General features: G+C 33.7%; 6 protein-coding genes and 1 non-coding gene across 9 annotated transcripts; 3 read left to right on the forward strand and 4 right to left on the reverse strand.

Annotated features, from left to right (window-relative positions):
* The first annotated feature begins 28677 nt into the window (after nucleotides 1–28677).
* Nucleotides 28678–101890, forward strand: LOC126770189 (nuclear receptor-binding protein homolog). The gene is made up of 10 exons (XM_050489434.1): nucleotides 28678–29127; nucleotides 95263–95487; nucleotides 95570–95700; nucleotides 95815–95993; nucleotides 96243–96417; nucleotides 96536–96654; nucleotides 97002–97152; nucleotides 97218–97434; nucleotides 97507–97626; nucleotides 97710–101890. The coding sequence occupies exons 1-10, from the start codon at nucleotides 29002–29004 to the stop codon at nucleotides 97800–97802; spliced, it is 1536 nt and encodes a 511-aa protein (XP_050345391.1). The 5' UTR covers nucleotides 28678–29001; the 3' UTR covers nucleotides 97803–101890.
* A 1107-nt stretch (nucleotides 101891–102997) lies between these two features.
* Nucleotides 102998–110004, reverse strand: LOC126770168 (uncharacterized). The gene is made up of 3 exons (XM_050489398.1): nucleotides 109921–110004; nucleotides 105272–106346; nucleotides 102998–105126 (listed from the first exon to the last, which is right to left on the reverse strand). The coding sequence occupies exons 1-3, from the start codon at nucleotides 109947–109949 to the stop codon at nucleotides 103369–103371; spliced, it is 2862 nt and encodes a 953-aa protein (XP_050345355.1). The 5' UTR covers nucleotides 109950–110004; the 3' UTR covers nucleotides 102998–103368.
* Nucleotides 110005–113728: 3724 nt separating this feature from the next.
* Nucleotides 113729–115735, forward strand: LOC126770221 (lymphokine-activated killer T-cell-originated protein kinase homolog). Its single transcript, XM_050489490.1, has 5 exons — nucleotides 113729–113896; nucleotides 113974–114269; nucleotides 114348–114543; nucleotides 114774–114965; nucleotides 115543–115735. The coding sequence occupies exons 1-5, from the start codon at nucleotides 113791–113793 to the stop codon at nucleotides 115695–115697; spliced, it is 945 nt and encodes a 314-aa protein (XP_050345447.1). The 5' UTR covers nucleotides 113729–113790; the 3' UTR covers nucleotides 115698–115735.
* An 83-nt stretch (nucleotides 115736–115818) lies between these two features.
* LOC126770223 (ankyrin repeat domain-containing protein 29) lies at nucleotides 115819–155086 on the reverse strand. Of its 2 annotated transcripts, none has more exons than XM_050489492.1 (8): nucleotides 154781–155086; nucleotides 125624–125734; nucleotides 122189–122287; nucleotides 120932–121030; nucleotides 119190–119288; nucleotides 118694–118891; nucleotides 118509–118604; nucleotides 115819–118209 (listed from the first exon to the last, which is right to left on the reverse strand). In XM_050489492.1, exons 1-8 carry the CDS (start codon nucleotides 154790–154792, stop codon nucleotides 118012–118014), a joined length of 912 nt encoding a protein of 303 aa, XP_050345449.1. In that variant the 5' UTR covers nucleotides 154793–155086; the 3' UTR covers nucleotides 115819–118011. The 2 variants fall into 2 exon arrangements, with proteins under 2 accessions (XP_050345449.1, XP_050345451.1); XM_050489494.1 differs by lacking the exon at nucleotides 154781–155086 and adding an exon at nucleotides 151618–151660.
* A 408-nt stretch (nucleotides 155087–155494) lies between these two features.
* On the reverse strand, nucleotides 155495–191532 carry LOC126770169 (zinc finger protein Xfin-like). Its single transcript, XM_050489399.1, has 6 exons — nucleotides 191447–191532; nucleotides 162460–164351; nucleotides 161908–162393; nucleotides 158633–158734; nucleotides 156277–156433; nucleotides 155495–155719 (listed from the first exon to the last, which is right to left on the reverse strand). The coding sequence occupies exons 2-6, from the start codon at nucleotides 164349–164351 to the stop codon at nucleotides 155519–155521; spliced, it is 2838 nt and encodes a 945-aa protein (XP_050345356.1). The 5' UTR covers nucleotides 191447–191532; the 3' UTR covers nucleotides 155495–155518.
* On the reverse strand, nucleotides 177813–177884 carry Trnam-cau (transfer RNA methionine (anticodon CAU)). Its single transcript has one exon. It is a non-coding gene; the product is annotated as a tRNA-Met (tRNA).
* Nucleotides 191533–232193: 40661 nt separating the features above from the next.
* LOC126770164 (protein tiptop-like) lies at nucleotides 232194–484420 on the forward strand. 2 transcript variants are annotated; one of them, XM_050489378.1, is made up of 4 exons: nucleotides 232194–232583; nucleotides 289460–289552; nucleotides 475548–475731; nucleotides 479986–484420. In XM_050489378.1, the coding sequence occupies exons 2-4, from the start codon at nucleotides 289495–289497 to the stop codon at nucleotides 483002–483004; spliced, it is 3261 nt and encodes a 1086-aa protein (XP_050345335.1). In that variant the 5' UTR covers nucleotides 232194–232583; nucleotides 289460–289494; the 3' UTR covers nucleotides 483005–484420. The 2 variants fall into 2 exon arrangements, with proteins under 2 accessions (XP_050345335.1, XP_050345336.1); XM_050489379.1 differs by lacking the exons at nucleotides 232194–232583; nucleotides 289460–289552; nucleotides 475548–475731 and adding an exon at nucleotides 478741–478947.
* Nucleotides 484421–568896: the final 84476 nt, after the last annotated feature.

Raw genomic sequence — 568896 nt, forward strand, 5'->3', positions numbered from 1 at the left:
CATAGTCGTAAAATGTTTTAGTTTTTTATGTTACTTTTAGTTTCGAGCGCTATTCGGGTATATCGTCTAAAACTCATTCAACTTTTTGATTCTTGAAAGTGTTATAAAACTTGATTGAAACTAACACGATCGATGTTTTTGAAATCGGATGTAATTTTGTTTAAATTTCGTTATTAAAGTATCAAAATGTTGTTTATTCATAAATCTGTTGAATGTAAGAAACATTCAACAGACTCACAGTACCAGCTCTTGTGTTAATGTGTTTCGAGCTTGTTTCTTTATACACGCCTTGTTAGTCTAATGGCCAAAGTATAATGCAGATAAAGATATCCAGATTTTGAATCTATCGTCGGTCCAACAAAATATATTGGTAGCACATTTAGGAAGGTAATATTACATCCCTTGTCTCGGTAAGCACGTAAAGCCGTTAGACTTGCCCCTGTTGCAGTTGTGTCGGATTGCCGGCCCATTGAACTATAAGGGTGGGGGAATAGAATGCCTTTATGATTGCGTGTTTGTTATAATTTTGCACGGTTAGCTAGTCTTTGATATTGACTGACGTAGTCAGTTCAATAGTACAGTATTTATACGAAACACAAATAATATATTTTTCTCTAGTTTGAAAGGGCACAACAAAATTATAAAAAGAAAAACTTTTTAAAAATAATCTAATTACTAGTTGTGCTAAAACAGACAATTAACGTTCACTGTAATTGTAGCTCGTATTCTGAATAAGCGTTTTATGTAATAATTGCGGAAACTATATTCATGTTCAAGGATGATATGAACGTTCGTCTCACCAACAAATAGAGACGAGAACTAAACAGCAAGACTACTTCGCTTCGAAGTGTCTTTGAGGTAAAGAACTTGTCCGTTTCATCCGAGCTCGAAACGAACAGCCATATACTTGGTATTATGTATACGACTTTATATAACTCTACAAAAACTTCGACCAAATAATTATTAATAACGAAGTTATAATTCACCAAGAACACAATCACTGATAGAATATATTGGCCAATTATCTTAGTAAACTATAGGATAAGGAATACTGTAGTTTGAAAATTAATTATATAATGTTTCTACGCTGTAATCCACAGTTTAAAGCATGCTTACTTACATTATAAAAGCGAAAGTGAGTTTGTTGTTTGTTTGTAACGCTTTCACGTCTTACATACTCAATGGATCATCAAAAAATTTTGCATACTATTTACATACGCAAGCGAAGCCGCGAGCAATTTAGTTGGCTGTAAATATAGAAAACATTGAAAATCAATGTCAATAACGGCGTACAAACTCGGATACAGAGTAAAAAACTTATATTAATTATTTATTATTTTATTGAGCCGAGATGGAGTGGGACATTCACATGCCGTTTCTTTACTTTACTTTTACTTTATTATTACTCAAAAGCCTCGAGTTTAAATCTTTACTTAATTTACAGCTTTACTATCAATAAAAAATTACAAATATTCTTTATTCAAGTAGGCGCTTATAAAAATTTTTGAAACGTATTACAGAATTAAATTTTATATTAAAGACTTCATCAGTTCGTAATAGAAAACAATTTATTTACTTTACTTTTATTGGTTACTCTTATCCATCAATTTACATAGTTTATGTTATTATTACAATGCAATTTATATAATTAATAAATATAAATAATTAATCAATTTATAAATGAAAATCAACGAATACTTCACGCTTAAATATCAACTATTTTTGTAAAGAATTCTTTCGAAGAGTTAAGACAATTATCGACTACAAATTTAATAAAATCCAACACCAGATATAGCGAGGATACCTGCCTGTGGCGGATAAATATGCTCGGTCAACTTGCATTTATGCCACGTGGAGAAATATATTAAGCATTAAAAAAACATCAACACAACACTAATGTTAATAGTACATATCACATAACGCTATATGTCCATAAAGAGACAGCCACACACAGTTTTTATTAATATCATAAAGTTCGACTTCCTAAAACCGTATTCTGAGCATCACACATGCATATACTCTTAACTATATGATAAAGGCAACTGACGTAAAGTATTACACGAACGTATCGGCTATCTTACACACACATTATGAGCTCCGATAAGTTTCATGACGTGATACTTAAGATTAAGGATTATCATCCATTGGAAGCTCGGTGTAGACTATATTTATATTATGTCGGAACGATTTCGGCTACAGAACTATTCTCAAGGATCGCTAGTCATCTGCGCAGGAAAAATATATAGCGCACTAAAAGCGCACCCTCTGTTCCCTCACTGGGTGGAGAAGTCAATACGGCCGGGAAGAATGCTTTCCGAGATATGATGTAATGACTGTAAACAAATGTTGTGATAATTGTAAGCTCAATATTATAAGTGAGTTTGTTTGTTTATTTGCCTGTTCGTTACGTTTTCGAGTCTTATCTACTAAACCGATCATCATGAAATTTTGCATACACTTTGTCTGAGGTACAAAAAAGGACAAATCGTACCTAATATCTTCACAAGCGGCGGAAACTATTTATTTATCTATCGACTGTATCACAGCGAGTGGTCTGAGAAATTATTCTCTCTAATTCCTGCTTTCCCCTTCCTTCATAAGTCTACGCGTGCTGGTTCTCGATAATTTGGTTGGCAAGGTTGGCATTAATTCCATTGCGCACAAAGAAATTTGGTAACTCCTTTCTTTGTCGCGCTTCCAAAAAATGGAATTCCTTACCAGCTCACGTGTTCCCCTCCTCTTACAACCCGGATTCCTTCAAAGGAGGCGTGAAGAGGCATCTTGCAGACCGGAAAGGCCGGAAAGGGGGTGGCTAGTGCAGAACACTCTTCCCGACCGTACTGACGGAGTAGAGTCATTTGCCCTCCCGGTGCAAATAAAAAAAAAAATTTAAAGCTTATTCAGTAAAAATGCAACATTGACATAAAGCCCACTGCACACGTGTAAGTACCCACACCTTTTATTCAAATATACTCGTACCCACCCGTAACCTGTCTGCTACGCAGAACTATCAAGTTTATTCTAGTTCTTCCAGTTAAGTGACACGTACGTACGTACATACGGGCTCTTAGTCGTGTACCCTTAATGTAGCTTTAATTTGACATTAAATCCCATTATCATAAAACAATTATTCTTAATAATACTGTAAATACGAGTGAGTTGTTTGTTCCATTTTAATTACTCCTCCGATCATGAAATTTGTTCTCGTTGTTAGTAAAACAAAAATGATTTTAAACGCAGACGAAGCCGCGAGCGAAAATTAGTACGCTATATAATAATATAGTGATATTCTTTAACGCATTATATATAACATACAGGATGTTAACTTTTGACCAAACATAAGATGTTATTCTGTTGTCTTGCCCGTAGTTTAAGTTTGAATTAAATGGTTGGAATTTTGACAATAAAAATTGTTAATGCGTTTTTATATCACTTCGATGTGCGTAACGCGTACTAAATCTTCGTAACGCGTTACACTTCTAGTTGATCTCTTAACTGTTCATATAAGCTACTGATGAAAGCTATCCTACTATTATTATGTTAAAATTTATCATCAATTTAACTTAAACTAGTGCCTAACGATCAATAAAATATGTCTAGAATGACAACGATTTATGTGGAAAAATTCCTAATCTAAATTTCATACTCAAAATGTATTCCTGATAAATTGTCCCCTTACAAAATATTCGCAAAACAATGTTCACTGTGACCTTTAACAACGGTGCTCGGCTTAATAACAAGTTTCGATATTTCGCTTTGAAGCACATTATTAAGGACAGATTTTTTCAATTATTAAAATTGCAATACGTATTAGATAGAATAGCCCACATGTAGTAATAAAATAGACAAAAAGATGACATTCGCGATCGTTTAAGAACTAATGATAATAATATTCCTTCTTCAACCGATTTCAGACGCTAGGGCTATCCTCATCGGATATTAGCTAACTGCGCAATCAAAAAATCAATTTCAAAATATTTTTATTCGACAAGAAACGTTACCTATACAATACAGTGCACAAATGTGTACGCAAACACAATTGCACTCTTTGTTCTCTCTTTATTACAGCCTTTCAGTTTCAAAGTCCGATGGATGTGATATGTGTATTTTCTGAGGCACTGGAGTATAAAACCACTATCTTCTTAACTCTGAGTTGCTACTTGGAATTTTTTTAATAAATACATTGGGTGTTTATAACCAGTATTGGCCCAACTTAAACACATGCAAACGTACACAAGAATCAATTCGAATGTTAGTATTTGCCGAAAGGATTTATGAACTTCAGATATATTTTATTGAAATTTTGTTGATTTAATATATTTGAAATCGTTTCGTTGTTGTTGATGTTCTTCAAAATATTTATACATGTTGTAAATACGTTTAACTACATACATAACTCAAATATAAATTATTCTTTCTTTTATTTCTAATTCGAATGATATTACAAGTAAATTCTTATATAGTTTTTAAGTACCATATATTTTACTTTGTTAAAATTAATGTTCCAACTTATATCATAAAGTAAGAATTTAATATTGTAACAAACAAGCTTGGATCTTAAAAATATTTTCAACCCGAAGCGACTGTAGACTCGGAAAACTTAAATGCTTTTAAGAAGTAAATGTTTAAGTAGAGATGGTTCGTAGAACTGCATATTTTTAGCCGACCTCCAACCGCTAGGAGGATCTATTTTGCAGTATTTTTTGTGTAATTAGTTCGTTTAAGCAAAGTAGACCAACACTAGCGTAATTGTCACAGAAAATATTGACAGCGTGATTCAGGTATGCCACACACGAAATGACATCGCGTAAAAACTATACAAATTTCAAAAAAAATCTCTCTCGATGCCTTTTATATCCAAGTCACATATTTTTGTATCAACATCGATCACTGCAATCTGTTTCCATTAATTAATAAGGTTTTGTGTATTAATAAATATGTCGATTACCAAACAACCATATTTCATCTGAATTATTATTGTTTAAGAATGGAATGCAATACTTCATTGGAAGTTAATAAGTAGCCCTAAAACACTTCCAGATTGTTACTTACTAAATATCTTTAGCTTTAACTAACTATAAACTTCTTAGTTATTCTTACTATATCTATTCATTACAATACAAACTTGTATTGTTATCAGAACAAGAAATATTAAAGCATTAAGAAAACTTACAAGTTTAAGCAACTTCCACAAATTTTGTTAAATTAAAACTGTTAACACCTGGCTGTTTTCGTTAAATTAAGGATATCGTTTAGAAACTTGGTCTCAGATAAAACTGGCGCGAGTCCAAATTACCAACAAACTATGAACGTATAAATGAAAGTCAGTTAATATCATATGACCCACTTCAGCCTTATACCGTAACCGTAACAGCCTGTGAATGTCCCACTGCTGGGCTAAAGGCCTCCTCTCCTCTTTTTGATGAGAAGGTTTGGAGCTTATTCCACCACGCTGCTCCAATGCGGGTTGGTAGAATTCACATGTGGCAGAATTTCAGTGAATTTAGACACATGCAGGTTTCCTCACGATGTTTTCCTTCACCGTAAAGCACGAGATGAATTATAATCACAAATTAAGCACATGAAAATTCAGTGGTGCTTGCCCGGGTTTGAACCCACGATCATCGGTTAAGATTCACGCGTTCTTACCACTGGGCCATCTCGGCTTTTTTTTCAGCCTTATATTTTAATTAAAATTAACACAATTGTTATTTACAATTAATAAATACTTGAGTAAAAAAAACTGAAATGACTTTGCGTTTAGGACACGTGAATCTTATCGCCAGCGCAAACATATCTGAATTTTCATGTGCCTAATTTGAGTATACAATATGATTTTAAGTGCGAGACAGTGAAGGAAAACATAGTAAAGAAGCCTGCCCGTATACAAATCTCCTACATGTATACTTATCTACCACATTGGAGTAGCGAGATGGAATAAGCTTCAAACTGTTCTAAGCAAGCTTTTGGCTTTGTATTTTTAGCACAGATATATTATCAATATTATAATATATCTCTGCTAAAAATACAAAAACTTGCTAAATCCCGTATACATTTCATTGCTCATCTAAATGTATGCTATTAATTATACATTATATAGTATAAGTGAAAAATTTGTTATTGATCCTTTAATTATTTTAGCACCTGTGCCAGAATACAAATATATAAGTATCATATGCATAAAAATGTGCTTGCAAATAATATTAAAATAGTATATACAAATTCATAGATTATAATTAATTTTCACAAGGGTAATTAATTTCACATACAAAGCGATTAAAATAACGTTTTTCCTGTTCTACTCTCATCTTCAATTTTGATTCAATTATTATTTATTTTTCTTAAATATATTTCTCACATATTATTCCCTTTAACATCACTACTATGATAAAAAGTGTTCTCTTTCAGTTCACTGAGCCAGTATAATTATGTATAAACAGACACAAGATACATACATATAAGACAGACATAAGGTGGCAGGTACGGATGGATGCGGACTGATCAAGATCAGGATGGTTGGTGTTCTATGGGGGAGGCTTTCGTCCAGCAGTAGACAGCAAAAAATGAGGGACATATCTTTTTAATTTTTAATTTCATTGGCGATGTAATGAATGATTAATACTTCTTACAGCGCCATTGTATGGGTTATGTTTACCATTTATCTTCACCGGACGGGCAAGTTTGCAATATATTTGCCCGTCCGCCTTCGTATAATAAATGATAAAAAATAATACTAGTAATTTACCCTTTTAGCTGGATCAGCTTCATAAAAAAGTAGTAATAAATAAGTCGTAGTTAACTGAACATAATACGAAACCACCATTCGTGACTGCGCGCCGTGAAATGGCAGTTTAATGTTTTCTCATTGTGCCGTGTCTAATTTCTTTTCTTTTTTGTACTTAAGAGTATGATAAATATGCCGAGTTTTATTTCCCGGGTTAACTTTGAAAAAGAATAAGGTTAATATATTAATTGTTACAATATACATATATATAATATAAGAACATTGTAACATATATATACATATATATACAATAAGAAGAATATATAACTAATACAGTTTTGTTAACAGACGAATTTTTGTTTTTCTAGTAGTAGAAATAATCATGTCTCTTATAATAAAGAAATAATTAGTTATTTTTGTATTACATACAACAATAGTAAATATTGCTGTTTGAGTGGGCGGTACCTACCCAGACTCGCACAAAGCCATATTATACATACCACCAAGTATATTTATTTGATATATTTAAATTTCATTTAATCTGTGAAATGAGCATTCGAAAGTACTTGAATAAAAACTCGACGCTTATCTTAATTACGTATATACAATCATTTATTATCGACTAATACACATCATGCAGCTTACATACTGGAATAAGGCCAAGTGAACGATGATGAATTTTTATATGACGATTATGAAAATGATCAAAAAAACAATTGGTATTAAATGGTCACGAAAAATCCTTAACAACTGGAAAAATGGATGAAATTGTTGAATTTATCTCTGAGATTTCAAAACCGTCTCAAAACTGGCGTCGGAAAGACGATCGAGGTTAACCGCGCGTTTCAACCGAATATAATTTCCCTGAGGAAGTATAAATTTATACGCCGTGAATATGTAACGTATTTTTAAATTAAAAATACATGCACCGATATGTTGTGTTTGAAAACCTCTTTATAAAATATAAGAGTTTTATTATATTTACAATGAACAACTATACCTTCGACTACGCGTGTAATGGGAAGGGACTCAGGTATCTGGTACCCTATATCCTCGCCTGACCTTGACAACGTGTATACAAAATCTCCTGATGTTTCTATAACTGAGACGTAAAAGCGTAACAAGTTCACTGTCGCATTCATAATATTAGTAAGGATGCCACAACTTCCATCCATGGGCAGATTTTTTTTTTTTTAAGATAATTTAATATTTAAATCCTAATACTTAAAGTAATGATAAATATTAAAACAAGTTTAAATATCAATAATTTAATATTTTTCGTTTGTATACTTAACTCCATTAATCTGAAAAAAGCCCGATCCGATGTAAATAATTCATTAAACAGAGAAAGGTCTCTGCAATAAAAAACTTTTAATTAAGCCTAGATTCTCTTAATGTTTCTATAAACGCCTCTACAATTCAAAACCTTGTGATCTATTCTTAGTATTTCATATAAAATTGCTTATATTCATTAAATCTAACTTTTATTGTTTTAAAACTACGCAGACGGATTGTATGAGACAAGCGAGTTTATTTGCGTTTATTTCATCAAAAATCTCGACACGTAGCCCAGTGATATCAAATTTTTAGAATTCATTTTATATATCATTAAATATTGCCTTTAAATTCAATTAAATAAGTAGTCTGAATATAACTAAATAAATACAAACTGTATCAATTACGATCACCGAGAAATAACTGATTTAAACTCTGTTTTAAATTGAATTTACTTGTAGTTTTCGGGCTAAAATAAGCTATTTATTAATTAAGTCGTTTTAGATATCGTTGCGTAACTTATTCGTTGAAAATGATTTTATTACAATATAGTAATAAAGTTTATACATTCGTTATTTTGAAATATTTATTTGTATATTTAACAAATATTTCACAATTTAATTCTACTTTAAACGTAATTACAAAATGTTGACGCTATTATATTGATATTATATATATGCTTGTATATAACTAAGTCAACGTGAGAAAATTTTTAGTTTTTTTTGCGCAAACACCTAAATACGCATATCAGTTTACTGATAAGGAAATACGACTTATTGGATTAGTTCTCTTTATGTAATTAAAACAATTTACGATATTTTACGACGTGGAATATGATCGCCCGCTCTCTTAGTTTTTTATAAGCTCAAAATTGTGTTTGTGTCGTGTATAAACTATAATTTGAAATTAAACACATAATTGCAATATCAGTTTTGATTCACTTTCAGCCAACCCAGCTTTCAAATGTTTAACGGTGACAACCCTGCTTGCAGCACTCAACAGTCCACGTTCGTTTTGATAATGTTCAAGGGGATCACCCTTTCCAGTTTTTGCAATTGGGGTCCGGAAAAGCTAGTTACGCCTCTGGCCCAATGTAAAGAAATTTAAGTGCCTCTGTCTATTGTGAAAACGAAGTAGAATGCCGAGCGTTGGACGAAAAGTCGGCAGAAGTGAATTAGAACTGAAATTGTAATATTTTTTTAATCTCAAGTTATAGTTATATACACACAATTATATAGAGCCTGTGGTCGTGGTAGAAAATCCAGGTTTGAAGGCTTTATTATGAGAAATGTTATAGACTATAACTATGACATCACGGCCCACGGGCAGGAGCAGTAACGAAAATCCCGAGGGAATCCGCATGAAACAACTAGAGATAGTATTATAACGGAACAGCAACATACCATTTTCATTTGTTTTTCGTTTATATATAAAATTAAGTGAAAAGAAGACTGCAGCTGTATGAAATAAAGAGGTAATTGAGCGAGTAACGTAAAAACTGAATATTTTCTGTTATTAAATTTTAACCCTTTCTGCGCTGACGCAAAATGAAAGTAAAATGAAGCGCATCTGTGACATGAATATAAGATTTCAATCTATCGCATTGAGTACAAAATAAAATGTTATGTACTTACTAATTAGTACTCGTTTCACTTCTTAATTACCATTCAATTTATTTATTTTTAATATTAGAACTTATCATCACGTAACGAGTCTTCGCAGATAATGCTACGCAAAAGCAACCATGAGCTGTGAAAAAATATTGAATTTAATTTTCTTCACAGTGATTCCTCAATTTGAATTTGATATATTGTTAACAAGAATACCAGCTCGTATTCCATTGAAGCGTAGTAAAGTGACCGCCTCGAACATCTTCAGTCGTGAAGGTAATATCCGGAAATACTTCCTGTGCTGCACGTAGTCTACACATTGACGCTTACTAGTTGTAAAATAATTTCTTCGAGGGTAGCGATTATAATTTAAAACACCAATTTACTATCACACAATTTTATTTTAAATCACTTCACACATCAATCACTCTTAAATCATAATACAATTATAACACGGTTTTCTTTCACAATTATTAGTCCCTAATTAAATCGCGATTACACTTTATGAATGTCACGACTAAGTTGCCTTCGGGCAGCGTAACGATAAACTGATCTCGAAAAACGTTTGAGACCCTTTTTATACATATAAATGTGGGTACATCGTAATTTCTTACAGTTCGGCCGTCCTGCAAATAAACACGACCTCGTGTTTCTCAAAAAAAAAAGTTCCAGTATGATATTCTCGCGGTCGGGGCAATCTAAATCAGATGTACAAGCAATCCGCCGGCGACCAGGCGATCAGCCCACGACCACGGCAATCTGTCCGCGACCACGGCAGTCTGCCCGCGACCACGGCAGTCTGCCCGCGACCACGGCAGTCTGCCCGCGACCACGGCAATCTGCCCGCGACCACGGCAATCTGACCACGACCACGGCAATCTGCCCGCGACCAGGGCAATCTGCCCACCACTAGGTAATCTGCTCGCGACCAGGCAATCTGCCCGCACCCGGCAATCGGCCTGCTACCAGGCAATCTTACCGCAATAAGGGCCATTTGCCCCAGGATATGAAAATGTAAAAAATTGAAGATTTATTGTAAAGAACTCATACATTAATTACAATATAAACGTAACAAAACTGTCTCAAACATAGCATAGAATAAATAATTATAACATTATTCACAACAAAACATAATATTGATTAAAATTCATAAACTAATATACATATGTATATAAAAAATAGATTACAATTAATAAATCTCTACAACCAAAATGTACACATATTCTTACATCTTTTTAGATTTTTTTATTTTTATAGGAACTTTCAACTAAAATATATTTTACATATGAATTTTTTTTTTTACTTAATGCAATAAACAATCATGTTGTACAGATTTATCACATGGTATATAAACCACACAATAATATATTCAACCTAATCGTCATCTCCTCTACGGGTTTCATTATCTGATTCTGATTGACTTGAACTATTAGACTGATACGAATTATTGTTTTTATCACTACCGCTGTCGCTTGAAAGTTGATCGAACATTACCCATGGTTGAATTTTATCTACAGCAACAACTGCTCTGTAGGTTCCTTTACTTTTTTTGTGATTGGAGTGTCCTCAATTTCATACCTATCGTGGTCAAATATTTTTGTTATTTTGTATGGGCCCTGAAACCTAGGTAGAAGTTTTCATGAGTTTTGATTATAACAATATGAGTTTGCTCTGTATACGAATGACCAATCAAAAGTGGATATCTTGGTAAATATTCATCAGGTACAATGAGTACCTCTCTTATAGCTGAAATGTCATCGACGACAATCTGAACTTCGCAACTACCTATTGGTGTAACTAAAGAATTGCCAAATCCTATCAAAGTATCAGTATTACTTTTATTCCAACCATTTAAAATATTTCGTGCTTCAGTTTCACGCAACAATGTTTTACTCTTACCTAAATCAATAAACGATTTCAGTAATATATCATTAAGGAAAGCTTCCTTATAAAACTTTTCGTCGTCATTTAAACTATTAATTCTCATGACTGTTTTATCATTATTACCTCCATCTGTTACTATATTTGTTTTTTTATTAATATCATTGAAACTACTTTCTCTAGTACATTCATTAGTTAAATGACCAATAAGACGGCACTTCAAACAACGTTTAATAGGTAAATGACATCTAGAACTATAATGACCCGATTGACCACAATTGTAACAGTGTACATTAAATCGTTTTTTCAGTAATTTGTCTTTTTTGAGTATTTATGATATTAAGGTTATTAGATGGTATTTTATCTAAACGTTTGATCATCTTTACATTTTTCAGAAAGGATAATAATTTATTAGGGTCTTCATATTGTGCAGCTTCGGCACCCATTCTGACTGTTCTATCATCTATGCCAAAAATAATACAGTCCACAGCTTTTCTACCATCAATACCACAACGATTTAATAAAACACATTTTTCATAAAAATATTCCTATAATGAATCACCGAACTTTGCACGTTTCAAAAGCATGTCATTTAATAATTGACCATAATTTTCTTGACCAGGAAATGCATCTACCAGTTTAATTTGCCAATCGGACCAAGAATAAAGTAGTGAAGGAAGGCTCTCATACCATCTTTTGGCCAGGCCAGTAAGTCCAGATAAAGCAAAATGTATTGTCTTTCGGACCAATCGAAAATAGATGCACTCATTTACTTCATTTAACCACATAGACATGGTTTGGTTTTTTAATGATGGATCAAATTCAGGTAGTGTATTGATAGTATTTTGAAATCTATCTGTATTATTTTTAGCCATAGCTGTTGATAGTGAACTTATAAATTTGTCAAGGTCAGATTTATTGCTTTTACTACTTTCACACAAAATATTTGTAAAGTCCATACCATTAGTGTTAAAATGCTCCCTGGATGCGTGATGGCTCCCGCGATCGTGATCAAGCAACTGGTTGGTGCAGCTACGCAGCACCTCTTGATTACCGCCATTGCTACGGTCGCGGACGCTGCGTTGACCAGCAACTTTACCTTGGTTTCGACTGTAGTGCCGATCACGGCCACGACTGCTTTCTCGGCGGCGGTCACAGCGGTGTTCACTGCTGCGATTTCGGCTGTAGTCACGTTTGTGGCTACGACTACGATTACGTCTTCGATAATGTCTGCTGTCTTGGCTGGGTTCACGTGTACGTTTTGTTTTACTGCACTCAACACCTTTTGAGTATCGTCTTCGGTGACGGCAACTCCGTATTCGGGATGTATCGCGAGAACTAGATGAAACTCTAGTGCTCTCAACGTCAGATGTAGTTTTGCGGCGCTTATTACGGTAACGTAAAGATCGATTCTTAGATCGCCGACTCCCCGTTTCCTTAGGCGCAGGTGTAGCACCGGACATCTTGACTCAGTGTTATCCCACTTCTGATATTTGTAAAATAATTTCTTCGAGGGTGGCGATTATAAATTAAAACACCAATTTACTATCACACAATTTTATTTTAAATCACTTCACACATCAATCACTCTTAAATCATAATACAATTATAACACGGTTTTTATTCGCAATTATTAGTCCTTAATTAAATCGCGATGACACTTTATGAATGTCACGACTAAGTTGCCTTCGGGCAGCATAACGATAAACTGATCTCGAAAAACGTTTTAGACCCTTTTATACTCTTTATTTTATACATATAGATGTGGGTACATCGTAATTTCTTACATAGTGTAGCCTTTTGTGTGACAACATCCCCAGTGCCAATATACTGTCTCTTATTACTTATATTATGCAAAAAGACAGTACAGATTTTTCATACTATCATTAGAATATTTTTAACTAATAGGTATGGCTTTATTTGTGGTAGGGCTTTGTGCGAGCTCGTCTGGGTAGGTACCAACCACTCATTAGATATTCTAACGCAAAACAGCAGTCCTTGGTATAGTACCGGAAACATAACCGGAAATAACCGGAACACATCCGGTTTGAAGGGTGAGTGATCCAGTGTAATCACAGATACAAGGGATATAACATCTTAGTTCCCAAGGTTGGTAGCGCATTGGCGATGTAAGCGATGGTTACGTACATTTCTCTCAATGACAATGCTTATGGGTGTTGGTGACCACTTACCATCAGGTGGTCCATATGTTCGCCCGCCTACCTATTCTATATAAAAAAAGATGGACGGTCCACCAAATGTTAAGTGATCACCAACCCGCATAAATATTGGCACTATATATAAAGCGCTTGATGTAGCTAATTAAATACCGTAGTAATATTATTTCCGCTATATTCGCTGTTCTGTGTTAAAGAACATCTCTGTTGGGTTCTTGTTTGTGTCAGCGGGGAGTACGGGACCTGCAGTTAATGAACTAAACAAGATAAACGACTTTGTCCACCCGACACTGTTAATACCTCGGAAGTGCTATCAATTAGGTGTAATATATCAAATTTCTTACTAAGATTCTAGCGCTACCTTCCGGGACGAACTGCTATAGATGGTTTTTAACCCTGGACGCAAAACGAGTTACGGGTTTTATAAGATTGACGTGTTTGACTGTATCTCAGTTTATCTGTCTACATGACATCATAGCTCTAGAACAGATGAACCGATTTTCATTTAGTTGCTTTTTTTGAAAGATTTCTTTGATTTTTTGAAAAATTCTTCGAGTCGAGTCGAGGGCCCCGACACGACAAAGTTTTAATTTAAATAATTATATTACCTTATATTATAAATTCTATTATAATGTATTCGGTAAAGATTTTTATAACCTAACCTTACTGTTAATTTTTGATTGTTAATACATTTATAATATTCATATTATTTATTACTTTTAGTTTTATTTTATGTTTTTTTTTACTTTTTACCTATTCAGACTTTTTTTTGAATCGAGGTTTTATTTTTAATTTAAGTTTTATGATATTAACCAACTACCCCGCCGTAGTACTGATAAAAACTTTATTATTATAAAGTTTTATAAAGCCGACTGCGGGTAAGCATTTTATAATGTAACTAGATTTCGCCTGCGGCGTCGCCCGCATTTTAGAGGGTAGCGACAGTTGTTACGTTCCAAATTTAATCAAAATAGCTTCTTTGGTTTAGCCGCCAAAGTATAACAGATAGACAGATTTATTTTCGTATTAATAATATTAATAAGATAATATCGACTTGCCCTGGAACAGAACGATCTAAATATAACAACTTATGGGGCTTCAGGAGAAATACTTTCATATAACATATATTTCGATGATATGACTATTTTTTATTGGTTTTTAAATACACTAAGTATTGCTTTTTAGTGGTAGAATATGTGATACGTGGGTGGTACCAGCTCAAACGGTCTTTCACAAAGCTCTCTCACCATGTGCTGCTCTAACTCGTAACCAACTAGTCTGGTTATAACGATGTAGTACAATAATATGTATTTACATATATAACGCATTAAAAATTTTAGCTAGCTGGAACAATAATAACCACTGTTATATTTTAAAAAATATTTTCAACAATCTGCGTTTTAAAATAGAAGTTTATGTGTTCGATTCCCACCCAGGATAGACATTCGTGTGCATGAACATATCTGTTTGTCCTGACTCTGGGTGTAATTATCTTTATAAGTATGTATTTACAAAAGAAAAGTAGTATACGTAGTATAACAGTTGTCTGATTTTCATAGTACAAGCTCTGCTTAATATGGGATCAGATGGCCGTGTGTGAATAATTTCCCGGGATTTTATTATTATTATTAGTTTAAGAATTGTCACTCAAAGCGATCCGTTAATAAATTCATGTTATATACGTTTAATTAATTGAAATTAAATCTAACTATAATATTTCTTGCTCGATTTGTTGATACTTAAAATTATCTTAACGATTTATTTAAAAGATTAATTTCGAGAAGACTCAATGGCCATTAAACCATCTTAAGTCTGAAATCTCGAGAAAGTTAAATTAATTTCCATTACCAGTACGACTGGCGAACAAACAATAAGCATAACAGTTAGCTAAAGTCAATACATACAATATAATGTTATATTTGATTTTGAAACCTTTTTTATAGCTCAGTGAAAAGGAAACGTATTAAAATCTAAGACCTCAGTGCAATCTTGACGTACTTAGTTTGCGTATTTCATTCTCCTAATACTTAAAGATGAAATATTTCATCTTCCATACTCATACTTATCGGAGGAGCAAGGTTTAATTCGTTGACCTCTTATCAACAAACGAGAAGACCTTTGCTCAGGGCTAGGATATTTACGGGCTGTTATTAACTTAAGCAGTTGTATACTTAATACATTTATACACGACAGTAAGTAAATGGGTATTTGATTGATTTATTACACAATGGAATAATAAATCTTCGTCGGCTACTATTTCTTGTGGAAATAATAACATTGCCTTAGAGAATATTCGTTACAAGAGCAATAGAAGCAGCAATAGAAGCGTTAATAATGAATTATATATAAGGATATATATTTATTTAATGTATTGTATTCCAAATATAACTTAATTTTTACTTATATTATCAAATAAAAATATATTTTACATTTAGACTATATCTGACATATCGTAATAGCTTTGTTACATTAATAAGCAAATTATATAAGGGCCTGAAATAGTGTACAAAGGATTTCGCACATGAAGATAAATAAATTTGCTCGATGAGAAAAACAGACATACATTTTTGCGAAGAAATAAAATAATATAACTAAAAAAATAAAATATTAACTGTTGCTTCTCAATATATATTTTGTAACTGTATGTATGTACGAAAATGTATTAATTATTTTGTTAGAAAATGTGATACTCATAACATTGGAGCAAACAATTATAACTGATAGTAAAAAATATATAACTGTATTAAAAATGATATAATTTTTTTAGGGTCTTCCTTAGTCCGTTTAGCAAGGCTCAATAATGTTGCCCTATGCCGATAACAGAATTGTTCTCGATCAAAGCCTTCCGGTAGTCACGGTGATCACATTATCGAGCCATTTTGTAGCCGATGAAAGAGTATAATCATATTACTCTACTCTCTCGCGATGAGTGAAAGCCGATTTTTAACTGCTTTTAGCTTTTAATTTAGTTTTCTATGCCTCGATTTTAAACATGAATACGTGGACATCGAATGCAAGAGGATCGAACTACACTATTATCAATGATCTTACTAATAAATGTGGTTCAGCGATTTGTCTCTTTCTGTCATCATTGATTTGACATTCGGAAGAAGAAGCCACAGTAATGTTTAACTGTTCCAGTGTTGTTCTAGAACATATTTCCAGGTAATGTCGTAACTATTATACCAACAAATGTGTTCCGGTTTGAAGAGTAAGTGAGTTGGTGTCATCAGAGGCACAATGTAACTGTATAAGATCTTAGATTCAATGTCATGCGATACAATGTCGGTGTAAGAAGTTGCTTATAAACCTTACACAGCTAGTATCTATGGGAGATATTGTTTTATATAATTTAAGATTAGATTCGAATATAAGCCGGGATGGCCCTGTGACTACAACACGGGAATCTTAAGCAAATAGATTATGTTTTCAAACCCGGGCAAGCACCATTCCATTTTCATGTGCCTAATTCATTTATTCGTCTTATGGATACCATATATGTATCTACAAACCAGTATTGGAAAAGTGTATGTAGTATAAAGATTCCCATCTGTACAGTCAATTTGTTAAACAAATATAGATACTTTTCTATAAGTAGTTATATCGTCTTCAATTTTGTAATAGATATACAACGACACAAATTGTTGATGATAAGAGGAATCGATGGTAACTAGAGGTCATACACTACAGATATGCACGGAGGACTCCCTACAAAATTATGACACGATGATTACATTACAGTTATAATTTCCTTTCAAACCAAGGCAAGCATCACTGAATTTTCATTTGGTTAATTTATGTTTATATTTCATCTCGTGATCGACGGCGGAGGAAAATATCGTGAGGTACGTACACATATCTAATTTCACTGAAATTCCGCCACATGTGTATCTACCAACCCGTATTTGAGCAGCGTGGTGAAGCAAAGCTTCGCCTCAAAGGGAGTGGATGCCCGACATTTAAAGGCTTTATAATGTACTTAAAAATTAATTGACTGTTAAAGAATATTATTCTAAAATAATCGATAATTAAAGTATACATTAAATATTAACTATTAAAGCAAGCGATCTGCGTCACAGTATCATGGTCCAATATATAACAAGATATTTTATGCAAACGAAAGGGCCGAAAATTTAATAATATTTTAATCCAATTATAAAGTTTGAATCGTGTTAGATATAGTACATATTAAAATATCTGTCACAAGGGCAAAGCTTAATTACATTCAAAATCAACCAACACTAATTAGATATCAAGCGAACGGTCTAAACGAAAATATGAAACGTATCATCCGTTTTAAATCCGCTTACATTCATTCCTAAGGGATGAGACACATTTATATAATGTTAAAAAAGCTATTAGAGTTTTTTTTATTGATAACATAACAATTTTATTGACAATGCGGTATAATTTTCTTCTTATTTTAATCTTATTGATCTTTTGTTGATAGATGCGTTATTTTAAATCCGTTTTTTATCAGTCGTATTCAACATTACTTCTTTATTAGTTTATTATCAAAATGATTTCTTTTATTTGGTATCTATTGATACGTTTAGGTGCTATCAATTGTAAATAAGAGTAATAATATTTTTTCGTCGAATTTCTTTTAATGATTTTGATCCAATTTCGATCACTGAGCGGACTATAGCTAGATTATCTGTCAAATAAGACAGTAACGTCATTCTGTGTGTGAGCGCAAATTAATTACTCTGAAGTTCTGGCGATGGTAAAAACCGCGTAACGTAGTTCTTTCAACTACGTTACGTGGTAAAAACCGCGTAACGTAGTTCTTTCAACCTGCACTTATTTCTCTTTATCAACGCAGAGGAAAAGTAACAGGCAACAAACTAACACGAAACCAGCTAATTGCTAGTTGCCTCCTAGTCTGCCCCCTTTTGTAACTGAACTACTTGACGCACGGCAGAATGCGCTTTGCGAACAGTTTCATAATGCGCGCCGTCAAGTTATGGAATTTAGTGCCGACATTTGTTTTTCGGATATTAAACTTGACATTTACAAAACTAAACTCCATTATCGATTAAAAAAAGATGTCTGTCAAAACATAACATATAATCTAGATCGCAGTCAAGAGCAAACATATATCCATAAAAAAGCCTGGACAGATACAACTAAGTTTTCATGAGCCTAATTTATTTTTACTGTTTCTATTACTTGCTCGATGTTGAAAAACTTTAAATTCTTATTTTAATTCTTGGAAATAATTAAATTCTGCCTTATGCCTACTAACCCTTATCAGATTGTTCAATAATACCTTCTTCATAATAGAAGAGGAAGTCGTGGAACATTTGAAACTTGTTAAAACCAAAACCTGATCATCAATTAAGCTGATCTAATGATGGTAAAAAGGTAAGAATATTATGCAAATTCAATTTAATACGTCTAATTAGACCCAAGCCCTTGTTCTACCGTTTCTAGTTAAATGAATAAATTATGTATTCGCACTGTTCTAGATTAACTTAAATTATCTTTGACTTAATTATAAGTAGTAATTTTAAATATTCATTTAGTTTAAAAGAAGATAACAGAATTCTCGACTAAAAAAATTATAATTTAATTATGAATAATTTTGTTTCAACTCTCCACATCTAGCCTAAATCTCTTACAGAACTCAATTAGCAATTTTTTTATAAACAGTAAGCTAGAAAATAGAGAATGTTGCTAGAATTTTTGTAATTATTCAACGCAGTCATCATTTGCACCAAAGCTATTTTTATTTTTCGAATGTTTCTTACTTACTCGTTTTAGTTCACAGTGTTATTATAACTGTCATCTTAATAAAAAAACTTCAAAGTTTTTATTTCATTAAATTATTTCATACGATGAAACAATTTTAATTCTTACCAGGCGTGATTGAAGCCACGTGTTTACGGGAGAGATATGGTTTTATTATAGAATGTAAAATATTAACAGCAATGAAATGTTTGGAAAGATAGCATACACTAAAGTTTATTTCTAGGGCTCCTTGAAAAATACCTTTATGACGTCGTAAAATGCATCATAAAAAAGATAATGGATTAACTATACAAGTGGTTGAATTTATCAAGTTTATATGTTACTTTATAACCATTTATAAGCCTCACATCACTTGTTGTCGAAGTCGAGATGGCCCAGTGGTAAGAACGCGTGAATCTTAATATAAAAACATTTATTTCGACCAAACAAGGATCATATATACAAGACAATAAATAATAAAAAGACAAAATTTACAATAATAATATTGTACAGGTATGTAAACATATTATAAAATATAAGCATCTGTGCCGTTACTAATAATACTTTCTTAATAACCGACCTGTCTCTAATGCAGCTTTTAGAAGAGGAAAATAAACGAGTCATGTACGAGGCTTTCTTCTTTTTTGTGCTTGAAATCGCTCTACTTCAATAAATTGACTTGATCAATTGCTTGACGGTAATCCAATGTGTATTGTCTCTATTATATCAAGCCAACAATTGGTTTGGCGTCCTATTTGTCCGCTTATAACATAAAAATACTCTGCAATATATAAACCATAAAGGATATTATTTACAACAAAATATATAACATACCTTATAAATCACCAGTATTATACCAAAAACATTGCTCTTACAAGGCGTTTATGTAATTTGTTTCAAGTTGGAAATCACTCGGTGAGAGAAAGCTTGAGACAGAACATTGAGAATTGACTTAATGTTACCACGCGTTCCAATAATAAAGGATATTTTTATTTTTGGTCATAATCTATACACTCTATACCATATAAATAAGAGATTTATAAATTAAGAGAGATTTATGTACAATAATTACAAAGCACCAATCATCACCAATAATCACCAATGAATTGCTTTAGAATAGGAAGGCGGACGAGCATATGGGCCACCTGATGGTAAGTGGTCACCAACGGCCTTAGACATTGGCATTGTAAGAAATGTCAACCATCGCTTACATATCCGATGTGCCACCAACCTTGGGAACTAAGATTTTATGTCCTTGTGCCTGTAATTACACTGGCTCACTCACCCTTCAAACTGAAACACAACAATATCAAAGTACTGCTGTTTTGCAGTAGAATAACTGATGAGTGGGTGGTACCTACCCAGACGAGCTTGCACAAAGCACTACCACCAGTTGGAATAATACACAAAAAAGGAATTCAGATAACTAATCTATTCTAGCCTTTCAGTATTTCTACTACTAAATCACCTCTTCCGAATAATATACGAGCTGGTAGGGTATATTTATAAAGTGTCCATATGATGCAGTAGAAGTGTGGTCAATCGATACACACTGAGCGGCTTAGATCACGCGCGAGGTCTGTTCAGTTGCGCACCCCTCGAACGATACAGATTGATAGTTGACGCCATACCTCTGACTTTTATTTATGAAGTTGAGAATATATGTGACAATGGAATAAAAATACATTTTCTTCTAGTATAACAAAAGTTTGTCCGTTGTACAGTTTTGCGATATATGACAGGTCTATTAGCTTAGGACGAATCCATAACAAGACATGAAGACAAATTTGGGACAAAGGTATCCTAATTGGGTAAAAACTTTGAGAAATAATGTCTCAAGAGTATTAAAGTTATCGTTAAATGTAATAATAACGTTTTCATTTGTATTTATATCAAAGAATACAAAAAAAATCTGTGAAAATAACAATTGCTTGCATTTGGGCTTTTGGCCAGCCTGCTGGGTAGGTACCACCCACTTATAAGAAATTCATAGTTTCAAGTAATGTGTTTCAGTTAGAAGAGTAAGTGAATCTACAGTCAAATTGGACGTAACATCTTATGTCCCAAGATTGATAGCGCATTGGTGATTTATGGAATGGTTAATGTTTCTTACAGCACCAATATGCCACAGTAGTAATCATTCATCATAAGGTACCATTGACCCTCCCCCTACCTGTTTTAAATAAAAAAATATATAATCGCTATATCATTTCGAATAGAAGAATCGTGCAAAAGAAAAATGAGGTGGATTATTATTCCTCTTACGATAATAATAATTATATAAAAATGGTTCTTAACCAAATGCGACCACTGTAAAGAAAATTAAAGAAGCAGCTTATAGGAGAACAAACGTACTGACCTTTAGCCTTATTTAATTTCCTTTTTTTTATAGAATAGTTAGGCGGAAGAGCATATGGGCCACCTGCTAGTAAGTGGTCACCAACGCCCATAGACATTCGCATTGTAAGAAATGCTAATATAATACCATCACTAATAATAACCATTGCTTAAATCACCAATGCGCCACCAACCTTGGGAACTAAGATGTTTTGTCCCTTGTGCCTGTAATTACACTGGCTCACTCACCCTTCAAACTAGAACACGGTATACGAGTACCGTAACGGCAAACGGCTCTCTTACTTTTTATAACCCCTATCCGCCTTCGCTTTTTAGGGAGTAGAAAGTGTTTGCGTGGTTATTTTATAACCGTTCGAAACTCTGTATTTCTATTTTTTTTAGTCCATATTTACCTATTTGTTTTCTTTAATTATAAATTCGTTGTTTAATATTTGCCGATCATGTCTTGACTAAAATATTTTGTTTGTATTCTCATAATTGAACATAATAAAATTTTCTTTCACAATCTAACTTCATTTCGGATATAATCCACGATAATTTACTAAATAATATTGAACTTCTAGTAACAAGTTACTTTGTCATGATACTTGCACGCGAAACTCCGTATCGAAGCAATAAGAAATCTTTTATTAAGCTATATTTGAAACTTGCTATTGAATCCTGTCCAAATGTTGGCTCGGAATTTGCTCACGTAACGCTTATTTCCTTACAAAGGAAACTTCAGTTCTACTAAAAAGCTCAATATTATCCCAGATATTCTAGATTTTCTTTTAAAGTTGTTTTATTATCAGAAATGCTTCTCTGCATGTATATGGTAACTAAATGATCACACAATACTTTCTTTAATTCGGCTTTTAGAAGAATTTTTAAAGCTCAAGTTTTTTTCACTACGCAAACAAATTAGGAAAAAAAACTATATATCTAAAGAGAGTTTGAATTTTTTACTTATTAAATGACGGTCTTCTGCAAACAAACCCTACAGAAAGACGCTTCAAAACATATCGTGCAAGTTCTATAAATTAAAAAAATTAAAGAAATTTAAGTGAGTTGCACTAAATTAAACATATCCCTATTAACACAAAACAACACAAATTTATTTAACATTCAACTTCATGATATCTTCGTTTAGGATTGCTACAACTTAATTATGTTTTATAAATATAAATCATACAAAAATACAATTGTAAGTAACGATCATATATTTATATATCTGACTATAAATATAAAAAAACAATATAAACAAAATATCAAACAGATACACAATATAACTTGAAAACTTTTCTTTTTTTTGATGAAAAACAAACGCCATTTAATTTATTTTCAGGCCGAGATGTTGAGAACAAGTCAGTAACAGACTCATTGTGGTTCTTTTACTAATTTCTTAGGTTTTAATTAAATTAACGCAAGAACCGAGAATACGGACATAAGCTTTGCAAATAAGAGCTCAAAGGAGAGTTTGACTTGCAATTTGTTCAAGTGAGTTTTTTGTTTTATAATTCAGTCGTCGCGACATCATTCTTGTTTATTTAGTAAGATATTTTTATATTTTCCTTAAAATCCATTCGTTTCTCATTACTAAGGGCATTCTATAATAGACCGTTATCGAACTTTTTTTCGTACCCTAGACCACGTGTATGTAATGTATTAAGGCGTGAAATAATTATAATAATTTGTTACAATATTAAAAATATTTATCTCGTTTTATTATTATAATTTTATTATTTAGGCTAAGTCAAATAATAATTACTTCAATTAATTTAGGAATCTTGAATTAAATCTTAGGTCCTGCGACTCAATTTTAGCACTTATAAGGCCGGAATTATTGTTGATGATTAACAATAATGAATCTTTTATTAAGTTGTAATCTATTTATTAAGATATCTTATTCGCTTTGATGTTGGACTGTATGAGATAATATTTACATATTTATAACTATTCATCTACTATGAACCCTTGTTTTAATTATATAAAAGATAGACGAAGTTATTAATATATAAAACATATGACTTATAATAATACATTTATTTCAGACAACAATGATCCATTCAAAAAGATACAATTAAAAACGATAAATAATTTATTTATTGTAATATTATTAATAATAATCTAATAATTAATATTTGTTATTTTGATTTGTCCCTCTCGGCTCTATATGACATTATTGATTATTAACTAATGAAGTCTCATTTTGTCATCTAGAGTCATATTTATTAAAGGCTCTGCTTTTTGCTACAGCTGTATTTATATAAAAAGGAAAGCGTTAAGTGTCAAGCTATATTAAAAACTCGAGCCAATAGATATTTAACATTATTAAAAAAACAAACATTATTGATACAATGATGAAAAATTGAAAGTGGTATCTTAAAAGGCTTTGTATTTTAAACAATAAATGAAAAATTACTGTTTAAAATTAACGCGGAAAAACTTTAAAAAAAAATACAAATGAGTTTAATAGTGTTATTTAACTTTTAGATAATCGAACAATATGAATAAAATTTAGTTAAATTATTCACATAAAATTTCATCTTCAACTAGAACGCTCTATATGTAAATCGCTCGATCCCCGACTTTCAGTGAGTTTGTAATTATGAATACAGAGTTTGTTTAACCGACCACTCGCATTCAAAGATCATGTCTGGTACCAGTGGTTCGTGAGGTTAATCGTCCAACAAATATATCGCACCGCTTATTAATTTTGGAATATTTTGGGCGCTTTCAAAATTGCAACAAAGTGCTGCGCGGATGCAGCGCTGGAGTTCCAGAAATGTAGAGTCGTACATTCAGTTTTACGATGGACTCTTACAAAGAAACTGCATTTGATGTTACATGTTAAATTATAATATTTCTTTTCGACATGATTTTTGTATTTGCGGGATCTGGAATCTCATAGCACTGGACGACTCTCAAACTCATCAATAAATTCATAACGCTGAGTTTCACATATGTTTCTTGCCAAAATGTGTGGCCACCATCACTAGGAGATCGATGAACTGCTTCCGCGCGGCTTTTTGCCGATAGTGATTGTAAAATCGTTGATTATTTATTTCTGTATAACACATTATATTTATAGTTATACAGTTCATGTAGCGGCTCAGTACATAATTTTTACTATAATTAACTTAGCCGTAGTTTATACGTTATTATTTAAGTATTCTTTTATTAAACTGGATAAGTATATAAGGAATGTGAAAAAGTACTTTAGAAAACACCATAATTGTGTGTATTCCGATAAGGAAATCGTTAGAAAATCTCCATGTGTCGGATTTGGTTCCGAACCATATTAGAGCTGCGTCATAGAATAAATTCCAAGCTTTCTTATAGGCTGGATCCTGGAGCAACAAATTTGCTTTATTATATATTAAGTAAGGAAAAGTTTATATCGCTTATATTATCATCCTATAGCACGATGTATCCAGTGAAAGATGAGGTTAAAACTTATCGCTTAAGTTCGTAAGTTGCAATCTGATGCATTTATGCATATTTAAATTCCAGGGAAGATAGTCCCGCCAGGGAAATGGCAAGCCAGAGGAAATGTTATTAGTGGTAATGAGAGTGGCAAGTACGACTAAGTTTTTGGCGTTTATTCGAAATTTATAAGAGACTCCGTTAAATTCTCAATTCATTTTGTGTAACGTATGAAAGTTAATACAATTTTGATTGAAACGGCGCGGCGGTACATTTGTGTAATTTCTTATTGTTTAAAATGTTTATCGAATCGAAAATATCGAATTAAATTACAGTATACATCTTCTTCGCTGATAGTTTTTATTTATTTTTAAAGGCAGATATATTTAATCATTGTTAAAGGTATTATAAATGTCATCATGATTTTCAACTAATTAAATAAAAGACAAATGACATTGTACATTTTTACGACGCGTTTTTGATGAATGCTCGAAAATTAGACTTTATTTGAGTAATTTTTTTTTTTTTAATTTCATATCGTCTTTGGTTAAATAATCAGGATGATCGGGGAATCCCATGTTTAACTCAACCGTCGTCAAAGTATGATAATACATTAATTAACAATTTGCTTATCATATAATCTTTGGTTTGAGTCCTAAGGTTTTGTGCAATATAATATTTCAATAAACAAATTCTCGCATTCATTATAACACTTATTATAACCAATATTGCTTTTCAGCTTTTATTATGTTCGATCAAGTTGTTTCTCAGAAGCGAACTGACAGCGTTGCAATTTATTGGAGTTGATTATAAGTCTCGTATAGTTCCCATCAGATAGTTATGAGGTGTCGTAAAAAAGTCATAAACCCGCGTAAAATGACGTCCTCGACTGCCACTGAAAAGACGAGCAAGCAGTTGGTAATCAATAGCGAAATGACGAACAGACTTTTTTAAATAGGAAATTATCAGACACTAGTAGGTACAGATTCCTCAGAATCCGTGCTAATTGTTCCGTATCTCGAAATATCCGTGTGTTAATGGTATGATCTAATGAGGATTTATTGAAGCCTTAAGGTTGATTGCCTGAACAAACGCATAAACAGCCTTCTTCTTTTTATATATTATTATCATTATATACATATATGTATATACATTTTGTATAGACTATATTCTACTCGTGTGACGCCGGGACGGGTAGCTAGTCTCATACATACCGGTGCATTTGCATTGCAAAGATCGATATATTACCTGTTTTAAATTAAAAGAGTCCGAAACTGTTTCACCAATCATCATGAAAATTCGCACACACATCTACTTATATATTTTTATTAAGATTTTCTTATTTATTGTACAACACATAGATGGCGCTACAGCACATCAACTTTATACAGTATAATCGAACGCGATAACAATAACACTGACAGAACAAATTCTCCTGAGTTTAGCTTGTGTTTTATGCTATGGTAAGTAAATCTTATTGTCCGCTCGCGTTTAGCACGCTACTGTTGTGCAGTTTTATCTAAGCGACTTCTATCTGTGGATATTAGAAAGGTACTCACCGAGAGTATTTGCGTCTATTATAGCCCAGAATAGCCTTAATGAATACGTCGAAACGTACATGCGCTTTTTAATGTTACAATCTCTAACATTAACAGTTATTGTGCACTACTTGTAATGTAAAGACAACTTTTATCTTGGTTTAGCGTGTTATTCATTTACTATAGTGAGGGGACTGGCAGATAAACGACTTGATGTTAAGTAGTCACCACTGCTAATAGACACTGGCACTGAAAGGTATTATCAGTATTCCCTACATCGCTAATGCGCCCTAAGCCTTAGGAACTTACTGATGATAGAGCTTTGTGCGAGCTCGTCTGGGAAGGTACCACCCACTCATCAGATATTCTACCGTAAAACTGCAGTACTTGGTATTGTTGTGTTCCAGTTTGAAGGGTAAGTGAGCCAGTGTAATTACAGGCACAAGGGCCATAACATCTTAGATCCCACGGTTGGTGGCGCATTGGCGATCTAAGCGATGGTTAACATTTCTTACAATGCCAATGTAAATTCAATATTTTATGTGTCCAAAAAATTTCAAATATCCACAAATGGACTGAATATGCCGAAATGAGTAGCAAGTACCATAAAGCAGGAAGTATTATAAAACACAAGTGTATTCGCAGATACACTCTTTATTCCCTTAATTTTATTATCATATGTAACGACGATCGGTGAAGCTTAGGCGAAGCACGCTTCAGTAAAACGAGTGTATTACTTCCAAATTGTATTTTGTAGTTGTGTAGAGTGTATTAGTTCCTACCCTAACTCATTAAAGAATTAAGAATGTTTTGAATGAAAATTGCAGTAACCTATTTTTAGCCAGATCCGGGAGACAACCTTAGCCTTATGAGCTAGTTACTTGGATATAGAAGCAGTTGCAATCTATTTAATCGTAAATATATGAATTAAATAAGCAATATATTCATGGGTCATATTCTGCAAAAAAAAATTATAGGGCAACTTAAGCCAAGCTTAGCTTGGTAAGATCTTTCAGCAGTGTGCTAATGATAGTATTGTAAACTAAGATTTAAAAAAATGCCAACGATCCCGTTGCCTTTCCGATCCATGTCAAAAACGGCCATCGAAGTTATTGGGTAAGAATCCGCCCGTAAATATAGCCCGTTTCATCCTTTAGGTGGCTGGGTATCTACCTTAGTTTATCTCTAAGAAGAAATGGGTTAAAACGGAGCATTAAATTAATTATTATCTGAAGTAATATTTTCAATATGTTTCCATCGAATTGAAAGAATCGTCGTCGAATGAAAATAAAAAAAAACTTAGGTCCCGTAAATAAAAATAAAAAAGAACTAAATGATCACTTACGATGTTACTAATATGTATGATATGCACTAAAATAATGTGATTTACTTTCTACATTCTACATAATGTAGAAAGTAAATCACATTATTTGATTATATATTTTCCTTACTTTGAAGCTCCATCTATTTTTTTTAAATTATATCTAATACACTGAAACGTCACAAGACAAGCTTAAAGATATTGCTATTTAATTTTTTGTGACGCCTGATAACAAGAAGTTTTACAATTTTCTAATAGATGGCGTTGTTCGTACAGAAAATTTCGTACTCATTACATTTTTAGTTATTAAAATTAATAAAATTAATAAAACAAAATAAATGTACATGTAAACTATTAAAAATACTATCTTCCTAACTACAGTTGTAAAGTTTTGTACCTAAGATAAGTAAGTTTTTATAGCGTGTCCATAGATGGCGTCTTAAAATATTTAAAATTAATATAATGTTTACTTTATACTCTGCAATAAATAAGCTTAATAGATACAGTAAATTATTTAATGTTATTTTTCTAATTTTATTTTATTATCAATTATCAAACAAAAGTCAAAAACCTTTAACTTACAGAATTGTCTATGACTATTGAGAAGGACAAAAAAAGTAAACGTGTCTCTGGTTTTATATTTGTGTCGGATAGAAATACGTCGAGAGATACGCCGGTGAACAATTTATTTCAATTATCATGAGTAAGCTTACTAGACTCATTGCGTTGTATTGCTTTATATAGAGAAATCTTTAAACTTTACATTTTGAAGAAAAGGCTTTCTATTCTGTGTCGTGGAACAAATAATGGTTTGGGATGAAACGTTAGTGACATCTAGTCTTGCAACCTTGGTTATGGTTACAAGAAAAAGTGTATTTTGAAAATATTTCCTAGTGTTTTCTTCGAAAAAACATCAGTGAATTATTTGTTGACTGTGCGGTGAATACGTTTGTTTCTGTGGTGTCACGAAAACAGTGTTATGTCGGGCGGCAGAAGCATCGACAAGGAGCGCAAGTCGCCCAGGGAAAGTGGAGAGGATTCCGAGGATGAGAGTGAAATCCTGGAGGAAAGTCCCTGCGGCCGCTGGCTTAAACGTCGTGAAGAGGTAAGTACTCGTTTTTATTTGGAACAAGTTGTTAATTTACGAAATAATCGAAATGTAGGCCAGAACAAAGGTGTCATCAGCTGATTCACAAGGTTAACAGATATTTAAAAATAAGACGTAGTTAATTTGTCGTAAATTTATTAAACTTGACTCATTTTCTTTGTATGTTTTTATTTAATTCATATCATAACAATATTATTGCAATCATAAATAATGTTTCTATATTTAAAATAAGTTTTTATGTCTTTAGAATGTTTTGGTTGTAAATGTAATTTAATTAAATTCTTATACCTACTTTTTTTCTTTTTTTAATGTCATTTGATTTATCTGAAAACTTTATAAGATCAATTATAATAAAATGTTTATTATTATGTAAAAAAATATTTATAAAGCAATAAACAATATAAATTGTGATATGAGTACTTAAGTGTGATTTCCCATTTATATCATTTTAAATATTTTGTTATTAATAGTAATAAATGTGGTTCAGTCTATGGTATTTATAACTACCAGAAATATATTTCAGGGATAAAATAAATGCATACACAAATGTAAGATAAATTGTGGTCTGGAGTGATTTCAAAGTATATTTTTAAAGTTATAATTTTTTTTGTGGTTATCATAGTATTTTTACTTCATAATAAAATGATAATTTAAATTAATACTATTAGCTATATACTCATTTTCAATCTATACTTCTTTCTATAAGTTATTGAATAAAAATTGTTGCATTTTTGGATACATATATTTTTATTTATTATATATATTAAAAATATATATATATAGAGTTAATGGTGCAATGGTTCACAGGTGGTCTAGTGATGTAAAAGTCATAGGATCAATCCTGTTGGAATCATTTAAACTAAATAGGAATATTTAAAAACAGCATAGATTTTTTTAGCTTAAATGACAGTGGGTCTCTTTTACTTTTTTTAAAAACATAATGGGGAACAAACACCTCACTCGGAAATCTAATAAGTTAACTTGAAGTACTATATTTTAATAATTTTCTTATAGCTGGTTATCATATCATGATAAAATATTAAACTTGGAATTAATAGTGAAAGTACATGAGATACCGTGTGTGGCCACAAAATGAATTTATAATGAAAAATATAAGTATAGCTGAATATCTAAACAAGCTCAAAATAGTTTATAAATGAAGTGACAATTATTTTAAATGTATGACTGCATCCCTGTGAAGTTTTATTGTGGCTTCACAAAATGTGTTGAAATCTGTCTTGCAACTTGCATAATCCAACAATACTCTATATCATAAGAGTTTTTAAATGTCCAAAATAAATCACTACTTTATTTATTTCTCTTTGCTTCTTTGCTTTTTTCTTCTTCTTTTTCTTTATATACATATTTTTTATGTATGCTTATATCTTTTTTTTTAATTCGGTAAGAAAGGATTATAATATTATCGAGTTAAATGAGTAATCGTCTGGTTTAAAAATGATACATCAATTAATATATTTGATCAGATAACAACTTGTTTTATCAACAAGTTTTAATATTTTGTATTGACAATTTACTTCTTTGTCGCATGTGTAGTTGAAAATGGACACGGATCTCTTTGTTACATGCCTTATATTTTCTTATAGCATAGTAATAGTAACAACCTGTAAATGTCTCACTGCTGGGCTAAGATCTCCTTTCTGTTCGAAGAGTAGGTTTGGAGCTTATTCCACCATGCCGTTCCAATGTTCCAAGAATTTCAGTGAAACTAAATACATGCAAACTTTTCCTTCATTGACGACGGATAAGATATAATATGATAATAAACACAAAGTAAACACATGAATATTCAGTGGTGCTTGTGTGGATTTGAATCATCGGATAAAATTTACACGTTCTAACTACTGGGTCATTATATCTATCCTATGATAGTTGTTTTTTTCTATATATTTGAATATTGCAATAGTCTCCAAATTATTTGTAATTGTTTCAATCAATCAACAGCCAATCGTTGTCCACTGCTGAACATAGGCCTCTCCCAAGGTGCGCCAAAGCTCCCTGTCCTCCGCCTTCCGCATCCAGTTGGTGCCCGCCACCTTCTTAAGGTCGTCGGTCCACCTGGCTGGAGGGCGCCCTACGCTGCGCTTGTCGATTCGCGGTCTCCACTCTAGGACTCGTCTGCTCCAACGGCCATCGGTCCTACGACATACGTGACCAGCCTACTGCCACTTCAGCCTGCTAATTTTGCAAGCTATGTCGGTGACTCCGGTTCTTTTCCGGATAATCTCATTTCTGATCTTATCCTTCAAAGATACTCTGAGCATAGCTCGCTCCATAGCACGCTGAGCGACTTTGAATTTGTGGACTAGTCCCGCAGTTAGTGTCCACGTTTCGGCACCGTATGTCATGGCAGGTAAGACGCATTGGTTGAAGACTTTCGTCTTCAAACATTGCGGTATAGACGACTTGAGGACTTGACGAAGGTTGCCAAATGCTGCCCATCCCAAGCGAATTCTTCGATCGGCTTCCTTCTCGAAGTTGTTCCTACCGACTTGTATTATCTGTCCTAGGTAGGTATATTCACTAACAACTTCGAGAGGTTTCCCCTCGACGTATATCGGTCCTGGCACGACATGCCTATTGAACATGACCTTGGTCTTGTCCAAGTTCATACCGAGACCGACACACCGGGAAGACTCGCCTAGGCTACGCAGCATTTCGGTGAGTTGTTCCAGCGACTCTGCTATGATGACGATATCGTCGGCAAATCGAAGGTGTGAGATGTACTCGCCGTTTACGTTGACTCCATACCTAGTCCAATCCAGCGTTTTGAAAACGTCTTCCAACGCGTTGGTGAACAGTTTCGGGGATATTACATCCCCCTGTCTCACCCCTCTGCGCAGTTGGATCGCCTTCGTCTTACAGTCCTGGATGTGGACAGTCATTGTAGCGGCGTTGTACAGACATCTCAGTACCTCGATATATCTCCAGTCGATATGACATCTCTGCAATGAGTCGAGCACTGCCCAGGTTTCGATGGAGTCGAAGGCTTTCTCGTAGTCCACAAATGCCATACACAGCGGCTGATTGTACTCTTCGGTGTTCTGCACAATCTGCCGAACAGTATGGATGTGGTCCACGGTGGTAGCCTGATCGAAAGCCGGCTTGCTCTGGGGGCTGGAACTCGTCAAGTCGTCTGGCGAGACGGTTCGTGACGACTCTTGAGAACAGCTTATACACGTGACTCAGGAGGGAGATTGGTCTGTAGTTTTTCAAGAGGGTTTTATCACCTTTCTTGAAAAACAGTACCACCTCACTCCCGCTCCACGTTTCCGGGGTCTTGCCATGTTGGATGACGGAATTAAAGAGGCTTGCTAGCTCTTTCAGGACCGGAGTCCCGCCTGCCTTAAGCAACTCTGTTGTGATTCCGTCATCTCCCGGAGCTTTGTTGTTTTTAAGCTGTTCTAGAGCTGCCCTAATCTCTCCTTGGTCAACGACCGGGAGCTCCTCGGAGTAATGGCGCATAAGAGGGGCGCGCTGCTCATCAATACTGATTCCCACGGGTTTATCCGATCTTGAAGAGAACAACTGCCCATAAAACCTCTCTACTTCTCCGATAATCTCAGGCCTAGAGGTAACGACCCCACCATTTTCAGTTTTAAGTTTTGTCAGACGCGGCCTCCCAAACTTGCGAGCGAACACTTTCGATCCCCGATTTTGCTCAATCGCAGCCTTGATGGCACGGGTATTGGAGCGTCGGAGACCGCGTCGCGTCAGCGTTTTTATTGTTCGGTTTAAGGCCTTATCTGACAAAAACGATGGTAGTTCTCGTCGTTTTCTCATGAGCTCGAGTGTCTCAGCAGAGAGTTTTGGTGCGTTGTCTCTTCTCTGTGACGGAAAACACTTGCGGGATGTGTTTTGCAGTATTTTGACCAGCGTGTCGGTTCTCTCATCAATGCTGCTTATGGTTTCCAACGCGGTGAATTGATTTTGAAGTTCCATTTGGAACTTTTCGGAGCCTTGAGCAGCTTGGAGCATGGTAGGTCGGAGAGTAGACCTCATCATTCTCGATCTTTCGGCTTTTAAGTTGATATTTAGAGTGCCTCGAACCAAGCGGTGATCACTTCCGGTATTAAACCTGTTGATCACTGAAACATCTCTAAATATGTGCCTTTTATTCGAAATGATAAAGTCTATCTCGTTCCTTGTCACGTTATCGGGGCTTCGCCAGGTCCACCTCCTCTGAGGCTTCTTTTTAAAGAAAGAATTCATCAAAAAAAGCCCCTGCGCTTCGAGAAAGTTTACCAGCATTTGCCCCCTGTGATTTCTGCAGCCCAAGTCGTAAGGTCCGACTTTCGATTCACCGCTATCTTGTACTCCCACTTTAGCATTAAAGTCTCCCATAACAACATTGTAGTGGGCCTTCGAGGTGTCGTTGAGGGCCTTTGCGATGTTCTCGTACATCGCTTCGACCACATCATCAGAGTATGTCGAAGTTGGCGCATATACCTGTACGACCTTCAGGGAGTACCTGTCGGAAAGTTTTAGGACAAGGTACGCTACCCGGTTCGACACACTACTGATTTCCACAATGCTGCTAATGAGATCCTTTTTGACTAGAAAACCGACACCACCCTGGGAGAGGTTATCACCTTCGCGGAAGTAGAGTAAGTTACCGGACTCTAGAGTTATCGTGTCCTCCCCCTGTCTTCGGACTTCAGATAACCCCAGTATATGCCAGTTTATATGACTTAACTCTACTTCTAATTCGGCGAGGTGATGGTCCAGCCTCATCGAGCGTCCATTATACGTTGCCATGTTCAGTCGTTTTATACGGTAGCCTGCCGTAAACCGGTGATTCTTAGCACCCCCTGCCCTGCCGATACCGCGACCGCTACCTTGGTCGGGCCTAGCGGGCTTGCCGGTAACTGGGGGCCTTTTTTTGGGCGCATCTGCCATTAAGGGAGGGGTTTGCCCATACTCGCCGCGCTGGGCAGGCGTGTTGGCGAGCGCAGTAGGGGGTAAGATGTTTATGGGAGGGGGGACGCTGCTGCCCATCCCCCCTTTTCCCCGTCCCTCAGTCGCCTCTTACGACACCCACGGGATGAGATTGGGGGAGTACTATTCTAAGCCGGTACTCCACGGCGTAATTGTTTATTTTTCTTTAATTAAATATTATAAAAAAGTGGCTTGTAAAATTGTCTTTTTTTAAAAATCCAGATTAAAATACGAGCAAAAGATTAAAAATGGTTTGTTTTTTTTTTTAATTAATTGAGTGAACAATTAGTATTTCAATGTATTTATTAATTAATTGATTAGGGAATTGATGAGTCTGATGAATATAATATATAACTATAAAAATGGTGTGTGCTGACTCAATGGCTTATACACAGTAAATCAAAAATTGTAATGCAATTGAACTACCATAACCGTAACAGCCTGTTAATGTCTCAATGCTGGGCTAAGGCCTCCTCTCCTCCGCCTCGGTCCTTTTGAGGACAAGGTTTGGTGCTTATTTCACCAAGCTGCTCCAATTTGGGTTGGTGGAATACACATGTGGAATAATTCCAATTAAATTAGACACATGTAGATTTGCTCACAATGTTTTCCTTCACCGTCAAGCACGATTAATTACAAACACAAATTAAGCACATGAATATTCAGTGGAGCTTGCCCGGTTTTGAATCCCGATCATCGGTTAAGATTCACGCGTTCTTACCACTGGGCCATCTCGGCTTTTGGCAATTGAACTGGTTCATGAATAATGTCTAAACAGCCTAGACTTTGATAACAACTATTTGGCTATGCCATGTGAATGTTTATGACCCATAATAATAAGTTATTACTGCTTTTTTTGTAAATGCATCTACAATTTTTGCATATAAAACGAAATTTAAAATCCAGCGGTATTGAAAAAAAACCAATGTAGACCATTATCACGGTACCTTATGAATAGGATGCTATTTCAGGAGGGATGTGGCCTATATAGTAAAAGAAGGTTTATAAGTTGAATATTATAACGTATTACATCAACGTAATCGGTAAGAAAATTGTCGGTCTGGGTGCTTTCCAAGCGCGCGCTGCCAAAAGAAACACATATAAGAAAAGTTTAAGTTTAGTAGATCTCCAAAGTATCTACCAAATATTTTTGTGACCATGTATTATATATATCTTTAAAAAAAAAAACTGTCATTGATTTATTTGTCAGCGTTAAATCGTTATGAAAAAAAAATAACATTAATTTTATCTGTAAATACAAATTACCGCTTACACTTTATTATTTACCGGTACTTCAAGAGATATTAGGTGAACGATATTTGAATAAACACATCAAATAGTCCAAAAAAATCGTTGACGTGTGGTAAGATGTTTATATGTTTAGTGAATCGATGAGAATCGCTACAACGATAGTGCTGATAATATGAAATATCCGTATATATATCTCACTGCCTATATGTAAATGCCGTTTAGATGATGATCAATTAGAAATACTCTGTCTTCTTCTTTCGAATGCCAAATAAACGACGACAGAAACAGATAAATCAATATTTGTTATACTGTTACAACCACTTAAATACCCAAGAAACAACGTTTATAAGTAAGGTGGTTAGTATTTTAAATGATATCATGAAGGTAAAGCTCATTTCTGTCTTTAACCCTTTAACCGCCTAGGTCGAATTAATCCGACAAATATTTTCGGGCCCATTTCGCCTGAGTCGTATATTTACGACCAAAATAACACTGATCGTTTTATCAGCTTTTTTATTTAATTACGCTGTATTCTATCAAAAATATGTTTACATTAGGTAAATAGTTAACTAAGTAATCGTTTACAGTTTAATACACTTTAGCCTCTTAATTAGAAGTCTTAAAAATAATGTCCAAAGTTAGAAGAATTACTAACATTATTTTTAGAAAATTGTATTGTGTGTTTCGATTCACTGTGCCGGGCGCTGGGGGCACGCCAACAGATATGAAGTCGGGCGGTTAAAGGGTTAATAACATACGAAAGGTTTTCATAAATTCTAAAGTCTCGCAGATAATTCGCTAAACATTCCAATTAATTAATCTAAATCGTGGCTTATTTCGTGGCCACCACCATCCATAGTCTCAACATACCCACGAGAGTTAATTAAACAGTCATTACTTAGTAACGCGACTTTCCCCGCGCTGCGCCCGCGCCGGTCACTGACCGTTAGCGATTCGGCGCTTGCGCAACAAAAATCACTGTCGCTTTCTAGGCCTGGGGTCATTTTTCATGGCAATCGAAACATCTGTAATGTGTAATTGTAACTGCCTCACTTACTTAACGTTATGTAATTTCACATTCGAAGTTCAATAACATTCTATTCGTGTCCCACTGCTGGAGAAAGATTTTCATTTGTTTTGCTGATAATGCTCTCCATGCAATGATATATTAAATCGGTATTATATTGGTCGGTTAAGCAATACGTATGGCAGAACTTTATCCGAAACTTGAAAATTTTCTACAAAATAGAACGGCGTTGTCTTTCACCGCAACACATGAAAAGGTCCAGATTTAATCTCGCGATCTTCTGTTAAGCTACATCCACTGATCCACCTCGTATGAATTATCTGTTCACATGTTCGAGGAAATGTTTTCGAACAATTTTAATGACTACGTATTTAGATAAATATATGTTAGGCTCAATTTCCATCACGACACACCGCGCACCATCAAATATATATACTTAAATATATGTCATACAATAAGTAATCTTATAATTTTGTATTTTAAAATTTTAATTACTATCTAATTTATAAACTTTTCAGTCATTGGACAATCCGTAACATCCTGTTACGGTTACGGTAATAATCGTTGATAAAATCTAAAATTCCGTAAATCGATTATCTCTCTAAACAAATTAGCAATATTTTATACATATATCTCCGTAACAGCTTGTGAATGTCCCACTGCTGGGCTAAAGGCCTCCTCTCCTCTTTTTGAGGAGAAGGTTTGGAGCTTATTCCACCACGCTGCTCCAATGCGGGTTGGTGGAATACACATGTGGCAGAATTTCAGTGAAATTAGACACATGCAGGTTTCCTCACGATGTTTTCCTTCACCGTAAAGCACGAGATGAATTATAATCACAAATTAAGCACATGAAAATTCAGTGGTGCTTGCCCGGGTTTGAACCCACGATCATCGGTTAAGATTCACGCGTTCTTACCACTGGGCCATCTCGGCTCATCTCATCTCATCTCATTGGTATATAATCAACTGCCTTGTTGGTCTCGCGGTAGCTTTTGAGGCTAGAATGATAGTGATCCCAGACTCCAAGGTCCTGGGTTCAAAACCAGGGCAAATAAAGAGTTAGATTTATTAAACCTTACACCATGAATACGCCGTCAATGAGTTTGTTGCCAGCTTTTTTTTCCCTCTTGTGTCCGCAATTACACTGGTTGAGTCACAATTCAAACCGGAACACAGTAATACATACCATTTATTATTCCAAAACAGAAATAAATGAAAAACACATTCAAATTATAAATGTCACAAGAGAATTTAATATAAAAGGCATGCTTAGGATAAACTTTTATGTTTAGTTAGGTTAAAGAGATGATTGTAGTTTGGCGATAGAATAATTGACAAGTTACTGGCTAGTCCGCACAAATCCTAACCACTCGTTAAAACAGACGTTCATGTGACCGCGTGCTCGGTAACCGACGCCGCTTAGTTGTTAATTGCTCAATAATTACCATTTCCATCGTTTTCCATGAACCGAACAGACCCGTCGTTTCTTCGAAGACATATCTTGTCAACTTGTAAGTTTATTTAAACCAACGACACGCTAATACGTTTCAAGATGACTTATTCGTGCCTTTTTGTTAAAGAGATGTGCGCGATTTTATGCGTTTGCACCGTACTGATGTATGGCTATATATATATACTGGTGGTAGGGCTTTGTGCAAGCTCGTCTGGGTAGGTACCACCCACTCATCAGATATTCTACCGCAAAACAGCAATACTTGGTATTGTTGTGTTCCGGTTTGAAGGGTGAGTGAGCCAGTGTAATTACAGGCACAAGGGACATAAAATCTTAGTTCCCAAGGTTGGTGGCGCATTGGATATGTAAGCGATGGTTGACATTTCTTACAATGCTAATGTCTAAGAGCGTTGGTGACCACTTACCATCAGGTGGCCCATATGCTCGTCCGCCTTCCTATTCTATAAAAAAAAAAAAAAAAAATGACATGGATTATCGTTTTCCACTATCCCTGGGAACAATCAAGGCATCCCGGATATATAGACATAAAAATCATGTAGATAGAATTTATTTTAGTTTTATTTAGAAAAACTAAAACAATATATTTATTTAAATATTATGACCTCACCGACGTAGCTATCCGTCCCCACTTCATAAATAATTCATTCGAAGTTACCCCTCTAATTTCGTCTTCTTAAAGCTGAAATTTCCAAAAATCATAAATTAACTCAATGTTCCAAATTTCATCTTTCTAGACTCGTCGTCAGTAGTTTTGGCTTTGTATTAATGGTGAGGACAAATGATTTTATAATAGATAATAAGAAACTAGTTCATTAAGATATGTTATTTTAATTAGGTATCGTTTATCTTATATTTTTACTGGTGGTAGGGCTTTGTGCAAGCTCGTCTGGGTAGGTACCACCCACTCATCAGATATTCTACCGCAAAACAGCAATACTTGATATTGTTGTGTTCCGGTTTGAAGGGTGAGTGAGCCAGTGTAATTACAGGCACAAGGGACATAAAATCTTAGTTCCCAAGGTTGGTGGCGCATTGGCTATAAGCGATGGTTGACATTTCTTACAATGCCAATGTCTAAGGGCGTTTGGTGACCACTTACCATCAGGTGGCCCATATGCTCGTCCACCTTCCTATTCTATAAAATATATATATATATATATATCGTCAAAATCAAATAATGAGTCTAGACATAACTGTATAGCTAACAGTTCTTTCAGAGTGGCGACAACATTCGTGAAAAATCTATTAGGAGCTGCCGTAATTGAGCGTCAACGATACGTATGTCAAGTGATTGCTCGTATTCCTGGCCTGACCTCGTGTTCGAGTCTAGCTTTCGTCAATTGTCGAATCTATGACCTAGACGGAGTCCAATGTCATTCCATCACTTTGCATCTTCACATATATAATTATATATATATTTTGTATTCGCTGACAAACGCTATGAGAAACGCGCGACCTTTGGCTATGTAAATTTAAAATGTAAATTCATAGGAAAGCGTGCGAATGTTTTAGAATTTGTATTTGAAATGAAATTCAATAGTTCGAGACAAGGACGATATTTTTCCGAGAAAATTTTCTTATATTTTTTTCCGATTCGAAATACATGTTTACAGTTGATTACATAAAGTAAAAATTAAATATATTTAATAAATCTTTAGCTTCAGCTTTATATTATATATTTGTTCATGATCATGATTTTGTTTAATGTACGATTAATTTCTAATTAAAATCAGCTTTAATCAGCAACGTTAAATTAACTATAAATAAACATATGTGTAAGTACTATGTTCTATGATCTCCAGGATCAAAAGAATGTGCAAAATTTCAGTTTATAGGTTTAGTGGTACTGTTTTAAAATTCAGTCACGAGATTGAACTCATACATACTAACAGGTGAAGTTAAATAATAGCTTGTAAAATACATAATACGTTTGTATTATAATGGAACATAATTTAAAATGTAATATATACGTATTGAATTAGTAACGAATCGTTATAATCCTCTTGATACAATATGGGGACTTATGTACATATGTGTGTGTAAACGTTATGCACATTCAGGTCACTAAGTTACGAAGCTACGAACCCTCGTAAACTTCAGAATATACTCGTACCAATACAAATTTACAAATTATATTTACATATATAATAAAAAGTATGAACATCTCCAAACAAATTAGGAATATTTTTCGGAAAATGAAATACATATCTATCAATATCTATACATATAAATAAAATTGAAATGTCTGTCTTTGATTAATAACTGCCTCTTTAAGTTAATATGGCTTTTTGCGGGCTACCGAAAAGAAAATAATCATTTTGTTATTATAGATTGTTGTTGCTACAAAATAATAATGAAAGTTTTAGGTAAAATCAAAAAAGCCTTACGTATGTTAAAATGGCAATGGATTTTAAATACTTTGTCACAAACTGAATTCCAAGTTGGCGAATTCGCGGGTTTTGCTAGTTAATAGCATAGGAGTGGCATAAGCTATGACGATGTCACTACATTAATTAACAATTTGCCTAATTCCATTAAGAATGCAAATTTCCAATTATCCAGGTCACGTAGTTTATTGGCTATCATAAAAAAAACATGGGAATCTGATAATATCGATGAGATCATTGATCTCTTTGAACGAATGTCCGTGAGTCATTGTCTTCGGCATGAAGACGACTGACTTCAGACAGGCACTACTGTTATTGGTTAGTTCAGTGTGACGTATTTTGTCTAGATAGGTCTTAAGCATCCTTTCTATATAAAAATATTGTGATTCCGTATTCCATATATGAAATTCATATATTTTTTTTTCATCGCAATTAAGAAAAACTAATTCGATTGATTACGAAGTTTCGTATTGTATTGTACTTTTAACGTTCTTTGTGTAAGATTACAAAAATATATTGATTTCATTTTATTTCATAGTTTCGGAACGAATATATATTTCTATAGTGTGTTTATATGTGTCGTTCGTGAGACATAGCTTATCATGTCGAAGTAATCAGTGAGAACATTGTCGGGCTGAGCGGTTTTTCTTTTTTCTAACACTTTAGATACACGAAAAATGGAAAATAATTAACGATATCATTAATTTTATTTAACTATCAAACAGTATCATTCCTTAAATTCCTTTTTTTAAATTTATTTTTATACTTTGCGTTTCGGGCGAGATACAACGAGATTTTAATAATCGTTGGGAAGAAAGGGTTGATGTGAAAGTTCATTAGTATTAACATTGTAGATAATATATATACTATTATATTATAAAGCTGAAGAGTCTATTTGTTGTAACGCCCTAATCTCAGGATGTACCGAAATCAATTAAAAAGAAATTGCAATAGATATCCAATTTATTGAGAGAGATTTATAGATTTTATAATATAACGTTACGACCCGCTGGGGTGGAGCAGCAACGTTTAACACGATTAAACCGCCTAGCAGCTTTTGTAATATTTTGTCATTATTAAAATTTATATAAATAACACAGTTCCTACAGAAAGTCTTGTATTCAAAATAAAAGCGAACGGAACCGAAGGCTCTAATCGTATAAGTATGTCCCTTGAAGTGAGTTTGTCACGTGTAATGAAGTTTTTATACGACTCGCATCAAACCTACACACTGCTGATTCATCATAATTCGTTCCATTTGTTTGACATCGATATTACACATCAAATGATACGATTACTGTAACATAAGAAACCGTATTACGTATACATAAATATCATATTCGAATGGCAAATTTCAAGTTCAAGATTGCTTATTATATATTCCTCAATGGGTCACCGTTACTGTTATTCAGTTCGACGCGTACTTTTTGTTTGAAAGTGAAATTATAATGTCGATTTGTTAATAGATGTACTAAAGAAAGTCGGGAGATTCGTATTAAGTTTTTATAGATGCCAATCACTTTTAAATTTGCTCGCCGAAAGTTTTGTCTAATACGATTTGATGGATGGCTTATTTGAAAATTATTAAATTGCATTCGGATCAATAAAATCGTTTCATGTGTGTGCTGATGTTATTCAAACGCACACACGTACACATACTATGTATAAAAATTAAATATCAATCTAAAATTCTGAACACCTAACAAAACAATTCTTTAAACCCATAATAAGCTTTTATAGATAATTCGATATAAAAAGAACAAATCGGTCAATATTTGATAAAACGTTAGTAAACCAATTAAGAATAATATCCTCTCCGTCCAATAAATAACTCGAAATTTATCTTTTATCATAATTTATAATAAAATATGAAACTCGGGAAGCCTTCGACCTAATTAAGTATTTGATTTATGTCTCTTTATATTTTAATGAAGCAATGCAGTTTTTTTTTATTAACTGTTACTTGATTACTTAGGATTAGATCATACCACCTACCATCAAATATTAATATATTAATGGTATCTTATTCCAAGCAAGTACATTAAGTGCGGCAGGTTTTGGACTGTAGAAATATTATATCTTGGTAACGAAATCACGTACTCAAAGTAATGCATCAACAGAACCAAGTTTTGGCAATTAATTAAATTGTTTGTAATGTTATTTAGGCAATTACTACAGATTTGCGATTATATTTATTTATAACTAGCTGTTGCCCGCGGCTTTGCTCGCGATTGAATATAAGGAAGGAATAAATAATTATAAGGATAAATAATATAAATAAATAATAAAACAAGAAGCATGAAATGCCATTCTGGTTAGAAAAAAGTAAGGATAAGGGGATCGATGATTATTTTAATAATCATCAGTGAACATACTGTGAACGCCTGTAGTTTCATTTAATATATTTTATAGAGACTTAAATTTCTTGAAGAAAAAAATATTTCATACAAATCTTCCGATCTGCGATTCTGTTGCTTAAATACCCCGCGTCTATCCACGCCGTTGAATATAGTTAATACTGTAAATGAGCAAGCGTACCAATATTTTTTTATTCTATCACACTCAGGTTAAATAAAACTATTCAACTCACTGAAAACTTTATTTATAATTAATAATCAAAGCACCTCTTTGTTAACAGTGGTAGGGCTTTGTGCAAGCCCGTCTGGGTAGGTACCACCCACTCATCAGATATTCTACAGCTAAACAGCAATACTTTTGCGTTCCGGTTTGAAGGATGAGAAAGCCAGTGTAATTACAGGCAAATAGGAAATAACATGTTCCTTCCCTAGATTGGTGGGGCAATAGCGATGCAAGGAATTGTTACATAGGAATTTCTTACATAGCCGATGTCTAAGGACGGTGGCGATCAGGTGGGCCCATCTATAACATAAATAATAATAATAAAAAAAATATTCACACCTAAAAACACGTTCATAATTTTAATTGGCAGTTTTATCATTTATATTTATAGGGTTTTTACATAAGCAACATCAACAAGCTGGTAGACATCTGACTCCGAAACTAACATAAATTGTGATATGTTATTTACATTAAAAAATGACGTTTGCGGGATTTTTTTTGGGCTAAAATTACTAAGTTACTTATATATAAAATTATAAGATTAGCTTAAACAAACAGACAGACAAAAATAAAAAAAATGATTGTTTTGATTTTGGTAAATCGCAAATAGCTATATTAACTTTAAAAGAGGCAGTTATTTTGATATCACAGACAGACACTTCAATTTTATTTATATGTATAGATGGACAGGACACTATTGGCATTTTAATCTTAATAAATAATTCCTTACACCAATGAGCCTCCAACCTAAGGAAATAAGAAGTTACGTCCCTAGTGCCTGTACATCAGACTTCTACTGAAACTAATTTTGTTAAACCGTTATTAAGTAATCGGTTAAGGCAACTCAACTGTTCATCATATTGATTGAGACAATTTTTAGGACTATTAAACTATTTTATCTATGGAAATTAAAAAATTGAAGTGTGAAGTGTAATTTTTTTAATTTTCTTATTTTAATTTTATTTTATTAGGAAATCCAACAAGGAATACACATGACAAGCTTAAAATCCATTATGCGAGTTACAAGTCGTCTGTGCTCCCTCAGCTACAGGAAACCGCAGCATCCATCACATACAACTAAGTAACAGCTAATATAAATATCATAATCATCGAAGTTACTAAGTACAAATGTTATTACAACTAATTGGACTGTTTAAGGGACTCTTCAAGGTCGAGTCTATCATAAGTTTAACAACTTTAAGTTCTCGAAGATATTTTCTTCACCTCTTATAATAAATATGCCTAATAAATTAAATCTATTTTTGATTATTATTCTAATCTTTAAATCACATCACACACACATTCACATCGTATCTCACTCGTGAAATGAAGGAAACCAACCTATGTTGGTACGCTTTATTAACGCGTGTATCCTTCAGACGTTATAATTAATTATAGTAAATGCCACATATCACTAAGACACTCCATGATCGTATTCTATTTGAATTTATTCTTACAGGACATATGTTTGAAATGCAATTGTAACATTTAACCAATAAAAATAAACAATTTAATAAAGGATTGTAAAAAGTTATTGATTATATAATGCAAGCAACGTGTAATTTTTTTAATGTATAACTGAAAAACTAACCAACTACACCAAAACACATATAACTTATATCAGAAGGTAAAGTGCATTTCGTAGAAGATTTTAGTTATATACTAAAATCTACGAATATTAGTATAAAAGTGGCTGCGCTTCGCAATTTCACGTGCTTTAAATTTAGACTATTGACGTGACAAGCGTGAATTTCATGTCCTTGTGTTACTATAAAATATGTTCGACAGCTGTCCTAAATATTTGGCGCTAAAATTGCCAGTGTCATCACTAGATATACCAAAACGTTGCCATTTCATGAGCGGACTTATGTCGGAAACTGTCGCGTTATGCACTAAAACAATGGGGGTTTTACACGCGATTTGCTGCTTCGTTTGTTACATCGTTATGGTTTTTTTAAACCTTCGTTTCTTTTCTATATGAAACAGTATAATACAAATATACTTTATCATACAATAACAAAACAAGAAAAAAAGATGCAATTGATAAATTATTGCTAAATCACTAATCTCTCCCTCGCAAAACTACTGTTCGGTAGAGTACAGTATATTAACAAAAAAAATTGAAGTGCGTAGGCAGTGTGCGGATGTTCTCTTTGTTTTGGAGATATATACATATGTTCATAATATTGGTTTTGTTGTATCTTACAGCTAAATGTATATTCGAATGTGAAACAATTTGTCGCCGGATCGTTTTGCAATATTTCTTCAAATATCGCACGTTAAGAGCATACGAATGTTAACTTATCCGATTCGATTTTTCGAAAACAAATTTCACACAAGTACTGGCCGTACGATGCTATATAATTTCGTTATCTGTAACCATTAAAGTCGGCTTGCGTTGGTTGCGAGTTGCTTATTTAATAATGCGGCTTTATCTAGATTAAACTCATGTATTGGTTTCAAAGTGCGGCATTTAATACCGCCCTACTTACAGCTCCAGTACTCTTCACCATCGGCACGGTAGTTAAGCAAGACTGTAGTCCTGTTCTCGGTTCGCATTATGTTATTTACACTCGAGATTATTTCGCTCCATTTGATTTTACTCGAGAGTTCTAAAGGTCATCATTAATAACTTTGATTTAGTAACCTGATAGAACCAAGAAACGCCTGGAGATTAATATCTCAGAGTTCAACGTTCGAGAAAATGACCTTCTATTAAATAAATTTCTAATTTTATTAAACTATCAGATGTTGATAAAAATCACGGTGGTTTTACTAGAATAGCAAAGATTATCTAGTGGTCCTATTCCATCTCAACAGGGGACGATCTTAGCTCACCAGTGTTACATTTACAGACTGTGACAGACTATTTTGAGTAGGATTACCTAAACATTTTCTCAATAAAATCCAACCGCTAAGATCTATTTAGCCTACATCCCTCTGCACCACAATTACCGTCTCGCTCAGTGCTTGCAATCTGCATATTTGCATCAACTTAATGGATTGCGTAGTTACGCAAACTCTAGGAAGGAAAAATAATATTTCAAAACTAAGAATACCATCAGAAAGATTACTAAACGAAAAAAAAAAACACTTACTTGTTGTCATGCTTTATTGATCTTGTCGGATCTTGTCTCGACAAGTATGAACCTAATTTAAAATCGTAATAGGATTTTCACACAGTCACACAATTCGACTTCATAAAAAAACAACCAAACATTCGTTTTTATTTTAGAGTAATATTGACTTTGAAAGCAACATTTTATAATGTTAATTACATTTATTTTATAATAATATATTACGTGTTTATAAACAACAAATTATCTTTTTTTTTCTTGAAAACTACTAAATAATCTAATTTGATTCTAAAAAACTGCGTACTTGTATTAAAACAAGGTCACGGCATTGATGAATTATATAACCTGTGATTATGTCCTTATATCTTAATAACTTCCTGTATTAGTGACGCGTCGTCGCCTTTAGAGAATATAATATGATGATCTTTGATGAGACAGTTTAATAAAAGTTAGTTAATTTTATTCATATATTTATAATCAACGAGTTTATATAATCAACATTATATAGTTTACTATTAATTCTATATATCATAGAAAATAAACAAGAGTTTATAAAATATTTATTTTTATCTTTAAAAATATACATTTCACGATAATTATTAAAATAAAAATATTGTGAAATGATTATGTACGACCTACAGATACAAAGCCAAAAGTAATCTTGTGTTAACAGCTGACAAACATACTTACATTGACCACTCAACTTGAGTTTATGAGGGTTTACGTCGTTTCCTGTGTCATTATCACGGGTCACGCTTTTTGTTAGTAGCTGGTGTGGATGTTTAAGCAGAAACAATATAAAGATCGTTTCTTCTAGAAAACAATATTTTTTTGATCATCTAATTTAGTTGTCTCGCCATTTAAAAGCATGTATTTAACTTAATTGATATCGGAATTTGTATTGCAAATTAATTTTTCTTGAATTGGCCTTGTCATATCGATGAATTTGATATTTATAATGTTATATTCATTGAAGCGTGTAAAGACAAAATGCTCCGAATATGAAATGAGTCACAGTGGCTGTCGAAATAAATTACTATTTTTGATAATGTCTTTAGAAAGCACGTATTTGTTATAAAATACTAATAAGGTGCCTCAAATATAACTGCTTTTTCAACGCGATAATCATTTCATTACTCGTCCGTTCACCTTTAAGTGATTTAATTAATTATACCAATTTATTATATTGCCTCGTTAGTTCTATAATGTTATAATGATGACCGAGAGCCTACAAATGTACATCTAGTTAAGCTCGATCATTACTTTCTTCAGTTTACTCTTTGTTCAAGCTCTTAAATTCGCTTTCAATTCCCAGAAATAGTTTTCGTTCTGTCATGTATGGAAGAGGAAAAATTTACGTATAAGTACTAATCTAATAACATAATGTCTATTTTTCGTTCAACAATCACGAACTTTGTCAAGATTTTTTTCACACCGTCTATAGGCGTCATATCTAAAGATAGAACTTGAAACGCGATTGGTCGTTTTTGAATGCTGCAAGTACAATAGCGATGTGAAAGTGTTACCGCATCCATGAGGCTGCCCCTCGCCCAGACAGACGACAGACAAGAGAAAGGCTGTGATTCAGTGACCAACAGGGCGGGTGCAATGATCTTAGCCTCACTTCCATTTAGAGGCCGTTCCCATTTTAAAGGGCCGAGTGCTTAGACGATACCATCAACCACGATCACGTTTCGATCAGACGAATAAATCTATATGGCAAGCGAAAGCGATGAAAGAACACTTCCGACGTAATTGGTACCCTTTTTAAAGCAGATTATTTTATTATTAACATACTAAAAACTTGCATTATATTTTTAAAACACTTGAACAGAAAAGCAAGAAAAAAATTAAACTAAAGTATTAGGCAAAAGTTTAATTCCATTTAGGTACTATCTATATGTATGTATCCACGTTGGTATAGCGATGGCTGTTTTCAAGCGCTGGCCGACATTTTGGCCCAACATTGGTTGATAATTGCAATGTAAATCTGAAGTGAGCGAGCAGTATCAGTTGCAGTACGTATAGCCTTATCTGTTCCGATCTGCCTTGAGAAATAGCTGTCGTATTTTAAGACGTTGATATGTATTTTAATGTTTTCCGGTCGTTACTCTCATGACGTCGGCCTTCTAGTTTCCCTTGTCAGCGTTCAACTGGTTATTAATGGTTTAGATTTATCTTATCGCGTTCTGGACTTTCTGTATATAGATTATATATATTCATTTTCATCCATAACGATTGTTGACTTAAATTATTTTGATAACTATTATAAGAATAGTTTTTTATTTAATTAATAAACTCAAAATATAAACATATTAGAAAAAAAATCCGAATGATTTACAATCGATTTTAATGTGAAATCGATGATATATATTTACCTTTCGAAAAATATATATTATACATTACTTATATGTAAATTACTTGTGATATGTTTTATGACTATTGATATTTTCAGACGGCATGTGCATAATGATGCAAGTGCATTGATTGACAATGATAAATTGTTGTCTATTTGCTCGCTCTTTTATTGATGATAACAGTTAATAATATATCGTATGATGGAAGTTAGAATATATGAAACATACCTTATGTCTCTCAAGTGGACATTGAGTAATCTTAATGTAATTAATAATCCTGACCTTTGTTTTAATAATCTTTGTTTATTGTTTTACAATTGCGATATTGCTAATGCGTAGAGGCGAATAACATTTTTATTGTACGTAAGGTGCCATTGAACGCAAGCAATGGGCCGTGACGTGAGCGGAAAAAATTGCCGGATCCTTAATTTCAGTCCGTCTGTCTATAATACATCTACATCGAACAAATCCTTAAATAACTCCTTCTATGTACTGTATATTAAATATAGTTTTAACGAGTTGTGTCATAAATAATTATCGTAATTGCATAAAAATTAAATTATGAGGAATTTTAACGATGTAGAAACATTAGTTCGTACAATGTTGTACAATTTAACAGCCAACATACACATATATTAACGGCTTTTACACAAATAACCACAATATTGAAAATCAAACGTTCTTAGTGAGAAAATTCTCTACTTACGAGTACTAAAATATTATGGTATTACCATGTCGTGTTGATTTTATTGACTGCTAAAGCTTATCTCATTATTATTATAGAGCCTGCATTCCAGCAGAATTCCCACTCAAATTCATTAATGTTACTGTTCGTTGAGACCAAGCTGCAAACACAAACTGTCTCTGTGACTATTGTCCCGCTAAAATAATTAAATTATTACATTCGTCTTAATATTTATAACAGCCCTATGTTTTAGGACGTAAATATTTTATCGTCAGTGTTTTTGTTAATGACGATACATGATCTACGAAAATTTAATATTCAACAAAAGAAAAACAAAATATACCGATAACAGCGCAATAAATCATTTGAAATGAACAACCAGTTGAAACTTCATTGCCTCAACTCGGAACACCTGGGTTCGTTTGTGTAGCTTTCCAAAATGCCTATAGAAACGGGTCTCGAGACTTACATTACAGATCAAGTTGAAGGCGACTATAAATTTCGTCGGCCGCCTGCGCAAATTGTCGCGTAGGCAGCAGAACATCAACTTGGCGTCGGGAGTACGAATGAAAAACGTGACGATAAATTGCGACATGTTCCGAGGAGTTTCAAAGGCCACTTTAAACTGTTTTGCGTTTAATTTGTTTTCACATGGTTTTGTAGTTTATGCATTATCCGAAATCTAAAATTCTGTAAGAAATTCGAAAATAAAAATACTATTTTGAAGAAATTGACTATTTGATCTTATGTTGTCTAGTTAGTTAATAAACGAAAGCATATTGCATACTGAATTCTAATATCAATTAATGTCGTTCCTGTTTACCGGCTTTTATCTCGGCTGTCCAAAATCGTTAGTCAACCGATTTGTATTTTACCTCATTAAGTATAAGAATATTCATTTGGAAAGTCCCAAATCTTTCGTCATTCGGAGAATTCAATAATCTTGCCTACTTTGTTTATAAGTATATGCAGTTTATTTAAATATTTAATCCTTCCATTATTTCACGCAGCACAAACATAATTTCACGCAGCTACATTAGTGCGAGTATCTAAAGAAAATATTGAATATTCAATTAAGCTCCGATCGTGATTTGCTCGAAGCTTAGTTGTTGCATTTTATATGTCACGCACTACGAGTGTTCTTGTAAGTCTCGTATTAATTGCATTTTAGAAAATTATTATAAGTGTACCTACAATACCGGTTTATCTTATTAAATAAATTTCTCATAAATGTTACATATGTCTGAATTAGAAAATGATCCGTAAATGCCAGATGATTACATACTTGTATTATCTATAAATACTAAGAAAGATATTTTTTTATAGAATCTACCTATGCGGACGAGCATATGGGCCACCTGGGTAAGTGGTCAGCAATGCCCATAGACATTGGCATTATAAGAAATGTAAACCATCGCTTACATCGCCAAAGCGCCACCAACCTTGGGAACCTGTAATTACACGAGCTCACTCACCCTTCAAATCGGAACACAACAATACCAAGTACTGCTGTTTTGCGGTAGCCTTACCACCAGTAAAAGATCATACATTATCATTCTTCATAATTTTATTGTTTTTTATTTTCCAAATAGATCCATTTGTTTAAGCCTTCCGGTGAGGATGAATCCGTAACTAATTAAATATTAAAATTTAAATGCTTTAATGAAATATCAGTTCTCAGTTCTAACCGCCGAGTCAAAAAGAAATAATTAGACGATGACACTTTTTACAACTTAGCCAAGCAAAGTAAAATTAAGGCCTATAATAGTAAAATGGAATACATTAAGTTAATTTGATACAGCTTTTTATATATGTGCCGAGATATAAATACTGGTTTTAACAAACGACAAGTCTGTTAAAGATAACAACGTTATTGAAACGGTTGGACATTTGCATGATGATATTTTTAAGTTTTTTTTTTTTTTTTGTAATAATATAATATTTGTCCGAATATTCCAAAAGCCCGTGATCGTCGCTTGAAAATACTTATTGAAAGTATGACAAGATGAGAGTAATATTTTGTTTTATAAAATATTGCAAGCTTTATTCTCAAATAATATTATATGTTTACATATATTTTTTAAAAGAATCGCACAGACACATGGCAAAATGTTCTCAACTTGGTGCTATTATCTGGATGGTTCGCGACCGGCACGCCCACGGCACCCATTGTGCCCCTCGTGTTGTCGGGGATTTATTGTAATTTATCGCTACACGTATCTCGACTCGTAACTCGCAAGTTTTTGTAACGAAGTTTACTATGGATAACTTTGCGAAATTAAGAGTTCGAAATTTATTATCGAAAAGTGAATTAGTTTATTCGTATATTTATGTACAAATGATTCCAAATATTAAGTTATTTTTTTCTCTTATTATTTGTTTCGTGTTCGTACATACCGTATGTATGTCTTATTTTCGTGTATTTGTATTGACTTGCCTGTATTATACTAGTAAGATTATATCCAGTCGATAGTATGTATTAAGCGTTATGACGTCACTTAATATTCAAAATGGCTGTCAATCAAAGTGAATGACAACAAGGGTTCTATAGTCGTGTTTTAATAAAATGAGCGAGTGAATACTTTAGTCAATTTTTCATTATTTTAAGTAATATAATCACACTAAATTAACTACTTTTCGAGGTTTTTTTAAGATAAGTATTCCGCCGAATAGGCCACCTGATGATAAGTGTTCAATATAGCCGATGTATCATTAAATAGTAAACTAAATTATTTCTTTATTAAATAAAAAGGTGCGCAAAAGTATACACATCTCATGTATATTATCTATACTAATATTATAAATATGAAAGTCTGTCTGTCTGTTAGGCTTTTATGGCTAAACCACTGAATCGATGTTGATAATGTTTGGCATGAAACAGAAAAACCATTTTTTATACCCGACAACCGCTCTAACACACGGGTTAAAACTAAGATTCCATAAGATTATTAAATGACATACACAACTCCGCTTCCTGTATTACGAAATTTTTTTTCCGAAAAGTTGACACATGCTCGTATTATTAGTACAAAAAAATCTTCATTCTTAATATAGATGGCTATTTTTAGTTCGCCTTATCTCCGGTCCTGACGCACCCTCATGAACCAATGCGAGGGTCACGATGTGAATCTTTGCGTCAAAACAATAAAGTACTATATTGTATGTCGATAGACAAATATATAGGTATATATATCATTAGTTAATGTGTTAACTCTTAATATATTACTATTGGGCTCGTTTTGTATGATGACATCCTCTTAACCGATTCTGCTCATCACGGCCGTTCGCAAGGAAGACTAGCCAATTCCAAGCCAATTGCACTGGTCATATTATAGTGCACACAATCCCTTCACTCTCTTGCGAGGCATGATTGCTCGAGACACGACTCCAGATTCCAGGCTGATGCTGAGAATTTCTCTATCAAAAACCCAATAACTTATTTATTAGCTCTATTATAGTGAGATGAACAATACATAGGATTAATATTTCACGTGGGTAGAGGTAGCCAACTACAAAACTACAAGATATAGCTATAAACTCAAACGGGATAGATTTTGTTAAGAAGTAAAACTGCACTTTCTTCTGCAGCATATTCGCAGTAAAATATATGTATGTACAATACGAACCAACGAGCGGAATTTTTGCATTCAATTTAATCCTGTATCATGACAATTGTAGAATTCCTTATATTAAGAGCATACATTATTATTATTATTATTTGGATAACCAACAAAAGAAAACATTATTACATTCATTTCATTATCAAACTATTTCATTATAAACAATAGCAAAGCAAAATCGCCATGCTGGGGATTGACGTTCGCTGCGACCTTAGTCCAAGGGATTACATCGAGGCTGTTATAAAAACAGCTTCACGGAAACTCGGAGTTCTGAACAAGGTGCGGCGCTTTTTCACGCCACAACAACTGTGCCTGCTGTACAAAACACAGGTACGGTCTTGCGTGGAATATTGCTCGCACCTTTGGGATGGCTCCGCTAAGTACCTACTTGAGGCCTTGGACCGGTTGCAGCGACGTGCCGTACGCATTATTGGCGACGTAAAGGTCACAAACACCCTTGAACCTTTACAATTGCGTCGTGAGATAGCAGCACTGAGCGCTTTCTATCGACTGTATCACGGCGAGTGCTCTGAGGAATTATTCTCTCTAATTCCTGCTTCCCCCTTCCTTCTTAAGTCCACGCGAGCTGGTTCTCGATGTCACCGCCTAACTGTGACATCAATTCCATCGCGAACAAAGAAATTTGGCAACTCCTTTCTTTGTCGCACTTCCAAAAAATGGAATTCCTTACCAGCTCACGTATTCCCCTCCTCTTACAACCCGGGTTCCTTCAAACGAGGCGTGAAGAGGCATCTTGCGGGCCGGCAAGGCGAAGGCGGCTAGTGCAGAACGTTTTTCCCGTCTGTACTGGCCGTCGTCGCGTTTGGACTCTACTACCACTTACCATCAGGTGGAGTAGAGTCATTTGCCCTCCCGGCGATATAAAAAAAAAAAAAAATATTAACAATAACTTAAATGTCCTTTTAATTATAGGCTATCACATCATGCAAAATATAATAATTGTAGTATATCAAGATTTAAATTAAAAAAAACAATAATAATAAATTCAATAAAACATTACATAATAATCAATAACATTGACATAACTAATAACATTATTACAGAAAATACAATTTAACATTTCAATATAACACAAAGTTTTAAAATATCACAAAATTAAATTAAAAAAAAAAAATGCATTATGTGTAATACTAAATGACATGAATAAATGAATAAATAAAGAGTATTATATATTATTGGTTCAAGGATTAATGTATTTTCATATGACTAAAACGTTGAATAGCTTCCAATAATTGTTTGCACTTGACATTCACTTTGAGTCAGTTTGCACGCTGAAAAGATGACGGTCTTACAGGAAGTATATTATAAGTTAATAAATAACATTGATATATATAAGTGACTAATATTTAGGTACTATTTTAGTTCGGCGAATTTTTTCCTTTAAATAAAACAGCCCCCGTTTATATGGATTTGTTTGAAATGAGAGCCTGTATATTTATTGAACTTGGTTGTCAAAGATCTGTTTAATCGTAGCGAGATAAAATACATACACAGTTTTAAGTATAATTATAAGCTTTTTTTTCGAACTGTCTATAGGGTCACCGGGCGGGATGGGCGAGTTAAACTCAGCCGGAATTACATGTTATTAATAAAATACATAAAGTATTATCGAAAATTGTGTTGTAATATTCGTTGTAACAAACATTGTACAGTTTTTTAATTGAATAATAAATTACAAAGACACCCGAGACTAATAATATGGTTTAATCTGTTTCTAATTCTTTATCATTATGTAGCGATAATTTTACTGTGGTATTCATTAAATTTAATACATGTTTTTATTATATTTAGTTTAGAATATTGTATTTTTATTAATTATAATGAAAGATCAATCCGTCGTGTTTCTTTTTATTTAAAAAACCTGCTATTGTAATCATATTCAATATTTAAATTAACTTCACTGCGTCGACTTAACACACGCCCCCCCTCCCATCCACCTCGTCTTCTATGTGTCGGTAATTACACGACTTTCATACGTATGTGATGATAAATATTCACCATATTATTTTTCAGTACTTCTCAGTTTCTTTAGTTGAGAATTCCATTAATATTTCCTTAATAATTATATTCATGTTTTATACCTTAATGGAACACCATCTATTTGTTATATCCTCATTGTATATCGTCTTGTAATTTCTTTAAAAGGAAATTGTTTCTAACTTAAGTAACTTTAAAAGCGTCAATCAGTCAACGGCAGTCAGTACATGTCAACATCTCATTACTACACTGTTACTGAAAAGCCAAATGTTGACATTAAAATAATTATCGTGTCACGTCTTAACAATTCAAATGTAGAATTCAAAACTTGACAGTTCTTTTCAACGTCACGTATTATATTCTAGTCCTTGCTTATATGGTAATGAGGACGATAATGGCGTGCAACGTCACTGTACGAGCTGTGATTCACCAGCGTACCCTCTGATTCATGCTGTTAATTTATTCTTTAACGAGTGCTTGCCTACTTACGACACGTGCCGTTTTGTTAACGTTATGGAAGATTATAGCGTACATTAACGATTAAGGTACATAATAATCTCTAAGGGATTCATTGATAAACTATCTTGTTTATTATTTATATTTAAATACCTACCTACAGTTAATTTTTTTTTTGTGTTCATATTGACAATAATAAACTATTTTGTGTACCTAGTTTGCACCAGAACCATCGGAATAGTGGAATTGGTATAAAATTTGATGGAGAAGTTAAATTAAATGTTTGTAAGAAATAATATATTTATGTTAGATGAATTAATATACTTTACATACATTTCGTTTGAGGAAACGAGCAACCTTCTCCGTAGAATAGATCTTCGGAATTATATTAAATAATTATAATTATAGTATACCAGAACATAATATGTAAATAATTTCAAAACACTAAATTGTGACAAATAAAGCAAAATTAAAGTAAACTAAGGTAATAACGCATTCAGCTTAGGCTTATCTATAATTTTATTTTGTGTATAATCCGAGTATATTAGAGAGGCACGATTTATAGCAATACTTATCCTGGAATTAACTAAATGATTTATTGAAATTGCATTTGCAAAGGGCTGCTTGATGAATTATATTTTTACGCGAAAATGTTAATTTGTAAAGGATATCTACTGAGTTTAAAAGAGTAACTAAGCTTTTGCATTACATACTACCGCCAAATTTAACATTTGGAGTTTTTGATTAGAATATATGTGTACGTAACCGATATCAAATAAAATGTTGACCTTTCAACGATGACAGCTATAATTACTATATTAGAACAGTTTCAAAGTCTTTAGCCTAATTGCTTAACACAAACATTGCAAATTCGTGATCAATTTCGAAGTTATTTCCAAGAAATCCGTAATAATTAAATTGTACACTATGTTTTTATTTATAAACCAACGTCGATTTTACTTGTTACGAGGTGAATAATTTACTGCATCCATAAATGTCATTAGAAATCGTACAATTGACAAAATATAAAAGTACAAATTATCATTGAAAAAAATATCCTTGACCGTTAGATTACTTGAAGAATTATTAGAATAATAATTGTTATAATAATTGTGTCATTAACACAAATTAAGCACATTGAAATTCGGTTTTGTTTGCCCAGATTTTAACCGGCGGTTCTAGCCACTGGGCCACCACGGTTCACTTGGCGATGGGTAAACTATTGGAAAAGTGAAAAGATAATGAACGAATGAATGAAAACCTTCATTATATTTATTTTATAGATAAAATTTCATATGTTTTAAGAGCATTCGATATACTTTATTATTATATATTTTAACATGAGACAAGATTATTTTTAAGATTGATGATTTTTGTTTCTGTTATAACAAGTATACGTATTTACTTTTGTCATATGTTAATTTTTTGGTATTATCCCTGGTTTTTGTTGACCAATTAACTGTTAATTGAAAGAAAATTACATCATACACAAATAATAATTAAATTAATAAAGTAAATACATAATATTTATAAAAAATTCACATGAATAAAACATTATTATTTTTATGTGGCTTCGGAATTGTAGTGAGACAGAACCCTAAATATTTATTTAATTTTAAAATTATCGTTAATCTATATCAAGTTCTAATGGTACGCTATCGCTATCACTCAATTTATTACACGACTGCCCAAAAGGAGTGTGATGTTTTCGGCGGCCATGTACTATACCATATGTGAGTTTCTTTATTCCACCATAACTTTTAAATGATTGAACAGCGTTGGATGTATGGGGTATCGTTAAAATCTTTACATCATTACCAATGACAATAAAGATTTATTAATATATAATACTATTTTATTATCGGAACCAAGCACAAAATGAAAGCACGATATTTAAAATATTATAAACAATTCAATATAAATTGAAACATCAATCAATATAAACTTCGATTAAATTATAATGTTTCTCAATTTTATTTTAACTTAATACGAACAAACACAGTTCAACAAGTTCGCACGGAGCAAAAATCAGCGAGTATATAATCCGACGTCATCCATAGCCTTCAGTCATCATAATCATCATCTGAGGCGTTACAGCCGCGGGCGGACCTTAGCCTGGTCCAGTAAATCTCTCCAGTCCTATTTGTGGCTTTCCTTCTCCAACTTGTCACCCCTAAGAGCTTGGTGTCCCGTCGATATAGCCTTCAGTCGATAGTGACAAATCATGTGACAAAATTTGTCAGTATCGGAATTTCATTTATATGAAACAAAACAAACTTACCGTCCAGTATTTTAAGATCTTAAGTAATGTATACAAATATTATTATATATATTCAAAGTGTATCTGTATTAGAAAGCAGGTTAGTTCGCATGGTTAAACACGCTAATCTCGGGATTTTTTTCAGTTATTTAACTTCACGCCACAATTCTTAGGAGCTGAGCAGTAACCATAGCTGTTAATCAATTTCACAAACTATATGAAATTTGCATGTTTATTTTTGCTTATTATTCAAATTTAAAGCAGATGAAACCGCCGAGGACAGCGACCAATAAGGGGCCAATGACCTCAACATGGCCCATATTAAACAATTAAGGAAAATAAAATATATTTGTTTTAAATATATCACTAATCTAATAATATAATCTAGTATTGAATAATCTAAAGATAATCTTTTCTCAAAATTCAAAGTTAATAGAACAGCCTCAAGCTCAGCTATCCAGCTACAAAATGAACACTAAAGAGACAACCATTGTAATTTTCCGCGACACGATTCCGACATTGTGCATCGAGCCGGAGCGTTTTGGTGGTTGATAGTGACAAATGATGCAGCGAAGGGCGGTCCAGGGTACGTGACTCGACTCGCGTCGACCCTCCCGATTTTGTTTTTGTACACTTCCCTGTTTCCATTCATAAGCGCAACGATGGCTTATCGCCGGAATATTCGACAACGAAGAAGCAAAAAAAAATTTACCCTAAGTAAACAATCGACTCGGATACAGTGGAAGATTTCTAACAATGAACGTCAATCTGCTACTCAAATAAGAGATTTGGATACAACTCACGAAATTTCGAACTTGTGTTCGAACTTCGGACCACAAATATTTGTATATAGTTTTGATTGGCAACATGGATGTTAAAAGCGTTTCTATACGGTATAAAGACGTCGATTGCGTATTCGTTAATTTTCATGCTGTACAGTGTAAATTATTTATTTATGTACAATTTATATAATCTTTACAGCATATAGAACATACATACATACAAACATAATAACTGAGATACTTCCCGTAATAAGTTTTGTAAAATGACGATTCAATAGTGCTCGTTTGTATAGATTATTTATATTTGTTACTGAAGACGAAAGTCTTCAACCAATGCGTCTTACCTGCCATGTGCCGAAACGTGGACACTAACTGCGGGACTAGTCCACAAATTAAAAGTCGCTCAGCGTGCTATGGAGCGAGCTATGCTCGGAGTATCTTTGAAGGATAAGATCAGAAATGAGATTATCCGGAAAAGAACCGGAGTCACCGACATAGCTCGCAAAATTAGCAGGCTGAAGTGGCAGTGGGCTGGTCACGTATGTCGTAGAACCGATGGCCGTTGGAGCAGACGAGTCCTAGAGTGGAGACTGCGAATCGGCAAGCGCAGCGTAGGGCGCCCTCCAGCCAGGTGGACCGATGATCTTAAGACGGTGGCGGGCACCAACTCGATGCGGAAGGCGGAGGACAGGGAGCTTTGGCGCACCTTGGGAGAGACCTATGTTCAGCAGTGGACAATGATTGGCTGTTGATTGATTGATTTGTTACTGATTTTTTTCTATGATTACAAAATGAAAAATCTAATAATATAATTTGTAGCAATTTATATTTACTTTTATGGTAATTAAACTTGTACAATTTCAGCCTGACCTCAATTCATGTAAAGACTGTTATCAAATTTACTCGGCATTTTCGTTGTCGTGTTCACTGTTCGCCTTCCATGTTTAACGAAAGTCGATACAATAATTAATATATATTTCAAAAATTTGATAAATTCAAAAATTAATAACTTAACAATATTGTGTGTTTAAATAGTCGTAGTTATAAATGAATAATATAAAAGTGTGAATCGTACCTTATAATATTGCGCATACTGTTACTAAACTATTAAAAGATTAGGGTTTATACTTATTAATATTATAATAAACCAACTCAAGCTATTTAGACTCAAGCAGAGCTTACATGTCGCTTAGTCGCAATGTCTTCCAGACAACCTTCGTATTAACGAGATTAAACGAAGAAATATTCAATCTGTCTATACTATGTGTGTGCACATTCAAATGTATATAAATATTGATGATATAAGATATTTTATTCCTCTATGTCTCGAATAATAAATATTAAGAGATAAGTAATAATCGAATTTCCTCATCATTTGATAAATAAAATCATTGCTACATAAAATAATATCAGCGCGCATAAACCTCGTATTAAAAAGAAAGAATTCAATCGCAATCTAGACTTTGCGCTTATTTAATACATAATAGACGCGTCAAACATTTCTCCATAAAACTCTTCGTTAAAAAACTGCGACTCATAAAGCTTAATAAGCTGAATAGTCACGAGAACCTAACAGTTGAAAAGTCAATACTCTTTGTCGCAATATTTATAACGATTTTCAAATTTTGATTACATTCACAAACAGATTTAGACATGTGACATCTATTCATTTCACGTAAATTAAACGAGATACAGTAGTTTAACAATCTGTAATTGTTACACAAAGTCGCAGGCAGAATAATGCTACCAAATTGAAAGTGATGTTGATTGCTTATCGTTGCTATGAAGTTGTGGACGATATGCCTGAACGATATTATTGACTGCACAATATTAGCCGTATGTCCACACAGCTAATATTACGTAGGATCACAGTTCCAATAGGCGCACAAACTCACACATGCACTTAATTTTTCTGCGTAAATGGCTGATTTTTAAGATTCGCTACCGTTGGCGAAATTCGTTTGAATATATTATTGTTATTATATTAAAAAATAGGACGTTGTATGTAGTATTGTCAAATAAATAACTAATGACATCACCCCCTTGATTTAATTTAATACAACAATGTCCCCTAATTAGATACAGACAAAAGTAATGTATTTACCTAGATATTAGTGGACCGTCTAATTCAATTCAGTCGGCCACCGGCATGCAAGCTCCAGACTCGTAAGGCGATTAGCTTTTATTGTATAATAATAATCGATCACATACCGATGTATACTCGGCAGGGAAGACCGTAACGGTATTGAATAATTTCGTTGGTTATTCTCTTATTGCTTCAACACATGCACCCTATGTAATACAAGGGGAATCTTACATAAGTGATCTAATGAATTTTAATTTTATAGCTAACGATCCTGACGTACTAAGTTTAATCCCACAGTCGAGCCAGTGATCGGTTATTCGGTTTTTCTGTTAATTCTGTGTAGTTAGAAGTTTTGAGGTTGGTAACATTAACACTCCCGTGCTTCGGTATGCACATAAAGCGTTTACGAGAAGTCAGGCGCAACGTCGTCCGGTTGTATCAAAATGCAGCACCATCAGATTATGAGAATAAGGAAATTACAGATAATACCTATGTTTACGCACACAATATCTAACCGTAACAGCCTGTGAATGTCCCACTGCTGGGCTAAAGGCCTCCTCTCCTCTTTTTGAGGAGAAGGTTTGGAGCTTATTCCACCACGCTGCTCCAATGCGGGTTGGTAGAATTCACATGTGGCAGAATTTCAGTGAAATTAGACACATGCAGGTTTCCTCACGATGTTTTCCTTCACCGTAAAGCACGAGATGAATTATAATCACAAATTAAGCACATGAAAATTCAGTGGTGCTTGCCCGGGTTTGAACCCACGATCATCGGTTAAGATTCACGCGTTCTTACCACAGGGCCATCTCGGCTTATAAAATAGAGCACATAAAGCCGTTGGTACTGCGCCTGAACTCTTTCCGGTTATGTCGGATTGCCGTCCTATCCAGATTATGGGAGTGATGGAATAACGAGTGCATCTGTGTTTGCGCACACACTTGTGCATTATTATATATCCTGCGCAATTGGGTAAGCTCGCTTGAGATTGGCCGCCGCGGCCGAAATCGGTCAGGAAGTCCTTTCAGGTCATATACCGAGCCGCATTACATTACAAATATTAGCTACAATATTCAGACTAAATATAATTACGACAAATATATTTGTTAGTGTTTTGGAATATTCGCGATTCAAACATATTGGAATATTCTATTTATACTTGGATAACGAGACTCGGTACATTTTATTTTGTCTTAATTTTAAATTCAATCTATTGATAATTATATTTATAATCATAACAATGATTTTGATTTGCCGCAAGATAAGGAATACTTGGATGTGATCCAATTTTTAGTTAGTACCGTAATGGATTACTTAGTTTTCTGCCAATACACAGAGAACGTATGCCTGAGGGCTTTATATAACGTTCGTAAAAAGACTGGGGGATAGAGATTTTTTTTTATACCTGTATATAACTAGGTTATTACTTGGCTCGAATCTTTGTTCCGATTTAAAGATGTAAAGCCAATTTCCTGAGATTTATCTCCATACCAAATCACAGCGTTACTGAATGTTCCTGAAATAAAGCCGATGGGAAATACTATCGAGAACACGGCTATTCTTCTTACAATAAAATATAAAACGCGCCATTTCCCTGCTATTTCAGTCAAGAATTTGATATCCAGAACTTTCCCTTGTGAAGTATTTCACCCATAGTAACCAATAATTGTTTCACAATAATAGTCCAGTTAGCAACAAATACCTAATAAATTGTTATTACTATTTAACAATATTTTATCACAAGCAAATTATTAACGGACAATGTAACAGACGTTTTCCCGCAAATAGATTCGGGACAACATATTTCATATTATTTATTAAACCTCTAACTAACTATTAATCAGTACAACAAAACACGAACAATGGATAAACAATTTAAAAAAAATTGTGTACAATGTTTCATATTATGATGCAATACGCAATGTTACACTATAAAAAAGCTTGCAGTAAATAACAAAAGCTGTTCCGACGATGTATAAATCATTTCGAACCAACTGTACTGTATTGATGATCTCGTTTGACGTCACGGTAAATTGACACTTGCGCACATATACGCTACGTGTTTCATTTCGACTAACTGCCGTATATTTGCTCTTCTTTGTACGTGACATGTGTCATGTGTCATAAAACTACGAGTAAATAACGAATGTAACGCGCGAATCTTGGAAATATATAATTTAAACACGATCGGAATTGTTCTCGGATTTTTATGTTTTCTCTGTGAATTTTGTAATCATTCTTAAAATAATTGTACAATTTATTTTGTAAATATCCAAGAATGCATTGTAATAAATGATTCTTAAGCATGTTTCATATAAATGGTAAAAGCTAGTTTCCGTCCGCAACTTTGCCCGCTTCGGCGATCGCTATGTCTTTTTATGCACCTCTGACAACGTGTGATAACAAAATTCGTTAAGTAATACGTAAACGTATTTTTTTTATATAGAATAGGAAGGCGGGTGAGCATTTGGGCCACCTGATGGTAAGTGGTCAACCAAACGTCCTTAGACATTGGCATTGTAAGTAATGTCAACCATCACTTATATAGCCAATGCGCCACCAACCTTGGGAACTAAGATTTTATGTCCCTTGTGCCTGTAATTACACTGGCTCACTCACCCTTTAAACCGGAACACAACAATAACAAGTACTGCTGTTTTGCGGTAGAATATCTGATAAGTGAGTGGTACCTACCCAGACGAGCTTGCACAAAGCTCTACCATCAGTGCACAAAGCTCTACCACCAGTGCACAAAGCTCTACCACCAGTACACAAAGCTCTACCACCAGTACTAATTACGAGCAAATAAACTTACAAACTGTTGTAAATTAAACTAACTTCATTCTTCTATATCCAGCTAGGTATTAACTCAACTACAACACATACGTACTTATAATATTAACAAAAGTTGCACCAAAAAACAACTAAACACAGAAGAATTGAATACACCGTATTACAGTAGTTTATATCTCCAGTAATATTACTTTATGAGATATAGCTTACGATGTCAACGCAGTCGGAGATAAAGTGTCGATCAGGATGCTTTTAAAGACTGAAATACTGTTGTACTGGCGACGACAACTTTTTTATTATACATGTTACAGTAAAAAAAATTGTGTTATAGTATCGCGCTGTGGCGTGTATCGGCTAGCAAATACGGGTGGATAGTTCAATGAATGAGTGACCGAAAATATATACTTGGAGGTTATTAATATTTGAAGAGAGGCTAAGTGGTTAGAACACGTGAATGTTAACCGAGTGCTGTTTCTAACCCGGGCAAGTACGAATGAATTTTCAACCCGCATTGGAGTAATAGTGGAATAAGCTCCAAGTCATGACGTCAAGAGGAGAGTAGGCCTTAGCTCAGCAGTGGGACCTTACCAACTCTTCCTTAATTATTTATTCAAGTAAATATATCTTTGTGTGGGTATCCGCCCACAGACTGCAGCTGTCTACAGATTTCTAGTGATAGTAAACAAACGACGAAAAGCTAACTATTCAAAACAAAAATGTATTTGATGTGACAGTAATTATATTTGTGAGACGCACGCGTTTCTTTGGACTTTGAACATGGAGGTATAATTGTCGGTAAGTTTGAAATAATATAATGTATTATATAATTATATAATAATATACTTAACTGCCTCGTTGGTCTAGTGGCTAGCTAATGAGGCTACAAATCCTGAAGTTCAGGGTTCAAACCCGGGTCGGGCCTATAAAAAAAGTCATTGGAGTTTTCTTTCGATACATTTTCAGTAGCAACCCGATTTGCCGTCTGATCCGATTATGATAGTGTAAGAGAGTGTTTCCGTTAGCAAATATTAATATATTAATAGTCATAATTGCCCGTGTAAAAGATCATGTTGCTTGTGCATTTTACGTTTTTCTTTTATTTCTCTTAGGAAAGTGTATTTCTCTCGCATTATAATATAGGCTGATCCAAGAAACGCAAATAAAAGACGACCAAAAAAATATTTCGGAAAAAACTTGTTTTTTCTGGCAATATGTCAATCGTTTGTAAAGTCTGTGACTTGTATATGACGTCTAATACGTGTCGTCTATTTGTATTAGGAACGGGTACTCTCGATAACTTATTATTGAACAACCCTTTAAGTTCAATTGTTTGGGAGCTCATCTATCTGATTTAAAAAAAAAAATTTAAATTGTTATTTTTAGTTGAAGTAACTGTCGAATCTAAGCCTGCCGTTGTTAGAATACGTGAACCTTAGGCGAAGATTTCTTTTATTTTTTATTAGTTAATTTTTTGTGTACTTTGTAACTTTATGTCTTCCTAATAATAAATAAATAAATACAATTCCAAATTCAAAGATGAATTTTCACGTGCTTAATTTGTGTTTGAATTTCGGAAATCTGCAACATATATATCCTATTCACCAAGCCGCATTGGAGCAGCACGTCCGAATAAACTTCTAACCTTCTTAAAAGATGAAGCCTTAGGCCAGCGTGACCTATTACCAGGGGGTAACTTTAAATGTTATTATACGCGTGTTAAATCATAGGTCCAACTTTCACGACGAGACAGCGGGTGGTCTGTGGGCGTCCTTACATCGCGACTTTGGTCATTCACCTCTAATAATTAACCTTTGTACGAATGTTACACTTTACGTAATGAGAGATAAACGGAATTGTACCTATTGTTATATCAGTTTATTGCGTAACGAGCGATAGTGAAATTCGCTTCACTGTCTCATTTCTCGGAACTGTCTATTTGTTAATACGTTTTATACTTCCCTGCGGATCGTTAACGGTTCTAAAAATTAGTTAAATATAAGAGTGAATGTAATCGCACTATGGGCGATTCATATGAGGTTTATATTCGACGATAAAACAGAAGTTATTAACCATTATCAATTTTAATATAATCTCTGAGTTACGTTATCTAGTTGTTCGTACATATGAGCGATTCGTTTATATCTCTCTAATTCTACGTAAAATCTTTTTTTTTTTCAAGTAGGGTCATAAAACACATCTATCGTCATGTTACATGATCCAATTGAATGTAAAGCTATCACCAGTTCGCAATGTATTTTTTTTTACTGAACGAAAAAATTTGATAAATTACGGACCATTAACGGATAGACATATGTATGTATGTATAGCGTAAATATACGATTTCAGGTTTAGGAAATTCCAAAGGATCGTTTATTTATTTCGTTCGCAAAACTGGACACATCAAATAATCATCGAATAGCATACATGAACACAATAAATATGAATAAATGAATTAATTGTATCTTACTAGATGCAAACGCAGAACGCAAAAATATAAAAGAATAGAATGATATAGTAATTCTTGATTAGAATAAAGTTTCTTTAACCCCATATTTATAATACACATTTCAACCAATGTAGAAAAAATAATAATAATAAGCAATTAAATGTGTTGATAAAAAATATATCCTGTGGCATTATGAGAAATGAAAATATATAAATTTTAATATTTTATATACTTTAAAGTTCCTAGTTTAAAAGTTATTAAAAATATCGTGAAACAAAGTTAAACGAAAATTCCGTCTTTATATATCTTAACTTTTTTAAGACAATTATGTAAAAGAACGTCCATACAAATTATGATAGTTAATTTCAACAAGGTCAATTGCCCTAATGGGTTCCTTTAGGTACTGTTTTACGAGTTAAGTTTTTTTTTATTCAACATTAAGACTTTTCATAGTCTATTTTTATACTGACACTTTTTATGTTATTAACATTGCTTAACTAACTCGAATATTGTATCGTTAGTAGTAAGTCGTAAAACTAAAATTTAAGTCTTTTCCACCCAAACGAATTGAGCTGAAATTTCGCTAACATGTCACATACAAAAAAAAATTGTTACTAGAAAAAATCAATTCAATGCAATTAAGTGATACTAAACGGGAACTGATTTAACTTTTGATTCAATGTATTGCATTGAATCTAGACGATTCTAAATATAAAAATAAAGACAGGGTGACCTTTCGTCTAAGAAAAAACGAACGTGAATAAGTTCTCAAGGAACTTTAAGTGATCTTAAAAGGATTTGAGGAAGGAAAATAAATATTTGTCTGCTGGGAATTCTATCGTGTGCTAATACTTGGTCTACATATCCGCTGAGAGCCAGACTCAGAAAACAGAAAGCACAATGTCTGATCGAAAGATTACGACATAAGAGCAAATTCTATTAAAAGCTATTAATCACTCGTTTGGCTTGAAGTAATACACAATAAGTTCGTTAATCGCAGAGCACGAGATGAATTATAAACTCAAATTAACCATATTAAACCCGCGATCTTTTGTTAGGTTATAAGTATAGTAACAAATGGGCCACCTAGTCCCAAGAATGACAGTATAATGTTAATTATATATTTTATACAAAAGATTGAATCCTACTACATATTGTGTTAATTTCTGAACCGGTGGTAGATTTTTGATAGTCAATAAGCTATTCTAAATAATCATAAATCAACCATACTGATTAAAGATTTTGTCTTTGACTTTTTTCGAGAACAAGTTGCACCAGAATTGTTCATTGAGATAGAACATATAAATAAAAAAAAAACATTATTGCTTGACACAGATTAAAGTCGAAGTAGTTTTTAATTAAAGGCTGACCTTAATGACCACATGCTTATAAGACGGACTAATGATGCTGTAGTTTGCTAACAAAGATCTTTGTAAAGATTGAACTGGGGGAAATTTATTGTTGCTGTCACCGTAGATTTAAAACTCCACGAGCTAAGCTTGGACTATTAGGACTTTATTTTTATATACAGTAACAGCCTGTTAATGTCCCACTGCTGGGCTAAGACCTCCTAACCCTTTTTGAGGGGAAGGTTTGGAGCTTATTCCACCACGCTGCTCCAATGCGGGTTGGTAGAATACATATGTGGCAGAATTTCAATGAAATCAGACATATGCAGGTTTCCTCGGTTTCCGACCTTTATTTTTATATATAAATTGATAATTTGTTAACAATGTCATAAAAAAATTTTATTTTACCGTACAGACTAATGTGGACGATAAAAGAGCTTGGAGATTATTACATGTATATTTTTGATTGATGAGTTCATAGAGTAACTACCTACTGAGTTTCTTGCTGGTTATCCTCTTAAGAATCTACATTCCGAACCGGTGGTGGCATATGGTGGTTAACATTTGACCTAGTAAAAAGACGACGACGAAACGACGGCCACTCTCAAGAGGTAAAGCCTCGCACGGTACAAACTCAAATGCTATTTCTATTCCTATACTTTCATAATCTTGTATTGCAATTTCAATACAAGAATATACATTTGAAGGGTGACAGCACTAATTTGAATACAGACAGGATCATCAACATCTCAGATCTCTTAGTTGCGATTATTATCATTAAGGAGGCCAAGAAGTGCTTCGTTTATTCTTCTTCCAGCTAATACTTTTTCCATTTATCATCGAGTGGCATATTTCCTCTTCTGCCTTATTAATATTATAAAAGAAAAATGTTTGTGCCCTTGTTAAGAGAGAGACGATATTGAAAGAGATCCCTTTTTGGGATAGTGCCGCCTTTGTAAATAACATTAAGTACCTACTTGTTTTTATAAAACAAAATAATAGACAAATAGTTTATGCAAAGTAAGATAAAACCCCGGCATTGGACGCATGGATTAATTTAAGTATATAAATGACGTAATATGTGATACAATATCGTCAGATATAATATAATACCTACGGTATAATATCACCGGTATCGAGAACATTGTAACACCTTTTAAATATTTTTGCTATTATTTTGCATCAACGATGTGGATCATGAACAAGGAGTCAGGTTTCTTCATACATCAACTATCATTGTGTTTTTTTATTTATTTTTAATAAAACTGTTGACTAAATGGATCACTCCATATATGGTCCCCCACATCCATAAAATATTACAATAACTGTTTGTTAGTGAATAGGCTTTATTATTCGACCCAGGAAGCTCATGACTATGACATGAGCTAGTGACTACAACAATGACGCAGTGGATGATCACCAATGTCGGTTTAGAGGTCCGTACAAAGGTGTTCAGTTCAGTTTAGTGTCCGATATACCGTTTTTTAAACATTAATATCGTTATAAAGTCTGAAGTAGTTAGTTAAATGCGCACAAAAGCAAATTGATTAACAAAATCAATTCAACGAAGTCCACTTTAGTTTTATACAGTCGACGTTGCTATTAATATCGAGGTTTTATTAGTAAATGTAAGTGTTCATAGAATTAGTAATAATAATATCTATTATTTATTAAATCAAATCAAAATATGTTTATTTAATATGCTTTAATTTTATAAGTACTTTTGACTTTACAACGCTATAAATAATCGCCGATCGATGTTGGAGATTATTCCTTTACTATTCTAATTTTTTCGTGTATACAGGCAATTTTAAAGCGGAATTTTAAAGAAAAAGGTTGACGAAACATCACCAAAAAGTATTGACGTTGATGACTTTTAACCACGGCTGCCATTCTCAAGAGAAAATAGCCAAATGAGCAGCATATATAGTACATGTACACCAGTGCACTCTTATAAACCGATGGACGACAAAATCCAACAGGGCCGGAAACAGATTAGCCGCAGGACCAAGAGCTTAGTGTTTTATGTTACGTTTGTAGTGTAAACTCTGCAATCTTCAAAAGTACAAAAATATCGTTAACTTGGCATAAAAACCAATTATTATTATTTTGTCTAGGAATTAAACCCAGAACCTCGGTATATGCGGCCTTATATGTTGACCACAATACAATCTTAGTAGAGACACGACATCTAATTACAGATTGATAATGTGTATATATTTTTAAACCTCTTAAGTTTATAAATGTGTTAAAGTAATCCGATATTGTAACGCAACGCAAGTGCGTCTAATGCGCCCGCTCGTATCGCATGGCCGGACGATGTAGGCCATTGTGGCAACCACTGATTCCAATTCGCTCTGATGGGACGGGATGGGATGAATAAATACTACTACATATGAAATATTTTATTAATAATTTTTGGTTTCAATTTCGACCGAATACTACTGACTGATACTGATACTGCAAGATAAATACTTCTTAGTAAGTACGTATTGTTAAGGTTAAAGACATTTATTTCCTAAACGAGAATAATTCCTAAACTTCGGAAATACCATTAAATAAACAGTACTATACCATAACTTATAATTGTGCCAGTAAATAACTTTTTAATCTTTTTTGAATATAATAATTGAATTTGCATTTAAAACGTCCTTTGGTAATGAATTGTTAAAGAAGTAATAAAAGCATTATTTAAATAAAAATATACGTCCATACTTATAAATGTTATTTAGTCAGTAATTATTTAAACAATGCTTTGTCTTCCTTTCTCGAATATCTCATCACTAATGACAGAAGAAAGAAATCAATGTTCAACTAATCAACCGTTATGCAAAATTTCTAAGTAAAGCCAGTAAATGTATATTTGGAAAATTAAGTTATTGTTGAATGATCCAGTTTATCATTTCAGTTTAATAAATTGCATTGTATTTAAAACGTAGAAATCAATACAAAACAATGGCCTTCGAACGTGTCAACGATACTAACTTAGACAAAAGATGCGCTTTGTAAATGAAATTAAATGAAAACCATATTTTTATTTTGAGCAGCAATTCACTGAAGTAATTATTGTTGCTTATATATAATTTTAAATTCATCAATACATTATTTATTACAATTTCTACCTCGTTGGTCCAGTGGCTAAATGTAAGGCCGCAGACGCGGAGATCCTGGTTCAATTCCCAAGTCGGACCAATAACAAGTTATTGTTTTCTATCAGAAAATTCTCAGTAGCAGCCCGAAGTCTTGAAGTTGGAAGTCTGTACACTTCCATACCTCGGGAAGCATGTAAAGCCGTTTGTCCTGCGCCTAAACTCTTTCCGATCATGTCTGTTTGCCGTCCCATCGGATTATGAGAGCTATGGAATAAAGAGCGCACCTGTGTTTACGCACACACTTGTGCGCTATAATATCTCTTGTGCAGTTAGCTAATCTCTCTTAAGATTGACCGCCGTGGCCGAAATCGGTCTGTCTTCACATTATTATTATTCCGCAGTCTTTGCCCATTAATAAATTATAAAATGTATTAATGGGCAAAGACTGCGGAATATTATTATAGATAAGAGTACCTTGCCCCAAGAAGGATTTATTGATTTTAGCGAGTCAGAAACATGTAACATCAACTTTATCTTTAGTTCTCGTGTTTATTATATAAGATTATCATAAATGCTATCAAAATAATCAATTTTATCGTGTCATATTTAAACACAAAAAATATACATATAATATGCTTACGTAACATAACCGCTGAAGATTTAATATTAAAAATGAGATTCCTAAGAGCCGACCTCTCTACGTCATAAGCGTATGTCATACTGGTGTGAGCTTCACGTAGGGTTGGCGAGTCATTTTTTTATGCATGACCACTGATCACTAAACGTCTCACTTTGCTGGAAATAATAAATACTGATACATTTCATCGCACGTAAAAGGAATAACAATTTAAATGTATCGTTTAAATAAAGTTAAATATTGAGAGGATGCAACGCCCAATATCATAATTTCGTAAAATCATTTATTTGTAGGCCAAAAGGTTCAGTGGTCAGAACACTACCGAAGTTTGCGGGTTAATATCCGGACAAACATCAATGTATTTGTTTATGTTTATGATTCATCTCATGTCCGAAAGAGAAGGAAAATAACGTTCAGTAGAAACTGGCGTCGGATGAAGATCTGCATACATGTTTTAAACCCCATTGGAACAACGAAATGGAATGAGTTTCTAACAGGAGTCCCAAACCCAGCAAAGGTACATTTACAGGCTGTTCCTTTACTAGATAAAAGTAATTACTAGCATTCTTTACAGTTTCTATGAGGTAGAGTTTTGGTTAAGCCCGTCTGTGTAATGCCACCCACTCAACAGATATTCTACCGCTAAACAGCAATACTTAGTATTGTTGCGTTCCAGTTTTAAGGTGAGCCAGTGTGACTGCTGGCATAAGGAACATAACATCTTTGTTCCCAAGGTTGGTGGCGCATTGGCGATGTAAGGAATGGTTAATATATCTTACATTGCCAATGTCCAAGGGCGGTGGTGCATCAGATAACTCATTTGCCCGTCCGCCTCACTATAACATAAAAAAATTCAGCATGTATGTATATATATACGATACAGTATATTATATAGTTTACTATTTTAAAGGGACAAATGAAAAAAATATATTCTACGTACATTCACAGCCCTGTTTCAGTATTGGTATACTCCGTGTAGGTATAGAGTAAAAGCGAAGGTTTTCCACAAGCAGGGACGTTACTAAAAGGACTTAAAAGATTAGGTTCTAGGAAAGGGTACAAAGAGAAATGGGATAAGAAACATAAAACAATTAAAATATGACTGATAGTTGATACTTAATTTAAAAAAAAAACTATTTCTTCATCTCATAATAAATGTATTATTATGTAACAAGTCGTCCGGATATCAGGTAGTAATAAGTTGTAAAAGCAAAACCTGTAAAAAAATAGTTATATTGACACTGAAATAAAGAAATAATTTACTCAGCTTATACTGAACTCAGCTATTCTGGAGTTGTGATAATAGGCTTAAAATGAAAAAAAAGTAACTGAAGAAGGCGCCTTTGTTAGGGATTGACATGAGCACATTTGACATCCAAGGCTACGTAGTTTTATATGTCGTTTTAGTTGTGAGATAAGTGACAGTGTTTGAAAGAAACGGCACTGTGAAATAATGGTATGCTTATATTTAATTATCATCAGACCTTCAGCTTCTTAGTTATTCAATTGATTTATTATCATTCAAATAACATTACGTCGAAAATATATAGAATGTGTAATTTATGAGTGTTTCATTTTAGAACGTCGATACTGATAAGTTTCTCTAAGAAACGTTAAACGTTAAACAAGCTGTATAATATGAACGGTAAAACCAAATAACGTTTAAATCAGCTAAATATGGAGAGTGGAAGAGATGATACCCTTTTGTATCTAAATTTTGCAAAAACTTGTCTCAGTATGCCTTTACATTAAAAAATAAAGGTGTTTTCTAAATTTTGATAGGTTATAATATGGCTACCTCAATAGTAAATCTTGATAGTGCCATTCATGAGAACTTCTACCAAATATAACACCGTACCCATTTTATCAATTGCTAATTATGCCCGCGGTTTTCCTATGTGAATTCAGTTTGTGGCAATAGGAGTATATATATAAATACTATAGTCTTGTTATTGCTGCATCTAATGGTGAAATAATTATTAAAATTGGTTTTGTAATTTCAGAGTTAATCGAATACAAACAAATCTCTTCACTTATAAGTAGAGAAAAAAATACATAATAAAGTGCGAACACATAAAATAGAATATAATAAAGAGATTCGAATCCGTAAATCGCTTGCAAAAATCACACACCCGATATTGTATTTCTTTTAAATCATATTCAGAGGATAGAACGAATAAATTTCTTTTGATATTGAATATTTATAGTCTGTAGGTAAGTAGTGTGGATGCCGGTGTCTTGATATAGATATGAAACTATTACGAGCTCTGTCTATAAAAAAACATGTTTATTTTCCTAAACATCAATAGACAATATCATCAGATTATTCAGCCAGAAAAAATATATTCATATATTTTCTAACTGTGCGTGCACTCAAGTTCTAACGTTATTTATTTATATTTTATTAATATTATAAAGAGAATATATATGATTTTTTTTATGTTTGTTTATAATGGATTAACTCAAAATCTACTTAACTGATTTTAAAATTTATTTTATCTATAGAAAACTACATTGTCAGCGAATAACATAGAAAAATATAGCCTGATTCCGTTTTTTTTTTAATAAGAGATCCCTACGCAATTTGCTACAATATAAACCAACAATTAAAAGGTAACAATTTTCTTTCTATAAATGTCAGTATTTTCTTCCAACATAATAAAAGCATATTAGAAGACACCAGGTAAGAGGCTAAAGAGTTCTAGGAAAAAAGGTAGTTTTCTTTTAAAAAAATCTTTCTAGTCTTGTTAGATGAAATTAATATGTAAACTGAGGTCTTATTGTAAAATTAACTTGAATGGTACTGCGGCGGTTAGCTTGCTAAAGCTATAATAGTACGAGCGACAAAAGCTCGCTTTGAAAAGCATAAAGCAAGCGTTGTTTTGTTTTATATCCATTATATTTTCATATTACATAAGAAACACCAGTAGATATACATAGGAATGTAGAAAACCAATGAAATTTTTCAACGTCCCATACAACATACATGCTTATATGACAAAAGTCTCATGTCCTGAGGGTTAACCTATTCTTTAATATTTATTGTAAAATGAAATTCGCAATTATGTATAAATTTTTTCCGTGGAATTAAATTTTTATTTAGATAAGGTTTTGTGGCGAGATGGCCCAGTGGCTGTTGATCGCAATTTTCACATGAAAAAAGATATTTTTTTAATAAGACATTAGAGCCGAGCGATGCTCCGCCACTCTGGTACTTAGGTACTTATTCATTATAAAAATATCCTTGTATTTGTTTCGGTCTGGCATCAAAGCTACTTTTAATACCAAATCTAACAGATTTATACAATACTGTTTTCTACGTACACACAACAAACACACACACACACACGCGCGCATATAATTTTAATGAATGATTGAATTAGTAGCTTCAATTATTCGAAGTTGAAGTGGCACATATTACTGATATTAACAAGATTTTCGTTTTATATATGTAAATATTACGTATATTTATTATTCTCGTACATAGCTGGTGTAACCAGCTAGTCTAATATGCTATGTATACTTGAATGTAACGAAGCTAACTTTGTTTCAGGTAAGTCACGATAGCTGATACAACTTTCTCTTTGGTCGCACGACCTGGGCGGGTTTCAGGTGCTCTCGACCATAAAAGGTAACGCTAATGTACGTACTGAACAACTATTTACGGCTTAGATTAGTTGATGTATTACATCGTATATCTTAAACACTAACGTACTTATAAACGTTCGTTTCGCGAGTGCTTAGATAAATGATTTCTCGTATAATTTATTTGATATTCGTATGAAGAAAACAGCTTTGTTTAATAGTAATGAATACAAGGGTTATTCATTATTATATTTCTAGGTAAAGCCATAACAAAGTCAGCTTACAAATACTTATAAATCAAATGATAAGATTATCACAGGGATATATGTTAGAATATTGCCGAGATGACCCAGTGGATCAAACACGTGGATCTGAACTGAAAAGTCGCGGCTTTAAATCCGACAGGCATCGCTGAACTTTCTTGTACTTATATATTTATGTTTATAATTCATTTCATGTTAAAACGTAAAAGGGAATAGTGAGACAACGTACACATGTTGGATGAAACACTGAAATATGTGTCCACGAACCCGTATAAAGCAGTGGTGGAATAAGTTCCAAACCAAAAGAAGATAGCCTTTGCCCATCAGTGGGACATGCACTGTCCTACTGATTAACTGCAGTTTCCTGCTAAAATTATGAACGCGAAAGATTGAATTGATGAAACTTTGTTACTTATTCTTTAATATTAACATATATATTCAGTTACTACTTATTATTATACGAATTTGGAATAGAAATAGATTATACCTTTGACTTAACACACAGGCTACCTAACACCTGACCACTGTTCTCACACGGGGACGTCACTGCGGGCAAAACTAGTCTTATGACATGTAAAAAAGGCATATTTTGAACAGTTTATTCCCGTTTTTATTTGACGTGACATCAGCTTCATCAGGATCAAGATAGCTCATACCCCGCGACCACATAACATCATATTAAAAGCGTTTTCAGGGCATAGTCAATTAAATTATATCTTCATAACTAAATAGCACGCAAATCTCTGGCAAAGCCCGTCATAATAGTACGATTGCATGACGGATCGATTAAAATTAACATTAGGTAACATAATTGTAGTACATCATGACGACTCATAATCTTTATTAATAACTAGATTTCGTTTCGTCGTATTAGGTGTTAGGTTATATACTTTTCTATATCCCTGGCAGTACAGTAACATCCTGTGAATGTCCTACTGCTGGGCTAAGGCCTCCTCTCCCTTTTTGAGGAGAAGGTTATTCCACCACGCTACTCCAATGCGGGTTGGTAGAATTACACATGTGGCCGAATTTCAGTTAAATTAGACACATGCAGATTTCCTCGCGATGTTTTCCTTCACCGTATTGTACGAAATGAATTATAATCACAAATTAAGTACATGAAGATTCAGTGGTGCTTGCCCGGCTTTGAACCCACGATCATCGGTTAAGATTCACGCGTTCTTACCACTGGGCCATCTCGGCTTGGATTTTAATAATACCTTAATAAAACGGTACCTCCCTGGCAAGGTGTATGCAAAATATCACGATGATCGGTTGAGTAGTTAAAACCTGAAACCGTAACATACATATAATCACACTCACTTTCGCATTTAAGTAAGGATTACTTAATACTTTACATGTATAAAATATTTCACAAGCTTTTATTTAATTTCAACTGTTAGTGCTTGCGTTAATTGGTGCCGATGATAATACATTCTTATATATGTAATTTCAATTGTATATACCTTACTTGTATATATTTACCTTTTACCTCTATATACCTTAAATATAATCTGGTTTTTACCAACGAGGACAATATTTTATTATAAATAAACGTATATTTAGCTCGGATAAGTAAATAAATTTCAGAATACGTTTTCACAATAATGCACTTGAAAAACTACGAGTATATAAATATTATTTGAATTGCATCACACTCGTACATACAAGCAAGCAAATTGATTCATATTGTACAAATATTTAAGATGCAATCGTTCGCCGCGAACGGCAAAATAAATAATTCACAATCAATCAATTCGTCTTTGATATTGCGAACTTGTAATATTTGTTATTCGTTTGCCAATGCTTTTACTAAAACACTTTGAATGCCTCGTTGATTCGTGTTTTAGTAAAGTCGGCTGTAGCTCTTGAATTTCCAATTTTGAATCCCGGGTTAAGCCAATATATATATAGACATTGGCATTGTAAGGAATATTAACCATCGCTTACATCACCAATGCGCCACCAACCTTGGGAACTAAGATGTTATGTCCCTTTTGCCTATAATTACACTGGCTCACTCACCCTTCAAACTGGTACTGCTGTTTAACGGTAGAATATCTGATGAGTGGGTGGTACCTACCCAGACGAGCTTGCACAAAGCTCTACCACCAGTAACTATGTCTTCTTCTTTCGTATGTTAAATCAATGATGACAGAGAGAAATCAGTGTGTATTTGAACACCAGCGACGACGGTTATAATTAATGTGTTTATATCACATTTTGTGTTACTTAACTATTAATATGTAAATACTTATTTAAACATTGTTATCAGAATTCATATATTTACATAATTATTTAACGTATCTTTTCGCAAACATTGAATTATAAATACTAATATGTACTTGAAAAGTTTAGGGTTAAAAAGGGCATTGCGAGTCCAGTATATGCCGTTACGTTTCTGTCCGTATGCGTTTCGACTATGTTTGTGTCAAATTATATAATCTATACTTAATACAAATATTATATAAAGATGGTGAATTTGTTCTACCAGTCCGACTTAAAGAAATCTTATTGCGTTGGTATCCCGTTTACTGAAAAAGGTTTTAATGCATATAACATCGCTATGATTTACGGAATTGAAGCAAAGAAATTCAAAGCGGGGAACGCCACGCGGAAATGCTGGTTAGGTTAGTAAAGTAATAAATGTCATTGGATTAGATAAACAAGTAAATAATCCAAATTGTAAAGCAATTTTAATTGAAATATTATTCGTTTATATAATAATGCAGTTAATCGTGTTAGCGAAAGCGTCTTAAATACGAAATAATTATCAAAACAATTAATATAATTATGATAATCTCTTATCGTATCGTGTGTTACGCGGCGCCCGCGCCGGCGTCAACTCACACATGCTAAAGTATTTCAATCGAAATGACCAATTATCTAAATATTTAAATTGTGTGTAATAATTTATTAATTATTAATAGTCTATTACTATAAATTCACTGTTAATACAATGTTGAAATAACATACTAACTAACTTATATATAAATGTTTAGCGGGTTTAGTTAAACAATGATGTGTCTTCTTTCGCATGTGAAATGAATAATGATAGAAAGAGCGAAATCAGTGTTTAACTAAACAGCCGCTAAGCAACATTTATAATTATTTAAGGGGTAAGATTTATGCCCGGTTCCTATATTCAACGAATCGCTATTGTACCGATTGTTTTTATGTTTATTCATAGATAAGACTTCGAAACTTACAAAACGTTCTTTTTATTGCACGTAGACATCTACCATTACTTTAATAAAGTAATTGGATAAAAAAAATAGTTAAATATTATTCATTATAACTTACGAAATGGCTTATAATTCGGAACATCTGCAAAAGGCAACCTTAACCTTAAGGTCGCGTATTTTCATATTTAGCATTTCGAATATCCGTTAACATACATAACAATAAATTAATTATAATGAACGTCAAAATGCCTCCGATTCTAACCTCGATTTTACACTACATTTAATCGGTGCAAAGGAAATATTGATCTGGCATTAATCCAATCGGCGCTTTGAGATTATTGATATAAGTGCTAAATTTGCATGTACGAAATCGCGTTAGTAGATTGGAACGCGATAACTTAGTCCATTAGGACCATTAGGCATCTACTCCAAGACCTATACGGGTAATGATAAAATTCCTAGCCTAGCAAAGGTTAACATTATAATTGGAAATTAAATTAATGGCGTCTTGCTTTCCGAAAGCCGGGAAGAGAATAGCTTAGGATTTTCATTTAGACTCCGCCTGTTTATAAAGGCAAATTCAACCGTGAAATACGTATCAAAAGCGTGCACATATAATATAATTGGTTGTTAAAATTTTACATTCGATAAACAATTTATACATACGGAGTATATTGCATATACGGAATATATGAACAGAATTGTTTAATAAATAAAGAAAGAGACTTATTACAACTGCGACAATGAAGTTTTATATTTCTTTTTAAAAGCATTATAACGTAATTAGAAATTCTGTTTTGCGGTAGAATAAGGAGGTACTACTTACTTATTCTACCCCCCATACCCCAGACAAGCTGTCTGAATGTTAGTACGTCTTAATATATATTTTTTATTACACCTCCGATCATCTTTTACTAAAGTAGGCAAGTCAATGCCTGTCTTATAGGTAACAAGCGACTTGTATACATTTTTACAAAATTATCTATAAATAGCAATACATAATACGCGTAATAGAACCAGACTCTGGGCAGGATTGACCCCGCAATCATACATCGGAAAACAGAGTTACTGCGAATTGCGCCAACGGGCTAGTCATAATAGTGGTAATAAAAAAAACATAAGACTCAAGAAGATTTTCCGTAAACATGTTACTTATTGAAACAAACTAATCGACGGTATGTAATTTGTTCCTGCCGCTGTCAGAATTGATGATAATAAATCATATGATAACGTTATCACTGGTATTGAAACACTTGTCATATACGCCACGTATCATCGTGATCTTAAACGAGGCTATAGACAAAATGGATGGATAAAAAATCTTAATGTATTTAATATCATTTTTTTTTTAATTAATCAAAATCCTTCAATCCAAATATACTTTATTCAAGTAGTCTCTTATAAGCATTTTGAATCTTCATTTTACGAAATAAATTACAATTCACTTTTTGTTTTCTCGTATTGAATTATTGTATATCCTAATGAATGCTATAGTTACGTGCACATATATATTATTATTGTAAGAGGACCTTAGCAATTCTTCGCATTCCGTTTTATATATTGAATTCGGGTTTCCACTGCCATCATACCGTTTTTTATTTCGACCGACGTTTTTCCTGAGAGTATTCATACTCAATTATAACCCTCAAGCAACCCCAGAGATCAACTCTCTACCCGTATATGTTGCAAACGACTGCCTCATTGATCTAGTTAAAAGACCGCAAGGCACGAGGTCTACGGTTCAATTACTGGGTCTGGCCAGTAAAACATATGTTTTCTCTATCGATAAATCCTCAGCAGCCATTATTTCTGGTTGTGTAGGAGATTAAGGAAAAAGGGTCTGTGCACAAGTGTGTGCACAGTTGCGCGAACGCTTATGTATAGAATCCAAAAATGTATAACCTACATTAAAAAACTTAGAGCCTAACCATTTTCACATTAAATATATTACAACATGCATTCAAATACTACCTCGATAGGATTCAGTTATACAAACCCTTTTACAGCGTAGAAAATATCGTAAAGGACTTTAAATGTGAGCGCTCGGTACAAATGCATTTACGTCTTATGGGCACACAAATTCACTTCATCTTTGAAAATAATTTACAGGGCCTTGTCTATCTTTATGTAGAATATTATTAACCAAAGATTGCGACTTCAACCTGTACAATCCTTACTCAATTTGCAACAAAATCTTATTTTTTTATATATTCTAAGAAATTAATGATCAAAGTTAAAAAAAAACACTCGCATATCCATATCAAAGTGTGCCTCCAAACAAAGTCACGAACACTTTCAATCATTTTAAATTTTATTTCTACATGTTAAAGAAATAAATATAACACGTTTAATGTACTTATGTATGTGTGGTTTGTTCAACTTTCTTTTTAATGTAATAATAAAGTTGTTTAATTTATGTAAGAGATAAAAGCTGTACCAGTAGATGTGTTCGTGCAAATAATTTTCTGTTCCAATTTATTCGTATTATGTCACAATCGTTGTGTACAATTTATAATAAACATAAACAAGTAATGTTTAATATAAATGCATAAAATCGTCTTAACGTATTACATATTACGTAGTTTTGATTATATAATTAAGTACTATTTTGTCAAAATCACCATTGTTAGATTTAGATTAGATTCCGTTAGGAATCGCGTCATTTCAAAAATCATAAAAATTATTCTACTAACAATTGGCAAGAACACTTCATAAAAGAACAGCAAACGCATATTTAAGCATCATTCTTATTGGTTACGTCGTATTCGTTGAATACGTGAATAACATGAAGTTTATAAACAGTGCTGTAAAAATGATTTATGACAATGTATGTATGTATACTTGCGTTGAATATGTTCACAGTGTTGAAACTTTAACTTCATACATTTAGCAAGTTTTTTTTTATAGTATAGGTAGGCGGACGAGCAAATGGGCCACCTGATAGTAAGTGGTCACTACCGCCCATAGATATTGATATTGTAAGAAATGTTAACCATCGCTTACGTCGCCAATGTGCCACCAACCTTGGGAACTAAGATATTATGTCCCCTTGTGCCTGTTATTACAATGGCTCACTCGCCCTACAAACCGGAACACAACAATATCAAGTACTGCTGCTTTGCGGTAGAATATATGATGAGTGGGTGGTACCTACCCAGACGAGCTTGCACAAAGCCCTGCCACCAGTAAAGTACAATAGCTTCTTATAGATCGTTCTCTTCGAATTTTATAGGTATAAGTTTGTTCGTAGTACTTTTAACTTCTGCGGCGTATCGATCATATATTTATTAAAATAATTCTTTAAAATTTAACAATTTATTTTGCGTGATTGATTTGTGCTTTTGTTCTTTCTAACAATAAAAATGTCGTCATTGCATTTGTTCTTATGTATAGCTCACATTAGTATTACTTGTTTAATCAACGTCGTATATATAATGAAATAAACATGTACATGAGGTGTTAAAATGTAATATAAACGATGACAAAAGACTTGTGTTATCTGTTGTCTCAAGAAATATAGGAGGACGGAAAATAAAGATCAATGTATATCTTGTATGAGTTACAAGTTTGCGGAAATTAACAAGTCAAGTGCTGAAAAAAGCAAGGTCATTGCTTTAGTGTATATTTAGTGTTTTAACTCAAGGTCAGGTGCAGTGTTTTTTTCCAGCGCTTAATTTGTGTTTAAATTAATCACATGCTCAGCGTAGAAAGAAAACAAACAACGTAAGAAAAACAGCATCGATCAACAGATAGATACTATAAGATATGATAGCACATCTGAGTAGTAGTAGTAAAGCTTTAACGTTCTTCTTAACCCAGTTGGGAGAGTTTTATGAATTGAATGTTGCGATTGTTTTTGAATTTATGTTTTGTATATTTATTTATTTATGGCTGTGCTTCATTAGTATAGTAAATAGAAAAAGAACTTGTTTTAACATTAAGTGGAAAATCTGAATAAAAAAGAGAACTCATGGTCAGTTTGTAAACAGCAAAAAGTCATTAGTAGTCCATCGTGTTATACGATTGAATCATATTGACCATTTTAACTCAAGCTATAATTTATAGAAAGTTTCAAATGCGTTGAGTACGCATTGAATGCTTATTTTTTGTATTTTTATATAATATTGCATTGTTATAATATAATATGAAGATCGTTTTTAAAAAGAGGAGGAACAGCGGTTATCCTAAGATGTGTTTTTTTTTTAATTTAAGTCAGTATGCCTGACGTTTATTTGAAATGACGCACAGTCTAACAATAAATTTCATTTCAAACTTCAAACGCATTACCTCTATTCGCCGTGCCGTTGTAGGTTAACAAACATCACAAGCAGAGGATTAATATGCGCAGTATTTCGTCCGTCGCGTGCCATTACGTATCATCAATCGGTCTAACAAACTGCGCATTTTCGATCAACGTCAATATTTGCTATCAATATTCCGGATTTTACGCCATACGTTAACAGGGAAGCAATAAATCCTAAATTTGTCTGTCTATAACGCAGTACGTGCTAATTAATGCGGCTAAAAGCAACTTCGTCAAAGTTCAATGTTTATTATGTCGATATGAAATACAAGGCGCGCTTATGAATTTATTATAATTTGATGATTGTTTGCAGAAACATATCTTAGGAGATCTTCCGAATTACGCTGGTTTCTAATAACAGTGAAATATATTTTATTTCTTTAATTAAACTGTACCATAAAAAGTTAGGGTATAGTGTTTTTTTTTTAATTTAACAATTAACGTTTTAACAATTTTATTTATAATTTTCTAATGCTAATTATAACAATAGATACTTAAGTTTTAAATAACATCATAAACATTTTGCAGTTGTAATTTAAAATATTTAAGAGAGTTCGGACACTCGTGCTGAGTTACCTCGTATTACGAGTGCCCTTTTTAGATATGTAATACCTGTATCCAAGACTAATTGTTCATTTAATTACTAGTATACGATAATAACTTTGTTGTGTAATTGTGTATATATGTATGTGGACTGCATACGTATTACGTTATGTCTTTTCAGCGTCAAATAGTAAACCTCGTATGACTTTGTCCAAAAGAGCCTAAAAGATTTTTTACAGTCATTTGATCTCACTAAATTGTAAACATAAAATATTTCACTAAAACTTTGACGAGCCGGTTGGCGTGGCTGGTGGATGCTTGCCTTTCACGCCGAAAGTTGTGGGTTCGATTCCCAGACAGGATCATATCTATATATGTATATACTAGATATTAAAAATGAAACAGACATGTCTGTTTGTCTTGAGTCTGGGTGTAATTATCTATATAAGTATGTATTTACAATAGAAAAATAGTATATGTAGTATATCAGTTGTCTGGTTTCCATAGTACAAGCTCTGTACAAGCATAATTTGGGATCAGATGGCCGTGTGTGAAAAATGTCCCAGGATATTAAAAAAAAACTTAGAACTTAGTTTATATTTGAATGTTTAATATTGAACGCATTTATTTTACCTGAATCCGCTGGATCTGAAAATAATTACAAATTCTGTAAATGTAATAATTACGAATCTATACTAATATTATAAATGCAAAAGTAACTCCGTCTGTTTGTCTGTTAAGCTTTCACGGCTACACCGCTGAACTGATTTTGATGAAATTTGGTATAAACTTAGTTCGAACCCTAAGGAAGAATATAGAAAAACCAGTATGCTATAAAATAAATTAATATATACCATTATATTACGTACATACTTTGTGCAACCCATGTGTAAAATTCAGATGTTATACTTATATTCAAAAATGTCAAGTACGTACAGCACACTAGTTGTTACCAATTCACTAAATCACAATACAATTGTTTTCGACAGCTGAAGCGGACTGATCGGTCAGCTTAAATATAAATCAAAACGTCATCCATGCAATTCTGAAAAATATAACAATATTATCGCAATCAAGATCATTTTCAATTTTACTAATACTGTGGCAAACATATGTAGACTACAAAATCGTACTCAAATTGGACAAGAGCCGAGGAGTCCCATTGGCACATGAATTTTAACCGAAGCGAGTTCGAGCCCAGGCAAGCACCACCACAAGATTTTTGTGTTCATCATGTCGTGCTCGACAGAGAAGAAAATTTTGATAATTATGTGTCAGATGAAATTCTGCCACATATGGTATATACACAAAAAGTTCACTCAGTGGTAGGGATTTGTACAAGCTCGACTATATACCACCCACTCGTCACATAATCTACCGCCAAACAGCAAGACTTTGTGTTGTTGTGTTCCGGTTTGTTGGACAACTGAGTCAGTATAACTACAGGTACAAGTGACACAACATCGCGTCATATTGGCGATGTAAGTAATGATTTAAATTTCTTACCCTACCAATCTCTATGGACAGTGGTGACTATTAACAGCAGGTGGTCCATTTACGTCTTGTTACATATTTTATATTTTAGAAATAAATACAACCACGCTATGGAACAGCATGTTTGAATGATGTCCAAAACTTTCTCCTCTAAGGGAGAAGAGGCTTTCTCCAGCAGTGGAATATTTACAAGATGTTAGTTAGTTAATCAAATTAGCATAACATGGTTAATGGTTATTCCCTATTAAAACTCGTTAGCTGATTGATATTTACGATCTTCTGAAACTACAAAACAAAAACAATGTAATATGATTAAGAAACACAATATAAAAGGCCACGTAAAGTTATGGTTCAATTATGTTACATGAGCTTAACAATGACTCATATTCAAGTCATCTTGCTCGTTTTAGCTGCAGTGATCACAAAACGAACAAGAGCTATCATATACACGCTATTTATAGCTCGTCGTGTCCAATAGCAGCGAATAAGGGATGATCTCCATATAGGGAAAGTAGATACCTTCATACGATAACGTGCTTTATTATTATAGGAGTAGAGACGAAAGTTATTATAGATGTACAATAAGACTTATTTTTGCAACGAATTGAAACGAAAAATGAATCAACAGAGGATAGTATTTCTCTTTGGACATATACTTAGATTGAACTAATGGAATAAGTGGTTCTGAGATATATTCCTTTAGATAATGGTAATTCCAAGGATTGGTATACATATGTATATATGTATAGTATTTGTATTTCCACAGATAACTTTAGTGTATGTATCTCATCTTCAACTTTTTTTAATGTTATGTGTTATTTTAACGTACACAACCTACGTTTCAGGATTAAAGGAAATGGTATTAATTTGCAATATAAATACTGGTTAGCATTTGACGTCGTAGTGTCCAGATGACTTGTTCATTGAGTCGGAACTTGAGAGGGTGTTATTTGTCTTTTAGTTAGTTTCTTACATCCAGTAGACAGTTTTTTTCATTGATATAACAATGTAACTAACAAAGATGGTATATAATAATTTCCATTTCCTTATTTAATGGATATTTTTTTTATTAATATCTAGCAGAAAATAACTTCGTTTAGTTCAAGTGTTTTATTATCATTATCTCTTTCTCACTCTCTCTGTCTGTCTCTTTCGATCTCTTGATTCTGAATAAGAAAAACTACCCCAAACATCTATAAATAACATAAATTAATCCGGATATTTTTTAATAATAATACTATGAACACTTAAAGCTTATTTAGTAAAAATGTGATAACTTCAAATACTTCTTATGTTTGTTATATATAATAGTAACAAGTTCATATACAAACAATATACTAGCGATTAACACAATACTATTTGTATTCTGAAACAATAGATGCAAAGGATTCAACTAGACGGCTTACTAAAATAGAATCGTGCCTAGCTGAAATGGTACTTTCACTTGAAGCGTACTTATATGGGCAAGGATGTCCTGAGATATATCGCATTGCACGCTAGAACGCAACGGAATGACCAATCGCCACTTTCGTTGTCGCTTCGCATTCACTTGCTTTATTTGTAGTGTATTTGTGGACGACACGCGTAACATTGCGACTCTTATTTCACTTAGGACGGCCATTATTCTTGTTGAAGATGATTTTTTGTATATTAAATCGCTTTCGACTAATATTTTATCTAATTAACAAATACACGTATACTTCATCTTAAAACTATTTTTCAGTAGTAGCATCTTCTAATTAAAATAGCTGTTTAATTATTGCTATATGTACGATACTCGTTGCATTAATCATATTGGGCCGAATGTAGATATTATATTTTTATATTATATATATATAGATTATTATTATTGTTATTACATAATATCCTGGCACATTATTCACACTGGCCGTGTGTGAATCTGGTCCCAAATTAAGCAGAGCTTGTACTATGGAAACCAGACAACTGATATACTACATGTACTATTTTTCTTTTGTAAATACATACTTATATAGATAATTACACCCAGACTCAGGACAAACAGACATGTTCATGCACACAAATATCTGTCCTGGGTGGGTATCGAAAAATATCTACCAACCACGCCAACTGACCTGTCAATTATTTCAAAGTATTTTATAAAAAGCATTCATGTCATTTGCGTTACGTTTGTCAGCCCCCGGAATGTAAACGTTATTAGTGCTTATTATTGAGTAAAATGAGTAATTTAATATTTTTTTGGCCCGGTGATTTCATCTGACACTATCAATTTCTCATTTGAGTCTTAGTCAGAGGAGTTGATATCACTATTTGTTCTCAGAAATACGTACAAACTCACACAACCCGTACTCACATCTGAAAACACAGAATCTAAAGTCTCTAGGGTATGATCAATAAAATTTATATTTATAACAGTTTCGACGTTTATGTTAGCTATTAATATACAGTGTCCCAATGAATACCATTCATTAAATGAAATTGTGCACTTCGGTTTATTAATAATTTCTACGAGTACATAAGAGAATTTAGTTACTTATTTTTTTAAAGTTTCAATTATATTTTTGTTATTACAAATATTATTCACATAACTTCGAGCGTAATTTACAACGAGTCATATAATCGACTCATTTCGTGATTTATTCACGCTGACCAGATTTGAAATTAATTTGTTATTTGTTGCAGTTGTAAAATTGTTTATATCTGTAACGTCAAAGCACAAACGCATAACATATTTTCCTCGACTAACATTTACTCAGTATTAAGTACTTAAGCTCAAGTCTCTGTCGCCTCATCTATGATTAAATTGGTGAGGTGTTCAGATAGTGCATTGGCGTTTGGAATAATGCCAAAGCATTGTGGCAAATAGTGCGCCGGCGCCGGGTCGACGACACCGGACGCGTCTTCGTGATATCAACGGCAAAATTATAATGACTGCACGTTATCGTACGGACAAGCTGCTATTATGACGATAAAGCAACATCCTTATTGAATTTAGAACAGCTTAAAAACACGAGACATTCTTGGGACAAATCGTAAAAAAAAACATCCGAACCGTTTTAATATACGATACGCTTATCGAACGCATCGTCGTCCCACGTAAAAATCAATAACGAGATAGACAGAAAATTGCATTGATAAATATATCCAATGCGTAATAAGTCACATTTAAATCAACGCCTTCTGAGCCAACATTCATCCTGAGGATTGGACACCAAAGCGCGACGTCCAAAATCTCGCCAACACAACGTAAAAATATATAAGAACACGTCACGGATTCCGTTCGTCACTATCTCGTAATGAGAGTTTATTTATAAACGTGTTAATTCCATCGATGTTGTACATACGGGTGGGCGTGTTTTTGCTAAATTTCCTAGACGTCATACGTGACGACATTCGATAAACTGTAATGCTTAAGAATAAACTCGACATTGAGCCGTTGGTGCCTTCCTAAAAGCCATCGATTCCCCGATCCCGATCCGCTGAAGGTGAAGTTCAATGTCGTGACCTTGTACTGTATCATTTTTCGATACCGTTTCGCTAGTTATTTGCGTTGCGGTTAAACGTTATCGTGATTTATAGAGCCATGGTTGAAATTATTCGCATACTTTTAAAAGTAATATTATATAATGACTTGAATCTAGTGTCGAAGTAATAAAGCAATAAGGTCGTGCACACATCGAATATTTTCTTCTAAAAAGGGCCAGTTCATAGTATGGACTGCTACTTGCATTGCATACCGAAATCATAACGAAGTATATTACATGAATTTTATATATATTATATAATTAAGGCCACTGAAAATCTTATTTAATGAAAACATAAGTTAAAATATTATTTTAACGTTTAAAATCGTTGTACAAATTTTTGGACATAATCGAAGCATCATTATCACTTACTGTTTGTATTAATATATAGAAAATGGAAAATAATGTAAGTATATAACCTTTAAAGAGTGAGGTAAATCACTCAAAAACAAGATAAAGATACGAAACTATGAATTAGTAACATTACACGTTATTTAATAAGATAATATTAGATAGAAATGTACAAAGCGATATTAATGTCAGCAATACATTATCATTTTTGGCTTCTTATGAGACTTGTTTAACTGTCAAATTGCCAACATAATTATTTTGGTTACATGAGGCGCCTTAAAGCGTGCCTAATGAAATTCATCTGTTGTTTAATTAAAAAATATACGATGGAACAAGTATTTAATTGAGATCACACCGATTTAAGTCGATCAACCGGATGAATCGTTAACAATTTGAATCTTCTCTTTGTCATCCTTTAAATTTTGACAATTAAATTTGTTTAACTGGTTGTGGATCAGTCAGATCAATTAAAATCGTACCGTGTGAAACTGCTCTTAGATCAAATGCAACACGTCTCGTTTGCACAGTGAAAACTTGACTACTTTGTTTTGAACTAGACAAATTGTTATTTATAAAAATATATTTATCTGTGGAAGAATAATGTTTTCATTTTAATATCTTCATATTGTCTTATCATATCTAGAGTGACATGCAATTTTGAGATAATGTTTTCTCTTTTAAAAATATTATTGACCTTTTTTGGGTAATTCCCACACCAATCGTCTCCGGTTCAGATAGAATCGACTTAAATACGCGATATTTACAATAACACTAGATGACAGCCTATGTTCAAACAAAATTATATCCTATGTATAAATAAGTGCTATATAATAATTTACGCTGGTGTGCAACGCTGATTGTCTACTGTCGGTTTCCTTCATCGGAGATCCGTTGTAGAATTCCCGCAGGTGTGCAATTAACTATGATTCCTTTCGCCGGCGAAACCATTGCGATCAGCGATGGGTGACAAGCTATATCAAGAACGAACGTACAAACTTGAAGGTCGATTAAATGATATGACATTGAACGAGATGGAAATGATATTAACAGCGAGAAGAATAAAACAAAACAAGTGTAACTTTCAATTTGTAATGTAATATAGATAGATAATCCGACGGGAGATTCCAATTATTTTGAGCGATGTCTTCGTATCCCCTGTGTTCGCAACGTCCAATTTAATTATCGTCAACAGAATGTGTGCGTCTGTTTATTACGCACCAGTGCATTTAGCCGGACGTGATAAATTATAAATCGTAAATATATAGATGTCTCTCTACACCCCTCGGTAATCACTCATTCAAAAGATTATAAGTTATTATAAGGCTGTATTTTCATATCGAATCCTGGGTCGGGCCAATAAAGTAAACATTAGTAATAACCTAAAGCTTGAAAGATGGTGCTTACACTCCCATGTCTCGAAAAACACATATACCCTATTCCAACCGCAAAATGAATTTATTTAAAAGACAACTTTTCAAATCCTTAATGATAACTAAAATTGAATTAAAAATAGAAATAAACAAAAACACAAAAAAAAAATTACCGTTGAATTTTTATATGTACCTAAAAGTATTTTAATAGTGATCGCAATTTAAAATCAATCGTACCTTTCACAGGTAATGGGCGGGTGGGTGACCCTTTTGTCAAGTAGGAAACGAGCTGTTGACGTACAAACGCCTGAAAAGATCTTCATAATTTATAGCTAAGAACCATCTCGATCACATCAGGGTTTACAATCTTGTAAAATGACGATTCAAATGTGCTCGCAAGAGCGTACAGTACTTGAATAAAATATAATTTGACTTGATTTTGAATCGTAACAATACGATATCTCAACGCTCTTGATAGTTTTTTTTATTTGAAAATAGTTATGTCAGTAATGCCGAGTTTCCTCTAATAACTTGTTGACTTTAACAGATTCCCCACACTTGAACCGATCGCGTTACGTGCACAGGGCATGATCACGACTGTGACGTCACGGTGCAAGTGCAATACAACGACACACATCGACTGCATGTGAACGAACCCTGCGCGTGCGCCGATAAGAGCGAACTCTGCTCCGTGTTTAATTATCGCTATAAACATTAGTACCGTTAAATTAATATGTGTTTAATATTTTAATTACAAAGTATTTCGACATTAATTATATTTGTACGACATGTATATTTTTTAATATACTCGTTTAAACGTCGGGTTTTTCTTTTGTTAAGTACATAAATGGAAATAATAATTAGTTTTAACCGTAAGGTAAATGTATAATATAAATATTATCCTCTCGACCCATTTAAACAATCTGCGTTGGAGAAATTATGCACAAGTGTTTGTGCAATTCCATAGTCCGATGGGACTGTAACCCGACACGAATGGAAAATACCAGGCGCAGGATCAACGTATTAACGTGCTTTCCGAGGCGCGGGGCACTCTGCCAATTTCCTAAAATAAAATAACTGTCTTCTCTGACAAAAAGCTACCTTTTATGGGTATGGAATTCGAGACCGAAACCTATAAAAAGTATAATATAATAATTCTTTATGTTTCACTACATGAATAAACTCGAATTACGCCAACGAGAACATTTCGTATATATAGTTCATAATTTACATACATTAATTTGCGATACTAATCAATTTACCCTAAATCATATATTTGAAATAATATATAAATAAATATATTCTAGAAAGGATTAAATTTACAATTAAAGAACAATAAAAACTAATAGATAGTATGTAACTATTACTAATATGCACTAAAACAAAATGCTATGTCGTATATGAAGCAGCGGGATTTTAGCCTGTACCTCCTTACTTGTGAACAAAGCAACGCCGCTACGTTTAAAAAAGTACATTTTATTCATTAAATAAGAGAAAATCCCAAAAAAAGTTATATTTGTCTATTGAAGTTGTTCAGTTCATTTGGAATATTGAATCTATAGATAAGGAAATAAGTCTCATCATATATATATGTATATGTATAATACATAATCTAGAAACTCTATTAACAAATATATTAGCAAAATATTATTATGTCAGTTAAAGTTTTAATGTAATTAATATTTTAATGGCTCTTATATTATTTTTCAAGTGGGTGCATTACTAGTTGGAGTGTTTGCAGGCGGCAAAACGTTTTTTAAATGAAAATTCAGCTAAATTAGAGGTAGCCATTTGAAGAGGCGTCGAGTGCGTTGCCGGTGCATAAATTGCACGGAGAGAAATCGCTCGCTATTCGATATAAACGCGAGGCCAAATCAGATTACTCTGATGAAACGTTGAATTACACGCTATAATTATTTTTATATTAAATTCCAACTTATTATATAAGTATGACGGGCGTTCGTCGTTTGCAGACTCGAGCTTAGTTATATAAAATTAATGCTGCAATATATAAATTATTATAATTTACATTTTTTAAATAAATTTATTGCAGAGAATATTTCAAATCCAATTAAATATTATAAAACGAGCGTTTATATGTGATTTCTTTGGTATTTGAATTTTTTATTCTACCCTCTTATGTTTTAATAAATACTCCCAGGTTTGATTTCCATAAGATTATTTTTTATTGAAATCGGTTAACCAGTTTAATAGATTAGAAAACATAACAGACTCGTTCCCGCTTCTCGTATGTCTGTTTCTTTCTGTCTGTCTCGGATCTGAATAGGACAGTTCGTCGTAGCAATTATATTTTTTAATTAACTTTAATACAATATATTAAATACCTGTAAATAAAACTTGCACTTTTCATAATTTATACAATATATTTTTTGTAAGAAAATTTACTTAATTTTGTGTACCTATAGTATTTATTTCTCGATTTAATATTCATATATCATAAGTATCTTGGCTTAATACTCAGCATCCATATCTGAGTTGTCACCTTCTTTCTGTACATTGACAATTATATTTTCCTTATAAATGAGATAACCTTTTTGCGCCGCTCAATAATTCATAAAATAAGAGTTGAAAAACTTAAATATTCATAGGTTATGCAAAGTAACCAAAGCAAAGTAACGATAAATAACGTTACAGTTGTATCATATACGTTGTTGGTTCGTGTGGTTGTTTTTTTGTTTGTTTCATATGCGTTCCTAAACTAGACATGGAATTTAATTTTTTTTTTTTACGATTGTTGTGAATAATGCAGCGTAAGCTTCTAGCATAGTATTGACGTGCAATAATTGACGCGAGAGATCCTTTAGACATGATATTTGTGCGTGATCTTATATGACACTAGCTTTCGCCCGCGGCGACGCCCGCGTGTGCAGGGAGAGTGGCAGGTGTTAGGTAGCTTATGTAATAAAGCGCTATTTTATATTCCATCAAAATTTGTTCATTAGTCTTTGCGTGAAAGAGTAACAAAGATCCATCCATCCTAACAAACCTTTGCGTTTAACATTTAATATATTTCGAACATTCTACTAATCTTTGTTAAAAGTAGTAGTCAAACTTATAACATCCGAAAGAAAAAGGAGCTTTTGATGTTAAAAAAAATTACCTAATGGTACTCTAATCAAAATTTAAAAGTTTGACGATTACATTACAGTGTTTGAAAATTAAATTACATTACAATGCGTTACCATCGGATTGGACTGTATCGATTATTTTCTACTGAGAAACAACGGTAAACTAATTATTAATATTATCCTAGCTAATATTATGAATGCAAAAGTGACTTTTTTGTTTGTTTGTTGCGCTTTCACGTCTCAACTATACAACTGATCATAATGAAATTTTCCTGACACGTTGTCGGGGATACAGAAAAGGACATCGGGTAGGGTTGATTTAGACATTTTGCTAAATATAAGACCATTCTTAGTTCGTTGGAAATAATTAGCATATGTATATAAAATATCAGATAACATATTTATAACTGTCACGGGTTATCTCAAGACCTTTAATGATATTCGTATCTTATATAATATATATGTAATGTAATGTGATAATTATATAGTAAAACAGTCAAGTGTTTGTTTTGTTTAATTGATATTATGTACGATATATGCTAACATGGAATATGTATAATGTGTGTGTGATATAAGCTGCATTACATTATTAGCGCTGTTAAACAAATCAAATTTTAAATTAATTTACTTAATTTTTATATTCAACTTACGCGTTCTTAACACCGAGAGATCATTTAAAATCTAACCTTAAACACGATCATATGAGTCTATTTTATCCTATAATCTGCTAAATCGAAAGCTCTTTTGAATCTATCCATAAACTTTCATTTAAATTCAAACAAGAAAAAGTACTAAACAAAAATATGAATCTCTCAACTTTTGTTGGACAATGAAATTACTACTATAATGTTTAATATTTCCAACTAGAAACCTATAGTTCATTCTGTGGTTATATTTTTTTATATAAATCAGCTTCGATGTCTAAGAAGGTAATTTATTTTTCACAGAAATAAGACTATTAATTAATACGATACCGTAACCAACCTTATCATTGGTAGCGCTAGATAATGACGCTACGTGCCTTGTAATGAATAATAAATAGTCAATTAATGACGCCATTTGATGCGATAGCCTCACTAAACGCCCCATGTCTTGATAAATTATGTGTTATTGGATTGGTCAGGCACTGTTTCAGTGTATTCACATAGGGTACGTATCGATATACTTAATAATTGTGTTGTATATGTCGCCCGCCATGACTGTCAGTATTTATGTACGTGCTAATTTCAGAAACTTCTGAAATTAGCAAGTACATAAATACTGCTGTAGATGTCCATCCGTTTTCATCATAAAATGATTTGTAAATCTTTTGTACGAATTAGCTAATGTTACGATGATATTTATCGATTTAGTCAAAAAAAAAATCGTATACTCCGAGGTTTCCATCGCGTGAGCTACTTAAATGGATAAAGTTATATGAAAATAATATATGTAAAGGGTTAGCTAATAAATGAATCACTTATTGAAAATGATATTCATTAGCATTATAAACTAACTACTTAAATAAAGTACCTAGTAATATTGTCTGTACAGTACTGTTATGTATCTGTTTCATATCCGATAAACATGGATTTATAATACAAAGTATACTATCGACCTGTAAATAAGCTTCTGCTTTTTTTGCAGAGATGGTTTGAAGCTTTTCCTACCACGATGCTAAAATCTGGTTTGGTGGCAGAATGACTTCACTTATCACCAGCGAGCACGATAAAACACTGATTAAGCATATAAATAAACAGTGATGCTTGGCTGCGCTAAATCTGCAATATTTGATTTAAATTCACGCGTTCTATCCCAGTGGATATTATCAAGTTATATATTTCATCTTCGAAACCAAAATGTACTTTTCTGTTGTTCATACAAAGCAAAACATAAGTATTTAAACCTGACCATTACTTTCTGAGATTAGCGTGTTCCAACATACATATAAATCCTTGAATCTTCAATAGGTCATTTTATACGAATTTACTTAGTTTTAATAGGTCATTTTATACGAAATTTAAGCGGTTATCGTAGTAAAAAACGCGCGTGACACAAGCTTAACGCTGAAATTGGTGGTAAAATAAGAATGTTAGTAACACCTTAACTCTATAATATAAATAATATATAGGAGATTTTGTTTTTGATGGAGACTATAAAATATTCTGTTTGTATTCGTCTTTTTGTGAATCAGTTTTGACAATCGATATAAGATTTTATATTTTACTTGGTGGTAGGGCTTTGTGCAAGCTCGTCTGAGTAAGTACCAACCACTCACAGATATTTTACCGCAAAACAGCAATTAATAACTAATTCACCCAACGACATCGGTACCGTGAGAATCATAAACTATTTCTTAATTTTGCACCGCCAACATAAAATATTATAACCTCTGTACGTTCTTACACTGGATCACTCAGCCTTCAAACTGATGGAGAATTCATGAGTTGGATACTAGCAAGAGTGGCAAATATCTTTGTAAATGATTTTTGAGACTATATAAATGCAATTGTAATCATTTGTTTATCTTTCCAGTCTGTTCATTTATTCAAAAACACCCCCAAAAAAGGCCTCAGATAATTTACAAATTATATTAGATTCTATTTATATACCTACAGTGTTCAGTGCGTCACTTGAGGTTATAACTCGTTTATAAATAACTCAAAACACAAAGTGCGCAGAGGATTCAATTGAATGATTGGTCCCTGAAGGAAACACGGCCGTCCGACTGATTTGCCATCATTGTATACACATATCGTCTATATGATAATAAAAGACCATTGTTTGCAAATTGTATAAACCATTGACGATAGAACATATGCATGTTGTTACGCGTTTATTCGTCAAAAAGCAGTTAAGAGTTAAGTTTCAACGAATATGAAATGCATACATATATCACTTTGGTCGAGTTAAAACGAATCTCTAACTGTTAGACTGTTTTTAAATTTAGTTTGCCAAAAAGTAATTTAGGTCTTACATTTTTTGTTATGAAGTATTTGCTCATAAAATATTATAACACACTTCTAGTCATAATATAATTTCTTAAACATATTTTGTTGCAATTGGTTTTTTAAAGATTTTCTGGAATATTGCATTTTGTTGCAATACCTAAAAAATATGTTTTTCAAATTGGTACGTTGTTTGCTTTCAGGTCGAACAGCGAGATGTGCCAGGTATCGATTGCGCGCACCTCGCTATGGACACAGAGGAGGGTGTGGAGGTCGTTTGGAACGAAGTACAGTTCTCCGAGCGAAAGAACTTTAAAGCACAGGAAGATAAGATCCAAATGGTATTCGACAACCTCACACGACTCGAACACCCAAACATCGTTAAGTTTCATCGATATTGGACAGACACACATAACGATAAGCCGAGAGTGAGTATACATTAAATTTACACATAAATTCAATGACAGCTATTGCAACTAGTGATGCAATGTATAATTTATTGTATTTCAGGTTATATTTATAACAGAATATATGTCGTGTGGATCTCTAAAACAATTCTTAAAGCGAACTAAGCGAAACGTCAAACGGCTGCCACTACAGGCTTGGAAACGATGGTGTACTCAGATACTTTCGGCTCTCAGGTATGTAAGGTTTTTACTAACATTGGTCTACTAGATTATTAAAAAATCTAGTTGACCACGTCCTGCGAGTTGTCAAGCTCTATCTCTTCGTAAATGATAAAATCCCTCAACCAGTTATCTTCACGGTTGCGTACCCCCGATCGTCCACGGCAACCTCACCTGCGACACGATCTTCATTCAACACAACGGGCTAGTCAAGATTGGTTCAGTGGCACCAGACGCTATCCATCACCACGTCAAGACCTGTCGCGAGAACATGAGGAACATGCATCTCATCGCTCCCGAATACGGATGTAAGTACCGCTCTCCTAATAAACCCGGTTAGCTGTAAGGGTAGCAATTAGTTTTCCTTATCTCGATCGAAGCACAACTTGATCCATTCATTAAAATCAGAATTTACTGGTTTTGTTTGGACTTTGGATGGAATGCGATTATTGCCTATTAAAGTTACAAGATAAAGTGAAAGTTGTGTCAGTATCGAAGATAAGTGAAAACTATGGTCACATTACGTATTTATTGCAACTTTATTTTCCTCGGATCAGCATCTCAAATGGTGACGCCAGCGATGGATATCTACTCATTCGGCATGTGCGCTCTCGAGACCGCAGCTCTTGAGATTCAGGGCAATGGTGACTCCGGTAGCCACGTCACTGAAGATCACATCGTTCGGACAGTTGAGTCTCTCGAGGAGCCCAGGCAGAAGGACTTCATATACAGGTACATTATTCTCCTCCACAGGTTCGGCGTCGGTAAGTTGGGCGACGGGGTTTTAACTTTGTGTTGTGCCATCGGGATCTTAAGTCGATATTCATGATATCGGATCTTGTGTTTTCAGGTGCATAAATAAGGATCCGGCGAAGAGGCCAACGGCCAGAGAACTCCTGTTTCATCCTTTGCTGTTCGAAGTTCACTCCCTCAAGTTACTAGCGGCTCATACTCTCGTCAATACTAGTGGTAAGTCGTTCATATTTTATTAATTCGCCAAGTTGTAGTTTTTACACGGTTATTAAATGTCAATTTATTATGTTGTGTCAAAAAATTAACTCGCCGACATCCTCAGATATGTATATAAATTCATTTCTCCTTAGAACTTTTCGTTTAAGTGAAATTTATCGTCCTATATGTTTCATATGATTTTTTGTTTTGATTTTTATTATTTTTTACATAATATCATATATATTTGTTATTCTTTATGTACTCCTAACGTTTTCACCTTTAACAATGCTCGGATCATTTAATCACGAAACCCCCGATCTCTCCTCCAACTACGCGAAGCTAGTTAAGTGCGGTCTCGTCCACAGCGAACATCTCGGAGACGATAACGGACGAGGTGTGCGGCGGCGCGGGCGGCGCGGCGCTGGCGTGGTGCGAGCGCGCCGGCCTGCGCCACGAGCTGTCCGCCAAGGACCTGCCGCACGCCGAGAAGCTCGAGAAGTTCGTCGAGGACGTCAAGTGAGTGTCGCGCGAGGGCGCGCCGGCCCGCCGCCGGCCCGCCCTCACGCGCGGCGTGTCCGCAGGTACGGCATCTACCCGCTCACGGCCTACGGGCCCGCGCGCCGCGCCGCGTCGCCGTGCGAGCGCGCGCGCGCCGCGTCCGAGAGCGCGCCCGCGTCGCCCGAGCCGCGCGCGCGCGACCTGGAGACGCGCCGCGTCGTCAACATGATGTGCAGCCTCAAGCCCGCGCCCGCGCCGCCCGCGCCGCCCGCGCCGCCGCCCGAGCGCTGCGACCTGCTGGTGAGCCGCCGCCCTCCCCGCCGCGCCCCGCCCCGCCCCGCCGCGCCACTCACGCGTGTCCGCTGTCCGCAGATGACGATCCTGCTGCGCATGGACGACAAGATGAACCGCCAGCTGACGTGCTGCGTGTCGCGCCGCGACTCCGCGCACGCGCTGGCGCACGAGCTCGTGCAGCTCGGCTTCATACACGAGGTCGGTCGCCGGCTCTTCTCTAGGATTGAGTGGCCGTGAGCATATTTCGTTGTAATCGTATATCGTGGCGCGTCCCTCGACAGGCCGATCGGGACAAGATCTGCCGCCTGATGGAGGAGTCCCTCCGCAGCAGCTTCGGCCAGCTGCCGCGCGCGCCGCAGCAGGTCGTCAGCTAGTGACGCCGGCGCCGACCCCGCCCGCCCGCCGTCGACACCGCCGCCCCACTTCCCCCCGGGAGAGGCCCATCGTCCGACCTGACCTGAGTGAATAGAAATAGAGTTTCGAAGATAAAACGTAAGCCAATTGAAGTGTCGTCGATAAAAACTGTAGATATGTAGTAGTATCGATTTACACATTATATATTTGTAAATTTTTTATTAAATAAAACTGTACCTACTGTGCTTAAATTTCGTATTATAACTATTAGCTAAAAAAAATTCAGCGGTATTTTTTGTCATCGTATTGGTATTCATTTTATGTACAATACCTATTATGGTTCTACTGATTAGAAATTCTAAATTTATTTATATTATTTACTGATATTAGATAAATACATATCCGACTTCTAGAATTTATTTGCTGTATCTTATCATTCATATGAAATTTATATAATAATTGCACAAACATGTCACCCTGTGGAATGCCCGCTGATTTTAAACTATTTTATTATGAAATATTTTTGGTACTGTAAAAAGATATTAAAGTTTTCAGGTCGGTCGGACGAATAACTTCCATTGTACTGTAATTGCTGACCAGATAATATTTAAAATAATAGGTCGGGATTCATCACCGGCATTTAAGAAAATCTAATAGTTTTAGATTTTTATAGATAAAGGTCCCGACGTTTAATGGCCTTTAGCATTTCTTCGAACTTCAGAACCACTTAGCTTTTACCGAGGTCCTGACGAGGTCTTATTAGCCACCTAGCAGCGGGGCAGAGTCGAAACGATTTTCATACGATCTATGAAAGTTGCGGATACTTCGTACCCGTGTATTATAGTTTAGATTTACGATGCATCTAATTATATAAAATGGTCTTATGAAAGAGATTTAATATCGAGAATATGTATTTTTGCATACGAATGAATTGTAAACGATTGAACGAGTAGTCGATGATAGATATCGATTCGTGTTAATAGTTTTAGCTGTTAACGCGTTGTGACTGGGATTGTTAAATTTAAAACTTATGTACCTTCTAAACTTTAGTGTTTAAAACATAAAATGTCGATTATAACAACGTTACGAGTCACGAGGGGTTTTTGTCGGAGGTATCAAAGTTTGTAAGGGCTGAGATTACAAATTTTGTCTCTGATGATATACTTGACGAGCATTGTACACACATCTACGCAGTTTCCGGTAGTGAGTATCGCTTATTGAAAATTAATTACTTATATAATTATTAAATACAAATCTAATCGTCTATTCCCACGTGCATAGTGATCGTCAATTTGTATATCGTCATGTTTATATGCATTTCGCCTCCGCGAGAACTATTTGCTAGTCGAAAATGAATCTAAATCCGAGCAACCACGACGTTATTTTGTATAAAATTGATACGCTTTTAATAGAAATTGTCGAAATAAACGTCACTTTAAGGATTATTGTGTAAATTGTAAATGAAAAAAAAACGTTTGAAATGATTCGTAGTGGTTCGTTTGGACGAGAATGCTTTAGTTATTTAGAATTTGTATGAATGTGTAAATGTAACAAATGATATTTAAAAAATATTTAACTAAACGATTACATTAACTATTATAATATATGTATAGTGAGGCTTCCTCTTAGAGCTTTATGGATATGGTTATGTAAGTATACGGAAATTTAAACATACTCACTATTGAAATAAGGTTGAAATTTGTACCGTCGCTCGCGTTTCGTTTTACATCCCGAATACCGTTGTGAAGTTGCTTTGTCGCCCGATGTCGAACCCTAAACCCTGTCGGTCTTATTGTTGATATAATAAAACAATAGAATACAATACTAAATTATAATCACGATTTTCTTATACCTACAATTTAACAATACGATTTCCTACTCGATTTTAAATATTAATTTAGACAAAGTGATGAACGTGACAAAATCATATTAGAAGACGATAGTTTAAACGATTCGGATTCCGATAGTTACAATGAATACTTAGACATTTTATTTTCACAACGAACATTGAATCATTAATGAATGATAATGTTCTAGAACAAAATATTCGAATAAATTCCGCCGCTTTCCGATCGACCGGAGTCGACGTCGCGTGCTCGTACGAAGTTTAACGAGATTGCATTTATAATAGTTCCAAGTGTTTGTATCGGTTCGTCTCTCGCGTTTGCGACTCCAGGTTCCTAGCGCTCGTGTCGTGTCGCACTCGTCGCAGGCTATTCAGTTAACGATAGTGGTGCCAAATATTAGGTGCCAATTATGAATTGTTTTAAATGATATATATTCATTTCTTGTACCCCGTCGTGCTTAAACGTAGTATATGGAGTTTCATTTGATATATTTCGAATTTTATTTAACTCTCTTAGTGTGCTCGCATCCGTCTCTCGCGTTTAGTCAATAATTAAAGAACGTCTTACAGGTTATTGCGTTGCGTAAATAGTTTCATATTGTTGAAGTTTAATTGTTCTCGACGGTCTAAATTAAACGTTTTCGGTTGTTATTAATTATGTAAAAGAGAATCGATTTCATCTGCTGTCACGATCCATATCCATGAATACTATAACACGGTAGTGTGTGTGGCGAGCGCTTAGTGTAGTGTAAACGAAAGACTGGCTAATGTAACGAGATAGGTTCGCGGGAGGGCGCACGCGCTCGCGTCTGCGACCAACGGGGCGGCATCAATTCTAGTATTACGCTTTTTATTATTTGACAGAAAATGTACTTTTAAAAATCAAACTAAAGTATCACGTTTAGAAATACTTTTAAAAATTTAATTATACGTTTTTATTCGTAGAAAAATTAGGCAATTTTTGAAAAATTATCAAATTTTGATCGCAGACGTCCGAGCGAGTGTTCGGAAGGCAGGTATGTAGCTAGTAAAGTGGCGTGCCCTTGTAAATAATCGCTTAGTCTAAACTATACTTATAAATGAATATTATAACTATAATACTGATGTAATGTACCTATCGTGATTTCACGAGCGCGGTGGTCACCGCGAGTCGAACTTCTTCTATTGCTTTAATATTTATTGGTTATTCATTTGTTGTTCCGTTAATATTTGTTTTTTAAATGTTTACAATTACAATGGTATCATTTGCTTCGATTAATTCGTTTTAGTTGATATCGATAACAATTATGATTGCGGGATGTAGTGATACCGTCGGTGGGAGATGTTATCCGCACTGATGATCTTGTTATTGTCCTGTTCAAGTTCATATATTGATATATATATATATCAAAAGTATTTTCCGTCGATACATTATTTTGTATATGTACTTCCCCTAACGAATTTCGAATTGATATAATATAGTATAAACATAGGTGCGATTATTACTGATGTATGTTATCACAGGATAAGGTATTAGGCGGACCATAAAATGATCTAGGGTCGTTTTACGATGAGTAAACATTTAAAACAATTATAAAATTAGACTTTGCTTCTAGATTGTGAACGGCCGGCGTCAGAGGAGTCCATGTATAGTCATATACAACAATAGTATTTAAAGAAGTTTTAAATGAATTTTTACACAAAATTACCTTCGATTGTACCTGTTTCTGATATATAAAAAGCTATATTATAATTAACAGACCCCCAAATTACGTCACCAGTTAAAAAGCCCTATTTAATCGATATCTTCTAGCAATAACGAAATAGCTATTTTGCGTTGTTTGTTTTTTTTTTATAACGTCGATACTTTGCAATATATAGAGATTTACTCGTGTACCTCTGATCTTACCTGCCTTTTTATTATAATTTCTAATATACACTTTTTTTTTTGTTTTAACATTTCATTTTATAATTATTTATTTCTAGTAAAATGGACACATAAGTCGACTTCAGTCATTTGTATATAATCTGAATTGTTCTTTTTATCCAAAGATGTATGTGTTCATTTATGAAAATTGTATTTTTATTTTATTTGAATTTTTTTAAATTGAAATTGTAACAAATATTTATTGGATCCAGATAGCATTTCCACTCGATTTTAATTTTCCTCAAAAACGTATCGTAAGCTTCCGTACCGTATGTTATCGCCTAATATATAAATATGCTCAAAATGACATAACCAATTTCAGATGATCGAACGATCGAGTGATGTTTGCATACTATTATAAAATGAAAATGTCAATAAAGTGGTATTTTAAACGGCAAAATGTCTTTTGATTTTTTAATATATTTTACCAATGACCTGTTTATCTGTTACCTGTGTATCTGTGAGTGTCGGCTTCCTTTTTGACAATCACAGATCGCGACTGTGATAGAGTAAATGAATCTAATCTTGTGTTGGTTGTTTTTTTTTATCCTTATCTTTTATGTTTCATAGTTTTAACCGACTTCAAACGAGGAGTAAGGCTACTAGTGGTAGGGCTCGTCTGGGTAGGTATCACCCACTCATGGTACTTGGTATTGTTGTGTTCCGGTTTGAAGGGTGAGTGAGCCAGTGTACTTACAGGCGCATGGGACATAACATCTTAGTTCTCAAGGTTGGTGGCGAATTGGCGATGTAAGCAATGGTTAACATTTCTTACAATGCCAATGTCTGTGGGCGTCGGTGACCACTTACGATCAGGTGGCCCATATGCTCTTCCGCCTTCTTATACTATTGAAAAAAACAAATATTATAAAAGAAATAATAACTTGATATAACAAGGTAATCAAAGTAAGAATTAACAAACAATTTGAGCTGTAATATTATGAGCAAATAATAAATTACATACTGTATTAGAAGGTGATTTTGCTGGTGGTACGCAAGCTTGCATAGGGGGGGGGGGGTCCAACCACTCATAGGTAAGTTAAACTATGCATCAGTATTTTGGTTTGTTAATCTTAATTGTATTTTTTTCTATGGAGGGCGATGCATTAACGGTAAGTTAATAATTAAGTAAGTTATAGGTTTTATTTCAGTTCAAAAACCATTATTCAATAAAGTTGCATTGATTTACTGATTACTACTTACACTAAAAAATTACCACCGCTTCGGAAAAGAGAATACATGAGTATAATAAATATAGCAGCGATTTCTTCCATTTCATTTCATTCCCAAGATGTGCTTTGCATTTTACAATGAGGTGAACCAGTTGCTCGTCTGCTTTCTATTTTATAAATTTAAAGGGGGTTTCTTCACATCTACGTCCATAGAACTAAATATATTACAAACAAACATTTATATTCATAAAAGTGGAGATAAAATAAAACATTTTTAACGATTCTGTTTATTTCTTTCATGACACGCTATCACAATAAAAAAATCTTTGAGTGCAGTCCCATCTCACACGATGCATAGATGACGTAACGTCCTAAAGCTAACATCACATTTAACCTTAGATTCAATCTTATGACATGATTATAAACATTAATATGATTTCGTTTAATTTTATTTACAAACTAACCGAGGCCTTTTTTATATTTATATATTTTACTTCACAAAAAAAACATCACTCTCTTAAACAACCGATTGTTTCTTTTACCTAAATTATTTTATGTAATAAATATAATATCAACAAAAATATTAAACCTAAAGGCATCATAGCTTCTAGGATTTAATGAAGATATATTACCAGTAAAACTTCGTTATGTTTCAATCAATTTCATAATCTATATTGGTATGGCAGTGTAACTGGTTGCGGGACCGCTACTTCTTTTTCTTCCTGCTCGGGCATGTAATAATGTAACTCGTAAGACGGCGATAGTTCTACAGTCATATTTTCATTATTCGGATCGTAAGATTCCCTATGAGCGTGTTTCGTCTTCGAATGAGTGTTATAGAGGCCTCTCATAAACGCCCTCGACGAAGCGATATGTCTACCGTTCTCTGTGTCTCTATGGATGACGCTGTTGTTAAATAAAATTGGGAAATCAGATTTGTAGCGTTCGCTATTTTGATTGAAACTATCAACGAATCTCTGTAAGACATCTTTACGAAATTGTGCTTCATAGTCATACTCGTTGTCTATGTTCGTTTTTTCTTTCTCCGTCACATACGTTATGAGATCAGTCGGGGTAACTTCTTGAGGTGGAACCTTCGTGTACGGCACGTAATCTATATGCTTATCGAAGTCATTATCCTTTGCTGCCTCGCTTAGGAAGTCTTTATAATGCCTAATAACATACGAATCTCTATCGTAATTTCCTTCACTGTTCACTAATGTGAATTCGGTTTGAGTCGCGTGTGGTGGTCGTTGTGTCGAATAGTAAGAATTTCTATCAAAATCGGGTTTAGTCGCTATCTCATAAGGTTTAACTTTTTCATTGTTTTGTGTTTTATATTGGAGAGAATTGTCTAGAGATAATGGTTTATCTAGTGACGCTGGTAAAATATTCGTTGGCGGTTCAGTATTAGTAAACGAGTTAACTTTATATTTAAAATCGCTGTCGTAATCGTTAATGTTAACTTTTTGGGTGGAGAGTGGTGGGAAATACTGTATGGTAGCTTTACGTTCAGGTGATATTGTGTGTGATAATTTGTTGAATGGCCACGGCCGTTGTGTTGGCGCTGGCGTCGTGGTTGGAACTGTTTTGGGCGAAGTTGTGAACTTTTTAATATCTATTTTAGCCATATTCAAATAGTCGGCATCGTCCTCATCAGTGTTATCGTAGTATTCAGGAACGTTGAAGAATTTTCTAAACTTCCTGGTTGAATATGAATTTCTTATTTTACCTCTTGATTGCTCCGTTGTGAAAATATTAGGTGTAGTGACATCTGTTACTTCTGATGAATTGCTGCTATGTTCGTTAAATGCGTCGACAGTCGTTCGAAATTCTGCAGAAGATGTAACAGCTGACAACGGTTGGTCTTTTGTGTTATGTTCCCCTGAACTGCTATTTTCTTCATAATCAAAGTAAAGAATATTTCCGAATGAGTCTGTTTTCTTTCGTTTAGACTTTCTCATTTCAGCCATTTTCTGTAATCGTTCTTTTAGATCAGGTATATCATTTTTGCTGTCTTTCTCCGATAAACTATTCCATTCTGATTCTGTCTTATTTTTTAAGACTTGAGTGAAAGGTTTTGAAGAATTCTTTGGTTTAAAAACTATTCCTAACGAGCTTAAGCTTTCATTCCTCCAGCTATTGTCGTCGGGGTCTCTAACAAATTGCTTAGGTGCTTGCACTTCTATTTTTTTCAATGGCTTGTAATTAGGATTTACCGCATACAACGTTGTATTTTTTACTTTTTCACTGTTTATCGGTTTTACACTCAGTTCGTTAGAATCATTAATTTGCATTGAAGTATCATTTGAGTTATCTGTATCAAGAGGTTGAATTGTTGGATCGAATCTATCAGCATTTTCATTATGTTCATTTATTATTTTTTCTTTCAGAAGCTCTTCCTTAATAGCGTCTTCGTTCTGAAAAATAAAAACAATAAAAGAGTTTGCGTGAAGTTTTTTTTTTTTTTTAATAAAGCGTACATTTATTGAAAAAATAGTTAAAGACACTTAACTAATATTTGTTATAATGGATTTTATTACACTATTTATGTTTTTGTCTTACCAGTTGACTCTGTGACTCTCTGTTTTCAATTTTTTCCTCTGCCATATCGGTTACAAAACTTTCGATGTCAAACATTGTACGTATAGTTTCTTTAGAATTTACTTTCAATTCGGGAGTTCCTAATGAAGTCCGCTCATTTGACACTTTCTCCGATAAATCCAAATATCCAGCTCTTTTTGATTCGAATGTGTCCCATTTATTTAAAGACTGTACTGGAGGCGTATCTATTTCCGTTGAAACTGAACTCACTGTTTCAGTTTCACTCTCCAACACTCGATCTTTTAAAGTGGAATTTAAAAGCTCATTTTTTAATTTTTCTAATGACGGTATATCAGAGGTAACAGTATCCTGAAGAGAAACTCTCAATGGTTTTGTTTCAGCTTTAATCATTTCTTCTGTTTTATTTATTGGAGCAGCTTCGTCATCGGCTATTATAGTTGTTGGACGTTTTCTTTGAATCGTCGTATATTTTTTCCATGTTGGTAGATTTCCCGATTCGTAAGATGTTGTGATTTCAGGCTCATCTAATTTGAAAGTTGAATCGGTTATCGTATCAGTTGAATCAGATACAGCAGTAGTTTCATTTTGAATAAATTCAACTTTCCTGGTATTGCTAGTAATTGCTTTGGGTTCATTATTGAATTCGTCTAATGTCTGCGTGCTTTCGTTGACTGACTCATTTTTGATAACGCTCGTTGTTACAGGTTCCGTTGTCGTTTCAGTGCTATTTACTTGCGCTAAATCGATCGAATCGGAACTTGAAACTTGACTTTCTGCAGTTGGTGTTTGTGTATTATTCGATTCTATAATTTCATAGGCATCAATATTAACAAGCCCTTGTACTTCATTACCTTTTCCAGTCGTCGACAAGGTTGTGTTCAATAATAAATTATCATTGTGTCTTAAAGTCGACTGAGTGCTAGTTGATCCTTTAAGCTCACTTTTTATTTCAAACGAAACGCTTTCTTGAGCAAGATCTCGGCTCGACTCGCCGCCGCCCGCAGTGCGACGGAGCGTGAATGCTGCTGGTGTGTCAATACTTGACAACACGATAATCAAGCTTACAACGAATAACCTGAAACATAATTATAATAATGTTAACATAATCATAAATCGATATCAACAATTATAATAGTATTGAAAAAATATAAGTACATTGAAATATAATATGTAGGTATGTTTGCTGTTACTCCATCGTACAAGCAATTATTGCTAAATTAAAGTTGCTTAATACTTCTTAACAACAATGTTAAAAACTGTTTATAATCACGCAATATTATAATAAAATCAAAATATTTATTATACGCTTGTTCGATCAAGGCACGCGTAACCTTCTAGCCTATGAAATAAAGTGTTCAGTGTAAACCTATACATCATTAAATCACTTTAAACCTATATACGAGAAATCTTCAAATACTCTATATCTTCAAACACACAGCATTATAATTACATACATGTATAGTAATTACATACATTTATAAATTTAATCTAATATCATTCTCAAACGGATGAGGATGGAAACCGATTGTTAATACGTTTTTAGTTATTAAACAATTACTAGTGGAATCGTGTTATTATAAAAAAGACACCAACATTGTTTATAAAATAATTGCATTATATGTATTGTACTCGATTGTTATGACTCTCTGCTGACGATGTACAATCGTATCATAGTCGCTATTATCGAGAATGGCTGCAAGTGCAAAATAAACATGTCATATTGTTCATCACACTTAAAATATTAATGAATTTGACATCGGTGCCTAGAAATATCGTCATCATCATGACGTATACAGTGACGTAATTGAGAATGATTTAATATTAAAACACATTCCTACACTTTTTTTATCGATTCGTCATAAATATAGTCTGACTTAGGTAAGGAAATTTAGTTAGTTTTATTATAAATATAACTAAAACTTAAATTGTGAGAGTGATAAATATTCAGAACAGACTGCGCCGAAATGTTTTTTCACGTATCTCGCTACACGTAGGGCTTATTAGCAACGGCGAGGCCTGAATCGAATTTGCATGTATTATTCATATTGCAACCAACAGCCTATATTAAGCTGAAAATTTTCATGAAAGGGTGTTTGAATGTGTATTCAGCGCTTTCGACTAATTAGCGTACTGACATGATCAAAGCGACTAAGTCAGTATTCCTTCACATAACACTAGTAATCAACATTTAAGAAACTCATTTAAGAATCTCAGGGTTAATACACGTTTTGGTCGCCTATATATGTAAGGTCAAAAACAAAATATACATTATGTTATTTACTTTAAGCCTTAAATAGCAAATATTTACATGTATAATAGTAGGTGTATAGTAGCTATACACCTACTGCTTATCCATCCTGGGGGTTGGTAAATTACTATCCTTAACATAGGTTACCCGAATAGCCCATGAAGGAATGTAAGTTCCAGTCACCGAATAAGTTAAAGCAAAACCAAAATTTTAATGTTATGCCTTAGTACATAAGCTTAACAGTTTTTAATCCATATGTCAACTTAGGTTTTATATTTGTGTGTTTAAATAAATTATTATTATTATTATTCAAGTAGGCTTTTACAAGCACCTTCGTCATCAGTCATTTCACAAGCTTATAATTAGATTCTACAAAGAAGAACCGGCGAAAAACAAAGTACCTAGTTACTTAGTCGAATTTAATCTACATCTAAATGTTGTATCAATTTGAAACTTTACAAGTGTGTTTATGTGTCGGATGATAACACAATAGTTTTGTACCAGCGAACCGATCTGTCACGAAGTAATTAGAAGAACTCTTAATGGCTGCTGATAAATGTCTCGAATTTGGGCTCATTAAGGTTTGTTTTGATGATTCCCGTATATATTTAATGGTAGGGCTTTGTGCAAGCTCGTCTGGGTAGGTACCACCCACTCATCAGATATTCTACCGTAAAACAGCAGTACTTGGTATTGTTGTGTTCCGGTTTGAAGGGTGTGTGAGCCAGTGTAATTACAGGCACAATGGACATAACATCTTAGTTCCCAAGGTTGGTGGCGCATTGGCGAAGTAAGCGACGGTTAACGTTTCTTACAATGCCAACGTCTATGGGCATTGGTGACTACTTACCATCAGGTGGCCTATATGCGCATCCGTCTACCTTTACTATAAAAAAAAATGAACACTAACAAACTGGCTGTTCTTGTGAACTATAATTTGGTAACAATATTTAACATTTATTCGCGCAGCTTATCAATAAAATAATATTTGATAGATGAACATAACCATCACTTATAAGAGATCGCTAGATACATATAGGTACCACTTATCTGACCGTGACTGTTCACGGTTCTACGTCGTTCCCGGGACGAAAACTCGAATTTTGCGCTCCCGTCCAGACTTATTCGTTCGTTATTTTTTTTTTTCAAATATATAGGTGAGTGTAATGCTAAATATTAAAGGAATTTGAATATAATAGTTATATATGTATAATTATATTTTCATATCCTGTAAATCAATGAATACTAACACCACGCTTCTACCTTAAAGAATACCTTTCTTCCTCAAGAAAGATGTATTGAAGTAGTGTCGGAAACTTGGCATTAAAAAAAATATTTTTCGCTGGTACAATGTTCATCTCTTTATAAAAATAATGTAATAGTTCATAGGTATAGTTTTTTATGTTATAAGTGGGCGGGTCGGCAAACAGGCCGCCTGATGGTAAATTGGTCACCAACGCTCATGGACATTGGCAATATTACCATTACTTACATCGCTAATGTGTCACCAACCTTGCAAAGTAATATGTTATGTTCTTTGTACCTGTAGTTACATTGGCACACTCACTCTACAAACCGGACCTTAGCAATATCAAATATTAATGTTTATATTAGAATATCTGATGGGTACCCAGGCGGGCTTGCACAAAGCCCTGCCACCTAGTGAACTTTTTGATAAGTTAGATGTCTAATATATTATTGTAAATATATTGTAAGACTATCGCAAGCGCGAATTACTTTCTCAGGGTATAAAGAAAGACGACCATGAGACTCCCTTGGGGATGGTAATCGCCAAGGGAGTCTCATGGTCGAAGATTTCAAAATGCTTAAAAAATCGAGCAAAAATTACATGCCAATTAAAATTATATCCCTACAGATAACAAATTCAACTGAAGGTGGCTTAATAATGTGCTAAAACATCTCCAAGTATTACGCTAAGAACGATAAAGTACTTCACGTAACTAGTTTATTACATCGACCTGTTATATTGTTTCTGCACGTACTTAATCCACTACTTAAACATAATTCACATTGACCAGTCCAGTCGAAAGATTTTGTAAACTACACATGCTAATTTCATGTAATATTAATCGGTCTAACCGACTTTACTAAATTCTTTCATAATTTAAATGAATAAACGGACGTATTTGACGATTTACATCCGTGAACAAACACTGGAAACACAAATAGTTTAGTGAGGTATGAACTTATTAATTAAGTACTATGTTTATTTAATAATTCGTTGTTATTTATGATTTGCTTACTAAATCCGTTCGAGTCGTTACGTTCAAAAACAACTTTTTACGCGAAGCAATTATCCATAAAATTTAATTTATAAATCAATAAATCATAACAATGATGTTTGATCGCTAAAGCGATTTTCACGCACTAATTAACGTACCTGAAAGTGTTGCACAGTGACATCTTCATAAGCACGTTGCGTCACAATTTACACATGATAGCACGCACGCGCGCGCGCCGCGGTAGCTACTCGGTCACTGCAGAACTATAGACCGATCGATATTAGTCGATAGCCGATACTAGATTAACACGAGTGTCGAAGAACTTCCTTCCATTGAGCAACGAAATGAACCAGTAAACAACACAGTGTCGGCTGAAACTATCTAACTGGTCGACGGCCTCGTCCCTCTTTCAGTTTCTATCTGAAAAACGTATTCCGCAAGTGGAACTAGGAACTACCAATTATTTTAAATACCGCAATTATAGTGTCTAAATGGGTAAATTATATTGTTTCCGAATTACCGTTCTCGCTTGCAGAACGTTTTGAAATCATCTACATTTATATCGGCTGTCAGGACTTTTGAAAAAAAAATAGCTCTATCGGCTCTTTGTTTCGGTAGCTCTAGCTACAACACAACTAGCATGAGAAGTGAAATTTTTTAATGTGCTGTTATATTTCGGAGTTGAGGATGTGTGAGCCGGTGTAATTTAAGTCGATAACAATAGCAGCATCGGTATTTAGCAGCGCATTTTGCAATGTACGTTATATACTATTAAGTAGTTATCCCTGACTTTGTACATGTTCATGGGCTGACTAGGAAACTGCCTCGTTGGTCTCGTGGTTATTTTATAAGGCTGCATCCTCCGAGGACTGACTTTAAATCGCGGGTCAAGATAATAAATTTTCTGACTTTATTCCAATATCAGTATTTCAGTACTGCATTTAAAGCCACCGATAGTACAGCTTCTAATATCACCCCGGTCGTGTCGGATTTCTCTGCCATTAGAATATGAGAATGACGAAATGGAGTGCACCGGTGCTTTGCACACACTTGTGCACTAAAATATTGCTGTTGGCTAGTCTCCGCTGAAAACGGACATCGCAGCCAAAACCAGTCAGTACGAAGTCATCATCATCATCATCGTAATAATCAGGAATCTATTGAGCTTATGTTATTATTTTAAAATATCCGAGGTCAATAGGATTTTATTAGATTTGCACATGTAATAATTCAGATAACACTACCTTTATAATTTCTGTAACACAACGAGGGTTATGTTACTTGTAAGAAATTGTGAACAAGTGAAACGACGTGGTTTTTTGTTTCTATCAAAAAGATTAATTAAACTAAAGTAACAGTCTGAATATCCCACTGCTGGGTTAAGGTCTAATCTCTTCTTTAAACGAAGGTTTCGAGCTTATTGAATCACGCTACTGAAAGCTTTAGTAAATTCATAAAGCTCAATGGAGTTTGTTTGCATAAACATATGTTGCAATATATATGCTATTTTAACCGAAGGAGTAACAATAAACGAACCTTAGCATCATATCGCGCGCAATTTGCTAATAGTTTTGTAATATTATGCACAAGAAACGACTCTTGATTAAAATAGATTTAATTTATAAAACGCTGTCCAATTGAATTACTAATTATATACCAAGTTCCGTGGCGTACTCGCCTGTCCACCGATCTATCTTACAAAGAAAACGTCCGTTTAGCTAAAGAAAAAAAACCGTCTTTGTTTTAAATCTATTTATTCGCAATTTGTTAATTAGACTATTCGGTAAATTCCTGCAGTAAGTACGTGTTAAACTAACGCGATCAGACACGTAGAATAACAATTTGCTCACATTCCAGTTTCTCCAAACGTCGCTGACCTATTGCTCAAATGCATTCTTAGATCATTTAGTGTAAACTTTAGTTTTTTCTGTACCATAACTTGTGTTTACATAATTAGATGAAAATATAATGATTATAGCAGTTTTAAGTTATTTTATATTAAGAAAACAACTGATTTATGAGGTTTCTATAGAAGTGATTAATATTTAATAATTGTTCTAACAGCATTGATGTTACTTTTCGATAATTTTTAATATAAATATTCAAAACCTACTATTTTCGGTCCTAATGAAACATAAAATAATTTTAATATTTAATCTAAAAGTAAGTGCTGCAAACCGCAATAACTTTATTTAGACTTATCTCAGTATCCACTACTAATACTCATCGTCAGCTAAATTTTAAAAAATATTAGGCAATACATTTTAACAGACACAATTTGCTTCACTGAAAACAACATAAATTAAAAGGTTGCCAAAGCTTTTGGTATTGTAAACTCTTGTAGTAAAAATATGTCTGTAAATTAAAAAAATGCTCTTTAACTTATTGATTAAATAATAAAATTTAAATAGCAAAAATAGCTTCCATATAATATAAGTCATGCTGCTTAGAAGATATTTTTCCTTTACGCATACATAACTGACATAAATCGCATACCGTACTTTCTGGGACAGCATGACTGATGACAGACAGACTGACATGATGACTTATGGGACACGTGACAGCATTTTTTCCGAACCGGAATAAATTTCTAATTAATATCTTATCAGAATTGATCCTACAAATGTAATTAATATTTGTTGTTTCAATTAATAAGGCAACACAATCTTTAGAAACAAGATTTATCTAATGTTTTATTTATTTTTTAGGGAATGAGTACTTTCTTCATTCTTAATAGAGTTTCCTCTATATAATAGAAATCCGGCATAGAAACGTTCCTATGGTTAGAGGCGCGACTACAGCGCCACATGCGGTTAACTATTCTCTTCTCATCGATATCCGAACTGACTGGTTGATAATTTACGCGGTCTCATAAAAAACTGCAATCGGTGTTCTCTGCGAGTTCTATCATCATATATAATTATAAGTGTGAACGACACTCCCCGATGCCTTCATCAACCAGTTACTTATAGAAGACGTAAAAATAGGAGGACCGAAGACACGTCATGCACTGGATTCAGTCTACGAAAGCTAGTTGGTGCTATTGAAGGTTCTATTTGCTGATCATGCCTCAATGTTTCCTAAAATAAAAATCCAAAGGTATAATGTGATGATTTAAGCAAAGCTATGTGTGCCATAATAGTACATCGGCTTAGTGTAAATAATCTACATATAAAAGGCATAAAATTTGAAACACCATATTTAAAAAGTTTATCAAATTAGACAGAAAATTAAGCCATTACAGAACCGAGTGATTGGCATTATTGTTGATGCTAAATCTCAATAAATGCCTTTATATAAATCGATTGGTGAATAGGTCTACTAATAGATACTTGGTTCTACAGCATTTATGGTTAATTGTATGAATGAACTATTTATCGCCTGGTATTTCATTTATTTAGTAGGAATCTCTTACATCAAAACTTACTGTGTTTAATCTAAATACCTATATCTGCTACTATAATGATGATCAATTAGAATTAATATAGTAATTGAATAAATAACATTATTTTAGAATTGTTTTGTATTTATGAAAATTATTGTAGACTACATAATGAAATAGATTTTATAAAAATAAAGTATTTCCAAAAATATTTAATTAAAAAATTAAAATATAAAAAACAGAACAAAAATAATTACTAATACCAATTCGAATCACAAAGCTACTAAATGTTTATATAATGTTTACATATTGTGAAGTTTACATTTCCCTTTATAAACGTTATTTTTAGTTACATTTTAAAACATTGTTTACATTACATACATTGATATAAAGAAATAATTCATATCATTCATTCAGATCAGAAATCTTGACGGACAAATTAAATGTTTTTTTAATTAAACCTTATTATGTAAAAGTAAAATATTTTTAATTTGCTAAGCTCTTTTTAAAACGCAAATCAAATGTCAATGTCAAATTCAATTTAGTATCCGTTGTAACGACAAGAGTTTGAAAATTAAGAAGACGCTGACGTCTTTTATATCTAAATAACTAGTAAAAGTTATTTTATTCAAAAAAGAAATCAAAGATGTCTGAATTTCAAACACCAATTAAACCAAAAAAGCCATTAGATGCTGGTGAAACAATAACGATTCCACCTTCCCCGTTTTTGAATAGACTTGGATATGGCACAGGTATTTTATTTATAACATTATGTTTACTTAAAATTTAACTTAATTTATGTGCATGTCTTATTACGGTTTTATGATAGGTATATCAGTTATGCAGTTAGTGAGATCGCCTCGAGCGGGACAAATTCGATCACCTTGGGCATTGAAAATGTTAAACAAGCGCGTAAAACCAAATCGTGTATACACGGATCGTTTAAAAGTTGAGGCGGAGCTGTTGCAGCGCATGTCTCATCCAAACATCGTAGGGTTCAGAGCTTTCAGCAAGTCAAAGATACTGTATCTGGGTATGGAGGCTTGTGACTTGTCTCTTGGTGACATGATTGAAAAGAAGATTGAGGATGATTGTGAGCCATTTTCTTCAAAGCAGATATTAAAGGTAGGTAATAAATTAAGATTATTCTCTTATTCTATAGTTATATATTAAATCACGAATACATTTTTATTTTATTAACAGGTTGCAGTAGATATAGGTAAAGCATTGGACTACCTACACACAAAGATGCAGATTCTTCACGGAGACATGAAGTCTTATAACATTCTGGTTAATGGAGACTTTGCAGTATGCAAGCTGTGCGACTTTGGTGTCACTTTGCCTCTTGACGAGAATGGAGTTTTTGATAAAGAAAACTCGAGACAAGCTTTTTATTTTGGTAATATATGATTTTGTAATATAATATTTTATGTAAACAATTATAAATATAGACAATAAAATGTCTGAAATAAATGTTAATTTAAACTTAAGGTACAAATAGGCCTACTATCATATTACTATTAAATAAGAGTGTATACTACCACTGCACACTTATGAATAAATATAGATAAATAAAATCGTAAATTATTATCAATACTGATTATTATTTCTTATGATTCCGGTACACAGGTACTGAAGCTTGGAGTGCACCAGAAGTTATTAATGGGGGAACAATAACAAACAAAACAGATATTTGGCCTCTAGGCCTCACATTATGGGAGATGATGGCCCTCATGCCTCCACACTCTCGAATTGACGACACACTAGATGAGAGTGTTGAAGATGACAGCATGGGGGAAGATTACTTCAATGAGAAATATGGTAAAAATTAAGAATTTATTATAACTTTTCAAATTTTGCTCAAAAGTAATGCACACAATTATAGAAATTATCCCCTCATGAGCCACATTATATTGACTGCCTCTTTGGTCTAGTGGCTAGATGCAAAACTGCAAACCTGGCGGTCCTGGGTTCAAATCCCAGGTTGGGCCAATAAAAGGTATTGGGTTTTTCTCTCAAAAATTCTCAGTAACTGCCCGGAGTTTGGAAGTTGGAAGGGTGTACACTCTTGTGCCGCAGAAAGCATGTAAAGCCTTTGGTCCTGAGCCTAATCTCTTTCCGGTCGTGTCATATTGCCATTCCATCGAATTATGAGAGTTAGGGAATGGAGAGTGCAGCTGTGTTTGCACACACACTTGTGCAGTTGGCTAATATCTCTTGAGATTGGCAGCCGTGGCTGAAATCAGCCCGGAGGACATTATTATTATTATGTTTTAGAATCGAAACTAAACAGATATCACCACCACCACTTACCTTATACCTATAGTTGCATTTGAACAATTAAAGTTGATGTTGATTAAGTTTTGTAGAGGAATATCCATGAAAACCTTTATTACAGGCACTCGGCCAGATGTTCCTGCCAACATATTGGAAGACCAATACTCCAGTGCTTTGACACTGTTCTACTGCTGTACTGAGACAATAGCTTCTGCTCGACCTTCAGCACAACATCTGGCTCAAGCAGCTGAGCATTTTATGGCAAACTTGACATGATCATATTATCAAATATTTTTATTATATATTAGCGTAAGTAATAACTTCATTTACTATAAATGTATAAAACTTGGTATCAAGCTTTAGAGGAATTATCATTATGTTAGAATAAAACAACATATATTGTTTAAAATAACTATATCCAAGTAACATAAATAAAAATTCAACAACGTCCATAATAAATACCTGCCTGTACCACTGTATCGGTTACATTCTTAAAATCTATATATAGTAATACAATCTTGTGATCTTAGATAGTAGTAGATGATGTTGAATATCATTAAAAAATATACTTTTTTATTGTATTATGCTTGAGACAAAGCTGATTGTGTGTAAATCAACAACCTTAAAAATATGAATATGCTGTGCAAATTTATTTAAGTAATAAAATGTTATTTTTAAAAAGTGTACTTATAGCTTATAAGTTTTTTTTATTATAGAGATTCCATTGACAATAACAAGTACATTTTAACTAAATTTCTCATTTTTAAGACCAACGAGATGATTTCCTAATTGACTAGTATCTTAACATACTTATAGGATTAAGTTAAACTCAGAGCTTAAACAAAAAGCACCAAAAACTGTTCTTTATTATTCATTATGTAAACTGACCGCCACAAGAAAATGTGATATTTTGTGTAAAGTGTAAAAGTTAGTGTGGAATTATATAATATACATTTATTATATTAAAAATCTTAGTTTTAATTACCTGCACATGCATCCATACAATATTTCAGACATACATATGTATATATATGAGGTACATGTAAGGCATTTGGGATGATCCTTATGTATGAACATAGCATTTGAGATTGATAACAACATATGTACAGAAATGTCCATTGTTTGCACTGAAAAAGATTTAAGTGTCATTTACAACTAAAACTCAAAAAATATTTTTAACTTAAATAAAAATACAATATCAATACATTAATGATAAAAGAAGTGCAAAAACGATTTTGTTTAAAATGAAGTATATTTTTATGTTGAACAAATTTAATACAAAAATAGTCATATAAAGAAAGTCCTGAGTTTCTAAAATATTTACTAACTGTAAACACTACTCAGAATGAGAACAGTTCACTGGGAAAACTACCTGAGTCCAAAATTAAATATAAGTCATAAATATTATAATTTACATTTTTATAGGCTTATTTGAGATTTCATATAAGTAATCATAGCTTATCAAAATGGCAGCTTGTGAGTGATACTCGATGCGAGACAAAACTTAACACGATTATCGTAATAGTGGAGTTAATATGAGATAAAGATGAGACTATGTAATATACACTAGGAACCTGATGATGACAGGAACTACACCTTTATGAAAATATCATTTTGGACAATTAATATGTGGTTTTTAATATACAAAGTACGAGTTTGATATTTGAGAAAACATTATTTTTATTTATTTAATAAATGAATAATTAAAATAAGTATCAAATCTGTAAATGTAAAATGAGATTTAATAAAATATGTGTAACATTTAACGTTGGTACGTGTAAAATTTTTGTTAAGTTTGAATCGATTCAACTGTTTCTTTCTGATTTCAAAGTTGTGTGAGCTATCCCATGACAATATGGGTTTATTTTCATAAACCTCATATGCATAGTGTATTTTAATTTTAAATCTTTATATGGAAATTAGTGTCATCCATTATTACCTAACAGCTGTTTTAAATAGTTAGTCATCGGCATTTGACTAGATTGTTCACTTGTATTTGAGTGAACATGTGGTTTACTTTATATATTTACTGTAGAATTAGAACTTTTGTGATCTAATCAAATATGATCTTTAATTAAAACGACACTAACGCCATCTATGTGTACACGGAGTAAAATATATGTCAGCTTACTGTTCTTCGATAAACGATTTCGCCCCATCGCAAATTAGTGCCAATAGCACCACAAGATGGCGCATACCGAGAGCTAAGTTATGTTAACTTGTGTTAATGTTACACATCAAAGTGGTTTTTTTTCTTTACTGCAATAAGTTGCAGTAAAGAAAAAAATAATAATTGATTGATACTTCTTTTTTTGCAAGAAAAACGATCGAACACATTTAAGAATTAAACGCGACCGCGACGCAACATGGCGTAAAGGCGGTATTCAGACTTGCAACAAAACCACTGGCGTATACTATATTTGAATTCGATTTACAGCCATTGCATCACGGACGCTTTCGTCCGTTCATGTTTGCTCAAATGTGTTCGTTATCGTCACTCCGAAATTAAATTATCCCGCCAAATTTCGAAAACATTCGAATCTGGAATACCTCGAACGGCGTCGAGGCGCGAGTGACGTCAGTGCTAGTATCACGTGTGCTCGAGCGAGCGCAGGTAGGCGACGACGTCCCGCTTGCCGGCCGCGGCCGCCGCCTGCAGCGGCGTGAGGCCGCTGGCGTTGCGCAGGCGCGTGGGCGCCGTGACGTCACGGCTCGAGCGCCGCGCCAGCTGCCGCACGCACGCCAGCTGACCGAACATGGCCGCGCCGTGCAGCGCCGACTGACCGTTCTGAGGGATCGCGCATACTTAGTTCGTTTCACCTGTACGAATGTTACAGCCAATAGATGGCGCTAATTCGTGTTTTTGAATTACGGAGGAACTGAGTACATAATTATAGCTAACGACATTAAGCGGTGATCGAATAAGTTACTAATATTACAATATGATCACTGAGTCTAAGCATCGTGCATACTGAATAATTATAATTACGAGTAATAATTTATGGGAAGCGGTCCCATCAGGCCAAAGGCGTTTCTGCTGTGAGAGATACAAACTATATATTAAGCCTTCACTAAGCATCAACTCACCGGCAGCAGTCCGAGCTCCGGGTCATGTCGCAGCAACTCCGCGACGACCGCCGCGTGGCCCTTGTGCGCCGCCTTGAACAGCGGGGTGGCGCCGTCCTGCGACACGACTTACTGTGAGTGCTGGCCAGCGCGTGGCGTGTGGCGTGTGGTGTGTGGCGTGTGGTGTGGTGTGCAGCGCGCCGCACCTGCCGCAGCCTGTCGACGTGCGCGCCGTGTGCGAGCAGCGCGCGCGCCACGCGCTGGTGGCCGCACTGCGCCGCGATCCACAGCGGCGACGCGCGGTCGCTGCGGCACGCGTCCACGTGTGCGCCGCTCGCGAGCAGCGACAGACACACCTCCTCGTGACCGTTTTGCGCCGCTATGAACAGCGGACTCGCGCCGTCCTGCAGAGTTGTTTTGAATATCATCGTTTGTATCGGTCGTTTGGAGTCACGAGACAAAACGAACAAAATTTTGGACCTTCTGTCTTACTAATAACGACGACTAAACGTCGTTGACCTTAAATTCTGTCTTAAGATGTTTTTTATTTGACGAACTCAATAGTTGAAGGTTTTGAAAGACATATCCTGAAGTCCTAAATTTAAACTAATATTTTTAAGATTTTTTTTTTAATTTCTGTGTTACTAGTTTTCTATAAATAGATAAGGTTATTTAAGCCATCTGAAAGTTCTGAATAATTACCTTCATACAAGAGTTAACGTTGGCTCCGCGTCGTATGAGTTCTTCGACAACTGACAGATGACCGCATTGACAAGCCACGAATAGAGGAGTACCGCCGTCCTGAAATGTATTGAAAAAACTATTTTGATCAAACAATAACCCCAGTAAACATTTATTAGATATATTAAGTTGTAATTAAATATTAATTCTTATATAATCTTATTCTCTTTGTATGTAGAATAAAAAAGTACTAGTGGAATAAAATCACTAGACCGTTGCGATATTGCTAACAATATGAATAAAATTCGAGTTCTTGTATAAATGCGTAAGTTACAACTCAGTAATCATAGATGGCGTTGATTGAATATGTCACACTCTTGAATCGCGCTGTCTAGATATTCGCTACGTATATACATATAGAAAAGTGACCAAATAAATTATATATACATAAGCAGTGCTAAGCATTTCTCTAGACGCCATTTGATCCCGGATATTACTTTGACGAAAATTTTTGTTTACAGAAAAAATATTGAAAAACAAAGAATGCTTTCAGACGAATAAGTTAAGCAACAATATATAATTGTCAGTCAAGAACAATAAATAAAAGCCTCATAAATTAGAGCACTTTGGGTTCATGATTTGTGTTTTCATTTAGACACACTTCGAGTCAACGGCACATGCTAATGTGTCTGTGAAAATCACAAGGATTTTCACAGACACATTAGCATGTGCCGTTGACTATGGTTAATAAATGGACGCTATATACCACAGATTTCAGCAAAGCCTTTGATCTCGTTTGTTTTGATTTTTACAGAATAAATTATTATATTAGTTGCTTTCATATATGATCACTGGCATCCTATATAGTTTGCCGCTTATATAAACTTATCTACAATGTCGCCATTTTATTGTTTCCATTCCATAACCTATTTAACTAGGTTGGGGGTTCTACAAGGCTCTCACATTTGGTCGATTCTGTTCAACATATTTGTCCACGACAGTCTTCATTGTTTTCAATACTTTGAATAATTATGGCATTGATTTAAACCATGTAAAATATACCAGGTAAAATAAATCAATACAATGTGAGCCCTAATATTATCCATGAGGAAGTCAAACTAATAATCTGGGAATATTCGGCAGTACATTCGTTCCTCCTGTCAAGACTTTGTAAACTTATTAATAATGATGATAGATGCGTTTTGATTCACTTGTTTAGCTATTTCGTGGATCTTATCCACGAAATAGCTTTTAACTTTTTTTAGCGATTACTTTATTTAGGTAATTATAGCTTTTTATCTTTTGCCTTAATCTCTCGAAGTTTAAATTTCATTCTAAGTTTGTTGGTAAGCTGTATCCAAAGCAATTATATTTTTATCTACGCAATATTTACTGAAAATCGAGTTGCAAGGACAAGATGTGCGAGCGCCTCTTAGCGATATACTAATGATCGCAAATAAATAGGTCAAATTTACAAGACGCCAGCCGGTTCCCTATCGCGTCTTTGTTCAGAAGAGCTGTTTTTGCTGCCGTGCAGCGTTATATCAATTTGAATGTTTTAAATTTTGTATGAAAGATTATGATAAAAAATAAAATTCATAGAACAAAAATTGTTGCTTATGATGTTAGTAACAATTATTTATATAATAGTCCTGGGAATCCTTACAGAATTACTAACTACGCGATTTATTTTATTTTAAATTAACTATATGTGTACTTATTACTTACAAATAATGATATCGGTATTAATCGTATATTCTTACCGTGCTCGGTGCGTCGATAGCTGCGCCTGCGTCTAACAACAAGCAGGCTATGTCGAGGAAACCGCCTTGTGCTGCGAAGAACAGCGCGGTCGTTCCTGTCTGCCAACATTACGATACCACGTCACTACTTATCTAAGTCCATTACTACACTAGGTTTATTAATTACTTTAAAAATAAGCTTCTACACACATTACCTCCTGCGCAGTTAGTAAATCTCCGTCAAAATGTTTTTAAATTTTGTTTTTTTTTGGTTGCGCATTTTCAATTGTTTAATATACAGTGATGTTCATAGTTTTTTATTCGTTCATTTTTCTTTTCGTAAACTATATGTATATTTATTATAAAAAGGGTAACTGTTGTATTACATAAATACATCCCTAATTTTATCCGACTGTCTTTATATTCGTGATAAATTATGAACACATGACCCGACCTAATTTTGAAATTTAAGCGCAGTTATGAAGAAAGATCTGCTCAAAACGGCTCGGCTGTAATTTTTTCAAAGAAAGCTTAAGGCACATTTTGTCTTGAACAGGGTATGAGAGAAGCTCATTCATATCAAACGGAGCAGCTTCGATGAAAAGAGCTCTTACAAATGAGCGCTCTCGAGCTGAAAAGATCCCAGTAGGTCGCTACATGATTAAAGTCTTGCAAACCAACATCCGAGAATGAGCACTTAATAACTTATGAACGACATTATTATTCGTTTAATTAACGAAGTAAATATTAAAGTGCCTTAATTATATAGCTTATACAGCAATTGAAACCGTTGGTCCTGTGCCTAATTTTTTTCCGGTCCAGGACCATGAGAATGAGGGAATGGTTAGTAAACCTATAATTTATAACTCCCTTATAGTGTTAGACCTTTGATCAATCAAACATTATTTTGAAAAATATCCTGATTTCTTTCAACCAGAACTTAACAAATTATCCTATCTTTCTCAATCGTCAATAAAGCGATGCGCAGGCGATATTACAGTGCTCAAGTAGGTGGCCAAAAGCTAGGTGCACTCACTATATTAAAACTCGTAATCAGATGATGCATGACTTTTTTACTGGACCGATTCAGAGTTTAAATACAAGTGTATTTTTTCGGTATATGAAAATTTCTGATGCTAGTCTGTGTGTAGAAACCCAGAAAAGGAAATTAACAGTGCGTACTCTCGTAATAGGTTTTAAATCCTATTTCACGATGAATATAAGATAGTAATTTATGTAAATTGTACCAAAAAGTAATAGCTAGTTCTAAATATTTACCGTCCTACAGCATGCGGGATCAGCGCCCTGAGCTAGCAGTTCCCTCACGCACTCCGTGTGCCCCATCGCTGCTGACAGAATCAGCGGCGTGGTGCCATCCTGTAACACATTGGAAATTTTGTTTTAACATATTATTTATTTATTACACCTATATATAGACCTCCTCTTATGAGAGGCGAAGGTTTGGAGCTTATTCCACCATGTGAGTTGGAATGCATATGCAGTGGAATTTCGGCCGACACAGGTTGGTTTTCTCTAAATTCCTTCACATGAAAAATAAGTGGTGCTTTCCAGGGTTTGAACCCGCAATCTTTGGTGATTCACGTGGTGTAACCGCTGGGCAATCTCGTTTTGTTAACAAAAAGTCATTTAATGATACTGCAAAGAAGAGGGCTGTAATTTACAGAATGAATAATGTATTTTGTATATGTGCCACTTAATTAAATATCGAAATATGATTTTTCTTAAGCCGTGGCTGTACAAGTAGACAGCTTTATTGTTGTCAATAAGCGTTGATGACGAATGTTTTTGAAAATACCCCAAGCTGTCTACAATATTATAACTAGCGATTTAGCCGCGGCTTCACCCGCGTCATAATCGGAAATCTAAACGGGATAAAAACGCCAAAATATGTTAATTGTGTATTAGCTGTTATTAAGCTTGAGAAAGTAACAAATATTCACAACACATACAACCTTTCGTATTTATTATATGAGTGTGATTATTATTATTCTAATAATAAAAAAGAATTCATTAACTTAATTATTGTAATGCCTCCTTACAATAATATAAATACTATATATTTGTGTTATATTGAAATATATAAGTTGTATCCATATAAGATGAGAAATAGTATATAATAATCTAGATAGATAGATTAAAAATTAGTATATAATCTCTTTGTTAAATAAAAACATATAAGTTGTGTACTTATTAGGTGGGTCTTAATATGTATGGCGGAAGGTCACTCTACTCCGGAAAATCTGGACACCTCGAAGCATTTCAAACAATTGCTAATTATTTCAGCGAAAACGCAAATTAAATGAAATCTGTTTTTAAACAATTTCAATATAATAATAAAGCATTACAAAGTACATATATGCATTAGGACAAAACAATTTATATGATAAACTCGACTTACCTTGAAATCAAGGCAACCGCGATGAACATATAATTAAAATATTGCTACAGGTACTTCGCATTTGTAATTTAAATTAAAAAAGAAATGTGGTATCTAATTAATATGAAATTGCATTGCGCGTCGCTCCAGCGACCGCGAAGGCTTATGTTTTAAAATAACTGCATTCGCATGTAAATTATGATAGTTCCCATCTTGCCTTATTAGAATTCACAACGCAATAGCTTTGACCATCCGTGCGTGACGGTTAAGTATTGAAACGAAAAAACAAACATACAATGAAAAAATATATAAATGTTGCGAGTTAACGCTAAAATACTACACCAAGAAATCGCTTCAAACATGTATTTATAGCGGCCCTTTATTTCGTCACGTAAATGTTATAAGCTAATCTAAACTTAGAAAAAGATATCCTCGAGTGAATAAAACCTTTAAGTTATGTAAGCGATTACGTAGCGGGGAACGGTAGGCGATCGATAAATCATAGCCGGTAATAATAAATACGACCTCGGGAGGTTTGGTGTGTGGAATAAACTGAAGCATTATCTAAGAATGAATAACAATAATATCATTAATTAAGAAAAATAATTTAAATCATTACACGAATGACAAATGAAAATTTTTGATAATTATAAATTTTTCGCAATTATAAATGATATTGAACTCGATTGAGACCCGCTAGCTTCAATGACTTGTAACAGTCGGAGGAGCTTCAGAAGTGAGCGCAAAAAGAATATGAATTAACTGAATGTGGCCCACATTCAGTTAATTCACAGTCTTATTTTAGTACAAAGTTACTGAACTACTGTTTTAGCTTTAAAGAATTCAAGAGAAAACTCACTGGCTAGCAGTAACAAGAATACATGAAGATTTAAATTTGATACCACTATATCTTTTTAGACATACTCATACTATCATTTTATAGTCATAATAACTTTATGGGTTTAACATATTTATGGTTTGAGTGTTACAAGAATTTCAAGGAAGTGTATTCCGCTATAAATCATCAACTAATATTCTCCTGCTACAAACACGTCATTAACCTAAAAACTGGAATACTCTTCAGCGTTTATGAAACGTTGATATACTAAAATCATGCTGTACACGGACATGGCAAGTTTTAAGACTGGATTTAATCAGTAATAACTTACTGTTTCATCACGCTGGTCAATTTATGTAAATCTATGAATAAAGAAAATGTTGTCACGACTCTCGTCCTATATCGTTTATATATACAATGGGAACCGTTCTAGCAATAAATTTATTTGTAAACTCGTAAGTTTAAGTAAAGTTATGGAGATTGATCTGCTCTCGTCTGAGTTGAATACAAAATATTACTATATCACGGTACATACGGTTTACATTCACCGGACCTGACCCGTTACTCTTGAAGGTAAATTGTTGTGTTTCATTATATCACAAGTATAATTAATGACATTTTAGAAGCTATTAATATTTAATGTACTTTTGAAAATTTATATACTTACAATATATGACTTACAACTGTAACTTCAGCGCTCAAGTTTAATAAGTCTAAGTGAAAAACTGCCTCGGTTTATTTTTATTTATGTATAACATCTGTTATATATCTGTTCCAAATTCATCTCAATTCGAAGTTTAATTTAATTCTCTCATCCATTTTTCCGTATCGACGAAAGTTTCGCAGCGTCAAATTCCAATATATCTGTTATTGGCATAAATTTTATATGACCTAATTGGATTTTCACGTTCGATATCATCGAATGCTCTCAAAACGACCAAATGACAAAAGTACTTGTAGTTATTCCTATTTTGATGTCTTTCGTTTCGTCATATCAGTTTTTTATTACTTGATTATAAATTAATGACTTTTTGTTTTCCAACTTTTCCAAGACATGAATATTTGGGGTTTTTATAAATTTCGACGCGCTATTTTATTTGCGCTGCCACCTTGGGGAAATGGCAGACAGTACTCCCTATACGACTCATTTTACGATAAACATATTTACGTCATAAATTAAAGAACAATTCCAATGCTTTATATTGTAACAAATTTTCTTTGAAATTAGGTTTAGGGTTTTTTTAGCTTGTTGCTCAAAAAATTACTGTAATATAACTAGTAAGAATAATTTTTTAAGATTAAGCTTTCTGTTTTTAATTATAATCATTTATAATAAATATTCTTCTTTATCTAATTTTGTTAGTATGATAAGAACAAATGTAAATGCTATTATTATTTTCTTTATACAAAAGTTATTCATAATGTCACATATCCAGAATCAGGATCAATCTTCTCTTCTGAAATAGCAATTACGTACCCGATCTCTGGAGTCGATGTGCACTTTCCCAGTATCCAATAACTGTTTCAATTTCTCGCAGTCACCCCGCAACGCCGCCAGATGAAATTGTACATCGGTGCGAGACTCTTTCTGCAAAAAGGAAAAATGGTTCTTAATTATTTAACACACACATAACTATAAAGGATTGTGAACGTACATAATTTATTTGAAAAACATTTGTATTCGAAGCGAACATAGAGAACAAGTTTTATCGCTTTCTACAAATCTAAATATACTTTATTCAAGCTGGTTTATTCGATCCCCATTTTGTTTTTATAAAATAGGAAGGAGGACGGATAAGAGGACCACCACTCATTGACATTGGCGCTGTAAGAAATATTAACTATTTCTTACAATACGACGACAGTACTTTGGAAACTAAGATGTTATATCCTTTGTGCTTGAAGTTGCACTGGCTTACTCATCCTTCAAACTGGAAAACAGCAACACTTAGTATTGCTCTCTGGCGTTAGAATATGAACCAAGTAAGATTTAATTTGAAATTGACATTTTACAAGAAAACCGAGAAATTACACTACAAACATTTCACTGAGAATAATAAAACTATAAATTATAATAATAATAGTTTTTATTGTTATAAATTAAACGTTATAAAACAGTGTGCAATTATCTAAACATTTCACATCGCACGTTCATTATTGATTTCATTGTCAAGTTCAATAAAGTTAACGAGTTCGAGCATCAAGCGATCGGCTTTCATGTCGGTTTTGATTTAACAAAAAACGAGTCATTGTGTCATTCACAATCACGCATATCGCATCCACCGATTCGCGTGTTATCAGACGCAGCCGTGAACTATTAATATAACTGTTGTTATTGCTGTACATGTGTACCGTTCACGCGAAACAACAATTTATTTTAAATGCCAAAACTGACTTGAATACTCATGTGGGCGAACTGGTGCGGCAAAATCTTTGCTCTAATGAATATTGTATTAGTACCGGCCGTCATGGACGACGAAAAAAAAAGTGCATTTTTAATCGCATTTTTAAATTTAATGTGGCCGGAAGAAGCGATTCCGACTTGCACATTCTAAGGGATATGCGCGGTATGGTGATAAAAGATATATACAAATATATTTTTATTAGAATTACATCTATATGCACGGTTATATAATGTATCCTCAGTTTCCCCTACTCTTGATGCGGGGTCAAATTAATCAGAACGCTTCATATACAAGTTCAAATAATACATTATATAGGACACCGGTGAATTATGAAGTATGAAGAGAATATTAAAAAATAAATAAATTATTAGATAAAATAAATCCGTAATTTTAAAGATATAAAATATGTGTTTCGAGAATCAGAATTTGAACTGATATTATAACACGATAGCCCAACATTACGCTACCTGAAATGATCATTTGGCTTTGTTAAACTACTTCTTGTTCATACCATGATGAACTATCATTACTTTAAATCGCAGCTTACTCAGAAATTGCCAACATCGCGTGATAGAGGTCCGGTTGGGATGTAATAATGGCAAAATATCTCCGAGGAAATGATATAATAACAGTCATTTGTCATTTTTGTTTACGTCTTAGCTTCTTTCCGAATTTGATGTGAGATTACAGATATAATTTGCAACAATGGTTTAAAGTCATGATCCTTTCACTAGACTTAATTAATCAATAAAAGCTTGCTGTTGTTATTAAAATAGTTATAGAATTTCATATTAATTATAACGTGGAGGCGGTGAAGCGAATCACGACAGGAAAGGCAATCCGTCCATTCCGCACACCAAACCGTGCGACGCCAACGCCGTGATACGTATTGGATTTCTTACAGCGCTCTCTGAGCCATACATGTAATTATGATAAACAATATCGTCTTAATGTTCCTTAGAAAGATTCAATAATAATACAACGAATTTAAATTCCTCAAAAACTGTTGTCATCATCTTCATTATCGTCCCACTTCTGGATAAAAGCCTCCTCTTTTCTGTGCAACTCCTCAGGTTATGCCCACAGCTTTTCTTCATCTACCTATTTTACTGGACAACCGATGTTTCTGCATCCAGTTCATTACTGAATTTTCGATAAATGTTCAAGAACTGTCAGCGTTAACACAGCGCAATAAAGATTTTAAAAGAAAATAAACAAACCGAGCATAATTTATATAACTAAAACAACGATTACGAAAATAGTTATCGAATGTAAATGAATTTAGACAATTTAGGTTTTTTGCAAGTGTTAAATGAGTAACTCGATAACTCTTTAATGGATCAAATAAAATGAAATCGAGGATTCTGTGGTTGTGATCATGTTTGCTTAAAGACGAGACGTGACCATTGATCTACTTGCTTGTAACAACTAGAATTCCTAGATTTCTCCTTTTATTAAAGCTATTATTTTATAATTGGCTTCAAATTTATTTTCAATTAAGCACTTTAAAAAATGATGTGTATACTGTTTATGATATTTACTTTAGCGAAGCTAATATAAAAAAATTGAATTTATTATGATGAAAAACTGAATTTATTATGTATTAAATTAAATATTTATTGCAATTAATAATTTAAATGTCTTAAGTATTATGTAAATTATACATAATACTTAAGACATTAAAGACTTAAGACAATAAAAAGAATGCCTATTTTTTAAATCTTTTTTCGTTATATTTTCTTTTTCACAAAAATAGAAATCCGATTGATACGCATCCAATGGATATCAGGGGCGAATTTTAATCTCGTTAAAAGTGGTCGTGTTGGATGAATCAAAAAATCAAAGGTAGATAAAGTTAGTTTATTCGACTAAGTTTTTTTAACGGTAGTTGTATATTTTAGTGAGCAATATGTCTGAAGAAAGAAGTACAAGATTTTCGTATATCGTTATAGGAGCAATTCAATTCATTCTTTGGGCAATTTTGTTTTGGGTTTATTTATTTGAACTAGTTTAGAAGGCACATGAGCAAATGAGCCACCTGATGGTAAATGGTTACTCGTGGCCATAGACAATGGCCAGAAACATTAGTTAAATACCGTGTCAAGTCAATTAAAAGTTATAGTTGGCGATGATTGCGTCTAAACCATTTCCGGTCGAGTCAGAAATGCTGTCTAGGATAAATAGTGAGAGAATAAATAGTGCACTTGTGTATATGTATGTCTTGCACAGTTGGTGACGATTTACAATGAGTAATCTCAATTGACATTGCCAAGATCGATCAGACAACGTCTTTATAACCCACGCTAACTGCACAAAATCATACCACTAAATATACCATATCTTTACCCTTACAATTTGTAATTGTACAAGTAACACGATGTCCAGTTTGAAAGTTTTCCTGATAATGATTTCCTAATACAACATGCAACACTAACGTCGCAATTTATTACACTTTACCGATATCCGTTGTTTCGCTGGATTATTTGCACCAGCTAAATAAAATATGTCCTCATTAATATCAGAACTAAATGCCCATTGCTAGACAACAAAGCTATTTAATCAATTGTTTTTCTCTGTAACTGGGACATGGTAGACTTCGGATTGCCGCAATGTTTCATAACAAAAGACTACAATAATGACGTAATAAAAGATTAATTTTGACGTTTTTTCTAGCAATTAATTTAACTGATACTATCACTTATTAAAGTCGGTTAATTTTTTAAAATACAATACTCTCTTATGTAAGATAATTATGAGCGTTGTATCACAAAGTGTGTTATTTTGTTTTAATTAAAATATTTATTGAATGTCTTGTTCTCCGTTAGATACTAGAGAAATATATATATTTTTTAATATCAGACAATACAGATAATACAAGATGTTCGCCGAATGGGTATTTCAAAAGTTTAAATGCATTAAGTTGAAAGTTAAAATAGCTCATTTGCTTATTTATCAACGCTATCAATCAACGAATTACAAATAGTCATAATAGTTACGACACTGTTTGCTAATATTTAATTTGATTCGTTATCACAAATTTAACTGCAATACTTTTTTCTCGTTTCCTTAATAACCTTCTTTTAGATCATTATCATTATTTAAAATAAATACAGATAATGACATCGATCAACGATATCTGTTTCACGTCCATTCATTCAAATGTAAGAACCAGTAAACTTCTAGTTACGCGTCCGTAAAATTTGTAACGAAATGGTGATGACGAAAAACAGTCCGTGTTCGGTGCGCATGCTTTAGAAATAGAGAGTTGTTTACATCCGGACTTCAGTGTCAGTTTTTGTGGTATAAAAAAACCAACGGTCATCGACGCCTGCCTCTGTACTGGCGTTGGCATTGTTCGAATTACGCAACCGGTTCCTCAAAGGTTCTTACAAGTATCAATCATGGTAGGTATGAGATAAAAGATCGCGCTCGCACGTAATAGCGCTCCTGCAAATAATTTATTGTTTTAAATTCAAACAAACAAAAATATCTATTCGGATAATATATTTTTCATTATAATTTAAGTGATGATATTTCAAAAACGTTTTATAGAATGACGATTGTAAGTAATGTTAATTGAGGGAAAAAAGGAAAATCTGTCTTCCTATTTCTGGGTATAATTGACTACGCGATGGTCTAGCGTCGGAGCATACGACCGAGACTGTCACGATCAAACAATTAAATGCAAAATGTAGGTGATGGATTGTTAATTACATTGAAATATATTCATGTGAACAGGAAAATAATATCAAAATACATTTCTATTTATATATTATTAAGCAGATGAGACAAAGGCTGTTCTAGTTCTGAAATCGCGAATAGTTTTAGGAAGTAAACTGCGTTAGCTAAAAGTCATTTAGAAACGGTCGCTACGACATGAAAAGTTCTTAATTAAGGGCAATGGCGTTATGTATACTATTATAAACTGAATTTGTTTGTTTATGAACGCGCTAATTTCAGGACACACCAGTACGTTTTGAAAACATATTATTGCGTTAGCTAACTCATTTATTGAGTAAGGTTATATAAGCGAAATACTACTCATCATGAGATCTCTTAAACTATCTGCCCAATTGATGTGAAATTTGTCACAGTTACGCCTTTCGCGGCATAGAAGTTCACTATGACCGGATTTCACGCAAATCCTATTCAAAATATGTTTTTCTTCTTATCTAGCCATGCGAAGCCGGGACGACCAGCTAGTAGACTATATAACGTTACCATACAACCAACAAGGGCGGAGGAGTCACATTTAGCGAGGGTGAAACCGCGCGGAGCAATTAGTTAACATCATAAAACTTCACAACAATAAAACTATTGAATGAATCAGAACCAATATAAACCTGAATTAAAAAAAATACCATGGCTATTTTTATTACGAAGCTGACGATTATTATATATCAATTTATATAAATAGAAATAGCATTCTTTAAAAAGAATATTATTTCTTGAGAAGTTACCATAAAATGTTAATGCATTTAATACGTTAATGTTGAGAGAGTTTTACTAGCTGCCGCAACGATTGCCCATGTAATTCATAATCGACAATTTTCTTTGAATCGTTTTAGAAAATTAAGTGTAGTAATAACAATGCAAGATGAAATAGTTGCTGAGTATTATACTTAGAATGTTCCTGAAGGAGACCAAAGAAGAAACTGCGGAAAATGAATTTAAAAAAAAATACATTCGAAGTTTATTATTTTTAAATATAGTAAATTGCACGACATTTCATTTTCGCGTCTATAAAGCTCCTGGTGTTGATTATATTTAGCTGTAGTAGCTGATCTAACCATATATTTCATTTTACACAGCGCTAAAATAGATTTATTTTATCAGACAACAATTTACTATTCAAAATACACTACCATTTGACAATTATCTTTGGTTAATTATATTTACGACGGGCGCTTCCGAAACGACATTTCTTAGTATTTCCCATGGCATTTGTGAGTCGACCGACGGTCACGACTTATCTTTAACGAAACGTATTATTCAATAAATTGGCAGTTATTGGATGAATTGACAGACTTTAATGAAACGCACTTGCTTTGCCTAATGACTTTATGTCTACTGAAACTTCTAATGCCAATTATATTCTAAGATATTAAAATTTAATAAATGACGTAAAACAAATAAATTCTCAGTAACTTTAGAAATCTCCCTTTACGATTAGGATATTCAAAATGAGAATTTAGTAAACAAAACATACCTTTATCTCGATTAACCTGAATATCTTAAAAGCAAAAGCGAGATAAACATGCAAGATGTGTGCGTTACTGGTCTGCTTTATAATTTAGCGCTGAACAATGTGACCCAGAAGGAGCGATGTCGGTGTCGGTGTCAAAAGTAAACTTTCTCTGAGTCATCGCGTGCAAATATGTTTATAATATCGTTCATCTGCCGTGGAAATACACTGGCCGATTAGGTAGAAAGTTATAGATGAAGAGAATTGGTAGCCGAAAACAATGCAGTGAATTAAGTATTTTAAATCGAGATTTATTGGAAAAAGAATATCCAGAACATCGATCAAATCATATCAAAATATACTTTATTAAAGTGAGCTGTTTCATTGAATTCGACATTTTACAAGATGAAATTAAATTAAACGACGGTTCACAATATAGATTCTAACGAGAAGAACCGAGAAACCACAGTAGTGACTCATTTTTGACAAACAACTTATATAGATAATAATTAAAAATAATTGAATTATATAATTTATTAGTATTATTATTTGAAAGTGAAAACAAAAGAGAATTTACGTTGTCCAACGATTGAAAAATTAATAATACAAATTTACATGCAAATTACAAACAACATATGTAAACTAAAATCTTGATAGGCAAATTAAAATGTAAAATAATTCAACAGCAACAGCAAAACTTTCATCTACCAATAGGATCCAACGAAAGCAGAAAACTTTCAGTATAATCTAATACAATCATTGGCCATTAAGGTTACACAACACAGCTTGACCTTTCCTAACGTATAATTAACTATACCAAACAAAATGTTACGTATTACTGCAGGAACTAAGCTATTGTTCTTGCGAGATCTTTTTACTTATTACTTTTTAGTGGCTACTGGTGTTAGAGCTTTGTGCAAGCTCGTCTAGGTAGGTACCATCCACTCATCAGATCTTCTACCGCAAAACAGCAGTACTTGGTATTGTTGTGTTCCGGTTTGAAGGGTGAACTAGCCAGTCTAATTACAGGCTCAAGGGACATAACATCTTAGTTCTAAAGATTAATGGTGCATTGATGATGTAAGCGATAGTTAACATTTCTCACAATGCCAATGTCTATTGGACGTTGGTGACCACTTACCATCAGGTGGCCCATATGATCGTCCGCTTTTCTATTCGATAAAAAAATTAAAAAAAATCCGGGTAAAGTATTTAAGTGCTAGATTGGTGTTTACCATTCATCTCGCTCACGATAGTTAAGAATGAAACCTGCATGACACGCCAGATACTCTGACGCATGCAAATGTTAGACACTTCAGATACTGTTAAGAAACCAAACAACATGTTATTAACAAGAAAGTTAAAAATACCAAAACCCACCATTAATTTACGGTGTCGCTTTGTTATACATTATATCGTTTTTGCTATTTGAAGGCATCTAGTCAATTTTGTGAAAAAGTTATTTTTACTTTCGAGTCTGTATTCAGAAATGCAAAAACAATTAACTAACATCAAACGTCACTAAGTTTCAATTTACAAAGAGGCACATGTCACATTTGTATTCAGTACGTTCATGAATCATAATGTGACAGCAGTCAGCTAATAAATCATTAGAAAACTGCGTTTACTATTGACAAACTCTAAATGGTTTGCTATTTAATCTCAAAAACTGTTTTATGGTGCAACGAGAACAAAGCCTGCTTCTCGGGTTCAATGCCCCACGGGCGGGCCCTTGCTTTTTGTTGCGATGCACCAAACATTGTTGCATAATGTTCCATTAGATTCGAGAACGATAATTACTCACTAATGCTGTCATTATGTACTGCAGATTGAACTTGCACAATCCATCGATCGACTGTGACTGGATGATTGCATTGATTGCTAAAGTGCAGTCGGAATGTAAAATTTTATTCCAATGGAAACTGTTATCAACGTTTAATGGTCTTGTAACTAAAATCGTTTTCATTCCGATGGTATAGTTGTTAACATTTAAGTAGTCTTTAATGGTTTTCAATCTTGGTAGTTGAAAATTAAATTAAGTCTTAAATGTTTCTTTAAAACAGATTTAACGGAATAAATTACTTCTTGCAATGGAATTCAAAACAATGTAACCGAGTGAAGCGCAGGTTTTTTATTTAATTGTTAGTTAGACTAGATATATTATTCTGAGCAAAAAATAAAAACAGTCGGATATAAAATTTTAATATTTTTTTATAATAATAAAAGAAACGATAATAAAGTATTACTTTGTTTTATTCATTTTTTTTTCGAGCCATCCTGGGTGTAGCATATGGTCATGCTTATTATGAAAATGCATCATCGATACTGAACCAACATGTGCCGAAATAATTTAATTGTTTAAGAGTAAGATTTACAAATCAACGATAAAATATATAATATTATTGGAATAATATATCAAAAGATAGATATCAAAATAAAGATATAGATACCAAAAGATAGATAAGAAATATATCAAAAGCGGCGAAGCGTCAACGATCACTTATTTATGGGAGTTAAGTTTAACCATTGACATGAAACCAATCACTTCTGGTCGGGCTATTGCAACTGTTCGATTTTTTTTTGACATTTCAATTTCATCAACTAAATCACTTATTTTCTCTCCAACAGTCCCCAAATCGTCACTTATGAACATCACTAAAGAGCGTGACATTAGCTTTGAAATTCAGTATATAAATGTTAAAGATATTATATCTTTATTCAAATAATTAAACATTAAGGAATGGCAGATTATATTTAATTGTCAGTAGTAATTTCAGCGTTTCCTGATGTAATGAAACACTAAGGTTATTCCACAATTTTAAATCAACTAACACAACTTCTCGTTCCAATCAATGTATGCAATAATTTGCAAATCGGCTTTAAAGAGAATTTCTTACATGAGCATAGCATGAGATATTATTGTTTGCTGAAGACAATTATTTAATGAACGACGTGGTTCGTCGTCGGTTCTTTTCTCCCAATTTCTTTCTGAAGCAATTTTACATTGGCAAACAATAAGTGTAATGCTTCATTGAATACTGATTTTGACTTTGATTTGCTTGTAATACATATGATCCTGCGCAGTATCTGGTAAGTGAACTGAACGTATGTAGATGTCTGAGAATTATCATTCACAACGCGTTCGAAATAAATTAAATTTGAAAGGTCTTCGTAAAAAGACGGAAACATCCGACCTTGACTTGAATACAATTATTTTAAAATGCAAGACACTCGTGATAAGATTATTTATTTGTTTAGGAAGTCGTTTGCGTCACATTTAACCTTGTTTTTTGTTCACTTTTACTGTCGCCATTTAGTTTCGCGTTACAATTATGTGACTGAAAGTAAATTGGAATTATTTAATATCTACAACTTGAAGCCGATGAAGCGGATGAATTTAGAGCGCCTCGGATAATTTCGTTGAAATTAATTACAATATAACATACAACATTGAAAAGAACGGAAATTGTTAGAAGGGGTAATAATTATTCGTTTGTGATGTTTATTACATTACTATAATAATAAATAGGCAATTACAATTTAATTATAAATCATCGAAGTACACATAACGTCACTAGAAAACAATACGTATAAAGAGAAAGAAACAAGCTCAACCAATTAGCAAAACAATCAAATTAAAAGGTTTTGATTCGTTGAAAGAGGTTTAACTTTAAGCATATTAAAGAACTGAAATTCCATACCTATTACCTTACATACATACGAACATTATTACCTTACATACATACGAACATTATTACCTTACATACATACGAACAAAATACACAAAAACATAGAAACCTTGACTTCTGTACCTACTTGTCGTAATAAATAAGTTAGTTGTTGGCAAGGAACTCCGTCTCGTAGTCGTTAATATGCCTCGAACATTTCTCAAGGCCGCTAAGACAATTATCGTTTGTTTGTATTGCTACAACTTCTAGAAAAAAATAGTCAATATTGTGCTTTGTCACCTACACATATAAACGCTTAATAAAAATTACATAAGGCTACTACTTTACTAACTACTCAACCAACCAGCATTTTTTTTAATATAGGCCAGTAGACATTCATGGCATATATGCCACCTAAAAATAAGATACTATTTTTCCTGATATTGTCAATGCGCCACCAACCTTGGGAGCTAAAAGGCTATACCTTGCGTCTATAATTAAACTGGCTCTCTCACTGGTATTGCTGCTATGTGATAGAATTACTGGTGAATGTGTGGTATTTACCAAAACGGACCTGCACAAAACCCTACCACCGATAACATAAAATTCTTCTTGTAATATGTCATATTTCTGTATCACGTTATACGTGTTAATAATAATGGTTGCCATGATCATCGGTTTCTTTTCAACTTCAAAAAAAAATTAGCGATTATTTATATAATATTCATTTTGTTTATAGATCGATTTAAAGTTGGAATGGTAAATCTTAAGGCGAGGCGAATTTCATTTGGCAATTCAACTACGTGATTATACGTACTTAATAATATATACTATTATAATAACTCTTGTTTTGTAGTAACTCATCGAAGGAGACACATACGCCAATATTTGCGCTGTTGGTCCGACCGGTAGCATCACGCTGCTTTTGCGTTTATTGTTTTGTGAATAACGAATATTGTAGTTATTTACGGATAAATTATGTGTTAATTTCGTGTTGGTTATATTTGTAGCGTGAATACGCTAATGCAAGTTAAGACAACACTTCTGACAGTAGCCAAATATTTAAATAGTTTTATTAATCATAAATAAACTATTTTGCTCAAACAAGTGAAACGTAAAACATATTCATTACTTTCCATTCATTTCCGTTGTGAACACTTAAGTCAATAAACTAAAATATATAAAAACAAAAACAAACATAAAAAAAAACGTGCAATACATGTACATCTTCTTGTATCGATACTAGTCTTAACTAATTGTACATATATTTTTTAAATAAATCGACTTCAGCAATAAATACAGTTATTATAAATAAATTAAACGACTTTGTTATCTTTTAAATAATATGTAAAATGGCAAAATGTGGTTTATATTTTAGTCAAAAATGTATGTTAATTATATCTTTTAGAGAATTAAAAAGGTGACATATTAATAAATTATTTACAAAACCTTTGTAATGTATATAAATTGACGCAAATATATATATACTACCATAGATACATCCGATTTGAGATCTCCAACTCCTGCAGGCCAGCGGGACCACTGAGGGTGCCAACCACGCTTCCGAGGTGGTCTCTTGGCCAGCTAAATCGTGAGCTGGTCAAGGAGGCTGCCATCGTGCAGCGGTGGGTTTCCGCGGGATGGAGGGAGGGCGCTAGCGTCGAAGAGATGGCGGGCAGCATGCGCAGTGCTCTAAAGGAGGTGTGCGATGCGGCCATGCCGAGGACCCGACAGACGGTACCGCGCCGTCAGGTGTACTGGTGGTCGCTCGAAATAGCAGAGCTGCGGGCGACATGTAACCGGGCGCGGAGGGCTTACGTCCGTTGTCGCAGGCGCAACGGCCTCGACACGGACTTGGAGGGACGGCTGTGGGCCGCTTATCGCCAGTTGAAAAAGGAGCTGCAGCAGGCGATAAGTTGTGCCAAGCAGAGAGCAAGGGAGGAGCTTCTGGTGGGCCTGAACAGGGACCCGTGGGGGCGCCCGTATCGTGGTGTGCGAGGGAAGTTCCGTACACACGGCGCTCCTGTTACGGAAACGCTACCGCCGGATCTTCTTCTGCGCCTGGTTAGGGAATTATTTCCTAACTCAGGCGAGCACGTCCCACCAAGTATGGCCCCTCTCTCCATGACAGATGACAATATGGCTCCACCAAATATCATGGAGCGAGAAATGGAGATGGCCCTTGATCGACTGAGGGCCAGAACAGCGCCGGGTCCGGACGGGGTTCCAGGACGTGTTCTGCGTGACGCCCTGGAGCACTTAGGAGGGAGGCTTCGGGAACTGTTCGACGAGTGTCTTTCTAGTGGGCAGTTTCCGAAGCTATGGAAGGAAGGAAAGTTGGTCCTGTTGCCGAAGGAGGGGCGGCCACTAAGCTCTTCCTCGGCATACAGGCCAATTGTGCTGCTGAATGAGACGGGCAAACTCTTCGAGAAGATTGTCACTGCCCGTCTTGTTCAGCACCTCGAGGAGGTGGGACCGGGTCTTTCAAAGGCTCAGTTTGGGTTCAGGGCGGGTCGATCAACTATCGACGCCCTGAACACCCTGAAGACCCGGACCATGGAGGGACGTGGTCCTGGTGGTATCGCTGGACGTGGCGAACGCCTTCAATAGTCTTCCTTTCGGGACAATAAGGGAGGCGCTTCGATATCATTGGGTGCCTTCCTATCTCAGAAGGCTGTTGGGGGCATACCTCCAGGATCGGGTGGTCCTCTGGGAGGGGGGCGATGGGCGACTTGTCCGGCGTCGAGTAGGCTGCGGCGTTCCACAGGGGTCGGTTCTCGGCCCAATCCTGTGGAACGTCGGCTTTGACTGGCTCCTGCGGGCACCCGTCCTTCCCGGGATGGGGGTGCTGTGCTACGCGGACGACACCCTCATCACAGCGACGGGACGTACTTTTCAGGAGGCAGCCCGCTTGGCTGAGGTCGGAGTGTCGCTCACGATGGATCGAATCAGGATGCTGGGCTTGAGGGTCTCTGTAACAAAAACGGAGGCCCTCCTATTCCACGGTCCACGTCGAGGTCCCCCTCGAGGAGCGTCTATCACCGTCCAGGGAACGGTGATTAAGGTGCAGGCCCAGATGAGGTATCTGGGCCTGATTCTGGATGGAAGATGGAGCTTCGGGCAGCATTTTGTCCAACTCAGCCCGAAGCTCATCAACGCCGTTGCCGCCTTGGGCCGCCTTCTACCCAACGTAGGAGGGCCGGAAACACCTTGCCGGCGATTATACGCTGGTGTGCTGCGCTCCATGGCGCTGTACGGTGCACCCATCTGGGTGGACGCTCTCACTGCTCGTAACAAGGCTCTTCTTCGGAGACCACAGAGAGTCATAGCGGTGAGAGCGATACGTGGTTACCGTACAGTGTCATGGACGGCAGCGACACTTCTCGCGAGCGATCCGCCTTGGGAACTCCAGGCAGAGGTGCTTGCGGAAGTGTACCGGTTCCGGGTGGAAGCGAGGTCGAGTGGTGACCGTCCAGGATTGGCGGAGGTGGAGCGAGTCCTGACTCGCTCCACCTCCGCCCAGCTCTAGCCCAGCGAGCCTTGATTCGCAGGTGGGAGGAGGACCTGGGGTCCCCCTCGGCAAGCCTGGCGACAGTGGAGGCGGTCCGTCCCCACTTGAGTCGCTGGGTGGAACGGAGTCACGGCACACTCACATTCACGCTGACGCAGGTACTTACCGGGCACGGTTGCTTCGGTAGGTATCTGCACCGGATAGCGAGGCGGGAGGTCACTCCCTCCTGCCACGAGTGCGGCGCGCCTTCGGACACGGCGCGTCACACCCTGATTGAGTGTGCTGCATGGGGGCCTCAGCGCCATTACCTGGCGGCCATTGTAGGTGGAGACCTCTCGCTGCTGAGCGTGATAAACGCCATGATCGGTAGCGAGAGGGGCTAGAAGGAGATGGTCTCTTTCTGCGAAAACGTCATGTCGCAGAAGGAGGCCGCGGAGCGGGAGCGTGAGAACAGTGCTTCCGCTGACCCGCTTCGCCGAAGAAGACCGGGGAGAAGACGTCGGCGCTATGCAAACCTTCTCCTCCCGCCGTAAATGTCGCCGGGGATAGGGGGTGTATGTAACCCGAGAACCCCCTAGAATTTGGAGGCCTGAAGAGGCAGCCTACCGTCGGGACGTCACGGTAGTATGCGCAAGCGATCCCGTGGCGTCCCCCGAAAAGACGGTGTGGGTATCGCTGGTTTTTTGGTGGGTATTCCGGCGCCTTCAGCGGCGGCGAGCCCCACATATCCCCCCACTTCAAGTGGGGGAAACGCGTAAATGCGTTTTTTCAGCGGAAAAAAAATATATATATATTAATACTATATATATATATATATATATTACTAGTGAAAGGCCAGAAAATACGAATGTGCAGTTAAAAATACTGATAATTAAGTCAGACAAGAATACAAAAACATCACTTCAGAACCAATTCTTTACAAAATTAATATATTTGATGCGTCTAGCCAGCTGTGTTTTTAGAATAAGTTTTGAGAACGTATTTCGTTATTTTGTCAAAAAAGTATGTTTTCTTTTGACGTTGAAAATCAGACGACGGAAATTACGAAACGTGCCCTATAAAAGATCGTGTTTTTGATGGCCAGGAACACGTGGGCGGTATGTTTGAGATAATAACAGAAGATTCGTACAACGTCCGGCCAATTAAGATTGACAGATCTGTATAAAAAATAGAACAAATAATTTTAAAATATAGATTACGAAATATATATAGTTAATGATACAAACAACAATGCCCTGCGCTATCAAATTTGGATATACAAAATACATGCTAATTTCAGTTTGCTAGACAGTTTGACGTTTATATTCTCCTCCGCTTCTTAGGAGCGTGAATTTCTATAATCTTCAACAATAAGAGGGCTGTTTCGCGCAAAAAGTTATTTTTTAATGAGACGTGCAATTTTTTCCATTCAAGTTCTCTAGCTGACAATATAGCTGTACTCATGTTTTTATCCGTGTTCAGTTTAGATTCCACTTGCGTGTTTCATATGCTTTGCTCATTGATGACATCTATAGCACTGCATTGCACCTAAGTGACGTAGTGTGAAGTTATATAGCCTATAAAATTTCTCAGTATAATATCCCATAGTTTCCGAGATTATCGCATTGAGTCACTCTCCAGCTTTATAATATAGTATAACTGTGTGCTTTTCGCTATAATATCTTATAATGCTTGCAGTTATGGTTTTTGTCACGGTAATTTGAATAATATAATAAAAAAGGCTCTTGCCACCATCGCCATTCCTGCTCTCATTGAGCCCTCTCGAGTTAGTCGTGATCAAAGGGGACGTGGTAAAAGTGGATGGGCCCTTATTATAGACATTCGTCTCCCTCGAATATTCGTTATTAAAATTATATATTGTTCCGTTTGAAATTGAAATACTTGAATCTGCAGAAGCTGGTTCATTGTTCGTCCAGAGAATCAGAATTGTGATTTAACGAGAAAAGGCTGCTAGCACTCTTACCACCATTCCACGCCGTCATTATTTGTACAGTAGCTATTTTTAAGTTTGATTTGAATATATTTATTAAAATTATCAAAATAATAATATTTTTTCATTTGATGAACTTTATGGGATTTATTTAAGGTTTGTATCAAGCAACAGCTGTGATTTTGGTGTTGTTATTATTATTTGATATTACTATAAATTCATTCGCCTTTTTAAATATTAAATCACATAACTTTGGTCTATTTACAATTCCACGTTACAATTCAAAGTATACACATATGTCCTGGCTACATCGTTGAACGGGAAAGTCCCACAATCGATAGTGTAAACGAATATTTATATAGGAAACGCTGACTAAGCTATTAAATATACTTAGTATGAATTAGCATGAAATGTTACCTACATATATTTTTTTAATCACTAGTAACTTAGTAACATTATAATAAAACATATTTTGGATATTATTCAATTAATACCAAATTTATAGTATGTAACAAGTAAACGTTCCACTGCTGAACTAAAGTCTCAACTGCTTTTATAGAAAGTGTGGAGTTTATTCCACCACTCTGCCTCAATGCGGAATGGAGGAAACACGTGACAGACAATAAATATTATTTTTAGAAACATCCTTTATATTCTGACGTTACAACAAAATATATAATAAAACATACATTGACGTATAAATTGTTATCTTTTACAAAATAAATTCGAGCAATCATTTTCGCGGCTTCGCCTGAGAAATTTTGGACAAAGATGAAAATTGAGAGGGTCCTAGCTACGTACCTAATATGTAATACAATATACGCTAACTTTTATATATATTTATTTATTTAGGATTACCAACATGATTGAGTAATAATTACATATTAGAAGTTTACAAATTAATATAAGAGTAAAAGTTGCCATATTTATAGGTGACCACGACATGCAAAAAAAGACTAAGCATCTGAAATAATAATGAAAGAAAATAAACACTTAATATTAAAAGTATAATATAAAGTACAAGTGGTATTACAACACTACTAGAAACATAATATAATAACAAAATATAAACATATTTTAATATACATATGCACACATAATTTTACGAAAATAATTACTTCAAAGAAACAAGAGCGATAAAATAACTTGAGCAATAACTTTTCGTTAAATGTCATTAATTTCACTTTTATGTGTGATAACACTTAATTCCTATTAATTTTTTTGGGTGAGTTTTGTTGGTTGACCTTAAATTAAATAAATCAATCAAAAATTGTTATATTTTGATGCTTGAGCATCAAATATATTTAAGGAAAGGTATGTATATGTTTAAAACCTTGTAGGCTTTGTATATATCAACAGAAAGGTCAAGTTAGTAGTTCGTCAGCTGGTTAACAAAATATCGGGTCACGGTTTTGTTTGTTGCGTAATCATTAGAAAAACATTCTAGGTCTCAGGACAAATGTGACTATGGAATTATTTTTTGCTCATTCAATTCACGCTGATCAGCGTAAAGCGCAACTTCTTCATAACTTCACGAATTGGACCATCGTAAAATGTGTTTTAGAAATTATCGTTTATTTTGTTATGTATTATGTTACGTGTGATAGATGAGTACAATTAGCTCCGGGTCTGGTGAGTAATAAACATTTTGATACACACACACACACAATATACTCGTATTTGAAATGTGTGATGTATGATCGCCAATGATAACCTCGTGATGATAATCCAATATGTTTGCAATTATCCCCAAAAAAAAAGTTATATTTATAATAAAGAAATTTAATGAGTAACTTTATAATAAAAACAATGAAATAAGCTATAAATAATTCACTATGTAGGAATAACTTTTATTATATATATTTTATAAAAAAACGAAAGCTGTAAATTATTTTTGTAATAATATTTAAATAAATACAGGAATACATATACTTACCAGAGGCTAATTATAAATTTTTATTGTCTATGTTTTTTGTTTTTTTTTTTAAATAATAACGTCATAGTTAAATCCCGCATATATTTAGCATAATATGCTAATAAGTATAATGTCTCACCTGAGTTTATCTATCATACAATGTTTATCTTTTCATTCACAAGTTAAATATTTTTAAGTAAACTGTCAAGATTACTTAAATGCTAACGAACTTTACATAAGCAGCAATAAGTATGTATAAAATACTATATATATTATTATAAATTTGGATAATTAAATTGTCTTTTCATAATTTTTTATTACTATGTTCTTGTATCACAGTTGCAGCTTATTAATGAGAAAAAAAAAATATTTATTTTATATTAATTTTATCATTAATAATATTTATTCGCTACACAAATTAATCATCAGTAAGTCATCATCGAAAACTTTTTTTTAACTTTGTACAAGCTTTGTTGCTATTCCGGTAGTGAGTCAGTGTGATTAAAACAAAAGGCCCATAAAAGCATTTTTGGCAGCGCGTTGACAATGCGTGAAGGGCCAAAGGGGTACTTTTTATTGTTTCAATTAACATTATTCTCAGACATGTGTGTCCGTGCTTTTATTTACATCATGTTTGTTTTCTATATTCTAAAAAAAAATTTGCTCCGTATTAAGTAAAATACAATGTAAACAGCAAATAGTTTATAATACGTAAGTACTCATGTACATAGACGGCTAATATCGTTGTTTCTACAGGGCACTAGCGAGGCTATTAAATGTTGGTCAGACGTTAATGAAAACCGATAGGTGATTCTGGAAAAAAAAATTATAACTTGACTATTCTACCCACAAGTATGAACTTTGTTGCGAAATAGTGTGAAGTCGTTGACCCATTTGGCTCGATGCTCCTAACAAAATGTCAAGATGTAGGTCATACGAAAGTTGCTATTGAAAATTACTAAAATAGACAATTAGAGGAGAAACCTGTTTAATTTTTCACGAGTTTCGTCAGTGAGTTTTGTTAAATTAGAGGAAATAGATTGGTTTGCTAAAGGTTAAATATAAACGTTTAGTTAAATAACGTGCCTTAATATCCCAGCTGAAAACATTTAGTGTAAAGTTATTCAACTTATAATAAAGCTTCACATTATTTACATACAAATTTAGACTTAAGCTTCACAAAACAATAAAGATCATCGTCAGCTAATCAGCACCATACCAAAAAGACCTAGCTATCCGAAAAAAAAACTTAAATATATTTCAAGTAAATACTAAAAAAAAAAACAATTAGCAAGACGTAATACTTAGTGCGGACATCTCAGCTTGTCAAACAGTAAAACGACCGGTTTGAGCTGCGCTTGCGCAACGGTGCCGCGTTTAACTAGTTTATTATCGCGAATTAGGAACACACGACTAATTATCTCATCAACTACACACTTATTACATGCCGAAGTACAATTAACCGGCAGAGAACAAGTTAACCGTGCGTTTTAACTGGAATCGATGATGTATATGATTTGTTAATATTGTTATTTTGATAACAATAAATTGGCGTATTTGAACAAGATTAACAAGTAATTTTGTTAAGTTGCATTGGATATGCATGATGTATATTTACCTACACTTGTGGTAGGAGGTATATGCAGGCTCATCTAAATGAGTCACCTGTTCATAAGTTATTATACCGCGAAACATACTTTGTATTTATACGTTTTGGTGTGAAGGGCGAGTGAGCTAGTGTACAGCTTCCAAAACAGGCACAACTTCCAGGTCCTACCACGATTCCTTGATGGTATAAAAAATAACCTTCAACTCAACGCCAAAGACCAATTTCCATGAAATAGTGAATAAGCTCAAACCTTCTCCTCAAAATCTCAACAGGAGCAGCAATGGAATGTTGTTCTATATCGGCTGTTATTCTAGTTTTTATATAAGCGAAAGCCGGAGTATGCTTGTTCGTCAGAGCCGAGTCTACGTGTGCCTCTACAGATCCCACAATGGTGACTTGGAGACAAGCCGATTATTTGACCATCTTAGTCGGGTGGCAGATGCTGCGCAAGAGCAATTTCCTAACGCGGAATTGGTGTTTTTGGGGGATTTTAATGCTCACCACGAATCCTGGTTGAAATCCCTCAAAACTGACCATGCTGGAAGGACTGCTCATGCTTTTGCTCTCACACATGACTTGACCCAACTGGTTGATCACCCCACCAGGATCCCAGACATTGATGGGCAAGCACCTTCTCTACTGGACCTTCTGCTGACTTCTCACCCAGTGGAATATCAGGTTGTGTTTCAGGCTCCTCTTGGCTCTTCGGATCACAGCCTTATTTCTACCAGAGTGCCACAGGCCAAGCTGCCGCCACTAGCGGTATGCAAACGTCGCGTTTGGCACTATAAGTCGGCGGATTGGGACGGTATGCGCGATTACTATGCGTCGGTCCCTTGGAAGGAACGTTGCTTCAGTGGGAATGACCCGACAGCTGGTGCCGCTGCTGTTGCTGGCGAGATCATGCTGGGAATGGAATACTACATTCCTAGCTCAGATCTCGTCAGTAGGAGTACGCGTAACCGTTGGTTCACTCGTGAATGTGCCGATGCTGTATCAGCTAAGCAGGCGGCATATCGCAAGTGGATCAACGGCTGCATTAGCGGGGCATCTAACATTGACTCACTGAAAGCAAACTATAATAAAAATTCCAAGTCCTGTAGAAAGGCATACACGAGAGCGGATGCACAGCGCATTGTACAGATTGGTCATGACCTTGTTTCGCATCCTAGGGGCTCCCGTAGCTTCTGGCGTCTGACCAAGTCTGTGCAAAACAATTTCTGCCAACCTTCGCTGCCACCGCTCAGAAATCCGGACGGATCGCTAACTCACAGTCCGCAAGAGCAAGCTGATCTCCTGGCTAAACTCTTTGCCGACAATTCCGTCATCGATGATTGTAGTGCACTGCCACCTACAATACCTGCATGTGGCCATACGATGCCTGACATTAAAATCAGGCAACGTGATGTGCGTGCGGAGCTGCAATCACTTGATGTACGGAAAGCTAGCGGTCCCGATGGAATACCAGCCATAGTGCTGAAGAAGTGCGCAGCGGAGCTGTCTCCTGTGTTAACGCGCCTGTTCCAACTTTCTCTCTCTTCGGGAAGTGTGCCGGAGGCTTGGAGAAGAGCTAATGTGCAAGCGGTTCCCAAAAAAGGGGATCGGTCTGACCCGGCAAATTATCGGCCAATAGCTATCACCTCAGTACTTTGTAAGGTGATGGAACGGATTTTAAACAACCAACTGATCCATTACCTAGAAGATCACTCTTTAATTAATGATCGTCAATACGGGTTTCGACCAAAACGGTCCACAGGTGATCTTCTAGCGTACGTAACGCACCTCTGGGGTGAAGCTATCGACAAGCATGGAGAATCGTTGGTTGTCAGCCTCGATATCTCCAAGGCTTTCGACAGGGTCTGGCACAGAAGTCTTCTCTCCAAGCTGCCGGCATATGGTCTGCCTGCTCAGCTATGCACCTGGATTGCCAGCTTCCTGGCAGCGTAGCCTTCGTGTTTTAGTAGATGGTTGCGCTTCACAATTCTATGTAGTGAATGCTGGGGTCCCCCAGGGATCTGTGCTATCTCCCACAATCTTTCTTTTGCATATCAATGATATGCTCTCTCTTGGGAACATACATTGCTATGCAGACGATAGTACAGTGCATGGTGGATACCACGGACGCGCAGTGGTTGGGCGAGCGGAAATTGAGGAGAGGCGGAAGAATCTTGTCATTGAACTCGATAGGACGTTAGAGTTCATCGCCAAATGGGGCTCTGATAATCTTGTTGAGTTTAATGCCAAGAAAACACAGGTATGCGCTCTCACGGCGAAAAAGTCAACATTTTCCCCTCTTCCCACCCTCTGTGGTACTCCGCTGGTGATGCAAAGCAAAATCGCCATGCTGGGGATTGACGTTCGCTGCGACCTTAGTCCAAGGGATTACATCGAGGCTGTTATAAAAACAGCTTCACGGAAACTCGGAGTTCTGAACAAGGTGCGGCGCTTTTTCACGCCACAACCACTGTGCCTGCTGTACAAAACACAGGTACGGTCTTGCGTGGAATATTGCTCGCACCTTTGGGATGGCTCCGCTAAGTACCTACTTGAGGCCTTGGACCGGTTGCAGCGACGTGCCGTACGCATTATTGGCGACGTAAAGGTCACAAACACCCTTGAACCTTTACAATTGCGTCGTGAGATAGCAGCACTGAGCGCTTTCTATCGACTGTATCACGGCGAGTGCTCTGAGGAATTATTCTCTCTAATTCCTGCTTCCCCCTTCCTTCTTAAGTCCACGCGAGCTGGTTCTCGATGTCAGCGCCTAACTGTGACATCAATTCCATCGCGAACAAAGAAATTTGGCAACTCCTTTCTTTGTCGCACTTCCAAAAAATGAAATTCCTTACCAGCTCACGTGTTCCCCTCCTCTTACAACCCGGGTTCCTTCAAACGAGGCGTGAAGAGGCATCTTGCGGGCCGGCAAGGCGAAGGTGGCTAGTGCAGAACGTTTTTCCCGTCTGTACTGGCCGTCGTCGCGTTTGGACTCTACTACCACTTACCAACAGGTGGAGTAGAGTCATTTGCCCTCCCGGCGAATATAAAAAAAAAAAAATATGTATGTATTATACGTTAAAAAACGTAATAAATATAACATATGATGATGATTTTAATAATTATGACGAACAGAGAACTGAGAACTCAAGAAGTAACTATCTTCAGTAAAGAGAAAGTCGAGCCCTTAATAAATAAATTAACGGAATTAAAATCGCTAATTAGTAACTGTTCTAACTGACTAAGGAGGAAAACGTTGCTTTTTAACAAATAGGCGGACGGGTAAATGTTAACTCTTATATTGAAAGGATGCTCTAATTCCAAGAGGCGATCTACCCGAACATCATACTGGTTGTCATCTTTCGTATAAGAACAGTACACGAACTGACTGGAACACTTGACCTATCATTATTATGGATGCATACTTGGCACTGACTAGTAATTCATGTCTGTTTTCATTTATTTACTACGAATAAAAATAATAAATGTCCTCCAGACCGATTTAGGCCACGGCGACTAATCTCAAGAGAGATTAACCAACTACGCAGGAGATATTATAGTGCACAAATGTGTGCGCAAACACAAGTGCGCTCTCTATTCCCTAACTCTCATTATCCGATGGGACGGCAATACGACCGGAAAGAGTTCAGGCGCAGAACCAACGGCTTTACGTGCCTTCCGAGGCACGTGAGTATACATATCCAACATCCAGACTCCGAGCTGCTACTGAGAATTTTCTGACAGAAAAACCCAATAACTTTTTATTGGCCCGACCTGGGAATTAAACCCAGGACCTCCGGGTCTGCGGCCTTACATCAAGCCACTAGACCAACGAGGCAGTCAAGTTATTTACTACTAGTGCAGCAGGCAGGACGGACAGCTGGACAGGGTTACTTTCTCATGTATGTCAGTAAAGATAATTTTACATAAACATCGTATCAAATGAACGGATCAATCTTATAGACCCTAACCTAATAGAAGCCGTTGTTCTTTTGGATATTCTACCGAATATTTAGTTTGATTTAAAATGATATAGTGTATGATGTTCGTTTATTAGGGTACGTAATCTTGAGGAGAAACTCCCTTTTTTTTCGTCAACGTCACTTGTAATGACCGTTAGGTAACAGTACATTTCATATGTTCTTATGGCATTGTATGTTTAGATATGATGAATGATGCGACCTTGTATTCCTTGCATTTATTCCGTGACAAGCAGACAAACAAAGCGATCACACGACTCCGCAACCGTTTGCATTGTTATGACCGGCAATTGTCACTTGAGGTTATAATTTAATTATGTATGCTATACAAAACTCGGTTATGTAAAGAACTATATCTATATTTATATATTTCTTGTACACAGCGAAGTAACAGTCCATGACCCACAGCTGGACAAATGCCTCCTCCCCTTTTAAGAACTTTTGGAGTTCATTCTACCACGTTGCTTTAATACATGATATAAACCTACCACAGGTTTCCTTACGATATTTTCTCCGACAATCTCCGACGACCAGAAGATAAAACGATAGACACAAATTAAGCAAATTATAACTCAGTGGTGCTTGCCTGGGTTTGAACCCGCGACCTTCGTTTAAGATTTACATGTTCTATGCACTGGGCTGTTTTCAAATCCAAATTTAATCTATATATATTTAAACATTTTTTTAATATGCATATATATATCGTATCAAATTGTTCTCTGATCAGCCCTATTGGCATTTTCATACCTAAGTATAATTTGTAATGGATGCTTTTAAATGAAAGTAAATTATTTATGATATGAAGGTACCAGAGCGACATAATCGCTATCATGATTTTTATCATATATAATTTTTAAAAGAACTACGAAAACTTGTAATGACCGTTAGGTCATTACAAGTTGAAAATATACAAAACAAATTTATCAGGAGGTTGCGATACAAATTTACTTTTCCTGACTCTGTTTTTATGCCACTTGAAGAACGTAGAGAACAAAGAGACCAAATGTTTCTTTACAAAATATTAAATAATTTAATTGATTCTCCATATCTGCTCAGTGAGATTTTATTTAAGTGTCCTCGTTTTAACGCTCGCTCTCAGGATACTTTTTCAATACCCATTTATAAAACTAATTATTTCAAAAATTCTTTTATTCTAAGATCTTGTAATAGTCATAATAGAAAATACAACCACATTGATCTGTTTAAAAATAGTTTAAGTAAATTTTATAATCTTGTGAAAAATACTTATTAGTAATTAACCATAACCATATTTACGTTAAAATTGTACTTTGTCATAAATAGTTATATTTTATGTAACATCAAAATTAGTCCACTTCCCTGTTAAAACAGTAGTGGAAACTTAACTGGCATAAGTGTTAAAATATGATTATTATATTAAGTTGTAATATACGATATGCTGTATGTTTCCCTAATAAATAAAAAAAAAATAAAATAAAAACAGATATGAACGTAGTAAGGTATGTATCAATATCGTGTTTTGGCGCGAAAGTTGACACTGTTAACCGCACTAAGCACACGTCTGTTGCCCTTTTTTATATATAGTAACATTTAACTTTCATCGATAAATTAAATTTCGAATGCACACACGAAAATGCCACAGATAAAGTTATACAATTCAATCTATTTTTACATATTTCACAGCTAATAACATAAATTATCTCCCTTTGTCAAGCGAAATATATTAAAGCCTTGTAAAATACATTTACTATTCTGTGCACCCTTTTAAAGAGAGAAAGGTTGATTGACAATTTGACACAATCTTGTGTCCTCAATTTCTCATTCTTTCTACATTTATGGGAGAGACATAGAAGATGGTGATGTAGTTTCACTCTAAATAAGTTTATGTGGGATGCGCCTAGATGAGAATGAAATCACTCAGCGTAAGCGATATTGTAAATACAATATCGCTTATTTTCAGACTTGTATAGGCGATGCGGGTAAAATTTCAAATTTGAAAGCGAATTGTTGCACTATGAAAAAAATATTTTTTTATATATTTTAGTCACATGCAAGTGATATATTTTAATGAAAAACTAGTAAGATCTTTAATTTGCGTACATATGATATATATATATTTTTTTATAGAATAGGAAGGCGAACGAGCATATGGGCCACCTGATGGTAAGTGGTCACCAAACGCCCTTAGACATTTTTTTTTTTTTTTTATAGAATAGGAAGGCGGACGAGCATATGGGCCACCTGATGGTAAGTGGTCACCAACGCTCTTAGACATTGGCATTATAAGAAATGTCAACCCATCGCTTATAGCCAATGCGCCACCAACCTTGGGAACTAAGATTTTATGTCCCTTGTGCCTGTAATTACACTGGCTCACTCAACTCATTTTGCGGTAGAATATCTGATGAGTGGGTGGTACCTACCCAGACGAGCTTGCACAAAGCTTCTAGGTATATATAATTTAATTTCACTCAAACAATGAATCATTTATCTTTAGTGTATTATCCAATGCATCTTATATGTGTGTGTTATAATTATTATGTATTACTCATAGACAATCGTTCACGTCACCCAACGCATTTATATGCAAAATGTTTAAACGGTTCATTTCAGTTTCCATCTGTCTAGACATGAGATACCGTTATATCGCTTCGAACTATAGCTATGTGTATTATCTTCGACATTTAAGGATGTTGAGGTTATATTCTGGTCCGAAATGTCATTAAAATTTATTTCTTTTAATTTTTACATACAACAAAAAATTCTTTCAGAACAAGCAAGAAATACGTAAAGGTTTTTTACAGATTCTAATAAAGAAACAAAAAAAAATGAATTAAAATGTGTTTGCAGAAAACACACACGTAAAAATAAACGATTTTATCTGATACATAATACTGATACTCTCCCCTTACTAACTCACACTGTTTTCACTGTGTACATGTTACGTTTGCTTATGAAAATCATACAGCGTTTTCTATACAGATATACGAATATGGATGTGGCTAAAGTGTCGCGGGGTCGCACGGCCCCTTTGCGACTAGTGCCCTTTCATAAGGCAGCCTGGCGGTTTAAAATATATAAATATAGTCTAGATTCAAGTGACAAATATAAATTCATATCATAAATATTCATATTCGACAAACACATGATCAAACACAATCACACATACACAAAACGTGCACAAAGTGTGTTTACACACAGTAGTTGAAAGCGTTACTTGGTATTATATTTTGTTTTTATTCTTATTGTTTTTCTTTTATGTGCTGATAAACATCGTGTTAATAGTAATACAAACCTACTAATTTGTAAAAGTAGTAGGAAGAGCGGGTAACGTGTAACCTGAAATAAAGGTATTTTAAAACTGAATTCAGGATGCCCGACAACATTATTTTTACAGATAACGAATTTAACGATAAATCTAATTTTCTAATATTTTATATGAAATTTAATTTAATATTTTAAATTTCATTTAAAATATTAGATTTAATAAATCATTGCTTCCACGTTAATTACGAATTCTGGTAGATAACGCATCCGCGAAGCTTTTTAGGAGCAAAAAGTAAGATAAGTTTTGACATATGAAGTGTCGTTAACTTCGTCTTAAGAATTTGGCGTGTCAAAGGCTATGTAAAGTTATATTAAATCACACATGTCGGATATGACTCCCGTAAAACGCCAAACGATAAAAAAACATACAAAATTTGGTATCAAATGAATAGTTTTAATTTAGCAGGGTTATTTAGATTCACAATCGTTGACTTAATTTCCTCTGTTTTTGGCTATAGTTTTAATAAATAAAGCCCACATCGCTCGATCTTCTAAAACGATCGTATTTGTTAACAATAGTCCCGTTAGTTTTATATAAACGAATTGTTATACGTAAATGTCTCGACTAATTTGATTTTGAAAGATAACTTTTCATTTCTGGAGACAAAAAGTCCAGTTTTTTCGTATATTTAGTCCGGCTAGAAGATTGAATTCCTTATTTGTCAAAGGATTTTTCAGTAGCTTTTGCATGACTTCTGCGACAACTGTTATAAAAATCCATTACGCTAATAAAACATTGTCTGGTACCATTGTTTATGTGAACTACACTACTGAACTAGCTGCTCCGTGCATTTTTGCCCGCGTTTGTAAATCGTAGTGTGATTTTATATCAGTGTAAAACCTTTTAAAAAAAATGTCAAGACTGCCAGACGAGATTAACGCTTTATAAAAACGCACATTAGTATATATAATAGTTACACAGTTTATAGTTGACCTTAAGTTATTTATACAGGTATAATCTGTTAAAAAACAACCTACTTCCAGATGATTTTGCGGTTCAGTGACTGAGCCTCGGACTGGTTTGAAACAGGTCGAACCGCTGCTAAATATGGACCTCGCCCCAGGCTGTCACCCGACCACACTAAACGTGGACTTGCAACACACTTGCAAAATATCTGCATTTTGTAACTTAATAAACACATCTAAAAAAATATGGGTCTTAACTTTCTATCTCTTTTAGTCCTACTTTTAAAAAAATAAAGCAGATTAAAGTGTGGAAAAATGAATTTACTGTAAGATAATTTAAAACACATAGATCTAACCGAAAAGGTGCATCATGTTCTTTTTTATTGTATCTTGTGTTCAGTTCAACCCTTAGGGAAAACGTCATGAAGAAACCTGGGAGCCAAATTTGCAAACAAATTGTTACTTTATAGCAATCGAATCGAAGCGTGATCGTTGCCGTTTTTTCCGTTTTTCTATTATTTAATTTAATTATCGACTATTGCCATAAAAGTTAACAATTACGTTTGATTTTGAGATAACGGTATATGTTAACATATTTATTTTTTATGTATGTATAGCCAGAAGTTATAAATGAATATTTAATTTTGCAGAAACTCGAGAGTAAACGGGTGTTTTGTCGTCTCTAATCAGTCAGCTGTATAACTCAATCAAACGGGGATCACTGATGAGTAATTTGACTACAAACACATGTATATATACTTCGAAAGAAAATGCTAAACGGATTTTTTTTAAATGTGAATAAAACGTATATAGATAATAATTATAAGCAACACGAAAGTAATTAGCGTTGAATATGCGTAAGAAACTCGAATTGAGTTCCCGAACCAAACTACGCGACTTTGTTTTCACATTATATTCAAGATACATAGGCCAAAATATTATATATGATGCTGTTTATATGCCTTATAATAACGTATTTTTTGTCGTTCATTCATTGATATACTTCGAGGTAACATACATGTAGCTCGTATTATTTATATATATTAGCAATATATCTCGATGTCGTTTTATCACATAGTATATAGCAATTACTTACAACCTATTTATAAAAAAAATATTTTTTAAGAAAATACTAAAAATAGTACTCAATAATTAGTGTAAAATAGTGGAAAGCAGTTTGTACATATTATATAATATTAAATATTATGACATACTATACTGTACAGCATAGTTTTAATTAAAATATTTCTTTAAATAAATAATTGTAGAAAGCTTTATTTATCCAAATTAAAAGTACTTTGTTTAACAACAATTAAAAAATAACATTTTACACGGATAGAAAATTACAAACTAGATTTACAATTAGGCAGAAAATAAGGTAAGATTTGTTAATGATTTAAGCAGAAACATATGACATAAAAACATATTAAGTAATATTTATTTATATCCATAAATCATGAATGTATATATTCTTTGCCTACAAGGAAAATAATAAGCAATTCTTATTATTAGCGTTAGACAATTGAGAACTAACTTATAAATTAATCGATTTGTTGTGAAATTAGTATTTTTTATGTTAATTTACAACTGAACTTAAACCTTCTTGAAGATAAACCAACTTTATATATAAGAATTGTATGTTAACATATTTAATTGTTATATTCACCTTACCACCCAGGTGGATATATTGCTATTCTCCATTAATAATTTCATATATACCTAATTACAACTGATCTGATATTGGAGATATATATATAATTAATGAAATTAATATTTTGAAATTAAATAAATTAATTTGAACAGTTAATTGCAATAACCAACATGCAAATAATATAAGCAATTAAAAACATTTATAATCTTCTTATAATATAGAAACTGTGCAAATCTTGCTTTATCTCAACCTTTACAAGGTTGTTCATTTTATAACAATATATGGAGTAAAGATCACGAAAACGAAACGATAAACATTGAAATTATTGTTTTACAAAATATAATATTATATTGAAACCTTAAAACACAACTGAATATTAAGTTTTACGTAATTTATCGCTTCTCAAATGAATGTATTGCTGAATAATTAATTTGCACATGTCAACTGCGCCGGTAAAGTGGTAAATATATTCACGACTTGTAATAAAATGCGCTGCAATGCAGTCGAAGTAATCTACCCTCAAGAGTAAATAATTTATTATTATTAAATATTAATAAATAAGAAAATAGCTTACCTTCAGCGACATCTTCGTTATAAATCGATTAACAGCTTACAACACTTCGAAATAAACAAACATTGTCCAAGAGAATTATATTTTGCAGTGCGAATTTAATATTTATTATAATGTAAGATTATAAGCGTACGGCTTAAGATTATGTAATTTTAATTTACGATTTAAATATAATAGTCCTGTATTTTTATTGTCGCGTTCCGATCGAAGGGTCTCGAATACCTTATCCGAGAAATAAGCACATGCGAGCACACAGCGCAAGTCACCTTAAATTATAATTTTTTCCCTCGCTTGAACGCGAGGCGAAAAGGTTCCGTGGAAATTGACAATTCGTAGGTGCTGCCATATGTTAAAAAATCTTTCTCACATTCCTTTATTTTTTTAAATGTGACCCAGTATTAAAACAAAAATTATTTATCTTGTGTAAAACAAAAAGTAAATAATATGAATTCCAATAATAATGTTATCTTTATTTTTCATGTTTGGAGTTATTTATTTCAGTAGCGCCATCTATAGCCTATCTTGGTATGTTATTGTTTAGTTGTAGAATGTTAGATGGCGTATATTTTTACTTTGGGCGTATTATTTTAATAATTCAACATTAATGCCGAAATTCAATTTATTAACTTATAAATAAATATATTTATATTTTATCAAAATATAATTTATTAAAAATTAATGTGAATACAAGTAACGTACAGGTCGTATCAACAATAATGTTTATCGAAGAATAAAACAAACTTAACTGTTTGTGTCGTTTATCATTAAATGTCGTTTAACAGCCTCCAAGGCCGTTTTTGTGTCGTATTTTTCGGGATGATCTGTGGTATAGTGAGCACGTAATTGAGTGGCCATATTAGTCTGGTACGAACATATGACACAGGTGTACAGATGTAGCCCGGGGTGGCGACCACTCCGAAGTACGTGCTTGCGTAGATTTTCCTAAAAAAATATACTTATTTAAAAACAATATTTTTAATAACACAAACACATAGTGGACACATTGTAACTATTGATTACACTGCCTCACTCACCCTACACACCAGAACACATCAATAGTATTATATGTATGGTTGTGTCTGCAATCTGGTATACGTATAAGTTCCGGTAGAATATATTTGCACATAGAAATACTTTTTTTACTTACTCATAGCTGCATTAATTGATATCAATAATGAATAATATGGAGGGATGCTTAGAGAAGAAGTTCTCTAAGCATCCCTCCAAATTATTCATATATTATATGGCTTCCTATAAAATAAAAAAAATATATATGACTGCACCGTTAGTATCTTGTTGATTCCAAGATCGCACAATGTAGACAGAATTCATAATAATTGTCTTGAAATTTTTATTACTTTACATTTGAACAGTAAAATTATCATGAATGGTGTTATTATTAAATTGATATAACAAATGATAACAGATAGGGATTAAAATTAAAAAAAAATGTAAGACGTTAGACGAAGTTAAATAAAGTATATAATTAAGATTCTTACCAAACTGGCACAAGTAAATTGGCAATGTGGACAGGCATACGGCTTCACTCCCTTGTGACACAGTAAGTGTCTCTTCATATGGCTGGCTTGGTCAGTTTTGAACTCGCATGTTGGACATTCATAGTGTTTTATGCGTTCGCCGTGTTTCTTTCTATGTCTGTAAATATTTAACTGTTTATTAAACATCTTGTAAATGTTTAAATAATGTGTACAACATCTGGAAGGAAGTTTTTTAAGTATTTGTATATACATTTTTACATTAAGTGCCGTTGCAGTTCATTATAAAGTTTACATATGCTGTAACCTCGACGGATGCAATTCTGTTAAATAAATATAATACTACAAAATAGAAAATAAATTTAGAATAAGTACTAAGCAATGCAGTAGGGCGGTTAGAAGCCTGAATACAAAATATATATATTGCGAAAGCTTTAAGTTCACAATTATAAATGTTAATAAATATAAAAAATTAAGTTTGTCTTAAGAAAAGTAACGCCATCTAGTGTTAGTTACGTCAAGTATACACTTATTTTAAATGTGCTGCCATCTATTTCATGGATTGATAACTAAGAACGAATTACCTAATGGAGTAATGTTTGAATACGAGTTTAAAAATAATGTTACAGATGTCGCTGCGTGCACATACCTACATTTTTTGTATTACATAAATATTTAAAACATCTACTTACGGCGTACTTTTTAAGTATTTAGTTTAAAAGGGAATGAAACGTAATATACCATTAGAGAGGTAATTGCTATAGACATGAGCAAGAAATTGGCTGAGTTTCGCCCAAAAAAAAATAAAATAAAAATAAACCAATTTGCACTACAGCTTTACTTGTTTTAATAAATATTTTATACATAACTGACTGTTACCGGCTTCTTTTTCTAATTTAAAAATAATATTTATTAAAGATACAATATATATGTATTAAAAATTACTCTATGGCCTATAATATAATTAACGTAGAAACAGTCTATGTACAAAACTTCATTATCGTCCAGTAGTTCGAGTGTGACTTTGTACCAAAAAACCGGACAATTATTTGCATTTATTATATTAGTTTAAGATAAGTCTATTTGATATAGATTACAAGTCTTTCAGCAAATTTTATTTGTACGTATCTGTATAGCTTCAGCTGCAAAATTAACGAATACCTTAATTGTTATCATTGGTAGCTTTGTATTTAATGAAATACTTTAACATGACGATTTAAAAGTACCTTTATATAACCCGCTTGAATAAAGTTTTTATTTTATTTTGATTGATTAAGTTATATAGGTAGGTACTTAAGTATATTACCATACTTATGTAATTTAATAAGTGTAAAATATTATGGCTGGATTGTCTCGGTAGAATCAACATTCCGAATCAATGGTAACCATGATTTAAGGCATTTAAATAATATTTGAATCAGAAACAAAAAAAAACCTTCGATATGTGTATGTAATTTTTCTTAACTTAAGAAATATCAAAATTTTGTCTGGAATGAAACCCTGATTGCTTTTCGTTTAATTCTGCCCTAACCTTATTATTTAACCAGTAAAATGACGATTGAAATGTACTTGAATAAAGTATTAAGATTTTAATATACACTTGTGTATATATCAAACTACAACCAAATCGACACGTTATTCAAATGGCAAACAGCTTTAGTTTTTATTGTTGTGATCCGAGTAATGTGCGAGTGAGCCAGTGTTCGTAGTGTGAATAACTATTAACATAGATACTTCATCCTTGGATTTCATGATAAAATAATAATAATGCATTATTCACACACTATCCCAAACTAAGCAGAGCTTGTACAATGGAAACCCGACAACTGATATACTACATATACTACTTTTCTTTTGTAAATACATATTTATATAGATAATTACACCCAGACTCAGGACAACAGTCATGTTCATGCACACAAATGTCTGTCCAGGGTGGGAATCGAACGAACAACCATCGGCGTGAAAGGCAAGTATTTATTTTAACAACCACGCCAACCGGCCCGTCAATATATGGAATGTTTAAAATTTTAAAATCTTTAGACAAAGCTAATGTAGTTTGTAAGCACATATGACTTCCAGTTAAAAAATCAGTTTTATATATTATTATATTTTTTAAGTAAAGAAATACTTAATTTTACGGTATTAAAACATGCAATTAAGAAATATTTTATCCTGATATCTAATCCTGACGTGATTATGTATAAAATAGTCACGTTTACTAATATTGGTTTTCATTGCGTCATAGAAAATGTATCGTGAGAACCATAATAGATATTTGTGTATTAATTTGTATTATAGAATGGTTTATTAATGATAAGCTGTCTTAGTGTTATGTTGGTTATTATTTCAGACTTACCTGTTGAGTTGCGCAGGAGTTGACGCGATGTAGGAGCACTGATCGTATGGGCATCGCCTCTCCTCTGTCTCACACGTGTTGGAATGCTGGTTTAAAGCTTGGCTGAAATTGGTTTATTAAAGATTTTAATTAAGATTTTTTTATATTATGTACTGTATTTTGAGACAGTTTATTAAGACAGTTTGGTATAATCTTAAGCTATAGATTCAAGACTGAGGTCTTTTTGTGAACTATTTATAACTAAGTATCCTATAGATTTTTTTTTTTTATAGAATAGGAAGGCGGACGAGCATATGGGCCACCTGATGGTAAGTGGTCACCAACGCTCTTAGACATTGGCATTGTAAGAAATGTCAACCATCGCTTACATATCCAATGCGCCACCTTGGGAACTAAGATTTTATGTCCCTTGTGCCTGTAATTACACTGGCTCACTCACCCTTCAAACCGGAACACAACAATATCAAGTATTGCTGTTTTGCGGTAGAATATCTGATGAGTGGGTGGTACCTACCCAGACGAGCTTGCACAAAGCCCTACCACCAGTATCTTCTAACTATCTTCTGCGTAAAAATTTCCGATTTCGTTATATAGAATTGCATTTCATTTTAACGAAATATTTAGTTTCAATCGGGTTTTAATCCGAGCAAGAACCATTGATTTTTCGTATGCTTCTAATTCATATCGTGCTTAGCAGTAGCAGCTTGGTGGAATAAGCCAATCCTCAATAGGACCTCTTTGTCGAGTAAAGGGACATTTACGAACTGTTACTTGTTATTTTTACGAATTAACTATATAAGCGTTGAATCTAGGATGTGTCTCTCACACAACAAATTCCAGTAAACAGTGAAGAAAATTCCTTTGTCCGTAGTCCGGTTTAAGTTATGTAATTACCGCTTCGTGTTTATTACGTTTTGTAGATTAAGTACCGTCTGCAGAAACATGTCAAGACATGGGCTTATTTGTACGTGACGACATCACAACTATTATTCATGTGATATATTATATATTTTTTATACTTCAGACTTCAGCGCTCTTTGCTCTAAATTATACATATAAAATGAATAAGATTCCTTGTTTTAAACATTAGATATATAAGGAGATATTGCATAGAATTAAACATTTAATGCTCAACTTATTTTTATTCGTAGCATAAATATAAATTAATGAATATTTAATAATATCTAATCGAATTAAATTTGTCTATTTCTTTATTTGCACGTAATTTTATTTTACTAGTTTACAATATTTTATATTCATTTTCCAAGATCAAAGCTACCATAATATATGATACATTCATTGAAAAAAAGTAACAGGAAATTTTAAATGTTGAACTAACGCCTCCTCTTTGTTTAAGGAGAAGTTTTGCAAGTAACTCCGTTACACTTTTCCGTTGCGGGAGTTTATTTGGGGTACACAGTGGATACATGTGGTAGAATATCTCAGATGTACATATATCAACGATAAGCACGAGATGAGTAATAAGCACATGAAAAGATACCGCGTCTCTGTACTTAAACCCGCGATTCGGATTGATGTGTTGTCTTCACTGGGTCATTTCGACTCTACTTTTGAGTGTTGGCCATAAATGATGACGTGTCTAGTAGTTTCTTCTGCTTGCAAAATATATAACGCGATTTTTATGTATAAAGCATTTCCCAGGATAATCCTTTCAAGATCGGTTCGTGTTGTTTGTTAGTTTTATTATCGGTATAAATTATATGTAAATATTATGTTATCGCTTTAAGTAAACGTAGTTTAGCGAAGATACTTTGGTAGGAAGTTATTAGTAGTAATTCTAATGTAGAACTGGCAACACCGTAGCCATTGACACTTCGGTAGCATCCGCTAGCGAGCGTTAGTGGCGACTGCATTAATGCAGCGGGCGCAATAACGCATAAGATATTACTCAAGTTAGATCATCAACGGTGTTAGACTCCCTCAATGGCTCTACAATGTTCTAGATATGTTGAAAGTTCCAGTAATGGCGGCGTTGAGTTGATTCATTCGTCTTGCGATCTGGATTACACACCATAGTTACGGAATCAACGCTGATCTGAGACCAAAATAAATCTAGATATCATAATATCTCTTATTTAATTTACTATAAATCTATTTGTATTTTATAACTAATGACTTATTTTTCTTGGTTTAAAAATCAAACAGCTAAGTTACGATATGATTTGTGAACACGTCGAGACGAGACTGACAAATAAATTTTAATTGAGATTTACGCGAAATTTATGACATGTTATTACACGCGTATTACTAATGACATCCAGTGCAAGAGGACGGTGTAAAAATAACGCTCGACTGATCGCCGTTTATTTATACACTGATGTACGACAAATAAATTGCAAGCTCTGAACTGTCAAAACGTATAAACTATGCGATTTGGCAACACTATCACATCAAGTCGAAAATCAGTATACGTTAAAACGCACACGTGCGTACAATAAAATTAAATATAATCTCTATTGCACTAATATTTTGATCCAGCGCCGCTCAAAATACTGAACTACGGAAGGAATTTATTACCGCTGAATATAAAAACATCGTCGCTGGCAATACTGAGCGGGAATGTCTCGGCGGCTGTATCAAAGAGCTCGTGTCAAATTATGAATGTTTCCCGATATTTGTGAAAGAGTTGTGTGACGCGTGACACGGACGCATCCGCCGCGTGCGCCGGTTATTGCCGCGAATTGATGTTGACATCGCTACGCAGGTTTATTTTTGTTTTGAGCATTTATATATTCAATAAATTTATGTGGGCATATTGCACGCAGCTGATTGATGAAAGACTTATTAGAGTCATTTGTTACTTATATGATGGTATTCTGAGATGGTGACCACCCAACTAGGCGGTCAATACCTGTACCTACTAACTAACAACTCATCATTTTATTTGCTATCACCGGACATGCGTTTACATTTATGTTTTTTTTTATATAGAATAGGAAGGCGGACGAGCATATGGGCCACCTGATGGGAAGTGGTCACCAAACGCTCTTAGACATTGGTTTTGTTAGAAATGTCAGCCATCGCTTATACAGCCAATGCGCCACCAACCTTGGTATCTAAGATTTTATGTTCCTTGTACACTGGCTTACTCACCCTTCAAACCGGAACACAACAATAACAAGTACTGCTGTTTTGCGGTAGAATATCTGATGAGTGGGTGGTACCTACCCAGACGAGCTTGCACAAAGCTCTACCACCAGTAAGAATTTTGAATATTTCCTGTGCGAATCTATTGTAGCATTATGAAATCTTACCTGTCGTTAAATTTCTTCTTGCACTTGTTGCACCTTAGTTCCTCCTTCGCTATTTTCGTCATAACTATATCGATAGATGTTAATTTTGACAATTTAGCGTCTAAATTTTCATGTTCGGTTCTCGAATGGTTTGACAAGCTTGACTGACGAGTAAAATTAGCTCCACATATCGAACAAACAAACGGCCTTTCGAATGTGTGCTGCCTCAAATGTAACCTCAAAGAAGCCTTCTTAAAACTCTTTGGACATAATGGACAAGAGTATTTTAAGATAGATTTTTTCATATCCTCCTTTGCAAGTGGCTCGGTATGCAGAACCTCGTGAAAGAAACATTCAGCCTGTGAGTCAGTCGTGAAGAGACATTGACTGCAATTCCACAGTATCGAAGAGTTGATTGTTTCAGATTTTTGAAATTGGCAAGCATTAGCTCGTATGTGTCTCGTCACTTCTTGTGAGAAAATAAACGATTTACCACATTTAGGACACCTGTAAAATAGTAAGAGTTAGTACTTCTAAAATAAAAATGATTTGCAATAATTAGCTGAAACTTACTTCTTCCTAATGTTGGGATGCGCTTTTCTGATATGATCCTTAAGTTCTAAAATATTCCTTAAAACAACTTTGCCCGTACAATAAGGGCATTTTTTACTTAAATCTTTCGTCGAAAAACCTCTCTCTCGTAATTTCTCTTTTCTTCTAATCCTATGTTCTGAAGTCTGACGATGACGTTTGGCTTCTTCAGAAGATTCGAAATTTTTCGAACAAACGAGACAGAAGAATGCTTTTTGTTTATGTCTCGACTTCAAATGAGCTGCCAACGTAACTGACGACTTGAACTTTTGTCTGCAGTGCTGACATCTATGGAGTTCTTGATAGTTATCTGTGGCAGTTTGAGCTATTTCGTGGCCAGTTTTTAGACAATGTTGTTTAATCTCAAAATTGTATCGAAATTCATGATGACATGTTTCACAGCGCAATATCGTCTTCTTCCGTATTATAATCGGCATGGAACGATTAATCACTGCCACTACTTCACTGTGTTCTGAGCTTGACATATGATTTAACATCTCCTGAGACGAATCACATTCGAATTTGCAGAAGGAACACCAGTATCTGCCATCGATAGAATTGATTATATGCTCATGTTCTTCAGAGAACCAATGTTGCATAAAATTCGAGAGCCAGTTAGTATAAAATTTACAAGGACTACATTGAAATGGAGCCTGGTGAACTATGGCATCCATGTTGTTAAGAATAAGTTGTTGGTAGACATCACTCTTTATATCGGTGGCTTTTCTGAAGTGGTAATGTGATATTAAATGTTTTCCCATTAGATGAGTTCGGACACGCGACTTACAACCGGTGCATTGAACAAAGTAAGCCTTCCTTTTTCTTTTCTTCTTCTTAATTTTTATGTTTAACTTTGGTTCTAATAACTTATGTTTTTTTCTCAGAATTGGATTGTTTGGACTGTCGCTGATGGACATTGGTCGGGTTGTTCGTTTGTCCGCTACAGTTCGAATCGGATCTAAATGTCCAGAAAACTCCAGTTCATGTTCTGGCAAAACTTTGCGCATGTGCAAGTTAGACATGAGATGTTTTTCATAAATCGTTCGAGAGCCGAGTCTTCGATTGCATGGACCACACCAATATTGAACGGACCCTTTTGATTGGATTGTAGTTTGCATTATTTGAGTTTTTTCATTGGCACCGGGAACCCATTTTCCTTTAGTGTGTTCGGGCGGAGGAGCGTCGTAATCATAATCTCTACCGATTTGTTCTTGTTCATCCCTCAAGTCCCAATCTTCGTGTTCTGGAGACGCTGGTCGCCACTTACCTCCAGTATAATTTGGAGGTGGTTTCCATTTACCCCCATGTGATATGACTTCTTCTACCTCATCGTCGTCAGTATCATCTGATTCTTCGGTATCATCTTCGCCTTTAAAATCATTAAAGCTGCTGATATTGTATGAAGTACTAGGGAGATCTTTTTTAACAGATCCACTGATACTTGCAACAGCATTGATCAATTTCGTTTGGTTGTCTTCATTTATTCCTATTCTTAAGCTGTGTCCACCGATCCAGTCTTCTCCTCTTAAGTTGTTTTCAATTGGACTCATTCGAGGAAGATGTGATGACGAGGCCACCGTCAATGTACTCTTTTTATCAATATTTGCTTTAGAAATTGGCGTGGGTGGTGTTAATCGAGACAAAGATGCTTTCTTAACGCTACTCTGTAGTTCTAAAGATTGAAAAAATACATCAGCGCCTAAACTGTAAGTCGGCTCCAGTGGCTCGATGGAAGACAGTTCCGTTTTAGATTCAGTTTTCCTTTTACCGCAGTTTTGTTTTCTATGCTTAACATAATTATCGAGACCGATGATAGTGGCGTTACACTTAATGCATAGGTGGTTATCGTCATCGTCGTCGTGAGGCGACAGCATCTGGAAATTAGAAGGGCATTAATCTCAAGACCGTTCGCCAAAAGATTGATAGTCGAGGCGGGTTGCGGTGGTGACATCGTCGCGGGGTGGAAATAACTCGTTAATCGCGTGGTGCATAGATATTAAGCGGTGACGTCTCGGAGGTCGTCATAGCGAACTGGGGCATTAAATACGCTTCGAATGCGAATTATTTAACCGCTGGAATACCTAGCTATTTCGTGATGATCGATAATGTATGCAAGTCACTACGGTCTCATTACCGAGGAACTTTGTTTCGCCATAACCTGGTATTTGCATAAGGCTATCTATCACTCCATTAGCGTTCAAAGTAGACCAAGTTAAATAGGAATGTGATTGCTATTCGCGTCGTCAGCTAGGCTAGGGAATAAATAGAAAATACTGCTGCAATATGACGGTATTTAAATTTTAAAGAAGTTTTAGCTTTTAAATTGCAGTTAAAAGGGTTTTCATTCGAAGGTGTCGCGGCTGTCGTCGATGGCAGCGGTGACGGCGCGGCTGGTCTCCGAAGGACATGTCCGAGGCGCGAATCGGAGGGTCATTAATAATTCGCCGTTCACCTGTCCGACTACAAGCCGCTCTATTACACTTTCACGATAGTCGTTTGGGAATTAGATCAGAAACTGATTTATACTATTGATTTTACAATCGAAAGACCTTACAAGAGAAAATGTGTATTAATACGAAACTGATGGCTTAGAATGTACTTATATAAGCTTAGAATGTAGAAATATCGTTGTATACCTTTTGTTTACAATATATACCTATTTAAAAATTCTTTTAAAGTGTTAAGATGTCTAAAAACAAGAAAATTGACTTGAGAATTGAGAAATAGATTATTTTATTTTTATTATTTCTGATGTGTAATGTAAATCCTATAGGACTTTAAAAGAAGTCCGAAAAAATTGAAGTTAATTTGTCTAAATTTAAAATAATGTATCTTTAAAATAAGAAAGACATTGGACAGTCACAGAGTTCAATCGTCAGTTCATAGTGGTACGTGACACGCGTCAATCGACCCCGCGCCGCCTGACACCATTGCGGCTAACAACAGCTGACAAACAGCTGACAAATGACCGCCGCTGTCAGTGGCGTGTCAACGTCATGATTGTCATTACGTTCTTTCGGGGAAGTTTATAATTATTCCGTGGCGTCGATTTACAATTTTATTTAGGAAGTCTAAAAATTTTCTAAATACTTAATTTATGCTCGTATAAACCAAATAAAATAAAACGAAAATATAATTTATTCAAGCAGGCTCTTGAGAACGCTTTTCTTTATTGACTAATATGCCACATATGACATACGATTGAAACTTCTATAATTAGAAAGAAATGTAAATAATAAAGTGTAGTATAATAAAATTTCGAAAAGCCGATATAACGGATTCATTTTGAATTGTTTATCTTTGTTAATACAAGAGACTTACTGATCACGATTTGGGGTGTTTTAATATCCACCAATTATAATCTAGTGAAAATGTTACCTAAGCTAAAACACTACAATAAAAAAAAACTATTATATATGTATAATATACATGCACGCTAATGACATTGAAACTAAAGTTCAGAAAAATATATTTATTGAGCCGAATTGTTTTTCTTAAAACAATTGTTTTACTCACAACAAAATAAGTTAATCTTTTCGTAACATACAACTCTAGTAAAAACATTTTTCATTAGATCAATACTTGTTATAATAAAATTGAAAAACTGTTTTTTGGAATAGATAAATAAATTATTGGACGATATGTTTTTTCGGTAATTGATTGAAAAGTTTTATTTATTATAAACCAAGATGACACAATGGATAAAACACTTATTATAGTAGTGTGGTGGCCCTTCCCAAGAGGACCATGCCCAGCGGAAGAAAAATAATTGACGAGTGTTTCTTTAATGTTTTATACATTCTTATAATTTAATACTAAATACCATAGACGGATTGATGGCGTGTGAACTACTTAACTGAAAAATATCGTATAGACAAATTATTTTAATCAAAACAAATATTATAAATAGGAAAGTAACTCAGTCAGTCTTAGATTTGACTGTTATACTTTACGGCTAAAACAACTGAACCGATTTTGATGAAATTTGGTATGAAATTAGCTGAAACCTCAAGTTAGTTAGAACAAAGGCTACTTTTTTTTAACACCTAAACTAACAAGCAGGCGAAGCCGCGGATGGAAACTAGTAATTTATACCTTTGTAATACATATGTTATTTTTTCTTAATTACATTATATATAAAGTGTATACTACTTCTTATGTATTCGATACAACTTTTTGATCAAGCTCCCTGCGAGACGTAAAGAAATATTACCGTAATATTATGTAAAACTTTTTCTTTGTTAATATGATAATTCTGATTTAAAAAAAAAAGATCGATGTGACCACTTTTTATCGTTGTCAGCATAAAAATACCAATTCAGTAACAAAAATCTCTGTCATCACAACAAAGAAATCAAGTGTTATTACTAAAAATAAGACATTTCAACCCTTACATTTAAAATCTGCAAGGTTATTTTAGTGTGTATGTGTGGAGCAGTCTGCAAGTGTGCGCCGACGTCCGTCAGTCACGTGTCCGCGAGTGGTGGACGCCTTCCACTGCACAGGCTTGTTCCGATTCGGTATAGGTATTTGGAATATTTAATAAAAAGAAAATATAATTAAGAATTAAATTCCATCATGTATCATTAAGGAATTTGTTATAAATATCAATAAGTAATAATGTTCTGTTATTGTTTTATTAAATAAATACTTTAATTTTTAATTTCTTTGTAAGTTTTACATAATATGTATTTAAATAGAATAGACAGACAATCGAATTTGAGCGATTCTTTTTAAATCAAAAAGTTACTAGTCTTATAACCTTAAAAACAGTTAAATATTACTAAAACAATTGTTATAAAAATCTACTTATTTTTGGTATAGCTTACACACCAATGATGAGTGTTGCGTATTAAGTATTGTAACACATGTAGTTAACCGCCTAATTGATAATATTATATAAAAATAAGCAAATCGGAACGGGGCCGCGTCGTCAAAGGCTGTCGCCCTAATAACGGCTTCGACATCGATCCGTCCCGGCGTCACCTTCACACTCACATTACGGACTTTTTAAACAGTTACACGGACACGAAAATGCAGAGTCATTTATATAATCTGTGGTTTTACACCAATGTAAATTATTTGTTGTAATAGTGTGAGTAAAATGCGCGCATTGTTTACTATAACATGTAGTATTCAAAAAAAGAATCATTCGTAAACTTTAATTCAACATTGTACAACTTAATTATTAAAGGCACAAATACAAACATCCCTTAGCGGCTGTTTAGGTGAACAGAGATTTCGCTCTTTCTGTCATTATCGATTTGACATTCGAAAGAAGAAGACAGCGTTGTTTAACTTATCAGGCTGTTAATTATCATTTTAAATATAGATTGTAGAACGATAGATGTTTAGATGTGTAATGCAAATTCAACGACAAAATTATTTCATATTTAAATACCATATTGACATTTTAACTGATTACAATTATTATTTCGTTACTATTTATTTTGTTTGTTAAGTTCGTAAGACCTCATTTATATGTAATTTGTCGTAAATTCTATCAGTTCTATTCTTCTACATTATAATATATATATAAACTATAACATTAATATATTAGATTGGAGTAAAAAGTAAAAACGTATTTTTATTTAAGCTTTTTCTGTGCAGCTGTAGCTTTTTTCTTGTGTCTACTACAATTTCACATGAGTATGTCGTTCATTATTTCTTTTGTTTATATTTTAATTGTCTATTATATATCTTATAGCTTAGCGGAATGTGTAATGTATAATGATTAATTCATTATTTCAGGGTATTCAGCTATTTGTATTGCATCATTTAATGTAAAAAGTGTTATTTAAATATGCAAAAAAATACCATTTTTTTACTGGTATATCCATCACTTTGTATTTTATAAAACTATTTTGTTTTTAAGAGTGACATAATAAAACTTATCTTTAAGAAACTATTTTATATAATTAAAAACAGCACATAATAATTGTACATAGCTGTTGTTTAATGTATATTTATATGTTTCGTATTACGGAGAGCGGTCCGTCGATACGCAAGGTGCTGTAGTGAATTTTTCCCGGCAATAAATCCGACGCCCCGCCCGAGTCTAATGAGAATAATAATTGATTCCCTCCCAACTAGCCTGATCAGTGTTGTTGGAATTGTTCCGTCGACCTCCGTCGTAGTGTTGAGCAGCATAGAATATATTTCAATATCAAATTTATGCTTGTTTTTAGTCGTACTATATGCGTACGTAACTTTCATCTGATTGATATCCTCTTGATATAACCCTTCACCGGATTTATCCTCATCAGCAAACTAATCGCCACCTCATTTCTTCTGACCCAGTTATCAAGTCTGATGGTATACGTTGTATCTAATCGTCGCTGTCATCGACGCCTGCAGTGAGGTGTTCCCGAGGCAAAGGACGCACGTGACGCTCGTGTGAAGGTTTCTTGTATAGTATTATCAGCGTATAGTGGTATGTAGTGGTATGGTGGTGGTAATGACTTGGACACTATTACACTATTTGATAAGTCACGTGATCACAGATTAACGAAAGAAAGACGACAGAAATCGCTTCGACTCAATCGAATGAACCAGTAAGGCAGCAGAGCTATCCTGAAAGAGATCTCACTTCGTATTTCACTCGTGAAATATCATATTGACATTTTAATGACGTGATACGCTACGTCAATGCATGTATCCTTAAAATCTATATCCAAACGTGTAGACATCCTAACGATGCTCATGTTACCACCAATTACGTATTTTAGTATATCAGTATAGCTTATTCTAACGAATACTCGCCGTATAAAATTCAGTTTTTGTAATTCTAAGCTTTTATGTGTTTACTGGTGGTAGGGCTTTGTGCAAGCTCGTCTGGGTAGGTACCACCCACTCATCAGATATTCTACCGCAAAACAGCAGTACTTGTTATTGTTGTGTTCCGGTTTGAAGGGTGAGTGAGCCAGTGTAATTACAGGCACAAGGGACATAAAATCTTAGTTCCCAAGGTTGGTGGCGCATTGGCTATGTAAGTGATGGTTGACATTTCTTACAATGCCAATGTCTAAGGGCGTTTGGTGACCACTTACCATCAGGTGGCCCATATGCTCGTCCGCCTTCCTATTCTATAAATATATATATAGTAACAGATGAAAAAGGCGAGCAACTGATTTCTTCACCCAGCTCCAGGCAGGAGACCTCACGATGTTTATAAGCATAATACAACTAGTACCTATGATATTTTCTTCATTTCCAATGAACCATCTCGATTTCATTATCTACTAGTAATATTATAAATGTGAAAGTAACTCTGTATGTTTGTTTAATCGATTTTGATGAAGGAAGAAATAAAATAGGAAGAAAAGGAAGGACAAAGGCTACTTCTCATATCTCTCACCTGTCCTCCCCCCGTCCTCCCTTCCACACAGGCGAAGTCGCTGACACAAACTAATTGCTTATAATTCAAAATATAAAATATGGTTGCCTTTGTTTTTCGTTTATTTTTAAATAATAATCAACAAAATTACATGAGATCAATCTTTGGTGAGTTAGTCAGCGGTCGGTGCGGATGCTGCCCACGGGATTACTCAGTCGTTGTCACATTAATATATAGCTAATATAAAGTTCGATAAATACAAAACAAATATATTTTGCAGTAAACTAGTCTAATTTGTAATAACTACGTCGTATTCGAAAAAAATGTGTACATAAATCTCATGTTGTTATAACTTTTGATAAACTAAACTGATTATGATGAAATAAAAACTAGACGGTACCTTGGACTACTGTAAGCAATATTCATAATATTTATCTGCTCATAAGTAATATTTCAGATAAAAATAAAAGTAAGTTTGTTTTGGTTTTGGAAACTTACGAATAGTCAAAAAGGAAGATTTTTCAAATCACAGGCAGACATTTCAATTTTATTTATTTGTATAAACACATATATAATTAAGATATATCGATAAAGTTGATCGACTTCGTTGATATGATTGTATTTCGTTTTAAAATATATCCTTTTGAAATATGACGCCACCTGAGGCAGTTGCATCGATACAGCCTTCAGTGCAATGGTTGCTGGTTTTAATGCTCGTAACGGATTTTAGTATGTGGTCTGCCACCGTGTCGTACGTATATCGCAAGCATCTGATAATATTATCGATGTGTAAATTATTATAAGTAAATAGGTCACTGGTTCGTTCAGGGGTTATAAATACTAATAAAATGGTAGGGCTTTGTGCAAGCTCGTCTGGGTAGGTACCACCCACTCATCAGATATTCTACCGCAAAACAGCAATACTTGATATTGTTGTGTTCCGGTTTGAAGGGTGAGTGAGCCAGTGTAATTACAGGCACAAGGGACATAAAATCTTAGTTCCCAAGGTTGGTGGCGCATTGGATATGTAAGCGATGGTTGACATTTCTTACAATGCCAATGTCTAAGAGCGTTGGTGACCACTTACCATCAGGTGGCCCATATGCTCGTCCGCCTTCCTTTTCTATAAAAAAAAAAAAAAAAAAAAAAAAAAAAAAAAAAAAAAAAAAAAAAAAAAAAAAAAAAAAAAATAAAAAAAAAAAAAAAAAAAAATAAAAAAAAAATACGAGTAGGTTACTGGTCCTAGTGATAGGGGTGGGATTGTAGTCGTTGTTTAAGGACTAGTAATGAAATTGATGATTCAAGGATACACAAATACTGTTTGGTATTTATAGGACTCTTTCTATTAAATATATATATATAGACGAATATATGTTTTTTACGGGACACCTGTAACTCAAGTGTTACTATACATAAACGTAATGTAATACGCATTTTTTGAGGGAGCAAAAAAATATTTAAAATATGGAGGCTGAGTTATACATGGGCCACCTGATGGTAAGTGATGACACCGTAGACATTAGCATAGCAAGAAATATTTATCATCGCTATCGCTAAGGCGCCAACAATTGAACAACCAATTATCTAAAATGTTATGACTCTTGTGCCTATTCCTATACTGGCTCACTCATTCTTCAAACCGGAATAGAACAATACTGAGTATTGCTATTTGGTCTATGTATAGTGTATATGAAGAGTGTGTGTTATCTACCCAGACGGGTTTGCACAAAGCCGTATAACGTATCATGTTGTAATGGTTTTTAAATTATTTGATTTAATGCAAATATACAAAATGGTTATCAGACGCCCTTAATACAAACATCATATTAGCTTGGAAGATTCATTTAAACTAATATTATAAAAGCGAAAGTATTCTGTTTGTCCGTCTGTTATAATTTCATAGCTAAACCACTGAAGCAATTATGATGAAATTTGGTATGAATCAAAGCTTGAAACCCAAGGAGAGACAAGGGCATTTTTATACCTAACACCCTAACACGCAGGGGGAAGCCACGGGCGAAATCTACACTGGCCGCCAAAAAAATCGACCCACCCGTATTTTTTTACTTACAAAGTTGTTATCTTAACTATGCGACGACCTAGGTGGATTGTTTTACTTATGGGACATACATTTAACATTTTATTACCCACTTGATATTGATTTGGAGGAGTTGTAAGTGTTATTGAGGATATTTGGAATATTTTTAAAGTATTGATAAGAAAACGTTACTTTGTGCACAAAGTGCATGGTTAGTTTATTTCCAGTTCTTAACGCGGAGTCACCTCGGTTCGATGTTTATTATTGATTAAGTGTATGAAACTTTGTTGAAACAATAATTCTAATAAGTTTAAACATAAAAAATGGATACTACTGAAGCAGAAGCTGCTCAAGTCGTAGCTCTTATTCATGAGGGGTTAAGTCAGCGAAATGTGGCTAGAACACTAAAATTAAGTCGTTCAGCGGTGCGAAGAGTGTACAAACGCTACTTGGAGACTGGGGAGTATCGCCGGAGACCAGGATCTGGCAGGGGGCGTGTCACGAACCCAACCGATGACCGTTTTATTGGTTTGACGTCTTTAAGAAACCGACATCTTTCGGCTGTTGACGTTCAAGGTAGACTCCGAGAAAGTCATGGAGTGTCTGTGAGTGAAAATACTGTAAGAAGAAGACTTCGAGAGCAAAACTTAACCCCTCACAAGCCAGCAACAGGACCAAAACTCACAGCATCCCATCGACAAGCAAGACTACAATTTGCTAGGCAGCACGTCGATTGGACACTGGACCAATGGGAGACAGTATTGTTCAGTGATGAAAGCTGAATGTTTCTAGTAGGCTCTGATGGACGACGTAACGTCATGCGAAGGCCAGGAGAACGCTACTCTCAGTGTTGCATTCGAGAAACAGTCCGATTTGGTGGAGGCTCTACAATGTTTTGGGGAGGTATTTCTTTGACGGGACGCACAGAGCTGGTTTTTTTCCGTAATCGTGCTGTTAATGCTGAAACTTACATAACGGACATTCTGGAGCCTCATGTGATGCCTTACGCTGGATATATTGGGGATAATTTCCAACTTATGCACGACAACGCACGACCTCACGTCGCTAGAATTGTTAAAGACTATCTCAGGGAAGTCGAAATTCCAGTTATGCAGTGGCCAGCCAATAGTCCGGACTTGAACCCGATAGAGCACCTCTGGGACCAGCTAAAACGTACGGTTCGAGCACGAAATCCAATTCCAGAAACCCTGAATCAACTGGAAGCTGCCCTAACTGAAGAATGGCAACGGACCCCACAGGAAGACATTAAAAATATAATCAGGTCACTTAATAGGCGTATGCAGGCAGTGATTAGGTCAAGAGGAGGAAACACTCCCTATTAAAGTAAGATTTAGGCACCCAAATTTAAAAACAAACGGCATAATCGTTTTGTACACAAAAAAATAAAATTGCGTAAAATTTTGTGTTTTCGTGTTTTGTCACATATTTACCTAAAAACCTATTTTTTGCGCACTATTTCTGTTTTTGTACAATCCTACAATTGCATTTTTTCATTATCAATCTTAAAAATATAAATATGTGGTAGTTTAAAACCATACGATAGCTTTTTTACAAAAAATGTAGGTGGGTCGATTTTTTTGGAGGCCAGTGTAGTTAAGCTTAAAGTTAGAAGCGTCTTTGGATTAACGTGTGCGAATGTTTCACTGTAATTCTAGTGCCTACCAATCAAACGGACAGCTCCCCGCGAATTTATACGAGTGAAGATCTCTATCGGCAACATGTATATTACACACAATGGCTTGAAAAACGCGCCTATCCGTCATTGGTTTACTTGTACAGCCATCATTACTCTACGTCATGGCCCGACCGAGGGAATCGACGTCCGCGCGTGCAGTCATTATGCCGGCCAATCACCGCTCGGCGCACGCGCACCCCGCCGCGTTCTTTATAACACGCATGCGCGGGAATATATCACGCGTCAAGACTGAAAAGGGCTTTTTACAAACGTATCTCGTATTCGTCATCGTTAACTTTCCGTCGGAGGCTGGCTCGCCGGCGTCCAATAAATAATAAGATGTTAAAACGAGTTATTTATAAAGCTCCGTGTCAGTGTAGGGTGGCTTCGTTTTTTTAATGTCACGTTCGAATCTTGACACGGATTTGTTGAAATTGATGTGTTCGTTTATCCCGTCCTGACCTGAAGAGTCGCGCGCGTCGGGGGCGACTATCGCTTTTAATTTGATCGTGATAAACATTATAATTGTTTGCGTGCGTCCGATGATGATATTTCTATTTATTCGACTCGTGGAATGAGATGAAAATGACTGAGTTTAATATTATTCATGGTCGAGAACTTAACGACAAGACGTAAGCTATACGCGGGGCTCTTAATAGGGGCGCAGGTTGAAACACATTATAGTCGACATTCGAGAGAATTATTAAGCAGGACGAGGCTCCTGCGGTTATTTAATCATCTATTGATGCGTCTTAATAATTTGTAATCTCGCATCTTTATGATATAATACATTTGGTTATCTATATAATTAAGATACTAGTGAGAGTTTATTTTTTAATAATATTTATGAGGCTATATAACAGTAAGTGATTAACTTCACCTGATTGCCATTATAAGATATACAAATAAATGATCGATACATATAACGCACATTACTCAGAAATTTGTTTTGTTTGACATGTCAAAGCCACAATATAAAAAGGTTGAGATAAAAATACAACTTACAACTACAATAAGTAGTAAGTACGTACACGTGTGCGTACACGTGTGCGTACACGTACACATTCATTAGATTCGCATTTCTTAATAGTTTTAATTTACTCTCTGTTTTCTTAGTAATTCCATATATTTTTAAACTAATTGTGGAATCCTATTTTGGTTTAAGTGATATGTTATATAATACTTAATATAATAAGGTATTTATATTAACTATTAGATTACCAAATAAATAAATATATTACATTTTACACCGTCAATATGCCAACGGTCTATATTGTTACACTGGCTCATTCAGATTTCGAACTGGAAAACAGCAATATTTTTAATTAATTTAATTATATATTTTTTTCCTGGGTCATTTTTTTCACACACGGCCTCATCTGATCCCAAATTAAGCTTGTACAGAGCTTGTGCTATGGAAACCAGACAACTGATATACTACATATACTGTTTTTCTTTTGTAAATACATACTTATATAGATAATCATATTGTTGATCAAAAAGTCAAAAGTCAAAGTCAAAAATATTTATTCAATATAAAAGCGTTACACTTGCTTATTGATTGTCATAAATCGTCTTGTTAGAAGACTGCGTGAGCCATTTACCGGATGAACAAGATAAATTAATATAGAGGATAAAATTATACAGACATAGACCGTAGACATTTTCGCTGTAAAAAATATTAACTATTCCTTACATCATTAATGAGCCACCAACCTTGGGAACTAAGATGTTATGTCCCTTGCGGCTGAAGTTACACTGGTTCGCGCACCGTTCCAAGCGGAACACAGCAATAACAAATATACCTTGGAACATATGAATATGTCGTATTTGAGATTAGATACAAACATTACACAACAACTGTCTATTTTCCATTGATACACAATTATAAATAAAAAACTATGTAAGTTAAGGTAAAGGTAACAATCGAGCTGGGCGAATATATTATGTGAGATATGGTATTTACTGCTACGACCAGACTTGCGTTACACTGGCAAATCGCTTTGCGTGAATACGTCAGTGTAATCTTACCTTTAAGCTTAATAATAGACTACATGGTCTGAAGTCTTTATAAATACAAGCGGCTCGAACACGCAATTTCTTGAAACCTACCCATAGAAGTGCGTAGTATTAGCACATTCATGTAGATTATAGATGAATGAACTAATATAAGTAAAGACTTATGTGATGGGAACGAAAATAAATCTATCTTCGTGTCTACTCTGTCTGTTACGCTTTCACGGCTAAACCACTGAACCGATTTTGATGGCATTTGCTATGAAGCAAGCTTGAACCCCACGGAAGGACATATGCATCCACCCTGCTAATTAAATGACTAATTTATTCTGAAGTTTTTGCTATCTCGTAAGTATATACATATGTAGGAATAGGTACATACATATTTTTCAATGAATTATACTACTCGAACAGGGAACTATTTATATTCTATATTAGACCAATATTGTAAAAAAATCAATTAGAAAACTTTATCAATGTTATTATATCATAAATCATTTTGTTACTAATTAATGTTACTAAAATAATAATATTTATTATCAAATAAACAGTTGTGTTCATAATTTATTCTTCGATAAGTAGTTTTATAATAATAATAAACTATCCTCGACAAATCATAAAACTCATATGTTTAAAATCATACGAAAATGATATTGTCTAACAGATTCAATTGAGTATTGACCATACTACGATATCATCAAAGAGCTGATATAAACGCCGCAAGCAAAGCTTAGGACTTCTGGGAGGTATAGATTAGAGTATTGACCATAACGAATAAACATAAACATCGGGAGTCCATCAAATATTCTATTGATAATCGAACCAGGAGTCAGAACTTCAATCCTATTATTATGCATTGGAAATGTATTAAAAACATTGGTGGTCACAAAGGACATGTCAATCTGAACCGAATATCGCGTATACAAATTCGACTTTATAATCAAATTTTTGTGTATAATTAAGCTAACAATAAAGGACAAACAAAAGACGCAAGACCTGCATGTTTTGGATGAAGTTTCGCCACAGGTGAATTGCATCGAAGTTTACTGAGACTTATGATTTTTCTTAAAAGACGAGTCCCTCATGATGAGAAAGGTTATAATTATATATTGTGATTCATATCAGATAATCGTTTACAAAAACATTTAAAATAGCATTGCAGCATATGCCCGGCAGTAATTCGTAATTGATAAACAAATACACATTGATTTACACCGGGAACAGTTCAGACGCAGCAGCTTTAGGTGCTTTCCGAGACACGGGAGTTAAAACACTCAACATGCAGACTCCGGACCGCAACTGAGAATTTCTTCACAAAAATCTAAAATTTTTTACAAGCCCGACCCAGGGTGTTCGCCAAGGACTTTGGGATCTGCGACCACTTAATCTAGCCATTAGACAAACGCTTTCACGTCGTAACTATTCAGCCGATCCTCATACACGTTGTCAGAGGAGAAAAGGACATAATATCCTACACCTCGCCTCTCCTCAAACGCGGGCGAAACCGCGCGCGAAAACTAGTATATAATATGTTAAAGCGAGGGCACGTCCTAGTCCACGCAGCACAGACGCTGGGACGTGACGCGATAAATCATCGGTGGCACAATAAACTCCAAGATTTCAATTAAACATAAATCTCGTATGACACACCGCTAATGGAGTTGAAACTCGCGTTCCTAAACGTTTGTCCGCAATTATATTGCATTATAATGTTGTTGCGTTGCGTTCGTTTTGTGAGCCTCGGTGATGGGATGGAAATTGCAATCATAATTGTTTTAATAATCTGAATCATACAAATACTGTCGCGTCTATTATATGTATAATCAGAAGCTCGAGATTCCCTTCGGGAGGTTTTTACGAAGTAGGTCTATTTTCGATAACGTCACAAAATTTTTAAGTAGAATAATATTGATTATAAATTGTAAATATAGATTTTGTACCTTTATTTAAGGCTCTGATTAATCCAAAGCTATATTATAAATTTACTTTTATACATATGGTAACACTGTCTAATTACTAACTTCTGATCATATTCATATATCTATGTCACTGGGTGTATATATATATTGTAACAATTTTTAAATTTCTTCATAATATTGTTTACTTGGTACGACACTAGATGGCGCTACAAGTATGAATAATTGTTTGAAAGATTAAAGTAAGTTTATAATTGTATATAATATTTATATAAAAATACAAATATATGTCATATATAAAAAATATGTTATTTAAAAAAAATAAAAAGTTTCTAGCAGAGCGTGGTTTCGATCCACGGACCTCTGGGTTATGGGCCCAGCACGCTTCCACTGCGCCACTCTGCTCTTATTCATTTCTGTGAAATAGTCGTAGTAAATATTATTTAGTCAGTTTCGTATGAGAAACTGATATGACTTATATTTATATAAGGATTAGGATAAACGGAATTATATAGTGATAATATGATATTGCAAGCTAATACAAGCAATACGAATACTACTTGTAGCTACTAATTTTAATGTTTTAAATTTTTATTATATTTATATAAGGATGTACCGACCTTTGTTATGTATAGTTTGTATTTTGGTTTTAGTTATCTCTTATAATCTTTTTTTTATTAATTTAATTACGATTGTTAAAATTAATAATAAAATATACTGTATTTATTGTTTTTTTTTAGTTTTTACGATGCGAACTAATGATCATTTTCTTAAAATGTGTGAAACTGGTAAGCATATCGCTTAATTCAAATTTCATGAAGCAGACATAGGAACTAATTAAAAACAAATGCAATAAAAATTGAAGCTACAAGTACTTTCATTAAAAGCAATATATTTTTGAAATTAATTACCTAAGCTAAGAAATATTTTAAATACAAACTCAAGCCATGTAATAGCCATATTAGTGTATTATAAAGGCATGTTTGCATCGCTCGCATCGCGTCGGATGGATCACTTTTATGTGTACGGGCTCTAATAAGTTTCTCAGCGACGCGGAGTAAAATAAAAACCAGTCGATATTGTTCCGACGCGGCGTTGACGTGCTTATTAAGAGGGAAAATTGTAAATTGACTCGCTCCATGATTGGCAAGGGAATATTAGCTGGATGCAATTTTGCCGCGTCCCTGTTTGTGTTTTTAAAGGAATTTCTTGACGCTAATCCATCATTTCTTTGCGCCATCGCTTTAGGTGAATACACTTTTCAATATACTTGATGTTACGTGTAGGTAATTACGAAATTGTCAACGCTTTTCAATTGATATGTTATTTTTTTATTTTACACGTAAGCGCGCGACGTTGACATGTTTAGTTTGTGATCTGATACTAGATGGCGTTAGTAGTACGGAATTGTTGGACGGAATGTCTAGTTCTATACTTAATTTTTTCGTTTTTAGGTATATGGTTAGTTCAAGATTTTCTCTTATAATTTCTTGTGACTTAATTTTTCACGGCTTTTGTTGTGACTTTTAATTTTTTATATTTAACTTTTATTAAAATAATGGAAATATAAAAAATTAATACAATTTTATATTTTGTATAACGAGTGTTTCAATTTTTAATTACAAATTTTGTAAAAGAGGTATGAAGTTTGTTTTAAACTGTTTTTGATTAGTAAAATGTACAATTTGAGCTCATAATAAATATATATATATCTATATTGAAATTATAATTTCCACGTGTGTACGAGGTACAGCAGCGCCCCTGGCGGTGGGCCGCAGCTGTCGCCCCGGCGCGCCCCTATTATAGCTTTATTATTGTGGTATTTCCAATATCTCCAATATTTTCCCTTTCCGCGTCTCCGCCATCTCATTACTGGCTGACGGCGCTAATCCGTCGGGAGACGCGCCTAATGGAGGTGATCATGTGTCCTACGCATTCAGACATGACGTATTAGATGAACCTTGGGGACCGGTCGTAATAAACGAAAAAAATACATCGCACACCTCAATATAAATCAAGCTGAGAAGAAATGCCAATAAATATCGCGCCGAAATCCAATAATTACGAGGCAATGAGCCGACCGGCAACAAATCAACGCGCGCGCATACTAATGCCTTATCCTAACATCAGATTAAAAACATCAATACTTGTCAATAGAGGTCGCCTCCCACGTAATTATAGCCAACAATATCCCGGGGAGGCTGAGCCAAAAGGATTAACGTATATCAAGTAGAAATAATTGAAGGAATCGATTAAATGAAGAGTATTAATTGGTGATGCGCCCGCGCAGCCTGATCCCATCTCGCGCTCGCGCGCTTGATGCGCCTCGTGTTATATCATTCGTATCTCGATCTACGGTTACAGGATCTAGGTTCTTATTCGGTTTATACGTTTCGAGCTTAATATATATCGGTTTATGGTTTAACCTCGATTAGTTTTAATCCATTCTTATATGTTGTTGAGGATGAAACTCTTTATTAGAGAAGATTAAAAGAGAGAAGATGCCTAATGGGAGAATATTAAATAAAGCTCAATATACAGTGGTATTATCAGACTTTTATACCTAGAATAAACGAACAAATATCCACGACATTGGCATTCTTTTCTTTCTTTTTGTTGATTAATATTGGTCATAGGTTCAAATCCGGGCATGGACCGCTCAGTTTCAGTGCCACCACTGTTTGCCATTCGTGTTTCCGCTAACCCGTGCTGGAGCAACGTGGTGTAATAATTTCCAAGTCTTCCCCGTAAACGAAGTTTTTGTAAGATTTGCCTGAATATATTATTAGTTATTGTAATCGTAGAATAATGGACCCGCGACTCATTATTATAGCCTTTTTTTAACAGATAATATACTGATTGTTAAATATTGTTAACAACTCAAATAAAACATACATGCTTTTTGATAAAGTTTTTTTTACATTTAATATGTTTTTATATAAAAGGAACTTCAATATTTTTCTTTTTTTTTTTTTACTAAATAAAGATGGAGTGAATTTTCGGAACAGCTGTCAATAATTAGCAATTTAAAAATCATATCATTTCTGTTTTTAAGCGCTCTCATTTATTTTTCTCGAAGCTGTATGATATTCGATATGAATATAAAAAATAATAATAATAAAAAGTTTGCAACAAATTTGAAATTCAAAACAGTATCAAATAACGCTAAACACTTCAACATAAAAGTCATAACTTTTTAATTTGCGTTTAACGAAACAGTATCGCGATTAACTCAGTTAATACGCAATTTAAAAACCGAACAAACGAATGTATGTAAATTGCTCAGCTATGTAAAAGCCGGCGATAACCTTGCAATATATTCATGCGACTGTGTTCAACGAAAATGAACTTTATTCCCTAGTAATAAGAGTCGTACGGATGAATAAAAAACATTGTCGGTTCGGAGTGAGCTGGAAACAAGTACGTTCAGAAACTGCTTACACGAATTAGCGCGTCAAAGGGGCGAAGGGGGGCGAAATTAGAAAATTCGCCTCCTCCTACGTTCCGCACGTCATAAACTGACAATTTACGATAACTCCCGGATTAGCCTGTTTGTCTGTTATGCGTCCGAGTATGACGGGGGTCGAGGGTGCAGGGGTAGGGGAGGGATTGTTTTACATTTGCATTCGCGAGCTCCTCCAATCGGATTGATCAAATGTTTCCACGCTCCGAAACTAGATAACAGACTTTTACTGTCAATTGTTGAGTGAATTCGAGGTTTCCATTTCGATATACAATAATACATACTTTTTTATACAGAATCATTATATACCAAATAGTAATTAACCAAATAGGTACGTATATAAACAAACAAATAAAAGCGTTTTAGCATTTTAACTAAAAAAGTCGCCTGAACCTCTTATTGTATTAAATATTCCTACTTAATGATTTTTATTTTTTTGTTAGAATAACTAATCGTACTATAAAGCAGATACTGCACCGGTCGATAAGTTTAAAAACGCCGCACCGCTGATCACCGACATTACCCGAAGCCCACTAATAAAACAACCACGAAGGTGTTTTATTGTGAAATTAATTTGACTACAAAGTCGTTTGCTTTGTCCTCGTCCACATCTATGTAGGCCATTAAACGTTACGGCGACCATGCTTCATAAAGAGTACGGCCGTAAAAGTTAACTATCTGTCCCGCGGTCCCGCCATCCCGCCGTGCGTCCCGCGCGCGCCCTGCGGGACAGATTTGAGAACGTATTTCGTGTACTGTCAAATATTTTTTGATATCATTGTTGTTATTTAGACTAGGCTCGGAAATGTTTGTGAACATGAAAGAGGCTATTTTTAATGAATGTTTGAAGTCTTAGATATATTTATGAAGTCAAATAATGAATTTATATATTTTTTTAATTCGTTTTTCATATAATGTTTTCCTATTTTATTTTTCTTTTTTAAATTTAATCATTTATTATACTTATGTTTTATTGTATTTGTTCACATATTGAATGGAATACATAACTTGACTACAATACATAGCCATAGTAAATTGGGATGACACCTTTGCTGACCCAATGTCTCATAATCAATATTAAAATTACTTCTACATGTCCATAAATGCTGTGCGACTGTGGTCACCGTATTACTAATTTCTTAAAGGGCGACCGCGACCACGCTTCGTAAATAATTGTCGTGCTAAAAGAAAACCCCAGCAAATCTACGCGATTAGCATAAAAACCATCTAAACAGACCGACGGAAGACATCGTCTTCCTTCCGCAATATTTGTGAAAAAATTACACACTTCCGTCCGACATTTTGTCTAGCGCTAACAAACAAAGTTGCTAATGTTAATTGCAATGGAGGAAATAAACTTTAACTCGACTACGCGTTGTTACGGACAGCCATTCATTTTAACATTTATAAGTTTAGTTTTTCTTATCAGCTGCGACCTCAAGATCTTAGATAAGCAAGACGTTTTAACACATAGATCTTAACTTATTAAAAAAATATGTCGATAAGAACGTTTTATACTTTTAAAAAAAGGTTACTGAACATAGCGGGTTCGAGTAAGGACCACTGGATTTTTGGCTTAATTTGTGCTTTTAATTCATCTCGTGCTCGGCTGTAGAAAACAATCATGAGTAATCCTTCAAGCCTCGGATGAAAATTTCTCACACATGTCTCCACCAAACAGTGATGGAGCGTTTCCCTTGCCCAGTAGTGGGATATTTACTGGCTGGTACTTTACAGTTACTGTGATTTGATGGAATTATTTTATAAGTGCTTTTCGGATGGTACATTTAAAATACTATAAAACAGGACTTTTTTTATTTTTAATGATATTATGTTTAATTGTTCAGTTCATCTAAGCAAAGAATAAATAATTATAATTGCGGTAGGGAAAGGCTAAGAAATGTAACGCCTTTGTAAGCAAATACTTTGTAAATTTCACGACCTCTTTCTCCTACAACAATGTATATAGTTTATCTTTATATTCCATCTGAGTCAAGTGTCATTTAGCATCTTAAGAATTGTCAGCGACGCCTTATCACATTGGTCACTTGAGACGCATTTCGTTTCGAAACAGTCCATCCACGTAGCCTATTGGACGTAGCATATTTCAGAACATATATGTAAAGATAATTTAATTAATTTCAATGGATGAGTTATTGAATAGCACAGTAGAGAAATCGCACAGCCTCAAGCAGACACGTCGCGTCGTTAAAATTTAGGAATAACTTCGCCCGCAGAAGCCCCCGAATTCTCCAGACATCTGTTCCGAATCGCAATAAAAGTAGACGGCGGCAGAAACATAGAATTTTATCACGGCCGTGTCCATCATAAACCATCCCTCGCCGGGAGGGGGCGCATAAAAGTTTACAGGCATTCGGCTAATAAATCGTGTCAAATAAATAAGTGTTGAGTCGGTTGCCGGCATATTGATTCGTCATGTGCCGCCTTAGAGAGGGTCGGGGGGCGCGGGGCCGGGTGGTCATAAAGGTGCGTAATGGCCGCCGTCGGAAGACAGCGCAGTGGCGCGCATCGATTAGCGCTCCGAGTCGCCGTCAGCCGCCGACGCAACGAACACTTCACCGGGCACGGCGACCTGATACCGCCACACCTTCTAACCCAACGCCTCGTCGTCTTATCTCGACCGTTCCTTTTCAATTTTCACTTAAACTACCACAAATCCGTCCGCTCTAGATCTCAACGTTCTAGTTTGAAGTTTAAACGGAACTTTACCAATTATCGTTCATAGATGGCGCTAGTCGTGGCATCGGTGGCGCGCCTTCGTACCGTTCCAAGTGTACAATAAAACATTGGTTAATAGCTGTAATTGTGTCATAGCAAGTTAATAAGTCGTATAAATCATACGCGGTCGAATCGTAGTTATTAAACCTGTCGGGCGGGATATAGAAACGTCATGTAATCCAATGCGCGTTTTGTTTATTGCAAATAATGCTCGGATACGGGTTTGCGTGCTCGTCCGATCTAAATCTCTCGTAATGGGTAATATGAAGAATTTTAATAAAATGGAAGGTTAAGACGATTGTTGATATTTATTGATCGCTCGGCTCGGCGTGTCGGTGTGTCGGTGTGTCGGCGTGTCTGTGTACAACTTGACGTATTATTGCCGTAAATTACAATATCATTATTGTCGAAGGACTTGTCTCAGGATTTCCAATAACAAATAACCGATTTTACAACAAAGTATTGGAATACAGGCTGTTACAATAAAATGAAATGTAACTCCAAGAAAAAAAAAACAGATATTATGATTTAACGAATTTTGATCTTAATCAATTTTTTTACGAAACGACTAATTGGAAACGGATCTATGTTTCTGGCTATTTTAAGAAGCTTTAAAATACCCAATCTGGTATGGCTTTGGCTTTTTTAAAAAAATTAAAATTATATTAATATGATTACTAACCTATTGCTTAATGAACATGCATCACATTCAATTTATACTTAGTCAAAATACTTTCTATCGAGCACATTTGAATTGTCATTTTACAAGATTGAAATAAATTTAAAGGTACCACGTGTTCGATAAATATTATAATACAAAATAAAGCGTGTATTTAATTACATTGACGATGATAAAATATAAGTCATTACTTTTTATAGATAATTGGAAAGCATCCTGTGCACGGGCCGGGGCTCGAACGCCAGTCCCTCGACTTATTGCCGCTGCCCTCGGACGTTGATTAAAATCTCTCACTACATTCACACAAAGCTTTACTTTGATATATTTATAAATCTTACGAAACGTCTGCTCCGACCCGACGACCTGACCTCATCGCTACACGATTATGACCTCTAAACCGTAAGCCGCTGGGTATTAATTAGCATATCGGCCAAGTCAGAGTTGCCTACCACCTGTCAAGTGATATATTGACTTTAAATAACATATCTTATTTATGTTGAATCGGAAACAAAATGTACAAAAAGTTTTTATTATAAATAATCGAGCTGGCGGAGTGGGTGGACGACTAAATTTGTACGAAGCCTTGTATTATATCATGTTCTGTGTATTTGTTCGCTAGTTCGAGATAAATTGCACTAGATAATGTTTCTTTCTGTAATAAGTTGATACGTACTATTATTTTTAACGTTTATATGATGTACATAATATTTGAATTATTTTACAAGCTTTTATGAGGGCCGAATGCAACTGAATTTTAAATCAGTACTTGTCATGCGATTGTACTGACATTTTGGACACACTTGGCGTTTGGCGACGATACAAATTAGATTTTTTTATACGTCTTAGTGTAGAGGTTATTTATATAAAAAAAGTTTTCTTGTAAATAAACTTTTTATGACTGATTATATAGGAGTTAATGGCGGTTCAATATTTTAAAATTTTCAAGTTAAAATTTCGAGTTGACAGTGTTCATGTTTTTGAGATAATGGTAGCGAATAACGATCATAATTTCGAAAAACTGCTCATGGGTGATATTTGTATAAACAGCGAGTATTTGTTTAATCTATACTCATACAATCATTGTCTTAACTGACTATCAACACACCGCCAGAACTACTGGAACTAAGTCCAGAAGGCTGGAATTTTGAAACCTTGGTTTACTTTACACAGAGGCCATGGATAAGATATTTTTTTTGTAAAATATAACTTTAAAGGGGTGTATGGGAAGGGTAGCTTTGTATGAATTTTAGCCGTACAAAGTCGGGACGGGCTAGTTTTTCAATATGAAGTTATATATTGGTTAATTAGCTTACAAAAACGGTATGTCATGTGTAAAATGTGAACTGTTAAAAAAGTATTAAGTTAGGTGAATACATAACGACCGAGTCTTGCAATCGTTTTCATACATACATAAGTTGATTTATATGTAGGCGAATTTGCTATAGGGCAATATATGAAGGATAATTTTAAGTAAATAATTAATTTGAGAACATTTTTTTTTCTCATTCTTTCATTATCGATTTGTCTTTTGAAAGAAGGAGACACAACATTGTTTAACTAATCACTCGCTAAGCATAGGTAAGGCCGTGTATTGTTTGTATATTGCCTATTTTAAGAATGTTAAGACTTACACCGCGCTGTTCTTGTTTCTGAACGGTAAGGTAACGGTTACGATACGTTTCCGTTTCTATTCCGATCCAACGTCGATCGAAACGCAACTGGATCGTTGTATTTCGATTACGATAAAATGTTAATTTGGTAGAAGAATTGATTACTACAAATAAAAAAACCTCATTATTAATACAAAATAATCAAATGAAAACTAATAATGTTATGAGCAGGCGCATCTGCACTCATTAACACATTCAAGTAACATTGCTTAACTTATTTTAATTGGACATAGTATCTGAGATCAAAAAGTGGACAGCAGTGCCGTATTGACTAATAGTGTATACATATAACATGAGATAGGTTATACTTCTCACCATTTCGATATCTACAGACCGAACACATCGCACCACCAGGTGGCCACCCTACCATCTGCTTTCCTTGTATGTATAAACGCAATAACATTACTGATTACATCTACTAATGTACTTCAGTTTTAGTGAGAAGTTAATTTTGTTTTTATTACTTACAAACATAGGTATTTATTAACGCACTTGAAATGTGCCTCAGATGGTTAATGAGTTTCAAAACTAAGCATGTACTTTTTCAATTAGTTGAGAAGATTATAAATGTCCCACTGCTGGGCGAAGAGGATAGACTCTTCACTAAGTGATAGTTAGAACCTCATCCCACGATATTGTTTAATTGCGATATGGGCAAGTATTAGTAGGGTTTTTACTTAATAAACATTATTTATTTATTAAATTAGAATGTCAGTGGTTCTTGCCCGAATATAAACCCGTGATCTTGGGTTAGTATTTAGATGTTCCATCCACAGGGCCATGTCGGTCTTGTAAAGACTGTTATTTAATTAAGCATCCGATGCATCTGATACGATTAAATCCCTTATCTGCTTTCGACGTGTATTCATCCTGTTCGACAAATATATAGCCTTCGCATTGTTCGATATTTCACTTAAACGGGACATTAATATGAATTTTAATCATAAAAATTATTAATATCGTTATATATCACAACCTTTTTCGGCGCAGTCCGGTGAACCATTAAAACGAGACATAATTCAACACAGATCGAGCTGCGAGGCCCTGAGTCTATGACACACTCGCTAAATCTCTCTGAAGGCGGTCTCTTGCTCCATAAATTATTATTTTGTAAATAAAAATAATGAAAAATAAAAACGCGTCCCGCGCCGGAAACATTCGTCCCGTCACGGGTAATCCGGGACACTTGATTTATTAATAATTACCGCATTATATTCTAAGTCACGGGACTATTTCCGTACAGTCTGTATATACGAAATAATTTTATTACTATGATTAAAATGATGTCCCACCGAATCATATAAATTGCCATTTTTTTACTTTTTTTGTAGATAGGCAGACTGGCAAACGGGGTACCTGATGGTAAGTGGTCAACACCGCCCATAGACATTGGCGTTGAAAGAAATATTACACATCCCTTATATCACCAATGCACTACCAACCTTGGGAACTAAGATGTCCCTTGTGCCTGTAGTTATACTGGTTCACTCTGTCTTCAAACCGGAACACAAAAACACTAAGTGTAGTGATTGGTAGAATATGTGATTAGTGGGTGATACCTACTCAGACCAGGACGCACAAGGCCCTACCAAGCAAAATACATATTTATATTTATCTTAGAAGATCTTGTGTCAAATGATTTTTTAGCATCAGGAAAGTTTCACTCAAACGTTACATTTAGAACGTCGCACATAAATTCTTATTATACTTGCGTGTATCTTATGAAATGTATATATTTATATATTACAGTTCCATATATCCCCGGGTCAAGCCAATAAAAAGTCATTCGGATTATATGTCAAGATCAGGCCGGAAACCGAAAGTAGGTGGCACACTCTAAATGCAGGTAACACTCTGCCCCTTAACTCCTTACAGCCGTAGCTTTGCCCATCACATCGGTTTATGAGATATGAAGAAATAGAACTTGCTTCTTTACACACACTTCCTTGACATTCGTAACTCGACACTCTAATTAAACAATATTATACTAAAAAGTATTTTTATAACCCATGCTGTTTTACTATTATTGTCATTTTCTGTCAGCCGGTGCAAACCGGTTGAAGTACCGATGGCAAAACTAAGCCAATCATAACTGCATTTACTTATACTTTTAAACAACAGATTGACGTGATCCGATTTTTAAGCATTAGTTCAAAATTTGCTTATTATTATTTAAATAACAGTTATTACATTTCATTTTGTCATGTTGTCCTTACAAAAATGTAATTTACGAAGTCGTTTATAATCTTAAGAGTTTATTCTAGTAGAGACGACATAATATGTCTATATCAAGTTACAGTTTTTTGCATAGGAGTACTGAACGAGAACATAACGGTCTATTTAAATATATAGACCTTAATCCTTACAAAATAAGCGATATAATATATAAAAAAGAATGATTTTTCATTGATTTCTCACGATCCTCGTTCTGGGTCCACTATTATGCAGCTAGTCGTAAATCTGTCGCATCGGACGTGCGTAATCTTCTCTTTATGACGAGTGATGAACTGCTATTGTTTGTCAATCGTAAATTTCGTTTTTTTTCTACACCTTTCATTGTTGAAGTTTTACGAAATATCAAGGGAGATTTTTCTAGAAACATTACATTACAAAATATTCTTTGGTGTGTGGTTTGGCGTGTTTTTTTTTTAATTTAAAATGCTTCACTGCACAATACAAATGTCGAGTTACTATTACTGCTTCTTTATATGTATGTTAATTTTTTAATTAATCTATTCTTTTAGGAAGAACATACAAATTAAGAACAGAACCTCCAAAAGGAGAGTAGACCTCAGCCCAGGTGGAGCATTTACAAGCTGTTAATTTACTTATATATATTATTTATATGTTAAATTAAAAACGTATATTAAAGATAATATAAAATGCTATTTCAATAAATGTGTACATATATTTGAAACGCATTCTCAATTTGAATAAATCCCGGAACCGAATTTTATACAATAATACACTTATATGTATATTAGATTGTTTACAAAGACAATAACAAAATTACAAATGTTTTGTTACCTGTTGTTGTCTTTAATGAGGACAATAAGCAATACGGGCAAATATTCTCTATCAGTGGTCACCGCTGTTCAGACTGATACTGTACAACATATAAATAATAGCCAAAACTGCCAATGTGCTGACAAGCCTGAAATCGAATTTGATACACCTCTTAAGCTTGTAAATTTAAAGGCCCATTGAAAATGAAACAAAATTATGAAACTGTACTGGTAGATTATCTACCTTTCTTTGTGTACCCATCTATGTTTTACGAGCAATTATTGAAAAAAAGAGGAAATAGTGTAACGCTTACGTGGTCGCACTTTTATATATTTTTTTATTAATATGATAATCTTTACCTTATAGGGGATAATGCAAATTCATTAGTGATTTTTATCGTTTTAAATGCAAATATTAATAAAAAAACCGGCAATTTATCGTTTGTATCGGTTGTTTGACATGTTACGTTATAGTTTAATTGATAGTCGATTCTCACGCATAATATATCGCGTGTTATCATAATCGTTCACCGGTCTCGCTTCTAATCAAGGTTTTGTTGAGTGAATAATTATATGTCAAAACTGTATTAATTAAAAAATAACTTTATGTATACTTTAATATATTTACGCTATGGAAAGGAATTAATAATAAATTAGGCTGTATAGTGTTTTCACTCAAACATACTCACATTCAATTAATAAAAAAAGTAATTGTATTGATATTACGTTCGACTTTTGAATTTGTTTTTTTTTTAGCGTGGATTCAATGTTGCCTCATGTCAGGGACTATGTGGCGTATTTATTCACGGCACTACCTACGGTCTACAGACCGTTCCCCGCTCGGTGGGTCTTATCTGTCTATCTTTTGCCATTCCGATAAAAAAAAATATTGATATCTCTATCTGAAGTATATCTTTTAAAATGTAATTAAAGTAAGCAAAGTTTTCAAGATTTATATATTTATAATTAATTTTCTGTCAATATTCGATTTACGTACAATATGATGATAAATTACTTTGTTTCTTGCATAATGGTTAGCTAATACTGATGCAGATACCGGGTTTGAAATAAGCCTTTTTTTGTATTGACACCATTGTAATAAATAGGTTGGTATTATTAATTTAATTAATATTATTTGTATTTACATAATATATGAATAAGTTTTTTACTTTGTTCAAGCCCGTCCTGGTATGTACTACCTATAAACTCATCAGATATTCTACCGATAAATATCAATAATTTGTATTGTTGTGTTCCGGTTAGATGGGTGAGCGAGCCAGAGTAACGACAGGCACGAGGGAAATATCATCTCAGTTGCTTAGGTTGGAGGCGCATTGGCGATGTTAATGGGCGTTGCTGATAGTAAAAAAACCTAGGTATTTATTTAAAAATAAATATTCATACTAAGGGCCTAATCATAATTCTAATCATATAAGTAGGTATGTACATGTTATATAAATTTGAAAAAGTAACTTTCAATATATATATATGTTTTTTATGTTTCCTATATGTAGGCAGACGGACAAATAGGCTAGCTTATGTTAAGTGGTCACTACTGACGCTGGCGATGTAAGAAATATTAACCATACCTTACATCGCCATTGCGCCACCAACCTTGGAAACGAAAATGTTATGTTATATTTTATTCTCAATGGACAAAAATATAATGGTATGAAAAAGAAAATATTAAAGAATATGATGATAAGAAATGTCATATTAACAATTCATATTATCATGTTCTTGTCATCAAAAAATATTTATAGAATATTAAATTATTTTTAGTGATATAAAAGTACTATATTTAGACTACACCAGGTAGGTATGCTGATATTAGATATATGTATTTAATGTATTTTGCATAAAATATAGAATGTCCGTAGAAAAAATCTAGTAATTATAAAATCTGAAATAAAACACGAAACTAATACAAATACATAAGGCCTAGCTACAAAGCACTTCTTAATATACTATAAAACGGAAATTATAACAATATTAAAAAATAGTATCTACTAAATAGTATGAATGATTCAGTTTTCGAACTATCTTAATTTAATTACCCTAATATTATCAGTGTGCAAACTCCGCCCCTCAATGTCAACGCCATCTATGTGTGACGATATAAAACTTTACTGTTCTAACATTTTGAGGTTATGTTCGAAGATTTTATTATTTAAATACATCGGGACCCTCGCAAAATGTTACACATTAGAAAATTGATGTAACAAAATTTTGTCTTTTATGCAGTGATTTTGTTTTCGCGTAAAATTATGTTTTATATCTATTAAAATGTTTTAGTACAGACTGCTTAAAACACATCAAGAAACATTGTAAAGTATCTATGAAACAGGAAAAGGCATAGCCATCATTATTATAGATTGAAATGTCGAAAACTAAACATAAAAATAACTTACCAGGCCTTATAAAGATTCCAGATTTATTTTAAACACAAATTAAAAGCAGAAACAACACGATTGTGACTCAGCTCACTTTGCGTCCGTGGGACAGAGAGCGTTCCGAAGTTAGCCGAAGTACGTGGCCCGTCCCTCGGCGGCCCGCCCCCGGCTTGACGGATTCTTCTGACAGCAGACGCGCGAGAAGCGCCCACTGTTTTGTACGCGTGGCGCGAAACGCAAAAATTTTCGCGCACCATGCGAAACATTTAAAAATCGAACGGAATGAGCCCGTACGCTTTTTAGTTGTATGTGAGAATGCCTTGAACACTTCATAGAGGTAAAGTAAAAAAAACTAAAAAACATGATTTTTTTCAAATGAACGAACTTATTATTAGTACTCGTAAAGATAGTGATTAGTGCACGAGTGATGATAATGAGTACATTGCATAAAGCTTGAGGTTTTTTTCGTGCCTTGATCCCAGTGTTGTGGTATATTGAGGAGTAAATAAATTAATGAAAATAAAAAGGCATATGACAAGTCCGTGTAACCGGTCGGCGGGAACAGATTTAAATCGTTGAGCAGGTAAGTCGGACAATGGCCATCGAGCCACGATTCGCTTAATTAAACATGATAAATAAAAAACCCATAAGCAGACCATCGTACATTCAAGATCAGGCAGCTGACTGCGTTATTTTGCTTTGTACATGTTGCGAGCTACTAGCTAGCGCGGATTTTTATTTTTGATTTCAACAAAAACTTTTAGAACTTTCACACAAAACTATTTTTAGTTTACATTTGTTTTTTTTATATAATTTTTTATATAGATAATTTAGCTACTTCCTTTTATGTTAAAAATACGTAATTATTGTAAAATAAGTATAAGTATTTGTATGTGTCATTATTTTCATTGTAACAAAATGTCAAGATGTTTTATTTTGAGTTTTACGATAAAACTATAAATATAACACACGTCACCTTACACTAATAAGTATAATTAATTACCTTTGCATTAATTACTGGTTTTGTAAATTATGGACGAACGGATATATTTCGTAACACCATAAGAGATGGCGCCACCTGTCTCGAAAACATGAATATGGAAAGAAATAATTGAAATAAATTCACCGACTATCACCGACGTTATAATAAAATGATATGTTTGCATACGTTTATTTTTAATTTATGTATAAAATAATAATTTAAGGATATATTGTCACGTTATTTCTACGAACACGTGAATAATAATTAACCGAACATATACTTGACTAAAATTTAAAATAACATAATTAAGTGCCAGAACGTGTAATGTGATACTAATAAATTTATATTATAAATTTCAACTATTACATTGAATTGTAAATAAAAATAGTAATAAAGTTGGTTGGTACATAAGTACGTGTTATTTGTTTGCAGGTGCAAGTCAGGAAACCATTTGTAATTACGTATATGGAAATCATATAAAAACACTTAAGTTACATAAAAGTTTTATTATTTAGCGAGAATCCAGTCGAATTACAATAAATTATTATTATGTTTGGTAAAAATGCATGCAGACGTTTCATTATAACAAAGACAGATGGCGTTACTTGTTCTGATTAAGAGCTTAACAAAATATGTTTTGAATTTATTCAAAAGTATTTTAATTTGTTATGAATATATTATAAGCACAAAAGATACGTACGTTATTATTAATGTGTAACATAGCAAACATAAAAATAGCTTCCTAAAGTATAGTCCTAATTATTTTTATAACTTTAAAGAAAAATTATAATGTCGATTTCTTCTCTTTTCAAAAATAAAATATTATACCTTTATGTAATTATTTATTTTTATATCTGGATTTTGACTCTTTATGTAGGGTCTTGAAACACAATTGAAGGCTATTAAAGTGGGAAACTCGCACTATGTTATGTTATATATTGATAATAATCGTATCTTCAATTCTAAATATGAAAATTATTTTAACTTAATATCTACATAGTTAACTTACTAAGGGTTGCGAAGGGTCACGATCGATTAACGATTTGCGTAAAAAATCCGTTCTGAAGGAAAGCACATACAAACGGACCGTGTATACTACGGTAGTGGGAATGAGTGAATGTAATGTATGACAATTACATTAATAGCAAAATGGTTTTTGAGTTAACCTACAGTTTTTTTTTTAATTTATTTTATGAAGGCTAACGAGCAAATGGTCCTTTGCCTATAGCCCCTGGCATTGCAATAATCATAACTCTTTACTCCGTCTATGCGCCGCGAATCATGGGTCATGTAGTATTTAAGATACTTTGTGCCTGTAATTGCACTGACTCACTCTTTATTCTAACATTTCTAAAATGCACTCATTGACATCGTTTTCTAGATTTTTAATATTCCTTGTTTGGATTAAAGTAATAAATTTAAATCCATAACATTACCTGCAAAGGATTTGAAGAAAAAAGGAACATTATTTCTTTTGAAATAGAAGCTTCGTTTTAAAATAAGACAAACGTCAGTTGTGTTTTGATGGGCGCAAAAATCTCATCTCGAAGGCGCGTGTTATGTCTACCAATCTAACTTGGCTCGTTGTCGCACCGTTAGTGTTGCCAGTTGAGGAAAATTCCCACTATCCGGTAAATAGGAGGTAGGGTCATCACGGGGAAAGTTTTAATGAATTGCTTAGGATTTTGTTTCATTCATTTTTGGGTCATACTGAGCTGCATACCAGATTAGTTTTATGGTTTTTGTGTATTAAAAAAAAGAAATATAGCTTTACATTTAATTGATTTGATAAATTACTATTCGAAGGTAACTTGTCAATGATATGATTTGAATTTATTTTATGCATAGCAATACACTTACAGGCTCTTATTACTTTACTTTCAGTTTTTTTTAAGTAAACGTAAACACTACTCGGCTGCAATTTTATTATATATTTCTAATAATATCTGATAATTCGGTCACTAAAGTGCTGTATGAGATTATTGACAAGCGTATCAACTATGAGTGACATTTGAGTGAAAGCGGACGAGATAAGGTGAAGGACGTTGTATCTCCGAGATTATCTGACAAATATTTGCACACAAAATGTATAAATTCATATTTGACGTGCGTTTAATGAACAAAAATAGTTGCTTCAAAATTATTTGTTCAGAATTAATGATTGAATGTAGATTCAAACGTGAAGAACTGGAAAGAAAATCAAATCAAAACAGAAGTACTTGTATTGTTTTGATCCGGCTAGAAGGGTGGGTCAGCTAGTGTAACTACAGGCACGAGGGACATAACATCTAAGTTCCCAAGGTTGGTGCCACATTGACGATTTAAGGGATGGTTAATATTTCTTATAGTTACAGTGCCAATGTGTTGACCACTTACAATTAGGTGGCCCATTTGCGTAATTATTGTAAAGTATTAATTTTGTAAACAATTAATTAACATAAAAAGAAATTGACATACCTATTTGTTTTACGCGTTATTTATTTATTGGTTAGCTATGTCACGTGACGGTCACTGTTATAACACACTAAACTCTTATAATGTTCGTGTTGAGCGACATTTTATCCATCAATTATATTATATACAAATAAATATAATTGAAGCTAAAATATTACTGGTTTTAAATTTAAATTTAACGATTATTATACAAAAAAATACTCTTTCATATTATTGGTTTAAAATTATTATAATTAAGCTAATCAACGTAATCGTTTTAATTAATTAAAATAAATAGAAACATGGATTCTATTGCTTTCCGTAGTGAATACATAAGAACATATACATAGTGTAGTCAATCTCCTACTACAGGGCTTATAGTTAAATTTTTACAGCCGGAGTTTTCGAATGACGTTGTCATTACAAGCTTCCTCGTTGATCTAATGTGTTCAGCTTATAAGGCCGCAGACCCTGAGCCCGGAGACTAAAATCGGGAAGTGTATCCGTATTGTATACTCTATATTCCTATAGATTGCACTTGTGTCGCACACACTTGTGCACTATATGTCCTGCCGACTGTCTTGTTGGTCTAGTGGCTAGATATAAGACCGCTGACCCAGAGGTCCTGGGCTTAATTTCCAGGTCGGGCCAATAAAATTCTCAGTAGCATCCCGGGTCTGGAAGTTGAAAGTGTGTACACTCCCATGCCTCGGAAAGCACGTAAAGCCGTTGGTTCTGCGCCTGAACTCTTTCCGGTTGTGTCAGATTGCCGTCCCATCGGATTATGAGAGTGAAGGAATAGAGAGTGCACCTGTGTTTGCGCACACACTTGTGCACTATAATATCTCCTGCTCAGTTGGCTAATCTCTCTTGAGATTGGCCGCCGTGGCCGAAATTGGTCTGGATTATTATTAATATTATTATATGTCCTGCGCACTTGACTAGTTTTCGACTCGATCAGAAGAGCATCATCATCATCATCTTTATTGATAAAACACATTAATGAATTTAAAAGGAAAGGAATATACAAACAAGCAAAAAAAACAAAGAATACTCCATTTTTAAAATTAACTGACTCATTTTTCGATTAATTAATTATCGTGTATATAAGAATGTACAAATATTACGTGTTATGTACACATTATTTTTGTTACTTGAAATATTTTTTATCTTCAATACTTATTTATCATTTATCTATACAATTGTAACAATTAACAAATTAGTGTAACGCGTGAGACATCGATAATTAAGATATAAGTACATAATTAATTAATTCTTGTTGTGTAATTGAATTATGTTTCAGCTATTGTGCGTAACACATTGTTTAATTGTAATTAATGAACAATTTATTCAATTAAAACATTTTAAGATGTAAAACAAATTGTATGTTGTGGCGTGAACGAGTTAACTGGTTCAAAATATACTTGTTAAAGCAAATTATGTAGAAATCAACAGGTATTTTTTTCTTTGTGAACAATAATAAATAAAAAAAACAGTAACTTAATTTAATACTTCTATAATCAATAAAGGAATTTGTATATAATTTTTTTTATACAATAGATAGGCGGACGAGGATATGGGGCACCTGATGGTAAGTGATCACCAACGCCCATAGACATCGGCATCGTAAGAAATGTTATACCATCGCTTACATCACCAATGCGCCACCAATCTTGGGAACTAAGATGTTTTCTTCCTTGTGCCTGTAATTACACTAGCACACCCTACAAACCGTAACACAAGAATACCAAGTACTGCCGTTTTGCGGTAGAATATCTGATGAGTGGGTGGTACCCAGACGAGCTTGCACAAAGCCCTACCACCAGTAAAAATTAGTAATTTAACTCAGGAAACTGACATATTGCAACCGTTACGTTTACAGCTGCTCATTTGATAATAACCTTTAGTGGTTGATCTGTACTTGTACACCGCGGTGTAAAGTCTTCTGCGTTTAAAACATGCAGACGTATAACACTACTAAACTCGTTAAATTATACACATGGAGATTGTTGTTTAAAAAATAAACCATTAATATTTATCTTTAAATTAAACACAGCTAATATTCGCTACTAATTTTTCCTAATAAATTATGTAATATCATAGTCTAAGAAGTGATTGATAAACGTGACCATTTTCCCGTTAAATTTTACTCGATACAACTTTGGCACCTTGAATACTTAAACTGGTTATTCACTGACTCACTAAGAGATAGTGTTTGAGTAATCTTTTATAATTCTATACTTATCTAAAAAATGTAAAATTAAGAGTAATTCGAATTGGTAATTAAATTATGATAATTAGTTGTTTTTATATTATTTATATACCTACATATATGTAATACCGAAATTTACATGATAAAAAAACACATTTACAACATTAAGAAATTTTATTGCTTTCCCAAATAAAAATTATAATGTAAATAAGATAGGGAATTCCAATAACTTTTTAAAACATTTGGTGAACATATATTTATGTGTCTAAGAATAAAAAAAGCATTTCGTTCACTATCAGTAGCTATTACGGGGCTCTTTATTATAATGACCACCGCGGTGAGATTTAATCGGAGCCGCGGACACGTCCGCTCCCGATGACAGATAGCAACGAAATGCGTTTAAAATTTTTAAAGTCTGCCGGAGCGTGCGTGTGCGCATCGAAATACCATAATGAGCAGGTGACCACCGTATCGCGACGTGGCATGTCAACTTAGTGTCGGGTAATGTGAGGCGAAATAATTATCATTTTGTTCTTATAGGACTATTTTCGGTTTGTCGCATATTCGTACAATATTATTACAATTTTATCATTGGAAATGTAAATGTAGTCGGACACAGGGCAAGGAAATAAATATTTCATTTATATATTCACATGCTAATTAGTTTATACTTTTTAATTGATACGAATCAGGAAGGCAAGATGACGCACGACCTGGTAAATGGTCTCGTTCGAAGATTGGAATTGTAAGACACATTATCCTTATTTTAAGTGCCAAGGGGTCAACTTTGAAACTTACAATTGTATTTGATTATTATTATTAAAAGTCATATTCAATTATAAATTCAAAGTATATATTCATATATAAATATTTTGACATCGATATTAGGACGATTAAACTTTCTTATTGATCAAAACTTTACTAGTTCGGAGAGTAATTTCGAATATGCTAAAAATTACAATTATGTAATTGATTACAATGATACATATAATCTTTCATAATTATGGAAATCATAACGAAGTCCCAGTCTAAGACAGATTAACCCAAGCTGGAGTGGTTTCGACAAAATGGAAAAGAGATACTTCATAAATCGTAAGTCAGAGAAGCCGCCTAAAGGCAAGCAAGTTGTATTGAACCAACTAAATGGTGATGGGGAATCAATCCAAATGTAAAATAATTTCTAACCACCAAATTGGAGCAAGGCAAACAAATTGTGATGATTTCGAGCCAACACAAAGATTTTCAAATATATTGGACGTTACAATAAATATAAACATCGTCATAAATCATGTGTAAAACAAAAATAGTTTAAAATTATAGAAAATATAGATAAAATGAAAGGATTTATGAGACTATATTAATTGAAAGGTCATCGCTCTTTAAAAAAACACAATTACTTGAACAATGTTAAAAGGCATTTGTAAAGCTAACTAAAAAGTCCTGAATGCATTAGCCGATATATATTTTTAGAATCATTCAAAGGCATATTCTTTGCAAATTGAATCCTCTACAAGCGTGTGTATAAAGAATTTCTTAAGGACATAGAGCCTACAAGAGATCGGTAGTCCCTTAGTATTAGCGTATGTGGACACAAAGCGAATACAGAAAGAAAAAATATACAGCAAAAAATGTCTGCCGCCGCGCTATCTACAGCTCGCGATCCTGTCTCAAATAATGGCACAGGGGTTGGAATAGAGCAGATTGCTTCGAGTTTTGTTAGTATTTATCAAAATAATCGATCATTAGATATTCATATTAAAATTATATAAAATACATATATACTTTAAAATACCGAAGGAAACGTCGCTTCTAATTTAAAACTATATCTTTGTTTCAATTGCAGTAAAAAATTTTACATTGGAGTAATAGTGCAAGAGCGTTTCTAAAACATATAACACCCCGCCTTATTGCCTCCACAGGTAACAAGAGGCCCAGTTTATTTTTCGCTAGAGAATCGGAATTGCGATTCAACGAAGAAATTGTGCTAGCACTTTTGCCACCATTCCTCACATCATGATTTTAATACATTTATTAAAAGATAGATGTGCGTTATAAAAATTATATTTCCATTTTCAAATTGAAGGTAGGTTCACATATAGAAACTTGCATTGTAGCTTTAAGTTTCAGAGAGTGTGAATAAATTGGTCGCACCCCATAATATTAGTTTTCTCACGATGTTTTCCTTCACCATTGAGTACTAGATGAATCATAAACACAATTTAAAAACATGTTAAATCGTAGTACATGCGTAGATTTTAACGCACCACTACGGCTCGTGAAATTTAATTTAAAGAATATTGTCGATTCCTTTTATTATTTTTGATCTGCACTGGTGGTAGAGCTTTTTGCAAGCTCGTCTGGGTAGGTACCACCCACTCATCAGATATTCTGCTGCAAAACAGCAATACTTGGTATTGTTGTGTTCCGGTTTGAATGGTGAGTGAGCCAGTGTAATTACGGGCACAAGGGACATAACATCTTAGTTCCCAAGGTTGGTGGCGCATTGGTGATGTAAGCGATGGTTAACATTTCTTACAATGCCAATGTTTATGGGCGTTGGTGACCACTTATCATCGGTGGCCCATATGCTAGTCCGCCTTCCTATTCCATTAAAAAAAAAATATAAAGATCTCGGACAATGTACATACGATCTTCGTAGAATTATAATTGCATATCAAAATTTTCTATTGTAATAAAATTATTTAACTATATGTATTCGCGCCCATTTTTTACTAATCAGCTGATGAATCTTATTAATTCAAGTATAGCACCACTTCTCCCGCCCTCCCGTATTCCCAGGTCGGTCCAGTAGAGCACCCTACGCCCGCAGCACGTAAATCTACATCAACACGCTGTCCCCTTCGTTTTGTTCTCATTCACTTAAGGCTCGCACATATAGCCCCCCCTCCCTGTCCTCGCACACCCTCCCCTGCGCACCCTTCGCCGACCACTGTCACCGCGCGAGCCTTATTAAGGCATGCTGAATGATGTCGCCGATATAACTTGTAACATTGTAAGGATTTACTTCTTGGATATGCCAAGTTGTTTGGTATTAGGAAATTATTGCATAATTAGTTGATTTAATGATAATATATTTACATGCTCTTCTATGCGAGCGACGAAAAAAATGCATTTTTGATAAAATGAACAAGTATATTTTTATGAGATCTTTGTAAGTGATTATCATTACAAAAGCGTTTATATGTTATTCATGAATTGTTTTTAAAAATATCGTTTATTTGGAATTATGCTGATAATATCATACCTTGTTCGAAAGACTTGGTGTAGATTCTATAAAAAATGTTGTCCTTTTTTAATTTTGACTTCAGTAAAGACAGATCCTGTATCATTCTTTTCATTATTACTTTGTTATTCTATTAGAGTTTCTACTGAGTCTCTTCCCTGGTTCTTCTCGCTTTAATCTACGTTCCGAACCGGTGGTAAATGTAATTTTAATTTAAGCCTTATAAAATGACTATTTAAAAGTCCTTAAAAGCGTATGCTCGCATCAAGTAAATTCCAATTTTATTATACTTATAAAGTTGCAAATTAAACGTGAGAAGACTATTTTTTGTTGAATTGTCGATAAAATAATGTAAGTGTATCTAAAGGAAACAATTAATTGATTTTTTAATATTCAAAGTGAAATTTATTCCAAAAATATTTTTGTCTTATATTTATTGTAAAACGAGTAGCGTACAAACAGATTCGTGAAAATGGCCTGTCACGCGTGATGAGCTGGCTGGAAACGGCGTGACAGCTTCATATCGCGTCACTGTCAATCTCCACGAATTTAGAACGGTTTGACGTGCCTCGTCAGCTGATTTTGACGTCGCTGTCACAATTGACGGCGACGGATTGCCGATACCGATAACGCAATGTTTTGAATTTAAATTTAGAATGTTCTATCTATGAAATGCGGAAAAGTAAACACATGTATTGTTTATCTGTCTAAGTCAATATGATGGATATTATAAATATGACATCGGAATCCATAAATGTTTTTTTAAAAATGGAAAAAGAAAAATACACGAAATAATGTCTTCATTTTTTTAATGAATTAATGTATAGCTAGACTAAGATGAGGATATAGGTAAACAAAATAATAAACCTGTATTGTGACTGTTTAGAGAGCAATGACCATCAATGGTACTAAATTGTGGCCATGGTCTGCTTCTGAGGCAAAATAATATTAAAAACATCAATACCATGAAGAAGACATGCAGCATATCGAAATTATCAGCGTAGTTATAAAAATTAAAATGGTACTAATAATAATTGACTTGATGACTTCCTGAGTAGGAAAAGTAAATTACAAATATTTTTCTGTTGTGCTGTATACATATACTTTTATGTAATTTATACCCATCCATATTGGGAACAACATTTGTATAAATATGTTTTAATAATCTTAAAATTTTGATCAGTCGTACAGCAGCACAATGGTGATAATCTCTTACAGTATAATAAGTACCATTAATTATGTCTGCCATATCCAATACATAAGCCAATGAATTAATTTTAACATAAAATATGTTTATTATTTACCTCAAATACTAAAAACTTTTTAACCTCATGTAAGATATGTTGAAAAAAAGACGCGCGTAATATTAAAAAAAAACTTGCACAATAACTGAAGCTAAAACTTAAACACCCGCTTGCTACGTATTAAATTAAATATTATTTTTTTCTTTTATAAGCAATGTCGTATAACTTAAACCACACTTACTTATTCTTACCATTTCTTCCCGTTCAGTTATCTATAAAAGGATACGGACGCTTGTCTATAATTACATCGGTAATTATATTTAATTACATTACATATTTCAAACTCATTACCACGTTAACAAACACCTACAAGTACTCATTCCTTTAAAGCGCACGCTTGAAAAGTAGATACAGATATTTTTATCAGCGACAAAATTTACATTAAGATATATAAAAATAATTACTTTAATTAGCAAACACCTTACATTACATACAATCATTCCAAGACTACGAACAACTGTTACACCGTTCATACCACATTTCGACCATAGGTCATGGAATTTAATTATTTTTTTCTAAGCCATGTAATTATTGATCTGCTAATTAATAACCTCATCGTATTTTAGTCCTTATTTCTAAGAGTGTAAAGACTTTAATACAAGTGAATATTTCACGCAAACGCTTCTAATAATAAACATAGTCTATTATGTATTTTTTTTCCAAGATACGATCTGAAAGGTGAAAAAAGGAATTTATTTTGCATACCTTCGGGAATAATAAAAGGAAACGTGAAGCTATTAAGCATACAATTGGCTTGACTACAATCGTCAGCCAACGGTCGCGGTCATTGGACTGTTTTCAATTTCGACTTTTGCAATATCTGCTTGTTATGTACAATACGAGCTGTTCTCTCCCGACTTCGCCCGTGTGGACATTAAATCAATACTATAAATAAATCTAAAAACGATAGTTTGTTTTCGTGAACATGTTTGTACATGTTATTACATTACATACATGTAAATGTACATTATTGTACATTTCTTGTTAATGTTATAGATTTTTTTTAATATGAAAATTAATCTGTTACGCTATCACGTCTTAAATACTCAATCGATCGTCATGAAATTTTGCATACACGTTGTCAGAGATACAAAATACGACATAGGTTAACCTAACACCTGTTCTCCTCTCATACGTGGGCGTGGGACTTATATAACATAGAGCTTCGACCCACAGGGTCTGAGCTGTACTCAACGCGGATGAAATCGCGCGGAGCAGTTACTGTATTAATTACAATTTTGTTAGTATCATCCGGGAATGTTAATGATTTTTCTTTTTATGTATTTAATAAATATTACGTTACTGCTGCAGCTAGACGTTTAAAAAATAAAACTGATTTCGGTGACTAGAATTTACTCATATTTCTTTGTACGGTGACGGATTCTTCAGAACAACGGTAACAACTCTATGAGTATCCAGCAGCTTTGGAGCAGTGTGACGGAATAAAATTCAAAACCTTACAAGCTAATGAATTCTCAATGTTATAAATAAAAATGTAACTATTAACGTTATTCAATTTCGCATATTACTTTTTAAATTTCATGATTTTCTTTTGCTGTGTGTTTCCAGTTTGTTTTTACAGTAACGGTAACAGCCTGTGAATGTCCAACTGCTGGGCTAAGGCCTTCTCTCCTTTTTTTTTTTTGGTGGAATACACATGTGGCAGAATTTCAGTTCATTTCAGAAATTTGATACATGCAGGTTTCCTTACGATGTTTTCCTTCACCGTCAAGCACGAGATGAATCATAAACACAAATTTTACATATTGTTTTTACAGATCTTTACTGATCCCTTTGATACCACGTCATAAGTGAAATAGGATGACGTTGTCCTCCTGACAGATTTCGGTCACGGCGGCTAATCTCAAGGATTAGTCAACAAACATGTATTGTACACATGAACATGTATGAACAAGTGTGTGCGCAAACAAGGGTGTTCTCTCTATTCCCTCAGTCTCGTGATTCGATGGGACGGCAATCCGACACGACCGGTAAGAGTTTAGGGCACAGGACGCCTTTACGTCTTTTCCGAGGCATGGGAGAGTACACACTTCCAAATTTCGGCCTTATTATCTAGCCACTACGCTTTTACACTTTCGGCCTTATTATATATACACAACGAAGCGGTAAAAAAAATTAAATAAGTAAAATATGGTAAAATTGTTTTTTATGGCGATATTCCGAAAGAAAAAATAATAACTTTCATTAAGTATATAATTATTCAAATAAATGTAAAATCCGTTTTTTGCGGTGCCATTGGGTTATGTAGATGTTTATAAAAATATTATGATTCGTCGTAATTATTAGTGTCATAGTATTTAATAAATAAACACGTTATTATATTACAATCTATCCTGTTTTCCTGCGTTGTGCGTGGCGAAAGTGACATACATATATATGGATTTTTTTCAACTGTTATTTTTTGTGCTTTTACGTGTGAATTACATTCATTATAATGAATTACATATTCATTTAATTTTTTCCCTCTTTTCGAAGACATATTTATTTTTGTACAATATTTTAAGATATTTTCATATCTCATTAAATTACATATTTACTCATCGAATATATGCACTTATCGGCAGACGTTTGTTACATAAATATCGGCAATGCGTTCTCAAGCTATAATTGAAACTCCAAGTTTAGAAAGAAATTAAAAAAAATAACGTAACGCGATTAGCGATTTATAGCGACGTGCTCGCACGGCTCACTACACCGGCCTGTCAGTCAAACGTCAGAGCGCCTCGTAAATTATGACGTTTTTGCTGCGCCCGCGCACGCAAATAAGACCGCCAAAGAGTTTACGCTTCAGATGTGACGCAGGAATTTATGTTATTAAAGTGTCATTTTTTTATTTCATTAACTTGATTAAAATATCACTTTATACGCGTCAAAGAAATACTAACAGATGTAAGTGTACTTAAAAATAATGAAGTACAATCGTGACCCGCTAACATCATTTCTCCAATTCGGATAGGTATTGGAAAAAGTAACTACTGAATTATATTTGGATTTTGAGGGAGAGTAATTATTGAGTTATTTATGCAGGTTATTTATAGTGGAATTTACATTCCGTTGTGAAATAACGACTCATAAGTCTCCTTGAAGACAGTGTACTTTTAATTCAAAGATACCTCTCTTTTTTATTCTACAAACGATTCTTTTACAGCACCGAAAAACCCCCTACAAAAAATCTAACAAACGACAAAAGGACAAAATCTGTGTAGTTCCACGAATGCGTAATACTTTTAGTTATAGGTTTTTCATTGCCTAGGTCCATCTATTTACAATAAGATTAGAAAGAATTGATCAATATACGGCTATCATAATGGCATGAAAAGTGTACGTTCATTCCTTCTACACAAACCTTGTGACGAAAGAGAAAAATACCTAAGCTAGATGCTTAAGAAAAGAAACACATACAAACACACACATACCAAAACACATATTCTTGATATTTAACTACATAAACTATTATTCTTATAGAAAGTCTTTACGAGAAAACATTTTGTACATAATAGTTTTGTAACACACACAAAAGAGAACGGAACTGTTACTCCTTAACACAAATTATTTTCTAACCTAGCGAGGAGACGAGGTGTTACGTGTTGGACATTAGTTATCCTTGATATCATTTGTTTCTTGGTTAAATCGTCTCCAATAAGGAACATTGGCGTATTTTGTCTTCTCAAAATTAAACACCAATTTCATGTTATATATACAAGAATTGTGACATCGTTCTGCGAGTGTACACAACTTAGCTGAGCAAGAGAATGAATCGCTGTTAGAATGATGAAGTCATACATTTTACGTTATTGGTAGGCGTACGGCCGAATGAGCCACCTAATGTTAACTGCTCACCACCGCCCATAGACATTGGCGATGTAAGAAGTTTTAACAATTCCTAACATCGCCAATGCGCCTGCAACCTTGGTAACGAAGACGTTGTCCCTTGTGCCTGTTACACTGGCTCCCTCATCCCTTAAACCGAAACGCAACAATGCCAATATTGCTATTTAGCGTTAGAATGTCTGATGAGTGGGTGGTTCCTACCCAGACGGGCTTGCACAAAGCTTGGCTAGGAACTTTTCTCAGCACGCTGCTCGCGGTACCCTCTTATCGCGGTGAATACACAATAATGAATTATGAGCACAAATTAAGCAGATCAAAACTCAGTGGTACTTGTCGGGGTTTCAACCTGCAATGTTCTGTAACAACTCGTGTTCCAGCCACTGAGTCACAGCTTTCACGAAACTACATCGAGAGAAACATGTAAGCAATTATAAATAAATGCTGTGAAAATTATTTTGACCTTTAATTAATAGAAATATATAAATTAATGTTAATTTGTATAAACTACTAGTAAATATAATTGAAGTTTAATCTTTGTAAAGCGGTATGCCTCTCACGTACGCAAGGGTGGGCAAAGCCGAACTATTAGCATATTCATTACGGACACACCGACAAGACAGTCGCTCGCGTGACCACTGACTCGCTATCGCCATTCGATTACGGAATATTGCATATACGTACAAAAAATAATTAACTTCTATTAAAGAATACGGATGAATAGATTTGTGATGACGTCACAGCTAAACTTGCACTGCTTGTAAATGTTGGAATTAATTTGCGACGTTCTTTTTTAACAAATATACGTATGAACGGTGAAAAAACATTACTTTCCTTGACTACGTAGTCGGGTATTAAAGACAGAACGCCTTAGACTGATTAATCAATTTCTATGAAGATAGGGTTGCCATGTATCGTTGGAAACTAGGACGAGAACGCAGAAAGCATGCGCTAGTCAGTACATTTATTAACATTTTATTAAAATATTACATATTGGATTTTACAATCTTATCGTAAATACGTTTTACATGAAGTGAACCTACTTTATTTGCGAGAATATATAAACAAATATATATTATGTTTAGTCATTTATAAGAATATCGTTATATTTGTTACAACTAAAAAAGTAGCTTATATATTATAAGCAACAGTCAAAATTAGAGTCAACATGCACCGTTGGCTGAACACTTAATTCTTAACCGGGTTCATTGCGGTTTTAAACCCGAGAAGGACAACGTGTCTTGTATTGAAAGTGTGTGTACAATTTATCTTTTAATCGGTAGTGAAACAAAACATAGTAAGGAAACCGTATGTGTCGTATTAAATTTTGCCACATTTGTATTCACCAACCAGCATTAGAATAGCTTAGTGGAATAAACTCCAAAATCTTCTCTTCAAGAGCCGCATCTCGGATTTTAACTAGCAATGTATTATATACAGGCTGTTTTTCGTGTATTCGAAAGAAATGGCGGCAAAATTCAGGTCCTGTCCCGGAAAAGCAAAACGTTTGGCAACGTTATACATGGCGAATAAAAAACATCTGCCTTCTAATGAACGTTGCTTCCTATAGACTTATGGCACACGTTAACTGATATGCATGTATTAAAAAATAAAGTTAAACATAATTATAACGGCCGTTGATTAATGAAGTCTTGAAGTAAATAAGATAAAAATTAATACTAAGAATGGGTTTTCATTTTTAATTACTGGATCCATCTATTATTAGTGTTAAATTGACTTCGAGGTATTGCAGTCTTTATCAGTTCAATTTGTAATGTAATTTTCTTACCGACTTCGAGTATGGAGTATTAAGTATAATTTCATTTTTTTGTTGTAACTTAGTTACATGAACATTAGAAGATAACGCTTATTATACAATACAAGATTATATAGATGATATATTATATATATGACAGTACACTAGGGACAACCTTTTATATAAATTATATTATATAACAAAATTGTGAATTTGATTTAGTTCGAAATTTATTATTATGAGTCGAGATGGCCCAATGGTAAGAACGCGTGAATCTTAACCGATGAACGTGGGTTCGAAGCCGGGCAAGCACATCTGAATTTTCATGTGCTTAATTTCTGTTTATAATTCATCTCGTGCTTTTCGGTGAAGGAAAACATCGTGAGGAAACCTGCATGTGCCTAATTTCATCGAAATTCTGCCACATGTGTATTCCACCAATCCGCATTGGAGCAGCGTGGTGGAATAACCTCCAAACCTTCTCCTCAAATAGGGAGAGGAGGCCTTAGCCCAGCAGTGGGACATTTTACAGGCTGTTACTTTTACTTTTACTCGAAATTTATTAAAAACTTTACTAGGGATGCCCCCCACATTATTGTGAACTGACACTTACATCTGATTACAAATTGTACATTATTTCATTTAAATTATGCATAAGATAGTCATCACACAAATAAAACAAAATTATAGGTATGTGTTGTAAATGACTAGAAGCCATAACTCATAATCATGTACCGTCCGTCGGGATGCACTTCGTCATCTTACACCGCGGTCGGCGATGTCTCATCTCACGATAGAAGATCATACGACATCAATTGGTGCAATTATAAGATAAAAAGTATAGAAAACTGCTTATAATTAATGGTGATTATATTTTACTTTAAAAAAGAAAAAAAAAATGTAAACTGTCAAATCATTATTTTTTTCTCAAACAGGGGTCCTCAAGATACTTTTCGAGGCACATGAAAACTCAGAGCTTGCCTGGGCTTGGATCCGCCAAGCCGAAGTTACGTTTCAGATTCACGTGTTCCGACCGCTGGGTCATCTTGGCTCAAAACTGTATATTTATATAATCACACGGTATAAGAATACTCGGAGAAGAATACAGAGTGTGAAAACAGCTTATTTAAATATATCACACGATTATTCGCCCTCGGCTTTGCCCACTTCGTGGTTTATGTTATGAGTGGTTGAAAAAAAAGCATGTTCGTCCGTGTGATTCAATGTGCACAAACCAAATTTCATCAAAATCTATCTTACTTAGATAGGTATTATTGTTACTTTCGTATTTATAATATAAGCAATACATTAGTAGCAGGAACAGAAGCTTGAAAGCCAGTTCACGCCACCACTTTAAAAAAGGTTATTAGACACCTTATTTTTAACCAATTAAATATTTGCGTGTTATTTCATCAAGTACCTTTAAATAATAATAATTATAACTTTCGTCAGCGGCAGTGACGGTAGCGTTTGTATCGCCGCTGGCAGTTACAGCTAGCCAGATCCTTATATATATATGAGTTATTGAACTTGATGATACGTTTCCACTTTGATTTATACTGTAATCAAAAACTTTTATACTCTTTCTCTTATTTCTTGTCTCACATTAACTGGTCACTGTAAAACACATTTTTGTCCGAAGTTGAAATTTTGATTCTCTCAACTTGAAGGTTAGGCCTTGTTTAAACCCTTCTGGATAATAATCACCCACTCATCAGATGCTCCACCGCCAAACAGCAATAAGTACTGTTGTGTTCCGGTTTGAAGGGTGACTAAGCCGTTGTATCTACAGGCAGAAGAAATATAACATATTAGTTCTTAAGGTTGGTGACGCCTTGGGGATGTAAGTAGTGGCTAATATGTTTTACATCGCCAATGTCTTTGTCAGTCCGCAATCATATATTATTTTTTAAAAAAATTGTCTGTTTCCTGAATTTAACGAATCGTTGTTGTAGGCCCTTTTTAACAGTCGTTGATAACCAATGGTCTGATTTGTATATTGACTGGCTTGAATCATCGGATGCTTCATTCCGTCAATCTGCCTTGCTTTTCCTTCACTTCCTGTTCGTTTTACATGAGAAATAGAAAAAAAAATCAATCGGAATATTGTAAGGAAGAGAACAGAATAAACGCCAACATAAACATTGCTTAGGAAACCAGAGTCGAAATCTCGCCGGCATTTGAAAGTTTTATCTTTTTTAAAAAAGTAATATAAAATACCTATTGAAATCTTATTCACAATCCGACCGGGACGTATTAAAATTTGTAACCCTTCGCAACCGCACGTAGCGTTATCCAATTAGGGAGGTATAATTACCTCGCGCGAGGGTCTGCCCCGCCAGTAAATAATAGATGCTGTCCGCCTGATCGATTCAGTGCGCCCGCGCAGATATGCCGCACGGCAAATTGTCTGATTGATTTTTTATTGGCACTGCATTAATTGTGTTTTTGTTGTTTCTCGTTTTGTTTCGGATTAAATTAAAGGGCTGATAAAGTCCTGCCTGCACGAGAAATGTAGCGAACTCGTTTTTTTATCAATACATGTAAAATTAGTCAAGATGGCTTCATAGCGTCAGGTTTTTATTTATATATTTATTTGATATATCGTTAGAGCCGTCAAGCCATTATGGCTTAGAGGTTAGAATACATGAATCTTCACCGAGGATTGCGGATTCAAATGGGAAAGGATCACTGATTTTTCATGTACCTCATTTGCGCTCTCAAAGAAAAAGATTTACCCCAGCGGTAGGACCTTAACAGGCTGTTCGTTAGTTTAGTTAATAGATACAAGGCAATAGATCCCGAGGTCCTGGGTTCAAGCTCCAGGTCGAGCCGATGAAAATTTATTAGATTTTTGCTATCGAAGATCCACAGTAGCGGGCCGAAGTCTGGAAGTTGGAAGTGTGTACACTCCTTAGTCTTAGAAAGCACGTAAAGTCGTTGATCCTGTGCCTGGGCTTCTGGTTCCAATCGTGTTGGATTGCCGACTCGTCTATAACCCGACTATAATCTGTCCTGCGCAGATGGTTAATCACTTTTAAGATTATCCGTCGTGGCCGAAATCAAATAGAAGGATATCAATTAATACTACTTTACTTTTTTTTACTTTTACTAGGTATTTAAGTTGATGTATAAAAAATATATTGATAAAAATATTAAAAAGAGTTACTAGTGAGATTCGTACCGAGAAAAAAGGCAAAAAGTAAATAGTTTCTGTGTTTCTTTCATCAAATTGAATATACACTACTTATGTACTATTTTGAATTTCAACTAATATCACCTTTATAATGTATATGCATGAATAATATAATTTGGTAAATACAAAAAATGCCTAATAATCTATATTATTATACAAGCTTCTAGCAGTCACAATGTACAGCACACACCAATTTAGGTAGAGAACACAAATTCACTAGGAATTCTTTTGTTATACAGCAATTGCATTGTTGTACTCCGATCTTAACAATGGGTGAGCCAGTGTAATTGTGGAGACAAGGAACAAATCAAATTGGGTCCCACGGCCAGCACATTGGCTATGTAATATGACTAATGACTGTGATAGCTCTGAGGCAGATATGACTACTTACCATTATTCAATGGGCATCAAACGATTCGACGTTATTCGAAAAGTGTTAACAACTTTATAAAATTAAAATTAAATGAAAACGAATATTCCTGCTATTGACAGTTAATGAATATGAAATCGTTGTTTCTGAGTTTCATAACAGTATTTTGAACTCGCCCACGGCTATTTGGTTTTAGCAATTATTTCTGGTGGAATGATTTTTCGTTGCAAAACGACGTAAATAATGATATTTATTAATATTCTAATAATATTTCAAATGCCAAAGATTCTACTCATTGGTAATATAAGAGTTATAACTCTTATAACAAATACATTGTCAAAACCCAGCTAACCATGACTCCTAAGTTATGTCCCTTGTATATATCTATAATTACATTGGCTTACTTATTTTTATTACTATAAAACTTTTTAACCAACATTGTTGTATGGAAATACATAGATTAAGTGGCGAGTGGACCCCGATGTAAAAGTAAGACCTACGGTTATTATATTAAATGACCCATAGGACAAATACCTTGATTGATTTTGAGGGTTTCGTCTTCATTGATCATTTGTTTAGTTAATATTTGATTATTTTACGATTTATAATACACAAGCTTAATATAGGTGCTTGATATTCGATTAGAACCTACCAGCTTCATTGGATCACTTGAATCGAGACACAGAATATATTGTGGTAAGATTGTGAGTGCAAGCGCATGACCATGTACTACTACATTTACTGGTGGTAGGGCATTGTGCAAGCTCTACTGGGTAGGTACCACCCACTCATCAGATATTCTACCGAAAAACAACAGTACTTGATATTGTTGTGTTCCGGTTTGAAGGGTGAGTGAGCCAGTGTAATTACAGGCACAATGGACATAAAATCTTAGTTCCCAAGGTTGGTGGCGCATTGGTTATGTAAGCGATGGTTGACATTTCTTACAATGCTAATGGCTAAAGGCTTTGGTGAACACTTACCATCAGGTGGCCCATATGCTCGTCCGCCTTCCTATTTTATAAAAAAAAATTGCCTAAATACGATCGGAGAGTAATTAGGCGCAACATCAACGGCTGTACAAAGCACTGAATTTTAACACTAACCAACTTCTTCAGGAGGCTACTGACAGCTTAAAGATTGAATCTAGTCTAGCTAAACTATACTAATGAGGAGTTAGGTGATATACATTGTACGTACAATTGTCATAAGTAGAGGAACGTGTTCCTATATCCTAAACAGGAGAGGAGGCCTATGACCCAGCGGTGCGACAAAGACAGGGTATAATTTAAAGTTATTTATTAATATCCGACTTAATACTAAGAGGGCTTCGGCGTGCATAGAAGGTTCCTATTATACGTTGACAAGTTGTTTTATAATATTTATGAGCTTGAATCAGCAGTTAATTTAGTTAGTACAGTTGTTGGCATCAAAAAAGACCGCTAATTCGCCTGACCTTTACCGCGACACCTGTCGGACCACACAAGGATACGCCACCCGTTCGGAAGACGTTGACACGGTATTAACATAGGACAAGGATTATGTATTCTATATTTTTAAATAAAATACAGTTTTTGTATGACATTAGATGTATAGGAATTTTCTATAATTGCAATTTTTTTTTGATAAATTCTTCTAATAATAATTTTAAATTCTATCCAAGATATGAGCTGTCACTTAATAAGTTTCATATAGATTCATTTCATTCAGAATCAAATACTCATATATAAATAAATCTAATTGAAAAGTGAAGCTAAGTTTATTTAATGTCTGCGTCTAGATAGCGTGCACTGACGTAAGCAGACACGAAGCGACAGTCCCGGACACTGATGGACGTTGCTGATGCGGAACTACTTCGATTATTTTACTTTCAATTAAATGTCGCAACGTCTTCTGTTAAACAGAGTACATTAAATACTGGCTATACATTTTAATTAACATTTGCCAATAGCTTAAAGTTTATGTAAAATAGACTAAAGCAAATTTATTACATGCAAGACATATAAATTATTATCTACTTAGTTCCATTATTCGTTATATTTAAACAGGCTTTATAGAATTAAATCTATATAGAATGTATTTAAGGAATTTATGTAAATTAACAAGTACTTAATAACTGTGTTTCTTTCTGTAATTAATGCTGGAATACGAGGCTCAAATTTAATTTAATAATTTTATTTTGGTCTTACACTTTGATGATGGCCTCCTGACCGATTTTGGACACACCAACGGCTTTTACGTGCAGGAGTTTACACATCTCATACTTCCAGAACGAAGCAGTCATAAAACTAATGAAGATGTTGCCTGTGTATGCAATATTTTTCAAAAAAATTTAACATAGACAATATTCTCCGACCAAGTGTGGTTTTTGGACTTTAACTCACCTTTAACTTAATTTTAGTAGCATAAGATTGTAGAATTAATCGTAATTATTAATTTAAATTAACATTTCAAAACTGATACTAACTGGTTTCAAGGTTTTATTTTTTTATATCAAAGGTCAAATCTTTCAACTGAATTTCAATCCATTTAATTGATTGAACTGTTTTTTTATTCTAAAATAGAAATAAATATAAATATTTACAAATTGTACATAACATTTTGATGCTTCGTGTTAAAATTTTCTTATAATGTTATTGGCCGTTAATTTATCTATTTATATGCAGACAAAACAGATCATTACCCCTCCCTCCTATGTTTGTCATCAGATTTTTTTTTCGAAGCTATAAACGGGCCTAAGTGTTAAAAATTCGAAATAACAATAAAAAAAATGTATTCTCATAATTTTCAATAATTATTATGGTATAATTTTTACCACTAAGCGAATTAATTTATATAAAACAATAAAATAACGTCAAAAAATGTAAATTAATAAAAATTACGTTGAACGGATACGGCTATGTGAGTCGTTCGGAATACTAGTCTTATTTCCATATGTATATATAAATACAGTATCGAAATTGATTGATCCATTGATCCTTGCGGTTTATATATGAGAGCCCGTTCCCCATAGCCAGTAATGAGAGACGTTTACACGGAAGTGAACAACATACTGGCGTGATGTAAGTTGTAACTCATCAATCTACCGCGCTCTAATACCTGACACCATTCACGTGCGTCACTTTGGATGCGCTGCTCATATCCTCGAATCAATAAAGAATTATTTACATTAAGATTTAAATATATACAAATAAAAAAACTTCTCCTCAAAGGGAGAGGAGCCCTTAACCCAGCAGTGGGACATGTAGAGGCTGTTACATTACTATAATAGTCATCTCAAAACGTGTTAAAAATTGACGTATGATTTTCTTGTAATGTATATATTACTATAATATCATTATAACATTTAAAGTATAACGTAGGTCTGTTTTCAAGAGGTTTCGACTGATATATGTAAAGTGTGCTACAGAATAGAATTTCTGAATTAATATCCATATTTAATTATTGTGATACATTTATTCTGAGTTATTGAACCTTTTTAGGATAATTGTCGTATTATTGTGACAAACGAGAACGTTCGGTTTAGGAATGGTTAAGGTGACTTTCGCATCATGTCAACATCCTCGCGTCATACGAGAGATAACTTCGTTTTTTTTTATCTTATCCCCGATGTGACTTCTTTAATGATTTAATATATATACATAAAACTGTAACGGACTTTGTCTTTGTGTAAAAACATTTTTAAAAATGTCCAAAACGTCACTTTATGCTCACATGTCATTTGGAGAAAATTTGTCGTGAACAAAAATTATATTAATTATTTATCATTCTTACTAATATTATAATATAAATGCAAAAGTAAGCTTGTTTGCTTGTTTTGTTACGCTTTTACGACTTAACAACTTAACACATCATCAAGATATTTTGCATACATGTTGTCAGGGGTATAGAAAAGGACATAGAAGAAGAAGCCGCGGGCGGAAAGTAGACTAATTATGTACACTCATAATTACAATGTTTTAGATATACTCTACATATATTTTTGACATTATTTTGAACTCGCCACTCGTCCCGTATTACACGGGTAAATAAAATTATTACTGGAGATATTTTTCAAATATTTTGAAATTTATAACTAAATATTATAAAACAACTCCGTTCGCACTACGCTATAATTTATTTATATATTTACAAAATATAAGTAAACATTACAGGTTTAACCTCAAGCATTTACTTATTTAATTAATACACCTATTCCTCAATTATTATTGTTTGTATGTATTCCGCTGCCGTTTTGCCGTTTAATGTTAGCGCAACGCCTACGACTTTTTTCGTTGACTCATACATTGTTTATTATTTCGAACTATTAAAATGCAAAATTTAAGCAACTTAAACTAAAAACTTAAATGCATATGTTGTTTTTATAAGGATTAAAACTGGCAAACGAATTATCTATTTCTTTAATATGATTTCTTAACTGTTAACTTACGTTGGTGAGAGTTTGGTGCAAGATAGATATCGCCCACTCATAACATGTTCTACCGCGAAACAACAGCTTTTAGTATTGTTGTGTCCGGTTGTGAGCCAGTGTGACTGCTGGCATAAGGAACATAACATCTTAGTTTCCAAGGTTGGTGGCGTGTTGACTATGTAAAAGACGGTTAACATTTCTTACATTGCCAAACGTCGATGGACGTTGGTGGTTATTTACCATACGTTGGGCTAATTGTCTGTCTACCTATATATTTGAAAAAATAGTGCATTATACCCACTCAATTATTACAAAGTTGCATATCACTTTCTGACATTTCACGATCGTGTTCGGCTGTGAGTATCTAGTTTTTTCTTATATAAAATTTCTCGTGTATAGCTGGAAGTAATACGCCTTGTGGTCTCGTAAAAACTAGGTTTCTAGTAAAATTAAAATGCTGGTTTATTGCAAAATTTATGTCTTTTATAGATGCATTATAACTACAAATAAAATATGTGTTTAATTGATATAATAAGAATTATACAGTTTTTTAAAAGGTACATTATATTATACACATGTGGTAGACTTTCAATCGACATATGCAGGTTTCCTCACGATCTTTTTCTCCACTGCTAAGAACTAAATGAATTGATTTGATTTTAGTGTTCTCGTGGTCCATTCACTAGGCAATCATATCATTGCTTAGTACACGATAATTTTGACCGATTATCGTAAGTTTAAGCCCAGACATATGTCTAATTTTACTGAAATTCTGGCACATGTGTATCCGTCATCCTATATTGGAGCATGGAGCATATTGGAATAAGCTCGAAACTTTCTCCTCAAAGGGATAGGAGGCCTGACCCAGCTGTGGGATAATCACAGCCTAATACTGTCTTTATGGCGCTGTAATTAAAAAACAGAGAATTAGTAACTACTTGTACATTTTATTATTTATTGGAAGTTATAAAGCTCAAATGCCATATCCGATGTGTAGTTGGCGTGTGCAAGCGCTGATGTAATTAATAGAGGGTGCAGATTGACGCGCGCCTGATTACCGTGCGAACGATGTTCCGCCGCACCTGTAGATTTATTGACCCCACGGGACACTGCCGTGGATGGAAGCAGTCAAGGAAATAGACGAGTAGACTATTTTGCGTTCATTAAGATTTAAATTATGGTTTGCGGAGTATAATCTACGTTACTTTGACAGTATCATAGCTTACATTTTCACTAATGTTTTTTTTTATATCTACTTGAAGGTAATGGTTGCTATGGTTTCACATTTCTATAGAAATCATCACTGCGAGAAATGTTACCACTCCTTACATAGCCAATGCGTCGCCAACAAAGGGAACAACACTGGCTCAATCACCCTTCAAACCACAACACATAAATTATAAAAATAGTCTTTATAAAATTAAATGTAATAAATAGACAGATATTAAGGTGACACTATGCATGATAAACATATATGTATATATAACTATATATCCAGTTGTCAAAAACTGAAAGCGAGTGAATTAAAGGCGGGGTATATCTGATCTCGTTTGTGAACTTCACATAAACCTTCAATATATACGGCTGCTCGCGGAGGTCTGGATGTTTCATAACTCGAATCTACATACAGCTGTAAAGTGTAAGACGAATTTTGAGTTGCCGGTGTACTAAACTCCACGTAGATACTCAGGCGGATGCAAACCAATAAATATATCGGTTGAGGGGTTGGCAGGACGGTGAATAAACATGAATGTACTGAGTATAACGCGGGACGGTTAAAGTATACGCTATCGGTATTGTGCTATTAACAAAAATGGATATGACATATATTGTCACATTCGATGCGACTTACGCTCCACCTTTCGTACCTTTATGGTACTTTATTGGACACTTTCATGCGCGTGCCAACAACTGTGCAAAGTTTCAACGGAATTGGTTGAACGATGCGCTAATGCATGGAACACGGACAAAATCAAGCAATAACCAAGCTATATAAGATGTACCTTGACGACAAAAGCCGTACGGGGAGCTTCAAGTTCTCTCGTCATTATGAAAACTGATGCAACTCTTTAAAAACGACGTGAAAAATAATCAAAGTAATGATCGAATGAACTAGAAATGGATAATATTTTTTTAAGATACTACGAAAACTTTATAAAAAACCACGAAATTATCCAAGTTATTCCGTCCCGCGGTGTATTCGTTCGTTCGCAAGACAGGCCTCACTCAATATCGGATATTGTTCTTGCAAATGAGTATTTATGTCATCGTTTGTATAAAATGTGCTCCGATGTGGCTCGAACGCGTTTTTCCCGCTATCGCGAAGTGCCTCGGCTTTGTTTATTGGAGAAACTTCCAGAATATTTTCTTTCTTGGAATTTGTTGGTTTCCCGGAGCGCAGGTCGTAGATTGAACGAGTTCTTTTTGTTTTCGTTATATCCAATTAACCGTTTGTATCCAGGTCGATGATATTAGGGGATACTGTTTTCATGAAAGATGTTTACGTGCCCGTGGACTTTTTTACGGATTACGTGACGAGACGCGCAATTACATAAGTAATCAGTGTATTTGTGTGGATCAGTAATAGTGTCATGTGAAGAAAACTTTTATTAAATCTCTTCTTTGTTTTATATAAAACGTCGTAAGTACGATACCCAATTATCTATCGTACATGTGGGTTCGTGGTTCGCCTTGCTACTCAACGAATATTCGTGTAGAAACACAAGAAACATTGATTCATATATGCGTGTATTTATTTCTACTATGATTTGTAAGAATTGATGTAATCAACTCTAGCGGTATCTGCTATGTTTTTTTACTTTATGTTTTAAATTTACCACAATAATTATGTAATTCAGAAGTACTGTTAATGTGGTGTGAAATATTTGATCCAAGTGTCCTGTCCTTTGTTTCATTACGCTAAAGAATATTATGCAGTAACAACCTGTTAATGTTCCACTGCTGGGCCTCCTCTCCCTTTTGAGGAGAAGGTTTGGAGCTTATTCTACCACGCTGCTCCAACGCGGGTTGGTAGAATACACATGTGGTAGAATTTCAATGAAATTAAACACATGCAGGTTTCCTCACGATGTTTTCCTTCACCGTCAAAGACGAGAGAAATTATAAACACGGTTAAGATTCACGAGTTATAAAGAACATTATAATATCAATCAATATTTTATAATTTAAGTGAGGACTTAGCTCTTTCAAAACTTTATGTAGGATTAAATTTAATGTAAAGTTCTGGTTTCGAAAATAGATTACACAGTTCGGTAGCTTTTGAGTTTATCGCGTAACAGACGAGGCGTGGGACTGTGGTATATAGTCTGTGGTAGTTGTTTTTTAACTGAATTGTAATCAGGTGTTTACAGAAATTTATTTTCATTTTATATTATATATTTTTTAAGTAATTACTTAACCAAAATAAAATTAGTAGTGATTATTTATTTCTTTTCTTTCATCCTATTCGGTATGGGGTTGGAGTAATCGCGTGTAACATAATACAAATCACTTAGATTATAATTGTGTATGTGTGTGTATGATAAACGTTATTTTGCATGTCGAAGATGTATCTCATAAAGAGATACATAACGAGACGAGTACTGGTTATTTAAAAACTACTAAATTTCTTGGTGTTTGTCGATAGATAGGTACTGAACCGATTGTACCTTAATTTGTAATAAACTTGTGAAATAACGATTGTGCTTAGTATTTAGTCTGAGCTGTAATTTAATGCTACTAATATAAATGTTTTATACATTCGCCGAGGAACATGAGTATTTTGTAACTGCTGTTTAGTTTTGTAATTTAAAAGTTGCAGCAAACGTTTTATAAAAATTAGGAAACCAAATATAACCCAAGGCATGAACGAGAGAAATTGTAATAAAAAAGAAACTAAAGAAATGCGACTAAAAGTGACCTGTTTTTCACAACGAACTCACCATAACATATGTCTTATATTTTAAATAAGTAAGGTACATATAACTTCTTTTAGATAGTAAATATTTGAGAAAGTATCGTAAATCATAATAAATCTGCATCAGATAAGGTTTGAATGACGATTATATAAAGCAATAAAAAAATCAGTTATAAAATATATAATATAACACGTATATATTAATATAAAATGAGTTTTCGGCAAGTCGGAACTTGTAGAACCACACTTTTACGACACATTACCGGCGCAGGCGCAGGCTAGAAACAAAACATCACATTATGCAGGCACGCAGCTGACATAAAATCAGAAATATGTACGCGTATGATTAGCACCTTCGGCGGTGACCCAAGGGGAAAGTCGCTGGCGGGAAATTAATATCTTATATTAATAACTTCTAGAACTTCTCGATTTGCATTATTTCTTATGAACATGATAATACTTATGATTTTGATTGAATTAAAAAGGTTTCATTTATATTAAACTTAGGTACAGCATTAGAATTATTGACGTAATGTGATCTATCCGATCTATCCATTCACTTACTTCGAATCAATCAATCTGAAGTAAGGGTGATTTGATTCAATTGTTATTGTCATGTCCTTAAAAGTCAGAGTCAGTTATGAGGTATTGTCTACCATATGTATAATGTTAAAAAGCCCATCATCTTGTAACATAAGCCACGACCCCATCATACCAACCGCTGCGAACAAAGATGGCGGATTTACATAAAAACTGTTTAATCGTAACTCGGCACCGGCTATCGCGATCTGAACATATTACCATAAATTAATCCAATAAGGGATTGAGGCGATCAATTTATCTACATTACTGCGCGGGCGCCGGATAAAGGAGCAGATATAAAATTGCGGACGACGCTAACTTGTGCCAAGTTATTGCTTCCATTAGATGAAAACATGGAGTACGTTCGGAGTTCTGACCGACGACGGATACCTTAAATGTTATTTGCACTTTTGAGGATTGACGGACAACATTACATGTATGTACAGATAACGTAGTATATATGTATCGTTCTATTGATGTATATACAAATTCAATTGAATTTTAAAACAAATTGACTGAAGTCTTCTGCAAGTCCATGTTGTACCACACTCAACAGATATATTGAAGTTCATTCTTCTATTTACTCTTCTGGCAAACGCGAATACTTTATAGTATGTTTTAGCTTAAAGCATGACTAAGCTAGTGGTATCACAGGTTTAAAAGACATATAATATCTCATACCCATGTCATATACTTTTTACATTCCGTAAAATTGATTTATGAACCGAAAGTAAACTTACATTCGATTGAACACTGTAAAATGACGATTCATAAGTGCTTGTTGAATGAAATATAATCAATTTACACTCACTCTCAGTCAGATGGCGACCTGACCAATCACTCCCGTCATCTCCTGACCACGTACCCGACCTTCCTGTTACAAATAAAAAAAATTGTGGTCATATGGCTCTTTATTATCTATTTTCTATGATTAGATTACTAATTTGTTTCATTCATTTGATGTGAATTTTGTATGTAGGTATGTGTAGGTTAAATAAAACACCATTCTCGCTGATCTCAATTTTCAAATGTACTAAGTTGTCTGGAAGAAATCTCTAGTAATTAAACAGGCCGCCGCTTGCGCTGCATACATTGTTATATGTATTGGCGGTCCTTGGTAAGACTCGCATGCCGTGACGGTTAACGGGATGACGCTCTTATATGCCGTCATGGCGCTTTCTGCCTTCGCTATCTTGTCCCTTGCTGGTGCGTAGCGCGTTCTATAAACTTCGTTGCTATATATTATTTTATTAATAAGAAAATATTTATATTTTATTAATGAATCTATGTTTTCATTCATCTTAGTCAATATTTCATTATTGTTTTTCTTTAATTGTCTCAATCAGCATCATTTATGATGTTTCACATCGTATCCGATATCACGGTCACTTAATTGTGTTTTAAAATTGGCTTATTTTTTAATTTATATGTGGTTTATATATACATTTTTTGAAGTGAAAACTTCTTTAGGCGCGTTGCGCTGGTTTATCGTAGGAGATAGACACGTGGCTTCGAGTTATCGACATGCTAATGTTAATATAATGAAATCGTTGAACGTACAAATAATTTAAGTATTGTGGTATGAGTGAGGATAATAATGATTGAAATTTATGTAAATACTAACAGTATATACAAATAATATAAGTGTATTTTAACTATTATTTATTTAAATTAAGCTGTATTAATGTTTTGTACCGAGTTTGCGACGTAATGTGTATGTTGATGAATAAAAGGCTATATAATAAAAGGTGCCGGCGCGACGACAATCATTACTAAAATAAGAGGATGACGTCTAGCCTGGAGCGCGCTTGCTTAAAACATGCCTGTTTGCTCTTCTTATATCTTTATATATTCAATAAATAATTTATTTTATATAAGTGAAGATATGTTATTTAAAAGCACTTCATTGAGTCGTCGTGATTCAATAATACACGAAGCCGATAAAGAGCTGGTCGCAGCAATTACCTTAAATTCTTAAAAAGGTAATTTTGATTATATTTTTGCACGATTAACGACAGTCCTTGAAGGGTGAATTTGAATTCTTTTTCGGCGCATGTTGAAACTAAATCAACGAAGATAAGCGAATGGGCTTAAACTACATGGCTTAATACCATTCGTTCTCCCAATCTTAAAAAGCGATGGCTCTTTTAATGAACTTCGTTATCTATATTTATAACTTTATAAAGAAATGCACTTTATGGGAGTTCGGCTGTCTCATGTGGAGGTTGAGTCCATTCACTTGAAATTATCCAAGCTTACACTTTTTGTTCTTTACATAAATCTTTATATTTACATTTATATATTTATCTTTATATTTAATTATGTTTACCGCCTTCCATTCCTACCTTGCAAAAGGCATTCTATAAGAGAATGCCTTTTGTTTTGAAGTATTTTAATAATGAAACATTAATCGAGCAATAGGTATTTCAAAAATATTTTTATATAAAAAACCTAGCTACCTACACTAGCAGAGTATAAAGTTGATTTGATATTTGTCTATAAATTGTCAAAATAACTTCAAAATATAAGTCTTAAGACTGTTTTCCCGTACCTATAATTGTAAGGTAGGTTGAAGCCTCGTGTCAAATTTCCATTATGCAACAGAATTATTTTTCGTATGTCTCAATAATAAAAGTATTTTTTTTAAATAAGAATTCGAAAAGGAGCCCATATGTCCCAAAAGTGTACGTAATAGGTATTCGAAGATTCGGACAAAGCACCACTGAGTTTTGATGTGCTTAATTTGTGCATACAAATCATCTTGTTCACGATATGAAAATGTAAAGAAACCTGCATGTTTCGGATAAATTGCTTACACATGTACACCACCGACTTGCATTAGAGAAGCGCGATGGGTTAAGCTCCAAATTGCTTCTCAAGAGGAAGAGCCTTAGACTATTGGGAACTTTACGGGCTCTCACTTTACTTTCTTTTAAGATGTCAATATTGGTTTGTAGAATTGTCCGTAAATCGAGAAATATACAATCGATATGAATTATGTATGAACAAAAAGAGAACTACTCAAATTCAAACTAAATTTAATTGTAAAACAATCAGAATATATATTTCTAATACATAATATGAAAAATCGTAAGTTGATTGAAGTCAAATCCAAAGTTTGTTATGAAAGATCTAAAAAAAATTGCTTCGATTTGATTCGTGTTCATTTTTTGCGATTTCGTTATTTTTGATAATATTAATAGCTTTTGTTTTAACTTAATTTGAACATACAATCATAAATATTGTTAAATGAATAAATATATTATTAAATCTGTATTTTATCTTTAGGATATCATGTCGTTATGACAAAATTTAACTTCATAATGAACAACAAAACATAAATAATCGCCTACATACCGATAGAGGTCGTTACTTCGCGACTGTTTGCTAATAATGTTGTGGATTTCTTTATTTAAGTTAAAACAACAAGAAGCGTATATAAGGATTTTTTTTTCTTTTTTTTTTTATAGAATAGGAAGGCGGACGAGCATATGGGCCACCTGATGGTAAGTGGTCACCAACGCTCTTAGACATTGTCATTGTAAGAAATGTCAACCATCGCTTACATATCCAATGCGCCACCAACCTTGGGAACTAAGATTTTATGTCCCTTGTGCCTGTAATTACACTGGCTCACTCAAATATCAAGTATTGCTGTTTTGCGATAGAATATCTGATGAGTGGGTGCTACCTACCCAGACGAGCTTGCACAAAGCCCTACCACCAGTAAAATATATAAGTCAAGTAGAATTTTGTTTTGATATTCTTTAAAGTTACAATATAAATTGTACCAACGAAATCAGTTTACATATTAATTAAGATAACCTAGATGGAAGAAGTATTTAAATTAATTTATAAAAAGTGCATTTAGCGATAATAATGGCGTCGGTACAGTTATAACATATAAATACGAAAAAAATACCATTATTTTCCAATCCTAAAATTTAGTTTACGATGCTGTGTATAAAAACTATGCAGGCACATTAAAATAACATAAAGCAATTCATAGAAAATATAGAACAAAGGCACGGACAGCGCGTGCCTCTTCGTCTTTTCTATAAATTTCGATATACAATGATAATAACAAAATAAATTATAGTTATTATATAACGACGATATATAGAAAAATTAATTACTTGAATTTCTAAAAAAACATTAAGAACTTTGAATCTGAGTTGTTATTTCGTCAGCTATCTATTCCACTTTAATAACTGATTTATTGATTTAAGTAAATTTTATTTAATAATCAAACAAATAGTATTTACTAAACCTAGACTTAATGGTGACGTTCAGGTGCCGTTAAATATATTTAAAAAAAAAAGTAATATTCCCGCCACAAAATACAAGGCTTGGAGTGAATGAACGGCCGACGTTTTTACGTCTCATTCATAAACTACTTAACAACGTAGAACTGATTCACCTCCTACGTGCGTAATATATTATAATAATACGCTCTTACTTATATGTACTTATATATATTTTACTCGTATAAGACATTTTTCGTAATGAAATTTATTCATTTTTGAATTTCGAACTTTCGTACTTAACTCTTAAGAATCGAATAAATTATTCTTGTTTTATTATATTTTTATGAAATTGTCATATTAATTTTTATTACAACGTTATTTTATTAAAAATACTTTTCTAATATTAAATAATATTTCAAATTAATTTAATTCTCCATAAATTAATAATAATCGGCAAAATATATAATGAAAATAAAAATAAAATTAATTTGCATATTTAAAAGAAAATCTAAATGTGGTCTGTCTATTCTTTGCAAGATCGTTAGATAAAGAATTTAATGCGAATTTTTATGCTTAAATAAAATATTTATAAGTCGTAATAATTACTGATTCCTGGTGGTCTAGTCGTAAAATATGCATAATTAATCCAAACATGATGTCGAAATATCCTTTCTATTGAATAAAAACCGTAATATTAAATAAACTCTAATTATTTTGTTAATGATTATCTTATTACAATGCTATCTAAATTTAAATTAATTATTTTGATAATTATTTCAATCTATTATGGAATATAGGTATTTATTTAACATTTTAGATATAAGCATAGTCGTGATGTGTATTTCTTTATTATATTGGAGTGTTTTTAATACTTAAGTTTAATTAATTGTTTATTAAAAAATCTACATAACGATTGATTAAGTTTTTCATGTCTAAATATTTTTCATTATTCGTATTTTAAGCAATTTATAATTTATGTCAGATATTTTTTTAAGGCTAGTCGTATAATTTATTCATAGTTTTGTTAAGATTATTTCAAGTAGTGTCGCACCATCTCCACTACATGTTCCCCGTCAATCTCAAATGAGTAATCATAATATAATAGTCTAGACCGGCCGCATACATGACACGCCGGTCCACGTCACCTACAATTCCTCCTCACGATAAATAAACAACAATAAAGCAACAGTTGGACCACGCACGCAGGAAGCGGCCCCGCATCGGAACAGCGAAGTTGCATGCGGCCCGCTTTTAATTACCACCTCCCTTCCATTTCTACCATACCCCCCCCCCCCCTTCACCTCGCGAGATAATAAATATGCACTTCGCACGCAGCTATGCCATGTAATTGACTGTTTTTGCACAGAGCTTCTCAAACTTCTAGCGAAAGCGATACACTATGCATCATCATCATTAGAATTAAGGTAATTTTTAATAAACTCATACAATTTGATCTCTTTATTATACATAAATAATCATGCAAGCAATAGGCTTAAAATAATATATACAAAGGTGGACTTATACTTAAATAATCAGGGATTCCTACCGGACACCGCAAACACCTTCAACCTAGACCTAGTCAGGTATAGAAAAAATAATATCTAAGGGAAGTCTTACATAAAGTATTATTACTGAGTGAAAGAATTTGGCAAATCTAACTAAATCAATTAGACCTTTACACATGTAACAATCGCCAATGATTTTGGTTAATAATTACATGATATAGTTTACGATTTTGTCAGTAGTAAATAAACCCATAATGCATAAGCTGGCTGATTGTTTTATATGAAAACATCATTTGGATAAGATTGAATTCATATTTGACTTGGTAGGCACCTTATGGGACAAGAGTCTGGACGCTGTGTTGCTATTGTACAGGTAGGCAGATGGCAAATGGACCACCTGGTACATAGCATTTTAAGAAATATTAACCATACCTTACATCGCCAATGCGCCACCAACCTTGAGAACTAAGATGTTATGTCCCTTGTGCATGTAGTTACACACTCTTCAAACCGAACACAACAATACTCAGCATTGGTGCTTGGCGAATATGATGATACTACCCAGACGGGCTTGCACATAGTCCTATCACCGAGTAAACCGTATTGATTGTTGTTCCATGAGTTTTTGAGGGTAAAGAAATAGAGAGTATATATATACTAAATATTATTTAGATTTGTCCACTATAGTATGTCCTGGCCGTCTATATATTTGACATGACACCTGCTCTATATTCTGGATAAAGAATTTCTATACCAATACTAAAATTATTGCTTAAAATAATTTAATTATCAATCACAGTTTGAGAAGCTCGTCTTAATATAAAGTAAGGCCATCGGTTCGCGGTAAGATGGACGGCCGAAACCGAGTGAGTCTTGTTCGGCTCACCGTGTAATTACTGGCCAGGTCTAAGTACTAGATGAATACTAACCGAGTACTGGACGAGGACAAGCCAAGTATTAGCATTCGCCTGCGAGACCTGTAATAAGGAATTAATAGCTCTGAGCATGGAGTTTGTTTTTGTGGTTTAAATCTTTGTTTTGTGTGAATTTTGATTTGATAGTCAAATACGAGTGTCTTTATGTATCTTAACTTAGGAGAAAATATTACTAAGCATAAAGTTTGTAAAAGCCATTGAATGAATACTGGATTAATTTCTCCTCTCGCTTTGAGGAGAAGGTATGGAGCTTATTCCACCACGCTGCCCCAATGCGGGATATTAGATACACATGTAGCGGAACTCAGTGAAATAAGACACATGCAGGCTTCCTCACGATATTTTCTTTCACCGCCGAGTACGAGATGAATTTATAAACATGAATTAAGTAGATGAAACTTCAATGGTGCTTTCCAGTGTTTAAGCCCGCGATCGTTGGTTAAGATTCACGTGATGTAACCACCACGCCATCTCGTCTCATACCATATAATATTATATCTAACTTAGTGTAGTCAAAAGTAACTCAAAAGCTACTTTTTTCTAAAAAAAACCGTGACTCATGTACTTGCACTCGCTGACACATTTCTTTTTAAATTAAATAATGTCTACATTCATACTAAATTCAGTCATTCATTCAGACAGTCATACATTCATTGGACAAAATTGTCATATAAAAAATTGAAGCTTAGTGGCAATGCAATAAAAAGGTCCAGCGGTAAAATAGAAGAGTCAATGGTATGAAGGTGAATAGCTACAATCGAAAGGTGTTCTGAATATTACCGAGTTAATTGCATCAATAACACAAATTCGCATCAGACAGGATGCGCCCGACGTTCGAATCTAAATTCCAAACGTACAAACAAACAAACAAATGCAATCATCCGTCAGACATCACTCAACTGATACAACACCTTCATCTTACGTACAACTAAAACAACCCCACTTCTATTACTATGTAAATAAAGTCGAAAATACAATGGCAATTAGGAAGTTAAGATTAGTAGGATTGCGTGTGAGTAATTTTGCCTCGTAAAATGGGTAATTTTCGCGGGCGCCATGATGTTCTGTCATCGCGGTTGGGTTTATGGCGGCAAATTATAGTGGATCGCGCACATCTACTCTCAATGATGTGCGGATCGTGTTAGGCCCTTATGTGTCCATTATCACCATACTTATGATATTTAACTTGATTCTCATGTAATTGTGGATATATTACCGAGGACATAGTATATGTAGAAATTGACTTGGCGATCCATTTAATTATTTGTGTTCATTTCGTTTTTGACGAGAAAATCTTCGTTTGGAAACCTGTTGTTGGTGTTATGGACCTAAATTAGATACTATGATATTGGTCTAATGGCTAACTTATGCAACCAACTTTGGGAACTAAGATATTATATCCCTTGTGCATTTAGTTACACTGACTCACTTACCCTTCTAACCGGAATACAACAATGTTAAGTATTGCTCTTTGGCGGTAGAATATGCGTTGAGTGGATGGTACTTAACCAGACGGGTTTCACAAAGTAGCTTTGAATTGTTACACTGCCATTCTTCGGATATTACAGGTGTTGATCCTCCGCTTAGTATTTTTGATTCTTTTAAGGAAAATAATTTAAAAACAGAAGAATGGGTTTAGTGAAAATTGTTTTTTTTTTTGCTAACTAATATTTCAGAATCAGTAAATACCAATTTAGCTTCAGTTTACAAATATTGAAAACTATTTTCCTGTAACTGTCTGTAGTCAAGCTGCCATTTAAAATACCCAACCTGTATAATATTAAATATATATATACATATATAATAGACGAGAAATTGATACATGTCCAGTAAATAAGGCCGAAGACCTCGGCAGCCGCAAATATCATAAACATCATACATTACGATAGGATGATATGACGACAAAAATTGCATATGTTTACGACACTCGTAAAGACAAGACTCGACACACTGGTTCGCCTACGGACCTCGTAACGTCGACGGTTTATTGTCAAGTGTCAACCGCTTGATACTCAGGCAGGTAGCCTCGTTACCGCCGATGAAGGATTCAAAACATTAAGATACGATACGACTTTGATTTAAATTTATTTAATTCTCAAATCATTTTATTTACCTTTGATTGGTGCGGTTCGTGGAAATGCCTTCAATGTAATTGCATTTTTTTTATATTATGGTTCATATTTTATATCGTATTTGTCGTTTTTTTGTAGTTCCCTCAAAAATGTAATGTTTTTTTAGTAGCGAGTTATTTTAGTGTTGTACATGCTTCGGTATTATTATTAATATATTCCAGGTGTAGGGCTTTTTGTAGATGTCTAGTAGGTACGTATATTACTGTGGGGTGAGCCAGTGTAATTACAGGCACGAGGACATTATATCTTAAACTCATTGTTAGTGAACTTTTGACTTTAAAAACTTCTTTTACTTAAAAAATAAAGTAAGTATTTTATTGCATATGATTTAATTATTTTTTACTTTTATTTTCTTATTTACTAGTATGACCTTTCAATGTATGATGTAATCTTTCTACAATAACATGCACATAACTGGGGTATGTAATATGGAATTGTAGGACACAGATATTATGCTAGATATTCACTATTATACACTGGTGGTAGAGCTTTGTGCAAGCTCGTCTGGGTAGGTACCACCCACTCATCAGATATTCTACCGCAAAACAGCAGTACTTGTTATTGTTGTGTTCCGGTTGGAAGGGTGAGTGAGCCATTCTAATGGTACAAGGGACATAACATCTTAGCTCCCAAGGTTGGTGGCGCATTGGTGATGTAAGCGATGGTTAACATTTCTTACAATGCCAATGTCTATGGGCGTTGGTGACCACTTAGGATAGGTTCTATAAAAAAATATAATGGGATTAGGCAGAGGTAGTGAAATCAATAAATCATAGGAATCTGTATTTTGTTTATTATGTTTTGACTTAAGAATATCATAAAAAATATATTATATGTTTAAAAAATTTAGGAAATTTATATAAAGAAGATAATTATAAAACTATTGAACTATCATTTTAGGGGATTAATTAAACGTAAAATTACCACAGGAATGGTATGTAGGTATATACCACCAAGAACTGGAACTCGGGTGACATTTACACGAATAATATTCGAAACCACTAATTAAATAATATAATAATTAACATTTTTTACTAGTTTCCGTGTAGGGTGTAAGGTAAGCTCGATTCTGTTCTGTACTCCTGACGTGTATGCATAACTTCACGACATTCGGTTGAGTAGTTAACACGTGACAGCGTAACGAACATTTTTGCATTTATAATATTAGTTAGGATACTTATAAGATATTTCCTTTTTTTAATAGGTAAATAACACAGAAGATTAGTTCCTTGATAATAAAAGCTCAAGGTGCCTAAAGGTCAAAAGAGTGTTCAATGTACAATGGGGAAGAGTGTGGGACGGTGCTAAATAAGAATATTTATAAAACATGTATAAGTATTGAAATTTCTATTACTATAATATGATATTAAATTAATTTCTAACGGAGATTATAATATTATGTCAATAAGGTACCTACATGTAGGTCCCTACACACCAGCCTTACATTGCTTGGCGAATTAGTTAAACAATCAGGCCGAGACTTAGAGATTTCAGGACCCTGGCACTGACATCTGAGGCCCCCCCATTCCAAAGTTGGAGTAAAATTATATTATTTTTGGATGGGTATATCGTTAACTGGCGATATCCCTAAGTCGGTGCCTTGTAGCGCTAGACTTAAATCCGAGGCTGCAAACAATGCTGTCCTTTACTTTCAAATGTCAAATCAATAATGATAGAAAGAGAGAAATCAGTATTTTACTAAACAACCGCTAAGCGACGTCTATAAATGAAGCCGGTATGTGGGACCTACTCACGTACATGTACCTACTTACTAGTTACTCATACTACTTCTGTTAGAAATTGTAATTTCAAAACTTATATTTTATAAATATTCTTACTTAGCATCTTCCCACACTTTTCCCTTATATAAATAAAATTGTTATATAAATAAATATTTAAATTTTAAATAATTATTTTATTAACAGTTTTCTGTCTTGACGTGATTACGAAATGTAGATAATAAATGAATTCAAATTAAACTCAATTTCAATATAATAATAACTTACACTTATTAAAAATAAGTATAAAAAAATTCAATTATTTTTATATGACAATTTCACCACTAATATAGGTAATATTTAAGTCTATAATGACACAAACTGTTAACCAATCATACTTAAAAATTTACAAACAAAATGTAATCCGAGTTTATTGTAATAATCAAAACTAAATATTGACTAAGTTTACGATTTCGGTCGTAAAATCCACCTCGCGACGATTACGTGCAACGAAATATTGTTATATTCATTTATGAGGAGCTGTTTAATTTTAAATCGAACACATTTTTTCATTTAAAACAAAATAAATTTTATTAAATATATTAATAGTTTTGAAATAAAATAAATACATTTTACCTTATTTGAACTTTATTGAAAAAAAAAATATTTAATAATTAAAAATGAAAATTTATTTTTATCATTTTATCAAGTTCGAAATTTGATTTTAACATGAGTACCTAGAAACTGTTTTGTCAGGCATAGAGCTGATATTTATACCCCACGTTTCTTCGCTGCGTGAAAGGCGACTTATTTTCAAGGTTTTTATACTTCAGTATAAACTTCTTCTTACAAAATAATACTCCTAATACCTTTTAGCTGCGCTGGTACCTACTTAAAATATTTTGTTATTACAACTTACTATATTATGAAGGTATGTAAGCAATGTTTATGGAAAGATATTGCACAATATGAGTTTAACAACAATGTTTGACAACAAATAATTACGGAGACAGTTTTAGGTCGGATTTTGTTTATGTTTTTTTAATAGTGCATTATTATAAACGTATAAAACTCGAGGTTAAATTAGTCAAGTTTATGAGTAGTATTGCAAATTATAAAACAAGTAAGCTTTCGTAATAGCTCTTTATATAAGCACATTATTTTTTTAAACTATTATAGATAAGATTCACTTCAAACTTATTTAATATTTTTTAGTAGATAGGCACCTATAAATTTATATTACCTTCTATGACTTCCACATAAATTAATATTAATTACAAGTAATAATCGTATAATATTGTTTAAAGAAATGCATTAAAGTATGACACGCGGATCCGCAAACAAAATGTAGGCACAACAATAATCGCGACGAAAGTGAGTTACGCGGGGAGGGCGAGCGGGGTGGCGCGGTGGGCGGGGGGCGGGGCCTCAGGCGCCGCCCGGAGCGAGCGGGACGGCGACACTGCACGCTGCAGCGCTGCAAGGTCACGGCACGCCGCCCGCCGCCGCGACGCGCCGCGAGCGTGACGACTGACGACTGACGACTGACGTGTGACGTGACGGACAGCTAGATTACTTTTTCAATGCACACGATGTTTTTGTATTGTTCTATTAAATTTATATAATTTGTGTTTCACTTATAATTCTGATCGCAATTACGACTTTAGTAAATAAATGATAGTTATTGTATGACTTTTTGTAATTTTTTTTTTTCATTTTTGTGTTGTTTTTTTACAGGTGTACGTTGTATATTTTTTTCTAGAATTACTGTTTAATCATAACGTAACGACTTTATTAATAAATATGATATTTAAATATAAAACGTCGGAATGCATAGTAAAAGGCGTGCAAATAGTGACGGTGATCCGCTGGACACTCGACATTTGATTGAGTGCGCTACTCGCTAGTTCGTCGGCGCGCCGCTTGGCGCTGGCGAGCCGCTCGGCGGCGACGCGTCACTCCGGCCGCGGCGCGCGACCACTTCGCACCGCGCCCCGCTTGCTCGCACCGTGTAAACACGTCGCGCCGCACGCCGCACGCGTTCGAAGCGTAAGCAACAACCCCGTACGATCGCGAAGTGCCAAAAACTAGTGCCCCGTTCGCTCAGTGCCAGTTTCTGTGAAGTGAACTACGTGACGAAAATAACACCAAACACCTGTTCAAATACGATTGTTTAATTTATATGATGGATTGGAGGTTCGACGCGCTGTGAGGAATTCGTTTCGTATGACGAACGACAAATATAAGTCGGAAAACAAAGGATATCTGATCGCGTTGCTTGCTTAGGTGCAGGTGACAGGTGGACTCGTGACAATCGTTTGCTCGTCGTCTATCAAACTAAATAATATCGGTTCCACGTCCAGGTAAGAAGCTACAGTTTAAATATACTATTCAATAAGCATGAAAAGTTTATACACATTATACTTAGCTACCGTAAATGTTGAGTGTGCCTTTTTATGTGTTATTATGAAGTTAAAATGTAATATTGAAACAGGACAGTGACTTTTGCCGGGTTTAACAAGTTTTCGGTAGTCTGACACGGCCGGAAAACTTTGGAAATTGTCCGTGAAACTCAGTGGCGACGCGGCGGCAGTCCGTGCCGGTACTCTGAACTACGAACGTTTGTGTGAAATAAAAACTTACAACTTTGTTTTAAATGACACACGTGATATTTTAGTACTATGTTTTGTAAAAATATATATTTTTGGCATAATAAAAACCAAAAGTATTAAAATATAAATAATAGTTTCTGTTAAAATAACCACAGCTTTATTTAATAGCAGTACTATTACAATACCTTAAATATAGCACTAACTATTTTAAGCATTTAAAAGATCTCTTAAGTAGGTTAATCAATGGACCCATGTTCTCAGACAGACATACCCAGGTACTCAATAGAAGAACAAAACAACCTTTTTATATCAATGAAAGTTTATAACTTTTAAGGTGTGTGTGTCTATATTTTAAGATGGTTAACATGTGTTGATGAAAAAAAAAATCTTTAACACTAATTAATCAAAATATTCTCTATAACTTTTAACGACAAATACTTTATTTTAATAACATTTAAAAATGGAAGCCTTAGACAAACACTAAATTAAGTTCGTGAATTAATAAATATTTGTTTTATATAAACTTATGTAAATATGTAAATATATAACTAATAATATACTAACCCTTTAATTAAATCAACTGATCGTTTACATGCACGTTGGTGATTTTCACCCCGCGTATTTTTTTTTTGTCAAATCCGCCATCTTTACTTGTAGTTGAATGCACGTTGAGGGCCGGGGGCGGGGCGCTAGAGCGGGACGGCGCGCAAACACCGCACGGATAAAACAATTTCAAAAACGTTCTGAAATGTTCTAATTTAGAAATTAGATATTTAAAATTTCTAAATGTTAACGTTTTTTTTTTTTAAATAATGTAACTTATTTTGAATAGAAATGATTTATTCAATTTAAAGTAGATTTTATAACGATTACCTTTTGTAAATAATTTAATGAAGTTTTGTTTTAATAAAAATATTATTTTTGTGATAAATGGGAACTTTTAATTTCGTTAAAATAATTAATGACATTTATTAAAAATACTAACGTTTAATTAAAATAGTTATAATTGCAATCGACAATAATTATTATTTTGTTATATAATTATGATTATATTTGTAAATATACGAATAGGTATTTCAGCTATTTAAGTCATATTTAAATGAACAGACAAATATGCGTTGAGAATGTATAAATTTCAGACAAATTTATTTACAAATTAATTAATTTAATAAGTTAAGCAAATTGGTTTGTTTCATTAATAATGAGGTCGGTGAAGGCGTTTCAAGAATGTAGCGTGATAATAAATTATGAACACGAAGAATAACCGAGTATTTTGTTATTTAGCCATTGAGTTATTTTGTTTAAATTATTTGCAAATAACTAAACTATATAGCTTACATAAAGAAAATACTAAAAATATACTAATACGTACATACTTTTACACACACACATTACCGTTTACATATTTACAAATGTTTTCCAATCTATGATACTATTGTTAGCGTTATTATTATTTACATAACACCCAATTTAATGGAAACATTAATAAAAATATCGACTAATAGAAACATTAAAGGCGTAATTACTCTTTTATGATTTTAATATTATTAATTTTATAATAATAAACTAAATTATCGCGATAGTGTCATATAATATGATAATTGATAGCATTCCGAAACATTTTACGTATTAATTATTATTATTTATTATTATACATTATGTAAATCGCTTTGGCATAATTAAAGTTATGATTCTTAGATATGAACAAGGATATAATGTACACTTTATTATGTAAAGAAATTAATATTTTTTGATTAATAGTCATCAAAATAAAACAGGTTGGAATCGTCAATGTCAATCTTTACGATTAAGTTTTTTTTTTTTTATAAATTCTAATTATTAAATAGCAAATAAATACCTGCTTCGCATTAGATTTTAATTATAAATATTAATATAATAAAAGACAATCAATCATAAATTAAATAACCTACCTATATTTGAATACGCTTTATTTGCTTAAAATAATTTTAAACAATGCGTTTAATTAGGAGTCAGTACTTATTTAGCTATAAAAAAAAATTTTAAATGTCTAAATAGCTACTATTAATTTTAGGTTAGGTTAGGTACTTCCCCGGTTTTTCTCAGGTCTGAGGTGTTTATTTCCGAAGCGTTGGTAGATTTATTCATTAAGTAAGTGTAACGCATCTATATTGAATAAAAAAATGACTTTGATTCATATTCATACTAAGGTGTCTTTAATTATGAAATAAAACATCTTCTAATTATCTTCATAGACTAAATATAATTTTTATTAGTATATCCAAGTATAAGCTGTGAACTCGTTAGTTCTTTTTACAAAATCATGCCGCTTTTAAAAATACATAATAGTCATTTTCGTCACGTATAATGGTAGAATGAACAAACAAATATTTGAATGATAAATACAAACTTAACAGTCAGTCATAGACAAACAAACGGCAAGCGAAACACGTAACGGGTTATTCAAATATTTGTTGATGTCGGCTTTGGAAGAAATGAATTTTGAAAAAAACATCGTATAAATATTATAGTATAGATAGGCGGACGAACATATGGGCACCTGATTGTAAGCGATCACCAACGCCCATAGACATTGGCATTGTAAGACATGTTAACCATCGCTTACATCGCCAATGCGGCACCAACCTTGGGAACTAAGATATTATGCCAATTGTGTAACTCACTCACCCTTCAAACCGGAACACAACAATACCAAGTACTACCGTTTTGCGGTAGAATATCTGATGAGTGGGTGGTACCTACCCAGACGAGCTTGCACAAAGCCCTGCCACCAGTGTATATATGTATATTATATAACGAAGAAGACGAATAAAATTATACAATATTATTTTTAAATTATTAAAAATATTTCAAATAATCCTAATAATTTCTGTACACAATCTAAATTAATTTATAAGAACTAAAAATATTGGGTATCCTCTTCAAATGTGTGAGGATCTTTCTTAGACGTGGCTGAGGCAAGAAGGCTGGTATGAAAGTTTGTTTGAATTATAAGGTATATTTACGTATAAAAATAAATTACATTTTAGCATATGTCTTTTAACTAAACGTTGTATGTATGTATGGGTAAAACCTTGCAGCTGATTTTTAAACTAGTTCCCCATCCTTAAAGTGTAGGACTTTTGTTTCTGGGGACTGTATGACTTAATAGTTAATATCCATACTGAGTACCGTAATGTAGATAACTGACTCCAAAATGCACGTATTAGCATAAAATTTATTTAATCAAAATAAAATTAATTTATTACTTTATGATTATAAATAATATCATTTTGTGATAAGAAAAAAATATATTTTAATTCTGTTTATAGAGATAACAGGTATACAAAATACATTTTAAACATATTATCTTTAAAAGTGAAATTTAATATATCGTAAAGAAAACGTTAAAAACACCGCTTTTCAACTTTTGGAATCTTCAAATTACTGAAGTTGTAAATACCAAATATTTTAAACATTTTATTCATCAAAAATTTGTGACGTCATTTCTCGGTAAAAATATTATAATTTAATTCAAAGTACCGTGAACTCAAAGATAAACTGTACAAATGTGAAAATATGAAAATATAATATCGTTTGTGTACTTTTAAATCGTCACTTGACAGGATAAAAATGTAGATTCTTTAGAAGAAACAACAAGAACTTGATAATTTCTCTTTCGCAAATGAACTGAATGGCTATCAACCAATAGTTGATAGTTTATACCTATCAAGTGTTCTTTTTAAAAAAAAATCGCGAGCCCAGTCCGTGTAACAAACGAGTTATTATAAGACATGCGATAAACATTTAAAACATATAAATAGTGAACATATTCAAACAATAATAAAGTGTGTATTTCTTTCTCAATAGCCCCGGGGGTATGAATGATGTATATTCATTAATAACTCAATCGAAGCCATCGACTGCATTAAAATGACTATTACAATTGTGATCGCGTACATTCAAAGACAAAGCGGTAAACGTGAATAAATATGTTTAATAGTCGAAATAAATATGGCGGATGATTTATGTCGGTATTGACATTGGCCGCGCGGGCGCAGCGGCCATCTTGTTTGCTAATTGCCGGTTTATGTTGTTAAAATCAGTCACGCATCGTAGTAGAGACGTGTGAATCTTGATATAATATGTAGTTTTTTGGTTTCTTGGAATTAATGGCAATATTTTTTTGTTATAGATTAATTTGGATCAAAGGAAATTTTAGTATGAATGTTAACATATATTTTTTCATTTATTAATTAAAACATATATATTGAATATAAAGTTAAATTGTGTAAATCAATTATAAAAGCCATGGCTAAGATACGTTGCATAGCTATAGTCGTTAAAGGACTTACAATATCTGCTACGCCTTTGTTAAACTTCAAAAGTAGGTAACCTACCTTTGGTCTTGTTTCATTCGGTAAGCGGCTTTTCCTTATTGACTTAATTAGGAAATGTTAAAGTTTCTCTATAAAATAAACGATGACGGTGATCGCATCTAAATTTATCAAGTACCCACTAACATGGTTATAATCATAACTTACTGTTATAAAGTCTTACACGAAAGCACAAACACGAGACCGGCTTATCTTTATTTGAAAGAAATCACAATAAATAATTTTATATATTGCAATTATTAAAAACAATAACCCTTTGATTATACTAATTAAAATATTTAATCAATTTATAATCTCTATGTTAAAATTAACATACTTAACGACAAAATATATTTAACGGAAACGCAATACAAATAATAAATCACGAATCGAATCATTTGAATCGATTTACTTATCGACTTAGGCTTCTCGGAATCGACTTGAAAAAAATGTAGTCGACTCGAATACCGGAGTTAAGTTATAGCCACTCCTTCCACGTGGGCGGACGGACATTTTGAATTTTCCCGCTATTTATGCTTCGAAGTTCTACATTGACCGGTAATTAAAATAAGGGAGCTATTTCTTATCAATCGTTAATTTTTTAATTTGTTATTTCAATACATTTTTTTAAATATTTAAATGAATTTAGATAAATTGTAAACAATAAATGCGAGATGCATTGATTTGTTTGAATGTCATCGAAAATTAGAAATAGGTGATAAAGATTCGATAAAATGTATGTACTTGTCTTATGTTATTCTGAGAAGATTATGTATACGAAAGGCTAATTTTATCGAAACCAAAACGAGAATTTGATAGTATTTATCACACAAAGATTACACACTGAAAACAAACTGTAATTCTGAAATTTTGGTTGAGATGCCGTGTTGAAACAAAAATATGCGCACAAACTACCATACTTGAAGAAATAAAGACCAAAGGCAAGGATAACAAGTTTGTGGAAATGAGAGAGACAATAAATAATTTAAAAAAAATCATTTCAACAAATGATTCATAAAAATTAACAGCAAATTAAGGCAGTAAGGTGAACTCTATTAACGTGGAATAAGTCAAGTCATATTTACAATTCAGCCTCATCTGTTAGGAAAACATCGTGGAGAAACCTACATGAGTCAGAATTCTTATTAAACTAAACAGAAGATTTATCTGCAAGCTATAATTTATTGAATTTTATTAATGGCAAGACTGAAATGGAGCAAAATAATAATGATAAGGTAAATTGATTACCATCGCCAACATTGACAAATAAAAAAAAATTGTAAAATCCACACGAGGTCAACCGTGAGATCTAAAACGTAATTCCCCCTAAAATTACACCGCCTTTAAACCGAAACATTTGAATAGGAAGTATTGCTGTTCCTTGGCTGAATAACTACTACGTGGAACCCAGACGAGCTTGCATAAAGTCCTATTACTAATAAAATGTTAATATGAAGTTATATATTTAAAACCAGATGGCCCTGGGGTGAATGACATGAATCCTAATCGAATGTTTCAGATTTAAACCAGGAAAAGGACCATGAGGATTCATGTCATCTCGTGCAGTTGTGAAGAAAATTATCGTGGCCTGTTTGTGTCGGATGGAAATCTGCTAGATATCATGTATATGTGCATGAACCAACTTGCATTTTTACAGCGATCTGTAAATGTCCTCAACAATAGAAAACATTAAAAGGAAACCTAACATTTCTTTTACAATTTAAATAAATGCCAACACACGTATCATATAGTCTAGTCTTATAATTGTTACGTTATTATCTAAATAAAGTTCAACGGTTGATATTCAATCGGCCATATAGTGAATGATGGGTCTCATTTTCCAAACGCGATTGACATTTTTAAATAATATCCGATTTATCTAAATGTCCATGATCGTGTACTTCTTTTTGTCTAAAGCGTGTGTCCGTTTGTCCGTCAGACGAGAATTAACATAAATACAACATTAGACCTGAGTTAATTGACACATTTCACGATTTATATGTTGACTGCGAGTCATTCGGAATTTTTAGTGGTCGTGTCTTTACTTGGAAACTAGTTTGTTTGTTATAAATTTATTGCTCTGTCAATATTTATTGAATTTTATATATTTCTCGACGTATGGTCACTCGACGCTTCTCATATTTACGTTTTTGGATCAGACAGTTTCATGAAACGTTGATAGCTGTTACATTTGCTTGTAATTGGAAGGAGAAAAATGTTTGTGCAAACTATACAAATGATAGAGATAAACATCTAAAAACTAAGGAAAAAATACGGATAATATTGTCCATAAAATAATGTTTAATAAGTTATCAAACTCATATTTATTTAAAAATCATTAATATATGTAATTCTACGTAAATTTCATGTTTTAAAAACGAATATATGTATATATTTTTTATATGCCCCGGGATGGCAAATGACTCTACTCCACCTGATGGTAAGTGGTAGTAGAGTCCAAACTTATATACTTCGATATTGACATTTTCGACTTTATACATAATAATCTATCTATCTGTGTGATATATTATATACTCATGGCCTATGTAATACTCGCGTGCTTTTGAAACCAACCACGCCTTCTAAGCATTGCCATACAAGGAGTATATTCTCGTTTATATGGTTATTATGGAAGTAAATTGTTAACTTTGTCTGTTAATTTTAAATCTTGTGTAAAAAAATAACATCAAAAGATAAGAGTAGGGGATAAATAAATGGTTAAAACTTGTGGAATTCGTATCATTTCGTTTCCTTAAAAGGTATGTATATTTAATTGTAATATACAACACTAATTTTACTGAAACTTAGCATTATTTCTGAGTATTCATTCCAATTTAATCCTATAACATGACGATTCAAAGTCCTTAAAATAACCTGAATAAAGAATGTTTTAATTTGATTTTGATTGATTTGATAAACATTATATATCTGTATTACCGTTATTTGACATATATTACGACGAGATAACGTCAATCATTCGTAACTGTCACCGCAGATAAGTTGGTTAAATTATTTGTGTAATTGGTAAAACTGAACCGTTATGCAAATATTTAAATTATTTACGTTAAATTTGTAATCTTCATTTACAGAAAAAATATAAATAAATACGCTTCGACTATTTACAATCATATACTATTTCACTAATTATATGAGCAAACAAATGCACCGTCTGGTTGAAAGTGATCACTTTCAAATATATACCGCTTCTAATACAGTCAACAATGAAATCAATTCTTTTTGTCTTGTGTCTGTTATTACACCGGGTAGCTCATCCTTCAAATCGGAACATAGAAATAAGCATATATGTTCACTTGGTTAATTATTATGCTGTGATGTTAAAACAAAGTAAGATAAATTAATTGCTAGTAAAAGTCCTGCTGCTAGGCAAAGCCTCTTACAGAGAAAATTCGAAGTTCAATCCACCACGCTGCTTCAATGGAGTTGATACCATATAAAAACTCAGTAGCGCTTCCTCCGGTTTTAAGGTTTATATTTTCTAGCCATTGGGCCACATTGAAACTGTCAAATCAATAATGATACCATATTATTGTACATGACATATGTACAATAATATAAGAAATAGCGTGTCATGTTCGTATCTGTAAACGCATTTAAATAAATCGTTGCGAGAAGAAGCTGTTATTCAAATGTTAGGTTATTAATTTCACAATCTGTAATAAATACGTTTAAACAAGAAATCAACCTTAGACCGTATATCAAAACAAAATAAAATATTTCAACCGTCTCCGGTTAAGCGAGGCTTTTTATATATCTTTGATCGCGCGGCACCTAATCAAATATTATTTCGGGGCATCGGGTAAACAATAAAAAAATGTTCAATCGTTACAAGTGCAATAAAATACAGGAGGGAAAAAGGAAGGAGACATGAATGTAGAAACATCTCGCGATCGTTGACGAGAGAAACATGGCGGACGTGTGCGCACGCGTCGATCATAATCATAGCGCGAATGTACGCCTTAATAACGCACGATGAGGGAATAACGGCCCGAGTTATTTCCGTTCGACTTTGATCACGATTAATCGTAAATCGTTTAATGTTTGTTGAATCGAATCCGCTCGGATGGATAGTAAGTATTTGTTTTCTATCATTCGTTGGCCAAATGTTTCGTTCGATTTCGCTAGTTAACGTTGTTTTGACAGGCTCACTCGTTCCCGCGGCGCAATAACGCTGTCTTCGGTCCATGTGTGGGCCAAATTAGATCAGTTGACGCGCGCTCCTCGGAGATTTATATGGGAATACTCACGGCCGCAGTGTGTGAGTCGATTGTTTGTTTTACGTGGAAATCGTTCACTTCATTATTGGGTTCATGAAAATTATTTAATTTTACATACTAATGTTGGTCTGGTATTAGATTAAGAGATCATTTCAATACATTGTTTTGTGCAGTTTAAAAACATTTGTTTTAATGTTTACGTAATAGTTCCCGCTATCTTTATTATACGTTAATTGTCAAACGCCCCTATTCGTATTTATATATTGTAAGTTGAAATCCATGCAATCGGAGAAACTACTTAATTTAACATTGTTTTAAAACTGTTTAAAACTTAGTAGGTACGTTTTGAAAGACATTCCCGACAGAGAACCCCAAACAGCGTAGTTTGTAGTAGAAACATATATACGATATACAACAAAAATATATGGTTTTGAAAAAAAGGAAGATGTTCGACTTTTTGGTGATTGTCGATGTCCTTATTAAATCTTTGAAGAATTTTAAACTTTATTTGATTAGACATACCAAGTAGCCATATTTATTATCAAACCATTATTATTCTATAACATAATTTGTCAGTACTTAATTCGAATTATCGACCCTTATTAATTAAGAATGCTGTTTATAATGCTATGTGAAGTATAGTAATATTATAAACTGCACTTGACACCGACTTCAGACATTTTTGTTATATGTACAAAAATACAATATATATACAAATGATAAAAAACACTTAAGTAAAATATATTTTATGATATTTTTTATCGTTAGTAATAAACAAAGTCAAATTGCCACCTGCTGGTTATTTTGACTCATGAACTTTATCATTTAAAAAAATTAACAACATACATACAGGTTAGGATCGTTTAGCTGTTATCTGCTATAGTGGCGCTAGTTAAATGACTCATACACATAAGTGTTACAACAGCATTTCTGTGTTACAGCATGTTGCCAGAAGGAGCCGTCTCTATTACATTACAAAAAACTTAATTTTCATTCTCGTATCGCAGCTGCCAACTCAAAAGTGAACAAGCTCGGGCTCACGGGACTAAATCAATATGATATGACAGTTAGGGTCAATTTATGGCCCCCGGTTAATTACAAACGGGCGGGGGGAGCCGGTAGGAGGGGAGGGGGTCGACGAGCGTCTAATGACTTGTAAAGATGCTGCGTGCGTTGCGTTATCGTAAGAATATAATATTTTTATTGTTGACTCCTGGTATTGATTATATCCCTTTTAGTTTATTTATTGAAATGAATTTATTATTTATTGATTGTTAATGTACATTTTGTAATGGAAACGAGTTTGGGTGCTTTGAATAATATTTCGTTTCAAAGAATTTGTATGTATTTAAAACGTTTTTAATTTTATATTATATATATAAACGTACTAATATTTGTTACACCTTTAACATGTTTAATCGCCGACCACATGTGTCAAGGTATTTTGCGGTTCTTGCTATCAATGTTTTGTCCAAAAACATATAAGGTTATTTTTTTTAGTTGTTTCTAAATCTTCTTTGTTACTTATTTCGTTTTAATTTAAAGTAGGCAGACTGGCAAATGGCCGATCGTATGATAATAGGTCGCTACCCTTCTCTTTAAAAGCAGAAGAGGCTTTAAACCGGCGATGGGACATTTATAAGCCTTTACCTAATTATACATTACCATATTGCAAGTGCGAATACATATTTGAATGTAATAGTTTGCAGGAACTTAAGGATTAATAATCCTATTTCTAAATATAATAAAACAAAGGTCGTATGTAGTACTAAGATATATTGTTGAAATATGTAGTTAATACCAAATGTCTACACTCGACTGTTCTATAGTATAAACATTAGTTATTAATAAATGACCGCTATTATCAGCTGTACGTATCGATCAGTCTCGTGTTTCGCTGTCAGCTGTCAATCAATTATTGTTATGCCGGAATACACTACGTTTGAAATCTACCAAAATATAAATGGAATGTAATGAAGAATACATTGTTTTAATAAAACAATTAAAAGTTCTTTATGCGTGTGTAAGTAATTTGATTTTGATGTTTCGTTCAAAATTTTAATAAATATTTTTATTAGTAAATTCAAAAGAATATTAATATAAATGGAAAAGTGAGTCGGTTTATTCATTTGTTTGTTACAATTTCACGTTATAACTTCTCAACCGGTCATCATGAAATATTTCATACGTGTTTTCAGGAGTACAAAAAAGGTGATAGCCTACCTAACGCGCCACACCCTCTTACTTACGCGGGTAAAGTCGCTGGCGGAAACTAGTTACTTTTATTCCCATTTTCTCTACAAGTTAGGAGCTTGTGTTAGGAATGAGTAGCTCCTGCGATCGAACCAGTTAGCTTGTTTGTCATCGTTCCCCTTGATCAATTGAGGCTTAAAATTGAGCTGGAAAAATTAAAAGGGTTTTACCTAATACGCAAACTGATTTAAAAAAAGTACATCTACAGATACATAATTAAGAATAGTATCCCACTATTTTTTCTTACATATTTTTCATATACTATGTTTGTATATATACATATATATACATATTTGACAGTGGCCGAACCATAAACATCGGTCGTGTAGTCAAAAATATTACAAACGCAGAGAAAACTAAGTGTATCTCTTAATTTCAAGTCGGTTAAAAACTTCATGTAAGTTTTAATTATCATAATCAATAGTATTTTACGTCGAGTTGTATTACGTGCAAATTATTATTTGTTGATTCTGACGTCTGTAGCTGTCGATCAGTATTCAAATGTTCGGTCAAGTGTGAATAAAGTTTTTTGCTAACGTGTTGAGCGAAAATCGTCTTTGTTATAATAATATTAGTTATATTTTTATTAAAATAATTAATTTAGAGAGTATAAGTCCGAATCAAATTTCTCGCAATTTTTTGGGTAGTACGTTGTTTGAGGGTATGTGTAAGCTCGGGCAGCATAAACTAATATCTTGAAGGACACCAGCTATTGCAAAACAAAAAGTTCATACGTATCCTAGAAATCCGGCAAAATTATTGCATCATGTATATTTACAAACAGACAATTACATTCTTATTGATATATATTTTACTAAAGTTTAAAAAAGAAATGCAAATAGGTAATCATGAATTTAACAGATCAGCAAAAACATTACGCGTTACAGATGATAAATGACGATTTGATTGACATTTACACAATCGATAAGGTGCAAAAAAATTCCTTACAGAATAAATAATAGTTCAATCGTATTTAATTATGTTTGTAACTTGATTATCAAAAATGAGTAACTAATGAACTTCTTGTCGATTCTTCTTGGTAGAGTTTACATACCGAAACGGTGATAGCTATGAATTTAATTTTGTAAAATGACGAATCAAATGTGCTCGTAAAAGTCTACTGGAATAAAGTATATTTTAATTCAATTTGATTGATCGAAGTTTAACTCTGAAATACAGAGTTGTATAATTTGAGTTTAATTTCATCATTAATATTAGGAAACATCACGAGCACATGTAAAGTTTCAACCTATATATAAAGTCCATATCAATCAATCAATCGCAATAAAATCAGTCCGTTGACCCGTTGTAATTGTGTTTTTACACACCATGGAAAATATGCTAAGTTTTTTGTTATAGGCGAAGCTAAATTCGCCTTTTTTTTTGTTAGTGTCAATTTGATATAAAATCTTTCTCTTGATAATTAAAGCTTGATTATGTATTTTCCTTAATTACAATTAAACATATTATTCGAACAAAATCTCGTCACAACCGTGCTATCTTTATTCTTATAAGAGATTGATTGAAACGATTTCTCGATATAATTTTAATATCCTTACAATTTCGCTTTTAGTTCAGCTACTTTTGGAATATCGACCTTATATCTATGAGATAAAGTCCATGATGAGTTTGTTTCTGTCGTGCGATTTAAAACATGCAGTGTAATTATATCGAATCTGCCGGGCTGTCTGTCAGTACGTCAATCAAAGGTGACGCGCCAGTGATGCGGATCGATCGGTGTATCGTACACTCGACCACGTGATACACTTATCGCTCTTATGTCAATACAATTAAAGTCGATTTTCCTAGTCCTAGTTATATGGGTACACTGTACGCTTGGTGACTCTCGTCTACATTAACAGGACTCTTCCATATAAGGAGATAAAATTAATAATGATTGACTGTCTAAGATTAGATTGATTTTCATTTGGAGTGGAAGTCGATCAAGTGTTTACGTCGTTTTATTTAATTTATGTAGAATGTAGTTGCGTTGTAATTATTTCTTGGTAAGGGTAATTGATGTATTTGATACTATGTGTATATGTATATATATTAGTCACTATATCACATAAAAGTAAAGCCTGACAGTGTATGATTTTCGTATCGATGTCTAATACAAGCCTGCCCCACACGCAATGTATACTGATATGCTATACTTCAATTATATTTGGGATAGTTGTTTATCAACACAACGAATTTGATTTTTATTCAAGTTATTGTTCTATCTTGATATATTCTCAGTAGCAGCACGGCGTCAGAAAGTTGTCATTATAACAATATCGCCCTTGGAAAGGATTTAAAGCATTTTGGTCCTGGATTTGGGTTACCTTTGGACTATACGATTAGCGGAACATAGCCAGGCTGCCATCGGATAATAAGAGATAATATTGAGTGAATATATTTTGCGCAGTTCTCAGTAGCAAGTCTTCGCTGCCTTGAATTGACTCATATTAAATTAATGCTCGAATCAAAAAATTTCGTCAGCGTCAATCTCGCTATATTTAGTAAAAACCTGATAACAAATATGTCGAGTGATGACGAGTTAGTAACTCGAACCGACTGCATAAAATTCATTTCTATATAATAATAACGAAAAGGATATGAAATATAAGAATTTCTTGTATATTAGAATAAACGTAAACAAAGCGATTTATTCCGATTATATCATTTAAACATCAACACGATAGATACATGTGACAATGGCTTGAATGGTTCGTTTCTACATAAATTGATCACAGGCAGTCACGAAGTCGATATTATACTTTCAAATACATCATTTAGTATCAACGGCTATTTGTTTATATTCACTCCCACGTCACGTTTACAACTTTGTTTCACGTGTTATGCACTGACGATTTGCCTTATAGGGTAATGTTGGGTATGAAGTTTATAACGTAAGACACGTTGTTACGATTTTATATCGTTGCACGTTAAAAGGATTATTGTGGTGTAATTTGATATTTAAAAACAAACTGTCTCATATATTTATTGTTTATTCAATAACTCGAAACATTTATTGATTTATTATTCAACTTTCGTTAAAACCGTGAATTTATAATTAAGTTAAGGAATTTGTTTCAATTTGAATAACAGTTTCATTAATTAATTAAAACATAAGCGCTTTAATTATAATTTGTTTAGTTATTTGAGTTAAGAATCAGTTTAGTTAAAAACTAATAGATTTAAACAAAGTTACGTTATTATTGTAACGAATTAAAATTTGCATAATTATGCATACTCAAAAGATCATTGGACTTATAAAAAAATGATATTTAATTAATTTAATGCAGTTCATAAATGATGAGTAAATAAAAACTCTACTTATAAATTATGTTTACATATCAAATGCATTTAAATAACAGAACAATGAAATTAAAAAACAAAAGCTTTTTACAATCAACGACAGTATAAAAAGTCGTCGACATTAAAATTGTTTTAGTGAGTTGGCATTGTCAATTTTGTTTTATAGCCTATCGACACGGGAAATAATTGCATTGGTGACCTTTCCCGCTATGCAAATTGAAACTCTGGACCTTGGTGCCACGGTGTGAATTTCAATGTGGATAAAGACCTTTAAACGGGCAAAATGCAAAACGCTCTTACATCTGTCCAAATCGTGCTTATTACTAGCCGCTGTCAACTTAAACTGACATTCGCGTGTAATGTGACATACGCCATAAATAATAGCTACTTAGAGCTATTGGCGTTTTTATGTTATTGACTCTAGACTTGTATTGTGATGTAAATAGGAAAATTACTTAATATATGCGATTTCTCTATGCGAGTATGGTTATGTTTAAACGTGAACTGTTTTATAAAAACATATATCCGTGCAAAAATTATTTTTAGTAGTGTTCCCTTCGAAACTAATTATTTTTTCTTTAAATCAAGTTGTTTATCAGTGTTAGATGATCGAACTGCCTTAGTAATTCGCCTTTAGTAATTCTAGGCCGGACCAATAAAAACTTATTGGGATTTCCTATTAAGATATTCTCAGAAATCTGGAAGTCTGGAAGTTGGCGATGTTTCCACTCCTGTCCCGAGTAACGCAAGTAAAGCCGGTAGTCCTGTGCCTGAACTCTTTCCGGTTGAGGATTGTCATTTCATCAGAATATGAGTGTGAGCTAATGAATACATCTTAGTTTGCACGCATGCTTGCGCACTTTAAAATCTCCTGCGTATTTGGTTCTCTCCATCGAGAACATCATCGTCATTTTAAAATTATAAAGTAATGTATAAATTATTATCTAGTTTTAGTGTGAAGGTATTCACGTCAAAGCGAGCGTTTCGCTTCCCGTCCAGCCGTCAAAACAGTATCGGCTGGGAATTTTGAAACAGCGCGATCGACAGCGAAATTAACTATTTTCGATGAACGTTACAATTTCAGACTTTGTATAGAACCGCGTCCCTTACCATATCCAACATTGTTTATACTAAATTAAACGCAGTTTTTTAATGTTTCGTCCTACAAAACGAGCGACTTATGATACATCTGATTGATTTTGTAATGTAATTGGCCGAATAAGTCAAATAAGAGTTACTCAAATTTCGCCTTATCATAAAAGCATATACTCTTATCAAAGATGAGTAACAATAGGTATTTATAGTTAGTAAATTCGCAAAGTGTATAAAACAGTACCCACATAAACAGGTAATTGCGACCCACAGTAGGGGTTCAACTGCTCCTGTCGGCGTTTTACAAAACAATATCTGCCGTCAATCAGCTGACCAAACATGGCGGCCAATCGACCATCTACGCAATTTGCTTGCCAACAGTTAACCGCTTTGCCTATTTATTTACTAAATAATTAAATTTCTAATAGAATGACTGCATTTGAACAAGGACGTGTGATGGATGAAAATTGTTTTTAATTATACGACGGTATAACGTTTAAGGTAATAAACGATCGTCTAGTTTAATTGTGTGATATATTCGCATATTTTGCGTGCGTCGCCGAGGGCTAATTTTCTAACAAAACAATATCTCTGCATTAAATTAGATTAGTTAATTCAAATTTGGAACAATAATCTTAGTCATTGATAGTGAAATTGAGATTATTTCTCCTCCCATAAGTAGTCTCTAGATTTCTGGAAATGGACGAAGGAATTTACTCGATGTTAAAAGTTCACATACTTCAATTTAATTTACTACACTACACAAATACAATTTATACACTAGCCTTTAGTTTACTTTACTCAAGTTGACATTGGCCCAGTATTATTTATCACTTAAAGCATCAAAAATATCTCTTAGTTTCAACTTGAGCTACTAGCATTTTCATCAAAAATTCCATCGATTTTGTTTACGACTATATAATGATTAAAAGTCAATAAATGAATCTACTAAAATGATGAATTTACATAATTTATCGTCACTCTCTCGTTTATTCTGTCGTTCGTTTTGGTATGTGATTATTATATTTCGCCTTTGGTCATCATTGATCAATTTCATGCGCATTTGAGAATTATTTGTTATTGAATTAGCTTAGATTTGTACACTTGATACAACCGGTTCGTTATCTTTAGCGAAACATTTATGTCCATCTCTATATTTAAAATAAAAGCAATTTTTGTCTTGTTCGTCATTCTTATTTCTGTTTCAACATTATTTACGGTGTGATTAATTTAAGAAATATTCATGTTATTTAAATTGTCCTTGCAAATGACATCATGTTGCATTCATGTTTTTTTTTTTAAACGTAACAAATGTCAAGCAATAATCTAAGCCATTTTATGGCTGCCCAATTCTAGTCCATTAGTCGTTCGATGGCTGAAATCATTCAGAACGACCGTAATTTATTAGCTTAGGAGGAATACTTAAATACTAGCCTATTTTTATCATAAACACATAAAATATATCACTTCACACATTTTAATAGTTTCGCCGACTTTATTCGTATCAGAAGCAGCATTTTCATTCTGAGCAATAACTAATAATATAACATCAATTGGTAGTATAAACAAGTAACAATAATTTATTCGAGAAAACAGATCCAGGAAGCTAGTTGCGCCCGCGCATCACGTATCATCTATTACTCGCAACTAATCTCCGCTGTTCTCACCATCATATTGTAAACTATTCGCATTAATCTCAAGCTTGCGATGCATTTATCGTCATGTGGCGGGGACATTTGACAAAATGGCGGCCCTTTCTTCCGCGTCACTTTGCGATATCGGTTTAAAGTTGTGCGTTGGTGAAAATTATATAATCCATTATCATCTTTGTGTTTAATTATTGTTACAATACTTATAGAATTTATTAAGCTACATAATATGTTACATGTAGTACGCACGTTGACAGTAATAAAAGTTTTGTCGATTTTTTATCATAATATAAATATCTGTACATTTTTTGTTATCTCTTTGAAATCCGTGAACAAAGTATGCACATTTCAAACAAGTTTAAATGTTTTGATAAAAGTAAATTATTTATTAAAACAAGTCAAATATGTTCTTTAAGCGTTCAAGCTCATTAGACGGGTCTTCGTCCTCAATACTGAGGTTAAAAAAACACATTAAAAATATTCTGTGGCAACCCTACGATGCCACCTGCTTAGATATGCACAAAACGACCCACCGAAAACCTTCGCGCTGTTTATTAGTTATAATTTACAATTTAATGATCGATATCTTGACGTGTGAAGCGCAATAGCATATAGCAATCTGCCAATGACATCGAAACATGAATTCGACGTTTTACGACGACGTATCTTCATTAATGTTTATAGTTCTCATTATGTTTTGACGATCTCGGAAATCGAACCGTCACAGGACACTCGGATCAAATGTTTTTTTTTTAAACACATCGAGTCAAATCACGGTCTAAATGATGCATGAATTAAAATTATCTTAGTTCATAAATGCTGACACGTTGTGATAAAAAGGTATAATGGGCCAAGAACGTTGTTTTATAATATTTAATTCATTAAAAAAAATGTGATACATACATGATATATGATAATATGACAAGAATACCAGAAGGTGAATCACATAAAAACGTTGCAAGTTCGAAACTGGCTCGCGAATACTTGCCTGAAAACATGAAACAACTTAAATATTTGATTCAAAAGAGTAATATAAGTACAATAATTGCATTAATTTTGAATTATACCAAGTCCAATACATTTTCTCTTATATCGTTTATTATAGTTTTGTCCAGTTGTACACTTTGGTCTCTCAATTTTAGACTACTTTATAGACTTCAAATTCATGTTATTGTTGACATTCACGCGTCAATAAATTGCGTCGTAATATCAAATCGTAACGTAGTCGTGTCGTATAATTAAATAGTTTTTATCTATCGATCATAGACCACACATATTTATGTAAATAAACAAAATTACAAATAATGATTAGTATCTCACGGGTAATATTGGTATTATGTAAATATTTCATTAATTCAAAACACTGTTAATTATCCCATGAGTAATGCTGGAATATTTTATTGGGTGGTTATAGTTAATATTGAACGGTGTGCTAAGCGTTGTGGGTTCGATTTCCGGTTCGACTTAGTTCGGATCGAGTTACGAACGAAACTCATAATGGGATGTGAAATATACAGTAGACTCACATAAATATCATTTATTTATGGATATGTTAAATGCAGTTATTTATATATTATACTATACAAATAAAAACTATTTACATAGATGCATTGAATACATATACACATTATACGAATTAAAATTAAAAATAGCTACTGTACAAATTATGATCGATAAAATGAAATAGTAATGATTAAGGGTTAATGAATAAAATGCAGCGTGTTTATACATAACTTTAACCACAAATAAGTATGATGATTATGTCCTCCTAATCAATCTCGGCCACGGCGGCCAATATCTTACGTGCTGTCTAGGGTAGTGAGTACATACTTGCAACTTTCATACTCTGGGCTGCTATTGAGAATCTTCGATAGAAAGATTCAATACATTTCTATCGGCCCAACCTGGTGTTTGAACCCAGGACCTCGGGATATGCAGCCTCACATCTAGCCACGAAACCAACGACACAATTAATTAAACGAGACAGTACAGTCTAACAACGAATAAATATATTTTATAAGAGGAGAATTAAGCGAAGCATAATCTAGGCATTCTCTACCAGTCAACTGATATAGGCAATAGGCTAAATCGATATTATCTTAACTGTATCATCTAGCATTATCGTCGCAAGTTCGAACACGGAAAGTTAAAAAAATAATAATATGCGTATAAATTCGTTACTATTATATAGTACGTATATAAGTTGAAGTTAAACAGGGTGCAACCCCACACCTGAAAACCTAAACATCATGAAATCCTTTCTTAGTTCCCCTCTGCATCTATTTAATTTAATAGTTAGTTACTGCATTTACGAATTCATTTCTGTACACTGAATATTTTGACTTTTCTAAATAACCAAACAATAAAATAGTCATTTATTTTTTGTGCAAACGGTAACATTACATTTAAACATCAACTAATCGACTTTGATTGAATAATATGGATAGATATTAAAAAAGTGATTTAAAGAAAAACTGTACGACGTTGTTGACTACATTATTTAATTAAGCAGAAAATAAACTTTTAATGCGTATTAGTATATCTAGCAATTAGTAATTCGATCACGCATTGATTTAAATATTGTTAAACGTATACGCGATTAATTAACGCACCTGCGCTTAGAATATCATAGAATGTAGCGTAATGGTAATTATATCTAAGTATGAAATCACAACTAAATACTGCTTAAGCATAATTTTGATTTCATTAATTTAATTTGGTTTAATTAAAATTAATTAAGTATTAAATTCTATGTTCCATTTTTGAATTAATAATATTGTTTTTTTTTTTCAATAATAACAATGTTAGCACCAAATAATAACAAGTCAATTTTTAAATTAGCCATTGACAAGACAAATATAATAAACGCATAAAAACTAATTCATCCAATTTAATGTACACCTGTGTGAAGAACTTAGTTCCAGCTGTTCCGACCCAACGCGAAACTAAGGGTGGCCCCGCGTGGTGACTCAGCGCATTCCTCGCGTCTGTACTCAACAGATTACTGTTCCTTAATGTGGCGAATTTTTTAATTAATGTAAGAACTTTTGATTGTTAAAGTCAATGTTTATTACTGGGGAGAAAATTACTCGATTAAAAGTTGATTTATTTCGTCGTTGATACCGTGACAATTTTGTTTAAATGTTTTTATTTTAAATACTTTTTATAATCGAAACATTTAGGGTACAAATATCTTAGTTATTAAAAATGTATTCTGTAATTCTTGAAAGCATTTATTTTGTTTTATATAAGCAATAATAAAATATATTCTAAACTTCTCCTGAAGCTCTTTACCTTGCCCAGCAGTGCAGTTAACATTATTTACAAAATATATTTTAGAATTATTGTACGAGATATTATAGATTTTCGTACACATCATGAACTATGTCTGGTAACGTATTTTCCGTGGTATATACAGACAAATAAAAACACCTTCGCATTTCTCCTCACGAGCTAGTAAAAGACGATATTCACGAACCATCCATCTTCCATCAAAGCAAACGCCATCGTCACCTCCGTCAATGGACGTCTAAGTGCGAGATCGAACTCAATACATCACGGCCCATTCTGGTCCATTCTCGCTTATTTTCCACCCGCTTCCCGTCTATAGCAAACAACATCATTTGTTATAGCATTCACTGTTATTTTTTTCGATGATGAAAGCCGGTGTTAATAAAATTGCACTTCATTCGTTTTTGTCGATCACCGTCACTTAGCCGCGCTGCTTGATACGCGAGGGTGTCCATGATATTTGACATTAAAAGAAAAAAGTTTCGAATATATCATTTTCAAATATAGTCTCATAATCAATTTCCATCCGTCTACACACTGAACGCACTATATCGTGGGTACCATTTATGGTAATTTTTTTAAAATTTAAAATAGTTAGGTAATGGTATCGTCACCATCGCTTATAGACAGTAGTTGTGAGAAATACAAACCATCCTTTATATCGCCAATGTATTACTAACTTCGGGAACTAAGTCCCTGTGAAGTGTCTATTCAAACTGGCTCAGTTGCCCATAAAACCGGAACACAATAATACTAAGAATTACTGTTTAGCGACTAAAAGAGAATAATAAAGCGACTAGCCACTAATAAAGAACCTAAAAAATATATTTGTTATACCTAAAATCGAAAAAGACTAGCTGACCCCAGACATAAACAAAGTTTTCGTGTAAAGTATTCACAAGTAGCAGTATCAGTGTCAGTAGGTTCGTGGCCACCCCAACGTTCAACAGGGTGCTCCCATCCCGCAAGTCACGCTCGACGACAGCCCTTCACTATCATTGTGCGAGTGTGACTTGACTCTCACAAACATAATCGCTTTAATTTACCTCCAAATTCTAATGTATTGGATATAAAAATTACCTTGTATAACGTAATATATTTTATTATCATGAAAAATATATAGAAATCAAAAATCAAAATATTCTGTACGCAAGTTATAAACGCACTTTTTAATCGTCATATTTCGGGATTGAACTAAATGTAATGCTGGAATTATAGATTCAACGGGGAAGAACCGGCAAGAAACTTAAGAGTTACTCTTCGTCTCAAATGAAATTAGTCAAAAATAAATATACACACATTTGCTTTATCTAAAAGTGAAACATTACTAACTTACTTACTCATCACTAGATCACCGAAACTATTGGTCCGATTGAATCGAAATCCCCTTGCTTATAGTAGACAATCACTAACAACGGATTTTACGCAAACAAGTGTCCAAAATAAAATGTACATCCACTGAAATTTTAAATATTAGATTTAAAAATAAATTAACAAATTTGTATTTTTTTATATAAAATAGGACGAGCATGTGGGCCACCTGATGGTAACTGGTCACCAACGCCCTAATACATTGGCATTGTAAGAAATGTTTACCATCGCTTACATCGCCAACGCGCCATCAACCTTGGGAACTAACAAGATGTTATGTCCTTTGCGCCTGTATGTGTATACCTTGTATGAATTGTAACAAATTTGCGAAGTCGAGGTGACCAGCTATATGACCAATATGGAGCTCACCGGATCCGCGCGTTTTCATCATGCTTATAATGTTTTATTATGTGACAAGCCTACCTGGTGGTAGGATGCTAACATCCGCCTGGCTTGTTACCACCGTACGCATGGTGAAAAACTCGTGAAGTGGCTTGCAGCCGCGTTTCGAGGTCAGCCAGCGTACAGCCAGTGCCCGAGCGAGTATTGCCGCGATGGGTGTTGGTCCAGTGGAGACGGCTGTTGAACCAATGCCGGGGGAAACTGTATTGACCTGCCGGACAGGGAGACCCGAAGAAACGGCTGTTCCGCTGGCCGCCCGTGGCATAGTAAAGGGCCCGAGCGTGCCTAACCAGCTCTCGAGGCTGCCCCACCAGGCCACGCATAATCTCGGGGTGGACCGTCGTGCCGGTTGGTGACCGGAAGGTGGGGTCCCGGCGGCCACTTCCGGGGGGGTTCGGGGGCCCTTCCGTCCGGCGGATCAGTATATTTTCCTTTTTGGCAAACATTTGGGAAAACACGCCTCCATACTTTGCCCATCCCTATCGTGGCAATACGTCGCTCGCCTCACGTCTCTTTTCCTAATTTCCAAATGGTAGCGCAAATAAGAAATAACGGTCGTTCAGCGGTGCACACCCCCACCATACCCACGCTGTTTGAGGTCGAGTTCTCTAACATCCGAGGACTCCACGCTAACCTCAACGCTGTCCACCACCATCTCGAGACAGCACGGCCAGCAATGTTGTTTCTCACGGAGACGCAAATACTCCGCCCTGCCGACACCAGCTACCTTAACTATCCCGGCTACATGCTTGAAGAATCTTTTAAGGCGAAAGCCGGAGTATGCTTGTTCGTCAGGGCGGATGTTTGTTGTCACCGATTGCGCTGCTTGGAGGACCCCTCCTTCTCCATGTTGGTGGTACGTGTGGACCTGGTTCGTCAGAGTCGAGTCTACGTGTGCCTCTACAGATCCCACAATGGTGACTTGGAGACAAGCCGATTATTCGACCATCTTAGTCGGGTGGCAGATACTGCGCAAGAGCAGTTTCCTAACGCGGAATTGGTGTTTTTGGGGGATTTTAATGCTCACCATGAATCATGGTTGAAATCCCTCAAAACTGACCATGCTGGAAGAACTGCTTATGCTTTTGCTCTCACACACGACTTGACCCAACTGGTTGATCAGCCCACCAGGATCCCAGACATTGATGGGCAAGCGCCTTCTCTACTGGATCTTCTGCTGACTTCTCACCCGGTGGAATATCAGGTTGTGGTTCAAGCTCCACTTGGTTCTTCGGATCACGGCCTTATATCTACCAAAGTGCCACAGGCCAAGCTGCCGCCATCAGCGGTATGCAAACGTCGCGTTTGGCACTATAAGTCGGCAGATTGGGACGGTATGCGCGATTACTATGCGTCAGTCCCTTGGAAGGAACGTTGCTTCAGTGGGAATGACCCGACAACTAGTGCCGCTGCTGTTGCTGATGAGATCATGTTAGGAATGGAATACTACATTCCTAGCTCAGATCTCATCAACAGGGGTACGCGTAACCGTTGGTTCACGCGTGAATGTGCCGACGCTGTATCATCTAAGCAGGCGGCATATCGCGCGTGGATCAACGGCTGCATTAGCGGGGCATCTAACATTGACTCACTGAAAGCAAACTACAATAAAAATTCCAAGTCCTGTAGGAAGGCATACACGAGAGCGGATGCACAGCGCATTGTACAGATTGGTCATGACCTTATTTCGCATCCTAGGGGCTCCCGTAGCTTCTGGCGTCTGACCAAGTCTGTGCAAAACAATTTCTGCCAACCTTCGCTGCCACCGCTCAGAAATCCGGACGGATCGCTAGCTCACAGTCCGCAGGAGAAAGCCGACCTCCTGGCTAAACTCTTTGCCGACAACTCTGTGATCGATGATTGTAGTGCGCAGCCACCAACAATACCTTCATGTGGCCACACGATGCCTGACATCAAAATCAGGCAACGTGATGTGCGTGCGGAGCTGCAATCACTCGATATACGGAAAGCTGGCGGTCCCGATGGAATACCAGCCATTGTGCTGAAGAAGTGCGCGGCGGAGCTGTCTCCCGTGTTAACGCGCCTGTTCCAACTTTCTCTCTCTTCGGGATGTGTGCCGGAGGCTTGGAGAAGAGCTAATGTGCAAGCGGTTCCCAAAAAAGGGGATCGGTCTGACCCGGCAAATTATCGGCCAATAGCTATCACCTCAGTACTTTGTAAGGTGATGGAACGGATTTTAAACAACCAACTGATCCATTACCTAGAAGATCACTGTCTAATGATCTTCTAGGTAATATTAATGATCGTCAGTACGGGTTTCGACCAAAACGGTCCACAGGTGATCTTCTAGCGTACGTAACGCACCTCTGGGGTGAAGCTATCGACAAGCATGGAGAATCGTTGGCTGTCAGCCTCGATATCTCCAAGGCTTTCGACAGGGTCTGGCACAGAAGTCTTCTCTCCAAGCTACCGGCATATGGTCTGCCTGCTCAGCTATGCACCTGGATTGCCAGCTTCCTACACAAGCGTAGCCTTCGTGTTTTAGTAGATGGTTGCGCTTCACAATTCTATGTAGTGAATGCTGGCGTCCCCCAGGGATCTGTGCTATCTCCCACACTCTTTCTTTTGCATATCAATGATATGCTCTCTCTTGGGAACATACATTGCTATGCAGACGATAGTACAGTGCATGGTGGATACCACGGACGCGCAGTGGCTGGGCGGGCGGAAACTGAGGAGAGGCGGGAGAATCTTGTTATTGAACTCGATAGGACATTAGAGCTTATCTCCAAATGGGGTTCTGATAATCTTGTTGAGTTTAATGCCAAGAAAACACAGGTGTGCGCTCTCACAGCGAAAAGGTCACCATTTTACCTTCATCCCTCCCTCTGTGGCACACCGCTAATGATACAAAGCAAAATCGCCATGCTGGGGATGGACGTTCGCTGCGACCTTAGTCCAAGGGATTACATCGAGGCTATTATAAAAACAGCTTCACGAAAACTCGGAGTTCTGAACAAGGTGCGGCGTTTTTTCACGCCACAACAACTGTGCCTGTTATACAAAACACAGGTACGGTCTTGCGTTGAATATTGCTCGCACCTTTGGGATGGCTCCGCTAAGTACCTAATGGAGGCCTTGGACCGGTTGCAGCGACGTGCAGTACGCATTATTGGCGACGTAAAGGTCACAAACACCCTTGAACCTTTACAATTGCGTCGCGCGATAGCAGCACTGAGCGCTTTCTATCGTCTGTATCACGGCGAGTGCTCTGAGGAATTGTTCTCTCTAATTCCTGCTTCCCCCTTCCTTCTTAAGTCCACGCGAGCTGGTTCTCGATGTCACCGCCTAACTGTGACATCATTTCCATCGCGCACAAAGAAATTTGGCAACTCCTTTCTTTGTCGCACTACCAAAGAATGGAATTCCTTACCAGCTCACGTGTTCCCCTCCTCTTACAACCCGGGTTCCTTCAAACGGGGCGTGAAGAGGCATCTTGCGGGCCGGCAAGGCGGGGACGGCTAGTACAGAACATTCTTCCCGACTGTACTGTGCCGTCGTCGCGTTTGGACTCTACTACCACTTACCATCAGGTGGAGTAGAGTCATTTGCCATCCCGGGGCATATAAAAAAAAAAAAAAGCCTTATCAATTGATGTTTTAAGCATAAGGTATAATTTTATGAATAGGCAAAGTGGAATATTTTAGTTATATCAATTTAGTGCAGTTAAGAAATAGATATACAAAAAAATCATTGCTTTATGGTTATTTTGTTAGAACAAAATCGAACATCGACGTAGAATGATCGTAGATTATCAGAAAGTGACATGAGATATTGGTAGCGATAATTGTAATATTCAAAGCAAACACGCATAGAGATAGCGTATCTAACGCTTGAAGTTTTCAATAAATCGAGCAGTGAGTTTCATAATTTCTTCTAGAATAGTTTTAGTAGTTACCGAAATTTGTACATTGTAATTTAAAATTGCAATAACTAACTGAAATGTCCAACCGCTTCGACACTAGGTTTAACACCGAGATCGCAATCTCGTATCGCGTACATCTACGATCGTTGTTCGTATTCTATTCATTACGTTCAACCTCACAATCGTGGAACAAATGACTATTTCAAGAATTACTTTAAAGGTTTACAAATCGATTAATTCTACGAGTTATTTTAACTGATTACGCAAATAAAGGTTTTTCATTTGCATACGATATGCACTTGATGTACTTACATATCTTACTAGGTGATATTATAAACTAGTTTCGCCCACGACTGCGATTGAAACGATTCTTGCTATTTCTTTATATACAGAAAATTTGTAAACAGTTTTTCTGAACTGAAGTTTCTATCGTCGGTTTTTCTTTTCCAAACCGTTGGTAGTTTATATAATTAAGATTTGATAATCAACATGTAAGTGTGATGGTTTTATATTGAATAAAGGCTTTTGATTTGATTTAATTTAATTCGACTGCGACCGTATGTGAGGGGGAGCAGGTATTAGGTACCCTATATATGTCAGGTATACCCTGTCAACGTATATTCAAAATTTCATAATGTTTACGAGATAAGACGTAAAAATGTACTCACTTTCGTATTTATAATATAAGGATGCGTAATTTTTTAAGTTAGGATGTTTATTACAAAATCACGCTCCAACGATTTTAGCAGATGAACCACCTGAGGGTAAGCGGTCACCTTCACACGTTGGCGTTTTTGAGAAATATAAAACCACCGTGTATCCAACCACGGGCATTGGGATGCTGAACCTCCCCGAGTGGCGTTGCGCTATATAGATATATCAGGGGCCGAATTCTACTAACTTATAACGGTTACGATACGTTCCAGATTCAATTCCGATCAATTTGGAAATTCAACTTTGAATCATCTGTATTTATTCGAATCGGATCCGAACCAATAATATGTTAACATATACCGTTATCTCAAAATCAAACGTAATTGTTAACTTTTATGGCAATAGTCGATAATTAAATTAAATAATAGAAAAACGGTAAAAACGGCAACGATCACGCTTCGATTCGATTTCGATAAAGTAACAATTGGTTAGTAGAACCCAGTAATATTGGAACAATATACATAGTGCTATAATGTACACTTATATCATAATTCATCAATATTAATACTTGCAATGTTGTTATTTTACCATTTTTCTATATAATATACTATAATGTAAGTTTCGACGTCAGTTAAACTGTTTTCTTATTAATAAATTACAGGACGGAAGTCGATATATCGGTTAAATCTTAACTTTATGAACGTAGTAATAAACTGCCTCGTTGGTCTAGTGAGCTTATAAGGCCACAGAACCCGAGGTCCAAAGTACAAAAACTGGATCGACTGTTAAAAAGTTATTGGGTTTTTCTGTCGGGGAAACTCAGTAGCAGTCCAGAGTCCGGAAATTTTTCGGATTGTGAGAGTTAGTGAGTGCCGAAGTACTCACGAGAATTGATGTGAACACGTGTGAGCTTTCAGTCTCAGTTAGCTTCTACCGTGTACCGATCTCACGCACACATTAACGCACTTACTATAACAAATCTTACGCTGACGTCATTTGACGCTCGAAATTTTACGCTGACGTCACCTGGCGCTTGAAATCTTACACTTCCTCGTCTGACGCTCGAAGTCTCAGTTAGCCTCTACAGTATACCGATCGCTAATATGTTTACAATAATGTTTATTTCATCACTTACAAAAACTTTTACATTGCGTCTTTTAGAACTTCCAATTAAGTATAATATTTTTGCTTGCGTCAGTATCATTTTATATTATGACTTTATTGACAGTTTAATGAATTAATTATGTATTCTATTATCTGCAATTATACTCATTCAAGAACTCGTATTTATTTTGACAAGTGGTATTGTTAAATTCGTAGAAATTGCTCGAACGTTATTAGATATAATAATAGCGTCAACACAATCGTAATAAAGCCAAGAGTAGCTTCAATAACCTGTTACAGGCGTTTATAGCTTCTTTATAATTATCTTTTATTCATGACCGCATGAAGATTTAATTGTTGTATGATCGATTTTTATAATGATACGTGAACCGTCATGGTCTAGTAGACAGAGCTGTTGTTTTTTCCTCTAGGTTCGCGAGTATGATTCTCGTGAGTTTTTTTTAAGCACTCATGAACTTTTCTTTGTTAGGTCTGTTTAAAGTTAATTTCATGCTTAACACGAGCAAAGTGGTGATTAAACTCAAAATCGCAAGTTGAAGATATATGCCCAGCAGTGGGCGATTTATGAGCTTTTTATTCTTTTATCAGCTCTATCGCTATCAAAGCGATGTGCAGCTCCGATCACCGAGAGCTCCGAGTCGACTACGTTTACACAGCTGCGAACTTCTAATCATAGTTGTGTTCCACTTTTCACCTGAAATTGCAAAATTTTGTTTCATTACTTTTACATACAATTTTAAAATTAATTAACATATTACAGTACAGTAACAGTCTGCTAATGTCCCACCGCTGGGCTAAGGCCTCCTCTCCCTTTTGAGGAGAAGGTTTGGAGCTTATTCCACCACGCTGCTCCAATGCGGATTGGTAGAATACACATGTGGCAGAATTTCAATGAAATTAGACACATGCAGGTTTCCTCACGATGTTTTCCTTCTGTGTCAAGCATTATTAATATTAATTAATTATTATTAATTAAGCATAATCAACATATGGGCATATTTATTTACTTATTATAATGATTTCTAAAAAATGGTACACACTGAACATATATGCCATGTAATCATCTAATTGCGTAACTCTTACTTATTGTGCACTTCAATGTACTCTACAAAACCAAGGACCGGTGAATTTAAACCATTTATGTCTTATGTAGCTTGAACTTATTTATCATACATTGTTGTTCGGTATGCAACGATTTTGACGCAAAAAGTTTTCGCGCCTGACACGTGTATTGAATTACACGTGACTTTTAATACCCCGAAGTTGAACCGTTGCTTATTGACCTTTTAATACGTATTATTATTTAAAGCGATTTCTTGAGATCAATTGCGAGTTCTTTACTCTTTATATTAATATTATTCTTATTTTAAAGGATTAGAATTTATCTTTAAAAATAATATCTTGTGTATAGTGGTGTGGCTCAGTGCAAACTACTCTAGTTGCATACCAACATCAGTGTGTTCCAGTTTGAAATCGGATGGTTTACATCCCATGGTGGTGGCGCTTTTAATAAGGGATGGTTTCATGTTTACAATGATAACGGCTACCACTTATCCAGACCCGGCCGCGTTCTATACAAACATGTATTTCAATCCTATTGATTAATCGTATTTAGACTTTAGGAGATACACTCGTACTGTTTTTTACGTGGTATCGTTGTTCGTGAGCGTTTGTTTAATTAAACAATATAATCGCTATCGGTGGTGATGTCCTGCAAAGTGCGTGGTCACGTCGATCATTCTAATTCCTTTGAGTCGACAGCGGCTGTCTGTAGCCGTGATGCCAAACACCACGGGTTTGTTCCGCTTTGCACCGAGTTTTACTTTTTCAAATAGAGTAATAAAAATGCGAATTAAGGAATAAAACTATCGTCATAAACATGCTATTTTCAATCTAAAAGAAATGCCTACGTACAAAGAGACTCTTTCTTATATAGCAACATTGTAATGCAACTTTCAATTCTTGTCATAAATTTCAGCAGATTATCATCTACGCATAATAATTATGAACTTGAAGCTTATTAAAATATTTCAAAATTAAAATCGTTGAATGTGATAAGAAAACAAGAATATTATAAATAGAAGACAAATTACCGTTTCGATATTAATGTGAAATGTATTTAAATAATTTATCAGCAACGTTTGAAACACGACAGCGACTCGAAGCGGTTCGAGGCGGAACGAACCGGCCGCAATGACAAGCAAGCCGACAAAGCGACCGACAGAGCATACAACCGATCACTTCTAATTGTGTGATTTGATACGAAAACGCTTTGTTAAACGCAAACGAAATCTCTATCGTAATCGATAGATCCAACAAATTTCTCTTTTGTGAGCGCCGATGGTCCGTTCCACGATTTTAGGTGAGTCTAATTAAATAGGACGCTATGAACGGTTCTTTCGTGGCTCGCAGTTATTGACTTTTGTCCATTGTGCTGTGATTGTGGCGGACACTCGATTGTTTTTGACGATAATCGACAACGCTTCGTGATGTGATAACGATTTTTCAATTCCTACGAATTTTTCTTTCCATTACGATTGATTCGTTTAACTTTGTTATAAAGACAGTTCACTGTTACATCTGTGCAAACAGTATTGTGTGAAGTATTTCCGTCTACATGTGACAGTCGATGAGCGATTCTTTCCTAAATTTTGATTATCAATTCCAAAGTATTGATTTGATTGATTTGGCTTGAAAGTTTCTAACAACTTTATCGACTTTTTGTTTCTAATTGTTTCGTCTTAAACGAGCCTTTAGTCAGGTCGTCCATTCTCAACGGAAATTTTGTAGAGAACATGTATGTATGCACAGCATTCAGTACAGTAATCTACTCTGTAAAATTAAACTCGTAAACAATCGCAGAAAACACGTAAAACATCAGAAATTGATGTGCGACATGATGATACCATTTTTAGAATACACGCATCAACAGTATATCAACTAAAGCCGGTTGTCAATATTTCACGGGTGAGTAATGAAGTGAGTTCTTACAGAATAGCACTGCAGTTGCACCCTCTATTCCCTCCCTTTCATCGGACCAGCATTATACACACTCATTACTCTTAAATTGCAAATACATAGTCAACGTATAGTTGTATACGTATAAAGTAAATGTTTTCAAAATGTGTAGCAAAAATCAGAATACAAACATCCTTACATCTCGCTTACAATTATTAATAAAAATATTCAATTAATTCTGTGAGATATTCATTGAATAAGTTTATAAATAAGTTTTTATATAAAAAATATATATCCCACCTTCAAAGTGATTCAAAAAAACGGAATTGTTTAAGTAAAACATAACTGAACTTCCGTTTGTGTCGTAATTAAACGGCGAAGTTCAGATCTCATTGTAACAATAATGTAATAAAAAACATACATCATATAAAGATATGAGAACATTTTTTCTTTAACGAGATTCGTAGTAAGTAAAACAATAATTATTTACAAGAGTGCATTCGTATGCGCGTGCGCAGCGGGCGGCGGAGGTCTTCATCAACGCACGATGATGATATCAATTCAAATTAAACCTTAAATGTTGATTATAAGGTTCTTATTCGAATGATAATTTATAATAAAAGTTGGACTACCCCAAAATATTTATTTGTAATATTGACACTTGGCTTGTTGGGATTAAGAGTCATATTAGCATATATATGTGTGTCATGGTTTCCTTGGGATATTTACATTCAAATGATTTATTATCCCGACCGATTTAATACATTATTTACGATTAAAATAACAGCAAATTTTATGACTTAGCTTGAATTACAGGGCAATTATTTTTGTAATTTCGTGATATTGAGACATCAATCATTAATCAATAGATGGATTTTGTTTCCGTGAATCGTTTTCGCATTCATCCCTTAATTACTTTTTATTTTATAATAAATTATAAATCATTTATTTATGACTAAAATAAAAGTAATAATAGGTATGGATTTAATTTTTAACTTACTGACAGTCAATAATTGTCACTTATATATTTATTATCTTACTAAATTATCTTTATTATCTCAATAAAACCTTTATTAATATAATAAAGATTAATAATATTGTTTCAACTTTGTAAATAGCTAACGTCTATTACGGCATTTCAAATTTTGAACAATTGATTTTTATACTGCCCAAATATATTTCTAGTTGTCTATCGTATCTCGAGTCCAATTAATTATTTTCTGTTCTGATAGAATTTTTGAAAATAGAATGAATATTTTTTTTTATATTTTGGAATGCACCTTTCAAATATAATGAATACGATCGTAATATACTCGAATGTTGTTATGATTGAATCGTCGGAATTAACAGAAAGAAACTGTTGCCGCCAACTTTATTGCCATATTCTTGATTACTGCTACTGGTAAACATTGTTGATGTATTTTATACCTTATATAAATAGATATAAGAGCTATCGTAACGTCTGATGTGAATTATGATGTCGTAAAATCTGCTTTCCCTGTCCTTAGTCGTAAGTCGTAAATCGAATGATTGGCGCCAGTGATTAAACAACAAAAACTCAAGTTTACATGATCGTATAAATATTCATTTCTTTGAATTAATTACATTATAAGAGACTTAAGCTTTTACTTTGAATGACACTTAAAAAGGTTTCAGAATGTAGAACGATATTAACAGTTATGTTTTTGTACAATATTGCGTGTTATTTATTCGCGCAGTATTCGACCATACCTCAAACGTATTACGTTCTGTAACAAGTATCCGATAATAATCATTGACTTGTATTCTATAGAAGAAAAATGTATTTTTTATTTAGTGTTACCCACTTTATACACTAACGAAAACATATGCTCAAAAAACACGTCACTGCTGTGAACTAATTTGCATAATTTTTGGTTAAGTGTGGTGTAATCACAAACAATATTTTCATTATATTTTTCTCAATTTAAAAATGACTACTTATTTGATAAAAACAAAATATTTAAAAAGATGCATCAGAATGTTTCATTTGCGAAATTATATTTTCATTTAATTAATATCCATAAAACTCAAAAGAATTTAAATTAATTCTAAATTTAAATTATCCGCAAACGAACAAAATAATGATTCGAACATATTTAAACACGAACAGCAATGTATTTAGTATCGTTAAGAGGACATTAGTTCTATTTTAACTTTGTTTTAGAATTCCTAGAACACGTTATGTTCTCATTTTAAATGATTTACGTGAAGACTGAACGATGACGAACGATGAATGACAATATGACTAAAACAAGCGAATGAAAGGTTAAACTTGAACGGATATTTTTGACGCGTCGTTTACTTGACAATTTAGTCAAATTTTCTAATTATTTATCATTTTATTTTAAAAAATAAAATATAATTCCAAATATTGAATTATAATTGTTTTTATTAATCATATTGTAAAATGTTTTTATATTTACACATTATAAAATTTTAATTATTTACATTAATTCAAGCGATAATTTTTTTATGCAAACGGATTTAGCGGCTAAACAAGTGAATGATTTAGTATATCAATATATAGTTCTTACTATATATGATTTAGCTCGACATAAATGACACTATTGGTCACTCAAGCCAACATTCACAGTTGTCATAGCAATCATTGGATGGCAGGATAATTCAACAAAAAAAAATGTCTTCAGATTTATAAAGAGGTGTCTCATATTTGAATGTGTTTTGAAATTTATTGCATTATAAATTATATTGAACGTTTGAGTATCTATAAAATGTTTAGATGATTTGTTTCCTTGACTAAACTTGAAAGTTTTGTACACAGGGATTATATACAGCGATGTAGATTTAAACAAATACCGTAATTCGAAATACGGTATTTTCATAATGTCCGTACAAAAATATCCTAAACGACCAGGAAATTCGAAGATTCGCAAACAATAAATCATATACGATTTATCGTCGCATCAAACGGGTCACATAAAACTCGCGACACGCGCCCGACACGGACACGACTTTACGACGGCTTTACGACTTACCAGAAACGTATGACGGACGAAATGCTGTCGCATAAATCAATTTAATCTAAGCGCAAAGACAATTGCTATCACCTTAATACTTCGAACGTTATCGAATAGTACGAAATTGAAGCTTAAGTGCCCAAACTTAGAGCTCAATTTTCATTGGGCATTCCTTGTCGTTTAGGTTAGCTATGAGCGTGCATGAATCAAATGAGACGGTGTATTGCAAGTCTTGGTTTGAATTAATGTCTAATACGGTCCGGCGTGTAATCGTTCGGTGACTTTTATACTTCGGTAATATTCTGGCATAAATCAAAGCTGGAATGGTACAAATAGTTCGAGCTGTCGATAGAATCGGACAATCGAATGGAGCGGTACAAATTCTAAACAAGTTGGTACATAATACTCAAATGCTAAGTAAGAGTAATTGTATCAAAATATCATGTTTATTGGTAATGGGGACTGGGAAGAAAATCAGACACGCAGGGAATTTGAAAGCATCGTGATTCATCTCGTTCGTATTTATTTGAATATTTCAATTTGACGATTTTCATACAGAATATAAATAAATTTCTTTGTAATTTAATTAACGAAAAATATTAGATGACTGTTAAATTGTGCTGAATATGTTTGATTTTTCGACTCTAACGTCCTTACTTATAAACGTTGCTTAGCGACTGTTTATCTACATACTGATATTTCTCTTTCCGTCATTATTTATTTGACCTTCGAAAGAAGAGGACACGGCGTTGTCTAGCTAATCATTCGCTAAAACGTTTATAAGTAAGGCTGTAAGTGTGTGTGTAACTTAATTAAGATTTTTTGATCGTTTTGATTAATATCTGAGGTTATAGAATATAGAAGAATTTTAAAGATAAAGCGGCACGATTTTCATGAACTGATAATAAACGTGAATTCGATGAGTTCTCTAATGCTGCACCACAACTACACGACACTATATTTGGCCTGCCACAAGCATATTAAACAATTTATTTTAAACAGCTTAAAATCAATAAAGACAGACCGACGTGAGGCTTGGCATTGATAACTAAACCGGGGCAGATGGGTCGGGTACAATTTTGGATTTTCTAATTTGAAACTAACAATGTATATAGCAACCAATTTCTAAATTATATATAGGTATCATACGAGCCGGCTTAAAATACCATTAACACGTTTGCAAGATACACGAAAAAAAATTTAAAGAGATGGTTCTCTTAAATATTCTAACAGTAAAGTAAAAGTAACAGCCTGTAAATGTCCCACTGCTGGGCTAAGGCCTCCTCTCCCTATTTGAGGAGAAGGTTTGGAGCTTATTCCACCACGCTGCTCCAATGCGGGTTGGTGGAATACACATGTGGCAGAATTTCGATGAAATTAGACACATGCAGGTTTCCTCACGATGTTTTCCTTCACCGAAAAGCACGAGATGAATTATAAACAGAAATTAAGCACATGAAAATTCAGAGGTGCTTGCCCGGGTTTGAACCCACGTTCATCGGTTAAGATTCACGCGTTCTTACCACTGGGCCATCTCGACTTTTTTTCTAAAAATTAAATTATTTTTTTCTAAATATTCTAACAACTGGAATTATATTGGAATTATTTCAAGTAAATTATTTTTTCCCACGCAGTGGATATCTTCAGAAAGATAGGGGGAACCGGGTTAAGTGAGATTTCTACCCACTAAAATCACTATGATGACCGTCTTCGGCATGGTTCGAAGAGGCTGTGGGATCGATACTGATACAGTCTAGGTTATTTAGATAACGATTATTCTCATATTTTTTTAATTGCTTCCCATTTTTAACAATCAAAGATAAAATTCACATCACGAACATCCTATTTTTCAACTGGATGAAAAGCCTTAATTATGAAGACAATTACAGTTATCATTGAAATAATCATATTATAGATATCATCAATCTTTTCCGTTTTCTATTAGAACAAATCTAGATCACCCAGATATTAACTTAACACAAAAATCCAGCCAGTCAGACAGTTCTAATTAATATTCCAACGCCTGTCTCAGCCTCTGCCTTAATTTTAGAGTATTGATCTGCTGACATTGACAGCATCTAAATGTAATTGTAGGTCATATCTATATGAAGGTTGACCTGTGACTCGAATAGCCAAAGTGACTGATTTTCGGTCGCTTTTTTGATATATTTCTGGTTTACTTAGGTCAGCTGCTATTCCAGTTGTCATGATATTAGTGATAGAACCGTTGTGTCACAATTACATAGTGTAATTGTCATTGTTTTTGGTGAAAAATTCAGTGGCTTAAAGAACATTTTGGAATATCTAAGTAATATTTAGCCAAAATAGGTGAATCTATTAATATGCGAAATTAATAAAATAAGTTACCCCGGATACTGTATTGCATACGTGACCCACTCCTGGGAGAAAGCCTCTAAAAGAGACAAGGCTAGGACAAGGAAATTAATTAAGCTCACGTCATTTAGATCTCTCAATCTTCCATAGGTTTCTTCACTACATTTCCTCGTACCGCCAAGTATTATCAAAGATTTGTAATCGTGACCTTCAAGTGTTTTATCCACAATGCAGTTAATCCATTAGGCTGTTATTTAAACTGAAAAATAATTAAATATTTATAAACTATAACATATGCATATTTCTGAACAAGATATACAAATAATTTTATAATTATAAAAATGTATGAGGTGGTACCAATTTAATCAATAATTTTAAATAAATAAATAAATAAAACTTAAACCGACATCCCTGAAAAGTCAGCTCCAAGACGTTTTGCTGATTACCTTTTACAGTAAGTCAACCGCTTTAATTTAGCTTTCAAGGCTGCAGATCTCGAGTCCTTGGTTCAAATCCAGGATTGAAGGAATAAAATTTACTATGTTTTTCTGTCAAAAAGCTAAAAGTGTAGAAATACCCTCCATGAAAACGACGGAACCGAGTATGCCTTTGCACACACTATCCATGAGATTGACTGCATTGGCTGATATTTAGTTTGTTGGCGAAATGCTAAATTAAAATAACGATTCATACATACATACGTTGCGTTTAATTCGATAGTATTATTAATACAGGCACTTGATTCTAATGTAAGAAGTATTGATCGGAAATCATTAAAAGTTGGTGCTTCAACGCGAGATCAACCACAAAACGGGTCAATCTTTTCAATATCAACGAATCGAAGTTAAAACATCCGGCCAATGAGGAATACCGCTTTCTTATCAATCTGCACAAAGAAATCGTTAATCGTCGATGGATACGCAGATTCGAAGCCATTGTTATCGTCCATTGTCCGCGAAAATCGGAAAACTCATTATAGAAACAGACGGTTTTTGATTGCCTGGACGTCATTTTGTATTGGATATAAAAGATTCAACGCTTGACTCACCACTAAAGTGGAATTGGACTGCGATCTCCGTACAGCGCTTATCAATTTCCATCTATATGTCGGAATGGTCTTTTCACGCAAATTCTTAGATTATACTCGACTTATAGAATATTGAAAACGGATAACTAGCTATGGATTTGTCAATATATTACTAATATGTTGTCTGTGAAATGAGCCGTTATATACTGACATAGATATAGACATGTGCGTTCTTACCAACGATCGCAGGTTTAAATCCGGGCAGGTACTGATTTTCATGAACTTATAATTCATTTTTTGTCAGTTTGAAAGTTGAAATCAATTAATCTGCTAGTCGAATAAAATTTGCTCCAAATTTTCATAAGTGGTAAAGAGGTATATTCCCAGTGATTCATTTACAGGGCCTCACCTTACTTCACATGTATGTAATTGTGACTGTTTTGTTTTTTTGGTGGTTAAATATAGTTCTACATCATCATATATAGATCATACTTTAGGTGAAATGTGTGATTGCAAGGGTGTTTTTATATAAGTATAGTCTGGGTTTTATTTAATCTTCTTTTAAACACATTTACAATCGCCTTACAACGTCTCCTACTCACACAGTGGCTCAGCCGTACTATTATCATACATTTATCATGGACGAGTATCGTATATGCCTCCGTTAACGTAAGCCAGTTGTAGGAACTTTATACCACACCCCGGAAACACTCGATAAAATGTGTAGGTTTATGTGCGTGAATGACTTTGTATGGGTGAGTGAAATAGAAACGCATTCATTTTTAACATTAATTTCGTGTAATTTTAAATTGTCTCGATAACGCTAAACAGCCGTGTTGTGTTTGGCTATGATTGAGTACTAGCAATTAAGGTGCATACAAAGCCGAGATGGCCCGGTGGTAAGAACACGTGAATCTTAACCGATGATCGTGGGTTTCATGGGTTGGCGCCTCTGTAGTTTTTCATGTGCTTAATTTGTGTATATAATTCATCTCGTGCTTTTTGGTGAAGGAAAACATCGTGAAGAAACCAGCATGTCTAAATTCACTGAAATTCTGCCACATGTGTATTCCATCAACCCGCATTGGAGCAGCGTGGTGGAATAAGCTCCAAACCTTCTCCTCGAAAAGGGAGAGGAGGCCTTAGCCCAGCAGTGGGACATTTTTGCTTTTACAGTAAATACGGTTTTATGAATAATTTTGCATTGTAATTTTACAAGATTGATTTTTATCCACAAGATACATGCAATAATTATAATATGGGTTTAATAAGGTTTATTTGTATCAAAATCAACGAATAATAACTCAAGGCTTATTTTGCATATTTACCTACACGTAAGTGTCTAAAAATAAAAGATTAATTACTATATTTAGTCAGTGGTTTTTTACTTGTACAAAAACTAAACAGAATCTTTCGCACATGTTTGTACATGTAATCTATTGTAATCTGGGATGAAGTAAGTTGTATCGGTAGGAGAGGGTGAGTTGCTGTAAGTAATTCTATTATTCTATACTCTTACATCGATCAGCTGTCGAAATAAAAGGACACATGTTTTATTTTGTTTCATAAGTCGTTTCGTTTCTGCGGATACAAATGATCGCTTGTGCGCGTTCAATGACCATACGGTGCGTTTGTTTATCTTTGACATTCGTGTCTAAAACTGACGAGTATTGCTTTTTGCTTGCTATTTGATCAAAGGTGTAATCTTTAACGAAGTCATTATTTAATTTAATCTTTATAATAATAATGAGTAATAGTCAATAAACCTATAAAAGATCATTGTCAATAATCGAAGACAATATCTTAGATTCCATGGTAGCGTTATCGACGATTTAAAGAGTAGTTTGCATACTTTACAATGCAAAAAACGAGTGACGAGGAAGCTCGTCTATTTACCCGTTTCTTTCCACTGCACATAAAAAATACCATGGATTTACAATATCATACAATGATATCTCCTAAACAATTAATAATCGCCGTGATGATGAGCTAACAGGATCCGATTATTAAAGACTTATACACGTCAAAGCTGAATAGACAATGACAGGCGATTGATTGGTTGGAAATGTAATCGTTTTTTTATACGGAACTCGGGAAATGTTATCTCGAATGAAATCGAATAGTTCGTTGAAGTGTTACTGAGATGAGATGATGCAAGATATGATGGTATCATATCGTATTGTTCTTTTGTGATGCTGTGCCCTTACGAATCAGTGGAAAACAACGGATTTCGTCGGATTGTTTTGAGGTTTTTTTTTCTTTCTTATTTGGAGTCTTACGATTGTCGAAGTACTTCTATAAAACCAGCGAAGTCAATGATTATCGTAATATGACCACTGTGAGCTAATTGAGAGTTATATGAGATAAGACACTGTCTCTTGGCAGATCTCTCATGATTGTCTTGCGTTACGGTTTAGATAGTTAATATAATGGTATAATAATGGTAATAAAGCGACAATAGAGAACAAATATTATAATATAATTACCATAATAACCTTTATTTTAGCATTGGCTCCCTCTTCTCCCACTCTCATAATTCGATGGGAAAATCGACATGACCGGAAATAGTTTAGTCGCGGTACCAACAGCGTTTCACTTTCACTTTTGTTATGTATGCAGATTTCAGCTCGATGGGTTTGCAAGAGTTTGGTTTCAGTTGCAAGATTTGACCAAAGAAGCAATTGAAGTTGGACAAAAGCTTGTAATGTATTCAAAATATCACAAAAAAAACAAACAAAATATATTAAATAATCGAAGAGTTAATTAATTAACTCCTTGAGAAGATTTGAAGATTATTCCAAAGCACTGGTTCGATGCGAGTTGGTTGTTGCAATTTTTGATACATATAGAATTCCTTTACCTTCACGGCCGATCACGAGATGAATCATCATTAACACAAATTAAAATTAAGCGCATGACAATTATACAGTTGTACTTACCCGTGATTGAACCCAACCTTCAACTCGAGACCATTTCGCTCTAATTAATCAGAAAGTTAAAATAAATTTAATACGAATATATATTTTTAATTTTATTCAATTAAGTGTATGCGTTTCTGTTCCACTGCTGTCATTACTGAAATAATGTTTCAATCATTCCGAGCTCAGCAATTACGAATCGTAAACCACGCTCCACTGCGCGTCTTGCGATACATATTAACATCGGTATGCTTTATTGCCTACCCCACTTTTATAACGTACACGATTAATTATTTAATCTATCAGAAGAATATAAATGCTAAAGTAAGCCTGTCTGTTACCTCATCACGACTCAACCGTTGAACCGGTCGTAAAGTAATTTGATATGGAGGTAGCCTAGGATCTGGAGGACATAGTCATATAAATTACAGGACCTAGGAATTAAATAACACTACTGACGGCGGAAACCGACTAGCGCCTATGTCATATAAATATAGATGTTCTTATTTTGTTTGAGATTAAGATACTTGGACGAACTTTGACCAATCACCACGAATGTTGGCACAAATATGTATTTTGATTATGTAATTTCCGATATGTACAATGTTGGTGTCTTCAAATCCAGAGCAAACAGGTTTCTTATAGGCAAGCTTGGTACATCTTAGACCGTGTCGATGCTTAACATCAGGCAAGTCAACGGTCAAACGCTGGCCTATTAATTGTAAAAATAAAATAAAATGTAAGTTTTTACACTTTAATGTACTAGAGGTTGGCTGGTGCTGCACCACGTCAATTTACGACCAATCGATCGACGTGACAATTGGTATATACAAAACATTGGCGTTTGTCGATATTAATATGAAATAATTTTGCGATTTTTGAGGGCGCTGCTTTTCCAATCACTAATGAATTATTGACCTGCTTAAACTGTAATTATTTTATATCAAGATAAATATGATGATATAGGTTTTCCACCGTAATATCTCACTTTAGAAATGCCATATTTTTATACTATACTATATTTAAAGTAACGGCATCCATTTAGATGGACATTGAGCAAAACTCCTTACACCAGAAAATCTTTACTTTTTAATATATCAAATATATTAAAAAGAAAATAAGTTTAAGACAATTTTGTCACAAGTATGTTTTTTAATAACTCCATATATATTGCAATATATATTTTAAAAACTTCAACTCTTTGAACTACCTTTCTTACGTTATAAAATAAATAACCCTTCACCTCGCCGATGGCAGGGCTGTTAAAGGTCTCAGTAAAAACAAAGGCGGTTAAAAATTATCATTTATAAACATGTAATTTCTGTGTACCGCAATATTGTTTATTGATAACGAATAAATAAATACATTTTTATATAATCCTCGGTGGTCATTTGCATCGACACACGCGATGTAAGAGGATAGAAGTATTTGTTTATCCTTGGGGTCGGTGCTGTAGGGTTATGGTCTTACAAATAAAACCTATAAAAAATGTAATCACCAAGTTTTTCACTCTTATTATGTTTGGAATATTTTCTTATGGCTGGAATATTTTCTTTAAATGTATATGAAAACAAACGGGAAGATTTTTATTCGGTTTATAAATGACGGATTTCTGGTAGCTAACCAAAAAAAATACAACCGAATTGAAAAATCTTCCTTTTATTGAAGTCGGTTAATTATAATTGAATATATCTAATTATAAATATATATTATCCGTTATAAATTAAAAAAAATAGCCGTGATAACATAGTGCGAAAAATCAGCCAGTATATTTGCGACAAAATTATTTTACCATTGAGACAAACGCAAAACTCCTCACCGAACCAATGATAAGGCGATTAATCATTTGACATTAACATTACTTACTATTTATTCTCACAGAGCACGCAACGATCGTCACATTTTACGCACTAAACGTATATCGATAGTCGATACGAGTCGATACTTATTCGTAACACGTATACCGCTCGTGTCGGCTTCATTAAAAAATATCACGCCAACTAATTCAGTATCTGGGCGCAATTATAATAAAGGTGCTGGACCTCACACGCGGTTAATTACCAGCTGTCGATGAAAAAAAAGGGTCGAGACGCGTTTCAGATGCGATAAAGTACGCGAATCGGTGAGGTCGCTTAATGAAGCTATGTAAATAACGCAACGCCTACGCACGACGCGTTTGATAATGCCCGCTGAATTTCACAAAGGTTGCCTTATCGAGCAGATAACGATGATTCGATTTATTCAATTGAATTAATATATCAATTATAGATAATTGAGTGTGTTTTATACGTGTTCGGGCTTACGATTTTGTGTGGACGTTCAATATGTATATTGAATGTTTTGATTTTCATTATAAAGGTTAGTCGGGTGTTCAAAAAATTTGTTGACCTTCGCAGTATGTGGCGCTGGAGTATTTTAATATTTATCGATATTGGATATTGGTTAAGTAAAAGATATATTATGTTTATAAATACATTTTAATATTTTATAGGTTTCAATATTTACGAAGAATCGTGTAGTTTATAGCAATGTGCTAGTGAATTGAAGTCAACAATCTGAAAATCAAAGAATAATTGGTCCTAGCCCAGCTGTGAGAGAACTTTGACACTTATAAGTGTGACGCAATTAATCAAATAAAGATCAAACATATCATGTACCTACTAGGACTCTATTATTGTATGAAAGCATTTATTACAGTAAACGATAATGTTAGTTTCGATGTTTATCAAAGCGAAGGTCATGTGTAGTTCTTTGGATATATAAAATATTAATTTAGCTCAAGTTGACGGCACTTATCTATCAGTTCATCTGCCGACATCGGCAGGTACGTCTGATCCCGATAACTACAGATTTGAAATGCAATTTCTTATTTCAGATAGGGTTACACTTGCTTCGATAATTTCGTACGGTTGTCGTCTTATAACTTATGTAATAAGGGTTAAAGTTCCTTGTACACGTGGAACCGATGTCGCTCAACTAATACACTGTCTATTACAACTGTTTGAGTTTTATATACAATTTTCATTTTTATTTTGTGGTGATTGAATGTGATAGTGACAAAATCCTTTAGCGATTCATATTATATATATTCGTATTAAAGTCGATAAAACGGAAATGAAAAAGCATTTAACGTAAACTGATGTGTGAAGGAATTTCATATAACTAACAATTAAAAAAAATGTTTTTATTTGAAAAGAGGAAGATATCGAGTTATGGTTAAATAGTTAATTACTACTCCAATAATAATTGTTTTTCTCAAATGTCAACATATACAGGTACATTACAAATATTCATTATAAATACTTCAAATTAATTTTTTCGTCAACATGCTAAGTATAAATAAAACACCAAATATCAGATTCGAATCCAAGTACTAATAACGTCGATTTCGTCAATATGTAGACTCGAAGTTTCCAATATTACTTTTTTCGCTTCATCGTCGCACTGCACATTTTCGCGAGCGTGTCGAACGCACCCCTGTCAAGACTTAACGGTCTTTAGATAAAGACAACATCGCCCCGAGCCAGCCGCAAACGTACTCCCCGCCGTCTACGTTTGCGTGAACCGACCGCGTCAAATTGTTCGTCGTAGTAACGCAAACGTAACAGTTTCCGTAGACTACAGAGGTTTACTCCGCACATGTCCGGATATGAAGATAGCGCTCGGAAAAACGACCACTTCGCCTGTCGCCGCACTCTGACTGAGATGAGTTATATTTTGTTCTTGCGACTGTTTTTTTTATTTTCGTTTTACATATTGTTCGGATCGCGTATTTTTTGTCACCTTTTGTGCTTCGTTGGATTTATATCGATTCGCGCCCATATGGTACGAGCGAAGGCGAGAATGTTCATTAATTTCTGTGTACGTTCAGACGTCAGAAATTTTATTACACATCGTGGCTTTCTTTAAGATTAGTGTCGGAAGTTACAAATACATCAATATTATGATATTCATTTCATTTGGCGGTTTATTAATTTAATGTTGCTCATTAACTCGCTCGTTGTCGTGTTATAATACTCGTCTGTATAGTCTATGTAATTTGAAATAATCGTCTCGCAGTCGATACCCTGTTTACAGATGCATTAGCGGAGCGACACCTTTAATAAACATCCAATTTTACTGTTCTTGATTTTATTAACTTTTTATAGCTCCTTCCATTCGTCGCCTGCGCACCGCGAGCCGTCATTCGCTTTGAAATTGATATGAATTAAAACAAACCATGTCAATAAACCGATAAAATTTTATATCGTCGAGTAATGGCGGCTATTTAATTAAAATATTTAACTTTAAAAGTTAATATACCGTGAAGTGTATAATTTCGCGAATTGAAACGCGAGTAGATTCAGGAGTCGTGTCGTATTTAATCGATTAACAATAGACTTTGTTCGATTAATGTGGCATTCACGTCGAAATCGAATCGTATGAAACTATAATATGGCGGAATAAATGCGATTGAATCGAGATGGGTTACGATTAAAGAGACGAGTTGTACATTTATCTGTGGCTATAAAAACTTTACTGTCGTATAATTTAGTGCTTGGCGTCTACGTCGGCCAATCAGCTGGTGCTGTCAGAGGTCTGACATTAGCGGCAAAGTTATGATTGAACCGCGGCGTTTTTCGCATTACCATATATTATGCCCGATAAAATCACTCGATGTTTATTATGTTAGGATAATAATTCTTTAATGCGACCCGATGCCGGGTCGTGTCGAGTCGGTTTCGTGCCTGTCTCGAATTAATATTAGATTTCATAAATTCGACCTTACGCCATTTCGATAATTTACTAAAATATTTACTTCGTTGTTATTCTGTTTTTATTGATTATTGACTGTGTTTAGAGCTATTGTTTTATATTTGAACCGGTGTTTGCGAATTCTATTTTCGATATTGGGAATTTGTTTTTCATCAAGACGAATCCGAGAGCCGAGATGATTGCGGATTCAAATCTGAACAGTAGCCGTTGAATTATAATGTTCTATTTTTTATAATAAATCTCAAACTCGATGCTTAAGCATAAATCGTGAGAACACCTCTCTATCTCGGAAGTAATTCAGCCATTACATGTATTGTAAATCCATCAACTCGCAAGGGAGCAACGTTGTGGATTAAGCTATTTACTTTCTTTATGAATTGATGTCTGTGCCCAATAGTGGGACTGTTACGGCCTTGTGCACTAATTCTTGTTTATATCGATAATATCTTAAGATTTGTCTCAAGACTAATTTTTGTACATCACTAACAATAATAAAGAATATGAACGTATCCAGTGATAACTTAGTAATTTTCGATAGTCATTTTTGGCAAAAAAGACAAAAATGTTAAATCGTACCTAACAGTAATATAAGTTTGTGTGCACATTCTACTAAAGTAGTTTATGGAAAACTGGAGTTAATCTAGTAAAGAAAAATTAAAAGGCGAAGAAGTACGAACCTTCTGAATATCCACCGTCTCTCGGACTATGACGCGGAACAGTTCTTTAGATATAGCGTATGAGTTAATTAGTCACATATATCAAGACTGAAGCGTTCAGTCCTAGGTTCATCGACCGAACCACAATTGAGATTCATGTCTGTCACGCCGAGCAATATCAATAAGGGCTGATTCATGTGTAATGAAGCCGTCTGTTCGTCATCGTCATATTGATGGGATTTTTGACTCCTTTAAGATGTCGTTTTTAATCGACTTCAAGGGACTTGTATATATTTATAGTTTTATTTGGTTATTACTATAAATTACATGTTCAAGCATAAGAGATCGTGACTGTATTAAAAATCAGGGCTTTGTCCGCGTGTGAGGGGGGCAGGGGTTTGGTATCCTGTGTCCTTTTCTTTATATCTGACTGTATATGCAAATTATAGATGTCGTATTGACGTGAAAGAGTAAGAAATAAACAAACTCACTTTTGTATTTATAATATTAGGATTAATATACATGTATATGTAATCTCGATCGTAATTATATTTTAGACCGGCTTAACTAAGCTTTCCTGTAATATGAATCTGATCATTTGTCTATAAGATATCGATATTAAGCTTTTGCATGTAATTTTAGATTCTCTAACTAATATTTTTGTATAATTCATTAATTTATTAATTATCAAAAACTGTTATAAACTATAAAGTTTTATCTATATTATTTATATTGAGGTCGATCGTACCTAAAGACTTAATTAAATTATTGGGACACACAAAAACCTCACAATTCATTTGTTGTGTTTGGGGTTACAAGATATTGTAACCCTTTAACACCTGTCAAATTCAATTGTCAATTCAATTCGTAGTCCTTAGGTTGCATCATTGTGGTTACCCTACTTATATTAAAATTGTCTTGTCTAACAATTACGTATGTCTTTAAAGGTTGACTATTCTAACAGTATCATTATCGCTATGAACTCTAAGCGTTCCAAGATATTCATAAATAACTAACTCATAACGTTGCCAAACGGTCTGTCCGTCGGTTTGTATCACGTATCTGGTAATTGGACTTGATTCGTCCAGTCAACGACGCTTGTCAAAGAATGTACAGAATCAGATGTAGCAGTGGGCTTGTGACTTATTTGTAGTTAGTGTAAGCCCAACGCGTGAATTCCGATATTTTCTTAGACTTATAAAACGATTTGAAAGTAGCACTTACTAGTGGTATGGCTTAGTGCAAGGTAGGTACCACACACTACACAGACTGGTACAGATACAGATATTCTACCGCAAAACAGCAGTACTTGGTATTGTTTTGTTCCGGTTTGAAGGGTGAATGATTTAGTGTAATTACAGGCACAAGATACATAACATCTTAGTTCCCAAGGTTGGTGGCGCATTGGCGATGTAAGTGACAGTTAACATTTATTATAATGCCAATGTCTATGACGGTGGTGACCACTTACCAAAGCCTATTTGCTTGTCCGCCTACCTATTCTATAAAAAATCGCTTTTTTTAGTCTATATTGCAATACAAAAAAAAAAAGAAATGACTATTAAAGTAAAACTTTTCTTTACCTGTTTTGTGTCCGTACTCATATATATGACGTTTAAGTATCTCCTGTTTATTTTGAACACTTCATAGTTTTTTGCTATGTTTTTGTGTCTGTTTAATTGTTCTTTGATATGTCACATTTGCATCCAATGACTTCGATCAAATGAGTGGTATAAATGTAATTTATTATCTCAGGTTTATCACTAGGGCTAGCCATAAATATTTTACAGGATTAAAATATAATATTCCAATTTGAAATTCGTACGTTTAAATATCACAATATCTTTAAGTTATTTTAAACAATTTAATAAAACTATAAATTATATATGTTTGAGTATTTATGTGTTCTTTTTAGAATTATAAACGGTCGACTTTGAAACTGAAAACAGTACCTAATCATGACTAACAAAGCGTATCAAATAGATATGTACATATATACGTATATATATATATATATATATATATATATATATATATATATATATATATATATATAGTGCATATAACATTCTAGAAATCTCTCATTGCAGATCTTAACTGCGGTTGTCTTATAGACGTAACAGAATTAAACCCGTAACCGTACACCGAGAGATCTGTCGCATTCATTACGCTCACAACACTTGCGCCCGAGTCGACTGACGTTTACGATTGATACCCCATACGAAAATACATGAACATACGACTCTTTTTGTACAACAGTAGAGTATAAATTCAATTAGCCGACCGCAATGTAAAATCTCGTCTTATTAAGCGAGAAACGAGGCATCAGCATCCATCATAATTCTACCTCATTTTGTAATGCGCCTGAGACGCTATATTTTCATATGCAAATGAAATTATTTTCTTGCGTTGTTAACGACTCTATGTTGAGGGATTAAGGGTGTTTTTTCTTCAGTGTCTGTGCTTAAGTTTGTTTTATAAGTGCGTAGGTAATGCCTGGTCGGACTAGTTGTGAGTTGAAAGTTGTTGATACCACGCTTTTATTTCGCTAATCCGTTATTGCGTTTTCGCTGGGAAATTTATAAATATAAATTATATATATAATACTTAAGTGTACTGTTGTCAAGGCTTAATATTAATAGGCGTGAAGATGGTATTTTTATTAATATCTTGGTCAGCCTATACGGATGTAGATCTTGAATTTCTTAGTCAAATGATAAAAAAGTTTTTTTGATTTTTCGTAAAAATCTCAGTAGCAGCTCGGATATGGAAAGTCTGTTCATTCCCGTGCCTCGAAAAGCATTTATCGGATCGCCGTATCTTCGGATTATGTAAGTCAGGGTGTAGAGAGTATACCTGTAGTGTATGCACATGCTCGTTATAATGTCTGCGTAGTTCGCTGGTCCGTTGACTGATTGAATGATCGAATGATCGCCGTGGACGATGTCGATCAGATCAACATCATCATATGAAAGTTAATTATCAACACTGATTAAATTATTAAGCACACGATAACGTCAGTGATACTTCCTTGGATTTTAACTCGCGACCAAACATTATATCCACTGGATCATTCCGGCTCTTATCATACATACATATGTATATAGATGATGTATTAATATAAGTAATTCTATATTAACGTACTAACCTATCTAATAGTAATTTTGCAATACGAAATTAATTAACAAACCTTGAATAAAATAGTCCGAACGTCCCGTCACGTCACCGATTTAACAGATGGGCACTGGGTATTATGCGATCTAATGAATAGTGCCATTAACATAGGTGTTGGTGACAGGTGATCAGGGCGCAATTTAAAATAGCCGGGTAACCACTTGACAGATGAGTATTAGGATATGAGGATGAAATTATTTGGTTACTAGTTTAGATTTGAATTGACTCGCGTGACATTAATTGTTTCTTGATTGTGATCAAAGGATAGGTTCATGTAATTTCATGCCAAAAAACTTTTATATTTATAGGTATATCAATGAAGATAAATATCTGACGCATCAAAGTAATTGTTGTTATTTTAAACTAGCTTCTGCCAGCGGCTATGCCTGCGTGTTAAGGTAAGGGGGTAAATATTAGGTAGTCTATGTTTTAAGTCACCATATATACCATTCACTTTATTGTAACTTGCCGCTAGATGGCGGCAGCATATCAACTTTTGTACCGTTCAACCGATGACTGACAGCAATAACCATACATATATATTATATACAGTTTTGTTAATATACATGTTATATTCTTCTAAGTGTCTCGCATATTGGTTCAACCAGATAAATTTACATTAAAGTTATTTCAATAAATAAAAACTTTTTTTTGTCCTTGTTCACTTTTGTCTGCTTGTATATAAAAGTTATCAGCTATTCCACCGCCAAACAATAGTACTTTCGTTTTTCTGTATTATGGCTTAAATGGTGACAGAGCCCGGGTAATTAGAACTAAGATAGGTAATGAAAATAATATTTGATTAGGAATAGTTCACGGCACATTGATCGTGCAAGAAATAGATATTATTTTGTAAAGTCCCAATGTCTACGGGCGGCGGAGACCACTTATCATTAGGGGGTCCGTTTGTTCAACTGTCTAATAAATTTTAAAATAATCAAGTGATCCATACGAACTATTTTTTTATTGTCTCGTTGGTCTAGCGACTGCAGAGCCCAAAGTGCAGGCAAAAAGACCCAGATGGATGCGCAAAAAAAATTTATTGGTATGTTAACAATACCTTTTGAATATTTCGATTTAAAGAAAACCCCACCACAGATTGAGAAGTAGCAACGCCTCCCTCAAAACTCAAAAATGTTTCGTTAAATGATTTCTTTGCACGACTCTACATTAGTAAACGATGGGCCCTCCAAATGTCAAGTCGGCCTTACTTATAGATATTGTTTAACTAAACACAATCTAAACAATATATAAAACAATTAAGTAATATTTATATACACATACTATATAAAGCTTAAGATGTGCGATGAGAGCTTGGTATATACATACAAATTGATAATGACCAAAGTATTTTATATAAAAAGTAACGACATTTAGGTAAAGATTGTTTGTACATAAACGAGTGTCGGGCTGTAAAAATGAAATCTTCCAAACAGTATTGCTTTGACGTGTTTTTAATCAGTGACACAACGACGGCTCATATTAATCACCGGTGTTACGGATATTTTAATTAAGGCCATATTATTAAAAATTCGGCATCAAATTAACTGCAATTTTCGAACGAAAGCTTATACGAGTTTATTTAAGTGATACGATTTTTTTTGTCGTATGTACGTTATCGTTCTTCAACATCTATGTAAGTTCTTGCTATTTATAGTAAGTTAATAAGATTTTTATTTTTCTTTTTGAATGTAATGTTTTTTTTTTTAATTTTCGAATTGTTTCGTAGGGATTCTACCTAATTTGTGTAATCAACTGTAAAATACTTTTAAGGATTAACATTTTATTATGTTTTAAATCAGTTAAGAAGAATAGTCAAAAAATAATTAAAAGATTTTAATAGCGACCGAATTGAATGTTATATATACATAACATCGTTTTTCTACTTATGTTTAGGTTTCATTTTTGCCCGAGAAGCTACAATTTCCTCGATAACTACGATAACACAAAATTACATATGTATCTATAGCCTGTATCCATCTTAAAACTAAAAACAAAACAAATCTTCTTTATATTTATGGTCAATATATCGTAGCGTCGTCGTATCGTCGTCTATAAATGATAAGATATCAATATCCGTCAATATTCAGGTAATGAGGGGTCGGTAATTAAATGTCGTCTGTCAAAGCAGTCGCTGTCAAAATATGTATATTCAAAATGGCGCCGGTGACGTCACGGAGGCGTTCGCGCGGCAAATGGTGGATTTACTTTTCGACTTTGACGCGATGTTGATTCGTCGGGATTTAATTTAAGTTTGTGATAAAATAAATATAAATAATTAATTCGTTTCAATTTCAATTTATTTATTGAAATATAAAATTGAGTTATTTTAAGCGGACTGATTAACGTAATGCTTCTCGTTACTTGTTTTAGAATAAATATCTATTGATATGCCAGTAATATACATTATAATATATTGTATTATATAAAATAAAGTATTTTTGGAACGGAAAACTAATTAAACAAGCGAATTAATATAAGTAGAAGTCAGACAAATTACATTACTCGAATAAATCTCAATAGATGCTATAAAACTACATCGAAATCGTGTCCGCTATAAATGGTTATGAATTTGACTATGCGTGTTGATAAGTAATATTATTTTTATTTAAATATTTAATAATACATTACAAAAACTATTTTCGTCGATAAAAATATAATTGTAATAATTTAACTAACAAAACAAATGGTTCATATTCAAATCTATTATTCTACAAAACAAATGAAGTGAACTATTACAAAAATCATTCCCGTCTCTGTTGGAAGCATATTCCGCAAGATATTGCACAAACGACAATAGTTGTGTGGGCACAATAAAAACAATACAAGTCGACCGAATTCCCGAAAATGTGACAAAAGACGACAAAGCGACATTATCAATGGGCCCGGCTTTGGTTGTGCAACGTTCGTATTGTTGCTTATGAAAAATTCTGGCTTGACGCTCTTTTTGGACTTTCTTGTCAGCCACAAAGCTGGTCGGACATTGTTATTTATGGAGTATTCGAAATTAGAATCGCTTTGATGATATGAGTGAACTGTGGGATTATATTGGTGATTTATTGAGAATGCAGCTCGTCTTGGTCAAACGCGACGAGACCACGCGATAACGACTTACAAGATATCCGTTTAATTTAAAATTTAACTTAAAGACAATTGATAATGAAATACATTCCTTTTATTATTAAGATGCTCAGTTATTTTTAATTAGGCCCATCAATAAATTTAAAATACAAGTTACGAAACATTTAAAGGCTATGTAGGTGATTAAACAGCGTGGTTTATTCGTGGTAGAATTCGATGATTTTCAAGTAAGATAAGTGATGATTTCATTGTATTTAACTGTTGAGTTAACTATAATATGTATTCCATACTGGTGGTTAATTTACAATTAATTGGATGTTAACAATTCATAAATGCTTTTAGGTATCTATTTCAATAATATAAATTAAAATATTTCAAATGTTATCAATACAAAAAACCAGACAATTGTCAACGAGAAAAAATATACACATGGCTTCTATAAAGCACCAAGAACCAACATTTAGATGTATACACGAATCGAAATGTAACTTAAGAGACACGCCATCAGAATCGACTCGCATTGCAGGGTGTCAAACGCTATCTGCCGGGCCTGCATCTGTCTGTGCATAAATCTGTCGCATATGAAAAGAATTAAAACGTTCGCCATTGTAGACGACCGTATAAATCTTAAAGATATCTTTGCGAGGGACGCGACGCCCGCGGCTCTTAACAACGCCCCACACGGAAACGCAACAACCGATCTGACCTTTATGATCTACGTAACAAGAACTATAAATGGCTGCTCCATGTGGTACACTGTACTCGGCCAAAGCGATATTTTACAAGTTTTTGACAGTCGATATGGCGCCCCTAAACGGCACCTGCTCTGATGAGCTTCAATCGCGATCGGTAACTTTGTATTAAATATAATCGGTTAAACGTAATATCTGATTATGAAAACTTTTCTCAGATTTATTCCATAATATTCCATAATAAAATGTACCCAGTTTATTTAAACAAGATAAACAATAAAAAAATTCTTGAATATTGTTTTAAAACTGCTACAGTGGGTAGAACACCTAATTTATGTATACTTCTCGTGTCCTTGGAGGAAAATATCGTGACGAATCTTTCATGCATCAGATTTTATTTTAACACACGTGTCATCCACCAATCCTCCTTGACAGTGTGGAGGAATAAGCTCGTTGTTATTAACAAACGATGAGAGGTGAAATTCATAGGGTCAGCTTCCACTGGTAGCTTCGTTGGAGTTTTTGAGTTTGTCACATTTTCGTAAGTTGCTAGGAGATTATAATAATAATAATATCCTAGGACATTTTTCACACATGGCCATCTGATCCCAAATTAAGCTTGTACAAAGCTTGTGCTATGGAAACCAGACAACTGATATACTATATATACTACTTTTCTTTTGTAAATACATACTTATATAGATAATTACACCCAGATTAAGGACAAACAGACATGTTCATGCACACAAATGTCTGTCCTGGGTGGGAATCGAACCCACAACCTTCGGCGTGAAAGGCAAGTGTTCTACCAACCACGCCAACCGGCTAAATTATATACTTAGTATAAATATTCCGCTTTTCGAATTAAATATGGCCTAATAGCCTGTTTGATTCTTTAAATAAAGCTAATTGTACAGCTGCTTCTCAAAAACTTAGCGTTGTCAACACGTGTTCGTGATAAATAGTTTCTCCATGTACTAACTTAAGTTTAAAAAAATGTTGACGACTTTCTAAAGAGTTGCAAACACGGACACCCTAACAAGTCGATAATTATTATAACTGCGATAATTTAAGATTATATTGTTAAATATATAAATTAAATTAAAAACTTGTTGCATACTATAATTGTAAATTGCATTAATCAGGTATTATATTGCGAAGCATATTAAACGTGTAATGTATGTGAACTTTAAAGGTATTCTTCAAGATACCTTCGAAGTTTCTTTGACTCTGTTTGACTATTAATTAAATTAAAAGCGTTGAAACCTAATTAAATAATTTGTTATGACGTTTCATTCTTTATCGAATAGTCAATACAACTTTAAATTAATTGTTATTAGTAAAAACATGTGTCGGGTTTCGTATAAGCGATAAAAATGTAAAATACAGCAACATTATGAAAATTAATAATACGTAATAAATAATTGTAACATTGTTATTAATTATGAAATGAAAATATTAATGTAATAAAAATGCGTAATAAAAAAAAAACGCTGAAGAAAGTGTGAGTATTAATGGCGCAACTCACTCATATGTAATCGTTACTGATAACTAATTACTTGTTAGTAATTTTTTTATAAATTTATTAATTATATTAAAAATTATAATCATTTATAATATTAATTTAAAATTATTCATTATTAATAAATTTGATATTAATAACAGATAAAAATATATTTTAAAATTAGAATCTAAATGCAAAAAGAAACACAATACAAAGATTTATGCAAATATATACATATATATGTACATATGTATGTTTTTTAATTCATTCTATTTTTAATTTTATTTTACTGGAATAACTAGCGATGACTTTAATAATTTCGCCGACCCGTCTGCCAAGCGTGGCGATAGTATCGTACCCCTCCGAATGTTTGAGTAACGTAAAATAAATCATTTGCTTGTGTTCTACTGAACTGTCTTAAATGATATATAGGATATATACATTTAATTATATATAATTAATGTACTTATTAGTGTGAAATAATAACTTGTGAATTCTACAATCTTCATTAGAATCTATAATTCCGACTGCTCTACATTGAATTTAATCTTTGATTCAAATGTCCTTTGTAAGAGCGTACTTAAATAAATTATTGCTATTTTGCATCTCTTCTAAAACATGTAGATTTCCTTATGAAATTTTCTTCACTCCTCGTGGGAATCAATTTCAATTTGCATGGGTTTTATTGATTACCCATGTTGACACGTATTCGTTTTAAGTTTATATCATATGTTTGTTAAACAAGTCTTGCAACATGTTTTTTAATCGCAATTAAAAATGCTAAAAAAGGTAATTTGTAACGCGGATTAAATTATTTGAACTGATACGTTATGTGGACACTTTAAGGACTCAGATATTGTAATTTAATACCGGCCTAATTAAATTATGTTACTTTCGAATTTCGTTGCTTGATTTATTATAAATAAATTGTATCGCATTTTAAGTAATAAATATTTTTATGACCTCTGAATTATTCTGATCATATTTCGTCTTTATTTAGTCGTTAAATGCAAGTTTTATTGGAAACCAGCTGTGAAATGAATCAGATTCGAGTTACATTCCTATCGCTGGGCATCAGCTCCTGGTAAAGAGTGCTCAAAGTTTTGGTGCTCTACAACAGATCAATTGATATACTAGCCTAAATATTTCTTATTAGATTCTGGCTTACGGTGCTTAAAGAAAAAAGAGTCAAAAGGGTGAAAAGTTCAAATGGGTGGAACTCCTATCTCAATCGAAGGTGCAAATCTAGACAAGCACCACTGAGCTTTCATGCGCTTAGAATATATTGATAATTCTCCCGTTATCGTTGGGGCAACCCTGCAGAGTCAGGGTAAATTTTGCCACATGTATCCGCCAACCCAAATTGGAGTAGCGTGGTGGAATAATTTCATAGTGAGTAGAAAGCTTATTTTTGTAGAATCGAAATGTTTCTAATAAAAATGGAATGGCTATGTAATTATAAAAGGCCCACTTGTTATTCTATATTATTTGACATCGTATATACCCAAGTCTCATGAAGCATTAATCAAATGCTGTAAACAAAACTTTTTAAGAGCTCGTCATAAATCGCTACGTATCGTTGCATCGTCAACGTATCGTGTTACGACATTGTGCGTTTGATATCGAATTTATTTCGAATACGAATCACCGGGATTAGGGGTTCCATGCGGTAGAAATAATCAATACCGTCCCGGGATTTTCTCATAACAATCAATTAATATATTTATGTTATAAAAATACTAGCACTTAAACCAATGTTGTTCGCAAAAATAAATTTTATTTATAAAACTAATAAAACTTGTCCTGGCATTCGTCCTGTTATACTGGTCACCCTATTCAGGACACGTCACATGTCGCTCGCCGCTCATAAATTCAGTGACATATCGCTCGAGTTCCGAGATTTTTACCTATAAATATAAACAATCTCTTCGTACTACGACACCCTTACGTCGAACGTGATAAGGTTCAAGTTTCCGTATTTAGTGTGAATCTTAAATTGGCTTTCGATATCTTGCCTTGTCTTGCCTCATATTAATGACGGTTGGGTTTTTAATCCGGGGTGATTCTGTTTGGACTTCAGATACTTTTACAGTTTAAGTTAAAATTATATGCATTTAATGTACTTTTAATCTTGAAAGTTACTTAAGTATGTTCTGGTGTAGAATTTATTGTGACAACGATTTGACGTAATGGTTGGACTCGATGCATTGTTTTTTTTTAATTGTTCACGTAGGCAGACTGGCAAATGAACGTGATTATTAGTCACCACCACCATTGACATTGTTGTCAAAGATATGAACCATCCTAATACGTAGCTAATGCGCCACAAATTCACCAATCAACCTTCAAAATCAACCAACAAAACTGAGTATTGCTGTGTGCGGTAGAACATCTGATGAGTGGGTGGTACCTCTCTGGATGGGCTTGCATAAAGTCCTACCAACAAGTAAAGTTTTTTTCTAGACAAAACAATTACTCGAATAGCTTCAACTTGAAGTACACTCAAAATTAAAAAGAATATTTCATTAAAAAAAACTTACAAAGAACGTTTCGGTCTTAATTTTACAAGATACATTAAATTTTAAGTTGCCACTGCTAAATGTAGATTCTACCGATAAAAACCGGCGAGAAACTCAGCAGTTACTCTTCTTCATCAATCATAATCATGTATAATTAAATTTATACATCCTGTGTGAAAATCAACGAATACTAACTCCAAGTTTGTTTATCGTCTACGTAATCTTGTACAAAATAATATGCTTGATATATTGTTTTTTTAAATATAATATATTATTTTATTTAAAGAACCAAATGCCTCAGGAAGTGTGTATTGGGTTTGCGATGTCTATCTTATAATATAAAGATTTATTTTATATAGATATATTTTATATAAGTTATTATTTGGTCTTTCAGATGTGTGCGGGCGAGGCGCGCGGGAGGCGCTAGAGATGCGCTCCAAGCAGCAGCCGCGACCATCCTACCGCTGGCTCAGCACTAACGAAAACGGTAAATAATGTACCATCATATACTACCAATTTACTCTCTCTATCTCCTTTAAATAGTATATAATAACGTCATCGGCTTCATATGTCTGAATCATAAATACATAACCTTTAAAACTATCGTGTAGAATATTAATGCAATTCTGCGTTCAATATTTATAAATTAAAAATTAAGAAAATTTATTTTTATATAAATTATGTTAATACAAGTATTTTAAAAATTTCTCTCGATCAAGGTGGATAGGCTTTCAAGTGCCGTGTTAGCCGCTGCGTGTAGTGATTACAATATTTGAAGTTTTTTTTTTTAAGTAAGATGTAATGAAATCATTAAAAATATATAATGTCGTTGTACAAGGTTTAATACTCGGTAGGTGAGTTATGTCATTCGTTAAATGTTATTTAGTGGACGGAATTGATTGCGCTTTATAAAAAAGAAAAAAAAGTTAAATAAAAAAAAAATGACGTTACTAAGCTTAGCGACTGTTTAGGTAAGCACTGATTTATCTCCTTCTGTCATCATTGATTTAACATTCGAAAGAAGAAGACACAGACAGCATTGTTTAACAAGCTTGATAATAATATCTTCATGAAATTAAAGCGTTATCTCTGGGTTTAAAGCAGGACCCTTAAGGATGAACTTAGGGATTACACTAGGGGTAGGTTTTTTTGTTTCATTTTAAATGGGAACACCTTTGATATATAAATTATCCAAGCTACGTACATACATGCACGTACAAAGAAAAAATAGTCAGTTTACTAAATTAAATATAAAATAGATTTATTTTTTAATTTATCTCCCCTTTGCTTGCCAAATTTGAATTCGTAGCATTTGAGTTTTCCTTTTGTTTTAATTTTCATACTTTAGGGGTCCAATGATATAATATAATCGTTATTAATTTTCAATATTGTTCCTTGTTTTTATTTATGAAAATTAATATCAAACTCTTATTCATGCTCTTAGATTTTTTAATATATTATAAAGGTAAAAACAGTTAATATACGTATATATTCAATACGTATATAATTCAATATTCAATCCATGCAAATTTTAATGACTCATACATTTTTTCTTGTATAATTGCGAGTACACATTAAGGGCATCCGTTTGAATAAATTAATTAACGATCAAGACTGTTTCTCACGCAATAACATCACTATTAAGAAACTAATCATTCCACGCCTCATTATTCAGTTTAAATATATATTTACGTTTCAACAGCAAACGTAAGTTTTTTAATACCGACCTACTATTTACCGACACTTTGAACTTATGGCGTTGGGTTAAAGTTGAAAATCGTTTAAAAAGCAATTTAGGGCCCCGAAATGAGCGCATTCAAATCGAATGCGGCACCGTGACGTGACAACTTTGAATATTCAACTAGAACTGGCAATAAATATGAAGTTACGACTATAGAAAAAAAAACGCGCTGTACAAAACACAAATGTAATACGGTGTAATAACTCATAGGTCGCTTTGTATGGAACTAAGCCACCGTGAAGCGATAAATAATATTTATTTTTGCTATTATACGCGTTTTTGTCAGTTGTAATGGGTGTAAATGCGCAGGGCGGGCGATTTCGGGTGGGGCCACGGGACAGGCGACTGTCTGACGTGTTTGTGCAACTAGTGATGCAATCCCTCGGTATCTGATAAAGCGGAAGAAACAGCGCCATAAATTAATTTATTAATTACGTCCAGTTTAAGTTTACTTCAATATTAACTTCATTTATTATGATAGTTTCTGTTGCAATGTCTATTTTAAAATATGGTTTCCATTGTACATTTTGACATATAACATACAACTACGTCCATGAAATATAAAAAAATATATTTTAGCAAGTATTAGCTATTCTAAAGTTATCGATTCTTGCAAGGTTTTGGAATTATTTATAGGTAAGAGTTAGGTAGTGAGTGTGTATCACTTATACGAAGTGATATAAAAATGTTTATGTAAAACAACACAGCAATTACGCTCTATTTATATCTGATATGGACATAAATTGGAACTCCAAGGACATAGCATAAGTGACGTCACATAAAGTCTCCGATACAAGTTAGTATTTAAATATTGTCTATTTATATTAAGTTACTGTCAGTAGATCTTATAGCGTAACTTACCATGAACCAGCTGCGTCCTAATCAGCGTAACACAACTACAATGACTCTGAGGCAATAAAAACTGTGCAACGCAAGTTTAGGCGAAATTTATGACTCTCTGCGGGTTCGAATTACAGGCCTCCCGCTTTCTCCTTCTTTTGTTCGTCAAAATACTGGGGGCCATGTTAAAAACCTGCTTTAATTTTTATTTGCGTGTATACGGTAACTGTTGATGACTTATGTTGTTTGAAATTATAGTTAATTTTAAGTGTGATCTGTATCGTACAGAAATTGTATAGGGGTAAAAGAGTTAATATACTTACTGGTTAGTACCTTATACTCATAGACGTTTTAAGGTTAACGCCCTGATAACCTTGAATTTATATTATCACTTTTTAATTCAATTCTTTTAATTTACTTATAATATAATATTACAAACTACGTCATTTAGAAGTTTTTTTTATTCTCGAGTATAAAATGGATCTGTCAAATTATATCAAACGAGTTGATGTTATAACTACATAATGTTAACCTTCAATCGATTGTCAGTACGCAGAAATGGTTTTAAAGCTTTGAAGAATAAACCACGGCATTTACCTTAAGGACATGTCATACGGTCTATTAATAAACAATCGTAAGACAATGTCAACGTTATTTGTATTTACGGAACGATTATTGCACTGACATCTAGCGTGGATAACAGACAACTGTCAACTGTCGCTAGAACTAATGATAGACAAGTGCTCGGTGATGTGACATGTTTATGTCGGGTACTTGTCAGTGGACTGGTAATAGAACGGTAACTGCGCCGTAAATTAGTCGGTTTATTCGTAATGTACACTGAATATTTGTTGTCATTTCCTATGTGCTAGTTTTATAATAGTAACGTTATGGGTGATAGCATGTATAGTGCGTAGTTATTTTCTAGTATTTATATTTTACGACGTTGTATTAGCTATTTTGATGTAAGCTGGAAAGTCGTAATTAGGCTATGTTATAGCCAGTACAGGCGAATGGCTTATATTACACCATGGCCCAACTGTTGACTAATTTATTGCTCCATCACCACAGGTTTTATCACCTGTTTTTACACACGTGAGAAAACAATTGTTTGGCCACAAAGTGTCGAGCCACTATAAAGCTAAGGGTTCGCCTTTGTTATTTTACGAGTCCTCGGCTCCCGTCTTTGAGTTTTATTAGTAATCCTTTAAGTTTATTGAGTTGCCAGTAATTATATCGTGATATACGATTTCATTGTACTGCTGTTTGACGCGGGGCGATGCGGAAGTTTGTGATTTGTTTAAAGTTTTTCACAATGACTACTTAAAGGTTTTATTATTTTAAATATTGCATGAATTTCTTAATTAACGTGATTACATAACAATAATATTTTATAGTAAAATATATTGCTTAATAGACTAACTGGCCTGATTTCTATTCTATTCATTAATTAAATGGATTATTATAAATATTTTAAAGTTTATTTTTAATTAGGTGTTTAGTTATTAAATATATATATATATATATATATATATATATATATATATATATACTGTAACATTTCATATACACATTTTTATGTACGCACATTTAACGTACATATATACTAGATAAAGATGAGTACCCTGTAAATGAAAACGAATCAATCACCAAGCGATCGCAATAAAAGTCGTACAGTATACAATCATAAAGTCCTTCATAAAAGTGGAAACAAAAAAAACTGTCGCGTATGCGTGAAACTGTTTACAAACATTGAGCGTTTATCTTTACGATCGAGTCCGAATAGGCCCGAATCAACCCGATGCCTGATTTATAGACTTCGGAATAGCTCCCGTCTTTTAAACGGTCGAACCGATCGCTAAATTTACGGCTTCATAGAGTTTTATAACTGATTTTATCCATCGTAAACTTTTACAAGGCGATTTGGCCGCCTTTCATTAACGTGCCTTGTAGACTGCCAGCACGCAATAGATACAACTACAGTTGATTCGAAAGGTTCTCAATATCCGTAAGGTATTATCGATTTATCATTTCAAGCTAGTAAATATATTGCGTACATATATACAATTGATTTTTTTTAATGCAATCCAATATCAAAATATACTTTATACAAATTAGTCCTTACAAATATTTTTAAATCGACATTTTACTAGTACTTACTCATATTCTAACTAAAGGAGCTAACAAGAAAATCAGTAGTTACTCTTTTTCATCATACTTATGCATGTAATAATAATATACATATAAATATATCTTCTATATAATCTTGTACAGTATAATATACCTTATTCATTATTACTTTAAATTTATTATCGGTTGATTCACATGCTTTTTTCTAATTAAATACATGAACAAAACCCTCGTAAAACTGAATCTTTAAAGTTACCTTATAAATGTTATAAAAAATAATTGTAGAACAAAACAATTTATCGTCCATAAAACTAATCGATCAAACAGAATAAGCATAAAATCATTAATAAAATATATTTAGGACGCGTAAAGGCCGTAAAATTCATTTAGTTGTCAATAAAAGAGCGTAAACAGTTGTCGAGTCATGTGTCGTAAAGACGGTAATCGCTGGTTGTGGGGCCACACAAGATAGTATCAATAGCGACATTTTTAATTGCTAGTTTTAGTTTATGTCTTATACTAAATTATAGGAAACTAAAGTTAACGATGTACTATAAAATATATTTTTTATAATTAAAACTATATCTTAGTAACGTACCAATTGTAATATAATATTTCGATTTGAAGCAAGCGACAGTAAAATAAAGTGACAGTTATTAAATGTCCCACTGCTGGGCGAAAGATTGCTCTCTTTAGGAGTTTTAGAGCTTTTTCCACGTCGATGTTTCAATGCTGTGAATTCAAGTAGCGACGCAGCAAAATTTCACCATCATCAAGATATATTTTTGAAAAGATGTTTATAAACATAAATTAAGCACATGAAAATGCATTGGCCAGGAAATTAACCCTCAATCTTCGGTTAAGATCGTCCTATCCACTGGGCTATCGCGTCTCGTATACCAACTGATGTTATTCATTTAATTTATTACATACCTAATTCTTCCCTCAATACCGTATCTTGACACTTCTATGTCTTCCACCTGGAGCTGAATAAACACTAGACTGGCGGAAAGGCTGTCTAAATTATAGATGTTCAAACAGAAAAGCAACAATGATATATCTTCGTTATTTATAGCTTTGTATTGGCACACGAATGATTTAAAACATCAATGTTTTCAATACGAAAATTTAAATTATTGATTTATGAAAGGCAAACATTTATTGCTTTGTACATTTATATATAAACGATTTTAGGGAATAGAATAGTCAGAAATAATAGTTTTTTTTTTTTTTTTAACAAAAAGTCATCGAAAGCGATTTGATGAAATACAGTACTTGCCATTTCAAAAAAAAAAAAAACTTCCCAGCCAATATCTTGTGATATATGCAGTTTTATTTTGTTATTATTTTATCACGCTCATCTTTTGGCTTAACATTTGGCGGTACACCAAGTGACCTTAGCAAATAGTCCCATTTTGTACGTATAGGGTATTTAGGAAACGCCTATAAGGCCTTGTTTGTGTATCATTTGGTGCTTGAGAAAAGTACATGAGAGTATTTTGCTAAATATAAAGCGATTTTTTAAAATTTATAACAGACAGTCGGACTAAGACATAGGCTAGCTGGTAAGTGTATGGTACGTGCAGCGCCCATAGACATTTTGTACCGTTAACGCGCTACCAACCCTTAGAAAAAACAAAATTTCTCTTGTGTCATTTACACTGATTCACCATTTAAACGACAAAATTAATACAATGTATTGCTGTTGTTTGGTACAATAATTAATTAGTGGCACGCGTAAAGGTACCACCAATTCATGTCTCGCTTTCTTATATACAAATATTTGAACTGAAATCGGTTATTTCGTCATTATTTACTAATTCCGCTAAACCATTTCTAGCTTACTCATAAAATAATTTAAGTTAAGAGAGGTAATGTCCATAAATATAATTTATACTTCGCAACACAGTTGCCAGTTAAACATTTGTTTTGAATTTTATTGGCTTTAAGTTTGTCTTGAAGCCATTCCTGAACTAGTATCAATCTGTTGTAATGTGCTCGACCTAGATACGTCAACTGTCATTATTGTATTTAATTATATTTAACTAACATCGTAGCCGCTTATATCACATTTATAACGTTTTCATTACATGCAAACTTCATCAAGTGCCTAATAGTAAAATTATGTTTGTCTATTTGCACTCCGAGCTATCTGAAACTGTTTTGTACCGACTACTATGACTGACTTCGAAAAATAATATAATAATAATATCCTGGGACATTTTTCACACACGGCCATCTGATCCCAAATTAAGCAGAGCTTGTACTATGGAAACCAGACAACTGTTATACTACATATACTATTTATCTTTTTGTAAATACATACTTATATAGATAATTAAACCCAGACTCAGGGCCAACAGACATGTTTATGCACACAAATATCTGTCCTGGGTGGGAATCGAACCCGCAAACTTCGGCGTGAAAGGCAAGCATCACGCCAACACGCCAACCGGCTCGTCATACGAAAAAGGATAGCTTAAACTTTATTACTTATTACTACCGCGCTGTTGTGTAGGATCGCACTCTCTGATCTCCCGTGTTAAAAACCGACACATCGAAAGCGATACACTGTTCTGATGCGTGTATTATTTATAACAGTCAATCGCACATCACTTTCTGATATAAAAATAAATAAACAACATAATAAGTTATTTATTACGAATCAATACATTTATAAATATTCAATGTTTGCTTAACAAATTCAATGTTATTAAGAAATAAGAATTCTTCAAATTTAATTATTATAAACAACTAATTAACAATCAAATATCGATTTCTATATAATTATCAGTTAATTTATTTGTCGTTTCATTATTATTTCATTTCCATTTTGTAATAACTCGTAATTTATTAGTCGTTTCGATCGATTTTTATGAAGAGATCGCTTCAAAATCGGCTCAGCGCTTATTATTCAATCGAATATAACAGATCTCCGGAACAGGTTTCCAAAAAGTGTCTAATGGATTATTAAAATGCAAAGTAAACTGTTTAAAAGTGATTAATTAAAGTCGACTAGTTGCTGGATAGGGTTGTCTGTATTTAATAAATTATAAATATAATCAGCCAAATAAAACTAACGATTGTTTAAATTGGATGTTGACGATGCTGTTAATATTAACAGGTACCTAACTTCTCTAATGGTTTCGAAATATCTTTGTACAAATTAAATAGTACACAGTAGTTGTATCGCAAGTATGGTTAAAGTAAATTAAAGTCCTACAATTATAAAACGCCCTTTTGCATATTTTGTTCAAATAGAAAGTAAATAATACTAAGTTTAGTACACGAATCATTCTACTTAAAAACTGAACGTTAAAAATGTCTTACTTAAATGTAACATTGATGAGGCATTCAAATACCAGAATACAAAGACTTTTTTGCAATCATATTGTAGAAAAAATAGCCAACCTTTATCGATGTTAAAATAATGGGCTTCTACGGTATATAACGGTAGCAACTGATCCATTTTAAATGATATTCATAATTAACTTAATATATACATACGACGATGTCTAAAATGACGACAATTCGAGACGTTAATCACTATTATTTATGTATTTTAGTTATACATATATGTGTTTTATGGAGACAATGTTTTTTTATTTGTATATATTATATACTAATGGGATTTTGATAATATATTCATTACTTTCATTAATTCTTTGTTCTAAATTCGAATAATAGGAATTAATTTCGGTTTTTACCATAGAAATCGTGCATAAATATATATATATAAATTTTTCTAGAACTAGTGAATCTTCAGCGAAGATTCTTCAAGACAGACAAGCACACAAAACTTTCATTTCCTTAATTTATTTTTATAATTCCAACAATTCTCATTGGAACGACATGGTGGAATAAGCTTTTGGGTCATGAAATCATCTTTATTATATCAAATCCTTAGTAATTATATTATATTCAAGTTATTATAGTCTAAATAACATAACTAATAATTAAATCGGAATCGCTCGTTGTAATCCACTAGAACAATGTATATATACACTGATCCAGAGGTCCTGGGTTTAAACGTTTTTCTGTCGAAAAATTCATAAGCAGCCTGGAGTCTGGAGGTTGCAAGCGTGTTCACTCCCTTTCACTCCCGGTCGTGTTGGATTTGTTGTTCTATCGGATTATGAGAGTAAAGGAATCAACGTCGAAATCGGCAAGGAGCACATCATCACTTAACACTTAATATTTAAGTGCAATATTAAGTTTTTTTGGCAAGTTGTAAAGAAAATCTATTTTAATTGAATATGTTATCTAATTGTTTTTTTTAATTGTTTGTTAAGTTTCTAACTGTTCATGATCACGTGTAAAGTTTTGCAACGGTTTGTTGAGAAGTTAAGGACAAACGAAAGATCCCACTGTAACATTAATAATATTAGTCAGAGTCTATTTTATAATAATTGCTTGTACATACATAGCGCACACAATCGTGTAATCATATTAATATTCTTATTAAATTGCATCAAGTTCGTCTAAATAAAGACTAGTAACTGTTTCGCCTGACTAACGACACGGCGTTCATCCTCGACGAAACGATTTAGTATCGACTATTAGCGTCAACATGTTTATTAGTGCCACCAAAAATATCGATATAAATTATTCGAATAATGTCATCTGACAGATATTAATACTCGCAAAATTAGACATGCGGTCGAGTAAACAATGCTCTCACGACGTTCTATCGAGACACGATTTAAACTCGCTCGAGAAAACATTCATAACGATAGCAGAATCATTTACGGAACTGTACAATTTAAATTTGTAAGTTTCGACTTAATTCATTTCGCGTTTCACGAAATCATTATCGATGTTCTATTCAATAATCGTTTCGTATCGATATATCGTTACTGCTGACGTGAGTTACCGATTCGGAGATGGCGATAGAAACAATCGAATAAATATCGGTCGGGATTTATATTTATTTCGTGTCTATTCGCAGATCGAATGCCGCTGAAAGTTTAATGTGTTACACCTCTAATACTATGCGGATTCTAATGATTTGTGTCTCACGTTCTCCCGTTCGAATATCTCGGTGCATATTCAGTTGATATTCATTTTATTACGCCCTTCATACGTTTAAAAACAAAAGTATTCATTTGTTATTTTCTTTTAAATTTATTGTTAGTTTATTATTAATATTCTTTGTATGGATAAAATATATTCCTAAATTTAATTTTAAGGTGTTTTTATTCTTTGCTAATGATTTAAACATTAATTGACGCCATAAAAAATAAGACAATAAAGAAAATGTTTGTTCTACTGAATGACGAACAGCGTCCAAATCAAATCACATTAAATCAAATGAAAATATACCTTATTAAAGTAAGCTTTTAACAAACACTTTTGAATAATCATTTTACAGAATTATATTAATGTAAAGTGTACAGTCTACCGGTGATAAACCGGTATATTGTACTGGAAAAGAACCTATATTAGACTTAAAAAAGTTGTAAGGGCATAAGGGAATGATAATACTTGTAGAGTCACCATTATTAAGGCTCATTAAGGGACAACATTACAAATTAAAAAGTTAACTTGCATTTGTCTTTTCTTTCTTTCTTACTACACTATACGACCGGGATGAGCTTGAACATTGGTCTAGACCTGCAGCCTTTTAACCACTAAGCAACAAAGTATTCATGTATTAATAATCTTAGTCAATTAATGTTAATTATTCGGAATTACTTAAACTTTAACTACTTAAAACGGTTTTTTTACAAAATAGGTAGGCGGACGGTTAAATGGACCATCTGATCGTAATTTCCGCTCATAGACATCGGTATTGTAAGAAATATTATCCATTCCTTCGATTGCCAATGCGCCACCAACCTTGGAAACTAAGATGTTAAGTCCCTTGTGTCTGTCATTATACTGGTTCACTCACCCAGAAGTATTGCTATTTGGCTGTAGAAAATCTGATGAATGGACGATACCCATCTAGACGGGTTTGCACATAGCCCTACTACTGTACCACCAAGTAGTATATTTCAGTCAATTAATGTCAATTAATTGGAATTATTAAAACTTTAAATATACTTACGATTTCCGGACTCATAATCAAAAACCAGTTCAATTCAACATAAAACCGAATGTATTACACTGGTAACGGTGTAAGGTAACATCTAGAAGCCGTGAAACATAATGACAGACCACTCCACATTAGCATCTACACGGCTTCGTTCGCACCAACCGGTCGACTTTTGATAGTGGTACCATCGTTTGGACTCAATTTGGGACAAGCCTAAAATTATATTATACAATAAAACTTTTATTCTACCAAAATATAATTTTGTAATATATATGTACAGATATAATTTTGTAATATATATGTATTTGTAATATATATATACAGACGGTACCATAATAATTAAAACTCAAATGTTCTCAAATCTCAGACTTAGGTCAAACTTTTTCTTTTCTTAAAATAAAATGTATTTTTAGATAATAATAATTTATAATTGTGTAATTGTAATATATATTTTGAAACGAGTTGTATATTGAGAGTTATATATGATTTTATTTTATATATCTACGCCTTTATTGCTTATTATTATTATTATTGCTGGGCCGATTGGCGTGGTTGGTAGATACTTGCCTTCCACGCCGAAGGTTGTGGGTTCGATTCCTACCCAGAACAGACATTTGTGTCCCGAGTCTGGTTGTAATTATCTATATAAGTATGTATTTACAAAAGAAAAGTAGTATATGTATATAGTATATCAGTTGTCTGGCTTCCATAGTACAAGCTCCGCTTAGTTTGGGAACAGATGGCCGTGTGTGAATAATGTCCCGGGATATTATTAGTATAATTTTTCAGATTGTTTGAAATGTGTATCATACAATATCACTATGTTATTCTATTCTGCTAGTGAGCTGAATTCATTTTTATATTATTGCACGCCATGTTTGCATATAGTAGGATACAATTTATTTATTATTTCATATATGTTGTCTATGTATGTTCTTATTTGTTGTATCAAGATCTACGAACGGTATAAATAAATAAATATATATTGTGGATTTTATTCAAGATGTTCAATAATGAATAAAATCCAAGATAATATGGTCACCCTAGCCGGCGCTATGCTATGAACTCATCTCCCATGACTTATAACAACGTATCGCTATGATTGCTCATGATATATGAATCCGATTAATTTAAATATCGCTTGAAACACGTCGCATCGTGATAGCAATTATAATAAAATATAAATTAATTAATACCCAAGTAAAAAAAAATTAACATCATGCTGTTCTGCTGGTTGGTATGCGTGGTAGATTTTCATCCGCCCCATGGAAGTTAGCTCACCATGTTTTCTTGAATTATAAATACAAATTAAGTACATGGAGATTCAGTGGTCACCGCTTTGAAGATTAAGATTCACATTTGAAAGAACATGTAACGTGAAGACTTAGTAAACTCATTTGTTGGATTGACTCGTAAGCTCGTCTGATTGTATACCAACCGTACATCAATTATTCAACCGCCAAATAGCAATCATCTGTTCTGCGCTATTGTACATGTACCCACTGTTCACATATTCTATCCATAAATACCACCAGCAATAATTACTAAAAAATTATTGTCCCGGTTTGAAGGGTTAGTAGCCAATATAAGGGAAATAACACAAGTTAGTTGGTCAGCGTTTGTGTGACGGTGAATGGGGTTGTAAATATTTCTTACAGTGTCAATGTCGTTGGGTGGCTGTGACCACTTACCACGTCCCATAATTTAGCTTATCGTCAAACTCGCTTCAATTAAAACGAGTCTTATCAAACGTTTTCTTTTTCGATGTCATTAACTACGGGATATATCAATTAAGTATTTTAACTCGTCCCCTAAAACAACTTTTGAGATAAACTCTTAGAACATGTGACATGATTTTTCTCGAATCCCATCCTAGTTGTCAGCGGGATCGGTCCGGGATTGATGCTAATGTTCCGTTCTACTCAGCCGTTTTAAGTGTTCAGGATTGATGGCCGCTGATCATGAGCCCTAAAATGCTCCCATGTATGGGTGAACTATTTCAATTAGAAATTTATTTATTTTTTATTTATACATTTAAAATTTGTATCTATTTTGTATATGCTTTAAATTTTGTTTATAATTATAACGTTAATTATACAGTTAATTATTGTTATTTTATGAAAATTAATTAACGAGTTAAGTTAAATATGTCACGTTTTGATTGGTTGTTTTTTTTTAATAACACGTTAATTTCTAGACGTTATTAATCGTCCGATTTTTTTAATAATAGTTTTCTCTAAACGATTATCTTAACGGCGACTACCTTTTTCGAATCAACCATATTTTATCGCGTTCTTACTAATGTCAGAAGCGAGAATTAATTTACATGTCTTTATAAATTAAAGTTATTTAATAGAATATGTTAATCGACTATTTAAATATCGAAAGATGTTTTGTTCAAATGTCGTTTATCAATAGAATTTTTTGACCCCGTGTATATTCGTACGGTCGATAATTAATTAAATATTTTATAGTCCTAACATCGTAATAACTCCTTATGTTTTATCAACGGACACGCTTATTATAATATTTTCGTATTTAATTGTAACGATCTAATATATATATAATTTATTACGAAAAAATATGCGACTTGGTACATTAATGTTGAAATGTTATTATAAATTGTCTAATAATCGTTGTCGAGCGTCGTTTTAGTGATCGAGTGGATCTTACTCGCTAAATTTAAAAGCTGCTTAAATTAGAGTGCGGGCGTGCGTGCCGACATGTTTATATGTTTTGTTACCGAATCTTAATTAAGTTTCACAGATGGACTTTTGGGGCTTAGTTTTACGTAATTTAAGGAAAGAATGCGTTTTCCGTTGAGCCCTTTAGTAGACACTTAGCCGTTGAGCTTTTTCGGTATTAATAAAATCGTTTCTAAATTGTAACTAAAGAGGTGCTTTAATTACAATAACCAACTCAGTATTCATAATAGTAATTGTATATTTTATCCTTTTTTTATTTAAGATATTTTTTTTTAGAGTTACGATCTCCGTAAGATTCACTCGCTTCCTTTCTGGTAAAGTTTCGTAGGTTTCATTAGTTTCATTTACAGTTCTAAGCATTGACAGCTAAAACGTGACTATTATAAAAAAAAAATTCTTAAAATCACATTGGACATAGGTTTTAATTCTATAAAATAATATATTATAATAAATAAGAAGTTTTTTTTTGTGATGCTAACTTGGTAATAATTACAAAACCATTATAAATAAAATATATATAATAGTTCGACCTAAATATAATATTATTTAACTTTTATATAATAGTAATAAAACGCGAATTTTATATAAGTTTCAACACAATGTTGATATGTTTTAGACATATTATGATTGTAATTGGCGTCACGATCGGTTATCACGACACGTTAACGTTAACGTTATAACCCGGGTACGTTGAAGCCGCAAGTCGCGCAGGTAGTTTCCAAACTATATGATTTAACGCGGCGTGACGCGCTAGCGTTCCGCGCTCAACTTTTCCAGGCGCACAAGTTTCACGCGATGAGCGATTACTGTAAGAGCATATTTGAAATTCGACGTTAAACATATACAAATCCAATTTTGATATGTTAAATAAATAAATATATAATATATGTATTAAAAAACGGTTATTCGAGTCGAAATCAAGAGCATAGGAAAGGACCCTCCGACGTCTTGCCCTTATGTAGGCCCTTGTTGAGAAAAAAAAACAATTTAGGTAGGAAATAATTATTTCCGAAATGTAGTCGATTTTTAACCATCAATAAGCAATTGTAACTATTTAACGAATAAAGGTTTTGCCTTTAACTTCAATGCAAGTGAAGTAGGGTAGTTATTCTGAAGTGATATTAGTTATATTTTATACATAATTAGACAAGTTTAAGAATTATTTAGACGGTAATAAAATCATTGATTGTTGGATTTGTGTCTCATCTGGCTGTAATCTTAAATCGCTAGTTAGCCACTGGAATTACAGGCTATCATCATCGTCATCGTTTAGCAATAGTATTCCACTGCCGCACTGCTTTCTAAGTTTCCCGCATCCAATTGAAATTCATGATTACTTTCGAATTAATATATAAAGCATTAATTGAATGAATACTTAGTTTTATTAATACTTGTAGTTGCGTAAGCGCTTACGCGTATCTCCTATCACTTGTGCGGAATATACGGTCGATCGCTGATAAATTCTATCAATAACAGGGGCGAGAGCCGTCGGGCGCCTTCAATAGTGTTTACCCCCTCAAGTGTGAAATAAGACGTTTAGTTAAAGTTGACTCCCGCTTTGTCGCTGTTTATTATCTTTACCGCAATTATCGACTGCCTTTTTTATGTCATTTATTTAAATATATTCTGTTGAGTGATTTTAACTGATACGTGTGTCTGTGTTAAGGTTTGTAATGTGAGTGAGCCAGCGTAAAAGGTTGGATGGCTATAACCGTCAGATATCCTATTTGGTTATCTATTGTAATATGACATTCATTTTCCTGTCGGTTCTTTGTTTTTCGAAAATGGAAATTATCTTGAGGATATCAGAGTTTATCTGAAATAGTTCTAAATATCAGTACCTATAGGCACAGGGGCCACAATTTTGGCTAGATAGGTAAAGAAACCTGGACGAACACCACTTATCTTTTAGTGCTTTACGGTGAAAGAAAATATCGTGAGGATCGGGTTGCACGCACACATTGCTACCACACACGAAAGTCTTTCGATATTCATAAGACTTGGCATATATGTCAATCATGTCATGAGAAAACATATAACTTTAACTATTCATAAGGAAATTTATCAGTTACAAATATATACTAAATGTAATACATGAACTATACAATCACTCAGGCGCATTTTTATAAGTAAGATCTGAAATGATGTTAATGTTTGTTTCACTCACGACACGAGACAGCCAACGTACAGCGCCGGTCGTGACCGGTCGCCGCTTCGAGTCCGACAGGTGCAATCTTCTAATACACTGAAATAGATGTAACGTGTCCTTTTACTATTTTGAGAATTGTTTACGAATTTGATAAAAATATAACAATTATCACTTAAAAGTTGGATACGTGGTTCTTAAAAATATATAATAACTTTTATAAATAAATAAATACCTAATCGCTCTGTATATAACAGATATGTACATATATAATTATTTCAAAATATTTAAAAGCTACGAGCTTATTATTATCATATGAATCGAGCTTACGTTTTAAGACTGTTTTGCGATAATGTAACACGGCTAAAGATGAAATAAATGTAATATAATAAACAGAAACCATTTATTTAATTTATGTATTGAAACAATTATAAATCATGATTTAGATTGTAACTAAAAAGCATAATATGTGTTTGCAACATTACAGCTAATCGATTGTGTGGAACTAGCTTAAAATTCAGCCAATAGATTTGACCCACACACAACAGGCACATTTAAAGTAAGATGAAGTTCGATATAGACTTTTATTTTATTTTTTTAAGAAAATATAGGCGGACGATAGGATAAGTATTACCTGATGGTAAGTGGTCACCAACGCCCATAGACATTGGCATTGTAAGAAATGTTAAACATCACCATTGCGCCACCAACCTTGGGAACTAAGATGTTATGTCCCTTGTGCCTGTAATTGCACTGGCTCACTCACCATTCAAACCGAAACGCAACAATAACAAGTACTGCTGTTTTGCGGTAGAATATCTGATGAGTAGGTGGTACCTACCCAGACGGGCTTGTACAAAGTTTTACCACCAGTAAAACATGTTATTAAAAAACTCAGGTCATATTTAACGTTTAATAATATCGAGAACTAGAAACTAAAAGTGGATACGATTATTTGAATTGATATATGTCAAAAATACAATGTAATAATTAGAAAATTCAAACACAGTTCAAATTTTGACAATTCCAAATTGGTATTAACATCAAATAGTTTTATAAAAGCGAGTGTTAATTATAATAAACTAAACGGATAAGTGATTATATCTAACACATTAAATGTCATTATTTCCGATAATAAACTACACTAATACCAGTTAAGTAAGAAATTAAGCCATTTTCGTTTCCCTCATAGATAACAATACTAATTAACAAATGTAGTTTAAATAAAATTAACGTTAATATGCTTCGATAGAACGACCTTCAGAACTGTTCCCACAGCGACAGGTTGGTCATAGATCAGACTGGGTTTGTCAGCCGTCAAACTATGACTTATTCTGTCGTGATAGTTCAAGCTAGTTCTTCGCTTAGTCCTTCGCTAAGTTCTCGCGAACTGATGACTTCATTGGTATATCTGGTATTGTTTAAGAATTATCTTCTGACTATTTTACTGTTTGAATTTATCAAACAGATGCATTATTAAACCGAACGAAAACTTTTATTATGTAATATATTATATATTTATTAGTTATACGACTCATATAAATATAATGTCGCTCAGAGGGTGAAACTGGTCACTAACTGTTGCTGTAATTTCCTTTCGAAAGTCTGACTTTTCCTCTTTCGAAGTAATATTATTTTCGTTCGTTGACAATCCTGCTGTCAGTTCGACAAATGTCTCTGATCTGAGCCCTCCGACTCTCGGATAGATCAATCTCGACACTGTCTTGTGTGATTACTTGAGGGGTTAGGAGGGAGGCACCTGTGGAATTACTTGTTGAGCTTCGAGTTTTCTGTAACTTTGGTTGATTTGTTTTTTTAATTTGGATGTGAGATTTATTTGTGTTATAATATTTACGATGTTGATTCTTCGTTGATTCTGCTCCCCGTAGAATACTTATTTATAAATTTATCTTGCCCGTTATAGGCTTGTTGGTTACGTGGAGTTGGGACATGGGTGTTAACTTTTAACAGGGATTATTTCATTAAGAAGACAGACAGTATAGTTTTATCCAGTAATTAAGCTTTGTGAGGCTGCTGGGTGAAATAGTGAGTGTGTGGGTAAGCGCACGGGACATAGCATCTTATATTTTGGTGGTATATTATTGCCAAACAGAAATACAAAGAATTTTTGTGTTCCGGTTTGATGTGTGAGTGAGCCAGTGAAATTACAGTGACAAATCATCATAACATTAACATTTACAGCGCCAATGTCTGTGTCCGTTGTGACCACTTACCATCAGGTGGCCCATTTACCTGTCCGACCTTTTTTATAAAAAAAAAAAACATATGGTAAGTGGCGCCTTAACGGTGTATATTTCCTGTCAATATTTGAACCTCGATCGACGTGAAGGTAATACTTAAAATGTTGTAAATGTTTTATTGAAAATATTATCTGTTTGTTTGTTTGTCTGTATATATATATGAAATCATCAAATGCAAACCACTCAAAGTAAACTCGGTATGGATACCTCTCGATACACATTTATCCCTGAAAATAACCCACAGCGCACACTCAAATGCCCCGCAATCGATGTCCAAGCGATCACTTTAGCTTCTATTTCATATATTTCTTGAGGAAGTGCATTTATATAGTTAGTATGTACCTGTCTAACGCCCAATAGGAACCTCGCATTCCTCGCAAAGTATTCACGCAAGGCGTAGAGGCGCTGTCCGTGCAATTTATTATACCATTAAACGTCATGTCGCCTCAACGCACTGCACCGTTAACTGGGCCTGCAGCCTTGCACTTCCACAGAGTGCGGATTTTATCTTTCTATGTTTGTTTATAATAAACATTTGCAAGACATCTTTTCAATAAAATATTATACGTTTAATATCAAAACATAAAATCAAAATTTTATTTGATAAACTACTATACTTATTAACTTTTAAGACGTAATCTTAGCAGAAACTTGTAATAAACTTCATTTACCTATTTTTTTTTAATAAAAAGAAATCAATACCAAAATGTAAAACACAGGGAAATACCTTTATTATATATATAAAGGAATAACTGATTGATTGACTGAGATATCACCGCAGACCCCAACCTATTATATAACCTAAAATTTTATAAGGGGAAAAAAGGTGTTTAACAATTGTGAATTATGATGCTAGCGAAGCCGTGGCTATTGCGCTAGTCTTTTATAAAAATATATAACTTTTTGATTCATTGGTTTTTTTATAAGAAAAACTAAATAAATAAGCATTGCGATGTATGTACGGCCATTAGCTATAATATCTAAGTAAAGAAAGCATTTGTCCAACCCAAATCTCGAACCCACGACCAAAAGCACCCACTACCTTTTTGTAAATATTGAAAAAAATATCTAAGTATTATCTTAATGTTTTAATCTCGTGGAAGCACAATCCGAACTCCCAGCCTCCCGATCTGACAATATACCGACGCAATTTCTGCAATCTATACTCCTCTGCATCAGCGAACAAGATAGCATTAACTTCCTAATAAGTACAAGCCAGTAATGAAATCGAAGCGATTACGACGATCGACGCGATTTATTGCTGCTGAGACGTTGGAAGCGTCGGATGCGCGTACGCATCGATAATACGTCGCTATTATCTTTCCATTTGAGGGGTACACTGGGCTTAATTGGATAATATACATAAAATAAGTTTTAAAGAACTTATATCATTATCTTAGTTTTTTGTTTTTATAGAATAGGAAGACGGACGAGCATATGGGCCACCTGATGGTAAGTGGTCACCAAACGCCCTTAGACATTGGCATTGTAAGAAATGTCAACCATCGCTTACATAGCCAATGCGCCACCAACCTTGGGAACTAAGATTTTATGTCCCTTGTGCCTGTAATTACACCGGCTCACTCACCCTTCAAACTGGAACACAACAATAATAAGTACTGTTGTTTTGCGGTAGAATATCTGATGAGTGGATGGTACCTACCCAGACGAGCTTGCACAAAGCTCTGCCACCAGTAGCTCTACCACCAGTAATAAGTTTAATAGTTATATAGTTTAAATCAATATTAAATTAACAATGTGAGTAATCGAATTATAAATTATACAAAGAAATAGCGCAAACAAATAACGAATTTGAGTTCAAGGAAATTCTGTCAAATAAATAAACTAAAAAAATATATGAAAATTAAAGTGCCAGAAATATATATTTTATAATTTTTTTTTATAAATAGATCTCACTGTGCCTCCACTTTAGGCTCGTTGTACTCCTCTCACACGTTGTCCATTACATACCGACATGCCGCATCTTATCGTTAATTATAGCTAACTCGCTTACCAATTACCGTGATTTACCGGTACGCAACGGATATTATTTTACATCAATCAATTATTTATCTTTTAAAGGTATTTACCAAGGGCCTGTTATATTATGGTGATATGTGTTCGAGGTCAAAGAGAGAAGGGACGTAACTTATAACTTAAGGTGTAATATTATTTGTAAGTCAATCGTTCGTTCCGTTCATTACTAAATATTTGAATATGAATTTGTATGTATGGAGCATATTTTTTTATTTATATGACGAAAGTTAAAGAAAATTGATTGACAAACGGAGACGAAAAAGGTACTGCAGTGCTGGTCTCGAAGAACTCACTTCATTACTCACGTATGAAATGTTGAAAACTCACTAATAGTCACTATCTTGATGCGTGTTTTCTTGATATGAGATATAGTATTATGGTCAACGTTGCTTATCACTTTCTGAAACTTCACGAACGATTTCTGCGGTGAATTTTAGTTTGCTTTATCAGAATAGCCCTTCTGACCTGTTTTGCCTATTATATATATGTACATAGATAATGTATATTAGTTCCTTATTTTGACTTTGTCTACCATAAAAACAATACACTCGTTTATCGATATCATCAGTTCTGTGACTTCATACCTTAGAAAGGAAGCAGCAAGTGATGTCGCAGAGTTCAATAAGATCTTTTTATTCTCCTCGAACGTTGAAGTATCTTAGTTATCATCAAATTACATCACTAATAAATGCCAATGTTTGAATATTTATCAATGTAAATTCCGTCTAACAAGCCGTCAAATACTATCTGATTGTCTGCCTTTTTGTTCCATAAAACACATGAGCAAGTTATCAGATAGACATTAATTAAAGGTTATATATTCACATAACATGTCTCCAAGTTATCTGCAGCTAGAACAGGCGCGGATCGGAACAAGCGCATGTTTAACAAGAAAACAATAGGGTTGGTCCGATAATATCGGTTAAATACAACGGAGTGGTAAAATGGTACAATCTTAAGGTATCATTAAGTAAGCGAACATTACACCAGATCTAGGCAAAGGTCTTCCATTTTAAGACAGCTTGGGGCTTATTCTACCACGTTGCTAATACGTATTAGAGGATACACGTATGACAGAATTTCATTTGCTGGTTTCTTCACGTAAATTTCCTTCAACCGAGCGAAATAGATCGAAAACAAATTAAGAACATGAAACTTAGTGTTGGTTATATTTAAACCAGATCTTCAGATCTATATGTTCCAAACATTGGGCTGTTTAGTACCTTAACTCTTTCATTACCATACAAACTTAGCGACCACAACGAAGATTAAGCAATAACACAAGAGTACCAATAAAGGTGCTTTTTCTATTTATTTACTTATGTAGTCCGATGGGACGGCAGTGATACTACTGGAGATGAGGCGCAGGACAATCTGTCTTACAGGTTTTTCGAGACGGGAATGTAAGACTTACTGCCTAATTGTATTGATGTCATATTATAAAGATATTCGTCCTTTTCTGTGCGAACACATTCGTAACGTAATTCACTCATGAAACGTTATAAACCGACATACGGTGATACGCTATTTTGGTGCTTATGACACACGCACTTAGTGTTATAACTATCTAATACTCATCAATGTCGCATATCACTTTCTGATATTCATTTCTGACACGAACATGTCCTGCGGTGAGTTTCGAGTTTGTACTTAAAATATGTGCGGATTCGTTAAATTCAGCATCATTTGTGTAGGTCGTTCAAGAAAATTCTTTAACGTACAATACCTTCTTCAATTGTAACGTAGTTGCTTTAAAACAAATAGGTACGTTATATTCATTTTTTTTAAGTTGGATAAGTGTAGAGTCGATCGGCAGAAGTAATCTAAAAGCGATCGGCCATTTCATTAGCGTTCAGTGAAATCTTTAGTAGGAACCATTGTTCAATCGACTCTTTGTCGTCTGAGAGTTGACGCGGAAATGAGCTCTGATGACGATTCGATTGCTTTTTTTTATTTCGTGTTTCGGTTTGTATTGCGCAAAGAGATATCGATGATTTTATGTATTCTAGTAATGGACTTTGACGATTAAAAGTGATAATTTTTTACCAACCTTTCATATATATATAAGTGGCTATGAATATCCTATTATTTTTTTTACCGGCGGTAGGGTTATGTGCAAGCTCGTCTGGGTAGGAACCACCCACTCATCAGATATTCTACCGCAAAACGGTAGTACTTGGTATTGTTGTGTTCCGGTTTGAAGAGTGAGTGAGCCAGTGTATTTACAGGCACAAGGGACATAACATCTAAGTTCCCAAGGTTGGTGGCGCATTGGTGATGTAAGCGATGGTTAACATTTCTTACAATGCCAGTGTCTATAGGCGTTGGTGACCACTTACCATCAGGTGGCCCATATGCTATTCCGCCTTCCTATTCTGTAAAAATAGCAATCAACAAATTATATACAATTAATTATGCATCATAGTTCATTAACTATGTCACTCGTGTGCATAATATAATGCCAGTTAGTCTATTATAGGCATAGTTAGGTAACAGATTCTGAGGTCTTGGGTTCAATCCAATTCAATTTGAGAAATTCTCAATAACAGCCTGAGACTTTCAGTTAGCAGTGGTTGGTTTCCCATGTCAAGCACGTTGGTCCTACACATAAACTGTTTCCGGTCATGTCGGATTTGGCCGTGTCTTCGGATTATGAGAGGGAATAGAAAGTGCAATTGTATTTGCGGACTCACTTGTGAATTTATCACCTGTACTGTTGGATAGTCTCCGATAGCTGATTTAAATGATATTCCAAATAAAATGTATTCGAATAGTCTCATAATCGAAGCTCTAGAAAAGTTTCATCAAAATTAGATTAGTATTTGCAACTAGCGATTAAATAAAGATTATCTTCAATTTATACAAACATTACATACATAATGGAAACCATTTAAGTCCCCATTATAATCCCAGCCGTCGTATAAAAAACTCCTAGATCGTTTTCAACAATTGCCACATTTAGTCACGCGGCCCAGCTATATCCATTCGACCAATACACGGCGCTAATAACGTCTTCACAAGCCAGCTCTACTATAAAAACTTATTACCGTCCGCCCAATGGTATTCCACCGAATGCACGTCACATTTCTCAGTAGTTGGAAAACGATAATGCACCGCGCGAGATAATAAATAAGCCCTCATCATTTACATTGTGTGCACGACAGAGACGGGTGGAGAGTACGCGGTGAGTGCGAGCGAGAGGGAGTAATGTTTATGCGCTCCACGCCCACGCTGCGCCCGCGCGGTCTGTGACAGTTTTTCTGCAATAAACTTAAATGTTAAGTTGGACGCACCGTATATTTCAATTTGCTATGTTTTCCGAGGATTCTTTAAAACATTTCTCACGTCAAATTATTAAAAAAATAAACGGACATTTTTATGACATTACTCATAAATTACGGTGATTTTTTGAATTTTTTTACATTTAAAAGATGGGACACGAAATTGAAAACAGCAGGTGAACTTTTAATGTTTCTTGATATGGCCAGTGAATTTAGTGCTGGCTTATGAATCCAAACCAAAATCAAAATACTTTACTCGAGAGGGCTCTTGTAAGCACTTTTGAATGATAAATAGACAAAATTAATTTAATACTAATTAGAGGAATCGGATAGAAACCGAGCATTCAAATCACCAAATCATATCAATGACGCCGTATACCTTATTAAATTAATTTCGACTCGAGTCAATAAAAGTTGTGAGGGAATATTTTTGAAGCGATTTTGTAGCTTCAATTTCATTGAAATACTATTCAGACGATTAAAATTGTGTCATCTTTTAGAGTTGAGTGACAAAAATCGAAGCCTAGAATACCTATATTTCTAAATTAAACGAATTTTGAAATATGCTTAACATTTGTTTAGGTATTAAAAGTTTAATAGACATTAAATGTCCCACTAAAAATTTTTACATTTATACTTTGAACAAATTCAAGTTATCTTAAATATTTATTCGTTCACAGTGCGACGTGTATTGCAACATATTTAACGGTTAAAAAACTGCAAGTACTCAAAATGTACACCACACATTTCTTCTAGAAACTGTTGGAAGTTATCCTTGTACCTCGAGGAAATATGTTACCGTCCAAAACACAGATGTAACGTGCCGTCTCGCTGATGTTACCATGTTGCCGCGGTACCGAAACGCCGTAAATATTAACACTACACTGGAGTTTCCATTTCTATATATACAAAAGAAGGATAAAAAAAGCAATTCCAGGTACATTTTGAAAACATGATCAAAGTTTATTGCCAGAAAATATTTGACATAAAAATGGACAATTCATTTCATAATTCATTCATATAATTATATATAACATAACACATTATGTAATACTTCTTCATTCGATATAACTTCCCATTTCGTTAACTGGTCAAGCTATTCGTATGTAGAACTCACTCTTAGCAAAACAATGTGATAGAGCTACGTGAGAACAAACTCGAAACTCACTTTTAAACACAATCGTGAAATGTCAGAAATATGCAATATTGACTAATTAATAATTAAGGATACACTCGTCAATACATTGTAAACACATTTCACAAGTGAGATACGAAGTGAGTTCTTAGCAGAGTTGCCAATCTTTTCAACTTACATGCTTACAAAAATAAAAATTCGAAATAAGAATCTTAAAATGAATAAGAATTTGTTTGTTACGTTTACACGCCCTAACTAGTTAAGAGATCGTCATGAAATCTTGCATATACGTTGTGTATACAGAAAAGGACATAACGAATATCCATCGATACTCAGGCCGAAAAATAAATCAGCAATTTTGTTGCCATCATTATTTGAGTAATGATATGATAAAAGGCAAGGCTTGATGTAATTATTATGGGTTGTAACAAATGATTGTACTTTTAGGATTAATATGAACAAAAAAAACAGCATTATTACATTATTATCTGCAAATTTAATAAGTCTTATTGTTGATATATACGAGCCATACGTTATTAATATTTTATAAGGCTTTCGTCGGCTATTTATACTAGCGACTATCGCACGAGCTATTAGACTTAAATCTTATTAAATATATGTTTTACACAAAACCCATGTGTCATACAGACAGCAGTAAGAGTGTAAGAGTCGGTTATGCGCAGGCGCATTACTATAAAATCAAAACCCTTTGAAGTGTTTCAAAGGATACAAATAGTAATCTTACAGAAATGGTATGTCACAAGTGTTAAACATTGTAAAATGTTATTTAAATGTCATATTAATAAAAAAACCCACACAACCGTCTAAGTTATTGGATGCTTTATATATTTACTAGTAAAGAGTGTGTGTGTGTGCATTTTTAATATATATTTAAGCTCCGTGTTGAAACTTATAGATAATATATAATTTTAAAACTTAGTGGTAGGGTTTTTTTCACCGGATGGTAAGTGGTAGTAGAGTCCAAACGCGTCGACGGTCAGTACAGTCGGGAAGAATGTTCTGCACTAGCCACCCCAGGCTTTGGGCTAGCCTGTCTTCATAGGTACAACCCACTCCTCAGATATTTTACCGCCAAGTAGTAATACTTAATTTTATTGTTAAGGGTGATTGAGCCAGTGTAAATACAGTCACAAGGGACATAACGTCTTAGTTTCCAAGGTTGGTGGTGCATTCACGATGTAAGGAATGGTTAATATTTTGTACAGCGTCAATGTCTATGGGTGGTGACCACTTTAACATCAGGTGGCCTATTTCTCGTCTACCCAGTAATAAACTAGTTTTATTTCTCGTCTCAAGTTCGTTTAAAAGTGCATCTTCCAAAATCGAGTCTTGTTCACGATAAAATACGTCATCTATCGTTTATTAGCAATAATTTTTTAACATCATTATCTGAGCCGAGATAATTGCATTCGATACTATTCCTCTCACAGACTCTTAGCCGTCGTCTGCTTAAAATTATTTAAGAAATAGGACATAATCGAGTTAGCTATTATCAATTTAATCTTATATCACCCAGTGGATAGACGAGATTTTAACAGAGGTTCGTGACGTGAAATCCAGATGAACGTTACTATGTTTTTACATTTTTTCATAGAATATCCACCTGACGGTAAATGGTTACTACCATCCATTGACATTGGCACTAAAAGATAAATTAACCATCCCTTATTTCGTTAATGTGCCACCAACTTTGGGAACTAAAATGTTTTCCTCGTGCCTGTAGTTGCACTTCACCTTTCACCCTTCAATCCGGAACGGAAAAATGCTAAGTACTGCTGTTTGGCGGTAGAATATTTGATTAAAGTGGTACCTACCCAGACGAGCTTGCAAACAACCCTACCACCAAGTAAAAATTAATAATTTATGTTAATACCCGTTTATTTAATAAATGTAATCGTTAATGATATCTAAATGGAAGTATAGAACGTAGTGAGTGACATATGTTGATCCATTAATCCGCATTGGTGCAGAATAGTAGAATAAGTTACAAACCATTTCCTTAACACTAATGGAGAACTTTGTCAAGTGATGTGTCGTTTGTTAACAAAGCTACGTCATATTAAGAAATAGCCATGTTCGTATTAGTGTGTGTATAGAATAAATAGATAGATTAAGCTCGAGTAGACTGAGTCACCACAGTCGCAGTATCAGAAACCATGTTCAAAATGGTCATAACCAATTGACCCATAATGCAATTTCCTTACTTGTAACGTGTTTACACCTGTTCTCCTCATTTGGCCAGAACAATGGCCGCGCTCAGAGCATATGATTGCTGAGTCAGAGGTCGTTGAACCGTAGGTCAGTTATGCATGGAGGTGGTTATTACGGTGTAGGTCGCGTGTTGTTGAGATGTAGCGAGTTCAAGGTTGAACGAAGTTTTAATGTTTACTTATTTATAAAAGTTCATTTTTTTAAATGATATCTATATAAATACATATTGATAATATTAGCTGCTTACTAAAATTAATTAATTATCATATTCTATGATATAATCCAATTCTATACCTAACATTATTCCGTCTATTCGTCAACATCTAGACACAATTGTAACATTAGGAGGATTATAATATTCTATTATAATGTCAGTTTGTTTCAAAATAGAAATGACTTGCAGTTGCTCAACAATATTTTAACAACAATGTTATACATTTATTACATTGAATATTTTGATAGAATCACTGACGATCATTGTATAAAATCAGAAGTATAAAAAGCTTTTCTAGGGCGAGGAGTTTGTTTCTATAATAATATGCGCGACATCATTTAAAACTTTATATTTAAATTTATATTATAATATATAATAATATTATAAGGCATATTACTCAATACAATATTGTATAAATGGAGATGGTATTTATTGATTATCGAGCAGGTTAAATTGGGTACCATAGGTGGGCACCACTAACCTAGACGGGGTTGCACAAAGCTCTTGAATAAAGTACATTTTGATTAAGAGGATATTTGTTTTTTAAATATTGCAAGACTCACTGACTAAACAGATCAGAATACATTAATATAAGTATTACTGTTTGTATGTAGAATGAGTTAGAGTGAGCCTAGATGGCCCAGTGGTTAGAACGCGTGAATCTGAACCGATGATGTGGGTTCAAACCCGACCAAGCACTGAATTTTCATGTGGTTTATTTCTGATAATTCATCTTGTGTTTGACGGTGAAGGAAAACATCGTGAGGAAACCTACATGTGTCTAATTTCACTGAAATTCTGCCACATGAGCAGCGTGGTGGAATAAGCTCCAACCCTTCTCCTCAAAAAGGGAGAATTGGCTTTAGCCCAGCAGTAGAACATTCACAGGCTGTTACTGGGTATGTAGAATGAAGATCGGATTCTACTTACAAAAACGCACTTGCATAATTCATTACCGTCAATTAAATTTATCAAATAAACTTTCACAAAATCACATTTTTCCAATTCAACAGCGCAACCAAATAAGCATTATTAAAAGACAAACCTGAAAATGCTGTTTCGAACTTGATTAAATATACAAGTACCATTAGCCTCCGTCTGAAATAATCTATAGGATGGCAACCCCCACATTAACAATTCAAGAGAAAAACAAACAAAAAGAATAGACCACACGTCTTGTCGGCAAGCTTTCATCCTTTACTGATACTTTAAAATTTTAATGTTATTTAAAAATTACTTAAAATTTAACAATGCAATAACTAGTCTTAACTGGTTACAAGTGGTTTTTATACAGAGTTATTCAAAGTTTTATTATCATCAATACTATAAATAGAATCCTAGTTACTTCTAAATCCGTAACAGCCTGTGAATGTCCCACTGCTGGGCTAAGGCCTCCTCTCCCTTTTTGAGGAGAAGGTGTAGAGCTTATTCCACCACGCTGCTCCAATGCGGGTTGGTGGAATACACATGTGGCAGAATTTCAGTGAAATGAGACACATGCAGGTTTCCTCACGATGTTTTCCTTCACCGTATAGCACGAGATGAATTATAATCACAAATTAAGCACATGAAAATTCAGTGGTGCTTGACGGTTACCTCTAAATATGACTATTTAATAATCATGCAATGAACGTTAATTATTAATTAAAAATTAATTTACGTGTAAAAAAGTAACAAATTAATTATTTGTATCGTAATCCTTTCGATTGTATTGGACGAGGTCTTATAACATTTTAGATGTCAAATAAAAATATCGCCGTATCATTGTGCTTACAAGCATGTTTATTTATTAATAAGAATTTAAAAATGGAAAGTTTAAACTATTATTAAGTAAGTACAAATGTCTTCTATAAGTGGCGAATACATCAGGATGAAGTGATTCCCTTGAATAAGTTATAACATTTTAAATTCTCAGACGTACTCACCTGATTAAGCTGCAGACAAATGAAGGAAGTATGGAAAAGGTAGGATGATAATTAAATCGATTCCTCTCGCACTTATTCGATTATAAATCGAATGAAGTTTTCATTTAACTCGACTAGGAACGTTCTGTTGAAATTAACCTTCAAGTTAAGTACTGGAATCTTTTATAGTATTTTTAGATTTTAGTTCGTAGCTCAGTAAACTCTACTAAATAGAAAAAGGTATTTATTAAGTGTATTGACAGACACCGGGGACATACTTAATTTGCATGGTTGTTAGCGCTCCAATGTAAATGAGTGCCTTTTTCAATGCTAATATTTGCAGAGATGACCAACAACTCTCGACTAGCTCACTTACGTATGTATACCATAAATAAATAAAAAAAGCATCTAGAGACACAACTAAGATGACAATAATATTCGATTATTTTTCATAGTAATGACAAATCGTTATATATTTTGTAGTTATATCAGATATTTCAATAATTAAATGAATTTAAAATAAAAATGAGCAAATTTTTTAATAATAATAATTTTATTGTTTATTAATCGATAATTTCTTAATGTTTTTACGAAATTCAATCTTAAATTAAAGCTTATATACCTAACTCACAGTATATTTAAAAATGACCGCTACTCTGTGACAGACCTTACAATTCTTTTTCGTTCTGAAACGAAGCGAAGTCCACATTACGTATGTGAACACCCCCAACCCCCTTTAATTAAAGGCCAGTATAAGGTAACACGTCTCCTTTTATAGGTTCTTGTCTCGTTGAATTGAAAGGTTTTTTCGAATTAGGGAGGATTAAGAGTCAATTCCGAAAGGGTTCGTCCGTCTGATGTTCTGTTTGTACGAGATTGCTTTAACGGGTTAAAGGCTTCGTCGAGAGCTCTCGCCTGAAGTATGTATTGTTTTGACGTGATCGTATGTATTAGTGGTTTTTACTGAAAGAGCTTAATTGTGAAAGACATTCTATATAGTTTTTTTCATAATCACGCGTACAAATATAAGAAACGAAATTATTGAAAGTGTTATAATTTTATAATACTATGATTATTCTTTACTAGTTTCCGCCGCGGCTTAGTCCGCATTTTATGTACATGTAAATACGTGTATGTATGCAAAATTTCATGACGATCGGTTGAATAGTTGAGACGTGAATGCGTTACAATCAAACAAACTAGCAAATAAATCATTTAACAAAATATACAGTCATTTTTGAAATTATAACATTAGTTAGGATTAAATATTGTATTAATTAAGTATTATATTATAGCGCTACTAGTGACAGGAGGTCCCATCCATTTTTCGCCTAGTGGATCGGAATCGCAATTCAAAGGGGAAATACTGCTAGCATTCTTGCCAGCGTTCCACGCGGTTTTTATATATACTAACGAAATATGACGATAATTTTTATTATTTTATTACAATTATTTAAATAGATCCGGTATTTTGCGTCGGTGCCTTTTTGTAGTTTAATTATTGCTGAGTTATTTCATACCATTAATTACTAATTTAATGTTAACGTACACTTAATTATAATATATAATTACGTTTCCTACATACATATTATTATTTTTAGTATTAAATATTGTATTATATACCTTTCGTAAATATATTTGCTAAACATTTCCTGTTGCAACAATTTCTTAGTATGTATTTTTTTTTCTAATATTTTATAATCTTGTTTCAGGTGAGTTGTTCGCGATCCACGTACGTGGGTAAGAATTAATATTAATACGTAAACGAAGAGTAAATTTTAAAGATGAAAGTATTTATAAATTATCATCGCTTATAAAGGCTTTTTAAATTTTAATTAAAAATAAATAAAAATGTAACCACTGACAATATTTTATCTATAATGTATTGCATAAATTAAATATCTTAACAATCAGGAATTTTAGTTAATTTTAAGAATAAAATATTAGCTATTCGGATTATGAAAATTAACATAAAAACTCTAACGTATTAGAATAATATGATTTCGTCATATTGATTACCATAGATTTCTTCATTTCGTTTGACCTGCGCCCACGCACGTGACACATCTCATTGTACGGTGATATCCGACCACCGTTTTATGTGCACGCCATCATAACGTTTCTTTTATGACATATTTATTTTAACATATGTAGATTTTTATGGAATATTTTTATACGAAATAAAGTGTGGAATACTATAAATATAATGATATCGTTGATATTTGTAATTTTAACATAAACATTTGGTTATTTTGTTTATTCGAAATTACTTTTTACGTTCAATAACGGAGTGAATTAATATTTTTATTTGATATGTAATAGCATTTATAGCGTGCGTGCTTACGATTCGAATTACTATAATATTGAGCATGTTTACAACTTTTATTGCTTAATGTAATATTGTGATCAAATATATAAATCAATTTTATTGATTACATAAGTGACCGATTTGGTTAAATCTTTGGTTTTGAGAGTTGGTAATTCAATACTTACAAATTATATAATGTGTTGTTTATGTGATCTGGGTATCATAGATCCATGCCTGGTAAGGAATGGCTTAAACTTCTTAAAGAGTTATTGCTTATGGATGTAGGCACTTGATATCTTGTGGAAAATTAGCTCCGCATTCCCAAAATAAAAACAAGAACTATATTATAGTGTAAGGGTATTTTTGTTAATTGTCCATTTTTGTTATTTGATTAACGTAATAAACCAACTTGAACCTGTGATGCGCGTAGGTACTGTGACGTAGGCGTTAATCTAATAATGATATTAAAATAAGAATTATATATTCTTCTTGTTATTCTTCCTGAGTTAAGGAAATTTCGTTTCTATGGTAAAATTTTGCAGATTATTTTATCTTTGCCTATTAATACATTTTAATGTTTTGTAACATAAAAAATGTAATGTATAACTTATATATTTAAATGTATTTCGTGGGTCTCCGAAACAGCTCTAACGATTTGGCTCAAATTTGTATTTACGATTTTGCGTTTATCTTTATACATAGGTGTCTTTCGTTGAAAAAACGTAATATCTCACAAAAAAAAAATTATAACTAATTATTTATTAGAGCCGAGGGAAGAGGTTGCCGCATCTTGTTAAGTGATAGTTCAAAAATGCTTGTATGATCTTATTTTTTATTTTGATTTGACTTGATAACGGTCAACGTCAATTGTCAAAAAATAATAGTTAAAGTCAGTATTTATAGTTCTTAACTCAAAGATGTACTATCGAACTCAAACCCAACAATTATACGGTTAGTTTCAATTAGACAGTATCCATTGCCCGCCCGCTGTGGTTCTGCAACTTAGGATTAACTTGTCAAGCCCGTAATCGATGCGATGTAATTATAAACAGTCAAGGTCCAATCGAGTCGTTTAATTACACGACTGTGATGGTAATGAGGAATTATGATTTGATTTGGGTGAAATATGTAGTTACACGGTGATCATTATTATTGGTTGTAAATTCAAATGTAGAATCTACCGATAAAAAGCAAAAAACTCCCAACTTACTCTTCAGCACGAGTTCTCTAACGGCTTATACTATGAAATTATCGCTCACAGATGATATGTTTTTAAAAGTACAAACATCTTAAGATATTTTACTACGTTGATATATTATATATTAATTTGACGTCGAAACGCATAACATTAGAAGATGCAGTACAATGGTTATGACAGCGAAGCCTCCAGCGCAAGATGTAGACGATCAGCGATTAGCCTTACTTGGATAGGTTTTGTCCTAACTGACAAAATGAGACAAATTCTTGGACGTAATTAGGTTTAGGAGACCACGCTAGTGGTTTATATGTCAGAACTGTGAATGTAATATTTTGACGGTATTATTTTATTAATGAAACAATTAATTTTTTTATAACACATTTATTCATTTATCTACAAACTAAATATAACCTCATAATAAAAATATTTTTTATCTCGGATGTTAAGGAAAAATTAGTGAGAAAACCTGTTTTTGTTGGATGTAAATCTGCCACACGTGAATCTACTAACCCGCATTGAAGCATCGCTATGGAATAACCTTCAATTCTTCTCTCTAAAGTGGAGGAGGTCCTATTCAAGCACTTACATTGTTATTTCTACAAGCTAGTGTTCCGCTCCCGTGGGACGTAGCGATTTTGTACAGTATCAAACCTTTTTCAATAATATCTAACACTACAAATCGGATTGGTAGATTCAGACGAGAAAGGTAACTTTTTAACTTTATAATATTAGTATAGATTGCTTCTCTCCACGCGCTGCAGTGCCAACAATTTTCTGCAAAAATATGTTTGATAAAACTTACACCCATTTTGTTACACACGTTGATAGCAGTATGAAATTACAGGGTCAAGGAAGAAATAAGCATGAAATTACAATATATTTTTACTACGCCAATGTGTAAAGGCGATGGTGACTACTTTCCTATATAAAAAATTGAATACGCCTTCTCAATGGTGGGACGGTCTGACGTATTGCAATCGCTTGTTAATTATGCCACGTAACACAAAGTCAATTGTCACGTCAGTATCAGGTCGTTGGCGACCAAGGATCACCGTGTACGGTTCAATCATTCGCTTAATTACCTTACTTGCTCATTGAGTACATCATTCGCCCCTTTCTGTTGGAGGCAATTGTCAATCTCTTCAATTAATATAAAAGTGAAGTAACTGTTTATGCCTGTAAATATCCTATTAGGATAAGGCCTCCCCCATTTACTTCTTAACTATATTTGGATCTTATTTATGCTTTAATATTATAAGATTATAAATCACACGTAAATTCAAAGCCATTGCTCGGAGTTGAATCGACAATCTTCGATTAAGATTCATGTTTCCTAACTACTGGACGATCTCGGATCATTATATATAGTGATATGCTCGGATGTGGGAGAATGTTCATTTGTCTTCCGTCGCTTATAAATTATACCGCGTGAGATAAAGACAATCGCCACGTCAGAGCCAGAGGTCGCTGGTGACCACAGATCAGAGTCGCCGGTCAAACGTCGCGCTCCATTGAATATAATGCGGAATGTCATGTGGTGTCTTAGCAGGATTGCTTTCAAAAACTGTTCAAGTTATTACTTCTTATCGTTTACTTATAAACTTTGTTTAGTGCTTGTAAAGTCACACAACGCGTTCTTTGTTTGTACATTATGTTTAAATGACACATCGTTAGTGTCTTCATGTGAGAAATAATAATAACTGTAAGCAAGTTAAACAATAATTGTTTTTGATTCATTTTCTCTAAATAATATGAACAATTATTTACTAAGAAATAAATAAAACCAAGCTTTGTGTCTTTACCCGCTCTGTTCATAAGAAGACGGCTTGGAGCTTATTCCACCATAGCACTACAATTCGGGTCGATTGATACACATGTAATAGAATTTCATCATATTTCAATTTCACAATTAATTCCTTCGCCGTCGACCAGCCGAGCTCAAGATCGAACTAGCAATCGTCAATGAAGATTCATATGTTATAGCCACTGGGCCATATCAGCTACGTGTAGACTGTTCTATATCTAAACTCTTTAATATTTCATTATATACGTCGTGTCGTTAAATATTTACACCAAAGTTTAAGTTCTCGCATTAGCGTAAGTCGTAAAAGTTAAAAGCCGACATGGTGATTGCGATAGTGAGATTGACTTCAAACTCGCCCGGTTTTAACTGCAAGATAACAGTAAAGAAACGTGAACTCAGCTTCTCTAAGGCGTTGTAAACCTCGCTCGTCCCTCGGCGGTCCTCTGAAGTCACAAGAATTGCATAACGCAACGTTAGAGGGAGACAACTGCTCGACCCCACGAGTTCGAGAGGGAGGTGAAACGTTTTGCAGTTGTCATAATTTCACTCGACAGACTTATAATAAAGATAAACCGGGTAGCGCTGTATTTATTCAGAATTAAATAGTTTTTACGTCGTTTTTTCAAATTTTGTCGTTTTAGATGCTGCTAGGTTTTGATGTGTGGCCAAGTATGATAATAAGATATGTTAGGGCTTATAAATTATCAAATAAGTTAATGAAAAACCGCTAACAAATTATATTCTCATGACTGATTTTGGCAACGCTTGCCATTCTCAAGGCAGACTAGCGGACTATGCAGGACATATATTGTGCTCAAGTGTGTGCGCAAACACTGGTTCACTCTCTATTCCCTGGCACATAATCCAATGGGACGAAATCCGACACTACCGGAAAGTGTTCAGGTGCAATACCTCGGTGAAGATGCACGAATGTACTCTTCTATCTATCCGTCAAAATGAAGTAAAAGATAGTCTTATGACTTCATTTAATCACTAAATTCTTGAAATGATGTAACTTCTGGAAAATTATGACGGCGTGCAATGGTGGCAAAAATGCTATTAGAATGTTGAATCGCAATTACGACTCTCTGGACGGAAACTGAAACAGCTCCATTTACCAGCGGATGCAGCAAGAGAAGTGTTATGTGTTTTAGATATGTATTATATAATTTGAAACTATATAAACATATAACTATAACAAAAACAACTCCATACAAAATATCAAGAGTCTCTGAGAAGGTGCAACTGATCCGGTCGTTAGTTGTTGATAACTTTTTACCTACGTTTCATCTTCAGTTTTACCGCTATCAACGTCATTTGTAACCCTTACTTCAAGTATAATAAAGGTTATTTTCCTTCAACATAATATGGTATACTTGTAGCGTCCAGTAAATCACGTCACACAGCGATTTGCCGCGAAAATTACCGGCCGCGGAATCCGAAGGACGTAGTATAGGTGAAGGTGACAGATGCAGGGATTTTAATTACATATGATAGAGAGTGAGAAAAGAATATCGTTTATAATATTATTTGAATGATTGTTTGTCTCTTTCGAGAAGTAAGAGACAATTGTAACAAAATGTATAAGATGGATTTTCAACACAACGCAACATTTAACCTTGAAACAGCCTATGGGTGTTTTAACTTTGACTTGGAATAGGACTAGAAATATCGGAGAAGAACTAGTCCTTGAATCTATTATAGATATTCTTGTGGCTAGTGTATGGAACGGTGAGAAACTTACCAAGAAATAGTTCAGATATTAATAGGACGCAGTTAACAATCGCTTAGAAATTTTCGTAACATACCGTCTTCCTGCGTCAATAAATAGGTAACTTGACGGTGTTTTATCTCCAATCGCTGCGTGTACTACAGCGCCCAACAGCCTCTTAGCCAATGATTTGTTGCGAGTCTACGTCAGCCGATGCAATCTCTTACACTTAGCAACCGATCGAGATTAACCGTTCCAGCCGTGTTCCAACAACGACACAGTGTTTCATCACTATCAACTATTCGTGTTGGAATGTCACACGCTAACGCGAACACGGACGAATAAACTAAGCGAAGTATTCACCGAAAACGTCCACCGAAATAGGTCAAACGTTTCACAGTTGTTTTAATTATGAGTTCTAATATCATTTCACTTTTACAACGTTTGTTACTTTTTCATTTGTTTTCAATCTTATTGTTGAGTCGAAGAATTTTTATTATTTATCTCAAGTTATTATTCATAGCCAATGGAAAGGTGACATTAGCTATACTAAGCTTTGAAGTGACAACTCCATAGACGTGAAATGGTTTTAAAATCTCAACGTAATTACGTGTCGTCATTTATGTAGTAAAGTATATATATGTGATCATCTTCAAATTTTTTCCATAAATTTTGAGATTAGTGCTGACATATCAAGAAACACTATTTAACATAATCGTCACGCATGACACATCAGTGATTTAGGTATCAGATTGATGAGATATAATCTAATAATTTAGGCTTACCTTTCTTAATCCTTTAAAATGTTTAAAACAACACTTAATCAAAAATACTGATGGTATCTTGGTCAAGAGACCGATTCCGGTCACAGCGGCTATTCTCAAAGGAGGTTAGCTAACTGCGCTGAAGATATTATAGTTGTCAAGTATGTGCGCAAACACTGACGCACACGCTATTCCCTTACTTTCATAATATGAAGAGAGGACAACGTCCAAAGATAATTTAGAACCACAACCAATTACTTTAAAACAATCTGACTTTCAAAATTCTACTAAGATGTATTTGACTAAAAAACCCAATAACTTTTTATTCGTTCGACCCCCAGGAATTGAACTCAGTCGAGATCTGCAGCCAATGCTAGACCAATGAATCAGTCGACAAAAATAATCTAATAATAATACTATATACCAACTAATCCTAGGTATATATTATAGGAATGAGGGAACAGTGCACTGCATTCGCTGGAGTCTACTCTCAGATGCAAACCTACTTGACAATGAAATGAAAATGCAAATCGAATGGCCAGAGTTGGGGGTTCATTTCATTTTTGAATCGTTCCGCCCATCCGGAACTCGTTCAACTGGCCAAGTGTCGTAAAGACGGGTATCTTATTCTATAGTTTCCACTATCTTTGCAGGTAGATAAGTGTAGTTATATCTGTATGGAAAGTTGGTTACTATTATGAGTTGCTTGTAGTTTTTAATAGCTTAGTCATCTCTATACTTTTGTATTGTAAGTAAACATACGACGTTGTTGATGGCGATTGATTACATTGATTTGATCAGTTTCTTAAAAAATATCTAATTTGGATGTTCATCCGTGGTCCTTAAAATATTAGGTAGTGTATTTTAGGCCACAAAATTATTTTCTGTTCAATACCTTTAGATTATATAAGCAATAAATTGTATTAAATGGCAAACATTGCCATATTATTTATTTATTTTTTTTTTTTTTTTAAGGACCACTAGTAGCTACTACATGTTTTAATGACAAATGTAAAACAATTTAGTGAAAATAGCTAACATGTGAAGCTTTTTAAAGTAGCCACAACAATTACAATATTTGTTTTAAAAATACATTAACACATAATTATAGCAACATGAGTAGAAAGATTAAAAAAAAAAAAAAAAATAAGTCCAAATTGGTACAAATTAAAGACCATAAAAAATGAACATGCACTTAATAAAATTAAAATTAAAAACACAAATAGTTTGAATTGATATAGGTACAAATTAAAATTAAATAATTCATTAAATTCATGCAAAGTTTACGTTACAAAAAATTACTAAAAATATACTAATTAATACAAAATAATATTAATATTAAATTAAAACACAAATTATGTTATATTCAAATAGACTTGTTAGTATTATTAAATCGCTAATTTACAAGAAAATTAAATATAAAATAATTCACCGGTTTTTAATATAAATTCTAACGACAGAACCTGCTAAACTTATTTTTTTTTTACTAAGAATATAAATGTATGTTATAATGATACACAATTGAATTCTATATATACTGTAAGATAATGAATGACGCTAACGGCGTAATATCGTAATGCATAATTGGACAACGAAGGTTTTTTTAATTTATTTTGGTTATATAGATTCTTACCAGTAAAAAACTAATTTTGTAAAAATTTCGACAGTTCTATAAGGGTGAGAGTAAAATTGGAATAATGATAAAGTAATTGCATGTTTTATAGATTTTGTTTGTTTGTTACGTTTTAACTACTCAACCAAGCATTACGAAATTTTGCATTCACGTTGTCAGAAAAGAGAAAAATATATAGAAAAACAGTTTAATATAATTCATAAATGCTAATTTTAATATTTTAATATATTACTGTATAATATTCGTAATAGGTTTATCCACGTAAACTTAATTATGATGATATTTATCGATCCTGTACTAATCATATCAGTTTTGTTGTCGAGAGGAATTAAAGTAGTTGTGAATTGTTTTCCATTTTATTGTTCATGTAACATTTTATTTCGAAATTTATAAAATAAATATTGTAGCACAACAAAACTTGATCCCACATCTCTTTAAGGTCTGCTGGCTCTTTGAAGGGGAATTTTATTTTATATTACACCCCCATATGGTCATAACTTTTTCAACCTAAATTTTCAATGGTTAAGGTCAATAAACCAAATAATATGCACTAAAGGCTTGCATTGTGAACGGCATCAGTAGACACATTCCCATGCTAATGGGGGCTGTGTCTGAGTTCGCTAAACGCACTTGAGATTTTCATCTCGCTGTATAGGATTGCATAAATATACGATAAGAATATTTACTTCACCTTAAATTTTGCATTTACTACATCAGGTGCTGAGTTATATTTGATGATGTTGTTTCATATAATGATAATATATTTTTGTATATTTTCGATTTACTTGCACTATACATACAATTAAAGTAAGGAAAAATATAATTTCCGTTTTTTGCTACTTGCAAACTAAACTCAAAAATTATTAATAAAGGTATAGACAGAGAACATATATATATGTATATATATATATACATATATATATATATGTATATATATATATACATATATATACTGACTGAACATATATAATCTACATACTAATACATAAAGGTGAAGAGTTTGTTTGTCGGGTTGAATGCGTTCATATCCGGGTATACAAACAAGATTTGAAAAAAAAACCCTTTAGGCAGCTTATTTATTGATAACTAACCTACTTTACTGTACACTAACGTCAAGCTACAAATACCGAAGCAGTAACGGTTAACCCTTAACGCAAGTGAAACCGCTTGGAAGCTTGGAAGCTACTCATAGTACTTTATATAACAGGAAATAAAACGGTGTAAGGGTGTGCAAAAACAATTGTATATATGATCTTCATATGTTCCACTTATATCAGTAAATAATGTATATTATTACTGGTAGGTGTACTAGTGATAGGCGGATTTATATCTAGGCCTGCAAGGCACCGGCCTAGGGGCCCCGCTAGCCGAAGGGTCCCATGGTCAAGTCAAATGTTAAAGGAGCCTTCAATCTCGAAGGACCCGGCCTTCCGAAGGACCAGACCTGGTGATACTTATAGTAGGCCTTTGCGCGGAGTCGTTTAGCTTAGTACCACTCACTCACCATCGTCTATTTATCAGCAATTATTTGTAATGCTGTATTTCAATTTGAATAGTGTTTATGTACAGGCACAGGGACGTAACATAGAACCCGCAGCTGGCGATTTAAAAAGTGGTATATTTTCGCCCCTGTGTCTGTGTCTATGGGCGAAGGTTACCAATTATCATCGAATGGCTTGTTTGTTCGTCTTCTACAATAAAATGAATTTATAATAATTTTATTATGACATGTGAAATAAAAGTTCGCTGATAGTGCAGGATTATTGCACCCACTGACGTAGGTTCGAGTTTTTTTGTATCATCACAGTCTTTGATAAGATTGTCACGTAAAGTTCTATCACACGTCCGTAGCACGTACCATGTACGTCAACTTGTGTTTCAATATACGTAATGTGATGCACTTTGTAAGTGCAATGCAATTTCCCATCGCGAGTACATCGCGGGATCTATCAAACGTGTTATCAATCATGCGTCCCGTCGCATCGATAATCTTGATGCATTGAGTCGCAAAAAAATCAGTCTTAGATTAATTGATATATTTTTTAAATATTATTCTTTGTGATATAAGACATAAGATATTTTAATAAACTATACTATTATAAAAAAGTGTGTTTCTTTTGTAAGTTATTATAAAATAAGTAGGCGGCCAATGGATCACCGGATGCTAAGTGGTCACCACCGCACATAGACACTGGCAGACACTGCGCCACCAACATTGGTTTGGTTATGTCGCGGGCGTCTGTAGTTACACTAGATTACTTATCCTTCTAACATAGTTTCACAATCTGATAAGTGTTTTGTAGCCGAGCTTGCACAAAACCCTACCACCAAGTAACTTACTTTGTATATTATTGCGAAATTGTATAAATAATTTGTTTGATTTTGTCCGAAGTTTCGGTCAGAGCTGCAACCGTAATAGTCACAAGCTGGGCGCTCTTTACCCCCCGAAGTAGATTTTTCTTCGGAGCTCGAGTTACCTTCGTCTATCCATTACTCTTCTATAACAATATTTCTACCAATATCAAGAACTTCTAGATCAACTTTCAAAAGGTTTTTTGTCTATTTTTTTTAACAATACAAGAAACTAAGCAGAGCGAACTGTACCGTTAATTTTTTTATTATTATTATATATTCTAGTATTTTAATAGTATATGATAATATAAATAACACTTATTTACTACACTATATCAAAACTCAATATTCCTTGTACTCATATGTATAATATATGACAGTTTTGAAAATAACCATTTAAAACCAATCTCTCACCACGTTCGAGCGTAACACCACGTCACGAGACAACGCATCCCGTCTAATGAGACCGCGCAGCCTCGCGAATTACCGCGTTTTAATTAATCAGGCGAATAGACCCGAGATTGCCTACACCTACGTACTTTCACTCCTTAACCGGAAAATCATGTCCTTATGTTTAATTAGAGGGCTAATGAATTCCATCTGGGGTATGGACGCGGCCTAATTAAGGTAGGTGCAAGTATGCGCGTTGTAAGAGCTCCATTCGAGACACGTCTTAATATTTCTTTTGGTTTAAATAGTTTTAGATTCGGTAAAACATTTTGAATTTCGAATTCACGTTTCGGATTTACTACATATGTAGTTGTATATATTTAATATTTATATATTAGTGTTTGTTTTGTTATTTATATTAGTAAACCTCCTAACTTATATTTATATTTTAATATACGAGTTGTCGTTAGTTCGTCTTAGAGTCACGTGGGTCATAAAGTATGTGTGTTATTTTAATAAAAATACATATAATTTGATGTCAAAGAAATTTAGTATAACTAAAATTAGAGTTATAATTTATGCAAAAAACGAAAAAACTGCCAAAGAAAAGTCATTATCTAATTGCTAGACCAAGGCATCATTTCTCTCGTAAAGAATGTTTTTGTGGAAGATTCACCCGGTCTAACGTCAGCGCTATATTTACTCCTAATATATATAAAAAAGTTGAATAATTAATTCATATATTTTTTAATTTTCGTATAACTTTTCATGCACCGTGTATAACTTATCGTAGTTGGGTTTAATTATTTAAACTAACGAAATATACTTGTTAGCTAAAGCTCAGGAAAACGTTAGGAACTAAATATTATTGAACGTTACTTACGGTATATTGATTTTAATATTATGATTTTTCTGGAGTATATTATGGGCTATTCACTACCTGATTCCGTTTTATAAACGGCCACGTTTATAAATAAATTGGCCACCGTATCTCCTACGCTTCTTAATAGTGGTAGCGGTCATATCGTCTCCGACGCGTCCTCACGTCGCGCGTCGGATTGCGCCCGCGCAGGTCGTGGATCAGATACGCGCGGCTTTCAGCGCCATCTATCGTCGCGCGGCCGATCTAAATAACGAGTCGATCTCGCGATAAATCGTAGCCGGCTCCTTCCCGCCTCGCCGCTTGTTAGGTGCTCGTAATTAATGATCGCTCTCAATCGATGTTTCCGCACCGGCCATTATGATTTTCTATAAAATAGCCGTTGTTAATGCATTGAACCGTCTCTGATAAATGCTGCTCGCTTGTAAACTAAGTAGGTAATTGACAGGTGAGTGGGATACGGTAAGTAACAACCCGGGTATTGGACTGTTATGTCAGTCTAATATAGGAATTGGTATCTATAGAACTAGACTTTATGTTATACGAAACATCATTAAATACTGATATTGAAATTGTCTTTGTCTTAAGTTGATCGTTTTTGAGACTTTAAACAAAAAATGTTGGTACGTTTACTTCTGTTGATTTTCTAAAATTGTGTTTCCAAGTAGATTACGCAAACAGGATTCATTACGAAATCGCCAGTGATGTCGACACATCAAATGTATAGACGAAGTATCAAGTTTCTCGCATGCACTAACATGTTTATTAGACTTATTTATCGAGTAGTCATCACTAAGTTGCATGCAGATTACACAGTTTTACATCACATCAACCAATAGGCGTCGACGCGTGTTATAAAATTACCGCTAAATGGTTAAATATTTAGAAATTTGCAGAAACGTCGACGATATACGTCTCGGATACCATAACGTACCGTTTTTGTCTCCGTCCTGCACCATAAATTATTCTAAATCGGACCCCATTAGATATTCAGAGGTTAGGTTGGAACGGTGCATTCTAAAACATCGCTCGGGCCGATCGTATATCAATCGCTTCGATAGCGTCTCGTTTTTGGTTCGGGGAAACGACGCGAGCAACGCTACCTGTTGGCTGTCGCGCGCGATTTGTGGTCGCGAACCGCGGACGAGGGACATAGACTGGAACAGTATGAGCACCATAACTCATATTATACCATGTAATACTATATATGGAAGAATGTAATCTGAGGAATGTACTTACAAGTATTAAAGAGAAATCCAAACGAACATAAAGATTTCTTAGATTTAAAGAATGTTCTTGTTCGAAAAGTAAGATTAAATTAATAAATGTAGATATAGTATAATGTTATTATTTGACTTTACCGGTGGCGACTGGTAATAACTCTTAGTATGATCCACATCTTGATTCGCTGGTAGATACACATAAGTAACGTGGTACACTGGAAGATGTTTATTCAGATTTATTTGCAAAGCCTTCTATAATATGAAATTAAAAAAAACATTTATTTAATTTATATTTTATAGCGCTTTATGAAACGAATAATTTATATTTTAATTTTCATTTCATAATTTATTTTTTGAACGTCATATAAAAAAAATTATATAACAATAATAATATAATATAATTACTAATTAGCGAATTACATATTATATAGATATTATAATAATTTAAGTAAAACAAACAAAATAATTTGACTTATTATATGCTACGTATCATCACCAAAATTTCAGCGGCACCCTTTGGAAGGATCAACATACAAATTAGCAGGTGTATTTAAAATCCAATTTCACGAATGCCAAGCATAAGAAACACTAATTTACTTTAGAAGTATTTTAGTTACAATAAATTGTTTGTCAATTCTATAAATTGCACATCGTGCAAAGCTCTTCTTTAAATTTTATCTGTTTATGATCAGGCTACCGTTTTTAGGCTGGAACCGAGCTGATGCGGCGCCTTGTATCATATCGTCCATATTAATCTTATATCTCTCAGGGTATGGCACAGGATGCCTTTGTCTCGCATCTCTTAAGACATAGGTTATATACATATGTGTATCGGTCAATGTTTACTTTACATATTTGAACTTTGACGAAGAATTTTCTAGAATAGTTATTATCAAAACTGTTGCGAAGCTATCAGTAATGATATATGATTCTTATCTACAAAATATTAATTATACGATTAAACTTTAAGATTGCGTATTCAAGCTATAAATAGGGCTATATAATACGCTATTTTGATGTGTCGCATATCACTATTTGACATTTCACGATCTCTTTTGCACTGGTTATCGAGCTTATTCCTGCATTAATAGCTTCACTGATTCTTATATATATTGAACACAACGACACATATCTTGTAATTTTACAGCCACAGTTCGAAGATCAAATAATATTCTTATTTCAATCTCGCTAATCGAAAATTTTAAATATTCCAACAATATATTTACTAGCATAAAGAATGAGGTTCAACCAATCATCATTTTCCTTTTAAGTTAAAGCCCATCTTATTAAACGTCGCTGGAGTTTCATGCAAATGAAGTCTTAAACAGTCGCAACAATATCGTCGTCACTTGTCGCGTGTCACGCCGCGACAGACTTACGGCGGATCGCGACATGTTTATTCAAATATTAATGCCCGTCGTAATATTTTAAACTTATATCCACCATCTTGCTCTGCGGACCGTACCGTCTATTATATCGTAGCTCCTATATAATCGTGAGTTATATTGATTGGTTTAAAATTTTAAATTAGTTTTTTATACTGATTCTCGGTTTTATGTGATTATTTTTAAAATATATTTATTGTACACGGATTCGTAATAAACCTTTGTGTATGTATTCGACTAGTTTGTTGTTTCGAGCAAATATTTACAACTTAACTGTGGAAGTTTTGCTGGTAGAGATAAGTTCCTTAAGACAGTTACATCGATTAATTTATTAAGACAATGTATGCGAAACCTTTTATATATTGTATCAATTATATATATAATATTTAAAAACAACTTATCTAAATGCTATCTATTAAAAATTGACTGCGGATTAATCAGATTTTAGACAGGAAACATAATTCATAACGCCCCATTTATGTATAATATAACGCACCGAGACTTCGTACCATATATGTATCGTCTTAAGAGTACATATGAGCGATACATAAGGGGCTGGATGGACGGCGTCATTCTCAGCCACCCGCCGATAAACAATAAATTCGACTTAGTAGCGTGGAAACTTATTATGTCCGGACGTAAGTTCGGATGATATACAGACCAATAAATTGCTCCACGACATCGGAATCTATGACGGTCGCAGACAGGTACGGACAAGGAGATTTGAACATAAAATTAAATTAGATATTTTTCGACCGGCATGTGAGAGCTATTTATCTTTTACGGGCCGTTGATGGTCTTTTTTTTTTGATGCGCTTGTATCATGTGCCTGATTGGGGGTAGGTGGGGTTTATTTATTGGAGAAATTTGTTTCGATAATGCCTCTAAAGCTTTTAGCGTTGTCAGTTATAAAATAGACAGGGATAGCAAATAATGTGAAGGATATAGATTTGTAGATAACAAATTAAAACAGAGAAACAACACTTAAATTATTGTTTTAATTTAGATTGTAATAATATTATACATATCTTATTAATGATAACATCATATTACATACATTACGTAAATACGAACTAGCTGTTTAATTCACATTTCTCACAGTCACCAATAATTCTTAACCTCAAAATTCCAAACGTTTTATTCGAAGCTAGATCAAAGGAATAAACCGAGCATCCTCTCTATTAGCAATAGACTTTTCCGCACCCATGACTCACGCTTCGAAATTATTTATGGCCGCTGCAATTGGGTGGTCGCCATTTGAAAAGGTGACGAATGTAGGTTAAACATCAATATCTCAGATACTTACAATCAAGTTTTAACAGGTGTACCTTGCTCAAGTGACAATGCACTTGTTTCAATCAATGTTTGTCTGTGACTCATGCGTTACGGCCTAAAGTTTATTGCACCTTCTAAATATAAATTAATAGTTCGTTAAATACCATTTTCAAATCTTTCACGGATAATTCATGCTGATTTATTTATATCGTCGTTTTTAATATATCATATTTATATGCTTCTTATGTATCTTCATTTAATTTACCTCCATATTTGAACTGTTATAATTACTAAGTACTACAATATAGGTACTAAGGAAATTGATACTTTTCACAATGATGAATGTTTTTTTTTAATTTTAATGTTGGTAATGAGAAATCTATTAATTAAAAGACGTATGTGTACTATAATGGAATACGTTTTTCTTTGTATTTGCCAATATTGTTGCCACTAGATCATTCTTAAAGTGCCACTGTCAGAGGTGTGCACACATTTGACGCACGTAAGTGATTGTGACGCTGAATTAATGGGCGGAACTGATTGAAAAGATTATTTTGATTTAAACTCAACGCTACGATCAGTTACAATCAATATTTTTATATTAACTCACTGCTATAATTACTATAGTTTCAAATATTGTCTTTCAAAATGTGTATTTGTTTATTTAAAAATAGAATCTAATAATTTTCTATGTTTGCGTAGAGTTTTTAACAAATATTGTCTCTCAAAAAGTGTAAAGTAAGTAAATAAGTAAGTGTAAGTGTTTTTTTTTAATTTAAAATAAATTACTATGTTTGTGTAAGGTTTTTAAAATATATTTCTGGCTTTAATGGACAGTATCTCTTTATATAGTTATTTGCAACTGAATTATTTGATAACTAAATATACAATTCCATCATTACTCTTTATGAGTTTCTTTAGGAATTTATCTGTATTATAATCGCTTAGAATTCCTTCTTGGAGCCAAACGATCGTTAAATATATGCTACAAAATGCTTTGTCGTTTGCATATATCATATCAGTATATGATACTTCATACATTTCAACGCCGCTAAATAAACTTGCGGTTTTGTTGCTCACACAAGTGTCACAACTGCATTTAAGCCGTCATCAGTACTCTGTGAGGTGACGTGTGGAGCAGTTGAAGCATTACAGGTAGAATTAGGTTAGTTTCTTTTTTTAAATGCTTGAAATGTTAAGAATACACTTTCTTTTGATAAACATTCTCGATACTTAACAAAATTAATTAAGAATGCAAAGAAAATATGCGATTCATTTTCAAATAGTTTAAATGGAAAATAGCTTCTTCGAATTGTTAATCTTTCGTTCGTTTTGATTTTGACGAATTGATGCGTTCCGTTGTTTGCGTGTTTATTTTTCGAATTCTAATTTCGGAATTCTCAAAGGGTTAACATAAATACGTCCTTAGCGCAACCGTCATTATCACCCTGACAACTACAAGGCGTCGACTGTAGATAAATACTAATTTATCGTCATTCCTCGTTTAGACGAAAATGAACTTTATGCGTTCGTCACAAAAGTCGTCGGATCTGTAAAATCGTTATAGGTGACGCTGTCAGAGGCGTAAAACATCTGTCATTCGCTAACAAATGCAGACAGAAATTGATGCGCGCATGGACAGTGAAAAACGCGGAATCGCGCGTCCGGCGACTATTTTTAGTCGAGCAGCTGTCCCTAGGTATCAAGCTACCGTGTTACGGCGACCACCTTAGATAAATAACACAAATAACTGTCGTAACGTTGTAGTCGATACCTAAGTATCAAGACAGGGATGTTCGAACCAATATGCCCAAATTTAGACGAATGCAATTGCATTAAGTCACACACGGACACACACACAAACATATAAGTCTTTTATTGATAAACCTACTGTCAAAATGGCGTTCTGTCCAGGTTATTTTGAACTAATTAGTAAACTGCGTGTTGGCATTCTATAGGGAGACTGAGTTTTACGGCTACTTATGAATCGCCTATCAGGTTATAAGGAATCACTGAATGAAGTTTCATTACAAGCTTTTCAATGGTTTCTTTTTGATGCTATCGTAGATAAATAGGCCATATATTCGAGAATGTTTTTAGGTCTTCCTACTTTATAATCATCATGTCTTCAGGGTTTTTTTTAACAAAATATTAAAATAATCAAATTTCATAAAAAAATCAGAATCTTACGAACTTCTTATCCTTCTTTTGAATCGTCGTATCGATTAATTATCGTCACTATCTTAAATTATATATATGTTACTGTCAATTATCTTCAAAAGATAAATGTACTTTCATTGAAATTTCTTAAGATATATGGAAGATCTACCAATCTTACATAAAAAGTTTTTGTGTGTATTTTATAGTTTTGGCATCGTTCACTTTTAAAGCGCCTGGATTGCTTGTGTATATTCAAAATTTATGTATCATATACACATTCTACACAGCCCTTGCAAATCCTGAAACTACATAAATAAGAATAGCAATCGTATTTGTAAATTTTTCACAAACAAAAGTCTTTATATTAACTAATTATAATTCTTATATCCATCGTCTTGCGAACCTGTTATTACGTCTGGATCTACTTATCTCGTATGTGGGAAGACAAATTTTGTGTTCGTCGGAAATAATGGCATCGGTCGAAGGAAAGACAGTTATTAGTTTCTAGACATTGAAAGCGGAGACGCGATAGATTATTCTATGTTCAATTAAAAGCTAGACGCAGGTGATAAGGAAACTGGAGCTGGATCTATTTGTTCACTAGCGTATCGCTCCGGCGTCCCTTAAATATCGACGTGTTACGAGTAGTTAGTGCTTAAGTTTTTTTCTATTTAGGTAATACTGACAAACATTTAATACATTTTATTTATTGATAACAAAATACTTCACTAACAGCCGAATACATACGGTTCATGAGTGTGTTAGTATAGACTTCTATATGTATATAACAGTAACAGCCTGTTAATGTCCCACTGCTGGGCTAAGGCCTCCTCTTCCTTTTGAGGAGAAGGTTTGGAGCTTATTCAACCACGCTGCTCCAATGCGGGTTGGTAGAATACACATGTGGCATAATTTCAATGAAATTAGACACATGCAGGTTTCCTCACGATGTTTTCCTTCACCGTCAAGCACGAGATGAATTATAATCACAAATTAAGCACATGAAAATTCAGTGGTGCTTGCCCGGGTTTGAACCCACGATCGTCAGTTAAGATTCACGCGTTCTAACCACTAGGCCATCTCGGCTTATTATATATGTATATAAGGTTGACATTAATCTATCGACTGATTTTTTAAATTACCATTTATTGTTGAAACTATTTCGAGCAAAATAGAGCAAGGTCGAACTATAAAACTGCAAGTATTATTTTCGTGATGATTTTATTAATTTGTCACATTATTATATGTACCAGAAAAAATACATAATATAGAAAATATAAGTCATTCACAATATATATCTTTTCCAGCAAAAGATGGAAAAAATATTTAGATAAATGAAGAGGTAGACACGTCGTTGCTATTTGAATTATCTTGATACTTTTGAAGTAATTGACTTAAATTTGTCTCGATTTTCAAACTAATATATATCTTACGTAGTTAATCTATGTAGATTTTGGCCAATAGAGTAAATATTCTATTCCAAATTTAACTTGCTTTGTTTAATTTAATTATTTTAAAGTTAAGTATCAAAAGAGGTTTGATATACAAATGAATTGAAGTTGAAAGCATATTCGTAGTTGAAGTTATATCTACCGATCATTATGTGGGGTTAAAATTACTCTTGATTTCATAACGATTGTGATTGTGACTTGCAGTTCTTCAGCTTAAGACGTCATCGATGGGAAAGCCTTTCCTATTTAACAACATAGTCGACTATGTATGTATAGGTGATAAGATGCTAAGTAAACATACGCACACAAACATGAATTAATAATATAAGAAAATTTGAATTGTAGTCGATATTTAGTTATTCATTAGTTTTCCAAATTTTTATGCATTTTCGAAAATATTTAAAATTTAATTTTGTAATTTATATAATAATCTAACAAGTGTATTTTTTGTGTATATATATGTAATTTACAAAAAAAAAGTATAAAACATTCTCATATATACATATAATTCAAATAATGTTTTTATGTACTCAGTACAACAATACGAATAAATTAACGAGTACAAAAAAAAAATCACTATCATTATTATCGAAGAACGTAATAATAATAAATCGAGAACAACCACGAACGTAAGATCACAGCATCCGTCACGGCTCTTACTTTACGAGACAAAAAATTCTAAGTTTCATTTCATCAATCGTGGATACCGAAGCGTATACCTCGGTCATTGTGTTATTTCTAATAAACTATCTCTCGAAGCCATTCTACGACTTTTACGGCCGTTTTTGACATATTTGTGATGGTCCATAGATCGAACGCATGGATTTATAGATTCCGAACCATTTCTTCCGAGTAACCGCGGTCATTCTCATTTCTAGTTTTATCTTTTTTTGTTTATGATTTACTGTCATCTTGGTATTTTTTTTTTGTTTCGATTATTCGATGAAAATATTGTTTATGGTATATAAATGTTTTGATATGGAGATGCCTCTTCGGTCTTTTCTCTTCTCGATGTCCTGAGGTCAAGCCCCGAAATAAAATTTTATTAAGTATTTTTTGTATCGTTAGTTTAATTACTTTTTCGACTTTCTTGACACTAAGTTGCAATATTCGTTTGTATAATTGATAAATATTATTGTCACGTAATCATTCTTAGACGGGCCGGTTGGCGTGGTTGGTAGATACTTTCACGCCGTAGGTTGTGGGTTCGATTCCCACCCAGGACATACATTTGTGTGAATGAACGTGTCTGTTTGTCCTGAGTCTGGATGTAATTATCTGTATAAGTATATCAGTTGTCTGTTTTCCATAGTACAAGCTCTTACTTAGTTTCGGATTAAATGGCCATGTCTGAATAATGTCCCAGGATATTATTATTATTACATATAATTCTAATTGCGTTTTACTTGGTTGGTAGCGGTAGGGCTTTGTGCAAGCCCGTCTGGCTAGTTACCATCGACTCATCATATTCTACCTCCAAAAAGTAATACTTAGTATTGTTATGTTCCGAAGTGAGTGAACCAGTGTAACTACAGGCATGAGGGACATAGAATCTTGTTTTCCGGGCTTTGTGGCGTGTTGGCGATGTGTGAAAATGTTTGTTATTGCTTAAAGTGCCACTGTTCATGGTAAATGGTGATCACTTGCCATCAGGTGGCCCATTTGCACGTCAGATATTTTTTTTTATTTTACTTATTAAATAAATACTATAAATTAAATTATCTTAAAGAAATTATTGGCTATTAAAATATATAGCTACTATGAATATAGTTTCTACTATTTACCATTTTTATATCTTTTATTTTAGATATTTTTTTAATATTATGAGACATAAAAAATATTAGCGAAACACAAAATTTTATGGCGAAGAAAGTATTTTCAAGATTACAGACACACTTAATTAGAAACTGTTTATTTTGCTGCTATCTTAATATTTTGAATATGTAATTAAACACATTAAAAGATACGAATGTACAGTCGCTACCAAAAACCTTTTAACCAATCTGAGTTTTTTTATTATTATTACGAAATATAATCACATTCGTTTATTGACCGTCTCAATATTATTCTACTAAACTTTATCTTAATGTATTTTTATATGTAATCGTAAAGTTTCGTAATCATATTTTAGGTGACAAAAAAATATATAAAAAATAGGTTCAAATTTTACGCGGTCATTGAACTCAATATTAAACTCAAATATTTTATTCTATTTGGGCTTATATGTCGTTATGCAGGAATTCACAATCTGCAATTCAGTACACAACAGTAGAGGGTTTAAAGTTTTGATATAGGTTGGCTTATCATACACGCTGATATATAAACATTACATTAAATATAAGGTATTTAAAAAAGAATAAATTGTAAAAATAGGCTAGGTACTACCCACTCATCGGATATTATACCACAAAACAGCATTTAGTAATGCCATAAGGGATGGTTAATACTTCTTACAGTACCAATGTCTTCAGGTGAAGGTGACCAATTAACATTAGGTGGCTCATTTTCATTACGATAATATTCTGTATCGCTTTATCACAGAAGCAGGAAGGGGCTTAAAATCAATGAACTAAACTTTACGCGTCACGTTAATGGCCGCTTACATATAAACCTCTTGACACTTACTTGTCATTTGAACACAATTAGACGAAGTGAAATTTAATTTTAAACGATTAACTCCGTCTTGGGACAGCGCAGACTGCAGACAGAGAGTACATTCGGGCGCAGTCATTAGTCGTCGAGTGGGTCGACCGACTTGATAAATATAAATAGGCACAATTAGCGCTGATTTATACACGGACGAACGGATTAAACTCTCCGATTAATTCTGACATCTGCGCCGATCGATCGTCTGGTGACCTTTAGCTTTTCTCCGTGATTGTACTTATCGGTTCAACACTGTAGCACTGTACCGTAATTATTTACTAGATGCATGGATTCACTTTTTTTCATTGCGAATTTTCTGTACTATTTTTAGATTTTATTTTATTATAATTCGTCATACTTTTCGTAAGATATTGGTGAAGAGTGTCTTATATCCTAATTCATATTATAAATGAAATAGTGAGTTTGTTTGTTACGCTTTAACGTCTGAACAACTCATCCGAGCGTCATGAATTTTGCGTGCATGCTATCAGGGGTACAAAAAAGGACATAGGGTGCCAAACACCTGAACAACACCCCTCTTCCCCCTTACACGTGGGCAGCAGCTAGTTTTATATAATATAATGAGTTGCCTCTCAAGGGTATTAAAATAGCGTCAATATGTTTTCATGTAAAATACAAAAGAAGCTGAGTCGATTTTGGTGAAATTGAACATAAGGATATATTGCTCTAAAATTTACGAAACGACTTACGTGGAAAAAAATCCCAAACAAATTTAATAAAGTATGTATTTTCGTATCACAAGGAAAACGTGTTAAACAATTTTCATTTTAGTTATAAAAGATCTGTTTTTGTAAATAAACGAAGTACATTAATGTAAATAAGGAGTGAACATAAATAGTGATAAAATGCAAAAAACTATTTCGTGAGGTCGCCGCGTTGACGACGAGAGGAATTAAGTGGCCCGGGACAAAGCTGCGTGGAGTAGATATTGTTTTTTTTCTTTAAATTAACCAAATATGATTTTTTTATTCTGCTTCGAAAAAAATTGTTAATATTCGTCCTTTTTTAAATTTAATTCGAATATTATTCGCGCTCATATCCGATATAGTTTCTTTTAAATTTACTTTTAAGGATGAATTCCTAATACCTTACACTTAAAATGTTTTAATAATTAAACAAAAAACCAAATTATGTGTTATTCTAGTTCGCTCTTATAAATATTTCAGTCATGTCACATGTATGTATATACCTCACTATTTAGTCTTGATTTTATTTATTTATTCGTTAAGGTACATAAATATTACATATATTAATAATTTAAAGATAAACGTATAGTTTAAAAGAGTAGCTGATATATGTAACAATTAAAGACGTACACAACATTGATGGAAAAAAAACGTCTCGTATTAAAATATATTAATAATATACAAGAATGGTGGAAATTATTAAAAAAATTGAAATATTCTTTTCTTTGACAAGTAAGATTATGGTTTTCTAGAAGTTTCTAGTGTCAGTAGTTGTAGCGAAGTTAAGTTTCTGTAAAATGACTATATTGTGCTAGCTTCTGTTGTGTAAATTGAGTTAAATAGTTATTTAGTTTGCCTTATAAATATTGAGTTGTTAAGCATAATCTAATAGTAAAATAGTATATGAATTTGTATTTGTAACATTCAATCAGTATTTTTCATGCATAATTTAATTTTTAACTTTTGTCAATGAAAGTAATTTTTTTTTTTCAAAACTTTTATAAACAATTTAACTCCAACGATTTCTTTGTTTTCTATTCAGTGACACGAGCTTGCAGTTAGTTGCCCATTCAGCGTTGTACTGTTTCACACGGTTTGATATTTACGAAAAAAGAATGCTTAAATATGTGTACTGTTGTTACACAACAGCTTATAATACATTAATCATTAAAATATTAAAAAGTGGTTATACATCTAGTAGTAAAAAGCCGAGATGGCCCAGTGGTTCGAACGCGTGAATCTTAATCGATGATCGTGGGTTCAAACCCGGGCAAGCACCACTGAATTTTCATGTGCTTAATTTGTGTTTATAATTCATCTCGTGCTTGGCGGTGAAGGAAAACATCGTGAGGAAACCTGCATGTGTCTAATTTCGTTGAAATCCTGCCACATGTGTATTCTACCAACCCGCATTAGAGCAGCGTGGTAGAATAAGCTCCAAAACCTTCTCCTCAAAAGGGAGAAGAGGCCTTAGCCCAGCAGTGAGACATTAACAGGCTGTTACTGTATACATCTAGTGTAATTTTAAATATTAATAAAAAAAATTCTTTTGCTTAATTTGTGTTTATAATTCATCTCGTGCTTGACGGTAAAGGAAAACATCTTGAAGAAACCTGCATGTGTCTAATTTCAATGAAATTCTGCCACATGCGTATTTCACCAACCCGCATTTGTGCAGCGTGGTGAAATAAGCTCCAAAACTTCTCCTCAAAAAAAGAAAAGTAGGCCTTAGCCCAGCAGTGGGACATTCACAGTTTGTTACTATAGTTAAGAAGTCAAAGCACAATAAACAAACAAGCTCACTTTCGCATTTATATTAGTTAGGTTACATTTTTAGTTTAAAAGTCGCTTAATAAGTCTTCATATTGTATGTGCAAGTATATGACATGTCTATAGAGGTTTTGCTGTTGGTCGGTTGACAGCAGGATCGTGTCGACTCGAAGACATCTGCCGTTGACAACGCTTAGCTCATAATATGTTATGTACAATCCATTAACAATATAATATACAAAAACATACTATTATATAATATTACATTTTATATAACACTAGTGTAATTTGCTCATAAAAATATTGCTCATAAATAGTTCTATAAATGTCTCAAGATTTATCTTTTAACATAAATTAAATCTCTATTTATATATAAATAATGAGTATTGCCTTATGTTTGCCATTCGTATGCCATTGCCAGATCGTAGAAAGGAAAGACTCTAACACAAAAATAACCAAATTAGCCCGTAACTTTATGAGATAAGCGCGAACAGTAATAGAAATTTTAAACATACAAATTCTCATGCTTTATAATGCGAACATGTATAGATTAGAACAACCCAAGGCTTTCGTAGAATGTCACAGGTATTGCGTGCTCAGGTGACGGGGTGGTAAATGGTGAACGGACAATGCGACGTAGTGCTCTCCGACGAGAGGCTGTCTTATTACACAATCTTGATAGGCCTAGATTACCTGTAGCCCCAAAATACTATACATATGTATATAATTGTTGTAAGAAATATATCAATAGGTGCTTGTTTCAGTGGTATATATTATAAGAATGATATACATTAAGACTTATATACTTCATTATATACTTCAGTTTATGCAAATCAACATTAAAAACTACTCTAAAATACCGCATGGAATGACGGCAGCATGTTAGCAGCATTTCTTCGTCGAATCGCAATATATGATGGTAATATACATATATAATATTTATATATTTATAAATGTGATCGGATTAAATATGTAGCTGTATGTTAAAAATTAAGCAAGAATGTAAGTTGTCAATTAATTTTGAATGAAGTTTTCATTTCACGAAATCACCGGCCAATTTGTTGATATTAAAGCATGGTTTTATAACGACGTCTGTCATGGCCCAGTTGTTAAAACACGATAATCTTAACCGATATATGCGAGTTCAAAACCAGCCACTTAATTTTCATATGTTTAATTTTTGTTTACAATTTATCTAGCTTACCTAGATGTATTGTAAAATAACGGTAATTTCAATTATCTGGTAACACATTATATAAATTGCAAATAATTTGCTTATTTCAAATGTTTTCTTAATACAATTTTATATAAAAAGTTATCTTACACAAACAAGAATTACAGTTCAGTCTGTTCAGAAGTGCACGTGTCTTCTGAACGCTTATCGGCTGTGCTGTTCTTTAAGAACTCACTTCACTAATAAAATATTGAAAACCGACTTACAGTGATACGCTATTTGAGACATGAAAATTTGATACAAAAAGGATAAATGTTAACTAGCATTGTAAACTTATGACGCTAATGCAATGGCTCACAAATATATCATACCAAAAGCAGTTACACATTACAATTTAGAATTGTCCACGAGGCTTAATTCGAAATCGTTCTTTAAAAAAAATTTTAAATAGCATATGACGTAAAAACTTGTAGAATGAACTGCTCGTAAGTCAAACATTATAGATTTGTTGAATATAATATGAATGGCTAAAAAGATATTTTTCGCATATTATTTTTGTGTTCGATTTTTATATTTCATATTAATTTTATAGAACCTGTAAAAATTAAGGTTTACGGTCTAATACTGTATGTCATCTTGACTTGAGCTGGTGACAGCCTGTGGTAGGACTTGTCTGCACGCGACAGTGGGCTTACCGTTGACATGTCTAGCGTTGTCTTAGGTTTATCAACGCGCCTTAGGCATCCTCTGTTTCGGACTGTGGTTTAAGATGCAGAATCCAAGTTCTCGTCTGTGATACCATTGTGCTATAGTTATGTTTCATTATTTAGATGTGTTTTAATCAGTTATCATTTAATTATGATTACTGAAAGTAAAGCTGACTTGCTAACGGGAATATTCGTAAAAATTAATTGTGTATATATATCTGTAATATTTATTTAAGTAACGATCTTGCATATAAATAAATCATCGTGTTATATAATGGTAATAATAATAATATCCCGGGACATTTTTCACACACAGCCATCTGATCCCAAATTAAGCTTGTACAAAGCTTGTGCTATGGAAACCAGACAACTGATATACTACATATACTACTTTTCTTTTGGAAATACATACTTATATAGATAATTACACCCAGACTCAGGACAAACAGACATGTTCATGTACACAAATGTCTATGGGTGGGTATCGAACCCACAAACTTCGGCGTGAAAGGCAAGTATTTACCAACCACGCCAACCGGCTCGTCGTTATATATCGAGATAATTGTAGTTTTCAAATCGTTACGCAAAACAATATTACGTTTAATATTGTTAGACTCGGGTTGTAGTTGTAAAAGCAAAAACTACAAAACCATTTGACATACATCTTACATGATAGCTTGTTGTTCTAAGACGTTCATTATCTGAGTAGCTGAGTCTTATTATGTATATTATAAAAGATATACATAAATATATCAAAGTATTCTAAAAGAATATTACAGGTGGTATTTGGCGAATACTCGCGATATTTACTTATATATCAAAAGTTTGTCTGTGGAAATTATAGATTTTATAAATCTACAACAAAGTCTACGACGAAACAGTCGACCTGTCTCTCTGACCTATTGATGTATATAGAACAAAAAATTTAAATGCAACAATTTTTCACCCTTATTAATTCCCAGTATCGATTGTTTTCAATATATCAATTTAAAAAATAAACTTCTTGAGTTTTAGTTGAGATTAATAAAAAATCCAAACGTCTCGTTAGTATATATCAAATTAGGTTAATATTAACATATCAACGTCAATTATCGAAGTAAACAGCATCGGAAGTGGCCGGTCGTATGAGCGAAATTGCTACCGATTTGTCTAGACGACGTGACGATGTATTTTTGTCGCCGGCGTCAATAAATAATGGACCACGGGTCAAAGTCTGAAAGCTAATGTGTGTTGATCTTATCCTGTATCGTGTAATACTGGCTACCCTAACAATGGTAACGGTCATGTCCTAATCTTGCTTCGAGTCGAGTTCGAGTCTTGTCAATGTTGCCATATGACACGTAACGATGATTCTTTTTAATATCAAGTCAATATATTACGATTTCTCTAAACTTAAATTGATTTAAAAAGCCTTGCATATAAATGAAGAATAAATAAAAAATATAAATATTCAAAATATTTATGCTTATATTCAGTTTATATTATAAAAATTGATAGGCATCTTGTTGTTTTAAATATTCTAGGAATTCGAATAACCTGGTTTTTGTTATAAATATTCAATTATATTTAGTGATATGTATTTGTGGGTCCGTTATGAATTTTAGAATACAAATTAACAGTCGACCTTTCTCATATTAAAATATTTGTCTCGCGCTATTTTTTTTTGTTCGAGATATGATCTAGTTAACGTAGTACGGCTCGAGTGGCTCTATAAATTCTCCAGTGTGCCACTGTACATATTAAGATGGAAGCTGGATTACTGAAATAACTGGACTGGACACATCTCGCCGATTGCTCGCTGGACAGCCTAGCACGAAATGTTATTCGATTACGACCAGACTTTGAGAGTAATTAGAGATATATTTCAGTGGAGTTTCTCAATATTTATGCGGTTCGGTAATGGCGCGGTGGATTTATAGTTCGAGAAAACGATTAAAACGTTTATTAACTCGCGTAAATTTACGAATATTATAAAACAATGTCGGCTGGGCGTGAATAGAGATTTCCTCAATGGTTTCGCGATAGCGTAGAGATCTTTTAGGTTGGAAAGCGAATTTTTTTTAGAATTTGAACCGAAGATTAAAAAAAAATAATGAATATTTTCATGCCAGGCTTGTTAATTTTTATGTTTATTATAGAAAGTAAGTTAGTAGTAAGCTGAGCTAAAAGAAGTGCACTTTTTGAAATGAAAGCTCGCAACCTAATGCGGTGGGCATTGCTCTGATGCAGGAAAATGTGTTGGAATTTCATACGGCACATGCAGGTTTCCGAGAGCAGCGTGACTGGAATAAATACCAAATCATGTCTTTAAGAGGAGGGGACGGCTTCGTCCAGCTGTGTCCCACAGCCGTTAATTTACTCTATTTTTTTTAAAACGATGGGTTCTGGGACTGTTATTACCGACTTTGTCAAAAGCTCTCATATTTTTATAAATTACAAACAATATTCGTAAGTATTTCAAATAAAATATGTGATAATTGTGGAATTACGATATTGTGATAGATAAGCGTACGTTAAGAAATATTAGATATTGCTTTCATGGCCTTAGGAATATGTTACGATCCTTGAGCTAAACATTACACTGGCTCACTTACCCTTCAAACCGAATAGCAACAATACTAATACAGACGGGTCTGCACAAAGCTTACTATGTAAGATACTTCCAAGTAATTTACTGTAACTTTGCATGGTAACACAACGCGTATAAAATGTTGCTATATTGCAAATTCATAAAAGTCGTTAAAAATATTCTTTCATTTCGCGATGTATTAAGCACAGTTGGGCGATCTTTTCATTTCAACCCCCACCCTTTCCTCCCCCCTAAAATTACGTATCCAGTATGTCTCGGGTCTTAATGTAGTTGTCACAGGCTATTTAGTGTACTTGGCTCCTAGACTACAATTTGTCGCTCCCAGAACGAGAATTATTGGAAATGGCAAGAATAAAATAGGCAATATTTTCGTACAATTTTTTAAATTAACATACTATAATGGAAGAAAAAGTTATTATACGTTCGAAGATTTATAGTCAGTTCGATATAATGTCATGATATGTCACATGTATGTGTGTGAGTCGGTGGCATTTTTGCTGTGTTTTCTTTGTTCTGTGCCAGTATTCTAGAGCACTAATGAGTTTTTTGGACGTTGAATTCGTTTCACTGTCTGTTTGTTTCCCCTACAATTTCTGTTTAATATATTTTTTGCTGGCGTGGAATGTAATCTGCATAAGAAAATTAATTTAATTAGTTTGGACTCCTTTTTTTATTGTTTCGAATAAATACTTTTTAGTTACAGACGAAACTATTTTTTTTTGTATTTCAAGTGGTTCCAATGTAGACAATCTTTAATATATTCGGATTAAATAATTAGATGATTCGGTAATCAGTTCGGGTCGTTAGTTACTTAATTAAGAACCAGCGTGTTAGGTTTTCGTAGATATAAGATTTGATTCTCATCAATAACTTCAAACGCATAATTAAATTGATTTTATTATAATTTAAGTAATAATAATGAAGTTGAAAGTAACGGATAGTAATTATATTTAAACTGTGTGAAATTGTAACTTATAAATGTTTCCACTGCTGGGCTATGGCTTCCCTTTAAGTACACTCGAAGCTTATTCCACACTGCATCAATGTGGAATAGACATGTAAGAGATTTTCATCCGACACTTGCGGTTTCCTCTCGATGCTTCTCTGCAACATCAAGCACGAGATGAGATTTCAAAAAAATGAAGTACTTGAAAATTTAGTCCCGCTTGCACGGGCGTTTAAGGTTCGGCTAAGATTAATATTTTTTAGCCATCTCGACTCTACTCTGTGTATAAAGTATATGCAAAGTAAGACTTATTACTACTGGTGGTAGGGCTTTGTGCAAGCTCGTCTGGTTAGGTACCACCCACTCATCAGATATTCTACCGCAAAACAGCAATACTTGATATTGTTGTGTTCCGGTTTGAAGGGTGAGTGAGCCAGTGTAATTACAGGCACAAGGGACATAAAATCTTAGTTCCCAAGGTTGGTGGCGCATTGGATATGTAAGCGATGGTTGACATTTCTTACAATGCCAATGTCTAAGAGCGTTGGTGACCACTTACCATCAGGTGGCCCATATGCTCGTCCGCCTTCCTATTCTATAAAAAAATAAAAAAATAAATAATAAAAAAAAAAAAAAAATTAACATATTAAATATTTTAACATACAACTAATATATACATATATTTCTATTTACATGTATGTAACTCCTGATGTTTTGTGAAGAAGGTAACTTTATATCTATCATATCAGTTATATTTCTCGGTCTATTTGAACATCGGTTTATTATTATTAATCAACAAATAAAATCACACATACAATTTTACGTCGCATTGGATTTACATCTCGATCAAAGCATACCGCGTGTTTGTCTAAGGCCCAATGCACACTATGGACAATGCATCCCATTACTGTATCTTTCGATGAATAAATTTAAGATATGATTTTTTTTTTATATAGAATAGGAAGGTGGACGAGCATATGGGCCACCTGATGGTAAGTGGTCACCAAACGCCCTTAGACATTGACATTGTAAGAAATGTCAACCATCGCTTATAGCCAATGCGCCACCAACCTTGGGAACTAAGATTTTATGTCCCTTGTGCCTGTAATTACACTGGCTCACTCACCCTTCAAACCGGAACACAACAATATTAAGTATTGCTGTTTTGCGGTAGAATATCTGATGAGTGGGTGGTACCTACCCAGACGAGTTTACCACTAGTAAAATGGTAAGTTGTTTAGATGGCTAATGATCTTCTGGAGCGCCATTCTGTTAGAAGCAACTTCGTACTTCACTCGTGAAATGTCGAAAAGCCACTTGTGATACGCTATTTTGACGCGTGTAACCTTTAAATGTTATTGTTATTAAAATCAATGTCGCATATCACTTTCTGACATTTCACGATTGTTTTCTGAGGTGAGTTTGTTCTTACAGAATAACTCGGCTAAATTAACAAAATGCATTTTATAGATTAAAAACAAAAACTTTATCTTATTTTTCATTTTAATTAATAACGCAAGTCGTTGATGAATTTGAAGTATTGGTAAAATTTTATAATCGTATATTATTAAACAATCGTAGCTTAGTCGTAAGTACATTTCATGTCGTACATAAAAAAAAATATTATAAAATTGTTATACATATGTCCTTGTACAAACTTTTTTACTTTTATTGTATTTACTTTTATTGTATATATATAATAAAATATTTAATAACTCGATATGGTTGATCTCGGACAATATAAAACTGAATATACATGACCATCAAATAAAATAATTAAACATTGATAGTTTCTGAATAAATTTATTTTTATAATGATTCACTGATCGTGTGTAGAGACCCTTACCACAGATAAAGCAACACCCGCTTGTTACATACCTCTTAAACCGAGCCCATTAAACTATTATCGTTGCTATAATGCTATAAAAAAGTTATGGCCGTCTAAATATTTTCAACGCTCCAGCCGATGGGAATCATAAACCAATAACATTTTCCGCTCGGAATAGAGCAGCTCTTTACCTTGTTCCAACTTGTTTCAGCCATTAACGTTGACGAGTTTTATTATATACCTAAACGTGTTATAACATAACGTTACATATATATATATTACTTGGTGGAGCTTTAGGCAGCCTTAGGGTAGGTACCCCTGCACTCATCAGATATTCTAGCGCCAAACAGTAATACTTGGTATTGTTGTGTTCCGGTGTGAAGGGTGAGTGAGCCAGTGTAATCATAGATACAAGGGATTTAACATCTTAGCTCCAAGCTTGGTGGCGCATTGGCGTGGTATGGGATGGTTGACATTTATTACAAACCAGTGTGTATGTATTGATTATCATTTACCATAAGGTGATCCATTTGCCTAACTTCCTGCCTGTATACTATATCTAGTTGAAAATATATTTTCTTTGGTTTAATAAGTAACTACTTAGTTATTCACTGTCTTCAATCTTTCATTTATAAATTAAATTTAAATTTTTTTTTTTTTATAGAATAGGAAGGTGGACGAGCATATGGGCCACCTGATGGTAAGTGGTCACCAAACGCCCTTAGACATTGGCATTGTAAGAAATGTCAACCATCGCTTATAGCCAATGCGCCACCAACCTTGGGAACTAAGATTTTATGTCCCTTGTGCCTGTAATTACACTGGCTCACTCACCCTTCAAACCGGAACACAACAATATCAAGTATTGCTGTTTTGCGGTAGAATATCTGATGAGTGGGTGGTACCTACCTAGTGGTGGTATTTATAGTACTAGTACTTGATTTAAGAATTGAGGATTACTTATATGTATGTTTGTTCTTTTACGAGACTGTAACGGTCCTTCAGTTGTGTCCACAGAAGTTGAAATCTGACAGGCTTTAACAATGCATTGTTTTCTTCGTTGCCTTAAATTTAAAATTGTAATATAATTTTCTATATACCAAGGTCAGCTATTATATATTTAATGGTAATATATGATAGCATTAGACAGAAATAAATAATAATATTGACTTGTAATTTAACTACCTATCTTAATGTTATAAGAGATAAAAGGCGATAAGAAATTAATGTTGCCTGACTAGCAACTTGTAACATTTAAAGGTTACCATAAAAATAAATCGTTACCGCATAGATAACATAACAAATTAATCAATCAACTAAATGATTAAAAAAAAAAAAAACAATTTATCAAAAACATGTCTCGCTAAATGGCGCGGATAAGAGACGTAAAAACCACATATAAAAACGCACTCGTGTCTCGTACACCTACATACTCATCTAACCTGCGCAAGAGTCGAAGGGTGGAATCCATCACGCTGACAACGTTGAAAAAAACTACCGCCGACCAATCGGAGGGCGACGTTTGAATAATTGTTCGACATCGACCAATCGCGTGCGCCCGCGGCGGTCTTATTCTGGACCGTTCAATGATTAATGCGTTCCGTCGACGTATTTACGAGTTCGTCCGATTCGAGTTTGAATGATTTGTCGGCCGCGTCACTACAACGTCGGATTTACGATCGCGTGTCGATTCCGCGGACTCTTAGCGGGTGTTATCTATGTGTCGGTATAAATAGATGGGCTTACTGCGTGATTATTATATTTGTAACTCATAGTCTGGGTAATTTTACGTTTCTAGCAAACATCAACGTTTTTGACATCGTACATATTGCATACATGTACGTGTGTGTGAGGCTGGTGATGATTTGTGTGTGTTATGTCTCTTGGATTGATACATTATTCTTGTTATATAAATAAATTATTAATTCAGTGGAATTACTATTCAAATATCAGTATCAGTTTAAATTTACACGGAAATAATGTTTACTGAGTGTAATGTACTATTTAGTCATTTTATGAAATAGGCAGGCGGCCTGGCAAATGGACCACGTATTGTTAAGTGCTCACTGCTTCACATAGATATTGGCGATGTAAGAAATATTTACCATTTCGTACATTGCCAATTCGCCACTAATCTTAAGATCTAAGATGTTATGCCCTTTGTGCCTATATCACCCTTCAAACTCAACACAACAATACTAAATATTAATGTTTAAAACTATTCACAGTAAACAGTAAGTCTGTGAACGTCCCACTGCTGGGCTCAGGTCTACTCTTCCTTATTCCACCACGCTGCTCCAATGCGGGTTGGTCGAAACAAAAAATTAAAAATATATATATTCATTGATTCTTAAATAATAGCATCACATCTAAGAAGAACCGGCAAAACACATCAGTAATTTTAACGAATGTTAAATTTAAAAAAAATTAACTGATAAATTTAAACATTTTCAGTAATCTCATTGTAAAGCCAGTTGGGTATCAAATAATAAGCATAAGTTAAATATTGGAATATTACACTTTATTGTAATTAATATAAATAAAACATATAAATATTATATAATATAAAAAAGGGTCAATCATTAATATTATTCCTTAAACATCGATAACACATGTCGTTAATTACAAATTTATTTGCTCAGAGTACTTGAAAACCGGATGAAACCGGATACCAGCCGTCTACTGTCCGCCTTATGGTAGATAATTATATGAAGGTACATACATAAAGCTTATATCCAAGTATTATAATCGTTTACTACTAAATATATAATAATTTAAAACTATGTACTTATATTGATTATATTCATATATATTATTTTGAGCTACTCTGCTATATATATATATATATGATACCGAATGCCTAATTGGTAAGTAATAGTTCTAAGTTAATATGTTAATTTGTGAATTTTTAATTTAAAAAAAATATATTTTATCTATTATTTTTAACACGTTTCTACAGCGGTCAGGGCAAAGACATATATTATTATTATTACAATAAAATTCTACTGTATCCTGGTATAAGCGTTGTAACCAAAATATCTTGTTCAATAACTTATTCGTAAGTCTAAACGTCAGATTTGCAACCATATTACATAAGTAATATACATTAAATATGTATAAATATTTCAGACTAAGCTTCGGTGTCCATTTTTGTATATGCTCATTTACAAGTAATACATAAATAATATATATTCTGAAATATATATACACATATATTTTAAACCTTCACGTTTGAACCAATGCCTGTTATTTTTTTTTTTTTATAGAATAGGAAGGCGGACGAGCATATGGGCCACCTGATGGTAAGTGGTCACCAAACGCCCTTAGACATTGGCCTTGTAAGAAATGTTAACCATCGCTTACATCACCAATGCGCCACCAACCTTGGGAACTAAGATTTTATGTCCCTTGTGCCTGTAATTACACTGGCTCACTCACCCTTCAAACCGGAACACAACAATACCAAGTATTGCTGTTTTGCGGTAGAATATCTGATGAGTGGGTGGTACCTACCCAGACGAGCTTGCACAAAGCTCTACCACCAGTAATTAATAGAATGCTTCATTAAAATATTATAATTAATAGAATGCTTCAATAATAAAAAATGTATAAATTGTACATCACACAAACTCGGCTCCAAGAAGACATCCATCTGTGAGGGGAGACACAAAGCGTTAATTATCTAATCGAGCACGCAATCGCCGGTATAATGAGGGGGAGGCCAACTCGTCCCACATAAATCTGTCATGCGCCCGCGCCGGTAAAGTACGCATCTTGATCGAGGGAACGAAACATTTTTGTTCTCGTCATTTTTTTTTATCTAGCAAAAAAAAAAGATGTTAAAATATTTTCTGCGTCGAACATTTTAGAGATTACTTGACGTTTTTATTGCACATTAAAGAAACTTTAAATCATTGGAATAATAGACGAAGAGTTTTGTTGAAAAATGTGAAAGATCATTTTAATTAGACAACATAAAATATTTCACCGAGTTTTTGTATTTTAAATAAAATTATTGTAGAGAACCGTGTAGGAGAATTAATAAATAATTAGTTAAACTTTTTTTAATAATTTATAAACGTCCTGATGAGCCGTTATGCAGCCGTTTTGGCTGGCTGTCATTCATAAATTCTATCGCCAAATATTTATACTCTGTTGCTGTGTTTGAGTTGGGGTGTGTGAGCCAATATTATTACAGATATTAATAATTTTAAGCCACAAGTTTTCGCCTGAAGTAATCGATGGAACAATGATGATTGAAAGAAAAACTATGTTTTACGAAACTTTAATGAATTTAATCAGATATTATTATTTTATGTCAATACATAAGCATATATAATTTTCACAAAAAATCTATTTCTATCTAAATTAATAAACGCCATCTAGTGACATACATTAAAACATTTGTTTTACTCTTAACAAATATTATACCTATAATGTATCAATGAATATTTCGAAACATTGATTGAATAAAACCATTTAGTATTATAGACATCAGTCAGTGCGCCCGCGCAGATAATTCTCACACCTCGACTGAAGTCTATAAACGCGACCGGTCTAGAATGCTTTAGTTAGCTAACAGCTTAGGTAATACTGCGTCTAAAACAGTGAAACGAGATTGGATACCAATCTTCGTGAAATATCCTATTCATTATTCTTAATAATAGTTTAATTGAGAAAGTCAGTTTGTCTCGCTTTTACGTTTAAACTTGACAACGTGTTTATTGTATTTGTCACACAGACGAACATAATAATTACTTTTGATATTAAAGATAAGTCGGTACGGGCGTTTACATGAATGATAAATTTGTTTACATTATTTTCTGTCGGCTGCAAATGACAAGTAATTGTTGATAAACGATAAGATTAGTTTTTGTATTATTTCCTTCGAAAGAACAAACATATGTAAACGTGTTGAACACCTGCCTTCTAAGTCCGTGTTTTCTTAAAATGTAATAATGTAATTAAACACATAAATTCCTATGTAATTAACCGACTAGTGCATTAAAGGAGTGTAATTTATTCTATGCTTATGTATGTTCCCATCTAGAAATGATTACCGTTGTTTATATAGTACTGTCTAATGGTAGGTATGTGTGCAATATTATATAAAGAATACATTGTTGGTAATTATATTATTATAAATGTAAAATGGGCTTCCATCAATGCACAATACATTTTTGTTATTGAAAATAGGTAGGCAGACTGGCAAATAGACCACGTGATTAGCACTGTAAGGAATATTAACCAAACCATATGTCGCCAATGCGCCACCGACCTTGGGAACTAAGAGGTTATGTCCCTTGTGCATAAAAATACACTCACTCACCCTTCCAATCGAACTCGACAGTACTAAGTATTACAATTTTGCGGTAGAATATGCGATGAGTAAGTTGTTCCTACCCAGTAGGGGTTGTATAAAGCCCACCACCAAAAAAGTGGTTGCCACTGAAAATGAAATAATAGGATATCGATTGGTATAAAAAGCGTATATTATGCTCTTTTAAAAAAAAATAATTTAAGATTATATTTTGAGTATTAAAATTATTTCGCAAACTAAAAGTATATATTGAATATATAATAAATTTCGTGTTTATAATTAATTTTCGTGTAATATTCGTGTTTAATTTACTTAACATTAATTTTAATGATGAATACTATATAAGCGGAAAATTATTACTTGGCAAAATAATTGACTAAATGAAATATCGACATGCCATACTGTCTGGTGTTAAACGCTACCATCAACCGCAAGCGCCTGCGCAGCCATAACAAGACATATAATAGCTAAAATGAATATTTTTAAACATTTATTTTGTTACTATTGTAAAAATGAAAATGGTAGCTTAAATATAGAATAATAAACTACGTTTCTAATAATTTTCCCTTTTGTGAGCCAGTCCGGACACCGATGTCCTTTCCCTGGTGTGTCCTCACAGGCAGCTTCAGCTACCAGGTCATATTATTTAGATCTGTACATGCCTCTTAGGCCTGGATGTAGTTTTCTAATAAGGAAATCCTAATAATGTTACTATTGTATATTCATAATGTAATGTAATGTTATAAACATTTAACAGTTCTTTGGAGCCTTATAAGCCATAAGACGAGAAACTTAACAGATGATTCCGAGTTAATACCTATGTGTGTGTGTGTGTGTGTGTGTGTGTGTGTGTGTGTGTGTGTGTATGTGTATGTGTGCTTATAATTATTTAATTTATTACGTTGTTATTACTAAAATCTCAAACATGACACTTCGTAAATTACTTTGGAACCGGTTTTATGCTTAAAGATTTAAGCTATAATTAAAATCAATAAATTAATTGTTGTTACAATTAAAAAGTTCAACTACTGGGTTTCTTGTCGTACGTACGTAATTTAACGAAATTGTAGATGTGTGTAGTTAAAAGTTATAGGTGTTTTTCTTTATTACAAACTTATAATAATATCCTGGCGCATTATTCACACACGGCCATCTCATCCCAAAATAAGCAGAGCTTGTCCTATGGAAACCAGACAACTGATATACTACATATACTACTTTTCTTTTGTAAATACATACTTATATAGATAATTACACCCGGACTCAGGACAAACAGACCTGTTCATGTATGTAGCTATTTACGAAGCTATCTTCAAAACCAAACAAAAAATGCTATGTTGTAGTTATATATACTTGAGATTCGTTACATAGTTATTTTTAAAAAGAAATCTAAATGTGTCGTCGTGACGTCGCATATATAATAGTGCAGCTATCGCGTGAGTCAATTTTCAACAGTTTTCGTATGTTAATCATAGTGTCAAATATGTTTATATTCTTAAATAGTAATAAGTAGTTAAATAGTAATAGCAGCACTGAGCGCTTTCTATCGACTGTATCACGGCGAGTGCTCTGAGGAATTATTCTCTCTAATTCCTGCTTCCACCTTCCTTCTTAAGTCCACGCGAGCTGGTTCTCGATGTCACCGCCTAACTGTGACATCAATTCCATCGCGACTCCTTTCTTTGTCGCATTTCCAAAAAATGGAATTCCTTACCAGCTCACGTGTTCCCCTCCTCTTACAACCCGGGTTCCTTCAAACGAGGCGTGAAGAGGCATCTTGCGGGCCGGCAAGGCGAAGGCGGCTAGTGCAGAACGTTTTTCCCGTCTGTACTGGCCGTCGTCGCGTTTGGACTCTACTACCACTTACCATCAGGTGGAGTAGAGTCATTTGCACTCCCGGCGAATATAAAAAAAAATAATTCCTAAGTTATACAGTAATTTTTAATCATAAGAAAACAATACATATTCAATGATATCAGCTTTTACTTGGAGGGGATTTGTGCAACCCGTTCATATTCTAGCGACCAACTGCGATACTTAATATTGTGTTCTCTTGGAGTGAGCTCACTCACAGTGTAACAAGAGGCACAAAGGACATAACATCTTAGCTCCCAAGAACCGTTAATATTTTTATCGGTGCAAAAGTATACGGGCGGTAGTGGCCCTCTGGTACATTATCAAAAAAATATGTATGTGTTTTAAGGGATATTGTTTCAAATAAGAATATCAAGTAATCTCATTAAAATACTAATCACGGGACCATTTCTCATGTATCCACAGTTCGTCCACCCACACGTCCATTAAATATTTGATTTACAACCGAATATGAAATTAACTATCATGTTTTAAATTACAAAATATCATTTGTGTAATATATTAGGGACTGTCCGTGCGAGATTTATAGCCACTAGTGTGACCTTCCCATCTTTGAAATGTGGACAGTCCTAGAGAATTGAAAAAGAATTATTGTAAATTAACTTTAATTGTGATCGTTCATTATGATATTGTTATAGAAAAGTTATGTTGAACACGATACTTGATACGAAAATCGAGTCGAATCTAGATGACATGTAAAATATTTAATGTTTGAGTAAAACGATATTTATAGTTTGAGTATATTCTTTAGTTAATAAATTAAAGTTTGCTTAAACTATTTGGCCAGAACAAATTCTTAAATATGATTATTTAATAAATTGGTTAATATTATCTAAGAATCTTTTTAAAGCATCCCCATTATTTCTTATTCAAATGAACATTAAGTTTGTTACTATAATAGCTCAAGAAGTCAAAATCGAATCTACGACATGTCTCATAAACCGTTGTACCATTTGGACTTACACACATTAGTTTATTTACGAAACATACACAGATACACTCACACGCACGCATAGACGCACAATTAATGCAACCGTAAAATTTGCATAGCTTATATAATTTACAAATATATTATTACGAATCAGTTTTAACAAGATAATCGTTAATATTAAATGTTATTGCTTATTACTTTCACAGCCATTGTTTATATGTAAATGAAAACATTTTAACGACGTCATAACCTTACATTTTCTTGGCTATCATCCCCGCTATTGCTGTATCAAAACGATCATTACCGTCCTAACGAATGTCCCGCAGATTACGACATTACAGACCCCCTACGGGAGCTCTGATTATGTTTCCGAATACGTCAATTACGTGAATTATTGTAAACTAACTTTAATTGTGATCGTTCATTATGATATTGTTATAGAAAAGTTATGTTGAACACGATACTTTAATTCTAATAATATCATTGACTCCGATAGTCACCTCCTGCTCTGATCACCGCCCCTGTTCATCGACGCTGTGTAATATATACATTCTTAACCCAACATTGGATCTCATGGACCGCAATCATAGGAAGATGCTAGATCCCTTTTGTAAAAGATTACAATTAGCTCACTTACCTTTCAAAATGCTATTTGCCTTGCCATTTGTAAAGTATGATTTGGCCTAATAGCCTTGGCACATTATAGGAGAGGCTTAACTGAACTGCGATTTACTAACCGAGTATTATGAAGAGAGAAAAAAGTCCTTTAAATGCAATTAAATACCTCGTCATAGTAGAAAATTAATTAAGAAAATACTCGTCTCCTAATCTTGAAATACCAATAATGACAAGCAATGAATCACTGAACTCTCAAAATATATCAAATACCGATTCTGCAATGGATGAGGTCATCTTAATTAATTCCATACATTATTTACCGTTTACCATTTTTATGGTCGATGCCATAAATTCGATGTCAGGACATGATCTATTGGTAATAATTTTAATGGTTATCTATTGCTTTCCTGTGCAAATGTTTTGTATTTAATGATGTCGTTCAGCTTGTTCGTAACTTGTTTTACTTGTTTGCCTTAAAAAAACTATATTTTTAAAATGAGAATGAAAGTACATATTAACATCTAATTAGGCGAGAACTTCTCTCAGTCATAACCATTCAATTTGATATATGGATAGGAGATGATTCGTGATTTTTTTTATCTATGTTTATTAATTAAGTCACATATTACCTCAATATATCGTTAATGTAATGTTCGTAAACTGAGATGAAACCTTAGCAAAAACTCATAAAAATGACATTAACAGAATAATCAACGTTTTATTTTATCAGCTTGTATAAAATTCGAATTCGTCGTTTGATTTAAACTCCCGGAGACTTGAATCTCATGAATGTTTACTTTGAAATAATAAAATTGACTAGCAACCGTTCTGACCAGTACCGATGGTATCATTCAGTCGCCTCGACTCTATGAGAATGCTTTGACAATTCCTATGCTAATTTTATTACTCGAGCCATCGGGAGCCACAATAAACCCCCCCTCTTGTATTGATTGATATCTTAATAGAGCATTAGTTTGTCCAAAGACTGGTTAATGGGTAGATGTGACATTCTTTGATGCGTATCATTTTCGACTTCGCTTTCTTCTGAGCATTGTTCGAAAATGTTTATTAGCTGCTTACAATGTAAAGCTTAATAAAGTTGGATCGAATCACAAACTTACATAATAATGTTATACATCATTATGCTATTCTCTTCCTTATGTAATAAGATTTATTATTTATTATGTACGTTTATATATTAATTTGTAATTGTCATCGTTATTTGATTTCATATCATATATAATAGAATTGCAGTTATAAATTTAACGTTTAGAATAACACCGTTGCTCCTGTTAGCTAATCAAAATCAATACAAAAAGATCAGCCAAGTCAAAGACCTTCTGAACCAATGCGAAACCAACACAATGGAACATTAACAGCTTAGCCGATCAAAGAATAAAACAGGCGCAGAAAAGGCATTACCTTTCCTACCTACGATCACTAAATTCGCCGAGTACATAATCCTGCTCCGGTCCGTAACTTCGTACTCCGTACTCTATAAAGGAAACGGTATTAACGGTTAAAACCGTTTCGTTTATAGCGGTTCTCACTCAGCTCGATTGGTCGCGCCGGAGCGTAGGAAATCGTCTTTAATAAGTTACGTATAATAGCAATTGTGCAGTTTTCTTACACTAAATTTCTTCCAGGACGAATTTAAATTTCGTTGTCTGTCCCGTTTTCTCTAAGGTCAATCTAGAGTTTACATCCTATTGTTGAACAAAAGGAATTATTTGAACTCTTACATTTTAAATTTATATTTTTTCTTATATCAACAAACATCCAAGAAATTATTATATTACTCTACGTTTCAAACTACTACTTTGTAACTTGGTTTCGTTCAAGTATACGTAAATGGATTTCAATAATGATACCTCTTGGAGATATTGTTAATATTGTCTCCACGAGGGTTGGTATAGTTATTGCTATATTCGCGTGGCGCGTCTGCGGTATTCTTTGCCATAGTGTCGTTTATGGCAGTTTTCACTCAGCGCGATTGGGCTCCCGCAATGACCTGCACTCTTATAGTGCATTACCTTGTTTCTCGATTACGTCTATTGCTAACTATCGGGTTATAGCAACGATATTACTCGCTCGAATGAGATGTAACCGTTTGAAAGCTTGTAACTTATAACGAGTCGGTATTCTTATTGGAGTATACTCTGGATATTTGGCAACCGAATCTTAGGCGCATACATTCATATAAAAAAATACTAAAATTATACCTCTCCAATGAAATTATTTGCCTGACTGACTTGAAGTTTTACATTTTTTATAATTTATATATATAAATAGCTTCATATTTGTATAAAATAATCACTAATTTGTATAATAATACAGTAGAATGCTAATTTTTTTTTTTACCAAATTTTTTCTTGATTTTAATCCAATGTCCATTTGTTTAAGCATCACAGATAACTATAGACGACGAAACAATTCTAAAAGACGGTATCCCATTGCTTCATATCATTAGCTTAGAATTAACATTACTACGAAGATCCCTTGTTCACGACCACTCATATCTATCCCAATGGTATAAGGTTCAAAATAGCGTAATTCGCACGCAAATGTAATATTGACTGACGCTGGCAAAATTTTGATCTGCGCCCAACATGCCCTTATTTCAAAGAGAATAAAGCCTTATTTCGCTTGTATCATTAAATGGTGTCAAGTAGCTTTGTTGTGCAAGGGATGGCCCGTAATGCGACAGTTTGTAAGCATGAGCCTCAGACGAGGGGTGCGGGGAGGCCGTAAAGAAATACGTACAAGTTGTTTCGAGTACCTGAAGGTCGTTGACTTTAATAATATATTTATCTATTGCGCTCACCTACATGTTTGTTTTGTTTTATATACCTTAAAAAATATAACTTCTGTTATGTAATTTTATTTTATTGGTATATTTTTTAAAATAATAAAGCCTTTTTATTTGAATCTTTTCGATTAAGTATATTCTTAATTTAAAATTGAAATAAATGATATAAGCGCAAGACTAATAACGGATTTATTAAATAATGATTGATAAAAGTAAAATTTCTGATTAGGAAAACGTGTTGAAACTTGAAAGCGTCGGACAAAATTACGCCGCATTTGTATCCAGCGACCCGCATTAGAACAGCGTGGATAAATCAAACATTCTCCGCAAGAGGACACGACGCCCCAGCAGTGGGGAATTTTCAGGCTGGTATTTTAAAAGTGTTGTGTGTTTCTTCTGGCTGTGTCTGTGGTGCCACTCGACTGTTATTTTAGCTCCAATCATTCTGTATTCCAGTTTGGATAATGAATGATTCAATATAATTAGGCGCAAACGATATCTTAGATTTCGTAGCAGCGATCATTGTTGTCAAGAGTTGGTTGATATTTCAAACAGTGCCAGTGTCTTTGGGCGTCGGTGTTCACTTGCCATCAGGGGGTCTATTATCTCATATGCCTATCTAAAATTAATAAACTAATTTTAATGTATCGACGTGATTTTGGTAACTTAGGTTTCAATCAGTACTTTCAAAACACGTTATTTATTTCATTTATTTATTTGTTAATTTCAACCAAATACTAACATTTTTATTTTTAGGACCAATAAGATTTGTCCGCTTGTCATGTGCTCAATTTATAAACATACATAGCATGGCATATCGTTTAATCAAAGACGTCACTTCAGATAAATAGACGCGCAATTTCGGAAGGACTGATCAAAAACTAAAATAAACACGAGAAAAAGAATCGTCTCATTAAGCACAATCGCTGATTGGACAGTCAAGGCGTACGGACCTAACTAAGTTTTCGCTAATACGACGTCGCACAAAGTATGCAATGAGCGATCGCTCCATTCCGATCACGTGCACCCACCGCCTCGGGCTCCTAATTAAAAATCGACCGATTTTTGTTAGCGAATGTACATTTGTTACCCCCCCTTCGCCCCTCACTCGCTCCTACCCCAGCCCCCTACCCGATAATCGTGTAAAGGAAAGCGTGGACGTTTTTTAAAGAGCACCCGCTATTCAGCCGGCAGATTTTAAAATGCTGGCTAATTAGAAGGAATAATAGAGTTACGTTGAAATAGGAAATGAGCACGTGGGCCTTTGTCCGTGTCCGAGGCTCGCTGGCATGGGCACATCGGAATGTCCATTCTGATGTTACGTAGATCTATGGTCTATCACATGTATGTTTATGTTTGTGTTATTAAATAACACTTAATATGAACTCGCCAAACTTACCTCACATTTTTTTAAATCAAAATATAAGCGCTTTTGTATCATTTACCAAGATTCAATTAATGTTAAGCTATCACCGATTAGGAATGAAAAGAATACCGAGAAGAACCGGCAAGAAACTTAGTAGTTACTCATTTTCATTAATCAAATTATATATCACTAGCTACCCGTTCCGACTTCACACTAGTATACACCAAAATTTTATGTCGTAATACATATAATTCTACCTGATTAAGTCGCACGCCAGTAAACCCAGTCGGCATGAGTTTTCCTACATCATCATTATATTTTAGCTAATTTACCCAAACCCTAATGAATTATACACCTTCCTAATGAATCACTACGTCCATTGGTGAAAGCCGTACGAAAATCCGTTCAGTATTTTTTGAGTTTATCGGGTTCAGAAATACAGACAGACGCAGCGTGGGTACCTTTATTTATAATAGTGATATTTATACAAAAATGTATTACAAATTCGAAGATATAACGAAAGTCTAAAGTGAGCATTCTGTTGCGTTTGTTATATGTAGATATAATCTAAACTAAATGCTTATTTTAATTTAACTCGATATCAGCTCGACTCAAACAAGCGTCCCGCTAAAAGCAAACACGTGAGGTTTTTTCACAAAGTTCTTTACCTAATTTTTAGCATGAACCGTTGCACCTCCGTCCCGCGTCCCGTGTCCCGAGTCCCGAGTCCCGCTCAAAGGCCGGCCGTCACTCACCCCTCCATAAATAGCTAAAAATAAACCTGGTGTGTGCAAGCGTTTCTTTGCGAGTACTTGCTTTGAGGCGATTTTAATTCGCTTATTTCGCTTGCGGGAAATTGCTAGTGTTTCCGAATTAAGGTGCATATTACGATCATAAGCGGGCGCGAGTGAGGTCTAATCCATTTAAACGTAAATTATATTAATAATATTCATGCTTTTCGGTAAATTTATTAAAAACAATACAGACTACTTATATTTTTTAAAATAATATATCGCTTATATTATTTACATACATATATATACATTTATCAGTAAATATACTCAAATAAATGCACAGATGTTCATTGTATTTTATTCAAATATGAGTTATCGATAAATCGCGATCTCTCATGACTGTGTAACCAGCCCAAGTATGTCGGAGGTCTGCCTGCGTCAGCTCGGCGATTGTAAAGGCGCGATGTGATCCCACAGTGTGTTCCGGCTTAAAAATATAATTTTTCCCCACTCTTGTACACCCCTTTACGACATAAACGTTATACTAACCAAGTAAGTGACGTTTCTTGCTTCAGACTCGTTTGAACATGCTGTTTAGTTTGCTTCGAATAAACTCCTAAAAATTATTATTCAGTAAATATATATATATATATTTTTTTTTTATAATTAAAAAAATAGAAACAATAAATGACATTTGAGTAAATATCGTTGGTTTAACTTGGACTATTAATAAATTTAAATTAAATATCATAAAACGTTGATACGTACATAAGGCTTATTATATATGTATACGCAGACACTACTTGTATAGATTACAAAAAAGCGCCCAGTTAGTATCCGTTCATTTAACAATATCGAACCGACCCGTAGTAGCGAGCCGATGTCGTAGCATAACAAGAAGAATCAAAAGCGACTTTTTGAGCTTACTTAAAGTTTTTAAGATGTTGATTTTTTAAATAAAATTAATATATTTAATCACTATATAAACAATTGCATTAATTTAACAATCAAATATCGAGAATATTGTCCGGAAAATAACCGAGAAAAAACACTGTTTTCATTTATGAAATAATTGTATTTTTTTATGGATAACTTAAACATATTAAATTATAATTGAATTCTAGCTAAAAGTTTCCGTTGAAATATGAAATGTCGATAAATAATAATAATTAATAACTTCAAATTAAATGGGGCAAGTCGAAGTGAGCCGGTAACAAATTAGCGTGGTGTCATGAATCGTTAATCAAATTCCCGACTCGTCATACGTCATCCCAGTGACGTACATCCGTCGTTGTCACGAGCACCGTCTTCCGTGTTGCGACATCAGAACACTAGTGCTGCTCACAACTTTTAAGCTATTAGAGTAACAACCAATAAATATACCAGTGGTGGCTGATTCTCTTATGGATATATTTTTGGAGCTTATCGTTGTATTGGTGGATGGTGTGGGAGAATATTACAAATCAAGTCCAATGATTAGATATGTATACGTGTTCCATCCACTAGGATATCTCTGTTCTAAAGCTTCAAACGATCGGTATGTCCAATGCTCACATTATTATGAAAATAAACTTTTAAAGACGACTTTAAATAAATAGTGTAATGAAAGGATAACAATTCATTCATCATTTATATTCACGCATATACAGGTTAACGATTCGATTAAATAATGTAACTTAATATCAATTGCACCTACATCGCCTCGATACACCAGTTCTAACCACTTTGTGTGTTGATATACCGGTTAAAACCAGTTTAATGAAACGCAAAGGACGTCTTAGTTGTTATGGTTTTTCAGCGAATTTTCAATAAAAATCTAGAAAAATGGCGGGGAAATTAGTCGTTCTATATAATAGTGTACGTGTTCTTTTTTTTTAAGTTAATATTTAAAAAAAGAACAAAATTGCTATTCGATATATTAATTCGACGTTATTAAAACAAGCTGGTAATAAAGTGAAGCGATGTCACCGATCATTAATCAAATTACCGCGGCCGTCACATCTCATCTCGTTTGACTTGCATCCGTCGCTTTGCGTGTTACGACTTCCGTGTACGCTTTTATTATTCCATTTATTTATATAAAATATGTAATTGATATTTAAATATATACGCTTCATTATCTAATATTTCAGACAGGTTTGTTGTAATAAAGTTTTTCCGTTGAAACGTTGCGTTATACCTGAAAACGTTGCTCTTAAAAACGGAGTCTTCATAGCATGCGAGAACTTATTTATTTATTTATTTATTTATAGAATAGGAAGGTGGACGAGCATATGGGCCACCTGATGGTAAGTGGTCACCAAACGCCCTTAGACATTGGCATTGTAAGAAATGTCAACCATCGCTTATAGCCAATGCGCCACCAACCTTGGGAACTAAGATTTTATGTCCCTTGTGCCTGTAATTACACTGGCTCACTCACCCTTCAAACCGGAACAATATATTTACAATACGTACATTGTCAATTTTGTGTCATAAGAATGATTCTTTTTAATTTTAGAATTGTAATAAACCATAGTTCTATATTAATTATTCTTCAAAATATTACTATCAAAATAATAATGAGTTTTTAAATCAATACTTTTATAATGAAACTAACTTCTATAACTAAGGCAGGTTAAATTACAGGTGACCTTTGGTTTCTTTTTTAAAAAAAGTCTTAAATTATACGAAACCTTATTTAAACCACTTATGCAATCAAACATAATATTAAAATACAAAAACAATAACGTAGTTACCTATAAGAAAAAAAAGTATTTTTTTTCGTTTACGCAGAAGCAAATGTATAACATCAAACAGCCAATATTTTTAAATATTGGCTGTTTCGGTTTTATCTTTTTACATTACAATCAGCATTTATAAGCAATTACCGCGCCACACTTAAAATATTTGATCATCGAAGTTATTTTTAACATGTGTCAAACCCCGCAAGTCCCAGCGGCCGATTATATACATCACATCTCATTATTCCCTCTGATTGCGGAAACGTGCCGTATCCACTAATCACATGTAACTGTCACTCATTCGTCTACGTCATCCGAGCATCACTCAAGTCGCACTAACGTACAAACATATCTGAACAGTCGAAATAACATCTAATGAAACGAAATAAAGTTCATTATCGATTACTCGGTATGTATCTGGAACGTGTTTAAATTCATCGACCAATGTACTTCGAACTCCTTCGTCTCCCGAAGTTTTAAGAAATGTAGACGATCCGAACGAGAGTCCAGATATTTAGATGGTTCAAAGACAATTGGTCAGGTCCATATGTCATGGCGCATTATCGGAGTCTCTTAATTGAAGATAATAAGGGGGGACATGTGTCTCTGTCGCATTTTTATGGGGTAAGAGGCGCGGGGTGTTTTACTTTTTCGAGTCTTGTTAAGTCCAGCTATTAATTTACGTCAATCGTGTTTCCGTTACTTTGTTCGGAATGTAGATTTAAAAGGGTACTTTTTCACTGAACGCTGCCATTGAGGTATTGAGTGCGTAGTTCATACTGAAAGATCTGTTTATAGACGTGTCTATTTTGGGATATTCGGGAGTTTGTTTACATTGTTGTTGGCGGTGTTGTTGCGTTTTTACTTTTGATTGTTATTTGTTCGACTAAAATATGATTTTTTTTTTCGCTTTTTTTTATAAAAAATGTAGTTTTCTACAAATGTTTATCTTTAACTCAAGTTCTTAATCGGCTTTACAATCTTTTATCATATATAATAACACAACTTTTTTTGACACTTTTTTCATATTGCCAATTTAAGAAATATAAACTATATATGTTATATATATGGGAATACGACCCCATGGGTAAATAAGAAGAATATTGTGTCATATTAAACTTCTAAAAGAAACATACAATTCAAGTAATTTGGTAATCGAGAGAAAAACCTAAACTCCAATAAAAATATAGACGGAAACGTATGCTAGTTGAGTATCTCGTAGTTCTAGTAAGCTAGCAGCAAGACACAAGTTTATAAATCGCCATTGTTCCGAGATCGCCGGCTCACCCGCTCACCCGTTCACCCGCTCACCTGCATTGGAGCAATATCAATCCATCTGCCGCGGGTGGTGGGGTGGACGGGGGCAGCTTGACGTCTTTGAAGGATATTTAAAGTTCCGTCAAACAGGTAGCGTTTTAACTTTAGTTTTTTTTCTTTGTTTCTCATATTTCCACTTAATTACGAGCTTGATGTATAAGAGACGGCATTGCTTCGCTCGCAGGCGATTAAAATCGGGCATTAATTAAGGTTTACGGTTAATTAATATTTTGCAAAATAATTGCACTGTTACAGAGCTTCTGCCAAAATTTTTACTCCAGTGCGCTTACGTCATTTGTCGTGACGTCGTATATTTATTTTAATGTTCAACATCGAACTCAGGATTTAGCGACGTAAAGTAAAGTAACCGGTCTAAGACCTCTTCTTCCCATGAGAAGGCTTGGAGCTAATTCCACCACGCAGCTGCAATATTTATGATTCATATCTTCCACTGCTATCATGGGTTCATAATGTTAAATAATATATATTTTGGTATAAAAGTAGTCTTACTAATTATTCTTTGGAATTAAATTTTATTACATGTGCAAGTACTACATATTTGTGTATTTATTAAGAACATGTCTTTAACAATGATACAAATCGCATCAAATTTCGTACAGTCATTTTTAAATAAATATTATAGACGAGTTTTTAATATTATATAATACTTATTTATTTATTGTAGTCACTTCTTCTCTATTATGTAACATTCGGTTAAAACGTTTGACGCTAAATTGAAATTTCTGTCAAGTACACTAAGAGCAACGCTCTTTCTTATCTTATAACATTAAAAAAAACTATACTATCTTTCATTCGTAAAAGTAAGTATGTTTAAGTAAGTTCTACTTTGTATGACGTGACGCGTCTGCGACATGTCTCACCTGCATCGCGGGACGGCCGTGGGGTGGGGTTTGGGTGGAGGGGTGGTCCGGCGAAGGAACGTCCGTCTTTGAGGGTATTTAATTTTGTGCAAATGACGTGACGTCCGAGCCAGACGTTTGAAGTGTGCTTTGTTAGAAATGTTTTGTTTTTTTTGTCATATTATTTTTTTATGTCTCAAATATCTTGGGCAGATTCTTGATTTTGTTGTATAATTAATAACTTGCTTAATAATGCGAATTGGTGAATGGCATCAACAACATTGTTAAATAATATAAAAATGTAACACGTTTTAAATAAAGCACTTTCAATATATGATTTGTTAAGGCTTCAAATGATATTTTTTCAAGTATAGATACACGAGAATACCTTTTAATTTTTTTTAATGTGACAAGGTGTAATTAAACGTTAAACGTATCGTAATGTAGATAGTACCGAGAAGAGTCGCCGAAACATTCATTAGTTACACGAAACGAATGTATTTACGAATCAAACTATACATAAAATTCATTAGATATCATAAGTAAATACAACTGTAAAATAAAATGATATTATTAACATATACAAAGAATATTCTTACTTCTGTGTAACGTAACCACATACATATTTTTCGAAACGCACACATCTAAAAGCCACCCCCTCCTTATTATCCCGGGGGTGACACCCCGGCGGTCCGTCACGTCACTGTCCCTGGATCGCCATCACGGCGTTCGAGCTCGCTTGTCCCGCTTACTTGAAGGGTTGGAATATATTTTCAACGAACATTTCATGTTGAATCAGAAAGGAGATTTAATATTAATTAAAATTATTGCGACACCAACTTTACCCCACAGACAAGAATAAAATATCAAAATATACGAAAAGTTTTTGTAACCTTATCATATATATATATTTTAAATCTATAGAATGCGGAATTGACTTATCTGAATTTATTGAAAAGTGTAATACTTTTAATTTAAACCGCCGTAAAAGTCGTACGAAACTGGTTTAATCCAGTTGATATTAGTTTCGACAGTCGACATTTTTACTAAAACACGAACTCAAACATTTATGACGTACAGGACGAATCCGTTCCAATAGACGACGATTAATCTACGAATGTTATGACGTCATTAGCTCGAATTCAAAATTCGAATTCGAAATCCATCGTTCGATTGAAGAATATTTCACCAATACCTGAGTTCTAAACCTTTTTTATTTTCCCGTATGCAATCGCTCCGTCTTACGTCTGCTCAGTGCAATATCAATCCATCTGGCGGGTGGGTTCCGTTGCCCCCTCCACCCCCTGTCAGTCTTAAATGACTGTCACGGGTGCACTGGGGCGGCATTCGCTTCAAGAACGTCGCTCGGACGGACGGCTCCACCCGCTTTTGATATTGCCTCGTTATTTGTTATTGTATTACGTTTTATGTTTATAACGTTCTAAATTTTAACATTGTTCTTTGTTCCATCGTGGTCCATGTTCTTTTGTTTATTTCGAATATTATTCCTAATTGTATATTCGCTATGCGATATTTTGTATATGAAAACTTGTCTTGATTTAATATAAGTTAGATATATTATAAGAGAGACCTTACCAGAGTGGTTAATAAAAAACTTAGGAAAAATATGTTACCTAGATAGTTGATATTGATGGAATTATGAGGGATTATATACACTTATGTCAAGCCAAGATTGCCGGTGGGTGGAACACGTAATTTTTACCAGATTTCAAATCCGGAGAAGCACCACTGAGTTTTCGTGTGACTAATTTTTGTTATTTCATTTAGTTTTCGGCGAAACATAAAAAAAAACAAACATCGTGGTCATACAGGTTTGCTGTATATGTCGATAGAATAATTGAGTATCCACCAAACCCCTTTCAAGCAGCGAGGTGAAATAAGTAAACATTCTCGTAAAAAGAAGAGAAGGCCCAGCCGTGGGTTAGCAGACATGTTTTACTTTTTATATCTATATTACCTGAAGTAAACTCATTAGGTTCAATTGAGTTTCTACGAGTACTCCGAGTTTGACATTACGAACGTTACTAAAACCCACAACGTCAACTGTTTAAATTTATAATTATTTTTAATATTATTATAATTTATTTATTTTTTACTTTTATATGTTGTAAGTTATTTTATCGATACATCAAGTAACGTTCTTGTCGCCGGTACGCCGATCTTGTGCCGCACGTGTCAGCTACATCGCGTGGCACTCACATGTTTTTGCTGGTTCACATTGAACTGTCAATGTGACGCTCATTCGACGTCCATCCGCGATGGTGTTCGGTATAACTTCCAACTTTATAATATGTTTATTTTATCATCGATGCGAATTGCACCTGATGGTATTATGTGAGCTTTGGGTCCCATTATAGTAAGGAGTGGGTGGGTAATTCATTGTTAGTGACTTTTGTATTTATATTTTAATAATGTCATTATCGTGATAGGATAAAGATTGAGAAATTTAAGTCTCCATTTTAACCATGTCGTTTTATTAAATCGTTTATTTAGTATATTTATATAAGAATTAAAAATTTGTGTTCATAAAATAATAACAGATAACTTCTGAAAATGATTGTTTTGTATTTATGTATATATCTATATATACTGTTTATGAGTGCTGATGATGCCAATGTAACGATTAAAATACATAGGCTTAGTATATAGCGTTTTACTGGTATAATTATGTATCAATAAACTGAAAAAGTTTCAAAATCACTGCCCAAAACATAATTGTAATCCTATGACCGAAGCCTCTCCAGCAATATATACGCAATAATCAAATAAGTCAATTGAAAGTCTTACAAAACTTCAATTTGCTAATTAAACAGTAGCTGTCACTCAGAGTGGCAGTTCGGAGCTGCATTATCAACTTGCATCGAGATGACGCCAGCGATGTCGCTCCCACGTCCCCGAGTTTACTTGGCTCCGTTGGAAATTTCACTCTAGACTTGGCGGGTCGAGGTCCAAGCCACAAGCAACATACCCCTAGTAGTCTTGTAATAAATATCCTTTTTACGTGGAAATGTTTTTTCAATTGCTTACTTCGCTATACTTTGCATTTATCTATGTTTTGTCCGTAATCTTGTTCGTGAGACTTTCGAAATACCTATCCTGCAACATTTTACAGAAATCGGTTGAAAGTCATCATATATAAAACGTATAAGCTTATTCTCCCATTTGAAAATAACATATAGAAAAAATTATTACGCGTTTAAAAAAAATATTTTTCCGTCAAATACGAGTCAGTACTGATCGAACATATTTAATCATAAACTTATTGTATATTATTTCCGCCTCCGCTGCCGCTTATAACTTTCGTATCCGTCTCAAAGTCACTGTCACGTCAGTGTTTCTGACTGTCTCACCAGCGATGGTAGCCCGCGGGCCGTGACTGAAATCTTCAGCTCCTATTTCCTTTCTTTGTTTTATTAATAATTAAACTTCCTAGCGAGTGAAATTGTATTATAAATTGTAGAAAACAGACAAATAATTTAACTTGTATTTAGTTTGAGCCATGCATTAAATGTCATATATAATTGTCTCTCGAGCGTGACACTCCATACAGTCGTTTGAGGACACCGCTCTCGTTCGATACCTACACCACCCGTTCAAAGTCACTCCTGTCACGTCAACGTCCCGGCTGTCTCGCCAGCGATGACAGCGCGAGACTGGATTGTTCCGCGCCAGTACTGACTCCTTCGTCTTCGTTTATTTCTGTCCTCTATATTATTGATTGCATCTTAGACGTCTGTTCGATTGACAGCTCCCGTTACGACATCACTAGCGAGTGTTGCCTTTTTAATGTTATTTGATTATATTTGTACTGTGTCTCTTTATATTATGTTATGTACAATAGCGAACAGTAATGAGACTTGTGTTTTTTTTAAACAGTTGCTTATAGATATGTATATATTTTAACTACAACGTCTATTTATAGTTTAAAAAAAAATGATTTCAGGTGAAGGTATAAAAGGCTAATAATAATATATATATATTACTAATAGAAGGCATCGCAATGGTCCAAAATGACAATTAATCACATTTGCCCATAGACTGACTGTGTAAAAAAAGTTTATATATCAACAAATCGGAAACTATGATATTCTGTCCCATGCGTATTTACACTGGCTCACACATCCATCAAATTGAAACAAAGCAATTATTAAGAATTAATTGTACTTTAAGACGGTCGGTCTTTCCAAATAAAAAGGAGATTAGCGCATTCAAACTATAAAATTCTCCAGCTTCATAATATAATTATAGATCAACGCGTTAACTTTATTTCACACAACATGATAATTATTTTCACATTTCACTATCTTGTATGCAGAACTTAAAGGCAAGCTCGTGTGTTTCTAGAGTGGTGCACTTGACAGGGACGGTTGTCCAACTTAGAGCCATAAGTGAGCAATACTTTGACTTCACAAGTTCCTAATTCTACAAGAATCGATCGTTCGACTTAAGGAATATAATAAATAGTATTACAATTTCTGTTGTCTTTCTACGGAAATGCCGAAAAAAATCTTTGAATTTTTCAGTTATTAAAATATAAATATATTAAATCATCTTTGCATTTTTTCATGACATGGTAATTAATAGTGACCATACAACCATAATCTCGAAATATAGCAAGCGTTATTTAATTAAGAAACATTAGTAAGAAACCAGAACAACTGATCCGTATGAACACTTGCGCTAAATTTAATTAAGTTGTAAAATATCAAAAAGTTGTACAATCACAGTTCTTTTGAATCTACATCAACAGTATTCGTTCAGTAAATATTAGGAGCATTGATGTGGATTAGAAAAAGAAGGAAAAACTTCAAAGACACTTACTAAGGGTATGAAATATCAGCACGGAGAAAGTATAGTGCACTGTCACTCCACAGCGTGTCGCTGACCATATTGTCACGTCATTCCCCTGCTCCGCGTAACGGAACTACTTATTAAAACTAAAATTATTTTCTTAACTTTCTTTCTCAAGTATCTTAACCGTACATTTCTAAATTTTGTTATGCTTAATTTGTGTTTATAATTCATCTCGTGCTCGGTGAAGGAAAACGTCGTGAGGAAACCTGCATGTCTGCGATGAAAATCTGCCACAAGTGTATTAATGAGGCCGAATTAGGGCATTATGGTGGAATGAACTACAAAATATTTTTCTCAATAAGGGAGGAAGCCTTGTTCCAGTGAGACATTAACATTATTTTATTTTTATTGTGCACCTCCTTGACAGTTTATGTTTTAAATTAACTGAATACTAGAAAAACTATATTTCAACAACTATTTCATGTCAAGAATGAAACAAAACCTTTTTTTAATATAAGCATTTATTAACACAGTGAGATGAAATATCAGATGTATAGAACAGCAGTGTGCACTGACTGCGGGGCGTGTCGGTGACAACTCTGTCACATCATTCCCCTGCAGACCAGTTAGACGTTAACTTTAAGTATAAAACAAGCACATTGCGACAAAAAAATTGAGTCTAACAAAATAGAATATTATTCATTGGACAAGTTAAAAAAACAAAGTTGCACCATTGTGCTGATTGCACAAATCTAAAACTGTGTCAAAATAAAACCCTCTATATAAAGATAATTTAGTTTGTAAATTATCGACGATCGAACGAACCGACAGAGGCAGACTGAATAGAAAAGAAATTAACAAGTACAGATCGCATGGACAGAAAGACATATCAAAGAAGTCCTCGTATGCACTTGATCGGACGTTGCACCAATGTGACGACCATCGATTGGGGTGGAGGGTGGCAAAGAAAGCTTTAAAAACAGAGCGGCGTCGTCTCAGGGACGGCCCAATACGTCCCCTGCCGGCCGTCGATTACAACCACGCTGTATACGCTTCATAGCGTTGACAGAAAAATGTTATAAGCTTTTTAATTTTTCTCTCTCCAATTGTTTATTCGGTCTGTATATTGAAAAAAACTTTAAGACGTTGGTATTCAAATGAAATATATAATTGTTTTAATCGTGAATCAAAAATGTCAACGGAAAAACTATTTTGGAGAAATAAAATATGACACAAACGATTCGATTGTTTGTAACGCATTATTTGTCATTCAACCTAACTGCACATTTGTTTTTTTAATTTCATATTTGTATATTCTACAGTACCAGTAACCACGCAACCAATATCACTTATATCGATAGAACTAATTGAAAAGTAATTCTGAAAGTTTATATATTTGTCTAGTATATAATGTAATAATAAAATGCAAGTAATATATACAACCCACTGAGCTATATTACTGTAATAGTCATTGAAAATACCTCTCAACCTGTTTACAGTTACATATCATTTTAAGTTTAGTAATTATCAATTAAATACAACCAAAAAGATCACTAATAATATCAAGGAATTCATTTATACGACTCGTGTCGAATAAAATTTAAATTTTTAAAAAAATACGCAACTCTTACATGCGGGCGGTATGTGCAGCTGAGTGCGGAAACATACGAACATCGATAATACTACATTCGTTATTTTTCGCCACCTTCCTTATTGATTAGTGCTCATTGGCGCTTCAGACCAGGTGAGAGGGAGTTACACATGTTTCTAACTTGTGCATACATTACTGTTTTTATTTTTATGCGAGAACCTTCGGGATATGTGTTGACGTTTTTATTTTGCAATATGCCGATGAATTTATTATCTGTGACTTATATTGATATTTCACTGTTTTATTTAATTATCAACTGTTCAAGTTACATTTCGGATTCGTTTTAGATAATTTCGACATGTTCTGTTTGCGATAATTTCGATGCGTATTCCTTATGATGATGAGGAGTGTTTATCCCTAAATGTGTCGGGCAGTAATACTTGACGATAGAACTTAGTAATGTTTTATTTAAATTCACTCTGAGTCAATAAATATATATAAGTTATAAGGTATATGTACAAAATAACCATTATTAACAACAAAATGTTTCGCGATAAAACCTAAATATCCTAAACTTTAAATATTAATAATAGTCAAAGAATTAAATAAGGATAATATTCCTGTGTCAAATGGAAAACATAATTATCGTTAATTGATTCGTTTTATTAAATCCAATACCAAGTAAACAAGACATGCCCAAACAAGCGAAACAGAACGCGGACGAAGTTTCTAGAAAAACGACAAAGAATGAAACATGAAAATGCAGCTCATTATGACCGAGGACAGACGGTCAAACGGAGAACTTGTCTTACCCGTCACCCGAAATTACTATCGGAGTAAACTTTTCAAATTAAAGTTGGCTTGGATTCATAGATATTTGGGTGGCGTGTGTGCGAACATTTGACGATTCTTTTCTATGTATAAATTAGTCCGTGCGCTTAGATATTGCATGATTGTTTTGGATAAATTAAAATAATTAATTTATTTATAATCGTTGTTTACGGGATGATTAGTAAAAATGCTGTGTCTTATTCATTCAAATATCAAATCGATAATGACAGAGAGCGAAATCAGTGTTTATATAAACGACTGCTAAGCAACTTTTATAAGTAAGGCCGTTAGTTTTTACTGTTTCTCCGTTTGTTTTTCATTTGACTATAAACTTTTATATGCTAAAAAAAATTATTTTAAAAGCCAGTGCTAATCCAACTTTCAGCCATCTCTGTCCACGTACAATAAATTTTTGTCACATTTATATATTAGCCATATATAACAGTCTAAAAGTAAATTACAATCAAACACAGAAGAACTCTTAAGTGGAAGGGTTTCGTGTATATGCATCAGACCTAACATCGATTTATCATAAACTTCTCAATACCAAAATCCATTTCATTTCATAATTCTCCTCTTACTTCCTCGAGCTAAACAAACGTACATCTAATTAAGGACTTCTCACCGTATTGACATAGTGTAAGGATTAATTTTTCCATTTACAAGTTTTGTAAGTAGTTTGCTTTCATATTTTCAAACTGTTCTTTCGTTTCGACAGCTCGGTGGATTGGTTCGATTGGTCTTAAGATAGAGCGTGGAGCGATGAGGAAATGTCATCGAACTGTCCGTCTCGTTTCAACTTATATTTGCAATTGCTAAAACATATGTCTAAACCAAGCTACATAGTTGTATATTTATTCGGACTATTATGTTTCATTTGATATACAACTTTATATTACAACCTTATCTGGTGTTAAAATAAGCAACGCAACTGGCAAATGGGCTACTTAATGGTAAAAGGTAACCATAGATATGGTTACCTTTAAGCCGAGATGGCCCAGTGGTAAGAACATGTGAATCTTAACCGATGATCGTGGGTTCAAACCCGGGCAAGCACCACTGAATTTTCATGTGCTTAATTTGTGATTATAATTCATCTCGTGCTTTACGGTGAAGGAAAACATCGTGAGGAAACCTGCATGTGTCTAATTTCACTGAAATTCTGCCACATGTGTATTCCACCAACCCGCATTGGAGCAGCGTGGTGGAATAAGCTCCAAACCTTCTCCTCAAAAAGAGGAGAGGAGGCCTTTAGCCCAGCAGTGGGACATTCACAGGCTGTTACGGTAACCATAGATATTGACACTGTCAAAATTATAAACTATGGTTACTACATTTTTCAATGCCCTCCCCAGCCTTGGGAACAACTTGAATGTCCCTTTTACCTGTAGTCATACTAGCTAATCACTCTTCGAACTGCAACACAATAATATTTAGTATTTCTGTTTGACGACATCAAATTAATAATAAGTTCTGCATAGTTTTCAGCCCGTCACATATTAAATCGCTTTCCGCTGTCTCCTATACCTTAACCTCGATCCTACCCGCGTTTAAATCTCCAACTTTTCGCTGTTTTAATTAACTTGACGTCGCAGTTACAACTGTGTTGATTTGTTCCACCAGCCCGCTACATTCGAACGTTCGGCCGATTCTTTAGTCGCCCTAACTAGCTGAGAAGTTTCCTATTTAATATTGAGTTGTACGTTATTTTAACAAAATTTTGTTGTATGTGCTCTTATAGTGATGGTAAAATAATTAACTACGTTTAAGATTCTAGAAGTTTCGAAAGCGATTAAGTTACTTTTTCTCAGTAACTGTTTAGTCGAGTTGACTGCGGCATCATCCACATTTATTAACTATATGTTTGTGTTTGTTTCTTGTTTCTTTTAAAAGCGAAACAATAACTACTCAATAATAATATATTTCATAACTAAATATAATATAACTCAACTTTTTTAAGAAAATATTGGCACCCTTTCTTTCTCTCCCATTATAGCTACTAATGAAAAAAAATCTGTCTATCGTAATTTTCAGAGACATGTGTTGCCAGTACGCTGCCAATTTCAACTCGTTTTCAGTTGGCGATCATCCATTGCTGGAATGAAGAGATGAACTTACGTACAACTTTGTATTAAGATTTTTAGACAATTTATTGGAAAAAAAATCTTGGAATACAAAAATTTGACGATGATGATGGATGAAGACTAATATCTGCTTCAATACCTTTATGGATATAAAGTGAACAGCAAATTCAAAAAAGTTTTCCTGCAAGAGATCTATTTTTATATCAAGTAACATTTAAATACGCCCAAAAAATCCCGACATCTCTTAATTGTGCCCATTAGAATTCTGTCGCAAGTCCTATTTCGGAGGTTCGGCTAATAGACATATCTGAAGAATCACTTAGTACTGCCTCACTTAGCGCGACAAGTTGAAACAATGATACGATTATTAATGCCCGACCGAAGTTTCCAGAATTTTTAACTCTTTCCGCGTCGACAGATGCCATATTAAGCGTCCGGTCCGTTGTACCTTACGAGTTTTGACGTAAGTTTAAGCTTAAGCCGTGCAAAATGTTTAGTGATATTTTTAAGCGATTGTTGAAAGTTTCGATTCGTGTGTTTGATAAACGGATAATATTAAGTTTTTTCTTCAATCCAATATTTATATATATTATTATGCTCGCACCCGATATGTATCGTAAAGTTTAGAATGTTAAATTTTGAAAGCACAAAAACATTTCTGCGCCATACACGTGTATGGTCGCATGAATATTACATTTTATATATCCAAGTTAAACGAACTCGTTTAGAAAATTTCATAAATGTTCCAGGTAAATGTACCGATATCCGACAGATAACGTAACATCTGCTACCTTTCCCACAAATCGAATTTTGTATGAATATACCCTTTAATTAAAAGCTATAAAAAACATCGTTGACCCTACGAAAACCGCCCCCGCAAAATAAGTAACTTCCCAAAGACATAACCCGAAATTGGATTACAGAACGAACGCGGCTTCACCGTCACTCCCTCATAAATATTTTAAAAACTCAGCTCGGCAAAACTATCCGTATCACTGAACGGTTAACCCTGTATCTGCTACTGCGGGCACTTTCGACCCCGATGATATTAGACGGGCAGGTAGCACCGATATTCGTTGAATCCCATCACGGTATTGCGAAAGAAATCAAATTAGATATACAATAAGCGCGGTCGTGTCCCGATTTACATATGTATTCCAGCTATTCGGCCCGTTGATACGGGATTGCGGCCGGGACAATATTGCTTGTGTTTACACCGACTGTCTTGACTCGTTTAAACACTTGACGTGGTCCCGATTTTTTTTTCTACGTACACTCATTGACGTTTTTGTGAACATTTTTTTTAAAGGATAATCTTAGCCATAGAAAGCTTAAACCAAAGATTTCTACTTAAAAGTAATTTATTACTCCATAAAGTTGCATTTAAAACTGTATAAAACCAATTGTATTATCAAATATAAAGAATGGCAGCGTTGAATTACTTTCCGTATCAAATATAATCAAATTAATACGTTATGAAAATAAACCGAACAGATATAACAATATTCTAAAAGGCTTATTCACTAACATAAATGCAATAACCGATAAAGTACGATTTGTTTGAACCTTTAAAATTGTACCTCTCGAATGGAAATCCTCTGTTATGTATCGTCCACGCAAATCCAAAAGCGTTAAATAAACCATAACTACGACCCTGCGAGTATTCGTAACTGGCCTCAATAAAAAGTTGGCACTTCATAAAATAAAATTCGATCACGGTTCTGGGAGGCGTTATAAAATTCCGGGTCGTGGACAGGGTTTAAAGTAATGTTGTACATACTGCGATATATAAATATGCTTTTAAAATTTGTAAAAACGATATATAAAAAAAACACTTATATTTTTTAATAATTCAATAACGCTTAAAAGCCTTCCTTATTGCTGATAATTAACGGGCGTTCAGTTAAGCACTGATTTCTCTCTCTCATTATTGATTCGATATTCGAAAGAAAAAGGTGTATAGTTGGGTAATTAATCGCCCGCTTAACAATATTGGTAAAGCCTTGCTATAAAAGTTCGATTTATATTGTATGTTCATATAAAAAATTTACTAAAACATATTTTAAGACAATATTATATTATATAAAAAAATGTGTTGACGTCATAGTTAGATAACTGTATCGAAATCCATCAATCGCATCATTATTCACCTAACACAATACGCGTACATACATGTCAATTATACACGATCGCCTTTGAAGCTCTCGAATCGCACGCCTCGTCTCTGGAGGCTGGCGGCCGTGTCCGGACACTATCTTTCAATGCGACATTCCGCCCCGATATTAAATCCACTTCATTCTTTAAAGAATTCCAATGGACTCCGTCCCGGGCGTCCCTCGTCTGCGAAACAAAGGACGCTATGGCTTCTGCTATTTTTGCGGCTACTGTCACGGGACGGTTAGGTTGTCGTGGTTTGGACGCTTATACCAATATACATTCACATTTTGGCAGATATTTGTTTTGTAAATTTCATATGAAATTTCTAGTGAAAATTATAATTTTATTATTATACTTGGGTAAATTGTATCTCTGATTTAAAGTTTATGTGAAAATTTTATTAAATTCAATTCGTTAGTTCTGTAATGAAATAACTGTACAGCTAATATAATATATATTATAATAATACGGTATATTCAATTTTAGTAATGTTTGTACTGATGCTATGCGACAATAATTATGACTAAATATATATGAGACAACGTATTGACGATACGAAATTATCTATCAAAGCACTAACCGGAAAAAAATTAGAAAAATAAGTTAAACAAACATTTTTCATTTAAAATAAACAAATCTAATGATTATAAACATAAAATAAACATTTATAAATATTTTTTTTTTGTTTCAGGTATACCAGCGTTTTGAATTACTTTTAGTTCGTACGTACCTAAACATCAATTTAAAACCAAAACAGGTAATATTACTGCATATTGTGACTGCATATGATTTTTTTTTAGTACTATTTGTTACGATAATTGAATCAGTTCTACGCTTTTTGTATGTTGTAACCACTAAGCCATCACGGCTATTTACACGTTAAGCATAATTGTATTCAATGTTGTATATCATTTGTTGTATGTAATGTTGTATTTCTGACAAATCAAAATTTATTCCTTCCTCTAGTTTTGAGTTTATGTGCACCGAATAAAACCACTACTCTAATTTAATTGTTTTTAATTTCAATTTTCCATTATCAAAATGGAAGTTGAAACTTAATAACTACAAGTTGAAATAAAATGAAAAATATTTTCAATTCTCATCTTTAATTAAGCGCACATCATTTCCGAGCTCACGTCACCATCTAGGTGAGAGTCCTATTAAACCCTCGCCTTATCCCGCGGCCCGGGATTGCCAATCATCCCGGGATCACGGGATCATGGGCTCTCAGCCCCATTCTGTTAATAAGTGCATTTTTGTGAATATTCATACATACGTACTGCGACGTGAATTTATTGTTAATACCACTATAAATGTATGTTTTTATAAAGTTTTTTCTACATATAATATTTTAATTGAAATCAATAGATAAAATTGTTAAACTAATATATTATTTAAAAAATGTTATGTATTGCTTATACAACAGCCTAAAAATTTCCCACTGCTGGGCGGACTTCCTGTCTCTTTGAGAAAGTTTAGAGCTAATTTCGTCACTGTTCAACTGGTGGAATTCCTCACGTTGTTCAAAGTTATGCACAAGAAGAAGAAATGTACATAAACACAAATGAACCAGTTAACCACATAAATGATTCGCTTACGATTCACTGTTCTAGCTACTGAGCCAACGCGAGTCTTTCATTTTAAAATTATAACTTAAAAAATATTTTTAAACATTTATATCTGACAAGACAAGAGTTACTTTCGCATTTATAATATTGCTATATATATAATGATAAGTATCTGTTTCAACAGCTGAGACGTTTAATTATGAGGGTAGATAAACAAGGTATAACGATGCGGCATCCGATCAGATATCGTCTCGGCTCGGCTGGACCCGCGCTACATTCAATCAACGTTTCACGCGACTGACGACGTATGTCCGTGGCTAATTAAATCAGCTTTCAAAACTGCGATAGAGTGTAAATTGACTGCGGATTATGTATTGACGATTTTTTGATACAGAGCCAAGAGTATTATAACATTGGTTGAATATATTTCGTTAATACGAAACTATATATTAAAACTGTAATACATTTAGAGATAAACTTAATGAAATTGCCGTTATACTAATCGATTAAAGATTAACTTAGAATAGTCTACAAGACTAACAAAGAGATTTGAAATAAAATAGATTTTATAGCTTTATCATAAGCAAATATCGGATAATCGGTGATGTCAAAGCGTTACGCGGCATTACAGAATAAGTGCATTTTTAAAACCGTACACGTAAAACTTCACACGTATACGACATGGGAGGGAGCGCACTGGGGGTGGGTAGGGAGTCCCCACGGAAGCGGCATTAAAACTTTTGAGTGATTTCGCTCAGTCAAACGCTGCAAGACGGGCGAGGTCCGACCGGGACGTGTCCAGACGGGGTGCACACACGTTCCGCAGGACCTTATATTTTATATTGTAATTCAAACTTGGAAGTTCCGACTTGTAGTCAATATGAGCTCAGTCGAATCAGCTTATCCGAAGCATCGTAGTCAAAGTTTTAATGTTAAAGTGACTTCATCATAACTTCGATATTCCAAGATTTCTCAAGTTTTAATATTCATAATAATTATAAGTATTATATTTTAAATTTATATAAGCTATTATATTTTAAAATGTTTTTAAATTAACTGGCCATAAATAATGTCAAATATATTAGTAATCTTAGATTATATTTTAAAGTAAACGCAAAAGTAACACAATATCTTACATAGAAGATATGGTACTGTATTATATATTAAAAATAATTCTAACGCCACTTCTAATATGAGTTTTTTATAGATAGAACTTGATTATGAACTATGTCTAGTGATGTTACTTGAGACACATATCCGCACTTTCACGGCATCGTGGTGAACCCACGACGGATGTGGAGATGGGTCGAGTAGAACGAGTGCTTCACTAATTTGTGACCAGTCTCCCGATTCAGGAATTATAGTTCTATGTGCTTTAGTATCGTATTTTCTACTTCGTTTGCAACTTATGGCAATTATTACGTATTTAACGTTACCCTTCAAAGATTATTTGATAATCTCGCAGAGTATTTGTATCTATATATTTTTAGCTTCAGAAACCGACTAGTTGAAAAAACAGCGATTTGTACGTAAGATTTGTGATACGCTTTACTGTGTCAAAAAGTATCTACAAAAAAATTGCGATTAAGAAATGTTTAGATCGTTATAGTTTATTTAATAAAAATACCGTTTTATATAATTGTATTAAAGTTTAATTATTACTGAAATTTATTATGATTACGAATTAATTCATCAAATTAAATTAAAATTACTCGATTTAAAAAAAAAAACAATATTAAGTTTTCTGAAATTACATAATACACAAATAATCGCCATAAAAAAATCTATGTGCCAACTTTTGTCAGTCTATTAATCTTAAACAGATGTAGCAACATTTTATTTCATTAACAATAGATTATATCTTATATATCTTAATCTTGGCGGACTCAAATGCTCTAAGGTATGGAGAGGCAAATAAAACTTACTCTTAAATACATTCGTCCATTATCAATCGGACGTCCACACGTCGCTGGGGTGAGTCAGGGGGTGACGTCTCCATCGGCAGATCAATGCGCCCCACCTGCACTTTTAATTCTCGAGACTGCCCGTCTGTCTTTGAAGTATCTTTTTTGTATATGTATCCTTGGATGTGTGGAGTTTTTTACATATAGCTGTGTGTATGTACAGATCGACTATTTGAAATCAAAGTGGACGTTATTTAAGAAGCATTTTTAATTCATTATTTTAAATTTGTAATTCTGCTCTACTAAGACGAACCGACATAATACTGAGCACTTTTTATATAGTATTTCTCATGCTTGTAGATTTAAGTATATACTTTACATGCATACATAATACCTACATCTATAAATGAGGGTATTTAAATATATTCTCATCGCTAGCAAATCTGTTTCGTTCGTATACTTTCGCGTAAGTTTATTGCGAAATTTCATATACGACTATATATATATTGTATGTACGCTACCAAATTAGTTTACGTGGATTAAGAACAAATTAACCACCTAATCAACATATTTTGGTTGAGATCCTTGAATAGTGCAATGTTTCTAAATATGGCCATTTTAATGTAATGTTTTTTTAACTATTCATTTTACTAGGTACTTTAAGTTATACATTGACATCATATTTTATCAAATATATAAAGAGCCAAAATCACTACTGGTGGTAGGGCTTTGTGAAAGCTCGTTTGGGTGGGTACCAACCACTCATCAGATATTCTACCGCAAAACAGCACTACTTGGTATTGTTGTGTTCCGGTTTGAAGAGTGAATGAGAAGGATGAATAATTACAGGCACAAGGGATATACCATCTTAGTTCCCAAGGTTGGTGGAGCATTGGCGATGAAAGCGATGGTTAACATTTCTAATAATTCCAATGTCTATAGGTGTTGGTGACCACTTGGCATCTGGCCCGTCGGCCTACCTATACTATAAAAAATAGACTAACTAGCAATAATTCTGATATATATACACAACCCGCATTAGAACAGCTTCATCAAACACTGCAAACCTTCTCCTCAAAGACAGAAGGGGATCTTACCCAGCAGGGGACATTTACAGACTAATAATTTTACTTTATTCTGCTTGATATAACAATTCAACTTAGATCATAAATATTGGCGAATTATTTTGGCTATCGAAAGATATAAATTTGAATACATTGAAAATAAAAATATATATATGATTGATTTATTGCATATATTAATACATAATTATATTTTTAAAATGAAAATACATAATATATTACAGAAGATTTTAAAATTAATATCGATACACGTCTATCACAATAAAATTATGATAAAATATAAAAAAAAAAGTTAACAGCAATAAAAACGCCAACCGAGGATTTATCGAGTCAATCCGGTCAGTGGATCGGTTAAGTGGTATTTCAAGTAACCTTTGATTTCCCAAAAGAATGTCCAACAGAATTGCTATCGGAGCTATAAAACTTTGACGTGGGCAGTGAAGGGTTGAGGACATATAACATAACGATGCACTTAAATTATATTTATTTGTTTTAAATACTTCAATGATTAGTTTTCTAACTGATGGTTCAGTGGTTAGAAACGTTTGAAGTCGAGGCGCTCAAACTTAACGTGTTCAACGATAACTTTGATTTAAATATTCATTTGATTTCAATAAGGATATGATAATAAGAAATTGTCGCGATAGCTTAGTGGACTGTATTTAGATCAGGTCGACGTTTCATGTAAAATCCGTGTTCTTGTACTGTTGATTTGTTCCCTTGGTCTTCTCATTTGAAGAGCAAAGGGAAGTGATAGTATTTGTGGGATAGTAGGATAATTGTAACATCATGCATCAGCATCGTGACGTCACACGAGAAAGAAACTATGTCAACATTATATTATGACTTTTAAAATAAATGTTAGAATTTCATTGAATACACTATAGGAATTTTGCTTACACTTATATTATTAGAAAAGCAGCGTCAACGTCCAGCTGTAAGATATATGTAGGCTGGATTAAAAAGCGAGTGTAGCGCTTAAATGTTCCAATATACCTCGAAAGATTTCGTATGTCGTACCTTATTTCTAAAATCTCGCTGGCATCAGGTTGCATATGTGCTAAAAAGATGTTTTTTGGACGCAAGGGTTTTGCTGGCTGGCGGCTTAGTAATGAATATAAATAGCTTCGGTCGCTAATAGATGCAGCGCGTCAAGAATTTCGCCACGACAGACACGAGGACACATGGCTTGGTTGGCGAAACCACTAGACTATGTTCAGAGTATTCGTTCTCATTTTATCAAAGAAACTTATATGGTACTTAAATTTTCAGTCGAAAGTCTAAAACCTAGACTTGGTTCTTAATATAATATAAACGGTAAAATTTATATATAGAACAATGTTATATATAGCTACATGCCGCATAACTTATTTGGTAATACAGGTCGGATAAGCAATGAACGAAACTACGTAATTGAAATTATAATTAAAACTAGGACGGTACTAGTCAAAGCTAGACAGAACAAGTTTAAAGGTTGATTGACGCAGTGGCAAGTAGCGGTAACGCTATCGCTCGCGGGTGCAATTCCAGCTTTTACAAATACTTGAATAGGAATTGACTTTGTTTATGTTTGTTATCTTAATGAGAAAATTACAACTAATAACAAAAAAAAAGTAATTTTGATAATGGCACGGTGGAATATTTTCGAACCAGTATCCGTACGAGCAGTCTTCCAGGGTCGTGATATTTAAATATTGTTTCAATGTAAAATAATTATAATAGAAAAACGTTTGATTTTCTCCGACGCAATTCATACAATATTTTTAAAACGTTTTTATAATACAACTTATATTCAACGAAGCTCTGATAAGGGATATTTTTTTTATTCTTTCAGCGGAACTCAACCCTTTTGACGTTATCTCAATGATGTCACGGGGCGTCTTGTCCCCGTCGTAATGTCGGACGGGTTGCAAACAATTGGTCGAAAAAAAACAAAGTTTTTTTTGCATTATCTTATAATATTCCATATCTTTGTTATAAATGGGGACAATCTTTCGAAATTGGTCGTAAAGATGGTTTTATTTTTTTCTAAGGCAGTCGAAATTGATTATTATTCGTATGTTATATCACAAATCCCAAATGCGTAAATTGATTGTGACAAGTTAGTTAGTTTATGCAATCTATACATTTTCATCACACACGTGATTCCTTGACGAGGAAGGATTCCTCACGATGTTTTCCTTCACCGCCGAGCTAATTGTTCGCACGCATTTAATCTAATCTGAGTATGGCCATCTCGGCGAACATTAGCTACGAAGCTACAATTTTTAGAATTGCCGAATATTGTTTCATATTGAACCACAAATATATTCAATGCATTGGCATAACTATATTTATCATCATTTTAATCCCTAACGAAATCCTCTAATAAAATTCCTTATATTATTTTCTTATTTTTATGTTTACGTGTCTCAAATATACTTTATCTCGTCTGTTAAGACGTTTGTTTTTATTAACGAAGTGTGTTCGTTGGGTTTTCAATTCAAACATTTTCATCAAAGCAACAGTCCAACCACGTTAGACAATACAGGGTGTGTGTCGCAAAAGTAAATATCCAGCCACCCGCTGCACCCCTGGTCGTTATCACGTCCCGCACATAATTTAAGACGAGTCAAAGGGAGTCCGTCTCGACCAGAGATGGCTACATGATCCGTCACCAACATCTGCAGCCTGATTTGTTACGGATTTTTCGAGTTCAGTTAAGTGAGAATGATTAGGAGAAAGATGGGTTTAAGTTTTCTTAGCATTTCGTCGTTCAAATGCTTTACTATTATGGCCGATTATAATTGATTTATTGAATTTTTGAGTTCAAATCTCCCATTTATGTGTTTTTTCTAAAACATTGCCTTAATTAATATAAATGATCGAGTCAGTTGATAAATAGTGATATATATTAAGTATACATAATAATAATTGTATACCTATTGAATATGTTAATTTTGAAGCTAAAATTTGAACACCGTATTTTCCATAACACGTCACAAAGTCGTCACACAAATGTGTTTACTAAAGAACCTTCCGCGCGCGAATTCCCGACTGTCTTACACGGACGAATGAATTATGTGACATCCTGTGAATTATGGAGTCAATAAAAATATTGATGTAACGATCGTAAATTACGTTGACAGAGACATTGAGTGAATACCAATCGAGTAATGTCAGACGACCTTGGCTGCATCCAGCTCGACTGTTCCATCATTCATGTCCAAATTTATGTATTCATATCTTGAGCAAATTACATCTAAATCGATGCCATTAGAATTACACGTATACCAATCCACATACTTAGAGTTGAATAACTAAAAATTTTGACAACACAATATCGTATCCTCTGAATCCATATTAATAGGAGGAACGTATATGAAACTCGCTTAAACCTCCCGACTAGTTCTAGGTATAAAGACACAAGATAAGCTAGTCTCGACTTCAGACTTCATTACCATAGTAAATGTGGCCGATTTATAACTCATTCGAATTCGCTGGCGCGGTTCAATTATTATAAATATGGCGGCTATGTGGGTCAGGCGAGTGCGCTGAGGGTGGTGCAAGGAGTGGGCGCGGGTGGAGGGAGGGACACCCGTCAATCGATTGTCAAGGAGTGCAGCGGATCGGGCGGACGGTGGATACACTTACGAAGAAGTTACCAACACTAGGCATTTAAGTATAAGAGTACTATTCAGGTTGTTTTATTAGATTTGAAATTCCATAAACCTTAAGCAATTAAAACTTTTTACGGAATTTAGACTCATTCAAATGTCAGTAATTAGTCAATTATATAAAATGATATCATTCCAAAGTGTTTATATTTTACCTGCAAAAAAAAACGAGTTTACAATGTAAATGTGAAAAGTCGCGTAAGCGTTGAACGCGGACGTCATACAGGCTTTCAAACAGGCTTTGTGAATCTTTTTATTTTACTATTTAAAGTAAATTTCATATTAACATAGAATTTGCCTTTGATGTTGATACCATTGAAGTTTCGTTAGAATCGCGCGCGTCTTGAAGAATCGTAGGCAAAGTATTTAAAGAGGACGGTAGTCGTTTGATGACAATAACGCGTGTTTTATTGATGTCCCCGTGTGGGTGAGCTTCTGTTTACGACATTATCGCTCGTCACGTGAGGCGCGGGCCTCGAAAGAATAGATGTGGCATTCTTCTTATAAATATAATTTATAGATTCGAAAGGATTTTGAACTCGAACTTTTTGATAAACGTTTTAAATGTATTTTGAGATTAATATTCATACAAAAACCTGTTATTTTCTATTACTAATTTGCTTATTCTAATCAATTACTACATTTTGGTATTATTTTTAAAGCAATTTTGTATTATTTTTAATTTTTCATCGGAGTTACACTTGTGGTCAAGAGCTGTATGAACTACAATGCGGAAGTTCAGAGCGATACCCATATTCGTATTAATATATACATATTCCAGTCTCACGCAGAAAAACGCAGAATCAAAAGCTATTAACAATAAAATAAAAACCTTATATTTTTATATTAAATATAGCGAACTGAACGTTATATAGAACTTGGTTGATATATAATAATTATATTGTAATAAAATCTCTGTGTTACGTCAAACAAACAAAGGATAACTGCGAAATTAAAAGAAAAAGTACATAGCGTGTCAGTATAGGTTATATTTATATACATAGCAATTATAGTTACCAGATCCAAGAGCACGTATTACGAAATCCGGGAGTCTTCGACGTACCACGAACTGTTCTAGATGTCTCACAACTATAAATATAGTTTATAGCACTATCAATCCCGACACAACAGCTGGACCACTCGTTAAGAGGACGATGATGGATGCAGTCACACGTCTTACGTACAACGGGAATATTTTCATTGGATTATCACGAGTTATTGTTGTTTTCAGAGAATTTCCGTCGATACTCGAATTGTTTTTAGCTAAACATTTAATTTGAATTATCGTGTTCGACTCTCGAAATAGTTGGCACTCTCATTGTGTGAACTATTCAAGTAACTAATATGAAAATATAACATCCTGTAAGTAAATAATTCATTGGGCTTAGTGATTAATATGTTTTGTTAAACGCTTCGATTGATTTCTAATTAAATTGTCTAAGATATTTAATTATTTTGTTGTGCTATTTAAGTTTACCAATCTAAAGTCTCTCCTAGACATGAATAAACTACTTTTCCGTTTCTCTTGTCTAACCTTTGGACTTTTGTTTTAAAATACCATTGCAGCCAATCGAGACTAAATGTTGACCGACCAACTTAAATCGCGTGTAGTGTAACTTGTGATTAATTTATATTGCTTGTTTCTGTTAAACTGCTTAATCATAATTAATAACACTTAATTATTATTATTTTCTAATATACAATAGGCAGTGGTAAGAACGCGTGAATCTTAACCGATGATCGTGGGTTCAAACCCGGGCAAGCACCACTGAATTTTCATGTGCTTAATTTGTGATTATAATTCATCTCGTGCTTTACGGTGAAGGAAAACATCGTGAGGAAACCTGCATGTGTCTAATTTCACTGAAATTCTGCCACATGTGTATTCCACCAACCCGCATTGGAGCAGCGTGGTGGAATAAGCTCCAAACCTTCTCCTCAAAAAGAGGAGAGGAGGCCTTTAGCCCAGCAGTGGGACATTCACAGGCTGTTACGGGAAGTGTACTTTATATGTGTATGTGTGTGTTTGTTCTATGTGTGTTTTAAATAAATGTTTCAAACTTTTACCTACTTTAAAATGTGACTGTCACACTAAACATCATATTATAATATTATGTTTTTAAATTAGCTCCTACATCATTTTATGAGACTTTAAAAATACAATCTTTGCATTAATATATTTCCTATACTAAGGGACTAACAGCTCTTTCTCTCAAATAATAAAGATCACACTACACTAATAGCCGATGCGGTTTTATATGCTATTATTATAGGGGAAAAAGTTATAAAATCTTCGAGCACGGAAGACATAAAACGAGCGAGTTATGATATATAGCAACATCAGCGGACGAAAAAAGAAAACGGGGAGACGGTGACATTTCGTGATTTATACAGTAAACACATAAATCCGACTTCTATCTGTCAGGAGTGAAGTACTCCGCACACGGGCGACAGTCGCGACGCGTGTCAAAATATACGTTCAGAAATCTTATTTGGGATGATTTCGTCTTTATATTAATACTTGCGGCATCGCCCGCGTACATTTATATATTACATTTAATATTTATGCGTTTTCATTGCGACAAGTTTGTCGAAAAGCATAAAGGTCTATTAGTTTCCTAGATACTTGCTAAACATTAAATGAAATTGAAGACTCAATATCTGTCTACGTAAAGGTATCTTCAAATTAAAAGTCTATCCATATGTATGTAATCTGTACATCGATAGGCAGGCTGTTTGTATATATGTACAGGCATTATAAATAATTTTATCAATAGTCTTGTCATTTTTATAAAGTTAAATTTAATATACTCTCGCCTGTCTTCATTCTTACTTCTTAATTATCTTAGCCTGATTGAGAGTGAAATAAAGTAATCGTGATGGGTAAAATCTATACATAAACAAATGTGGTTTATAAAAAAAAACATTGAATGATTATTACATTTTAATTTGATGTTATATAAAAACAAGTTTACTCAAACCAATATCTACATAAGCGTTAAATATAATGCAACTAAAATCATATAAAAAGTTTAACGTCCTCTTGTTGACAGCCTTATATTGTCTCCTCTTCACGTTAAAGGTTTGAGTTCAGTCGAAAATAAAGCAATGTGTCATGATTAACGTGTATAGTAGCAGAATCTTACAAAGTAGGTACATAAGATTTCAACGGGTTAGTTTATTAAATATATTTTAAAATATCTATTCAAACTATGTAATACATGTATCTATTTTATTAATACTCAATAAAAACATAAAGAAAACAATGCAATCGTGATGTGACCCAAATAGAAGTACTATTTGTTAGAGTAAGTTAAAATTCCAAAAAAAAAATATTTCTTAGAGTAAGTGCCAAGAGATGAAACTCGTGATATCATCCACTGAACAATAAGCTCGAAACTAAACGAAATAAATTAAAAAAAACTCGATCAATTTAAACCGTGTTCTATGTCCTTTACTATACCATTGACAATGGGTACGCATTCTTGATGATCGGTTGACTATTTAAGACGTGAAATCGTAAAATACAAACAAACAAACTTCTGCATTTATAATAATAGTATTAATATTAAATACAGGTCAACATTTTTTAATCATATTGATAAATGCTACAATAATATTGCTTTTGAAGTTACAAAAATTATGCAATATGTCGCTCAATGAATACCGCAATATTCGAAGCCTCGAACTAGAGTATAGTTTTAAAGAGTCAGCGAACGGGTCACTGTCATTCCATGCTCTCAAACTTCACCCACTTGAAACTGACGCCTCACTGAACATGACGTGCTATAGAGCATCCTGTGCCGTATTGGCTGGAGAGACGAAATATTTTTTACAAAGGTTGTATATAAAGTTGGAGGATATGGACTTAGGAAGGTAATGAGACCAAATATTTAAGACTACTGATTATATTTTCAAAATCAAAATATATTTTAATCTAAAACTATACCCCCTGGTATATTCAACCCTGCCGGAAGTACCCTTTATTATATATTTATTGTCGTATATATGGCTTAATTAATTTAACAATAATGAAAAACATTTCGATTATTTTAGACTTTTAAATGTGTTTGAATAAGTAATTAATTTTGATATTTAATTAGATCAGATTGCTTTTTAATTCGATTATTTTAGTTCATGTGGTGTATAATGTACGCTTCATTTATTATATACAATAAGATACATGTCTCCTTTTATATTTTTTTTTAACTTTAATTAAATACTTTATTTCATGTTATGTTATGATATTACAAAAGTGCAATAGGCTTATCGCACGAGCTTGCGCTACAAGACGCTATAAACAGTGGTGGTTCTACCTTAAACTTGGCACTGGCGTCTAGGGGGTGCGTGCAAATATGACAAATTTATGTAAAGCGGGCGCCCTCTTTGTGCGCGGCAAGGCAGCGGGAAATTAGTGCTCATTTCATCTGATGTTTATGAGTCCCGAGCTGTGCGCTTCAAAAATACGATAATGGCACCGCGGTCGGCTTCGTCTGCTCCTCGTATCGATTGTCAGGATTCGGATGTTATTACGTGGATTGTTTTGCTTGGTTATAAGAGTTCTGGAATGTTCGAAGTTGCTTGCTTTTGTTTCCGACAAATTGTATTGCTATGAAGCCTGATGTTATGTCATATGAAATTTTATTTTGTTCGTTTTTTTTTAATTGTTACTTTATTACTTTGGTCATAAATTTTTAGTCAATATACAAGCGTTAGACTTACTTATTGATTAATTATCAAAACCTACTACCGGTTCGGAAAAAAACACCTGAGAACAGGCGAAAGAAACTCAGAGGTTTTTTTTAATTAAGCCTAGTTCTGTTTTACTGAATACATGCGTTGGGTGGGATACCCGAAGGGTAAGGGTTTATTTCCTTTTGCTTGAATAATTTTCGAATGTATCTATTACTTTATATGTTTTTTTTAATACTATATTAAAATTAGTAATCGGAGTAAAATATTTAGTTTAATTTCGAGTTCCAAAATAAAACACCCTTTCCTGAGTATTCGAGTTGAGAGGATTGATTGATTATGCGCAGTCAGAGGTCGGCACTAAGTGACGGCTCGGAGTTAAGAGTGACAACTGATTTTTAACTTTAACTTAACATTCGCAAAGGGTTTCAGTTAATGTTGTTTTAAAATTAAATGTCAAGTTTAACTTGAAGTACTTCAATGTTTTAATTGTTATTAATTAAAATTATTATAATAATAATGGATTTTATGCGTTACATAAAATGTTTTATATTTTTATATTTGTAAGCGGTCACCTTCGTCTATACAAAATATCACTTGAAGATTTATATTGAAATAGCCTTACACTATCAATACTCTGCTAACCATTGGGTTTAAAATGTACCTTATATTTGTAATTTCACTGGCTCGCTGATTATAAAAACCAAAATATAAATATTGCCGTTTGGCAGTAGATTATTTAGTATATAGATGAGTGGTGGGTATTCAGAAGACCATAAGACTTTAACCTAATATTTTTTAAAACAAATATATTGTAATAGTACTTATGATTACTTGTATTTAATTAACTGTCTTAAAACACTTTCAAAAATAACACAGAATTATGATCACAGTGTGATATAAAACAATTCGATTACATTAATTTAAAAAAAAATAACTACAGGAATAATAATCGGAGAGATCACGTCAGAGAAATTCTTAAAGAACGTGGAAAAGGAATAATTTCTTTATAAATTATTGCGAGCGAGAATTGAACTGATATCCTTCAGGCGAGGGAGGCGGTGATTTATTGGGCCATAAAGTATTATAATTAAAAGCTAGGGTGAAACTACGCGGACGGTGGAGCCTCGCCCGCAAATGTTCGACTCGGTTCACACGGCGACATTATAACTATTCGGGTAATATTATTGATAAATTAATACCATTATATTTAATTTGTTGCATTTTTTATGTATTTTATTAATATGACTTATTAAGCATGTACCGGATCGAAAATAGTTTGAATATGTAATTTCATATTATTTAATATTTTTATTAATAAAATTTACAATTTTTACAATTAAATATTTAATATTTTTTTGAATTCTGTAAATGTTTTCGTCGATAAAAGATAATTACTACTATTATTACTACTTATGCAAATTAGATATTAATACTTATATATTTACCAAATATTTATCAATATTTTTTCAATTTGTAATTTTAAATTTATATGTGTTTTGGTAAGATATATAATTGTTTTGAAGTATTAGAACTATTATCATTAGATAAGCTTCACTTTGGGCGGTATTCGGAACTTTATTTAATATTTTCTGACTGTTTCTGGGAATTCTAATATTTTCCGTATGAAAAATTGATGTATTGACTAATTCAGGAATGAAGGAATGTGCTTTATTTAATTAACTAACTGACCTTTATAGTGTTTTTAAACTGTGCAATTCACGACATTTTTAAAGCATAATTTAAATTTAGATGCAATATTATTATAATTTTATTACATGTATAAATAAATAGCGTGCTAATATCTCCTGTACCAACCATTAAAGCCATTTAATATTAGTGGCACGTTATCACTGTGCCGCCGTCCTTACGAGTTAACGGCGTCCTACCGTCTACGCTGTGACAAACGCTCTGTTTATTAAAGTCAAAACATAATACGGGGTTGGCGTAAATCATGCGCGGTGCAGGGTACAAAACCCCCTTCCCTCCCACACGTCCACTAATTTTCAGAAATGGCCACCGAACTTCAGACGCGCTCGGATCTGCATCGGACGGCTTGCATTCTTTTCTGGGTTATAATTTTCTTTTATTTTAACTTTTTTTTTGTTTTTTTTTTTCTAACTTATACGTCTGGTATGTTAATGTTCTTTATGTTTTATAAACGAATACTAGAAATTGTTTATTCTTATATAGTTAATTAAATAAACAATATTTTTAATGATAACGTTTATGTGACATAAAACTTCTAAATGTTAGGGATATCAAACTATATATGTATAATAGTACATCAAAGGTAGAAAAAAAAACTAATTAAATCCTTTTTCACAAGAGGGCCGTTGGCAACGTCAGTCAAAAACACAAACGATTTCCCTTGCAAGTTGCCAAAAAAAGATTCTTCAGAACACAATGGATATAATATCAACCAATTATTGAATACGTTTGAACTACGCACATTCATCGCACCGTGTCTCCTTCGACCTCCGCAGCCCGAGGCGGAGCGCTGATCTAACGAGCCCCGTGTAACTCCATTAAAAAGCTCCCATTATCGGTCCTGAAGCGAATTCGACGATGACTCATTAAAATATCCAGATATTTGCAGCGCAAAATTAAATTCTGTCACGAGGGCCACAACAAATCATATTTATTTACACCTAAAAATACATCGGGTGGCCATTACGTCGCATAAAACGCGGACTACGCGGTCCGCTCAGGAGATTAGGCAAGGAGCGACATTAAAGTGAAATTATTTATTTAGGGCCCACCGGCTAGATTACATTACTCCATACACATAAATAACGAAAACAATAAGAGCTATTCTAATAAATTATCTTTTTATTGCCGGATTGTGAAAATTTTAGACACTTATCCGGGGGGGAGGTGCGGTGGGAACGGGGAGGTTTTTGTCCCAATTATTTATGGCGGTTGAGACGCGGGGGATTTTGAATTCGTCGGCGCGTCTGTGTCGCTCCTTTCTTATGGAGAGTTCCTCTTTTTTTAATTAAAACTTTCGTGTAGGTTAATTAATGGCCGCATAATAATAGAATAGATATCTTTATTCGAACAGCCCTCCGACGGGTGCTAAAGATACCTTATATCGTTGAGATTACATAGGATTCATAAATAGTTTTGTTATCTTTTATTTGTAAAATTTATGTATATTGTACTACTTTAGCCCTTACTTAATGTAAGTAATTAAATACTTTGATGAATCCAAAAAAATCGATTGAAAATTTACATATAAACGACGTAGAATACTCATAAACCAATAAAAAGCAGTTATCATTTTTTTAAATGTAAAAGAAAGAAAAATATCGAAGACCTTACTTTTTATGATCCTAACCTAGTCCCATGTTTGTAAACATGCCCCCATGAATCAAACATAGCAAACCGATGCAGTCCAACGCGTCCCGTCCCATTGTCTGAGACCGCGTTGCCACAAATCAATCACAAAAAAGTCCAAAAACCGATACGAAGCACTAAATGTCCTTCAAACCAATACGGCACAAGAATACCTCGCCATGAATAATCTAATAAATAATCTTTTGAAACGTAATTTATTAGCTACGGCATTACCGGACGGAAGGCTTCTGAGAGTGAGATGGGTGTACGTTGCTTGTATTGGTACGAGCGGGATGGTATTAATGTCGTCCGTCATAAATAACATCGAGCAAAAACAATGGACAATGGATTGTGGTGCCGAGATACGTCTTCTTTAGGGCTCTCCTCTCCCCCTGGAGGGGCGTGGGGTGACTCTTTTGAAAGTGAAGACAGTCCTGACTGAACGCGTGCGCAACCTAGTGATTTAATACGAATTTTAACTTGCCATAAATTTGTATGTAATTTATTCTATTAAGTTCGTTTAAAATGAGTCTTTAGATTTCAATGAACTTGGAGTATTGTGTACGAAACAATTTAACATTACATGTTATTTAATTTTTGTATAGAATAGGACAACAATATATTCATTAATTTTGAGTAAATAATAACATGCGATATTAACATTTGTTTTAAAATCAAAACGCTGTCGGAGGAATAACCTCAATATTGTATTTTTGTTCAACATATTCGGACATAGTCAGTCATAACGTAATGTACATATATCAAAATAGGTAATAGGTCAGTATTTGCTCTAGATATAATTGAATACTCCTTATATCAAGTACTTTATCAGGATCCAATTTAAATTAATCAGTATTCACTCATGAATATACCTCAAGCGCAGAGCCAAATCCATTTGCGCCCGCGCAGCTGTCACGCGCAATTAAAAGATGGCGCTACTGGGGCTACCTGCGACTAATTGACTTTTCATGTACCCCAACCTGCGTGTGGGCACCCACTTTGTTGTCGCCTTAATGATCTAGCGGCATGTTTTACTTTTTACTAATTGAATGCTTAAGTATATATGTGTGTATATGCGTCCGACTGTTTTGTTTTACATTATGTCTGTACGTTTTTTGTTATAGTTCATTATTATTTATTTGTTGTTTTGTAATATTAGAAACATTTATGTGTTTGAAGATAACGTTTATATTTCAAAGAAGTAGAATTTGTCTACGTATTATGTTTGATATAAATATATTTTATTATTATATAGTTATACATATATCTAACTACATATACATATTTACTTAGTTCATTTGACAAACAACAATAAAATTATTAATCATAATGGTAGAGCTTCGAATACACGTTGCATTGAAATGAAATTCGTTTGACCTGTGTTGAGTATTTGTTTGAAATTAATCACTTAATGCTCAGGTATATAAATAGCATTTCGTCTTTCTTTATGAAAATACATTAATTAAAAAGAATCATATAAGTTGCTTATGCGAATATTTTACGATTATGCGAAAAACTATTTACATCGCAACGGTGGTCATAATATTTTTTTATATTATTCAAAAATAGCCACAAACTCGAACTAAGTACGTGTGTCGTGAGTTTTACGACCAATTGGAATCCTCTTAGCGAAGGAATGTCGATGTCACACGGGGTGATATATTAAAAACGTCACGATTTTCACGTCGTAAAAACTAAATCTGATCTGACCTAATATTTGTAGTGCTGGGAACTAAATATGTGGTTTATGGCGCGACAAGAATTATTTTTATAGCTGTTTTAGCTTTCGTATCTTTATTTGTCAAAGGTTTCGATAACGTTATGTAACGTTATTTCTACATATCAAAATGAGTACTTACTAAAATAACGAACTAAAGTAACGACTGCGATAACGATGGTTTATCAAAAGTGACAAAGCTTTTACTTATACTTGTTTAAATTTAAACTTCAATAAATAAATTATATATTATATAAGTATTTATGTGCTGTGTTAAGATTTAAGATGTTAGAAAAAAACATGAACAATATTTAATGAAACTGTAAATAAAATTTATAATTTTCTAATTATGCTTCAAAAATTGTCTCATTTACTGGCTGGCTTATAAGATCGAAAACTCTGACGTCCTAGATTCAAATCCGCTTTGGCCTATTGAAAAATTTTTGGGTGGTCTGTCGAGTAAGCCCTAGAAGCCTCGGAAAGCACGTAAAGCAGTTGGTCCTGCGTGACAGAAAGTGCACTTCTATTTGCATACACATTTGTGTACTATTTTTCTGTGGCTAGTCTTCGTTGAAAGAGGACCATCATGAAAAAATGTCACATCACCATTTAATTGGAAAATAAAACCACTTAGCAAAATTTATGAAAACACATTTTAAATATAAATAACATTAATGTATAGTATTTAATTTCATTAGACAAACTTTTTTCTGTTTCACAACACATTTCACGATCCCATAATAGTTTCTGTTTTATGACTGTTGACAGACAGCTTAGGTATTTTTCTTATTCGAACATATTCCACTTTCAAGAATATTCCAATTCCAATTTTTAAACTAGTCTTTTCTTACGATTTTACTTGTTTGTACTGCTCTTACACTATATAACCTTTTTGGAACGGTCATGGAAATATTTATCCATTGTTATAAGCCAGTATTTTCCATAGAACTATGGAACTTATTATAGTCTCTTCCACTGTTAAGATTTTTTTTAATCAAATATTTATGCTAACAATGATAAATATTAATTTTTGAAATGACCTGAAGTCATTTTATTCCCAAGGCGTGCTATCTTTAAAGACCTTCATTCCATAATAACCTTTACATACACGAATAAATGTTCTTTGACGATCAGTAATAGCAAAACATTGCAATTTCTAAGTGAGTTTTTTGTAAGATTTAACTGGAACGCTTTTACAAGTCAGTAAGCAAAGTCAGTCGACTAGACGGAGATTAGGTAAATAAATGTTAAAAGGGTCCAGCACAAACATGACCGCGTTCACCTTCCAATATGTATTTGTTATAGAAATGGCGCGGTCCGGCTGAGATGTTTACTTCTGCTTCGTGTCTAGAACTGAGATCCTTTGATACTTTACTATTAACCGACAGTACAAACGTTGTTATAATTGGTTTAGACCGATTCAGCGTTATAACCTCTAGCATATACGTGCTATGTACTATTTTGTATATTACAATGTAACTGGTAATTGATGGTAAAAAGTACTTAGCTTTGTGTCGGTTTTTTTCTTTATATATACAGTCCTAACCGTTGGTAGATACGTTAAATAAGTATATACATACATATATATCTTAAAATACGACTTGAATAAAGTAAATTTTGGTTTGATTTGTTTTTGTGTAATTTTAGTGAGTTTTTAAGAACAATTTAATTTAAACTCTTTGATAGGAAAGAGTTCCAACATTTAGTAAATTAACAATTGGAAGGTAATCTACGCCTACACAACTAAATTTAGAGTATGAGAGATTAAATTCTATGTAAATGTATTAATCTATTAATTAAGTAATATGTTTAATTGAATTTGAAAATAACCTTACGTAGAAGTTGTTTTCGAAATCTAAAAAAAATGCAAGAGAATAATATTTTCAACTAGTACTTAAAATTACATAATATCATAAACATGCAATCAACATATTCCCAGATGGAATTACCCAATTCGTTTAAATTGGAACGGGAAAACTTGTGCACTATCGGTCCATTCCCTTTAAAGTACGTCGATGTTTCAAGAGGTTTCCTCTTAAACCTGTCATTTTTAGCAGCTGCTAATGTCAGAGGTGACTGGCTCGTCGCCAGGGCTCGAGTATTGGACATACCGATTCTTAATTTATGGAGTCTTTCCTTCACATGGAGCTGTTTCCACGTCGATTCTGTTGGCAAGAACCGGTTGACTTTGTTAACGAATAAAATCGTATGAAATTTTTAGTTTTTCGAATGTTACAACAGTTAATAATTTGCAATTTGTTACGTAATACGAGTCGATTATAGTGGACTGCTAAATCGATAGCGATTTGAATTGTCTGAACATACTTTCGTTGAATTAAAACGATTCAAATCGAATCACATTCAAATGATCAATGCTTTGAAAATAATATTTTTCAATATTATATTACGATAATAATTCATTTCTGTATCTAAACTATAAATAAATAGTGTGTTATCTTTTTGTTAATATCATCTTAGATGTTAAAATGATATCAATTTTCATGCGATGAACAAACTAAAATTTTCAGATAAACTTAAAAAAATGGACCATCACACATGGTTATATAAATAGTTATATTATTATTATCAATACGAACGGTATGTGAAACAATCGCTTCCTGTCTATTTCTGTATCATATTGAAAATTTTAAACACACACAATTGTAGAGAAAAAAAAAAACAAAATTTTCTTTTCCGAACGGATGGTTGATACTTTGTCTATCAATAAGTTACTCTAATGTTTCTAAATTTGAATTTTGAATACCAGCCAGTATTCTTTGTACAAGTACATAAATTCTTGATGTCGATGTGCCTTTATTAATTAGTATTTATTTATTTGGCGGATAATATATTTTTCCTTGATATCGTAGGAGGATTGTACACCTAATTGCAAGCCGGCGAAACTGAAACAAATATACTTTTCCAAACAAAGTGTCATGTTTATTGTTATCAGTGCTTGAGTGGTGGACTTGCTGATGGACCACCGATTCGCGTATTTGTGTAGAGACGCTGCACATCTTCACGTTGCACCGTACATCAACGGCCGCATAAATTCCACCGCCTGTTTTATTTCATTCATCTTCACGCGAAGTGCATGCTGCGAGAGATATAAGTTAGCTGGATGACGTTTAACATAATCGCACTTTATTAAATTTATTTTTTAATAATGATCGTTGATGTTTTTTACGTATTACTCCTATAGACTTCTGATAAACTTTTTCGAAACAAAAGAACCGAATGATAGCCGCTATATTAAAAAAACTAATTATTGCAAACATTTGTCGTTTGGACAGAACGGTTGGTGTGGTTGGTAGATACTTGCCTTTCACGCTGAAGGCTTTGGGTTCGATTCCCACCCAGGACAGACATTTGTGAGCATGAACATGCTTGTCCTGAGTCTGGATGTAATTATCTATACATAAAAGTATGTATTTACAAAAGAAAAGTAGTATATGTAATATATCAGTTGTCTGATTTCCATAGTACAAGCTCTGCTTAGTTTGGGATCAGATGGCCGTGTGTGAATAATGACCCAGGATATTATTATAATTATATGTTGTATCTTTTATTACATATAAAGTTATATAGTCATTTTAACAAGTTTTATGAACAGTATTTATTTTGCTTCTACAAATCAGCATGACAAAATGGTCCAGTAGCATTCTCTTATTTATATTTAAAAAAGTATTGAAATTAGGATTAAGGATGTTGTTTATTGATAGAAAACAGTTCAATATAAAAAAATATGTTAATATTAAATTAGTTTAAACAAGAACTTGATTTTTGCTTCTTTTGCGTAACTTACAATATGTTATCGCCCACGGATATCAATAAATAAAAAATAAACTGAGGTCATTGAACTTTGTGTTTATCAGCTATGATTAACAACAAAACTAGATATTGTTAAATATTTATATTAATTTTAATGCAAATTACGTCTATCATAATCGTAAGCCATGTGATATATAGATTTGTTGTGTGTGACATTGGTTTATACAACTATTGTTCTTATAGTTATCGAAATAAGAAATAAAGTAAAATACAGCTTTTAAAATTATTGTCTTTAATTTTTTTTTTATTTATCTATCTGTCAAATACAACTGTTTAGAGGTGTCTCAGAGTGAGATGAGTTTGGATTGGTTTTAAGAAAAAAAAAATGCGACCTCTCCTTTTAAAGAAAAATATTTCACCGTGTTGCTACTAGTCGGGTTGGTGGACACTTTTTAATATGACACAAGTTTTACTTATATGGACAAATTATTCGCATATATTAAACATACGCCAAAAAATAAATAAAGCTATAATCAAAAAAGTGTCACTATTTTAAACCAGTGTTGTGAAATGGCCATTTAAACTAGATAATGAAAAAGAAAACATAAAACAATTTTCTAGTTTATAATGAGTTCCACCTAACAGTTTTTATTTTATCGCGACACATGTCCGTCTTTTAGAGATCTATTTCTAGGTTATTCGTCGTCACGTCCGTTTGTCAGCGCTTATTACCCATTAATCTTTGATTAAAAGTGCTTATAAATTGTCTTTATATAAAAATATATGCAGAAATCTTAGAGAGGTGTCGACGGGACGTCGCCGGTATTTATTGTTCACCTTCCGCCCACGAGGACTCATATGTTACGAATAACGTATTATTTTTCTTGTTTTATGACAGAATCATGTTTAATTCTGTGGTAATAAATAATTTGTTCTACACCTACGATGTATTTCGTTGCCTGTTCAAAGTTTTGGGTTCCCGTCTTCCCATCAGTTGCTTTATCGTTGTTGTTAACTACTTTCCGTCTGCGGTTTCGTCCGCCTGTGATGGTAGGTGACTGGCACCCTGTGTCCTTTTCTGTTCTTGTGACGTGTATGCGGAATTTCAAGATTAATGGTTGAATAGTCAAACGTACAAAAAAAAATAAACAATTTGTTAACTTTTTGGTGTACGCTTGACTTTTACTTTTTTTTGACAGTTACGCATTCAAATTAATTTATTCAATGTAGAATTACACTTATATATGTATTGACAAAGTAAAAATTACCTGCTTGGAATAGAAAATACCCTCAACTGAGAACCGGCGAAAGAAATTCACTGTTTTTTTTTTAAATTGTTTAAAATGGGGTAAAGAAACAGCCAGAAGGCGATCGTTTCGTTCTCAAGGTGTGCTATCATCCATGAACTCACATTTGTTTTACCTTTTGCATACATACACAATTACAAATACAGTTTTTGTTACAACATAGTTCTCATCAGTTTTAATTATCATTATTTAAATGTCCTTTATTTTATATAGACTAAAATAAAACAAAGTATTTTATGATTTATGTAATTAGGTAACTTTTACATTATATACAAATAATTATAATTCTACATGAATTTATACTTATGAATTTAACAGGATTTGTAGTAGAACTTATCACAATGTTGAATAGTTAATCTTTGTTGGAAAATGAAGCCAATTCTTTTATCCAATAGAGATGAACGTAGGCTAGAATTTTGGGTCTATTTAATGTTTTTCCATGGGTACTGATGCGAACCCAATTTTCCCAAACATAGAGCATAAGATTTATATATTACTGAAATGAATTGGTTATGTATATTCGGTTTATATTTATATTATAACGCTGTTTTACGTACTCTGTTGTTTGAACGTCAGAGGGACATTAACAATTTGCTACTTATTTTTTTGTATTGAGTGAACATTGGGTATAATGAAACGTTTCAACGTTTTAATTTTTATCATAGAATAGATATGTACCATGGGCGATACTAGGTGTTATTTAAAGAAAAAACATATTCGTAAAACATTTCTTTACCGTATATACCAGTGCTTTATTTATACTCTGCGTCAATACATGAGTTATCTAGATATATTATAGACACATTCTAAAAAAAAATTGAAATAAATGTCAAAGGATTGCATCTCAACAGACCAAATCTACACAAACAAAGTCGGGAGCCGTGCCGCTTATTTAAAACGAAATGCATGCAATGTTACGTGGGTGTTGGCCGAGGCATGCGATGTGGAGCCAAAGCTAACACACGACAGATTCGTCATCTCCTGACGGCTTTACGGCCTGTAACGGATACGAACGAATTACTCGTTTTATAGGAAGGCGTGGGATCGACGCGCGAATTGGTTATTCGGGCTATTAGCGTAGTTTAATTGTAGCATCTTTAGAGTGCATTTTCTTATGATTTGTAGCGTACATTCATAACATTCTGTTGATTGATAGCTGGGTCTTTGAATATTCGTTTCTATATCATTTTTTTACGAGTGAAAAAGAATTTATTTTATTTAAAATAATTAATATTCTATTTAATATTCATTTTCAATTTCGCTTTTAGCTTGTGTTAGGCACTGATAGGTGTGCGGGGGTGACAATAGCCAAAAGGTCCCCATCGAACCTACAACTTTTACATAGCTAAAAGCCTCGTTTACCGGTGAGCCATTATACGGTGCATATTAAAATTGTTATAAAGGTTGCTATAGTTACATTTTTAAATCTTGTCGGTTCTTATTGGTAGAATCTACATTCCGAAACGGCGGTTGCTTTAAGCTTAATAAAAAAATACTATAAAATGATTCAATTGTGCTCGTAATAACCTACTTGAATTAATTATTTTGTGATTTGATTTGATTTGTTGCGAAAGTATTAATAATATCTTTAAATTCTTAAACGCATGCAAGTGACGTCATGCCGGTGAATCAGCTTTCATAGTTAGAGCGTTTAGTTAATGAAATCGTGTCAGTGTGTGTGTTACGTGATGACAACGGTGCGGCTGTGTGGGTGTTACGTTCATCTCAATATTATTCATTGAAAAGATTTTTAATAATCCATACCATATTAAGAATGGACGTTTCAAATGTCGGTTCTTAATATATTTAATGGGCCGAAAATCTGTGTTTATTGCATTTCGAAACTAATTCGTTTAACATTTTGATGTTCTTGATTTTGTTTACATTTGTGTATCAAAAACCTATATACGTTCATTGTTTTGAACGAAATATGTGTTAAACGATGAGTAATAATCCGGTATTAACTAGTTATAACTAATTTTTATTGTGAATATGTGCTGGTTATTTTTTGATTTGTTAAAGATTTTCACAAGGATTTCAAGGTCGATTTTGAAAGAAACGTTTCTTTATGTAACGTTTATTACGAATGCATTTACTTCTGCCACGTATACTCTATATATTTCACACATACATTCTTTCTTTATATCACAATAAAGTATGTTTGTGTCACACTTTGTAACTGGTCTGAAGTACAAACAACGGGATGGAGGCAAATTTTAAAAAGACTAGCGTCTTAATATTTTATTTTTGTGCAAAAATGAGTTTGAAAGTGAAAATTGATACGTTGACAATTAGTCTTGAAATGAATGCTGATAAGAAATATCTTAATAATATAAATAGGAAACGCATACTAACACGATATAGTATAAATTATGGTACAGAAGCTCGTATTTTAACCTGCATATAAAATAAGTGTGGTCAAATTCATTCCAAATGGCACAAATCCATTAATAGCTTTTAATACCGATCAAACTTTATTTGGGTTATTTTGTACAATTTAAATTTCTATTTTACATTTCACCATATGTGTTTCTATGTAGGTGTATTCGCACGTAAACAGACAGTACGTAACTGTCGTCTCCAATTTGGTGACCAATTTGACTCACTCGTCCAATATTGGTGAAACGCAATTTAAGCCAACATTGTGATTAATATGCCGCCATATATGAAAATAAGGATGTCAATCGCGTGGAAACATTTGTTACAAACCGCTAGGAAATCCCTTAAACACCAAACTATGACATCACCCAATTATGACCTTAAACGTTTATGTCGTAAGTCGAGGTGAATCATGCGATTTGACAAAAGTTGCAAAAACTTGAATTATATTTAGATAATGCATCTAAATTATTCATAAGAAAAACATGGTCTGTGATTCATTTAATTCAATCATAAATGTTCACTATCGTCTAATTTTTTTTTGTTTAATCTTGTTATTTTACACATAATATGAAAAATAATCATAATTATACAAAAAATACTTAAAGCTATTTCAAATTATATAGGAAGGCGAACTTATCCCAACATACCTTCCAGTCAACCTTACTGCTGGTAAGTGCCAGATTGTTATTAAGCTCAGACCTGCAAGCTCGTCTGGGTAGGTACCACCCACTCATCAGATATTCTACCGCAAAACAGCAATACTTGATATTGTTGTGTTCCGGTTTGAAGGGTGAGTGAGCCAGTGTAATTACAGGCACAAGGGACATAAAATCTTAGTTCCCAAGGTTGGTGGCGCATTGGCTATAAGCGATGGTTGACATTTTTTACAATGCCAGTGTCTAAGGGCGTTTGGTGACCACTTACCATCAGGTGGCCCATATGCTCGTCCACCTTTCTATTCTATAAAAAAAAGACCAAATCTCGTGACCTTGAAATATTCAATATAAAACTGCACTTTATATAATTAGCAAAATGATCATTTACATAATCTTACAAGAATCTTACAAAAATCCTGTAAGCAACATAGAAGCGTTAAACTTCCTTACTGTTTGTCAAATTAGAAACTATCACCGGTTCGGAAAAGAAATTCCCTGAGAAGAACCGGCGAAAGAAACAACGGTTTTTTTTTAATCATGACTTGTAATGCTTAGAAATTTTCAGTACGAAAAAGAATATCCAGGAGACGATCGTTTCATTCCAAAGGTCATTGCTATCATCCATAATCTCTTTAATTGTATATTAACCACTTGCACACTAACTTTCCTTTGCGTTTTGAACGTTTCCTGGGAATCTGTTGTAAAACCGTATACATTGCCTAACAAGAGAGTTACTGACTATTCAGTCGAGTAACAGGAATGATTAGTTTGTGTTTGTTCCTTGTACCAATGTTATATTATATTATAAATATATCACATTTTCTTACAAAGTCATTGATGTATTAACGTACATATATAACAGAATAAATATTCTGTTGAAAAGCGTCGTTAGCGAATCATTGACTTGACCGTTAATAGACTAATTCATGCTTCTTGCAGGACATATCTATAGTCGAAAGTGACCGTTTACGACCAGGCAGAGTGCTTTTATAAAATAAATAAAAAAGATCTTCCATTGTCAGGTGGGCGGCTGGTAATATGCTAATAGGGGCGCTACATGTATGTATAGACTTCTGTGATTTATGTATATCAAAAATAATAGGAACTGTTTTAGTTTGTGAAACATTTTTGTTCATGAGAATCAAAACTTAGATTTGTCAATTTGCTATATTAAATCAAACGTATAATCACCTCCGGTTCGAAATGTAGATTCTACTGAGATACTTCCTATTAAAAAATATACATGTATTTATAATATATACTTTATTTTTATTCATTGTTTTTTTATTATTACTGAGATAAACCTTAATAAATACTTTGATCACTACATACTTCGTATACCAATGATGTGGTACACCAGTTTGTTTATGATAAATCCAACTTTTATCTATATATGTCCTTTAAAAAATTGTGACGATAAATGAATTAAAAGAATTGAAACTTAATAAACAGTAAAGGAACGTGAGAGACAGACGTATTCAAATAGGAAACAATGTCGACCAACTTTACAGAGCGTTGTTAAAGTGTAATGACACTGAAGGCAGTATAAGGTTTATTTGAGGAAAAAAATATGGCGCTGCAACGTACCAGCGACAATTTCTAAGCCCCGTAACTGCAACGAAACGACCTGGACGCGGTATCGAAGCGACTCCCTAGTCACATATCCATCAATCTTCACATTCCATTTCAAACTTTAACGTAACGGCGTAGAGTTCGTATTCCTATGCGAATTTAAATATCGAGATTTTAAATTTCGAAACGGCGAGACGTTAAATCGTAATCGAACACTTTACACCGACGGTCGCGACGAAATATCGTAGTCGGATAGTATAAATATGTACTTATCTTTCTTTTTAGTTAAAGTAAGTCTGCATAATGCAGGCTTCGCACTGGCCCACGTGTGCCGCGAATAAAATTTTACTACTCCCGCATTGTCCTATGCACTTTTCAGTGAGTGCGAGCGAGAGAATAGATAGGCCATTTTGTTAGAGCAATAACGAATCTAGCGACTGTAATTCGAGTCTCAGAATAGGGGTGTTTTTTATCGAATCTATGCTGGGCTTTCGAGAGGATTCTTCGTTTCGAGTGTGTTTTGTTACCGATTGTCCATTGAACATTTTTTTCAATTAACATATATAAATACAATGTAATTAAAAACTCAATTTTATTATAATATACATTAAATATATATATAAAAGTAAAAACAAAAATATACATATAAAAGTATTGTATTATAGAGCTGGCGTACATGAGTTGTAGCTTACGATTACAGTTTTAATAATTATTACTTTTTTTAAATTTATTTATATGAACAAATTTTTTATATAATCAACATTATCCAATTACAATTACACTTTTCGGTTGCACGTTTTTATGAACGAGGGGCCGGTTAGCGTGGTTGGTAGATACTTGCCTTTCACGCTGAAGGTTGTGGGTTCGAGTCCTGAGTCTGGGTGTAATTATCTATATAAGTATGTATTTACAAAAGAAAAGGAGTATATGTAGTATATCAGTTATCTGGTTTTGCATAGTACAAGCTCTGCTTAATTTTGGACCAGATGGCCGTGTATAATGTCCCAGGATATTATTATTATTATTATGAAGGTTCTTATGGGTCGGTACCACTCACCATTCAATTTACCGCCAACCAACACTGTGTACTTACTTCGGTGTGGACAGTGAGTGAGCCAGTAAACTCACTACAGTAACAGCCTATTAATGTCCCACTGCTGGGCTAAGACCTCCTCTCCTTTTTGAGGAGATGGTTTGGAGCTTATTCCACCACGCTGCTCCAATGCGGGTTACTAGAATACACATGTGGCAGAATTTCAATTTAATTAGACACATGCAGGTATCTTCACGATGTTTTCCTTCACCGTCAAGCACGAGACGAATTATAAACACAAATTAGGCACATGAAAATTCAGCAGTAAGTAAAATAACAGTTTTATCGCACTTTGGATGTTTTTTAGATTGTATTGTGAAATTTTATAATTCATAGTTTTTTTGAGATACATAAACAGTGACAATATTACTTTTAATAGAGTGAAGTATTTCGTTTATAAATATAATGACGACAGTGTCTTGCACTAGGGTAAGGTAGTGGAATGAGCTTTTTTTTTATAGAATAGGAAGGTGAACGAGCATATGGGCCACCTGATGCTAAGTGGTCACAAACGCCCATAGACATTGGCGTTGTAATGTTATGTCCCTTGTGCCTGTAATTACACTGGCTCATTCACCCTTTAAACCGGAACACAACAATACCAAGTACTGCTGTTTTGCAGTAGAATATCTGATGAGTCGGTGGTACCTACGCAGACGAGCTTGCATAAAGCTCTGCCACCAGTAACCCTCCAGCTCCAACCCATGTGGTCACTACATAGATTTTGCATACTAATGGATTCTTTTTATATTTTCAGGTAAATACATAAACTTCGACCCAACGCAAGGTAAACGTATGAACGAGCCGAAATCAAATTATCAATAAAATTGATTGTCGGTTGTGATTGATTAATAACATAAAATCCGGTACGCCCGTCCGTCTGTCAATCTGATTGACATATTTTAGCATTAATTGACATATAGCATATACTTTTAATTGCGCCACTGATTGTATAACTTGACAGACACGAATTGGTCACACTGACTTCATAATATTTAGTTGAATTTAAATTTTAGTATAAGCGACTGTTTGCTTGCCTGTCTTTCGACGTAAATTAAATTTTATTATTGTCCACTATCGACATATTTTTCTTGCGCGCATTCGGCCATTGGATCGTAATTAAGATTGATTAACAAACATTCAAACACGAAGACAGATAATTATGCAATTGTTATTCATATCGTGATAAAGTTATGTAAAAATGATGTATAGAATTAATGAAATTGTTCAGAACAATGAGTCGGAATCGGGATAAAAGTTTTTATAAAAAAAATAATACAATAAGCGTCACAAGCCACTACAAAATAGTTGTACATGCAATTTTGTGAAAGAGAAAATTCTATCTTAATTAAGAGCAAAAATCATGTCCTGCTACTATAAAAACTTTATTCCTTAAGAACTTTTCCTTGGGACTTATTCCACTGCTGAGAGGTGGTGGGTACGTATTATGCATGTGGATGAATCATCTGACACATGCAGAATTACTCACTGTGTTCTCATTCACCGCCGAGCACGAGAGGTTACATAGTTCCATAAAATTACGGTTAAGAATGTTGTAAAAGGCAATTAATTGAATGATAAAAAATCAGTAATTTAAACTGACGATTATCGAAGTGATTGTTATTAATAAGGCATGTTATACTCGTATAATAATTTATCTACTAAAACCAAGTGCAATCGACGCTTATATACAAGGTGACTCCGCGACTCGACGTATTAATTTGTGGGCGTTTAAGCGTTTTGGATGACCCAGTATTAACTTAAAACGTTTTCATATAAATGTGTTTTCATATAATCATATAGCTTACTATGAATTGTAATGTATATATTTTATTATAAAATGATTTTAAAATTCGAATTATTTTTTGCGTATTAATATGACCTTTGTCATTATTTAGTCGCATTAAAACTAAAAAAATATTAGAACATCTTTAATTCATTTATACAACTGAATAATCTAACAAAAAAGAAAAACTCGTCCCGTATTTATTGCTGTCTTGTGCTGCCCATCAATCAACCGTCAAGGCTGAAAGGTAAACAAGGAGGTCAAGGACCCGCCCCCTCTCCCCTATTTCGGACTTGATTGATTCCTTATTGACGTTCGCACGCACGTGCCGAGACACTGACGAGTTTTGATGGTAGCACATTTTTTACCTGAAATATGTGGATAGGCGAAAATAGACCATTTTGTAGAGGATGCCCGTCCCAATTTCGTACGTAAAATCATACAAAGTAACCCCTTTAATTTTGTCAAAACCTTGTGTTCCAAACTAAAAATTTTCAGATTTTTCATGATGAAAAATTTATTTTGGATGATTGACGTTCCCCAGTAAAGGATTCTTAGCGAGTGTCAATGTCGCCAAAAGAGAAACTATGTTAAATTTCAAGACAATCAGACCATAGTTTCGGAGATTTCGTGATGAGTCACTCAGTCAGTGGTATTTCGCTTCTATATATACATATATAGATTTTCATGTTTCGAGTATTTCTTTAAGAATTAATTAAGTGGTATTAGTGGCTTTTGGGTGTGTAAATAATTTATTATTATTATTATAGTTTATCAACAGGACTACGAACAGTATAATATGTTCGTGTATATATGTATTATAATAATTATTATAACAATACAACAGAGAACTGACTGACTTAGTTGTTAATCTTATTGTCAATTTAAATATAACGTTATATCTTAAGACAATTGATAAACAATGACATCAAAGGTACAATAAGAAAAATGAATAGAGATTATAATAAGTACGGACATTCGTCTCTGACACCGAAACACGGTACGATAGCCAGCCCATCTCTAGATGACCAACTAATCGATTAGTTTTGAAGTACAATTTCTCACGTCACCCAACCGAATGTTCAAGACATCACAATTTCACATAAATACGTCATTAGTATCACTCATTGCCAAGTCTATTTACAATGATCAAGACGCTTCGAGCGCTCTCTAGCTGAAATATTAATTCTCATCATATCGCGAGTGATTGACGGCTGTCTACGCGGGATATATCCGTCACGAGTAAACACCCCCCGGCGCACCCCACCCAATCACCCCTCGGCCTCCAGAGTGAAATATCTCAATCTTCAGCGCGATTTATTGATTGATATATCGATTCTGCGAACGTCTTCCAAATTTATGGCTGTCGGTCAGATTTGATTTCGATCGTATGATGTATTTCAATTAATTTCTGGTTTATGGAACATGATATATTATATTTTCCATGTTATATGACATAGTTCATCTTCGTTAACGATTGGTTTATATTGAGTTATTTATTATTTGATCCAGTATGAAATTGAACTATTTTTTAAATTTTTATCGAAACCTCTTTCGAACGCGTCTCTGTGGAGCAGTGATAATAGACGATATGTCACCTATATCCGGGTCTTTCCCGTTTTCAGCAAAGCTTGTGATTACAAGTTTAAAATTTCCTCTCGAAGAATAGGCAAGTCTCCGAACGAGGTGCTAACAGTCAAGCCGACCTCCCACTCGCGCGACATCTGTTACCTATTTGTCAAACATCGTTTACTATTTTCGTCGGCGGCGTAGAGTTTGTCAGTTCTGCAGCGGGTACAGAGCGATTGCGTTTTTATTTCACTTGGAAATGTTGGAAATATTTGGACACATTTAATATGAAATTTGTAACATATTGTGCTTTGGACACCGAACTAGATTTATATGTTGATTAAAAGAAATCTGTTATATTTTTTATCTTGAATGTTTGATAATATTGGCTAGTTATTGGTTTATCTAAAATTAAAATCATAAATCGAACATAAGTTATATTTCATTGTTTTACAGAATTGCTTTTAAATATTATCGTTTCACTTTAAAAAATATTATTAATTTTCGCTTTCTTTTCCACTATGTCGGCGTCTTTATAAACTTTTCTAGCAATTCTTATTGACGTACTGTCGTAGATACAAGGGCGGCGTTGCTTTGACACTTTCTTTGTGACATATGACGTTTAGCGATGACAGCTGTACATCTGAGCTTCATTTTGAAACTACTAGCCATCACTTTCACCTTAATCCATGAGTAATAGAGTATATTTTTGCAAATTTTAAATCCGTTTTAAATTTGTCGTCGTCAGTTGCTTCTGCATGTTCGATTTTTTCATCGTTAATAAGTCTTATTGCTCTGTGATAGAGATTAAAATTGAGTGATTGGCAGGTTTCTGTTAAGTTTGTGGATCTTCAAGGTTGTTTTGATGGAGTGGCCCGTCAATTAAATAGTCGAGCGCTCAGTACGTCTTGTGTATGATTGAGTGCAGTGATGCAGATTTACTTTGAAGATACGCTCTTGTAGAGCTCGTGGTTTTTTTGTTTAGCTTTTATATGTGCTTTATTATTTGTTTAATAAACGATGGATTTCTCTTCTACTTAGGTTATTGTTAAATGAAAAGGTTGTTCTATATCTTTGTCTTAAGGAAGCGTAAGTAACTTCCTTATTTATTCAGTACGTGATAAAGATACGCATTTAAGATACATCTGTGTGTCAATATATGTTTAGTTTGAATATTTAATCACCAAGTATTTTTTATAATACTTATTCTTCGTATAAATACTAGTTGTATTTGAATAAATAATTAATATAATAAAAATAATAGCATCTCAAACAAACACAGTCTTTATAATATAATCGTCTGTCCGTCACATTCACAATCGAGTTATTCTAAACACAAACACGGGGGAGAAAAATCGATGATAGGCATTGTCCAACCCACATCGACTTTGAGCTGTCAAGTTTGATTGAATCAACCGTGCGGTGACCTCGACGAAAGATAGAGCCGGCACATGCAAATTAAAAAAACAGAAATAAATATCTAATATAATTAATTTTTATATAGATCTGACATAGTTTAATTTGAGACATATATTCATGGATTTGTCTCCTTAATATTTTTTTAGTAGTTAATTTGATTATTCTTTGTTCGATTTTTAATGTTTTTAAAGTCATATAATTTAATATATGCTGCGTAAAAAACCTTTCCTTCAAGAAGGAGAGACGAAGCGTAATCCGTCACGCTGTTCTTTAATTCATTGTGGCGTATGAATTAAGTCTTTCGAAATAAAATGAAAAATATACCATATCAATAATTTATTTGACATTACCACGCATCCGAAGTGCCGATTTACTCCAAAAATGTCAAAATAATTCAAGTTCTAAACGCCTGGAACTATCGACGTGACAGTAACATAAACGAAAGCAAATATAAATCGCTCTGAATGTGTCTATTGTTGTTTTAAAATTATTACAAGGAAAGGAAAGGGTCCGAATGTCTGAGAACAGATAACATAATATTCAGCCACCCAGCGAGTCACGAGCTACTTTCTAGTTTCAATCGTTATCAATGTTAATATCTATTAGTGTTTTATTGTTATTACGTAATGTTTTAATTTATTATAGTACTGAAGTACTGCCGTAGACGAAATGCATTTATTGTTTTGTTTTTTTCATTATTTGTGACGTAGGAACGTGGTTGGTTGGATTCGATGAGATATTTTATGTGTTAAATCAAATGTGTGGATTTAATGCGTTTTTTATTTTAAACTATGATATCATTAAGGAAATCTAAAAATTTATAGCTATGAATCTTTCCTTGAAGAGTATTTCAAGATCCTATTCAATTCCAACTTGACAAAGTACAAGTAAATCATTTGTTTATATTTGAGTTTTATTTTTCGTGTACTGAGTTATAAGCTCTTTAATTAAAAAAAAAATTAACGGAAAATGTAACTAATGTATTTAGTGATATATATCACAAAATCTTTTCAAGACGTACTATCATTTCTGTAATTTATTAAAACAAATATGTAATTATACCTAAGTGAAATAGAACGTCGACAGTTACAAAAAAAAAGTAGACCCCTCTATCCCTCACAAAGGCTACGGGTAAATAAAGCAACGGACAAAGACGTCCGTCTGCGCGCGACATCTGAGCGACGTGTGTCGACCCCCCCGCCCCTCTCAGCCCCCACACCGCCCCCAGCCCCGTTCCGATAATGATGTTAACTCGCCGGGACCTGCTTTGTCGCGTTTTTGACCGTTCGCTAAGGATCTTGATTAATATTGTTTTTCTTGGATGTTTGAATTTTTTTTACAAAGACTACATGCTAGGGATTTTGAAGAACATTGAACAATACAAGTATGCTTTAATTATTAAACAGCAAAGACCTGAGACCTACAAATGTTAGAAAATGTTACGTTATGAATGACTTCGTTGCTTCGTTTCGGTTTTTTTCATGTATCGTATTTGTGTCACACATAGAGTTCCGTAGTCATGAGGATTACACGACAAAGTTATTTGAGGTCACCGAGTAATGCGTCTGAGGACTTGATTGTCACTACTTTATCATGATTTCCCAAATGTTAGAACACAGATAAAAAAGAGATAGAAAGCACATTGTACATCTGTTCTTCGTATTTTTAAAAGTATTACTTTTTATTTACATTGGTTTTTAAAAACCTCTTCAAAGATGGTTTCACTGAAAAGTGTGTTATGAAAGTGTAAGACATGGGCATTAGCTTAAAATCGTACTGGAAGCTTATTTGTTAATTTTAGTGTTATAATATATACGCTTAACAGTTCCCATATAATATATCAAAGCATCGTTCAAAGCGATCTATTTTAAACCGGTTCCACGTTAAACAAATCAATGTTAAATTTGTAAAATAACAGGCACTATATTGCGAAATGCCCACACGACGTTCCTTCAAATAAATACCGATCCAAGTTGAGCTCGCTCAGTAAATTGTCTTCAAGAGCTGACCGCCCCCCTCTCACCTAGGGGGCGCAGGGGGTGGGGGCTACCGTCTCCCCGTTCGTCTTGCTTATGACTGACAGGCGGACAGCTTGAGTGATTGAGAGTGACTCGAGGTATAATGCGCTCTGGCGAGATAGCAGACTATCCTGTTATAAGAACATAACTCCTTGTCACGTCTAAATCATTCATAACTTTATGTTTAATTGCATACGGTTGCAAATTCATTGCGAAGTTATAAAGATAGAATGTATGATTTTAAAAAGTTATATGCAATATTATTACGAATTAAAATGTGGTGTAGTGCAAATTAGTCATTGCGGAATTTATAATTTCAAATTTATTCTGTAATTTTCTTATAAAGTATTGTATATATTATATATCTCAGTTAAATGTTGTGTCTTTGAACGCATTGTATGTATTGAACCACTCGGGGCCATCTTATGGACTCTGACAAATGGTTAAGCATCGTTAGATTCGTAAGCACCATATGCTAAATGCGACACCGGACAGTGTATAATATGATGAATGGGTGACGTCACAGAGCCTAATAAACGTTTATCTAGATATTCTAGGGCATTATGATAATGAAATGTATTTTCTTATTACTAATATAAAGTCGTGTCTGTGTCATTAAAATTTAATTAAAAAAAATACTGTCATCCAAATTATAAATATAGAATGTATACACTTGAATCGATTTTCGAAGTTCGAATACATTGAGGTCGAATAACTACTTACAGAATAGACACCGATCGTGCGAATATACGACGCATATTTTTTCAGACACGTTTATATTATGGGGTATTATTTGCAATTAATTCATCACAGGATACAAATCCTGCACGCAACATGTTATCCGTCACACGGGCGGACAGGTAATTCTGAGCGTCAAGTCCTTTCATTATGGCGTATTATATTTTCTTTTTGTTATTATACGTCTTACAAAAGAATGTAGATAGTTTTTTTTTTTTAATTTGCATACTGTTTTGACGCGGCTACGGCAGATGGCAGTGAGTCTAGTATTTCTAATGAAGTATCACTTTAAATAAAACATTTTTTACGGTTTTATTTTTTATTAAAATATGTCAATTAAAGGACATAAACGAATACGCGGCACGTACAAACACTAATATCTTTAAGTATACTTTATTTTTTGATATGTAAATCATTGTAACCAATCGAATACTTGAATTTTCACCTGTAACTTAACCTAATTACCCGACATGCGCACGCGCTTTTTGTATAACTTTCATGTTTGAAAACACGTCAGTCAGTCAGTCAAGTCTGATCTGCAAAACATCGCACATTACCGTATATTAGCGTCCCGCCTCAGCTGTGAAAGTACCAGGCGCACATGAGCCATTAAGAGGTCGCAAATTATTCAACACTTAACAAAATTCATCGCGGTATGAATAAACTTTAAATATATACATTTAAAGTTCAATGTGCAACACCTGGAGTGTTGTATAAAATTGCAGAGCGTGGGAGTCCAACACGATGATCGTTCGACAATTTGATTCGAAATATATCGGTTAAGTCGAGTTGTAAATAAGTGTCGTAGGTGGGTGCGTGTTCGATTCCCGACGACGTGCGGTGTTCCAGCTCGGTGTGTGGCTCAATAAAGTATGACTGTACTGTGTTTAGACGTTTATGTTGAAGGAAATTTGCGACTTATCGGCATATATATATATATATACATTTTATTCGAGAAAACGGACTACGGATAGATAGAGTGAGATATGTACTGTCTATGTATACATGTATCATGCATTTTAATTATATTTTAATGAAAATAAAGATGAACAGGGTAGAAAATGTCCTATGTCATTATGTGATGTGGCTTTAAAGGGTCGTAAAGCTCACTTCGTGTATGTGAAGTTATTTTTTACGGGAATCCCTTATATTTGCCAAGAACTTAAGTCCTATTGACCAAGCAGTTTCATTTAAAACAGTCTAGTTTACGGCAGTGATATACAAAAAATAATATGTGTATTTAACATAAACGTTACAAAATTGAAACATGGCGTCAGCAACGTTTTAATTTGTAACGTTGATACGAAATACGAAATAATTCCACCGCTAAGAAAAAAACAATTGTTTAAAATAAGCAATTCCTTTGTGAAGAGCTTTTCTAGATATACCTGTTCAATATAGTACTATGCTTTATCCTTTTTTAAGTCGAATAAAATGGCGAGACAAAAATAAATGACAACGTCCTTGTCCCAAAAATACTGGTACACTAATTACGTCAGCTGTCAATCATCTCTTGATTGAATTAAGAGGTCGCAGGCGAGGTCTTTAAACGTAAATTGTATTAAATTACGGGGAGGGTCGGGCCTCACATATAGAATTACAATAAGACAGAGAGATGTTACTGTATAACTGAATAACCTTATATACGCATTATATTAAGATCTTAGGTAAGTAAGATTCTATGCTTTTTCAATCTACAACGACTCGCAAAATTGTATTTAATTCTTCTGCTACAATGAATATTTTAAACATTGAATAAGTGAGTACATCATTTGTATTATTCGCTAAGAGACAAAAGATCTTACTTCCATTTGACGACTCTTTGACAGCGTGACAAATACTTTAAAATTCCTGCGATAAATAAAACTTTTTTTACATTTAAATTACCTATTTACAATTGTATTTCAACATCAATGCTCGGTGAAATATAAGCCCCATACGCCCGAGGTGGAATGTCCCGTAGGCTAATTATGTATACTGTCAATCGTAAGTTGATTGAATCAGGGGTCGCGGAGTCAATTCCGTCAGCCGTCATGCGTGCTTATTTGTAGTGGATTAAAATCGGTGACTTACTTTTTATATATTATATAATGGTTGAATGTTTTCATTGTTTTTGAATTCAATTCCCTGTATTTAATATAAAGGATTTACCTACAGTTAATTCATTAATTTTTATTTTTGTTTTTATTGATTCTAGGAAGTATATTTATCAGGCCATATTAAAACCCACTTGCGATCAACCTCGCGTGAATTTATCTATAATTTTGTACAATTTCCAATCGTTGTTTGGATATTTTTATGGGTTCCGTAGAGAAATCATTTATTGTTAACGTTGCGTTGAAATTTGTACAAAGTACTGATGATTTTAAAATAAAATATAGCGAAGTTAAAAACATTAGCGTTATTTATAGATTATCTCTTTATATCATATTTTCCTTTTTTTTCACATAAAAATAAAATATCAATTAAGTAGTATTTGATAGCAATATATAAAGTATATTGACGAGCCGGTTGGCGTGGTTGGTAGAACACTTGCCTTTCACGCCGAAGGTTGTGGGTTCGATTCCCACCTAGGGCAGACATTTGTGTGCATGAACATGTCTGTTTGTCCTGAGTCTGGGTGTAATTATCTATATAAGTATGTATTTACAAAAAGAAAAGTAGTATATGTAGTATATCAGTTGTCTGGTTTCCATAGCACAAGCTTTGTACAAGCTTAATTCGGAATCAGATGGCCGTGTGTGAAAAATGTCCTAGGATATTATTATTATTATATTATTATTATTATTATTATAAAGCAGAATGTATTTATGCGTAATATATAATACCGAGTAAGATATCAGAATCAAACATGCGCATATATCTCTATATAACCTGTGGACTATTGCTAATACTATTGATTTGTGTTAAGCTAATCTATACTAGTGATAAGCCACGTAATTCAGTCTTTCTGTATGTCTGTTTGTTACGCTTTTATATCTAAACCGATTGTGATGAAATTTAGTATAAAGCAAGCTTGAACCGCAAGGAAGAACATAGGTTACTTTGTTACACCCAACACCTGTCCTCCCAACACGCGTGCGAAAACAAATTAAAAATAAATAAATATCAAAATTATTTAAAAAATTGATTTCCAATTGCTTGGTAACGAACATGTGCGTCCCGCTATTGATAAGAAATGATTCAACCAGATAAGCGAAGTCGTTAATCAAAAACCATTATGATTTGATAACGTCGGCATTAATTATATTATGTCATAATCCCACCGAATACATCATTTGAATAATTTTTTAACACCATCCGGTGAGAAAAATCGTAAAAACATTATCGTGTTAAAAAAATCTTAACTAGAACATTTAATTTCGACGTGGTTTGAGAAAAAGTTTCGGAACAAAGAGATTAAATTGATCGCAATAAATATATTGATTGATAAAATGATTACGCGTATTGCAAATAGAATGTGTCGTTATCAATAAGTTACGACGATTGATTTATTTACACAGTTTATCATTTAATTTGTATCAAAGTACAACGAATGAAAATTAATCCATACTAATAAACGACGATATGTTTTTGTGTTTTTAATACCTATCTGAACTAGTTATTCAATATGCATTTTACGGCCTTATTTATAAAGTTAAGCGGGTGATTAGTTAAGCAATTGTGTCTTCTTCTTTCGAATGTCAAATCACTAACGACAGAAAGACAGATATCAGTGTTTAACTATGCCAAGTAACGTTTATAAGTAAGGCTATTAGTAAATAATATTGTTATATACATATATATATAAGTAGCAGCGATTCGCAGTTTCACCCGCTTTAAAGTTAGAATATTGACGTCACAAGCGTGAATTTCATGTTTCATAATATTAAATAACGGCCTTACTTATGAGCGTTGCTTAACGAGTGATTAGTTTAACAATGCTGTGTCTTCTTCTTTCGAATGTCAAATCACTAATGATAGAAAGAGCGAAATCAGTCTTTAACTAAGCCAAGCAACATTAATGTACCTCTGCTGGGCCAAGATATCATCTCCTTTATTCCACCATGCAGCTCGACTGCGCCTAAGATTCTTAGATTGGCCGCCAAAATTCACTTGAAAGAACATTGTTACTGATACAATTTTAAATCGATTAATATTTGTTTTATTTAATTGTTAATATTTTATTCCGTTAAGTATATACGTGTGTATTACTCATAAATAGTTAACCAAAACGCATATACCGGATAAAGTTCTGCTTCATATTATGTACCACCATAGTTTATATAGTCGTATTAACTTAGTGGAATACAAACGAGAATCTTAAATTCTTAACCAATGAATTTTACGTGTTAAATTTGTGTTGTAAGTTGTCTCATGTACATTTACGGACCGTTACTTTCTTATTTTACTTTATAATATTGAGTCATGTGATATAATTAATCAGATAATATCAACGATAAAATTAATTAAAAAACTGTATTTAGTAAATATGGAAATTTGTAATAATCACACAATTTAATCTATACACGTCGACGTCGCCATCACATTGCAATCTACGCTGTAACACGCTGGATATAATATTATTTGTAGTTATTATACGATAATGTGGAGCTGTCTGTCCGTCGGTGTTACTGTTGTGACGTGAGAAGACTTCCTGACGGGGCGAACAGGTGTAGAGATGCTTGGTTAAGTTATAACAGGAAAGCGGAGTCATATTAAAAATATATATTATTTTTCTTATTAAAATTCATACTACGTATATAGATTTGTATAAACGGTTATCACCGCCCTCGCCATTGCTTACATCGCCAATACGCACCTAACTTCGGTAAATAAGAAGTGGTCTCTTGTGCCTGTTATTACACTGGCTCACGGACTTGCACAATGTCCTACCATATTTTTATTAAATACTAGTTAAGAGGCCAGGTGTTAGGGTGATCGGTTGAACAGTTAAGATGTTAAAGCGTAACAAAGGAAAAAACTCACTTTCGCATTTATAATATTAGTAAGGATTAAGTTTATATTTTACAGATAACAAAGGATTAATTGCATTTAGTAACCGTTGTATATCATTAAGTAATAATTGATTTTAATCCGTTTAAGAATACGATAGTAGAAAGAAAAACACAAATAAAAGTTCAGTTGTATAATAAAATATAACTTTTTAATATCCAGTAAAATGTGCTACACAAAAAAGGTTATAAAACTACAACTGGCTGTTTCTTTAGCGCAGAATTAACCTATATAACAGACGATTTATTATTATTAAAAATACATTTTATTTTTTAACCTTCACGTTAAAAACTGCCGTATAGCTTAAATAGCTAGCTTATTCGTTTGCAGAAAAAGTACTATGTTCAAATCGAATCGGAGAAAGTTATTGTTTTTTTTTCAAGAAATTCATTGTCAGTTGGGAATTGGGCAGCGTTACACTCTCGTGCCTTCTAAGGTTAACAAAGCCGTTGTCCTGTGCCTAATCGCTCTGATGGTGTCGAATTTCCGTCCCATCGGACTATTTTTTGCGACCACACTTTTGCACTGTAATAATTTCTATGCATTTGGATAGTCCTTGAAATTACCCACCATGTTGGTGGCGAACCGAAATTCGGTCAGTGTGCCACTATTAAATATACATATAAAATAAAACCAAGATAGTCACCAGATGTTAAAAATATTTATATAAAACTAAAACATACGATAAGCTATCATATTAACTATAATAGACCTGATAGGTGCCGCTGAACGCCGTAGTCAAGTTAATAACAAATTCTATATTTCGTCGGCTTATTGAAAGAACTCATTAACTGAACAAAATCCCTAAGTATGACAGATGTGTTATAACACGACACATTTTTATTATTTAAGAAAAATAATCGTGTGCATGATATATATACTAGTGAGACGAATTAATCACTTTTAATAATGGTCTAAGTATATTTTTTGAAAATAATGAATTTATGCAGTAAACGAAAGATTTATAGTTCAAAAGGATTCGTATTGCCCCTTTGTTTCTCGTGATTCGACCATTGTCTATAACTTTAACAGCAGATCCGGCTCGAAGGACCATATGTAGATTGAATTAGGACTTCATTTAGATTTTAGAAGCATTGAATTTAAATAACAACGCGTCCTCTTTGAATGATAGATTTTTGTAATTGATATTAAACTAAGTTCCATTTCAGCGCAAGTATCTTAACTTATATACTTCTAAAATTAGCACATAACAAATTTTGATTTACTTTTATATATAATATAAGAAACTCATGCTACATCCTTTAACATCTTGTTCTTTTTAATAAATAAATATGAATGTTTGTTCCATAATATATATTATAAATATAAAAGACAAAATTAAATGAAACGCAAAAATAAAAACAATTCGCTGTCATTGGAACTAGGTACGCTAGATATCGACTCGAAGGCTAAGCCGGTAGCTAGAGATGGACGCCTCTAAGAAGTCACTCAACTGACGCAAAGCTCTTTGACGCGTGTCGCCTCTTGCCGCCTTTTGCTTCTTGCCACTTAATTCAACTGACCGGTACATGATTGAAAATAATTTATCAACTTGTTAATAATCCGATCATAATACAATTTATTTTTACAACGAATTTATCGTAAATGATATAAATGTACGCTTTTAATATGATGTAACTTTAAAGTGCTGGTATCAATATGTTGTTTTGTTTTACCAAAACTACTTTCGAAAGAATGAAGAGGAATGTTTTTTGCTATATTAAGTACATGACCTTGAATTTGATCTTTTGATCTTATTTGAAATTGTGATTCAATTCACATTAGCTTAGTGGTAGACAGGTCCCTAGCGATGTAATAGACGTAGGTTCGATCATGGCCTTTTGTTTTTTTGTTGCTCTTATTAAAAATAGATAATGGATTTTTAGCATTTGAAAATTATGGGTTGTGAAGAATAGTATAATGTAATTGATGACTAATAAATAATAAATCGAAATATTAATGTTATAGCATTTCAAATGGATTTTTTTATTTATTATATAACAAACTTCCTTGACAAGTGAATATCGATATGCAGATCATATGATTGAAGCAAAGATTATTTAATTCTCGTAAAATATTAATTAATTGATTTATGTTTTTTTTACAGTCAGTTAATATTTATAATTTTATTGTAACATACATTTCGAGTTAAAATGAACTCAGAGATTTAATTGCTTCGATTAATTTACGTATATATAACAAAAAATATTGCATTCAAACTGTCACAAAGTATGCATTTGAAGGCACGAAGGATTAACATCAACAAAGTAACTCTGCGGAGGCTGGAGTGACGTTTATCTCGACGAGACGGCACCGCGTTACTTAAGAAACTGAAACACATTGACTTGTACCGGGCTTTTCTTTTGAGCTATTTTTTTGTACATTTTAACATTATTATTTTAACTTTTAAATATGTGCTGTATATTTTTTATAAATTTCCTTAAAATATTATGGTATTACTCGATTACAAATGGCAAATATTAATATAAGTTTATATTCTTTGTACTGGCAACACTGTTACCAAAACATTGTTTTAAAAGCAACGACTGTCATTATTTTCACTCTTGCTTCTACCGTCACTGTACAAATACACATTGCAATACTTTTTTGGATTCATACTTGCTTTCAATATTCAGTTTATCGTTATATATTTGTATTGAATCTCTGCGTTTTCTTCCACGTCTTGTTCTTTTTAATAAATAAAAATGAATGTTGGTAGGTTTGTCCGCTAACCTTTCTAAACTATTCATTCCATTGTTATGAAGCTTTGATGAGGTGTTCTGTGTGCAGATGAGGTGTGTGTGTGCCAGCGAAGCCATGTTGTAGCGACTTTTCTATAAAATATAACAAATAAGGATTCACCGCAATGGCCACCCGAATTTGTTTATTTTACCGTGTATAAATAGTTACCAACCCGCATTGGAGCAGCGTGGTGGAATAAGCTCCAAACCTTCTCCTCAAAAAGAGGAGAGGAGGCCTTTAGCCCAGCAGTGGGACATTCACAGGCTGTTACGGATACGGAAATAATAGTTATAACAATATTGCCACAGGACAATCATTTGGACGGCGTGTTTTTTCTATAAATTTGTAATGTATATTTTGTTTCATTTTAATCTTGTTTCTTTCCTGTTTGTCACATTAATATATATTTTTATCTTTCAAATATATAAAGTTGAAAATTTGTTATAATAATAACATTTGTTCATCAATCAGTACATTTTATCGTATATACGAAACACAGTCCTAATACTCTAAGACTTATTCTCAGCAGTTTCCATACCGAAACGCACCGGCAATAATCGGTATTAATCGCATCATACACGGGGGCGTTATCTTTTGCATCTGCGAGACTCGAACCCGCGCCCTCCAGCGCTCAGCTGATTGATGGCGGCGATGTGCATCTACTGACGGCGCGGGCGTTGGGCAGGGTTGCTTTTTTAAACTAAATTAATTATTCAACGTGCATATAAAATGTATGCATATTAAATTATATGAAGCATAGCATTGATGTACTAGTAATGTGATCTGAACGCATTTACAGTGTGAAGAGTGGTTTATACTTCTTGCAGTTCTAGTGAATATGTGCGACGGTAACTACCTACCATTAGGTGGGTTATTTGCTGCCGTCAAAAAATAATTTTATAAACAAATGCAGAGAAAATTTATACTCAAAAAATTTTGTTCCATTTAAACTACAATTACAAACTACATCAAACTTAAAAAAACAATTTGGAAAGAAATATAAAAATACCATTATTTTACTTGGAAATATTTATTTTTTAAAACCTTAAACTTTATTAACAAATTTTATGATGAACACTTAGGTGAAGTGACCATGATAATTTTTTTTATTGAGATTAACTTTACGAAAACAAATATTATTATTTTTTGAACATGGAACAATTTAAACGATTTTAATATAACACTTCGTATTAACCAGAGATCGCCAGCCCTTGAAGTCGGACACTTGAATAGAGGTTTATAAGATATGGGCGTATGAAACAAAGACTTACAAATAACGAAGGTAGGACGATCAAAGCATCTAACCTTGATAAAATATGATTTGTGATAACCTTAACTAATATCATACATAGCTTAACTTGCATTCAATCTTCTTAAAATGTATTTAATTGAAATTTTATTGTATTACCTCGGGGCTTGAAATAGTAGTGCAAAAACTTTTATTGTACATATAACGACATGTATTGCCCCATTGATGACATTGGTTTATTTTTTTGGCCGGAGAATAGCAATAGCGATTCAACTGAGAAATACTGTTAGCAGTTTTACCTTTTCTGCGGCCATGATTTATACAGTTGCCATTTTTAATGTTGATTTGCATATACTTATTTAAGTCCTTAATGTAAATAATAAAAAATCTTAAAGTTAATATTTGTTGATTTCCAAGCATATGTATAAATTTAATTGTGTATATTGACTCCATAATTAAAATTTGCCGTTTCTTCGCGGTAGGATCTAAATATCGAACTACTGGTCGTTTTACGAGCCTTCTCTTTCACCAACATTCTTGCCATATTAAAAATTATATTGTACGTTATTTCAGACGTATTTGTTCCAATATCATAGTAAGAATCTAATTCCATCTTCGTTTACTTTGTCCGACTTATTATATAATACTTTCTAGTATCACTAATAAAATCAGAGAGCAATTAATCTCAACAATTAACATAACAGAATAATCTGCAAACTTGTGTCCGTGTCCTTGATTATTTAGCTGGAATACAAATCGATAAGATCGTGCATAAACAATTAAACGTGATGCGATGCAATTAATCGGACACACCAAAAACACGAGAAACGAATTAAAATTCACAAGTTATCGATGTCACCTAAAAAGGAATGAGACATGCAAGCTCCAAGATGGATTGACGTGTCAGGCATATTGCAAATAAACCAATAAATCATAGTCGATGGACCTGAAGATCAAGCTGTAGCCACGTCGACCGTGACTCAACGGACTTGCCAATCAATCAGATTGATAAACCAATTTATTGATTGCGTCATTCAATTACACAGGCCAGCTTCAAAACGGAGACTTGATTTAAATATTATTTAAATTGAATGAAATAAAATGCTGTGAACGCTTCTTCCTTAGATAAGGATTTGTTTTTAAATTAAAGATAGAAAGTCTGATGAGCAGATATGCCGTGTATGCCTGTTATTTAATTACACTGGCTCACTCACCATTCAAACCGGATCGGAAGTGAATTTTACCCAAATGACCTTGAACAAAACTCTTCCAGAAATAAGATGGAAAGATAGTAGGTATATTTTAAAAATCTCGTTGTAGCTCATAATTCTCCATTGAAACAAGATATCCATTTGACCCATAATTATCTACATATAATATTTATATAGACTTTCGTTAGAAGCTGTCATCATAAACTTATTTTCTAGGCATTTTTCGTTAAACATTATTTGTAATCTAAATAGTTAATAGTTATATCATAAAAAGTAACAGACACATAGTACAAAGGTATTATTTAAGGAAGTTCAAATATTGTTTTCAATTAAGTTTTGTTCTATCACATCGCCGAAACTGGTATTACCAGTTGCGCAGTTCTTTGGGAGATACAGTGTAGTCGGATCAGTTATAAAGGTATTTCTTTGTTTAATCGCAATAAAATTTAGCTAGATCATTACATTTCCATCTACTCCGCATAGCTGACAAAGAAAATGGCGCATACAAAATGGCGGAGCCACATTAGATATAGCCAGACTCAAGGTGTCCCAGGGGCGTAATAACGATGAGCCGGCGTTAAAGAAGTGCAGTCATTTGCATTTCAATGCAGTCTTGAACTGTGAACGGTATACTATCGTATGGTATACTGTAATCCGTGGGATTCTCGCGAAATTGTGTATATGGCTTGGAAAATAGGCTCGTATTACGTACCGTTTTAGATAACCATTGAAACCGATGTGTTGCTACATTGTCATATGTATCATGTGTAACATCGATTTTAAATCCAACGAAAGTGTTGAAATTAATGCCAAATATTGTTGCCTTAGTATTCTTTAAAATCTATTTAAGAACAATAAATTGCTATTCTATTACTTCATAGATATCAATTACACAACTGATTTTCGTATATCTTATTTATGTATTGTTTTTTATTTGATTACCAACTTTGAACATTTTTATATTTTATAATCTTTTAAGTCGTCATTAAATACGCTGTACTAACAAAACGGTTCAGTGTATAAAACACGTAGATTTTAACCGAAAGCCACGGGTTCAAACTTGGACAAGTTCATCAGTTTAATAAAGGTAAACATCCTTCCAAATATGTCCAACAATTACCTAATAATTTAGATTAAAAGAGGTGTACCTCCAGTAAAAAGGCTTTAACAAGCTATTTGTTATATGTTACTATGTGTTATATATGTTATTTGACGAGCCGGTTGGCGTGTTTGGTAGATACTTGTCTTTCACGCCGAAGGTTGTGGGTTCGATTCCCACCCAGGACAGACATTTGTGTGCATGAACATGTCTGTTTGTCCTGAGTCTGGGTGTAATTATCTATATAAGTATGTATTTACAAAAGAAAAGTAGTATATGTAGTACATCAGTTGTATGGTTTCCATAGCACAAGCTTTGTACAAACTTAATTTGGGATCAGATGAAAAATGTCCCAGGATATTATATTATTTACTTACAAAATAAAATCCTGAACGAAACATTCGTGAGCTATACTGAACCAAACTGTTAGTATCATAATTCATGTCTTATAAATGGTCCATTTCCACGAGAGCCAAATTTAATTAAACGATAATTATTTTAAATGTTTCTCATCAATCAAAAACCTTCCTTGATTGGAAGCAATAGATGAATTAGTTTGGTTTCTCGACACCTCTAAAGACGTACAACTAAAGAGGTCAAATCAGAGGATGATTGACCGAGAGCCTGTCATATTTAATAACAGGGTCCGGTGAAGTGATGAATAATATTATAATTACGGAGCCCAGGATACATCTTAATATCAATAAAAGCACAAATAACTCACAGGTAGGCCCACTAATGCCTGCTGAACAAACATCAATCAATCAATTCTTGATATGTTTAAACTTGAAGCAAAAACTCGAGAGTTTTTTTTGGATTTGCGTGGATAAGGTGGATAAGTGATCAATTATATATTTAAGAAGGTTTTATATTCCTCTTTCAGAATTTATCTTAATTATTTAATCACAAGTGTCTTTTTTTGTAATTAGATTAACACCACTTTATTTACTGCCTTATATAGTAATAAATGGTCTAGATTTCTTGCTAGGTTGCTATTGAAAAATGCTTGAAACGAGCTCGATAAGTTTTTTGCAATGATCAGGGATTTCAACCCAAAACCTCAGTTTGCATTTTTATAATCTAAGTAGACCAAAGATGTAGTTAAGCAAATGTCTCATTAAGAAGTTTGCAGTGTAAAGCCGTTGGGCTTGCGTTGTAATAGTTATGGATCTGCCGTCCTATCGAACTATGATTTTGAGAAAAGAAAGTGTGCACACATTTGTGCACGATTACTTCTCCAGTTGAATTGCTTGGTTCTTGGGATGGAATATTAAATAAATAATTAAATCCATACTAAGTCCAACCTGAAATCGAGAGCGAAAACTCCTGTCCGACAATGAGCGTTGAAATGTAAAGGTCGATGCGCGCACGCTCATGTTATATCCAAAGTGTTTGTATTCCTACCTACGTTGACTTTAAGACAGGTGGGCGAGTGACGAATGAATTTTACTTTTCTTCAAATAATTCAAAAAGTTTTATATTTTCAAAAAAGGAACACGAGAATTATTTTATTTTGATTCAAACGTTAGGTTTGTTATTAAACGTATTTAAGCTGAATCTGATTCATTTTATTCGTGTGTTTTTAATAAATGCTTTTATTTATGATGTCAATAGATTAACGTAGGAAACAATAATCTGGCAATGTTTATATTATAACAATTGATTATTGTTAATCAATATGACCAGCTATTTTATCTCTTACGAATATAAAATATTTCTTAGGTGTTCGAAATTTAAATGAATAAATTTATATTTTATAAAAAATTTTTAATCATGAATCAAGAAATCGTTTATTTGTAAATTTATTTCTTAAAAGTAGTCTTGTCCTGGAACCCTTTTTACATTTAATATTAGTAATTTTGTGTACATATATTAGTCAACTGAGAGAATAAGTTATAAAAATCATCAATAAAAATCAAAATAACAGACGTTCCTTGCTTAAGAAAACAGACTACTAATGAACGTTTGAACTGTCGCAAATTTTGTAACTGCGGTTACCTTCAACCTTAACTCCCAGAAATAGGTGACATTTTCGCTCCTCGAGGTCACACGGACGTGGTAATACGACTCGATGTCAATAAAGATTAAGTGGATTTCCAGAGTCGGGTTACGCGTTTCGGACAGACGAACAGAAATCCAGCCGCTGACGTGTGATTGACAGGAGGGACTCACGGACTGAATGTCGTGAAAAAGAAATACAGACATCGACAGGTTTAGCTTCGTCACACTCGTTTGCTAGACGTTTATTTTGTTTAATTGCCTCGATTATGGATTTTTTGGAAACCTGCATGTGTCTAATTTCACTGAAATTCTGCCATATGTGAATTCTACCAACCCGCATTGGAGCAGCGTGGTGGAATAAGCTCCAAACCTTCTCCTCAAAAAGAGGAGAGGAGGCCTTTAGCCCAGCAGTGGGACATTCACAGGGTGTTACGGTTACGGTTACGGTATGGATTTTTTCTTATTATCTTTTTATTTGCACCTTCTGACATCGCACATATGACGTGTTTTCCGTTTATAAGTTATTGTAATATATTTTAATGTTTCTAAACAGTGAATAACAACATTAATTAACAAAAACGCTTAAAATTACTATCATATATTTATTTTAATAATTATATAAACTGTATTACTATTTTACTTTTTCTCGATATCATGAAAATGTTATATTATATACATTGTAATATGATAATTTTTTCATTTGTTCTTGGCAACTCACGTGACTCGAATAGCACAGAAAACGGTTGGCCTAAAATTTCTCATGTCGATTCGTACCACCATCTCATTCGGGATCAGGACAGGGATTCAAGAATGCGCCTGTTTTACAGACCAACTTAAGAACTATATTTAGTACAGGCTATTCCCCGCCACGACCGAATTCGGTCAGGAGGATGTAATTATCAATGAGTAATGAGTTCATTCCATGTAGTAGTAGAGCCTAAATACCCTGAATCATAATATTATATATTAAGTGGTACTCAATTGATCGATAGATACCTTGAATATATTGGATCATTTTTTTAATTGCTATGACGCGTTAATAAATTAGTGACAAAATGATAATAACAACTATAGTACGTAGCAAACATTTTGACGTTAGCCATATTAGATTTAAAATGACGTCACGACTATATCAACATAATCATATATGACAATAATCATTCTCCGAAACAGGCTTGAAGACCCTTAAATTAACACCTACGAATATGTCGAAAAACTGAATCGTAAAAAGAGTTGGCCCACGTTTGCCAAAAAAATAAATCACAGTAAATCTTGTTTATGGAGTACTACAAAATGTTTGGCACGGCAGCAGGTGTCGGACCACCGTCGCGGTCGTCAGTCATCGATCGTTTCGCTGGCTTGGTTGAATTGTCAACTGGTAAATGACAGGAGGTAATTATTCCACAAAAATTGTACCGAAAATATTTTATGGGTGAAGTCTTTTGGTTTTGTTTTGAAAATGAAGTTCATGTAATTACTAATACCCGGTTCAAATATTTAACAAATTGATTTCCGCCCACTGCTTTTGGTCTAGGCAAAATGTCATACAATAATACATAAATGTTAATACATTGAGTAGTTAAGACGTGAAAGCGTTATTAACAAACAAAGACAATTTCACACTTATATTAGTAAAGTTAATGGGCTTTTAAAGTTTTTACGTCAAATGCAACATGCGACCTGAAAAGTTACGAATCTTTTATATAGGGACGCATTAGAATTAGAATTAGATTATTTTTTTTGCTAACGTGTGGGTGGCAGCATTGTTTGCAAGGAAAATTGCTTTTTGAATATAATAATAATAATATCCGGGGACCTTTTTCACACACGGCCATCGGATCCCAAATTAAGCTTGTACAGAGCTTGTACTTTGGAAACCTGACAACTGATATACTACATATACTATTTTTGTTTTGTAAATATATACTTATATAGATAATTACACCCAGACTCAGGACAAACAGACATGCACACAAATATCTGTCCTGAGTGATAATCGAACCCACAACCTTCAGCGTGAAAGGCAAGCATCCACCAACCACGCCAACCGGCTAGTCCAATACGAATCGGACATTAAACATTAACTTGCTGTGTTAGATTGTTGATAGTCTGAGTCTTTATGTCAATGTCAAAAAACAAAATGTTATATCAATGCCTATAGAAGCACTACACTCGCTTCATGATTGATTAAAGGGCACGATACGAGTAAAGGTTATTATAAATTGTCAATATATTTCAATAGAATATAGAAGAGCTCAACTAGCCTAAACTGTAAAACAATTGCAATTCATAGAAGCCTCCATCGTATAAAAATTTGATACTGTATCAAAATCCAGTATCCTGTGATCACTAACGAGATTATATAAAAATACGATTCGTTCATTTTTGCCGAGCGGTTATTTAAAAATATATAAAAAATAATCATAATTACCCAAGAATAAATACCATCAAAGGCAGGCAATATTATCCTGACCGACGACGTAAAATTAAATCGTCAACACAACAGCGATCTCGTGTGTGGTCCGTCGGTTCGTAGTAGAACAGCGTCCGGATACAATATACCATAACTTGCTGAGCTATTTAAAAGCCGAAGTTCTTTAAAATACCGTAATTTATGTAAACGGTTAGAATTTTTAATTTTCGAATTTTCGAACAGTAGAAACTAACTGTTTTCGTGATTAAATTATACAGTTCGTATATTAGTTAACTTTTTGACAAATATTTAAAATTGTTTTAATGAATTGGTAGTGTTTTAATATTTTTAGTTATAAGTTTTGGTTTATGTAAGGCAAATGGCATGAAAGACATGAAAATTTGTCCCCGAAATTACTGTCCAAAAAAATTCTTTCTTTATAAAATGATACATGATCTTTTATTATCCTCAGACTAAAGACCTTCTCAGACCCAGATTTCGTCCAAGGGCGACCTTAAAATCGATGTTAAATGATGCGGCCCAGAATATAAAGCGACAGCCTCACCGCCGGCTGGTTTAAATAAATAGTATCGTTTCATATCAAAGCGGGATTTGATTGAGGGATCACTGAATGCAATCGTAGCGAGATGATATCGAAAAAAAAATGTTTATTTTTATGTAAAACTCAGCTCGTTATTTGATGTATAGATATAGTGTTTGTTTGTACGCTGTCACAGGGACTTGGCTCTCACAATATTACATAAGAGAGAACTACGAATAAAGACAATCTCATTACAGAAATACTGTTTAGGAATAATTTATTGTGCTATAACATCGAGATCAGAGGAATTCCCGATGAATGTTTATTTATCTGGCGACGCTCGATCGCTTAAGCGCAATACGATGCAATCACCCAATAAAAATGATGGCACACTTAATAATAATCCGAAAAATGGCCCCTTCAGATACGGATCGTATTAAACGGTCAGTCGAGCACGAAGCCTGACCAATCAGTAGGACGATTCTTCCGAGCTTCACGTATTTACGTCACATTTCTTCGATTTTCGCGGCACGTTCGAGACGTAATAAGCGAACGGCCGTCCCCGGTCCGTCACCGGGTGGGGAACACGGGGAAACGGGACCGGGATGGGGGTCGTTGGAGTTAATGAAGTTTTCTCGGCCGCGATTCCCACAGGTCGTCACATGCGGACGGAGTTTGCGGCACATATTGTGCACGTCGCGCTATCGCCAGATATTGCCCGGGTGAAATGTTTTAATAAGCGCATCCCGGGATACGGCGCCGCTCCGCGCCTAGCGTTATACGCTCTTATTAATGCCTATTGTTTGGAGTTTTGCGTTATTGCGTCTATATTGACGGTTTGTGTTTCACGCGTGTTGGTTATTATCATCTAGGATCGTGATGTCTTCATAACGGCGCTCGTATGTTTCGGTAGCCAATTACGTTGTTAATATGTTCCTCGATATAACAGCGTGACTTGACAATTATTATGTGTGTTAGGTTTTTTTACACAAGGGGTCTGTCGAGGGGCGTCACCGTCCGAGCACTGGCACCGGCTATTTATTCTAAACTATAAGCAATTCAAACTTATGTACGCTTCGACGTGCGCTTACGATTGTGATTGCAGGAACAAATTAACAAACTCCGAGTCCGCTGTCTCCAAATTGCGCTGCACCGCATCGTTTTATTAACGTCGAGTTCATTTTTTATCGGGTTTTTAATTTTGTTTCTTACAAACTTCTTCAATGATTTGTATTCATTGGCGAATTGTTTCCAATGAAACAACATTTTGTTTAAGTGAACAGTGTTCAACACAAATATTACATAATTATAATATATTTTCTAAAAACTTCTATATGTAAATACATATGTACTGAGATGTTTGAAAAGAACATTTGTATGTTATGTATATGTATATGCTATGACTACGAGTATAAACAAATCGATCAGAAATTACAGGCACAAGGGACATAACATCTCTGATAGCGTGTTTGGCAACGTATTCGATGATGAAATATACTAAGAAAAATAATAACATCAAAACATATATACTACATATAATGCATATTTATATTCCTTCATAGCTATATTAATCTATAATAACCTCTCGACAATTCTATTGATATTGGGTCGAGTCAATAAGAACGCGAGAGTGCATTAATGACATTTTTCACATGTTTCTTACTCGGATCACAGGTCAAGTCAGGTTGGGGGAATCCCCCGATGGGTGGTCGGGTGGAGGGTGACTCGGAGAAGGCGCGGACGTCTCGTGTCAATCAGTTCGGGCAGACGTGAGCGGAATGAAAGGGACTTTCGTTGAACGTTAAGACGTTTTTTTATGATCGCCGGTTAACGTAACCTATTTCTACTTATGTTGTGTGAGTTTGTGTATATGTGTGTGTGAATGTACGTTATATTTGTATATATTTATATTTGCAATGTGTTAAATATTTTTTTTAGTTCAACAGGCAGTTATGTAGTTTCAAATGATTGGTTCAATGGTGACAAATATGTACATAAGTAGAAAAGATACAATATACATAGCTATGGATAAGATGTTGAGCACAAGCGGTGTATGTGTGAGTTAGGTTTTTAACTGTATAATTTTATCTTATATAATATTAAATTAACAATAATTGTATACGGCTCTAACGATTTGGATCAATTTAATATTCAGAATGGTTTTTTTCATTTTCAGTTTATCATAAAAAATCCGCAATTTTTAACGCGATAAAAATATGATTACTAATTTATTATCTATTAGAGTCGAGCAAAGTTTTGTCGCCCAGATACTATGTATGAGATGAAGTAAAGAACTATATCATATATAGTTGATGATGAAATAAACTTTGAATTTACAATTTCCATTCTACCCCTTATCATCGTTAAAATTTTTTAAAATTTAAATATTAACATCAACAAATAATGGGAATAAAAAAAATATCGCTAACAGGAAATCAGGATTTAATATGGTTTCCGAGACAACCGTCTTAACATTTTTGATTGTCATTCGACACAATCATGATCAAAGTTTGCCGAAAAAAAAGCTTAAACTGACACACCAAATGTTTTTATACAGTTCATTAGTGTTTAAAACGTATTATTTATTACAAAATTCGTTTAAAATCTAATACACCATATGCATCCGCTTAAGACCTTTTTTAAATAAACCCACCCCTCAGGTGGGTCCCGATCTTAAGTCAACTAAATCCGTTCCAAATTATAAACACTTCAAAAGACAGCCGCGTAAAAAATACCGTCTGAATTCAGTTTCGCATAAAAAAGGTCCGCGAAAGCTGATCTGTGATCACTCGAAGCCGTCGGAGTGAGTGAATGAATGGATGAGTGAATGAGTGAGAGAGCGGCGGGCCACGGGACACCAGTTGATCGGGCATGATGCGACCGTGTCCGTCAAAGTCAACGGGTAGGTAAGGGTGGAGTGGCCTTTGAGGTCTACTAATCTGAATTATATAATTAATACATATTTATTATTAATTTATGTAACTTGCCACAGTTTCGTTACATAAAATAAGGTTTAACATTAATTGTCCCATCATTCGTGAATATTTAAATCCCAACCGAAGTTTAGCGTCGGTCGATGTCGCAGTATTATTGGCGCACGGAATAAATTTCATCAATAACGCGAGTGAATTTATTTGAAAAGTCGCCTTTATAATCCCATTCAAAGCAACAAATCGAAACAAGCGGGTTTCATTGAGCGATTTTCGAGTTTTATTTACCGCCGTACAACACGGGTTATCGTATGCATTAAAATACGCGGCAATAGTGCCCGTGTAAATCAAAAGCCCATAAACGCCACAATTCGGCCGAGCCGACTCCATGCTAGCGTAGCACTTGATTTATTCCTCGCCGGTGTCGGCGCGAACGTACCTCGTGACGTCACGGCGTTTTTTTTCCTCGGCTTTTTGGCCTTTTATTGATGGCTCTCGGTTAAAAAGTGGCCGGGGCGGGCCGGCTAAGCGAGTGGCGTCAGAATTTGTGAATGATTTTTCATCCGACCGACTCATCCTGCGTTTCACAGCCATTTGTCAGCCGAGTGAAAAAGATGCATGTACGCGCGGCTGTTGTGCGATGTTTTTTTTTATTTTTTTCCTTTTTTTCGGCTTTTTAGGCTTTTACGCGGATCCATTGACATTTGAAAGTGTGTTAGCGTCGGTCGAGTTTATAAATCTACCGTTGCGTTCGCTTCGGCTTTAAGTCAGATTTAATTTCGCTTTTTGTTCCGTGTCACAGTTTAAGTGTGGCTAGTTTTGTGATCTACGGTGTTGGCACGAGCCGAGATTTAGTTTTGGCCCATATTCGCATATTTTTCAGCGACATTTTTAAATGTATTTACGGAAAACATATCGAATTGTCAATACATGTTTGACACGCATATTCAAATTAAAATAATTTTTCAATAATTTATATTCCATTTTGCAAAATTTCGAACATTATAATATACACAGCATTCAAAGCAAATTATGAATCGCAAATCTAATGAAACTAAATTTAAAAAAGTATTAGTTTCTAAAATGTAATATTAATTTTACGAACAATTATTAAAATAATATTATGAAATAATAAAAAAAAAAAATCATAAAACGTCAAATGAAATACAAAATATGATATAAAAATATAAAATTAAATCCAGTTTGCGGCGACGCGAGTGTGATCGACGTGGCACGTGCTGATGTATTGGTTGGCGTAATTTATCGTTTTCAAACATCAACTTTGATGAATTTCATCGCTTTCAGATATTTAAGGCAGACAACCTACATAGATATCATTCAATTAAATAACTAAATATGCTTTCCTACAAACAAACAACGTTACCTTTTAATTTGATTTTATTAAAAACTAGCTGTGCCCACTGCTTAACCCTCATGGAATTCAGTTCGTAAATATAAAAGTACATAGTATACCTTTATTACCATAAAGCATTATAATTATTGCGCGCGGTTTCAACCGCGTTAAGCCTTAGTGTTCAGCCTTTTGGGTCGTAGCGTGACTCAATCTAGTAAAAACGCAAAAAGGTTTATATCGGTCTCGGTCAAACAAACATACTCTTCAATTTTATATATTAGTATAGGTACAGATTAAAACAGCAAGTTACCTGTATACCGAGGTATCCTTTATAAGCAAGGAATTAATGTATATAAAATAATCGATAAGTAAGAGATTCTTTCGATTCCAGAATTCTTTGTAGTTCCGATATATCCAATTCTCTTGTCACCTTATGGTCATACATCTTAATACAGACCTGACCTCGCAATCCTTAGCACTGAGCCTAGTGTGTATTAATTGGAAATTTTTAATTTAATCACTTGAAAACTCATTGTCGCTTCACCTTTGAACTTGCAATCGTTAATAAAGATTACGCATTCTATGCACTGGGCTATTTCGTCTCTATTCGATTTATAATATAATTGGTTGGTACTGTATATTTCAGTATATTTGAATTAACAACAAAAGAGGCTTTCGTTATTTTGTAACACACAATTGCAGCCTTACAGGTCGTGATTGAAGCGTCCCCGCAAAAATGTCGGCCAACAGGCCGGTGACGCCAAACCGCGTCGATTTATATTTCACTATTTTACGTGCGCGTCGCGGATTTACGATTTCATTATCACGCTGCCGAGTGACCGCGGTGGATTTATAAAAAATACTCTTTTGCATATTTAGCATAAATTAATGAATATCTATTATATATTTTATAATACACTTTATTGTTAAGATAAAACAAATAAGATAATATAACCAATGATACAAAGATGATGAGAAAACGCTCCGTAGACACTGATGTGTAATACAAACCACTTACGCCATCAATGAGCTGTCGGCCAAAGGGTAGCCTGTCCTGGCTCACTCACCACTATTGATGGTTGTAGAGTAACTGGCATGTGGGCGGTATCCTCCAAGGCCCGCTCAAAGCTCTAATCTCTGTAATATTAAGTCACTAAAAATAAAAGACTATATTTTTTTAGGTTGTTTTTTTTTGTGCGATTTCAAAATCGTTTTGACGGCAACGTTGTCACATGTGACGTTTAAGTGAATCTTCCTGACGCAAAACGTTTCACTTATATACGTACTAAAAACCAATACAGCAGTTATTGTTGAACCGCGAATTTATATAACACTATCAGGTAATGTGAAAAATTATTTAAGTAATTTAGCTTATAGATATTTATTATGAATGGAAACGGTATAACTAACGTCAAAATACCGCTTTGTTGTCGAAATACAATATCGCATTGGTTATAACAATTTACATCATAAATGTGATTATTATTAAAATATTATAATTCAAATAACAATAACATATAACTGCCAATACAAACGCAATCAAAACTCCCAATTGATTGAAGTGTCCGCAAATATGTCGGCCAACTAGTCTGTCACGCCAAACCGCATACAATTTTATTTAACTATATGCACGCTGCGGATTTCAAAATATTATAAAGTGTCACTGATCACTGATACATATTTAATAATAACTACAGACATTAAATTTGTATATAAGATAGTTCCATTAAAAAAGGCATAACAATAATAATGTCCTCCAGACCGATTTCGGCCACAGTGCCAATCTCAAGAGAGATTAGCTAACTACGCAGGATATGCACAAGGGTGTGCACTAATATATAATATCTCCTCCTCAAACACAGGTGCACTCTCTATTCCCCAACTCTCATAATTCGATGGGACGACAATCAGACACGACCGGAAAGAGTTCAGACACAGGGCCAACGGCTTTAGGTGCTTTCCGAGGTACGGGAGTGTACACACTTCTTTCTTCCAGACTCCGGACTGCTACTGAGAATTTTCTGACAGAAAAACCCACTAACTTTTTTACTAGTCCGACCCCCAGGTCGGAATTAAATTACTTAACTCAATTCCCAAATTGAACCTAGGACCTCTGAGTCTGCGGCCTTACATATAGTCATTAGACCAACGAGGTAGACCAACGAGGACGACCAATAAGGCATATTATTCTATACAAGATTATAACTACACTAATAGATAGAGATCATTTTTTTTATCGATATACACAAAACATACCAAAAGATGCAGCGCGGTTTGGTAAATATTTTAGTATATAATATTATTATATAAGTGGATGCGCTTCACAGTTTCACACGCATTCAATTTAGACTATTAACGTGATAAGCGTGTATTGTTTGGTTTACAGTTTAATCCCAGTGATTATCAATAACCACGTTGAATTGAATGATAGTAACGTCCTCAAGTCTACACTCTACTTCACCCTTAGGCAATATTAAACGACATTCGAAACGACGTGTTATAAACTTAAGGAACCATACAATTTTTACTAATATTCATTTCAAATACTATTTATTTTGAATAAAATTACTGCAAAAATCACCTCGTGAATCTTAACCGAATACTGCGGGTTCAAATCCAAGCAAGTGCGACATAAACTGCTTGTCGGATGAACTTCTGTCATGTGTACCAACCAATCCACAGTGGAGCAGCATATTGAAAAGCACTCACCGTCGAAATATGTATTTTATGATTACAATATTATTGTTCACACAATTGAACCTGAAATATCAAAAATTAATTAAAACCGATTTTATTATAATATGAAAATAAACAATAAAAATAATTCACTTGCCATCACATAAATAGTCATTAAGCAAGGTAGTCGCACAGGGGATGCGCCCTCCCTGTTTATGTACACGAGTATTTTAACAACCCTAAATATATATTTAATTTCCTGTAAACTATTTTTACAAATGTGAGTATTAGCTCGATAGTAACAATATTTTATGTGATTTCCTTTCTATATTACTAAAAAAATCGATGCTATTGATATTTAAAAAAAAATCTGAATCTTTCAAGAATATATTTTATTAGTCACAATAAATTAATAAATCATCCTAAAGTATTTAAAAATAACATTAATTGCTATATATTTATTAGTATTTAAATAAATATAAAACTATTACAAAAGGGACGAAATTCTAAGGAACCAAAAAATGGAAACTTTTTTTTCCATCGGTCTTCTAAATTCGAAAACAAAATATTTTATTACAAAAAATTAAAATACGCAATTGAAAACATTACGACAATAATTAAAATAAAATAATATCGATAAATCAGCACTACGATACTTCACCTGGAATTAGAAAAAAAAAATCATATTACGAAATTGAAAACGCAAGGTCGTTCAAATATCGCCCCGTTCCAACCACCCCCGGTTCCCGCTAACACGCTTAATAATAATAGGCTCCTTGCCCCGCGCCTTATCTGCAGTATTAACCCATAAAACATTATAATTTACAGCGGTAGCAGCTATGACGTCGCGCAGTCGGTGGCCTGTGATGCTCAAACTTGGGGAGATATTTTTAAAAGTGAACTCAAACAACAGTTTGTGTCGTTGTTAGGGTTATTTATTTTTTGATTTGTTGTATTGTTTATGTTTCGTTACTTTAACTTTGTTAAATAAAAACATATGTGTATTAATTTTCTTTTTTGACAAAGCGACTGTGTTTCTTTTGCCGTTTCTTACCATGGTTTATTTACCTAAGCTGTGTTTTTAACTTTGAATGTCAATCAGTAAGTGTAATGCTTCTAAATTGAATACATGAATTGGATTTTTAATTAAATGACTAATGAAACATATATCCAATATTTTAATTTAATTATCTTCAATCGTTGGTTTAACGATTCCTTAACTTGAATCAAGAATAACTTCCCATTTTTGATTAAGTTCTCATTACTTATCACTAATCAAATTTTAATTTAGATAGCGTAGACATTTCTTTCAATCTATAATTTATCCATGTAAAATATAATATTGATTATCAATTAAAACAAATTGACTATGTAAATCTATTCACTCACCCCTATAAGGTTTGCGAACCGGTGGTAGATACTTAAAAATAACGAGATTCTAGCAAATATTGTAATAGCCGCTCGGGTATTTAGCTCCCGTTTGTTTCGACACCGCTCCTCCTGACTGAGCGTTTTTACTCGTGCCCGTGTGTCGATAAACTTTGTTTACCTTTCATCGATAAGTGCGTGTCCCATCTCTAAATATGTTTTGTGTTAATAGACCGGGGTAATGGTTATTGTCGGGTTAGAATTAGACTCGTCTGCTGTTTGCGTTCATTTGTGACGTTCGCCGGGATTGCGTTTGTATTTATTGTTCTAAGCTAATTTCAGATTGTTGGGATTATAATTTCGATAGTGTAACACTCGGTTCTTTACGTTTATTAAACGTGTTCTGTTAGGGCGTTGAAGTTAGTTCGTTTAATTAATATTATTGTGATCATATTTTAATCGAAACGTAGCTTCGTTTCTGCGAATACGTTTGGTGTGCGTTTTGCTCGTAAATAGGTTTTTTTGTTCGGTATCTGAATAGTTTAGAAACTCTTAATGAACACGTTTAATCGTGTGTGTACATACAAACAGACACTGGACTATAACAGTTATCTTTAGTAATAATATGTATGTAAAAGTAACTCTGTCTATTTGTTACACTTTTACGGCTAAACAAAAATATAATACTAATATTATAAACGCAAAAGTACTTAATTACTAACTATAAATTTTTATTTAGTTTTTTTTTTTTACCAACTTGGGTGGTGATGAAACCCATTGTTTTGACAAGATACTTTATACGAACAGTTTTACACTGTGGTTGAATTAGTAACAAAAAGTATAGTATTTATTCATATATTTTTCATCATCATAAAAAAAAGGTTTTAGTTTCATTATAATGTTCTATCAGCCCATCAGACTCAAAATCATACACCACTAAAGTTGGCCGAAGTTAAATAAAATTTCTTATAAATTCTTCTTAATATTAGAAATGCGAAAGTGACTTTGTTAAGGCTTTAATTTCTTATAAATATTTACAAATATTATTAAAAACGAAAGTGGGATTATTTGTTTGTTACGCTTTTACGTTTTAACTAAAGTACAATAATTATCAAATATATTAATAAATAATTACATCTGGACATATATAAATACATAAGCCGATATATACTCGTGTAATTATTTTAAAGCTCTCCGATTACCAGAAACACTGTACAGATAACTAATACCAATAAAAAGGTAAATATGTATTATCCTTTTGTTTGAAATTGCACCCGACATTTTCCATATCGCACACGTATCGCGATTGTATACGTGAGATGCGAGGTCGTCTTAACTTACACGCTTAATATGCTGTGTCAATATTGCATGGTTATGTGTGGGTGATGTTACAAGCGGCGGTTTTTGTGAGCGTGAGCGATCCAAATATGAGCGAGTTAAAAAATAGATATTGTTATTAAAGCTTCTGTCAAAGTTTAAAAAATATAAGTTTTAAAATTCGTTTAATATAAACGATATTTGTGTGTCACTGTTGACTCTTAAAATGGTTTGGTAGTGAAACGATCGTCGCCTTCACAGTTGCAAATAATAAGTTATAAAACACATTTTTTTGAAAGGTTATTGCAAAATTTTTTGTATAGTGCCGTTAAGGCGTTCCTCCATCTGAGGCCAAGTCTGGGCTTAGAATCAGGCAGCATACCATAAAATTTCATTGTCATCAGAACTGAACAAACATGTAAAATTTTAACTAAACAAACTAACAAACATTAAATGATATGATAAATAACAAATTTTGAAAAAGAGAATTATAATTCAATTGTGTTTCTTTAACATTCTCAGCTCTTTTCCAAACTGGTGGAAAATTTTGGATATTAAACAAATGCTTTATTGATTTTCCCTCTGATTTTTCAAGTTTCAATAGAACCTCTAACCACAAATACTGTATAACCTTCACTTCCATATCGTGCAAATTAAAACATATAATATCAAAATATATATATATATATATATATATATATATATATATATATATATATATTTTATAGAATAGGAAGGCGGACGAGCATATGGGCCACCTGATGGTAAGTGGTCACCAAACGCCCTTAGACATTGGCATTGTAAGAAATGTCAACACAGCCAATGCGCCACCAACCTTGGGAACTAAGATTTCATGTCCCTTGTTAATATTTCATATTAACTATTTCTTTTATCGCCAATGCGCTACCAACCTTGGGCACCAAGACGTTATGTTCCTTGTGCCTGTAATTACACTAGCTCACTCACCCTTCAAACCGGAACACAACAATAACAAGTACTGCTGTTTTGCGGTAGAATATCTGATGAGTGGGTGGTACCTACCCAGACGAGCTTGCACGAAGCTCTACCACCAGATATTTTAATATTTATCCAAATATGCATGACACGACTATCATTCCATTTTCGAATCTTAATATTTTTTTACTAGAATAACACATAACTAACAACTATTGTACGTAACAATAACGCAAGCGCTTGCAACTTGTTACCAACAATAAATGTTTCATTTATCCCTCACCGCGTTTGTTGAGATTACAGAAAATCTGCGACCGTTGGTCGGTGTATTGATACAGTGTAACTGTCTTAGTAACGCCGGCCATCCACTCGCTAATCTATTGCTAATGTTTGCTATACGTTTGTTATTTTACGCACTCGTTATCTATTTTATCATTGTTCATTGCTATTGTTAATCCCTTAACGCTGAATATAAACGTTATTATGTAATCGTGTGCTGTATTATGTTATTCGAACATCTCATTTACAGAATCGCAGGAAATTCAAAAATGCTTGTAAATTATAGATAGGTGGACTTGCAAATGAGTCACTTGCTGGAAGAAATATTAGCCGTTCCTCATATCACAATGGGCCTCCAACGTTGAGAACTAAGATGTTTTATCTCTTGTACCTGCAGTTACAATGGTTACTAATCCTTCAAAAAACACAACAATACTTAGTTTTGCTAAGAATGGCTTGCACAGAGCTCCACTATCAAGTAAAACCGTTTAGGGGCGATTGAGTGTTAAAGGATGTTATAAAACTTCTTCATAGATTATAATACACCTTGGGAACGATCGCCTTCAGGCCGTTTGAAATAGAAATTTTAATAAATATATTCATAACAATTGTTGATTTTTTGCAACAATTGTTTCATTCGCCGACTCCTCAGGTCTGAGGTGTTTCTTTCCAAATCGGTGGTAGAAATTTTCACAGTCAAAAAGTAAATGCGATGCTTCTATAATAAAGATATTGGCTTGTTTTTATTGACATCAACAATGTTCTACTAAGATAAAATTTACAAGTTTTTCTTTTTATTTAATCAATATGAAATAAAACTAACAATTTCCTCACAAATCCAATCAATTTTAATAAAACAAAACAAATAAAAGGGTGTCCGATACAGCTCACTCTGAGGTAAGTGTTGCGAGTATTAGACAGGTATCATTATGCGGGCATACTTAGCCGGGAGGTCGGGTGGTGGGCCGGTGGGCCGGTGGTGGGGAGGCAATTTAATTCTGTCCACGTTCTAATAATGACCGTCATAATTCGTTCAAAGTGTCCGGTCCGGGACACTTTAGCCTCCGCGCGCCCGGTGATTCCTTTGCATTCTCCCCTCCCTTAATTCCATTTCGTACCACCTTGCACACACTTGTACGATGTCTGTGTATTGTCTTTTATAACGGGTTGGGCCGAAAGTTGGAATTGCCGATTAGTGTCGTTTTGCAACTGAGGCGCCTCTACTAGGCGACTACACTGTATAGTGTTTTAACAACATTAACATTTTAAAGAAATTATTTTAAATATTTATAATACGAAATTTAAATTAATTTCCTACATAACACAATAAGAACATTCATTAGAAACCTTTAAAAAATAATAATAATTTTATGTGTATAAACTACGCGATAACAAACAAAGTTAAGAAATAAACATTTATTTATTAAATAGTTTATAATATAATTACGTTTTCATCATAAGAAAATGCAACAATACAAATTAAAAATGCAATAAATACTTTTTAACATATATAAATATAATCAAACAATATACATAAACACAAAAAACTATCGTAATAAATTATTGTAAAATGTCCATATACGTTTGTCTTTTTAGCATTAGATATTATCTCCCTATGTGTGCACCTCTTAAGAACGGTCGTGTTTGTGTGTGTGGGCTTTATCAACACGTGTAGCTCGGTATTAAGTTTGATTTATACCTCTTTATATCGTAAATGGATTAGGGAAGGTCCCCGTGGTACACTTGCGTATGGCAGTTAATGTTCCCGTTTCATGGCGATTCGTAATTGCCGCCCTAGGCACCTACTTAGTTATACCTAACTGAAAGTTCAATATTTTTCATATTGAAAATAGTTTTCCGATGTATTTCATTCAAATCAAATAACCTTAATACAAATCATCGATATTATTCAAACTTTTATAAACATTATCCTATATATATAACATAATATATATAAATTAACTAATAAATTGTATCTTTTTCAGGTATGTTCCAATTGACTTTACATCATTCCGTAAGTAATTTTCACTAATCTCGCAAAGGAGTTCGAGTTACGAATCGAATAATCGAATCGAAACGACTTCTCGATCAAAATTTTACGTTCAGTTTTTAATTAAAAATAGAACGTAGTTACTAGGGTCGTGCAATAAGCAACTCCGGTCGGTTGTTTACTGGATTTAATTAAAGAATCTAACATCGATAGGTCATTTATATTTTAATGCAGTCTGTGGCCGTTGATTTACATATTTACAATAATCACCTTTAATTCGAATTCTTATATTCTTCTGTTTGTAAATAGATGGCGTTGATTCATTATGATTTTGAAAACCACAAAACCATTGACAGCGTGATTCACGCTGTCAAAGTTTTTTTGTAATAGTACGTATACGTAATCTCAATGTTACAAAATTGATCAAATTTATCAAAGTACTGTGAACAGTGAAATATAGCTATTATTATATCGTTCATCATTTGGTCCCTCCGAGTACTTCGGGGTTAATCATATACGTTAGTTTAATGCATTTTAAAATACTTGAATGATTTGATGAACCGTAAATACAATTTAAATACATACATACATATATATCAAACAAAACCTTTAGTAAAATACGAAAAAGCATATTTTATTAAAATATTTCGACTTTTCATATCCGTTGTCTGTTTTACTAGTGTTGTACATTTATCGGCACGCGTCGATATTTACGGTTTTTAATTAGAGCACGCCACTAATATCGATACGTGATTCGGTTGTGTTCTGTGTATTTTGTCCGATGTAGATTTTCTGTTCGATCCGTGTACAAATATTACACGTTTCAGATTTAAGTTTTAAACAAAAAGTTCTTATATATAATAGAGGTTCATTAAATGTTATATTGGTATTTTTCAAAGTTTCTAACTATGCAAATATTAGTAAAAAGGTTTTTGTTATGAGTACTACTGAGTTTCTTGACGGTTTTCCAACGTAGAATTATTAATAAATAATTTTCAATTATTTAAAATAAGTAATCAGATTTGTCGCAAAAAATACATTATGCCTTGGCTGTGTTACTCTTATTATTAAGTATATACATTTATAAGTATATATATAAACGTTTCATTATAAAAACAAAGTATTAATAATTTTGAAAGGGAAGATAGCTTTATTAAATAAAAGTAATCGAATTAAAATAATCATTTTCCTTATAGGAACAAATTTTCAACACAACGAGACAATATTAAGAAGTCATTTGACACGTACCATTCCAAATTAAAACAGATAGAAAAAAACAACTGTTTCTAATCAAAAGACTCGTTTGCATAATCAACTTTTATATTGGATATTAGTGTGAACTCGGCCTTATGGCATTTACGTTATTGTGTTAGCGGGGTCAGATTATTGAGATAAATATTTATATTTTTTTTATTCGAGTGACACGGTGGATTTTTGACATTGACATTCGGATCGCGACTTCAAATCCGAGCACTATTGAATTTTTATATACCTTGTCCATATGTAAGGAGATATCTTACAAAATGTATATATCAATGTATATCTAACCCATAGTTACTCCACTTCATCCCTTAATAGTAAGGGTGTAAATAAATTTAATTACTTAATTAAATTTACTTAAGTAGGTATGGTAGCATCGTATGAATTATTGATTTCGTTATAAAGTTTTAGATGTTATTTCAACAATTCGATAACCTTATCAAGTTTATTAAAAAATACAATATATGTTGACTGCGTTGTTTTCGTTTATATATAGTGTATATCGTATACATAAATATAATCCGATCTATAAGAAAAGTCGTATTATCTAAACAAAAACATTTATAACCGAAAACAGAGTTAAACATGTTGTAGGGAATTATTTAAGGAATGATAAATTGCAATTGAATGAAAATCAAACAGCCGCCCGCTGCAGTACACCAGTCACGTGCACAATTCACTGATGAAGCAAAAAACTGCGCCAAATGAACAAAATGCACACACAATCACAAGTCTTCGAGGCTCCGACTTCATCAAAAGAAATCCAAACAGAGAACGGGAGACAGTCCGTCCGTTGAATACAAAGAGGTGGGAGCGAGAGGGGGCACGGATATCGGGGGTGTGAGCGGGACAAAAAACATTTGCTTTCCACTAACGAAACAATCGCGAGTATAATTGATTTTAACTTAGTCTGCAAATGAAGTTACGGGTGTGTGGGGTCATCCACTAGACTTTATTCAACCAACTTACAAACGAACGATTAATATTATAAATAGCCGTTATTTATCGTTCATTCTATTCGATTTTCAAAATATGATTTTGAAATAAAATGAATTAAAACATATTCGATAATTTAGTTAAATTCCTGAATTCATAAATGGTATTCGAATGAATTTAAGAAGAATAATCTAGGGAATAGATTTGTATCGTTATTCTCAGGCCTTAGTTACAGGTCCCGTACATGCAGGTGCAGAATCGAACGGTCCTTTTTAATCAAGAAACTCATTTAAATAAACACACGATCGGCGATGTTGCCTTAATCCTGATTCATTAGTTTTTGAAGTAGGAACGGAGTAATGAGGCGAGCATTAGGTTATGTGCGGATAAAGAATGATAATTCCACTGATACGAATATATTCAAGAAAGTGTAAAAACCTATCAATACAATTATAGTAAAGGTTTTTATTTATTCTTTAAAAGAATATCGATAAAAAATTCTAAAATATAATACATAAGTATTTGCACGTATCAGGAGTTAATATGAAACCATTTGAATGATTTAGTGAACTGGTTTTGAATGAAATCGAAAAGTTTTTTTTTCTTATCGTATTATATGTAATTCATGATATAATTTCATTCGTGAAAAAGTAACTACTGATTCTCTTGTCGGTTTTACTTCGTAGAATTTTGATTCAGAATTTCTGGTAGCTTCACGTTTCAATTATCTTGCAAAATTATAATTTAATAGATGTATTAAATTATAATAGATGTTAGACCTTACTTCTAGAATATTTTGACTTATTAACAGAAGTCAAATATTTAATGCGATAAACATCGCGACTTTAGTAGTTTTTAATATTTCTTATCTATTCAGCTTACATTTCAGACACAATATCCTCTTAAACAATCGCTACAAGAACACGACAACCCCACCTACCTCTACCTATAAACATATCCGACATTTAATATCATTAATAATTTATACTTGGTCAAATCAATGCGCTACCCAATAAACAATACAATGTACAATGAGATTAAGCAAGAGGTCGCGACCGGCTACCGGCTACCGGCTACTGGACCACGATCGAGATGAGCGCACAAGATATCCACCAGGCGATGCTCGACTTGAGATATGTAAATCGCTTCGGGCCTTAAGGTAGGTCAGTGCAATGAATTTAAATTGGACAATAAAACAACAACTGACAATCTGCGCCGTCACTATCTTAAAAAGTTCTCGTTTATGCTATTCGAAAATGTACGTTCTATTTGCAATATTAAATCGAATTCGAAATGTCGTCGATTCGAAAATTCTAAAAACGAAATACGATATTTCATTTAAATATTATCGTTAATTCAATCGAATTGCTTAATTCGTCGATACAAATGTCTATAAATCGGGACGAGTAAACCGGGACATTGTCCATTCCGTCTGACATATAGTTATGCGTCACATACAGTAATTAACGAGCTAATCGGAATTCAATAACCATGCGTCTAAGACGTCCCGATCGAGCAATCACGTACATATGATCCCAGCAGATGAGTACGTCATTGGCGCAAGACTTGCTCGGGCGAGCACGTACGCTGGACACACTGCGAATAGTAATTATCTATTTGTGATATATTCGTCTCACTAATGTATATTTTTCAACTTTATATAATATGATTATATAATATATACCAATTGAACTTGTCTGGTTGTAATCATGTTTTGGAAAGCTAAATTATTTTAATTAACTGTCATATAAAAACAATGAAATGATTATAAATTATTCAAAAATAAAACCGTTATCATGATTATATTTGTTAATACCGAATAATATGTAATAAAATATAAATACTTTGTCACTTTAAATTTCTAAATTTACATAAAATTATCCACATAAATAAAAAAACGTAAACAAACTAGCGACGTCCCGCTGCTTTGCCCACTTATAGATATCTAACCTAGCTCCGAAGAAATTCAATGATTTCATGAAATTTAAAGATAATGTCAACGTGATTACGATATAACGGATCGGCTAAAGTTAAGGGGTCACAGGTCAGGAGCCCCACGGCGCGGGCGCCACCGCGGGGAGGATTTTAAAAGAACTTTAATTACACAAAACTAGAAGCGAAACGAGAATTGTAATGTTGATGGTACTAATTATAATATCCAATTGCGCTGATTGGCTGAATTAAGAAATTCTTGTGTTTTCGTTGTTAAGTAATATTTAACTTGTTAAATTTTTTTTACACGGAAAATTCGAAATCTTTTTTTTTTATATATATATGTCCGGGATGGCAAATGACTCTACTCCACCTGATGGTAAGAGGTAGTAGAGTCCAAACGCGACGACGGCCAGTACAGTCGGGAAGAATGTTCTGTACTAGCCGTCACCGCCTTGCCGGCCCGCAAGATGCCTCTTCACGCCTCGTTTGAAGGAACCCGGGTTGTAAGAGGAGGGGAACACGTGAGCTGGTAAGGAATTCCATTTTTTGGTAGTGCGACAAAGAAACGAGTTGCCAAATTTCTTTGTGCGCGATGGAACCAGCTCGCGTGGACTTAAGAAGGAAGGGGGAAGCAGGAATTAAAGAGAATAATTCCTCAGAGCACTCGCCGTGACACAGTTGATAGAAAGCACTCAGTGCTGCTATCTCGCGACGCAATTGTAAAGGTTCAAGGGTGTTTTTGACCTTTACGTCGCCAATAATGCGTACTGCACGTCGCTGCAACCGATCCAAGGCCTCCAGTAGGTACTTAGCGGAGCCATCCCAAAGGTGCGAGCAATATTCAACGCAAGACCGTATCTATGTTTTGTATAACAGGCACAGTTGTTGTGGCGTGAAAAAACGCCGCACCTTGTTTAGAACTCCGAGTTTCCGTGAAGCTGTTTTTACAATAGCCTCGATGTAATCCCTTGGACTAAGGTCGCAGCGAACGTCCATCCCCAGCATGGCGATTTTGCTTTGTATCATCAGCGGTGTGCCACAGAGGGAGGGATGAGGGTAATGGAGGGTAAAAAAAATATCTATATATTGGCCAGAATAGACTTCAATAATGGACCACAATCTATATTAGGATATATCATTTCCGAGTCACAATGTTTTCAAAATATAATTATAAGAAGTATATTAAGAACAAAGCGAGTGAATCGTCCCTTTCCGTATTATCTGTTGATAGACAGACGGTCGTAGTCGGATACAAAGATTCATGGGGGTTCAAAAAAGCGTCACTAATAAATTTGTCACGCTTACACATTCAATGATGAATCAACTGACATCGAGTGGACGTGACACTAAAAATATTTTGATTTTATTTAAGAAACGTGATAATTTAGTAAAAAAAAAATTACAACGCGATATATTTTTTTTATTTTTTATTTTCAATGCGTAGATAGACAAGCAAATGGGTCATCTAAAGATGGGTCACCAACTCCCATAGATATTGTCACTTTATAATCTAAATCATCGCCAATGCGTCGCCAACCTTGGGAACTAAGATGTTCCTGGAATTACACTACTCACTCACCGGAACGCAACAGTACTAAGTATTTCTGTTTGGTGTAACATATGTAATGAGTGGGTGGTACTTACCCTCGTGCTTCCACAAAGCCCCAAGTTAGTCGTTGGTACGTAACCAGATCACTTATATCTAAATATAAAATTATTAGTAATATATAAAATTGCTTAACTGAATGTACGCTTTAATTAAAACTTACCTTTGACACACACCAAAGAAATTAAGGGACTACCATGAGATATACTTAATCCCACAAACCTAATGTAAAAATAATCATCTAAAACGGTTCAATAATAAAGAAGTTATACCCGAACCTCTCTTGTTTATAGTTTATTATACACATACTTCTTTTTTTCTACGTCACAATATACTTTTTTATATTAACGTATATAATAAATAATATAATATAATCATCTGTGTCATCTCTGAACGTTATTAACTCTGTGGCTCGCATTATTCGATCAACGGTTGATTGGTATAAAGCTGTCGTCGCTCCATGCCCTTTCCGGCCCTAACATTTTTTTGGACTTTTCTTAATTTTATCATTTTGTTGGGAGATTTTTTACTTCTGGCGCCTTCAGAAGTGATTGAGCGACTGCATCGGTATAATTAATTGTGTCCTCGCTTTGTCATATCTCTCGACACCTCTAATGACAAATAATTCTATATCTTATTACGTTATTATTGGTTATATTTCTTGTATAAATAAATATATACGAAATTACCAAAGATGTAAATTATAGATTAATTAATTATTGTTTTTTTTTACAATTTTTGATACGTTTTTAAAAAAAAGAACTAAGTGCCAATCGCCTGGCGCGTTAATGGCAACAACAACTGTTATAGTTGCATATATTCTGTAAGCTTTTCGATATCTAAGACATAAGTTATAAATAGGTTGGACTCTTTGGATACGGAAGTAAATAAACTTAATAAACTAATAAAAACGAAAGCAATGTTATCCAATTGAAAATGGCACACATCTTATATGCAAAGCAAAAAGTATTTGCTATTAAATAAAAAAATAAAAAAAAACATGTGACTAATTTTGTATATCATGTTAAAAATGATCATAAAAATTTCATTTTCATCAATATATATATATGACAAGACCAAAGTACAATAGATAAAATAATGCGAAGTTGTGATATCATTGTTTATTTGCATTTTCAGTAACAATTATGCTTAAAAGATTTATTTTAATTGGAGGAACTGTCAAATGGGCTATTTGATGGTAAGTGGTCACCATAGTCCATAAAATGTAATAATAAATTGGCATTCTTAGAAATATCAATCATACCTTCGGAAATAAGATGTTATCTTATGCCTGTAGTTTCTCACTTATGCTTCAAACCGGAACAAAACAAAACTAAGTATTGCTGCTTGGCGGTAGAATATATGATCAGGGTGGTACCCTTGCCCGAAGCCCTACCACCAAGTAACTGTGACGGTTTATCTGATAAACTTTTCCGATTCACTGGCTAAATCATGTGATATTTTTCTTCGTATTTTAATCATAATTTTATCACTTAATTTATTTTATTTCAGTCATATAATCAAAACAATCGAGGCAAGTCATAATTAGTCATTATATCCGTACACGAAATTTATTGGCATCCTTCAAACTGGTTATCATGTACCTGTACGACACGTGAGGTCCGGGAATATTATCACAGTAATCAGTTATAATTTTAGCAAACACATTGAGTATAATTATATAAATTCGATGAATTAAATTATTCTTTTTAAACGATTAAAACGTTATACTTTGTTTGCCAATATATAATTATATAAAATATACTTATAAATAAATAGGCAACGGCATAACAGTCCAGTTTTTGGTGTTATCAAAGAAAATTTGGAAATAAGAGTACAAACGTGACTGAATCATCCAACACGTGCAACTTTCCTTACGATATTTACATTCAGTTTCAAGCACGAGATTAATATATAAACACATAAATAACACGGTCGCTAAATTCGTGTCTTTGAACCCACAGTTAAAATCCACAGACCCACCTAATGCAGTTCCACTCTTCCAACAATATATAAAAGAAAAATAATTTTAAAAGCTCTGTGGTGTGTTTATTCTGTAGCATTATGAGATTTAATAGGCCGTAACGATTCCGTCAAAAGATTTTAAGTGCGTTTTTACGATCAGGAATCGGATATAGTTTGTATTTTTACGATAACAATGACTTATTGTACATAACTCGAGCTGTTAATTCATTCGATTTATTTTTAGATACTTATTGGATATTTTTGTATGATAAATATTTGTGATTTAATTTTTTTTCTTATAATCTATTTGTCATATACGTTATCAATGGCATTCATGTAATTTAAATTCATTTATCTACATACCTAATAATATATATGTTACGTTCGGGTTTCAATCACGATTGTACATTATATATATAGGCAGGCGAAGACAGTACTTATGACGTTGGGCACGCAGAGCTCATCTTGTAATTGCGATTGGTGTAAATCTGTCGAAACCTCTGTCAAAATAATAATAGCAACAAATGAACGTGGCTTAGGCCCCACTATAATATACAAAGCTGCTCCACGCGGTTCAACCCGCTTTGAACGTTTCTCATGTGCACTTATGTGGTGTTAAATAGCCTTTAAACAACCTCAATATTTTTTTTAATATTAATATCCTGCGACATTTTTCACACACGGCCATCTGTTCCCAAATTAAGCTTGTACAGAGCTTGTACTATGGAAACCAGACAACTGATATACTACATATACTATTTTTCTTTTGTAAATACATACTTATATCGATAATTACACCCAGATTCAAACAAACAGACATGTTCACAAATATCTGTCCTGGGTGGGAATCGAACCCACAACCTTCGGCGTGAAAGGCAAGCATCCACCAACCACGCCAACCGGCTCAAATTGGACATATCAAATGCGAAAAGATTTTTTTTAATCCCTCTGATAGATTCAAAGATTAGTTAGTTCAAACAATAAAATTCTATTGCAGTTACAGTATACAGCTTTATTATATTAAGTATAGACATACAGACGTGGCGAAAACTTTTAAGTGTACAATTATATTTTTATTACCAACACCTTATTGATACAAATAAAATTGTCTCGCATTCGAAACGATAACAGATAAGAAATGTAGTTAATTGTTTCTAATGATTTGTAACAAACATCGAATTACTTGGAAACATTGTTTAGCTACATTCTTCTCTTTCTATCATCATTGATTTGATATTCGAAAGAAGAAGACGGCGTTCTTTAACCGGGCACACCTCGACATTTATAAAGTCTGTATAAGTTTAACTAAGGCAATAAGTCAGGTCAGAAGCTGGGCGAAGTCGTGGAACGCCGCCTAGTATCATTACGCTAAGAATGTTCTTTAGAATGGCGTGCATAAGTTTCTTTAAAGGACCGGCTAGATTCGATCGTCGCCGGTAGAACGTGAATTATGAATGACATTGAAGATGGTCGATGATTCGGTAACAGTGGACGCGGTATAATATATTTTATTAGTCGAGATGATTGGTGTCTTATCACAAAACAGTTAAAAGGCTTTGTTGTTTTTAATCGTATCTATCGATATTTTAAATGATACTTTGTTAATTTTATAAATTATTACCACAATTTTAAGTTTTTTGCTATGTGCATAAAAATAATTAAGATAATTTTGGACTAAAAAAGTTAATGAAGTTTTAATCTAAAAAAACGTGACAACGAATAAGACATATTTTTCAATTTCATTAAAATATTATTTATATATTTATCATACAGCTTTGAAGTAATGTCTATATTATTTAAGTATATACATATATACTCATAATATATGTCTAAATCACAGCCTTTTAAATAACTTGAAGGCATCAAAATACTAATGCCACATCCAGACACGGCGATATGTCCACACATCACCGTTCCAGGCGAGTCGGTCCGCCGGTCTCACAATAATAATAATACGTCAACGCCAGCTCGCTATCTAAATGGTGTTTGAATTGTTTCCATCAATAAGGCACCGAGTGTGTATCCCTGTACGTTGACGTTTGTTTTTATTTAATTTATTACACTGTGTCGCGCCGTGCCGCGGTTCGAGGTGACTGAAGGTCGATAGAAAGCTTTTTGCATTTATATGTATATAAGAAAGTTATGTGATAACGTCGTGAACTATATTTATTATATACATAAAGTATATACATGTATTTTCGTATACGCAACAAAAGCAGAATAAGAACGAATCAATAGAAACGTAGTCAATAAACACAAAGGTTTTATGGGAAATCGATGAAAAAAAAATCGGCTCTGCGTGCATCCGATCACCTATAAGCTGGCTATAAGTATAGCGAGTAGGGTGACAGAGCGTCGCATGTCTGCGGACAATGTTCGCGGGACACGCGGACAGCGTGTTCACACGATCAGATTACGCCTGCTTTATGGCACCGAACGGGCCCCATTAGTACCGGCCGCTGCCTGAATTGCCTAATTAGAATTACACGGCCGTGCTCGGACCGGTTTTTAGTTTTCGCTATTTGCGCTTAAATCGAGATTAGAACTGAAGCGAGAAAGCGAAGAGCACCTTCCCAGTTTAATAGATATTTATGCTATTTGATAACTTTGAATTTTTTTCTTCGACATGCAGATAGAAACTGAGTGGCACTTAGCTGAATCATCGTCTCGGTATAATCATTTTAATCATTTTTGTTTTCACACGGTTTCCACGTTGAAGTAGCACCGATTCGTTGCGTACACCTTATAATTTGCTGTTATATTATTTTATCGCAACAAATAAACAGACGTCCCGCAGTATAACATTATGCGCAGCATTATCAGAATAGTATGAACATCCGAGAAATGTACACATAAAGATATCTGTACCGTAACACAAAAACATTACCGTTGAAATATCGATACAATTTCCTTGATCTGTAAAATAAAATCTCGCGGCTTGACGTTTTCTTTAAATTTACGCACGCGAGCGCATCGAAAGGTTGTCGTAAAATTGAGGACGTTATGGTCACTGATAAGTACGATGTCGGGTATCGGACTGTCCGCCGTGACATGTTTATTGTGGACACCCTACCAAGCGGACTATTTGAACTTTGCAGTTTTTTATTAGGCTATGTAAAATGAATTTTAGAGGTTCATGGGAATTAAACTTCGTTTGTGCGCGTCGAAATTATTAATTAAGGACAATTTGTATATGTCTTGCGGGGTATGACAGATTATTGATGTATAGTTTCGTATAAATTACATTTTAATGAACTCATAAAATAATAGAAACGTCAAATTTGAACATTGGGAATTAAATATTTTCTTCTTTTTACAGAAAATCTCAGTTATGTGTTTGTGATTGAGGTCCTCTTTTAAGCAAATATGGCCTTATTTATATACCTACTAGGTATATCTTAAAACGAGGTATTATTATATTTAATTGACTACAGAAAACAGACAACCAATAATGTTGGCTTATGTATCGATAGACATGACGAGAATTAAAAAAAAATTATATACGTAAACGACCTTATTAAAGTTTTATTATGTGTGTACAACCAGCTTTATTGCTAACCACAATCAGCCCTAAATTGTTGACAAAGCATCAATCATTCATCTACACCAAGCTTATCCTTTAATTGGTATCACCTCACCATATGTATTCAATTTACACAAACTTGAGCCGTAAGTTAATAACGTTTAGGGTTAATTCAGCGTGTGCTTAAAAAAATGTTTACTAAAGCGCACGTGTCGTTAAAAAAATTGGACGGTGTTCAGGGGCCCGGTGCCATTGTTTACCTGGTTAAAGTGCGAGGGTGATCAATCATATCGTGCAGATAAAGACGTGATAAAATATGATAAGGATTAGTTTGAATGCTTCGGTTGTGCATGAAGTTAATTTTAATTCGTCATCCGTTACCGCTGGCCTCGGCGTTTCCAAAACACCGGTATAAATACTAATTACGTATAATGCGCTCATTTCATCCTTATATTTATTTTTAATTGATCTCTACACTTAGATGTATTTATTGTTTCTTTAAATGTATATTAGTTTAAGTGAATGTAAGTAAACCTAATAAATAAAATAAAGTACTACTTTTGTACGCGGCTTCGTCCGCATGTGAGGGGAGGTGTAAATATATATATATAATTTACTGGACCTTTGGCAACGTGTTTCTAAAATTTCATGATGATCAGTTTTGTAGCTGTGAATAAATAAACAAACTTACCTTCGTATGAATAATATTAGTTAGAATTTTGTTTATGGTACCTTCTATATAAGGTGGTCTTATCGCTATAGTTGTAATCTGGTAACCTGTAAAAAATATATATATTTCTATATTCGTGCTAGACTTTTTGAAGGAATTAAATAACATAAGCTTCTTAGGTAAACTTATCTTTACTGTATACGCTTACACATATGTAAATTTTATCATGAGACAATGTTTCAATGGAGACAAAATAAAAAAAAACCCCCAGACCAGTACAGACTTCAATTGTATCTACTCACGCAACTATGCGACCCGTTTAATTATTAGCAGTTCCAACATGCCGTTGAAAGTATATGTATAGGGCACAACACCTTAGATTCAGTTGGATGATTCAGTGATGGTTAATCTACAATGAACAGAGATCAGTTCGAGATTGAGAATAATTCCGCAATCCGCAACAGCCTGTGAATGTCCCACTGCTGGGCTAAAGGCCTCCTCTCCTCTTTTTGAGAAGAAGGTTTGGAGCTTATTCCACCACGCTGCTCCAATGCGGGTTGGTAGAATACACAGTATAATGAGAATAATTAGTAACGTATAAAAGAATAACTATAAAAAGTTCTAGAAAACGCTGAGATACAGTAGACGATACAGAGACTTAATCATAATAGTTATAAGACTTCTTACAAAATAACGTTCACATGGTCGATTGATGGATTGATTGTCATAGTGCAGATCCATCATGAGACGCGCCGAGCAGACGCCAGCCCAAAAAAAACCCTTTAGCCACAATATTACTATTTAATATATACTTAAAGTTTTACGATGACTGCGATGGACTAATACAAAATTGATGGTGTATTAAAAATTCCTGTTTCATCTCTGGCTTTCGCGATTTCATTCTATCATGTCGGACATCTCGCTAGTATTCGGAATTTTTGGAAAGATTTTTCAATTAATATCAAAATTGCAATCATTCTGGTTGAATGTTTTTTTTTAAGAACGACTTCTTCAAGTAAAGTGTTTTCATTCGTCTAATTAATGAAGTAAATACGATAGGACTAGTGTTTTGTAAAAAATGATATTTGTGGTATTTGTGGTGTTTATTCTTATCTTACACTTCAAAAATTCAAAGAGACTAATTTCTCTATAACTATTTATCGTTCTTCTCATATTTGAATCACGTTACATTTAGTTTCAATATAACTCAATAATGGTTATCAAATAGTAATGTCATTTTTTTTCATTATGGTACTCTTATGAAAACACCAAAACATAACGATACCAATATCACATGGTTCATTGTATCCCATCCATAATAGAATTAGTTGAAACAATTTACAAATGCAAACATCAATGTTGATCATATCAAAGAATCGCGTGTAAAATTCCGAGTGTAATTACGGAACACGCTGTAAAATTTGTCCGGGACTCGAACCACGTAACCTCGTGTTTCCGAGAAACTAGCTTATTAGCAAAAGAAACGTTTATAGTATCGTCGCATGCAACCAATTATTCTAGCTCGGTTTTGCAGAGTATGCTATTGGGCCAACGTTTGAACCAATGTTGAATCATTTAAACAAAAATGAGTGTGATAAAAAAATTTACATCTTAAAAAAGTTGTACGCAATTTTAACAAAATATATGACAGTATTCTTAGTAATATGAGTACCATAAAGTTTCTACTAAGATTATTAAAGCATGAATTTACCTTATAGCCTTATACTTCAAAGAAATCATAAGGTTATGAATCTGATGAGGAATATAAACCTGCAGCTTAGAATTGACTAATAAACAAGTTCCAACTTTGGACCCAATAAATGAAAACAGCATAACGAGTCGATTTGTCAATTACTCGTCGCAATATCGCATCGGCCGGCCATCTTGCTCGCGTGTAAATGTCAACCGGCGCTCGACCAATTACAAGCCGGCGCGGGCGCAGTTGACGGCAACAACGCACCACTCGATACCATAAACCCTCTCGCCATTTATAGAAGGCGTAATCTTGGATCGCCAACCGTTCCAATTAATGCTAATCCCATATTGAAACAGCACCAGTATAAATCGTCGACGAAGATTCATAGCCTGTCCAGTAAGATATACCTTTCAAATCGCTCGAGAAAATGAACGCCTTGAATACTTGTAGTTTTACGTTCACTACTGAATCTTATGAAATATATAGTATAAGTACTAAAAGGATTTTTTTTAATAATTTAATTACTGTCCCTGTCAAATCAATTTTATTATGTTAACGATCGAAAGGGACAAACTACACTAACACCCATATTTATTATTTATATAAGAGATTCGAAGCTAAAATAATCTTTTAAATAACATTTGAGCGAAACATTTGTGTTACAATGCAGCAATCAATGTTCATACTTTGTTTATATATCTTACTAAAGCAATAAATAAGCATTTAGGTCGTGATATTGTCTATTATGGAAAGCTAAACATAATACCAGAGGAGGACGTTTGAGTGTTCGATAATTTAATAGCACAGCTTACCACCCGCGTTTTAATGTAACACCAGGCCCAAGGGCCTTAATAATTTCATTCTGGCGCGCCCATTGTGCTCTCACTACCGGAGGGACACTCACGATCGCGCGGACGTCATCGGTGCCTATCTCGTAATTCCTCCCCGGTATCCGATCTCATCCCATGTAGAGAAGGCCTAACTTAATATGTGCATCACGACATGAGCGTATATGGTCTGCGCACCCCGCCCCGTACCACCGGCCAATCCTATCGCGCATTTTAATGCCGGCAAGCATTGTATGTATATTGCGAAGATGCCACCGCGAATAAATTGAGTTTTCCTCGACGCATTGACGCTTCGAGACGCCTTCGGCCAGAACCCGGTAATCCACCCGGAGCGGATTTAAAAGTACTTATCCCGACTCCTTTACAGGACCCCACTGAACCTACAAATCAATCGTCCACCCGCACTCCATAAATTAAGTGCGAAACAATGACCCTAAATTATTGGACCGTCTTGTTTATCGGTATTGTTCTTTTTTCCGGTCGACTCCTTACACAAATGAGACTGGGCGACTTATTAGGTTTTGGTATTTCGCCCGCGGCAGATCGACAGCGACGATAGCGCGAGTGGGAATGCGTCGGCCCCGCGACGAGACCTCGTTAATTATTCTACTTCCTCGTGTGACGTGTCCTATAATACGATACTCGAATTTTCTTTAGATTTCTTAGTCTCACGACGTGCCTCTATAATTACTTGATATCTTGTATTTCATCAGAACTGACGACGCTTGCGATATTTTTCGCTATTCGTTTAAGGTTGCATTAACATAAAACAAGAAAGCATGCGCGGGCGCGTCCATATTTCTGCTACCGTCGTCGTGACGGCCGGCCGCGGTATTGTGCGCGCGATACAGATCTCCCGACGCATGCGCACGCCGCCACTGGATATTTAGAAGCTGTCTCTTAAATTCGCGTCCGAAGCGACTTAACGAGTCGCATTCTGCGTACGGCGACATGCGATCGGCTATTGTCCTTTTCCTTTATTTAGAACCTTTCCATAACTGGACACTTATTCTGTAGAGCACGATGAGGCGGCCCACGGTACGGCACCTGAACCTCTTTCATCATAACATGACAAAGAGCAGTCGCATCGAAAAATGTATATAAAATAAGACAATTTAATGTGTTTTGGGATAATAACCTTTAACGTTAAATAGCAAAACACCAAAGGCAAAATGCATGCAGGTTAGTGTCTAAATATATTTGTAATCCGTACCACAAACGCTTTCTCTAATTTCCTCGGACGATAATGCGGGGTGACCTTTCCACCGCTGAGTTGACACGTTCCATTACAGAAGGACGCTCTCATAAATACCTTATTGGTGGTGCGAGGTCCCCACCTTCCTCATTACGGCCGCTGGAGATCATTAGTCGGAGATAAAATGCGGTCGCGTCGCGCTCACCCGGAATCGGTGCATCCGTAACACCTCACCCCTACCTTTGAATATTCTTTGCTTTTCACTTTTAACATTAATTGCCTCTCTGAATCATGATTTAAATTATTAGTCAATACAATATTATAAAATAGATTATTTTTTTATGTATTTCAAGATTTCTAGAATCGAATTCGAAATTTGAAATTTAAGACCAATCATATTTAAACATATTAATTATTAAATTTCTAATACATAATGCTCGTCAATAGAATATCACACCTAAACCATTTGAGATGTAGAAACTTGCCAGCTATTGAATATGATAATATGCGCATTATCTATTCTAGAGCCAGGGTCTAATCTGGCGACGTATCACATATAGGAGCTCGTGTAAGGCGTGCAGCGTGTCTGTAGTCGAGTGCCCTCGAAAAGCAGTATGATAATGAAATTCGATCTGTACATTCCCAAGTTAAAGATGGCTCTTAATGCGCGTCTGAATAGTGTATTATAGAATAGTTGGTGTGGAAGTCGACGCGCGATCACGGGAGAATTTGTGGATGACCATATCTATTTTTTTTTTTTTTAATATTAATAATATCTGGATACAATAAAATTATAAGTCAATTGTGAAATGTTTTATTAAAATATACTTTGTGTATATATGTTTTGATACATTTATTGAATTTATTGACTATAGCGGTGTGCGTTGAAATAAGAGAATGGAAGGATAAATATATATAAGTTTAGATAAAAATCAATATTTTATTATGTTTGTTTGTATGAGCGAGTTCCTGCGCCATTTATCGATTTCGATTTTTTGGTGTGTTACTGTACGTAATGATTTTTGGCATAGTACCGTTATAATTGTTTCTAAAAATATTAAGAGCTATTTCAACTCGAACTAAGCTGTAGTTGAAGCCAATTTTAAATTTCGAATAAACGAAATAGCAATAAGCAAATACAAACTCTATCGAGTGTCAAATAACTATGTGTAAATATAGCTTAAATTAGATTCAATTTCTGAAAACAAAAATATGCATGTTAAAAAAAATTACCATGCATGTAACGTTAGCAAAATACGTTTTAATTTTAATTTAATTGACTGCGTATTTATGACACAGCACAATTATTAAAAAAATATATATTTTAAGTTTATTTCTTATTAGTTATAAATGTGGAGTTTTATTTTACAAGAAATTGTATTGCATGGGATGCTATTTACCCGTGTGTGACACCCTGAGATCGGACAGCGCAGTGTCGAGCCGGCGCACTCGCGTTATGGTAATGAAATCGCATCCGAAATTGGATGCAGTGTGACCGCCACTCGGATATACTCCGCAATTTATTTAACCGCTGATATACTCAACTAAGACTTAGAATCTTAAATAATGGATTTTTTTTAATCATAATATCTTAGTATTACGAACATACGACGCAATTAAATATTTGTATCTGCGATTGCGATTGTTAGTTGAAATTATCAGCGTTTCCTTGGATTTGTTGACACAGATTACTATTTACAATCATAAAGCTTATCTTACTACTATAACTATGACAAAAATCAAACCATCTTAAGTAAGATTATCCTGAACACATAACAAGCGATTTAGTTATTCTACACTGAAAATTTGCTCAGTCGACGGCTAAGACAAAGAAAATCCTTATCTTAAATGCAATGTAAATATGAGCTGTTATCTATTCGTTTCTAAGTCACGCCTCAGCAACTAAAAACGTATGTACCTATTGTTTGCATTCGCATTTATACAACGTACCGATGATCGCTGTTAAAACATTATTTTGTTATCTTAACGGTCTATTCTTTTATTGTTGTGAATTACATTCTAGCATTTTATCTTTTACATTTATAAAAAGTATAAACAGCTATTATTTATAAAAATCATAATGATAAATAAAGTCATCAAGTCAAGAAGTCATTGAATTGTGATCCTATTTCAGAATTGATTAGTAACACGATAGCACAGGAAACGGTTGATCTTGACGGTGACAAACGTGCGACGGTGTTCGGACCATTTTAATTCTGTTTACTTTCTATGAATAACACAACCCTTTTCAACTGATCCTATTGTCTGTTTGTAGTGTCGAATGTATTTCAAAATTATTGTTTATTTTTCTAAACCAGACTTAATTGTTATACTTGTAAAACTGTACTTAAGATATTGTATGAAACAAATTTGTTTACATAATACGCACACTAGATGGTCACTTTGACCCACTTTTAATATAAAATAATATTTCACAATTGTTACTCAACGATCAATCTTTCGTCGGAAAGCACTCAACCTCGCCCCGATCTTTGGATTTACCTATTATTGTTGTTTACTCGAATCATAGCCACTGCTAACCTATATCCATTATCGCCCGCGCAACACGCGATCGCATGGATGTGAATGTATTAACGAAATTTCGTAACTGCAGATATGACAGCCGATTTTATCTTTGACTAATTACATTTCGAATATAAGCTTGTAATACTTCATAACCAATAAACGTATAAAGAAAAGTATTCCATTTTTAAATGCGTAAATAAAATAAAAAAGTATTGCAATCTAACATAAACGAGAAATTAAATTCGTGATCCTTTATCTGGTACACTACCCGGATTAAGGACCCTTCAAATAAATTCAATGCAAAAACGCCAAACTTGTCCCATAAATCTCTGAACGGTGGGACTAAGGAATAAATATCTCAACTCGAGTTACAGCCTTCGGATTCCAACCGCAGAAAATATCGCACCCGAATTCCCCTGCCCGATGACAGGGACAAAGGGAAAAAAGCGTGAAAGTCGAATTCCCTGACTCCGCCCACGTGCGAGCGACAGGTGAATGCGCGGGCGCAGGACGATTTGCTGCTCTGTTTTCGCAACGTGGAATACATTCAGCGATATATTGATTATACAATGCGGTTGACGTTATCTCGGGCGAGTTATTTTCTTTTTATCCTAGTTGTTTAGTCTGTTTCCATGCTATTTTACTTATTCCAGTTTATTTTCATTATTCAATAAACAAGTTTAGTCACCTCGTTCGTGGTAATAGCTTCATGTAATTAAGCCATAATTTCTCAGTCAACTATAAATATTTTAAAATTAATAGAGAATTTTCTAGCGTGAAATAATTTAGATCCAAATGCCATTATGAATCGGGATTATCGCCTCTCGTTCAGAATATTGTGATGTCAGAAAAACAAAAGTTGATAGGCGATGCATCACAATGCATATGCATGAAAACGTATAGCCAGAGAAAGACATACAACAATGAACAATGGGAGCATAAATCAGTATAATTAGTTTTGCCTGAACGGAGCGAAATCATTGGTCAAAACGCAACAAAGTCTCCGCCCTCTGCAGTGAGGATGGCGTTAGAGCAGGTACTTGGCAACTTGGATTGGATCAAATGTAACGTCAGCAATGAGAGTGTCAGCAACGGAATGCAATAAATAATGATTAAACGTCATTAATCGTTCGATATAATTTTTCATCCGTACTAAAAATAAAAATGCTATCAGATCACATGACGCATAATTAAAACAATCAATCAATACAGATAATAATCATTACGAAAATAGAAATTCACGGTGATACATTTAATGAACAATAGCTCAAAATAGCTCGCGATCAAAAAAAATTGCTATCTATAGAATCTTTGATTCAGTCGATCGGGAAAAAAATGATATCAGATATTGCTAATTATTTGAATAGTATGTTTCTGCTGTCGTTACATGCCTGGTCTAGGCCGAGCGTCGCGTGAATAGCACATAGCTCACTGCACCTCTTTACAACTGTACGTCACATGTTTTGCATTACTTACTGGAACTCAACATATAAAATGTATATGTAATGCGCCGGCGGGTCCCTGTCACGGCGTCGCTATGTTCGCGCAATTTAACAGATAAAACAGATAACAATTGTTTTTAGTAATTTTTTTCCTTTGCTAAGCAAATAAGTATTATTATTTAATGATAATTTGATTTATTTTAATTGTTTTCGTTACGCTTTACAGGAAATATTTATTATTAAAAAAAATGAATAATTTGCTTAACACGTGCAATAATTAAGTCAAAGAAATAACGTGTTGTATTATTGTATTTGAATTTTTTCATTCATTGTAAAAAAAATAATGTATTAATCTAATTTATCTCTATATAAAAGGTTAAGACAATTTCCTTCTTCACCTCCAACATTTTAAAATTAAGTTACTTGTTCAGATTGAAACCCAAAATTTGGGAATTATGTGATGTGAGGAGTTATTAATAATCTATTAAAATTAGAACGAGATTAGAACAAGACAAAACATATAACATATTCCAATATATATTGATGATATATTCTTCCATTAAGATTCGCTTTCGCAAGAAAAATAGGAAATAGAGGGCTTAGGCGACCCCATCCAATTCCACCTCAGCATTAGTACAAATGGAGTCGAGAGTCGTTCCTAATGAAAATGATGTCCAGATGTCTCCGAGTCGACGCGAACGGATGGCGACTGACGACACGAGTTACCGGATTTCTCCAGTGTAATCCCGGTCGATGTGACCCCTGATGTATTTGTTTAAAAACCATGACCATTTGCGGATTACCATCTCTATCATTTTTTTATATTTCTTCTTATAATACCTTTTCATGTTATTTAGTTATAGTTTATTCAGCTTTTTTCACCTTTAAATCATAATAATTCAATTGAAATTGATAATAAAAATTCTGTAACAAGGTTTTAATTACATGTTTCATTTCTATAGATATAATTTTTTATAGCGAACTTATTAGTAGTATCCTCATTTGTCAGGATCAGTGTTCATTCGTTCATTCGCGAACCAAGCAATGGTTTAAAATTGATAATGTTTATCAATATTTTAATTTCAATTTCTTCAGTCACGCGATCTCTCAGTGCATGCGCTGCTATTCTGCAACCCACTTCGTATCTTACTCGTGAAATGGTGTAAGCCGACATGCAGTGATACGCTATTTTGATACTTATATCTTTTAAGTGTTATAATAATTATAATCAATATCGCGTATCACTATTAATGAAAAATAAATGTATATTTTAAATATCATAATTGTTTATTAGTATTTGAATTTAGAAGCGTAATGTCGTAAGTCCTTTTACACTGAAATTCGCAAGTTAGATTTTCGAATATTAAAATTGTATTATGTGAATAACAAGATTTGAGATACCATCTTATAAATGATAATATATATATATATTGTGGGATTAGTGCAAGTCCATCCGATCAAACCATTTCTCGCTTATTTTACCGCCAAACATTTCGTAGGGTGAGCCAGTGCGATTAAGTATGACGGGACATAACATACTGGTAAATATTTTATTAATATAAAGGAGACGTAAGCTTTTTTTTATTATGTATTATATATACCGAAAAGCCATGACATAAGCGCTAACTATAATTTACTGGTGGTAGAGCTTTGTGCAAGCTCGTCTGGGTAGGTACCACCCACTCATCAGATATTCTACCGCAAAACAGCAGTACTTGTTATTGTTGTGTTCCGGTTTGAAGGGTGAGTGAAGCAGTGTAACTACAGGCACAAGGGACATAACATTTTAGTTCCCAAGGTTGGTGGCGCATTGGCGATGGTTAACATTTCTTACATGCCAATGTCTATGGGCGTTGGTGACCACTTACCATCAGGTGGCCCATATGCTCGTCCGCCTTCCTATTCTATAAAAAAAAACTAAAACTAATTAAAGAAAGCGATAGCACGGATAATACACATCAAAAATGTTTTGCATCACCGTCACACATCAATCAAGTATCCTGATTGATGCGACGAAACACGCTTCATAAAGGTATTAATTTAACTTGGATGTTGACGTTGATTGATATTATCGATATTAATGCGATATACTCGAATAATTACCCTGCGGCCTCGATTATCGATTATTCATATCGTGTATAACCAATGGGGATAGAGATCCCGATTGCTGCAAGTGCACTAATAACGATCGACTTCATCATACGAATTGATCAGGGTTCAGTTCCAGGGTCGCGTCAATATGTTACGATATTCTGTTTATATGATATTCGGTTAAGATCTTCAATACCAGTCCTAAACTTGAAAGTGTTTATGATTTACCTTTGGTGGCTAAATCCTTCAAGACTTTGCTTGAAAGTTATTATTTTTTTTATATATTATTGTTTTCATTTATATTATTTTGTTTTAGAAATATATAAGTGCGTTTTGAACGTGACTTCGTCTTGTCAAAGACTTATTTGTTTATTTTTCTGGATGGATTTCGAATTGGTCGATTGAATATACATGTTAAAGTTGACACTTTGCATGCAATGCTTGTAATAAAAATGCGACAATATTGATGGGCTCAAATATGTAATGGAATTTGAACGTATTTGGTTAGTAAAAAATATTTTTTATTGTGAATAAGAAAGGAGACAAAAAACTGAACTGAATTATAATAACTGTATTATGATAGGTCATTCCTTTTTTAACTTATTACTTACAAACTTATATTTACTAGTATCATGGTTGAAATTTGACCATCATCATTGAGCCTTAGGACTTTTCGCATCTATGTTTAATACAACAATTTTCGATGTTGACGTATATATAGATTTGAATTGTTTGTTAAAAATAAAAGGCTAAATATACAGTCATCCGAAAAGTGTATTTCTAAGTGTCTCTAATACGCATCTCACGAGGGTCTGAGCTGACAGCTACAAATTGATACTTGTTGCGCCTTCCGTACCCGCGCCGAGTCATTCGGTGTTAGATGGTAGCATTTGTAAACGTTTTGTTTAAGTAAATTTCAGTTTGAGAAATCTTTACAATTTGTCATTTTTTTGAAGCGCCGTGGTTAGAAAAGTAAACAGGTATAGTAGTTATAAACATATCTAATACATCAAAAATTGATAAATTTTCGTAAAACTGGTTTCGTTCACTCCGCGTTGTTTATTATCTATAATTATATTACTGTATACAGTAATAAATCTTTTTATATATTATTTTTTTTAAATAAAATCTGTAATGTAATATGATTCAAAGTAATATACATTAAATTAGTGTAAAATATATAATTTTACACTAGACACAGCTGTGTATACTACTCTTTATATAGCAATTAAAAACAAATAAATTCGTTCAAATCCGAGATGATGTAACAATAAGTTTAGTGTGTGCCTAGTGCGAGTTTGTTTTATTTATTCTGTAATATTAACTGCGGTTTGTATAGAATTCAGTAGTGATATTCTGTAAGAACTCACTTCATCACTCATCCGTGAAATATTTTGATGCATGTATTCTTAAGTAATGGTCATGTCGCACATCAATTTCTGACATTTCACGACCGTTTTCTGCGATGTTTTTCGTGTTTGTATTTATAGAAAATCCCTGCTAATTATTGTCACTAGACGGCTGTTGTCGTTCCATACAAATCGCAGTTAACATCAATCGAATAAGTAAAAAATCTCACAAGCATACTGTTTTGTGATAATCACTGTGAATCTTTGTCACACTAATATTAAACCATTTGAGTGTAACATTTGAACATTAAACCAACTAGACTACGGTACAGTATCTAGATTAGCTGACACGTAACTAAATCAATCCTAGTGAATACGATTCAACTTGTTGCGTCACGGCCGTCTGTCCGTGTCACTCGTCACACAAACATCTGTATATCGGTATCATTTATCTTTCATTTATTGAGATGGTTACAATAGTTATGACATATATTTTTTATCGTAGGAGTTACATTTTATTATAATTTTTTTTTATTGAAAATTGATTTGTAGACAGGCAATATAAACCATTTCTTTTATTGCTAATGCGCTACCAACATTGGTCAGCAAGAAGTTATGTCCCTTGTGCCTGTAGTTACAGCGGCTTACTCACTCAAACCGTAACACAACAATATTAAGTATTACTGTTTGGCGGTAGAATATGTGATGTGTGTGTGGTGTATACACACACAAAGCTCTACCACCAAGAAAACGTCATGGAATATGATAATGAAAACCCACACATACAAACAAAAAAACTCAGTTTGCGTGTTCGTTCAAATTGTCGAAACAAAGAAAGTAGTCGATAATATTATTTATCGAGCTGTGACAATCAGTTAATATCGAGATAGTATTTCATTTAATCATCACTGTCATATGATTGTTAGGTAATTAATATTATATTTGAGAGGTTTAATGTCATGCCACTTAATGACTTATCACGATTTCATGACGTGACATATTATTTTTTAAGTTTTATCAAATAAATATTAAAATTTGCAGTTTATTTGCTTCTAACTGCTTGACCTTTCAGGCTTACTTTTAGATGCTTGATGTCTTGGAAAGGAGTAAATACTTAGTTCCTTGCCGGTTCTCGTCGGTGTTATCTACATACAAACCGGTTCTAGTTTTACCTTAAATATTATTCTGTAAAATGACGATTCAAAAGTGCTCATAAAATCTTACTTAAATAAAACATATACTGATTTGATTTGTTAATAATTTTTCAGTTTATATAAACGATAAAAGACAAAGAGTGAATGTTTATTGATTTTCATACTATATATATAAAATTAATTGTGTATACGTTTTAACATACTAATGTAATCAAGGAAAACGAGTAAGTACTAGGTTTCTTGCCGGCTCCTAGAATAGATTCTACAGAGAAGCCGACAAGATTATTTCTTTTATCTTGTAAAATAACGATTTGAAAGTGTCGGGAACGCTGGTTTAAAATTAAAAAATAATTGATCAAATTCCGATGAAGTTGAATGTAAAACTGTTTTCTGAGATTGTAACTAACATTCAAACAGATTAAAAATAATACAGATAATCTAGGTACAGTAGGCTTTTACGTTAAGATAACTAAAGCCTTCTTACTCACGTCTATAACTCCAACCTGACCTATCTTGGCTTCCACTGTTTATTGCTTATCTGCGCAGGCGCCGCGGACAACGCATCAGACATTTTACGATCCCTTACCCCGGTCAATTACCGTGATAGCGAATGCGATAGCGATTATAAAGCTAGACTTAGCGAGCAATATGTAGCATTCTAGCTATGTTATATATTCTAAGAAATAAAACTTAAAAATATTCATCTATACTGTATGTGTGTATAATAAATATGGATTGTGTGTATGTGTATCGGACAACACAATCCATATTTATTATAATTTTGGAAAGGAAGATCACCCACACTTAGAAAATATTATAGACTTAAATTATAAGCCGCATTTGAATCGCTAATATTATATATTGCAAATGGTTTCAGTTGGAAATTATCTTTACATCCAAGGTCTATCCGAATGGACGGTTATTATATATTATTTGATATGATAATTATTGTAACAATTTAAGTTGATAAGCAAAAATTGCTTTTATGCGTATTCATTTGATTGATGTTTTGTCGTGGTTATCATATTTAATTGTTAATGCGATAATTATTAGAGTCATACGCTAAATATATGCGAAGTAATTCAGCGATGTCACATTCTTATCATATAATCTGCTATTAAATAAATAATTTACCTTCGTTGTTTAATACTTAAATTATTTTTAATCGAATCAGACTTTCTGAATGAGATCCGTATTCGAAATAAACGGTTAGCTTTGTGTAAGGTAGGTAGGTAGGTCGTCTGGGTGGGTACCACCTACTCATCAGATATTCTACCGCAAAACAGAAGTACTTGGTATTGTTGTTCCGGTTTGAAGAGTGAGTGAGCAGTGTAATTACAGGCACAAGGGACATAACACCTTGGTTCCCCAGGTTGTTGGCGCATTTGTAAAGTAAGCGATGGTTAACATTTCTTACAATGTCAATGTCTATGGGCGTTGGTGACCACTTACCATCAGGTGGCCCATATGCTCGTTCGCCTTCCTATTCTATTAAAAAAAAAAGAAATAAAGATATCACGTTTCTTGTGTAAAATGTAATATACTTTCTGTCTGTAGTTACATTGGCTCACGTATCCTTCACAGCGAAACACAACAATATTGTTGTGTTTCGCTTTGAAATTCAATTTTAATAAACGCCTTCGATATATTTATAGAAGCCTTATAAAAATCGATAATTTTAAGAGCTGTAGGCGATTATGTTCATACAGACCAACAAAGGTTCTTTGTACAGCCAGACGTTCAAGTCTAGGAAATTACGCGTCAACCGTGATTGAGACTTGGATTCTGGAATTGATTAACGGGAAAATATTATAAATAAACTTATATAATAAAGGCTCGCTATACATGTAACATGGTTGACTTGAATGCTGAATTTGTGAATTAATTTTATCGTGTAAGTATATAGTAAGCCGACATGGCACCAGTGGTAAGAACGCGTGAATCTTAACCGACGATCGTGGGCTCAAACCCGGACAAGCACCACTGAATTATCATGTGCTTAATTTATGATTATAATTCATCTCGTGCTTTACGGTGAAGGAAAACATCGTGAGGAAACCTGTATGTGTCTAATTTCACTGAAATTCTGCCACATGTGTATTCCACCAATCCGCACTGGAGCAGCGCGGTGGAATAAGCTCCAAACCTTCTCCTCAAAAAGAGAGAGGAGGCCTTTAGCCCAGCAGTGGGACATTCATAGGCGGTTACGGTGAAAGTATATAATATGTTGGTCCTAGATGTACTGGGCGCACTTAGCAGATATTGAATGGCTTAATATACTTATATACTATATATCTATGGATTCCGAGGTAAAAGAGAAAGAATACATTGTTTATAGCGTGTTACGAATGGTTTTAACTTCTTTCGCTGTGTGTGGTTTAATGGATCCATATGTCCATCTGCTTATCTGCTGTATATATAAAAAAGTGTTGAAGTTTATACAAGACCAAGATTCTATATAAAAAAAATCTTACCCAAATAATAATCAACATATTTTGTTAATTATTAATTACCTTCATTAATAATCATTATGGTCGAATTTCGACCACCTGACGAACATAGATTACCTTAGATATCGATATAAATCTGTTAATATTATTAAATGTATATAAAGATAATAAAACAAAGATAAATACTACGAAGAAGTTCCTGTAATTGATTTTAATACCATTTATATTATTGCTCATTGTTTTTGGTATTTTTCCATATATCTTTCTATAATTAAGAATTATATAATATAGAGTTTAGCTATACATGAGTTCATTAATAGTACAGTATTCAATAGAATTCCATTATACAATGAAAATAAGATGCTGTAAAGAGCCGATATTGGATAAAGATTCTATTACTATTCTTAAGGAAAATATGATTATGGAGCTTAATCCAACAATACCCGATTGCCGATTGGTTTATTATTTTAGCCTTTTTAGGGATATAGATTTTCACAAAACTCTACTGAACCCATTATCAATGATGACCATTGCATTTATTATGAAAATGTTCTTTCATCTCAGATCAGGTATATATTCCATCTTTATTGTATCTAAATAAGTTGACAGATAGAAAAATTGTACTCAGTTACAATATTATATAATGTTCGTTAATTCATTTGAAGTTCAATGTAAATAACCTGGTCACTGTTGCAAAACCGACACGCGTTATCGACTCGGAACGTTTCAGGATTAGCTACCATCTGCCAATGATCGATCATTAGATAAACACGATACTAACTGCGTTTGAGCGATTATACAACTAGCTGATAACTCAGAATGCGATCAACGCTCAACTAAAAAATCATTTTCCAATAATAAACGTCTTTACACTATCAATCAATAGTAACAAATAAAAACATCGAGATAAGGTTCACACTTGAGTGAAAGGTACCGTTTTATCGAGACCTATTTAAGTTACCACGATACAATCAAAATTTATAACATTTATTACGACCCAGTGCGTTTCGTTAACTATGTCATCCGTATCGACAATCGTTAATTTATAATCAAAGATCGAATATTATATAGATTTCACGGTGAATTCTGGTGAAATTAATCTATTGTTTCCTTAAAAATGTCTACTCACCGTTCTTTGAACGCGCTTCTATTGTGATGATCATTTCCGAATCGGGCGCAGACATTCATCTGATTAAGTACATCAGCGTTACACGCGCCACTTCGACCGATGGCTCGAAGCGATTCCGCTGGAGTCGGACAGATGATGCTGCACACCGGCGTTGGCTTAGTGCAGGTAATAATTCAAAAGCATCACGATAACGCCATGCGTCATTTAAATTTGACTTTCGAAAGCGGTCAGCGGCAGACATCAGCAACGGATGCGCTTGCTTCCTTTGATCGGAATCGAACGGATTCATTCGTTTGTGCTAGTGCAGAACGCCCGGGGCGTCTCGTTCGATGCATCTTTGCTGTCCATAGCGGATTGACACGGTGCGTTTTAATCAATTAACGTGCAGAAAAGCGGTTTACGATCCATTGGGCAGTGAAATAAGCGGAGCAAAGGGGCCACCGTGGTGCTGCGTTTTCGAACGCTCTCCGGTTTCAAAACGATGTTTTTTTCGGCCGTTTTCGGATGATAACTTCATAATCGGAGCGAAAGTCGGTCTCGATTGTTTTGTTTTGGTTTTACAGCTCGCGGATTTTGGTCGGGCCGACGGTTCACTTTGGGGATTAGAAATTTGATATGAGATTGAAGGCTTCTCATAAGGTGGCTTATAATTCGTCTAATCATATACATTTATGAAAGTTTATTTGATGAACTCTTAACAAAATATATTAAGTTTAAATTGAGCAAATTAAGACAAAGTTGCAAAATAATTGTCGTTTTTTTTGGCTATACCCTTATATACGATTTGAATGACAAGAAATGGATATTGTATTTTTTAATTGCTGTCTATCGATGATAAGTGCTCGTGTAGAAACATGGTTGTTATCGATTTATCGAAATTATGTCAGCAGATAACGAAGTTTGAATAATTGATCCGCCCGGGTCGATGAGCAACACAACAATCAATCAATCATTAATCACATGTTGTTTGCGCAATGCCTTCACGATAGCCTCATTTTAATGTATTTTTTCCCATTTTTATCACAGTAACATCGTAATGACACTTTATTATATCTCTTAAGTGTTTTTCCATTACAATATATGTTAGTGTGTGACGACGTATGATGAAGATAATTTTTCAAAATTTTTTTTGGTTTTAACATCATTGCCTAAGTTTAAACCAAGCGCGGATGCGAGACAATAAGGCAAGGGAACAGAGTCAAGTCAGTTGATCAGATTGATTTTATCTATACTAATATCATGAATATCATAGAGCGGAAAGATTTGTTTGTTTGTAATCAACAGATAACCGGAATGATTTTCAATAATTCATTACAATTAGAAAGCTAATTTATTCAAAAACAACACGGGCAACATTTCAGCCTGAAATAATGGTATTTGTAAAGTAAGACAGAAAAAAGTGCTACCGAACTGCTTTATATCCGCGTGCGCGTATATTTTGTATATATATATATATATATATATATATTGTAGGCACATAGGTATAGTGTGGGCATAGTTAGTGTAAGATATAGGTTCATATGACGCAATCACTGTGGTACGCGAATTACCTCATCGTAATGCGTTTTTTATCTATCAAACTAAATATCGACTGACATTAAAAACTAAATAATTATTTATATTTGTTTCTATTTGTTTTATTTTAAATTTTATGAAGAAAATAATTTTATTTACAGTTACTTAGAATACAATGAAACTAACAGCAGCCTCTTCTTGTCCACAGAAGAATCTACAAGCCCAGAAAGCGGTGTGAAGGAACGCGGCGAGCGAGAGAGGGGGGCGCGGGGCGGGGGCGAAGGCGAATCGCGCTCTGCGTCCCCAGCATCCCGCGCCTCCCCCGCGCCCGAGGAGCGGGACATCGAGCACAGCATACCAGCTACCCTCATACAGGACCCTCATGCAGAAAGGTGATATGCTAATGATATCTTTAAATCATCAGATAAATGAGTTCAAGATCGGTGCAAATGGGAATCCAAAGATCTAAAATAAAATTAATCTATCATAAAGTTATTTCTAGATTTGTAATATATTTCATCTCTGCGTCTAGGGAACAGTCGTTAGGATTGTAATTATTTTTGCTACGACTAAGCTGTTCAATGTCAACTTTCAGATTTGTCAAAAGTTAATTTTATTAGACTGCTTATTTAATTCGATACATAAATTGTTCAAAAAATATAATAATTAAGTATCTTGAAATTTTACCGAGAAACATTTTTAATTGTGAAATTGAAATTTGTATGATTATATGCTGGCAATACCAGCGATCCAACTGAATGCTATCTCGTACAATGCATTCATAACACTTCTGACACGAGCACATTGTATACTTGACGGTGGTCTCGGCTTCAATCCGCAGTGTCCACTTTAACGATCCCATTGTTTTCGATGATCAGTTGTCAACTGCTGTCCACGTTCTTGATTCGACCATTCAGAATAACCTCCACGATAACTCTTATTTCAATGTCCTAAAGCCTGATTTGAATCGGATGATGTATCAAAACATATTGGTCGGAACGGAGAAATGAATGGATGCGCGATAGTGACAGCTAGTAGGTAGTGACACTAAAAATGATCAAGAATTTTTCATTTGACACTCCATCAATATCTGTTTTATAGTCTCCGTCATCGTAACACTGCAACGATGGATCGCACTATCTAGATAATTATCGAGGTATATAATACGCTAAGTTTTTTTAAAGAATATGATTTATCATCTTGCATTAATGGTAACTGTTTTTGCGGATTTATATTTATTAAGCACTTGATATCGTTTAATCATTAATACTTGTAAAAAGTACTGTTTTAAGTTGATATTACTTTAAGTATATAATTAGTTATGAACTTAGATTGGGATTAAATAATAGTAATTGAACATTTGAAGTAGATTACTACATATATACGTCATTTTTTGCTTCAGATTAAATTTGAAAGGTATAAATATAACCTTTAATTTAGCAAATTATTTATGAATGTTGTTTTATAGAAGGCTATTTATTTGATTTCGTCTTTACTACTCAACTTTTTTAGCGCGGTAATTAGAAAATTTATCAGTGATTTAATTTTAAATTTTAAACAACTTAATTAGGATTTTTAAACAAATAAAAACTAGACATCAGTTTGCAGGTAGTAAACTTGCTGCATTTATATTAAAATATGAACTATCGTCTGTCAAAGGACTTTCAATCTTATTGTTAAGACGATATGTTAAATTTTATTTAATGCCAAGTTTTCTTAGCAGCAAATTATATATTGGTTCTGTATCAACCATGCCTGTTCCATCACTGTCAATTAGCTGCAGTGAAGAGACGTCATCAATCATAAACATTCTCTACAGAGCTCTGAAGCATCCATCCTGAGGGTCTATTGTTTAGATTTTGGAGTTTCATATTTCTAAATATCTCTGTCTGGTCATGGACGAAAAACGAATATTACGAGGCACTTGTTATCATACATATAAGCAAGTAGTAAAACAGATGTCATTTGTATTAATACACCATACTTTTGAATTTGAAACATTAATTGCGTTTACATATGCTTTTCAACTCGTACGAAGTTTAGAAGAAGTTCGTTCGAGAAATAAATAAAATTATAATGTGTCGAGGTAAATTATATACAAACAGTATTCAATATATTAACATATTGCAATTTTATTGCCTCAAAGACATCTGTGCCGGTTTTAAAATTCACGTAACTGCGAAATTATTCAAACAGTGTCAGGTGTCCCCTATGCACGATGCGAAACTAAAAATTTCCTACCTTATGTCAAACTACCCCAAATTATGCCACAGACGGCATTTATTCTTATGTTTCCGAGTTGTATTTTGGGCACGGAGCGGAAAATTCTTGATGTTTTTTTTTAATCTGCAACCAAGGTAGCTAAGTCGTGTTTCCGATGGCGTGCGTCAGTGAGGGAAGGAGAATACAATGCATGTCACATAAATACGAGTGATTGATTGACCCGCAGTCGACTGATGATTATAGGAAGCAATATACAGCTGGCGTTTCTAATAGATTCGGTAATTTAATAAAAAAAAAATGGTGTTTTTTGGTTTAATAAAATTTTTATTAGGTCGATATATAGCGTTTTCTAATTGTAAAAGTTCCTTATAATAAATTGTGTTGTTTCGTCTTAAGCTATACTTGGTCTTTGTTTAATTAACAAGTAATTCTTATGTCATTATATATTTGGTAATCAAGTAAGTAAAATATGATTTTGTTATTTGATTTGATAGGAATCCATTTTGATTAACGATAGAAATTATTGTTAAAATTATATGAGAATTATTTTTTAAATGTGAAATGTCCGCGTGAATTATTACTTCAAGGAAAAAGGTCATAAAATTTCTTTGTTCAAACAGGAAATCTGTTCATGATATGTGTAAATCCATCGTCCCTTGTCCATCCCGGCCTCGTTAAAAAGGCTCGTGCTGACATTTTGTTACAGGAGATTTTCTTGTCAGTAACCTCGTACCCGGCTGGGTAATCTGCACTTAGCTGAAAACTTCCACAAATGTTCCTCGTATTACGAACATTTCATATTCATATTATAATGATAATATATTTTATAAGACATAATGTGGCGATTGGTCATCGTGTATCGTCTAGTTTTCATTGGTGTCACGAGTGACTCAGCTATGCGGAGTAGCTCGGTGTTGTCGAGAGCTGTCATCGAAACGATCGCCCGTCATTGCATGTCCACCTCGCGCATAGCACGCACGCTTGCATTACGCAGCGCACCACCCCTCAAAGCGCTGTCTAGATACCTGTCTCTGTTCTTCCCATCGATTCGTTCGTTCGTTCAGTAGTTATCTCGCTCTAGTGAGGGGCGTGCGGGGAGAGGGTGCTGCAGGCGGGTCGTAAATCACGCGGCGTCTCATTCCACGCGGGACCGCCGCTGCCGCCGCAGGCACCGCGCACTTCCCTTTCGACCGCCGGCTACGCGGCGCGTCTTTCGCGACGTGTTTACATTTCCAACTCTACTGGGAAGTTCATTCTTTTATAAAAAAGTGTCTCTGAATATAAAGTGTTGTTTGTTTGATGGATCCAAGACGTTTCGACAGCAACCGTTCGGAATAAACTGAAAAAATTACGTCCAAAATGATCGTCGAGCCCGACCACGTGAGGTAGGATTTCTTTGTACAAGTGTTTTCATTGTTTTAGAAAAAAATGTATCATGTTAAATAATAAGGCAATATTACTATCAGCATATATCATTGATATATCGAACAGTCCTTGTTTATAAAGGTTTTTTTAATTTAATCTTCCGCTTATCGTAACTTTTGTTAGTGGTTGTTTTTGTATTTTCGTGACTGCAAACTTAGTTATAACATTTGAAATCTTATAATAACATCACAAAAAATACATTTTCAAAGTTGTTTGCACGTAGGACGTGAATGTATTTAGAAAACATTTTAAATTTGTGTTCTGTATTTTGTTTTGAATGACAGTGATATGGAACAGAATATATTGCGATAATTTCATTTGTGATTTTTACTGCGTGAAAATTATAATTTTGTTAAATATTTTCATTGTTTATTTTATCAATTTTAATGAAACAAATAATTTGTTTTCATCCCTTACACAATGTCTCTTGATGGACTCATTGAAATGTGATTTTCGTACGTGGTTTTTCACTTATTTTATTTCTATTGTGTATTACTATTCTTATTCTTAAGTCGGTTTATTTGGTGTTAATACTGATTTATATTGGAATTCCTTTTATCAAAATGTTGTTGAATATAGTTTCATTAACGATGTTATTTTTTGTCGGTCATTAAACCAGTTACTTTTTTATACCAATGAATAAATGATTTACGCTAAAAACTCGTGTGCTTATTATATCGGAATCATTCAAATCATTTTTTCTCCTCATTTTGAGAGCTAATCGTATATTTTTAATATTAAAAACAAACGACGAGCTGTTTAAAGCGATAGATACGGCAGCTATTAACATTTTAAAATATTTTATTAAATTTGAAAGAACTTCTTATGTATAATAAAAAGTTGCTAATATTATCATTAATATTCAATATGAGAAAATTATATAAGTACATATACACGTCCATAAATATTAAAATGTCGTAAACTAGTTTATGCTAATTCGGAGGGAAATATTTATATGGTTATAAATAATTTTAACGGTGCTATGTCATTGTCCGCAGGGAGAGTCCTAGATGTTTATCGCGGGAATCGTCGGGCGCGCCGCGATGTCCCTCCAACGACTCGGTGTATTCGGGTCGGAGCGCGCCGAGCCTCCCGCTACCGGCCGCGCTGTCGGCAGCTCTGCCGGCCGCCCTGCCCGCTGCACTGCTGCCGCCACATTCCGCCGCAGTTGCCGCTTACCTAGGCGCTGCTGCCGCGGCTGCCCAACAGCGGCTACTGATGTCGTGCCAAGAGGACATAACGGATGCTGAGCGATCCGATGCTGTTCTTGATTTTAGCACAAAGCGAAGCGAATCTCCTAACGACGATGAAGACGGCGATGACGCTGTTAATCTTAGTAAGAATGAAAACGGTCCATTGGATCTGTCAGTTGGCACGAGGAAGAGAGGACCGGAAGATTCTCCATCACCGGTTCCGACTAGAAAGAGCTCGCGGTCGTCTGATTTTAAACCAATCAGTACTCCATGGACGACACCAGTAGCCCCACATCTGCCATATTTTGCAGCCGCTGTGGCCGCTGCTAGCTTATCGCCTAAAGGTGGTATGCCATCCGATTGGAACGGGAAACTGAAACATGGTACACCTACGCCGAGCGATGCAACCAAAGCACTCGAAAAGATGAGTGAATTGAGTAGACTTGGCGGCGAGGAACTGTTTAGATCAGTTCAAAGTGCAGCTTTAAGTGCAGGGCTAACGCCAAATGCTGCCGCCCGTCACTCCGCTTGGCAATCTCATTGGTTGAACAAGGGAGCTGATCAGACTAAAGACGTTTTAAAATGCGTTTGGTGCAAGAAGAGCTTCAACTCATTGGCAGATCTGACAGTTCATATGAAAGAAGCAAAGCATTGTGGCGTAAGCGTCTCTGTGCCGCCATCAACTGGTGCACCTTTACCTGCCTCGCTACAACCTCCTTCGAGTTCACCTTCCACGACATCTCATAATTCTACGTCTTCGAGTGGATCGTCTAAACCGAATCATAACGATCTCAACATGCTGATTAAAGAAAATATGCCCATACCTAGAAAACTGGTCCGCGGTCAAGACGTCTGGTTAGGCAAAGGGGCGGAACAAACCAGACAAATATTGAAATGTATGTGGTGCGCTGAGAGCTTCCGCTCGCTGGCTGAGATGACCAGCCACATGCAGCGCACTCAACATTACACTAACATAATATCACAAGAGCAAATAATATCGTGGAAATCATCTGATGAAGCTAAGGGTTCTAATTCAAGCACGCCCGGTACTAACAACGCTGTCCCGCCTACAACGGGCACTAGTAGTCATGTTAGCGCTGTATTAACTTGTAAGGTTTGTGACCAAGCGTTTAGTTCCTTAAAAGAATTGAGTAATCATATGGTTAAGAATTCACATTATAAAGAACATATTATGCGTTCTATTACTGAGAGCGGTGGTAGGAGACGTCAAACGCGAGAAAAAAGAAAGAAGTCGCTACCTGTTAGAAAACTACTTGAACTCGAACGAGCGCAGCACGAGTTTAAAAACGGGGAAGGTAACGGCGTTCCTATGGGGAAGCCGATTAGGGATTTCAGTGCTGGTAGCCGAATTACTTGTGAAAAATGCGGTGATAAAATAGAGACTGCGGTTTTCGTAGAGCATATTCGTCAATGCATAGGCGCGCCTATGTCTAATAGCCAAAGGAATTTTCTAAAAAGTGCCCTCCTTTCTAATAACATCATCCCACCTGATGTGCCAGGCCATATTACGCCCACTGGCCGCGATGGGCGTAAAAGTATCAACGAGGAAATTCCATCACCTGGATCTGCACATAATCGTTCTCCGATTAACGATTCTTCTCCATGTTCCAAAGACCATAATGCCAGCAATGATAAAAGTTCTTCGCCGTCTGTGCTCAATGCTATTGAACAATTAATAGAAAAAAGTTTCGATACTCGCTCGCGGCATTCGGTACCTGGTATGCCAGGAGGAGCATCGCATGCTCCAATTGGCTCTAGTATTTTGAAAAGGTTAGGTATAGACGAGAGCGTAGACTACACGAAACCACTCGTGGACGCGCAAACCATGAGCATGTTAAGAAATTATCATCATCAGCAGGGATACGGTCGCCGAGAACGTAGCGGAAGCGAATCTAGCTCCATGTCCGAGAGGGGTGGAAGTAGAGTCGAATCTCTTACTCCTGATAGAAAATTAGACTCTTATCACATGACCCCACGTACAACTCCCGACACGCGCGGTTCTCAGACTCCTGCCTCAGAGGACCGTCCCACAGATGTTAGGATAAAAAAAGAGATAGCCGATGAGGAGGAGCGCGAAAATGGTGTTGATTTGAGCAGCCAGCCGGTTAGGGTTAAGACTGAGATAGACGATGACGATGATCAAGGAAGACCGAGCAGTGCAACTGAAGAAGACATTAAACCGCCCGTCCCAAAGCGTGAAAGCGAGGGCCCGAGCCCTGCGGCTAGCCCTCGCAGCCCGGCTAGCGATCGTTCCGCGCCAACACCGGGTGCTGATAGGAAACCGGCTTCTAGTTTAGGGGCACTTTCTTCTATGTTCGATAGTCTCGCTGGCGGGGGTTCATCTAACGAGCCAAGTTCCTCTCGTCGTAGTGGCAGCCACCCACTAGCGGCCTTACAAAAGTTGTGCGATAAAACTGAGACGAATTCTTCTCGCGCTCCTGTACCTGCTCCGTCGCCCGCTGGGCCGCCTAGCATTTTAACCTTCAGCTGGGCTTGCAATGACGCAGTAGTGACTGACTCTATTATGAAATGCGCTCTATGCGACACGCCATTTATATCGAAGGGCGCTTATCGGCATCATCTATCGAAGATGCATTTCGTCAAAGATGGTGCTTTGCCAGATCCTGTTCCAGTCAAGGCTCCTCCGCCAGCTGGTTCTCCTGGAGCTCATAAGAGCGGCGGCTCTAATGCGGCTTCACCGCAAGATCCACGGAGTCCATCGCAATCATTTGACGAAAGTCCTCACTCTAAGTTTCTCAAATATACGGAACTGGCAAAGCAGCTATCCAGCAAGTACGTGTAGGCATAACGGTGGGCCGGAGATCAGTTGTGATGATACCATATCCTGATACATTGAACCTTTCTAGGGTTAGGTCGCGACGCGACGTTAAGTATTTCAAAACTCTTTGCCAATTTAATTATTTAGGTAATCGTTAGAGTTCACCGCATAGTTCGGTTAGTGTAATTTACGAATAGCGACATAAGTATACGCCAAACGTATTACGTTCGTTTAGATATAAGAGAATATTTTCAAAATATTGCCTTTAGGAGAGGGGCGGTTGTCGCGCGGCCCGGTAGCCGCGGCTTTTCTTCCACACTACGTTGTAATTCCATTTCGATAATTGTAAATATAAGTCACATTAAGTCTTAAAGGTTCGATTCGATCTCTTGTAAATGTATATTTTTTGCTAATAATCCAAAATGATGAAATTCAATAATTAATCTTGTCATTCGCTGCGCGCGGTTGCTCGACGGTCCCACGACGACGACGAAGCGTGGTCGTGTCGGCACGGCTCTGTCAGTATTTTATGAAAATTCGTTGCAATATCGTTTTTGAGTTACTTAAATTTTATGTAAATCAGAGTTAGGGTTAACGGTTAGTTTATTTTATGTATATTTTGGAAGCTTATTTTCGTTACGTGAAGTGTTGAGATCCGACGCCCGTAATCTCGGAGAACAAATCTCAATAAGTTCGGTTCGTGTACATACGACGCAGTCGGTCATAGCATGCAATATTACAATCTCCTTAGTATAAATTTCGCTCTAGATACGCTCTCCACGCGAGAATGCTATTTATTATTTAGTGTTAAGTACGTAATGTAAGGCGACTCTTCTGTGAATACGTGTATACCATTGTATCAGCGCATAAATCGGTTGTCCAAATCAACCAATTGTATTTTAAATAAAAAAAGTGATAATTATACATTTTTTTCTTTAAAAGGACGACTACATACGTATACGTTTAGTACGCTGTAATGAGATTTCTTCCATTAAAACAGATATACGACGATGTATATACATACAATACTTGTGAGTGAAAAACTCTTTTATATATTATAAAAAAAAAATATTGTAACTGTTTAATGTAAGTTTCAAAATATCAATGTGATTCGTAATCTCGACGGGCAGCTGTAAATTAATAATATTTCATTTGCTTTGAATACATTTAGCGGTCACGTGGTATTGTAATCATCAGCTGTGCGACGAGAATTCGAAAATGTGAAACTGAAAATTTTAAAAATCGTAAACTATCATTTTAACGATAATAATGAAACATTATGAAAAATATTATGTATACGCTAGCTCTGATGAGGGAATTTTGCTCATTCTTTAATGAAAAAATGGTGTTGAATATTGATTTTACCAAATTTAATAATCTTATTTAATATTTTATGTTGTATTTCAAAATGCAATTAAAAGCTCAAAGAAATATATATGTTAAATACTATAGAAGGTATTTTATTTTACACAACCTTTATTTCATTCAAATACAAACAGTACATAAGAAAAAACCGATAAATAAATTCATATCAATTATATATTATAAAATACATGTTAAAAGTTAACCCAGATAAGCCTGAAAATATTTTATTTCGAAATATTTATTTATTTAAATATAATACATAAGAAAAAATCTTCAAGATAAGGCTTTCAGGAAAACATCCGTCCTATATATAGGACAGTAGGCTTATTAGGAGAGATAAAATTTTACACCAATAATATCAAAACTGATAAAGTAAGCATATTTATTTATCAAATTTATATATTTAATTACACGAGAAACAGCCTATGAATGTCCCACTGCTGGGCGTCTCCCTTTTTGAGTAGAAGGTTTTGAAGCTTATTCCATCATACTGCTCCAAAGAGGGTTGGTGGAATACACATGTGGCAGAATTTCAGTGATATTAGACACACGCAGATTTCGTTACGATGTTTTCCTTCACCGTCAAGCACGAGATGAATTATAATCACAAATTAAGCACATGAAAATTCAGTGGTTCTTGCCCGGGTTTGAACCCACGATCATCGGTTAAGATTCACACGTTTTTACCATTGGGACACCTCGACTAATTAATTAGACAAGAATTTAACTAATATAGCAATTAAAGAAAATACCTATAAAACCCGATTATTTATTTCTTGTAGCGGGTCAAACTTAACATTTTCGCACTCACAGCACGTCAATTTTGATTATGAAATAATTAAGTAATTAATATGGTCTTCAAAGCTGCGTGGTCAGCAAGACAGTAAGATGGAGACGATTGAAAATCTCTTTTTCACCAAACTTAAGTTCTCTTCCATTCATATGACTGGCATATGGTACATATTCTTTATGTTCCTTCTCACTTTGAACAGATATTTTAGCTCAAAAGTTTTAATTGAATTATCAATATTGTTTTTTTAATATTTTTAACATGCGAACACAATTTTTTTCAACAAATTTCGACTTAACATAAATATCAATTTTATATATACGTGTTTTCCTTGATATATCTGCAGTCTATATTCGTGCTATACTTTGCATTAAAAATATTAAAATTGACAATAAAACTCAGTTTTTATAATTTTGCTATATAATATATAGTCCCCTTGTTATAAATTGAAATTATACCTGTAATTCAAGTAAGTTGACATATATTTTTGTTCCTACCGACTATATATGGGACGTCAGGCTTATCTAGATGAATTGATAACAATAATTTATAAATATGGTGATTTTATACAAGCCATTAATTTTTTTTTTTTATCATCACAAATTAAATGACACCTTATTATAAACGATTGTTTATTTAAAATGTAAATATATTAATTAAAAACTGCTTAAGTTTTATTGTGACGCCCTTTGAGTTGAGATGTTAAAGAGCCTCGTACGTTAGAAAGAATGGTTGGCATCGATTTGATTGAAGACCGTATTCATTAATTGATGCTTGACTGAACGTAACCCGTTAGAGGTTAAGACTTCATTTCAAACAATCAACGCCTGCAAATTATAATTAATCACAACATACTGTTATTAATGATGACAACAAGACAAATAGTTTAGTCAAGATTTGTTAAGTAAAAGATATAGAAAAGGTCATTTAAATATAAATTAATTTATTTCTTATTTTTCTATAATGTTATTCATAAACTATTTTTGACCCACAGTTATATAATCATAAAATTAATAATTCTGATATAAATTGATTATAATAAAACTGAACGTAATTAATAACGAATTCATCTCCATAAATTGCACACTATAATTGAAAATAAAAATAATTATTCAATTTTGATTTTATTTAATTGAGGTAAACTCTTATAAAAATGTTAAAAATATTATACAATCAATTTTTATTTTTCGCTGTGTGTGTGTAATTAACAATCCTTAATATAATTTAATATTTATGTAATTCAGTAAAATATTTGTAAATTTAAATTCATTAAAAGGTTTTGCTTTGTGTAGTTACATCTTGATTGATAGCTTACATCGCCAAATAAGTATTTATATAGTTATTATATACCTGCTGTATTTCGGTTCGAACTTTTCACAAGGGATATTATATATATTTCAGACCTCGTATGATGTTTGTACTCTTTACTATTCTGGAGTTAATGGTTGATCGGGACGTTTGTCTATATTTATATCAATATTTTGTTTGAATTACATAATTGAATCATAACAGAATAAAGATTAAGTACAAACATCATAGAAGTTTAATATTTAAAACTATCACCGAAAACACAGGTATATATGCCGTAGATAATTAATTTTTGGAAATGTCTTTATACTACGAAAACTAAAATTGAATTTAAAAGTTAAACAAAAAAAACAAACTCTAAAAAGTAATAAATCAAATAGGCCCTTTAACTATTATTTGTACCTATTCATATTTTAATACAATAGTCGCATCGGTAGAGCGTAATTACAAATCAATCGTATCTGTGAAAGCAGGTAAGATCCTTTCTCAGGTAGGAAATGAGCTGATGACCTTCAAACGTCTGAACAGATCTTCATAATTTTAGCTAAGAACCATCTCGATGGCATCGGGTTTTTAACAGGAAGAAATCGCATTAAATTCAGTCCATTCGTTTTGAGCTACGATGCCATAGACAGACACACGTTAAACTTATAACACGTCTCAACTTATATCGGGGATTAAATATAAATACTATTAGACTACACTTAAAAATATCTACGTGGATGCTTTGATTTAGAAACACAAATAACGTCGATTTATGAACGAAATAGAAAAGTTGATATAGAAGGCTTCGTAAGACCTTGAGTCGGCTAGTAGCGAATTTGGGTAGTACCATAAAGGTGCATTGAGTTAGTAGTTAACTTATGAAAACATCAACTATGTACCCTCACAAGGCAACGTCTTCATTTCGAAGGGACCTCAATTTAATCGAATTAATGAGGTAATTCGTCCTTACACGAGACAGGAAGGTATCACAAGCTTTAGAATTAATATATGGGGTTGACAATTTATATCGATTTGAGAAACAAGATGGACGCTGTGTGCTCTCTTTTAAACCATATTAAACTGTGTAATTTTTAAATTAAAAGTCCCTTGTTAATAAGTAATATTTCCTTTTAAGATTTTGGAGTTTCCATAGTGCTTCAATGCGGGTCGGTACATGCACATGTCGCAGAACTTTATACGAAATATGCAGGTAGCCTCCATCGCCGACCACGATATTCATAAAAAAATGTCTATAATATTTTGTGTGCAATGTATATATTTTAACTTAAAATGTTAATTAATTTTAATTGAATAAAAACAATTTCATTTATTTTATTATATATAAGAGTTCCAAATTTAAAATAGAACCGAACGTTTTATTTTTTTTTACATAAATTAAAAAGGTATTTTCATTATTTAATAACAAATAACACAAAGTTTTCTCATTATATTTAGATACAATTATATAGGTTTAAGCAGTATTTATGAAAACAATGACACAGCTCAGTAAGAATCACACTTAAGCCCAGTGAGGGCCAGTCAATCACATCTCTGTGGATGGCGAGTTGTGACTGTGTACACACGGACTCTTATTTCCATAAAATAATAAACATTCAATAGTATTAGATCTGTCTTTGCCTAAATTGTCGTAAATAAAATTAAAAAAAATGCGCTTTACCACATAAAAATAGCAATGAACATAAGTATATGTCTTAAATTAAATAAAAAATGGAGTATTATTAATAATACTTAGGATTAGTGTGTTTTAGTTAAAAGTAAAATAATTTATTTTATAGTATTTTTTGGTATATTATTTATGATATAACTGAACGAAAAAAAATGAAAGTACAATCATCTTCGTTTTTATTGATTATATCAAATAAGTTATACAAAGATGTGTCACAGTCTCACAGAACGAAAGGCAGTCCTCTTTTATCCATACTTTTGTTTTTTAGAATAGTAGATTTAAAAAACTTTGTACATCAACATTATTATAGTTAACTAACATTTATATAAATCCAAATGTTAAAAATAATAATAGATTCATGAATTATGACGGTAAAACAAATTAACTTTTACTTATTAAATAGAATAATTATTAAAATAAACACAAAAAAATCCAAGTCCAAATTTGTCTGATCAAGTCCGTTGTCTTAAATTTTTTCGTAAAAATTAAATAAATTATCATTATTCCGATTCGTCCCCCGTGTTTCATTACAGAACCCTTGACATTACAACCCTTCCGTTGTCTGTCACTGTACATCAATTAATGGATGCTAATTAATATGACGTTTTGTTTTATATCATCAAATTAATGAGTACCGCAAGCATCCCCACCATTGTGGGGGGGTCGTCAATTTATGCGAAGGACGCAACGGATAGTTTGATTTATTCCATCATTTATCATCTTTTATGGCGATTTATGGGTTCCGGGGAAATGATTTCGTATTTTTTATTTAATTATATTAATTATATATATTTCATCTGAAGGTTCTTAGTTTATTAATTTACGAGTTCGGAGCTATGAGGCGTTTTAATTATAGGAGATGAAATGTTATTTAAGGATTTCCTTGGTGGTAGGGCTGTGTGTACCCGTCTGGGTGAGTATCACCCACTCAGCAGATATTCTACTGCTAAATGTACTTAGTATTGTTGTGTTTCGGTTTAAAGGGTGAATGAGCCAGTGGATAGGCGGAGTAGAAGTACGAGTATAATAACTTAAATCGCTGTTGACGGCATATTGAAAATGCAAGTGTGACGGCACAGAAATATCTTAAAAAGTAGAAAGTGTACAAATTTCATTTACAGAAAACGTCATTAATATTTATTTATCATTGATAACGAACAATAAGCCATACAAACAAACGCCAAATTATTTTAACGTGTAGTATGGACAGGTTATATAGTTTTAAAGAAAAACCAGCAAGGTGCGTGGAAATCTAACCGATCAACTTCAGTGCCACAAAAGAGTCCAACACCTGACTGATGGGTCTCTTTGACCCCTCGTTGAGTAAATAGCCAGATTTGGATCGCACAATAAATGATTTACTTTGAGGTCGCGGTAATAAGCGAATTGATGTTCATCGGTGGCCCGTCATTTGTCTTAGGGTTAACTTGGTTCGGTTTTAAGGAAAGCTCGAGGGTTTGGCGAGCTCTTGTAATGATTCATTCGTTCAATCATTCGATAATTGAATGAATTAAAGTTTCGTTAATACGAATATTGTTTTTTAAGTCATCTTACTTAAGTATTTTAATTTTAACGTTTGTTTTACTTATATTCGAATATTCATGATTTTTTTTTAAATTATTTATCTAGGTACTATTTAACTTTTTTTAAATAACACTTATTTAAAAAATGTATAAGAATAAATGGCAATATCAAATATTGTAACATATATCATATGTAGGCGGATGGGCAAATAGGCCACCTGATGGCAAGTGGTCACCATCGCACGTAGGTATTGCCGCCGTAAAAAATATTAATCATTTCTTATATCTCCAATGCGCCACAGACCTGGGGTTCTTTATTTACAATGACTCACTTACCCTACAAACCGGAACACAACATAACTAAGTTTTGCTGTTTTGCGGTAGAATATGTAATGAATAGGTGGTAACCAAAGAGATTTGCAAAAAGTCCTTCCACCTACCACCAAGTAATATAAAAAATAAATTAATAAAATTTAAAAGCGATCACTACCGCCAAATATACAAATATACATATTTTTACCGTATAATTTTAATGTGATGAGTCAAAGCTTAATCTAACCACAAAAAGCAATTACAATTTGGAGTGACATAATTGTAAAATAACCTCAAACAACCCAAATTAGGTATTCAGTCATTGCAGCGCCCCGACGACACAAGTGCAACACGCAACACGTGTCCAGAAGTGGACGAACTGTGAACACGTGCAAATATGCCGGAAGGCGATGCTTGACGGTTAATTTACAACAGATTATAAAATCAGTTTGTTGAAAAAAAAACTTTTATTATTCTTTAATAAATAATTTTATAATAAATAATTGTAATTTAATTTTTTCTCCCGCTGAAGGAACAGTTTGAACCGTACAAATGAATGAAACTGAAAATATATCACGCATGCGGTACCAGTGTGGTGGTATGAGGTCAAAACCTGGCTGAAGTATGACGATATCGTTGAAGATGTCGGAAAATGCAGACTTTATTAGCGTGTTATTAATAAAATAATTATATCAGCAAAATATACCCTTGCAAAAACGGGACGGGTTTTACCTAGAAATAAATAAGCTATTTTACTCACAAATTGCAAAAAACTATACAAAAAAAAACGTTGCATTTGCAATTGCATGAAATAAAATATCTATAAAACTTATATTCATAACCAACGACACAAGAGAACCAGAACAGACATGTCATATAGCATATATATTGTCATATTTTAAGACTGGCATGTTGACTGTTCGTTTGTTTATTTTTTTTTTATTTCGGACATTATAACCCGTTGTCTGCGTAGGTGATATAAATTAATACGTCTCGTTTTTGATGTGATGTATGATATGCGGTGTTTCCTTGTTATTATGGCGTGGCATATTAAATGTGACCGTGATGTACTGCTGAATTTTGTAGTATATTTGTTTTTTTTTTAACAAACGAAATAGAATTTTTTTTTTAAGATTTTTTATTGAATACAATTACAAAAACAGATACATAATGTGAAAGACTTTTCTTTCAACGTTTATTTTTATTTTTAGATAGATATCTATCTATCTATCTTATCTATATATCTATGATAAAACAGAATCTCACACGAAATAAGCTTATCACAATCTAATAAACGGTTTTGAAAGCAAAAACTGATATTATTCAGTAAATGTGGATTTCATAAATATATTTGAGCCAGTCCACTAAACAGGCTTAAATGATTTATTGAAAAAAATAATAAACGTTTTAAAATAATTTTTAAAAAAAATATATTCATATTTGCTTCGAGATAAACAAAAAGCCAGTTCATTCATTCTATTTTTAAAAAAAAAAGAGAAGGAAAAAAAAATATAGCCAATACTGAAATCATTATTAAAAAGTCTTAAAATATTTCCATCATTCGTACATGCTTTAAACAAGACACGTAGTTATTTAGGTTTTAAAAGACGCCTCAAGCTATACACACACACACATACAAGCTGCCAACAGCGCCATCTGTTGTGTCGTGATGGATGAGTGGACATGTGTCCGTAATGCGCGGACAAAGCCGAAATATTCACGCTAGCAGCTTTGAGTTAAAAAAATGCCATTAATCACATTATACGCGTTTTTGTGCAATATATTTATGTAATAGTTTTGTCTCGCGGCTTCACTCGTGTGTTAGGCAAAGCGATGTATAACAGATTGGCCTGTCCTGCTCAAGCTTGTTTCATACGAAATTTCATCAAAATAGAGTTCAATAGTTTAACGATAAGGTCTTAAATAAAATATTTTGGTTATATGACTATTATGAAAGCAGATGGAGTGGAATCGGTGGAAGGACCTTCATTCATGCGATATTAAATCTCATACTTTAAGTTTAAAAAATAAACTATATACTTGATACTGTTATCAAGTATATAGTTGATACTGTTATCAAGTATATAGTTTATAATATGGCAGAAGTATTCGTTGATTTCCATGCAGTGTAATAATATAGTACAGTAACAGCCTGTTAATGTCCCACTGCTGGGCTAAGGCCTCCTCTCCCTTTTGAGGAGAAGGTTTGGAGCTTATTCCACCACGCTGCTCCAATGCGGGTTGGTAGAATACACATGTGGCAGAATTTCAATGAAATTAGACACATGCAGGTTTCCTCACGATGTTTTCCTTCATCGTTAAGCACGAGATGAATTATAAACACAAATTAAGCACATGAAAATTCAGTGGTGCTTGCCCGGGTTTGAACCCACGATCATCGGTTAAGATTCACGCGTTCTTACCACTAGGCCATCTCGGCTTTTTTTTCGGCAGTGTAATAATATAATTGTATTAAATTAGCTTACCTATGTAATTTTAAGTATGGAATTTAACACAAAGTCTCTTGCCATTTCTTCTCAGTAGAATCTAAGTTCCAAACCATAGGCAGTTTAATGCTTTATTTAATTTAGTAAAGTTAAACTTTAACACGATCGTGAAACGTCAAAAAGCGATATGTTATATCGACTATGTCATATAATTATAACACTTAACTCATATGTTATACACATTAAAATAGCGTATCACTGTGAGTCGGCTTGATATTACACGAATGAAATACGAAGTGGGTTCTTAGAGAATAGCATTAGGTAGTAGGGCTTTGAGCGAGCCCGTCCGGGTAGGTACCACCAACTCATCAGATAGTCAACCGCTAAACGGAAATATTCAGTTTTGACATACAGGCTGAGTGAGATAGAGTAACTACAGGCACAAGGGACATAACATCTTAGTACCCAATGTTGGTGGTGCATTGGTGTTATAAGTAATCATTAAAATTTCTTACAGCGACAATGTCTATGTCTCCTGTATAGGAGAAAAAAAACTACCTATAATTACCAGGTTTATGTGTGAGTTAGTAAAATCTAAACAATAACAAATAACGCTAGTAAAATGCAATATTTATCGAAAACATTTCATCCAATATATTGTGCACTTATCGAGAGAAACACATGTTTCATGATAAATACAATAATGACGCACCATCGTGATCACTTTGTTCAGCAACCCTTACGTGCATTCGACTATGACGGATGACGGATGGACGGGGGCCGGCGAGACCCGCTCCAGATATATGTCCGTCGATCAATCCAAGTGACGTTGACGAGTTGAAAGCAAGCTCCCGTGCTCCGTGTTCTGGTGAGCGTGACATATAATTATATATCGCACGTGAAAAATATTACTTAAACTTATAACCTTTTATGTTTCGTTGAGTTGTCTTTCGTATCAAATCTCAAATACTAACAAATGATGTCGGTCGTATTAATGCTAAACTATGTATATATTTACAGAGGTACTTATTATATTGTGTTTTTTTATATTTTAGAGAAGGCACATGACTCAACTCCACCTGATAGTAGTGGTAAGAGTCCAAACGCGACGACAGCCAGTACAGTTGGGAATGATCTGCATTAGCCACCCCCGAAGTGCGTTGTGTAGATTATTATCTTTTAATCTATCAATTTACGTCATTGTTATGTCCTCTTATTTATATAGTAAATACGCGGGCGGGTCAGGCTACCTGATGGTGACTGGTAATGTTGACTATTCCTTACGTAATGCTTCACCAACTTTGAGATCTAAGATGTTGTGCCTTTTGTTTCACTGAGTCACTAACACTTTAAACCGGAGCACAACAATACTAAGTATAGCTGTTTGTCGGTTGAATATAGGACGAGTGGGTTGTACCTTCCCAGGTAGGCTTGCACAGAGCTCTACACAGATGTCTGGAAGTGATTGCTAATATTTTGGCGTTAAGTAACATCCTGTAAATGTCCCGCTGCTGGGCTAAGGTCTCCTCCCCATTTGAGCTTATTTCACCACGCTACTCTACGGAACCTACATGTGTCCTCACGATTTTCTTCTTCATCATCGAACCTGGAATGAATAGTAAACACAATCTTTACTAACATTATATATATGAAACTGTCTATATGTTACGTTTTCAAGGTTAAACAACTGAACCGATTTTGATAAAATTTGGTATGAAGTAAGCTTGTACCCCAAAGATGGATATAGGTTTTTGACAATTCTGTTTGACCTCATACCTCCCTCCCCCAAGTAGGCATGCGAAGCGGACGCAGAAAACTAATATATTGTATATAAAAAATAAATGAACCTAATAAGATTATATTATATATAAATATTAGTGTCATTTATTCCGAAATATTATAATCGATATAGCATTCGTCCGAAGTTCTTAACCCGTCAATGCGCGCGACATTTCGGCGACAGCTGATTGAAGTGAGTTGGGTCCCTCCATTTAGTTATTGTGACGGAATCAGGTGCACGCCTTGAACAGTGAAAGGGTTAGGGTTGTAATCTACTCGATATGTAGTACTATAATGAGCGTTTTTTCTGAACCTATATAAAATAACTCTCTTGGATCACGTGTGAAAGTGATTCATTATATAATTTAAGGTTAATAATTATATATAAGCTTTTGCTGATATTTAGAACATATATTAAAGTGTATTCAAGGTTATATTAATAATTCCGTGAAGACATAAATGTGAGTTTTTTTTTTAAGTTAAGCTTAAGTTATTTAGTGGACGACGATCTTTACTTGACATTCAATATTTAAGTTGTTAATTTGATCAGATGTCAGTCGAAACGATATGAAAATCATTTTTTAGGTCCTGTCTCGAAGGCCCGTGGGATAAGGCTGTGCGTTGAAAATACTTATTTTTTTTACATCAATACTGTTAATTTGTTATCATTGATTGTCAGTTTTAGGTCGTAATGGTGTAATTTCAATATCAGTTAAGGTTTCACAGTTGATAATGAAGCTGGATTGAGTAATTCGGTAAGGTTGACATTGTAATTTTTGTAATTTATATATCACAAGTTTTCGCCCGCGGCATTGCCCAGGGTGTGAGCAAGTGTTAGGTATAAAAACGTAAAGTAACCTTCCTTGGGGTTCAAGCTTGCTTCATACAAAATTTCATCAAAATCGGTTCAATATTCGAGCCGTGAAAGCGTACCATACAGACAGAGTGGCTTTCTCATTTATATTTTAGTATATAATATGTAAAATAATTAATTTCTAACATAAAAATCTACAATAAGAGCCTACTTGAATAATTTGTTGGTCTTATTAAACTGGTGAGCATCCGCGGTTATGATTGCGTGGAATTCAAAATTGCGACAATGTCGTTTATATGCTTCCCATAAAAAACTGTATAGAATAATGATGAATTTTATTAAATTCTGTTCATCAGTTTCGAAATAATAGGGGAACAAACATCCAAAATAAACAGTGAACTGTTACTGATACTAAGTTAGTGCTATTATATCTAATAAAATTGTCACCTTCGATTTTGTTCGCGCATTCAATGATTTTCGAAAGGACTCGGTCACCGCCAATTGTTAAATCCGGAAACGGAGGGTAAATTTACACGGGTTGTTGGGGAAAATAAATAATGTTGGTAAACCTTATTCATTATCATTATTATTCTTTGAATCACCACAAAGGTTAAAAAATATTTATTATATATTTTTACTTAAAGCACATATATCCTTAAGAAAACTTGATAAAAAATCTCGCTAAGTTTCTTCCGGTTCCTATCAGTCTGAGTCTCATTCTGAGGTGCTTATTTCCGAATCGGTGGTAGATTTTTGGACAATGAATAAGTCAGTGTAACGCTTCTATATTGAACAGAAATTTTTAACTTTGCCTTTGACTAAAAAATTAAAGATTCTGCTATCAAATGAAAGGGTTGCAATTACTCTCGAGCTCAAGAAAGCTGGTTGTGTTTGAAGCAGTCCTCTAACGTCATTCCTGCTGTTTTCAATGATTAATCCTGAGACATTATTGGTCATTGCGAGCAGGCGACGCTCAGCCATGAGAAGTACAGTTCTAAAAAGCTGGCGTTGTTACACTTCCGTGCCTCGGAAAGCCTTCCTGAACTCAAAATCTCTCTAATCGTGTTGGATTGTAGGCCGAGAACAGAGAGTGCACCTGTTTTTGCGTACACACTTGTGCAGTATAATATGTTTTGCGCAGTTGACTATTCTCAGAGATTGGCTGCAGTGGCTGAAATCAGTCAGGAGGACATCATCATCATCAGCTCTCTATAATATTGCGCACTTAGCTAGTCTCCTGTAAAGTATGGCTACCATGGTCATTATTAGTGAGGTTTTGAAAGACATGAAAAGACTTGTAATCATAATAGACTAATTATTAGCAAAAAGGTATTATCAACTCAATAATAAAAACAAAAATTGAAACCCATACTCCGACCGCGCCCTATTTAAAACAATATTCATAATCATTTAATTTACCGGGCACTTAATCGATTGAAAATTCACCTACCCTTGACCGAAAATATATCTACGTATTATATACCTTATTAACATTGGAATAAGGTACCGAAATGTTTTAAAGTTGAAATATGAGTGGTACAGTCGCCGGCAACAGTGATTGATGTGCGCTGACTGACGTGTGCACGAAACGTGGGGTGGAAGTACAGTGGAACAAATATTACGATATAGCGTTTTCAGAGTTTTTTTTTTACTACTAATGCTTTTTGTCTATATAGTTTATCTGATAATGATTTATTTGTCATCATTGTATTTGTATATATTAATTACATATATGAATTTATTATATAAAACTCAGCTTTTTTCACGATTTGTAAATATTTAAAGTTGTTATAGTTATTATTTTCTTAATATTATACATATAGTTAATATCATGGCTGCTTATATGCCGTATATAATGGAGTAAGTATTTCCAAGTATAATATGTATACTATTTAATGATAAACATGGTTAACAAATACAATTAATGATAGCTTATTTCAATATTCAGGGTAATGTTTCCTTAAATCAAAGTCCCTTTCTCCCTTAACTTGGACCGTTACAATAGTTACAATACTATAGTATACGTAAACATCGCTTTAGTATACACAATGTGACCTGGTCGTTTTTAACACGCGCCATCGGGTTGAGCTTAGTAAAAACTAACGATTATGTATTTTTAATATTTCGTTTTTCATTTTATACGAATTCAGTAATTATTGTATTACTAAAACGGATTACAGATTGTGTTAATTTAAGCTGAGTTTATTGGTGACTGACAAATTGGCGTGAAATGAAATGGTGGGTGATCACCCATAGACAAAATCAAAGGCCAAATATACTTTTCAAATACAGTACAGGATTAAATTTCATAGAAAGAATATAGATTTTGTTGAGAAGAACCGCTAAAGAAAATCTTTCAATACAATTAAACTATTTCTTATTTATTGAAAATAAATGAATACGAACTTCACGGCTTTTTTAGTATTTACATATAGTTAGGATCGGACAATGCGCCTTATTGATTAACGTTTTTATAGAATTTTTAAATTTATTTAATGGCAAAGCAAAAAAAAAAAATTCTGCTTTGTATATAAAAGCAGAACTTTTTTTTTTGCGAACCTTGCCCTTGAAATGATGAAATGACTTTGCGGAGACGGAAACTTTGTGTTAAAAGTTTTATTTTACTTTTCGACATGACATTGGCGCTGTGAAAAATATCCTCACTTAACTTCATAATCTGCTAACCTTGGGAATGAAGATGTTCTGTCCCTTGTGACTTTAGTGAGTTAATTACACTAGCTCACTCATGGTCTAACCGGAACATAATTATAAGTATTGATGTTTAGTAGTGGAATATGTGGAGTGGGAGGTGTCGTATCGAGACAGAAACCAAGCTGGACTTTGTAGAGATTTTTCACAACATGCTTAGAATCAATGGAAATTCTATAGCAGCCTCTAAAAGCAATGTTTTGCATACTTATTCTGCTCACTTCTCAGTTGGATAATCATTTTAGATCTTGCCTAAAGATAAACTCGTGATTACATTCGAAAATCAAACTTACAAATGACTATCTATCTCTGTCTATCCGTCTCCAACATCTCTCAAATGAATTCGTTACAAGCGACTTAGTAGATTTCGCCAAGTCCTGCTTCAGAACTTAACTGAATTAAATTCCGTTATATTGCAAGTGTAATGATTTCAAAATTCATACCTTATGGATTGAATTTATTAACGGGATCCTGATACTGATTCTTAATTGTCTGTTTTAAATACTCTAGAAACACACAAGAGAAAATTGCATTTGCAACAATTTCTCAAGCACTTTTCGATCATCAAGTCTCAATTCTGTTAGGGTCATTTAATGATTAGTAATTGCTAATGCGTCACGTGACCACAGATCTAACGTGTCCTGTGTTGCAATCATTGTTTTAACTTTTTGCAATAGTTTGATAAACTAAATATGCATAATAACCCTGGCGAGTCAGTATGGTTGAACGGAATAATTTTAGAATTGATCTATATGTTCATTACAGACTAGTTTCCACCGTTTTAGTTGATCAATAGATAAACGGTATTTATATTTAACCGTTATAGTTATATAAAATTGACTGATATATCCACGCACCGCCCAATTTCCTAAGGCTAGCACCATGAAGCGCTGTAGGTAAGCACTAAGGAATTTTGAAAATTTGATTTGGGGAAAGAGATGTGGAAATTAGTGTTTAGCAATTCTGAATTATGACGCGACCAACTGAATTATGAGCCACGGTAAAGCGCTTGTTAATATATATTTGCTATTTTTCTTCTTCATATCGTTATCGTTGCTAGTTAAAAATTGCGCTTGATTCATTTAAAAAAACTATTTCAGCGATCCTTCAGATCCGTTTTCATTAAGATTAAAGTGTGCTTTATTATTTAGCTCATTTGGTTTATTATTGCGATGCGTGTGTGAAAATTAACTTGCCGAACCGAGTGATTGTTTCTTAATATATAACTGGCTTTCTTAAGATTGTTTTTTAAAATAAACGTATTTTTTTAATGAAACGATATTCAATATGACTAGATACAGTTTGTGATACATTCGAGTGACAGTCTCGTCATGTCCCATCCAACAGAACACATGAGATCACTTGTAGTATTAATTGCATATGAGTTAATCGATTGGCTCCCACGACCGCAAATACACACCTCAACTCGAGTACTTATATCTAAATATAAACTTCCACGGAAACATGGCCTTTATATGTTTATGATAGAGGTGATATTTCTGTGACGGTTTAGTGGATGGTGATCCGGTTGTGTGGTATCGTGTACATTTTAACGACAGTTTTTGTAATGTTGGAGCGCCACTTGGACTTATTAAGCGACCGCCGCGAGTGCACACTCGCTGAGTTTGGAAGATGTATTTGTATGGATATGACATGAAATAAAAAAACAATTGTAAGATTAATTTTGTTGAAGTGAAGTGAAGGGACCTAACGTAGTTACCATTTAATACATAAAACGATGTAAACGAAGGCAAATTATAAAATATTTTTTCGATTGCAATTCTGAAGTCTAATTTTATATGAATTATCATAGTAGTTATAAAGTTTAAATCATACATAGTCGAAATGTTTTATTATATCGCAGTGCAGTTCGATTTTTTAAAATATCATCAATATCAATAGTGCGTATGTCTGTTACTAATTCTGCGACATCATGCAACAGTGCGTTCTGAATAAAGCATTTTCTTTAACACGATCTTAAGTCGAGTCCACTCGTCTCTCGTCGCTAGCTATTAGTCTCTCGAGATTAATGCCGTCGGTTTTGACAATTGATTTATGTCCGTCAAGGCTCGTCACGGCGGCGCGCGCGCATCTGCCCTCCACTTCTCAGAACAAATATTGGCCAAAGATTATGTTACGTAGAAACTTCTGCTTAGTTATTACCTTGAATTTAAATAATCAAATCAAATTAATTAAACAATCTTCTGTTTTTATGGTTTTTTTTTGTGGTCGTTTGTAATGACAAATATTTTATTTATTAAACTATAATAGTTAAATTTTGTTATTTTTTCTTGTTGGTATATGAATATTTTTTTAAATGGTTAGCTAAATAAATGCTAACTTTTTTATTTTAACCATTATTCAATCTCATTTACGACGTCAATAAGAGCAAGTTTTCAACGTGTACTTATTTCAGATTTTTTTTAGTACTTTTAGGTGAATTAAATGTTGAAGTATAAAGTATTAAAAAAAGTAATTGTTTATTAAGCGTGTTGATGTTTTCATGACAGATTGTTACGAATAAGGCGTCAAAATTAGTAATTTTAAAAGTAAGCAATTTTCATTTGCTTTAAATGGTCTTTTTTAAACCTTTGTATCGTGAAGCGAGTTAAAGCGCGTGACATAGCTAATTTTGTAAATACAGTCAATAAATCAAGTTATTTACTGTAAATATATTCCATAATTAGCTGCAGATTTGATAGTTTATGCCAATAAATCTTCATTATGCTTGATTTCAAGGTTGAATTTGATTGTAGCTTGTAACATTTTAATTGACACAAATTTGACGAATTTTATTTCTTTTACAATATATAATAATAAATATTATAATACATAGTATATATATTTATATATTTATTCAATTTTTAAGAAAGCATTATTATAAATTAAAACTAATAATAGTTACTGTACAAATCGTGGTAAGAATGTTAGCAGCATTTCCCTTTTGAATCGAAATTCCGATTCTCTGGGCGAAAAATTAACCAGCCCTCCTGTCACCATTAGAGGCATTAAGACGGGGTGTAATATTTTTGACAAAAAATTTTACACTTTTACTCCAAATAAATATATATAATGAAACATATCAAAACAAATACAGCATTTGATATACAACAATATATCGCTTGAAACGAAAATGAACCGACTGACTATTCTGTTGAACAATGACAAGTGCCTGACAGAAATCTCGTCGATATATCATTACTAAAATAGTTGGGACGTGTTTGCGGGAGCGGGTTTTAGCGAGAAAAGAAACAATTTATTTTGATCTATTTCAAATATAATCGTTAGCAGCTGTTAACGATGTGATGCGAGGCGTTAGTATGTTAGATAATGTTTGAGCTGTGAGGAGACACATTATTGAAAATAAAGAACTTCTAATTCTATGTTATGGTGCGATGAGCGCGAAGTCAATATAAAATGGAGCGAGAAATGATATAATTAAATCCAGCAGACCGTTTTAATTTAATACTTTGTTGTAGAATACAAGTCCATCTTGGTACCAAGCAATCATTATATATTCCTCCAAACAGCAACTGAGTATTGGGTTCCGGTTTCGAGGATGAATAAGTCAATGTAACTACAGGCTCACAAGACATAACATCTTAGTTCCCAGGGTTGACGCATTGGCGATGTAAGGAATGGTTGTTGTTTATGGGTGGTAATCTAACCATAAGGTGTATCGTATCAATAAAAAAAATTTTTACAAATTAATTTTGAAAACTTGGCAAAAGTTATGAGTCGATATGGTTTAGTGGTTGGATCACGTGAATCATAACCGAACATTGCGAGTTCAAACCCACGCAACAACCATTGAAATTTTGTGAGCTCAATTTGTGTTTATAATTCATCCCTACGAAATACATAGACACATATAAATTGAGTTATTGTTTTTAAATAGGGTATTTGTACATAATATACATATAGTTGATATGTCCAATTTATTTGGTGAAAATAAGTAATGATTCAGATCCTACTGGTGGAAGGGCTTTGTGCAAGCTCGTCTGGGAAGGTACCACCTAGTCATCAGACATTCTACCGCAAAACAGCAGTACTGTTGTGTTCCGGTTAGAAGGGTGAGTGAGCCAGTGTAATTACAGGCACTAGGGACATAACATCTTAGTTCCCAAGGTTGGTGGCGCATTGGCCATGTAAGCGATGGTTAACATTTCTTACAATACTAATATCTATGGGCGTTGGTGACTACTTACGATCAGGTGGCCCATATGCTCGTACGCCTACCTATATTATAAAAAAAAATCACATTCCGAAGGTTGGTTAACATTCAGTTTAATTATTAAATTTATTAAAAGTGCTTGTGAAAGTCTCATTTAATAGATACATATTTGATTAATACAACATAACAGTACATAAAGGTATAAGAATAAATGAGGAAACGTTTTTTTAACAAATACTAAACTAATATACATAAAAATTATATCAGAAGATGCAGCGCGTCTCAGAGAATATCTTAATGTGTATATTTATTTATTTTTTATCTCATATAGGCCAGCGTTTGACCGTTGACTTGTCTGATGTAAATCATCGATACGTTCTATGAAGCAAGCTTGCCTAGATAAAAACAGTTTCTTCTAGATTTGAAGATACCAACGTTGTACCTGTCACGAAATACAGACTCGAGAAAAATATTCCAGAGTTTTGCAGTGCGAATAATATAAATGTGGATTCGCAGTGCTTCGTACGTAGAAAATAATTTCTTTCTTTCTTATATATATATATATATATATATATATATATATATATATATATATATATATATATATATAAGATATAATATAGTATTATATATATAGTATTATTTCTTTCTTTCTTATATATATATATAAGATATAATATAGTATATATAGCTAATTATACACTGTAATATAGTGTATAATTAGCTGCGTTCCACAGGTTCACCCGCTTTAAATTTCAATTTTGACAATTCACGTGACATTGAATTCCATGCACCTACTTGTGTTACATAAAAGGTAAATAACGGATCATCTATCAACGCACAGAAAGTTACATGTATATGTTATTATATACTTGTAAATTAGTAGACTGACTTTTGTCATTTATAGATGCACTAAGATAACGTATATATATTATTTTCTTTCATACATATACTGATGATACTTTTTTTGAGACGTCAACACCGAGTCTCTAAAAAAGAAGGAAAACTAATATTAAACCCGGAGCGATGCCTCCGTTTAGGCGTCAGCCAGTCACCTGCGGCCAAACCAGCACCACACGTATTGACTCGTCATTCCTGCGGATCCTGCTGGGGAGGAGGAGAGGGTGGCATGGGTACTGGGCAAGCCCGTGTTGCCATAAAGTCACCTGGCCCAGGCTTAGCAGCAACCACGGAGAGGACACTTCGCTCACCTGTCTTGCAGGTGGAAAACAACACGGAGAGTGGCAGTCACCGGTTATAAGTCAGCACGAATAGGCGTAAGTGCGGACGCCAGGGGCCACTCTTGACAATTGGAGGATCCATCGTAGATCCATTGATCAGCTACCACCTGCTTTAAGTCGGGCAGCCCCCGATCAATAAGGTACTGATCCGCCTCAGCGTTAACTTTTTCCGCCTGGGTGAACGGAACACAAGCCTTACAGCTAGACGTTGACGCTGTGACATTAACCACCTGCTCAAAGGAACAAAAATCTCAAAACCCACACCAACGCTGCTTACATGCGCTTTGCGACATGGAATGTCCGAACGATGAGGACAGGCTTCCCGAACACCTACGGAAGCTCCGATTGCGCCCAAGAACTGCGCAAAACTTACAGTATCGACGTGGAGCTTCAAAGGCTCAATATCGATATTGTAGCCTTACAAGAGACCAGAACTGAAGACGAAGGATCTTTTCGTGAAGCTAACTACACTTTTTACTAGAAAGGCAAGAGTTCCTTGGAAACACGAGAGCATGGTGTAGGTTTCGCGGTTCGAAACCATTTCATCAACGCCATAGAGACACCTGTAGGCGTTTCCGAGCGGATTATGGTCTTGCGTCTAAATACAAAAAGCGGCTTTGTCACGCTAATTTCCGCTTACGCACCAACGCTTAGTTCAAAACCCGAGACCAAGGATCAATTCTACGGTCAGCTCGATGAGACAGTGCGCAGGGTGAATAACGACAACGGACAACGATTGTTGGAGTTTTGCTCAAGTCACCAGCTGTGTGTTACCAACACCTTTTTTAAAGGCAAAATGATGCGGAAAGTCTCGTGAATGCACCCTCGATCTAAACACTGGCACCAATTAAACCTTGCTCTTACAAGAAGGAGGGATCTACGGGAAACGCTCCACACGCGGGCGTTTTACAGTGTCGAGTGCGACACCGATCACATCCTCGTTGCTACTAAAGTCCGACTTGTCCCTAGGAGAGTCCATTCTTCCAAGCCACTCGGTCGAAAAAAGATAAATCCTTTCAAGACTCGTGACATGGAAGTAGTGGAGTCATTTAGGGAACTCGTCCGCGAAGAAGTTGCAACTTGTGCCAGTACGCGACATCAGCGCGAGTCGAATGGGAAAAAGTCAAGTCTCTTCTCACTGACACTGCAGGCAAGGTTTTTGGCTATCAAAAGGCAAAATCTTACGACTGGTTTCAAGAAAACGAGGAGCACTTACTTCCCTTGATTGACTCGAAACGCCAAGCCGCTTTAAATTTTCGCCTTAACCCTTGCGATGCGACGCGTGAAGATCTCACGAAGGCAAAAGCCTCACTCCAGCGTAGCACGCGTTTCTTTGTAAATGCGTATTGGACAGAGCTTTGCCAAAGCATCCAAGCGTGCGCAAACGCGGGGGATATTGGCGGGGTGTATGTGTATGTATAACGAGTCTGTTCTAGGCGACGCCCAGCTGCCTAGCATCATGGCCATTCGCAAAAAAAAAACGGTTACGGTGGCTGGGACACGTGCATCGAATGGAGCAGACTCGTCTTCCAAGGCAAATACTACTGGGAGAGGTTGTGGATGCAAAAAGGTCTGTTGGGCGACCTATGCTCCGTTACAAAGATTGCGCTAAGCGTGATATGGTTGCGTTTAACATCCCTAGCAATCGATGGGAGGAACTGGCAGAGGACCGTGCCAAGTGGCGACGCCTTATTCACGATGGTCAATCAAAGCATGACAATGCCTGGTTTAAATTACTAAAAGAAAACGCACTAGGCGTCATGAGCGGGCTTCAATCCCCCCCCCCCCCCACTGGGGGCGCATACACTTGTCGGAAGTGCGGACGAAGGATCCTCTCTCGCATTGGTCTTTTCAGTCATGAACGCAAGTGCCTTCGCGATGCCGCTTAAGTCAAAGATGCAGAGGCCTATATGACATATACTGACGCTATTGATGTATGAAAAAAAAATCTATTAATATTTTCATTCTAAGATTTAATTATAAAATTAATCATTAGTTATATGCAGACGTTCACCAAAAATATATTATACAATGTCACATATCTATATATTTAAGTCTAATTAACAATCTGTCGTTGTAACAGTTGGCAGGTGAGTGACGGGGACGTGACGTGACGTGACGTGACAGTGACGTGACGTAATGAAATTTAACTCGGTGTGTATTGATTCTGCTCGATTTTGGTCCTTATGTAGAATATGTTTAGACTGTATTTGCTTAATATAATTTTTTGTTTGTTCTCCGCTAACATTTTTTTTTATAATTATCATTGAAAGTAGGCTTAATTCTAATGCTCTTAATGGGAAGTTGATATCTCAATTAATGATGATGTTGCATCAACATCATCATTAATGGAGATACCTACCTGACAGATTTCGACTAAACCGCCATTTTTAAGGGAGGCTAGTGAACGCAGGACAAATAGTTGCACTAAATTGCAAGCGCAAGAAATATCCCATAATTTTTTCTTGGCCAGACCAGGGGATATAGGGCTTTAGCATCTGCAGCTCAATGATTACTTGACCATGACGTAGTCTCTATCAATGTTTTACTTCATTGTAATGTTTAAAATGCCAATTCAACTTAAAGCGTTTCAATCGCTTAACCTACCGGAGAGCTCTGCTCTGCCCCGTTGTCAACCAATAAGCTTCAGCAAACATTCAATTGAACGATTTTTTTTTTTCGAAACTAGTTTTGTTTAATATACTATAATCTAGTTTAATTTACTTGGTGTAAGGGCTTGAGAAAGGGGTATATACTCTTCGGTTGTACGTACCAATCTCTTATTAATAATAATACCGCAAATTAAAAAGAAATTGTATTGCTGTATTCAAGTTTAAAGGCTAAGTGAGACATAATAACAGTTAAGAGAGACATAATATCTTAGTTTTATGGCTAAACACACCCACACAAACGAGCGCGCACTTACACATACAGTATACATTCACATACGCATTAAACTGTATATTCTGTTATATTATAAGTTATTATATACCTGATATTGTTTGTACTTTATGTTTATTGGCCTTATAATCGTTGTTTAGCGGGTATTAGTTCAACAATGTTGTGTCTTCTTTTCTCGAATGTCAAATCAATAATGACAGAAAGAGCGAAATAAGTGTTTAACTAAAGAAGAGGGTGTCCTGATACAAATACCAGAATAACCTCTGGTAACTTACTAGGTTGGTGTTAATATCTATATATAAGCTACATAATAAGTTTAATTGAAATATATATTTTAGATATGTTTTTATATTCTATTTGGATTAAATTAAATAAAAGTCAAATGTAACTATTCAGACGAATAATTATTTAGTTACAAAACTAAAAATCCTATATAATCGAACACTCAACGAAATCACAAAATGTATACAAGTGTCGTATAAAGCTTTGATTATTATCGATGATGTAGTGAGCTTTCAGGTTTAAATAAATCGATACTTGGTATTTTAAGTAGTAAAACACTATTTTTATTATAAAATAGGTCGAGCAAATAGGCCCTTGGTAGTAAAAAGTTATGTCCCCCTGTAGTAACACTGGCTCACCTTTCAAACCGGAACACAACAATACTAAGTATTGCTATTTAACTGTAGAATATTAGATAAGTACGAGTAGGTGGTGTATATCGAGACGGGCAAAGGCCCTACGTTAGATAGGGTTTTTTTTTTGTATTTGGAAGACTAACTACACTGGAAGACACTTGCGACAGACAATAGAAGCTGATGTATTTCTGTATAATAAATTTTGTAGACGAGATTACATTTTTTCATTTATTTTTGTGTGTTGTTTTATATGTAAATATTGTTTTATATTTAGACTCTGATACAAAACCAAGGTGGCTTCCAACGGTGCGTGATATTACGGACGGACGCAGACCAGCTCGCACTGAGGTACTGTGGTAATAATATCAGCCATGGAATCACAGACAAGTCCGTAGCAGTGCGTCGGATTCTTCTCGGTCAGTAATTTCAAAGGTAAGGTGCGAATTCATGTGCGTCAAAGTACATATATCTTTTGCTAATATAAGTGTGTCATGTATTAATTGGGACTCAGATGCCCAAATAAATAGTTTCTTATTACATATTGGATAAGCCTCATATTAGAATATAACAAAATAAAACCACCGTTGCTTGGCCTTAGAATATAATAATTTATCAATATAAAATAAAACTATTCTTGACCAAGATCGAAAGGCCCATACAAATTTTCTAAAGTCACATATTATTTATTTAATTCCCGTCAACATCTTTCGATTAAACATTCGCACTTTCAAAGGTCCGTATCTATAGTCGTTTATTAAAAAAAATCAATATATTTCCTCAAAATCATGAATTAACTACGCTTCGCCGCCTACAGTTACATACATAACCGCGTAACAGCTACTATCTCCATAAATCAATTTTATACAATTCTACAAAAATACAATGACGGACAGACCGTGCTCCGGCCGTGAGGATTTGCATTAGTGATTACATTAATCATCCCCTATACAATTGGGGCAATAAAATCCATAAAACTTTGTATGGGACGCCATTAATTGTCATTGACAGCTGACAGCGGGGCAATGATTGACAAATGTCAGTCTCGCGCGAATCTATGAAAGGAAGTCTTTCATTTTGATGCTTTTGTTTTTTTTTCTAAACTTCTAATGATGCAGCGATGACTCGTGACATTTATATAATTTTTTATGTCTTTGTAATTACTGATTATTTGTTAAACGTGATGTGAAATTTTTTGATGAATGATGTCAGTGAAAATTACGTGTATAGAAGGTAACTCTACAACTGCCTGAACACAATATCAATAATTATACTTCAAATTGTTAATAGCAAGTTTTGTTTTGATTTTTTTAAAGTCTAATTAGCTTATGATAAGCCCAACTGCAACTGTAGAAAAACGCGCAGCATATTTATATTTATTATATAATTTTTTTGACGCTTTCGAGGCTACTTGGGTCAACAGCGAAAAAAAACCCCACGCTGTCTTAGATGTATCTTGTGCCTGTAATAACACTGTTTTGTGGTAGAAAAGAGAGATTTGTTTAAGTCCAGACACGAAGCCCTATCGCTAGTAAAAGGTAAGCTTGTATAAGTAATGTAATTCATTGCACACCCTATGCAATTGAGTTTTTTTTTATATTTTGAGTATTTCTTATAAAGAAGTATGAAATACCTTGATAAAAATATTATAAAATTATCATTATAATATAATTTTGTAAATTATTAACAATAAAACAAATCGAATAACATATTATTCTTATGTAGGTACTTATAAAATCTAATAACTGATGCCACATTGGTATTGTAACAAAATATAGACGAGAAATATGATGACCGCCTATTATATAGTAAATATGTATTTATTTATTTTTTATTATTTGTGTCTTACGTACGTCAACGCTGTTGTTAATTTCCTCTTAAACAATTTAATAAAATAGTTAATTCCCATAATATATAACTAATCTATTCAACGACACTGTGATGACTATTGAGCGGCAGAAAGCGGTATCAACGCTGGATCGATCCTTCGTCAATTGTCAGATACCAAGTTATCTCGTAAGTCTGACGGGCGTCACTCAAACTCGATATTGAATGAAATGTCTACGTTGAAACTAAATAGTTTTTTTTAAAATTTTCTATTGTAATTCATGCTTCGTCAATGTCGATTTATGATAAGTATTTTTATGTATCATAGTTATTAAGGAATGGTTCAATTAGTATAGTTTTTTTTATTAATCGCGTTTTGTTTCTATTTTATATAAGGAGTTAATTATACTATACATTACTTAAAACTAATACAAAATATTGTTTTTTTTTATTCTGGTAACAATACTAATATATAAAAAAAACAGCTAAAACAGGAACAAATGACAAAACCACAACTTGTTACTCCCGAGAGTGACGCATGGCTAAGAAGTTTGTTTTTCATTTTTAAAATTTCTGAATCAAGATGCAACCGATTGAATATAATATAGAATTAAACAAGAGAAAAAAATACCTTCTTTTGAATTTAGTAAAAATAGTAGCGGCTACTAAAGGCAAAATAACAGTGTTTCCACCACTAACCCATCAACTTAGTTCTAGTGACTCTTGTATTGTTCATATTACGGGTCGGACATTTTTTACAGCATGTATCGTTTTTAATTAACATTAGCGGAGAAAACTACCGAACTATATTATGAGTCCCAATTGCTCCGCCTGCTACGACCAATAAAATTATATTTATTATATACATTTTCCTCCTTAAATTACACAGAATTCAAGTTGCTGCCAGCAAGCATAACTCAGCCTTCATATTTCGATCACATGCCGGCAAAAATAGTAGATTCATTATCAGGGCGATACATCAGAGCGTAATGGCCGGGAGGGGTGATTCATAACCTATAAATCAATGGTTTGACCGAAGTAATAGGCCAAATATTGTATATTAGGGTTGGAAACTTCTAGAGCTCGTACCGGGTATATTGCCATGACAATGTCAGGTTAAGCCTGGTCTCCTAGAAACCTTATGTCACATTGAACTAGTAAAATTAATTCGATAGCTTTATCTCATATTGAATGTTGTATATTGTCTATGTAATAAGTTTTTCGTCATTGTTATGTCACTACGTAGTTAGAAGTATCTTCGTCGATAAATCTTTCGAGATTTCGAAACATTATAATCACAATTAATCGCTACAATTTTATTTGTTTTGAGTATATATATGTATATATAGTAATATACATATATATAATAGGTAGAGAGACTGCCAAATAGCCCACCTGATGATAAGTGGTCACCATAGACACAGGTGCCGCAAGAAATTTTATTAATTCCTTACATCTGCAATGTAACATCAGCTTGGGAACTAATGTTTTGTTCCTTGTTCCTGAATCTCAAGAGAGATTAGTCAACTGCGCAGGACATATTATAATGCACAACTGTGTTTGCAAACAAATGTACTCTCTTTACCCTTTACTCTTATGCTTCATGCTTCAGGCGCAGGACTAACGGCTTTTCGTGCTTTTCGTGCACGGGATTGTATTCATTTCCATCTTTCAACTGAGAATCTTCGATAGTAAGACTTAATAACTTTTTATCGGTCCGACCTAGGGTCAAACCCAAGACCTCAGGATCTGCGGCCCTTTCTAGCCACTAGACATTAGAAATGTGTACACTCTCTGTCTGCTACTCTACAATTCATAGCATCTCCTAGTTACTCTGCCTTAAAAGCATCATGAAATTAGGAATAAATAGTATGGTAATTATGTAATACTATTAAATGCATTAATTATAATTTACATAATAAATTCTAATTAAATAAAAAATAAAAATTTTACTATGTATCGTTTATAATTACAAAAGTATAACCAAGCACACAATTTATGATTTGTTAATGAAATATATTTGACACACGTTTGTTAATGAAATATATCAATATATAAGTGAGAAGAAAGCATCTGTCTGTATGAAAAGTGGCTTAATCTCAGTAAAGTTATTAAAACTATAAAACGAAATTTTTATAGTTAGTGTTTTATACAAAAGTCGGCTTGACGGGCACACGGCATAATAAAATGAAATGAAACAATCCAATGATTTATTTTATAACCTCGGAAGGTTTTATGCGTTGCGTAGTTATTTATAAATTTCCGCATTTTGAGTCTTTCACGTTGTATGGTATTTGGCCGCACGTAAATATTAAACTGAGATCGCGGGTTCAAACCCAGGCCAGCAGCTCTGAATATTCGTGTGCTTATATTGTTTGCAATTGATCTCGTGCTCAGCGTTGAAGGAAACGGTTGTGATGACACATGTACGTGTCGAATGAAAGTGTAGACGAAACCGCATTGGAGCAGCGTGGTGGAATAAGATCGAAGCCGTGCTTTCAAAGAAGAGGAGGCCTCAGCCCAGTGGTAGCACATTTATTATCTGCTATATCTGTAACTAACCAGGAAATATTTTTTAAAGGATGTTTTGACTTGACGCGTTGTTGATCAGCGATTTAGTTGTGTTCATTTTTTAACAATCGGAATACAACTGTTCAATGCAATTAAAGCAAAAAAGGTATAAGAGAGGGGCAGAATATTGCCCGTTCGAAGCCTCAGGGCAGGCACATGTCTGGCGCAGAGCAGAGCATGCTTGTGAAGCTTTTAGTGCACGTGGTACATTCGAGAAAGTGCGCTGTAGCGTGACTTATCCATTTGATTAATCAAGTTGATTATTACATAACAAATTACATGTGATTGATTAAAAAGATTAATTACTTCGTAGTATCAATAGTTAAATGGTTTACGGGCCGTCCAGCGATACAAAAATCGTAGGCTCGCTAAATTGGAATATTAGTAATTTAAAAAATAGTAATATAGTAATAATTGGAATATTAGTAGTTAAAAAAATACAGAGTTTCTTGCTGTTTCTGTTCGATCTATATCTTTCACTGGCCTTAAATTAAATTTGTCTTATAAAGTGATGCTTCAAAATTGCTTGTTGTATATTTAAATAGATTTTCACGCTTAGAGAATAAACATACTTATTATTATATATTTTCCAAAATTATTTTTAATTATGAACCTTTTAATATATACAATCAAATTCAAAGGTAATATACATATGTATATGTTAATACGTAGAAAGAAAACTTTGTACCGCTTTTTAGTACATTGAGCGCGTGAAGATTGTGAGATTGCATAGTTAAAGTTTATATAAAGTGCAGAAAACTAAATATTATGATTATTATTTATATTTTATATTAAATATATAAAACATTAGTAGTTAATGCTCATACTGCCAATGTCACACATTGTCGAGCGTTCGTTGTCAAACGTTTTTTGACATTTAATTGGAGTAACTTTTCATTGCCATACCGTTTCGCCAAGTGTAATTAAAAATAAACGCATAGCAGAAAAAAAAACAATATTATTAAATATTATATTTTAAAATTTATATTTTATGTTTTTTTGAATTTTATATTTTTTAAATATTATATTTAATAATATTGAGTCTAGTTGAGTTAAAAATATAAACGGTATATCACTCAAAAGGTAATTTCTTGAAATTTTAGTTTTCAAATATCGTTATGATATTTTGCATGAAATCGTCCCAGGAATCGATAGGGCACTATTATTTATTTCGGGCTGAATGACACCGTGTCATAGGCTGATCTACGACCTGGTGGACATCAGTCCGACTACATCAGGGGCACCGCGATTGATGGCGAAATAAAAACTGCGAGGCATGACAAAAAGTACTATTCCTTTTTTGCCTTTCGGCTTAAAGCTTTCAAGTAAACCGACAGTTATGTATTTTATTCATGTATGTATATATAAGCTAAATTAACATTAATTTTATTGAAATTAAACGCTTATTATGCATTTGTCGGCTTAAATTTTTAATTTAAAAAATCATAAAAGTATTATTTATTCAAGTACTCTATTATAGGCTACATGTCAAGTTGCAGAGTTTAACTGAGTGCAAAGGATGTAGCTAAGTCGTTCGGAATGCAGATTTTACCGAGAAGAAACGGACCGAAACTTAGAAGCAACTTTTTCTTGAAAATAATAGTCAACTATATAATTTAATTTACATGTCTTGAATGAACATCAACACATTATTATCATTAATATATTCTTGTATTGTGTAAAAAGCATTATGATTTAATGTTTTTTTTACATTAAATTTATCAATAAGTAAAATATATGGTAAGTTATTCAACACAATTTAATGATGATAATAAAAGATTGGAATTACAATATGTTTATTTTCATGTGTACATTTAATTCTAAGTAATTTAATTAAAAGTAATAAAAATATGTTTATCTAACTTTTAAAAACTAATTGTTAGACTAATCATAATAATTATATCATATATGGAAATAGACTTTGACAGGAAAATATTTGAATCGTCAGTTGTTCTTGTCCGATATTTTTTTCGAAATAATCAAGTTTTTTTTACTAGTAGTAATTTTAAGTTTATTTAAATTATTAATTTAACAAAAGTATCTGTTTTGTATCTTAATCTTTAAGTAAAAACCTTGTTGGTTTATGTATTAGAAATAATAATTCAATGTAATAGATAATAATGGTTTTTTATACCAAATAATAATGAAATAAATTTTAAAGTATATTTCTTTTTGTAGAATATTTTGATATTTGGACGTTTGGCGTATTACAGTTTCAAGTCTCTTTATTTTCAATTTTATTATGATTCAATGTAGTTGACTAAAAAAAGCCAAAAGTGTAGATGCTTTCAAGGTGTGGTGCTGACTTTTGAGAGTTAAGCTCGAAAACATGTTTAAAAAAAGCTAATTGATAGCGAACGTCTTTCATTTTGAACACTTCACGTGACCCTGGGACGAGAGCCTTGAAGCTCATTGCGAGATTACTTTGAGAAAAACCGAGGACCATGTAAAAGATGGTACTGCAAATCAAGCGAAGCAAGCGGAATACAAAAAAATTGTTTTAAAGTTGCATTGCACGTTCTTCAAAAACTTAAGAAGACAATACTGTACTCTCGACAATGGTCAACCATGTAATCCTATTTCAACGGTGACTGACCAACTGTGATTGATTTGTTGCACAGGTTTGTTTGCGAACACAGATACACCCTCTCTCTGTTTCTCTTCATTCATTCGAGAAAACAGAACAGACAAAAACTGCCCTCGGTCTGAGTTGGCAGTTTTAGATTTCAAATTCTCGACCATAATTCGATCAGAAAGAAGAAGTAAGGCATGATTACAATTTTCATACAGTCCCGGGCATCATACAGGGCATCATCGAGGGTCATATAAATTCATAGTTATCACAATCAATCCGCGAGTCCGTCAGTTTGACCGACGTGTTATTTAATAACACGATTTTGTTAAATCTACAGTGTAACGCGATTAATCATAACGACGTCGGTAATTAATGAAATTTATGTGTGCCGTATATTTTATAGCGTATTATGTGATGGCAATGAGGTCATTGTTACCGAGCTACGGAATATTTCAGTTCGAGTTTACGTGAATGTATTGTCGTGTTTTTATATTTAGATTAATTATGATTGATATTGATTTGTATAATTAATTTCTGAGTTAATTATCATTGTTTATAAAGCTGTCTGTACAAGCGAATTGTAAACTTTTTATTTGTAATGTAGACAACAAAAAAGTCCTAGCCACCTAGCCGAATGATAAAATTTTCTTTAATGTCCTACAATTATAATTATATCAAATATTTTTCATTACAATGTTGCTCAAATGTCGGCAACTTTCTGAAGAATTGCGATAGAATATTAATTGGATCAGTAAAAAAAACTTAACAAAGTGCGTTATGATTGTAAGATTAATTATAAAGTTTAAATAGTAAGTTTTATAAATATATTTTTGTAATTAGTAAGTTTTTTTTAAATATATATTTTACTTCATTATACTTTGTGATAGAACTTTGAGTAAACCCGCCTGGGTAGATAAAATTTACGCATCGATTATTCTACCACCTAACAGCAATAATTTATTTAGTGTTCCGTCTTAAAAGGGGAGTGAGCCAGTGTAATTACAGACACAAGGGACATAACTCTAGAAGTAACAGACTTCTACAATTTATATATGACTCACTCTCTGACTTATCAACGCACAGCCCAAACTACTGAGGCTAGCAAAATTTGCATACGGGCTTTATATAGCAAGCTAGCACTAAGGATGGATTTTTAAAAATTTAACTATAATGTTAACCTATGAGGCCCCCAAGCAGTATACTTCGTGAGGGTGTTCTACGTCGAGTCCAGTGGCGCACCGCTCTCGTGGCGTTGGCTCCCGCCTTGCTATTGCGTGCAGGTACGTACTTACTGAATCAGAACTGGATTACCCATTAAAATATTGAATTTTAATAACGTGGCCAATATATTATTTATATTTACAATAAAATTTATTGTTTTAACAAGTTCAGTGACAAATATTATTCACCGGCTTTACCTATAAATGTTATTAAGGGAGTGATCATTTGAAATGCTGTGTCTTCTTCTTTCGAATGCTAAAACAATGATGACAGAAAGAGAAAAATCAGCGTTTAACTAAATACCCCGAGTATAACTAACTAGTATTAACAACGTTTATTTATTCGTGAGTTTTTGACATCGCAAAGTCGATGCAAGTCGTGGTTCAAACTTTCTATAACGAAATATCGCGACTACTTCTGTTTACATAAAGGTTATAAGTAAATAGAGGATCTATATGAGTTTATGTATATTACAATAAACGGTGGAGTTGTTTATTCTCGCAGGGTATATAAATTGAATTGTATATAGTTAATATATGTAATTGCACAAAATAAGAAATAATTAATATTGAGTGTCTAGCTGGTTATTTTCGATAGAATATCAAAAAATTGTAAGTATATTTTGATTGATTAATTGATTGATTGATTTTATCATGTGATTTAATTATTTTAAAAAAAAGCGAACGTCAAAAAAATAGATTTAAAAATAAATACATATGTATATAATACAAGATGTTGATTGAATAAAAATGTGTGAAACATTATAAATATAAGATTACAAATATAAATAAAAAACAATAGTTTCTCAAAACAACTCTATACATAGCACATAAGCTACTAAAGAACAATATTAATTCTAAAATATTATATTTTAAATGCTGTTAATGATCGTAGCACCTTAAAGTGATCAAACAATGCCCTAATGTTTACCAGATCTCTTGAACACCAGATAATTCCATCAGCGTCAACTCTAAATCACTCAGGTCTGACACTATCAAAAACAATATTGGAGGAAAAAAGCGTGAGCTTTATACTTCGTAAATCCAAAAATTATCTTCTGACGCTCCAAGATATCGCCTGACATATTTACTGCTGCGGTTTAGGGCATAAAACTAATCCCTGCAGGGAGGCAAGGGAGGGAATGAGGGACCTTTATTTCTACATTCGTCACATAGTAGCCGTAAATTATCATACTCAGCTATGATATGACGGGGGACGCCCATTAAAACGCGTTTGATTTAGATGGGGCTATAAAATTGATTTATGTTTTCACGCCAACAAAACCCGTGGTACTGAAGCAACTATAATATTAACATTTTCGTGAATAACCTTTTCGGGTGTGCAACACCATATATATAAATTATTGATCACCGTAATTTAAACTCAATATCAATACAGCAGAGTCAAAATTCCTTTGAAACACGATCGATGGATTAAGTCTTTTGTAATTGAAAAAAAAGGTGCTCACTCGTAACTGCATGTAATAACTGTTTGCGTAAAATGTAACTCTATATATGATAGATATATGTGTCATTTTTGTCTGATGACTTGCGTTGTCAAAAGCATTATGTTGTGATAGGGTCCTTTGTAATTTCGATTACTTTACGATCTAATATGGAACAGAGCTAATTAAACTTAATTAGATATATTTTTATGATATAAAATTATGAGGTAATGAAAATAATTTTAAAATCGGTAACTAAATAGCTGAACACTTTGTATTTTTTTTTACCGATACAGCGTAGTGGCTAAATGAGTGCTACAAGTTGCTTGATTTGTCAAGATGACATGAAAATAATAATCATTGAAAGAAACGCAGAAACGTTGCCAGTAGATGAATGAAGGAATTAGATAGTCATAGACTAATTATTAGGTATTAGTCGGTAAATATATTTTATTTTGTACAAACATTATATAAAAAATGTGTACCCCTCTTTTAATAATAGTGCGCCAATATTTCGTATTTTTTTAAACAGTTCGAAAACTCATTATAAAATTTTTGCAGTGGATAAGCTGTTGTCGAATTTTATACCTACCCAAAACTAACATGTACTCCATTTGAATTGAAAACAGTGTATCTTATGATCTTATGGTATCAAGCCTCATTGTATTAGCAATGAGTGACGAAATTTTGATGGGCGATCACTAGAAAGATAAAACGATTTTGATTTTATTTTAAATTTCCAAGTATCAACACAATATAACATTATGTTCCTGATCAGGAGTTGGAATTGAAATTATATCACATTAAGCATCAAACCAACATAACTGGATCAGATCGAATTTTAATATATATTTTTTTTAACTGTAAACCGTCTCTTGGGATCATTATTTATCTTTTTTACGAGCATATCACATTCATGATTGGTGATGCGCCCACGTGGGACTCGGTAATAAACCAAGTACCATCGGATTGGATGCCGCACTCTAAATCCAAAGGTTTAATGGCTATTTTTATGTTTTTTCGGTCATAAAACTTTGAGGTGTCAATTGCTTGGAGGAAATCAGAAAACGTTTGATGTTGGCTTGTTTGTAAACAATATTTACGTAAGTTTAAAAAAAAAAACTATTTCGGTTTTAAAATAAACAATTTATGAGTAATATATTATGGTACAATCCTACAGCTTCATATATATATTTATATTAAATGTATTGTTTGGAATGAAATGGCCTTAAGGTGTCGTTGCTTAAAGATATTGATACCTAAGTTGGTTATTGAACTTCATACACCATTGATGTTCTAAGTTATGTCCCTGACGTACACTCACTAGCCCTTCGAAATGAATGACAACAATTTATATAAAGTGTTGTTACTAAGTACTTGTAACATATATTTAAATAAAAATATCTTGATTTACTTCGATTTGAATGATGGCTTAATAGAAATGAAGCACACTGCACTGATTTATAATTATCCTGGAATAACTATGTTCAATGTTTCTATTATTAGGTAAGGAAATGTATGACCTTTATCTTATATATGTAACGTAATAGCCCATATAGATATATTCGAGCGGATTATAATCAAGTAGCTAGTTTATCTAACCTCTTATGTATATATAAATATTGTCTGGTTTGAAGTGAAAAACCGCACAGAAATCCGGACGGATCGCTAGCTCACAGTCCGCAGGAGAAAGCCGACCTCCTGGCTAAACTCTTTGCCGACAACTCTGTGATCGATGATTGTAGTGCGCAGCCACCAACAATACCTTCATGTGGCCACACGATGTCTGACATGACCGGCAAATTATCGACCAATAGCTATCACCTCAGTACTTTGTAAGGTGATGGAACGAATTCTAAACAACCAACTGATCCATTACCTAGAAGATCACTGTCTAATTAATGATCGTCAGTACGGGTTTCGACCAAACGGTCCACATGTGATCTTCTAGCGTACGTAACACGCCTCTGGGGTGAAGCTATCGACAAGCATGGAGAATCGTTGGCTGTCAGCCTCGATATCTCCAAGGCTTTCGACAGGGTCTGGCACAGAAGTCTTCTCTCCAAGCTACCGGCATATGGTCTGCCTGCTCAGCTATGCATTAAACATTTGTTTCCGGTGGAGTGAATTGTTACTATTGTTACATAATTTACGTTTCAAATATGTAAGTTAAATGTCCCACTGCTGGGCTAAGACTTTTCCGTTTTGAGCAGAAAGCTTGGAGGTTTGATGGACCGGTTAGCGTGGTTGGTAGATACTTGCCTTTCACGCCGAAGGCTGTGGGTTCAATTCCCATCCAGGACAGACATTTGTATGCATGGACATGTCTGTTTGTCCTGAGTCTGGGTGTAATTATCTATATAAGTATGTATTTACAAAAGAAAAGTAGTATATGTAGTATATTAGTTGTCTGGTTTCCATTAGTACAAGCTCTGCTTAGTTTTCGATGAGATGGCTGTGTGTGAATAATGTCCCAGGATATGATATACAGATTTTTATCCGCCAAATTCAAGTTTCAAGCCCGGGCAAGCATGTAACTCATCTCATCTTAGAAGTTAAAGGAAAACATCGTGAGGAAACCTGCATTCTAGCAACTTGTCACGGCTTAATTTACCCCCCTCCTCTTCGCGAGTGCTGCCGAACTCTCTCACCTCTCTAAGAACAAAAAGGATATTCAAAGCCAACCTTCGCTAGTCGGAGTGGCACTCGAAGAAGAAGAAGAACTCCTCGAAAGGATAGGATGCTTTAGCTCAGCAGAGATATTTTACAGAAAGAAAAATAAATTATATAATTCTTTGATACGTTGAAATTACTGTAAAATGCTTAAAAATAATAAATAAATATTCAACACGAGACGAAGGGTGTCATGGTCTAACGCCAGTAATATTTTTTTTAAATTCCCTCTTCTTTTAGTTGAATATATTATAATTATCAATCCCTTATTACTACATATCGTTTATAAATTTAATTTTATTAACAGCTTATTTATTAACTCTATCTCTTTCTAACGAACATGTTGATGTATCTTAAATTTAAGACTGAAAGAGACGACGTTATATGCACTTGTTTAAGTTTAAACCAAACTTCTAGTTGCATTGTTCAGATTGTTTATGTTTTTGTTGTTTATCGCTTTGTAATATATAAAATGGTTACGTCTGTCTATCTGTTACGTTGTCACAGCTTCGGTCTATTAAAAAAGTAATTAATATACGATTGTTGTATATTATATCGCCACTTATTCGATGACATTGGTAATCATTAATTAGCGTTTTTTTCAAATCGTTTAGAGTTTTTAATTTGATTATTAATATAAATAAAAAAAATTGAATTCGAAATTTAAATTATGTTTTTTTTTTGTCGTAAATTCTTTGATTCGTGGTGTGTTAATTTATTTATTGCGTGTATGTTTTCTTATATTACGATAACATGATTTAAGCAGACTCAATTATCTCATACAAAAAACTATAGCGCAAGTCAGAGTTGTAAGTTAAATCCGTATTTTTGCGAAACGTCTGGTTGTCCAAATTATCTTTTAAGGCGAAAAATCTTGCTGCATGTTTAAAATTAGATGTTTTTTATTTCGTAAGCTTTTACATTACCATGAATATTGAATTTACATTATAAAGTAATTACTGTTTTTTTTGCATGGTACATGTACTTATACATTTTTGCTTGAAAATCTGAAAAACTCAATATTGTTATATTAAATATTGTTTTCAATTATAATTGTTTTTCTTACATGATTACTTACGTTTTATTTTGGAACTAGCTATACGATGTAGACTCCAAAAACTCAGACTGTTTGCGTTGTACATTGGTCATTGTGGAAATATATTAAAATAAATCAGAACATACATTGAAATTAAAAGTGCTTATAAAAACCTACATGTATAAAATTTATTTTGATTTTTGAAATAAGAATGTAGTTGTCAAAAAGTATTAATCAATATTGCCTAACAAAAATAAAATTAAAACAACAATTCATTTACTATTTAAAAAGTAACAGTTCCTCTAATATTCTAGAGTCGAAAGCTTTTGTAAAATCTTTTTATAAAGCGTCACCTTGAAACTAATGTCGCAGCCGTGCACGGGCCGCGTGTTCGCGAAGTTACCACGTCGACTACCCCTCAACTAAATAAATCAATTTGTCAGTGACGTGACACACACAACTTTCTGTACGCGCATGGTTTTTTTCACATTTCAATGTTTACTTGCCTCGTAAAATGCGCTTTATATAAATTATTATTTTCTTTCATTTTAAGTGAGTTAAACTTATTTTTAGCAGCGTGATGTAAAATAATTTATCGATAACTTGGCTCATTACGTTTATTATATGTTTTTGTGTAATATGATTGTTAGACACCGCATACATTTCTTTTGCTTAATATTACCTTACCGTTGTGTTTCTATTTGATTTCGACTTTAACTTTTAAGAAAATATAGTAAAGAATGCTTGCATGTGTCGGATGAATTTGCCATATGTATCCACAAACTCCCACTCCCATTCACATCGTGGTGAAATACAATGCAAACCTTTTTCTTAAAAGGAGAGGACTTTTACTTACCTACTTGATGTTAGCTCAACCTTTCTACGTAAAAAATATAATAATCACCACTGCCTATAATGAGTCGATTGCATATTCGGAATTGACAAAGTCGATTTTCAGAACTGATATATACAATTATTGACTAACCTAAAAAATCGTTGTTCGAATAAGTAGATTTTGTATTTAGACTAAAAAACATAAAAATAAAACTCTAGCGTTTTATTTTGAGTAAAATGAAATATTATTAAAAAGTAAATATTGTACATCAGCATCAGTATTTCTCATGATTAATTCATTAACTTCACATCACAGTTATTCATATTAAATCATGTCAACATAAATCTCGTAAACAAGCAGCTGGCCATGTTTTTTTTTGTACATAAATTAATTGCACACGTACAAAAACATTGATATATTTGTACTTAAATTTTTCAAACTTAGCTTGTAATCTGAAACGGAATAACGTGTATTTGTTATAAATGTAGCTGGCAATCAACACTCTCTGTTAGATATATTTCATATAATATTTCTTAGGACCCTTGCAGTTTGAAACGATCGCGATTATGCTACATGTTTACTCAATAATTCGATACGAGAAAGGTGTTTTAATTCATAAACGAAAGCGGCTTATTATCTATTTTTCAGTATAAAATACCTCGTTGAAATAAAAATATTGAAATTTCTTCTTCAATTCAACTGAATTAATATTAAATAATTATCGGGAATCACGTTAAGCAGACAATATTATTCTTTTAATACCAATAGTATTAATTGTTATTTCTCAAGGCCGTTTGATGTTAATGTAAGCTTTGTAGCAAGCGGCACCGCTTTCGCTTGCCGCTTGCTACGAGCGAGGTACAGCGAGCGATTCGGTCGCGACTCGTCATTTCTCGCATTGTCGTAATCCGCTGATTTACAGCGACATTAATCAGGTTGACGGCCGATAGGGACTAAATCACTGCCAAACTTATGCTTGCTACTAATAAGAACTTTATATCAATATGCTAAGCGCTAAAATCGCTCGCCGTATACATCAATTTCTTTTGTAACGCTTCCACTACTGCATGTTATTGCTTGTAATTCTTTTTGCGAATTTTGTGCAGCAATACACACACATATATATATTTTTTTGTTTCGCGTCAAATGTTTTATTTTGTCTAGCATAAGGCGTATTGATTTATTGTGGTCGTTTCCTGTCGTGCCCTTTTTAGTGGATAGGACTGCAACTTGAGAATGAATTTGATCCGTGATGCGGAGTTAAGAGTGAAATATGTTCGCGAAGATTTATTTCGCTCAGTTTCGCATTCTGCGGGAGATACAGCACATTGTACTCGTAAACGAGTAGATTTACTGATTAAAGTAGTTTGTTGAATGTTAATCAAACGTGGCCCTCGTGGCGTCCTGTGTTGAAATGTGGGACGTGACTTCATGTCACTAACTCACACATATGTACTATTTATCTCAAATATTCACACTATTACATAAAGTCTAATACACACATATATATATATAATATATTTGTTACATTTAATTTAAAGAATAAAAGAAGCATTGTTATATTTTCTGTTTGTCTGTATATATGTTACATCATAATTGTAAGACAGCTGTATCAAGTTTGATCCTCATTATTTTAGAGTAAAGACTTAGACTTTATACGTAATTTAACTTTACAGTGGTATTGTCTTAATGTTTTGTAATGATGTCTGATATAATTGCTATTTATATCTGCTTATATCACTATTGAGACTTAAGTTAAATATTTACATAAGAAAATTCGACCTGAGATACACTCAATACGATTTTTTAATATATTTACATTAAACTATCCAACGTAGAATATTTTTAAAAAGTTTTCTGATCTACTGGTAAGATAACTCAATTGGACTCTAGTATTTACATAATATACTATAAAGTACATATATACTTTGATAATAATGACGGCCATTCTAAGTCAAGTCATTCTAAGTCAGTAAGAAGTGTCGCATAGTGCTCAAATGTGTATGTTACTACAAACGCACTCGACTTCCTCACTTTCATAATCCCATGGAACACCAAACCGCCATGATTCAGATCAGATTACAGGCAACCGATGACTACGTGATTTCGAAAGTGAGACTGTAAGCACTGACATCTATTTAATGTCCAGACTGTTACTGAGAAAAAATCTTGTGGGATATTTTTTTGGCACGAGATTCAAATCCAGAACCTCAGGATCGCAGGGTCATAAGCTTGATGTTATATATATAATATATAGATAAATCGTCACTATCATATACTACATTAATCTTCATTAAATTCAATACTTTAATGCATCAATTAATCTACATTTCAATATATAATTTTAATTTATACAATCCGTACGATTCTTTAGATCAGAATAAAATCGTGTTTCGTCATTGTCTCAAGCTATCCATGACTTCAGATATTGAGGTTTAAAAGAATAAGCATATTAACTGAAATTCCTATTACAATAATTCACTCAGTACGATTTATTATTAACAAGAACACATATCTGTATAAATAACAGTAATTCCTTAATCTAATTATACAGTGTAGTATTTTATCACCAAATTAAAAGAGCATCAGGATATTGTTAGGGTAAGTTGGAGGGAAAAAAGGCGAAGGAACAGAGCCAATAATTATTCATTGTGTTTTTAACAGGCGAGCCAGAAGGCCGCGAAATTGTAAGAGGCCACTACGCGCGCGCTTCAGCCATGTCGTAAAAATTGTTCTTCTAAACCATAGAGACGCTATTTAATTTAAAATTAATTTTTTTTTCTAGTTTCATTTTTGAGAATTTATTTGTATATAGTGATTTGATTTTTTTTAAGCAATGACAACAATAATTTTGTAAAATATAATTAACAAAGTGTTTTTGTAATTTAATTTTAATGATCAAGTTTCCTTAAAGATTTCACAGGGTTGTTTTTAATGAGCTTTTATTATAATGTGGTCTGTGGTTGGTTATATTTACGCGAAAGCCGATTTTTTTTTGCAACAAATCTCAAACGGTGGACTTAATCTAAGTCATTTTGCTTTAATAGTCACATTATTTTTACACTTGCCGGTTAGTGCAACACGGCGGAATAAGATTCATTTCTCCCAAAGATTATTGTACATTTTTGTTGTTTAGCGAGTGATTTGTTAGACAATTCTGTCTTCTTTTATCAAATGTCAAATCAATAATGACATAAAGAGATAAATCAATGTTTAATTAAGCAGCTACTAAGCAACGTTTATAATTAAGTATGTATTTATATTAATTTATATAATATTAGTAAAGAATCTTTTGTTTTTCTATTTACAGTCGGGTCCACCCCACTCGTAGCCGACATCCGAGCGCAACCATCTTCTGACTTGTTAATACCAGCAGCCTACTATCTTAGCATATTGCAAGCTTCTAAATAACACCATTATTCCCAGCACCCACCCAAATATAGAAACGTTATCTGGGAAAATGTTTGAAGGCAGGCGAAAATTGAATTTATTATTTAGGTTCAATCAACGGCCCGCTATAAAACGCCTGCATATTTATGAACTGTATATTGACGTGAACTTCTTTCGGAATCGGCATGGTAGTTTTGGCTGTTAATGGTATGGGGATTTCGGCTCATGGACTCATGTGAGTCACGAATTCTCGATTTCGATATGATGATAAAAAAGTAATGATAGAAAACTGCTAATGCAAATAGAATTTGATGAACTATATGAATATAAATGATGATGAATATGAGCCGGTTGGCGTGGTTGGTGGATGCTTGCCTTTCACGCCGAAGGTTGTGGTTTCGATTCCCACCCAGAAAAGGTATTTGTGTGCATGAACACGTCTGTTTGTCCTGAGTCTGGGTGTAATTATTTGTATAAGTATTTCCTGATAGGTACAATGTTGGTGTCTTCAAATTCAGAGTAAACTGGTTTCGTATAGTCGTATAGGTAAGCGTGCCACATCCTAGACCGTGTCGATGCTTAATATTAGGCAAGTCAACGATCAAACGCTGGCCTATTAATTGTAAAAAAAATATATATATATCTATATATAAGTATGTATTTACAAAAGAAGAATAGTGAGTTGTCTGGTTTCCATAGTACAAGCTCTGTACAAGCTTAATTTGGGATCAGATGGCCATGTCTGTAAAATGTCCTAGGATATTATTATTATTATATTATTATAATTTAATTGTAACTGTAACTTGATGTTTTAAATAAAAAAAAAGAAATCAAAAATAAAAATATATATATTATTGTTATTTGCAAACAAGGACGTTACAAATTGAATAAACTGAATAATTTTGATATTTGCCAGAAATACCTTAATGTAATAAATACTTTAAATATGTTCATTGCACTTTTAATTTGACGAACTTTTATTCTTAACCCAATAAAAATTTTCATTCGTTTTTGAACGAAATAAAAATATATTTAATTTATATGATATTGTTTTTTAATTAATTAATTATCTGTATTTTATTGCTAATATTATATAAAGTAACACATGTTCCATTCATTCGTTCATTCTAGTTTTAATTAATTACAATAATAAAATTACGTGTTCGATTTAACATAAAATAAATAACATTAAACGAACGATCCAGTACAGCATCATCGTTCGGAAGTTCGTAATAAAGTAAATTACGTACAAAAAAGCAGTAAATAACCGAATACATAACTACATATAAACAAAATAAATTTATTGCCTCTTAACCATCTAAGAAAAACTCGGAATCATTCTGAGGGGAGTGAATCAAATAATTCCTCTCCGGAGAACAAAATGTGCCGTGGAAGGGCAACCAACCCTTCGAGCCTTTGTTTGGAATCCGATAAATTTTAGTGTTTAAAGTTTTTGGGGATTATTCAATTGTAAAATATTGATTCACGGAGTTTTACCTTACTTAATTCATTTGTTCAATTTACAGTTTAATAAGTACTTTACTTTGAATATAATATATGTTTAATGCTACATATAGTAGCTATATAGACAGTACACTAACAGCCTGTGAATATCCCACTGCTGGGCTATGGCCTCCTCTTCCTTTTTGAGGAGAAAGTTTGGAGCTTATTCCCCCACGCTGCTCCAATGCGGGTTGGTGGAACACATGTGGTAGAATTTCCGTGAAATTAGACACATGCAGGTTTCCTTACGATGTTTTCCTTCACCGTCAAACACAAGATGAATTATAATCAGAAATTTCTCATCATGAAAATTCAGAGGTGCTTGCCCGGGTTTAAACCCACGATCATCGGTTAAGATTCACGCGTTCTTACCACTAGGCGGCTCAGCTAGCTATATATGCATAGTCAGATAGAGAGAAACAGAAAGCCTATAAAAAAAAGGTCTTGTATTGTGCCGTTTGTAACAATGACATTTTTTTGTATAGATGAAAAGTATTTTGATTTACGAGCCGTATAAAAATTAACACATTCACGTTCATTTACAATTTCGAAAAGTTGTATTTTAATTTGATGGCAAATTTTATTTTTGTTTTTGACATTCCATTTATTTGTTCGGAATCGATGTTTTATAGTGAAAAGTTTTATCAAGAGTAGTCAATAGAAAAAATGTAAATGAAATACCAACTATATAAAATATAGAATCTAAACAGTTAAACAAGCCAATTAGCCTTTTGCTTTGAATATACCAAATATTTTTTATAAAGTTATAATTATGCTGGAACGCTTTAAAATACCTAAACAGACTCTGGTGGTAAAATGAAACAAGCTGCAAGACATTATTATGGAATGTTAAATTGCATCTGAAATTATTATTTTCATATATATATATATATATTGAACATCACTATCATGCGTGTTGCATTGACAAGCTTATTGTTTACTGTTTCGTCTAGGAGATGAAATTTATTAGATTATATTTTAGTGGAATTTATTACACGCACTACCCCATCGCGGCTTTGTCACAATGTCTTTCAAACACGAGATGAAATTAAGATGAACTTTGAACACACTTTGGTTAGCGTATATATTCGCGTGCTATCTTAGCTAAGTTTCTAATGAACTGCATATAATTCAGTTTTAATAGTTTTAAATAAGAAATAGTTCAGGGCATATATTTTTACTTTATTTAGTTGACAATTTTATTTTATTAATGCGAAAGTAACTCTGTCTGTTATATTTTTACGACGAAATCACTGAACCGATTTTGATGAAATTTGGTATTTTATATGTTAAACCCGAAACCAACAACTCCAATACGCGAGTGAAGCCGCCGACGGAAACTAGTTATATTTAAATATATCTCAAGTTATTAGAATAAACAATGATGATTATTTTTATAATTAGTTAGTAATCAGGCTGCTAAGTAGAATGACCTGCATGTCTCGCTCGTTGAAGAAGTTGATATTTAAAGATCAACATTAAGAAATAGAGTAACGCAGAAGCCGCGTTAGGCCTCTACAAACGCGGCTCACTTCAAATGCCTGAAGTCAACAAGGCGGCTGTGAGTCAAAAGCCACTATTTGCTCATTTTTTTTGTTTCAAAACGGTTTTGATGTTTTGATAAGTCGGTAGAAGTTTGAAGATTAGAATGAGGTTATGTGAATTTTGTGGTTGAGAAATTTTTAATAGCTTTTCGCTTTGTGCGGCGCGTTTCATAAGTACTAACTACACTTACTTAAATAATTAAATGGTTTATCATACTAAAAAATTGCATTATATTGCAGTAGGGTTAATATGAGGTATATAATATTATACATAGTAGAGTATATGAGTACTACATGTGATTGATGAAAAACGGTCTGTTATTCTGAATATAGCCAAGATGGCCCAGTGATTAGAACGCGTAAATCTTAACCGATAATCGTGGGTTCAAACTCGGGCAAGCACCGCTGAATTTTCATGTCCTTAAGTAATGTTATCATAATAATAATAATATATCATATTGTTGACTGTAATGTGCTTATTATTATTATTTCGTTTAAACTTTTTTTCATCTTCTGTATCTCACTTGCTAGCTACAAACGCCAGCTTTGTGCAAACCCACATGGGTAGTAGATAATTTATACTTAACAGCAGTATTTTGTACTTCTGTATTCCGCCTTTAATTCATGAGTGACCAGAGAACCAGTGTAAAAGCACAAGGGACATAACATTTTTGTTCCTATGAACACGGCAGTTCGACGATGGAAGAAGTGGTGGACTTTTAGTAGCAATACTATTGACTGCCTCGTTGGTCTCGTGGTTACTTTATAACGCTACAAATCCCAAAGTCCTGGGTTCCAACTGTTGCTTTATGTGACGACTGTGGACAGTGTTTACCCTCCTGGGCCTCGGAAAGCAGGTAAAGACGCTGCGTTGCGCATGTATTATCTACGTTCGTATATAGCCACCTCATTGGACTATGAGACTGAGGTATAATATTCTATATCTGTGTTTGTGCACACACTTGTGCGCTATAATGCCCACTGCACAGTTAACTACTATTCATGAGAAAATTTATATTACATAATGATCATATTATATAAATAATAATACATTAAGCTCCATCAGACAGATTTTAACATGACTGCGCCAGACGATCATATAAGTTACAAATCACTGTGTCGTGGTCGTCTCCTCAGATGTAAATCCACTGAATCTAATCCAGCTTGTAGGAAGCAATAAATCATTTTGTTAAATAAATAAAAAAAACACTGTATGCTCTGAATGACACAAATTTGAACACTCTTGATTGGGGTTCAGTTTATCATAACACATGATAAGGTCTAGTTTTTAACGTCATTGAACGTGTTAATGGACGTTGACTAAAGTCAAAAAATTGAAGGGTAGTTTTACAAATAACGTATAAGTTGATATTAAGCTTTATTGATTTCTGTTGATTTCAACAGTTGTTTTATAATATAACTATAATAAGAGAAAACAATCCAATGACTATTGGCTGTGGACTCACCTTAATTGTGTTTCATTTGATAGTTAACCCCGCTATTTCATAAAAAAAAATTAACCTTTAATATCTTAAAAATTAAATAATATTACATACATACAGAATTACATCAAATTAAAACGCATACAAATATACAATAACAAAAATATAATTAAAAAAAAACTTCTAAAGCCGACAAACACTTATAAAAAAAATCGCATATTTTATACGTCATAAAAACAGCTACAAATCAAAATGCCCGCAGCCGTACTTTTCTCACCACTCCCCAATCCATCTGCGCTCGTCACAAATCAACAAGACGCATGCTTTCCGGCCCGGGACTCGAACCAACTAATGGCGCCTTGGATTTATTAACTCCACTACACAAACACGGTTACGATGTTAACGTTATTAACTGTTTTGTTGTTATTTTGTACACAATGCATTATAATGTTCCTTTTATGACTAGAGAAAAAAAATTGTACATACATAAGTTTGATAGAAACAGCGACAATCATTTTATTAGAGAATATTTAGACGAACTATTATTTTTTTTACATTAATGAAACAACGTTTATTCTATAATAATACAAAATACGTAATAAATATATATGAATACTCTTTGACAAAAAATAAGCCTGAAAATGAAATCTTGAATTGTTTTTTGACATAGCTTGACAATCCCTAGGGGTTCTCGGGTCCTTACAGCGGAACACTTACCATAACTAGAGACGTCATCGAATATGACAAATGAAACATAAATACCTGTAATGAATGCGTTTTCTACTGTTATTTTTTTGTATAATAATATCCTGGGACATTATTTACACACGGCCATCAAATCAAAACTAAGCAGTGCTTGTACTATGGAAACCAGACAACTGATATACTACATATAATACTTTTCTTTTGTTAATACATACTTATATAGATAATTATAATATCCTGTGACATTTTTCACACACGGCCATCTGATCCCAAATTAAGCTTGTACAAAGCTTGTGCTATGGAAACCAGACAACTGATATACTACATATACTACTTTTCTTTTGTAAATACATACTCATATAGATATTTTTTTTTTATATTCGCTGGGAGGGCAAATGACTCTACTCCACCTGATGGTAAGTGGTAGTAGAGTCCAAACGCGACGACGGCCAGTACAGACGGGAAAAACGTTCTGTACTAGCCGCCTTCGCCTTGCCGGCCCGCAAGATACCTCTTCACGCCTCGTTTGAAGGAACCCGGGTAGTAAGAGGAGGGGAACACGTGAGCTGGTAAGGAATTCCATTTTTTGGAAGTGCAATAAAGAAAGGAGTTGCCAAATTTCTTTGTTCGCGATGGAATTGATGTCACAGTTAGGCGGTGACATCGAGAACCAGCTCGCGTGGACTTAAGAAGGAAGGGGGAAGCAGGAATTAGAGAGAATAATTCTTCAGAGCACTCGCCGTGATACCGTCGATAGAAAGCGCTCAGTGCTGCTATCTCACGGCGCAATTGTAAAGGTTCAAGGGTGTTTGTGACCTTTACGTCACCAATAATGCGTACGGCACATCGCTGCAACCGGTCCAAGGCCTCCAGTAGGTACTTAGCGGAGCCATCCCAAAGGTGCGAGCAATATTCCACGCAAGACCGTACCTGTGTTTTGTGCAGCAGGCACAGTTGTTGTGGCGTGAAAAAACACCGCACCTTGTTCAGAACTCCGAGTTTCCGTGAAGCTGTTTTTATAACAGCCTCGATGTAATCCCTTGGACTAAGGTCGCAGCGAACGTCAATCCCCAGCATGGCGATTTTGCTTTGTATCACCAGCGGAGTACCACAGAGGGAGGGAAGAGGGGAAAATGCTGACTTTTTCGCTGTGAGAGCGCATACCTGTGTTTTCTTGGCATTAAACTCAACAAGATTATCAGAGCCCCATTTGGCAATGAGCTCTAATGTTCTATCGAGTTCAATGACAAGATCCTTCCGCCTCTCCTCAATTTCCGCCCGCCCAGCCACTGCGCGTCCGTGGTATCCACCATGCACTGTACTATCGTCTGCATAGCAATGTATGTTCCCAAGAGAGAGCATATCATTGATATGCAAAAGAAAGAGTGTCGGAGATAGCACAGATCCCTGGGGGACCCCAGCATTCACTACATAGAATTGTGAAGCGCAACCATCAACTAAAACACGAAGGCTACGCTTGTGTAGGAAGCTGGCAATCCAGGTGCATAGCTGAGCAGGTAGACCATATGCCGGCAGCTTGGAGAGAAGACTTCTGTGCCAGACCCTGTCGAAAGCCTTGGAGATATTGAGGCTGACAGCCAACGATTCTCCATGCTTGTCGATAGCTTCACCCCAGAGGTGTGTTACGTACGCTAGAAGATAACCTGTGGACCGTTTTGGTCGAAACCCTTACTGACGATCATCAATTAGACAGTGATCTTCTAGGTAATGGATCAGTTGGTTGTTTAAAATCCGTTCCATCACCTTACAAAGTACTGAGGTGATAGCTATTGGCCGATAATTTGCCGGGTCAGACCGATCCCCTTTTTTGGGAACCGCTTGCACATTAGCTCTTCTCCAAGCCTCCGGCACACATCCCGAAGAGAGAGAAAGTTGGAACAGGCGCGTTAACACAGGAGACAGCCAGACTCAGGACAAACAGACATGTTCATGCACACAAATGTCTGTCCTGGGTGGGAATCGATCCCACAGCCTTTGGCGTGAAAGGCAAGTATCTAGCAGCCAAACATATCTAACTAAAAGCTTATAATTCTTAACATTACTTTTATGATTATGAAATTATTAAAACCATTCTAAAATATACAACAATATATATATATATATATATATATATATATATATATATATTGCTTACATATATATACTGCTACTATATATATATATATATTTACATATATATATATATATATATTGCTTATATATATATATATATATATATATGTATATGTAATATAATATACAATATAATAATATTATAAGAGATAACGATATAACGATATTGACATTTTCATTTTCAATTGTAATATAATTACATTTAAAATATATTTTTTATAGATTTAATATATTTTTTTTCTTTTTTCCATTTTTTGTTTTAATTACTTATATTTTTTTATTAATTATACAGTGAAAGTTGAATTAAAAATAAGTAATATGTATGTGTATTTGTGATTATAATTCATCTCGTGCTTGACGGTGAAGGAAAACATCGCGAGGAAACCTGCATGTGTCAAATTTCATTGAAATTATGTCACTTGGGTATTCTACCAACCCGCATTGGAGCAACGTGGTGGAATGAGCTCTAAACCTTCTTCTCAAAAAGGTAGAGGAGGCCTTAGCCCAGCAGTGATACATTAACAGGCTGTTACTGTGTACTGTACTGTACTGTACTGTACAGTAATATGTACTTCAAATTTAGTCGTTGGTAAATTTTAAATTACCTTGCGCTAATAAGTAAAATAAAAATAATCAAAATATATTTTATTCAAGTTCTTAAAAACATTTTTAAATCGCAACAATATTAAAAAAAAATTTAAACAATCTTTAACATCGTTTCAATGAAATAATAATATTTGAATGTAAATTTTTTTTACATCAAAGCTTTAAATAAATACAAAAAAAATAATTAAAAATAGTTACTGCACAAATCGTGACCGCGTGGAACGGTGGCAAGAATGTCAGCAGCATTTCCTCTTTGAATCGTAATTTCGAATCTCTGGGCGAAAAATGAACCAGCTACAATATGTATGTAGTATCAATAAGACGGGCTGTAATATTTTTGATGAAACTTTTTGAACTATTACTCCAAGGTCCAAGCGGTTCAACTGCAAATGGAACAAAAATATAATTTGTAATAAGAGACGAATATTTGTAACGTTTGGTCGCTTAAGCCTTTCCCCAGCGGCATCGGCTTTTAGCATTGTTTCCCTGATATGAGACGGGGCCAGCGTGTCAACACATGTTGCGTCCTACACTAGGGCTCGTCCTCGTTCCCAGGGAACCAATGTCAGTCCATCAGGTCTCTTGCCATCAGCACAACTAATTCCATGGGGCTCAAAAAGAGCAGGTACTTCAATGGCAAGAGCCCGCTTTATTGTATCTTTATGAGAACCGTGGTATGTTAATTATATACAATTAAAATAAACAACATAGCATAGAACTAACACACTAATTTATTCTTCATCAATTTACAGACAACATAAAAAACATTTATAATTGACGTAAGAAATACTATATAAATCGCTTCGCATTGAATCGTATGCATCTGTATATACGGTTGTCCTTAACAACATAAAATAATTAATATCTTAAGATTAATTAGTCCTAAGGCTATTACAGCAAATAAAATTGACTTCAGATATAATCAAAGTCGTTTAAAATTCTCAAATCAAAATATCTAAACTCGCAGGTAAAAGGGTACGAGCCCGCATCGCCCTGGGATGAATTTATTATATTTCATTTGTATGCGCGCTGCCTAATTATTAGTTATGAGAGAAGTTTGCAGGTTGCCTTAATACTGATTGATGCGGCTTTCGGTCGGGTTTTGTCACTTTTAATTTACGTTCTGCAGGTGTTTTTACAATTTGATAATATAAGATGAGATGTATTCGCTCTGAGTAAGCGTTTTGGATGCGATTTTTTGACTTATCTCTGATTAAAAACTTGGTAAGGCTTTGCAAGCCCCTCTGTTTAGGTTATCCTTTCATCGTATACTCTAATGCGAAATAGCAATACTTAGGATTGTTGTGTTTTGGTTTGAAGAGTGACTGAACTAGTGTGATACTCACAAGGAGCATCTCAGCCCCCAAGGTCGATTGTGCATTGACGATGGTAGGGATTGTTGATATTTCTTACAGTTGCAATGCTTATGGGTGGTAATGACCACATACTGTCACCGATTTGTCAGTCTACCTACATATATTAATAAAATGTTAAATTTATAAATGAAAAATTCACTGTCTGCAATAAAAGAATTGTGATTCATTATCCAAGTTTTGTATAAACAATCGAACAATATTTTCTGGTTCGTTAAGTCCTATGTCATTATAATACAGCAAATACTCCACCCATTATTAAAACTAAGGTTTCTCTCCAGAAATTGAACTGTCAAAAGTCACAGATTAAAAATGGCGCGCTCCGAAGCGGGAAACCGCGGCGTCATCGATTGATTCCATTGTTTTAGCGGCAAAGACAATAGCCGATGGAATCCCTCTTAATGCCACACGATTTGATCATTCAATTAAACCTCAATGGAAAGAAAAGAGGTTTTAAGTGCAAAATCCTCATAAATCAATTCAGATAATTACCTAATGTTATGAGGCGGTTTTTTATCTGTGATTTCAGTTTTTTTTATTGGAGATAAATTAAATTTTCTCGCTTTTATATTTGGTTTCACTTTTATAAATGACGTTTCGTTTGTAATCTTATAAAATATTACTTAGTAAAAAAAGTGCTATTTTAGATCGAATGTGTTTGTTTTAAATTATAGTATATAATACTGTCAAAATCAGAAGTAGTCTTATTAACGTATTGCCTTTATTGATTAGTTATAAGATATTTGACCACTAAACAGCAATTCATTGTATTGTTTACAATACAAAAGGTATGAAAGTCTAGTTACTTGGTTAAGGGTCGAAACTTAAATAGATATCGGACATGAATGACGCGTTGAGATAAAAATGACCACCAAACATGTATTTTGCCCGTGAATTAAAATAAAACAGTTTTTAAATTATGAAGAATATTAGAGAAGTGGACATGATTTAATTTAGACCTTTCCAAAAATTATAAAAACACTTTCAACATTTTACATAATAATAGCACATTAAGGAAAAAAAATAGTATATTATATAACAACAATTAAAGCTCATCAAACCACTGCACTGTAGCTCCGAAACTACCTCAATGCCTAATGAATTAAAGCCGTATTTAGTTCGCCCGTAACGTAGGGGGAGACACCCCATCGGCCATTCCGTAATTTTATCGGGTTATAAATTTGAATTTGTATAATGCGCTGGCATTAACGCATGATTTATACAACTTGACTCCGCTAAGATTTCAAAGATGAAAAACAATAAATTTTGTACCCGTAACTATTGCGTTTAATGGGAACGGATGTGGGAGAAGTGTGGATGAGACTTGTAACGTAACGTTATACAATATAACGAATTCAAATTTATAAATATTTATGTTTGATATATAAGCTATGTATTTAGTAATCATATAAATATTTAATATCATTGTTAAATACAGCTAATTCTTACTAAAGTATCACCGTAACGGTGTTAAGAAAAATATTTAAATAGTATCGAGTGTTATTCAGAAAAAATATATAAGCACCTGACATACCTTTTTTAAATTGTTGACGGAAGGGCAAATGGACCACGACATGGTGAGTAGTCACCATCGGCCATATACATTGGCGCCGTAGTAAATATTGTATGTGATAAACAACATTCTTCACATCACCAATGCGCCACCAACCTTGGGAACTAAGATGTTATGTACCTTGTGTCTGACGTTTTACTGATTCAGTCATCCTTTCAAATGTGGTGTTTGGGTGATACCTACCTAGACGGACTGACCCATAGCCCTAACACCAAGTAAATTATATATACGCATATATATGTTTTAATTAATATCGTAAGGAAGACCAAATGGGCCAACCAGAATGGTCACCATGGCTATAGACCATATCGTACATAAACCAAGGAATGGGGGCACACTATTAATGCATCGACTATCACGGGTATTAAATGTTAAGTCCTTTGTGCCTGTAATTACACTGGCTCAATCATTTAACAAACTAAAACACAGCAGTAGATTACCATATCGGCTCTAATAACGCTAAGAGTGCATTATAAAATAAATACAATTTTACTCAAAATTGATAAAATATAATTGATTCGATTATTGATAAGAAATAAAATTAAATATGAATAAGTCATATCCTCTTAGCGCTGTCGTTTGAAAGTTGACGACTTTTTACTCGGTCGAATTTATGCGATACATTTCGGAGGTGGCCGTCGTATACAAGTCAGTTAAATATTTAGCTTTCATTCTAATTTATTCGGCTTATACTGAAAAAGCGTACTTTAGTTCCGCGCCATAAATAGACTTGATTGATATTCTTTATAGCTGAGAATAAGGTACTTTTTTTAAATACTTGCCAACTTTGTTTCTAGAAAATTCAGTTAATTGTTATGTACTTACTTTTATTCATTGTGGATTTGTTTCTGTTGAATTTACTTATTTACTCATTGGTTTACTCACCAAGTTGGTATGAAATAATAAAGTGGACTGAGCTTGAATTTATTCTTTGTTTTAATTGAATACGAGCATATGGGCCTGATTGTAAGTGGCCAACGCCCATAGCGATTGGTATAGTAAGAAATGTTAACCATCGCGTACATCGCCAATGCGCCACCAACCTTGGAAACTAAGATGTTATGTTCCTTGTGCCTGTAATAACACTGACTCACCGTTCAAATCGGGACACAACAATAACAAGTACTGCTGTTTTGCGGTAGAATATCTGATGAGTGGGTGGTACCTACCCAGACGAGCTTGCACAAAGCTCTACCATCAGTATTATATTCTTAAGATACGACGAGGTATAAGTCCAGTATTGGTACCTTTTTGGGAAGCTATTGTTCTTTATGTATACTGTACAATACATACATACAGTATGTATGTATTGTACAGTATACATTTGTAATTTCAAAAATGTTCTTCAACTTCTAGTTTTGATGAAGTATAGATATAAATAATAATTGAGTCTAGTTTTTTTTCAGTAATACTGACATCCTAATAATAATTATTAAACAAATATTAAGCCCTTTAATTTATATCAATGAATCTAACATGGCTAAGAATCTCTTCAAATATAACACTTTTTCACATCCATAGTTTTCAAGGCCTTTTGACGGAATTGAACTTGAGTTATTTTTCAACTTTATACCGTTCATGTAAATCCATGTGTATGTTTGATGGAATTTTTTAACATACATACAAACCTTTACAATTATAATATTAATAATATAATAATAATAATAATAATAATAATAAAAATTTATTGCTTCAGATAGGTCGTACATTACAAAGTAACTCTTAAGAAAAAACGTACATATTTTTATGAGATACAAATTATTCATACTGGACACATTTTTCTAATTTACCACTCTTTTTCATTGACGACCGTATCGCAATTGGTTGCAAGCTCAGCTATGTGCTGTGCTATGCCCAGCGCTGATTTTCAGCTTGCTCCTTCTATATTAAGTTGATTTAGTTGAGAGCGCCGCACCGTTCCGTATCATATTAAAATATAATGAAATCAAAAAAAACAAAAACTGATATAAAAGCAAGTAAAAGAAAAACCAGTGACATAATTATATAGCACAAAAAGAAGTAAATAAGCAATTTCTCCAGGTCAATAACTACATTTTAAAGCTGAACATTAATAGAACAACCAAAAACTTAATACACGCACGCACATCTTCGCATCATAACAACCATAACTCTATGTGTACGTCATGGCTAGGACAATTGAAACTATGACTAAATAAAAATAAAGAGAAGTCCAAGTTTTTAGGATTCTATTCTTTCATATTTTGCTTCATTCGCATTAATTTGTAAAGTTTTTGTTACGTAGCCACTTCTACTTGTAGACGAAGGTAATATTCTTTAAGGCATTTTTTTAAAATTACAATTGAAAAATGACATTCACGTAAGGGAGGTGGTAGGTTATTCCAAATTTTTGCTGCAGCATATTTGAAAGAACCTTTAAATCCTACTGTCTTATGTTTAGGAATTAATAGTTTAATCTTCTCATTTTCTCGGACACTCCTATCTCTTCTATTCTCTAGCCAGTCAAGCTTTTGATATAAGTAATTTGGCTTTTTGCTCCGTACAATTTTATGTAAAGATACTGCTAGATGAAGCTTCCTACGTGATTTCATGTTTAAAATATTGTGACAATTAATGAAAGGAGCTACATGTGATCTCTTAGGAACGTCAAAAGAAAACCTAGTGCAAGCATTTTGAACTCTTTGTACAGCTTTTTCGGTCTCCTTCAATAATCTGGGACCATACACTGTGTCACAGTAATTAAAAATCGATAAAATAAGTGACTCAACCAGGGTAACTCTCACTTTCTCCGACATGAAAGGTCTCAAACTATATAGAACTTTTAATTTATAAAAAGCATTTTTTATTTTCAGATTTAGATGTTCTATAAATCTGAGATTTTCGTCAACGTATAGACCAAGATTTTTAGCAACTTTTACTTGTTCTAAAGATTCATTGCCTATTTTGATCTGTAAGTTGTGTCCCTTAATATAACAGTTTTGTCTTTATATGGTTCAGTGGATAAAACATGTGCGTCATAAAAGATATTCGCTGATTCTAATCCGTATAAAAACCAGTCAATTTTCACGTTCAATAAAACATCGTGAGAGAGACTGCATGATAACATTTTGATTCAAACTAACCAGCATTGAAACAGCGTGGCGGAGTGCTCTCCAAGAACCTTGATAATAACTTTCATATTTATTACTAAAAACATTGCTCATGATATATATATATGGTTAACATAATGGTTCGCACGCACTTACGTCCTTAAACTAATTCATAACATATCTGAGCTTGTAAAGTAATTTCATATTTATATATTACATAAAAACCAAAGTTAAAACGATACTTAAGTGATAAGAAGCACTATACGAGTCGGGCATGAAGGGATCAAACTTAACAAATACCCTGATATATATATCGTCGTTTTAAGGGAACCGACTTTTATCGACGAATAAACATCGCTATTTAGTAGCTTTTATAAGATTTTTACATCTCGCTAAGTTAACGTAGAAGTGGACTTTTATACTACATAAATTTTAAGTGATGATAATTTAAAAAAAAAATGTTAATGATATATATGGTATAATAAAATGGCGTAAATTTTTAAATGACTGCAATTTATTGAATATGTATACTCGTCTGATATCTGATTTACTTGCTATATTTGTATATAATATGTGTATATTTGTAAAACTAATTATCAATTTAGTCTTAATATAACATTACGTACGTGATGCTTTGCTTTATATTTACACGACTGCCCAAAAAAGGAGTGTAATATTTTCAAGGTTCATCTATCTATGTGAGTTTGTTTATTCCAGCATGACTTTTAAATGCCTGAACAGATTTGGATTTATTAAGGGTACGGTTAGAATCATTACGTTATCACGATAATAGCTATAATTCTCTTAGAAAAAAATTTGCAACTATGAAATAATATAAAACTTATATTCAATCAATTCAGAGAACATTTCAAGTTATTGTAGTTGAAGCTCTGTAGCCAATAAATAAAATTCCTTATAATGAGTCTACTCCACACTTAGCCCAGCTTCCAATGATTACCCACACGTATCACGCCTGATCGCATTGGGCAGCCATCAAATATTTTAAATTTACAATCGATATAATCTTCTCTCTCCTTCTCTACCTATCCTTGTCTTATTGTATGCATAATGTATAGTAAGTTATATGTCGTTGCCATTTTATATAAAATTCTAATTTTAAATGTGGAATCATAAAACTTTTAATGTTATATGAATGGGTTATTTTATAATATATCGAGATACGTAGATTTCAATTAAGGAATCAATGTTATAAAAATACTAGTGTTCTGTCATTGGTTGAAATTGGAGAAAAAAACATTATAAATTGGCTCGTATCGAACAATTTTAATTTTTTTTTATTCATTGAAATAATATATTTAGCATCCAGAATTTCACTTGACATTTCTGTCAATAAACAAAATGGCGGTTTTTTAAATTAGCGCGCTTTTTTTAACGCCGTTGTTTAACGATCAAGGAATATCGTAACTTGTATTAGTATTTCGATTACAGCGCTAGATATAGTTAAATGCAATAAGATACACGCTCTGTCAATTCCTATACCTTACTCTCTACATTTGGGATTTATGTTTTAAAATGAGTCGGGGATAACCCACTAGTTAAAACACCATTGCTCGTCAATAACCACCAAACATAAAGAAAGATCGAGAAACAGTGAAGAAAATGGACTGTTTTGTCTCTATCTGTTTATGTATAGACATATTTTATTATCAAACAGATATGCCATTTGATCGTAAGTGGTGCTTTACGTTACACTGGTACAACTGTACCCCCCACGCGTCATATCATGAGATCTGAGGAGTTATGTTCAATGTTAAATATATATATAAATATATTTTTTTTTACAAATAAATACAATAGTAAAAAAAACCGAGATGGCCTAGTGGTAAGAACGCGTGAATCTTAACAGATGATCGTGGGTTCAAACCCGGACAAGCACTACTGAATTTTCATGTGCTTAATTTGTGTTTATAATTGTTCTCGTGCTTGACGGTAAAGGAAACATCGTGAGGAAACCGGCATGTGTCTAATTTCATTGAAATTCTGTCACATGTGTATTCTACCAACCCGTATTGGAGCAGCGTGGTGGAATAAGCTGCAAACCTTCTCCTCAAAAGGGAGAGGAGGCCTTAGCCCAGCAGTGGGACATTAACAGGCTGTTACTGTACTGTACTGTACAATAGTAATATAACTATTGAAGATATATTTAATTTTTATATGAATTATTTTTGACGCGCATGACTGCGTGCTTTGGTGTAGTGGCTAGAGCTGACGGTCGGGCCCATAAAAAGTTATTGGGTTTTTCCGTAGCAGCCCGGAGCCTGGAACTTGGAAGTGTACACTCCCGTGCATCGGACAGCACGTAAAGCCGTTAGTCCAGCGCCTTAACTCTATCCGGTCGTGTCGGATTTCCATCCCACCGGATTATGAGTGACCACTTATCATCAGATGGCCCACTCCCCAGAATGTCTGCCTTTTTGACATGAAAAAATAAGTTACTAAGCTTATAGCTAAACTAACTCTGGAAAAAAGAGAGATCTATCTATCTACTTATAGTGATAAATTTATAGGCTGTAACTAATAGCCATCAAAGAGACATTGTAACGAAACCTGCTTGACTTATCTGATACTATTATGAGACAGACGCAGATAAAAATTACTTACCTTTCAAGTTACGTCGATGTTTCCGGCTCGTTACTAAGTTACGCTTATTTAAAAGGACATTTTCAGCTTCAAAAGACACACAGTAAGCGAATAATAATCATATATAATAAAACTCACAAGACCATTTGTTCTAATAAAAACACAATCAAAATCGATCTATTCAATTAACCTCAAGTTATCGCTAACATACAGTTACACGAGAGGTTAATGAGATCATACGTTAAAATATAACAACGTATTATAAAACGTGCAGACGTTCAGACATATAATTACATAGCTCTTATTATATATGTAATAGGGTCCAAAGTTGTACATGTTCCTGGAACCGTGGCCCACCCTACAATAGACTCGATTAACTAGTTGGTGATTTCGATCGATTTTCATTAAGCGAGTTGAATTATTCGATGTTGTTTCACTAAATTAAGTACAGCCCCTTTATAACTACGGTTACTCATTTATTGGTAAGGATTTGTATATCATATTTTGTACTCGACGCCTTACTCGATTGTGCATTCGAAAAGGGTAATGTCTTTTCTATCTGTTTTTGTTAAATGGCAGCGTTCTTAAGAATGGTATGTACATTAATGTGATAAAAAATATAACAATGGTTTTGTCAGAATTACCATATATGTAGATATAAACGAGACATATACATATTTGACATATATTTGAATATTATAAATAAATATATTTTAATACCGCACCAGTTTTCCGGTCGCCTGGATTATGTTATTTTTTTTATTTTCCTTACACGAAAAATTCATATTGTAATGTGTGAAAATGTCTTCATATATCATTTTGTGCTGGATCACTTAACATGGGCTTGTTTCCATTGTAAAGTGACGTATCTTTAACACTAAGAACGCGAACTAAGCTTAAATTATATAAGCTAATAATTCATTTAAGCGACCATCGCTGTATATAATTAATACCGTATTTTCATAGCGCTATCAACCGTGTTATATATATAAACAAATATTCTTTTATTTTAGATCTATTATATTTTCAAAGTGCTCCTTAACAGAGCATATAGACTAGAATTCACTTCCGATAATAAATGATAATTGAGATGCAACACATTTTCATTGCATTTCCAGTACGTTGACAATCAGATGAAACCGTTTGCCAATTGGCTTAGGGCAGTAAATAATACGTCAGTTACTATATACAAAACAAGGACATTTTTGTATATACTTATTGACGTATTATGTACACGTATGTTATATACAGCACCTCAGGGAGGATCGCTGACGCAGCACATAGCCGCGAAAACGCCGCCGCAACCTACTTAAGAGATCAGTACTTTAACAATTTACACATTTGTCACGTACAGCGCCTACAAACACCTAGCCGCGAAGTCGCCGCCGCGAGTCAGCTCTTCACGTACCACCTAAATTAATCTAATGGATCAGCATTTTTAGCACTATATATTAGGATGGAATAACTATATGTAACAGTAACAGCCTGTTAATGTCCCACTGCTGGGCTAAGGCCTCCTCTCCCTTTTGAGGAGAAGGTTTGGAGCTTATTCCACCACGCTGCTCCAATGCGGGTTGGTAGAATACACATGTGGCAGAATTTCAATGAAATTAGACACATGCAGGTTTCCTCACGATGTTTTCCTTCACCGTTAAGCACGAGATGAATTATAAACACAAATTAAGCACATGAAAATTCAGTGGTGCTTGCCCTGGTTTGAACCCACGATCATCGGTTAAGATTCACGCGTTCTTACCACTAGGCCATCTCGGGTTCTAACTATATGTATCATTCAATATGTGATCCAGTAACGATCAGTATTGTTTCTTAGGATTAAGTTAAATATAATATTTAGTAATTAAATAAAGTGTTAATAGAAACTTTGGTTTTTCTCAAATCTTTAACGTAACTCGTACATTTGACGTATTATTTAGAATTACCCAAATTCGAATCGAATCACAGTGACGTGTGACATTGGAAACGAACCCGCACTAGTGGCCATAGTCCGGCCTGCACTGCTCAGATAGTGCCCAATGATTTAACGCTCAACTTTTGACATAACTAAGCTTTTTGGACATCGTCTTGCCTATAAATAACGTCTTACGCATCTGAGGGAGAGACAAACAGTGACCAAGTTGGCCTTTTTAATAACGGTGTGTATGGAAAAGTTTATTGAGCATATGTGGAGAGCATAGGAGTTTGTTATACATGGTGATGAAATAAGCACAATGATTGCAGTGATTATATTATAATAATAATCTTTATTCACATAAAAAGTAACAAATTATAATGAAGTCCCTGATTTCTGAGCTAGGCTCAAACACCTGTATTACAGTCAGTGTCCTCTCTCATATTTTAGTGACGTATCGTTCTATGTAAATAAAAAACAAATGATAAATAATTATTTCTTACTGTATACTAGAATGGAGTGTCAGAAGATTTGTGTGGAGTGTGTATGTATACCAACCCGCATTGGAGCAGCGTGGTGGAATAAGCTCCAAACCTTCTTCTCAAAAAGAGGAGAGGAGGCCTTTAGCCCAGCAGTGGGACATTCACAGGCTGTTACGGTTACGGTGTAGGTATGTATGTGTTTGTGTGTATGTGTGTATATGTGTAATTTGTTTCACAAAATATTATAGCAACAACAGTTCAGTTTGTTCATAATCTAGTCCTAGTAGCCAATTTTTAATAATTATTAATCTTACTTAATTATCACTAATTATAATGGCTTACGTAAATTATAGATGTGTGTAATCTTTTTTTTTAAATAAGTTTATCTACTGTAATGTATGTAATGTATGTTTTATATTTTACTGGAATAGTTATTTCAAGTATTCCTAAAAAAATTGTACACAATGACGTATCTCTCTTGTTCAAGATCAAATCTAAAATCACTTTCCAGTCTAATATAATTTTTTCTGAAAAGCGATGTTATACAAAAGTCTCGTCCCGGCCCCACACTGACGACCGTTTCTTACAGAAAAAATTCACATTTATTTACAAATAAAACGTACAACGTACAGCTTAATAGCAATAACTAATAATAGACTCTATATCTAAAGTGGTAAGGATGAAAAATATGCAAATGTAGTTTAAACGTCGCCCTGCGTACATATTAGGGCACTGTCCACTATATCGATATGGCCTTTTTTACATATCTTTTATATGCGCGTAAAAATTCATGGCTCGCTTCTTTTTCACATTTTCAACAAAATTAGGAAGGCATTAAGAATATATTGTCTCAAAATACAACGTTTTATAGCGAGAACAAGGAGGACGGAATTGGTACATACATACTTATGTACGTTATTATATATCTTATATTTTCATGTAACACTATATTTTTTATCTATTTTATTAAGGCTTACTTATCCTTATGACATGACAAACCCATCGTATCTTAATCTTAAATTTAATATATAAATAAAATATAATGTTTATAAATATACAAATAAAAATTCAACATTTTCAACTGTTGTCTTTCGATTTGTAATATATTATGGGTGGTGACAAAAACACCTACACACGTTGCCATTGCCCATAGATATCGGTGCTGTAAGTAATATTCACCATTCCTAACATCGCCGTTGCGGCAACGACCATGGAAACGTTATGCCCCATGCGTCTGTAGTTACAAAGGTTCATTCACCTTTCAAACCCAAATACAACAAAGGTATTGTTGTTTAGCGGTACATTCAGTGATGTAAGGGTACCTACGAGGTCCTACCATCAAGTGAAATACTATTTCATAATTCGAACCATCTTAGCTGTTTCTTAAATTATTATGATGCCATTTCTGATAAATTTACGTCATTGATTTTATAAGATTTCGATTTTGTGACGATATCTTATACCTTAATGACAACTGTTAAATATTAATCGGAGACGTGTGTTGTTTTTATACTTTAAATTTAACATTTTACTGGACTACCGTAATAATTGATTTTTAACCGACCGTGGCAACAACAGGAAGATAATGTGTTAGAAAATTTACAAAAACTTTGATTTTTTTAAGTTAATTCCGAGTTCGTTTTGATTAATCTTGCTTTTATTATTTATTTTGTTACCCAACATAAAGTATATAAACAAATCATATTAAATCAAATAATTATTTATTCAAGTAGCAGGGTACTTTTGAAGTGATATCACATTTTTGAATTAAATGTAAAGCTCCAAACAGTAATTGTTATGATTTAAATTAATGCAATATATTACTGTTTGATCTCCATTGTTAGCCCATGGAAACGGTATAAAAAATAATCTTACAGAACATTAATTACATTTAGTCAGAAATAATTGTTATATTCTAGTGTAGTTCCATATATAGTTAGGGCATTTTATTTTGAGCTACTGTAGCCAATATCAATTCGACTTTTTTTGTTTTGTGCTTGAGCTAATTGTTCGATTTATAATCAGGGCCTAACGTTTTACTAATATATTAAGGAAATAAATATCTTGATATTCGATAATTCATATTTATATTAAATGTTTGTTCAGAAAATGTGATATTCAAGCTATCAATACCAGGAGCAAACATAATCTTTTACTGGTGATAGGGCTTTGTGCAAGCTCGTCTGGTAGGTACCACCCCCTTATCAGATATTGTACCGCTAAACATCAGTACTTGGTATTGTTGTGTTCCGGTTTAAAGGGTGAGTGAGCCAGTGTGATTACAGGCACAAGGGACGTAACATCTTAGTTCCCAAGGTAGGTGGCGCATTGGCGATGCAAGTGATGGTTAACATTTCTTACAATGTGAATGTCCATGGGCGTTGGTGACCACTCACCATCAGGTGGCCCATATGCTCGTCCGCCTACCTATTCCATAAAAAAAACTTGCCTCTGTTACCCGACGACACAGAGTTAGTAATTATTTTGAGGGACAAAGTATTTGCTTTAACAACAGAATCACAGATAATATTTAAAAACTTTCAATGCAAATTTTAAAATCACTTAAAGTTTGTGTGAATAAACTAACGACTTCATAAACGACAAGCTTTTCACATTTTTTATTTTTCTATAATGTATATGGCTATGTTTTTATCCAGTCTAAGGTTATGTTTAATTCAATGTTAAATTTCGTTGTGATCTGTTCGGTTGTTCGGCTATTCTTGTGTTGCAAATTCTGAGGTTAGGACAATAAAAATTCTTGAGTTTTTATGCCAAGAATTTCTCAGTTAGGAAGTTAGTAGTGTTAAATTTTCGTACCTTGGAAAGCAAAGAAAACATTTGTTTCTTATTAGTCTTTGAGATTATCCTCCGTTGTCGTATTCAGTCAATGACTTTGCCGTAATAGAAGTAAGATTGGTTTTTAATTAAAGTTTTTATTTTATCCTTTTTAATTAAACAATGAGGTAAAATTTAAGGGGTCTTAGTTCTGTCACAGGGCACGAATTATTTCAGTGTGTTGTATGATGAAACAAATATAAACAAGGAACGTATTAATGGACCAGAATATCACACGAAAATTGACAACTTATCGGGTCTCATTTGTCGAAGTCAAATTTTAACTTACCTACAAATTTATATTAATTAAGGCATTCTTTAAAAATATTTAATTTGTTCTTGCGTTGTTCTTTTTTTAAAATATTTTATATTTTGTTAAAGGAAGCAATTTAATATAATCATTTTTTTATATATATATATTGAAAAGTTAGCATAGTCAAGGTGTTAAGTCGCTACCAGTTTTTATTCATCCAATATAACGATGACCTAAGACGCGATTTTAAAACAATATGCGTACGCAATATAACGACAAGAATTGACAATAAATAGTCGTTAAACTGAATATTTTATATAAAACTGTTCAGTTTTAATATCGTTGACATTCGGGTAAAATTACAATTTTTTTTTCGTTATATGATACCAACAGATAATTTTTATTTTTTTTAAATTAAACGTTTTCATAATTGAAATAAAATATTAAAGCAATGATTGCACTTATTTGTATGTATGACGTGATATTTAATAATTTAGTTATAATGTTTAAACAAATATAAGATTATAATTTGTAAGATAATATTGTTATCGTAATTACGTTGCTGTTTATTTTTCAAAAATAGTTATTAATATTGCTGTATTTGTTTTATATTTCAGTTATTTTTTTTTAAATAATAAGTATGATATTGAGGCGATATTTTATATGGCCAGGAATAAAATTTAATTTTTCACAAATTTTCTATATAATTACTGATACAAGGCCAAAATATTTCTTCAGGTAAAATTTTACTGATTCATTTTACACGTGAAGGTTTCCTCGTGACGTTTTAATCCACCACCGAACACAAGGATAAATATTGAAGTGATTTGAATCTGCGATCCGGTTTTCACGGGATTTACACACTAAGTTATATCGGTGAAACGAAAATCAAAATACAACTTATCAGGTCTCATTTGCCGAAGTCAAATTTTAACTTACCTACAAATTAATTTTAATTAAGGCATTCTTTAAATATATTTAATTTAATTGATTATTTAAATTATAAAATATGTTAATGAAAATGTAACTGATAGATAATGATATTATATATATTATATATAAATTACTGGTGGTAGAGCTTTGTGCAAGCTCATCTGGGTACGTACCACCCACTCATCAGATATTCTACCGCAAAACAGCAGTACTTGGTATTGTTGTGTTCCGGTTTGAAGTGTGAGTGAGCCAGTGTAATTACAGGCACAAGCGACATAACATCTTTGCTCCCAAGGTTGGTGGCGCATTGGCTATGTAAGCAATGGTTAACATTTCTCACAATATCTATGGGCGTTGGTGACCACTTACCATCAGGTGGCCCATATGTTCATCCACCTTCCTATTCTATAAAAAATAACACGCAGATTCCATGAATGTATCTAACTGTTTACATCGTAACGATGATCAATTTTAATACAGTTAACCAAAACTTTTAAAAAAGTAACCTTATCAAAATGACAATCCTTCCTTTGCCATTATTATTATATAAAAAAAAAACTTTACCGCGTTTTCATAAAACGAACGTTGTCCAATATGTGACAGATAATATCCTAAGCAAATTAATCTTGAAATATGTTCCAATTTGTTTTACGATTCATGATTCATTATCGATTACCGTACTCTGAAAAGTACGTTAAAAATTTTACGAGGCGTAATCAATTGAAGAGTTTACGATGATTTTTTTTACATAGTGACATTTTATAGCCCTACCGATCAGAAGTATATGTGGTTGTAAATTGCAATTTAGGAATTATGTACGTTACTTTAATCGTAAAAATAATATTTATAAATTATTAATATTTCAAGGGGGACAATTTAGGAAGGAATATTTTCAAGATAATCATGCATTTTAAACAATTATCTTTTGACATATCAATATAAGTGTTCACTTGTAAAGTGTTAAATAAATTAATTAATTTATATTGTATTAGTAAGGCTTAAGGGCGCATAATTAATTGTTGTAAAATAATGTTTCTTAATGACAAATTTTATTTTATTTTTAGGAAAGACACCTATATATATACAACATATTATCATACATACATCAACAAAATCATTAGATTCGTTTCCGAGATATTTAAATATTTTTTTATACAAGAATCGCTCATTTAATGTATAAGTTATTTATTCTTAGTTGTTTTTTTTTGTTGTTGTAAGTTGTTCGGTGTTGTAATAACACTGTGTTCAGTTTATTGAGGGTGTATAAGCCAATGAAATTATTGGCACATGATTTGTACTAAGATTCTATGGTTGGTTTGCCCATTGGCATTGCCAAACATTGTTAGGTAATATCATTATGCCATTTGAATGATATACTTACGATCATTTATGTCGGAAATAATTGTTATAAAAAAAAATAAGTAGAATATAAAAGTCTGACTGCAATACTAAGACTCTTTTTGAGATGAAGACAGCTTAAATTGCCTAGTTGCTGGAACAGGTGAATTTTAACTTAAGATTGCGGGTTCAAATCTAATAGATACCCATCCGACACATGACATGAGGAGCATGATGAAATAAGCAACAAAACTCAAGATTGTTTATTTATAAGATTTTATTTATGTATGTATGTAATTCGAATTACACACACTTAAAACCCTCACACATTCACAACATACTTTTTTTTCTTAGTTTATAAAATTCAAAGGTATAAGTGCTATTCGCATCATGCATCTGTAGAATGTACAAAATTGTTTTGAATAAACATTTGTGAAATCATAAGAAAAATTATTTAAATTTACCGGGTTTTTTTATACGGTTTTTATTTAATATAATACGTACTGTTACGTTCATTCTTTTATAACGACTTCTCAGTCAATGTTTTTTGTTAACATTAAATAATTACGAAGTGCGAAACCTTTCACGGACTGGTGATTGGACGCTCTCGTAATGTCTCCGTTTGATGCGCCTGCGCTGATACGTTTCCACTATCAAGTAATATATTTATATAGAAATTTATTTAGGTTAAAAATAAAACATTTAGTGTTTATCTTGTCATAACAAAAATATAGGAATGCTAAATTGTGTCTAGGAAATGTTGTGAAGTAAAGACCCCCTCTCCTCCCCTCAAGAACAAACTATTCAAAGGTATTTATGAACGGACGAGCAAATTCTCTAAATCAAAATGAAAAAAAAATTCTCTAAATAATAATTTATAACTTGCAACACACGAAACCTTTCTACGGAAGTAGTATTTACTTCTGGTAGCCCAAAAACCTTGCTAAGCTAAAAGACGAAACGAGCTAGCACTGCTTATCAGGTGGTAGGGTTTGCAGGCCCGTCTGGGTAAGTACCACCCACTCATCATATATTACAGCAATACTTATACAGTATATACTTGAAGTGTAATACGGAATAAGTATTTTTATATAACCTTCCAATTATTTCACTGAAAACCAACGTTATGGTTTCACCATCAACATAGAGTTCGGCGGTAGACCAGTTGGATGTGTCACATTGATTTCGAATGTTTAATTATTATATTAGTTATCTTTTTTGTCTTTGATATTTGATTTCGTTTATATATTTATTGTCTTTTTTTCTCTTATTGACGTTAATTAATTTATCATACAGCAAATAAAATCAAATTCAAGTAGGCACATAAAAGCACTTTTGAATCATCATGTATATATACTTAATAATAAGTTACATATGTATTTTAGAATTTTTAAAGCGAATAAAATGTTGACAGTTTAGTTGACACGTGGACTTTAAATAAAGATGGTTCATTTAAAACACGTGCTATCACAATGGAATTTTAATGAGTGTAAATATTTTATTATGACATATAAGATATCGTAAGCTTGATTTCGTAAGATAACAAATATCCGTAAATAAATTTGATAATCGTGTCGTGTCACAATGGAAACAGTCACCAATCAGGTCAATTTCAAGTGTCAATATAGGAAAGGCGAATGACGGTTCGGGTGTTAATATAAAAGTCGTTAAATTTTATTATGAGATGAAAGAATCTTCTGAAATCTTCGATCTCGCGACGGACGACCGCGTATACGGAGAGTGAGGCAAGTTGAGATATATATATTTCTTTTAGGTATTATTAAATTAAATATTTTAATTACGCTTACGTTCATGAAGTGATTAGTTATCCTATTTAATTGTTAGCAAATATAATTGACTGCATTAGATAAGAAAGCCTGACTACTGAGTTTTTTTATGTTATATGCAGGTGGACGAGCATATGGCCACCTAATAGCAAAAAGTCTTCAACGCCAATAGACATTGGCATAGTAAGCAATGTTATGCATCGCTTACATCGCCAATGCGCCACCAACCTTGGAAACTGAGATGTTATGTCCCATGTGCATTTACACTGGCTTAGTCACCGTTCAAACCGGAACACAACAATACAAGCGGTAGAATATCTGATGAGTGGGTGGTACCTACCCAGACGAGCTTGTACAAAGTCCTACCACCAGTTATCCTATCCATTAGGTATCCTATATAATTGTAAGTAATTGTAATTGAATTTAATAGATAAAAAGAGTGCCTACTGAGTGTCTTGGAGGTTCTTCGAGGTACATACTGGAGCGGTAAAACCACATAATTAAAATTAAGTACTAAGGACAATTTTAGAGCTCATACCATATGTTACTTAAATCAAAGGCATCACCATAAAAATCATCTTAATTCAATCTGTATATAAAGAATGCTAAATTTTTCATACAATTGTTGCATTTTACTCTTATTATATAAATTTAAAGTGTAATAAAATATTTAAATATACGCAAAATTTTTGAGAGTTTGTGTGAGAAGTTTGTGTTAGAGGCTTTAAAAACGTAAATCTTTAATTTAAATTGCCCCCTCTTTCATGATATTTTATTATGATTAGTTCTGCTCTAATAATGTTTTAGTTATAAATGTAAACTTGACTTGTATGTGTGCTAATGTTAATATTATAGTTTTAAGAAGAAATGTACTGTCTGTTTCCAAAATAAATTAAAAAAAAGGCAATACGATTTAGTCAATCAGCTGCAGATCTAATCCAAATGATTCGCCTTTCAGTAAAATTGAAACAATAGTATAAAATCGTTTCAATAATGTTTGCATTATTTCATCATTTGATTAATATATTTTTATTTTGTTTAAATTTTTGTTGAACCACAAACGCTGGCCAATTAAAATCGAATCGGAAAGTCCCTTTTAGCGATCACCGTGTTCTATGATCAATTTTTAATTACGTGTTTGTGTTTTATTAAAAAAATCAAATAACAAACTATGTATTTTATCTTATCCCTTATTTTTGTGTGACGTTTGTTTTTTTTAATGATTACTATTTCTCAGATATAATCTGTGGATCTGTGTTGCCATGTATACATGTAATCAATATATTTAAACGGACCCGCTCACTGCTATGTGGGTTAATTATTATATCCAAGGATTTCGCGGGAAAATCAACATTATATATATTTAATAATATCGATATGACTGGCTGTTAAATTATCGATTATAATTTTTAATGCTATTTAATTTGTAATTCTTTGTGTAAAAGTAAACTAATTAAGATCATTAAATACGGTGGTCCGTTAAATTAGTACGTGCGAATATTAAACGTTGATTTTTTTTTGCTTTTTTTATTTTAACGACTTTTAATTGATTGCAATGTTTCTGTTATTTTAATTGAAAAATCTTGGTGATAAGTGCAATGTAAAATTTTTAAGAATTTTATCTTATTGCGAGTAGTGCTGCCTACTGAAAATATTTTAACTGTTTTATAAAAAAATATTATTTTTAGATACAAATTATTAACAATAAAAAAAAAACAATTAAAACCACACAGGCGTATCAACATACGTTTTATTTAGTTTAAGCTAAATATTAAGTTATTTAATAAGAACAAATAAAATATTAAATCTTAAATACATGAATATTTCACTTATAGCCTCATTCAAGAATATATTAAGTTTATACAAAGACGAGAAATTGACGCTTATTGACGCAAATGGTTTAAATGTACAGCGATTTTAACCTTAATACTGCTATTTATAAAATAATGTTTTATGCTAAAACCTCTGAAACTACATCTTTTTGTAAATAAGTTTTATCTATATTGACTTATTAGATTTTTCAGTTAGTCATTAAAAAAATTATTTAGATATTTTCGAAATAGTTTTTATATTTAACGAAAGATTTAATTAAATTTTAATTGGTAAATCATGCCTGTCGGTATAAATCTAGCTTTGGTTCGAACTGTGTGGCAGGATAAGCATATTAAATTTAAAAAAAAACGTCTTAAAATATTAAGAGAATTTCACAAAAATTATAATACAAAAAAAATAGCAAATCTTGGAAACAATGTGTTTTAATTTACAAAGATTTAATACAAAACCAATTTACTATAACTATAAATGAAAAAGATATAAAAAAATAGCAATTTTATAAAATGAAGTAATTGTAAAATAAATTAAAAGTTAAAATGATACAGTAAATCATTTTCTTCGTATTATTCAGTCAAAGAGAGCGTTACGTGGTAAGTGGGAGGTTCCCACTCATAGTGGAGGGTATAAATCTTGCGTTTCACGAAAATTCCGATGTTTATAGCAATTAACAGTTCCCGACGTCGTGTCACTCGGATCTCCACATGATTTACTGTTAGGAGTTGAACACACGACTTGAATTCTATATCAAAAAGTACTTCGTGACGTCATTATTACATATGCTTTTATAATATTGCGTCATTACTACTGTGTACTTAGTGACTTAATTGTGATTAAAATAATAAAAACTGAATATAATTAAGTATAATATTAATCTATGATAAATATTATATAGCCTAGCATAGCGTACTATCGTCACCGTTTTTTTCTACCATTTAACGACTCAATGACAATGAGTCAGCCAGTGTAACTGCAGAAATAGATGTACCTTACATGTCCTGCACAGTACACAAATGTTTTCGCAAAAACAAGCACAATGCTATTCGACACGACCGGAAAGAGTTCAGGCCAGGTCTACGGCTCTACGTCTTCTGAGGTACGTGGGTGTATACATTGCCAATTTTCAAACATCGGACTGCTACTAAAAACAAAAGTATGGCGGGTAAGCCTTCTAAACCAGCGATCTAGTAACAAAGAAATTACTAAAAGATGAACCATTTGAGTATCTTTTTATTATAAAAACAAATATATATATATATTACCGCCCGTGTGTAGGGAAAGTGTTACTTACCATAGAATGTCTTTGTATGTATCACTGACATTTATATATGTAACAGTAACAGTAACAGCCTGTTAATGTCCCACTGCTGGGCTAAGGCCTCCTCTCCATTTTGAGGAGAAGGTTTAGAGCTTATTCCACCACGCTGCTCCAATGCGGGTTGGTAGAATACACATGTGACATAATTTCATTGAAATTAGACACATGCAGGTTTCCTCACGATGTTTTCCTTCACCGTCAAGCACGAGATGAATTTTAATCACAAATTAAGCACATGAAAATTCAGTGGTGCTTACCCGGGTTCGAACCCACGATCATCGGTTAAGATTCACGCGTAATACTATGGATTTGTTATATTACTAAGTAAAAAAAAAAACACAATTATAATATATGACTAGGTATATATCTTAGTGCTTGGCTAATTATAAATGATACATAAAAAAATATTCGATTGACTTCTAAACTTCTTTTACTCGTTTGACCACAAAGGTTATCTGTATGTGTATTTAAAATTATTCCCCCTTTATATTTAAATTACATTTTTAATTATCCTGTGACATAGTAATCGTTGGCATAAATAGTCGTAACGTTTGAAAAATTAAATAATAAACACGTAAATGCACAAAACATTTTTACGAATAAATAATATTCTTGTTAATTTTTGAATTAATTACTTACACGTATTTTATAGTTCCCTGAAATTTAAGCTAGATATAATTATTATTTTCTACGATAGAATCTAAAACTCAATAAAACACCGTCAATGCCATCTAGTGAAAAATGTTATCAAACTTAGGTAAGTATAGTATAATCCGTACGTCTACTGTCGCCGACTATCTGCCCCGATGAGGGCATCGTGGACAATGATTTGGAGGACTGGACGAAGACAACTACCTGATTTGACCGCCACCCGGACGAGACAACCTTACAAAAGTAGAAGAACTGGACATGACGAAACAGCCACTGGGTCATTTGACCCTGGCTGGCCCTTCGGGTCAAAATATATGACGCGGCAAGTTGACTTGCCGGGGAGGAACTAACACGGGTAAAGACGGTAACCCCACGTACCTAGACTGGATTTTGGGTCAATCAGGAGGAACCCTCACTCAACCCGTACCTATAATAATCATGTCTATATATAGTTAATTCTAAAATGTGAACCACTGGCTTTATATAAAACTTCGAACTCTACGTAAGAATGAGATACCAGGTAGTTCAATCAAGTTGCCTGTGAAGTCTTTGGGTAACGAGGTATATCTCGTTTCTTCTTGCACTGTAACGATAGGAAAAAAAGAATGAGGCGCGTCATCATGGAACTCTCAATAATCATTTCAATAAGACATTTTCTAGATTAGATTGTTTTTTAGTGTTTTAAGGTTTCGTGTTAATCTAATTTAAATTGAAGCGAACAGTATAATGGTTTGTTTTCTAAATCAACAAATCCTATACTGAAATAATTAAAATATTGCGTAGTTCTTTCATAAATACAAAAAACATTTTAGGATGTTAACGTTACTACTGTTGCCCTATTACATTTTCGATGACGTCGTAATACACTTTGGCAGTTACTTTTAAATATCATTAGAGTTAAAAAATTATTAAGCGTGTTTTCCTATTCTATATATTAAAACACAGACGTCTAAAAAAAACAAACTTTGGCTGCAAATTGATCGTGTATAAATAGCCTTATAGACCGTGTGCACCGAGCCTTACCAGTCCCGCCTCTTAGTTATTTATCGCCATCTTAATTACTAACTCTCGATGCCCGGACGTTCTCATACGTCAGATGGCTCGAAACAAACGTTTAATTGAGAATTGTACGTATTTTAATGTTAGCTAGATTTATTGTAGACTTCGGGTATGACATGACAATACAATTTATTACATTACTCAAAAAAGTTATAAGTATTACACAAAAAGCGGACTGAACGCTAAAACTATTATACTTTTATATAGGTATACTGCCTTTTTTCACTGTCTCGTTGACCTATTAGCAGAATTTTTTTATCAAGTAATAAGTTTTAACATTCCTTTGCCTTATAAAGGCTTTGATCCTGCGACCTATCTCCAGTAGTGTCATGGTTTTTCGTCAAATAATAGTTCCTGGACGACGAATTTAGTATGTTTTTTTTTTGTGCAAAACTGCATTTCTCCATAAAAGACCCATACAGATAAACCTAAAAAGCAAAACCTGATTTAAATATATTTAATACAAAATTTAAGTCCAATTCGTTAGAGTCATATAAGATAACATTGAGAAAACGTTTATGTGAAAAATAAGTGTATTGCCTGTGTACATATATGTTTAAAGACTTTTATTAAATATCTTATTTATTATCTTTATTACATTTTATAATTTAATAGATAATGAACCTTACTTACTAGTTTTTTTTTAATATAATAAATACATGACATACTCTTTTTTATTATTCAATACTATTCGCCAAAGTCGGGTCTGGAGATTCATTACGGCTTAGTAAAAAATCTTCCTAAAACTTAACGAACGATCTATTGTTGAAATGATATTTTTTTTTTTTTATAGAATAGGAAGGCGGACGAGCATATGGGCCACCTAATGGTAAGTGGTCACCAAACGCCCTTAGACATTGGCATTGTAAGAAATGTCAACCATCGCTTATAGCCAATGCACCACCAACCTTGGGAACTAAGATTTTATATCCCTTGTGCCTGTAATTACACTGGCTCACTCACCCTTCAAACCGGAACACAACAATATCAAGTATTGCTGTTTTGCGGTAGAATATCTGATGAGCGGGTGGTACCTACCCAGACGAGCTTGCACAAAGCCCTACCACCAGTAATTATATTAAGTATTGAACAATACATAAGAGTATGTTTAAGCAATAAGAAAAAATGAAAAATAACTATAGCTTGTTAATATCCCATTACCCTATTATTATTGTAACAGCCTGTGAATGTCCCACTGCTGGGCTAAAGGCCTCCTCTCCTCTTTTTGAGGAGAAGGTTTGGAGCTTATTCCACCACGCTGCTCCAATGCGGGTTGGTAGAATTCACATGTGGCAGAATTTCAGTGAAATTAGACACATGCAGGTTTCCTCACGATGTTTTTCTTCACCGTAAAGCACGAGATGAATTATAATCACAAATTAAGCACATGAAAATTCAGTGGTGCTTGCCCGGGTTTGAACCCACGATCATCGACTAAGATTCACGCGTTCTTACCACCGGGCCATCTCGGCTTATTATTATTGTGTTACGTGTTAATGTGGATACTTTAGAGCCGATTCCATCATGATGCTCATCTATGAGTTGGTAGAAATACATATTAGAATATCTTCCAACACATTCAGGTATATTTGCATTTGGAAAAACCATTGGAATTAAAAATGTATCATAAGTACAAGCACACGCAAAACTAAATATTTGTGCATATTTAAGCCAGTAATCTCAATTTTGAATTTATGTCTTCCAGTGTAATGCCATATGTGCGCCCAACCCTTATTAAAGTGCGTGGTGGAATAAGTTAAATACGTTATCCTCAAAGGAATTAAGGCCTTAGACCTTGACCTTATGATTGGATTTTTTATAATATTATGTTTATCAACACGTGTATTTCGTTTCTTCTTTGTTAACTGGTGTCTTGAATGCAATCACGTCGAATCAAATTTAATTAATTAGTTACAATATTTATACAGACATGTTTGTACTTCCCACAATACCTCCTTAACTAGCAATAAATATTAAATAGAACCAATGAATCAAATACGCCCATTATAGTTCATATATTAAGGTAACGCCTTCAAATCTATAAATCTCTAAATCCATATAAAGTAATTCGTTAAAAGAAACTGCAACAAAAAACGTAATTATTCATTAAATCAAGTCACCTTATATCAATGTGATTAAGGTTCAAAATCGTATCGAAAATCCCTTAAAACGTATAGCCGTAAAATGCATTTGATCCTTTAGTTTACTGAAAATAATTGTAATCGAAAATTAACTTTATCCTAGTAATTTTAAGGTTGAAAATCTTTTGTAATAAATCGCTGTTATATATGAGTTCTTGCTCTACGCAAAACAAGAATCCACTTTAACTTCATTCGTATCATTCAATATTCTTTACAATCGTGTAAGAGACAGCACTATATTTATTTAAACAAGCCAATTTGAATGTTATTTCATAATATTAAGGTATATTTTAGTATGATTTAAAAACCTTGTGGTCAGTATATAAAATCAATCACAAATCAATACTGACGTCGTACATCCCAGTACGAATGGGGTTTAATTGTCGGTTTGGCATTATCATTAGTAAGGTGGGTCGTGCGCAGGCGCATCGGAGATGTTATCTCGTAGATCAGATGTTTAGTACGATTTTATGGAACTATAATGGACTTATATTTTTTTCTAGTCCAGAAATAAACGGATACAATATTATTCAATGTCAAAAATAATAATTTAGATCGTGATACTGTTGCTGAACCCAGGGGATAGGGGTATAATAATCAAACCCAGCTGGTTGTTGATGTAGAACAAATTGAAGTTATTACTTGATTTGTTAAAGATAACTAGTTGTCTGTTTACATCATGTAATGTATTAAATCATTCGTATATACTACGGTACAATGATATAGATTATGTTTACTTTTAATCATTTAAAAATAGATTTTTCTGGCGTTAAATTTGTATATCTTTGTAGAAGATCAACATGGTCGGAACCATGTCTCAGTTGCTAATTAATGCTTAAAAATAAGACTAACTTAAAGAAACCCGGTAAAAAAATAACCCGGTGGTTAAAACACGAAATCCCCAACAAAACTCCTTCGAGTATTCCCTCTTGCTGGATTAAATCATCAACGCACACTATATTTTCATCATAAAAAGGTATCAATAATAAATATTATATATGTATATACACTAGAAAAGCACATTGACAAATCGTACGTTTCCTAATGGTAGGCAAGCTGTCTACTCCCCTAATAAGAAGGAATAGTTAAAATAGAAAATATGAAATTGAAAACTCAGATGTTCATATTCGTAGATCGTTTTTATGTACTTAATAGAGAGCTCGCACGAGTCAATTTTTGTCAATCGATTACGATATTGAAGGCGATTTGAATCATCGAAGCTAATCTTTAATTTAATTTCAACGATAAAAATCAATCCAATAGAATTTGTCATAATTTAAACATTTAGTGATAGAATTATCACTTAATATTTTTTTTATTTTCGTTTGTTTTTTATTGCGCAACAAATGTTGGTCAACCAAATTCGAACCATTTTAAGCCTCTGTAATTTAGAGCAGGTATACCAATTTGATTCATGTGACTTATATATTGGATAGCCGTAACGTCAAGCGTCAGTCGTCGTGCTCAAAATACTTAAAAATGTTAAACATTAATTAAGCATATTAAATTTAAGTTGGGTTTGCAAGGTTTTGAACCGGCAATCTTAATTTCAAATTCACGTTAAAATACCAGAACCATACTTACCGTACCAACGGGTTTTATCGCTTTATGTTTTTTTTTTATTGAATAGGTAGGCTGACGAGCATATGGGCCACCTGACGGTGGTCACCAACGCCCAGAGCCATTGTCATTGGACGAAATGTTAACCATCGCTTACATCGCCAATGCGCCACCAATCTTAAGAACGATGTTATGTCCCATTTGACAGTAATTACACTGGCTCACTCACCCTTCTGTTTTGTAAAATATTTGATGAGTTGGTGGTACCCACCCAGACGAGCTTGCACAATACCCTACCACCAGTAAAAGTCTTTAAGGTAGTCTTATTTTTTAATCATTAATTGGTAACCGAGAGATGGGTCCGACCATGTTGATCTTGACCATGTTGATCTTCCACTGAGATATAACGACATGAAATATACAACGTACAAGTTAACAAGAAATACGATACATTCCTTGAAAGAAAAAAGCATATTGGCTTCTGACTTAGTCAAGTAAGCTTATACTCGTAAGGACATTTTTGAATCGTCATGTTATAGTATTGAATTAAATGTAAAGCAACCGGTTGAAAAGTAGATTCTTCCGAGAAGAACCGGTAAGTAACTCAGTAGCTACTCTTTTTCATCCTTTTAATTAAAGACTCATTGATCAAATACAATTAATGTATGCATATACTGCTTGGAAATCAACAAATACTAAATTCACTCTTTTTATCATTTATATAATCATGAGTTGAGTTACATGAGTTATTTGCCAAAGATTTTCTGACATGATCAAAATTTAATAAAAGTTAAAAATAACTAGACACAAGGACAAGCGTACAGTTTAATTTAGGTGACTATAATTGAATACTTAAATTTAAATTTATTTGAAAACTACAAAGCTTCGGACATAGTATTTATTATAATATGATTAAAATTGAAAATTAAGGCTTGCGAGGAATGTATCATGTTTCCTATCACCTTATATAATAATAAAAGCTTGATAATCTCAGATTAACTTATCGATCGATCGATTATCATACCGCAATATAAAAAAAAAATGTTTTGTTATTTGCAAAGCTATGTTGGCTTTTATATTTTAAAATAACATATTATGACAGGAGAAGTAATTACTTAAAAAAAACAGCTCTTTATGTTGTTGCAATTTAACATCGATACAACTAGCGCCATCTAGTGACAGATTATAAAAAATCAGTATTTTAAATCGATTTGTAAAGTTATTACATAAGAAAAATAGTGTGTATAATATAGTTTTAAGCAAGTAATACTATTTTAAAGGGATTTTCGTATCGCAAGATTATAATATTGGGTAATATTATTTAATATTATTTTGATGGTGACTGACTTATGCTTGACCAAAATCATGTTTAATGGTAAATACCGATGCAGTCTAATGGAACGCGCATGCTTTGAATATCCCTTTTCAATGTTGCTTTGAAGATAATTTCGAATCAACAGCATTTGTATCTTGAGCCATCAACAACGGGATCTCGGTTTTTTTTCATTATTTAAGATACATTGGTGGGTGGGCAAATGGGTAAGCTGATGGTAAATGGTCATCAACCCTAAATGAACCATTCCTTATAAATTGTAACATATAAGCTCCACCAACCTTGAGCACTTAGATGTATATGTAAGGTGCCTATTATTACACTGGCTTATTTAACCTTCACAACAAAACGAAATAGTACTTTTTAGCGGTAGAATAAGTAATGAGTGGGTGGTACCAGACAGGCTTGCAAAAGCCCTACCACCAACTTAATATTATGCTATGACGAGTTTAAGTAAATCAATACAGTATCAAATAGAATTAATACATTAACAGATTAAGTAGAAAATGTATGTAAAAAAAGTCATAAGTGGCAACTCAGCGGGTACATTAGTGTTGCCAATAGTAATAATCTTAAAATAACCATTTAAGTTTGTTCGTTTTAAAACTATAAACTAACACTTTACTAAAATAATTGCAAATTAAATCTATCCGTAAAAAAAGTCGGTAACTGAGAGACAGGTGATTCCATAAGTGTACCGTTTTTATATACACGTAAAACTAAAAAAATAAAAACATAACCATTTATTTATATGTAATCTAGATTGTGACTAAAAAAACTATTGATCTTTAATAAAAATATTAATTATAATAACTTGTCTGTCTGTCAAACTCAAGCTAAGGAACCTTTACATCGGAATTGATCGTTGCACTTTATTGAGGCGGGCCGGCTTCTAGACATTCGATATCAACTGATATAGGGTCTAGCTTTATATACAGCGCTTGACGAATCTTGGAACTTGCAAAGAAATTACATAACCGTCTTAAATAACATAGATGATAATATAAAAAAAAAAATAACATTACTAGTATATCAACAGCAAGCCTTATATTGTTATATTATTATTTTAAAACTGGTTAAAATAATATCACATGAAACAATGTAATAAAATAAAACATTATTCATGGCAACTTAAGCTCTTATAGTTTTGAGTCTCAATAAGTCAAATTAAACCTAAATCTACCATTTATCAGCATGTAGGTTATAAATTTAAATATTAAAAGCTAAACTGCTTTTTAACAAATGGTAATATGTTATTTAATTATTATCGTATGCCTGGTTATATTTAGTTACTCATAATATTGAATAAAATAATTTGATAATGTTATCATCTTTTAAAGTATCAAAACCGTCTAATCGACGTTTACATCGGACAGACGGCATCGAGCTCACCTTCCAACAAATCATTCACCGGAGCGAGTTCTGAAACATTTCCATTCTTTTATTGATTTATTTCGTATTATTATTAATTTAAGAAAAAAAAAACGAACGAGTTATTTATTAAAACGTTAAACTCCCGCCCAATCTGATAAGTCGTTATTTATAACTTTTTTTTTATTGAATCATTTGCCAAGGTGCGATGCATTCGTATTTATGGTTTTAGATAAAAATTAAAGCTAGTTTTGAATAAATCAGAGTGATAGCGTAATGAGTGTTATCGTAAGTTAATTATTCGATTTTATAATTAAGATTAATTTATTTAGTTAATTGCTATATTGGAATACAGATGTATTAGTATTTTGTACGCTAATTTTTGTTATTTAATTATATTAAGCCACACTTTACTACAGATACACTTTTAAATTTAGAATGTTCCTTTTAAATTTGAATTTGAATATAAAAAAAATGTTCTTTTTTGTTGTTATATATAAGTACCTATATTTAAGAAATTGTGTGATATAAATATTTTAATTTCATCTCTCACGTTCGAAAGCAATACAGTACTCTAAAATTAGTTTAACTTCTGAAAAGCAGAATCAGCGTCAATAAATGTAATTGGCTCCGAGAATTTATTCCATCATTGAATGTATAAAACATAGTCTAACTAACAAAACTATTTACTTTATTATATAACATCAAAACAAATTTTGTTATTACAAAGCAACAACGTTTTGATACGAATAAAATACTGCGTTAAATCATCCTATCAATTCATATTGATGTTAAAGAGGAGATGAATTGTCAACATTTGTGAGGTTTGTCAGACATTCGTTTACGTACACCGAACCACCTGTAAACTATCAAAAACGAGCGATTATATACCTTATACCCTCACAATAAGGAACGATTAAATTAGACCGACTGTACACTCGATACAAGCCATTTTCATAGAGTACCTATTCAAAGCAGAGGTTACACCTACCGAATAAAATACGAAACACAATATGTAGTTGTCACCGCTTGATAGAACCTGTCTTTCAAAATATCTACTCCATAACTAAATCCGAAAAATTATAAACATAAATTACTTTAATGAAAATTCAACCTTATTTTAATCGTACAAAGTCCATTTTACCAAACTAAAAATTTGTACATAAGACTATGAATATCGCGGATAAAACTCGCCTCCTTTTTGAAGACTCGCCGCTTACAATGCCACCTGTGTTATGCATCGCTGGTTTTGTTAGATTAAAGCTTTAGTAAATAGAATATTTCCAGCAGTGTATGTTATATATGAAGAAAAAACCATTAAATTTGTACTGTAAAAGCAATATAGTTCTGTTGACGTCCTGAGGGAGACAGAAGGTGTTGAGATGATCCCCGTTTGGATAGATCAATGATATGTCAAAATTGTGTGATACTTGTGGGATTTATGCTGGCTTGCGGTAAGCGATGCGGACAGTGATAGATTCTGCCTGGATTTCCACCTGATTCCCTGGTGGGTGGATTCGATTGGATTCAGCTTCGTAACTTCGTAACTAAGGTATGGACAGACGGTTTGAATTGAGATAATCATAAAAATACATTATTTTTTATTATTATATTAAAAGTTATATAAGTCTGTCTGTATCTCTTTCACTCTTTAACTCTGAACACAAAAATACAAAGTTTATTATTATTAATAATAAATAATAAAATCTCCACAGATTAAAAATACGATCGTATTTTTGTTAAATTAAAAAGATTTTTACATATTTTATTTTTACAGCCTTATAACTAACATTTAATAAAAATAGCATTTTTTTAAGCTTAAGTTTATAGGTAAGCAACAGAAGAAATTATAGATGGTACGTACAGAAGATCCTGTGCTAATACCCACCACAGTGGTACCACACTATCCAGGAACCTAATAACTGGCAGTGAGAGTGTGAGTGAATAGTGACCTTATAACATTTTTTATATATAATAGGTAGGTGGACGAGCAAACGGGCCACCTGATGTTAAGTGGTCACCACAGCCCATAGATATTCGCTTTTAAGAATTATTAACCATCGCTTACATCGCCAATGTACTATCAACCTTGAGAATAAGATGTTATGACCCTTGTACCTGTACATCGTCTCACTCACCTTTCAAACCAGAACACAATAATATCAAGTACAGCTGCTTTGTGGTGATACCTACCCAGACGAGCTTGCACGAAGCCCTACCAGTAAACATGATCACCCAACAGTTGGAAGCCTTCAAAAGACCATTAAACGAATCCTCATTGTCTCCGTTATCGGATAGGGATCGAATCTCAAAACATCGTGCCTGAATAACCCAATAATTGTGTACATAAATCATTTGAACGACTCCTGATAATTCTGCAAAGGTAGACGTATGGCGCAAACTACGAAGAAACTTGCTTGACAATTGCGCCTTTGCGAAATAATATATGATATGATATCACAATAAGAGTATGTTTGAATATGATGTTGATTATAATTCTTTAAATGTCCCACTGCTGGGCTAACATCTCTTCTTATTATGGAGATTTTCGGTGATCTATTTTATGCAATTAAAACTTTTTAGTATACCTATATATTAAACAAAATTAAGATAAATAGTTTTGTAAGAACTCATTTCGTATTTTAATGAGTAATTCAATTTCAAGAATATTATATGCCCTTGTATGTCCCTACCCTTTATATTTTGTAATTGATTAATACAATGTCGCATAATATCAGTTTCTAATATATTTTTATTATTTGTGTTTATATTGTACTACCTGATGGTCCCCTTACCATCACCACCACAGTCATAGACATTGGCAATGTAAGAAATATTAACCATCCCTTACATCGCAAAAGCGCAATGATGAGTAGGCGGTTCCTATCCAGTCGGGATTCCCTATAATCCTACCACCAAGTAATTTCACGATCGTATTTTGTGGTGAATTTGAGTTTGTTTCTTCTTTCTTTCTTACATAATAGCTCTATTCTCTCTCTCTCTCTCTCTCTGACTCTCCTAAATATAATTCAATTATATATATATTTGCCACCAATTAAAGTTTATGGAAAATTTTGTTTTAATTTAAATATTGAATAAATATTGATGCCGGTGCTCAGGTTCATTCCATTCCATTGGAATGGAATTTTCGCATTCGCTCATCACTTGCGATACCCAAGGCGTCCCGAACGTAAGGGTTGCTACATGTCGGTGATAACGTTACGTGTGTACTTTTCAACCTTTTGTGGGGAGACGATAATGCCTGAATATATGCGTTTTGTTGGGTCTTTTTGCGTTTGTCATATTTTATTTACCATCTGAAAGGGTCTCTGATGTCCGCCTTCTAATTTGCTCCTTTTTGTTTTCTTTTGTTGTAATTGGCCGGGACTGTCTTTGTAGTTGCTTATCGGTACGTTTTTGAATTTGAATTATTTCGTCTCATTCGTATTGTTAATTAGTGTATTTTCTTATCAAACTAGCGAGTACAAGTATTTAGACAAATACACCTATATTTTTTAGGTGTTCATTAATTAATATTGTCTTCTTCTTTCGTATATCAAATCTATAATTATAAAAAGAGAGACATTATCATAAAACTTCTACTAAACTACGCTCATTAAGTAAGGCTGTATGAGTCGCGGGCTTTTAATAAGAACAGTTTCAGAGGAAAACTTGAGTCCTACACTATTTTCATATAACACTATTTCAATTACCCACACCCTGATTGATTGATTTTTAAAGAGAAATATCATCATAATGCTCGCTAATTTTTGCCAAATATTCATAGATATGTTGATAGAAATATAATAAAACTGTTCGTACCAATTTCTGAGTTCAGTGCAAACATACATAGCAACAGACTCTGGAAAATTTGTATTTAATTCCATATTTTACTGGTGGTAGGGCTTTGTGCAAGCTCGTCTGGGTAGGTACCACCCACTCATCAGATATTCAAAAAAACAGCAATACTTGATATTGTTGTGTTCCGGTTTGAAGGGTGAGTGAGCCAGTGTAATTACAGGCACAAGGAACATAAAATCTTAGTTCCCAAGGTTGGTGGCGCATTGGCTATAAGCGATGGTTGACATTTCTTACAATGCCAATGTGGCCATCAGGTGGCCCATATGCTCGTCCACCTTCCTATTCTGTAAAAAAAAAAAAACTTAGAGGGGACTAAGTTGATTGGTAGATCACCGGTGATTCTATCTATATATACATGTCAATGCACAGTCCAAGCAACTACAGGGCTAGCACCATGAAAATTTGCATAGGAAGGAACCCGTCTTTTTATACAATAGATGAGCAATAAGAAAGGATTTTTGAACATTAAGCCCCTTAAATTATAAGGGATTAATGTTTGTATGAAAATCATTATTGAAGAAAGAGTTACGGAAAAAAGTCGAGATGGCCCAGCGGTAAGAACGCGTGAATCTTAACCGATGATCGTGGGTTCAAGCCCGGGCAAGCACCACTGAATTTTCATGTGCTTAATTTGTGATTATAATTCATCTCGTGCTTTACGGTGAAGGAAAACATCGTGAGGAAACCTGCATGTGTCTAATTTCACTGAAATTCTGCCACATGTGTATTCCACCAACCCGCATTGGAGCAGCGTGGTGGAATAAGCTCCAAACCTTCTCCTCAAAATGAGGAGAGGAGGCCTTTAGCCCAGCAGTGGGACATTCACAGGCTGTTTCGGTTACGGAAATTGGTATTCAGCAATTCTGAATTATGAAGCGACCGAAGCCGCGGATAATGCGATAGTATAAAAATAAATATGTTTATATATTTGTTTGATTTTTTAACTTTTTTAATAAGTCTACACGTATACATAGTAATTTTTTGTATAATGTAATCACACTGGGATGGCACTGGCCCCTAAGACACGGGTCTTCCTAGCCCAGGATGCCAGGGTTTCCTTGAAAGTATGTAAAAAAAAAACAGTTTTAATAAAGATTTTTCATTATTATGATTATCGTTATTTATACTTTAAATTTTAATCGTGTGCTGTGAATTATGTGTATTTGCATTAAACCAACATTAACAATTTCACAAGTAAGCCGCCAAAGTTTTCAATTGTTTCACAGAAATTGCATCATTAAGTGTCAACTCGGCTGTAGAACGAACGAAATACTTCATTTTTATTCCCGCCGTCTGTCTAATAGATTTTCCTGCTAAGTGCTCTCTGAACAATTTCATAAAGAAAAAAAAAAGTTTGGGAGCGCGTCTGCCATTCATTAAGGCACGTACGGGCAACCACGCGGACATATGAGACAATGCAAATTCAGCTTTATATCGTTGAGTGTAAGAGCTAAGGGTAGTCGGATACGGTACACGTAGAAGGGCGTCACGTGATGATTTAAGGGTTCGCAGTAATGGCGCGATAAATAATGCGGTCAAGCTACTCGTAAGTACATGAAAATAGCACCACTTAGTCTGGCAGCGCCATCTACCGTTGGTGTTAAACAACTGCGCGAATTAATCATTTTGATGTATCGTTTTTGATGTATTTTGCTGTAAGTATAATCTTTACGTTTTAAATACTAATATAAGGTTGTTTAAGTTGTTGATTAATTAGATTATATTATGATCATAAAAAAGTCAGAGTTGTTGAACATTTTTGTACTAGATGTCGCTACTTCTATGGTCTTAGACCATTTCGTTTCCTACATATTTTTTAAGTTTGCTCAATGGTTTCAATATTCAAGCTTATGCTATGGATTTATGGCATAAATTTGATAAAAAAATAATGATATGTCCATAAAATATGTGGATAAAATACTATAAAACATACAATAGTTTCAAATCTTATGGTAAGATGGCAGCACTTATATGGCAATTGACCATATTGTATTGATTGTAATGTCAAACATCGATTAACTTTCGTAGTAACCTAATAGATGGCGCTATAATCAAATATCTTCCAAAAAAATATTATTATAGTATTATCCTTTTAAAATATTTACTTTATTACTTGGTGATAGTGCATTGTGTCCGGCTAGGTAAGAAGTTGGAAGGGTGAGTGATTCAGTGACACTTCAGTGACATAACATCATAGTTCTCAAGATTGGTGGTGACCATCATCAGGTCATTCACCCATCCGCGAAACTATATTATGTAAAAAAAGTTTTATGAAAACAGATACACATACAATGTTAAGCGTATTCACTCAAAACAAAAATAATTAACCTAACTTTTAATATGTTAATTAAGCGTTATTATTAATAAAACTCCTATCAACAAGATTGCTGGCAGTCAATCAATTTAAAATAATAAAAAAAGAACTTAATAAAATTTTAAAAAGAGTACGAATTCAGTTATACGCCATCTTTCTAATTAATGACTTTATATTTCTTATATTAAGAATGTTTTATCTTTTCATAATTAACATAAGAATATTATAAAATTGACGTAAATTATTAGTAATAAATAAAAACAAATAGGCGGATGGAAATATAATTTGAATTTCTTATACATATAACGTGTAGAATGAAACCGTCAATATCAAAGTTACAATTTTAAATCCACTAAGTATAATTTGCTTAATGACCGCTATCTATGTCTTTGACGTGATTTACAGCGGAAGTCGGGTTCCGTAGCAGTATCTCATACCGATCATTGCTATACCGAAACGACTGTTATCATTATAATCTCACGTTTTTATTTATTTACTTTTATTTTTAGAGATCGTTGTGAAATGTTGTTTTTTAATTCGAAGAATTTGAAAATAGAATGATACACAATTTTGCAAAACAGATAAAACATTTCTCAATTCGACAGACTAATGTTGTGTCGTGATAAATAATATGATTCGAAATTCGAATTCTTAAAAAAAAATCAATGAATACACATCAGAAGGAATCATAATTAAATTGATACGTAACATTGTCAAAAGCGTTATTTATGAACAGTTTAAACGCAAGTCAACCCTCTCGGCGCTCGCGTCCCGATTTCTCCCTCGTCACCCACCGTCCCGATATCACCCAAGTTACGAACGAAGTTCGCGCCCAAATTTTAATAATAATATATCTTTGTAATTTATTCGAACCGCTAGGCGGGCGACAACGTTTGTTCCTATTTTAACGTCGATCGACGCCAGTGAGTTATATCCTTGAACTTTCATTATAATAACTGAGTTTCAGATTCTCAGCTCTGATTGGTCGATTGTAAATCTAAACGTTTTTGTCAGGACAAGAGAAACGATTTATGTATCAGATGTGGAAGTAACTGTTGTCTTTCCGCTGTGTTATATTTTTCTTTTAGTTGATTACAGGCATTTACAAACATTCATGCAAATTTCTTCTTATCATTTCAGGTATGTAATAC

This window comes from Nymphalis io, chromosome 8 (genome assembly GCF_905147045.1).
Source record: "Nymphalis io chromosome 8, ilAglIoxx1.1, whole genome shotgun sequence".
Lineage (NCBI taxonomy): Eukaryota > Metazoa > Arthropoda > Insecta > Lepidoptera > Nymphalidae > Nymphalis > Nymphalis io.

Coding starts and splice junctions, on each gene's coding strand:
- LOC126770189 (XM_050489434.1), top strand. CDS start 29,002: ATGTCGGGCGGCAGAAGCATCGACAAGGAGCGCAAGTCGCCCAGGGAA. Junction 97,153..97,217: donor AAGTTCGTCGAGGACGTCAA/GTGAGTGTCGCG, acceptor GCGTGTCCGCAG/GTACGGCATCTACCCGCTCA. Junction 97,627..97,709: donor AGCTCGGCTTCATACACGAG/GTCGGTCGCCGG, acceptor GTCCCTCGACAG/GCCGATCGGGACAAGATCTG.
- LOC126770168 (XM_050489398.1), bottom strand. CDS start 109,949: ATGAAGATGTCACTGTGCAACACTTTCAG. Junction 106,347..109,920: donor TCACTGTGCAACACTTTCAG/GTACGTTAATTA, acceptor ATTATGTTTCAG/GTTATTCGTTGTAAGCTTGA. Junction 105,127..105,271: donor GAGAGTCACAGAGTCAACTG/GTAAGACAAAAA, acceptor TTTATTTTTCAG/AACGAAGACGCTATTAAGGA.
- LOC126770221 (XM_050489490.1), top strand. CDS start 113,791: ATGTCTGAATTTCAAACACCAATTAAACCAAAAAAGCCATTAGATGCT. Junction 113,897..113,973: donor TAGACTTGGATATGGCACAG/GTATTTTATTTA, acceptor GTTTTATGATAG/GTATATCAGTTATGCAGTTA. Junction 114,544..114,773: donor GAGACAAGCTTTTTATTTTG/GTAATATATGAT, acceptor TCCGGTACACAG/GTACTGAAGCTTGGAGTGCA.
- LOC126770223 (XM_050489492.1), bottom strand. Junction 118,892..119,189: donor ACGTTAACTCTTGTATGAAG/GTAATTATTCAG, acceptor ACAACTCTGCAG/GACGGCGCGAGTCCGCTGTT. Junction 118,210..118,508: donor CGGAGCTCGGACTGCTGCCG/GTGAGTTGATGC, acceptor GCGATCCCTCAG/AACGGTCAGTCGGCGCTGCA.
- LOC126770169 (XM_050489399.1), bottom strand. CDS start 164,351: ATGCTGTCGCCTCACGACGACGATGACGATAACCACCTATGCATTAAG. Junction 158,735..161,907: donor AAGAAGAAATTTAACGACAG/GTAAGATTTCAT, acceptor AACCAATTTCAG/CCAAGCTTTAAACCAGCATT. Junction 155,720..156,276: donor AATTTACTTGTGCCAGTTTG/GTAAGAATCTTA, acceptor ATATTTTTTTAG/GAAAATCTACGCAAGCACGT.
- LOC126770164 (XM_050489378.1), top strand. CDS start 289,495: ATGCGCTCCAAGCAGCAGCCGCGACCATCCTACCGCTGGCTCAGCACT. Junction 289,553..475,547: donor GCTCAGCACTAACGAAAACG/GTAAATAATGTA, acceptor TCTTGTCCACAG/AAGAATCTACAAGCCCAGAA. Junction 475,732..479,985: donor CAGGACCCTCATGCAGAAAG/GTGATATGCTAA, acceptor CATTGTCCGCAG/GGAGAGTCCTAGATGTTTAT.